Genomic DNA, 576,716 nt, shown 5'->3' on the forward strand with positions numbered 1-576,716 from the left:
TGTTTTTGAGTTTCCTGATGTAGCACAAAAATATATGAACATAACTGTATATAGGACAGATATTTTACGGTTCTTTTAGGCAGCACCAAAAAACAAAAAGACTGTTTTTAAGCTGTCTGAGGTAGTGAGTCAACATGTCACACTGGGTCAAAGGTCAGGGAGTAAAAGTGTGTTTTAAAGAGCAACATGTCAAAGGGTATTATTGAAAACTTTAACAAAAGACTGTTATGTGACAAAGAGTAAGTACATTATTTTTATGAGATTGTTCATCATGTCTTTAATTTAACATTTCCTTTTTTTCCTTCCTGTCTCATGAAGCTGTTACATTTATTGTGTGGAGATCAGGGAGATATGTTACTGTTACTGTCATAACCATTATCATTACCATTGCATTAATCATCATTTCATCAAAGCATTTATTGATGCTGTTGGTATTACGTTAAAACTTGTTTTACAGGTGTTATCATAATCCCATATTAACCTTTATTCCAGGTGCAGTTATAACTATTTTTATACACATCTTGCAGTTTGTGCTTTTAAAGAGTTTAAGCTCAGTCTGATAATTGATGGTCAGAAGCTTCGTCTGGCGCGATGTCGCGATGCCGATCTATTGTGCAAAGTGACTTAGAGGTATGGAAGGATTGCCTACACGCTTACAAAACACACATGATACAAGTATTCATTATTATCTTTTATTCGTTTATATCCTTTTTATTGAGCTTTGAGTAGTGGCATTTGATTAAAGCATTTATTCAATATATTACACATATAGTTTCAGTTAAATTGTTACACATATGAGAGTCTGGGTGTGAGCTTTAGTAGGCGAGAGGTGAGACAGAGTGCAACTGAGGTCGAGACATCCACACACACACACACACACACACACACACACACACACACACACACACACACACACACACACACACCGTAGGTAGACTTATATTCTAGGTTAGAGTTCAGACATATTTTGCTTGTAACTGCATTTTGTGCCTGCATAAGTGATAGTTTGTTGCAGGACGTGCGTCTGATGTTCCAGGGATAAGTGAAAGCAAGACGAGCTACAGGAAGCACCTGGCGTGGAGACGATGTTCTTTTCAAACTGTGTCAAAAGTTGTCAACAGAACATTTGTGTTTTTAACTCATGCAAGTATCTGTTCTGATGCAAGAGGGGGCGTAATAATACCCTGATGTTATAAAAGCAACTGCTTGTGTGCTTTTGGGCGGAGATCGACGCTGATTGTGTAACGGTGTTCATCTCCCTACGCATGTGTTCATTAAAATCATCGTTTGACCTAATTCTTCTGGACCTTCGTTGTTTTGTTCTCATCCTCAATAATACGCGACAATTGTTTTTCTTTTAGGATCAATAAGAGGCCAGAATCTCCTGGACCTGAACCCAGCTGTGTTTCCTTAAAGAGCAACGAGTCAAAGGATATCGGTATAAACTTTAAAGGCTGTTCTTCTGCTGCTGAGAGGTAATGTGTGTCTAGATGTTGTTCCTGACTCTGTATTTCTGAATAAATCCTCATGTTTAATATCAGCTCAGCTCTTTTTCACACATTTCTATGTTGGTATGTGAAGCGGTGTGTGTTGGAGTGTTTCCACAAACACAGCAGTCAGAGTGGAAAGAGTGGATGTTGTAGGAGGTGTTTGTGTAGTGAAGAGGCTGAGTGTCTGTAGGACTCCAGCTGCTCCAGCAGGTGTCTCCTTTGTGCTTTGCTTCAAACACAGTGTAGGGAGGAGCTTCCACTCAGGTGTTTCAGGTGTTGCTGGATGGAGGAGGACAAATAGTTTTTCCCTTCAGTGACACTTCAGCAGCTCAATGTTCTGGGAGATGTTTGTCTTTATGAAGGTTTATGGATTATTGTTCTTACTTTGGTTAAACTGAGCAACACATTTTCCATCTAACATTTAAAGTAAATTTCCAGGTGAATAAAAGATCTGCAGCTGCAGCCTCTGTGATGTTTCACAGTCTGAAAGTAACAAATTCAACCAGAGTTCAAACAAAGGCTTAATATACGTGTGTGTTTGATATAATGCCAACAAGTACAAATAGGTGTTCTTACAGGTCTTAATCACAGAGGTCTGATAAGTCTGGTGACTTTCACACTCAGCAATTTTGCTGCCTTTTATTTTATATTGGCCTTTTTAAAGCCCTTCAAAGTCTCCCACATTCATACAGAGCTTTTAACACCAAACTCCTTTACAGTCCTTCTCCTCTCACACACGATCACACGACTGATTTGTCTGCAGCAGCTGTGTTACTGCTAGTATTTTATTATGTGTGTAATCTCCTCATATTGTTCCTGTGGTTTAGTTTGACTTCCTTCTGCAAACTCAGCTGCTCTGTTGCTGATACACGTCTCCATGAATATGATTGATCAGATGCTGCCAACACCATGTGTTTCATGTGAGCGCTCAGCTGAAACCCTGGGTTGACTTATCGAGTTAATAACAAGCTTCACGTGACTGTGAATGCTAAAGTGAATCCAGATAAAGGAAAGAGACCCTGCTAATGTTGGACTCACTTCTTAGTGTAGATCCCAGGAGGAAGTTCAACATAGCCATTCTTTGTGCTAGCTCGACCAAACCTGAGACCACAGTGCAGGATAATGATCATCATCTGTCTCTGTCAAGGACATTTAAAATCCACAAATAACAAACATAATTATATTTGATCATTAAAAATATGTTTTCACTTAAAAAAGCATGAGCACACTGGTGGATTACAGAAACATGAAAACTCGTTAACAGTAAAGTTAATTTAGGCGTAAGATTTTATCATTGATTTTAAAGTCTCTGCTGCAGAGAGGTGAGCTGTTAGTAACAAGAACTCTCTGATTTAAATGATTTTGATGTTTCCTGGTTTCTAAAATGCATCTCTGTAGCAGAGCAGTGTCTCCAAGGACACACAGGCTCAGCTGTAACTGTCAGTTTATCTGGTTTAAGACACATTTGGACTCAATTGGCTGTTTTTAACTATGTATTTTAATCAGAGGTGTAAATTTAGACCTCACACATCTGGATCCTAAACTATGATAGAAACAGCTGCTAGCAGTGGGTAGTTTGACTTTGATACGCTGCTCTAGAAAGCAAACAAAGGTTTGTGCAGCTCCTCTTCAGAAAAGTGTTCAGAGAGCAGCTGCTGTATTAGACAAAGGCTCGTCGTGTGAGCCCAGATGTGTGTAACAGCTGGATGAAGGAGAACCATCACAGTCGCGTCTCCATCCCGCCTTTATTAATGAACTTCCTGTTGCTTGCAGATGACAGGAACACAAAGTGTTTGTGCCACGTGATGCTGCAGGATTTGTTAACGTGTCCATGATGGTAACATCTCCTCGTCTAACTGCAAACACATGAGCGCTCCTAACGGCAGCTATCACAGCCACACAGGCACACTGTGTCTCACTGTTGCATTCAGGGACATTTGTTTTCCTGTAAAAAGCTGAACTCTAATCTAAGAGGACTGTTACTGACAGGAAACAGCTGCATTATCTGCAGTCTGTGTGATCACAGCTGCTTCAATCACTTTATCAGAGAATTGATCATTGAATAAAACATGTTTGTGTCTGCAGAGGTCAGAGGTCACAGTCTGCAGGATCCAGCTGTCCGTCGGTGAGGAGTGACTGGTCCAAAGGTCACCCTCCACACTTCAGTGCTGAACCAACGAGGTCAGAGAACTGTGATGACTCCTTTACATGTTTGTGTTTTCCTGGATAAATATGACCAAAGATTCATTAAAAAGATAAAAATCTTAGACTTTGTCCTGTAGCGCTGTGTGGCAGGCAGGATTGGACCCAAACACAACAGGATGAAGTCAAAGAGGCAGCTTTATTTCAGCTGTGAACATGCAAACAGCAGAAATAAGGAAACATAACTGTAGGTTAGGTTAGGTAAGGAAAACACGTCTCTGCCTAGTCTTGAAAATCTAATCTTATCATCCATTGTTCTTCTAGGGCCTCTTCTTCTTGTGGCCTCAGCTAACTGCTAATATTTAAATGGCTAACATTAACATGTGTGCCAGCCAGGTTAACATTTATGATGACCTATGATTAATTAACTGATGTTGAAACTGGAGCTTTACTGACCTCTGAAATTCCTCCTAAAGTGTTATTCAGTGTTGTGACAGTCAGCTGCTTCAGCTGCTGCTGGGATGGGCTGTGGCAAAGAGAACAGAGAAAATCCAAATCAGAGTTTTTCTCTGAATTAAAAGCAAGGAAACAACAATATATTCTACATGGTGAAACTGATGGTTAATGGTGTTTGGGTCTGTTTTTCTGTATTTATGCAGATAAAGTGTAAACTCAGATGAATTATACCATCAAATGTTAAAGGAAAATATCAGGATGAGTGTCTGTGAGCTGAGAAGGACGTGAAGCGAGCAGTTTATCCCAGAGCTGAAGCTGCTCTGTGTGCAGAGATGAGCTCAGATTCCTGCTGTGATTGATCAACAGTCACAGAAATGTAGACTTGTAGTTATTACTGCAGTATGGTCACAGCAGATACTGATAAACATGTATTATGAGGATGATGATCAAGTTTCTCACTCTCTCCTTTAAATCTCAGTTTTTTCTTCTTCACAGTTTATCTGTTAATTTATTAATGAATAACACTGAAAGAGTTTCTGTTATATTTCCCCTTGAACATCAGCTTATTAGGGCGGCATTAGGAAATAGCCCCCCTCCAAAGAATGAATAAATGAATGATGATAATAATAAAATGATTCAAAAGCAGAGCTCAGAGTGGTAGAATGGTCAAACATGGATCCACGGGTGGTTCAACTGCATTTGGTGACGTGACTAAAGCAAATTTTTCAAATAATCCCACCATCAACGGGATGTTGTCTCCTTTACTACGGTTACTTTACTTGGTCACCGTGTGAATTTCTTTGAAATGAACCAAATTCTTTTATTTGTTGGTTGTTGCATATTTAACCTCTACAGTCAGGAAAGGAGGAGATGAGGCCTCAACAATGTTGGGTTGTAGCTGTGGTTCAGGTTAGAGTGAGTGTCCATGGAATAAATGTAAGTCAGTGAACTGGAAACATGACTGTGTTCAAACTTTGTTTTCCTTTTTATAATGAGTCTAATCAAAGGTGGACAGAAGTATCTCCACTGTGACTTTTCTGTGTCACCATCAGAGCTTCTGCACAGTGTGGAGAAAGATCCAGAAGCAGAGCTGGACTGCAGACAGCCAGTCAGAGCAGCTGTGTACAAAGTAAGACTGAACATCTGTCTGCTGATGGACTCATTTCTGAAAACTGGACTTCTTGTGTTGTTCAGACATTGAAGAGTTTTCTTTCTCTTTAGTCTCATTGTTTTTCTTTCTTTCAGCAGATGTTGGTCTGCAGGAGGTTTTAGATGAACATAAGATCAGTCTGAGGAGGAGATGTGAACGTGTGACTGAAGGAAGTGATGAAACAGGAAGTAGAACCCTCCTCAACACCATCTACACTGAGCTCTACATCACAGAGGGACAGAGTGAAGAGGTTCATACCCAACATGAGGTGAGCCAGCTGGAGACAGCTTCCAAGATGGACGCCCTCCATGACGCTCCAATCAGGTGCCAGGACATCTTTAAAGCCTTACCTGACCAACAGAGACCCATCAGAGTGGTTCTGACCAACGGCGTGGCTGGTGTTGGAAAAACCTTCTCAGTGCAGAAGTTTACTCTGGACTGGGCAGAGGGCTTGGAGAACCAACATGTCAGTGTGGTGGTTCTGCTTTCATTCAGGGAGCTGAACCTGATCAGAGATGAGCAGTACAGTCTTCTGGAGCTGCTCCATGTTTTCCATCCAACATTACAGAAGGTCACAGCAGAGAAGCTGGCTGTCTCTCAGCTTTTGTTCATCTTTGACGGCCTGGATGAAAGCAGACTTTCATTGGATTTCACCAACAGGAAGCTGCTGTCTGATGTCACACAGAAGTCATCAGTCAGCCAGCTGCTGACAAACCTCATCCAGGGGAATCTGCTTCCCTCGGCTCTCGTCTGGATAACTTCCCGACCCGCAGCAGCCAATCAGATCCCTCCTACATGTGTTGACAGGCTAACAGAAGTACGAGGCTTCACTGACGCCCAGAAGGAGGAGTACTTCAGGAGGAGATTCAGTGATGAAGAGCTGTCCAGCAGAATCATCTCCCACATGAAGACATCCAGGAGCCTCCACATCATGTGTAGTATCCCAGTCTTCTGCTGGATCACTGCTACAGTTCTGGAGCACATGTTGACTACAGAGCAGAGAGGAGAGCTGCCCAAGACCCTGACTGACATGTACTCACACTTCCTGCTGGTTCAGACAAAGAGGAAGAAGAACAAGTACCATGAGGGACATGAGACGAGTCCACAGGAGCTGACGGAGGCTGACAGGGAAGTTCTTCTGAAGCTGGGGAGGCTGGCGTTTGAACATCTGGAGAAAGGAAACATCATGTTCTACCAAGAAGACCTGGAGCAGTGTGGTCTGGATGTGACAGAGGCCTCGGTGTACTCAGGAGTTTGTACAGAGATCTTCAAAAGAGAGTGTGTGATCTTCCAGAAACCAGTCTACTGCTTTGTTCATCTGAGCATTCAGGAGTTTCTGGCTGCTGTCTACATGTTCCACTGTTTCACCAACAGGAAGACAGAGGTGCTGAAGAACTTCTTGGGACAAAAATACAACGAGTCCTCTCTGGATGATTTCCTGAACAGAGCCATGGAGAAATCCCTCCAGAGTAAAAATGGCCACCTGGACCTGTTTGTTCGCTTCCTTCATGGCCTCTGTCTGGAGTCCAACCAGAGACTCTTAGGAGGTCTGCTGGGTCAGACAGAGATCAGTCCAGGAACCATCCAGAGAGTCATCAACAACCTGAAGGAGATGAACAGTGATGAAATCTCTCCTGACAGAAGCATCAACATCTTCCACTGTCTGATGGAGATGAACGACCTCTCATTATTTCAGGAGATCCAAGAGTTCCTGAAGTCAAAGAACAGATCAAAGAAGGAACTCTCTGAGATCCAGTGCTCAGCTCTGGCCTTCATGCTGCAGATGTCAGAGGAGGTTCTGGATGAGTTGGACCTGCAGAAGTACAACACATCAGAGCGGGGACGACAGAGACTGATTCCAGCTGTGAGGACCTGCAGAAAGGCTAGGTGAGTCCAGATGTGATCATTAACATCATTGATCAGTGTAGGTTAGTAGTTTAATGTTGAAAATAAAATCAGATTGTAACCACAAAGTGTTTGTGTCCGTACGCTGCAACCTTCCACACCATTCCTTTATTGTACAGACTCAGCAGCAGCTCCATGGATCCCAAATCCAAGAGTGGAGAACAGATTTGAAGTGTGTCACATCCATGCAGTCACAGCTGTTTCCACCATGTTTCCACTGATATTAATCCTGTTCAATGACACGTTTCATATCAGTGAATATGTTCTTTAGGACGTCCACTGACATGTTTAAGTGTCCTGCTGGAAATCACTCAAATCATCCATGAAATCCATGAAAAATCCTTTTAGTGTTTCTAACTTCACCCTCTGTCCTCTCTCTCTCTCCATCCTCCTCACTGCTTCTTTCACTGATAATCACACAAACATCATATTCAGCTACAAAATAACACAATAATATCATCTGATGATCATTATTATAAGAGCAGGATCCATATTTGATATCAGAGTAACACACTGCTTGGTTATGTGCAGTCATCATCAGTGACTGTGGGTCAAACAGAAGCTCTCTGATTGGTTGCTGACCTTGGTCACCTGTCCAGTCTCACCTGTTTGTGTTTGCTCTCTCTTTGCTGTCTCCATCCTCTCTCTCCTTTCTCTCCCTCTCTGTCTTTGTACGTCACTCAGGTCCAATGGAAACAGTGACATTTACAAACCAATCAAAGACAAACTGATCCATGTCAGGTTATAACAATATTCAAAGTGAATACAGGCTGCTGCTGGACACAGACAGGTAACATCATTGTGACTTGCTGTCACCTGGATCTGGACTCATAAACACTGAAGCCCTGAACAGGAATACAAATCATTTTCTGCCAACTAGCGACACACCAGCAGATAATGGCTCAGAAAGCTCAAATGAGCCAATCATTTCTGTGTTTAGTTCCCCTGAAATCAGATCTGATATCAGCAGCTCTGAGTTCATTCATCATTATTGTCCAGTGATGAGATTTCTGCTCCGTTTGGTAACAGTCAGCAGGTTTTTCCTGCGTGTGGACGTGAACAGTCGTACCTGACAGCAGGTAGCAAACAGAGATCATCTTTCCAGCTGGAACTCTTCACTGAGCTGAACTCATTCAAAATGTTCTGGAGTCAAAACAGGAAACAGTCCAAATGTGTGTCTTCACTCTGACTCTGGATCAGATCTCAGTGACAGACTGTGGACATTATGGAAGCCTAAATGTGACACCATCTTCCTCCTTCATCTGCAGATTAAAGCCAAACAAAGATTCTCATTAAAAGTCTGCAGGTCTGAGAGAGACTCAATCGTTGTGTCATGTCAAACACAGTAAGAGGAGCTGAAGCACAGATGTGAAGAGCAGATTCATCAGATTATGACCTCACTCTGTTTTGTCTTCATATACATTCAGTCTGTGTTTATAATGCAGATTTTCTGCTTTTATAATAACACATTTTATATTTTCTATCATCACAGACTGACTCGGTGTGGACTCTCAGAGTCTCACTGTGAAGTTGTGGCCTCAGCTCTGAAGTCCAACCCCTCCCATCTGACACAGCTGGACATGAGTGGAAATGATGGCCTCCAGGATTCAGCAGTGAAGCTTCTGTGTGCTGGACTGGAGAGTCCAAACTGTCGACTGGAGACTCTGAGGTGAGTTCACTGACTGCAGCTGTTGTTGTTTTTCTATATTTCATGTCTTTGATTGATGTTTGAAACTTTCTTTAGTTCCTAAATGTTCAGGATGTGTCTGAAGACAAATGTGAAGAAGTTTGGGTGCTTTCAGAAATGTTGTCTGTGACTGTGAGCTGCTGCTACAGCCTCCAGATTAGCCAGCAGCTCATCCTGCTCAACATTTCCTCACCAACTTTAATGGAAGTGTGATGTTTTCAGCTGGAGTGATGGTCAGGGTGGCCTCCCTCTCCTCTTCTTCTCCTCTTCCTCTTTCATTTGTAAAGCCACTTCTGCTGCTTTCATTCATTTGGAAGTCCTGTAGCTGAGTTTGGGAGAGACTAACAGCCTCGGCAGCAGAGGGGAGAAAGGCTGTAACACCACCACTTTACTCTGTTCTACCTGTCACATCATTTTATCAGGAAACAAATATGCTCATGTTTTTACTATGTTTGTCTTGAAGATGTAAGAAGATCACTGTTAAGTCTAATTGTTGAATGTTGCCATTGTGTTTCTTAAATTTGTACAGTCTTAGTTCAAGCAGTAGGATCAAAGCCATTCCTTTGATCCTGGCCACCTCTCCAACCACTCTGTGCTGGGGGAGGTTTTATTGTAGATACATCCTATCTGAAAGATCTGTTTCTTTTGATGTAAACTTCCTGGGTTTATGACCCTTTGGTCAGCAGGAGGTCTGACACACACACACACACACACACACACACACACACACACACACACACACACACACACAGTGTATACATTTACATACAGTCCTTGTCTATGTAACCAAACGGGGTTGCAGGGGGAGGTGTTTTGTAAACTATTGTTTGAAGTTTGTCAATAAAAGGCAGCGAGAGGAGGCCACCATTGTGGTCATTTCGACGTGCTGGTCACAGATGGAAGGGCCTCCCTTGCGCAAGAAATCGATCGAACACTGTTGCCTTGTTTTTCTTTCATGGGAATAAGTCCTGGATACAGCGGGGTCTTGAGTTTAGACCCAACAATCACATGGTGCTTTTTATTATTGTGTTGGTTTGTTTGCTGTCTCTTGGATGGAGCCCAGCTGTGCGTGGCCCCTGGGCCTGTGGTCAGAGTGTGTGCTGGATAATCCGGCCCAGGATGAGGCCAAACTGACATGGGATGAAATGTCTGTCACATAATTGAGCTTAGTGTAGTTTCATTTCTGCACAATTTAAAAACAACCAAAACTTTGTTCTGTCTTTTCTATGTTATACTGTAGACTTTCTTTGATACTGTGTCCAAAAGGAGCAGCTTTTACTTTGAAGGGGAGCCGTCTCTGTTTCCTCTTCAGGTTGGATGATGGAAGCAAATTAGTAGCTGTGTCCCAAAACGTCGGCTGCATCCTCCAGAGGCTGCATTTGAAGGCCGATTACGTCACAGCCAGGCGATGAAGGCTGTCCGTATTTGTCGACTCCTTCAAATGTGCCCGACAAATGCGTCCTTCATTTCCCCGAATTTGAAGGATTCGTCGGGTGTGTCCTTCGTGGCCCACCATATCCCAGAATTCATAGCGCGGCCCAGCCAAATTTCAGCTGCCAACAATGGCGGCAGCTACTAAGTTTTCAAATTACTCTTATTAATCTTTCTGGGTCACAAAATAAACTTTTAACATATTTTCAGGCGAGAAAGTAGCTGTGTAAACTTCAAATATCTGCTTGGTTTATCAAGACATCGCATATTTGCAAAAGTGTGCCGACATTTTCGGAGACGTCTGTTACCCACCCGCTCGCTAGCAAGCCGGGGGGTTCAATGGTCACTCCAGCCGGCGAGAGCAGCGGACACCCGGCTTCATCGTTTTCAGACCCCTGCTCTTTCGCTACTCAGGTTAAACATGATATATAAGTCACTCGGATAACTTAAAAATGTAATTGTTTGCCTTTTTTCTGTGTTTTATTTGTTCCGGAGTAAATCGGTTTGGCTGAGATCAAAGTTCCTCCGGGATTTTCACACAGCTGAATAAACGTTAAACAGGAAACTGATTAAACAGAAGTGTGAGACGGTCGAGAATTTACGCCAGTGTCCTGTTATATTTTAGATAGCAAGGAGCAGACGGCCGAGTTTATTAAACTCCACAAAGACAGCGGTGACGCAAATCTGAAGGCTAGACCGTCCCATTTCACAGCCTCGCACTTCCAGCCTTTTCGGTCTTTGAAGGACCCGGCCCACGTAGACCGCGAATACCGGGTCCTCCGAAGGATGCAGCCGACGTTTTGGGACAAAGCTAGTGTGTGATGTTCTTTCAGTGTTGCACTTTGTAGACGCTCCCTGAGCACTGGTCTCACAGCCAGCTGCACATAGAGACCAGTGTTGTTAGTCCAGGTCAGAAGATGACTTGTTGGAATGAAAATGAGCTTGTAGTTTGTCTGCTTTAATAATGTGACTGGAAAAAGGTGTTGGACTTCAAATATGTCCATTTCTTTCACACTTCACCTTTAAAAGTGAAGCCTTGTGGTTCCTGGAAGGAAAAACACGACTTTTTCAAGTCTTTGTCCTGTTTTTATGAGAAATGTACGACTTTAATGTGAAACATTCAGAGTTTTTTCTCTTGTTGTGTTTGTTTGAAGCTGCTTCCTGTTGGCTTCAGCTGTTTGGAGTTTCCATTTTCTAAACTTCTACATTCTGAACCTTCTTCAGCTCTGAACAGATGATGAAACACTGAATGATTTCAAGCTCACACTTTGTCTAATAAACTTACATCTTTCATTCTTTATACAGATTGAGTCGCTGTGGTTTGTCAGAGATCAGCTGTGATTATCTGGCAGCAGCACTGAAGTCCAACCCCTCCCATCTGAGACAGCTGGAGCTGAGCCTGAACACCAAGCTGCAGGATTCAGGAGTGAAGCATCTGTGTGGTTTCCTGGAGAGTCCAGGATGTGGACTTGAAACTCTGAGGTCAGTCAGCATGTTTTAGTTGTGCTGAGATGAATATGATGTGAAAGTTGTGCTGACACTAAACTGCAGACATCAGGCTGATATTATACTGATCCACACTGAGGATCTTCATGGTAAAGTCTGTTTTCTTCTTCTCTGGTTTAGTCCATTGACTGCAGCAGAACAATGTTCACATTTCAAACAGTGAGACTCAACGTATGGCCCGCGGCCCACACGCGGCCTGCCCACCTTTCCTGATTCAGAGAGAGGGGACCCTGATTAACTGTGTAGTGTTCTTCCTCACAGTTCTAAGTATCAGACACAACAATGAATAATCCACAGCTGACTGTCTTTAGCAGGTCAAAGGTCACGGCACACAGCAGGCAGTGGGAAATATTATAACTCTGATCATTTATCAGCACATATCCATATGTATAAAAACAAAGCTGACACTGTGAGACTTGATCAGAGGTGTGATCATCACAGCAGAGGCCTTTGTGTCAAAGTCACTGAGGATCAAACAGAAACACATGAAGCAGATTTTCCTGTTCTGGCTTTTTATAGCAGATAACCTTCAAAATATTCTGCAGTCCATCAAAAACTGAAGCAAACCATGAATCAACATGTGAACATGAGCTGATGCTGCTGAAGGGAAGCAAAGTTACAGAGGTTTGATTACAGACACAGCTGAGAGTTTGTAATCTGTCATCATTTTAAAAGGTTTACATTTCTTCAGTATATCCACATTTGCAGCTGCTACCTCAACCTCCACTTGTCCAACACAACTGCTGTCCACTGCCTCCATGACATTGTGATTTTGCTGTTGGTCTTCTGTCAGATCTTCATCAATCACTTCTGCACGGGGCACACCTTCAGACTCTGCAGCTGCATAACGAAAGCCTGTAAGATAAAATTAGACATAAGGTAAATGTACACCAATATTCCAATGACAGGTGTGTGATTCATCTGGAAGTTATGTGCGGATTAGTGTACAGTGATAGCAATTTAGTATGTTTTTAGAGGGGGGGGGGGGTTGTTTACCTCCGATGGGTGCTCTTTTTCGCTTCCGTTGCGTACGCCTTGAGTGCCGGTCCGAGTCTGATACAGGTATGTCGTCATGCCCCATGTGCAGTGTTGGTGCCCAGTCTGGATTTGTTACATCCATTTCATATGCTGGTTTGCCTGCAATAATGCCAAATCATAAGCTACTCAGTCGACATGACGTGGTTCTGCAGCATCACACATTAGCATGTTTTATCTCATTATCTATGACCTCAGCACGTTGAAAATAACACTAAAAGCCTTTCAAGAGTGATATGAATTAATTTGGAACTCACCGGAAAGAAAATGCCGTGAGCAAACCAACAAAAAGCTGGGGATTGCAGAGAACTCGATATCCCCTCGTCTCACCGCTGCAATCCAAGCCTGACGTCTTTGTTTAGTAATATCGGATACATGGGATCCCTCACGTTGCCTCCAGGACGGAAAACGATGAAAAGAGAGCCCGTTATCCAGCTTCATGCCTTCACGATCGTGTGATCTAACGTTGCAACCGACAACACAACACGTACGATCCATAGCTGAAATGGTATCCTTTGGCTGGCCTACTGTCATGGCGGAAGGGGGCATGGCCCATCTCCCGTGACATCACGCTCCAAAGCCCTATAGGTGGGAAAATGTACCATGTCGACCAATCAAAAATGATATGGAAACATGACATTTGGTTGTTTAGCAAAAGGGGGAAGTTTTAGGAGTGACCGGCAAGAGAGAGCGAGTGAGCGAAAGAGAGAGAGAGTTTTGATACGTGAGAGATTTGTGACGTTTACCGTGTTTGGTCTCAAGTTAGTTTGTTGTCTTGTGTATTTAGTGTGTAGCTGTTGTTTTGTTTTGTGTGTCAGTTCTACTAGTGATCGTCACAGTTGCTGCCTTAAAGCCAACAAAGGCAGATTGCAGTGTAAACGCTGAGTGACACACCTGCTGTCAGACCTGCAGGTTTATCCCTGTGCTGTTCTCATATGTGTTAGAGTGACACAAACTATTGTTTGACACCTGATTGTTCTGTAAATAGTTTGAAATGATTATATGAAAAACGTCTGAGCCTTGGCTGCATTTTTTGGTAAATAGTACCATATAACTTTGTTGTTTGCAAAACGTGTGCGTATTTTTAAAAGTGTACAATCTCTATTTGCATTTCAAGTTATGAAGATGATTCGTTAAACATGTGTGTGGTTTTTACAGTCAAAATATCACTTTCTACGTGTATTTTAAATTTTGTCTGAATTTAGATAAATTGTGCTGATACAGTTGGTCAAAATGAGAAAATAACAGATTGGCAAGATAAACTGTTTTTAAAGGTAAAATATAGAGGCCACATCAAAAGTAGTCAAGAAGGGTTAAAGGCTAAAAGCAAAGTTGTCACCAAGTACTGTTTATATTTGTGTGTATTGCTGCAGCTTTTTTGAGTATTAATTTGGTGCCTTTGTGTGAAATAATGGTATTGTGAGTGATCCATATAGTCACAAAGAATAGCCACTTGTTTCTGTGCTACCAAAGTTCCCCGGCTTTCATTCAAAATGTGTTTATCGTCAGCACCTGCACATTAAACTACTTAAACATTATAAATGTCTTCAAGCTCACACTGAGGCCTGTGGGGTACTATCAGCCACTGAGACAGTACACACATTTATATGTGTTTGTATATGAATATTTCATACTTTAAGACTGCCTGTTTATTTAAGGGAGATGAACAAAATACATTGGAATTGTACAAAATAATATCATGGATGATAAATTAAATAGATTTTAAGTAGATGCTTGTGCATTCTTAAAGTCTTATATGTTGAACTGAACTATGTGATCTGTTCAAAGCCTTAATCTTAATTTGAAGTGAAATGTGCATTTTGAGTTTATACACTATGTATATAAGGCGACCGTTTCCTTTTGCAGTATTTTTGTGTGGTGTACTTTTCTATGTCTTAACAAAAGGGGAACAAAGGTGTTTAAGTTCACCTAGGATGATGTGTTTTAATTTTCACATGGTCTTGCTTGAATTTGACCCTGACAAAGGCGTATGAACTCTGTCAGCTGTTTGGAGTTTCCATTTTCTAAACTTCTACATTCTGAACCTTCTTCAGCTCTGAACAGATGATGAAACACTGAATGATTTCAAGCTCACACTTTGTCTAATAAACTTACATCTTTCATTCTTCATACAGATTGATCGACTGTGGTTTGTCAGAGATCAGCTGTGATTATCTGGCAGCAGCACTGAAGTCCAACCCCTCCCATCTGAGACAGCTGGACCTGAGCTACAACAACAAGCTGCAGGATTCAGGAGTGAAGCATCTGTGTGGTTTCCTGGAGAGTCCAGGATGTGGACTTGAAACTCTGAGGTCAGTCAGCATGTTTTAGTTGTGCTGAGATGAATATGATGTGAAAGTTGTGCTGACACTAAACTGCAGACATCAGGCTGATATTATACTGATCCACACTGAGGATCTTCATGGTAAAGTCTGTTTTCTTCTTCTCTGGTTTAGTCCATTGACTGCAGCAGAACAATGTTCACATTTCAAACCTTCAAAGAAGAAGAAAAATCCTCCACTGGATAATTCACTGTGAAACTCTCCAACTCTTCATTCCACCTTAAAGTCTGTCTGACACTGAAATCCAAAGCAAAATGTGCGTTTGCTTTACAGACAGCAGTCCAACACAAACATACACACATCATCCAAAACACAGTCCAACATCCAAATCTCCTCCACTGCCAGCATGAATGATGGGAAAGAGAAGGAGGAACACTCTGACATTCAGGGTTAGAATGAGTTTCATGAAGCAGACTGTGAAGATCAAAGCTGCATTAGAAAGCTTACATGAATGAATGAGTGGACAGAAGTGGACAGAGATCATCTGAAGCACTTCAAAGGCTTTAAATCAGCACATTTCTCTTTATTCTTTATCAACTCTGTTAGTTTCTCTCAGTTTTCTGTGGAATGAAGCTAACAGCAGGCTAATAAGATGCTGACCAATAGGTTTCTATTAAAGGTTGTAATTTGTATATGAAAAAGTGCTTTGGCTCAGCAGGGATCAGCTTACAGGTAGAATACAGCTGCTGGATGGGATTAGCATGTCATAGCTATCTACCAAACTGCTAACTGGGGGATTTCAGGCCATCTATGGATCATTTTTGCTAACTGTTTATTCAGCTTAGGCTCACAGGGCTGCAGCCTGTGCCCTAGCTGTCATAGGGCAAGAGGCGTGGTCCACCTGCACAGGTGAGCAGTCCATCACAGGGCCAACAGAGAGAGACAGAGAAGCACTCTCTCACATCCACACCTACAGCCAATTTAGAAGCACCAATGAACCTAAGCAGCATTTCATTGGACTGTGGGAGAACATCCAACCTCCACAGAAAGGCCAACAAGCTTCAACCTACAACCTTCTTGCTTTAAGGCACTAGTGCCAACCACTTTTCCCCATTTCAGTCCAAATCCTGCATCTTCCTGTTTCTGACTCCAGGCCAGCTCCACTAACACTTTCTCATCAGACACTGCCACCTAGTGGAGGAAGTCTTAGTTCCATTTGAAGCTTCAGATGACAGTTAGTTCCTTTACAAAGAGGTGGAGGTGGTGGGGCCACAGCACCATCATCACTGAGTGCCATAGGACACTTAACCTTTGTTTCCATATGCTGGGAACTTCCTGTTGTTCCAAGGAGGACTGGAAAATGTGTGAAAATCTCCCAGTCAGTTCCTCACAGCACACTTCAATCATTTCCCTCCCACAGCATCAGGACCAGGGCTTTTTCTCTCTTTGGTCCCACTAAGAGATTTCCACACAAACACCTCATCAGTGGGACTCTCAGAGCTACCAGCCCTTTGCTACAATCACAAAGCTCTTCATTGAAATCAATGATATCAAAGCTGGAATCAAATGAGTCCAAGTCTTCTGCTGATTCAGCATCACATTCATCTTTGCTCCTTGTTCTGCATCCCCACCATGGACTTCATTCCTTTCCAAGCCAGCCTTGAGTGTCCTTTATTCAGCTCATCCTCTGGTTTACTTTTACACCTGATTTTAGCTGCTTTATCTCTCTTTCAACAAGTTTCTGTGCCTCCATCTTTTTCTTCTCTCCCTCATAACAAGACAGCTTCTTCTGCCTGAGAACATGTTGGAGTGATTTACTAATCCAGGGCTGCTTATTGGGGAAAATGCTTCCTGTTTTCAAAGTAATCCCCATTTTTCCCAGAAAGAAATGTAAGTAGAAATCGATGATCTAAGTGAGAACATGAGCCTTTAACAATAGCAGCAAAATATCTCTCCAATCTCAATACTCCCTCTCTCGACCTCTGGAACACCAGAGGTCACAATACATTGTGTTGGGTCACTCCTCGGCCCACTCAGCTGCTTCCATGTCCATCCATGGCATCATGGACATCGGGGTCACCACTCCCGCTCTGACCCTCTCTAGCCGTCCTCTGGCTCAGCAAATCAGACAACCTCATGTCATCTAAGTGGTCCAGTAATAAACACCAGCTCCCCCTCGAGAACACTCCATGCGTAAGATTAGGTTTTTTCTGCGTCCCTCTCTTGTGGTCCATCATGCCTCGGGCCTCCAGGATCCTCACCCCCCTGTGGTCGCCGAGATCTTGTGTAAAGCAAACCAAACACCTTTTCCTGCACCTCCCTAACTTATCATCTTTGGGACTCTTTAATCAAAAGCCTGATCCTAATTATCTTCTTGACTTATTGACTTGTATTTATATATATTCTTCAACATTACTCATCATTTTAAAACTCTTAAAACGCTGCTTTCACGTCCCTGCATGCGTTTCCTGTCGCTTGCCTTATCTAATCATCAACATCCTGTACACAGAAGTCTCGCTGCTGCAAGGCCTCCACTCTGACCTAGAATCTCCTTTCACAAGAAAATCATTATAAGCGCCTATTCTACTAAAAGATCCAAAAAAACAACCACTTTAATCAATTAAGTTTAAACATATAAGCAATTACTCCTGCATACATTTTATCACAGCTAAACGCTGCCTTGAAACAACTCCTGTGTGTTAACACTAACTTCATTTTAAAACTCACATTTCCTATGTTATAACCTGTTTTTGGTACAGCCTTTTTATTTCATCTTGCTCCTTTGATGTAACAATACCTTCTCATTCTAGTTTATCAGACTTAACCAAAATATATGCTTTCCTTCCTTTGGTCCTTCTCTAAAGCAAGAAACTCCTATTCAGTTCCTCTTTTCTGTCACTTGTTACAGGGCCAGCTCAAGTTCAGTTAAACGCTAAATTAATTTGAGGCCTTTTGCCTGGAATCAATACTGTCATGTGTGTTTATGGACTCTGTGTCTGTAAGCGTGTGCAATCCTTCAATAACTCATATCATCCTCACAGTAGATTGGCTAATCATAGCGCTAGCCAAAGGCTCGTGACCCACAAGAGACGAATTGAGCCACAACTCCCTTAAAGGCAAAAAATGCAATATGTATAAAAAGTCATTTCTACGTATAAGCTCTCCCCTTTATCCTAAAAATAAATCTATGTAATATCTGTATGTGTGTCTTCTATTCATTAATGTAATTGTCAGTTATTTTCTCTCTTTATTTTACCTTCTTCTTGTTTACCTCTTTGTTTGTGACGTGGACATCCCTAAACCATCCTGAGTTCCGGCTTCAATTTCAACCCAATTGTACCCTCTATTCTCGCAGTCGAACTCGTCTGGGCTTCACCTTCCCACTGGCCCCTGTGCCCTTCTCTTAGTGTCCTTTGTTGTCTTGTGATCCCCAGCAAACACAGTCTGTTTCTTCTCTGTTTCTTCTCCGTTGCTCTTTTCAGTATTTTCCTTTTAGATTAAATCCCAGCCTGGCAAAATATCCCATTCAGTGTCTTTAAACAGTTATGTCAGATTGTTCTTACCAGCCTGCAGTTCACCGTGCATTTTCCATCACGTGCTTTTCTTCCATGCTGCTGCTGGTATCGTCAGTGTAGTTTCAGTTGCACTGTCTTTTGCCTGCTGTTAATTCTTGAAGTCCACGATGTTCTGTCGGTCTTCATCAGGAGATTAACTGTCCTATGAGCTTCTTCTCAGGATCGGGACAAGTGGGAGGTCAAGCTGTAAAATTTTAAGCCAAAATCTGGCCTGTTTTCCTCCCAATTCTGTTAATCAATGGTTTTGTACTCAAGATTCTAGGTTGAAAGAAGTCCACCTGTATTGACACACTAAAGCATACAATTAATATCCTTTTCATTTCTTTTCTTAAAACCTCCATTTGCTTCATCTGCCTGGAGTTTAACTCGTATGTTTCTCTCTCTGTGTGCTCACTTGTCACAGTCAGTTCCTTTTATGGGCATGCAAAGTTCCTGTCACACACACCATTTCCTGTCAACCTTGCAGCTGCTCAGAACCATATTTTCTGTTTCTATCTCTCCTGTTTTGTTTTTTTTACAGGCTAATAAAACTCTTGTTTTACTAAGTCTTGATCTAAAACAATTCACCCTTATTTCACGCACACACTTCTAAATATACTAAATTCTTTGCGTTTGTCAGATCGTCTCACACACACACCGCCTTTTCTCTCACACTTCCACTTCTGCACTCACTCTACTATCAACTTTCATAGTGTTATTATTATTTATTATTTTGTACAAATCACACCCAATCACTCAAAGCCTGCTACTCACAGCATTCACACACTTAAACTGTGACAAGAGTTGAGGAATATACTCACAACACGCTTTCCTAAGAGTATTCCAGACATGCCTTTCATAATCAGAACGAGCAAGTCAAAGAAAACAATTGAAACCTCTATTAATTCTCACAGCACACACATAGAATAGAAAAAATAAAACACACCAGCATTTATTGCTGATGAGAGGTTACTCCTAAAAGTAATATGTTAGTCTTAAATATATACAGTGCACTCACTATATTTATATATCAAAACTCAGTCAATTACTATACATCCACTACGGCAACTCAAAACTTTATTTATAGCCCTCTAATGAACATAAATGGCGTCTTAAACACACACTCAACAATGTTTGCAGCAGTATTTGTAAAACCAACTGTGGTTTAAACAGTTCACTGCTGACTAATTTGCATTTTCACACTCACACACACACAGTCTAAAAATAGCTCCAGCACTGCCTCAGACTCCTTTCACACAGAGATCTCTTATTTTATATTACAAAGACGTCTTATATTTACAACCACTGTCACATCTGTCAGCTTTAGCGCCTAAACAATTTCGACAAATTTAAGTTAACGGTCCAACCGATAAAGTCCAACTTTTTTGTGATCAATTAACCAGTATCTGTCCAACAGTTTCTGGCCTCATCTCTAAAATCCCTAACTCAATTTAAAAGCGTCAACCAACCCAAACTTTGCCTAAAGCTCTATTTTTGGCATTTCACAGCCAAGGCTTACCCCGAAGTTTTAAGTTAAAGTTACACGCCCGAAGTCCAACTTCTGCTGGCCAAAAAAGCGCAGACTACCGTTCCAAACGGTAAGGAGACTCTAACTCCTAGTTATTCTGGAGTGCCCCAAGCTCCACAGTGACCAACTGACTATCCCTCTTCGAGGACAATGCCTAAGCGTCCTTGGCATTGGCAAGCGTTACCTCTGAGCACTGCGCTTCCTATCAGTCCAACTGACGTTCTTGAATAATTTATAATACTTTGGAACAACAGTAACACAGCCAAAAAAGTGTAAGACTGAAGCAGGTCCAACCTTATAACCAATACGGGCTCCACCCCAAACAATAACCAAATTCCCTAATATACTAAAATCACTCAGCAGTCCAACTGCTTTCCACCGTCCAACCGTATTAAATCCTTTAGCGGTCCAACCGCATTCAATCATTTTTAGCAGTCCAACTGCATTAAATCCTCAGTACTGTCATGAGATTCTCATCAAAATCAAAGCAGACATTCCCCAGTAATTTCAGTGAGTAGACTTTAATTTGTAATGTCCAATTTGGCACACTTTGGAAATAATTCAACAGGTAGTGCCTTACCTTTGGATAAGCGGCTTAGAACAACAATGAGAAAAAGAGAGCTGATTATTAGCTCATCAAAACACAAAACAAAATCACAATGAATTATCGGTTAATTTCATTTAAAATAATTCATTAAGTATTTATGTACAATTCAAATTAGTTAATTACATATTTTGTTGGTTTGTTTTCTATTTTAATTATTTTACTGACACATTTAATGAATTATTTAATGATGTATTTATTTAATTCACGTTGCTACTCCTGGCCCTGCATCGCTGTTCATAAATACATTTTATTTGTCAGCTTCACCCATCAAAGTCAGGGGGCGGGGTTAATGCTGATCAAGTCAACACCATTGCTTTGGTCTGGTGGGCGTTCTTTTAGTGGGCTTTTCTCAATACTAAGTAGGCCTACACACCAGGGTTTGGACATGTGTGGACCCAAACTATACTTTTACCCTTTTTTGTGTGTCACCAAATACACTTTAATATTTTCTAGACAAGAATGTAGTGGCGTAATCTTTAACCTCTTTTGGCTCCAAACAGAAGTGACAGACTTGAGCAGGGTTCATTTAAAGGCTGACAGAAGTGGAGTGGTGACGGGGAGATGTTTGACAGGACAGTGTTTCAGCCTCCACAGGTTCATGTTGTGCTCCATCAGTCAGTGAAGATGAAGTCAGTGCTGATGAGGCTGTAGAGTGTGTGAGGGATGTGAATGAGGATGATGAAGATCTGATGATAGCAGATAAAAACAGGCTGCAGAGACTTTGAGCCATACAGGGCACACAGTGTGTGTACAGAACAGCTGAAATCATTATGGAGGCCTCACTGGGATATGGAAGCATCACAGTACAGCTTCAGTGAAGCTTTAAAGTCTCTGATATGAGATGAGAAATGAAGCAGCCAGAGCTTTTTCATGAGTGGAAACCCACTGTGACTGTGAGCTGCTGCTACAGCCTCCAGATTAGCCAGCAGCTCATCCTGCTCAACATGGACCTGTGGTCAGAGTGTGTGCTGGATAATCCGGCCCAGGATGAGGCCAAACTGACATGGGATGAAATGTCTGTCACATAATTGAGCTTAGTGTAGTTTCATTTCTGCACAATTTAAAAACAACCAAAACTTTGTTCTGTCTTTTCTATGTTATACTGTAGACTTTCTTTGATACTGTGTCCAAAAGGAGCAGCTTTTACTTTGAAGGGGAGCCGTCTCTGTTTCCTCTTCAGGTTGGATGATGGAAGCAAATTAGTAGCTGTGTCCCAAAACGTCGGCTGCATCCTCCAGAGGCTGCATTTGAAGGCCGATTACGTCACAGCCAGGCGATGAAGGCTGTCCGTATTTGTCGACTCCTTCAAATGTGCCCGACAAATGCATCCTTCATTTCCCCGAATTTGAAGGATTCGTCGGGTGTGTCCTTCGTGGCCCACCATATCCCAGAATTCATAGCGCGGCCCAGCCAAATTTCAGCTGCCAACAATGGCGGCTGCTACTAAGTTTTCAAATTACTCTTATTAATCTTTCTGGGTCACAAAATAAACTTTTAACATATTTTCAGGCGAGAAAGTAGCTGTGTAAACTTCAAATATCTGCTTGGTTTATCAAGACATCGCATATTTGCAAAAGTGTGCCGACGTTTTCGGAGACGTCTGTTACCCACCCGCTCGCTAGCAAGCCGGGGGGTTCAATGGTCACTCCAGCCGGCGAGAGCAGCGGACGCCCGGCTTCATCGTTTTCAGACCCCGCTCTTTCGCTACTGTCATGGTCCGGATTTTGAGGAAGAGACTACGACTGGGATATAGTTTGGGTCAGCACAGATCATTTATTAAAACACACATTACAGTGTGGGAAGAGCCGGACTTCTTCTTCGTTTGCACAAAGACAGAAAGCTTTATAGTCATTATGACGTCACACAGTTAGACCTTACTGGCAATGATAACAGTTCCTCGCACTCAAAAAGTTCTCCTTATATGGACATCATATGCTACTTTAGAGAAAAACAAGTGTGTAATACATTGTGCATTTTGTGATAGTGTAGCTTTCAGAGAGACTATCCTCAGACGACCCTCCTATTATTACTAAGTGTGAGTGTAAACGTGCATGTGTTATATAAGTGCGTGCATGTGGTTACAGGCCGGCGTACGTGCAGAACTGAACGCAGACGGGCCTGGGTCCAACAGGACTGGTGGGTCTGAGCGGTGTGACTGCACTAAAGTGCAACAACTTAAGCAGATAACAAGAATGATACAGAACCTCAATAGACAGTCAGTGTGCATTAATATTTGCTCAGAGTAACACAGATGTAATTAAAAGATTATTCTGTCCACTGATTCAACAATGGTAAATGATTAACCAATGATAACTGATTATAAGAATACAAAATAAAATATCTCCTGATCACACTACTCAGGTGAAACACGATATATAAGTCACTCGGATAACTTAAAAATGTAATTGTTTGCCTTTTTTCTGTGTTTTATTTGTTCCGGAGTAAATCGGTTTGGCTGAGATCAAAGTTCCTCCGGGATTTTCACACAGCTGAATAAACGTTAAACAGGAAACTGATAAAACAGAAGTGTGAGACGGTCGAGAGTTTACGCCAGTGTCCTGTTATATTTTAGATAGCAAGGAGCAGACGGCCGAGTTTATTAAACTCCACCGAGACAGCGGTGACGCAAATCTGAAGGCTAGACCGTCCCATTTCACAGCCTCGCACTTCCAGCCTTTTCGGTCTTTGAAGGACCCGGCCCACGTAGACCGCGAATACCGGGTCCTCCGAAGGATGCAGCCGACGTTTTGGGACACAGCTAGTGTGCGATGTTCTTTCAGTGTTGCACTTTGTAGACGCTCCCTGAGCACTGGTCTCACAGCCAGCTGCACATAGAGACCAGTGTTGTTAGTCCAGGTCAGAAGATGACTTGTTGGAATGAAAATGAGCTTGTAGTTTGTCTGCTTTAATAATGTGACTGGAAAAAGGTGTTGGACTTCAAATATGTCCATTTCTTTCACACTTCACCTTTAAAAGTGAAGCCTTGTGGTTCCTGGAAGGAAAAACACGACTTTTTCAAGTCTTTGTCCTGTTTTTATGATAAATGTACGACTTTAATGTGAAACATTCAGAGTTTTTTCTCTTGTTGTGTTTGTTTGAAGCTGCTTCCTGTTGGCTTCAGCTGTTTGGAGTTTCCATTTTCTAAACTTCTACATTCTGAACCTTCTTCAGCTCTGAACAGATGATGAAACACTGAATGATTTCAAGCTCACACTTTGTCTAATAAACTTACATCTTTCATTCTTTATACAGATCGTGGGGCTGTGGTTTGTCAGAGATCAGCTGTGATTATCTGGCAGCAGCACTGAAGTCCAACCCCTCCCATCTGAGAGAGCTGGACCTGAGTGACAACTACAAGCTGCAGGATCCAGGAGTGAAGCATCTGTGTGGTTTCCTGGAGAGTCCAGGATGTGGACTTGAAACTCTGAGGTCAGTCAGCATGTTTTAGTTGTGCTGAGATAAATATGATGTGAAAGTTGTGCTGACACTAAACTGCAGACATCAGGCTGATATTATACTGATCCACACTGAGGATCTTCATGGTAAAGTCTGGTTTCTTCTTCTCTGGTTTAGTCCATTGACTGCAGCAGAACAATGTTCACATTTCAAACAGTGAGACTCAACGTATGGCCCGCGGCCCACACGCGGCCTGCCCACCTTCCCTGATTCAGAGAGAGGGGACCCTGATTAACTGTGTAGTGTTCTTCCTCACAGTTCTAAGTATCAGACACAACAATGAATAATCCACAGCTGACTGTCTTTAGCAGGTCAAAGGTCACGGCACACAGCAGGCAGTGGGAAATATTATAACTCTGATCATTTATCAGCACATATCCATATGTATAAAAACAAAGCTGACACTGTGAGACTTGATCAGAGGTGTGATCATCACAGCAGAGGCCTTTGTGTCAAAGTCACTGAGGATCAAACAGAAACACATGAAGCAGATTTTCCTGTTCTGGCTTTTTATAGCAGATAACCTTCAAAATATTCTGCAGTCCATCAAAAACTGAAGCAAACCATGAATCAACATGTGAACATGAGCTGATGCTGCTGAAGTGAAGCAAAGTTACAGAGGTTTGATTACAGACACAGCTGAGAGTTTGTAATCTGTCATCATTTTAAAAGGTTTACATTTCTTCAGTATATCCACATTTGCAGCTGGTACCTCAACCTCCACTTGTCCAACACAACTGCTGTCCACTGCCTCCATGACATTGTGATTTTGCTGTTGGTCTTCTGTCAGATCTTCATCAATCACTTCTGCACGGGGCACACCTTCAGACTCTGCAGCTGCATAACGAAAGCCTGTAAGATAAAATTAGACATAAGGTAAATGTACACCAATATTCCAATGACAGGTGTGTGATTCATCTGGAAGTTATGTGCGGATTAGTGTACAGTGATAGCAATTTAGTATGTTTTTAGAGGGGGGGGGGTTGTTTACCTCCGATGGGTGCTCTTTTTCGCTTCCGTTGCGTACGCCTTGAGTGCCGGTCCGAGTCTGATACAGGTATGTCGTCATGCCCCATGTGCAGTGTTGGTGCCCAGTCTGGATTTGTTACATCCATTTCATATGCTGGTTTGCCTGCAATGATGCCAAATCATAAGCTACTCAGTCGACATGATGTGGTTCTGCAGCATCACACATTAGCATGTTTTATCTCATTATCTATGACCTCAGCACATTGAAAATAACACTAAAAGCCTTTCAAGAGTGATATGAATTAATTTAGAACTCACCGGAAAGAAAATGCCGTGAGCAAACCAACAAAAAGCTGGGGATTGCAGAGAACTCGATATCCCCTCGTCTCACCGCTGCAATCCAAGCCTGACGTCTTTGTTTAGTAATATCGGATACATGGGATCCCTCACGTTGCCTCCAGGATGGAAAACGATGAAAAGAGAGCCCGTTATCCAGCTTCTTGCCTTCACGATCGTGTGATCTAACGTTGCAACCGACAACACAACACGTACGATCCATAGCTGAAATGGTATCCTTTGGCTGGCCTACTGTCATGGCGGAAGGGGGCATGGCCCATCTCCCGTGACATCACGCTCCAAAGCCCTATAGGTGGGAAAATGTACCATGTCGACCAATCAAAAATGATATGGAAACATGACATTTGGTATTTAGCAAAAGGGGGAAGTTTTAGGAGTGACCGGCAAGAGAGAGCGAGTGAGCGAAAGAGAGAGAGAGTTTTGATACGTGAGAGATTTGTGACGTTTACCGTGTTTGGTCTCAAGTTAGTTTGTTGTCTTGTGTATTTAGTGTGTAGCTGTTGTTTTGTTTTGTGTGTCAGTTCTACTAGTGATCGTCACAGTTGCTGCCTTAAAGCCAACAAAGGCAGATTGCAGTGTAAACGCTGAGTGACACACCTGCTGTCAGACCTGCAGGTTTATCCCTGTGCTGTTCTCATATGTGTTAGAGTGACACAAACTATTGTTTGACACCTGATTGTTCTGTAAATAGTTTGAAATGATTATATGAAAAACGTCTGAGCCTTGGCTGCATTTTTTGGTAAATAGTACCATATAACTTTGTTGTTTGCAAAACGTGTGCGTATTTTTAAAAGTGTACAATCTCTATTTGCATTTCAAGTTATGAAGATGATTCGTTAAACATGTGTGTGGTTTTTACAGTCAAAATATCACTTTCTACGTGTATTTTAAATTTTGTCTGAATTTAGATAAATTGTGCTGATACAGTTGGTCAAAATGAGAAAATAACAGATTGGCAAGATAAACTGTTTTTAAAGGTAAAATATAGAGGCCACATCAAAAGTAGTCAAGAAGGGTTAAAGGCTAAAAGCAAAGTTGTCACCAAGTACTGTTTATATTTGTGTGTATTGCTGCAGCTTTTTTGAGTATTAATTTGGTGCCTTTGTGTGAAATAATGGTATTGTGAGTGATCCATATAGTCACAAAGAATAGCCACTTGTTTCTGTGCTACCAAAGTTCCCCGGCTTTCATTCAAAATGTGTTTATCGTCAGCACCTGCACATTAAACTACTTAAACATTATAAATGTCTTCAAGCTCACACTGAGGCCTGTGGGGTACTATCAGCCACTGAGACAGTACACACATTTATATGTGTTTGTATATGAATATTTCATACTTTAAGACTGCCTGTTTATTTAAGGGAGATGAACAAAATACATTGGAATTGTACAAAATAATATCATGGATGATAAATTAAATAGATTTTAAGTAGATGCTTGTGCATTCTTAAAGTCTTATATGTTGAACTGAACTATGTGATCTGTTCAAAGCCTTAATCTTAATTTGAAGTGAAATGTGCATTTTGAGTTTATACACTATGTATATAAGGCGACCGTTTCCTTTTGCAGTATTTTTGTGTGGTGTACTTTTCTATGTCTTAACAAAAGGGGAACAAAGGTGTTTAAGTTCACCTAGGATGATGTGTTTTAATTTTCACATGGTCTTGCTTGAATTTGACCCTGACAAAGGCGTATGAACTCTGTCAGCTGTTTGGAGTTTCCATTTTCTAAACTTCTACATTCTGAACCTTCTTCAGCTCTGAACAGATGATGAAACACTGAATGATTTCAAGCTCACACTTTGTCTAATAAACTTACATCTTTCATTCTTTAAACAGATTGTGGGGCTGTGGTTTGTCAGAGATCAGCTGTGATTATCTGTCAGCAGCACTGAAGTCCAACCCCTCCCATCTGAGACAGCTGGACCTGAGATACAACGACAAGCTGCAGGATTCAGGAGTGAAGCATCTGTGTGGTTTCCTGGAGAGTCCAGGATGTGGACTTGAAACTCTGAGGTCAGTCAGCATGTTTTAGTTGTGCTGAGATGAATATGATGTGAAAGTTGTGCTGACACTAAACTGCAGACATCAGGCTGATATTATACTGATCCACACTGAGGATCTTCATGGTAAAGTCTGTTTTCTTCTTCTCTGGTTTAGTCCATTGACTGCAGCAGAACAATGTTCACATTTCAAACCTTCAAAGAAGAAGAAAAATCCTCCACTGGATAATTCACTGTGAAACTCTCCAACTCTTCATTCCACCTTAAAGTCTGTCTGACACTGAAATCCAAAGCAAAATGTGCGTTTGCTTTACAGACAGCAGTCCAACACAAACATACACACATCATCCAAAACACAGTCCAACATCCAAATCTCCTCCACTGCCAGCATGAATGATGGGAAAGAGAAGGAGGAACACTCTGACATTCAGGGTTAGAATGAGTTTCATGAAGCAGACTGTGAAGATCAAAGCTGCATTAGAAAGCTTACATGAATGAATGAGTGGACAGAAGTGGACAGAGATCATCTGAAGCACTTCAAAGGCTTTAAATCAGCACATTTCTCTTTATTCTTTATCAACTCTGTTAGTTTCTCTCAGTTTTCTGTGGAATGAAGCTAACAGCAGGCTAATAAGATGCTGACCAATAGGTTTCTATTAAAGGTTGTAATTTGTATATGAAAAAGTGCTTTGGCTCAGCAGGGATCAGCTTACAGGTAGAATACAGCTGCTGGATGGGATTAGCATGTCATAGCTATCTACCAAACTGCTAACTGGGGGATTTCAGGCCATCTATGGATCATTTTTGCTAACTGTTTATTCAGCTTAGGCTCACAGGGCTGCAGCCTGTGCCCTAGCTGTCATAGGGCAAGAGGCGTGGTCCACCTGCACAGGTGAGCAGTCCATCACAGGGCCAACAGAGAGAGACAGAGAAGCACTCTCTCACATCCACACCTACAGCCAATTTAGAAGCACCAATGAACCTAAGCAGCATTTCATTGGACTGTGGGAGAACATCCAACCTCCACAGAAAGGCCAACAAGCTTCAACCTACAACCTTCTTGCTTTAAGGCACTAGTGCGAACCACTTTTCCCCATTTCAGCCCAAATCCTGCATCTTCCTGTTTCTGACTCCAGGCCAGCTCCACTAACACTTTCTCATCAGACACTGCCACCTAGTGGAGGAAGTCTTAGTTCCATTTGAAGCTTCAGATTACAGTTAGTTCCTTTACAAAGAGGTGGAGGTGGTGGGGCCACAGCACCATCATCACTGAGTGCCATAGGACACTTAACCTTTGTTTCCATATGCTGGGAACTTCCTGTTGTTCCAAGGAGGACTGGAAAATGTGTGAAAACCTCCCAGTCAGTTCCTCACAGCACACTTCAATCATTTCCCTCCCACAGCATCAGGACCAGGGCTTTTTCTCTCTTTGGTCCCACTAAGAGATTTCCACACAAACACCTCATCAGTGGGACTCTCAGAGCTACCAGCCCTTTGCTACAATCACAAAGCTCTTCATTGAAATCAATGATATCAAAGCTGGAATCAAATGAGTCCAAGTCTTCTGCTGATTCAGCATCACATTCATCTTTGCTCCTTGTTCTGCATCCCCACCATGGACTTCATTCCTTTCCAAGCCAGCCTTGAGTGTCCTTTATTCAGCTCATCCTCTGCTTTACTTTTACACCTGATTTTAGCTGCTTTATCTCTCTTTCAACAAGTTTCTGTGCCTCCATCTTTTTCTTCTCTCCCTCATAACAAGACAGCTTCTTCTGCCTGAGAACATGTTGGAGTGATTTACTAATCCAGGGCTGCTTATTGGGGAAAATACTTCCTGTTTCCAAAGTAATCCCCATTTTTCCCAGAAAGAAATGTAAGTAGAAATTGATGATCTAAGTGAGAACATGAGCCTTTAAAAAGTCCCAGTGGGTGCAGTCAAAGCAGTCCCTCAGTCCCAGTATAGAGTCTTTGGTCCAGACTGGAACAACTGTGTGCCCAATTTGAGCTCTCTTCAGTCCTGTGACCTGACAGACCCAGAGGGGCCATCACATCACATTTAGAAGCTCCCCTAATGGAGCCACAACACATGTCCAACACTTAGTCTGTCTTGTTGGACCAACTGGAAGAAATGATTCAAGGACTTAGTCACAGAACAGAGATTCAAATCTCCAAAATCCAACTGGCTGCATCAGGACATATAGTCTGAAACTCTGCACAGTTTCCTGTTTGAAGCTGCTTCCTGTTGGCTTCAGCTGTTTGGAGTTTCCATTTTCTAAACTTCTACATTCTGAACCTTCTTCAGCTCTGAACAGATGATGAAACACTGAATGATTTCAAGCACTTTGTCTAATAAACTTACATCTTTCATTCTTTATACAGATTGAGGGGCTGTGGTTTGTCAAAGATCAGCTGTGATTATCTGGCAGCAGCACTGAAGTCCAACCCCTCCCATCTGAGAGAGCTGGACCTGAGAGGAAACAACCTGAAGGATCCAGATGTGAAGCAGCTGTCTGATCTTCAGCAGAGTCCAGACTACAGACTGAAGACTCTGCTGTAAGTAGAGTGATGGAGTGAGTGGGTGGTGCTGTCAGCAGTATTGTACTAAACACAGTCAGTATGAAACAAAGATCCAGTGTTTCCTGTAAAGCTGCAGCTTCTCAGTGAAGCTGTGAGAGGAGAATGGTGACAGGCTTCAGGATTGGACACAAACACTTCCTGTTTCTGACCTTTATGGTCACCATAGTAACGGCTGACACGCTCTGATCAAACGCTGTCAACAGCCAATCAGCTCTCTGAACAAAGCAGCACGCAGACCAATGACTGCATTCGTTTCCAAGTTTAAAGCAGTGAAGAACACAGTCTGTAGGTGAGGAAGAATTTAGTGAGAGCAGATGTTTGGATGGAATTCCTCCAGTTAACAGCTGGAACCGTCCATCTGGATTGTTGGGCTTGTTGTTGGGGTTCCTACAGAGCTCAGAGTGGACACACCAAGGTTCTTCTAATGAATGAAAGTCCAAACTCAAACTAGGAGGGAAAAACATTTTCATCAACTTCAATAAAAATCCAAAGATTAGAAAAAGTGAAGCAACAATGAGTCCTAGTACAGTCCCAGCACTGAAGTCCCTGCTGCTCTTTATACTGGATGTGCTGCATCACTGACTGACAGCTGATGAAGAGTCTCTGGAAACACTCGTTTATCTCCTCTGCTCTTCCTTCTTCTCTCTGCAGGTGGAGCTGGTGATGGTAAACAGGACGGTGTGTGTGCTGAGAGAGGAGGAGCTGTGTCCTGATGATCCAGAGAGGTTGAAGCAGCAGCAGCTTGTGTGTAGAGACGCTCTGACTGGGCCATGTTACTGGGAGGTGGAGAGGAGAGCTTCATCCAGCAGTGACTGACAGAGGAATGAGAAGAAGTGCAGATGACTGTCAGTGCTGCAGAGTGAACTGCTCTGAGAACAGCTCCACTGTCAGACACAATGTAGAGTCCAGCATCATCCCTGTGTGTCCCTCTGGATCTGACAGAGGATCATCAGTGTATCTGGACTGCTCTGCTGCTGCTCTGTCCTTCTACAGTCTCTGCACAGTCTCTGTCTGACTCTGGCTACATTTTTGGCATTTATATTCTTGGTTGCTCTCTTTATATTTTTCACATGCAAAATGTGCCCATCTTTGGCAAGATTCACACTGCACCTGGAAAGGAAAAATAAATGGCTCATATTCTGTTTGGTGAATACTATTACTCAACATTTTAATTATGATTGGCAAGTAATGATACTAAGACTTATGTGTTTCTTTTGTTTTGTTTTACCATTTCAATCATGCTGCGGTCAGCGTTAGCATCTAACATGGAGCAAACAATGCAGTAGTCCTCAGCGTTCCCTGAAACACAATCATAGTTAGGTTTTAATCAAACATTATTTATTGAATAATTAAAAAATAATAGTACATTTTTTCCAAATATACTTCCTGGAAAATTAGTCTAAATTAGACTTTGAGAAGGGTCTTATCTGAAAGTGTTTGAAGAGCACTATTTGTACTGTGCTGTTTGAAAAGCACTATTTAAATTGGAAGTACGCACTAACGTGATAAGGACTTTACTGGACTTACCTCGATTTTCAAGTAGGGTGCAAGCTATCTGCATTCGCTCCAGCACAACTGGCTCTGTAGTGGTTGACACCTCACTGACCTCTCCAAAATCAAGGTAGTGTTCTGCAAACTGTGAGATTGATCATAATTAGAATGTAAAGTCTTAATTAGGTAAAGGATAGGATAATTATAAGCCACAAGGCTTCAGCCTATTCCTTTTTCAGTTACTGTATGATTAAGTACTTCTATGTAAAATGATCATCTTTGTTGTTGTTGACCGAAATAACTTTCACTTCACTTAAATTCACTTAAAGTCTTAATTCTAGCTAACAAGAAACTGAATCATTTGAATACGGGTTACCTTTAACAGTAAAACTCCACAACTGCTGGAATCCTGTCGCTTGTTGTGTTGCATAGTCTGTAACTGCCACTCCATGGTGTCTTCATGCCCTCTCATCCTCAGAAAATTCCTAGTTGAACAAAAGTGTTTGTAATGAAACAAGATTTTTTTTTTTTTAAATCTAAGAATAACACCTCAGTATCATACATACCTCCAGTTGCGCAGAATTTTCCTGTCATAAACACCTTCATTCCCATGGGGTCTATGAGCAGTATTTTCTGTGCAGAAATGTTGACAATCTAAAGAAAAAGTTAAATTAAAAATTACAATAGTTTGTGCCACTGAAAACTTATTTAAAAATAACACTTTGTGCAAGAAACTGCTTCACAACAAATTATGCAAATTAATAACAAAATGAACACATACCACAAGAATCCAGTGTGTACCAAAGTTCACAGGGCACAGCCACGTCTTCAACTGGGAACTTCATCTGTGGGATTGGAAGTGCAGAGTAATTTGGATTTACTTAGGTACCATGCGTCTCAGGGTGTTTTCAAATATAGTCTTCTTTAAAGGAACCGAACTCTTTCCTCAGCAACAGAAAGGAGTCAACTGTTTGGACCACTTCTGAGCTTTCAACATACCAGTTGAGGCATCTGAACTGCCCAGAAAACAACGAGCTTGCAACTACTGAACAGAGCAGGTGTGCAGCATTCTGCACAAGTATAGAAAAATGTTATAGAACAGTAAATAGGTTTTTTAAATTTTATTTCAAAATTAGTAGGTAAATGACATTTCTTACTTACCTTTCGTCTGTCAATAACACGGTGCAGATATGCATCAATGACCTGTTTTGAAAAATCTGAGTTTATACAACAACAGCAACAATTTTTGAAGTAACTGCTTGAGTGCTGTACACAAAAACATCTAAAGGAATAGAATTGCTGATAAAGGTTCTTTCTGCATATACTGAAACTGGGTATTATGATGTCACAGATGTCACAACATCTGTGTTGTGGTTGATAACATTTTTTCCTGTTGAAGTGAATGGGTGAAACCTTATCAGAGTTTTGCAATATAACCCCCCCACCTACCCGCACATTTTAAACTATTAATGGTCTCTGCACTGCAAATGCTTCAGAAGGAGCAGAACCTCGAAATCAGACTCAATAATGATAAGTTCTCTTACCTCATCAGAAACCACCGTGACCCCTGCAGTGTTCGAAAAGAGGAATCCAATAACTTGTATGGTCCAACAGCTGCCTCCAAGCGCCCAGTATCCTTTGCACGCCATAGCCTCTTTACTAAAAGAAAAATATGATAAGTTAGCTTAGGCATGCATGAGATTTGTAGTGGATAAGCTTGGTAAAGGCCGACGGGCCACAACAGGAAAAAAGTCAATACAATAGGCATGCATTTACACGCAGAGAAATAGGAAAGGTACAGCGGGTGGGCAAAATAGAAAATTACTGACAGGCAGATCCATTTCCAGACTTCCACAAGCTCAGTGCACGTTGCATGTTTCTTTATATCCAATATGAGTTGAAGACTTCAAAATGCAAACAAAGTCATGCAACAGTCAATTAAGTTGCAACGCCAAACTGGCAACAAATGACCAACTGGTCAAAAAGAGTTGTTCACTATGTCACCTTCATTTTCTAAGCTTTGTTTCCGGGAGGGAAGTTCTTGTTCACGCGTTTCTGGTCCTGGAACACAATTAAACTCCTTGTGTCAGCCGTTTTGGGTGCATAATGAATCCTCTGGACTTTGCTGGCACTGAGGGTTAGCAGTAGGATGGCAGGGAGGCATCTTCAGGTCTGTGCTGCTGTTCACCGTCTGACTGCGAGTTGGGTATTTTTACTTGTCACTGATATTTACATGGTGGCTTCTTCTGTACGGCTTGATATGGTCAATGCTGTAGTGATTTCTTAAAGTTGCTCCTTCTGTGTTTTTTTAATCTCACACATTTGCCAGCGATGTCTTGAATGGTGTAGGGTCCTGAAAAATCTGGATCAAGTCTTCCTCCCTTCCTTCCACGTTTCATGTTCAAGAGAAGAACTTCATCTCCAACGCTGTACACAAGGTTTCTGTATTTCTGGACTCGTCTAGCATAAGCTTATGCATAAGCATAAGATTGTACTTAAACTGAAATATGACACCTACTCAGTGATTTACAACATAGAGGTAGGTTGTTTCCTCTTAAACATTTTAACCGCTTTCCTTACAAAATGAACTGGAAACCTATAAGTTCAGTCTCTGAGGTGCTCTGCGATTTCTCTCAGGGTAATGTCTGCCTGTTTGGTCAGAGTCCATAGTGCTCTGTGTGGAAAGTTCAGGTGTTTGAACATTGGTGGTTTCACGTAAACCCTGAACCTCAGGTGGTGAAGCGAGGGCAAACTCTTCTGAATCTTGAGGTGTAGATGTGTCCTCTCAGGTTGCTCTGGAACCACGTGACATTCTGCATCTAGAATCTGATCAACATGTCTACGCCAGACTAAGTTGGCTCCAACATTTATGGTGTATATCAGCGGTCCGGTCCGTGAACGAATCGTGCCAGAATGCCTTTTCTTACTTGGGTCTCTGTAGTCTCTGGCGAGAACTCTTTGTCCAACATTGAAGAATCTGGTTTTGTTTCTTGTTGCTTCCACCATGGAAGACTGTTTATCTTGGACATCCTTGCGAATGTCTGGTTTCAGCAAATCTAGATGTGATCTCAGATCTCATCCCATGAAGAGCATTGCAGGTGTGTGTCCAGTTGTTGCATGAGTGGTAAGACAGTAAAAAAATTGTCAATTTTCTGTTGTAGCGGTTTCCCCTCTGTGCGACTGGCTGGTTCAGCTTTGTTGCAGGATGATGGTGAGCTGAAGTGATATGTCGTATGCCGTTACTCCCAAGGAAACACTGGAACTCCTCTCCAGTAAACTGATGACCATTGTCACTTACGAGCTGTTGTGGCGGACCTGTGCGTGCAAACGGTGACCAAAGACTATTGATCGTGCTGGCAGCTGTTGCTTGCTTTACGGGGAAGATTTCTGGCCACTTTGAGTGGGCATCAACCACAACCTGGAACATTTAGTCCATAAATGGGCCAGCATAGTCTATATGAATGCGTTGCCATGGAGCGGATGGCCACTCCCACGCGTGTACAGGTGCTGTTTGAGGCTGGCGCAGCGTCTGCTGGCAAACAATGCAGGATTTAGCCATATTCTCCATTTCACAATCAGTGCCTGGCCACCAAACATAGCTTCTAGCAAGACCTTTCATCTTAACACCCAAATGTCCATCGTGCAGTGAGTCCAGTACCTTTGTACGTAGTTTGGGTGGCAGGATGACACGAGTTCCCCACATGACACATCCTTGGCAAACGGATAGTTGGTCTTTGCGGGTGGAGTACGCAGAGAACTGAGTGTCACTACAGGACGGCCAACCATTCACAGTAAGATCGTTTGACAAGATTGTGTTTTGGCTCGTTTCTCTTTTCACCTGAGCACTTGTGACAGGTAGGGGTTCCATTTGTGTAACATGAAACACAGTAGCTGGATCAGTCATTTCTTCGGTGGGTTGCATGTGTGGAAGACGTGAAAGTCCATCTGCATTTCCATGTAGCTTTGTCCCTTTGAACTCAATGGTGTAGGTGTGTGCACCCAGGAACAAAGCCCAAGCAAGCGTACGCAAGCCATGGTTGGAATACCTTTCTGAGGGTTAAAGATGGACACCAGCGGTCGGTGGTCTGTGATCAGGGTGAAGTGTCGTCCATATAAATACTGATTAAACTTCTTCACTCCCCACACTAGACTGAGTGTTTCTCTGTCTATCTGCGTATAGTTGTGCTCGGCTGCATTTAGGGACCTTGAGGCAAAGGCAAGTAAGTCGTTCGGATCTATCAGGCATTTTGTGAGATAGCACGGCACCAATGCCATATGGTGAGGCATCACAGGCAAGGCGAAGTGGTAGATTGGGGTCAAAGTGTGTCAGAACCTCCTCTGATGTAATGAGCTGCTTAACTTAACTAAATTAAATGCCTCTTCATAGTTTTTTGTCCATTTCCATTTGACATTTTGTTGCAGCAGAGAGTTCAGCGGGTGCAGGACTGTTGAAAGGTTTGGTAGAAACTTGTGGTAATAATTAATTAAGCCCAAGAATGAACGTAGCTGACTCACATTTTTAGTGTCTGGTGCCTTCAGGACTGCTTCAACTTTGTCCTCGGTTTTGTGGAGCCCATGTCTGTCGATCTTGTGTCCACAATACTCAATGGCATCCTTGAAGAACTCACATTTGTTTTTGTTTGCTCTCAATCCATATTTTTCTAGCCTGGCCAGGACTGCTGTTAGGTTAGCCAGATGAGTCTCCTCATCAACACCAGTGACTATTATGTCATCCAGAAAACACTGTTCCTGGAATGCCTTGTAGGACCTGATCCATGGCACGTTGCCATACTGCTGGGACACTGGCGATACCAAATACCAGCCTGTTGTACTGATATAGGCCTTTGTGAGTGTTTATCACCACATATTTCCTGGATGTCTCTTCTGCTTCCAACTGGAGATAAGCCTGGGCAAGGTCAGTTTTTGAAAAGTGTTTGCCACCTGCGACTGCTGTGAATATGTCTTCTATCTGCGGAAGTGGGTACTGATCTATGCGGAGAACTGGGTTCACTGAAACCTTAAAATCACCACAGATCTGCACTCTGTCACTTGCTTTCTTGCTTACTGACACTATTGGTGTAGCCCAATCTGACCATTCCACCTTGGTGAGTATTCCTTGCTCTTCCAAGCGCTGGAGCTCTGCTTCGACTTTGGGGCATAAAGCATAAGGTACAGGACGTGCCTTGTGAAATCTTGGTTTTGCATTGTCCTCCAGTATGATCTGTGCTTTAATATTTTTCAGGGTGCTGATTCCATCTTTGATCACCTGGGCACGGTTATTAAGTTTCTGTTTCAGTCTTTCATCCACAGAATGTGCACTCAGGCCTCATTCCAGTCTCACTGACATAAAGTTCCAGGTTGCGTTTCTTTTTCTCATATTCCACTTTCACTTTTCCCAGAGGAGTTATTCTTTCACCTGTGTATGTTTTCAGTTTCACCGAGGTGTGTTTCAGTTTCAGATTGGGGAATTTGTCTCTGTAATCTTCATATAAGATCAGTGAGAGGGCAGACCCAGTGTCCAGTTCCATCTGTAACTCAACCTCTTGTATTTTTGGTGTGAGCCATATTGCATCATTGTCTTTCTCTTGCATTGTGTACAGCTCCAGGCATGCCAAATCCTCCTGAGAATCATTTGAGTCTTTCTCAGTTACTTCATGCAGCTTTCGGTCTCTTTTGCACATTTAGTTTTTGTTTGATGCTGCGCAACAAGTTGTATGTTTTTCCTCCCATGACACTCAGGAACACAGCAACTTTCCTCTCATCCTCTATTTTGTTAGCCAGACAATATTGTTCATCTCTCACCACATGTTGTTCAATCCTCTTTGCCATTATCAAAAATGTCCATTTGTCCAACGCCTCCTGACATTTTCTCAGTATTTTCAAAAACATCCTTCACTTAAAAGAACTGATGTTACTCACGTCCTCTCTGCAGCGCACTAGCCAGGCGAGTGAGTTAGTATCCACATGGATGATTAGTTGTTTTTGCCGTAACCTTTTTCGTGTCTTTTGGCCACTTTCACAAGGATTTCCCCCTCCTGTCGTCCAGTGCACATTGGAGATCCGTTTTAATGCCATTTTTCGGCTAAATTATCCACACCCACTGCCGCGCTATGCATTCTGGGATATGTTGGGCCACAAAGTCTACACTGCCACAGCCTTAAAATTCAGGGAAATGAAGGACGCATTTCACGGCCGCATTTGGAGCAGCCTTTGAATTGGGACAGCCTTCGGCGCGCCGCTGTGACGTAATCGGCCTTGAAATGCGTACTTTAAGGCTGCAGACCCTGAATTGGGATACAGCCACTGACATGAGACAACCCTTCACAATAAAACAGGAAACAAGAAACAGACGCAGACTTGACACTGAACCTATACTAAACACGAGACACAACCTAAGAACTAATCCCTCACTAAGAATAACAGAAACATGGAATACCAATAAACAAAAGCATCGGGATACAAACCATAATACAAAGTAATATAAGAACTGAAAATGCTGGGTCAAAATGACCCAGAACCGTGACAAAAGCCCAGAGTTCAGTTTGGTCTTGAATTCTTTTAGTTTCTTCTCCACGTTCAACGACCGATTTACTTTTTGGTCCTTTGTGAGATGAATTTCCAAATATCTTATTTCTGATTTAACAGGAATCTTACAGTTTATCATTTATGGCAAAGAGTTCACAGTTATTAGGATTTAACGTTAATCCAGATGTCTTGGAGAGTTTTTACATTTTTCACTAGTTATTGGAGCTTGATTTGTTTTATCTTGAAGATGGCTGTTAGAAAGAGTGTGTGTGTGTGTGTGTGTGTGTGTGTGTGTGTGTGTGTGTGTGTGTGTGTGTGTGTGTGCGTGTGTGTGCGTGTGTGTGTGTGTGTGTGTGTGTGAGTGAGTGAGTGAGTGAGAGAGAGAGAGAGAGCGCGAGAGGTTGCGTCTTGATTTAAATCGAGTAGTTAATAGTCAGTAAGTGTCCGGCTGCTCCTGTATGCGATTAGAATGATGCCACCTTATCCCATAGTCCAGCCAATGATGCGATTCACATTCGTGTATATACGCAGCTAATCAACATGGTTGACAGGCTATGACAGCGTCCTTATGTGTTTTAGCTAGCAAAGCGGCGTGGCTGATGCGGAGTGATACATCTGCTGTTGTCAGGCCTGCAGGTATCAGGCTGCTGTTCTCCTTTATCTCATAGTGGACAGAAATTATTTTTTGCAGTGGCACAAATAATTTGTGTGGCATCAGATTTGATGCCGAACAGCTGATTGTTCTGTAAATAGTTTGAAATGTTTATTTTAAAAACGTCTTGGCTGCATTTTTAGGTAAACAGCTGCAAAAAACTTTGTTGTTTGCATAACTCACATAACTCATAACTCAAACATTACAAAATCCAAACGCTGAACTGCACCTATGCCACAGAGCTTCATTCCAACACATCAAATTAATGACGTTCCTTTCAATAAACCTTGGACGCACACAATTAACAGGAGTAACATCCCCACTAATCTGCCTGTTAAACCTAGCTAACCCAGCCTAGTCTTCCGTACATACTGGCGATGGGTATTTATGTACCTCCATACCGTCAGCTGTGAGGAAGACAAACTGTCTTAAACACAAACTGCGGCGGTACTCCCAAGCCAATGGCTTCAGCCGCCTGATGCACAATAGAAAGCAAATCAGTACAACGCCTAATGCAGGTGAAACTGCTGAAACCTAACAGGGGAATAAGACTCCTGATTGAAACAGCTGTGTGAAGCCACAGGCTTACTCTAAAAGGCAACAGCGAACCATAAAACTCTCACCAATAAAACTATATATAAATAATCTAATAAAACCTACAAACTCTTCTGTTGACAAGTTGTTGTGGCTCCTCCAGCAAATGGCCGCAGCAGGCTAAACATGAGGACGCTGATGACGACAACAACAAACACATGAGATGCACTTCTGCACTATTTGCTCCTTTAATTCCACGTGTTACTGTCCACTATACAAATCAGCACATCGAACTATTAAACAAATGCACAGACTGCACAAACACAATGACTGCAACTCACAAAGAATTACACCAATTACTACACCAAACTACAACATCGGCCTATGGCATCAATTAGTGCATAAAACATACATCAAGTTACAGCCAAAAATGCATCACAATGACTCAAGCTGGGGTCAACAGGTTTCCCCTCATGCTCACCCGACCTTTCTGCTCATCAGGTGAGTGCAACCACATTTATCACCTAACACGCCCACGAGTCACGCCCCACACCCGTGCACCAATACAAGGTGTGCATTTAAACCAACCCTCTTAATCCAAAACAAAAAGGAACAACTCATATGGCTCCTACACTTGTGCTCAAGAACTCAGTCCTATATTTTAGGTTATTCTGAATAAATCGTTCATGCCCTCTCTTGGGAAAGAAGCTGTTGTGGTTCCTGGTCCTAAATCTAGTCGTCCAAAAGTTCTAAACGACTTCAGGCCTGCTGCCCTCACCTCAGTCTTTGAACAAATCATCAGAAATGTGATTATGGAAGACACTGAACTTCAGCTTGATTCAATGCAGATTGCACATAAGCCCAACAGAGGAGTGGAGGACGCGCTTTTGATTCTACTTCACCTGATTGTCAAACATGTAGAGAGTAAAGGACTTCAGTTCATCGATTTCTCTGCTGCTTTCAATAACACAGCCCCAGATTTCAATCAAAAGACTTTTAGAACAGTTTGAAATCCGGACAAACCTGAGCAAGTGCAGTCATATAAATATCTTGGGGCCATTGAGTCTGTTTTATCATGAGAATGATGCAGGACAAAGTCTTATAAAAGCAGCTTTGTCCCTGCTGCCGTCACTAAACTTAATAACTAATAACTGTTTTTCTGATTTGATTAATCGCGTCTAATTTCCAAATATGTGTCTGTCAGGTTTAAATCGATGTGTGTGTTTGTGAAGGGATGACAAACGCTATTATTTTTCTGTAAAGCAAATTTACGTAAAAGTAAAGTAACCTTGATATGTCAGGATGTAGATGTCCCTCCCAAAAACGTCATCAGCCCTGAAACATCGGTACTGTTCCAGGCAGCATTGCTGTCCACACGTCCATCAGAGTGTTAGAGGCGGCTGTCACAGATGTTGCAGTCTGCTCTCTGTTTCCATGAAACAACCACACTTGAAATGATCATTAAAGCTACCTGTACTAAAGGAAGCTGAGAACATGGCAGACGTGGGACTGACTGTGATCAGACTGTGACGATTGTTCTTGAGCAGATCTACAGGTCAGCTGTTCCACATCATGTTTCTAGGATGGAGCCGTTTGGAATAATGCCGCCCTCTGCTGGACAGATATCGTGTTGTCCCTGAGTCCTTCTGATCCTCAGCACTTTCTATCAGGAGACAACGCACTCAGGTCCCATCTGACGTTGTTCACTTGATGTTCTGAAGCCCAGTACGGACCTTAACACGGGCTCCATGTGGACATATTAGATTAAATGTTTTTTAAGACCAGTTTCTTGAATTACATGACGGTGTGGTTTTTATTTTGTGCTTTTAGTGCAGAGAGAGTCTCTGTGGAGGTTGGATGTTCTCCCCGTGTTTGTGTGGGTCCTCTCAGGGGACTCTGGCTTCCTCCCACAGTTCACACACATTCAGGTAGTGGGGTTAGGTTAACTGGTGAATAAGTGTGAGCGTGAACGGTCGTCTGTCTCCTCACCCTGTGTTAGCTGGGATCCACTCCAGCTCGTACATGCCCGTCAGGCACCGTCCTCATACCTGTTCTGGTAAATCCAGTCCTGGAGGACACAGCTCACCTGGAATCTGTGTTCATGTTATAAAATGTTACATTTCATTAGAAGTTGGTTGTATTCCAGTTTTATGTTGCAGTTTTCACTTTTGAAAGGGAAGGTTAGTCCAGCTCAGTCAGATGCTGAATGCTCTCTTTCAGTACGTTGTTGTATTAAACGATGACTCAGCAGACGACACATTGTAGCCATGTTAAAAATCATGCAACAGACCCTTGGTCACGATGTCATTGTGGGGATGTCTAAAGGCTGGCTTCCTTCTAATAACCGTAACAAGTGTTTATGGCGCTCCTTGTGATGCTGGGTCAAAGTTCAGCCTCTGAAGACCTCGACGTGTTTGAAGTTATCCACAGGCTGCGAGGTCCACTTCAAAGGTGTTCTATGTTAGATGTTGGTCAGGTTAATCAAAATGGAAACTGTTGAGTTTACACATTAACCAACATGGTCCAGCACTAAACATCGTAAAGCCTTTAGTTTTTGGAGAGAGGATGCTGCCATCAAATTCAAAATGGGCTAATATTTTTCTTTAAATGTTTCATTTTCTCACTTTGTTTAAAATACTGGTTTATAGGATTTGCAAATGATTGCATTCTGTTCTTAATCATATTTAACACAGCGGATCAAACGTGGGGAAGTGGGTGTTATATTCAGATTGTGGGATACATTTAGGAAATGTAAAACTTTTGATGTCAATGTTGTTTATTTGCAGGGTTTAAAAATAAATGTGTTTACTGTTTGAAACTCATACTTGGCCTTCTACTCTTCATGGCTGCTTAACGAAGCTAACAGGGTGGACAGTCTGAGGAGCTGGGAAAGAAAAGCGTCTGAACTGCTTTAAATTTCTTGAAGACATTTTTTCCAAGAAGTTTCTTCAGTTCTGAGAGAACGGCGCGGCGGTGGGTGTGGATAATGTTGCCGAAAGAAAACGGCGGAAGAGGGGCGGCTGAAGAGTAAACTTTCAGAAGTAAGTACTGAATATTATGTCACTTATTTATGTGCAGATGTTTAATAATGAAGAACATTAAAACATTCCTGTTGGCCACATGTCGGCAAAGTTATGTGACATTAGTGATGTTTGTACTTTCAGCGTTTACTTGGTTTTAAAGCCTTTACTTTAAAATATACGCTGTTCAATAGTCGACCTTAATCCTACAGAGAATGTGATGATTTTGTGGATAATTAAAGTCAGTCATATATCCACAAACACAACAAGCTGAAAGTCAGTGATGCTGCTCGGTTTGCAGTCCTGAATATCACGGCACAAGCAGGATTCACTGCACTGTTAATGTTAGCTATGTTATATTGCTGCCTCTGTTCGGTGGTGTCGAGCCAAACGCACTTTAACGTGTGTTTGAACGAGCTGACGGTTCACTCGTTAAGCTGAAAGAAAGATGCTTTAATCACAGCAGTCACACATGTGTCCACTGCACCATCTGGGAACTCTTCTTGTTTGCACTCGTAATAACACAAACACTAAATCCTCCTTCTCTGGTGCTGTTGTGTAGCAGTGTGTACACCTGAGACTGTCACCTGTCTGTCTGTCCTGCACAGGGCTGAACTGGGACAAAAAATCGGCCTGGGCATTTTGACTAGAGACCGGCCCACCAAAAATGTGACGTCATTCAGGGGTAAAAACCGCAAAGGATTCTGGGAACTTGTGGCAAGAGGTACTAGCGCATGCAGGCTTTCAATTGAACTCAGCTACAGAGCGATAAAAAGAAACACAAAAAATAGCCGGTGTTGTGCCAAAAAGTGATTGTCTGCCAAAAAGTGATTGCTCGTATTTAAATTGCTATAAGTAACTTGTTGGGCTATAATATGTGAAACATATGTCAAATGCATCCCTCATGGATGACATAAAGTCATCTCTCCATCTCCATCTCCTGCTCTTTTATTTCTCTCTCTTGCTCCATCTCTCTCTGCTGCTCTTCTGTCTCCTCTGTCACAGACTTCTCCACTTTTGATGATAAATCAGCCTGGTGCAACATGTAAGGATTGGCACAATTTGTTAAGATTTTGAGGAGTTTGAGAAACTAACCTTAAGCATAAAATAAAATTTACTATCAGTAACTTCATAGCACCCGCCCAGCAGTATATAAACTCCGTCATGCTAGCTAGTACCAGTTATTCTAAGCGACTGTAAAAAGTCAGCACAACGAAAACAAACTACAACTAAACTTGGTTTATATCTGACACAGATAGACAGCAGGTCATAACTTCTTACCTGAAGTTCAGTTCCTCTGCCACTATGACCGGCGGCCGCCTCGGGTCTCTCCTCCTCTTGCCTCCCCTTTCCCTTATCCACCTGCTGGCCTCCACCACTTGCTGATGTTGCTAAATCTGTGGAAGCTATGCCACAGCTACTGCCAAACAATTCAGTTATTTTTACACATTTGGCAGCGTCTGCCTGAAGGGCTTGTTTCTTTTTGGCCCTAATTTTTTCTGCACCTTCTTTCCTTTTTTTGTTCTCCATTTTCTTTAGTTCATTTATAAGATTGCTAAACAAGGGGGAGGGTGCATCCGACCTCCTCGGCTGTAATTGGTCCAGCCCAGAGTCGATCATGACCAATTGGCCAATCCAACACCTTTCATTATTTATACCCTTCCAAAAAAAAAAAATCGATCGGCCCATAAAAGCAAAAAATCGCCAGCGGCCCACCGGGCAAATGCCCGGTATGCCCGATGGCGAGTCCAGCTATGGTCCTGCACTCTCTCTCTGTTTCTTTCTCTCTGATTGTGGAATAAAAGTATGAACATGTGTTTATAAGTCACACTTGTGTTTGAATCCTGCACCTTATCACACATTTGATTTCCATGTGTGACGACTGCAAGTGTCCAGAGTGAGGACAGACTGAGGGACCCACTGCTGCACATCATCTGTGAGGCTTTGCAGCCCTGATGATCCACCAGGACAAACTCAGCAGTGTGTGAGGAAGAGGAGGAGGAAGAGCCAGCAGCAGCTGACAGATGGAGAGAATAGACAGACTGTTCCCTGTTTGTGAAGGACTGCTAGGAAAGTTTAACATAACTGTCTGTGCTGAATCAGTCTTATTAGGTAATGTTCAAATAATGTTGTCATTCCAGTGTTTTCAGTGTGGGAGAAAGTACTCAGGGCCTTCAAGTTACACACTATGAAAGGCAGCAACAAGTTTAATGTTCAGAAACCTAAAGTCTGTATCAGCAGCAGAATGGAGCTAAAAATAAATGTTTGTTTGAGTTCTATGAAGCTTTGAGTATTTTGGATCAGTAGCACTGCTGTGTTTGTTGCATCATATTGCTGTAATTGTTTATATGCTTTATATATTCTGAGCTAAGTTGATCTATAGTGTTACATCATATTCTATAAGGATGTTATGTGTTTGTAGACTTTCTGCCCAGTTTGACCCATTTAGCAGAAGTCAGCCTGTTTAAGGCTCTGATGTCTATTCTGTATGACTTAAAGCAGTTATGACATGGTCTGATTTTCTCACCCAATAAAGGAATATTTCATTTATCAGTCTACTCTTCATTCTATCAGACACAGTTATCACAGCTCGTACATTTGCTTTTTACACATATATGTAAGCACTGAGCCACATTTAGTAATGCCAACATATTAAAATAACAATATTTCTCTCTTATATATGATACATCTATATATACACTGTCACAGATACTTGAGTGTCTTTGAGTGAAGATTTAAGGTGATAGGAAATATAAATAACTGCAACTTGAATCTTTGACACAGAGTTCATGCTTCAGAGTTCAGATGTTCAGAGTTCATGGACCGTTGAGGCTGCGAACTTTAAGGCTGCAGACCCTGAATTGGGATACAGCCATCGACTGTGGAAACCTTGCAAGTGGATCGTAAAGGTTGTTACAGAGTCTTTCATGTCTAAATTTGCCGTTAATAATTATATAATTGTAGGAATCATCTAGTTTGCTTACACTGATTACGTTGGCACTTTGTTAGCGCTACAACAACGGTCAGACCCCCGAGGCATCTAAACTTTAGTAAGAATGTGCACTTTTGACACCTCTGGTTAGCATTTAGTGTTCAGTTTCAAACGTATTTGATTTTTGCTTGTTATGAACAAATTCACTTCACTACTTTTCACGATCTGTAACATCAATGCACATTGTTCCATTTACTGCATATTGCACTTTATTCATGTCTCTCATTCCACCTGCAAAAACATTGTAAAGGTCGTCACAGAGAGTTTTATATATGTATAAATACTAATATTCTCTATTTATTCTGTTTTATTGCCCAGATGTTAGTTAGCCTTTGTTCAATTGTCTTTTATATGTCAATAGATACGTATGTCACAAATAAAAGTTTCTTGTAAATTATGTTTTTGTAAAGAATTTTCTCCCAAATCTCTTACATGCTAACTGTAACGTGTTATTTCTGCTAAAACCTGAACTTAAATGTGTATATGGTGTTTATCTGTTTTTCTCTCTGTTTTAGATGCAAATATCAAATTGGAGTTCTGCCTCCAGGCCAGAATTGCAGGAATGCACCACGTGTTGGCTGTTTCACTGCCCTCTGTGCCCCACTTTCAGCCCTGCTGTCAGGGCAAAGATTGAGCAGCATATAAATGGACACATTCAAAGTGCTTTGCCTTTCAAAGGTATGTTGGTATTAAATATACCTCATAGTTAAAGTCATAAATATGCACTTCTTTTCAGCACCTCTGCAGGTCTTTGTTGACTTAAAAGTTATTTTTCACATTGTACAGTTCAGTTCATTCATCAGCGAGAGAAAAAAGTGTTTTCATTAAATATTTTTCCTGTTCACCACATTTCCTGACAGCTCTTGTGATCCACACCATTTTGCTTTCATTATTGAGGACGGCTTGGATATTTTTGTTAATATGTACAATCTGATTGTTAGATAAACTGACTGCATTCTATACAACTACATTTAAATTACATGTTTTTTCTTTTTTTCTCTCTTACAGACAAAATGATGTGCCGGTGCACTTTCACTGCCCTTCTGTAACATGACAGTCATACAGCGTGGGGATATGGCAAGGCAATTATTGTCATGTCAGCATTCAGGACTGCTCCCCACTGAACTCTCCGTGGAGCCTCGTCTCCCTCTCCATGTCTCGTCTTCAGCATCTAAACCATTTCCTGAATCTTGGGTAGAACATTCATGTGCTCCACCCTCTGTGCTAAATGAAACTGGGGCTTGTGGAAAGTCCATGAAAATGAAACGTCCTCACTGTGGTCTTAGTCTTCTTACAAAAAAACTTCAAGGCTCACATGATGAGGAGGCATTCAAACAGGTCAATAGATGTTTGCCTGGCCTGTCATCCACAGTGTTTTTGTGTAGAGGGACTTCTTCCTCTTTGTTTTTCAGTTTGCAGAGGACATGGAGCTCTTTTTAAAAGCATGTGCTGACGAGCAGAGACTACAGGTCAAAGCGATGTTTGACATTTAATGGACAGATGAAGGCACTGGCTGTTTGTTTGTGTTTTTTATCTGTTGTTTGTTTTTCAGTGTACAGAATTCCAGTTAAACTTATTATAAAATGCTGTTCACTTGTTTCCATACTTATAGTAAAAAATGTAAGTGTAAATGTAACAGCATTGTTTATACTTGTAACTTCAGAGTAAAAAGCTTATTGTTGATATTAACATTAATGTATTATCCTGTAATCAATAATATTTTTATGCATTTTACGCATTAACCCTCTGATCTCTATCCTGGCCATTTGGGGCCACTTCACTTCTCCTTGTTTGACTGCTACACTGCAGTGGACCAAAAGAATGACGCAGGTTTGATCTTAAGGCTCTAATAGTTGTGTGTGTTGTGCATGACATTGCAACGCAAACATGTATTTGCAAGATAGACTGGAATAAATTATGATGCATCAAATATTACACAGGCTGCAGTGAATTGTTGTTGATACAGGTTATTGAGCTTTGAGTTTCCCAGTCAAACGTAGCTTTGACACACATGCTAACACTCTTACTCTTGTACATTTCATAACAAGACACCAAAGCCAAAATATTAGCTCTCAAAAAAAATTCAAAGCTGCAGCTGCAGCACACACAGCAACAAACACTGTTAGTAAATGTGTCCTGGAGTTTCTGCAGGTGCAGAAAGTGCTGCTGCTGTAAGTCAGCCTAACAGCTTCCAGATCACTTATATTTCTGGAAAGATGGCAAGAAGGGCATCACTGCTCATTTCTACAATCTCCCAGATCTTGGAATACAAGCCCCTGTCCCATGAAAACCACTTCACAGTAGTAGGAGTCCACTAAAACCTACAAATGAAGAGTGATCCTGGAAGAAATAGGGCGCACACTAGTGACCTCAACAGTTGCAAGACAGCCTTGTCCCCGATGCTTATATGAAAAAAAATATGAAGATTTATGAAACCATTAGGACTTTATTACTGTTTTATCTGAAAAGCTACTGGTAATATTTAACCTAACTGGGATTTAAAGTGTAAAAAACAGAATGTAGATAAAATTTTGGTTTTGATGAAAAGGAGTGGAGCTTGTGAGCCACAATGTAAGCAGTGTTGCTTTGCTGACATGCACTCGATGCTGGCAGTACAAGCATTGTAGTGGTTCTTATATTTTTGTAAACTAACTGTATAATATATTGAGCTATTCAACAGTACACAAATGTTTGTAGGCTCCTTTTTGTATGCAACCTGCATGTCTTTCTGAATTAATTGTTTGTTTATATCATGTTTTTCAGGACAAAGAAGAAGTTAAAGTCAAGTGGAAGCCTTGCTCAACATGGTATGTAGTAACAACTTTGTTGGACGGGAACAGACATTCATACTGTTGATAAATAGTTATCACCTCAATTTGAATTCATGTATTTGGACTAAACTAAATTGGGAGCTGTTAGCTGTCAAGCTGCTCCTCTGTGAGGAGCTTGATAGCTGTCCACCTCCAAAGTCCATTATGAGTTTTGGAGGTGGACATGGTCAAGACTTTTAAGAGTTGGCATAAGACTTCACTTCTTTATAGAGCTTATAGTTGGGGCTGGTTCAGGTCAGCCCTTAGTTATGCTGTCATAGCACCAGACTGCTGGGGGTTAGTGTCTACTCGTGTCATTGTATATATCCAGGAATATGTGCCTGAGGATAGTTGTCATGAAATCAATATTAAATCAAAGTTTTCCTTAATGACCACAGCTGGCATGAGTTCTCCAAAGCTGCCTGCTGTCTCAGGATCTGTCTCCAAAAAGAACCAGGGAGCGCTAACATGTTATGTTCTAGACTGATGAAGAAAATGCACATTAAACATAGTATAAACTCACTATGTTAAGTAATGTGAAGAGGATGCCTTTAGCTCCTATTGGGTTGGTTCCTTGATCAGTGCAATACAGAATCATTCATCTGGTTTGATGTAATGTCCTTCAAACACGTCAAAATGAGGCTCTGTAGTCTGTGTGGCCTCCACATGCCTGTATGACCTCACTACAACACCTGGGCATGCTCCTGATGAAGTGGCAGATGGTCTCCTGATGGATCTCCTCCCAGACTCCAGGACTAGAGCATCTGCCAACTCCTGGACAGTCTGTGGTGCAGTTGGTGGATGGAGTGAGACATGATGTCCCAGATGTCCTCAAATGGATTCAGGTCTGGGGAATGGGCGGGCCAGTCCACAGCATCAATGCCTTCGTCTTGCAGGAACTGCTGACACACTCCAGCCACATGAGGTCTAGCGCTGTCTTGCATTAGGAGGAACCCGGGGCCACCCGCACCAGCATTTAGTCTCACAAGGGGTCTGAGGATCTAATTTCAGCACCTAATGGCAGTCAGGCTACCTCTGCCGAGCACATGGAGGGCTGTGCGGTCCCCCAAAGAAATGCCACCCACACCATTAGTCACCCACTGCCCAACCATCATGCTGGTGGATGTTTCAGGCAGCAGAAGGTTCTCCAATATGTCTCCAGACTCTGTCACAAGTACTTAGTGTGAACTTGCTTTCATCTGTGAAGAGCACAGGGCGCCAGTGGCAAAGTTGCCAAGCTTGGTGTTCTCTGGCAAATGCCAAACATCCTGCACGGTGTTGGGCTGTAAGCACAACCCCCACCTGTGGACGTCGAGCCCTCATACCACCCTCATGGAGTCAGTATCTGACCGTTTGAGCAGACGTGCATATTTGTGGCCTGCTGGAGGTCATTTTGCACAGCTCTGGCCTTTCTTTCCTACCCCACAGTACCTTTCCTTATCTTTTGTGTCCTACTCTTTTACTTAGTCTTTGATCACGGTTGTCTTTCTAGATAATTAATGTCATTTGTTCTGGGGCGAGTCACTGGCTCGGGTGCATTCTGGGACTGTCAGTTCACCAGTGTGCTGGCATGCTTCTTAACAAACACACCACTACAGCAAACATCTCAGTTGTACTTGTTGATTTCTTCAACAAAACACTGAACAAAACATGTCCTTGTGAGTGTGCTGCCTGGTGCTTTTACATTTTGTGGTAATTTGAGCAGCCCAGAAAGCATCCCATGAATTAAATGATGTTATTGTATCTGAACATGTACACGAGTCATTAAATTAGATGGGAAAGAATGATTCAGGGTAAACAACTGCACCAAGGGAATTACATTTTTCTTCTCAACATGTAAAATGTCTGTTGATAAGCAATTTCTGAAACAGACATTATAAAAATCCCATTAAACAGATGTGATTAACTTTTTATTCTAGCAAACATAACATCAATGATGACACAATCAGTCTTCATCAGAAGTGCTCAAATCACTCTCATCGTCTGAAACGTCCTCCTCCTCCTCCGAGTCCATTTCCAGGAGTGGTTGGTGGCTGAGGATTCTCTTGTACACGTCCTTTACTTTGAGCGTTTCAGCTTTCAGTTCACTTTGTTTTTAAACCAGGCTATGGAGTCCTTTCTGTGCATCCTCCGACATGCCAACAAGGGAGGCTGTAAAAACAACAAAACTATTAAATATAAGTAAAACAAACAAACAGACAAAAAAACTCACCTCATAAACACAAGGAATTAGGATCATGTAATTAAACTTTTTTTAAGGGAGAAGGCAGTGTTAGCTAGCAACCTAAATATAGGTAAAAGATCCAGTAAGACTTTAGCATCTGCTATTATTTTCAATCAATTCATCACCAAATGTATAAATAAATAAAAGATGTGCTTACAGTCTGAGGAGATTGTCCCCAACACCACAGATCGCATTTGCAACACTGTCCAGTGATGCTGCATCTCCCTGCAAAGGATCATCTCCTCCTCTCTCAGGCGCCTCACAGCCATCACCTTCTCAAAGACCTTTCTCTTTGTCCGGAGGTCAGCAGCAGCTGCAGTTTAACAACATCAGATGGGAAAACATAGCAGCATATTATGATTCAAGAACAAAACATTCAACTGCTGCTCAGATACTGGGAGTTTGTTTAAAAAGGATATTTAGAAATCAAGAGCTTACGTTCACTTGTGCTCTGCCAGGGCCAAACGTCGCTCTGCATGAGGGCATCACTGGATACGATTTGCTTTGTTGCTTGTTTCCTTGTTGTAGTCGTCAACAGCAGCCGCCAAGCGTTTCTTCTCATCTAAGATGACCTTGTGAATTCTGTGTCGCCTCTTGTTGCTATCTGTAAATAATCATAAAAAGGAACACCTTCACATAATGTATATATTTACATTTTAATCTACACTCATCAATTCGTTTGCTAGAACAAATCACATCCAGCTTAAACAAACCTGGATCTGATTTTATTCTGTTTACAAAGTAGCTGTACGAGCTGTACAAACTGAGCATCAAACGGTCCGTTTCAAAGAAACTGTGACACCATTTTGTCTGTAAAGACTTTGTGTTCGCACTCTGATGATGACGACAAGCTCCTCTACTCGTGCCTGCAACGCTCCAAGGCTGCCATCAGTTTGATCCGTTTCTAAGTGAGAGGAATATTAATCAGAACACAGGATGAGTAACAGTCACCAAACTACAGTGGACTCTGTAATCACTGACTTGATGATATTCATTATAAGACATCTGGAGCCTTCATGTGCTGCATTATCATGAGATAACAAGTATGTTGGTGTTCAGCTTTATAAAACCAACTAGTACGACATCACTTCAACCCAGGTCCAATCCAATTTGATCAAACGCAACAACTCTGCCATCAATTCTGCTTTTACAAGCTTATTTTTCATTGTTTGTTGACACTGTCAGAAAGATCTTAACTCTAAGTTCTTTAATGAGGCCATGGTGGGTCCTGTTGTTATACACGAGTGCATTATATTGAGACTCACCTTCAGCCCATTGCTGCAGTGTGTCGTCATCCACACCCAGCTCATTTCTGCTCGCATTCAGGCTCCACTTGTTCTCTAAGGATCCTTATGATCTAAGAATACATTAATAAATGTCATTCATATGGACATTTTTAGAGTACTGGTGTTTCCCCCCCATTACCACACACATTAAAATGGGTGTTGAAAAAATGACCTTTAGATATCTCTGGCTCAAAGTGCGGCCCAGTTGTTCCACTTTCCTTTTGTTCCAGCCCAAAGCCAGGAGGCTCAGCATGTCTGTTCGCCCTGCATTTCAGTTAGTATACAAATAAGAATGAATGAGCAGGAGACTGAGTGGAATCTCACACACAGACACACACCTGCTTTAGACATGTACTTCGTTGTGATGGCCGCCCTAGACAGGAAACTGTTTACTTGCTCCACCTCTTCTCCAACTGTAGAACCGGCCCCATCCTGAAACGCACCTCCCCATTTGATCTATAGAAAGGAGGTCACAATACATGACTGCTGAATTCATTCAACCTTATAACAAAATGTCTTAAACGTATCCAAGACTACAAGCTGCAGTATACCTCGCACATCCAAGTGTGAGCTACTCAAAATGAAGTACACATTAAGATAAAGTCAAGTAAATAGTATTACGACAACACCAAGAGAAAAACAAAATAAATATCCACCCATCCAAATATGTATCCACACACACACACGTATGAGTATATGGTTATGGCGTTAACGTCATTTTAACAAGATTAACGCTGACAGCACTGATATATATGTGTATCTTACATCATTTGTGTGTCTCTGGATGTATTTCACAAACTCAGCAACTTCCTCATCTTTCTCAATGAAGACACCTTCAAAGTTCGCCTGCTCTGAAGTGCTGAACGAACACGGTGACAGTTGTTTGAAAAGAAACATCAAAATACAATTTTTGTACAAATCCATATTTGATTTATGTCCACAATGCATAACGTACCTTGCATTTGATTGAAAGCGATAAAGCTTGCAGTTTCCATCAACTGAGACGGCGAGCATGTCTGGAGTGCAGGCAGGGCAGCTAAAGCATGGCTCCTTGCACATCCTGTCCACCTCACACTTTACAGCACTCCACTCCAAGAAACTTTTGCTGAAGGCATCAGCTGATATTCGGCCAGTCTTTTAAGTAGAGGACAAACAACAGAATATTCACGGACAGTCATCATAAACATTGATTTGCACAATTTCCTTAAACTTGACAAATTTAGAAACTCACCCTTCCAAAATGGGCTGTTCGTTCATCCAGCACTTTGACAAAGGCCTTAAGTGACATCCCTGCTGCAGCTTCTTAATGTCATAGAAAGACTGAAAGACATCCATTGAAAACAGGGTGCAGAAATTTAAGGTGCCAGGCCAATATCCACCACCCTGGAAGTCCTTAACTGAGGGGGACCACATTAGGCCACAGCTGGTGCAGCTCACCACTGGCAGTGCAAGGTTATAACGGCCTTTAGGAAGGATAAGGAGAAATCCAGTCATGGCTCAACAAAGACATTCATTTTTTCCCATGTTGTTTTCAAAGCGGTCTGGTAAATCCAAATGACCTTTGACAGGTGCCCACATATACTGCGGGCCGAGGGTAATTCAAAACAATGTAGCAATGTACAATTTGCAATAAAACCTGCAAACACATCTATTGTGTATGTACTGTGTGACAAAAGAGCAACTTACCATTTATGGTTACAAGAGCCACAATTGCACCGGGTGAAACCTCAACGTTACCTGCTGGGCAGTCACACACAGTCTGGTCTTTGCACAGGCAACAGCCGAACTAACATTAAAAACACACAATATATATAAAAAGAATTGGAAATTAAATGATACACAATAAATATACAATAACAGCACACACTCATAGTACATAGCAATAAATGCATAAGACTTAAAAACCGTACATATTGGATTGTGAAACTCTGATGAAGGCTGCAAAAACCCTCCTGTTACTGCCTCTCTGCTGTGCAGGACAAAGCGTGTGTGAACTGCAATATCACAGTCAGCACAAAGGAATGGAAGAGGCAGGCAGTCCAGACACCTCACAACTACTTGTTTGCCACACTGACACACACGGTGTGACTGTGGATCCAGAGTAGCTAACATATTGTCTATAAGACAAGGCCTGGCCTCTTTCCACTTTAGCAAGGACACCATGTTTCTGATCGCCCAGTGAGTAGCAGCTGACTCAGACAACGTCTCACAAGTCATGGCTGCGTCCTCTTCTCCATCCTCCAACAACTGAAGGAGCTCCTGACGAAGCACCTCAGTTCCACACACTAACAGAAAAAAAATAAAGAAACTCTTCCACAAAGTGAAAAACACTCTAGGCAGTATGTTTCTTAGGACTGCACAAAAGCCCTGCCTAACTCAACTATAACAACAAATATAAAAGTAAAGGAATCACAATATATACAAGAAGGTAAAGTACCTTTTGTTGGGTTGACACTGGCAACATAACTAGGTTCTTCACGTGGACACTGATGCAGATCTGCAGACACTGGGGGGAAAAAGAGATTGAAGAATATTTACTTACTGAAATTCTTTGGTGAAAACAAGTTGTGAGATAAAATCAATGGTTGTGAGAACACTGACCACGTGGCAACTAGTACTTCGACTGGATGATGGTCTTTGAGGAATAAAATCTCCCTGTCTGTCAAGGGCGGCATCACTTACATTTTGATTAGATACCTTGAGTTTGTAAATGATCAGATTACATAATTGGAATACAATGTATCCAATTCAGGGTTGCAGGAGGATGAAGCCTATCCCAGCTGATACAGGACAAAGACAGGCTGCCAGTTTATTGCAGGGCTAACACGATATGTGTAACAGAAAATCCACTTAAATGTTTGATATTTCTTATAATAATCATAATTATGACTATTATTTAAAGGTTTCTTTAAATAATACATTTTGATTTTTTATAACCTCTAAAATATAAACCTGAGCTGTTTCAGATTCTGACCTCTGACCTCACTGCAGCTCCCTCTTGGAAGTACGTCTGCTTCTTGTCTACCCCCAGTGATGACCGCCTGCCCTTGATATCACGTACTGTACCTGAGGAACAAAAAAGGACAAACACTTGCCTTCATTTAAGAAGTACATTCATACAGAGGTAATCTATGGAAACACACTAGTTCACCCTTTGGGAGAAATCAGTTCCTGTGAAACATTTCTGTAAATGAACATCATGTGGAGAATGAATGAAATGAGTTCTTCAGGTGACTCAGCAGTCCCACACTGACAAATGAAATCTAGTTAAACTATTAAGCATATTTGCTCTTCTGAAATCTGTGTTAAACAACAACAAACATAAATTAGTAACAAAAATACAGCTGAGTAGAGGCTTTACAAACCACCAGCAGCCATAATGCTAAATTTTAATCTTCAAATGTTTCTGAGCCGTCTTCAACCTGCTTTTAACACATTAAAGTCCCACAGTCAATGCAGCCTGACTCAATCCTAGATGTTCAGCACACAGAGACACAGAGGTGCCGTTTAAAGTTTAGTGATAACCTGAGTCACTGATCATTTGCAGTATTACAGAGTCTGGCAGTCTTTGCATGATGTCCACGTCACTGTGAGTTTCTAGCTGACTCTCAGGTGTGACAGGTGTGCCAGCAGGAAAGAGTAATAATAACCTGCATCCTGAGGTTTGTCATGCAGGATTAAAGCAGCCAGGCTTTGTTCACACAGCTAGGATTGTATTTTACACTGACCCTGGGTCAGTATAAGTATCATACAGTTTAAACGAAGCACTGAAACTTGCACATATTTATTACAGATGCACTGAAGCTAATCGAGATATTTGCTGTCAGTCTGTGGCTGCGATTAAACACTTTACTGGAAACTTTATTAACTAGTAACTTCATCAGTCATGACAGAAGCTAATATTTCTGTGCTAACATCGTTTAAACAGTAACAGCTTTCCTCCAATATAAGCTAACGTTTACACCGTAACTTTAAGCTAGCACCATAAAGACGGTAAAACACGTAATAACATCTACAAATGCATCTTAAAGCTGTTATATTAGCACTCGGTGTATTACTAACATAACCACATTAACATTACTGACACTCGCAGACTTTTAATAGTCATTCTATAAATGCTGTCCGTTTAAATGGTCTTACCTGGTGGTCCATATGGTCCATAAGTGAAGCAGAGGGAGCCTGACCATGCGTCACACGTTTGACGAGTTGGGAGTGAGAACGTGTTGGGCTATAAGGAACACACTCACTTCCTGAGCCCTGGGCAATAAGAGACGTTTTGTGTTTTATGATTTATTGATATGTTTGATCCTTTCTGACCTGCGTTAATGAAGCAGTCATTAGAGCACCATGTCCGCTAGAATAGTTCTGTAGTTTGATGCTTGAGTCGTTGCAGACTTGTTGAAACTCCCTCACCCGTCAAAGCAGCGTCTTTGTTATTCGCGTCCAGCAGATGGCAGTGTTTCACTGTCTGACGGCTGTCTGAAGCTTCAGCTGGATTATCCGTTTGCTATGTTTGCCATGTTACAGTGTGGAGGAAAAACTCCTTTTTAACAGGAATATCTAGACATGAGTGATTACTGCAGTGGGGCACTATCTGTGCTATCTATAAGAAATGTTAGCAACAATAAAACTCTGAGGATCAGGGCTCCATTTCACTCCAGTGTTCAGTGGCATTTTAAAAGAGTGAATACCGACGCTGAATGTCTTTGTAAAGCAAAAGCACTTTGTTAGCCTTTACAGAGCAAAGCTATGGATCAATGTGCAGTGAAGAAAAATCGAGGTGGCCAGTCTGTCCTTTCCTAACCAATCACAGAGCTCCTTACATTGTTGCGCTGGAGAATAACTAAATATAATATAAAGATGATATTGAAAATAATCTTTTGTAGAGTCACTACTTAGTGGGCAGAGGACAGTTATCACTTTGCTGGATGCTTTAAAGTCGCATGTTCTGTATTTGCTGTATGCAGATTAGCAGGATATTAACAGATTAACAGCTTTTATTAGACTTCATATGATAATCAACAGTGAAGTGTTTCTCTTTCAGTGTTTATTCTTGCTCATTGAATGATCTCTGTTCAGATAATATGCTGCACTCATCTCATGTTTCTTTAAATACGGCATCACTTGTCCAGCTGTCAAACTCTGAAAGAGTTACAGTTTCACCACTGAGCACTTTGAATGGTTATTCTTTTATTTAAAAGCACTTATTCTAGCTGCATCATCAATACGACAAAAACAGTGACTTCAACAAAAATTTATCTAAAAATATTTAGGGGGAAATGTTCCTACACCCCTCATGTAAATGTTACATCTCCAAAAGGGAGAAATAATCAGAATAAGGCGTAATCATTGTCATGATAATAATGACCATGAAAATGAAACTAGGCCTACCTTTAGTTCAGCACACTCAGTGTTGCATAAAGACATGCGAACATGCCATCATCCATTCTGGAGCCTACTTTTAAAAAGAGCGAGCTGTTTATTCTGGCTGAGTAGCAAACAGAACCAACCATGAAAACCTAAACTGGGAAAACACTCGGAAACCTTGAACACTGGGAATATGGAGACACAGGGGTAGGTGAACAGACACTGACAAAGGACAGAAGAAAACAGAGACAATATATATAAGACAAGAAGTAACACAGACACCCTTTTCGGTGACAAAAATGAGAAAATATCCAGTGAAAGGCAGTTCTCTTGGAAAAACTGCCTTATTGATGTCAACAGTCAGAGAAAAATGTCTGATAGGAAGGCAACCGTAGCTCATACAACCATTTGTTGCAACCAAAGAATGCAGAAGAGCGTTTTGGTCAGCTAAGAACAGGAAATTGAAGCTACAGTTCTCAAAATTTGACATGAGAAGATTGGATAAATGTTGCCTGGTCTGATGAGTCTTGATTTCTGCTCTGACATGCAGATGGTCGGGTCAGAATTTGGCATAAATAGCATGAAAGGATGGATCCATGCTGCCTCATGTCAGCTGTGCAGACTAGTGGTGGTGGTGTCACTGTGGGGGGAGGGGCGGTATTTTCTTGCTGAAACGTTACATAGTGTGTGTGTGTGTGTGTGTGTGTGTGTGTGTGTGTGTGTGTGTGTGTGAGAGAGAGAACAACTTGAAACAAACTGCAGCAATAAGGGCAAACTAGTGCACAGTTATGTTTACGTGAGCGTTATTTTGTATGCATTTGTACAGTTCCATAACTGTGAGAATACATTGATAGCATTTAACTCTAGTAACAGGCATTTGTACCAGTAAGCATGAAAAAGTAGGGAAAAGAACTAGTATGTAAGCACTGACTAGTACTGTAAAGTATATGTGTATATAGGGCAATCGTGGCTCAAGAGTTCGCAGTTCATCCTGTAATTGGAAGGTTGCCAGATTGAGCCCCGCCTCCGACAGTCTCGGTCGTTGTGTCCCGGGGCAAGACACTTCACCCGTTGCCTACTGGTGGTGGTCAGAGGGCCCGGTGGCGCCAGTGTCCGGCAGCCTCGCCTCTGTCAGTGCGCCCCAGGGCAGCTGTGGCTACAATGTAGCTGCCATCACCAGTGTGTGAATGTGTGAATGACTGAATGTAGTGTAAAGCTCTTTGGGGTCCTTGGGGACTAAGTAAAGCGCTGTACAAATACAGGCCATTTACTGTGCGTGTGTTTATGCTCAAGTGTATGAATAAATTAGTCAGTTTTAAACAGTTGCAATTTAAACAGTAGAAGAGTGGCACTATATTTATATATTTATAGAGAATTTCAAACAACAATTAATTGATGCTCAAAGCAGGTTTATTTAATTAATATCCAGATTTCCAATTAGTTCCCAATTCATTCAGCAGCAAATCACATCACCACTCACTTCAAGGCTGTATGTATTATTGTAAGGTAGACCCTACAATAGTACATACAGAGAACCCAACAATCATATGACCCCCTATGAGCAAGCACTTTGGCGACAGTGGGAAGGAAAAACTCCCTTTTTACAGGAAGAAACCTCCGGCAGAACCAGGCTCAGGTCGGGGCGGCCATCTGCTGCGACCGGTTGGGGTGAGAGAAGGAAGACGTTTGTTGTAGGTCTGATTGAAGGACTGATGTGATGGTAAGTTGTCTGCTGTTCCGCTTTGAATATTGAGAGATTAGTTGATGGATTTCAAGCCAAATTGTGCCCAAGTTTAAGACCATATTCATTGGTTGTTTTTGTTGATGTTATTGTTTTGGGCTTTTTTTCCACAAGAATTTTCTAGCTCCCCTAGAATTCTGGCCACCCAAACGATGATTGCTGCTGAGAGAGCACAAGGTTTTGTCCCCCTGTACTATTCATGTCAGTGCAGGGGGTTCTCCTTGAGAGGCCAGGGTCGAAAAAGGGATGCTTCAGAACCTCTGAGGGTGTTATGCGCTGATTTGCATCCAAGGCCAACATTTCTTTGATTAGCCTTACAAATAATGTTTGGCCATTTTCCGGTCCTCGCCTAACCTTCAGCAGTTGTTCGAGGTCATCGAGACGCTTAAGTTTTATATATCGAGTTTCCTTGGATCGATAATCTGTCTCGTATTGAAATTGTTCTTGGGTCTTAAATGTCCAGCGCTGTTCGTTGTGGTTATCCTCGATGAAATAGCTGTCAGTGTACAAGCCAGACTCTAGGAGATGATCTGGTAGCTGACCCTGGGTTTCAATTATGAATTTCAAAACGTCATAATCGTCTTCCCCAGGATAGAGAGGCACCCCTGTAGCAAGCTCCACAGCTACCAGCCCCAGAGACCACATTGCTTTGTCGTATGGAATGCCAAGCATAACCTCAGGTGCACAATAACCAATTGTCCCCACACGGTCACCAGGAATCACTGCAGAAGCAGGACATGCGAGGCCAAAGTCTATGAGTTTGACTTTGACGGGAGACTCACTGGGGTTCACAACCATGATGTTTCCAGGTTTGAGGTCAGCATGCACTATTCCCACAGAACCCAGGTGGAACAGAGCATTTGCGAGCTGATGCAAAATTGGCCCGAGTTCTCTCATTGGGAGACCTTGGTTATTCCGGTCCCCAATGTAGTCCCACAGGCTTTGGTCGAGGAGTTCGAAATTCAAGCAAATGCGCTCTCCATCGAGGAAATAGCCGTTCCATTCGACAATGTTGCACCTGTCTGGATCCAAGCGTCGTAGCTGCTCCAGGATGAAAATTTCCAGTTTTGCCTGGAGCAGAATTTCAGGGTCGCTCTTGTTGACTTTAATAGCAACCGTTTTGTTGTTTTTTGTATCGCGACATCTGGTTACCAAACCAAAGCCTCCTTCTCCAAGGAAGGCCTCTACCACGTGGTGATCTCCTAAAATGGTCCCTTCCGTTATTTGAAGATCATCTTCAGAGGCAGATGGGTTGGCTGAGGTGTTGATGTCTCTTTTTTGAGGAAATTCAACTGAGTTTTGGAAACTGCAGCTGAATTTTTGCGATCCATGACTTTTCCAGCTTGAAGGCTGCTGAGAGAGCACAAGGAGTTCTCCCCCTGTACTATTCATGTCCGTGCAGGGGGTTCTCCTTGAGAGGCCAGGGTCGAAAAAGGGATGCTTCAGAACCTCCGAGGGTGTTATGCGCTGATTTGCATCCAAGGCCAACATTTCTTTGATTAGCCTTACAAATAATGTTTGGCCATTTTCCGGTCCTCGCCTAACTTTCAGCAGTTGTTCGAGGTCATCGAGACACTTAAGTTTTATCGATCGAGTTTCCTTGGATCGATAATCTGTCTCGTATTGAAATTGTTCTTGGGTCTTAAATGTCCAGCGCTGTTCGTTGTGGTTATCCTCGATGAAATCAGAATCAGAATCAGAATCAGAATCAGAATACTTTATTGATCCCTGGGGGAAATTATTTTTTGTTACAGTGCTCCATTTTAAACCAACATTAAGACAAGACAGACAATACGCTAACTAAGAATAGTACAATATATACATATATATACATACATACATACATAAGTCACTTATAAATAAATATTTGGAAAAGAAACATGTGTAGTTGTAGCAGCAAACAGTGTGTTAAGTGGATGCGTTGTACAGGGAGATGGCCACAGGCAGGAATGATTTCCTGTGTCGTTCAGTGGTGCTTTTCGGTAATCTCAGTCTCTCACTGAACGAGCTCCTGTGACTGACCAACATGTCATGGAGTGGGTGGGAGGTGTTATCCAACATTGTCTTTATCTTGGACAGCATCCGCCTCTCCGACACCACCTTGAGGGAGTCCAGCTCCATCCCCACAACATTGCTGGCCTTACGGATCAGTTTATTAAGTCTGTTGGCATCTGCGACCCTCAGCCTGCTCCCCCAGCATGCAACAGCATAGAGGATCGCACTGGCCACCACAGACTCATAGAAAATCCTCAGCATTTTCTGGCAGATGTTGAAGGACCTCAGTTGCCTCAAAAAATAGAGACGACTCTGGCCCTTCCTGTAAAGTGCTGTGGTGTTTTTAGCCCAGTCCAGTTTATTGTCAATGTGTACTCCAAGGTATTTATAGTCCTCCACAATGTCAACACTGACCCCCTGGATTGAAACAGGGGTCAAGTGTTTCCTGGTCTTCCTGAAGTCCACGATCAGTTCCTTGGTCTTTGCCACGTTGAGCTGCAGATGATTCTGCTCACACCACGTGACAAAGGAGTCGACCACAGCCCGGTACTCTGTCTCATCATCCCTGCTGATGCATCCAACCACCGCAGAGTCATCAGAAAACTTCTGAAGATGGCAGGTCTCTGTGCAGTGGCTGAAGTCTGTGGTGTAGAGGGTGAAGAGGAAGGGGGAGAGGACAGTCCCCTGTGGTGCCCCTGTGTTGCTAATCACCTTGTCAGACACACACTGTGGGAGACGTACATATTGTGGTCTTCCTGTCAGGTAATCAACAATCCAGATCTCCCAAAATGGTCCCTTTAGATATTCCAAGCTCATCTGAGCCGAAGGATGGGTTGGCTGACATGGTGTAATGTGTCTGTTTGCGCTGTGGATTGGTGAGAAAACAACGGGAAAAAACAACGGAGAGCACGTCAGGGATGACGAGAAAGTGACAGGAGAAAATCCGTCCCGGTCAACCACCCAAACATCAATAACGGGAACCTTATACAGCGCTTCCCTATACCCGTCGAACTCCCGCAGGCACAAAGAAATTACGGAGGCTATCACTTATCACCTTATCAAAGATATGGCTCCCATCAACACTGTGCAAAACGAGCGATTTAGGAAAATGATCAACACCCTAGACAAACGTTACACAGTGCCGTCCCGCAACTATTTTTCTATTGTTGCACTACCTGCTCTATACACGCAGTGTCGAGCAACGGTGGAGACGGAATTTCAAGCAGTACAACATTTTGCGGCAACAACAAAACGTGAGACATTTGTTGTTTTTATGTTTATTTATTGTTTTTATGTTCAGTCTCAACTGTTATGAAGTTGATGTGCAGTTAATAAGCGCAATAAATATTTATACTGGAAAAGAAAATCGTTGCCCCTGGTGAGAGGCGGCGGGCTGGGGTGGGTATTCTAATATCCCCTCGGCTTGCTGCCGGTACGTTGGGGTTTTTCCCGGTGGACGAGAGGGTTTGTTCCCTGCGCCTTAGGGTCGGGGAACGGGTCCTGACTGTCATCTGCGCTTATGCGCCGAGTGGCAGTTCAGAGTACCCAGCCTTCTTAGAGTCCCTGGGGGGGGGGGGGGGGGGGGGCGGTGCTGGAAGGTGCTCCACCTGGAGACTCTGTTGTCCTGCTGGGAGACTTCAATGCTCACGTGGGTAACGACAGCGAGACCTGGAGGGGCGTGATTGGGAGGAACGGCCTCCCTGATCTGAACCCGAGCGGTGCTTTGTTATTGGACTTCTGTGCTAATCACAGGTTGGCCATAACGAACACCCTGTTCGAACATAAGAGTGTCCATAAGTGCACGTGGCACCAGGACGCTCTAGGCCGTGGGTCGATGATCGATTTTGTAATCGTATCACCAGACCTGCGACCACATGTTCTGGACACTCGGGTAAAGAGAGGGGCTGAGCTGTCAACTGATCACCGCCTGGTGGTGAGTTGGATCAGGTGGCGGGGGAGGACGCTGGACAGACCTGGTGCACCTAAACGCGTAGTGAGGGTGTGCTGGGAACGTCTAGCAGAGGCCCCAGTCCGCGAGATGTTCAACGCACACCTCCGGCAGGGCTTCAACAGCATTCCGAGGGAGACTGGGGACATTGAGTCCGAATGGACCATGTTCAGCGTCTCCATTGCCGAAGCTGCTGCATTGAGCTGCGGCCGCAAGGTGGTTGGTGCCTGCCGTGGTGGTAATCCCCGAACCAAATGGTGGACACCAGAGGTGAAGGGAGCCACCAGGCTGAAGAAGGAGTCCTATCGGGCTTGGTTAGCCTGTGGGACTCCGGAGGCAGCCGACAGGTATCGACAGGCCAAGCGGAATGCGGCTCGGGCAGTGGCTGAAGCAAAAACTCGGGTGTGGGAGGAGTTCGGAGAGGCCATGGAAAAAGACTTTTGGACTGCCTCGAAGAGATTCTGGCAAACCGTCAGGCCTCTCAGGAGGGGAAAGCGGTGCTCTACCTGCACTGTGTATAGTGCTGGCGGAGCGCTGCTGACGTCGACTGAGAAAATTGTCAGGCGGTGGAAGGAATACTTCGAGGACCTCCTTAATCCCACTGACACGTCTTCCGAGGAGGAAGCAGAGTCTGGGGATGAGGGGAATGACCTGCCAATTTCTGGGGGCGAGGTCACTGAGGCAGTTAAACAACTCCTTGGTGGCAGAGCCCCTGGTGTTGATGAGGTCCGCCCCGAGTTCCTGAAGGCTCTGGACGTTGTAGGGCTGTCCTGGTTGACACGCCTCTGCAATGTTGCGTGGAGATCAGGGGCAGTACCTGTGGACTGGCAGACCGGGGTGGTGGTCCCCATCTTTAAGAAGGGGGACCGGAGAGTGTGTTCCAACTACAGGGGGATCACACTCCTCAGCCTCCCTGGGAAAGTCTATGCCAGGGTGCTGGAAAGGAGAGTTCGTCCGCTAGTTGAACCTCGGATACAGGAGGAACAATGCGGTTTTCGTCCTGGTCGCGGAACACTGGACCAGCTCTTTATCCTCTCGAGGATACTTGAGGGTGCATGGGAGTTTGCCCAACCAGTCTACATGTGTTTTGTGGACTTGGAGAAGGCATTCGACCGTGTCCCTCGGGGTGTCCTGTGGGAGGTGTTGCGGGAGTATGGGGTGTCTGGCCCATTGCTACAACCGTTGCAAGAGCTTGGTTCGCATTGCCGGCAATAAGTCGGACTCGTTCCCGGTGGGTGATGGGCTCCGCCAGGGCTGCCCTTTGTCTCCGGTTCTGTTCATAATTTTTATGGACAGGATTTCTAGGCACAGCCAAGTGGCGGAGGGCTTTCGCTTTGGTGGCCTCAGAATCTCATCTCTGATTTTTGCGGATGATGTGGTTCTGTTGGCTTCATCGGGTGAGGGCCTCCAGCTCGCACTGGAACGGTTCGCAGCCGAGTGTGAAGCAGCAGGAATGAGGATCAGCACCTCCAAATCCGAGGCCATGGTTCTCAGCCGGAAAAGGGTGGAGTGCCCACTCCCGGTCGGGGATGAGTTCCTGCCCCAAGTGGAGGAGTTCAAGTATCTCGGGGTCTTGTTCGCGAGTGATGGGAGAAAGGAGCCGGAGATCGACAGACGGATTGGGGCTGCAGCTGCAGTAATGCGGACGCTGCACCGGTCCGTCGTGGTGAAGAGGGAGCTGAGTGTAAAAGCGAAGCTCTCAATTTACCGGTCGATCTACGTCCCTACCCTCACCTATGGCCACGAGCTGTGGGTAGTGACCGAAAGAACGAGATCGCGGATACAAGCGGCAGAAATGAGCTTCCTCCGAAGGGTGGCTGGCCTCTCCCTTAGAGATAGGGTGAGAAGTTCGGCCATCCGGGAGGGGCTCAGAGTAGAGCAGCTGCTGCTCCACATCGAAAGGAGCCAGCTGAGGTGGTTCGGGCATCTGACAAGGATGCCCCCTGGGCGCCTCCTGGGTGGGGTGTTCCAGGCATGTCCCACCAGGAGGAGGCCCCGGGGCAGACCCAGGACACGCTGGAGAGATTATATCTCTCGGCTGGCCTGGGAACGCCTTGGTATTCCCCCGGATAAGCTGGAGGAGGTGGCTGGGGAGAGGGAGGTCTGGGCCTCTTTGCTTAGGGTGCTGCCCCCGCGACCCGGCCTCGGATAAAGCGGATGAAGATGGATGGATGGATGGAAGAAAATCGTGAGAGAATCGTGATCTCAATTCTAAGCCAAAAAATCGTGATTCTCATTTTATGCAAAATCGTGCTGCCCTAAATCAGATCATCATCCATTGTACGTAAAACGTACAGCTTATTGCACCAGCAGCATCTGCTCTTATATAACTATCATTAGCTTACATTTTTAAGTGTTTCAGGTATGTGCTAACTAAAAATAAAGACAAGATGATAGTTTATTAAATTTTAATGAAATTTGCAGATTGTTTCGGTGAAGTTTAATAAACTCAGCCGTCTGCTCCTTGCTATCTAAAATATAACAGGACACCGGAGTATATTCTCCAGCATCTCACACTTCTGATAATCAGTTGTCTGCTTGACGTTTATTCAGCTGTGTAAAAACTATAACTTTAATCTTAGCCAAACCGATTTGCTCAGGAACAAATAAAATACTAAAAAAAGCCAAACAATAACATTTTTAAGTTATCTAAGTGACTTATATCATGTTTAACCTGAGTAGCGAAAGACGGCGGTGGGTTTGAAAACGATTTGCCGGGATTCCGGTGTTCTCACCGGCTCTAATGAGCCTTGCTCCCGGCTAGCTATCGAGCTAGTGACTAACAGACGTCTCTGAAAACGTCGGAGCGCTTTTGAAATATGTGGTGTCTTGATAAACTGAGCAGATATTTGAGGTTTACACAGCTACACTCTTGCCTGAAAACATGTTAAACGTTTATTTTGTGACCCAGAAAGAATAATAAGAGTAATATTAAAACTAACTAGCTGCCGCCATTGTTGGAAACTGAGCTGGGCTGCGCTATGAATTCTGGGACACAGCTTCTTCTTCTTCGGGGTGTAACGGCAGCTGGCATCCTTGTACATGCAGTGCTGCCATCTTCTGTTTCAGTCCGTTATTACACTCTTAAATCCTACTACTTATTCCTGCGTCTTTTGTGATCTTACAAAGCTTCAAACGACGATTTTGATAGTCGACGTAATCGTGACTAGTCGACTAATCGTGGCAGCCCTAGTGTGCATCAGACTTTTGACCCCCTCTTCTTTGTCACTCCAATGTTCTCAGCTCAGGCTGCATAGGAAGCTGGCATTTCTCTTGCCGGGCTTATTAAAGCCTGTGCTTTAGAGCTCTGGAGGGGGGCTAACACTCGAGGGGGACATGACAGTCATTGGCAGCGACAGCAGTTTAGTGACAGCTTCCTAATGTCAACAGTCACATGGACAGGTAAACATCTAAACGGATAGAAGAGAGGTGGATGGAGAGAGACAGGGAAGGTCAGAAGTTGTGGATGAACTCAGCGTGCGGTTCCTGCGTCTTCTTTCCCTGCGCCGTGCAGCTGCTTCAGTGGGAATAAATCCTCATTAGGATGGAAATGGGAAGGCAGACTAACAGAGACGGCTGCTGGAAATGAGTGGGAGTAAAAACGAGATAGAGATGAGGGAGTAGATGATCAAACCTTCAACGTTTTCAACTTTTTTTTTTCTTTTTTTTAACATCCGTTGGGCTCCCAGACAGCCAATCAGTCCTTCTGTCTGTAAAGACTGACAGTAGCTGCTTTTTACTTCTCATCCCTCCCTTCTTTGCACCTTTCAAAACCAACTCTCGTCTTTACTGCAGGGCTCTAGACTAACTTTTTGCCATGGGCGTACCGGTACGCCTAACTTTAAAAAGTTAGGCGCACACAAATTTTATAATAATTGATATAATATAATGTGTTTTTCTGGATACACTGTGCTTTTTCAGCATTCAAAGATTGATGACACCGTGTCAGAGCACTGGCTATGAATTTCAGAAGGATCAGGCCTTAACTTAACAGAAAAGTTAGCAATAGTTCTTTTCCTATTACAGCTACATCCACTTCTGTCGTGCCTAGGCTGCTCACTAGGGCTGAGTATCATCACTGATTTCTATAATCCATTCGATTCCGGTTTTCAAAAGTCCCGATTCGATTCAACTTAGCCTCAGACAGTCAGAAATATTATAACTCTGATCATTTATCAGTACTGACTTCATCAGAATTGTGAACATCACAGCAGATGCCTTTGTGTGAAAGTAACTGAGAATAAAACACAGAAAAACATGAAGGAGATTTTCCTGGTCTGGCTTTTTATAGCAGATAACCTTAAAAATATTCTACAATGTTCTGCATATGAAGTTTAAATTTCTTCAGTATTGAACAACAGAAAAAATAGGCTTTCTTGTCCGAGGTCATTTAAGTGAAAAAAAGAAAAAGACAGCAGCCACAGCGCTGTAAACAACGGTAGACTGGTAGGTAATAAGCGAATGAATAATACAGAAAACAGAGATTGGAGACGGGAAACTGTTCTTGAAGTACAGAGAGAGATAGAGAGAGAGCTAGCTGTGCATGAAGTGTGATTTTAATAGTCGTGGAAGCAAAACAGCAAAATTAATGACATTGATCAAATGTGAAGCGCAGTTTGCTGCTTCTTTTGCTGCTGGCTCTGAATTTTGGTTGGAGAGACAAAACCTGCAGCTCAGAATCAGCGCAAGAAGACGTAATCGCAGCGCGGACCGGACGCATCAGGATCGCTAAGCTCCGACAGCGTGTCCGTCTACGAGCCGTCGGGTGAGAAAGCCGAGAAAGACAAAGCTGATTCTGATGCGTCGGTCCGTTCTGTGTTTACGTCTTTGTGTGGAATCGGTGTACCTGCTCTCATTTACACGGATTCGCATTTGCGACCAAATTGGTTGCACTCTAGAGCCCTGTTACTTGATGAAAGTTGGTTTTGCAGAGTTAATCTTGCAGCTCAGCCACAGCATAGCCCTCAGCAACCAAGAGCATGCTAGCGGGCCGTTGTTATTATGTTATTACTGTGCTTTTCGGAAAATGAGGCACTCTAAAAATCAGTCCTTTGATTTTTCTGGAAATTGACAGTGCTCCTTATAATCCGGTTTGCCTTATGTCTCTACCAGCTTTGCACATCTACAGACTGAAATCTTTGCCCATTCTTCTTTGCAAAACAGCTCCAGCTCAGTCAGATTAGATGGGCAGCGTTTGTGAACAGCAGTTTTCAGATTTTGCCACAGATTCTTGATTGGATTTAGATCTGGACTTTGACTGGGCCACTCTAACACATGGACATGTTTTGTTTTAAACCGTTCCATTGTTGCCCTGGCTTTATGTTTAGGGTCGTTGTCCTGCTGGAAGGTGAACCTCCGCCCCAGTCTCAAGTCTTTTGCAGACTCCAAGAGGTTTTCTTCCAAGATCGCCCTGTATTTGGCTCCATCCATCTTCCCATCAACTCTGACCAGCTTCCCTGTCCCTGCTGAAGAGAAGCACCCCCAGAGCATGATGCTGCCACCACCATATTTGACAATGGGGCTGGTGTGTTCAGAGTCATGTGCAGTGTTAGTTTTCCACACAGAGCATTTTGCATTTTGGTCTCATCTGACCAGAGCAGCTTCTTCCACATGTTTGCTGTGTCCCCCACATGGCTTGTGGCAAACTGCAAACGGGACTTCTTATTAGGGCTGAACGATATATCGCATTTGCGATAATATCGCGACATGATCAAGTGCAATTTTCTAACCGCAAAGACTGCGATTATACTCTGGACATGTCCAAATTCATGGGCTGCATCCTCCTGAGGCCGCATTTGTAGACCGATTACGTCACAGCGACGCGCCGAAGGCTGTCCAAATTACTACCATATCCCAGAATTCATAGCGCGGCCCAGCCAAACTCCAGTTTCCAACAATGGCGGCCGCTACTAAGTTTTAAAATTACTCATACTAATCTTTCTGGGTCACAAAATAAACTTTTAACATATTTTCAGGCGAGAAAGTAGTTGTGTAAACATCAAATATCTGCTCGGTTTATCAAGATATCCCATATTTGCAAAAGTGCTTCGACGTTTTCAGAGGCGTCTGCTAGCCACCAGCTCGACAGCTAGCCGGGAGCTCGAGGATTACTGATGCGGCCGAGAACGGCACAACTCCCGGCACATCATTTTCAGATCACCGCGGAGTTTGGCTGCTCGGGTTAAACGTAATATATAAGTCACTTAGACAACCTAAAAATGTTATTGTTGGGCTTTTTTCAGTGTTTTGTTTGTTCGTGAGTAAATCGGTTTGGCTGGGATTAAAGTTATTAGATTAGATAAAATAAAACTTTATTAATCCCCTCCTTGGTTCCTCCTTGGTTTTCACACAGCTGACTAAACGTCAAACAGAAAACTTATTAAACAGAAGTATGAGACAGTCGAGAATTTACACCAGTGTCTGGTTATATTTTAGATAGCAAGAAGCAGACGGCCGAGTTTATTAAACTCCACCGAGACAGCGGTGACGCTAATCAGAACTAGACCGTCCAATTTCACGCCTTTAAACTTTAAAGGCGTGTTTGTGTGTGTGTTTATACAATTGCTATTATGTTTGCACTTTATGTGTAATGTTACTGACTGCAGAGATCAGTAAGATGTGTGTATTTTTTATTTATTAGTTTTATTTATTTAATATTATTTTTTAATTGAATGACTGTCTAGTAGTTCACAGATGTCGAAAAACTGAGTGTGGTAAAGCCACTGATTTTTTTTATGTATATTTCTGCAATCTGCACATTGTACTGACTTTCATTTTAATGTTTACACCAGGGTTCCTTGTCAGCACTTTATGCTCAGATGTTTGTAAGCTAAAAATAAACTATTGTGTATGTTCAAATATACTGTTGTGATTGAAGAAGTTAAATAAAAATGTCAGTCATCAATTCATGCATCACCTCATGTCATCATAACAGAGGTCTGTCTTCCAGGAAAGAACAGTTTAAAATTAATGTAATATAGTATTGGCCATACTATATGATGTATTGCTTGTCTTTGTTTAATAATACAGAAGACAAAGACCTTAAAAAATAATCGCATATCGCATCGCAATCGCAATATTGGGGCAAAAAATCGCAATTAGATTATTTTCCATAATCGTTCAGCCCTACTTCTTATGGTTTCTGTTAACAATGGCTTTCTTCTTGCCACTCTTCCATAAAGGCCAACTTTGTGCAGTGTACGACTAATAGTTGTCCTATGGACAGATTCCCCCACCTGAGCTGTGGATCTCTGCAGCTCGTCCAGAGTCACCATGGGCCTCTTGGCTGCATTTCTGATCAGCGCTCTCCTTGTTCGGCCTGTGAGTTTAGGTGGACGGCCTTGTCTTGGTAGGTTTACAGTTGTGCCATACTCCTTCCATTTCTGAATGATCGCTTGAACAGTGCTCCGTGGGACGTTGTTTCTTTTTGTAGCCTAAGCCTGCTTTAAATTTCTCAGTAACTTTATCCCTGACCTGTCTGCTGTGTTCTTTGGACTTCATGGTGTTGTTGCTCCCAATATTCTCTTAGACAACCTCTGAGGCCGTCACAGAGCAGCTGTATTTGTACTGACATTAGATTACACACAGGTGCACTCTGTTTAATCATTAGCACTCATCAGGCAACGTCTATGGGCAACTGACTGCACTCAGACCAAAGGGGGCTGAACACACACCCCACTTTGCAGTTATTTATTTGTAAAAAATGTTTGGAATCATGTCTGATTTTCGTTCCACTTCTCACGTGTGCACCACTTTGTGTTGGTCTTTCACGTGGAATTCCAATAAAATTGATTCATGTTTGTGGCTGTAATGTGACAAAATGGGGAAAAGTTCAAGGGGGCCGAATACTTTTGCAAGCCACTGTATGAATCCTGGTTGTGTTTACTGACCTGGAAACGATTTTATGTGCACGGCGCTCGAAAATCTGTCAAATGTTTTAGTACGACTTTGCTAAGCTACGAAGCCGCACCGCTTGATGGATTGTTGGAGCATTACGGCTATCGTAGGCAGGAGCCTCGCGGAGTGATACGTACTGTGCTTCAACATAATATTACTGTATTGTGTGTTTGTTTAACCTCTTTTTAAGTTTTGTGGATATTATACATGGTTGTGCTGAGGATATGTCGGCCAGTTTCCACTGGAAATGCCTTTTGGTTAAACTGTCAGGGAGGAATTTGCATTTGCACTGTTACATTTTTATATAAGTTTAATGCACATGAAAAGCAGCTGCTTATTTAAGTGAAAATACATTGATTGTTTTTTGTTTTTTGTTTTTTTTTGCACAAATGAAGTGGAGTTGTAAAGTATTTTGTCTCATGTCAGTTATATCGTTATCGCACATTTTCAAATTTATATCGTGATGAATATTTTTGGCCATATCGCCCTGCTCTACTTCTACAACACGCCTTGTGTAGATGAGTTAGTGAGGCAAACTGATCAGCAGGCAGTGAGAGAAGGAGGGAGGGAGAGAGCGGGGACAAAATCAAAACAAAAAAACACATGTAGCCACACTGAGGCGAGCGGGTAGACACAGGGACCCTGACACCCTCGCCTTTTTCACAAATGTCATGTATGAAAATCTATAATAACTCCAGTTATACGGATATCAATATCCTCATAAGTGAGGATATTGATAAACTGATTTTAACTTTTACTGATTTCTGTTTAGATATAAATTGATTCAAAGTGGTCAGATATGCAGATCCTGACCTTTCCTCTGGCAAATATATAAACTCACTGAAAACAGTTTGACTTTTCAGAGAGTTTCCTATCTATCTGTATTTTTACTTTAATAGTTAAGCACGATTAACATTTAGGAAAATGGAAAAATAAACAAGTTAATAAATGAAATGAAATAATACTGATTTATATATTCACTCTGTTTACTTTTTCCATATAGAAATACAAGGAAGACTTCCATGTTCCTGCTGGTGGCGCTCTCTGGCACTGTGCTCTGCATGACTAACGGACATGTTCAGAAAACCAGCATATCATCAACATGATCCCACAAGGGGGATGTGATGATCTGATAGCAAACAGAGATAATAATGGTAACTGTAAGCGCAAGAATACCTTTATCATTGGTGACTTTAATCAAGTTAGAACAATTTGTGATCCAAGGAATTGTATCAATGCAAATAGAAATCTTTATAAAAGCCCCACAGACGTGCACATTCTGTATTGTAAACTGCTGGGACAAACAACGATACCCATTGTACACACAGATACAGATGAAAAGGCGTATTGTAATTGCATGTGATAAAATCAATACTTTCCTTCAGCCTGTGCACTTTGAATGTTGCTCTTGAGTTGAGAGATGCTGTGAGCTTGCTGCCATCTTTAAACATCACTTCATGATGCTGGTTTAGATGCTTTATAAGACTTTGTTACGTTTCTTAAACAGTGATGAAAATAATAAAGAGGAAATATGAGAGAAGTGATTTTCAGTGAATGTTGAAAAAAATCCCACAACAACAAAAATGATGGCAACATTGCTACACTTTGCTTTCTTAGCTTGCATATTGTACATTTTCACAGTTGTTTCTGATTGGCTCCATCTTCTCTCGTTGTCACAGCTGTTGCTCAACTTTCAGCACTCATTCAATTAAAAAAACAACAAACAAAAAAACCAAGCTGCTGCTGGTAAGGTTGGCATTCTTGCAAGACTCAGTAACACAAAACAAATAAAAAAATGCACATCCCATGTTTATCCCATGTGATTCCAGGCTGAGTTTATGCATTTATGCTTATTTGTTTATAAAATATTATAAGCTGGTCTGAGGTCATTTGTTACTAAAGAAAAATAAACAAACACTGTGTCATTATTTAATCCACTAAAACTAAGACACAATGCAGAAGCAGTGTGTGAAAACTAAGTGCACCTTCACTGGTGTAGCATCTGCCTTAGAAACAATGAAGTCAAATGAAACTGTTGAATCATCTCTATGTGCTAAAGGCTCATTTTAATGCAGCATTAATCACGTTGCTTTAACAGTGCTGCATTTTAATAATGTTTATCACGTTCTTTGTAGATTTTAATTATCACCATCGTCGCTGTGAGAACATGTCTGGTTGGAGCAGGCAGCACTCAGGGATCATGTTGTGTGGAAGAAGAGTCATGTGATTGTTTTTTTAAAGATTTTTTTCTATGAGTGCACAGAGTGTGAAACAGAAAGATAGGATCGACAGAGAAAGCTGATCATGTCTGTTGTGACACCTGCAATCTCTGACTAGAGTTTTAGGTTTTGTCAGGCAGCTAACACAAAGAAAGCCTGGCTTCATTGTACAAATACAACTTACATATACAACACATGACATATTACACAGAGTCATTATTTATTCAACAAAAACTAAGCCAGATGCAGTTTTTGGATTTTATTTCAAAATGTTCTTATTCTGATTGTTTACTTAATATATTTAGACACATTTGGTTTATTTCTATAAAAATGATATTTTACACAAAACTTCAAACAGCTGCCTGCAAACATGGCTCTTTATTGTAAAGCCAGGTATGAACAACAACCTGCAGCTGCATGCTGTTGTGCTCATTGGTGTCACATTAGGTTCTGAACCACAAACAGAGAAGTTTCTTAGAACTGCTGGGCTAGTGATGTAGGTGTTGATGCAAATGATGGCTTAGGGTGGTGCTACGACAGTGTATAAAAACTGAAGCTCCCAGAGCCAAGTGTTATTTGTTCTTCCGTAACTGAGGTGAACTATAACCTGCTCAGGTAGAATTTAATAACAGCGTGTCTGAACTGCTCGTCTCCAGGCTTCACGTCTCATTCTGTAAGAACTTGTTGTTTGTTTATTAACTTTTTAGAAACAACAGACTTTTGTATACTTCCAAGAAAGAGGGAGAACTTACTCTTCTGCCACACTCACGTTCATCTTTATCTGTCATCAGTTCAGATAAAAGCATCACTGATTATTCTGAACACTGTTTTAAAGCGTCTGCGTCACTCTGATTTCTTCTTAAAGTTGGCAGACAGGATTGTGAAGAAGGACATAGTGGATCCCCCCTTTTAATGAGCATATTATCTGTGAACACTGAATACAAACAACCTAAATGCTCATTAAAGAAGCAGGTTGGCTCATAAAGTGCTCTGTACTTGTTTTATGCAAGTGCTGTTTCTGGAAACAACCACCATCTGTAATCAACACAGGACTTATTGAGCTGTCAGGTGTGCAGACAACATGGCACATTTTGGGAACACCTATAGTTGATGTCTTAATTATGAAAATAGCTACTCTGTAGTTGATGCTTCCTGTTCTGCCAGAGCAGGTGCAGCCTTTGTGGAAGTGGGTTCCACTGGACCAGCGTCTGTGAACGATCCACTGTGGGTGATTTTTTTTTTTGACCTTACATCTGTGTGTAAGGACCAACCACAACCATCTAAAATCTTTGCATGTTATTTTATCTTCTGTGTAAGAAGTACACAGCATACCCTGATGATCAGCTTCAAGGGTTCTCAGTGTAGGATGCATACAGTATGTCATGCTGAAATATAGAGCACTTACAATAGAACCCACTAGAAACCAACTATTTTAGCCTGGTTCCTTAAATCTATGGCATTTTTCCCATGCTGACTGATATGCTGCTCAGTGTCTTTTGCTGTCTGTCATGATCCTGGGCCATGTTGGCCCAGCATTCTTAGTTTTCATATGTTTTGTGTGTTGTTCTTTATTTATGCCATGGTTTCTGTTAAGATGTTCCTTATTTGATTACCTCCTGTGTGCCCCTCTGTTTATCTGTGAGCCCTCGTTTCCCCTCCTTGTGTTTTATTCCATGTTTTCCCAGCCCGTTATGTCCGTGCTCTCCCCGTGCTGTCTCTCCTCCTCTCTGAACCTCCGTGTACTTCCTGTTTTACTTTGACAGTCTCCCGTCAGTGTTGCGTTCACTCCTGCCGTGTCTTGTTATGATTATCAGTGTCACCTGTGTTCCCCGTGTGCTCCCACTTCCCTCGTTAACCCTCTGTGTATTTATGTCTGCGTCTCCCTCAGTTCTGTGTCGCGTTCTCCCTCATTCATGGCCGTGTGTTTCTCTGTGTATTACGTTATAGTTTCCTCGTTTAGGTTGTATGGTTTCTCTCTCCAGCAATAAAGCTGTGTTTTGAGTTCATTCCTGCCTCCGTGAGCTTGCGTTTGGGTCCTCATCCTGCCTGCACACAGCCGCAACCATGACAGTCTGCTTTTAAATCAGATGTCACTCTGAACATAAACACAAGCCACAGCAGCCCAGCTGTCTTAGCTGAGTACAAGGATACATTTACTCTCTTTGTGTAAAATATTGTGATGATTTTACATTGTATTAGGCAGGCAGCTGCCCAAATTAAACCGTGACTATTAGCAGTTTGGTTATTTTGAACGCCTCGGCTGGAAAAAATTCAAAATGGTTTGTAAGGTTGGCCACAGCTTTGTATGTAAAGGGGAGTTAGAAGATTGCTTCATATTTTAAGATTGATTAAGATTAATTAATATTTTTAATTGTTTTATTTTACATCTCACCTTTTACACTGCATTGAGTTGCTGCCATGTGATTGGCTGAGTGTACATCGTTCTTTGTTTCAAAATGGACTTAATGCTTGGTTGAACAGTTGTGATGTTTATCTCCTTTAGATTTATTTTTTATTTTCATGATGAAAAATGGTTTGTTGGTTCATACCTATGAAGTTACAGTGTTTCTGAAAAGCCTAAAAAGATGAATTGTTACCATAGTAAACTTCAAAACAGACTTTATTATATGATATAGTTATAAAATTGGATAAAAACTGACTTCAGCATAATATAAAATAATGTGTTGTCACTATGTATGCATTGGTCAACTTTCAGATCTATGAAGTTCAGCTCCCCCAGCTGTGTCTCCCTTCTGTGGCCCATTCCCTCATTACTACCCTGTGTATTTAAGCCCTGTGTTTTCCCACGCTTGGTGTCGCGTCGTACCCTCAGACCCTGCCTGTGTGTTCCTGCTTGGTTTCATGGTTTGGTTTCTGTTTTTGTTTCATGCCAGCAATAAAAGCTGTGGTTTTAGTTACATTTCGTCTCGGAGTCCTGCATTTGGATCCACATTTCCACCTGCCCGCACTCAGAGCCCTGACATCAGCATAATATAAAATAATGTGTTTTCCCGATACCTGATTTTTAGCACTTGTGTTTTCATTTATAATTTTTGTTATTCTTTTTTTTAATTTTGTCCTTTTGCCTTTTTTACTTGATGTGATTTGGATAAATATATATTTATATCTACAGATATATTGAGAGAGTTTTTCTCTGGGTTTCACAAGCCCATTTTATAGATAAAAGTCCAGGTCATAATAGATCCGGTTCATTAAGAACAAAGTTTAAATCCGATTTAATATAAATGCCTTTCTGCACTCAGTTATTCTTTCCTGTCACATGTTTCAGTGTGCTCTGTAGTAACAATGACACACGTTGTTTTGGGCTTCTAGAAGAGCCCGAGCATACGCCCGAGTAATCGGTCGTCTGGGTTCTTCAGCCACTCTTTTCTGTTTTTGCCCCTTTTTTTTCTTGCCTTTCACGACCACTTCTGTTTGAACTTGTGCCAGAGGACGTGTTTCAGGATTTGGTGTTTGGGCTTTTTTGAGGTCATTTTCCGATCTTTGCAAAACTGTTATATTTGGGCTCACGACCACTTCCATCTGTGCTTCTGCCATTTTATATGCGTCTGCTTCTGCGTCTGCTTCAGCGTCTGCTTCTGCGTCTCTGTGTCTTCCTTATCTTGGTTTTAACAAACAGGTTGTTTTGTAGTTCTGCCACCAAAGAGTTGCTACAGTTGACTGAATTTCTCCTTCCAATGACAGAATGTGATGACATCACAAGCTTTGTGCCTTTGATGACATCACAGGCTTTGTGCATTTGATTCTGTGATTGGATAGTTTGAAAATAAAATGTCCACAAATGTACTTTAAAAAAAGTCATTTTATTTTGTAGTATATGTTGAATTAACACTATAAAAGCTACTCGACCAGAATTGCAGTTAAAAATAAAACAAAAGCAAAACACAAGTTTTTATAAATGGTTGTTACAAACAAACCAAAGGAGAAGACGACTGTTTAGTGGAAAAATATTAGACATGCTCTCTCATAATAACTGTGTAATAATGTAAACTAAGACATGTCGAAAACATTGATATTTAGTTAAAGGTATTTATTCAAACGATCCAATGACCAGCATGTTTTAGTGAATGTCTGTAGGCACTGGGAGCTTGGTGGTTGCCTAGGCGACAATATGTCATCTATGTTTTGTTTTTAATTCAGTTTCACTGGTGAAACTAAGAAACAACAGGCTGTAGAGGGACACGTTAACAGAGCTTTACTAACTCTTACTGTCATATCCAGTGTGGACAAATCTGTATAGATTCATATTAATATATTAATCATTCATTTGAATAACCAAGGATGCAAAATAAAAATCACAGGAGAGTTTATGAGACGAGGTCAAGTTCAGAGACACACGTTTAGCAGAGGTGAAGCCTCGAGGACAGCTGGCAGCTACACCCATGTATGACAGCACCCACCTGTCACAAAGAGCAGCCTTTCCATGCCTGACTCTGCATAATTGTCAGCATCCAAGCATTTTAAATGAGTCATCATCCTCAGAAATCATCCTTTGCACAGTTGTTATGAAGAGAAAAATAAACTTTAGAGCTGAAAATCAGATATGAACCGTGATCTGGGAGGGGAAGGGCACCTGCTGCCAGACAATGTTCACCTTGGAAAAAGTCAAAAGTGGTTTATAAATTTTGCCACAGGTCTGTTTGTCAGAGGGAGTTAGGCCATTGCTTCATAATTAAAGACTGATTAAGATGATTCATATTTTCTTAAAGGTTCTTTTTAGACCTCACCTTTTACACCTGCATTGAGTTGCTGCCATGTGATTGGCTGATCAGATATTTGCATTAATGAGTATTTGAACAGATCTACCTAATGAAGTTTTATATTTATGATGAAAATGCTTTGATGGTTCATACCTATGAAGTTACAGTATATCTGAAGAGCCTTAAAATATTTTTTTTACCATAGTAAACTTCAAAACAGACTTTATTATATGATATAGTTTTAAAAAAGGATAACAATTGACTTCAGCATAATATAAAATAATGTGTTTTCCCGATACCTGATTTTTAGCACTATGTATGCATTGGTCAACTTTCAGATCTATGAAGTTCAGCTCAGTTATCTATGTTTTCATTTTTAGTTTCCATTTGCATTTAGATGCACGGCCGATTCTCTGATGTGTGATCTGTTTCTACCTGTGCTGATGCTAGCAGGACTAAAGCTGATCAAGCAGCAGTAAATATGTGAAGCAAGGCTGAAGGATACACTCATAAAATGAACAGAATCATAAGAATATAACAGCACGAGCACTGCAAATGCAACTAAACCATGTTGACATCAAATGGTATGTTATTTGAAATCTATATGAAATAATGACACATCTATGTTTTCCAATTTATTTTATTTATTAATTTAATTTTTTCCACAGTTGTGTAAATCAGTCTGTCTGTGGACTGCCAGCCAACACATCCACAACACCAACAACTCAGACAGCACAAAGCCTTTTAAGTTGGCGAGGCGTGATAGCAAATGCAGCGCAGGTACATCCATCTGACCTGCAGCAGCATCGCAGACCACGCCCCCCCTCCACACCACTCTTTCCTCATAGTTGCTCGCCATCGTTGCTCTCAGAGGGTAGAAGGTCCCGATTGAAGTGCACAGGTAACTTCCCTTCACATTTCACGACAATGATCCTGTTAGTGAGAAGCCTGCCTTCATACTGGCAGCTGGGTTTCCTGGCTCCCTGATGCTTTAGCTTACATTTAATTATGCGAAACGTTGCGGTACTATACGTCATGCCGCTATTTTCATCGTACCTCCCATCACCTCTACAAATGGATTTGACCTTTGCTGGAATGCTGAGGATGAATGTGTTGGTTTCCTTACAACTGTTGTCAAGTTTGTAGATATTCCTATTTGATCTTTCTGCGTTACACAGCTTTTCAGTCATCTTAGCATCTACATGCTGTCTTCTAAACTTTTCATAAGGTGTTTCTTCAGGTCGGTGCTCGCTTGGTTGAAAATTGTTCACTTTGGAAAATCCGGAAGCAAAGAGCAGCACGAGCATCATGCAGACAAACAGTGTCTTCATCGTCTCCTGGAGAAGAAAACACATGGACGTTTTTCCACATTAAGAATTTGGCAGATACATCCTTTTGGATCCTGAAGCTCAGTAAGTCGTCTTTGTGAGCTGCAAACACACACGACAAGAGGACTGATAGACCTTTTTTTTTAAATGAAAGAAGTCGTTTTATTTATAGTTTTCTTTTTTATTTATTTCTAATCATATATATTACTTTGTTCTCTGTTTATTTTTTATTTTTCAACTGTTAGGACGATTTCTAAATATCCTGAACAAGCCTGATCTGGACGGCTCCTGGAAGCAGATTCAGGCGTGATGATGTCATTTTCAACTGGAAAAAGAAGCTTTGAAAAGCTGAAGTAGTTTAAATGTTTAGATATTTAACCTTGTTGTATTACTTTATATTTTATATTCATCGTATTAAGACATCAAGATATTTGTTTTTGCCTTAAAATTTTGTGTTTTCATTTATACTTTTTGTTATTCTTTTTTTTTAATTTTGTCATTTTGCCTTTTTTACTTGATGTGATTTGGATAAATATATATTTATATCTACAGATATATTGAGAGAGTTTTTCTCTGGGTTTCACAAGCCCATTTTATAGATAAAAGTCCAGGTCATAATAGATCCGGTTCATTAAGAACAAAGTTTAAATCCGATTTAATATAAATGCCTTTCTGCACTCAGTTATTCTTTCCTGTCACATGTTTCAGTGTGCTCTGTAGTAACAATGACACACTGCAAAATAAAAATAATAAGACACTCACCTTTTTTTTCCTTTACTAATGATGATGATTAACCTGCAGTGGTTCAGGTATAAGTTGGTTGTCTGGAACAGCAGGTGATGAAGATGTGGTGAAGGGTCTGTGGTTAATGTATATAGTGGGTTCATTACATAACTGGATAGGCAACATCTGACAGTCAGTTTAAATAAGATCTTGTTGTATTTGAACACAAATCAGCAAAAACAGGTCTCTCACCGTGCAAATATACAGCTTACGTAAGTTTAGTGTGCTCACTGAATGCAGTGTTTAGTGTAGCAGCAGAATTATGACAGTTTATGGAGATGTTCAACGTGAGCCTGCTGCCCAGCTTTAAAAGGAAAATCATTTTAAATGATACATAATAAGTTCTTACCAAAAGAGGAATGCAGACGGAGATGAGCAGAGATCTCTTCTGCAGTTCAGATGCTGCTGTGAGTTCTAGTTCACTTCTGTCACAGAGGAACAAAGTGTGTTTGGATCTGGACACTTTGATTTTTATACTTCTGATCAGCACCACCTCAAATAATCCTTTGCATCCACACCTACATCACTGGCCCACCACTTCTAGGAAACTTTAACACTTCCCTGCTTGTGACTCAGAAAGATAATGCAAATATGATGACCACTGACCACAAGAACCTGCATGTAGATGCAGCCTGTTTTTCCACATCTGGCTTTAGAAAAAAAATGAATGCACAAACAAATAGATTTAAAATAAAAAGATGTGTTGGTATATTTTGACCTTTCAAATAAACTATTAACACTTCTTTTTCCCCTTTTTAAGTATAATTTTTGGCAAATAAAGTGAGTGTTTTGACCATTTGCAGTTAAAATGTTGAACAATCTTTTTATTTTTGTTTTACTACCAGTTGGTTGTAATAATTTCATATGAGGGTTTAAATGGATGTATAACAAAACAAAGGATAAAAGTATATATAAAAGTATATTTAATGAAGCTGATCGAACAACAGTGCAATATGGCATGATGACAGTGTTTACAATTTTGGCAGGAGAACAAAAGATAAATATTATAAAATACAAGACATGAAAATCTCAGAGGTCAGGGGTCGGGGGCCCAGGAAGTCTGACCCACAGATTCCAGGTCTGACTTCGAGTACATAAAATATCATCTTTCTTGTGGGGAAGGAGCCTGAGTTAGAGCAGGAAGTTACACCATATTGATATTGTTGGGGTAGCCTCAATGCCAGTGTTGGACTCTCCAGTTTCCTTGAAGGAGGTTTGACTTTGTGCCATCGTTGGCTGGACTCTGTGCTCATTGATATCCCCGTATCAGTGAGTTAAGACACCATGCATTTTTTTTCTGTGTGGCACACAACAAGAAAACAAGCCAAGAGAGAACACATCAGCCTCCAATGACAGTTTATTAAAAGGTTTATTGGAGGTTATTTGTTGTGTTATTGAACCTGTGTGCTAATGAAAGAGTGTCCTTAATAAACGTACTCCATAAGGAAGTGTGTTCACAAGTGCACAGAACACATTAGGGCACAGGTCAATGATCGGTGTAGAGTACACCCAGCACAGACACACGCACACACAGGCAGGTATAGCCAACTTCCTCGTTTATTGATATGTTTGTATTTTGACAGCTGACTCAGTCGCACCGTCTGTCAGCTCGAGCCCAGCTGATCTCTCTTGGCCGCTCCTCCTCGTCTCACTATAAACACAGCGGAGGAGACCATCATTAGTCCATAAACAATATCAGCTGTTCTTACCAGCCTCGCGGCGCCGCCCCGTTGAGCCTTCCGCTCCACTCCTCCCCTGCAGCTGCGCCCGAGGCCACGCCTCCGCCACAATCGGTTTTACAATTGTATTGTCAGATCGATGGACACTTTCGGATACTTGGATATTCAGGTGATTAGAGGAGCAGAGATGATCAGCTGATCAGGATTTGGTGGTGTGTTGGATCAGGTGGTGGAGAGATACAGGACAGGCCTGACATACACAAACATATAGTGAAGGTGCAGAGGCTCAGATCTGTGACATCGTCCCAGCTCAGTGTCCATATTTAGATGTAACAGTGCTATAGACTTTACCTGACAACTTGTATGAGTAATGTTTTCATCTCAGGCATGTCAATTTCATTTGTGAATATATTTTTAATACTTGTACAACAGATTTTTTTGAGTGTTAAATAGAAATTATATGCTGAAACTGAAGTGATGGGTCGCACTCTTTAGTTCTGCTCTCGAAACAATGTAGGTGGTCCAGTTAACATATTTACATTTTTTCATTTGCTGTTTCACTTGCAAAATATTTCCAGTGTGACATTTGATCAGGTCTTGTAAACCTTGTCGTTAACCAAGCAGTCACTCCCAGGCTGCTGTGCTGATCACCGGATCTTAACTTCATTGTCACAGTGCACTCAGAACAAAACAGCCATGCAGAGATATGAGTCACAGTGACATTAAAACTGATGAAGACCGTCGTCGTTAGAACCAGCAAACTGAACGAACTAAAAAAGATCATCTAAATTCAACTGGTCTAAAATATCAGGATCTCAGTGTTAAGTCCATATTTTTGAAGTAGAAGCTTTTACTGGTTTTACTTAAGAAAAAGAAATAATAAGGAATTGTTTTGGAATTTGTCCAGGTTAACAGATGAAATCATGTTCAGTGCTTTGTCCTGTCAGTAAACACAGATTCTTTATTTGCACTGAATGGGACAGCATATAATTTCACTGCTTTTGGCATAATGACAATAAAAGATAGTTTCAAAGTCTGACCTGCAAAGCCCGTCCACCCAGTGTCCTCCTCAGTCATGCTGGTTGCATGATTGCTGTAGAAGTGCTAAACTACTGTGACCTGATTAATTGAACTGAGCTCACACTGCAATAACTAATCAGTGAGGTGGTAGTTTAAGTACTTCATTACCAAAATGTATAAATGAAGTACATCAGAAGATGTTGGGGAAGAAGGACTTCACCGGGTGGGCCTGGACCCCCGAGGCCTGTCCCTGTGCCGACCTCGTCTGAGTCTAATAGATTTATAAGATAGAGCTCATCAAAAGACTAAGATATGAATATAAACATGATATTTGTCAGTTTAATTTAATGTTAAGTTGAACTGGAGTTAACCAGAATCCTTTACTCTTCCAACTCCTCTACTTTGTCTAACAGTTAGCTTAGCTTAGCCTAGCCAAGTTTTCTTTGCAAAATTGCTAATTGCATGGTTTCAAATTGCAGTTTTGATTTTAAGTGGACTAATTGTTCAGACCTGCTCTGGGGCCTGTCTGAAGTATTAAATTGACATATATTTGTCTCAACACCTACGCAGGAGAACTTTTTTGTAAGTGTGAAATGGAAAATAGAAGAAGAAGTAGAGATGTGGGTGTTCCTATTTACATGTTTTTATTTTCTGTTTCTTTAGCCAAACATGTTATTTGATCAGAGCACCTGCCTGTACACCTGCTGTTAACCAAGCAGTTATTTTCAAGCTGCTACACTGATCACAAAGTCAGGACATATGAATGACAGGAAGTGTCCAGTGTCACGTACCGATATTAATGACAACAATGATGGGTCAAAGCAACATATGATGAACATTTATTACGATATCCTGATAAATGTAATGCAGCGGGATAACTTCTACAGTTATTATGTTAGTGATGATGCCTCTTTGCTTTTCATTTATTCACAGCTTTGTGGCGTACGATGGAGTGTCAGGGCCACATTAAGATGATAACCTGCCACGGCTGCAGTACCCTCTACAACACGGCTTGTGTCGATGATTTAGTGAAGCAAACTGATCAGCTGTCTCATTGTGTCTTTTGTGTGTTTGGTTTTGTGTTTTCAATGAACTGAAAGCCCTCTTTAATGCACGAGGGTGTGACCATCCACATTCTCTCATCTGTCCAGTGTCAGCCATTCATTTTGTGCAAATGGTCAAGTCTTCCAAGTGTGCGTGCTTTTCCTTCTGAGTGCTTTTCCTTCAGCGTCTGTGTTACTCGCGTCCAGCAGATGGCAGTGTTTCACTGTCTGACAGCTGTCTGAAGCTTCAGCTGGATTATCCGTTTGCTATGTTTGCCATGTTACAGTCAGTGGGGAGGAAAAACTCCTTTTTAACAGGAATATCTAGACATGAGTGATTACTGCAGTGGGGCACTATCTGTGCTATCTATAAGAAATGTTAGCAACAATAAAACTCTGAGGATCAGGGCTCCATTTCACTCCAGTGTTCAGTGGCATTTTAAAAGAGTGAATACCGACGCTGAATGTCTTTGTAAAGCAAAAGCACTTTGTTAGCCTTTACAGAGCAAAGCTATGGATCAATGTGCAGTGAAGAAAAATCGAGGTGGCCAGTCTGTCCTTTCCTAACCAATCACAGAGCTCCTTACATTGCACCATGTGGCTAATTTGTGTTTTACTGATATTGCTGGGCTGCTGTCAATCATTTTGTCTTTATATTACAACAGAGCATTGACCTTTAACCTGTTTAATTCATACTGAGTATTTTTTTAAAAAAAATGTATTGTCATAATAAATTGTGCCTCACTGAAACACCATTTTGCATTAGCCTCTATCACCTGACTTGTCACTGATGATATCACTGCATGAGCAGGCGAGCGGTAGCGGCGGGGGGGTGTAGGTGAAGCTCGTGAAGAACAAAATTCTGTACGAGCGGACGCAGTGAGTCCAATAACCAGGGGTAACTGGAAATAAGGTGTTGTAGGTTGGCTTCCACAGTGTAAAGAGACACTTCTCCCTCATGCTCTAACAGCTGGTAAATCAATTTAGAAGCAGAGTCGATAACGGCCTCCTGAAGCTCCCTAGGTGGGGTGACTGCCGCTGGATCCATATCTGGCTGGTCCGTACTGTCACGGCGGGTGAGGAGAGCCGTGTGAAAATAATAAATGAGGATCCAATCGCAGGCAGTAGTGGAGAAGTGAAGGTGGTTTATTGAACACAAAAATAAATATGGACAAACAGCAAATGGAGCACGAACTAAACTAGACTGGAAACAACTAAACTACAGAGCACAAACCTGGACAAGAACGAGCAGCGGAGATGGACAGCAGGGAGACCACACGGGTGAGACATGGTGGACACACAGACGGACCAGCAACTACAATGACAGAGGACACGACTTAAATACACAGAGAAACACAGGGGAATTACACACAGGTGGTGGACACAGCTGGGAATAATCAACAAGACGAGACAGAGGTCAAACTGAACACACTCACATGAGACGCAGACCTTCACAATAAAACAGGAACAAGAAACCATCACACTAAGACGCAGACTCGACATAGAGAGAGAGACAGAAAATGACACATGGAACTAAACTAAACCTGCAAAAACATGACAACTCAAAATACTGGGTCAAACTGACCCAGAACCGTGACAGACTTTCTATAATGTTTTGCTTGAGCATGTCCTGCTTTTCTGTAATGTTATTTCTACAGCCTCTTATTTCTAACCTCTTGTGTACCTCTTTTCAACCACTGGGAGGCGCTACAGCTTCATTCCTTTCACACTAAGGCAGCGGTAGGGAACTCCAGGCCTCGAGGGCCGGTGTCCCTGCAGGTTTTAGACGTTCCCTACCCCTGCACTAAGGCCTTTGAAATCTTCATTAACACTGAGCTTGAAATTTCTATCAGTCGAATGCAAAGGAGTCCTGTGGTTGTAGGACAGAGGTAGGGAACGTTAATCTGCCATCATTTAGATTATATGACAACAACCTTCAAATCTGAAGTCTCAGAAATCTGCTTCATGTACAAGTTCCTCCAATAATCAGGGCTAATATCACCAAATTGTACATAAACAGACTTTTACATGTTAAATATTTCTCAAATATGGGGAAAAAAACAATTTAAAATACTATATTATTAACAAAATATCTTAAGATACAGCTACAAATTGCTTGAAACATTTGCAATGAAATATATAAAACAGCTTTATTGTCAGTGAGGACAAAGTTATAGTGATGCTGTGCTGGAGTGTTCAAAAGAAGACAGAGACATGAAGTATAAATATTGTATAATATTAAATATAAGAAAGAACAAAGTTATAAAAACATTAATAATTGAAATCTGCAACAATATTCACATAAAGTGTAAAATACAGAGTTAACTGTTTAATAGGTAAAGTTTAGGTCTTGCAGTCGAACAATGATCCCAAACACAGCAGCAAATCTACAGCAGAATAGCTGAAAAGCAAAGTGCAGACCTCAACCTGGGACATTCAGAGAGCTGTGCTTAAATAAATGCCCACAAAGCTCAAAGAACTGAAGCAACGTTGTAATGAAGAGTGGGCCAACATTCCTCCACAACAATATGAGAGACTGATAAAGTCAAGCAGAAAACAATTAGCTCACATTTGTGCTGCTAGAAGTGTTTCTAGTTATTCACAGGACTGTAGTTTGAATTTAAAGAAATGTGAAAGTGCACTGAAATTAACATAAAGTTATTGCAATTTTTAAAAAAAATCAAGAAATCTAAGAGGAAGAAACAATGTAAACCACACAATTGTTTTCCTTATATTCTCCACACGGCAATGCACATAACAGACATAAAATATTTGCATTTATCAATAGAAAATATACAATTTTTCCATAGTCATAGCCAGGCCCGATTACTGCCAAACCTGTGCTGAATCAATCACTTAAACAGGACCTGTCTGACAAAGTAGAGTAGACCAAAAGCTCCTCAAAAACTACACATCATGGCGCAATCCAAGGAAATTCAGAAGCAAATAAGAAACAAAGTAATTGAGATCTCTCAGTCTGGAGATGCAACGTCAAGATGAACAGAATCCAGTTTCTGGGATCCTGAAGGAGAATGTCTGGCCATCTGTTCACGACCACAAGCTGAAGTGCACTTGATCCAAAGCACACCAACAAGTCCACCTCTAAGCAGCTTAAGTAAAACAAAAGAAAGACTTTGGAATGGCTTAGCCAAAGTTCATACGTGAATCTGATTGAGGTGCTGTGACCTTGGAAAGGTGGTTCATACTCAAAACCCCTCCAGTGTGGCTGAATTACAACAATTTTGCAAAGATGAGTGGGCAGAAATTCTTCCACCACCTCGTAAAGGACTCATTGCCAGTTATCCCAAACGCTTTATTGCAGATGTTTCTACTCAGGGTGGCCCAACCAGTTATTAGGTTTAGGGGGCAATCACTTTTTCCACACAGGGCCATAATAATGGCCGCCTTAATAATAAATGCCTTGATTTAGGAACTACTTTTAATGTTTACTTGTGCTATTTTGCAAAAAAATAAAATCTCTGCAAAAACATCAAAACTGCTGACCATCTGACCTCAATATGAAATTATTAATCTTTTGACCAAAAACATTTAGATTTGTAAAAATAAAGAAACCATAGAGGAACAAACAATGTTGTTTGCTACGTTCTAACATGGCAATCTAAATAACAGTAATGCAAACATATATATTTATCAATAAAAACAGATCGCCTTTTCACTGTTACAAAAGTCAAGTATATCAATGTTTGTTCAGCTTTCATAAATGTAAGTTTATAAGTACATAGTACATTTTTTGGTCCAACTTCTTTTAATACATGCAACACATTTCAGAACATTTGGGACAGAGACAACAAAAGACTGGAAATACTTCGTAAAAATCTGGTGAAACACTTTAAAGCCAGTGGGATTAAATGGGAAACATAAAATTTAATACTAGACAAAGACCGATTGAATCATGAAGCAAAGAATTAATAACTAAATCACAAGTAGAAAATGTTATGCAGATATTATTGGATAGATTTTGGTGTAGAAAAAAATGACAAGAAATGAAAAATGAAAGTTATCTGGTCTTTTTCTTTAAAGAGTAGCTGCAGAGCAGCAACACTGACAAAGACCATCATCACCAATACTGCAGCTAATACAATGATCCAGGAGGAAACTTGAAAAAGCAGGAAAAATGTGACACTGATCAAAATGAATACATCAATTATTGATCAAAGAGAAAATGCATACTAGCACAATGCATTGTTATTGCATCTCAGTTTCTCACCATCACTGATAATCTGACGTCTGCTGGACCTCAGGAATCGTCTCCATCACCTCTCTGTGAGGAGCAGAGAGCACTCGTGCTGCACATCCCACCTGTGTGCTGTGTTTACGTGAACCTGAGAGCACAGCTGTAGTGGTGACAGTGAATGTAGCGTTGGTGTTGGACACACTGACAGTGTTGTACTGTGAGAAGCTGAGGTCTTGTTGTGAGAGTGTTACAGTGGGAGCAGGTTGACCAGTGGCTGAACAGGAAACAACCCACTCTTCAGCAGAGTTTGACTCTCTGACATCAACAACAGGTTCATGCAGCTCTGTGAAGGATCAGGAGATATAAAATAAGGAGTATATTGTTAAAGATACATTGACTTCTAACACATGTAACGCATTAAGGTAAAATTTCTTACCATAAGGATGTGTTACACGATTTATAAACCCCAGTTTGTTAATTATTTGTTCATTATTCATAACTATATACTTAATTTTTTTTAAATTAAGTGTTTTTGGTCAAATGGAATTTCTTTTTGGGTAACTTTAGCCCCTTTTAGCCCTCTGCCAAAATGTTTGAACCTTTCTGTCTCTAACAGTAAAACATCGTTCCTTTATCTTCTGTGTCTGGTGTGTTGGTCAGGATTAGCTAGCTTGGCAAAAAGTTCACATTAAACAAAGTGTGTTACTATGAGGTGTGTGTTCGTACTATGAGTCACAGCTCGAGTTTTCTTGCGGGTGAAGGTTTTTCACCTCGCTGTCATTCTTGCATAAAAGTGTTTGACCCCTTCAGGAAAAAAACGAAATTTGGGATTATTTTTTGTTTTGTTCATTGTGTGTATTTGTTTCTACTTTTTACTTTTTCTTTTACTGTGTACAGCACTTTGGTCAACCTGTGTTGTTTTTAGACATGGTTATTGATTGATTGATATGTCTTTGATTAAAATACAGCCTACTCCACATCCTCCAAGTTACAGAGAAGAGGAACCATCTGGGGTGAACTTGTGCACTTGGTATTGGCTGTCATGGTCCCTGTGCCTCTCCGGCTCGCTCATGTTGGCCACAGGTTTGTTTTGTTTTCTCTCCTGCTTCCCTGGGTGGAGCTCATTGTGGGCTCTCACCCTTGGCCCACGTATCTGCGGTGATTTCTACACCTGTTGCTGATCAGGCGGCGTCCCCCTTGCCTATTTAACGCTGCCGCACGGAGTATTCGGCACTGGAACGTTGAACCTCCCATGTTCGTGCTCTCAGCTCTCCTAAGACAAACTCTCTCAGTGTTGTGTGGCGTATTGATCTAATTGGACTCTTTGTGTTTAGATCTCCCCGGAACTGGTGGCGGACCCTGACCTGTGATCCCTGTGTGTGTCAACATAAGTGGAAATTGGAGCGAGAGTGGCTGTGGAGAAGCGAGTGTGCGTAAGAAGAGGAGTGGCGGAGTTTGGGCCGAGTGGAGAGCGAGTGTGGATTCCTTCCCCTGGAGCCCTGAAGCCCTGCCCCATTCACTGTATATACACATCACTGTGGTTTCCCTTCTGTGTTAATAAATTGTCAACCCTTTGCTTGCCAGAACGCTGCCTGCGTCTGAATCCATCTGTTAGCCCTGACATTGGATACCTGGAAATCAGTGAAGGGACCATTAATGCTTAAACTTGTACACAGGTTTGAGAGCAACCACCCAAAAGCTTCTGCTAATAAACACTAGTCTGTGTTTGTGATGCAAATGTTTCTGGCTGTGTTCACAAACATTTAGTAAGGTGAGTGAGGAATATTAATACTTATTATTAGATCATTAGCAGACTGTAGAACTTGACTGCACGCCAAGGTGGCAGTTCAGCCATTTGATTCATGTTGCAGCAGCTCATGAGTGAATGAACATCGTGCAATAAAAGTACTTCTAGAAGTACATTTTTGCAAAAACGGACATTGTGGAGGAATGTAGGGAAGACACGAGGGAGCCCAATATTTTACTCAAACGTTAATCGCTGCATCACACAACTGAACATTCAAAGCGCCAAAACCTAACCCTCTCACTTCCCGTTACACTGGGTACGAGTGGAGCTACCTGGTGGTATGTACTTACATTTATTTAAATTTACTTGAGTAGGGTAGAGTCATGCTAATGACCTAATAATTTTATTCAGGTGTGTTGCAGCAGAGATACATTTAAAAGCTTCAGGACGCTGGCTCTCAAGGCCTGGAGTTTGACACCCCTGCTTTACACAAAGATGGGTTAAATCACAGTGCAAAGAATGAATGAATAAATGAAATATAAAAAATAAATAATTATTAAATAGTCTTACACATCAATGTCATTGGTTGACTTTTGAAGTATTTGAATCCTTATTGGGTTCCCTGAGTGACAGAAGGATTAAAACACTTTAAAATCAGTACTGAAAATATGTGCAGACATTACTGGATAGATTTAGGGTTAGAATCAATAAATCACTATCATGTTAATAAGATAAGACACATTACAAAACGACATACTAGAAAGTGAAAAGGTAACTTTTCTTCAAGCAGCATAGTGGAGCAACAGAAAAAGACAAACCCAACACCAGCACTGCTGCAGCTATTACAGTGATTGAGGGAAAATCTGTGAAAAAAACAGAAAAACGTGACGCTGACCAACAATAATACATCACTCATGAAGTACTGAAGTCATTGTCATTAGATCCCAGTCAAATTTACCCAAGTATCATCCGTCTCTAGTCTAGTCTGTGATATACAGAAAGAGTTTCTCACCACCAACAGATGTTTTTTGGACCTCAGGAATCGTCTCCATCACCTCTCTGTGAGGAGCAGAGAGCACTTGTGCTGCACATCCCACCTGTGTGCTGTGTTTACGTGAACCTGAGAGCACAGCTGTAGTGGTGACAGTGAATGTAGCGTTGGTGTTGGACACACTGACAGTGTTGTACTGTGAGAAGCTGAGGTCTTGTTGTGAGAGTGTTACAGTGGGAGCAGGTCGACCAGTGGCTGAACAGGAAACAACCCACTCTTCAGCAGAGTTTGACTCTCTGACATCAACAGCAGGTTCATGCAGCTCTGTGAAGGATCAGGAGATATTGCAAGGAATATGTTGTTGAAAGGAAATCAGTTTCTAGCACATTTAAACACATTAATGCAAAAGTTCTTACCATAGACTTGGAAGCAGGTTCTACCAGTGAAGGAGCCTTCAGGATAAGTGTTAAACAGACAGTGATAGCATCCTTCATCCTGCTCCGTCACATTCCTGATGACTATGGAGCAGTTCTGTAGTCCAGTGTATTTAAACTTGACTTTATCGTTAAAGCCATCATTCACTCTCTGACCATAGTACTTGCTGTAGGTGGCAACATTTGTCTCCACATCACGTGAGATTTTCTGCCATGTGACCTGAAGGACGTCTTTAGTGTCCAAGAGCTGACAGCTGAATTCAGCATCTTCTCCCACTGCTGCCAGCACAGTCTGCTGTGTTTGGACCACTGCTGTTAGAGCTGCATGGAGAATAACATGAGTTAGAGATGTGGAACTGAGAGGTATTGATGGGAAGGATTAAACAATCATTCGGGTCATGGAGTAGTCTGTGTTTTAGGCTCAAACAAATTGACATATGGGTACCACTTAAATGTGATGTAGACTATAAATATAAACCTGACACTCATTGTTTCATACTGTATGTTTCAGGGACATTTTCTTTCATCTATAAAAAAAAAGTAAGACAATTCAGTTAGCTACCAACTAAACAAAGAAAGTCAGATAGATGTACAGATCGTGTCTATATTGGTTCTGTTGGTCCATGACCAATTCTGGAGGTCTGTACTGCATTTGAACTTTTCCAACAATTTGGAGGTCCAACCATGATTTAAGCTGGACATCAATATGGCGTTCAACATTAGAACCTTGGACTTGATGTATATTTGTTGGACATCATGTAGATATCTATGACAAGTGCAGGGAATTTAAAGGTTTAATTGAGGTCATATTTTTTATTTACAAAATATCAATATTGGGGTTACAAAACAATCCCTTCAGTGGACCAAAAATGAATTATAAAACCCATCACTTCAACATAACCAATACCAGGACTGGTATTGACTGGTAACTCGTGCTACTGTAGAAATTCCCATTGATTTTCTACATTTTCCCAGAGGCCTCCCCTTCTGTGGATTACTAGTATGTCATTTATTAATTTGTGCCTCATTTATTTCAGATCAGTTATTTCACTGGGGAAGCCCTATATTGCCCACTTCCTAATTTCAGCACAGTTTGATCTTTCTCTTTAGCATGTATGTAACTTTGGCTTGTTGAGATTTTGGCATTACTTCTGTCATAAACATTCTCTCTCAGACATAACTGACTAAGATTTCTGTGGTTACCCAGAACATTTTAATAGACTTTTTGTAATCAATCAGGTCTTCAACCCCTTCTTTTTAAAATAGTGTATAAACCGTATGTATGTGTGAAAGACTGTTAATGTTTTGATAAATTGTTTATTTTAGAACAATTGGTGAGTGTGTTTAGCCACTTCACACTACTACACTTTGCTCTAAACTACATTCCTTCTCTGAACAGTATATATGTGAATGGACTGACGGATCTTTTCATTTCAAATGTTAAATAATTGTCAGTAAACTACTTATGACCTTAATGTCATAGAAAGACTGAAAGACATCCATTGAAAACAGGGTGCAGAAATTTAAGGTGCCAGGCCAATATCCACCACCCTGGAAGTCCTTAACTGAGGGGGACCACATTAGGCCACAGCTGGTGCAGCTCACCACTGGCAGTGCAAGGTTATAACGGCCTTTAGGAAGGATAAGGATAAATCCAGTCATGGCTCAACAAAGACATTCATTTGTTTCATGTTGTTTTCAAAGCGGTCTGGTAAATCCAAATGACCTTTGACAGGTGCCCACATATACTGCGGGCCGAGGGTAATTCAAAACAATGTAGCAATGTACAATTTGCAATAAAACACATATATTGTGTATGTAGTGTGTGACAAAAGAGCAGCTTACCATTTATGGTTACTGAAAGAAATCTCCGTCTGTGGATCGGGTTTCCTTCGAGGCGTGAGCACCTATCAGCAGAGATTGTCCATAACCTATAGAACTCAAAGAAATATTCTCAAGTAACAGTCAAATATGCCATTCAGCGTGTTAGTTACGACGTCGGGAGCAGCTGGGAGAACAAAACGACACAGAGACTGTACGGGTTGCTTTCCCAAAATCAACTCAAAGGTTTATTCATCAGACAACAGTATATATAGAGGAAAAAGGTTCGTCTGTCAACAGATTCTCAGTTCAAACCGGTACAGACCAAATAAGGGAACGTCTTCCTGCCTTGTGAGCAAAGAAGTATCCTTTGTATAGTTTATCAGTTCAGCTACAATTTATGATCATCCCAGCAAAATACACTCCTAGACACAGAATACAGAGTTCTTTCATTAGTGAATTCTGAAACGAACCACCTGGCCTTTAACAAGCTCCTTTCTAAGAGATAAGGAAGGGAGGATGGGAGTAAGGAAGTGATCTCTGTGGTGTTTTCAACCTTGAGGTACCAGCCTGTGATTCTTACACATTAATTCTTAGGTTACAGAGAAAGAGAAAAACAACTAGTAAATGGGCCTTATTGAGTAACAGTTTTCCTGTATAATATCACTATAAAACAATATCCTGTAAATGCTACCATGGTATCAAAATATCACAACAGTTACAAGAGCCACAATTGCACCGGGTGAAACCTCAACGTTACAGAGGTTTCACTCTGGGGCCTTGAAAGCTGGAGGTTGCACCCATACCCCCTCACCCTTGAAGAACGTTTATCATGGTTTAAGGATTTGTTTTTTATTCAGTGGTCAGACTGGAGAGCACTGCAGCGGGTGTTTAATGAGGTCGATAAGACTATCAAGAGAGACAAGGTCAACTCTTCTTATGAGAATATTAGGAAGCGTCTTGTATATGATCAGCTCGCACATGGCCCGAAGATTGGTTTACCTTCTGCCATGTTCAGGCCAAAAATCATCAAAAACCTTGAGGACAGAAAAAAAAACAAAAAAACAAAACAAAAGGTAGGTTGTCTCTGTGTGAGAGACGTTGGCATTAAACCCGATATTTTAAAAAAAATGCAATGCGTGGATTTCTTTTACAGACAACATCTGCCATATTGTGGACCGCTCAGAGTCTCCCCCTCCAGCACTGCTAATCCAGACCCCACCGACTCCGCCCCCCTCTCCAGGATGCTCACAGGACTCTGCAGGATCACACCCGTCTGAGGAAACAGAACTCAACATTAAACTCGCAACCTTCCACCTGCTGTCGATGGCACTGAATGAGTACGTGCAGGAGATATGTTATGGATGCCAATCCGGTCACCCCAGCCAGTTACAACACAGTTGCCTGTTTGAGCTGCCTGTGTTTTTCTTCGAGACCTGCTATGATGAGGTGATGGAAAAGCTCCGGACGCCCCGATTCATCCCGGCCATCCGTCTGTTTGTTTGCTCATACAGTGTCAGTGAGGCTGAAGCACAAATCATCAGCACTGCAGAGCGTCTTCTGTGTGAACTGAGATCAGTGCCGCACATTGTTTGCACCACTGATGAGAATGTCGGATACCTGCTAAATACCAATCATCACACCCGCGGAGTTAAATCAGCGCTGCTCCACATGATTGGAAACTACTGGTCTGGGAGACACAAGATTTAATGCACATCTGTTATAAAAACCTTACTGTGCACTACACAGAAAATGAAATAAAAACGTATGCTAACACTTTTTTCTGGTCATTTGTGTTTGTGTTTGGTCAGAGTGATTATGGAAAACACGCTGAGAAAAATATATCACAACCCTGCACACCCAGGGGGTTTAGGAAGTGTAAAGAAGCTCCGTATCGCTGTCAGTGAGGCAACAGGCTTAAAGCCGTCATTACCTGACGTGGAGCGTTTTTAAAAGGAGATGACACATATACTCTTCATAAACCTGCAAGGATAGAGGACACAGAAATGCAAGGATACAGAAATGCAAGGATACAGAAATAGAGTTTTGGTTAACGGGATTGACAAACAGTTTCAAGCTGATTTGGTTGACATGCGTGAATATTCTGCGGATGATGTTAGGTACTTATTGACATGCATAGATGTGTTTTCTAAGTATGCATGGGTTAGGTGCCTTGAAACCAAGACAGGACAGGCTGTTGCTGAGGCTTTTGGTGATATTCTGAGAGAGGGCCGTGTGCCTGAAAAACTCCAAACAGATTTAGGGAAGGAATTTTATAATAAACATTTAAAAAACTAATGGAGCAGCATAACATCACACATTTTTCAACCTTTAGTGAAATGAAATCATGTGTGGTAGAGCGTTTTAACCGCACCTTAAAGGGGAAAATGTGGAAATACTTAACATCAGTTAACTCGCCAAGATATATTAATGTGATCCAAGATCTTGTACAGTCCTATAACCTGTCTTATCACAGCTCTATCAAAATGACCCCCACCGAGGTGTGCAAAGATAATGAGAAAGCAGTCTTTAACACCCTGTACAAAATGAAACCCCAAAAACCGGTGACTTTTAAATTTAATGTGGGCGATACAGAGAGAATATCTAAACTACGAGGCATATTCTGAAAGGGTTACCATCAGACCTACACAGACGAGTACTTTACCATAAAGGAGCGTTTAGGAAGAGACCCTCCCGTATACAAACTAGAGGATCTCACAGGAGCTGCAGTGAAAGGTGTATTTTATGAACCTGAGATACAGCAGGTGACTATTGACAAAAACAAAAGGTTTCAAATAGAGAAAATACTTGGCAGAAAAAAAGAGGCACTTGGCACTTGAGTTTCCGAGCATTTTTATCCTGAGGTTATAACACCTATTGTTTTAAATGAACTGTATGAGGTCGGTGTTATAGAATTTCAATACCCAAGACTATGGTTGTCTTTTCCACAATCAGATTCGCGAGTGGAAATTTATGATCCAGTCAAAGATGGAGCATTGTCCATAACCGTGATTGAGCTGTCTGTGGGGCATTATGCATCTGTGGCGCAGATAATAAAACATTAAAACATAACACCGACATTAAAACACAATACAGTGAAGTTAGTAACTATGTTAGTGTTATGGGCCCTAGGGGCACAGTTCTCACATTTAGAGGGAGACTGGCAGAAATCTTAGGATTCAAATCAGAAGACCCGTTTGTACTTCTTTATAAAAACACATACGCACCACATCCTGCAGACGTATACGGCGGAAAATAGAACATTTTTATTTATGCAGATATCGTTGATTACCAGCTTGTGGGTGACGCCCATGCGCGGCTATTAAGAGCAATAAATATAACAGACGATGACCGTCGGGGAGCCATTCTTCAGTTTGACAGCCCACACTACACACCGGTCTCGAAATCCTTAATCGATGACATAGAAATTGATTTGATAGACGATCAAAATCAACACATACCCTTTTTATACAGGAAGGTGTTTGTCAAGTTCAACTTCCGACCCATAAGACACCATTTTTAAAAAATAAGGATGTCTGTCTACAACACAGATGAAGCAAAATCTGTAAGATATTATTTAAATCAGGCTGGTGGCGAATTGAATGGTTATATTGGGACCAGCACGCAATGTGGCGCAGGTCTGGGAGGTTTGTTCAGCAGCCTGTTTAGAATTGCTGTACCGTTGTTTAAAAAAGGAGTCAGCATAGTCAAACCCCACCTAAAAACAGCAGCATCAGGCATAGTGTCTGATGTGATATCCAACATAACCAAGCCAACATCTACTAAGCAGGATGGCAACAGCTTGTATGTGTATACACCCAAACCTTCTAAGACCCCTCCCACTGCACGCATGCGTGATACGCCGCCGCCTAAAAAGCGTAAAACGACAAAACCTGCCAGGAAAGCCACCAAACGGAGACAACCACGCGGAGTGAAAAGACCCAGAACCAGTCGTTCAAAAACTACAGCATGTGACATCTTCTAAATGGCTCTGTTACACAACCAATCAGAGAATGTCTAAAAACAGAGCTCGATCTTTTTACTGTCCCATACACACAAACGTCCATAGAGAAAACGACCTTTATTGAAATTCCACCAGTTTCTGCAATCACAGACGGAGGTCCAATCGAGTTTAAATCTCATCGTCCGGAGAGGATTACCTGGATCTAAACGATTCCTATATCTACACACGAGTAAGAATCACAGATGCTGACGGCACAAACTTAGGCAGGGATGATTATGTAACGGAGCGGAAAGGCTGATTTTATTTCCACAGTGTTTTGTGTTTTTTTTTTTTTTAAAGGAAGGAAACCTTCCTCAAAACGGGCAGAGCAGTGGAGCCGCCAAGGGAAAGCACACAATTTAAACTGTAAGATTAAAAATAAAATTTATTATATTTAAATAGTTAAAAATGTAAAATGAATTAAAACAACCTTGGCCAAGGGGTAACACAGTAAAAATCAATAAAGCATAACATTAAAAGTCCTGTGGCCTGCACCACGACCTAAAAGTCCCAGGGAGCTAAGAAATCCAGCAGGTGGTATAACCAAAGGAACCAGCGGAGTCCTCGCCTCCCTCTCGCACTCACGCCCCGATATGCCCGGGTGGGCAGAGCTCTCAACTCCGCCCGCCGCTTCTTTAAAACTGGAAATCGGCACAGCCGTCTTGTGGCTTCCGCTGGTGCTCTCTGCGCGCTGGTGCCTCTGCGCGCTGGTGCCTGCATTAGCCAACTCTAGCCGCCTTAGAAGAAGGGAAAACCTGGCGGCGTCTCGCCGCCCTATCGATGTTTCTGTTCCGGTTGCCACCGCTTTCCTGTGGCACACCAACCGGCACCAGCCCGTCTGGGCTTGTGGCACCGCCACCGCCTGATACCGTTCACTCTCTCAGTCCTCACTCCACCATCAATCTCCTCTCTCTCGTCTCCCATCACTCTTATTGGCCCCCGGGACCTCACAGGTGTGTCGGGTTCATAATCAAGGAGGGGCGGAGACTTTCCAGGACAAGTCACCGATGAATACCATAAAACATGCAATAAAACCAAGAATAGAACACTATACAATATTAAAATATTAAAGAAAGTAAAAACAAAACCAAACATGCACAATAAAAATATCTTAGGTAACTTGTCCCTCTCCACCCCGTGACACAAACGTGGGACTTGTTAATTATCCAGGTTGCACCTTATTTAGTCAGGTAGATGTAAATTTGGGGGATCGCTTGATTAGCCAATCATCCAACACGTATCCATACAGAGGCATAATAGAATGTCTTATCAATTATAATAAGCAGACTTTAGACACACAGTTCAGCAGCGCTTTATTCTGTACAGACACAGCCTCGCACATGAATGATACATGTATAGAAGGGGAGAGCCAGGGTCTGGTGACCAGAGGTACTTATACAGCGAATAGCAGTATTGTTGAATTGATTGCTCCATGTGGCGGAGGCGTGGCCTCGGGCGCAGCTGCAGGGGAGGAGTGGAGCGGAAGGCTCATCAGGGCGGCGCTGCGAGGCCGGTAAGAACAGCTGATGTTGTTTATGGACTGATGATGGTCTCCCTCCGCTGTGTTTATAGTGAGACGAGGAGGAGCGGCCAGGAGAGAGATCAGCTGGGCTCGTGAGCTGTCAGACTGTGTGACTGAGTCAGCTGTCAAAACAACAAACACTTGAATAAATGTGGAAGTTGGCTGTACCTACCTGTGTGTGCGTGTGTCTGTGCCTGGTGTATTCCACAAGTGGTGCCGAAACCCAGGAAAGTGCCGGTGGGGAAATGTCCGACCCACAGGCCGCGCCACCCGCCCAGCCTCTGCAATTCTTGGCGCAGATGCTGGCGGAGATGGCGACGATGAGCCGGGATCAGGCGGCCGACCAGCGTGCCCACCTGGCCGCGCTGCGGGAGCAGACGGACCGGCAGACGCAAGTTCTGGAGCGGCTGGTCGGGGCCGCTGCCACGCCGAAGCCCTCGCCACTGTCGGTGGCGGTGCCCCGGATGGGGGACGGGGACGACCCACAGGTTTTTTTGGAGACCTTCCGTGCCACGGCGGAGGCTTGCCAATGGCCGCGGGAGGAGTGGGCTCCGCGGCTGCTCCCCCTGCTGTCCGGGGAGGCACAAACAGCGGCCCTGAGTCTGCCTCCGGCGTCGAGGAGCAGCTTCGCGGACGTGAGCCGGGCGGTGGTGGACAGGCTAGGGCTCACCGCCGAAGACCACCGCTGGCGGTTCCGGGCCTGTCGGCTGGCTACAACGGACCGACCATTCGCCTGGGCCCGGCAGCTGCGCGACGCGGCGGTACGCTGGCTGCAACCGGGAACATCGGAGGGGGAGACGAAGCTGGTGGACAAGGTGGTGCTGGAGCAGTTCACGGAGGGATTGCCAGCGGAGACGGCGAGATGGGTCCGGTGCCACCGGCCCGCAAGCTTGGAGGTAGCGGTGACGCTGGCGGAGGACCACCTTGCCGCTGGAGCAGGGGAACCCGGGGACGCCGGACGGAGGCCGAACAAACAGGCCCCGGTGCCGGCCCCGAGGCGCCGTGTGCCGGCACCAGGGCAGGCAGAGCGGCTGCCGGCGCTGAGCCCCACTAACCCTTTCGCGGCGTTGGTGCCGTCCAGGGCAGCCGAGCCAAGTGGAGCCGCCCCCGAGCCACGGAGAGCAGCACAGACGCCGGGGCCGGAGTGTTGGAAGTGCGGGCAGCCGGGGCACCTGAGGAGGGATTGTCCGCTTATGGAAGTGGGGCAGGTGTTTCGTGTTGCTGGCGCCCCAGCACCCTCCCCCGGTCCAGGAGGGACATACAGTATTCCGGTAAGGACTCGAGGGGGTATACGCCAGGCGTTGGTGGACACGAGCTGCACGCAGACCCTCGTACACCAAAGCTTGGTTCGCCCCGGGGCATTGCTGGAGACAGAATGGGTGGAGGTGAGGTGTGTGCATGGTGACGTTCACAGGTATCCCATAGTGTCGCTGTTATTAAAGTATAAGGGCAAAACGCATAGAGTAACGGCGGCGGGTAGCCCGCGCCTGTCGCACCCCCTGATTCTGGGTACCAATTGGCCGGGGTTTCATCAGCTACTGGGACAGTACGCGGGGGTGCGATCACGACCGGAAGCGGGGTGTAGCGTGTGCGCGGCGTTCAGCGGTGACGCGGGGTCGTCCGACACTGACTCCGGGGGGGAGGAGCCGGCGGGTCCCTCACGGGACGTCCCGCCGGCCCCGGAAGTGTCCCCCATGGGTGATTTCCCACTGGAGCAGTCTCGTGACGGCACCCTACGCTCAGCCTTTGACCAAGTGATGGCTATTGATGGTCACGTGGTGCGCCCTGAGGCCGCGCAGACCTACCCGCGTTTCGTCTTATTAAACGACCGATTATATCGAGTGAGTCGTGACACTCAGACAGAGGAAACACACACCCAGTTGTTGGTGCCGCAGGGCCGCCGGGAAACGCTTTTCCAGGCGGCCCACTATAACCCCATGGCAGGGCATATGGGCTATGAGAAAACTCTGGAGCGAATAACGGCCCGATTTTATTGGCCGGGCATCCGAGCGGATGTGCGCCGCTGGTGCGCGTCCTGCCTGGACTGCCAACTTGTTAACCAGCCGGCCATACCGAAGGCGCCGCTGCGCCCTCTCCCCCTCATTGAGGTCCCGTTTGAGCGCATCGGCATGGACCTCATCGGGCCGTTTCACCGGAGTGCACGCGGCTACCGCTTTGTGTTAGTCTTGGTGGATTACGCAACGCGGTACCCGGAAGCAGTTCCGCTGCGCACCATCTCTGCAAAGAGTGTGGCGCAGGCACTGTTTCAGGTCATCTCCCGAGTCGGAATCCCGAAAGAGATACTGACTGACCAGGGCACGTCGTTTATGTCTCGTACACTGCGGGAACTGTACGAATTACTGGGCATTAAATCTATTCGGACCAGCGTCTACCACCCTCAGACTGACGGGCTGGTGGAGCGGCTGAATAAGACTTTAAAGTCCATGATTCGGAAGTTCATTAACGAGGATGAACGCAATTGGGATCACTGGCTAGACCCTCTGTTATTCGCAGTGCGGGAGGTGCCCCAGGCCTCCACGGGATTTTCTCCCTTTGAACTGCTGTTCGGCAGGAGGCCACGTGGGGTGCTCGACCTGATTAAAGAAAGCTGGGAGGACGGTCCGAGCCCCGCCAAAAATGAGATTCAGTACGTGTTGGACCTGAGAGCAAAACTCCACACTTTGGGGAGGTTGTCACGGGAGAATTTGCTCCAGGCTCAGCAGCGTCAGCAACGCCTGTATGACAGAGGGGCTAGGCTCAGGCAATTTTCACCGGGAGATAAAGTGCTTGTGTTACTCCCTACTTCCAGCTCGAAGTTGCTCGCCAAGTGGCAAGGACCCTTTGTGGTCACACGGCGAGTCGGGGACGTGGACTATGAGGTCGCTCGGTCGGACAGGGGAGGAGCCACGCAGATTTATCACCTCAATCTCCTCAAACTGTGGCGAGAGGTTGAAACCGCTTCTCTGGTGAGCTTGGTGAAGGAGAGAGATGAGTTGGGGCCTGAGGTGCCAAATTCTATCATTCCCGCCTCCCTCCCTTGTGATGACCATCTCACACAGGCCCAGAGGGCGGATGTTGTCGCGTTGCAACAGCGTTTTGCGGACGTGTTCTCCCCCCTGCCCGGCCGGACGTCCCTCATCGAGCACCATTTCATGACGCAGCCTGGCGTGACGGTGCGTTCACGGCCCTACAGGCTCCCGGAGCACAAGCGAAAAATCGTGCAGAGGGAATTGGCGGAAATGCTGAGGATGGGAGTAATAGAAGAGTCGCACAGCGCCTGGTGTAGCCCCATCGTTCTGGTGGCGAAGAAGGATGGGTCTATACGGTTCTGTGTCGACTATCGCAGGGTGAACGAAGTGTCACGCTTTGATGCCTACCCCATGCCTCGGGTCGACGAGCTCCTGGACCGGTTAGGCACGGCCCGCTTTTTCACGACACTGGACTTAACCAAGGGCTATTGGCAGATTCCCTTGTCTGCCGAGGCCAGGGAGAAAACGGCCTTCTCCACTCCGTACGGTTTGTACCAGTTCGTGACACTTCCGTTTGGCCTGTTCGGGGCCCCGGCCACTTTCCAGCGTCTCATGGACCGGGTACTGCGTCCGCACGCAGCGTATGCTGCCGCCTACCTGGATGACGTGATCATCCACAGCGACACCTGGGCGGAGCATGTGCTGCGGGTGGCCGCGGTCCTGGAGTCCCTGAGGGGGGCGGGGCTCACGGCCAATCCGAAGAAGTGCGCGGTTGGACGGAGGGAGGTGCAGTATCTGGGGTACCACCTGGGGGGCGGGCAGGTGCGTCCACAGGTGGAGAAGACGGCGGCTATCGCATCCTGCCCGCGCCCCAGGACGAAAAAGGAGGTGAGACGGTTCTTGGGGTTGGCGGGTTACTATCGTCGCTTTGTGCCGGGGTTTGCGCAGCTAACCAGCCCCCTGACCGATCTCACTCGAAAGGGTGCCCCGGATCTGGTCCAGTGGACGGGGCCGTGCCAGGCGACGTTTGTGCAGGTGAAAAAGGCTCTCTGTGGGGAGCCGCTGCTTCACACTCCTAACTTTTCCCTCCCTTTTGTTCTGCAGACTGACGCCTCGGACAGAGGGCTGGGAGCCGTTTTGTCCCAGCAGGTAAGGGGGGCCGACCGCCCTGTCCTATACATCAGCCGGAAGCTAGCAGAGCGCGAGCGCCGGTACAGCACCGTAGAGAAGGAGTGCCTGGCCATCCGGTGGGCGGTCGGCTCCCTGCGCTATTACCTCCTGGGACGCTCATTCACCCTCTGTTCGGACCACGCCCCGCTGCAGTGGCTCCACCGCATGAAGGATGCCAACGCCCGGATCACCCGGTGGTATCTGGCGTTGCAGCCCTTTAAGTTCAAGGTGATCCATAGGCCGGGGGCGCAGATGGCAGTGGCCGATTTCCTCTCTCGCTCGCGGGGGGGGGAGTTGGCTCGGCCGGACGGCTCCCCGGCCTCGAACGGGCGGTGGGGGTGTGTGGCGGAGGCGTGGCCCCGGGCGCAGCTGCAGGGGAGGAGTGGAGCGGAAGGCTCATCAGGGCGGCGCTGCGAGGCCGGTAAGAACAGCTGATGTTGTTTATGGACTGATGATGGTCTCCCTCCGCTGTGTTTATAGTGAGACGAGGAGGAGCGGCCAGGAGAGAGATCAGCTGGGCTCGTGAGCTGTCAGACTGTGTGACTGAGTCAGCTGTCAAAACAACAAACACTTGAATAAATGTGGAAGTTGGCTGTACCTACCTGTGTGTGCGTGTGTCTGTGCCTGGTGTATTCCACACTCCAGTACACGCAGACCTGTTTTTTCAAGAAAAATTATTACTTAATGGAATCGATCTGTCGCTGAAATTTGTGCGCTCTAAAGACGAATTTGCTCTCATGACTGGAGCTAACACCGCGTATAAAGTTAAAATCGTCTCTGCCAGCTTATTTGTGAAAAGAATCAGTGTCTCACCAAGTGTCAGGCTGGCACACGGCAAGGCGCTGCATCATGCAAATGCAAAATGTGCTGTAGGCAGAGTTTCTTTAAAGACCTTCTCCACACCTGCTGGGGCAAGAATATCAACTAATTTATTTATGGGCAGGTTGCCTAAATTTGACATCATCGCCTTCGTGGATAACGAAGCTTATCCTGGTTCTTTTACACGTAATCCATTTAATTTTAAAACTGTGATATAGAACTCATGTGTTTATACGCTGATGGACAGTCGTATCTGGCCAAACAATTCCTGTTTCAATCTGGAAGCTGATGAAGGACATTCAGGGAACGTATCATTAGTTCAAACAGGGAGCGTGAGGCTGGAAACCCGTTTCAGAAATCCGCTACCCCGAACAATGAACCTGGTGTGTTACTCTGTATTTGATTCAGTCATCCAAATATCTAATATGAGACAAGTGCTGCTGGACGACTACTAAACATTCAAAATGAATACAATAGAACTAACCAGCATTGTTAAAAGGATTAGTAACAGGGCTCATCTTCTAGGCGTCTTAGCGTGTGACCAGCTGCCAACAAAGCCCATCAGATATCCATGCATGGGCATTGTGAATACAGATCCATCAGACTTACCTGGGAAGCACTGGTTGGCGTTCAATATCACAAAAGACAAGCAAGGGTACTTTTTTGACAGCTTCGGTAACTCACCTGATAAGTTTTCAACCGAGATAAAAGTTTTTCTTTTAAAAACACCGCTCGGATATTGTATTCTGGGAGACAGGTTCAGAAGGACTTTTCGGTAACCTGCGGACAACACTGTGTGCTTTTTCTATATCATGTCCAAAAAGGAGCGTCTTATTCAAGACTAATTAATATGTACAGTGATAACCTTGTTTGTAACGATGCAATGGTTTGTCATTTTGTTAACAAAATAAGACCTGTTTCTGCATGTTTTGAAAATAACTTTGATTGTGTGCAGCGCGGATACTGATTCAAGTAACAAATAATAAAAGATAACAGAAGAGAATATCGTTTCATCTGGTATTTATTTTCACCTAATTGCTAAAAACATTATTTAGTAATAATAAAATCTTTAAACATCAGCATAGAGTTCAAAAAGTAGTAAAAAGGGGAAAACTGTCATCTGTTTAACTAAACAATATAGACATAAATAAGAAAAAACACATAAGTAGTAGTGTATAAAAAGGGAAACAAATGCGAGGCTAAATGATCTTTTTTTCAAGAATAAGAAAAACAAACATAATTTTAAAATTCATTAAAAATCGATCCACCCGCTTCTACTCTGCCTTGATTTTTTATGTGTGGTAAATAAGCTTTGATCGCTCAGTGACCGCTTCTTGTGCAAACCATTTGTTTCCACACTCGGGTCGCCAGTGTCGCCTTTATATTGGCTAATAGTCCTCCTCACCTCAGCATTAGGAAAAGCAGACAGAGACTTTCTCCCTCACTATGTGTTAATAGACCTCTCTGCATTGAATCACACTTGTTATTAATCTCTGTCTCTCTTCCACAGCATGCCTCTTGTCCCATCTTCGTTCTCTCACCCCAACCACTCCTGGCAGATGGCCGCCCCTCACTGAGCCTGTTACTGCCGGCGCTTCCTCCCTGTTAAAAGGGAGTTTTTTCCACTGTCGCCAATGTGCTTGCTCATAGGGGGTCATATGATTGTTGGGTTTTTCTCCTTGTGTATATTATTTTAGAGTCTACCTTACAAAGTAAAGCACCTTGAGCCGACTGTTGTTGTGATTTGGTGCTGTATCAATAAAACTGAAGTGAATTGAAATAACATAAAAGGACATAATGCTGCAGGTTGGCTTTCTTTCTTTTCTGATTCACCAGTTTGTATGCATCTTTTCACAGGAGTGACCTAAGGACGGCTGTAGCCTACCCTTATTTACTTATATAATGAACAACATATAGTGTAATGTAGTGTAAAATAGAGTGTTTTCTTTTAATTTAATGACATAAAGCAGGGATCAAATGTTTCCATGGTGACTGTTTTAGAATTGTGTATTTTTAAATCTGCATCAGACTTGAAAAAGAGCTCATCTGTGCAAGAAAAACCATCAAGTCAGGAGTATTTTCATATCTACATTTGATCTTACACAAGTTTTGAAGAGTTTTGGAAAGTTTCTCTTCCCCAACTGTGATAGAACAGCAGCGTTTTAATGGAAGCCAGTAAAGGGATCTACAAACCCATCAGGGTATGTGACACTTTTTGTTTTTACTGCATTTTTGAAGAATTTGATGTAGTTTTAAAAAGCTGACAAACTGAGAATCAATTTAACCCTCCTCTCGTGTTAGGGTCGGCACCGACCCATTTTAAATTTCAAATGCATAAAAAAATCACATACATTTGTTTATTGTATCAAGGCTTTTTGACTTTGTCAGGAACCTCTATTTCTACAAAATAAAATAAAAAAAATTATTTTCACTAAATTATAAAATGCCCTAGTTGAAATTATGACCTTTGTGTTGTTAGGGTCGGCTTCGACCCAGGTATAATATTATGAGTATAAAGCAATAATTAAAGCCAAAACTGAAATCACAAGTGCACTGTCAGCTAAAACACTTACAGCAAGCGCCTCTCCTAATCATATGAGCTTTAGGGGATTCTTATTTTGCATGTTTTTTGCAGTATACCTGCACAAAAACAAAACAAAATAAACACGGGCATGTGAGGTGAATTCACTATTTGAGTGGCCATTTGACTTCCAGAGTGCACATTTACAATTTGCAGCATACAAAAAATGAGAAGAAGATTCACAGTGAGCTAAGTTCTGGATCATATTTTTGGTGAAAATGAAGGAGAGGACACAGAGCAGCATAGCGATTCAGATGGGCAGGTTTCTAAGGAGGAAGACAATGTGGACTATCATCCAGAAGACACAGACACATCTGATCAGAGGTGGAGGTCGCTGGTGCTGAAGCTACTCCTGCTGAAAGATTCAAGTCCAAAAATGGTAAGATCTTTTGGAGCTCAGTACCTCATGATGTACATGGCAGGGCAGCTGCTGCAAATGTCATCAAAATGACCCCTGGAATCACAAGGTTTGCTCTGACCAAAGTCAGTGACATCAAGAGATGTTTTGAGATATTTATGCCATTGTCACTAGAAAGAATCATCATTACTATGATGAACCTTGAAGGGAAAAAAGTCCATGGCGACATGATGAGGAATACCTGGATGCTTTCATTGTTCTTGCTGGAGTGTACAGATGCTGCAATGAGGCCACTGATCGTCTATGGGATGCATCGACAGGCAGAAACATTTTCTGGGCAACGATGTCACTTCACACATTTGATATCATTTTGATTCAAGAGTCCTCAGATTTGACAACAGAGAGACCAGACCGAGGTCTGACAAACTTGCTCCCATCAGGGATGTCTGGGAGAGATGGGTGCAGCTTCTTCCACTGATGTTCATCCCAGGGCCAGTGACAGTGGATGAATGTCTTGTCCACTTTTTGAGGAAAATGCCCCTTCCGGCAATATATACCCAGTAAGCAAGGGAAAAACGGCAGAAAAATCTGGGAAGCCTGTGATGCAAAAACCAACTATGCCTGGAATGTACAGATTTTCACAGTCAAAGCTGCGAGTGGCATCCCTGAGAAGAAACAATGAAAATGTGTGGTCCTCCATATGACCACTGGACTGCAGGATCACAATATCAGCTGTGATATTTTATTTTATTTTATTTTTTACCAGATATGACCTTGGACAAGAACTTCACAAAGGAAACTGAGGTGAAGCTGTATCATTGGGAAGTGATAAAAAGCCCACAATTACCCACGGCTATAACCAAAACAAAGGAGGAGTGGACTTTTTCTTTTTTTCAGTTTATATTAAAGGTCTACTGCTGAAAAAAACAAACTTTTTTTGTCTTTTCTTGATGTAAATGTCTATGGGTCGAAATTGACCCGTAACACCATCGATGTCATTTTAGTTATTAATCTTAAAATGAAAAAAATCAATAAAACAGATTTATTTAAGAGATGTGTCCTATACCCCTCAGTAATACTCAGGTAACACAGAAACCTTTTATTTATTAATATGATTCTCTTGAGGTTAATTTTACAATTTTTTTTTAATTGAAATCGAGGGGTATAGAGACAAAAAAAGACCCAGAGGCCCACACCAAAAGTATTAAAACCAACATTTTCATGGATAAGGAAGCCTAACAAGGTAACCAAGAGATGAGAAACAAATTGGATGATAACTTATTGTTTTTAGTATATTTTATAGCTGATTTAATTCACGGGTCAAAACCGACCCGCTAACATAAGAGATGATAACAGAAAGCTAACACGAGAGGAAGGTTAAGTTACAATGAGTAATTTCTTATTTCTTTGACAGGTGCTGTTCAACACACCCATATATAACACAGCTGTGGAGATCTGCTGGTATCTACCAGGTTACAGGGCTCAAGTAAGACCCAGATCCATCCAAACCAAAACTGAGATAAAATGTCAGGTGATTTCTGAAGACCTGGGACTGATGCTGATTAAATGTCTCCTTTTATTTTTAGATTGCAATGATGATGGAATTCCTCAGACTTCAGAAGGAAAACCAAATACCATCAAGCCTCACTGCAGAAGATATGGGAGATCTTTTGGTGGAGAGGAGCAAAGAGACAGTCAGAGAGCAGTGAGTTACTGTGACACCTACAGACCATCCACCTCACACCTGAAACTGTTTGTGCTGAAGTGTAAATGCTGAGAGAAAACCTCTCTTTTGTTTTCTTTTGAAGACTTTGGGAGTTTGAATTGGAGGGTTTGGAAGAAACAGAAGCCAAACCTCTTCTGAAACTGGTAAGACTAGAAAACTCACAAGAGTTTTAGTTATTTGGAGATCTTTTTTTTTTTTTTTTACTACAATCACATAACCTCTCAACAAAACTGCAATGTAAACATGCTTTCTGTTTCAGGTGTGGGCAGTGAACACAATAAATAAAATGAGGGACATCGAGTTTCAAGCCCGGATGCTGCTGGAATTTCCAGAGGCCATACCTCCTAAATTTCAGTGAGTCACCTCTGACATAAAATCATTAACAGTCCAGCTACAGTATTTCAAAATTTCTGTTATTTTTTTAAATAGGTGTAAAAGATCATTCTTATAACTTTATTCTGCAGAACACCTAAGCTCCTCAGCAATGTCAGGAAGTACATTGACCTCCTTAAAGAGAGGCAGCAGGACGCACAAACCTCCAAACTGTTCACTGCAACAGACGTGGTGATAGAGGTGGTTCCCCGTGTCCTGCATGGCTTCTGGAAGCTTCCTTCCTACCCCCTACTGAACATGTCCTCCCAAAAATTGAGCATCCTCTCCACCAGTGTGACAAAGGCCACTTTGGATCGAGTGTCCAAATCTCTCCTAACAACGGAAAACCAGGCCATCTTCTCAAGGTCCATCAGAGATGACATGGTGCAAAGTATCCTGTCTGAAGTCAGAGAGAAATATTCAGAAAAGATTCTGCTGAGCCACATTGCAAACTTTGCACCAGGACTACTCAGGGCAATTTCTGATGTAGCAAAGACGAGCATATGCCAGATCTTCCAGCCCCCTTGTGAAAGTCCAGTAGTGTCTGATGTTCTTCCAACTAAAGAACCTCATCCTGAAGGTCTGCTGAAGTCAGATGTTCTTCCCACTTCCCAACCTCCAGTTGAAAGTTCCACAAAGGCCAATGTTCTTCCAGCTAAAGAACCTGCTCATGAAAATCTGCTGAAGTCAGATGTTGTTCCTACTAAAGAACCAAAAGGATCTGATCGTGAACGTGTTCTGAAGTCAGATATTCTCCCTACTAAAGAACCACAAGAACCTGCTTGTGAAAGTGTTCTGAAGTCAGGTGTTCTTCCTACTAAAGAACCACACGAACCTGCTCCTGAACGTGTTCTGAAGTCAGATGTTCTTCTTACTTCCGAACCTCCTTTTGAAAGTTCAACAAAGGCTGATGTTCTTCCGACTAAAGAGCCTGCTTGTAAAAATCTGCTGAAGCCAGATGTTGTTCCTCCTAAAGAACCTCAAGAACCTGCTTGGGAAAGTGTTCTGAAGTCAGATGTTCTTCCTACTTCCGAACCTCTTTTTGAAAGTTCAACAATGGCTGATATTCTTCCCACTGGAGAACCCGCTCGTGGAAGTCTGCCAAAGTCAGATGTTCCAGATGTTCATCCTACTAAAGAACCTCTCATTGAAAGTTCATCAAAGGCTGATGTTCTTCCTACTAAAGAGCCTGCTTCTGAAAGTCTGGCAACGTCTGATGATCTTCCTAGTGAGGAACTCCCTTCTGTATGTCTATCCATGTCTGAGCCAGTTGTCTCTTTTACTAATAATTCAGAGAAGTCTGACAACATTAAAATCAAGGAGAAAAAGGAGAAAAAGAAGAAAAAAAAGGGCTTCTGCCAAAAATTCAGAGCCCTGTTCTGTTGTTGCTTCAGACCCCAAGAAACTGACTGATTTTGAGAATCCAATCTGTTTGTTCCAACTCTACAAAATCAAATAAAATGATTAATCAATATTTTTTCCATGAGTCTGCATCTATGATTAAAGAATATTTTTCCTTCAGATGTTTATAAGGGTTCTCAAAATACCTCCACAAGTCGAACAATTGTTAACATATTAGTGTTGTTATCTTTAAGAGAATCTGAACTTATTCTTACTTTTAACATATCAACAGCAGTAACTGAAACCTGGAAATGAAAAAAAAGTTACCAACAATTATTAACATTGCTTCACATCTTTGTTTAGTAATGGCCCAGATACACATTGGCACATAGCAGGACCTCAGTGTTTATGAGTATTCTTCCGGACTTAGGAATATTAATAAAAGGAGCATCTACATGCCACAAAGCTGATGAGAACCACACATGTCTTCCAACATCCTCAGATTTGTGTTTTACAATTAAGAGGAACTTTGCATAATGTTTGCCATATGCTCAAATCCTCAAAGGTCTATTATTTTTCATAGTTTGTCCTTTCAACCAAAGTTAAAAACTTCTGCGGACATCAGCAGTTTATTCTTTTGCAATGAAACTCTTAAAATTAGAACATTTCCACCAAACCTGGGTGGGTGCTGGAGCTCCAGGAAGGAAAACTCAGAAGAGGAGGAAAAACAGTCCAAAGAAACAGTTCAGGAGGCCAACCGCATGGCCATCAACTGAGACAATTCAGTTCAGGAGGCGTTTCTCCCGTTGAAAATGCTACGTCCAGGTGAACAGAATCACCCTTTTGGGATTTCTACCACGTATTTATCACTAGATTTACTAAACCTGCACAAATTTGCGTAACTTCCCTAAACCCAACACCCCCTAGAATTACTGGCTTTTTTATTTTCTGGTGCAAGTCCCGAGGTGTTAATCACCCCTGCTGAGATTTTCACAGGTCGTCAGCTCATTTCTCCTCCAGCTTTTGTTGTGCAAACCACCCATTATCCTTGAGGCCTGGCACATTTGCATTTGCTCACTCAGAGTTGCTCAGATCCAAGTCAGGCCAAACCTCTGTGTTACGACTTTCAGAAATGCCTGCCGTATCTATACAAAATATCCCACACATTGACTGACCTGCAAATATAAAAGACACACATTCACACCTTCCTTGAGTCTCAGCACAGATCTTCCATTGTTCCACTGTCACTGTGTATGTGAGGGAGTGGCATTGCTTGACTACAGCACAGTGCTGTGCATAAAAGCAGACCGACCCAGACGGGAGAATCATTTCTTGTTCGCATTTCTGAGAACGCACATCAGGATGGCCTCCGTATCACTGCCACGCAGGAAGAACCTCTCCGCGCAACAGGCTTTGGCTTTGCTTCAGAAAATGGACGAAGCAGATTCTGATGGAGGAGAGGTTTCATTTGTCCAGCAGGCCACTGATACCTCCTCAGAAGAATCTGAAAAGGAGACGGAACAAGAACCCAACATGCCTCCACAGAAGAGGCCCCATGGTACTGGGAAGCCCAGCCAGAGCCACACGGCAAAAGACGGCACTGTAGAGGAGGACATTGCAATGCCCAGTGCAGTAGCAAATCGTTCGTGCTTCACTGCGCAAGCTGGACCCACAGAGTCTGCTAAGGTTTGTCACTGCCATAGTAGATATGATATTTATATAAACCCATTTAGAGTGAGGTTCATGTAAATTTACCATTCTCTATTTGTTTATCTTCCGACAGCGTAAGATTACAAGTGTGCTCCAAAGCTTCCTTTGCCTGTTAGACGTGGGAATGCTGCAGACCATCAGGGAGTGTACGGTCCATCAAGCCCACAGAATAGAGCCGGACTGGAATTTGTCAGTTCATGAACTGATGGCATTCATTTCAATCCTGTTTGTAAGAGCAATCATGTGTCCTGTTGGTGCCATTGTGGATTGCTGGTCAGAAAGATTTCTGGTGCCAGTAATCAAAGAGACAATGCCCCGAGATAGATTCATTTCAATTATGCAACACCTTCGATTTGATGACAGGGACACGCGGGCAGAACGGGTGAAAACAGATAAATTTGCGGCGATCTCCGACATCAGGACACGCTTCAACAAGAACTGTGCTAAGAGTTTCACTCCAGGAGAACACATGACCATAGATGAACAGCTGTTCCCTACCAAGGTTCGTTGTCCATTCACACAGTGTATCGCAGCCAAGCCAGACAAATTTGGGATCAAGAACGTGGTCATGAAACTGATGGAGCCGTTTTTGGATGATGGGAGAAACGTCACAACAGACAATTTCTTTACTTCACTGTCACTGTCACACAGACTGCTGCAGCGCAAAACGCCGTTATGGGGCACGGTGAATAAAGTCTGGCGTGAACTTACTCAACTTGTGCGGATGTATTCCATAAGAGCAGCAACATGCAGGTGGTCAGTAGCGGTTTTCTACAATATGCTGGACCTGTTAGCGGTGAATGCCTACATTTTGTACAAGGCATGTACAGGGTGGACAGGCAAAAGAAGATTGTTTCTGAGTCTTCTAGCTCAGGAACTTCGTTGCCGATTCATGTAGCACAAGGAAATATTAGCACAGACGCAGGCTGCTGAAGCTGCTGCAGCTGCTGTGCCAGGGACTGTAAAGACAACGCAGTGCCAGTGGAATTTACGCAAATTTGCGCAGGGCTAGTAAATCTAGTAGTAGGGACTCGCACCAGGGAAAAAAAAGGCTCAGTAATTCTAGTGTTAAGGTGTGAAACAGCTGTGTACTGCCTTTTGTTCCTGGAGAAGGTATTTAACTGAGAGCCATGCTAGGCTCAGGGAGACTCTGCTGACCCTGCCCCGTGGTCATGTAGGCTCTCCATCAAGCTTGGTTGTCTGTTCTTTGTGTGTTTTGATTAAAGAATGTTAGCTACCGCTCACCGCTCGTCTGCAGGCTTTATTTAAATGGAAAACTTCCACAACAGGCGGGTCTAGCAAAGTGTTGCCAGGGGGCCAGGTAGGGCATTAACAGGGAAAGGGGGGCACAAAGAAATACTTTTCTAGTGTATGAATGTGTGTGTGAATGGGTGGATGATTGTGTATAGTGTAAAGCACTTTGGGGTCCTTAGGACCAAGTAAAGCGCTTTACAAATACAGACCATTTTACCATTTTTCTTTCTTATTCTCATTTAAAATGTCTCACTGTTATTAAATAATTATCTGAATCTTACAACCAAAGTTTTTATCTGATGTAAAATGTATAGAAATCATACATATACCAACAAGACTGTACATCACTGTCACAACAGTGTTTGTTTTCATTCAAAGGCTTTATGGCTTTAATACCTGGGGGGCCGGTCTCTAGTCAAAATGCCCGATTTTCTGTCCCAGGCCAGTCCTGGCCAACAGGGAAACAAACGCCGACACTGTGCTGCAAGTCTTGGACGACAGTACACCTAAAGCTGGGCAAACACTGCAATTTTCAAACTGCACGATTGGCTCGCAGTTGGTAGGTCACGATGCAGGTCTCACACTATACCGCCCGATGCTCTGATGCGACCTGAGTGCGCACACTGTGCCTCCATATAATGAAGGTTATAACAGAAAATCTGTCGCTCTCTCTCTCTCTGTCTTTCTCTCACACAGACACACCACCACCATCAACTTTGCTAAATTGCTAATGAAAAACATTGATCAGGCAGCTGTGATTGAGCAGCAGTGTAAATCCAACTATTTTCACGGTTGTTGTGGTCGTGATAATTTTGTGATGCCACATCGAAAAGGCTCGGATGAGCTTTCCAAAGTTCTACAAGTTGTGCCTCCATCGCTTGTGTCCAGATCACACGCTGCACAGCCGTGCTGCACCGTCTTTTTCACCGACGTTTACGTGTTTGCGTGTGAGCAGTGTGAGCGGCTGTGGCGACACGCTCACGAGCGAGCAATGTTTGTTCCCCTCAGAGAAAGAAAAAAAAGGCTGCAAAAGCACAGGGAGGAATGGGAAAAGGAAAACACCTGGCTGGAAAAGTGCACGATAACACATATAAAGCGCACTGCACTGTGTGCCGGTGCACTTTTTCCATAGGCAGCTTCTAGTGGTGGGCACATGAAGAACATGAGGGACGTGAAAGCTCGGGGAACCCTAAACCAATTTTTTGTCCACCAGGCCACGGCAGAAGCAGATATGGTATGTAAACACTGTCTCTTTTTTTAAACCCTCTGGTTAAGGTTAATATGGGCATGTGCAGTGAATATCAGCACTATGTGGCCAGAAGTGTGATAATATAAATTTATTTTGTGTAATAAACAACTGCAAGGATAGATGATTACAACAAATAGATGACTAATACATAAAAGTAATACATGAATAATGATGATGAGTTATGATGCGTACTCAAGCGGGTTTACAAACGGGAGCAAAAGCTGAAATAATGCCTCTACTGAAGCCAATTGTACTAAATGCACTAAATGTGCACTGTTACAAGAATATTTTTCTTTCTATTGTTTTCTATTAATTTATATAATTTTAAGTTAAGCAGGACAGAGTTCTTTTAAAGAAAGATTTACTTATATTCTCAAAAGTTAAGCATGACAGGCTTCTGCTTAAGAAAGAGACCTGTTTTACTGTGTTAATGTTGTCATTTTGAGCTAAAAATAAATGGCTAAATGATTTTCATGTGTTCATGCTTAAATCAAATTCAAGTCAAATGGTTAAAAAATAATTTCACACACAAAAAAAGAGCTAAAAAATTCACCACACTGGGAAGGGTGAAGACAACTGGGTCGCCCGGCCCTGGCCACGAGGTGTCCCTTATTTATTTCTCATGGAGTTGGCAACCCTATGTTCACATGATCGAAATATCTTGAACACAAACACAAACAAACAAAGAGGAAGACCGCACCGGAAGGAAACAACTACAAGTCCCAGCATCCTCTGTGTTTAGGGAGCAGCAGTGAAAGTGAAAGTATTGAGCCTCCGTTCAGAGCAGCAGGAGGAGGAAGGTGGAGCTGAGGCAGGTGAGTGTTAACATGAATATGTTTCTTCTTATGACATAAAATAATTCCACGCTGTTCGTGTCTGTGGGTGAAATGTGAGGCCGGTCGGCTCCTCTGAGCGCTGGTTTCCTGTAAGTAGAGAGGAAGTGAGTTTAGCTGAGCCTCCGTTTAGTGTGAGAGAGCAGGAGGAGAGTGAGAGCTGTGCTGAGGCAGGGTGAGTGTTAACACCGCTCTGACATTACTGTGTCTCTGTGGCGGGAACAACAGGCTCCGTCAGTGGAGGCAAAAATAATCAGACTTTGGTTTTTCAAAGGAAACAACTTTATGTCGGAAGTTCCCGCACGCTCATTGGATAACGATGTGTCAATCTCGAGCTATTAGCCAATGAACGTGCGGATTCACAGAAAGACCCGCCTTTATCACATCACGGGACTTTAAAAACTACAATGGCGAGTGGAGTTCAGGGTGACGTTATGAAACTGTGACGTTTGAGCCACTTCCTGTTCTCAGTCCCAGCGTCCTGATCACCGAGGTTTCTGTTGCTCTGATATCTGATATTGATTATATTGGTAAACAGGCTGTAGCATAAACATCAGGTCTGTTCTGAAAACTGGCTTTATTTTTTCAAAGTAAGGGAATATCTGTGGTCTGATACCGCGGGCTCATGGGCTAAGGACTTGGATTGACAAGTCAAGCGCAGATGATTGTGTTGATTCTTATAAAGGCTTGTGTGTGTGTGCCTTCCTGTGTGTGTCCTTGTGTCAGTGGAACTGAATCAGTGTGTTAGAGAAAGTGCTCCTCTGCTGTGCCGTCATCGTGTGGATGCTTCTTTTAAAGTTGGAACTCATGTTTTTATGATCTGCTTCATTTCATTGAACCTTTATTTCTAACCATGAAGTCCCTTTGAGGTTACAGCCTCCTGGTTAGGTTTAGGCTGTTATTGTGCTTCAGGCTGAAATATGAGGAGTAAGGAGTGGGGCTGGTTAGCCCTCATGACCCTCACCATAACACATACGTCACAGGACAGTGTTTACCACAGAAACTCCATGAAATGATCAATGAGAACTTTAGAAACCCGTCAGTGTGATGCTTCCAGTACAACAGCACCTCTGAGTGTGTGTGTTTGCCTCTCAGACTAACTCCACCCTGACATCAAGAAGATGGAGGAAGAGGATGGAGCAGGATCTGCAGCATCCAGCTGTGTGTCTGTGAGAAGTGACCGGTCCAAAGGAGAACCTCCAGTGTTCACTAATGAACCTGCAGCAACAATGTAAGAGAGCTGCTGACTCATTTATTCAGTGTAAATAATGATTTTGATGCAATGGGAGAAGAAAAATGACAAAAACAGTTTTAAAAATAAGGATTAAAATGTTACAAACTATGTTTTTGAGTTTCCTGATGTAGCACAAAAATATATGAACATAATATTTTACGGTTCTTTTAGGCAGCACCAAAAAACAAAAAGACTATTTTTAAGCTGTCTGAGGTAGTGAGTCAACATGTCACACTGGGTCAAAGGTCAGGGAGTAAAAGTGTGTTTTAAAGGAGGTTTAAAAGCAGCGAGTGAAGGAGCCTGTCGAGGTAAATCGTTCCATAACTGATCAAATTCAGTTGGTGGACCTCTGTGTGAAATCAAGCATCTGGTTCACAGAGAGGATAACCCTCACATGGGCTGTACAACATTATATAGGGAGACAAAAACAGAGATTATCGTAGCCATCGCTCTCTCGCATGGACGTGGCAGTCTTGCTGTCTGCTGCGAATCCTCCCCGTACCTCCGTGACCTCGTCTGGTATCTGCTCCCTCCTCTGTAAGAGACAGTAAAGGAAAACACGTCTCTGCCTAGTCTTGAAAATCTAATCTTATCATCCATTGTTCTTCTAGGGCCTCTTCTTCTTGTGGCCTCAGCTAACTGCTAATATTTAAATGGCTAACATTAACATGTGTGCCAGCCAGGTTCACATTCATGATGAACTATGATTAATTAACTGATGTTGAAACTGGAGCTTTACTGACCTCTGAAATTCCTCCTAAAGTGTTATTCAGTGTTGTGACAGTCAGCTGCTTCAGCTGCTGCTGGGATGGGCTGTGGCAAAGAGAACAGAGAAAATCCAAATCAGAGTTTTTCTCTGAATTAAAAGCAAGGAAACAACAATATATTCTACATGGTGAAACTGATGGTTTCTGGTGTTTGGGTCTGTTTTTCTGTATTTATGCAGATAAAGTGTAAACTCAGATGAATTATACCATCAAATGTTAAAGGAAAATATGAGGATGAGTGTCTGTGAGCTGAGAAGGACGTGAAGCGAGCAGTTTATCCCAGAGCTGAAGCTGCTCTGTGTGCAGAGATGAGCTCAGATTCCTGCTGTGATTGATCAACAGTCACAGAAATGTAGACTTGTAGTTATTACTGCAGTATGGTCACAGCAGATACTGATAAACATGTATTATGAGGATGGATGATCAAGTTTCTCACTCTCTCCTTTAAATCTCAGTTTTTTCTTCTTCACAGTTTATCTGTTAATTTATTAATGAATAACACTGAAAGAGTTTCTGTTATATTTCCCCTTGAACATCAGCTTATTAGGGCGGCATTAGGAAATAGCCCCCCTCCAAAGAATGAATAAATGAATGATGATAATAATAAAATGATTCAAAAGCAGAGCTCAGAGTGGTAGAATGGTCAAACATGGATCCACGGGTGGTTCAACTGCATTTGGTGACGTGACCAAAGCAAATCTTTCAAATAATCCCACCATCAACGGGATGTTGTCTCCTTTACTACGGTTACTTTACTTGGTCACCGTGTGAATTTCTTTGAAATGAACCAAATTCTTTTATTTGTTGGTTGTTGCATATTTAACCTCTACAGTCAGGAAAGGAGGAGATGAGGCCTCAACAATGTTGGGTTGTAGCTGTGGTTCAGGTTAGAGTGAGTGTCCATGGAATAAATGTAAGTCAGTGAACTGGAAACATGACTGTGTTCAAACTTTGTTTTCCTTTTTATAATGAGTCTAATCAAAGGTGGACAGAAGTATCTCCACTGTGACTTTTCTGTGTCACCATCAGAGCTTCTGCACAGTGTGGAGAAAGATCCAGAAGCAGAGCTGGACTGCAGACAGCCAGTCAGAGCAGCTGTGTACAAAGTAAGACTGAACATCTGTCTGCTGATGGACTCATTTCTGAAAACTGGACTTCTTGTGTTGTTCAGACATTGAAGAGTTTTCTTTCTCTTTAGTCTCATTGTTTTTCTTTCTTTCAGCAGATGTTGGTCTGCAGGAGGTTTTAGATGAACATAAGATCAGTCTGAGGAGGAGATGTGAACGTGTGACTGAAGGAAGTGATGAAACAGGAAGTAGAACCCTCCTCAACAGGATCTACACTGAGCTCTACATCACAGAGGGACAGAGTGAAGAGGTTCATACCCAACATGAGGTGAGGCAGCTGGAGACAGCTTCCAAGATGGACGCCCTCCATGACGCTCCAATCAGGTGCCAGGACATCTTTAAAGCCTTACCTGACCTACAGAGACCCATCAGAGTGGTTCTGACCAACGGCGTGGCTGGTGTTGGAAAAACCTTCTCAGTGCAGAAGTTCACTCTGGACTGGGCAGAGGGCTTGGAGAACCAACATGTCAGTGTGGTGGTTCTGCTTTCATTCAGGGAGCTGAACCTGATCAGAGATGAGCAGTACAGTCTTCTGGAGCTGCTCCATGTTTTCCATCCAACATTACAGAAGGTCACAGCAGAGAAGCTGGCTGTCTCTCAGCTTTTGTTCATCTTTGACGGCCTGGATGAAAGCAGACTTTCATTGGATTTCACCAACAGGAAGCTGCTGTCTGATGTCACACAGAAGTCATCAGTCAGCCAGCTGCTGACAAACCTCATCCAGGGGAATCTGCTTCCCTCGGCTCTCGTCTGGATAACTTCCCGACCCGCAGCAGCCAATCAGATCCCTCCTACATGTGTTGACAGGCTAACAGAAGTACGAGGCTTCACTGACGCCCAGAAGGAGGAGTACTTCAGGAGGAGATTCACTGATGAAGAGCTGTCCAGCAGAATCATCTCCCACATGAAGACATCCAGGAGCCTCCACATCATGTGTAGTATCCCAGTCTTCTGCTGGATCACTGCTACAGTTCTGGAGCACATGTTGACTACAGAGCAGAGAGGAGAGCTGCCCAAGACCCTGACTGACATGTACTCACACTTCCTGCTGGTTCAGACAAAGAGGAAGAAGAACAAGTACCACGAGGGACATGAGACGAGTCCACAGGAGCTGACGGAGGCTGACAGGGAAGTTCTTCTGAAGCTGGGGAGGCTGGCGTTTGAACATCTGGAGAAAGGAAACATCATGTTCTACCAAGAAGACCTGGAGCAGTGTGGTCTGGATGTGACAGAGGCCTCGGTGTACTCAGGAGTTTGTACAGAGATCTTCAAAAGAGAGTGTGTGATCTTCCAGAAACCAGTCTACTGCTTTGTTCATCTGAGCATTCAGGAGTTTCTGGCTGCAGTCTACATGTTCCACTGTCACACCAACAGGAAGACAAAGGTGCTGAAGAACTTCCTTAAACCAAAATCTTTAATCAAGATGATTTCCAGTCTTTTTGATGACGATGATCTCCAATCACTTGATGTATTTCTGAGGAGAGCCATGGAGAAATCCCTCCAGAGTAAAAATGGCCACCTGGACCTATTTGTTCGCTTCCTTCATGGCCTCTGTCTGGAGTCCAACCAGAGACTCTTAGTAGGTCTGCTGGGTCAGACAGAGATCAGTCCAGGAACCATCCAGAGAGTCATCAACAACCTGAAGAAGATGAACAGTGATGGAATCTCTCCTGACAGAAGCATCAACATCTTCCACTGTCTGATGGAGATGAACCACCTCTCAGTACATCAGGAGATCCAAGAGTTCCTGAAGTCAGAGAACAGATCAGAGAAGAAACTCTCTGAGATCCAGTGCTCAGCTCTGGCCTTCATGCTGCAGATGTCAGAGGAGGTTCTGGATGAGTTGGACCTGCAGAAGTACAACACATCAGAGCAGGGACGACAGAGACTGATTCCAGCTGTGAGGAACTGCAGAAAGGCTGGGTGAGTCCAGATGTGATCATTAACATCATTGATCAGTGTAGGTTAGTAGTTTAATTTTGAAAATAAAATCAGATTGTAACCACAAAGTGTTTGTGTCCGTACGCTGCAACCTTCCACACCATTCCTTTATTGTACAGACTCAGCAGCAGCTCCATGGATCCCAAATCCAAGAGTGGAGAACAGATTTGAAGTGTGTCACATCCATGCAGTCACAGCTGTTTCCACCATGTTTCCACTGATATTAATCCTGTTCAATGACACGTTTCATATCAGTGAATATGTTCTTTAGGACGTCCACTGACATGTTTAAGTGTCCTGCTGGAAATCACTCAAATCATCCATGAAATCCATGAAAAATCCTTTTAGTGTTTCTAACTTCACCCTCTGTCCTCTCTCTCTCTCCATCCTCCTCACTGCTTCTTTCACTGATAATCACACAAACATCGTATTCAGCTACAAAATAACACAATAATATCATCTGATGATCATTATTATAAGAGCAGGATCCATATTTGATATCAGAGTAACACACTGCTTGGTTATGTGCAGTCATCATCAGTGACTGTGGGTCAAACAGAAGCTCTCTGATTGGTTGTTGACCTTGGTCACCTGTCCACTCTCACCTGTTTGTGTTTGCTCTCTCTTTGCTGTCTCCATCCTCTCTCTCCTTTCTCTCCCTCTCTGTCTTTGTACGTCACTCAGGTCCAATGGAAACAGTGACATTTACAAACGTTCTTGAATAATTTATAATACTTTGGAACAACAGTAAAACAGCCAAAAAAGTGTAAGACTGAAGCAGGTCCAACCTTATAACCAATACGGGCTCCACCCCAAACAATAACCAAATTCCCTAATATACTAAAATCACTCAGCAGTCCAACTGCTTTCCACGGTCCAACCGTATTAAATCCTTTAGCGGTCCAACCGCATTCAATCATTTTTAGCAGTCCAACTGCATTAAATCCTCAGTACTGTCATGAGATTCTCAACAAAATCAAAGCAGACATTCCCCAGTAATTTCAGTGAGTAGACTTTAATTTGTAATGTCCAATTTGGCACACTTTGGAAATAATTCAACAGGTAGTGCCTTACCTTTGGATAAGCGGCTTAGAACAACAATGAGAAAAAGAGAGCTGATTATTAGCTCATCAAAACACAAAACAAAATCACAATGAATTATCGGTTAATTTCATTTAAAATAATTCATTAAGTATTTATGTACAATTCAAATTAGTTAATTACATATTTTGTTGGTTTGTTTTCTATTTTAATTATTTTACTGACACATTTAATGAATTATTTAATGATGTATTTATTTAATTCACGTTGCTACTCCTGGCCCTGCATCGCTGTTCATAAATACATTTTATTTGTCAGCTTCACCCATCAAAGTCAGGGGGCGGGGTTAATGCTGATCAAGTCAAAACCATTGCTTTGGTCTGGTGGGCGTTCTTTTAGTGGGCTTTTCTCAATACTAAGTAGGCCTACACACCATGGTTTGGACATGTGTGGACCCAAACTATACTTTTACCCTTTTTTGTGTGTCACCAAATACACTTTAATATTTTCTAGACAAGAATGTAGTGGCGTAATCTTTAACCTCTTTTGGCTCCAAACAGAAGTGACAGACTTGAGCAGGGTTCATTTAAAGGCTGACAGAAGTGGAGTGGTGACGGGGGGATGTTTGACAGGACAGTGTTTCAGCCTCCACAGGTTCATGTTGTGCTCCATCAGTCAGTGAAGATGAAGTCAGTGCTGATGAGGCTGTAGAGTGTGTGAGGGATGTGAATGAGGATGATGAAGATCTGATGATAGCAGATAAAAACAGGCTGCAGAGACTTTGAGCCATACAGGGCACACAGTGTGTGTACAGAACAGCTGAAATCATTATGGAGGCCTCACTGGGATATGGAAGCATCACAGTACAGCTTCAGTGAAGCATTAAAGTCTCTGATATGAGATGAGAAATGAAGCAGCCAGAGCTTTTTCATGAGTGGAAATCCACTGTGACTGTGAGCTGCTGCTACAGCCTCCAGATTAGCCAGCAGCTCATCCTGCTCAACATGGACCTGTGGTCAGAGTGTGTGCTGGATAATCCGGCCCAGGATGAGGCCAAACTGACATGGGATGAAATGTCTGTCACATAATTGAGCTTAGTGTAGTTTCATTTCTGCACAATTTAAAAACAACCAAAACTTTGTTCTGTCTTTTCTATGTTATACTGTAGACTTTCTTTGATACTGTGTCCAAAAGGAGCAGCTTTTACTTTGGAGGGGAGGCGTCTCTGTTTCCTCTTCAGGTTGGATGATGGAAGCAAATTAGTAGTTGTGTCCCAAAACGTCGGCTGCATCCTCCAGAGGCTGCATTTGAAGGCCGATTACGTCACAGCCAGGCGATGAAGGCTGTCCGTATTTGTCGACTCCTTCAAATGTGCCCGACAAATGCGTCCTTCATTTCCCCGAATTTGAAGGATTCGTCGGGTGTGTCCTTCGTGGCCCACCATATCCCAGAATTCATATCCCAGCCAAATTTCAGCTGCCAACAATGGCGGCAGCTACTAAGTTTTCAAATTACTCTTATTAATCTTTCTGGGTCACAAAATAAACTTTTAACATATTTTCAGGCGAGAAAGTAGCTGTGTAAACTTCAAATATCTGCTTGGTTTATCAAGACATCGCATATTTGCAAAAGTGTGCCGACGTTTTCGGAGACGTCTGTTACCCACCCGCTCGCTAGCAAGCCGGGGGGTTCAATGGTCACTCCAGCCAGCGAGAGCAGCGGACGCCCGGCTTCATCGTTTTCAGACCCCGCTCTTTCGCTACTCAGGTTAAACATGATATATAAGTCACTCGGATAACTTAAAAATGTAATTGTTTGCCTTTTTTCTGTGTTTTATTTGTTCCGGAGTAAATCGGTTTGGCTGAGATCAAAGTTCCTCCGGGATTTTCACACAGCTGAATAAACGTTAAACAGGAAACTGATTAAACAGAAGTGTGAGACGGTCGAGAATTTACGCCAGTGTCCTGTTATATTTTAGATAGCAAGGAGCAGACGGCCGAGTTTATTAAACTCCACCGACACAGCGGTGACGCAAATCTGAAGGCTAGACCGTCCCATTTCACAGCCTCGCACTTCCAGCCTTTTCGATCTTTGAAGGACCCGGCCCACGTAGACCACGAATACCGGGTCCTCCGAAGGATGCAGCCGACGTTTTGGGACAAAGCTAGTGTGTGATGTTCTTTCAGTGTTGCACTTTGTAGACGCTCCCTGAGCACTGGTCTCACAGCCAGCTGCACATAGAGACCAGTGTTGTTAGTCCAGGTCAGAAGATGACTTGTTGGAATGAAAATGAGCTTGTAGTTTGTCTGCTTTAATAATGTGACTGGAAAAAGGTGTTGGACTTCAAATATGTCCATTTCTTTCACACTTCACCTTTAAAAGTGAAGCCTTGTGGTTCCTGGAAGGAAAAACACGACTTTTTCAAGTCTTTGTCCTGTTTTTATGATAAATGTACGACTTTAATGTGAAATATTCAGAGTTTTTTCTCTTGTTGTGTTTGTTTGAAGCTGCTTCCTGTTGGCTTCAGCTGTTTGGAGTTTCCATTTTCTAAACTTCTACATTCTGAACCTTCTTCAGCTCTGAACAGATGATGAAACACTGAATGATTTCAAGCTCACACTTTGTCTAATAAACTTACATCTTTCATTCTTTATACAGATTGATCGACTGTGGTTTGTCAGAGATCAGCTGTGATTATCTGGCAGCAGCACTGAAGTCCAACCCCTCCCATCTGAGACAGCTGGACCTGAGCCTGAACAACAAGCTGCAGGATTCAGGAGTGAAGCATCTGTGTGGTTTCCTGGAGAGTCCAGGATGTGGACTTGAAACTCTGGGGTCAGTCAGCATGTTTTAGTTGTGCTGAGATGAATATGATGTGAAAGTTGTGCTGACACTAAACTGCAGACATCAGGCTGATATTATACTGATCCACACTGAGGATCTTCATGGTAAAGTCTGTTTTCTTCTTCTCTGGTTTAGTCCATTGACTGCAGCAGAACAATGTTCACATTTCAAACAGTGAGACTCAACGTATGGCCCGTGGCCCACACGCGGCCTGCCCACCTTTCCTGATTCAGAAAGAGGGGACCCTGATTAACTGTGTAGTGTTCTTCCTCACAGTTCTAAGTATCAGACACAACAATGAAAAATCCACAGCTGACTGTCTTTAGCAGGTCAAAGGTCACGGCACACAGCAGACAGTGGGAAATATTATAACTCTGATCATTTATCAGCACATATCCATATGTATAAAAACAAAGCTGACACTGTGAGACTTGATCAGAGGTGTGATCATCACAGCAGAGGCCTTTGTGTCAAAGTCACTGAGGATCAAACAGAAACACATGAAGCAGATTTTCCTGTTCTGGCTTTTTATAGCAGATAACCTTCAAAATATTCTGCAGTCCATCAAAAACTGAAGCAAACCATGAATCAACATGTGAACATGAGCTGATGCTGCTGAAGTGAAGCAAAGTTACAGAGGTTTGATTACAGACACAGCTGAGAGTTTGTAATCTGTCATCATTTTAAAAGGTTTACATTTCTTCAGTATATCCACATTTGCAGCTGCTACCTCAACCTCCACTTGTCCAACACAACTGCTGTCCACTGCCTCCATGACATTGTGATTTTGCTGTTGGTCTTCTGTCAGATCTTCATCAATCACTTCTGCATGGGGCACACCTTCAGACTCTGCAGCTGCATAACGAAAGCCTGTAAGATAAAATTAGACATAAGGTAAATGTACACCAATATTCCAATGACAGGTGTGTGATTCATCTGGAAGTTATGTGCGGATTAGTGTACAGTGATAGCAATTTAGTATGTTTTTAGAGGGGGGGGGGGGTTGTTTACCTCCGATGGGTGCTCTTTTTCGCTTCCGTTGCGTACGCCTTGAGTGCCGGTCCGAGTCTGATACAGGTATGTCGTCATGCCCCATGTGCAGTGTTGGTGCCCAGTCTGGATTTGTTACATCCATTTCATATGCTGGTTTGCCTGCAATAATGCCAAATCATAAGCTACTCAGTCGACATGATGTGGTTCTGCAGCATCACACATTAGCATGTTTTATCTCATTATCTATGACCTCAGCACGTTGAAAATAACACTAAAAGCCTTTCAAGAGTGATATGAATTAATTTAGAACTCACCGGAAAGAAAATGCCGTGAGCAAACCAACAAAAAGCTGGGGATTGCAGAGAACTCGATATCCGCTCGTCTCACCGCTGCAATCCAAGCCTGACGTCTTTGTTTAGTAATATCGGATACATGGGATCCCTCACGTTGCCTCCAGGATGGAAAACGATGAAAAGAGAGCCCGTTATCCAGCTTCTTGCCTTCACGATCGTGTGATCTAACGTTGCAACCGACAACACAACACGTACGATCCATAGCTGAAATGGTATCCTTTGGCTGGCCTACTGTCATGGCGGAAGGGGGCATGGCCCATCTCCCGTGACATCACGCTCCAAAGCCCTATAGGTGGGAAAATGTACCATGTCGACCAATCAAAAATGATATGGAAACATGACATTTGGTTGTTTAGCAAAAGGGGGAAGTTTTAGGAGTGACCGGCAAGAGAGAGCGAGTGAGCGAAAGAGAGAGAGAGTTTTGATACGTGAGAGATTTGTGACGTTTACCGTGTTTGGTCTCAAGTTAGTTTGTTGTCTTGTGTATTTAGTGTGTAGCTGTTGTTTTGTTTTGTGTGTCAGTTCTACTAGTGATCGTCACAGTTGCTGCCTTAAAGCCAACAAAGGCAGATTGCAGTGTAAACGCTGAGTGACACACCTGCTGTCAGACCTGCAGGTTTATCCCTGTGCTGTTCTCATATGTGTTAGAGTGACACAAACTATTGTTTGACACCTGATTGTTCTGTAAATAGTTTGAAATGATTATATGAAAAACGTCTGAGCCTTGGCTGCATTTTTTGGTAAATAGTACCATATAACTTTGTTGTTTGCAAAACGTGTGCGTATTTTTAAAAGTGTACAATCTCTATTTGCATTTCAAGTTATGAAGATGATTCGTTAAACATGTGTGTGGTTTTTACAGTCAAAATATCACTTTCTACGTGTATTTTAAATTTTGTCTGAATTTAGATAAATTGTGCTGATACAGTTGGTCAAAATGAGAAAATAACAGATTGGCAAGATGAACTGTTTTTAAAGGTAAAATATAGAGGCCACATCAAAAGTAGTCAAGAAGGGTTAAAGGCTAAAAGCAAAGTTGTCACCAAGTACTGTTTATATTTGTGTGTATTGCTGCAGTTTTTTTGAGTATTAATTTGGTGCCTTTGTGTGAAATAATGGTATTGTGAGTGATCCATATAGTCACAAAGAATAGCCACTTGTTTCTGTGCTACCAAAGTTCCCCGGCTTTCATTCAAAATGTGTTTATCGTCAGCACCTGCACATTAAACTACTTAAACATTATAAATGTCTTCAAGCTCACACTGAGGCCTGTGGGGTACTATCAGCCACTGAGACAGTACACACATTTATATGTGTTTGTATATGAATATTTCATACTTTAAGACTGCCTGTTTATTTAAGGGAGATGAACAAAATACATTGGAATTGTACAAAATAATATCATGGATGATAAATTAAATAGATTTTAAGTAGATGCTTGTGCATTCTTAAAGTCTTATATGTTGAACTGAACTATGTGATCTGTTCAAAGCCTTAATCTTAATTTGAAGTGAAATGTGCATTTTGAGTTTATACACTATGTATATAAGGCGACCGTTTCCTTTTGCAGTATTTTTGTGTGGTGTACTTTTCTATGTCTTAACAAAAGGGGAACAAAGGTGTTTAAGTTCACCTAGGATGATGTGTTTTAATTTTCACATGGTCTTGCTTGAATTTGACCCTGACAAAGGCGTATGAACTCTGTCAGCTGTTTGGAGTTTCCATTTTCTAAACTTCTACATTCTGAACCTTCTTCAGCTCTGAACAGATGATGAAACACTGAATGATTTCAAGCTCACACTTTGTCTAATAAACTTACATCTTTCATTCTTTATACAGATTGTGGGGCTGTGGTTTGTCAGAGATCAGCTGTGATTATCTGGCAGCAGCACTGAAGTCCAACCCCTCCCATCTGAGAGAGCTGGACCTGAGCTCCAACAACAAGCTGCAGGATTCAGGAGTGAAGCATCTGTGTGGTTTCCTGGAGAGTCCAGGATGTGGACTTGAAACTCTGGGGTCAGTCAGCATGTTTTAGTTGTGCTGAGATGAATATGATGTGAAAGTTGTGCTGACACTAAACTGCAGACATCAGGCTGATATTATACTGATCCACACTGAGGATCTTCATGGTAAAGTCTGTTTTCTTCTTCTCTGGTTTAGTCCATTGACTGCAGCAGAACAATGTTCACATTTCAAACCTTCAAAGAAGAAGAAAAATCCTCCACTGGATAATTCACTGTGAAACTCTCCAACTCTTCATTCCACCTTAAAGTCTGTCTGACACTGAAATCCAAAGCAAAATGTGCGTTTGCTTTACAGACAGCAGTCCAACACAAACATACACACGTCATCCAAAACACAGTCCAACATCCAAATCTCCTCCACTGCCAGCATGAATGATGGGAAAGAGAAGGAGGAACACTCTGACATTCAGGGTTAGAATGAGTTTCATGAAGCAGACTGTGAAGATCAAAGCTGCATTAGAAAGCTTACATGAATGAATGAGTGGACAGAAGTGGACAGAGATCATCTGAAGCACTTCAAAGGCTTTAAATCAGCACATTTCTCTTTATTCTTTATCAACTCTGTTAGTTTCTCTCAGTTTTCTGTGGAATGAAGCTAACAGCAGGCTAATAAGATGCTGACCAATAGGTTTCTATTAAAGGTTGTAATTTGTATATGAAAAAGTGCTTTGGCTCAGCAGGGATCAGCTTACAGGTAGAATACAGCTGCTGGATGGGATTAGCATGTCATAGCTATCTACCAAACTGCTAACTGGGGGATTTCAGGCCATCTATGGATCATTTTTGCTAACTGTTTATTCAGCTTAGGCTCACAGGGCTGCAGCCTGTGCCCTAGCTGTCATAGGGCAAGAGGCGTGGTCCACCTGCACAGGTGAGCAGTCCATCACAGGGCCAACAGAGAGAGACAGAGAAGCACTCTCTCACATCCACACCTACAGCCAATTTAGAAGCACCAATGAACCTAAGCAGCATTTCATTGGACTGTGGGAGAACATCCAACCTCCACAGAAAGGCCAACAAGCTTCAACCTACAACCTTCTTGCTTTAAGGCACTAGTGCGAACCACTTTTCCCCATTTCAGCCCAAATCCTGCATCTTCCTGTTTCTGACTCCAGGCCAGCTCCACTAACACTTTCTCATCAGACACTGCCACCTAGTGGAGGAAGTCTTAGTTCCATTTGAAGCTTCAGATTACAGTTAGTTCCTTTACAAAGAGGTGGAGGTGGTGGGGCCACAGCACCATCATCACTGAGTGCCATAGGACACTTAACCTTTGTTTCCATATGCTGGGAACTTCCTGTTGTTCCAAGGAGGACTGGAAAATGTGTGAAAACCTCCCAGTCAGTTCCTCACAGCACACTTCAATCATTTCCCTCCCACAGCATCAGGACCAGGGCTTTTTCTCTCTTTGGTCCCACTAAGAGATTTCCACACAAACACCTCATCAGTGGGACTCTCAGAGCTACCAGCCCTTTGCTACAATCACAAAGCTCTTCATTGAAATCAATGATATCAAAGCTGGAATCAAATGAGTCCAAGTCTTCTGCTGATTCAGCATCACATTCATCTTTGCTCCTTGTTCTGCATCCCCACCATGGACTTCATTCCTTTCCAAGCCAGCCTTGAGTGTCCTTTATTCAGCTCATCCTCTGCTTTACTTTTACACCTGATTTTAGCTGCTTTATCTCTCTTTCAACAAGTTTCTGTGCCTCAATCTTTTTCTTCTCTCCCTCATAACAAGACAGCTTCTTCTGCCTGAGAACATGTTGGAGTGATTTACTAATCCAGGGCTGCTTATTGGGGAAAATACTTCCTGTTTTCAAAGTAATCCCCATTTTTCCCAGAAAGAAATGTAAGTAGAAATCGATGATCTAAGTGAGAACATGAGCCTTTAAAAAGTCCCAGTGGGTGCAGTCAAAGCAGTCCCTCAGTCCCAGTATATAGTCTTTGGTCCAGACTGGAACAACTGTGTGCCCAGTTTGAGCTCTCTTCAGTCCTGTGACCTGACAGACCCAGAGGGGCCATCACATCACATTTAGAAGCTCCCCTAATGGAGCCACAACACATGTCCAACACTTAGTCTGTCTTGTTGGACCAACTGGAAGAAATGATTCAAGGACTTAGTCACAGAACAGAGATTCAAATCTCCAAAATCCAACTGGCTGCATCAGGACATATAGTCTGAAACTCTGCACAGTTTCCTGTTTGAAGCTGCTTCCTGTTGGCTTCAGCTGTTTGGAGTTTCCATTTTCTAAACTTCTACATTCTGAACCTTCTTCAGCTCTGAACAGATGATGAAACACTGAATGATTTCAAGCTCACACTTTGTCTAATAAACTTACATCTTTCATTCTTTATACAGATTGAGTCGCTGTGGTTTGTCAAAGATCAGCTGTGATTATCTGGCAGCAGCACTGAAGTCCAACCCCTCCCATCTGAGAGAGCTGGAGCTGCAAGGAAACAACCTGAAGCATCCAGATGTGAAGCAGCTGTCTGATCTTCAGCAGAGTCCAGACTACAGACTGGAGACTCTGGTGTAAGTAGAGTGATGGAGTGAGTGGGTGGTGCTGTCAGCAGTATTGTACTAAACACAGTCAGTATGAAACAAAGATCCAGTGTTTCCTGTAAAGCTGCAGCTTCTCAGTGAAGCTGTGAGAGGAGAATGGTGACAGGCTTCAGGATTGGACACAAACACTTCCTGTTTCTGACCTTTATGGTCACCATGGTAACGGCTGACACGCTCTGATCAAACACTGTCAACAGCCAATCAGCTCTCTGAACAAAGCAGCACGCAGACCAATGACTGCATTCGTTTCCAAGTTTAAAGCAGTGAAGAACACAGTCTGTAGGTGAGGAAGAATTTAGTGAGAGCAGATGTTTGGATGGAATTCCTCCAGTTAACAGCTGGAACCGTCCATCTGGATTGTTGGGCTTGTTGTTGGGGTTCCTACAGAGCTCAGAGTGGACACACCAAGGTTCTTCTAATGAATGAAAGTCCAAACTCAAACTAGGAGGGAAAAACATTTTCATCAACTTCAATAAAAATCCAAAGATTAGAAAAAGTGAAGCAACAATGAGTCCTAGTACAGTCCCAGCACTGAAGTCCCTGCTGCTCTTTATACTGGATGTGCTGCATCACTGACTGACAGCTGATGAAGAGTCTCTGGAAACACTCGTTTATCTCCTCTGCTCTTCCTTCTTCTCTCTGCAGGTGGAGCTGATGATGGTAAACAGGACGGTGTGTGTGCTGAGAGAGGAGGAGCTGTGTCCTGATGATCCAGAGAGGTTGAAGCAGCAGCAGCTTGTGTGTAGAGACGCTCTGACTGGGCCATGTTACTGGGAGGTGGAGAGGAGAGCTTCATCCAGCAGTGACTGACAGAGGAATGAGAAGAAGTGCAGATGACTGTCAGTGCTGCAGAGTGAACTGCTCTGAGAACAGCTCCACTGTCAGACACAATGTAGAGTCCAGCATCATCCCTGTGTGTCCCTCTGGATCTGACAGAGGATCATCAGTGTATCTGGACTGCTCTGCTGCTGCTCTGTCCTTCTACAGTCTCTGCACAGTCTCTGTCTGACTCTGGCTACATTTTTGGCATTTATATTCTTGGTTGCTCTCTTTATATTTTTCACATGCAAAATGTGCCCATCTTTGGCAAGATTCACACTGCACCTGGAAAGGAAAAATAAATGGCTCATATTCTGTTTGGTGAATACTATTACTCAACATTTTAATTATGATTGGCAAGTAATGATACTAAGACTTATGTGTTTCTTTTGTTTTGTTTTACCATTTCAATCATGCTGCGGTCAGCGTTAGCATCTAACATGGAGCAAACAATGCAGTAGTCCTCAGCGTTCCCTGAAACACAATCATAGTTAGGTTTTAATCAAACATTATTTATTGAATAATTAAAAAATAATAGTACATTTTTTCCAAATATACTTCCTGGAAAATTAGTCTAAATTAGACTTTGAGAAGGGTCTTATCTGAAAGTGTTTGAAGAGCACTATTTGTACTGTGCTGTTTGAAAAGCACTATTTAAATTGGAAGTACGCACTAACGTGATAAGGACTTTACTGGACTTACCTCGATTTTCAAGTAGGGTGCAAGCTATCTGCATTCGCTCCAGCACAACTGGCTCTGTAGTGGTTGACACCTCACTGACCGCTCCAAAATCAAGGTAGTGTTCTGCAAACTGTGAGATTGATCATAATTAGAATGTAAAGTCTTAATTAGGTAAAGGATAGGATAATTATAAGCCACAAGGCTTCAGCCTTTTCCTTTTTCAGTTACTGTATGATTAAGTACTTCTATGTAAAATGATCATCTTTGTTGTTGTTGACCGAAATAACTTTCACTTCACTTAAATTCACTTAAAGTCTTAATTCTAGCTAACAAGAAACTGAATCATTTGAATACGGGTTACCTTTAACAGTAAAACTCCACAACTGCTGGAATCCTGTCGCTTGTTGTGTTGCATAGTCTGTAACTGCCACTCCATGGTGTCTTCATGCCCTCTCATCCTCAGAAAATTCCTAGTTGAACAAAAATGTTTGTAATGAAACAAGATTTTATTTTTTTAAATCTAAGAATAACACCTCAGTATCATACATACCTCCAGTTGCGCAGAATTTTCCTGTCATAAACACCTTCATTCCCATGGGGTCTATGAGCAGTATTTTCTGTGCAGAAATGTTGACAATCTAAAGAAAAAGTTAAATTAAAAATTACAATTGTTTGTGCCACTGAAAACTTATTTAAAAATAACACTTTGTGCAAGAAACTGCTTCACAACAAATTATGCAAATTAATAACAAAATGAACACATACCACAAGAATCCAGTGTGTACCAAAGTTCACAGGGCACAGCCACGTCTTCAACTGGGAACTTCATCTGTGGGATTGGAAGTGCAGAGTAATTTGGATTTACTTAGGTACCATGCGTCTCAGGGTGTTTTCAAATATAGTCTTCTTTAAAGGAACCGAACTCTTTCCTCAGCAACAGAAAGGAGTCAACTGTTTGGACCACTTCTGAGCTTTCAACATACCAGTTGAGGCATCTGAACTGCCCAGAAAACAACGAGCTTGCAACTACTGAACAGAGCAGGTGTGCAGCATTCTGCACAAGTATAGAAAAATGTTATAGAACAGTAAATAGGGTTTTTTTTTTAATTTCAAAATTAGTAGGTAAATGACATTTCTTACTTACCTTTCGTCTGTCAATAACACGGTGCAGATATGCATCAATGACCTGTTTTGAAAAATCTGAGTTTATACAACAACAGCAACAATTTTTGAAGTAACTGCTTGAGTGCTGTACACAAAAACATCTAAAGGAATAGAATTGCTGATAAAGGTTCTTTCTGCATATACTGAAACTGGGTATTATGATGTCACAGATGTCACAACATCTGTGTTGTGGTTGATAACATTTTTTCCTATTGAAGTGAATGGGTGAAACCTTATCAGAGTTTTGCAATATAAACCCCCCACCTACTCGCACATTTTAAACTATTAATGGTCTCTGCACTGCAAATGCTTCAGAAGGAGCAGAACTTCGAAATCAGAATCAATAATGATAAGTTCTCTTACCTCATCAGAAAGCCACCGTGACCCCTGCAGTGTTCGAAAAGAGGAATCAAATAACTTTTATGTTCCAACAACTGACTCCAGGCGCCCAGTATCCTTTGCACGCCATAGCCTCTTTACTAAAAGAAAAATATGATAAGTTAGCTTAGGCATGCATGAGATTTGTAGTGGATAAGCTTGGTAAAGGCCAACGGGCCACAACAGGAAAAAAGTCAATACAATAGGCATGCATTTACACGCAGAGAAATAGGAAAGGTACAGCGGGTGGGCAAAAGAGAAAATTACTGACAGGCAGATCCATTTCCAGACTTCCACAAGCTCAGTGCACGTTGCATGTTTCTTTACATCTAATATGAGTTGAAGACTGCAAAATGCAAACAAAGTCATGCAACAGTCAATTAAGTTGCAACGCCAAACTGGCAACAAATGACCAACTGGTCAAAAAGAGTTGTTCACTATGTCACCTTCATTTTCTAAGCTTTGTTTCTGGGAGGGAAGTTCTTGTTCACGCGTTTCTGGTCCTGGAACACAATTAAACTCCTTGTGTCAGCCGTTTTGGGTGCATAATGAATCCTCTGGACTTTGCTGGCACTGAGGGTTAGCAGTAGGATGGCAGGGAGGCATCTTCAGGTCTGTGCTGCTGTTCACTGTCTGACTGCGAGTTGGGTATTTTTAATTGTCACTGATATTTACATGGTGGCTTCTTCTGTACGGCTTGATATGGTCAATGCTGTAGTGATTTCTTAAAGTTGCTCCTTCTGTGTTTTTTAATCTCACACATTTGCCAGCGATGTCTTGAATGGTGTAGGGTCCTGAAAAATCTGGATCAAGTCTTCCTCCCTTCCTTCCACGTTTCATGTTCAAGAGAAGAACTTCATCTCCAACGCTGTACACAAGGTTTCTGTACTTCTGGACTCGTCTAGCATAAGCTTCCTTTTGTAAGTCTTGGGACTTTGCCATATTTTCCTCTACAGTTTTTTTTTAAACTTGCTCTTGTGCGTCTCTTGTAGAAGATACAAAGTCACCGTAACTCGACTCCTCAGGGAGAATGATGGAGGACAGCTAAAATTTTCACATTTTAAATTACAATTAGTCCACCACCAGCACCTTTGTTTTGGCCACATTCAGTTTCAGGTGATTCTCCTCACGAACCGACCAATCAGTCCTCTGTACTCCTCTTCCCTTCCCATTCCCTCTTTAATCCAGGATCTCAACCAGTTTGTTATGTTCACTCTTATAACTTAACTGGTAAAGTAACAACACATTTTTGGTTGTTAGTAACTTACTTTATTAACCATGTTGTGGAACGGCACAGGCATATCAATGCGCACATGCACCACACTTGGTGTTCTCTACTTTACCACAAAATATAGACTGATTTTACTAAATACATCACAGTTCCTCCCATCCAGCTTTGATGAACACATTAAGTATCAAACAACCGAGATATTTTCAGGTAAATGCCGTAACCCAATAATTGTACTTAAACTGAAATATGACACCTACTCAGTGATTTACAACATAGAGGTAGGTTGTTTCCTCTTAAACATTTTAACCGCTTTCCTTACAAAATGAACTGGAAACCTATAAGTTCAGTCTCTGAGGTGCTCTGCGATTTCTCTCAGGGTAACGTCTGCCTGTTTGGTCAGAGTCCATAGTGCTCTGTGTGGAAAGTTCAGGTGTTTGAACATTGGTGGTTTCACGTAAACCCTGAACCTCAGGTGGTGAAGCGAGGGCAAACTCTTCTGAATCTTGAAGTGTAGATGTGTCCTCTCGGGTTGCTCTGGAACTACGTGACATTCTGCATCTAGAATCTGATCAACATGTCTACACCAGACTAAGTTGGCTCCAACATTTATGGTGTATATCAGCGGTCCGGTCCGTGAACGAATCGTGCCAGAATGCCATTTCTGACTTGGGTCTCTGTAGTCTCTGGCGAGAACTCTTTGTCCAACATTGAAGAACCTGGTTTTGTTTCTTGTTGCTTCCACCATGGAAGACTGTTTATCTTGGACATCCTTGCGAATGTCTGGTTTCAGCAAATCTAGATGTGATCTCAGATCTCATCCCATGAAGAGCATTGCAGGTGTGTGTCCAGTTGTTGCATGAGTGGTAAGACAGTAAAAAAATTGTCAATTTTCTGTTGTAGCGGTTTCCCCTCTGTGCGACTGGCTGGTTCAGCTTTGTTGCAGGATGATGGTGAGCTGAAGTGATATGTCGTATGCCGTTACTCCCAAGGAAACACTGGAACTCCTCTCCAGTAAACTGATGACCATTGTCACTTACGAGCTGTTGTGGCGGACCTGTGCGTGCAAACGGTGACCAAAGACTATTGATCGTGCTGGCAGCTGTTGCTTGCTTTACGGGGAAGATTTCTGGCCACTTTGAGTGGGCATCAACCACAACCAGGAACATTTGGTCCATAAATGGGCCAGCATAGTCTATATGAATGCGTTGCCATGGAGCAGATGGCCACTCCCACGCGTGTACAGGTGCTGTTTGAGGCTGGCGCAGCGTCTGCTGGCAAACAATGCAGGATTTAGCCATATTCTCCATTTCACAATCAGTGCCTGGCCACCAAACATAGCTTCTAGCAAGACCTTTCATCTTAACACCCAAATGTCCGTCGTGCAGTGAGTCCAGTACCTTTGTACGTAGTTTGGGTGGCAGGATGACACGAGTTCCCCACATGACACATCCTTGGCAAACGGATAGTTGGTCTTTGCGGGTGGAGTACGCAGAGAACTGAGTGTCACTACAGGACGGCCAACCATTCACAGTAAGATCGTTTGACAAGATTGTGTTTTGGCTCGTTTCTCTTTTCACCTGAGCACTTGTGACAGGTAGGGGTTCCATTTGTGTAACATGAAACACAGTAGCTGGAGCAGTCATTTCTTCGGTGGGTTGCATGTGTGGAAGACGTGAAAGTCCATCTGCATTTCCATGTAGCTTTGTCCCTTTGAACTCAATGGTGTAGGTGTGTGCACCCAGGAACAAAGCCCAAGCAAGCGTGCCGCAGCCATGGTTGGAATACCTTTCTGAGGGTTAAAGATGGACACCAGCGGTCGGTGGTCTGTGATCAGGGTGAAGTGTCGTCCATATAAATACTGATTAAACTTCTTCACTCCCCACACTAGACTGAGTGTTTCTCTGTCTATCTGCGTATAGTTGTGCTCGGCTGCATTTAGGGACCTTGAGGCAAAGGCAAGTAGTCGTTCGGATCGATCAGGCATTTTGTGAGATAGCACGGCACCAATGCCATATGGTGAGGCATCACAGGCGAGGCGAAGTGGTAGATTGGGGTCAAAGTGTGTCAGAACCTCCTCTGATGTAATGAGCTGCTTAACTTAACTAAATTAAATGCCTCTTCATAGTTTTTTGTCCATTTCCATTTGACATTTTGTTGCAGCAGAGAGTTCAGCGGGTGCAGGACTGTTGAAAGGTTTGGTAGAAACTTGTGGTAATAATTAATTAAGCCCAAGAATGAACGTAGCTGACTCACATTTTTAGTGTCTGGTGCCTTCAGGACTGCTTCAACTTTGTCCTCGGTTTTGTGGAGCCCATGTCTGTCGATCTTGTGTCCACAATACTCAATGGCATCCTTGAAGAACTCACATTTGTTTTTGTTTGCTCTCAATCCATATTTTTCTAGCCTGGCCAGGACTGCTGTTAGGTTAGCCAGATGAGTCTCCTCATCAACACCAGTGACTATTATGTCATCCAGAAAACACTGTTCCTGGAATGCCTTGTAGGACCTGATCCATGGCACGTTGCCATACTGCTGGGACACTGGCGATACCAAATACCAGCCTGTTGTACTGATATAGGCCTTTGTGAGTGTTTATCACCACATATTTCCTGGATGTCTCTTCTGCTTCCAACTGGAGATAAGCCTGGGCAAGGTCAGTTTTTGAAAAGTGTTTGCCACCTGCGACTGCTGTGAATATGTCTTCTATCCGCGGAAGTGGGTACTGATCTATGTGGAGAACTGGGTTCACTGAAACCTTAAAATCACCACAGATCTGCACTCTGTCACTTGCTTTCTTGCTTACTGACACTATTGGTGTAGCCCAATCTGACCATTCCACCTTGGTGAGTATTCCTTGCTCTTCCAAGCGCTGGAGCTCTGCTTCGACTTTGGGGCGTAAAGCATAAGGTACAGGACGTGCCTTGTGAAATCTTGGTTTTGCATTGTCCTCCAGTATGATCTGTGCTTTAATATTTTTCAGGGTGCTGATTCCATCTTTGATCACCTGGGCACGGTTATTAAGTTTCTGTTTCAGTCTTTCATCCACAGAATGTGCACTCAGGCCTCGTTCCAGTCTCATTGACATAAAGTTCCAGGTTGCGTTTCTTTTTCTCATATTCCACTTTCACTTTTCCCAGAGGAGTTATTCTTTCACCTGTGTATGTTTTCAGTTTCACCGAGGTGTGTTTCAGTTTCAGATTGGGGAATTTGTCTCTGTAATCTTCATATAAGATCAGTGAGAGGGCAGACCCAGTGTCCAGTTCCATCTGTAACTCAACCTCTTGTATTTTTGGTGTGAGCCATATTGCATCATTGTCTTTCTCTTGCATTGTGTACAGCTCCAGGCATGCCAAATCCTCCTGAGAATCATTTGAGTCTTTCTCAGTTACTTCATGCAGCTTTCGGTCTCTTTTGCACATTTAGTTTTTGTTTGATGCTGCGCAACAAGTTGTATGTTTTTCCTCCCATGACACTCAGGAACACAGCAACTTTCCTCTCATCCTCTATTTTGTTAGCCAGACAATATTGTTCATCTCTCACCACATATGTTGTTCAATCCTCTTTGCCATTATCAAAAATGTCCATTTGTCCAACGCCTCCTGACATTTTCTCAGTATTTTCAAAAACATCCTTCACTTAAAAGAACTGATGTTACTCACGTCCTCTCTGCAGCGCACTAGCCAGGCGAGTGAGTTAGTATCCACACGGATGATTAGTTGTTTTTGCCGTAACCTTTTTCGTGTCTTTTGGCCACTTTCACAAGGATTTCCCCCTCCTGTCGTCCAGTGCACATTGGAGATCCGTTTTAATGCCATTTTTCGGCTAAATTATCCACACCCACTGCCGCGCTATGCATTCTGGGATATGTTGGGCCACGAAGTCTACACTGCCACAGCCTTAAAATTCAGGGAAATGAAGGACGCATTTCACGGCCGCATTTGGAGCAGCCTTTGAATTGGGAGAGCCTTCGGCGCGCCGCTGTGACGTAATCGGCCTTGAAATGCGTACTTTAAGGCTGCAGACCCTGAATTGGGATACAGCCACTGACATGAGACAACCCTTCACAATAAAACAGGAAACAAGAAACAGACGCAGACTTGACACTGAACCTATACTAAACACGAGACACAACCTAAGAACTAATCCCTCACTAAGAATAACAGAAACATGGAATACCAATAAACAAAAGCATCGGGATACAAACCATAATACAAAGTAATATAAGAACTGAAAATGCTGGGTCAAAATGACCCAGAACCGTGACAAAAGCCCAGAGTTCAGTTTGGTCTTGAATTCTTTTAGTTTCTTCTCCACGTTCAACGACCGATTTACTTTTTGGTCCTTTGTGAGATGAATTTCCAAATATCTTATTTCTGATTTAACAGGAATCTTACAGTTTATCATTTATGGCAAAGAGTTCACAGTTATTAGGATTTAACGTTAATCCAGATGTCTTGGAGAGTTTTTACATTTTTCACTAGTTATTGGAGCTTGATTTGTTTTATCTTGAAGATGGCTGTTAGAAAGTGTGTGTGTGTGTGTGTGTGTGTGTGTGTGTGTGTGTGTGTGTGTGTGTGTGTGTGAGTGAGTGAGTGAGTGAGTGAGTGAGAGAGAGAGAGAGAGAGCGCGAGAGGTTGCGTCTTGATTTAAATCGAGTAGTTAATAGTCAGTAAGTGTCCGGCTGCTCCTGTATGCGATTAGAATGATGCCACCTTCTCCCATAGTCCAGCCAATGATGCGATTCACATTCATGTATATACGCAGCTAATCAACATGGTTGACAGGCTATAACAGCGTCCTTATGTGTTTTAGCTAGCAAAGCGGCGTGGCTGATGTGGAGTGATACATCTGCTGTTGTCAGGCCTGCAGGTATCAGGCTGTTGTTCTCCTTTATCTCATAGTGGACAGAAATTATTTTTTGCAGTGGCACAAATAATTTGTGTGGCATCAGATTTGATGCCGAACAGCTGATTGTTCTGTAAATAGTTTGAAATGTTTATTTTAAAAACGTCTTGGCTGCATTTTTAGGTAAACAGCTGCAAAAAACTTTGTTGTTTGCATAACTCACATAACTCATAACTCAAACATTACAAAATCCAAACGCTGAACTGCACCTATGCCACAGAGCTTCATTCCAACACATCAGATTAATGACGTTCCTTTCAATAAACCTTGGACACACACAATTAACAGGAGTAACATCCCCACTAATCTGCCTGTTAAACCTAGCTAACCCAGCCTAGTCTTCCGTACATACTGGCGATGGGTATTTATGTACCTCCATACCGTCAGCTGTGAGGAAGACAAACTGTCTTAAACACAAACTGCGGCGGTACTCCCAAGCCAATGGCTTCAGCCGCCTGATGCACAATAGAAAGCAAATCAGTACAACGCCTAATGCAGGTGAAACTGCTGAAACCTAACAGGGGAATAAGACTCCTGATTGAAACAGCTGTGTGAAGCCACAGGCTTACTCTAAAAGGCAACAGCGAACCATAAAACTCTCACCAATCAAACTATATATAAATAATCTAATAAAACCTACAAACTCTTCTGTTGACAAGTTGTTGTGGCTCCTCCAGCAAATGGCCGCAGCAGGCTAAACATGAGGACGCTGATGACGACAACAACAAACACATGAGATGCACTTCTGCACTATTTGCTCCTTTAATTCCACATGTTACTGTCCACTATACAAATCAGCACATCGAACTATTAAACAAATGCACAGACTGCACAAACACAATGACTGCAACTCACAAAGAATTACACCAATTACTACACCAAACTACAACATCGGCCTGTGGCATCAATTAGTGCATAAAACATACATCAAGTTACAGCCAAAAATGCATCAAAATGACTCAAGCTGGGGTCAACAGGTTTCCCCTCATGCTCACCCGACCTTTCTGCTCATCAGGTGCGGTGAACAGATGAGTGCAACCACATTTATCACCTAACACGCCCACGAGTCACGCCTCACACCCGTGCACCAATACAAGGTGTGCATTTAAACCAACCCTCTTAATCCAAAACAAAAAGGAACAACTCATATGGCTCCTACACTTGCGCTCAAGAACTCAGTCCTATATTTTAGGTTATTCTGAATAAATCGTTCATGCCCTCTCTTGGGAAAGAAGCTGTCGTGGTTCCTGGTTCTAAATCTAGTCGTCCAAAAGTTCTAAACGACTTCAGGCCTGCTGCCCTCACCTCAGTCTTTGAACAAATCATCAGAAATGTGATTATGGAAGACACTGAACTTCAGCTTGATTCAATGCAGATTGCACATAAGCCCAATAGAGGAGTGGAGGACGCGCTTTTGATTCTACTTCACCTGATTGTCAAACATGTAGAGAGTAAAGGACTTCAGTTCATCGATTTCTCTGCTGCTTTCAATAACACAGCCCCAGATTTCGATCAAAAGACTTTTAGAACAGTTTGAAATCCGGACAAACCTGAGCAAGTGCAGTCATATAAATATCTTGGGGCCATTGAGTCTGTTTTATCATGAGAATGATGCAGGACAAAGTCTTATAAAAGCAGCTTTGTCCCTGCTGCCGTCACTAAACTTAATAATAACTGTTTTTCTGATTTGATTAATCGCGTCTAATTTCCAAATATGTGTCTGTCAGGTTTAAATCGATGTGTGTGTTTGTGAAGGGATGACAAATGCTATTATTTTTCTGTAAAGCAAATTTACGTAAAAGTAAAGTAACCTTGATATGTCAGGATGTAGATGTCCCACCCAAAAACGTCATCAGCCCTGAAACATCGGTACTGTTCAAGGCAGCATTGCTGTCCACACGTCCATCAGAGTGTTAGAGGTGGCTGTCACAGATGTTGCAGTCTGCTCTCTGTTTCCATGAAACAACCACACTTGAAATGATCATTAAAGCTACCTGTACTAAAGGAAGCTGAGAACATGGCAGACGTGGGACTGACTGTGATCAGACTGTGACGATTGTTCTTGAGCAGATCTACAGGTCAGCTGTTCCACATCATGTTTCTAGGATGGAGCCGTTTGGAATAATGCCGCCCTCTGCTGGACAGATATCGTGTTGTCCCTGAGTCCTTCTGATCCTCAGCACTTTCTATCAGGAGACAACGCACTCAGGTCCCATCTGACGTTGTTCACTTGATGTTCTGAAGCCCAGTACGGACCTTAACACGGGCTCCATGTGGACATATTAGATTAAATGTTTTTTAAGACCAGTTTCTTGAATTACATGACGGTGTGATTTTTATTTTGTGCTTTTAGTGCAGAGAGAGTCTCTGTGGAGGTTGGATGTTCTCCCCGTGTTTGTGTGGGTCCTCTCAGGGGACTCTGGCTTCCTCCCACAGTTCACAGACATTCAGGTAGTGGGGTTAGGTTAACTGGTGAATAAGTGTGAGCGTGAACGGTCGTCTGTCTCCTCACCCTGTGTTAGCTGGGATCCACTCCAGCTCGTACATGCCCGTCAGGCACCGTCCTCATACCTGTTCTGGTAAATCCAGTCCTGGAGGACACAGCTCACCTGGAATCTGTGTTCATGTTATAAAATGTTACATTTCATTAGAAGTTGGTTGTATTCCAGTTTTATGTTGCAGTTTTCACTTTTGAAAGGGAAGGTTAGTCCAGCTCAGTCAGATGCTGAATGCTCTCTTTCAGTACGTTGTTGTATTAAACGATGACTCAGCAGACGACACATTGTAGCCATGTTAAAAATCATGCAACAGACCCTTGGTCACGATGTCGTTGTGGGGATGTCTAAAGGCTGGGTTCCTTCTAATAACCGTAACAAGTGTTTATGGCGCTCCTTGTGATGCTGGGTCAAAGTTCAGCCTCTGAAGACCTCGACGTGTTTGAAGTTATCCACAGGCTGCGAGGTCCACTTCAAAGGTGTTCTATGTTAGATGTTGGTCAGGTTAATCAAAATGGAAACTGTTGAGTTTACACATTAACCAACATGGTCCAGCACTAAACATCGTAACGCCTTTAGTTTTTGGAGAGAGGATGCTGCCATCAAATTCAAAATGGGCTAATATTTTTCTTTAAATGTTTCATTTTCTCACTTTGTTTAAAATACTGGTTTATAGGATTTGCAAATGATTGAATTCTGTTCTTAATCATATTTAACACAGCGGATCAAACGTGGGGAAGTGGGTGTTATATTCAGATTGTGGGATACATTTAGGAAATGTAAAACTTTTGATGTTAATGTTGTTTATTTGCAGGGTTTAAAAATAAATGTGTTTATTGTTTGAAACTCATACTTGGCCTTCTACTCTTCATGGCTGCTTAACGAAGCTAACAGGGTGGACAGTCTGAGGAGCTGGGAAAGAAAAGCGTCTGAACTGCTTTAAATTTCTTGAAGACATTTTATCCAAGAAGTTTCTTCAGTTCTGAGAGAACGGCGCGGCGGTGGGTGTGGATAATGTTGCCGAAAGAAAACGGCGGAAGAGGGGCGGCTGAAGAGTAAACTTTCAGAAGTAAGTACTGAATATTATGTCACTTATTTATGTGCAAATGTTTAATAATGAAGAACATTAAAACATTCCTGTTGGCCACATGTCGGCAAAGTTATGTGACATTAGTGATGTTTGTACTTTCAGCGTTTACTTGGTTTTAAAGCCTTTACTTTAAAATATACGCTGTTCAATAGTCGACCTTAATCCTACAGAGAATGTGATGATTTTGTGGATAATTAAAGTCAGTCATTTATCCACAAACACAACAAGCTGAAAGTCAGTGATGCTGCTCGGTTTGCAGTCCTGAACATCACGGCACAAGCAGGATTCACTGCACTGTTAATGTTAGCTATGTTATATTGCTGCCTCTGTTCGGTGGTGTCGAGCCAAACGGACTTTAACGTGTGTTTGAACGAGCTGACGGTTCACTCGTTAAGCTGAAAGAAAGATGCTTTAATCACAGTAGTCACACATGTGTCCACTGCACCATCTGGGAACTCTTCTTGTTTGCACTCGTAATAACACAAACACTAAATCCTCCTTCTCTGGTGCTGTTGTGTAGCAGTGTATAAACCTGAGACTGTCACCTGTCTGTCTGTCCTGCACAGGGCTGAACTGGGACAAAAAATCGGCCTGGGCATTTTGACTAGAGACCGGCCCACCAAAAATGTGACGTCATTCAGGGGTAAAACCGCAAAGGATTCTGGGAACTTGTGGCAAGAGGTACTAGCGCATGCAGGCTTTCAATTGAACTCAGCTACAGAGCGATAAAAAGAAACACAAAAAATAGCCGGTGTTGTGCCAAAAAGTGATTGTCTGCCAAAAAGTGATTGCTCGTATTTAAATTGCTATAAGTAACTTGTTGGGCTATAATATGTGAAACATATGTCAAATGCATCCCTCATGGATGACATAAAGTCATCTCTCCATCTCCATCTCCTGCTCTTTTATTTCTCTCTCTTGCTCCATCTCTCTCTGCTGCTCTTCTGTCTCCTCTGTCACAGACTTCTCCACTTTTGATGATAAATCAGCCTGGTGCAACATGTAAGGATTGGCACAATTTGTTAAGATTTTGAGGAGTTTGAGAAACTAACCTTAAGCATAAAATAAAATTTACTATCAGTAACTTCATAGCACCCGCCCAGCAGTATATAAACTCCGTCATGCTAGCTAGTACCAGTTATTCTAAGCGACTGTAAAAAGTCAGCACAACGAAAACAAACTACAACTAAACTTGGTTTATATCTGACACAGATAGACAGCAGGTCATAACTTCTTACCTGAAGTTCAGTTCCTCTGCCACTATGACCGGTGGCGACCTCGGGTCTCTCCTCCTCTTGCCTCCCCTTTCCCTTATCCACCTGCTGGCCTCCACCACTTGCTGATGTTGCTAAATCTGTGGAAGCTATGCCACAGCTACCGCCAAACAATTCACTTATTTTTACACATTTGGCAGCGTCTGCCTGAAGGGCTTGTTTCTTGGCCCTTGGCCCTAATTTTTTCTGCACCTTCTTTCCTTTTTTTGTTCTCCATTTTCTTTAGTTCATCTATAAGATTGCTAAACAAGGGGGAGGGTGCATCCGCCCTCCTCGGCTGTAATTGGTCCAGCCCAGAGTCGATCATGACCAATTGGCCAATCCAACACCTTTCATTATTTATACCCTTCCAAAAAAAAAAAAAAAAATCGATCGGCCCATAAAAGCAAAAAATCGCCAGCGGCCCACCGGGCAAATGCCCGGTATGCCCGATGGCGAGTCCAGCTATGGTCCTGCACTCTCTCTCTGTTTCTTTCTCTCTGATTGTGGAATAAAAGTATGAACATGTGTTTATAAGTCACACTTGTGTTTGAATCCTGCAGCTTATCACACATTTGATTTCCATGTGTGACGACTGCAAGTGTCCAGAGTGAGGACAGACTGAGGGAGCCACTGCTGCACATCATCTGTGAGGCTTTGCAGCCCTGATGATCCACCAGGACAAACTCAGCAGTGTGTGAGGAAGAGGAGGAGGAAGAGCCAGCAGCAGCTGACAGATGGAGAGAATAGACAGACTGTTCCCTGTTTGTGAAGGACTGCTAGGAAAGTTTAACATAACTGTCTGTCCTGAATCAGTCTTATTAGGTAATGTTCAAATAATGTTGTCATTCCAGTGTTTTCAGTGTGGGAGAAAGTACTCAGGGCCTTCAAGTTACACACTATGAAAGGCAGCAACAAGTTTAATGTTCAGAAACCTAAAGTCTGTATCAGCAGCAGAATGGAGCTAAAAATAAATGTTGGTTTCAGTTCTATGAAGCTTTGAGTATTTTGGATCAGTAGCACTGCTGTGTTTGTTGCATCATATTGCTGTAATTGTTTATTTGCTTTATATATTCTGAGCTAAGTTGATCTATAGTGTTACATCATATTCTATAAGGATGTTATGTGTTTGTAGACTTTCTGCCCAGTTTGACCCATTTAGCAGAAGTCAGCCTGTTTAAGGCTCTGATGTCTATTCTGTATGACTTAAAGCAGTTATGACATGGTCTGATTTTCTCACCCAATAAAGGAATATTTCATTTATCAGTCTACTCTTCATTCTATCAGACACAGTTATCACAGCTCGTACATTTGCTTTTTACACATATATGTAAGCACTGAGCCACATTTAGTAATGCCAACATATTAAAAGAACAATATTTCTCTCTTATATATGATACATCTATATACACACTGTCACAGATACTTGAGTGTCTTTGAGTGAAGATTTAAGGTGATAGGAAATATAAATAACTGCAGCTTGAATCTTTGACACAGAGTTCATGCTTCAGAGTTCAGATGTTCAGAGTTCATGGACCGTTGAGGCTGCGAACTTTAAGGCTGCAGACCCTGAATTGGGATACAGCCATCGACTGTGGAAACCTTGCAAGTGGATCGTAAAGGTTGTTACAGAGTCTTTCATGTCTAAATTTGCCGTTAATAATTATATAATTGTAGGAATCATCTAGTTTGCTTACACTGATTACGTTGGCACTTTGTTAGCGCTACAACAACGGTCAGACCCCCGAGGCATCTAAACTTTAGTAAGAATGTGCACTTTTGACACCTCTGGTTAGCATTTAGTGGTCAGTTTCAAACGTATTTGATTTTTGCTTGTTATGAACAAATTCACTTCACTACTTTTCACGATCTGTAACATCAATGCACATTGTTCCATTTACTGCATATTGCACTTTATTCATGTCTCTCATTCCACCTTCAAAAACATTGTAAAGGTCGTCACAGAGAGTTTTATATATGTATAAATACTAATATTCTCTATTTATTCTGTTTTATTGCCCAGATGTTAGTTAGCCTTTGTTCAATTGTCTTTTATATGTCAATAGATACGTATGTCACAAATAAAAGTTTCTTGTAAATTATGTTTTTGTAAAGAATTTTCTCCCAAATCTCTTACATGCTAACTGTAACGTGTTATTTTTGCTAAAACCTGAACTTAAATGTGTATATGGTGTTTATCTGTTTTTCTCTCTGTTTTAGATGCAAATATCAAATTGGAGTTCTGCCTCCAGGCCAGAATTGCAGGAATGCACCACGTGTTGGCTGTTTCACTGCCCTCTGTGCCCCACTTTCAGCCCTGCTGTCAGGGCAAAGATTGAGCAGCATATAAATGGACACATTCAAAGTGCTTTGCCTTTCAAAGGTATGTTGGTATTAAATATACCTCATAGTTAAAGTCATAAATATGCACTTCTTTTCAGCACCTCTGCAGGTCTTTGTTGACTTAAAAGTTATTTTTCACATTGTACAGTTCAGTTCATTCATCAGCGAGAGAAAAAAGTGTTTTCATTAAATATTTTTCCTGTTCACCACATTTCCTGACAGCTCTTGTGATCCACACCATTTTGCTTTCATTATTGAGGACGGCTTGGATATTTTTGTTAATATGTACAATCTGATTGTTAGATAAACTGACTGCATTCTATACAACTACATTTAAATTACATGTTTTTTCTTTTTTTCTCTCTTACAGACAAAATGATGTGCCGGTGCACTTTCACTGCCCTTCTGTAACATGACAGTCATACAGCGTGGGGATATGGCAAGGCAATTATTGTCATGTCAGCATTCAGGACTGCTCCCCACTGAACTCTCCGTGGAGCCTCGTCTCCCTCTCCATGTCTCGTCTCCAGCATCTAAACCATTTCCTGAATCTTGGGTAGAACATTCATGTGCTCCACCCTCTGTGCTAAATGAAACTGGGGCTTGTGGAAAGTCCATGAAAATGAAACGTCCTCACTGTGGTCTTAGTCTTCTTACAAAAAAACTTCAAGGCTCACATGATGAGGAGGCATTCAAACAGGTCAATAGATGTTTGCCTGGCCTGTCATCCACAGTGTTTTTGTGTAGAGGGACTTCTTCCTCTTTGTTTTTCAGTTTGCAGAGGACATGGAGCTCTTTTTAAAAGCATGTGCTGACGAGCAGAGACTACAGGTCAAAGCGATGTTTGACATTTAATGGACAGATGAAGGCACTGGCTGTTTGTTTGTGTTTTTTATCTGTTGTTTGTTTTTCAGTGTACAGAATTCCAGTTAAACTTATTATAAAATGCTGTTCACTTGTTTCCATACTTATAGTAAAAAATGTAAGTGTAAATGCAACAGCATTGTTTATACTTGTAACTTCAGAGTAAAAAGCTTATTGTTGATATTAACATTAATGTATTATCCTGTAATCAATAATATTTTTATGCATTTTACGCATTAACCCTCTGATCTCTATCCTGGCCATTTGGGGCCACTTCACTTCTCCTTGTTTGACTGCTACACTGCAGTGGACCAAAAGAATGACGCAGGTTTGATCTTAAGGCTCTAATAGTTGTGTGTGTTGTGCATGACATTGCAACGCAAACATGTATTTGCAAGATAGACTGGAATAAATTATGATGCATCAAATATTACACAGGCTGCAGTGAATTGTTGTTGATACAGGTTATTGAGCTTTGAGTTTCCCAGTCAAACGTAGCTTTGACACACATGCTAACACTCTTACTCTTGTACATTTCATAACAAGACACCAAAGCCAAAATATTAGCTCTCAAAAGAAATTCAAAGCTGCAGCTGCAGCACACACAGCAACAAACACTGTTAGTAAATGTGTCCTGGAGTTTCTGCAGGTGCAGAAAGTGCTGCTGCTGTAAGTCAGCCTAACAGCTTCCAGATCACTGATATTTCTGGAAAGATGGCAAGAAGGGCATCACAGCTCATTTCTACAATCTCCCAGATCTTGGAATACAAGCCCCTGTCCCATGAAAACCACTTCACAGTAGTAGGAGTCCACTAAAACCTACAAATGAAGAGTGATCCTGGAAGAAATAGGGCGCACACTAGTGACCTCAACAGTTGCAAGACAGCCTTGTCCCCGATGCTTATATGAAAAAAAATATGAAGATTTATGAAACCATTAGGACTTTATTACTGTTTTATCTGAAAAGCTACTGGTAATATTTAACCTAACTGGGATTTAAAGTGTAAAAAACAGAATGTAGATAAAATTTTGGTTTTGATGAAAAGGAGTGGAGCTTGTGAGCCACAATGTAAGCAGTGTTGCTTTGCTGACATGCACTCGATGCTGGCAATACAAGCATTGTAGTGGTTCTTATATTTTTGTAAACTAACTGTATAATATATTGAGCCATTCAACAGTACACAAATGTTTGTAGGCTCCTTTTTGTATGCAACCTGCATGTCTTTCTGAATTAATTGTTTGTTTATATCATGTTTTTCAGGAAAAAGAAGAAGTTAAAGTCAAGTGGAAGCCCTGCTCAACATGGTATGTAGTAACAACTTTGTTGGACGGGAACAGACATTCATACTGTTGATAAATAGTTATCACCTCAATTTGAATTCATGTATTTGGACTAAAGTAAATTGGGAGCTGTTAGCTGTCAAGCTGCTCCTCTGTGAGGAGCTTGATAGCTGTCCACCTCCAAAGTCCATTATGAGTTTTGGAGGTGGACATGGTCAAGACTTTTAAGAGTTGGCATAAGACTTTACTTCTTTATAGAGCTTATAGTTGGGGCTGGTTCAGGTCAGCCCTTAGTTATGCTGTCATAGCACCAGACTGCTGGGGGTTAGTGTCTACTCGTGTCATTGTATATATCCAGGAATATGTGCCTGAGGATAGTTGTCATGAAATCAATATTAAATCAAAGTTTTCCTTAATGACCACAGCTGGCATGAGTTCTCCAAAGCTGCCTGCTGTCTCAGGATCTGTCTCCAAAAAGAACCAGGGAGCGCTAACATGTTATGTTCTAGACCGATGAAGAAAATGCACATTAAACATAGTATAAACTCACTATGTTAAGTAATGTGAAGAGGATGCCTTTAGCTCCTATTGGGTTGGTTCCTTGATCAGTGCAATACAGAATCATTCATCTGGTTTGATGTAATGTCCTTCAAACACGTCAAAATGAGGCTCTGTAGTCTGTGTGGCCTCCACATGCTTGTATGACCTCACTACAACACCTGGGCATGCTCCTGATGAAGTGGCAGATGGTCTCCTGATGGATCTCCTCCCAGACTCCAGGACTAAAGCATCTGCCAACTCCTGGACAGTCTGTGGTGCAGTTGGTGGATGGAGTGAGACGTGATGTCCCAGATGTCCTCAAATGGATTCAGATCTGGGGAATGGGCGGGCCAGTCCACAGCATCAATGCCTTCGTCTTGCAGGAACTGCTGACACACTCCAGCCACATGAGGTCTAGCGCTGTCTTGCATTAGGAGGAACCCGGGGCCACCAGCACCAGCATTTAGTCTCACAAGGGGTCTGAGGATCTAATTTCAGCACCTAATGGCAGTCAGGCTACCTCTGCCGAGCACACGGGGGGCTGTGCGGTCCCCCAAAGAAATGCCACCCACACCATTAGTCACCCACTGCCCAACCATCATGCTGGTGGATGTTTCAGGCAGCAGAAGGTTCTCCAATATGTCTCCAGACTCTGTCACAAGTACTTAGTGTGAACTTGCTTTCATCTGTGAAGAGCACAGGGCGCCAGTGGCAAAGTTGCCAAGCTTGGTGTTCTCTGGCAAATGCCAAACATCCTGCACGGTGTTGGGCTGTAAGCACAACCCCCACCTGTGGACGTCGAGCCCTCATACCACCCTCATGGAGTCAGTATCTGACCGTTTGAGCAGACGTGCATATTTGTGGCCTGCTGGAGGTCATTTTGCACAGCTCTGGCCTTTCTTTCCTACCCCACAGTACCTTTCCTTATCTTTTGTTTCCTACTCTTTTACTTAGTCTTTGATCACGGTTGTCTTTCTAGATAATTAATGTCATTTGTTCTGGGGCGAGTCACTGGCTCGGGTGCATTCTGGGACTGTCAGTTCACCAGTGTGCTGGCATGCTTCTTAACAAACACACCACTACAGCAAACATCTCAGTTGTACTTGTTGATTTCTTCAACAAAACACTGAACAAAACATGTCCTTGTGAGTGTGCTGCCTGGTGCTTTTACATTTTGTGGTAATTTGAGCAGCCCAGAAAGCATCCCATGAATTCAATTATGTTATTGTATCTGAACATGTACACGAGTCATTAAATTAGATGGGAAAGAATGATTCAGGGTAAACAACTGCACCAAGGGAATTACATTTTTCTTCTCAACATGTAAAATGTCTGTTGATAAGCAATTTCTAAAACAGACATTATAAAAATCACATTAAACAGATGTGATTAACTTTTTATTCTAGCAAACATAACATCAATGATGACACAATCAGTCTTCATCAGAAGTGCTCAAATCACTCTCATCGTCTGAAACGTCCTCCTCCTCCTCCGAGTCCATTTCCAGGAGTGGTTGGTGGCTGAGGATTCTCTTGTACACGTCCTTTACTTTGAGCGTTTCAGCTTTCAGTTCACTTTGTTTTTAAACCAGGCTATGGAGTCCTTTCTGTGCATCCTCCGACATGCCAACAAGGGAGGCTGTAAAAACAACAAAACTATTAAATATAAGTAAAACAAACAAACAGACAAAAAAACTCACCTCATAAACACAAGGAGTTAGGATCATGTAATTAAACTTTTTTTAAGGGAGAAGGCAGTGTTAGCTAGCAACCCAAATATAGGTAAAAGATCCAGTAAGACTTTAGCATCTGCTATTATTTTCAATCAATTCATCACCAAATGTATAAATAAATAAAAGATGTGCTTACAGTCTGAGGAGATTGTCCCCAACACCACAGATCGCATTTGCAACACTGTCCAGTGATGCTGCATCTCCCTGCAAAGGATCATCTCCTCCTCTCTCAGGCGCCTCACAGCCATCACCTTCTCAAAGACCTTTCTCTTTGTCCGGAGGTCAGCAGCAGCTGCAGTTTAACAACATCAGATGGGAAAACATAGCAGCATATTATGATTCAAGAACAAAACATTCAACTGCTGCTCAGATACTGGGAGTTTGTTTAAAAAGGATATTTAGAAATCAAGAGCTTACGTTCACTTGTGCTCTGCCAGGGCCAAACGTCGCTCTGCATGAGGGCATCACTGGATACGATTTGCTTTGTTGCTTGTTTCCTTGTTGTAGTCGTCAACAGCAGCCGCCAAGCGTTTCTTCTCATCTAAGATGACCTTGCGAATTCTGTGTCGCCTCTTGTTGCTATCTGTAAATAATCATAAAAAGGAACACCTTCACATAATGCATATATTTACATTTTAATCTACACTCATCAATTCGTTTGCTAGAACAAATCACATCCAGCTTAAACAAACCTGGATCTGATTTTATTCTGTTTACAAAGTAGCTGTACGAGCTGTACAAACTGAGCATCAAACGGTCCGTTTCAAAGAAACTGTGACACCATTTTGTCTGTAAAGACTTTGTGTTCGCACTCTGATGATGACGACAAGCTCCTCTACTCGTGCCTGCAACGCTCCAAGGCTGCCATCAGTTTGATCCGTTTCTAAGTGAGAGGAATATTAATCAGAACACAGGATGAGTAACAGTCACCAAACTACAGTGGACTCTGTAATCACTGACTTGATGATATTCATTATAAGACATCTGGAGCCTTCATGTGCTGCATTATCATGAGATAACAAGTATGTTGGTGTTCAGCTTTATAAAACCAACTAGTACGACATCACTTCAACCCAGGTCCAATCCAATTTGATCAAACGCAACAACTCTGCCATCAATTCTGCTTTTACAAGCTTATTTTTCATTGTTTGTTGACACTGTCAGAAAGATCTTAACTCTAAGTTCTTTAATGAGGCCATGGTGGGTCCTGTTGTTATACACGAGTGCATTATATTGAGACTCACCTTCAGCCCATTGCTGCAGTGTGTCGTCATCCACACCCAGCTCATTTCTGCTCGCATTCAGGCTCTCCACTTGTTCTCTAAAGATCCTTATGATCTAAGAATACATTAATAAATGTCATTCATATGGACATTTTTAGAGTACTGGTGTTTCCCCCCCATTACCACACACATTAAAATGGGTGTTGAAAAAATGACCTTTAGATATCTCTGGCTCAAAGTGCGGCCCAGTTGTTCCACTTTCCTTTTGTTCCAGCCCAAAGCCAGGAGGCTCAGCATGTCTGTTCGCCCTGCATTTCAGTTAGTATACAAATAAGAATGAATGAGCAGGAGACTGAGTGGAATCTCACACACAGACACACACCTGCTTTAGACATGTACTTCGTTGTGATGGCCGCCCTAGACAGGAAACTGTTTACTTGCTCCACCTCTTCTCCAACTGTAGAACCGGCCCCATCCTGAAACGCACCTCCCCATTTGATCTATAGAAAGGAGGTCACAATACATGACTGCTGAATTCATTCAACCTTATAACAAAATGTCTTAAACGTATCCAAGACTACAAGCTGCAGTATACCTCGCACATCCAAGTGTGAGCTACTCAAAATGAAGTACACATTAAGATAAAGTCAAGTAAATAGTATTACGACAACACCAAGAGAAAAACAAAATAAATATCCACCCATCCAAATATGTATCCACACACACACACACACGTATGAGTATATGGTTATGGCGTTAACGTCATTTTAACAAGATTAACGCTGACAGCACTGATATATATGTGTATCTTACATCATTTGTGTGTCTCTGGATGTATTTCACAAACTCAGCAACTTCCTCATCTTTCTCAATGAAGACACCTTCAAAGTTCCCCTGCTCTGAAGTGCTGAACGAACACGGTGACAGTTGTTTGAAAAGAAACATCAAAATACAATTTTTGTACAAATCCATATTTGATTTATGTACACAATGCATAACGTACCTTGCATTTGATTGAAAGCGATAAAGCTTGCAGTTTCCATCAACTGAGACGGCGAGCATGTCTGGAGTGCAGGCAGGGCAGCTAAAGCATGGCTCCTTGCACATCCTGTCCACCTCACACTTTACAGCACTCCACTCCAAGAAACTTTTGCTGAAGGCATCAGCTGATATTCGGCCAGTCTTTTAAGTAGAGGACAAACAACAGAATATTCACGGACAGTCATCATAAACATTGATTTGCACAATTTCCTTAAACTTGACAAATTTAGAAACTCACCCTTCCAAAATGGGCTGTTCGTTCATCCAGCACTTTGACAAACGCCTTAAGTGACATCCCTGCTGCAGCTTCTTAATGTCATAGAAAGACTGAAAGACATCCATTGAAAACAGGGTGCAGAAATTTAAGGTGCCAGGCCAATATCCACCACCCTGGAAGTCCTTAACTGAGGGGGACCACATTAGGCCACAGCTGGTGCAGCTCACCACTGGCAGTGCAAGGTTATAACGGCCTTTAGGAAGGATAAGGAGAAATCCAGTCATGGCTCAACAAAGACATTCATTTTTTCCCATGTTGTTTTCAAAGCGGTCTGGTAAATCCAAATGACCTTTGACAGGTGCCCACATATACTGCGGGCCGAGGGTAATTCAAAACAATGTAGCAATGTACAATTTGCAATAAAACCTGCAAACACATCTATTGTGTATGTACTGTGTGACAAAAGAGCAACTTACCATTTATGGTTACAAGAGCCACAATTGCACCGGGTGAAACCTCAACGTTACCTGCTGGGCAGTCACACACAGTCTGGTCTTTGCACAGGCAACAGCCGAACTAACATTAAAAACACACAATATATATAAAAAGTATTGGAAATTAAATGATACACAATAAATATACAATAACAGCACACACTCATAGTACATAGCAATAAATGCATAAGACTTAAAAACCGTACATATTGGATTGTGAAACTCTGATGAAGGCTGCAAAAACCCTCCTGTTACTGCCTCTCTGCTGTGCAGGACAAAGCGTGTGTGAACTGCAATATCACAGTCAGCACAAAGGAATGGAAGAGGCAGGCAGTCCAGACACCTCACAACTACTTGTTTGCCACACTGACACACACGGTGTGACTGTGGATCCAGAGTAGCTAACATATTGTCTATAAGACAAGGCCTGGCCTCTTTCCACTTTAGCAAGGACACCATGTTTCTGATCGCCCAGTGAGTAGCAGCTGACTCAGACAACGTCTCACAAGTCATGGCTGCGTCCTCTTCTCCATCCTCCAACAACTGAAGGAGCTCCTGACGAAGCACCTCAGTTCCACACACTAACAGAAAAAAAATAAAGAAACTCTTCCACAAAGTGAAAAACACTCTAGGCAGTATGTTTCTTAGGACTGCACAAAAGCCCTGCCTAACTCAACTATAACAACAAATATAAAAGTAAAGGAATCACAATATATACAAGAAGGTAAAGTACCTTTTGTTGGGTTGACACTGGCAACATAACTAGGTTCTTCACGTGGACACTGATGCTGATCTGCAGACACTGGGGGGAAAAAGAGATTGAAGAATATTTACTTACTGAAATTCTTTGGTGAAAACAAGTTGTGAGATAAAATCAATGGTTGTGAGAACACTGACCACGTGGCAACTAGTACTTCGACTGGATGATGGTCTTTGAGGAATAAAATCTCCCTGTCTGTCAAGGGCGGCATCACTTACATTTTGATTAGATACCTTGAGTTTGTAAATGATCAGATTACATAATTGGAATACAATGTATCCAATTCAGGGTTGCAGGAGGATGAAGCCTATCCCAGCTGATACAGGACAAAGACAGGCTGCCAGTTTATTGCAGGGCTAACACGATATGTGTAACAGAAAATCCACTTAAATGTTTGATATTTCTTATAATAATCATAATTATGACTATTATTTAAAGGTTTCTTTAAATAATACATTTTGATTTTTTATAACCTCTAAAATATAAACCTGAGCTGTTTCAGATTCTGACCTCTGACCTCACTGCAGCTCCCTCTTGGAAGTACGTCTGCTTCTTGTCTACCCCCAGTGATGACCGCCTGCCCTTGATATCACGTACTGTACCTGAGGAACAAAAAAGGACAAACACTTGCCTTCATTTAAGAAGTACATTCATACAGAGGTAATCTATGGAAACACACTAGTTCACCCTTTGGGAGAAATCAGTTCCTGTGAAACATTTCTGTAAATGAACATCATGTGGAGAATGAATGAAATGAGTTCTTCAGGTGACTCAGCAGTCCCACACTGACAAATGAAATCTAGTTAAACTATTAAGCATATTTGCTCTTCTGAAATCTGTGTTAAACAACAACAAACATAAATTAGTAACAAAAATACAGCTGAGTAGAGGCTTTACAAACCACCAGCAGCCATAATGCTAAATTTTAATCTTCAAATGTTTCTGAGCCGTCTTCAACCTGCTTTTAACACATTAAAGTCCCACAGTCAATGCAGCCTGACTCAATCCTAGATGTTCAGCACACAGAGACACAGAGGTGCCGTTTAAAGTTTAGTGATAACCTGAGTCACTGATCATTTGCAGTATTACAGAGTCTGGCAGTCTTTGCATGATGTCCACGTCACTGTGAGTTTCTAGCTGACTCTCAGGTGTGACAGGTGTGCCAGCAGGAAAGAGTAATAATAACCTGCATCCTGAGGTTTGTCATGCAGGATTAAAGCAGCCAGGCTTTGTTCACACAGCTAGGATTGTATTTTACACTGACCCTGGGTCAGTATAAGTATCATACAGTTTAAACGAAGCACTGAAACTTGCACATATTTATTACAGATGCACTGAAGCTAATCGAGATATTTGCTGTCAGTCTGTGGCTGCGATTAAACACTTTACTGGAAACTTTATTAACTAGTAACTTCATCAGTCATGACAGAAGCTAATATTTCTGTGCTAACATCGTTTAAACAGTAACAGCTTTCCTCCAATATAAGCTAACGTTTACACCGTAACTTTAAGCTAGCACCATAAAGACGGTAAAACACGTAATAACATCTACAAATGCATCTTAAAGCTGTTATATTAGCACTCGGTGTATTACTAACATAACCACATTAACATTACTGACACTCGCTGACTTTTAATAGTCATTCTATAAATGCTGTCCGTTTAAATGGTCTTACCTGGTGGTCCATATGGTCCATAAGTGAAGCAGAGGGAGCCTGACCATGCGTCAAACGTTTGACGAGTTGGGAGTGAGAACGTGTTGGGCTATAAGGAACACACTCACTTCCTGAGCCCTGGGCAATAAGAGACGTTTTGTGTTTTATGATTTATTGATATGTTTGATCCTTTCTGACCTGCGTTAATGAAGCAGTCATTAGAGCACCATGTCCGCTAGAATAGTTCTGTAGTTTGATGCTTGAGTCGTTGCAGACTTGTTGAAACTCCCTCACCCGTCAAAGCAGCGTCTTTGTTATTCGCGTCCAGCAGATGGCAGTGTTTCACTGTCTGACGGCTGTCTGAAGCTTCAGCTGGATTATCCGTTTGCTATGTTTGCCATGTTACAGTGGGGAGGAAAAACTCCTTTTTAACAGGAATATCTAGACATGAGTGATTACTGCAGTGGGGCACTATCTGTGCTATCTATAAGAAATGTTAGCAACAATAAAACTCTGAGGATCAGGGCTCCATTTCACTCCAGTGTTCAGTGGCATTTTAAAAGAGTGAATACCGACGCTGAATGTCTTTGTAAAGCAAAAGCACTTTGTTAGCCTTTACAGAGCAAAGCTATGGATCAATGTGCAGTGAAGAAAAATCGAGGTGGCCAGTCTGTCCTTTCCTAACCAATCACAGAGCTCCTTACATTGTTGCGCTGGAGAATAACTAAATATAATATAAAGATGATATTGAAAATAATCTTTTGTAGAGTCACTACTTAGTGGGCAGAGGACAGTTATCACTTTGCTGGATGCTTTAAAGTCGCATGTTCTGTATTTGCTGTATGCAGATTAGCAGGATATTAACAGATTAACAGCTTTTATTAGACTTCATATGATAATCAACAGTGAAGTGTTTCTCTTTCAGTGTTTATTCTTGCTCATTGAATGATCTCTGTTCAGATAATATGCTGCACTCATCTCATGTTTCTTTAAATACGGCATCACTTGTCCAGCTGTCAAACTCTGAAAGAGTTACAGTTTCACCACTGAGCACTTTGAATGGTTATTCTTTTATTTAAAAGCACTTATTCTAGCTGCATCATCAATACGACAAAAACAGTGACTTCAACAAAAATGTATCTAAAAATATTTAGGGGGAAATGTTCCTACACCCCTCATGTAAATGTTACATCTCCAAAAGGGAGAAATAATCAGAATAAGGCGTAATCATTGTCATGATAATAATGACCATGAAAATGAAACTAGGCCTACCTTTAGTTCAGCACACTCAGTGTTGCATAAAGACATGCGAACATGCCATCATCCATTCTGGAGCCTACTTTTAAAAAGAGCGAGCTGTTTATTCTGGCTGAGTAGCAAACAGAACCAACCATGAAAACCTAAACTGGGAAAACACTCGGAAACCTTGAACACTGGGAATATGGAGACACAGGGGTAGGTGAACAGACACTGACAAAGGACAGAAGAAAACAGAGACAATATATATAAGACAAGAAGTAACACAGACACCCTTTTCGGTGACAAAAATGAGAAAATATCCAGTGAAAGGCAGTTCTCTTGGAAAAACTGCCTTATTGATGTCAACGGTCAGAGAAAAATGTCTGATAGGAAGGCAACCGTAGCTCATACAACCATTTGTTGCAACCAAAGAATGCAGAAGAGCGTTTTGGTCAGCTAAGAACAGGAAATTGAAGCTACAGTTCTCAAAATTTGACATGAGAAGATTGGATAAATGTTGCCTGGTCTGATGAGTCTTGATTTCTGCTCTGACATGCAGATGGTCGGGTCAGAATTTGGCATAAATAGCATGAAAGGATGGATCCATGCTGCCTCATGTCAGCTGTGCAGACTAGTGGTGGTGGTGTCACTGTGGGGGGGAGGGGCGGTATTTTCTTGCTGAAACGTTACATAGTGTGTGTGTGTGTGTGTGTGTGTGTGTGTGTGTGTGTGTGTGTGTGTGTGTGTGAGAGAACAACTTGAAACAAACTGCAGCAATAAGGGCAAACTAGTGCACAGTTATGTTTACGTGAGCGTTATTTTGTATGCATTTGTACAGTTCCATAACTGTGAGAATACATTGATAGCATTTAACTCTAGTAACAGGCATTTGTACCAGTAAGCATGAAAAAGTAGGGAAAAGAACTAGTATGTAAGCACTGACTAGTACTGTAAAGTATATGTGTATATAGGGCAATCGTGGCTCAAGAGTTCGCAGTTCATCCTGTAATTGGAAGGTTGCCAGATTGAGCCCCGCCTCCGACAGTCTCGGTCGTTGTGTCCCGGGGCAAGACACTTCACCCGTTGCCTACTGGTGGTGGTCAGAGGGCTCGGTGGCGCCAGTGTCCGGCAGCCTCGCCTCTGTCAGTGCGCCCCAGGGCAGCTGTGGCTACAATGTAGCTGCCATCACCAGTGTGTGAATGTGTGAATGACTGAATGTAGTGTAAAGCTCTTTGGGGTCCTTGGGGACTAAGTAAAGCGCTGTACAAATGCAGGCCATTTACTGTGCGTGTGTTTATGCTCAAGTGTATGAATAAATTAGTCAGTTTTAAACAGTTGCAATTTAAACAGTAGAAGAGTGGCACTATATTTATATATTTATAAAGAATTTCAAACAACAATTAATTGATGCTCAAAGCAGGTTTATTTAATTAATATCCAGATTTCCAATTAGTTCCCAATTCATTCAGCAGCAAATCACATCACCACTCACTTCAAGGCTGTATGTATTATTGTAAGGTAGACCCTACAATAGTACATACAGAGAACCCAACAATCATATGACCCCCTATGAGCAAGCACTTTGGCGACAGTGGGAAGGAAAAACTCCCTTTTTACAGGAAGAAACCTCCGGCAGAACCAGGCTCAGGTCGGGGCGGCCATCTGCTGCGACCGGTTGGGGTGAGAGAAGGAAGACGTTTGTTGTAGGTCTGATTGAAGGACTGATGTGATGGTAAGTTGTCTGCTGTTCCGCTTTGAATATTGAGAGATTAGTTGATGGATTTCAAGCCAAATTGTGCCCAAGTTTAAGACCATATTCATTGGTTGTTTTTGTTGATGTTATTGTTTTGGGCTTTTTTTCCACAAGAATTTCTAGCTCCCCTAGAATTCTGGCCACCCAAACGATGATTGCTGCTGAGAGAGCACAAGGTTTTGTCCCCCTGTACTATTCATGTCAGTGCAGGGGGTTCTCCTTGAGAGGCCAGGGTCGAAAAAGGGATGCTTCAGAACCTCCGAGGGTGTTATGCGCTGATTTGCATCCAAGGCCAACATTTCTTTGATTAGCCTTACAAATAATGTTTGGCCATTTTCCGGTCCTCGCCTAACCTTCAGCAGTTGTTCGAGGTCATCGAGACGCTTAAGTTTTATCGATCGAGTTTCCTTGGATCGATAATCTGTCTCGTATTGAAATTGTTCTTGGGTCTTAAATGTCCAGCGCTGTTCGTTGTGGTTATCCTCGATTAAATAGCTGTCAGTGTACAAGCCAGACTCTAGAAGATGATCTGGTAGCTGACCCTGGGTTTCAATTATGAATTTCAAAACGTCATAATCGTCTTCCCCAGGATAGAGAGGCACCCCTGTAGCAAGCTCCACAGCTACCAGCCCCAGAGACCACATGTCGATTGCTTTGTCGTATGGAATGCCAAGCATAACCTCAGGTGCACAATAACCAATTGTCCCCACACGGTCACCAGGAATCACTGCAGAAGCAGGACATGCGAGGCCAAAGTCTATGAGTTTGACTTTGACGGGAGACTCACTGCGGTTCACAACCATGATGTTTCCAGGTTTGAGGTCAGCATGCACTATTCCCACAGAACCCAGGTGGAACAGAGCATTTGCGAGCTGATGCAAAATTGGCCTGAGTTCTCTCATTGGGAGACCTTGGTTATTCCGGTCCCCAATGTAGTCCCACAGGCTTTGGTCGAGGAGTTCGAAATTCAAGCAAATGCGCTCTCCATCGAGGAAATAGCCGTTCCATTCGACAATGTTGCACCTGTCTGGATCCAAGCGTCGTAGCTGCTCCAGGATGAAAATTTCCAGTTTTGCCTGGAGCAGAATTCCAGGGTCGCTCTTGTTGACTTTAATAGCAACCGTTTTGTTGTTTTTTGTATCGCGACATCTGGTTACCAAACCAAAGCCTCCTTCTCCAAGGAAGGCCTCTACCACGTGGTGATCTCCTAAAATGGTCCCTTTCGTTATTTGAAGATCATCTTCAGAGGCAGATGGGTTGGCTGAGGTGTTGATGTCTCTTTTTTGAGGAAATTCAACTGAGTTTTGGAAACTGCAGCTGAATTTTTGCGATCCATGACTTTTCCAGCTTGAAGGCTGCTGAGAGAGCACAAGGAGTTCTCCCCCTGTACTATTCATGTCCGTGCAGGGGGTTCTCCTTGAGAGGCCAGGGTCGAAAAAGGGATGCTTCAGAACCTCCGAGGGTGTTATGCGCTGATTTGCATCCAAGGCCAACATTTCTTTGATTAGCCTTACAAATAATGTTTGGCCATTTTCCGGTCCTCGCCTAACCTTCAGCAGTTGTTCGAGGTCATCGAGACACTTAAGTTTTATCGATCGAGTTTCCTTGGATCGATAATCTGTCTCGTATTGAAATTGTTCTTGGGTCTTAAATGTCCAGCGCTGTTCGTTGTGGTTATCCTCGATGAAATAGCTGTCAGTGTACAAGCCAGACTCTAGAAGATGATCTGGTAGCTGACCCTGAGTTTCAATTATGAATTTCAAAACGTCATAATCGTCTTCCCCAGGATAGAGAGGCACCCCTGTAGCAAGCTCCACAGCTACCAGCCCCAGAGACCACATGTCAATTGCTTCATCATATGGAGTGCCAAGCATAATCTCAGGTGCACAATAACCAATTGTCCCCACACAGTCACCAGGAATCACTGCAGAGGTGTTACATGCGATGCCAAAGTCTATAAGTTTGACTCTGACTTGAGACTCACTGCGGTTCACAACCATGATGTTGACAGGTTTGAGGTCAGCATGCACTATTCCCACAGAACCCAGGTGGAACAGAGCATTTGCGAGCTGATTCAAAATTGGCCTGAGTTCTCTCATTGGGAGACCTTGGTTATTCCGGTCCCCAATGTAGTCCCACAGGCTTTGGTCGAGGAGTTCGAAATTCAAGCAAATGCGCTCTCCATCGAGGAAATAGCCGTTCCATTCGACAATGTTGCACCTGTCTGGATCCAAGCGTCGTAGCTGCTCCAGGATGAAAATTTCCAGTTTTGCCTGGAGCAGAATTTCAGGGTCGCTCTTGTTGACTTTAATAGCAACCGTTTTGTTGTTTTTTGTATCGCGACATTTCGTTACAACACCAAAGCTTCCTTCTCCAAGGAAAGCCTCCACCATGTGGTGATCTCCCAAAATGGTCCCTTTAGATATTCCAAGCTCATCTGAGCCGAAGGATGGGTTGGCTGACATGGTGTAATGTGTCTGTTTGCGCTGTGGATTGGTGAGAAACAAAACGGAACTTGTTTTGGTTTCTCTCGTAAATTGCTCTCAAAACTTCTCGAAAGGGTTTTAGTTGCTGCAGGTCAACGTCCGTTAAGCATAAAGTAACAGGTGAGCGCTCCTATTTATGGGTTTTGGGATCAAAGCAAAGTTATGACGTCAGAAAGGATCAAAGCAAAGTTACCGCGTCACAAGCGATCGAAGCGATTCTAATATGTGCGCATGCGCACATATGAGAAGGATCGAAGGATTCTAATATGTGCGCATGCGCACACGTGCTTGCTTGTGTAATATTGTTCACACTAAACTTGACCCTAATCAATTTAATATCAGTCAATCAAAGAAAATGTTAGTTTTGGAAAATTTTAAAATGACATAACTGACAGTTTAAACATTTTTTGTTCATGTATTTGTATTTGTATTGTCTTCGGGTTTTTTTTTTGCATACCATGTCAAGCTTTTCTGTATATAGTCATGTCGTAGATTTCGGAGCAAACAAGAAATTGAATTGGATTTTAATATTGCAGTGCTTGGATTTCGGATTTGGTGCTTAAAACTTCTTGAAACTGTAAACGTATTTCATTCACCACAAATAACTATCTGATTGAATAGTTTTCTTATCAGATAGAGAAATAAAACGAGTCGCAAAGTCTAAAAGCAACATTTCTCTGCCTGGGCTGTACCTCTGCACGTTAGTCTGTTTCAGTGTGACCCCTCACCCCCTCCCTGATCAGTCGGGGGTGAGTGCGCTAATGTGCCTGGAGGCCGTTTTAATGAGTGTTTGCTGGAAAACGAAAAATACAAGAAGGATTTGTACGTTTTCACAACGGGGGAGTTTGCGTAAGTACTAGTAAATAATTTTCTCGAGTGTGTACGTTACACATGTTATTTGTTTCAAATTGGTATTATTATTTTGCTAGCTAGCAAACTCGCGGGATAAAGGATTGAAGTGCACTCAGTGCGATACAATACGGTGGCGCTATTCTAACACTGCGGTAAAGTGAGCCGTCATTTGTGAGCCGCGGTCAAGCCAGCCGCCTCCTATCCGCCGCATAAATTTCCTTGCGCTTTTACACCAGTCTTTACGGTAGCGCCTTTTCGCTTTATATCCTGATTGAAAGCCTAGACTCGCGCACACATGCACGCGCGTGAACAGTCACACGCACGCGCGCACACAAATTACAATGGAACAGCCCAATACAGCCATCGTGACAGTCTGGTTGCATATTCAAAAATTCATTAAAAATCATTCTTAAAAGTTGATGCCAAGCTTTCAACACAATCCTCTTCTCGGACACCTACTTTACCTCTTGGCCAGTTTTTACCCAGATTTACTGTAATATTACTCAGAAATCACAGTAAACTCATATTCAGTGCAATACAGTCAATGCACTACAATTATGTTTATTTCAAAAATTCATTAAAAGTCATCCTGAATAGTTGAGGTCCAACTTTCAACACATCCCCCCTCTGGGACACCTACTGTACCTGTGTGCCAAGTTTCATCCAGATTTACTGTAGAATTCCTCAGAAATTAAAGGGTACTTGTATTCAATGCAATACAGTCAATACAATAGAATTATGTCAATTTTCAGAAATTCATTAAAAATCATCCTGAGTAGTTGATGTCCAACTTTCAACACATCCCCCCTCTGGGACACCTACTGTACCTGTGTGCCAAGTTTCATCCAGATTTACTGTAGAATTCCTCAGAAATTAAAGGGTACTTTATTCAATTCAATACAGTCAATACAATAGAATTATGTCAATTTTCAAAAATTCATTAAAAATCATCCTGAGTAGTTGATGTACAACTTTCAACACATCCCTCCTCTGGGACACCTACTGTACCTGTGTGCGAATTTTCATCCAGATTTACTGTAGAATTCCTCAGAAATTAAAGGAAACTTATATTCAATTCAATACAGTCAATACAATAGAATTATGTCAATTTTCAGAAATTCATTAAAAATCATCCTGAGTAGTTGATGTACAACTTTCAACACATCCCTCCTCTGGGACACCTACTATACCTGTGTGCCAGGTTTCAGCCAGATTTACTGTAGAATTCCTCAGAAATTAAAGGAAACTTATATTCAATTCAATACAGTCAATACAATAGAATTATGTCAATTTTCCAAAATTCATTAAAAATCATCCTGAGTAGTTGATGTACAACTTTCAACACATCCCCCCTCTGGGACACCTACTGTACCTGTGTGCCAGGTTTCAGCCAGATTTACTGTAGAATTCCTCAGAAATTAAAGGAAACTTATATTCAATTCAATACAGTCAATACAATAGAATTATGTCAATTTTCAAAAATTCATGAAAAATCATCCTGAGTAGTTGATGTACAACTTTCAACACATCCCCCCTCTGGGACACCTACTGTACCTGTGTGCCAGGTTTCAGCCAGATTTACTGTAGAATTCCTCAGAAATTAAAGGGTACTTGTATCCAATGCAGTCGGCCAATACAGTAGAATTATGTCAATTTTCAAAAATTCATTAAAAATCATCCTGAGTAGTTGATGTACAACTTTCAACACATCCCCCCTCTGGGACACCTACTGTACCTGTGTGCCAAGTTTCATCCAAATTTACTGTAGAATTCCTCAGAAATTAATGGAAACATTTATTCAATCTAATACAGCCAATACACTACAATTGTGTCAATTTTCAAAAATTCATTAAAGATCATCCTGAGTAGTTGATGTCCAACTTTCAACACATCCCCCCTCTGGGACACCTACTGTACCTGTGTGCCAAGTTTCATCCAGATTTACTGTAGAATTCCTCAGAAATTAAAGGGTACTTTATTCAATTCAATACAGTCAATACAATAGAATTATGTCAATTTTCAAAAATTCATGAAAAATCATCCTGAGTAGTTGATGTACAACTTTCAACACATCCCCCCTCTGGGACACCTACTGTACCTGTGTGCCAAGTTTCATCCAGATTTACTGTAGAATTCCTCAGAAATTAAAGGGTACTTGTATCCAATGCAGTCGGCCAATACAGTAGAATTATGTCAATTTTCAGAAATTCATTAAAAATCATCCTGAGTAGTTGATGTCCAACTTTCAACACATCCCCCCTCTGGGACACCTACTGTACCTGTGTGCCAAGTTTCATCCAGATTTACTGTATGTAGAACTCCTCAGAAATTAATGGAAACATTTATTCAATTCAATACAGTCAGTACACTACAATTATGGAAATTTCAAAAATTCATTAAAAATCACCCATAATAGTTGAGGTCCAACTTTCAACACTTTCTTACTCTGGGCGTCCTACCGTACCTCTGGGCCAAGTTACATCTCAATTCACTGTAATCTTTATCAAAAATTGAAAGAACAATTCTATGTAAATGTTGGCTGTGTGTCCTTTCAAAGTGACACTAAATAACAGAACTCAGGCACATCAGGGAATAATCCAAAAGGCGGATTTATTAAACAAAAACAACATACAAAATATCTCTAACCCATACTACATAACCTAAAAAGAAACAAAGGGACACTTAGAAGCACAAGGAAACAATACTGAAAGGGCAAGAGACACAGTCCAAACACAATCCACAACTAAAATGCCAAAAGAACAAGTCATCCCACATAGCAGACGGGTCTTGCCTGGATCTGGTGTCAAGCCGGCACTGCTGGCTGACTTCTGGCATGGTAAGATGGCACTGTTTATGTGATGGCATGCCACATTTGGCCTGATTGGGTGAATGTGACATGTTGTATAGAGCACTTTGAGTAATATGGGTGAGTAAAAAAGTGCTGTATAAGAATCAGTCCATTCACTGTCTGAACAGAGTTTCGTCATGTTACTTTTGCACTATTATGTTCCAGCACATGTTGTTATTACATGGCTTACATGGCTAAGGTACACATTAGGCTGACATCTGGGGCCAGAGCTGAAACTGTTCTGGGCCAGCACAGGGCCAGCAGTGTGTCTGCAACTGGCCTTGTGCTGGCTCATGTGTGGGCCACCTCTGGTAAACCAGATCTGGGCCACCATAGGGCCGTCATTCTTTGCGGTACGCAGGCCATGTGTAAGCACATTGTGTGGGACAGATCCAGGCCATACCAATTTTGCTATGTGGGAGGAATTATGTAAAAATAGAAACATCATAAAAATGAAAATGAACATAAAGTAAAATGTACTGAAAAGAACATCAGTATGGCCATCATTATTTGCTTGGAAAGTCTAAAGTTCCATGGCTTTGAACAGCCAGAGAACGCAATGCCCAGCTTAGAATGACTAAAAGTAACTTCTTTTAACATTCTGTCATTCTGCTTCTATATCAAAAATCCACTAAAAATAGTCATTTGAAAAAAAATATTCGCCACTTTTCATCAGTTTGGGTTCCTCTGTTTATAGCAATTTTTAGAAAAGAACCCAATACCTTTGTCACTATACAGTTGTACAGTGAGATACAGAGCATCTCCTACTCATTGCAAACATGCTGGGAGGGTGGCTCTATCCGCCTTAGTGCAGCTGCTGTACCATACTGTGATGCAGTAAGTTAGTAGGCTCTCAATGGGCGAGTGGTGGAAGGGTGAGCTGTAGTCCACAAAGAGCATTCTGGCGTAGCTCTGCCGCTGTTCTAGGTGACTCAGCACCGAGTGGAGGGTGATGGCATCTTCTGTGAATCTGTTTGCACGGTATGCAAACTGGTGGGGGTCGAATTCTGGGGGGAGGTAATCCTTGGTGTGCTGAAGGACTAGTTTCATGATTACCGGTGTGAGGGCCACAGGGCAATAATAGTTCAGGCTGGTGATGGGAGACTTCTTTGGTACTGGGATGATTGTGGCTGATTTTAGACAGGATGGGATGGCTGCTTCATCCAGTGAGAGGTTGAAGATTCTGGTGGAGATGAGGGTGAGCTGGTGGGCACATGGTCTTAGCACTTTACCACGTATTCCGTCTGGACGCCTTCCTGGGGTTCACTGCTAGGAACACTCATCTGACATCGTGCTCCGTTACAGTGAATGGAGCGGTGCAGGAACCAGGTGAGGATGAGGATGGGAGCAGGGCTGAGGCAGATGAATGCTGCTGTTGTGGTGTTTCAAAGCGGGCAAAGAAGCTGTTTATGTCCTCTGCTAGCTGCACACTCAGGTTTTCTGTTTTCATAGTTCTGCCTCTGTGGTTTATGATGTCTATTATTCCATGCCATGTGTTGTTGCTGGACAGGTGGGACCCCTTTTCAGGTCAGCTCGAGCAGACCTGTACAGAGCTCTGTCAACAGACCTACAGGGAGTGCAGAATTATTAGGCAAGTTGTATTTTTGAGGAATAATTTTATTATTGAACAACAACCATGTTCTCAATGAACCCAAAAGACTCATTAATATCAAAGCTGAATGTTTTTGGAAGTAGTTTTTTTTTTTGTTTTTTTTTTTGTTATTTTAGGGGGATATCTGTGTGTGCAGGTGACTATTACTGTGCATAATTATTAGGCAACTTCACAAAAAACAAATATATACCCATTTCAATTATTTATTTTTACCAGTGAAACCAATATAACATCTCCACATTCACAAATATACATCTCAGAATCAGAATCAGAATCAGAATCGTGTTTATTGGCCAAGTACAGTGGGGCAAAAAAGTATTTAGTCAGCCACCGATTGTGCAAGTTCCCCCACCTAAAATGATGACAGAGGTCAGTAATTTGCACCAGAGGTACACTTCAACTGTGAGAGACAGAATGTGAAAAAAAAATCCATGAATCCACATGGTAGGATTTGTAAAGAATTTATTCGTAAATCAGGGTGGAAAATAAGTATTTGGTCAATAACAAAAATACAACTCAATACTTTGTAACATAACCTTTGTTGGCAATAACAGAGGTCAAACGTTTACTATAGGTCTTTACCAGGTTTGCACACACAGTAGCTGGTATTTTGGCCCATTCCTCCATGCAGATCTTCTCGAGAGCAGTGATGTTTTGGGGCTGTCGCCGAGCAACACAGACTTTCAACTCCCGCCACAGATTTTCTATGGGGTTGAGGTCTGGAGACTGGCTAGGCCACTCCAGGACTTTCAAATGCTTCTTACGGAGCCACTCCTTTGTTGCCCGGGCGGTGTGTTTTGGATCATTGTCATGTTGGAAGACCCAGCCTCGTTTCATCTTCAAAGTTCTCACTGATGGAAGGAGGTTTTGGCTCAAAATCTCACGATACATGGCCCCATTCATTCTGTCCTTAACACGGATCAGTCGTCCTGTCCCCTTGGCAGAAAAACAGCCCCATAGCATGATGTTTCCACCCCCATGCTTCACAGTAGGTGTGGTGTTCTTGGGATGCAACTCAGTATTCTTCTTCCTCCAAACACAACGAGTTGAGTTTATACCAAAAAGTTCTACTTTGGTTTCATCTGACCACATGACATTCTCCCAATCCTCTGCTGTATCATCCATGTGCTCTCTGGCAAACTTCAGACGGGCCTGGACATGCACTGGCTTCAGCAGCGGAACACGTCTGGCACTGCGGGATTTGATTCCCTGCCGTTGTAGTGTGTTACTGATGGTGACCTTTGTTACTTTGGTCCCAGCTCTCTGCAGGTCATTCACCAGGTCCCCCCGTGTGGTTCTGGGATCTTTGCTCACCGTTCTCATGATCATTTTGACCCCACGGGATGAGATCTTGCGTGGAGCCCCAGATCGAGGGAGATTATCAGTGGTCTTGTATGTCTTCCATTTTCTGATGATTGCTCCCACAGTTGATTTTTTCACACCAAGTTGCTTGCCTATTGTAGATTCACTCTTCCCAGTCTGGTGCAGGTCTACAATACTTTTCCTGGTGTCCTTCGAAAGCTCTTTGGTCTTGGCCATGGCGGAGTTTGGAGTCTGACTGTTTGAGGCTGTGGACAGGTGTCTTTTATACAGATGATGAGTTCAAACAGGTGCCATTCATACAGGTAACGAGTGGGGGACAGAAAAGCTTCTTACAGAAGACGTTACAGGTCTGTGAGAGCCAGAGATTTTCCTTGTTTGAGGTGACCAAATACTTATTTTCCACCCTGATTTACAAATAAATTCTTTACAAATCCTACCATGTGAATTCATGGATTTTTTTTTCACATTCTGTCTCTCACAGTTGAAGTGTACCTCTGGTGCAAATTACTGACCTCTGTCATCATTTTAAGTGGGGGAACTTGCACAATCGGTGGCTGACTAAATACTTTTTTGCCCCACTGTATATGTGCAGACACATACAGGGAATTTGGTTCCGGTAGATGGTGGCTCTCAAGCACAGCAATGTAAATCTCTCTCACACACACACACACACACACACACACACACACACACACACACACACACACACACACACACACACCCAAGTGTCTATATATACACATTACACATACATACACAAAGCTATGTAAACCAACTATAAATAACGAATCTAACCTTATATACATAAAATACAGAAATGAATGAGGTGGAATGAATACTACAAAATGTACATAAGGTGCAGTTGCAGTCTGGCAGTGGGAGCAGTGTGACAGGTCAACTGTTAAGAAGGGAGATGGCGAGGGGAAAGAAACTGTTCCTGTGTCGGGTGGTCCTGGTCTGCAGGCTTCTGTACCGTCTGCCAGAGGGCAGCAGATCAAAAAGTCTGTGTGCAGGGTGTGAGGGGTCTGCGATGATTTTCCCTGCCCGTTTCCTGGTTCTTGAGAGGTACAGATCCTGGATGGAGGGCAGGGGGGGTGCTGATGATCCTTTCTGCTGCCCGTACAGTCCGCTGCAGTCTGCTCCTGTCCTGTTTAGTGGCTGCTCCATACCAGACTGTGATGGAGGAGCACAGGACAGACTCAATGACCGCAGTGTAGAACTGGATCAGCAGCTCCTGTGGAAGACTGTACTTCCCCAGTTGTCTCAGGAAGTACATCCTCTGCTGGGTCTTTTTGAGGATGGAGTTGATGTTGGTCTCCCACTTCAGGTCCTGGGAGATGGTTGTACCCAGGAACTTGAAGATCTTCACAGTCGACACAGGGCTGTCTGATATGGTGAGGGGGAGCAGAGTTGAGGGATGTCTCCTGAAGTCCACTGTCATCTCTACAGTCTTAAGAGTGTTCAGCTCCAGATTGTGCTGACTGCACCAGAGTACCAGCCGCTCAACTTCCTGCCGGTATGCAGACTCATCACCATCTTGAATGAGGCCAATGACAGTGGTGTCATCTGCAAACTTTAGGAGTTTGACAGCAGAGTTATTGGAGGTGCAGTCGTTAGTGTAGAGGGAGAACAGTAGTGGTGAGAGGACACATCCTTGAGGGCACCAATACTGAGGGACCGGGTTTCAGAGGTGATCTCCCCCAGCCTCACTTGTTGCTTTCTGTCTGTCAGGAAGCTGGTGATCCACTGACAGGTAGCTGGTGACACGCTGAGCTGGGAGAGTTTGGAGGAAAGAAGTTCAGGCACAATGGTGTTAAAAGCCGAACTAAAGTCCACAAACAGGACCCTGGCATAAGTTCCCGGGCAGTCAAGGTGTTGCAGGATGTAATGCAGCCCCGTGTTCACTGCATCATCCACTGACCTGTTTGCCCGGTAGGCAAACTGCAGAGGGTCCAGCTGGTGGCCTGTAATGTCTTTCAGATGGGCTAACACCAGTCGTTCGAAGGATTTCATGACCACAGACGTCAAGGCGACAGGTCTGTAGTCATCCAGTCCTGTGATGGTGGGTTTCTTGGGAACAGGGATGATGGTGGAGCGTTTGAAGCAGGAGGGAACTTCACACAGCTCCAGGGATCTGTTGAAGATGCGAGTAAAGATGGGAGCCAGCTGTTCAGCACAGGTTTTGAGGCAGGAGGGTGAGAAGCCATCTGGTCCGGGGGCTTTCCTGGGCTTCTGTTTCTGGAATAGTCGGCTCACATCCTGAGTGTGTATTCTTAGTTTCAGGGAGGAGGAAAGGGGGGTGAGAGGTGTGGTGGAGGTCGTTGAGTCTGGGTTGGAGAGGGTGGTGGTGGTCGTTGAGTCTGGATTGGGGAGGGTGGGGGTGGTCGTTGAGTCTTGATTGGGGAGGGGCAGGGTGAAGGGGGGAGAGGTGGAAGGTGTGTTGGGGGTCAATGTCTGAAGCAATGTCCCTGGGGAGGGGAGGGTGGGGCGTGGGAGTCTGTCCGTCTCAAACCTGCAATAGAAAGTGTTTAACTCGTTGGCCAGGTCTTTGTTTGCTTCAATAGTGGGTGGGGGGCGTCTGTAGCTGGTGATTTCCTGCAGGCCCCTCCACACTGACGCAGGGTCGTTGGCTGAGAGCCGTTCTTCCAGCTTCTGGGAGTAGATCCTTTTAGCTGCTTTGATCTCCTTGGTCAGTGTGTTCCTGGCTTGCTTGTACAGGACCCTGTCACCACTTCTGTAAGCGTCCTCCTTGGCCTTGCGAAGATGTTGGAGTTTAGGAGTGAACCATGGTTTATTGTTGTTGTATGTGCAAAAGGTCTTTGTTGGCACACACACGTCTTCACAGAAACTGATGTATGATGTCACAGTGTCCGTGAGCTCATCTAGGTTCTCAGATGCAGCTTCAAAAACAGTCCAATCAGTGGAGTCAAAACAGTCCTGCAGTTCCTGCTTTGCTGCGTTAGTCCACTTCTTCACAGTTTTGACTACAGGCTTGGCACGTTTGAGTTTTTGCCTATAAACTGGAATAAGATGGACCATGCAGTGATCAGAATGTCCCAAAGCTGCCCGGGGCACAGAGCGATAGGCATCTTTTAGAGTGGTGTAGCAGTGATCCAGTATGATGTTGTCCCTGGTGGGGCAGTCTATATGCTGTCTGTATTTAGGGAGTTCGTAGTTTAGGTTTGCTCTGTTAAAATCCCCAAGAATAATTGTAAAGGAATCCGGGAATTTCCTCTCCAGGGTAGTAATCTGGTCAGCCAGCTCGCACAGTGCGTTGTTCGCGTTGGCCTGTGGAGGGATGTAAACTCCGACCAGCATGAAGGAAGAAAACTCCCGCGGTGAATAAAAAGGTTTACAGTTGATGAGAAAACTTTCCAAGTGTGGGCTGCAGTGTTTCTGTAACACTGTGACATCAGTACACCAACCTTCATTAATGTAGAAGCAGACGCCACCACCCTTTGTTTTCCCTGAGAGCTCTGTTTCGCGGTCCGCCCGGTGAAGTTGGAAGCCCGGCAGATTTAAGACAGCGTCTGGGACTCGCTCACTGAGCCAGGTTTCAGTGAAGCAGAGGGCAGCAGAGCGTGCAAAGTCCTTGTTAGTCCGGTTTAAGAGCAGTAATTCGTCGACTTTGTTTGGAAGAGAGCGGAGATTCGCGAGGTGAATGGAGGGGAGTGCCGTGCGGAATCCTCGCCGACATTCAAAAACAAAACAACAACAAATCAGCGACCAATATAGCCACCTTTCTTTGCAAGGACACTCAAAAGCCTGCCATCCATGGATTCTGTCAGTGTTTTGATCTGTTCACCATCAACATTGCGTGCAGCAGCAACCACAGCCTCCCAGACACTGTTTAGAGAGGTGTACTGTTTTCCCTCCTTGTAAATCTCACATTTGATGATGGACCACAGGTTCTCAATGGGGTTCAGATCAGGTGAACAAGGAGGCCATGTCATTAGTTCTTCTTCTTTTATACCCTTTCTTGCCAGCCACGCTGTGGAGTACTTGGACGCGTGTGATGGAGCATTGTCCTGCATGAAAATCATGTTTTTCTTGAAGGATGCAGACTTCTTCCTGTACCACTGCTTGAAGAAGGTGTCTTCCAGAAACTGGCAGTAGGACTGGGAGTTGAGCTTGACTCCATCCTCAACCCGAAAAGGCCCCACAAGCTCATCTTTAATGATACCAGCCCAAACCAGTACTCCACCTCCACCTTGCTGGCGTCTGAGTCAGACTGGAGCTATCTGCCCTTTACCAATCCAGCCACGGGCCCATCCATCTGGCCCATCAAGACTCACTCTCATTTCATCAGTCCATAAAACCTTAGAAAAATCAGTCTTGAGATATTTCTTGGCCCAGTCTTGACGTTTCAGCTTGTGTGTCTTGTTCAGTGGTGGTCGTCTTTCAGCCTTTCTTGCACTGAACACAAGTTCCCTGCAATTTCTGAAGAATATTACAGTAAATCTGGCTGAAACTTGGCCCAGACGTACAGCAGGTTTCCCGGAGGAGGGATGTGTTGAAAGTTGGACCTCAACTACTCAGGATGATTTTTAATGAATTTCTGAAATTTCCATAATTGTAGTGTATTGGCCGACTGCATTGGATACAAGTACCCTTTAATTTCTGAGGAATTCTACAGTAAATCTGGCTGAAACCTGGCACACAGGTACAGTAGGTGTCCCAGAGGGGGGATGTGTTGAAAGTTGTACATCAACTACTCAGGATGATTTTTCATGAATTTTTGAAAATTGACATAATTGTAGTGTATTGGCCGACTGCATTGAATACAAGTACCCTTTAATTTCTGAGGAATTCTACAGTAAATCTGGATGAAACTTGGCACACAGGTACAGTAGGTGTCCCAGAGGGGGGATGTGTTGAAAGTTGGACATCAACTACTCAGGATGATTTTTCATGAATTTTTGAAAATTGACATAATTAAATTGTATTGGCTGACTGCATTGGATACAAGTACCCTTTAATTTCTGAGGAATTCTACAGTAAATCTGGCTGAAACCTGGCACACAGGTACAGTAGGTGTCCCAGAGGGGGGATGTGTTGAAAGTTGTACATCAACTACTCAGGATGATCTTTAATGAATTTTTGAAAATTGACATAATTGTAGTTTATTGGCCGACTGCATTGAATACAAGTACCCTTTAATTTCTGAGGAATTCTACAGTAAATCGGGCTGAAACCTGGCACACAGGTACAGTAGGTGTCCCAGAGGGGGGATGTGTTGAAAGTTGGACATCAACTACTCAGGATGATTTTTAATGAATTTTTGAAAATTGACACAATTGTAGTGTATTGGCTGTATTAGATTGAATAAATGTTTCCATTAATTTCTGAGGAATTCTACAGTAAATTTGGATGAAACTTGGCACACAGGTACAGTAGGTGTCCCAGAGGAGGGATGTGTTGAAAGTTGGACATCAACTACTCAGGATGATTTTTAATGAATTTTTGAAAATTGACACAATTGTAGTGTATTGGCTGTATTAGATTGAATAAATGTTTCCATTAATTTCTGAGGAATTCTACAGTAAATCTGGATGAAACTTGGCACACAGGTACAGTAGGTGTCCCAGAGGAGGGATGTGTTGAAAGTTGGACATCAACTACTCAGGATGATTTTTAATGAATTTTTGAAATTTCCATAATTGTAGTTTATTGGCCGACTGCATTGGATACAAGTACCCTTTAATTTCTGAGGAATTCTACAGTAAATCTGGCTGAAACTTGGCACACAGGTACAGTAGGTGTCCCAGAGGGGGGATGTGTTGAAAGTTGTACATCAACTACTCAGGATGATTTTTAATGAATTTTTGAAAATTGACATAATTCTATTGTATTGACTGTATTGAATTGAATAAAGTACCCTTTAATTTCTGAGGAATTCTACAGTAAATCTGGATGAAACTTGGCACACAGGTACAGTAGGTGTCCCAGAGGGGGGATGTGTTGAAAGTTGGACATCAACTACTCAGGATGATTTTTAATGAATTTTTGAAAATTGACATAATTCTATTGTATTGACTGTATTGAATTGAATAAAGTACCCTTTAATTTCTGAGGAATTCTACAGTAAATCTGGATGAAACTTGGCACACAGGTACAGTAGGTGTCCCAGAGGGGGGATGTGTTGAAAGTTGGACATCAACTACTCAGGATGATTTTTAATGAATTTTTGAAAATTGACACAATTGTAGTGTATTGGCTGTATTAGATTGAATAAATGTTTCCATTAATTTCTGAGGAATTCTACAGTAAATTTGGATGAAACTTGGCACACAGGTACAGTAGGTGTCCCAGAGGGGGGATGTGTTGAAAGTTGTACATCAACTACTCAGGATGATTTTTAATGAATTTCTGAAAATTGACATAATTCTATTGTATTGACTGTATTGAATTGAATATAAGTTTCCTTTAATTTCTGAGGAATTCTACAGTAAATTTGGATGAAACGTGGCACACAGGTACAGTAGGTGTCCCAGAGGGGAGATGTGTTGAAAGTTGGACATCAACTACCCAGGATGATTTTTAATGAATTTTTGAAAATTGACATAATTCTACTGTATTGGCCGACTGCATTGGATACAAGTACCCTTTAATTTCTGAGGAATTCTACAGTAAATCTGGCTGAAACCTGGCACACAGGTACAGTAGGTGTCCCAGAGGGGGGATGTGTTGAAAGTTGTACATCAACTACTCAGGATGATTTTTAATGAATTTCTGACATTTCCATAATTGTATTGACTGTATCGGGCCGTTACATTGTAATTTGTGCGCGCGCGTGCACGTGTGCGCGGGTATAGGCTTTCAATCGGCACATAAAGCGAAAAGGCGCTACCGTAAAGACTGGTGTAAAAGCGCAAGGAAATTTATGCGGCGGATAGGAGGCGGCTGGCTTGACCGCGGCTCACAAATGACGGCTCACTTTACCGCAGTATTCTAACAGTTAGTTATTGCAGGGTAACTTGTAGAATATGCTGTGAATTGAACCAAGATTACACAGCAGTAGCAGTAATACGAGTTACTTCCCTCAAGTGAAAGCGTTAAATGTTAGCCCGATGCTTAACTAGCCAGCGTCAGGCTTTCTGATTGAAGGCTAAAAGCGACGTTGTCACCAAGTAAACAGAATATTGATGATATTTTTGTGTATCGCTGCAGCGTTTTCAAGTATTAACCTGGTGTCTTTGGGAACAGCTTAGGGGGAAATGACGGTAATATGACTGAACCATATGGGAACAAAGAATAGGCACTTTTTTGTGCTACCGAAGTTTCCTCGCTTTCATTCAAAATCTGTTTCTCATTAAACAATTGAAACATGATGGCTTCAAGCTGACATTGAGGCCTGTGGGGCACTATCAGCCACTGAGACAGTAGACAAGTGACTATTTCACACTTTAAGGCTGCCTGTTTATTTAAGGGAGATGAACAGTACATTATAACTGTACATAATAATATCAATGATGATAGATTAAATAAATGGGTTTTTGAAAGACGCTTGTGCATTTTTAAAGTCTAAAGTGTTGAATTGATCTGAGTATGTCATCTGTTCAAAGCCTCTCCCAGTCAGTGCTGTTCTCTATGCCTGTCTTACTCTACATGATGTTATTAGCACAAACACTTTAAAGGTGATAATTAGGTCTACAACAATAACACAGACTGCAATGTAGTTAAGCGTCTTACAGTTAGTTTTGAATGAATGAACTTAAAAAACAACACAAGCAAAGATCTGTCTCCTCCTGTTTTTTGTGTCACATAAGAAAGAAGCATCAATATCTGATGAGAAGACTTATTAATTTGGCCTTTCACGTGGTCTTACTCAGGTGATGCGAAGTGAAATATGCATCCTTTTTATGGTAATGTGCTGGAAAATGTTGAAAATGGACATTAAACGTGCTCACAAAGTGCTTGAATTTGACCCTGAAAGGTGTATGAAGCCAGAAAAAGTCACACTTGGAGTAAAAACCTCTCATAGCAAGTTAATCATATTCAATTGATTTGATGCTTTCAGCACAAAATTTAGCCACACAGTCAGGACAGCGTCTGATTTACCTTCATCGGTAAACGTGTTTATGCAGTACATAGTAACAGTGTGGCTGAGTCCTCTGGTTCAAATCAGTTCCAGTACATTTGGAGATGTAAGTCTTAACCTTTCACATGCATCGGGAAGGAAAAAACATTTAATCTTCACAGTACTGCCGAAGTGCAGCGATACATTGTGAAGTGCACATTTCCATTTCTCATACAGTACCGAGCAAAAGTCTTGAACCACCCCCTTATTTTTTCGTGTTTTGCCAGGTCAGTCTGTGTTAACGGTGTTATTAACTGCATTCTTCAACTAAAGAAGTGAGAACAAATGATGTGGGCTTTTGTTTTTTTTGCAATAGGCTGCAAGTAAATGTGTACAGATACAATTTAAAATTGGTTCTTTGTTAAGTTTTCTGGTCCTTTCCATGACTTAGGTGTCTGTTTATGTTTGAATGTTTCAGAGATTAGTGTGAAGGGTCTTAACAGACAAAAAGTGGTCAAATACAAGCCCTGGATTAAAAATCAGAAACACTTTAAAAAGCCTGGAGAGCTATTCCTTAATACCACTTTAAAGATTACAGGGAAGTCCGGATCCCTGGAAGCAAATGAGGGATGGCTCAAGACGTTTGCACAGTGCTGTACATGTCATGTTCCCTGTTTTATAGCTCAGCTCAAACTGACACGTTCTCACTAACTGCTTCTCATTTTCTCCACAGTGAACTTTGACCACTTCCAGATACTGCGGGCCATCGGGAAAGGAAGCTTTGGAAAGGTAATGCAGCCTCCATTTTTCACGCCACTTGTATATTGTTTGCCCTTAATTACCCACCACGGTCGTCATCTCTAAAGAATCAGTGCAAGCGAAGCGAAATGTGCTGGGATTACACTTCAGTTCTCGTGTGCTGCTGTTATTTAATAACAGTTATAAATGCAGCTTATGCAATTATTTCTATAAAGTCAGTTAGAGGAGAGCCGATTTCTATTTCATCTCACTCAATCTAGGTGGGAATTTTGACCCCACGTCTCAATTTAATTACACAGCACATTGAATGTCTGGATGAGACTTCAGTAATGAATTCAGGACTGTGTGTGTGTGTGAGATACACAATTGGGGCTGCAGAGATTGGAATAGTTTACCTTCATTTTAAATATCACTGCCCTGTGCACATTGTCGGCTTTAAAATTCAAACTTAAAGAGTTTGTAAGTAAACTGGCTGAGATGAGACAGACGATGCACCGGGTCCTCGTCTGAGTGCTGGCTTTCAGTTGAGCTGTCTCTGTTGCCCAGCCATGCACACACAGACACTGTGCTACACTTACACAGTGAGACAGATGCTCACAGAGACGTCCAGATACATTTTGTCCTTGCTGGAGGTCATCTTGTGTTTTTTGGCCCACTGTAGCCTCACACCGAGCTCCTGCTGTTTTTTGAACACTTTAACAGCACCAGTCTTTAGCTTCCTGTTGAACACACAGTGGGGGGGTGCAGGAGGTAATAAATCAAGTTTGATTATCCTAATTTATAGCTGTCTTTATGTTAAGGATTAAAATAAAATTCACAAGAGGAAGGTGTTGGTGTGTGTGGTTGGGAAGAGAAGGGCGAAGCTAGAATGAAGCACAAACAGAGGGAGGTGTTTGCCTCTCGCTGTAGCGCTGTGAAACACGATCTGTAGATTGCAGCTTGTGTAGGTGCTCCAAGAAAATGGGTTCATTGGCATGCAGCACTGTAGATGTGCACGTATGCACTCGCGAAAGAGAGAGGATGCTTGTGTTGCTGAGCTCGTTCTTGCACAGCGGGGAGATGTGAGGTAGGTTGGGGCTACCTCATAACTCCCCGCTGTGAGGCTGCCAGATGGGAAGAAGAGGAAACCGCCTCGGTGTCCTGAAACGCTCGTTTTCCTCTGCTCACTTTTCATCTTTACAATCTCAGCACTTGGGTGTGTATCTTCTTGCAGTGGGCCTCTCAGTTTCATTCTTATTCATAAGCTCCTCTTTGTGTTATTTAGTTTGTACCTGAAAAGTCTAATTTATGCCTGAGTACACAAGTACAAATAAAAGGAGTACCACGTACTTTAATGGGTCAGCTTGGGTCCAGACCTGAATTAGAGATAATGTTGGGCTGTTTTAGGTCTGAGCCACTAACCTGACGAAAACGCAACACAACTGCTGGTAAGTGCGTGTTGTTTAAAACAGATAGTTGGAGAGGCAGGTCAGTGCTTTTAAAGGTTTATCAGGTGTCAAATCATTTTATAGATGGGAAATGTAGGACTGTGCAAAAGTTTGAGCCACACCTTAATTCTAAGATATAACTTGCTGGGTAATGGGAAACGGGTGCAACAGTTTAAATTTGAAAAGTTTACATGAAAATACAATATAAAAGGCAAAAACAGAGTTGATATAATGAGGTAATGAGCTTGAGCATCTTTATCTTCAGCACGCCCTGAACTCTCTTAGGCACATTTCTTTGGAATTCCTTTAAGTAGTCTTCAGGAATAGTTCTCCGAGCTTCTTTAAGGACATTCAGAGCTCTTCTTTCGATATCAGCTGCCGTTTTGTTCCATTCTCTGCCGAGATGATCCCACACGGCTCAGGTCAGTCCATGAATGATGGTGTTTCGATGTGTTTAGTAAGCTGCTGCCGATCAGACGCTTTCCAGATGGTATTGCATGGTGCATCAAAGTCTGGTGGTACTTTTCATAATTCCATCAATTTTGACGAAATCCCCAACACCCTGGCTGAAATGCAGACCCAAACTATGGCAGAGCTGTACAGTAGTTTACAGGTGGTTGTAGACATATTACCACAATTTGAACCAGAACTGTCAAATTTTGGTTCATCACTCCATCAGACCTGTTGCTACTGATTTTCAGTCCAGTTCTTGTGTAATTTGACATCCCTCAGCCTTTTCTCCCTGTTCCCTTCCTTAATAATGGCTTCTTGACAGCCACCCTTCACTGACACCATGAGATGAGGCTTTGGTGAACACTAGATGGATCAACTGAAGGACCAAGTGCATCTTTCAGGTCCTGTGTCAGGTGTTTGCTGAATATTTTTTTGACATGACTTTCAGGTACTGTTCCTCCACTGTAGATAGATTTTTCAGCTTGTCCCCTTTTTTTCTGTCTTCTACTTTCCCAATCCAAAGAAATTAAATAGTGTGTTTCTGTGACAGGTTGCTAGTAACAAAGTCCCTAAAGATAAAATTTAAAATTGGTTCTTTGCTAAGTTGTGTGTTTTGTATTGTATTTGACAACTCGGGTTTGTCCCCTTGAGTTAGGTTAAGTGGTTTAACCCCCCCAAAAAACAAAAATATCGCTCTGAAAGCGATCAGGTACAAGGACTGGACTGAAAATGGGTGAAAAAGCAGTTAATGTCCAAAGAAAAACTTTAAATGACCTTCAGAAAGTCTAAAGAAAGGAAGAAGAAGAACATCTGGCTCAGTACAGGCAAAATATAAAGAACTGAGGAGAGGCTCAAGACTTATTCACAGATAATCAATCAAATTAATCAAGCGTCATCTGGAAGCATCCTCCTGGCTGTAAGAGCGTCTCGTTTTTGTCTCATTAACTGTCTGGTGGCGCTCACAGTAGTCTGCTGTGACGGGGACCTCGAGGACTAATGTTACAGGGAAATCATTAGGAAAGTGCTTTGGACTGAGCTTTACTGAAATCTCAGTTTTCCCCCTGTCGGAGAGCTCCACCACCTCCACCCCTCCTCCTCCTATTCCTTCTTTTTAAACGTCAGTGCAGGTACCGTCTCCCTCCCTCCCATCCCTGTATTTTTGTTACATAGAACTTAGTGGCTGTGCTCACTGTTCAATTCAAGTTGGTTTAAGAGAGATGGTAGTTTAAAAAACACAAAAACAAGCTGTTTTGGTAAAGCAATATATATGATTATTAAAGATAAAATATAGTGTTAATTTGTTTGAGTTCCTTCCCTCTCTCTTTACTTCTCACTCTGTTTTGAAGCATCTGCCTTGCAGCAGATGGGGGAGACTGTATTGGCAGCTGCTTTCCAGGAGGATGTAGCTCATCTGTATCACGAGGCCTGTTGGGCCATATACGTCCTAAGAGTAAGAGTAATTTCCTGCTCTCTCTTTTCTTCTCTAACTTTTCCCTGTGTGCATTAGGGCTGCCACAAACGATTATTTTGATAGTCGACTAGTCACCGATTATTTTTGCGATTAGTCGACTAATAGGATTAGGGCTGCACGATTAATCGTTAGAAAATCGCGATCTCGATTCATACTTATGTGCGATCTCATTTCCAAATGACAATTTAAAAAAGAAAAAAAAAAGACGACGACGATTGTACCGCATTTTGATCCGGGACGTACTCTGCATGAAACCAAGCGCTCACTCTTCCTGCTCAACAAATGACAAGGGCGGAGCCTTATACCACGTGATACAGAAGCTGTGCCGTGTGATGCTAATATTAGCAGGGAAAAAACAACTGAGAGCACGTCAGGGATGACGAGAAAGTGACAGGAGAAAATCCATCCCGGTCAACCACCCAAACATCAATAACGGGAACCTTATACAGCGCTTCCCTATACCCGTCGAACTCCCGCAGGCACAAAGAAATTACGGAGGCTATCACTTATCACCTTATCAAAGATATGGCTCCCATCAACACTGTGCAAAACGAGCGATTTAGGAAAATGATCAACACCCTAGACAAACGCTACACAGTGCCGTCCCGCAACTATTTTTCTATTGTTGCACTACCTGCTCTATACACGCAGTGTCGAGCAAAGGTGGAGACGGAATTTCAAGCAGTACAACATTTTGCGGCAACAACAAAACGTGAGACATTTGTTGTTTTTATGTTTATTTATTGTTTTTATGTTCAGTCTCAACTGTTACGAAGTTGATGTGCAGTTAATAAGCGCAATAAATATTTATACTGGAAAAGAAAATCGTTGCCCCTGGTGAGAGGCGGCGGGCTGGGGTGGGTATTCTAATATCCCCTCGGCTTGCTGCCGGTACGTTGGGGTTTTTCCCGGTGGACGAGAGGGTTTGTTCCCTGCGCCTTAGGGTCGGGGAACGGGTCCTGACTGTCATCTGCGCTTATGCGCCGAGTGGCAGTTCAGAGTACCCAGCCTTCTTAGAGTCCCTGGGGGGGGGGGGGGGGGTGCTGGAAGGTGCTCCACCTGGAGACTCTGTTGTCCTGCTGGGAGACTTCAATGCTCACGTGGGTAACGACAGCAAGACCTGGAGGGGCGTGATTGGGAGGAACGGCCTCCCTGATCTGAACCCGAGCGGTGCTTTGTTATTGGACTTCTGTGCTAATCACAGGTTGGCCATAACGAACACCCTGTTCGAACATAAGAGTGTCCATAAGTGCACGTGGCACCAGGACGCTCTAGGCCGTGGGTCGATGATCGATTTTGTAATCGTATCACCAGACCTGCGACCACATGTTCTGGACACTCGGGTAAAGAGAGGGGCTGAGCTGTCAACTGATCACCACCTGGTGGTGAGTTGGATCAGGTGGCGGGGGAGGACGCTGGACAGACCTGGTGCACCTAAACGCGTAGTGAGGGTGTGCTGGGAACGTCTAGCAGAGGCCCCAGTCCGCGAGATCTTCAACGCACACCTCCGGCAGGGCTTCAACAGCATTCCGAGGGAGACTGGGGACATTGAGTCCGAATGGACCATGTTCAGCGTCTCCATTGCCGAAGCTGCTGCATTGAGCTGCGGCCGCAAGGTGGTTGGTGCCTGCCGTCGTGGTAATCCCCGAACCAAATGGTGGACACCAGAGGTGAAGGGAGCCACCAGGCTGAAGAAGGAGTCCTATCGGGCTTGGTTAGCCTGTGGGACTCCGGAGGCAGCCGACAGGTATCGACAGGCCAAGCGGAATGCGGCTCGGGCAGTGGCTGAAGCAAAAACTCGGGTGTGGGAGGAGTTCGGAGAGGCCATGGAAAAAGACTTTTGGACTGCCTCGAAGAGATTCTGGCAAACCGTCAGGCGTCTCAGGAGGGGAAAGCGGTGCTCTACCTGCACTGTGTATAGTGCTGGCGGAGCGCTGCTGACGTCGACTGAGAAAATTGTCAGGCGGTGGAAGGAATACTTCGAGGACCTCGTTAATCCCACTGACACGTCTTCCGAGGAGGAAGCAGAGTCTGGGGATGAGGGGAATGACCTGCCAATTTCTGGGGGCGAGGTCACTGAGGCAGTTAAACAACTCCTTGGTGGCAGAGCCCCTGGTGTTGATGAGGTCCGCCCCGAGTTCCTGAAGGCTCTGGACGTTGTAGGGCTGTCCTGGTTGACACGCCTCTGCAATGTTGCGTGGAGATCAGGGGCAGTACCTGTGGACTGGCAGACCGGGGTGGTGGTCCCCATCTTTAAGAAGGGGGACCGGAGAGTGTGTTCCAACTACAGGGGGATCACACTCCTCAGCCTCCCTGGGAAAGTCTATGCCAGGGTGCTGGAAAGGAGAGTTCGTCCGCTAGTTGAACCTCGGATACAGGAGGAACAATGCGGTTTTCGTCCTGGTCACGGAACACTGGACCAGCTCTTTATCCTCTCGAGGATACTTGAGGGTGCATGGGAGTTTGCCCAACCAGTCTACATGTGTTTTGTGGACTTGGAGAAGGCATTCGACCGTGTCCCTCGGGGTGTCCTGTGGGAGGTGTTGCGGGAGTATGGGGTGTCTGGCCCATTGCTACAACCGTTGCAAGAGCTTGGTTCGCATTGCCGGCAATAAGTCGGACTCGTTCCCGGTGGGTGATGGGCTCCGCCAGGGCTGCCCTTTGTCTCCGGTTCTGTTCATAATTTTTATGGACAGGATTTCTAGGCGCAGCCAAGTGGCGGAGGGCTTTCGCTTTGGTGGCCTCACAATCTCATCTCTGATTTTTGCGGATGATGTGGTTCTGTTGGCTTCATCGGGTGAGGGCCTCCAGCTCGCACTGGAACGGTTCGCAGCCGAGTGTGAAGCAGCAGGAATGAGGATCAGCACCTCCAAATCTGAGGCCATGGTTCTCAGCCGGAAAAGGGTGGAGTGCCCACTCCCGGTCGGGGATGAGTTCCTGCCCCAAGTGGAGGAGTTCAAGTATCTCGGGGTCTTGTTCGCGAGTGATGGGAGAAAGGAGCCGGAGATCGACAGACGGATTGGGGCTGCAGCTGCAGTAATGCGGACGCTGCACCGGTCCGTCGTGGTGAAGAGGGAGCTGAGTGTAAAAGCGAAGCTCTCAATTTACCGGTCGATCTACGTCCCTACCCTCACCTATGGCCACGAGCTGTGGGTAGTGACCGAAAGAACGAGATCGCGGATACAAGCGGCAGAAATGAGCTTCCTCCGAAGGGTGGCTGGCCTCTCCCTTGGAGATAGGGTGAGAAGTTCGGCCATCCGGGAGGGGCTCAGAGTAGAGCAGCTGCTGCTCCACATCGAAACGAGCCAGCTGAGGTGGTTCGGGCATCTGACAAGGATGCCCCCTGGGCGCCTCCTGGGTGGGGTGTTCCAGGCATGTCCCACCAGGAGGAGGCCCCGGGGCAGACCCAGGACACGCTGGAGAGATTATATCTCTCGGCTGGCCTGGGAACGCCTTGGTATTCCCTCGGATAAGCTGGAGGAGGTGGCTGGGGAGAGGGAGGTCTGGGCCTCTTTGCTTAGGCTGCTGCCCCCGCGACCCGGCCTCGGATAAAGCGGATGAAGATGGATGGATGGATGGAAGAAAATCGTGAGAGAATCGTGATCTCAATTCTAAGCCAAAAAATCGTGATTCTCATTTTATGCAAAATCGTGCTGCCCTAAATCAGATCATCATCCATTGTACGTAAAACGTACAGCTTATTGCACCAGCAGCATCTGCTCTTATATAACTATCATTAGCTTACATTTTTAAGTGTTTCAGGTATGTGCTAACTAAAAATAAAGACAAGATGATAGTTTATTAAATTTTAATGAAATTTGCAGATTGTTTCGGTGAAGTTTAATAAACTCAGCCGTCTGCTCCTTGCTATCTAAAATATAACAGGACACCGGAGTATATTCTCCAGCATCTCACACTTCTGATAATCAGTTGTCTGCTTGACGTTTACTCAGCTTCTTTGTCACTCCAATGTTCTCAGCTCAGGCTGCATAGGAAGCTGGCATTTCTCTTGCCGGGCTTATTAAAGCCTGTGCTTTAGAGCTCTGGAGGGGGGCTAACACTCGAGGGGGACATGACAGTCATTGGCAGCGACAGCAGTTTAGTGACAGCTTCCTAATGTCAACAGTCACATGGACAGGTAAACATCTAAACGGATAGAAGAGAGGTGGATGGAGAGAGACAGGGAAGGTCATAAGTTGTGGATGAACTCAGCGTGCGGTTCCTGCGTCTTCTTTCCCTGCGCCGTGCAGCTGCTTCAGTGGGAATAAATCCTCATTAGGATGGAAATGGGAAGGCAGACTAACAGAGACGGCTGCTGGAAATGAGTGGGAGTAAAAACGAGATGGAGATGAGGGAGTAGATGATCAAACCTTCAACGTTTTCAACTTTTTTTTTCTTTTTTTTAACATCCGTTGGGCTCCCAGACGGCCAATCAGTCCTTCTGTCTGTAAAGACTGACAGTAGCTGCTTTTTACTTCTCATCCCTCCCTTCTTTGCACCTTTCAAAACCAACTCTCGTCTTTACTGCAGGGCTCTAGACTAACTTTTTGCCATGGGCGTACCGGTACGCCTAACTTTAAAAAGTTAGGCGCACACAAATTTTATAATAATTGATATAATATAATGTGTTTTTCTGGATACACTGTGCTTTTTCAGCATTCAAAGATTGATGACACCGTGTCAGAGCACTGGCTATGAATTTCAGAAGGATCAGGCCTTAACTTAACAGAAAAGTTAGCAATAGTTGTTTTCCTATTACAGCTACATCCACTTCTGTCGTGCCTAGGCTGCTCACTAGGGCTGGGTATCATCACTGATTTCTATAATCCATTCGATTCCGGTTTTCAAAGTCCCGATTCGATTCAACTTAGCCTCAGACAGTCAGAAATATTATAACTCTGATCATTTATCAGTACTGACTTCATCAGAATTGTGAACATCACAGCAGATGCCTTTGTGTGAAAGTAACTGAGAATAAAACAGAAAAACATGAAGGAGATTTTCCTGGTCTGGCTTTTTATAGCAGATAACCTTAAAAATATTCTACAATGTTCTGCATATGAAGTTTAAATTTCTTCAGTATTGAACAACAGAAAAAATAGGCTTTCTTGTCCGAGGTCATTTAAGTGAAAAAAAGAAAAAGACAGCAGCCACAGCGCTGTAAACAACGCTAGACTGGTGGGTAATAAGCGAATGAATAATACAGAAAACAGAGATTGGAGACGGGAAACTGTTCTTGAAGTACAGAGAGAGATAGAGAGAGAGCTAGCTGTGCATGAAGTGTGATTTTAATAGTCGTGGAAGCAAAACAGCAAAATTAATGACGACATTGATCAAATGTGAAGCGCAGTTTGCTGCTTCTTTTGCTGCTGGCTCTGAATTTTGGTTGGAGAGACAAAACCTGCAGCTCAGAATCAGCGCAAGAAGACGTAATCGCAGCGCGGACCGGACGCATCAGGATCACTAAGCTCCGACAGCGTGTCCGTCTACGAGCCGTCGGGTGAGAAAGCCGAGAAAGACAAAGCTGATTCTTATGCGTCGGTCCGTTCTGTGTTTACCTCTTTGTGTGGAATCAGTGTACCTGCTCTCATTTACACGGATTCGCATTTGCGACCAAATTGGTTGCACTCTAGAGCCCTGTTACTTGATGAAAGTTGGTTTTGCAGAGTTAATCTTGCAGCTCAGCCACAGCATAGCCCTCAGCAACCAAGAGCATGCTAGCGGGCCGTTGTTATTATGTTATTACTGTGCTTTTCGGAAAATAAGGCACTCTAAAAATCAGTCCTTTGATTTTTCTGGAAATCGACAGTGCTCCTTATAATCCGGTTTGCCTTATGTCTCTACCAGCTTTGCACATCTACAGACTGAAATCTTTGCCCATTCTTCTTTGCAAAACAGCTCCAGCTCAGTCAGATTAGATGGGCAGCGTTTGTGAACAGCAGTTTTCAGATTTTGCCACAGATTCTTGATTGGATTTAGATCTGGACTTTGACTGGGCCATTCTAACACATGGATATGTTTGCTTTTAAACCACTCCATTGTTGCCCTGGCTTTATGTTCAGGGTCGTTGTCCTGCTGGAAGGTGAACCTCCGCCCCAGTCTCAAGTCTTTTGCAGACTCCAAGAGGTTTTCTTCCAAGATCGCCCTGTATTTGGCTCCATCCATCTTCCCATCAACTCTGACCAGCTTCCCTGTCCCTGCTGAAGAGAAGCACCCCCAGAGCATGATGCTGCCACCACCATATTTGACAGTGGGGCTGGTGTGTTCAGAGTCATGTGCAGTGTTAGTTTTCCACACAGAGCATTTTGCATTTTGGTCTCATCTGACCAGAGCACCTTCTTCCACATGTTTGCTGTGTCCTCCACATGGCTTGTGGCAAACTGCAAACGGGACTTCTTATGGTTTCTGTTAACAATGGCTTTCTTCTTGCCACTCTTCCATAAAGGCCAACTTTGTGCAGTGCACGACTAATAGTTGTCCTATGGACAGATTCCCCCACCTGAGCTGTGGATCTCTGCAGCTCGTCCAGAGTCACCATGGGCCTCTTGGCTGCATTTCTGATCAGCGCTCTCCTTGTTCGACCTGTGAGTTTAGGTGGACGGCCTTGTCTTGGTAGGTTTACAGTTGTGCCATACTCCTTCCATTTCTGAATGATTGCTTGAACAGTGCTCCGTGGGACGTTGTTTCTTTTTGTAGCCTAAGCCTGCTTTAAATTTCTCAGTAACTTTATCCCTGACCTGTCTGGTGTGTTCTTTGGACTTCATGGTGTTGTTGCTCCCAATATTCTCTTAGACAACCTCTGAGGCCGTCACAGAGCAGCTGTATTTGTACTGACATTAGATTACACACAGGTGCACTCTGTTTAATCATTAGCACTCATCAGGCAACGTCTATGGGCAACTGACTGCACTCAGACCAAAGGGGGCTGAACACACACCCCACTTTGCAGTTATTTATTTGTAAAAAATGTTTGGAATCATGTCTGATATTCGTTCCACTTCTCACATGTGCACCACTTTGTGTTGGTCTTTCACGTGGAATTCCAATAAAATTGATTCATGTTTGTGGCTGTAATGTGACAAAATGGGGAAAAGTTCAAGGGGGCCGAATACTTTTGCAAGCCACTGTATGAATCCTGGTTGTGTTTACTGACCTGGAAACGATTTTATGTGCACGGCGCTCGAAAATCTGTCAAATGTTTTAGTACGACTTTGCTAAGCTACGAAGCCGCACCGCTTGATGGATTGTTGGAGCATTACGGCTATCGTAGGCAGGAGCCTCGCGGAGTGATACGTCCTGTGCTTCAACATAATATTACTGTATTGTGTGTTTGTTTAACCTCTTTTTAAGTTTTGTGGATATTATACATGGTTGTGCTGAGGATATGTCAGCCAGTTTCCACTGGAAATGCCTTTTGGTTAAACTGTCAGGGAGGAATTTGCATTTGCACTGTTACATTTTTATATAAGTTTAATGCACATGAAAAGCAGCTGCTTATTTAAGTGAAAATACATTGATTGTTTGTTTTTTTTTGCACAAATGAAGTGGAGTTGTAAAGTATTTTGTCTCGTGTCAGTTATATCGTTATCGCACATTTTCAAATTTATATCGTGATGAATATTTTTGGCCATATCGCCCTGCTCTACTTCTACAACACGCCTTGTGTAGATGAGTTAGTGAGGCAAACTGATCAGCTGTCTTATTGTGTCTGTTGAGTGTTTGGTTTTGTGAACGGCCTCTTTAATGCACGAGGGTGTGACCATCCACATCCTTGTATCTGTCCACTGTCAGCCATTCATTTTGTGCAAATCTGGCCAAGTCTTCCAAGTGTGCGTGTTTTTTTTCCTTCTGACCAGATGCAGCTTTCTGCAACATCACTTTAATGTCCTTATACTGATCACCACACTGTGTATGTGCGCTAAAACAGCAATCATTTCACTGCTCCTTTGTAGTGACAGGTTACAAAACGTCATTAGATGCTGCATGGCTGTACAAGATAGACTTTGGTTAGCAACAACTCTCTGAGGCCTTTACTGTGAAACAGAACGCTGTCTTATCCGGCTAACTTCAAGGTTTAATGTGGGATTTTTTTGTAATCCAAGACATAATGCCAGGTCAACTCATGCTTTGAACCTAATCTGCTCCAGAGCAAATCATGTTCCAAATGAGAGATCAACAGGTAGAAAATCACCACCTACTAACCAGTAAGACCGAAAAAGAACAAAATAAATAAAATCCCCGATCCTGGAAGGTCCCTCAGACCGCTGTGTGCAGAGAGTAGGAGTGTAAAATCTTTCAGCAGAGTCTGATGTCTTTGTCTTTCCATGATGAGCAACAATAATGAACATAGATTCTCTACAACAACTTTATTGTTTTGGAAGTATTAATATATGATCCCAAAACTTCTACATTTAACCTTTTAATCAGACCAGCAAAAATCTAGTATTGAATCTTAGCACAGTCATAAAAAACTATTTGCTAAAAGCATTTTTGCAGCTGAATATTTTAAATTACAGTTAGGATCACTGGTTGGCTGTTTCACCTGTAAGACTTTAAAATAACATGCTAAGGTTTAATAGTCTATAAGGAATACACTCTGAGGCCTGGGCAGTGTTGTGCTAATGAGAGAAGGTTTGTGTGTGCAGTGAAACAGTAATTTTTTTATTTCATAATTTATTGATATGTTTGATCCTTTCTGAGCTGCGTTAATGAAGCAGTCATTAGAGCACCATGTCCGCTAGAATAGTTCTGTAGTTTGATGCTTGAGTCGTTGCAGACTTGTTGAAACTCCCTCACCCGTCAAAGCAGCGTCTTTGTTATTCGAGTCCAGCAGATGGCAGTGTTTCACTGTCTGACGGCTGTCTGAAGCTTCAGCTGGATTATCCGTTTAAATGAGATCGTTTTATAAAACTTACAACAACAGGCCTGAACCTGCTCAGCTCCAAAGAGCTGGCTAAACGATGGGGCATGTTCAGAATCTTCCTGAAGTTTAACAATTTCCCAAAAAGCTACACAAAGTGAATTTTCATATAAGACAAGAAGGAAAGAACAGGGTGTGACGTGGAAGGGGCCCTCTGGCAAACAAATTACTGCTTTTATTAAGTTACAAAACTCGCAGTCTTGTTCACGAGTGATCAGAGAAGGGAACAGGAGATGGACAGATGGATCGGTGCTGCGGCTGCAGACTCTTCACCAGTCCCTCTTTACCAGTCGATTTACGTCCTTACCCTCTGTCACAACGGGACTGAACGGACTCACGCGTAGGCTCTGAGTAGGGAACAATAAAGGTTTTTTATTTACAGAAGCACCAGGTGATCTATTTACACAGTGGGGAAAAGACGGGTTCCGGGAATCCACACACGAACAGGAGGGGGGAAAGACACTTGCAGTCCACACACGCTCCAAAGTCCTCACTCCATCCACGCTCCACGCTCCTCTTCACACTCCACAAGAAACACAAAAGCTTGCTCCAATCCTCACACACTTGATCGCTCAGGTAACACAGGGGCAGGTCCAGGGAAACCTATTCACAGAGATGCAAAAGGTTACTGTAAGAAGATCGCTAGGGAAACACGAGAACGAACTGAGCTGGGGTTAACACTGACGAGAGTCGGCAACGGTCCAGCGACGAGAAATACAGGGCTGCCATCTTATAAGGAGACTGGAACACTGTTGGGTGATGAGCCACAGGTGTCACCAGGTGCGTGGGCCAAGGGCAGGAGCCCACAGATGAGCTCCGCCCAGGCAGTGAGAGAAGGAGGGAGGGAGAGAGCGGGGACAAAATCAAAACAAAAAAACACATGTAGCCACACTGAGGCGACCGGGTAGACACAGGGACCCTGACACCCTCGCCTTTTTCACAAATGTCATGTATGAAAATCTATAATAACTCCAGTTATACGGATATCAATATCCTCATAAGTGAGGATATTGATAAAAGTGATTTGAACTTTTACTGATTTCTGTTTAGATATAAATTGATTCAAAGTGGTCAGATATGCAGATCCTGACCTTTCCTCTGGCAAATATATAAACTCACTGAAAACAGTTTGACTTTTCAGAGAGTTTCCTATCTATCTGTATTTTTACTTTAATAGTTAAGCACGATTAACATTTAGGAAAATGGAAAAATAAACAAGTTAATAAATGAAATGAAATAATACTGATTTATATATTCACTCTGTTTACTTTTTCGATATAGAAATACAATGAAGACTTCCATTTTCCTGCTGGTGGCGCTCTCTGGCACTGTGCTCTGCATGACTAACGGACATGTTCAGAAAACCAGCATATCATCAACATGATCCCACAAGGGGGATGTGATGATCTGATAGCAAACAGAGATAATAATGGTAACTGTAAGCGCAAGAATACCTTTATCATTGGTGACTTTAATCAAGTTAGAACAATTTGTGATCCAAGCAATCGTATCAATGCAAATAGAAATCTTTATAAAAGCCCCACAGACGTGCACATTCTGTATTGTAAACTGCTGGGACAAACAACGATACCCATTGTACATACAGATACAGATGAAAAGGCGTATTGTAATTGCATGTGATAAAATCAATACTTTCCTTCAGCCTGTGCACTTTGAATGTTGCTCTTGAGTTGAGAGATGCTGTGAGCTTGCTGCCATCTTTAAACATCACTTCATGATGCTGGTTTAGATGCTTTATAAGACTTTGTTACGTTTCTTAAACAGTGATGAAAATAATAAAGAGGAAATATGAGAGAAGTGATTTTCAGTGAATGTTGAAAAAAATCCCACAACAACAAAAACGATGGCAACATTGCTACACTTTGCTTTCTTAGCTTGCATATTGTACATTTTCACAGTTGTTTCTGATTGGCTCCATCTTCTCTCGTTGTCACAGCTGTTGCTCAACTTTCAGCACTCATTCAATTAAAAAAACAACAAACAAAAAAACCAAGCTGCTGCTGGTAAGGTTGGCATTCTTGCAAGACTCAGTAACACAAAACAAATAAAAAAATGCACATCCCATGTTTATCCCATGTGATTCCAGGCTGAGTTTATGCATTTATGCTTATTTGTTTATAAAATATTATAAGCTGGTCTGAGGTCATTTGTTACTAAAGAAAAACAAACAAACACTGTCATTATTTAATCCACTAAAACTAAGACACAATGCAGAAGCAGTGTGTGAAAACTAAGTGCACCTTCACTGGTGTAGCATCTGCCTTAGAAACAATGAAGTCAAATGAAACTGTTGAATCATCTCTATGTGCTAAAGGCTCATTTTAATGCAGCATTAATCACGTTGCTTTAACAGTGCTGCATTTTAATAATGTTTATCACGTTCTTTGTAGATTTTAATTATCACCATCGTCGCTGTGAGAACATGTCTGGTTGGAGCAGGCGGCACTCAGGGATCATGTTGTGTGGAAGAAGAGTCATGTGATTGTTTTTTTTAAAGATTTTTTCTATGAGTGCACAGAGTGTGAAACAGAAAGATAGGATCGACAGAGAAAGCTGATCATGTCTGTTGTGACACCTGCAATCTCTGACTAGAGTTTTAGGTTCTGTCAGGCAGCTAACACAAAGAAAGCCTGGCTTCATTGTACAAATACAACTTACATATACAACACATGACATATTACACAGAGTCATTATTTATTCAACAAAAACTAAGCCAGATGCAGTTTTTGGATTTTATTTCAAAATGTTCTTATTCTGATTGTTTACTTAATATATTTAGACACATTTGGTTTATTTCTATAAAAATGATCTTTTACACAAAACTTCAAACAGCTGCCTGCAAACATGGCTCTTTATTGTAAAGCCAGGTATGAACAACAACCTGCAGCTGCATGCTGTTGTGCTCATTGGTGTCACATTAGGTTCTGAACCACAAACAGAGAAGTTTCTTAGAACTGCTGGGCTAGTGATGTAGGTGTTGATGCAAATGATGGCTTAGGGTGGTGCTACGACAGTGTATAAAAACTGAAGCTCCCAGAGCCAAGTGTTATTTGTTCTTCCGTAACTGAGGTGAACTATAACCTGCTCAGGTAGAATTTAATAACAGCGTGTCTGAACTGCTCGTCTCCAGGCTTCACGTCTCATTCTGTAAGAACTTGTTGTTTGTTTATGAACTTTTTAGAAACAACAGACTTTTGTATACTTCCAAGAAAGAGGGAGAACTGACTCTTCTGCCACACTCACGTTCATCTTTATCTGTCATCAGTTCAGATAAAAGCATCACTGATTATTCTGAACACTGTTTTAAAGCTTCTGCGTCACTCTGATTTCTTCTTAAAGTTGGCAGACAGGATTGTGAAGAAGGACATAGTGGATCCCCCCTTTTAATGAGCATATTATCTGTGAACACTGAATACAAACAACCTAAATGCTCATTAAAGAAGCAGGTTGGCTCATAAAGTGCTCTGTACTTGTTTTATGCAAGTGCTGTTTCTGGAAACAACCACCATCTGTAATCAACACAGGACTTATTGAGCTGTCAGGTGTGCAGACAACATGGCACATTTTGGGAACACCTATAGTTGATGTCTTAATTATGAAAATAGCTACTATGTAGTTGATGCTTCCTGTTCTGCCAGAGCAGGTGCAGCCTTTGTGGAAGTGGGTTCCACTGGACCAGCGTCTGTGAACGATCCATTGTGGGTGATTTTTTTTTGACCTTACATCTGTGTGTAAGGACCAACCACAACCATCTAAAATCTTTGCATGTTATTTTATCTTCTGTGTAAGAAGTACACAGCATACCCTGATGATCAGCTTCAAGGGTTCTCAGTGTAGGATGCATACAGTATGTCATGCTGAAATATAGAGCACTTACAATAGAACCCACTAGAAACCAATTATTTTAGCCTGGCTCCTTAAATCTATGGCATTTTTCCCATGCTGACTGATATGCTGCTCAGTGTCTTTTGCTGTCTGTCATGATCCTGGGCCATGTTGGCCCAGCATTCTTAGTTTTCGTATGTTTTGTGTGTTGTTCTTTATTTATGCCATAGTTTCTGTTAAGATGTTCCTTATTTGATTACCTCCTGTGTGCCCCTCTGTTTATCTGTGAGCCCTCGTTTCCCCTCCTTGAGTTTTATTCCATGTTTTCCCAGCCCGTTATGTCCGTGCTCTCCCCGTGCTGTCTCTCCTCCTCTCTGAACCTCCGTGTACTTCCTGTTTTACTTTGACAGTCTCCCGTCAGTGTTGCGTTCACTCCTGCCGTGTCTTGTTATGATTATCAGTGTCACCTGTGTTCCCCGTGTGCTCCCACTTCCCTCGTTAACCCTCTGTGTATTTATGTCTGCGTCTCCCTCAGTTCTGTGTCGCGTTCTCCCTCATTCATGGCCGTGTGTTTCTCTGTGTATTACGTTAGAGTTTCCTCGTTTAGGTTGTATGGTTTCTCTCTCCAGCAATAAAGCTGTGTTTTGAGTTCATTCCTGCCTCCGTGAGCTTGCGTTTGGGTCCTCATCCTGCCTGCACACAGCCGCGACCATGACAGTCTGCTTTTAAATCAGATGTCACTCTGAACATAAACACAAGCCACAGCAGCCCAGCTGTCTTAGCTGAGTACAAGGATACATTTACTCTCTTTGTGTAAAATATTGTGATGATTTTACATTATATTAGGCAGGCAGCTGCCCAAATTAAACCGTGACTATTAGCAGTTTGGTTATTTTGAACGCCTCGGCTGGAAAAAATTCAAAATGGTTTGTAAGGTTGGCCACAGCTTTGTATGTAAAGGGGAGTTAGAAGATTGCTTCATATTTTAAGATTGATTAAGATTAATTAATATTTTTAATTGTTTTATTTTACATCTCACCTTTTACACTGCATTGAGTTGCTGCCATGTGATTGGCTGAGTGTACATCGTTCTTTGTTTCAAAATGGACTTAATGCTTGGTTGAACAGTTGTGATGTTTATCTCCTTTAGATTTATTTTTTATTTTCATGATGAAAAATGGTTTGTTGGTTCATACCTATGAAGTTACAGTGTTTCTGAAAAGCCTAAAAAGATGAATTGTTACCATAGTAAACTTCAAAACAGACTTTATTATATGATATAGTTATAAAATTGGATAAAAACTGACTTCAGCATAATATAAAATAATGTGTTGTCACTATGTATGCATTGGTCAACTTTCAGATCTATGAAGTTCAGCTCCCCCAGCTGTGTCTCCCTTCTGTGGCCCATTCCCTCATTACTACCCTGTGTATTTAAGCCCTGTGTTTTCCCACGCTTGGTGTCGCGTCGTACCCTCAGACCCTGCCTGTGTGTTCCTGCTTGGTTTCATGGTTTGGTTTCTGTTTTTGTTTCATGCCAGCAATAAAAGCTGTGGTTTTAGTTACATTTCGTCTCGGAGTCCTGCATTTGGATCCACATTTCCACCTGCCCGCACTCAGAGCCCTGACATCATTTTCCCGATACCTGATTTTTAGCACTATGTATGCATTGGTCAACTTTCAGATCTATGAAGTTCAGCTCAGTTATCTATGTTTTCATTTTTAGTTTCCATTTGCATTTAGATGCACGGCCGATTCTCTGATGTGTGATCTGTTTCTACCTGTGCTGATGCTAGCAGGACTAAAGCTGATCAAGCAGCAGTAAATATGTGAAGCAAGGCTGAAGGATACACTCATAAAATGAACAGAATCATAAGAATATAACAGCACGAGCACTGCAAATGCAACTAAAACATGTTGACATCAAATGGTATGTTATTTGAAATCTATATGAAATAATGACACATCTATATTTTCCAATTTATTTATTTTTTTTGTATTTATTTATTTTTTCCACAGTTGTGTAAATCAGTCTGTCTGTGGACTGGTACAGCTGAAAAGCCAACGCAGCCAGTTCCTCTTCTTCTTCTTGGGTTTTTTCTCTGGCACAGTCTTAGCTTCAGTTTCGAGTTCAGCTGGATTGGTAGTTATCGTTTTCTCTCTGTCTTCTGTTTGTTGTAGAGAGTCATGCAGAGACATCTCAGTTGATGTCAGGGAGTCTTCTTCTTCTTCCTTGTCCTGTTCTTTGGTGTCTTTTTCCACCAGAAGCTCAGATTTTCCATTTGCTGTGTTGGAATTTTGTTCATTTTGCTCCTGTGTGATTTTAATGTAGGACGCTTTGACTTCTTTCAACTCTTGATAAAGAGTCTCTACTTTCATGTCATGAAGCTCCTTGTTGGAGCAGAGCTGGGATTTAAGCTCACTGATTTCCATGTTCAGTGTCTCCTGGTCCTGCCTATGTTTGTCTTCCTGTTCCTTGAGTTGGTGTTGAGCTTCTAGGAGCTGTTGTTGGAGTGTTCCTATTTGCTCTTGTTGAGTCTTGTATTGGACTTCAAATTGAGCCTCCTTCAGACCTACACAGTCCGTGTGTGAAGCCTCTGTGGTTTGTGTAGAAGAATCCACACACTGCTCTGTGGTAGGGTCGCTGACGTCTTCGTGCAGGACACGGATCATGTCATCCAGCATGACAACTGCTTGGTTGTCCTTTGCTTGAACCTCTGTTTTGCTCTTATCAGGCTTATTATTATCATTAGCCTCCTCCAGTTGCTCTATGAGCTCTTTAATTGTTTCTTCATGCTGTTTTTTGTCGGCGATCATCTGTGCATGAAGTTTGGTCACCTTAGACTGGTAATAAGAAGCCCTCTTATTAGCAGCTACCAGTTTCCAGTAAAGCTCGTTCTGGTGGTTTTGGGAAGCTTGTAGTTGATCCCTGAGAGCAGCAATCTCACAACATGAATCATACTGGACTCTGCCATGATGGGGTATAAATCTGGGATTTGGCTGATGTTGCCACGTCCCTCCATTTGGCCCAGGGTTTTGTCCACTGGCGTTATTCATGTTTGCCTCTGTCTCCATATTCACGTCGTCCTTTGGTTCTGACATAGGGAGGGATTCAGGGTTTTCCCTTTCAGAGGTTCCTTCAGGGTTTCCTGACACTTCTTCATTTCTCAGGTTGCTTCCATCAGCCACGTTGTTTTGGGCTTCTAGAAGAGCCCGAGCATACGCCCGAGTAATCGGTCGTCTGGGTTCTTCAGCCACTCTTTTCTGTTTTTGCCCCCTTTTTTTCTTGCCTTTCACGACCACTTCTGTTTGAACTTGTGCCAGAGGACGTGTTTCAGGATTTGGTGTTTGGGCTTTTTTGAGGTCATTTTCCGATCTTTGCAAAACTGTTATATTTGGGCTCACGACCACTTCCATCTGTGCTTCTGCCATTTTATATGCGTCTGCTTCTGCGTCTGCTTCTGCGTCTCTGTGTCTTCCTTATCTTGGTTTTAACAAACAGGTTGTTTTGTAGTTCTGCCACCAAAGAGTTGCTACAGTTGACTGAATTTCTCCTTCCAATGACAGAATGTGATGACATCACAAGCTTTGTGCCTTTGATGACATCACAAGCTTTGTGCCTTTGATGACATCACAGGCTTTGTGCCTTTGATGACATCACAGGCTTTGTGCCTTTGATGACATCACAAGCTTTGTGCCTTTGATGACATCACAGGCTTTGTGCATTTGATTCTGTGATTGGATAATTTGAAAATAAAATGTCCACAAATGTACTTTAAAAAAAGTCATTTTATTTTGTAGTATATGTTGAATTAACACTATAAAAGCTACTCGACCAGAATTGCAGTTAAAAATAAAACAAAAGCAAAACACAAGTTTTTATAAATGGTTGTTACAAACAAACCAAAGGAGAAGACGACTGTTTAGTGGAAAAATATTAGACATGCTCTCTCATAATAACTGTGTAATAATGTAAACTAAGACATGTCGAAAACATTGATATTTAGTTAAAGGTATTTATTCAAACGATCCAATGACCAGCATGTTTTAGTGAATGTCTGTAGGCACTGGGAGCTTGGTGGTTGCCTAGGCGACAATATGTCATCTATGTTTTGTTTTTAATTCAGTTTCACTGGTGAAACTAAGAAACAACAGGCTGTAGAGGGACACGTTAACAGAGCTTTACTAACTCTTACTGTCATATCCAGTGTGGACAAATCTGTATAGATTCATATTAATATATTAATCATTCATTTGAATAACCAAGGATGCAAAATAAAAATCACAGGAGAGTTTATGAGACGAGGTCAAGTTCAGAGACACACGTTTAGCAGAGGTGAAGCCTCGAGGACAGCTGGCAGCTACACCCATGTATGACAGCACCCACCTGTCACAAAGAGCAGCCTTTCTATGCCTGACTCTGCATAATTGTCAGCATCCAAGCATTTTCAATGAGTCATCATCCTCAGAAATCATCCTTTGCACAGTTGTTATGAAGAGAAAAATAAACTTTAGAGCTGAAAATCAGATATGAGCCGTGATCTGGGAGGGGAAGGACACCTGCTGCCAGACAATGTTCACCTTGGAAAAAGTCAAAAGTGGTTTATAAATTTTGCCACAGGTCTGTTTGTCAGAGGGAGTTAGGCCATTGCTTCATAATTAAAGACTGATTAAGATGGATTCATATTTTCTTAAAGGTTCTTTTTAGACCTCACCTTTTACACCTGCATTGAGTTGCTGCCATGTGATTGGCTGATCAGATATTTGCATTAATGAGTATTTGAACAGATCTACCTAATGAAGTTTTATATTCATGATGAAAATGCTTTGATGGTTCATACCTATGAAGTTACAGTATATCTGAAGAGCCTTAAAATATTTTTTTTACCATAGTAAACTTCAAAACAGACTTTATTATATGATATAGTTTTAAAAAAGGATAACAATTGACTTCAGCATAATATAAAATAATGTGTTTTCCCGATACCTGATTTTTAGCACTATGTATGCATTGGTCAACTTTCAGATCTATGAAGTTCAGCTCAGTTATCTATGTTTTCATTTTTAGTTTCCATTTGCATTTAGATGCACGGCCGATTCTCTGATGTGTGATCTGTTTCTACCTGTGCTGATGCTAGCAGGACTAAAGCTGATCAAGCAGCAGTAAATATGTGAAGCAAGGCTGAAGGATACACTCATAAAATGAACAGAATCATAAGAATATAACAGCACGAGCACTGCAAATGCAACTAAAACATGTTGACATCAAATGGTATGTTATTTGAAATCTATATGAAATAATGACACATCTATGTTTTCCAATTTATTTTATTTATTAATTTAATTTTTTCCACAGTTGTGTAAATCAGTCTGTCTGTGGACTGCCAGCCAACACATCCACAACACCAACAACTCAGACAGCACAAAGCCTTTTAAGTTGGCGAGGCGTGATAGCAAATGCAGCGCAGGTACATCCATCTCACCTGCAGCAGCATCGCAGACCACGCCCCCCCTCCACACCACTCTTTCCTCACAGTTGCTCGCCATCGTTGCGCTCAGAGGGTAGAAGGTCCCGATTGAAGTGCACAGGTAACTTCCCTTCACATTTCACGACAATGATCCTGTTAGTGAGAAGCCTGCCTTCATACTGGCAGCTGGGTTTCCTGGCTCCCTGATGCTTTAGCTTACATTTAATTATGCGAAACGTTGCGGTACTATACGTCATGCCGCTATTTTCATCGTACCTCCCATCACCTCTACAAATGGATTTGACCTTTGCTGGAATGCTGAGGATGAATGTGTTGGTTTCCTTACAACTGTTGTCAAGTTTGTAGATATTCCTATTTGATATTTCTGTGTTACACAGCTTTTCAGTCATCTTAGCATCTACATGCTGTCTTCTAAACTTTTCATAAGGTGTTTCTTCAGGTCGGTGCTCGCTTAGTTGAAAATTGTTCACTTTGGAAAACCCGGAAGCAAAGAGCAGCACGAGCATCGTGCAGACAAACAGTGTCTTCATCGTCTCCTGGAGAAGAAAACACATGGACGTTTTTCCACATTAAGAATTTGGCAGATACATCCTAGAGCTAGAGCCAACCTGAAAAAAGGCATTAAGAAGGCCAAGGCGGACTATAGGAAGAAGATCGAGAACCACCTGGAGAGTAAGAACAGCCGGCTGGTGTGGCAGGGTGTCCAGCAGCTGACAAACTACAAGTCCAAATCAGGTATGGCTGAAGGTGACCCAGCATTGGCGGAGGAGCTGAACATCTTCTTCACACGCTTTGAGGTCACTGCACCCTATGCCTCAGAGGAACAGCTACACCATACAGCCCACAGCAGCAGTACCATCATCACTCTGGAGGAGCATGAAGTGAGGCGCACCCTGCGGGCTGTTAACCCGAGGAAGGCAGCCGGCCCAGATGGCGTACCAGGACGTGTGCTGAGAGACTGCGCAGACCAGCTTGCCTATATTTTCACCAGGATTTTTAACCAATCCCTTGAACAGTCAAACGTCCCACCCTGCCTCAAGACCTCCACCATAATACCCTTGCCCAAGAAATCTCATATCTCTAGCCTAAATGACTATAGACCAGTGGCACTAACCCCGGTGGTGATGAAGTGCTTTGAGAAACTTGTGCGTTACCACATTACAGCAGCCCTACCCAGCAGCCTTGACCCACACCAGTTTGCCTACAGAGCAAACCGATCGACAGAGGACGCCATAGCAACAGCACTCAATGTAGCATTAACACATCTGGAGAGGCAAGGAAGCTATGTGCGTATGCTCTTTGTGGATTATAGCTCGGCATTTAACACCATTCTTCCATACAAACTGGACGCCAAGCTAAAAGACCTAGGGCTTCCTCACAGCACCTGTAAGTGGATCAATAGCTTCCTCACCGACCGCAGACAGAGAGTGAGAGTGGGATGTTACACATCTCCAGCCCTAAATCTAAGCACTGGGTCGCCACAGGGCTGCGTGCTTAGTCCACTGCTCTACTCGCTTTACACACACGACTGCACCCCCGCCCACCAGAGCAACGCCATTGTAAAGTTCGCAGATGACACTACTGTGGTGGGGCTCATATCTGGGGGAGATGAGTCTGCCTACAGAGATGAGGTGGAGCGGCTGTCTTCATGGTGCAAGGATAACAACCTTCTCCTAAACACGAAAAAGACCAAAGAACTCATAATTGACTACAGAAGACACAAGACAGAAATCCAACCACTAATCATCAGCGACGACTGTGTGGAGAGGGTGGCAGACTTCCGCTTCTTGGGAGTCAGCATAGAGGGAAACCTATCCTGGAGTGTGAATACCTCTGAGCTACTGAAAAAGACACAACAGAGACTGTACTTTCTGAGAGTGCTTAGGAAGAACAACATCACACAGAGACTGCTGGTGTCTTTCTACAGAGCCTCCATCGAAAGCATACTAACGTACTGCATAGGCATATGGTACGCTAGCTGCACAGTGGCTCAGAGGAAAGCACTCCAGGGAGTAATCAACGCTGCCCAAAGGACAATCGGCTGCCCTCTCCTCAAACTGAAAGACCTACACAGTTCCCGCTGCCTCAAAAGAGCCCATAACATCATAAAGGACACCTCACACCCTGGACACTCCATGTTCGAACTGCTGCCTTCAGGTAAACGGTATAGAACAACATACACAAGGACTAACAGACTCAAACACAGTTTCTACCCAATTGCAATATCATGTCTCAATGCTACTAAAAGTAGATGACTTTCATTGCCCCTGTTGTCATTTGTGCCCTTGATGTTGGAATGCTTTCAGACATGTTTTGTTGGATGCGCTAACAAATTGATTGAGTGATTGATTGTTTGAGTGATATATCAACTAGGTCGTATGTTGAGTGTCTGTATGGGGCCTTAGGCCTGGATTGCTTGGGTGTATCTACGGTATGAGAATACTGTATTTTATATGTATTTCTATCTTTTATATCCTATCATTATAGTTTTTAAGTATTTAATTATAGTTTTTAAGTATTTATCTTTTGTGATGTTGCACTGACCAGAGACATCTTTCAATTTCATTGTACCTGTGACAATGACAATAAAGAATATTCATTCATTCATTCATTCATTGGATCCTGAAGCTCAGTAAGTCGTCTTTGTGAGCTGCAAACACACACGGCAAGAGGACTGATAGACCTTTTTCTTTAAATGAAAGAAGTCGTTTTATTTATAGTTTTCTTTTTTATTTATTTCTAATCATATATATTACTTTGTTCTCTGTTTATTTTTTATTTTTCAACTGTTAGGACGATTTCTAAATATCCTGAACAAGCCTGATCTGGACGGCTCCTGGAAGCAGATTCAGGCGTGATGATGTCATTTTCAACTGGAAAAAGAAGCTTTGAAAAGCTGAAGTAGTTTAAATGTTTAGATATTTAACCTTGTTGTATTACTTTATATTTTATATTCATCGTATTAAGACATCAAGATATTTGTTTTTGCCTTAAAATTTTGTGTTTTCATTTATACTTTGTTATTCTTTTTTTTTATTTTGTCATTTTGCCTTTTTTACTTGATGTGATTTGGATAAATATATATTTATATCTACAGATATATTGAGAGAGTTTTCCTCTGGGTTTCACAAGCCCATTTTATAGATAAAAGTCCAGGTCATAATAGATCCGGTTCATTAAGAACAAAGTTTAAATCCGATTTAATATAAAAGCCTTTCTGCACTCAGTTATTCTTTCCTGTCACATGTTTCAGTGTGCTCTGTAGTAACAGTGACACACTGCAAAATAAAAATAATAAGACACTCACCTTTTTTTCCTTTACTAATGATGATGATTAACCTGCAGTGGTTCAGGTATAAGTTGGTTGTCTGGAACAGCAGGTGATGAAGATGTGGTGAAGGGTCTGTGGTTCATGTATATAGTGGGTTCATTACATAACTGGATAGGCAACATCTGACAGTCAGTTTAAATAAGATCTTGTTGTATTTGAACACAAATCAGCAAAAACAGGTCTCTCACCGTGCAAATATACAGCTTACGTAAGTTTAGTGTGCTCACCGAATGCAGTGTTTAGTGTAGCAGCAGAATTATGACAGTTTATGGAGATGTTCAACGTGAGCCTGCTGCCCAGCTTTAAAAGGAAAATCATTTTAAATGATACATAATAAGTTCTTACCAAAAGAGGATGTCATGGTCGGTAGTGATGGGACGTTCTGTATCGAGGCTTCGGAGCGTGTGTCGAGTAATGGAGGGGGCGTTTCCGCGAAGCGCGTATCGAGGCTTGCTTCATTTATGGGAGGAGCTGAAAATGATGACGTCCGAAGCCTCGCTGCCCGGCTGTACCACGTGACTGGTTCATGAAGTGGTTCGAACTTTGCCGCGAGATATGACAGCGATATAAACCCCTCAGACTTCATTCAAAAATGTGGGTGTTTGATGGAGAGTTGCGGTTAGTGAGAGTTTGGAGACAGTTTGGAGGTTTATGAGAGTGAGGAGAGAAAGTCAGGAGAGAATGGAGCCAGCTAAGAAGAGGAGGATGTCCTCCCCTGTGTGGGAACATTTTGATCTTATTCCTCCCAACAAGGTATGTAAATTTCTACAGAAGATGTATTTTCATGATACTGATGGTGCAATACAATTTATGTTGAGCTGTCTTGACTTTTGTACAAGGTGAAGTGTTTGCTATGTGCCAGGGAGCTGGGATATAACAACAACACCTCATCCATGCTTAGGCACTACAGAGCTTTGCATGAGAATAAGGGGAACACCGATTGTGGAGCAAGACCAGGTGAGCCATCAAATGCAATGATAATATAGGATGCAGTAATGTTACTAAATGATATAACAATATTATACAACTGTTATAAGTTACGTATGTGATATTTATATTTGTGCTTTATCTTTATTGTCTTTCCTCAGGAGAACAATCTCAAATAGATGAAGACCTGGTTAGCATGGTGATTGAGGACTCCCAGCCATTTAGCATTGTGGAGGACAAAGGATTCAAAAGATTTGTTAAATCATTAAATCCTAGCTATGTTCTCCCCACTAAAAAGGTCATAAAAGCAGTGAAAATTTAGTTTTTACAGAATAAAATGTGAACAGGCAGGACTGAGGCTCAAAGCCTCAGTGTGTAGCTGTCCATACCTCAACGTTACAAAAGCACAACCACTGTCCACACCCCAACCACACCTCACCTCACAGTAAATGATCATTTCCATTTCAAGCATTTCCAAATAATCATTTCCCATACTGCCACTATAAATATACACAGTATACTGCCATCACTACAATATACATGTTTTACACACTCCTTTTGTTGTTGACATTTACAGGCTGTGTGCAAAATGCCACACTCTTCAAATTCATGCCAGCTATTATTTTTACGTCCAGTAGGTGTCCTGCTAGAGCAAATGAAGCTTCATGAAGCTTCGCGTTGGGGTGAACCAATTGGATGAAAAGCTTCAGTGCTTCATGGGGCTTCATCTGCCCATCACTAATGGTCGGCTGTGTGGCAGGCAGGATGAGGACCCAATCGCAAAACTCACGGACTCAAGGGATGAACTCAAAAGGCAGCTTTATTGCTGACAAGATGACAGGAAAATACAAAACTTAAACTGGGCACAATAAACTAATACTTGGAGAGAGACACAGGGAAATCCACGCAGCATGAGGGAGACTACAACACAGAACTGAGGGAGACGCAGACATAAATACACAGAGGGTTAACGAGGGAAGTGGGAGCACACGGGGAACACAGCTGACACAGATAATCATAACGAGACAGGGCAGGAGTGAACACAACATGACGCATACTGACGAGAGACTGTCAAAGTAAAACAGGAAGTACAGAGGTTCAGACAGGAGGAGAGAGCACGGGGAGAACACAGACATAACAGGCTGGGGAAAACATGGAATAAAACACGAAAGGGCTCATGAATACATAGAGGGGCACACAGGGGGTGAGAGTCACAAAGGGAAAGCACACAGGGAACCACATAACAGGGCAACTCAGGAAACAGAACCTAAACAGGGAACTGAATACAAAAATACAAGAGAACTAAGAATACTGGGCCAACACGGCCCAGGACCATGACAGAGGAATGCAGACGGAGATGAGCAGAGATCTCTTCTGCAGTTCAGATGCTGCTGTGAGTTCTAGTTCACTTCTGTCACAGAGGAACAAAGTGTGTTTGGATCTGGACACTTTGATTTTTATACTTCTGATCAGCACCACCTCAAATAATCCTTTGCATCCACACCTACATCACTGGCCCACCACTTCTAGGAAACTTTAACACTTCCCTGCTTGTGACTCAGAAAGATAATGCAAATATGATGACCACTGACCACAAGAACCTGCATGTAGATGCAGCCTGTTTTTCCACATCTGGCTTTAGAAAAAAAATTAATGCACAAACAAATAGATTTAAAATAAAAAGATGTGTTGGTATATTTTGACCTTTCAAATAAACTATTAACACTTCTTTTTTCCCCTTTTTAAGTATAATTTTTGGCAAATAAAGTGAGTGTTTTGACCATTTGCAGTTAAAATGTTGAACAATCTTTTTATTTTTGTTTTACTACCAGTTGGTTGTAATAATTTCATATGAGGATTTAAATGGATGTATAACAAAACAAAGGATAAAAGTATATATAAAAGTATATTTAATGAAGCTGATCGAACAACAGTGCAATATGGCATGATGACAGTGTTTACAATTTTGGATACTTGGATATTCAGGTGATTAGAGGAGCAGAGATGATCAGCTGATCAGGATTTGGTGGTGTGTTGGATCAGGTGGTGGAGAGATACAGGACAGGCCTGACATACACAAACGTATAGTGAAGGTGCAGAGGCTCAGATCTGTGACATCGTCCCAGCTCAGTGTCCATATTTAGATGTAACAGTGCTATAGACTTTACCTGACAACTTGTATGAGTAATGTTTTCATCTCAGGCATGTCAATTTCATTTGTGAATATATTTTTAATACTTGTACAACAGATTTTTTTGAGTGTTAAATAGAAATTATATGCTGAAACTGAAGTGATGGGTCGCACTCTTTAGTTCTGCTCTCGAAACAATGTAGGTGGTCCAGTTAACATATTTACATTTTTTCATTTGCTGTTTCACTTGCAAAATATTTCCAGTGTGACATTTGATCAGGTCTTGTAAACCTTGTCGTTAACCAAGCAGTCACTCCCAGGCTGCTGTGCTGATCACCGGATCTTAACTTCATTGTCACAGTGCACTCAGAACAAAACAGCCATGCAGAGATATGAGTCACAGTGACATTAAAACTGATGAAGACCGTCGTCGTTAGAACCAGCAAACTGAACGAACTAAAAAAGATCATCTAAATTCAACTGGTCTAAAATATCAGGATCTCAGTGTTAAGTCCATATTTTTGAAGTAGAAGCTTTTACTGGTTTTACTTAAGAAAAAGAAATAATAAGGAATTGTTTTGGAATTTGTCCAGGTTAACAGATGAAATCATGTTCAGTGCTTTGTCCTGTCAGTAAACACAGATTCTTTATTTGCACTGAATGGGACAGCATATAATTTCACTGCTTTTGGCGTAATGACAATAAAAGATAGTTTCAAAGTCTGACCTGCAAAGCCCGTCCACCCAGTGTCCTCCTCAGTCATGCTGGTTGCATGATTGCTGTAGAAGTGCTAAACTACTGTGACCTGATTAATTGAACTGAGCTCACACTGCAATAACTAATCAGTGAGGTGGTAGTTTAAGTACTTCATTACCAAAATGTATAAATGAAGTACCGTACATCAGAAGATGTTGGGGAAGAAGGACTTCACCAGGTGGGCCTGGACCCCCGAGGCCTGTCCCTGTGCCGACCTCGTCTGAGTCTAAAAGATTTATAAGATAGAGCTCATCAAAAGACTAAGATATGAATATAAACATGATATTTGTCAGTTTAATTTAATGTTAAGTTGAACTGGAGTTAACCAGAATCCTTTACTCTTCCAACTCCTCTACTTTGTCTAACAGTTAGCTTAGCTTAGCCTAGCCAAGTTTTCTTTGCAAAATTGCTAATTGCATGGTTTCAAATTGCAGTTTTGATTTTAAGTGGACTAATTGTTCAGACCTGCTCTGGGGCCTGTCTGAAGTATTAAATTGACATATATTTGTCTCAACACCTACGCAGGAGAACTTTTTTGTAAGTGTGAAATGGAAAATAGAAGAAGAAGTAGAGATGTGGGTGTTCCTATTTACATGTTTTTATTTTCTGTTTCTTTAGCCAAACATGTTATTTGATCAGAGCACCTGCCTGTACACCTGCTGTTAAACAAGCAGTTATTTTCAAGCTGCTACACTGATCACAAAGTCAGGACATATGAATGACAGGAAGTGTCCAGTGTCACGTACCGATATTAATGACAACAATGATGGGTCAAAGCAACATATGAACATTTATTACGATATCCTGATAAATGTAATGCAGCGGGATAACTTCTACAGTTATGTTAGTGATGATGCCTCTTTGCTTTTCATTTATTCACAGCTTTGTGGCGTACGATGGAGTGTCAGGGCCACATTAAGATGATAACCTGCCACGGCTGCAGTACCCTCTACAACACGGCTTGTGTCGATGATTTAGTGAAGCAAACTGATCAGCTGTCTCATTGTGTCTTTTGTGTGTTTGGTTTTGTGTTTTCAATGAACTGAAAGCCCTCTTTAATGCACGAGGGTGTGACCATCCACATTCTCTCATCTGTCCAGTGTCAGCCATTCATTTTGTGCAAATGGTCAAGTCTTCCAAGTGTGCGTGCTTTTCCTTCTGAGTGCTTTTCCTTCAGCGTCTGTGTTACTCGCGTCCAGCAGATGGCAGTGTTTCACTGTCTGACGGCTGTCTGAAGCTTCAGCTGGATTATCCGTTTGCTATGTTTGCCATGTTACAGTGGGGAGGAAAAACTCCTTTTTAACAGGAATATCTAGACATGAGTGATTACTGCAGTGGGGCACTATCTGTGCTATCTATAAGAAATGTTAGCAACAATAAAACTCTGAGGATCAGGGCTCCATTTCACTCCAGTGTTCAGTGGCATTTTAAAAGAGTGAATACCGACGCTGAATGTCTTTGTAAAGCAAAAGCACTTTGTTAGCCTTTACAGAGCAAAGCTATGGATCAATGTGCAGTGAAGAAAAATCGAGGTGGCCAGTCTGTCCTTTCCTAACCAATCACAGAGCTCCTTACATTGCACCATGTGGCTAATTTGCGTTTTACTGATATTGCTGGGCTGCTGTCAATCATTTTGTCTTTATATTACAACAGAGCATTGACCTTTAACCTGTTTAATTCATACTGAGTATTTAAAAAAATGTATTGTCATAATAAATTCTGCCTCACTGAAACACCATTTTGCATTAGCCTCTATCACCTGACTTGTCACTGATGATATCACTGCATGAGCAGGCGAGCGGTAGCGGCGGGGGGGTGTAGGTGAAGCTCGTGAAGAACAAAATTCTGTACGAGCGGACGCAGTGAGTCCAATAACCAGGGGTAACTGGAAATAAGGTGTTGTAGGTTGGCTTCCACAGTGTAAAGAGACACTTCTCCCTCATGCTCTAACAGCTGGTAAATCAATTTAGAAGCAGAGTCGATAACGGCCTCCTGAAGCTCCCTAGGTGGGGTGACTGCCGCTGGATCCATATCTGGCTGGTCCGTACTGTCACGGCGGGTGAGGAGAGCCGTGTGAAAATAATAAATGAGGATCCAATCGCAGGCAGTAGTGGAGAAGTGAAGGTGGTTTATTGAACAGAAAAATAAATATGGACAAACAGCAAATGGAGCACGAAGTAAACTAGACTGGAAACAACTAAACTACAGAGCACAAACACACGGGTGAGACATGGTGGACAGACGGACCAGCAACTACAATGACAGAGGACACGACTTAAATACACAGAGAAACACAGGGGAATTACACACAGGTGGTGGACACAGCTGGGAATAATCACCAAGACGAGACAGAGGTCAAACTGAACACACTCACATGAGACGCAGACCTTCACAATAAAACAGGAACAAGAAACCATCACACTAAGACGCAGACTCGACATAGAGAGAGAGACAGAAAATGACACATGGAACTAAACTAAACCTGCAAAAACATGACAACTCAAAATACTGGGTCAAACTGACCCAGAACCGTGACAGACTTTCTATAATGTTTTGCTTGAGCATGTCCTGCTTTTCTGTAATGTTATTTCTACAGCCTCTTATTTCTAACCTCTTGTGTACCTCTTTTCAACCACTGGGAGGCGCTACAGCTTCATTCCTTTCACACTAAGGCAGCGGTAGGGAACTCCAGGCCTCGAGGGCCGGTGTCCCTGCAGGTTTTAGACGTTCCCTACCCCTGCACTAAGGCCTTTGAAATCTTCATTAACACTGAGCTTGAAATTTCTATCAGTCGAATGCAAAGGAGTCCTGTGGTTGTAGGACAGAGGTAGGGAACGTTAATCTGCCATCATTTAGATTATATGACAACAACCTTCAAATCTGAAGTCTCAGAAATCTGCTTCATGTACAAGTTCCTCCAATAATCAGGGCTAATATCACCAAATTGTACATAAACAGACTTTTACATGTTAAATATTTCTCAAATATGGGGAAAAAAACAATATAAAATACTATATTATTAACAAAATATCTTAAGATACAGCTACAAATTGCTTGAAACATTTGCAATGAAATATATAAAACAGCTTTATTGTCAGTGAGGACAAAGTTATAGTGATGCTGTGCTGGAGTGTTCAAAAGAAGACAGAGACATGAAGTATAAATATTGTATAATATTAAATATAAGAAAGAACAAAGTTATAAAAACATTAATAATTGAAATCTGCAACAATATTCACATAAAGTGTAAAATACAGAGTTAACTGTTTAATAGGTAAAGTTTAGGTCTTGCAGTCGAACAATGATCCCAAACACAGCAGCAAATCTACAGCAGAATAGCTGAAAAGCAAAGTCCAGACCTCAACCTGGGACATTCAGAGAGCTGTGCTTAAATAAATGCCCACAAAGCTCAAAGAACTGAAGCAACGTTGTAATGAAGAGTGGGCCAACATTCCTCCACAACAATATGAGAGACTGATAAAGTCAAGCAGAAAACAATTACCTCACATTTGTGCTGCTAGAAGTGTTTCTAGTTATTCACAGGACTGTAGTTTGAATTTAAAGAAATGTGAAAGTGCACTGAAATTAACATAAAGTTATTGCAATTTTTAAAAAAAATCAAGAAATCTAAGAGGAAGAAACAAGGTAAACCACACAATTGTTTTCCTTATATTCTCCACACGGCAATGCACATAACAGACATAAAATATTTGCATTTATCAATAGAAAATATACAATTTTTCCATAGTCATAGCCAGGCCCGATTACTGCCAAACCTGTGCTGAATCAATCACTTAAACAGGACCTGTCTGACAAAGTAGAGTAGACCAAAAGATCCTCAAAAACTACACATCATGGCGCAATCCAAGGAAATTCAGAAGCAAATAAGAAACAAAGTAATTGAGATCTCTCAGTCTGGAGATGCAACGTCAAGATGAACAGAATCCAGTTTCTGGGATCCTGAAGGAGAATGTCTGGCCATCTGTTCACGACCACAAGCTGAAGTGCACTTGATCCAAAGCACACCAACAAGTCCACCTCTAAGCAGCTTAAGTAAAACAAAAGAAAGACTTTGGAATGGCTTAGCCAAAGTTCATACGTGAATCTGATTGAGGTGCTGTGACCTTGGAAAGGTGGTTCATACTCAAAACCCCTCCAGTGTGGCTGAATTACAACAATTTTGCAAAGATGAGTGGGCAGAAATTCTTCCACCACCTCGTAAAGGACTCATTGCCAGTTATCCCAAACGCTTTATTGCAGATGTTTCTACTCAGGGTGGCCCAACCAGTTATTAGGTTTAGGGGGCAATCACTTTTTCCACACAGGGCCATAATAATGGCCGCCTTAATAATAAATGCCTTGATTTAGGAACTACTTTTAATGTTTACTTGTGCTATTTTGCAAAAAATAAAATCTCTGCAAAAACATCAAAACTGCTGACCATCTGACCTCAATATGAAATTATTAATCTTTTGACCAAAAACATTTAGATTTGTAAAAATAAAGAAACCATAGAGGAACAAACAATGTTGTTTGCTACGTTCTAACATGGCAATCCAAATAACAGTAATGCAAACATATATATTTATCAATAAAAACAGATCGCCTTTTCACTGTTACAAAAGTCAAGTACATCAATGTTTGTTCAGCTTTCATAAATGTAAGTTTGTAAGTACATAGTACATTTTTTGGTCCAACTTCTTTTAATACATGCAACACATTTCAGAACATTTGGGACAGAGACAACAAAAGACTGGAAATACTTCGTAAAAATCTGGTGAAACACTTTAAAGCCAGTGGGATTAAATGGGAGACATAAAATTTAATACTAGACAAAGACCGATTGAATCATGAAGCAAAGAATTAATAACTAAATCACAAGTAGAAAATGTTATGCAGATATTATTGGATAGATTTTGGTGTAGAAAAAAATGACAAGAAATGAAAAATGAAAGTTATCTGGTCTTTTTCTTTAAAGAGTAGCCTACTGCAGAGCAGCAACACTGACAAAGACCATCATCACCAATACTGCAGCTAATACAATGATCCAGGAGGAAACTTGAAAAAGCAGGAAAAATGTGACACTGATCAAAATGAATACATCAATTATTGATCAAAGAGAAAATGCATACTAGCACAATGCATTGTTATTGCATCTCAGTTTCTCACCATCACTGATAATCTGACGTCTGCTGGACCTCAGGAATCGTCTCCATCACCTCTCTGTGAGGAGCAGAGAGCACTCGTGCTGCACATCCCACCTGTGTGCTGTGTTTACGTGAACCTGAGAGCACAGCTGTAGTGGTGACAGTGAATGTAGCGTTGGTGTTGGACACACTGACAGTGTTGTACTGTGAGAAGCTGAGGTGTTGTTGTGAGAGTGTTACAGTGGGAGCAGGTCGACCAGTGGCTGAACAGGAAACAACCCACTCTTCAGCAGAGTTTGACTCTCTGACATCAACAACAGGTTCATGCAGCTCTGTGAAGGATCAGGAGATATAAAATAAGGAGTATATTGTTAAAGATACATTGACTTCTAACACATGTAACGCATTAAGGTAAAATTTCTTACCATAAGGATGTGTTACACGATTTATAAACCCCAGTTTGTTAATTATTTGTTCATTGTTCATAACTATATACTTAATTTTTTAAAAATTAAGTGTTTTTGGTCAAATGGAATTTCTTTTTGGGTAATTTTAGCCCCTTTTAGCCCTCTGCCAAAATGTTTGAACCTTTCTGTCTCTAACAGTAAAACATCGTTCCTTTATCTTCTGTGTCTGGTGTGTTGGTCAGGATTAGCTAGCTTGGCAAAAAGTTCACATTAAACAAAGTGTGTTACTGTGAGGTGTGTGTTCGTACTATGAGTCACAGCTCGAGTTTTCTTGCGGGTGAAGGTTTTTCACCTCGCTGTCATTCTTGCATAAGTGTTTGACCCCTTCAGGAAAAAAAACGAAATTTGGGATTATTTTTTGTTTTGTTCATTGTGTGTATTTGTTTCTACTTTTTCTTTTACTGTGTACAGCACTTTGGTCAACCTGTGTTGTTTTTAGACATGGTTATTGATTGATTGATTGATATGTCTTTGATTAAAATACAGCCTACTCCACATCCTCCAAGTTACAGAGAAGAGGAACCATCTGGGGTGAACTTGTGCACTTGGTATTGGCTGTCATGGTCCCTGTGCCTCTCCGGCTCGCTCATGTTGGCCACAGGTTTGTTTTGTTTTCTCTCCTGCTTCCCTGGGTGGAGCTCATTGTGGGCTCTCACCCTTGGCCCACGTATCTGCGGTGATTTCTACACCTGTTGCTGATCAGGCGGCGTCCCCCTTGCCTATTTAACGCTGCGGCACGGAGTATTCGGCACTGGAGTGTTGAACCTCCCATGTTCGTGCTCTCAGCTCTCCTAAGACAAACTCTCCCAGTGTTGTGTGGCGTATTGATCTAATTGGACTCTTTGTGTTTAGATCTCCCCGGAACTGGTGGCGGACCCTGACCTGTGATCCCTGTGTGTGTCAACATAAGTGGAAATTGGAGCGAGAGTGGCTGTGGAGAAGCGAGTGTGCGTAAGAAGAGGAGTGGCGGAGTTTGGGCCGAGTGGAGAGCGAGTGTGGATTCCTTCCCCTGGAGCCCTGAAGCCCTGCCCCATTCACTGTATATACACATCACTGTGGTTTCCCTTCTGTGTTAATAAATTGTCAACCCTTTGGTTGCCAGAACGCTGCCTGCGTCTGAATCCATCTGTTAGCCCTGACATTGGATACCTGGAAATCAGTGAAGGGACCATTAATGCTTCAACTTGTACACAGGTTTGAGAGCAACCACCCAAAAGCTTCTGCTAATAAACACTAGTCTGTGTTTGTGATGCAAATGTTTCTGGCTGTGTTCACAAACATTTAGTAAGGTGAGTGAGGAATATTAATACTTATTATTAGATCATTAGCAGACTGTAGAACTTGACTGCACGCCAAGGTGGCAGTTCAGCCATTTGATTCATGTTGCAGCAGCTCATGAGTGAATGAACATCGTGCAATAAAAGTACTTCTAGAAGTACATTTTTGCAAAAACGGACATTGTGGAGGAATGTAGGGAAGACACGAGGGAGCCCAATATTTGACTCAAACGTTAATCGCTGCATCACACAACTGAACATTCAAAGCGCCAAAACGTAACCCTCTCACTTCCCGTTACACTGGGTACGAGTGGAGCTACCTGGTGGTATGTACTTACATTTATTTAAATTTACTTGAGTAGGGTAGAGTCATGCTAATGACCTAATAATTTTATTCAGGTGTGTTGCAGCAGAGATACATTTAAAAGCTTCAGGACGCTGGCTCTCAAGGCCTGGAGTTTGACACCCCTGCTTTACACAAAGATGGGTTAAATCACAGTGCAAAGAATGAATGAATAAATGAAATATAAACAATAAATAATTATTAAATAGTCTTACACATCAATGTCATTGGTTGACTTTTGAAGTATTTGAATCCTTATTGGGTTCCCTGAGTGACAGAAGGATTAAAACACTTTAAAATCAGTACTGAAAATATGTGCAGACATTACTGGATAGATTTAGGGTTAGAATCAATAAATCACTATCATGTTAAACACTCTTAGAGTTCAAACCTTCGTAGAAACATAAGTCCAGTATCATGGAATGAAACCTAAAGGTGCATTTGAGGGTGCAAAACGTTTCGTCGGCATTGTTGTGTTTGTTTGGGAGAAAACGTACAAACACACAGTGCAGCACTTCAGAGTTACACTGCTAGCGATCGAAGATTTATGTAAATTCAACAGCTAAACGCATTCTGTACTGTACAGCAGGAGTCCCCAACCTTTTTGCACCACAGACCACTTTAATGTCAGACAATATTTTCAGGGAACGACCTTTAAGGTGTCGCGGATAAATACAACAAAAGAATAAAAAAAAGAAACTGTGGTATTTTGTAAATATAATAATAAATGTGACTTGAGCTGTGCGCCAACAACAATGACAGTGACATCCTCCTCTCTGCTTTTTAATGCTCTCTGGTCACTATGGTAACGCGTAAGTAGTTCTTTCAAAATAAGACACAGAAACTACAACCATACATTTCACACCGGAGGATCAACTCTCGCGGAACGGTACCAAAAGACTCACGGACCGGTCCGTGGGCCTATTAGGGACCGCTCCTGTACAGGAGACACTGGACTAGATTGATTGACAATGGTCTACAGCAATCAGAACGCACAACACGATGTACTGTAAAAAAAATAAATGAATCAGCGAAACAGCAAGTGTCACTTTTGGCCACGAACAATTTAGGGGATTTTTCTGAACAAACCCAGAGCGTTAAAAAAAACTTAAAACCATTTTTATTTCTCAGCAGCATCAATAGTAACAAAAACGCAATTTAGTTTCGCTGTCAAAGTCGATTGAACTGAAGTTACGTGTTTCCGGTTACTGTGGAGCTCCACAGTGGCTGCAGCCAGAAGCTGTTTCTACAGGATCCTGATGGACACTCAAAGCTTTTAGAAAATGTCCTCATTAGTTGTTTGCAGCAGAATATCACCTGATGTGAACCAAAACAACAAAAGTGCTCTGCACATGTGTGTGAGACTACAGATTCTAGAATCAGAACTGCTGATTTCATTACTCTGAACTTTTAAAGGCAGGTTTTGTATCTGAGAGCAGGGACACTTGCTGTGTTCAGTGTGACTCGTCTCTGCAGAAGGTCAGGGCTCTGATAGTTGCAGTTAGCGGGTGACTTACTGGGCAGGTGGCTCCTGAGTGTCTGTGGGAGTCAGGGTTCATTATGGTCCTGGTTGCTACTGGAAATAAAGAAACAAAAGGAGGGTGTGTTGTTCAGGAAGTACAGACTGTAGCTCAGCAGGTAGAATTACTAACTGGAAGGTTGGAGGTTTGATCCCTGGCTGCTCCAGTCTGCACGCCACGGTATCCTTGGGCAAGATGTGGAACCCCGACTTGCTCTCCGATGCATCCATCATAGTGTCATTGTTAGAAAAAGAAGTGCTTGTGTGAATGAAGCACGCTGTATAAAATGCTGTGACTGCTCATACAGAAAAGCAGCTCATAAGAACTGGTTCATTTTCCAGATAATTCCACTATTAAGACAACAGACATTTGGGAGGCTTTCTCTGAGAGTAACACTGAAAGTCTTGCTGCTCCTCCACAAAATGAACTTCAGATTAAAGACACAGCTCAGCTAAACACAACTCAAACTAATCTACACTATTTTTCTTTATTACGCAGCGTTTTTATAACTATTTCCAGATGTTTCTAAAGATGAAAACAGAATTAAACTCCAGCCTGATGCGTTTCTGAGGTTCCTGACTCTGACCGTCCCTCAAACGCCTCTCTGGGCGTTTCCTTCCGTCGCTTTTACTTTCGCTTTCGTGAATGTTGTGGCGCAGTTGATCGTCTCCATGTTAAGGTAACGTTAGCAGTCTGTACTGTTTTCCTGGCTGACATCAGCTGTGTGCAGCTTAGTTTCAGCATAAATCTGCTTCGTTTTATGTGAGATCAGAGTCTGGGAACGAGACAGAAACAGTTGATGATCAGCAGCTGAACTCGATGTTACTGTGGATCCACTGACTGATGTCTGTAGGCAGCTTTTCCTGCCTCCGTCAGTCTGTGGCTGTATGGGCTCAAATTGTGGTCATAAATATTTTGTACTTGTAAACCAGGATTTGTAGGTGTAAAAATAATTTGTGTGTGGACTTAGCCAAGGAATACGTGTGAAACTCTGCACTCAAGTTTCAAGTTACAAGTACGTCCCTATTTTTCTGCCTTTCATCTGATTGGCCAGTGTCATGTCAATCACAAATTTAACAATCCAATCAGAGAACAGGTGGGTCTATAATTCATTTGAATAACATCCTCAGGCCTAATATTGCTCATGTGACACATCGCGGACATCCTCTCAGTTCTGTACATATTATTTGTATTGCACTTCGGTTTCTTGCAAACGGGAGCTTTCTGTATAATATTGGTGACGCTGAGCACGTTTCCAAGGCTACCGTCTGTCGGGCAGTCAGGAATGTTACAGTTGCACTGAAACGTCTCCTGTACTCGTTTGTGGTGTTCCCCGGTCATAGACCCACAAGATTTATCAAAGAAGGATGCCACAAAATTGCAGGTATCAGGATGAACAAAACTCAATTCATGATGTGGTGATACTTGAACTACTACTTAAATTTTACATTTATTCTCACGGTTCCCAGGCGTGATTGGCTGTATAGATGGCACTCACATTCCAATCATTGCTCCTTCAGTAAATGAAGGAGACTATGTGAACAGGAAGTCTTTCCACAGCATTAATGTGCAGGTACATAGTTCCCTGTAGCATTTCAAACTAACAAATTATTTCATTATAGTAATGGATGCTAATTTGTGTTACAGAGTAAGCAAATATGTACTTGTAATGTGCTCAGATAATTTCAATAAGTGCTTACAGAAAGAAAATTAATGTAGCCTCTAACTGTAATTGATTTACATGGGACAAACAGACCAAGCACTATGGCTCATAATACAATTACACCTTACCTGTTTGGACTATATTTTTATATTTCATTTTTACTTGCTGCCAGGAACGTTTGGGGCCTGTTGGGTTGCACCTGCGCTCACATCACGTCACAAAATAAAATGTATAAAATAACAAATAAAATATAATAAATAACGTGTTAAATGGGTGGAAATCCCTAGATCAATGTTTATATTAACACTCACGCATTGACTCTGTCGGCTATGTTTTGCCATGCATGCTCACTTTCTTTTGCAGCTGAGGCTGTGTTACTTTTTTTCTGCAAAATTTGCATGTTATCGGCATATGCTGCCATCAGAATTTCGGCCTCAAGCGCTGTAAGATACATTGACCGCGCCTTCTTTCCCTCCGTCTCCATGGTGACTCGCTTAATCTGTGCTCCACTAATCAGGGCTTTATGTATCCTCATGCGCGCGCTTAACTTGGGGTTAAAGCAACTCCGCGTTGACTGAACTACTTGTTATCAGCCTTTCTGAAACCGAATATTCCGAGTTGGACAGTTCGGGGTTACTCAACCCTGAGTATCGTTTTTCACTCTGAGTTTTCTAAACCGGCTTCCTGAAATAGGGCCCTGGTTAGGTTTAGGCTGTTATTGTGCTTCAGGCTGAAATATAAGGAGGAAGGAGTGGGGCTGGTTAGCCCTCATGACCCTCACCATAACACATACGTCACAGGACAGTGTTTACCACAGAAACTCCATGAAATGATCAATGAGAACTTTAGAAACCCGTCAGTGTGATGCTTCCAGTACAACAGCACCTCTGAGTGTGTGTGTTTGCCTCTCAGACTAACTCCACCCTGACATCAAGAAGATGGAGGAAGAGGATGGAGCAGGATCTGCAGCATCCAGCTGTGTGTCTGTGAGGAGTGACTGGTCCAAAGAAGAACCTCTAAGGTTCAGTAATGAACCTGCAGCAACAATGTAAGAGAGCTGCTGACTCATTTATTCAGTGTAAATAATGATTTTTGATGCAATGGGAGAAGAAAAATGACAAAAACAGTTTTAAAAATAAGGATTAAAATATTACAAACTATGTTTTTGAGTTTCCTGATGTAGCACAAAAATATATGAACATAACTGTATATAGGACAGATATTTTACGGTTCTTTTAGGCAGCACCAAAAAACAAAAAGACTATTTTAAGCTGTCTGAGGTAGTGAGTCAACATGTCACACTGGGTCAAAGGTCAGGGAGTAAAAGTGTGTTTTAAAGAGCAACATGTCAAAGGGTATTATTGTAAACTTTAACAAAAGACTGTTATGTGACAAAGAGTAAGTACATTATTTTTATGAGTTTCAGATTGTTCATCATGTCTTTAATTTAACATTTCCATTTTTTCCTTCCTGTCTCATGAAGCTGTTACATTTATTGTGTGGAGATCAGGGAAATATTTTACTGTTACTGTCATAACCATTATCATTACCATTGCATTAATCATCATTTCATCAAAGCATTTATTGATGCTGTTGGTATTACGTTAAAACTTGTTTTACAGGTGTTATCATAATCCCATATTAACCTTTATTCCAGGTGCAGTTATAACTATTTTTATACACATCTTGCAGTTTGTGCTTTTAAAGAGTTTAAGCTCAGTCTGATAATTGATGGTCAGAAGCTTCGTCTGGCGCGATGTCGCGATGCCGATCTATTGTGCAAAGTGACTTAGAGGTATGGAAGGATTGCCTACACGCTTACAAAACACACATGATACAAGTATTCATTATTATCTTTTATTCGTTTATATCCTTTTTATTGAGCTTTGAGTAGTGGCATTTGATTAAAGCATTTATTCAATATATTACACATATAGTTTCAGTTAAATTGTTACACATATGAGAGTGGCCTCTGTCTGGGTGTGAGCTTTAGTAGGCGAGAGGTGAGACAGAGTGCAATTGAGGTCGAGACATCCACACACACACACCGTAGGTAGACTTATATTCTAGGTAAGAGTTCAGACATATTTTGCTTGTAACTGCATTTTGTGCCTGCATAAGTGATAGTTTGCTGCAGGACGTGCGTCTGATGTTCCAGGGATAAGTGAAAGCAAGACGAGCTACAGGAAGCACCTGGCGTGGAGACGATGTTCTTTTCAAACTGTGTCAAAAGTTGTCAACAGAACATTTGTGTTTTTAACTTATGCAAGTATCTGCTCTGACGCAAGAGGGGGCGTAATAATATCCTGATGTTATAAAAGCAACTGCTTGTGTACTTTTGGGCGGAGATCGACGCTGATTGTGTAACGGTGTTCATCTCCCTACGCATGTGTTCATTAAAATCATCGTTTGACCTAATTCTTCTGGACCTTCGTTGTTTTGTTCTCATCCTCAATATTCTGAATACGCGACAATTGTTTTTCTTTTAGGATCAATAAGAGGCCAGAATCTCCTGGACCTGAACCCAGCTGTGTTTCCTTAAAGAGCAACAGGTCGAAGGATGCTGTTATAAACTTTAAAGGCTGTTCTTCTGCTGCTGAGAGGTAATGTGTGTCTAGATGTTGTTCCTGACTCTGTATTTTTGAATAAATCCTCATGTTTAATATCAGCTCAGCTCTTTTTCACACATTTCTATGTTGGTATGTGAAGCGGTGTGTGTTGGAGTGTTTCCACAAACACAGCAGTCAGAGTGGAAAGAGTGGATGTTGTAGGAGGTGTTTGTGTAGTGAAGAGGCTGAGTGTCTGTAGGACTCCAGCTGCTCCAGCAGGTGTCTCCTTTGTGCTTTGCTTCAAACACAGTGTAGGGAGGAGCTTCCACTCAGGTGTTTCAGGTGGTATAGCCTATGGTTTAGTTTGACTTCCTTCTGCAAACTCAGCTGCTCTGTTGCTGATACACGTCTCCATGAATATGATTGATCAGATGCTGCCAACACCATGTGTTTCATGTGAGCGCTCAGCTGAAAGCCTGGGTTGACTTATCGAGTTAATAACAAGCTTCACGTGACTGTGAATGGTAAAGTGAATCCAGATAAAGGAAAGAGACCCTGCTAATGTTGGACTCACTTCTTAGTGTAGATCCCAGGAGGAAGTTCAACATAGCCATTCTTTGTGCTAGCTCGACCAAACCTGAGAGCACAGTGCAGGATAATGATCATCATCTGTCTCTGTCAAGGACATTTAAAATCCACAAATAACAAACATAATTATATTTGATCATTAAAAATATGTTTTCAATTAAAAAAGCATGAGCACACTGGTGGATTACAGAAACATGAAAACTCGTTAACAGTAAAGTTAATTTAGGCGTAAGATTTTATCATTGATTTTAAAGTCTCTGCTGCAGAGAGGTGAGCTGTTAGTAACAAGAACTCTCTGATTTAAATGATTTTGATGTTTCCTGGTTTCTAAAATGCATCTCTGTAGCAGAGCAGTGTCTCCAAGGACACACAGGCTCAGCTGTAACTGTCAGTTTATCTGGTTTAAGACACATTTGGACTCAATTGGCTGTTTTTAACTATGTATTTTAATCAGAGGTGTAAATCTAGACCTCACACATCTGGATCCTAAACTATGATAGAAACAGCTGCTAGCAGTGGGTAGTTTGACTTTGATACGCTGCTCTAGAAAGCAAACAAAGGTTTGTGCAGCTCCTCTTCAGAAAAGTGTTCAGAGAGCAGCTGCTGTATTAGACAAAGGCTCGTCGTGTGAGCCCAGATGTGTGTAACAGCTGGATGAAGGAGAACCATCACAGTCGCGTCTCCATCCCGCCTTTATTAATGAACTTCCTGTTGCTTGCAGATGACAGGAACACAAAGTGTTTGTGCCACGTGATGCTGCAGGATTTGTTAACGTGTCCATGATGGTAACATCTCCTCGTCTAACTGCAAACACATGAGCGCTCCTAACGGCAGCTATCACAGCCACACAGGCAGACTGTGTCTCACTGTTGCATTCAGGGACATTTGTTTTCCTGTAAAAAGCTGAACTCTAATCTAAGAGGACTGTTACTGACAGCTGCATTATCTGCAGTCTGTGTGATCACAGCTGCTTCAATCACTTTATCAGAGAATTGATCATTGAATAAAACATGTTTGTGTCTGCAGAGGTCAGAGGTCACAGTCTGCAGGATCCAGCTGTCCGTCGGTGAGGAGTGACTGGTCCAAAGGTTACCCTCCAGACTTCAGTGCTGAACCAACGAGGTCAGAGAACTGTGATGACTCCTTTACATGTTTGTGTTTTCCTGGATAAATATGACCAAGGATTCATTAAAAAGATAAAAATCTTAGACTTTGTCCTGTAGCGCTGTGTGGCAGGCAGGATTGGCCCCAAACACAACAGGATGAAGTCAAAGAGGCAGCTTTATTTCAGCTGTGAACATGCAAACAGCAGAAATAAGGAAACATAACTGTAGGTTAGGTTAGGTAAGGAAAACACGTCTCTGCCTAGTCTTGAAAATCTAATCTTATCATCCATTGTTCTTCTAGGGCCTCTTCTTCTTGTGGCCTCAGCTAACTGCTAATATTTAAATGGCTAACATTAACATGTGTGCCAGCCAGGTTCACATTTATGATGAACTATGATTAATTAACTGATGTTGAAACTGGAGCTTTACTGACCTCTGAAATTCCTCCTAAAGTGTTATTCAGTGTTGTGACAGTCAGCTGCTTCAGCTGCTGCTGGGATGGGCTGTGGCAAAGAGAACAGAGAAAATCCAAATCAGAATTTTTCTCTGAATTAAAAGCAAGGAAACAACAATATATTCTACATGGTGAAACTGATGGTTTCTGGTGTTTGGGTATGTTTTTCTGTATTTATGCAGATAAAGTGTAAACTCAGATGAATTATACCATCAAATGTTAAAGGAAAATATCAGGATGAGTGTCTGTGAGCTGAGAAGGACGTGAAGCGAGCAGTTTATCCCAGAGCTGAAGCTGCTCTGTGTGCAGAGATGAGCTCAGATTCCTGCTGTGATTGATCAACAGTCACAGAAATGTAGACTTGTAGTTATTACTGCAGTATGGTCACAGCAGATACTGATAAACATGTATTATGAGGATGATGATCAAGTTTCTCACTCTCTCCTTTAAATCTCAGTTTTTTCTTCTTCACAGTTTATCTGTTAATTTATTAATGAATAACACTGAAAGAGTTTCTGTTATATTTCCCCTTGAACATCAGCTTATTAGGGCGGCATTAGGAAATAGCCCCCCTCCAAAGAATGAATAAATGAATGATGATAATAATAAAATGATTCAAAAGCAGAGCTCAGAGTGGTAGAATGGTCAAACATGGATCCACGGGTGGTTCAACTGCATTTGGTGACGTGACTAAAGCAAATCTTTCAAATAATCCCACCATCAACGGGATGTTGTCTCCTTTACTACGGTTACTTTACTTGGTCGCCGTGTGAATTTCTTTGAAATGAACCAAATTCTTTTATTTGTTGGTTGTTGCATATTTAAGCTCTACAGTCAGGAAAGGAGGAGATGAGGCCTCAACAATGTTGGGTTGTAGCTGTGGTTCAGGTTAGAGTGAGTGTCCATGGAATAAATGTAAGTCAGTGAACTGGAAACATGACTGTGTTCAAACTTTGTTTTCCTTTTTATAATGAGTCTAATCAAAGGTGGACAGAAGTATCTCCACTGTGACTTTTCTGTGTCACCATCAGAGCTTCTGCACAGTGTGGAGAAAGATCCAGGACCACAGCTGGACTGCAGCCAGCCAGTCACAGCAGCTGTGTACAAAGTAAGACTGAACATCTGTCTGCTGATGGACTCATTTCTGAAAACTGGACTTCTTGTGTTGTTCAGACATTGAAGAGTTTTCTTTCTCTTTAGTCTCATTGTTTTTCTTTCTTTCAGCAGATGTTGGTCTGCAGGAGGTTTTAGATGAACATAAGATCAGTCTGAGGAGGAGATGTGAACGTGTGACTGAAGGAAGTGATGAAACAGGAAGTAGAACCCTCCTCAACACCATCTACACTGAGCTCTACATCACAGAGGGACAGAGTGAAGAGGTTCATACCCAACATGAGGTGAGGCAGCTGGAGACAGCTTCCAAGATGAACGCCCTCCATGACGCTCCAATCAGGTGCCAGGACATCTTTAAAGCCTTACCTGACCAACAGAGACCCATCAGAGTGGTTCTGACCAACGGCGTGGCTGGTGTTGGAAAAACCTTCTCAGTGCAGAAGTTCACTCTGGACTGGGCAGAGGGCTTGGAGAACCAACATGTCAGTGTGGTGGTTCTGCTTTCATTCAGGGAGCTGAACCTGATCAGAGATGAGCAGTACAGTCTTCTGGAGCTGCTCCATGTTTTCCATCCAACATTACAGAAGGTCACAGCAGAGAAGCTGGCTGTCTCTCAGCTTTTGTTCATCTTTGACGGCCTGGATGAAAGCAGACTTTCATTGGATTTCACCAACAGGAAGCTGCTGTCTGATGTCACACAGAAGTCATCAGTCAGCCAGCTGCTGACAAACCTCATCCAGGGGAATCTGCTTCCCTCGGCTCTCGTCTGGATAACTTCCCGACCCGCAGCAGCCAATCAGATCCCTCCTACATGTGTTGACAGGCTAACAGAAGTACGAGGCTTCACTGATGCCCAGAAGGAGGAGTACTTCAGGAGGAGATTCAGTGATGAAGAGCTGTCCAGCAGAATCATCTCCCACATGAAGACATCCAGGAGCCTCCACATCATGTGTAGTATCCCAGTCTTCTGCTGGATCACTGCTACAGTTCTGGAGCACATGTTGACTACAGAGCAGAGAGGAGAGCTGCCCAAGACCCTGACTGACATGTACTCACACTTCCTGCTGGTTCAGACAAAGAGGAAGAAGAACAAGTACCATGAGGGACGTGAGACGAGTCCACAGGAGCTGATGGAGGCTGACAGGGAAGTTCTTCTGAAGCTGGGGAGGCTGGCGTTCGAACATCTGGAAAAAGGAAACATCATGTTCTACCAAGAAGACCTGGAGCAGTGTGGTCTGGAAGTGACAGAGGCCTCGGTGTACTCAGGAGTTTGTACAGAGATCTTCAAAAGAGAGTGTGTGATCTTCCAGAAACCAGTCTACTGCTTTGTTCATCTGAGCATTCAGGAGTTTCTGGCTGCTGTCTACATGTTCCACTGTCACACCAACAGGAAGACAGAGGTGGTAGAAGGTTTTCTAGGGAATTTCCGAGAAGAATACAAAAACAGATCTTTTTTTAAGAACATGTTCAAGTCTTATAGCTTCACATCACTGGATGTCTTTTTGACTAAAGTCATGGAGAAATCCCTCCAGAGTGAAAATGGCCACCTGGACCTGTTTGTTCGCTTCCTTCATGGCCTCTGTCTGGAGTCCAACCAGAGACTCTTAGTAGGTCTGCTGGGTCAGACAGAGATCAGTCCAGGAACCATCCAGAGAGTCATCAACAACCTGAAGGAGATGAACAGTGATGAAATCTCTCCTGACAGAAGCATCAACATCTTCCACTGTCTGATGGAGATGAACGACCTCTCATTATTTCAGGAGATCCAAGAGTTCCTGAAGTCAGAGAACAGATCAAAGAAGGAACTCTCTGAGATCCAGTGCTCAGCTCTGGCCTACATGCTGCAGATGTCAGAGGAGGTTCTGGATGAGTTGGACCTGCAGAAGTACAACACATCAGAGCGGGGACGACAGAGACTGATTCCAGCTGTGAGGAACTGCAGAAAGGCTGGGTGAGTCCAGATGTGATCATTAACATCATTGATCAGTGTAGGTTAGTAGTTTAATGTTGAAAATAAAATCAGATTGTAACCACAAAGTGTTTGTGTCCGTACGCTGCAACCTTCCACACCATTCCTTTATTGTACAGACTCAGCAGCAGCTCCATGGATCCCAAATCCAAGAGTGGAGAACAGATTTGAAGTGTGTCACATCCATGCAGTCACAGCTGTTTCCACCATGTTTCCACTGATATTAATCCTGTTCAATGACACGTTTCATATCAGTGAATATGTTCTTCAGGACGTCCACTGACATGTTTAAGTGTCCTGCTGGAAATCACTCAAATCATCCATGAAATCCATGAAAAATCCTTTTAGTGTTTCTAACTTCACCCTCTGTCCTCTCTCTCTCTCCATCCTCCTCACTGCTTCTTTCACTGATAATCACACAAACATCGTATTCAGCTACAAAATAACACAATAATATCATCTGATGATCATTATTATAAGAGCAGGATCCATATTTGATATCAGAGTAACACACTGCTTGGTTATGTGCAGTCATCATCAGTGACTGTGGGTCAAACAGAAGCTCTCTGATTGGTTGCTGACCTTGGTCACCTGTCCACTCTCACCTGTTTGTGTTTGCTCTCTCTTTGCTGTCTCCATCCTCTCTCTCCTTTCTCTCCCTCTCTGTCTTTGTACGTCACTCAGGTCCAATGGAAACAGTGACATTTACAAACCAATCAAAGACAAACTGATCCATGTCAGGTTATAACAATATTCAAAGTGAATACAGGCTGCTGCTGGACACAGACAGGTAACATCATTTTGACTTGCTGTCACCTGGATCTGGACTCATAAACACTGAAGCCCTGAACAGGAATACAAATCATTTTCTGCCAACTAGCGACACAGCAGCAGATAATGGCTCAGAAAGCTAAAATGAGCCAATCATTTCTGTGTTTAGTTCCCCTGAAATCAGATCTGATATCAGCAGCTCTGAGTTCATTCATCATTATTGTCCAGTGATGAGATTTCTGCTCCGTTTGGTAACAGTCAGCAGGTTTTTCCTGCGTGTGGACGTGAACAGTCGTACCTGACAGCAGGTAGCAAACAGAGATCATCTTTCCAGCTGGAACTCTTCACTGAGCTGAACTCATTCAAAATGTTCTGGAGTCAAAACAGGAAACAGTCCAAATGTGTGTCTTCACTCTGACTCTGGATCAGATCTCAGTGACAGACTGTGGACATTATGGAAGCCTAAATGTGACACCATCTTCCTCCTTCATCTGCAGATTAAAGCCAAACAAAGATTCTCATTAAAAGTCTGCAGGTCTGAGAGAGACTCAATCGTTGTGTCATGTCAAACACAGTAAGAGGAGCTGAAGCACAGATGTGAAGAGCAGATTCATCAGATTATGACCTCACTCTGTTTTGTCTTCATATACATTCAGTCTGTGTTTATAATGCAGATTTTCTGCTTTTATAATAACACATTTTATATTTTCTATCATCACAGACTGACTCAGTGTCGACTCTCAGAGTCTCACTGTGAAGTTGTGGCCTCAGCTCTGAAGTCCAACCCCTCCCATCTGACAGAGCTGGACATGAGTTGGAACAAGCTGCAGGATTCAGGTGTGAAGCTTCTGTGTGCTGGACTGGAGAGTCCAAACTGTGGACTGGAGACTCTGAGGTGAGTTCACTGACTGCGGCTGTTGTTGTTTTTCTATATTTCAGGTCTTTGATTGATGTTTGAAACTTTCTTTAGTTCCTAAATGTTCAGGATGTGTCTGAAGACAAATGTGAAGAAGTTTGAGTGCTTTCAGAAATGTTGTCTTTCCAAACGACTGAACAACAGTTTTTCCTTTTGGCTCCAAACAGAAGTGACAGACTTGAGCAGGGTTCATTTAAAGGCTGACAGAAGTGGAGTGGTGACGGGGAGATGTTTGACAGGACAGTGTTTCAGCCTCCACAGGTTCATGTTGTGCTCCATTAGTCAGTGAAGATGAAGTCAGTGCTGATGAGGCTGTAGAGTGTGTGAGGGATGTGAATGAGGATGATGAAGATCTGATGATAGCAGATAAAAACAGGCTGCAGAGACTTTGAGCCATACAGGGCACACAGTGTGTGTACAGAACAGCTGAAATCATTATGGAGGCCTCACTGGAATATGGAAGCATCACAGTACAGCTTCAGTGAAGCATTAAAGTCTTTGATATGAGATGAGAAATGAAGCAGCCAGAGCTTTTTCATGAGTGGAAACCCACTGTGACTGTGAGCTGCTGCTACAGCCTCCAGATTAGCCAGCAGCTCATCCTGCTCAACATGGACCTGTGGTCAGAGTGTGTGCTGGATAATCCGGCCCAGGATGAGGCCAAACTGACATGGGATGAAATGTCTGTCACATAATTGAGCTTAGTGTAGTTTCATTTCTGCACAATTTAAAAACAACCAAAACTTTGTTCTGTCTTTTCTATGTTATACTGTAGACTTTCTTTGATACTGTGTCCAAAAGGAGCAGCTTTTACTTTGAAGGGGAGCAGTCTCTGTTTCCTCTTCAGGTTGGATGATGGAAGCAAATGAGTGTGCGATGTTCTTTCAGTGTTGCACTTTGTAGACGCTCCCTGAGCACTGGTCTCACAGCCAGCTGCACATAGAGACCAGTGTTGTTAGTCCAGGTCAGAAGATGACTTGTTGGAATGAAAATGAGCTTGTAGTTTGTCTGCTTTAATAATGTGACTGGAAAAAGGTGTTGGACTTCAAATATGTCCATTTCTTTCACACTTCACCTTTAAAAGTGAAGCTTTGTGGTTCCTGGAAGGAAAAACACGACTTTTTCAAGTCTTTGTCCTGTTTTTATGATAAATGTACGACTTTAATGTGAAACATTCAGAGTTTTTTGTCTTGTTGTGTTTGTTTGAAGCTGCTTCCTGTTGGCTTCAGCTGTTTGGAGTTTCCATTTTCTAAACTTCTACATTCTGAACCTTCTTCAGCTCTGAACAGATGATGAAACACTGAATGATTTCAAGCTCACACTTTGTCTAATAAACTTACATCTTTCATTCTTTATACAGATTGAGGGGCTGTGGTTTGTCAAAGATCAGCTGTGATTATCTGGCAGCAGCACTGAAGTCCAACCCCTCCCATCTGAGAGAGCTGGACCTGAGCTCCAACAACAAGCTGCAGGTTTCAGGAGTGAAGCATCTGTGTGGTTTCCTGGAGAGTCCAGGATGTGGACTTGAAACTCTGAGGTCAGTCAGCATGTTTTAGTTGTGCTGAGATGAATATGATGTGAAAGTTGTGCTGACACTAAACTGCAGACATCAGGCTGATATTATACTGATCCACACTGAGGATCTTCATGGTAAAGTCTGTTTTCTTCTTCTCTGGTTTAGTCCATTGACTGCAGCAGAACAATGTTCACATTTCAAACCTTCAAAGAAGAAGAAAAATCCTCCACTGGATAATTCACTGTGAAACTCTCCAACTCTTCATTCCACCTTAAAGTCTGTCTGACACTGAAATCCAAAGCAAAATGTGCGTTTGCTTTACAGACAGCAGTCCAACACAAACATACACACATCATCCAAAACACAGTCCAACATCCAAATCTCCTCCACTGCCAGCATGAATGATGGGAAAGAGAAGGAGGAACACTCTGACATTCAGGGTTAGAATGAGTTTCATGAAGCAGACTGTGAAGATCAAAGCTGCATTAGAAAGCTTACATGAATGAATGAGTGGACAGAAGTGGACAGAGATCATCTGAAGCACTTCAAAGGCTGTAAATCAGCACATTTCTCTTTATTCTTTATCAACTCTGTTAGTTTCTCTCAGTTTTCTGTGGAATGAAGCTAACAGCAGGCTAATAAGATGCTGACCAATAGGTTTCTATTAAAGGTTGTAATTTGTATATGAAAAAGTGCTTTGGCTCAGCAGGGATCAGCTTACAGGTAGAATACAGCTGCTGGATGGGATTAGCATGTCATAGCTATCTACCAAACTGCTAACTGGGGGATTTCAGGCCATCTATGGATCATTTTTGCTAACTGTTTATTCAGCTTAGGCTCACAGGGCTGCAGCCTGTGCCCTAGCTGTCATAGGGCAAGAGGCGTGGTCCACCTGCACAGGTGAGCAGTCCATCACAGGGCCAACAGAGAGAGACAGAGAAGCACTCTCTCACATCCACACCTACAGCCAATTTAGAAGCACCAATGAACCTAAGCAGCATTTCATTGGACTGTGGGAGAACATCCAACCTCCACAGAAAGGCCAACAAGCTTCAACCTACAACCTTCTTGCTTTAAGGCACTAGTGCGAACCACTTTTCCCCATTTCAGCCCAAATCCTGCATCTTCCTGTTTCTGACTCCAGGCCAGCTCCACTAACACTTTCTCATCAGACACTGCCACCTAGTGGAGGAAGTCTTAGTTCCATTTGAAGCTTCAGATTACAGTTAGTTCCTTTACAAAGAGGTGGAGGTGGTGGGGCCACAGCAGCATCATCACTGAGTGCCATAGGACACTTAACCTTTGTTTCCATATGCTGGGAACTTCCTGTTGTTCCAAGGAGGACTGGAAAATGTGTGAAAATCTCCCAGTCAGTTCCTCACAGCACACTTCAATCATTTCCCTCCCACAGCATCAGGACCAGGGCTTTTTCTCTCTTTGGTCCCACTAAGAGATTTCCACACAAACACCTCATCAGTGGGACTCTCAGAGCTACCAGCCCTTTGCTACAATCACAAAGCTCTTCATTGAAATCAATGATATCAAAGCTGGAATCAAATGAGTCCAAGTCTTCTGCTGATTCAGCATCACATTCATCTTTGCTCCTTGTCCTGCATCCCCACCATGGACTTCATTCCTTTCCAAGCCAGCCTTGAGTGTCCTTTATTCAGCTCATCCTCTGCTTTACTTTTACACCTGATTTTAGCTGCTTTATCTCTCTTTCAACAAGTTTCTGTGCCTCAATCTTTTTCTTCTCTCCCTCATAACAAGACAGCTTCTTCTGCCTGAGAACATGTTGGAGTGATTTACTAATCCAGGGCTGCTTATTGGGAAAATACTTCCTGTTTTCAAAGTAATCCCCATTTTCCCCAGAAAGAAATGCAAGTAGAAATCGATGATCTAAGTGAGAACATGAGCTTTCAAAAAGTTCCAGTGGGTGTAGTCAAAGCAGTCCCTCAGTCCCAGTATATAGTCTTTGGTCCAGACTGGAACAACTGTGTGCCCAGTTTGAGCTCTCTTCAGTGCTGTGACCTGACAGACCCAGAGGGGCCATCACATCACATTTAGAAGCTCCCCTAATGGAGCCACAACACATGTCCAACACTTAGTCTGTCTTGTTGGACCAACTGGAAGAAATGATTCAAGGACTTAGTCACAGAACAGAGATTCAAATCTCCAAAATCCAACTGGCTGCATCAGGACATATAGTCTGAAACTCTGCACAGTTTCCTGTTTGAAGCTGCTTCCTGTTGGCTTCAGCTGTTTGGAGTTTCCATTTTCTAAACTTCTACATTCTGAACCTTCTTCAGCTCTGAACAGATGATGAAACACTGAATGATTTCAAGCTCACACTTTGTCTAATAAACTTACATCTTTCATTCTTTATACAGATTGATGGACTGTGGTTTGTCAGAGATCAGCTGTGATTATCTGGCAGCAGCACTGAAGTCCAACCCCTCCCATCTGAGAGAGCTGGACCTGAGCCTGAACAACAAGCTGCAGGATTCAGGAGTGAAGCATCTGTGTGGTTTCCTGGAGAGTCCAGGATGTGGACTTGAAACTCTGAGGTCAGTCAGCATGTTTTAGTTGTGCTGAGATGAATATGATGTGAAAGTTGTGCTGACACTAAACTGCAGACATCAGGCTGATATTATACTGATCCACACTGAGGATCTTCATGGTAAAGTCTGTTTTCTTCTTCTCTGGTTTAGTCCATTGACTGCAGCAGAACAATGTTCACATTTCAAACCTTCAAAGAAGAAGAAAAATCCTCCACTGGATAATTCACTGTGAAACTCTCCAACTCTTCATTCCACCTTAAAGTCTGTCTGACACTGAAATCCAAAGCAAAATGTGCGTTTGCTTTACAGACAGCAGTCCAACACAAACATACACACATCATCCAAAACACAGTCCAACATCCAAATCTCCTCCACTGCCAGCATGAATGATGGGAAAGAGAAGGAGGAACACTCTGACATTCAGGGTTAGAATGAGTTTCATGAAGCAGACTGTGAAGATCAAAGCTGCATTAGAAAGCTTACATGAATGAATGAGTGGACAGAAGTGGACAGAGATCATCTGAAGCACTTCAAAGGCTGTAAATCAGCACATTTCTCTTTATTCTTTATCAACTCTGTTAGTTTCTCTCAGTTTTCTGTGGAATGAAGCTAACAGCAGGCTAATAAGATGCTGACCAATAGGTTTCTATTAAAGGTTGTAATTTGTATATGAAAAAGTGCTTTGGCTCAGCAGGGATCAGCTTACAGGTAGAATACAGCTGCTGGATGGGATTAGCATGTCATAGCTATCTACCAAACTGCTAACTGGGGGATTTCAGGCCATCTATGGATCATTTTTGCTAACTGTTTATTCAGCTTAGGCTCACAGGGCTGCAGCCTGTGCCCTAGCTGTCATAGGGCAAGAGGCGTGGTCCACCTGCACAGGTGAGCAGTCCATCACAGGGCCAACAGAGAGAGACAGAGAAGCACTCTCTCACATCCACACCTACAGCCAATTTAGAAGCACCAATGAACCTAAGCAGCATTTCATTGGACTGTGGGAGAACATCCAACCTCCACAGAAAGGCCAACAAGCTTCAACCTACAACCTTCTTGCTTTAAGGCACTAGTGCGAACCACTTTTCCCCATTTCAGCCCAAATCCTGCATCTTCCTGTTTCTGACTCCAGGCCAGCTCCACTAACACTTTCTCATCAGACACTGCCACCTAGTGGAGGAAGTCTTAGTTCCACTTGAAGCTTCAGATTACAGTTAGTTCCTTTACAAAGAGGTGGAGGTGGTGGGGCCACAGCAGCATCATCACTGAGTGCCATAGGACACTTAACCTTTGTTTCCATATGCTGGGAACTTCCTGTTGTTCCAAGGAGGACTGGAAAATGTGTGAAAATCTCCCAGTCAGTTCCTCACAGCACACTTCAATCATTTCCCTCCCACAGCATCAGGACCAGGGCTTTTTCTCTCTTTGCTCCCACTAAGAGATTTCCACACAAACACCTCATCAGTGGGACTCTCAGAGCTACCAGCCCTTTGCTACAATCACAAAGCTCTTCATTGAAATCAATGATATCAAAGCTGGAATCAAATGAGTCCAAGTCTTCTGCTGATTCAGCATCACATTCATCTTTGCTCCTTGTTCTGCATCCCCACCATGGACTTCATTCCTTTCCAAGCCAGCCTTGAGTGTCCTTTATTCAGCTCATCCTCTGCTTTACTTTTACACCTGATTTTAGCTGCTTTATCTCTCTTTCAACAAGTTTCTGTGCCTCAATCTTTTTCTTCTCTCCCTCATAACAAGACAGCTTCTTCTGCCTGAGAACATGTTGGAGTGATTTACTAATCCAGGGCTGCTTATTGGGAAAATACTTCCTGTTTCCAAAGTAATCCCCATTTTCCCCAGAAAGAAATGTAAGTAGAAATCGATGATCTAAGTGAGAACATGAGCCTTTAAAAAGTCCCAGTGGGTGCAGTCAAAGCAGTCCCTCAGTCCCAGTATATAGTCTTTGGTCCAGACTGGAACAACTGTGTGCCCAGTTTGAGCTCTCTTCAGTCCTGTGACCTGACAGACCCAGAGGGGCCAACACATCACATTTAGAAGCTCCCCTAATGGAGCCACAACACATGTCCAATACTTAGTCTGTCTTGTTGGACCAACTGGAAGAAATGATTCAAGGACTTAGTCACAGAACAGAGATTCAAATCTCCAAAATCCAACTGGCTGCATCAGGACATATAGTCTGAAACTCTGCACAGTTTCCTGTTTGAAGCTGCTTCCTGTTGGCTTCAGCTGTTTGGAGTTTCCATTTTCTAAACTTCTACATTCTGAACCTTCTTCAGCTCTGAACAGATGATGAAACACTGAATGATTTCAAGCTCACACTTTGTCTAATAAACTTACATCTTTCATTCTTTATACAGATTGGAGAGCTGTGGTTTGTCAAAGATCAGCTGTGATTATCTGGCAGCAGCACTGAAGTCCAACCCCTCCCATCTGAGAGAGCTGGACCTGAGCTGCAACTACGAGCTGCAGGATTCAGGAGTGAAGCATCTGTGTGGTTTCCTGGAGAGTCCAGGATGTGGACTTGAAACTCTGAGGTCAGTCAGCATGTTTTAGTTGTGCTGAGATGAATATGATGTGAAAGTTGTGCTGACACTAAACTGCAGACATCAGGCTGATATTATACTGATCCACACTGAGGATCTTCATGGTAAAGTCTGTTTTCTTCTTCTCTGGTTTAGTCCATTGACTGCAGCAGAACAATGTTCACATTTCAAACAGTGAGACTCAACGTATGGCCCGCGGCCCACACGCGGCCTGCCCACCTTCCCTGATTCAGAGAGAGGGGACCCTGATTAACTGTGTAGTGTTCTTCCTCACAGTTCTAAGTATCAGACACAACAATGAATAATCCACAGCTGACTGTCTTTAGCAGGTCAAAGGTCACGGCACACAGCAGACAGTGGGAAATATTATAACTCTGATCATTTATCAGCACATATCCATATGTATAAAAACAAAGCTGACACTGTGAGACTTGATCAGAGGTGTGATCATCACAGCAGAGGCCTTTGTGTCAAAGTCACTGAGGATCAAACAGAAACACATGAAGCAGATTTTCCTGTTCTGGCTTTTTATAGCAGATAACCTTCAAAATATTCTGCAGTCCATCAAAAACTGAAGCAAACCATGAATCAACATGTGAACATGAGCTGATGCTGCTGAAGTGAAGCAAAGTTACAGAGGTTTGATTACAGACACAGCTGAGAGTTTGTAATCTGTCATCATTTTAAAAGGTTTACATTTCTTCAGTATATCCACATTTGCAGCTGGTACCTCAACCTCCACTTGTCCAACACAACTGCTGCCCACTGCCTCCATGACATTGTGATTTTGCTGTTGGTCTTCTGTCAGATCTTCATCAATCACTTCTGCACGGGGCACACCTTCAGACTCTGCAGCTGCATAACGAAAGCCTGTAAGATAAAATTAGACATAAGGTAAATGTACACCAATATTCCAATGACAGGTGTGTGATTCATCTGGAAGTTATGTGCGGATTAGTGTACAGTGATAGCAATTTAGTATGTTTTTAGAGGGGGGGGGTTGTTTACCTCCGATGGGTGCTCTTTTTCGCTTCCGTTGCGTACGCCTTGAGTGCCGGTCCGAGTCTGATACAGGTATGTCGTCATGCCCCATGTGCAGTGTTGGTGCCCAGTCTGGATTTGTTACATCCATTTCATATGCTGGTTAGCCTGCAATAATGCCAAATCATAAGCTACTCAGTCGACATGATGTGGTTCTGCAGCATCACACATTAGCATGTTTTATCTCATTATCTATGACCTCAGCACGTTGAAAATAACACTAAAAGCCTTTCAAGAGTGATATGAATTAATTTAGAACTCACCGGAAAGAAAATGCCGTGAGCAAACCAACAAAAAGCTGGGGATTGCAGAGAACTCGATATCCGCTCGTCTCACCGCTGCAATCCAAGCCTGACGTCTTTGTTTAGTAATATCGGATACATGGGATCCCTCACGTTGCCTCCAGGACGGAAAACGATGAAAAGAGAGCCCGTTATCCAGCTTCTTGCCTTCACGATCGTGTGATCTAACGTTGCAACCGACAACACAACACGTACGATCCATAGCTGAAATGGTATCCTTTGGCTGGCCTACTGTCATGGCGGAAGGGGGCATGACCCATCTCCCGTGACATCACGCTCCAAAGCCCTATAGGTGGGAAAATGTACCATGTCGACCAATCAAAAATGATATGGAAACATGACATTTGGTTGTTTAGCAAAAGGGGGAAGTTTTAGGAGTGACCGGCAAGAGAGAGCGAGTGAGCGAAAGAGAGAGAGAGTTTTGATACGTGAGAGATTTGTGACGTTTACCGTGTTTGGTCTCAAGTTAGTTTGTTGTCTTGTGTATTTAGTGTGTAGCTGTTGTTTTGTTTTGTGTGTCAGTTCTACTAGTGATCGTCACAGTTGCTGCCTTAAAGCCAACAAAGGCAGATTGCAGTGTAAACGCTGAGTGACACACCTGCTGTCAGACCTGCAGGTTTATCCCTGTGCTGTTCTCATATGTGTTAGAGTGACACAAACTATTGTTTGACACCTGATTGTTCTGTAAATAGTTTGAAATGATTATATGAAAAACGTCTGAGCCTTGGCTGCATTTTTTGGTAAATAGTACCATATAACTTTGTTGTTTGCAAAACGTGTGCGTATTTTTAAAAGTGTACAATCTCTATTTGCATTTCAAGTTATGAAGATGATTCGTTAAACATGTGTGTGGTTTTTACAGTCAAAATATCACTTTCTACTTGTATTTTAAATTTTGTCTGAATTTAGATAAATTGTGCTGATACAGTTGGTCAAAATGAGAAAATAACAGATTGGCAAGATAAACTGTTTTTAAAGGTAAAATATAGAGGCCACATCAAAAGTAGTCAAGAAGGGTTAAAGGCTAAAAGCAAAGTTGTCACCAAGTACTGTTTATATTTGTGTGTATTGCTGCAGCTTTTTTGAGTATTAATTTGGTGCCTTTGTGTGAAATAATGGTATTGTGAGTGATCCATATAGTCACAAAGAATAGCCACTTGTTTCTGTGCTACCAAAGTTCCCCGGCTTTCATTCAAAATGTGTTTATCGTCAGCACCTGCACATTAAACTACTTAAACATTATAAATGTCTTCAAGCTCACACTGAGGCCTGTGGGGTACTATCAGCCACTGAGACAGTACACACATTTATATGTGTTTGTATTAGAGATGGCACGATACCACTTTTTTATGTCCGATACCGATACCGATATCATAAATTTGGATATCTGCCGATACCGATATGAATCCGATATAGTGTTTTTTAATCAACAAAACTGTTTTTTAAAATATCTTGCTGCATTTTGCAAGTCTGCAAGTTCATACTCAAGTTTAAAACAACAACAACTACACTAAAGCTATTCTGTTATACCTGTATACAAAAAAAATATTTCATAGTTCAGCAATACTGATCAATCTAATAAACTTAGACCTACACCATCCTCCCTATTCTGGTATTTTAAAGAGTACTTAGCGTAAATATTAAGCAACCTAACTAATAGGGTTCCAACTCCCAGCAACAACAAACATAAATAAATAAAAAATAGGGAACCACCCCTCACGCGCCACCTCATGATGCTTAATCGACGTAATCAACCTTAATTTGATGCAGTGTGGAAAAAAATGCACAGAAATCAATTATTTTTCAAGAAATATTAAATAGATTCAACATCTTTCTTCAACAAAATTGCAGACTGCACAGATGGTACCTTCCCAAAGTAAAAAGTACTATAGCTTACTAGGGTATATATTAGACTTAATAGTCACTATATACAGTAATTGACTTCTATTCATTTTACATCAAATTAAAACTTTGTGTGTCAGATAATTATTTATTAAAAGCTCGACATTTTAAATGAGAATAAGAAAGAAAAGTATGTCTTTGTGCCCCCTTTTCCCTGTTCATGCCCTATCGGCCCCCCTGGCTAAACTTTGCTAGATCCGCCCCTGCACAGTTACCAGCGTCAGCTACGTAGAAAAAGATCCTGGAGTAGAAAGTAATATTAAATACATTCTAACAACAGCTTATCAAGCTTAAACGTTCTGCTGTTGTTCAGCCGCTGGTTTCCTCTTTCTGGTGCAAAGTGGGCCAAAAACAAACAAGAGAGACGGACTCGCGACAGAAAAGCCGATCAGCTGATCATTTAAGCAGTTTCACGATTGAAGTAGCAGCCGGAGAGCGAGAGGCAGTCGCTTGTTAAGCTTAACGTGGGAATGCTTTACAAACATTCAGAGATGGACTTACACACTTGCTTTACTTCTCTCGGGGATAACTTTGTCGGAGATGAAATGCCAGGTTGCTAGAAGCTCCACATGCTATCCAGACCACCGACAGGTCCGGCATGCCACAGCCGCTCTATCACGTGATGCATACTGCTCCGACTGCTAACGTTCTGAGGTGAGTTACGGCGTGTTGCAAGTTTTGCGAGGTGCTTTCGTGATATTTAATGGATCGGATTACATTTTTTATTTTTCTCCGATATCCGATCCAGTAATTTAGGTCAGTATCGGACCGATACCGATACGTAATATCGGATCGGTCCATCTCTAGTTTGTATATGAATATTTCATACTTTAAGACTGCCTGTTTATTTAAGGGAGATGAACAAAATACATTGGAATTGTACAAAATAATATCATGGATGATAAATTAAATAGATTTTAAGTAGATGCTTGTGCATTCTTAAAGTCTTATATGTTGAACTGAACTATGTGATCTGTTCAAAGCCTTAATCTTAATTTGAAGTGAAATGTGCATTTTGAGTTTATACACTATGTATATAAGGCGACCGTTTCCTTTTGCAGTATTTTTGTGTGGTGTACTTTTCTATGTCTTAACAAAAGGGGAACAAAGGTGTTTAAGTTCACCTAGGATGATGTGTTTTAATTTTCACATGGTCTTGCTTGAATTTGACCCTGACAAAGGCGTATGAACTCTGTCAGCTGTTTGGAGTTTCCATTTTCTAAACTTCTACATTCTGAACCTTCTTCAGCTCTGAACAGATGATGAAACACTGAATGATTTCAAGCTCACACTTTGTCTAATAAACTTACATCTTTCATTCTTTATACAGATTGTGGGACTGTGGTTTGTCAGAGATCAGCTGTGATTATCTGGCAGCAGCACTGAAGTCCAACCCCTCCCATCTGAGACAGCTGAACCTGAGCTGGAACAACAAGCTGCAGGATTCAGGAGTGAAGCATCTGTGTGGTTTCCTGGAGAGTCCAGGATGTGGACTTGAAACTCTGAGGTCAGTCAGCATGTTTTAGTTGTGCTGAGATGAATATGATGTGAAAGTTGTGCTGACACTAAACTGCAGACATCAGGCTGATATTATACTGATCCACACTGAGGATCTTCATGGTAAAGTCTGTTTTCTTCTTCTCTGGTTTAGTCCATTGACTGCAGCAGAACAATGTTCACATTTCAAACCTTCAAAGAAGAAAAATCCTCCACTGGATAATTCACTGTGAAACTCTCCAACTCTTCATTCCACCTTAAAGTCTGTCTGACACTGAAATCCAAAGCAAAATGTGCGTTTGCTTTACAGACAGCAGTCCAACACAAACATACACACATCATCCAAAACACAGTCCAACATCCAAATCTCCTCCACTGCCAGCATGAATGATGGGAAAGAGAAGGAGGAACACTCTGACATTCAGGGTTAGAATGAGTTTCATGAAGCAGACTGTGAAGATCAAAGCTGCATTAGAAAGCTTACATGAATGAATGAGTGGACAGAAGTGGACAGAGCTCATCTGAAGCACTTCAAAGGCTTTAAATCAGCACATTTCTCTTTATTCTTTATCAACTCTGTTAGTTTCTCTCAGTTTTCTGTGGAATGAAGCTAACAGCAGGCTAATAAGATGCTGACCAATAGGTTTCTATTAAAGGTTGTAATTTGTATATGAAAAAGTGCTTTGGCTCAGCAGGGATCAGCTTACAGGTAGAATACAGCTGCTGGATGGGATTAGCATGTCATAGCTATCTACCAAACTGCTAACTGGGGGATTTCAGGCCATCTATGGATCATTTTTGCTAACTGTTTATTCAGCTTAGGCTCACAGGGCTGCAGCCTGTGCCCTAGCTGTCATAGGGCAAGAGGCGTGGTCCACCTGCACAGGTGAGCAGTCCATCACAGGGCCAACAGAGAGAGACAGAGAAGCACTCTCTCACATCCACACCTACAGCCAATTTAGAAGCACCAATGAACCTAAGCAGCATTTCATTGGACTGTGGGAGAACATCCACCCTCCACAGAAAGGCCAACAAGCTTCAACCTACAACCTTCTTGCTTTAAGGCACTAGTGCGAACCACTTTTCCCCATTTCAGCCCAAATCCTGCATCTTCCTGTTTCTGACTCCAGGCCAGCTCCACTAACACTTTCTCATCAGACACTGCCACCTAGTGGAGGAAGTCTTAGTTCCATTTGAAGCTTCAGATTACAGTTAGTTCCTTTACAAAGAGGTGGAGGTGGTGGGGCCACAGCACCATCATCACTGAGTGCCATAGGACACTTAACCTTTGTTTCCATATGCTGGGAACTTCCTGTTGTTCCAAGGAGGACTGGAAAATGTGTGAAAATCTCCCAGTCAGTTCCTCACAGCACACTTCAATCATTTCCCTCCCACAGCATCAGGACCAGGGCTTTTTCTCTCTTTGCTCCCACTAAGAGATTTCCACACAAACACCTCATCAGTGGGACTCTCAGAGCTACCAGCCCTTTGCTACAATCACAAAGCTCTTCATTGAAATCAATGATATCAAAGCTGGAATCAAATGAGTCCAAGTCTTCTGCTGATTCAGCATCACATTCATCTTTGCTCCTTGTTCTGCATCCCCACCATGGACTTCATTCCTTTCCAAGCCAGCCTTGAGTGTCCTTTATTCAGCTCATCCTCTGCTTTACTTTTACACCTGATTTTAGCTGCTTTATCTCTCTTTCAACAAGTTTCTGTGCCTCAATCTTTTTCTTCTCTCCCTCATAACAAGACAGCTTCTTCTGCCTGAGAACATGTTGGAGTGATTTACTAATCCAGGGCTGCTTATTGGGGAAAATACTTCCTGTTTTCAAAGTACTCCCCATTTTTCCCAGAAAGAAATGTAAGTAGAAATCGATGATCTAAGTGAGAACATGAGCCTTTAAAAAGTCCCAGTGGGTGCAGTCAGAGCAGTCCCTCAGTCCCAGTATAGAGTCTTTGGTCCAGACTGGAACAAGTGTGTGCCCAGTTTGAGCTCTCTTCAGTGCTGTGACCTGACAGACCCAGAGGGGCCATCACATCACATTTAGAAGCTCCCCTAATGGAGCCACAACACATGTCCAACACTTAGTCTGTCTTGTTGGACCAACTGGAAGAAATGATTCAAGGACTTAGTCACAGAACAGAGATTCAAATCTCCAAAATCCAACTGGCTGCATCAGGACATATAGTCTGAAACTCTGCACAGTTTCCTGTTTGAAGCTGCTTCCTGTTGGCTTCAGCTGTTTGGAGTTTCCATTTTCTAAACTTCTACATTCTGAACCTTCTTCAGCTCTGAACAGATGATGAAACACTGAATGATTTCAAGCTCACACTTTGTCTAATAAACTTACATCGTTCATTCTTTATACAGATTGAGTTTCTGTGGTTTGTCAGAGATCAGCTGTGATTATCTGGCAGCAGCACTGAAGTCCAACCCCTCCCATCTGAGACAGCTGGACCTGAGCTGGAACAACCTGAAGGATCCAGATGTGAAGCAGCTGTCTGATCTTCAGCAGAGTCCAGACTACAGACTGGAGACTCTGGTGTAAGTAGAGTGATGGAGTGAGTGGGTGGTGCTGTCAGCAGTATTGTACTAAACACAGTCAGTATGAAGCAAAGATCCAGTGTTTCCTGTAAAGCTGCAGCTTCTCAGTGAAGCTGTGAGAGGAGAATGGTGATAGGCTTCAGGATTGGACACAAACACTTCCTGTTTCTGACCTTTATGGTCACCATGGTAACGGCTGACACGCTCTGATCAAACTCTGTCAACAGCCAATCAGCTCTCTGAACAAAGCAGCACGCAGACCAATGACTGCATTCATTTCCAAGTTTAAAGCAGTGAAGAACACAGTCTGTAGGTGAGGAAGAATTTAGTGAGAGCAGATGTTTGGATGGAATTCCTCCAGTTAACAGCTGGAACCGTCCATCTGGATTGTTGGGCTTGTTGTTGGGGTTCCTACAGAGCTCAGAGTGGACACACCAAGGTTCTTCTAATGAATGAAAGTCCAAACTCAAACTAGGAGGGAAAAACATTTTCATCAACTTCAATAAAAATCCAAAGATTAGAAAAAGTGAAGCAACAATGAGTCCTAGTACAGTCCCAGCACTGAAGTCCCTGCTGCTCTTTATACTGGATGTGCTGCATCACTGACTGACAGCTGATGAAGAGTCTCTGGAAACACTCGTTTATCTCCTCTGCTCTTCCTTCTTCTCTCTGCAGGTGGAGGCCATGATGGTAAACAGGACGGTGTGTGTGCTGAGAGAGGAGGAGCTGTGTCCTGATGATCCAGAGAGGTTGAAGCAGCAGCAGCTTGTGTGTAGAGACGCTCTGACTGGGCCATGTTACTGGGAGGTGGAGAGGAGAGCTTCATCCAGCAGTGACTGACAGAGGAATGAGAAGAAGTGCAGATGACTGTCAGTGCTGCAGAGTGAACTGCTCTGAGAACAGCTCCACTGTCAGACACAATGTAGAGTCCAGCATCATCCCTGTGTGTCCCTCTGGATCTGACAGAGGATCATCAGTGTATCTGGACTGCTCTGCTGCTGCTCTGTCCTTCTACAGTCTCTGCACAGTCTCTGTCTGACTCTGGCTTCAGACCCTCCTGGATCAAACTCACCTGAAAAGACTTTCAAACATCACTCAATAGATTTGAATACAGAATATATTTGATATATACTGTAGATGTACTGTAGAGTTGCAGTTTGTCACTTGTAAATACAGTCTGTGAGCAGCTGTGAGCTGAAAGATCTTTCTAGAAACAGGAAATGTTTTCTCTCTTCTGTTGCTTTTTCATATATTTCCACAACATTAATATTGATCCCACCTGTCTCACCTGTTTCATGCTTTTCAAAGTCAAAGTCAACTTTATTGTCAATTCTGCCACATGTACAGGACATACAGAGAATAGAAACTTCGTTACTCTCAATCCCTAGATAAAATAGAAAATGAACATTTAAATATAAGAGTGATTAAAAATGCAAGTAAAATATTTTAAAGTAAAAAAAATTAAATAATATAATACAATTTTACATATAACAAGAAAGCTATACAATATACAATATAAGGGTAAATGACATTGAGTGCAAACCAGGCAGAGTAGTGCAAATAGGCAAATAGTGCAAATGGAGATTTGGTAATGTACGGTATGAGATAGTGTAACAACAAAGTCTTATGAGGTAATGGCAGTCCAATGCTCCACAAAGTGACTGGTAACTGGTGCAGGCCAGTGAGTGAGTCAGAGTGTGTGTGTGTGTGTGTGTGTGACAGAGTTCAGTGAGACCGTGGAGGAGAGAGGGGAGAGGGGGCAGAATCGGGAGGGAGTTAAGCTTCCTGACAGCCTGATGGATGGAGCTGTCCTTCAGCCTGCTGGTCCTGGCCTGGAGACTCCGCAGTCTCCTCCCCGACGGCAGCAGCTTGAAGAAGCTTTGCATTGGGTGCGTGGGATCAGCCGCTATGCAAAGGGCTTTTTTAGTGAGACGGGTGCTGTAAATGTCCTGGATGGAGGGGAGAGAGACACCAATGATCCTCTCTGCAGCTCTCACTATGCGTTGGAGGGTTCTATGACAGGACGCATTGCAGGCTCCAAACCACACAGTGATGCAGCTCGACAGGATGCTCTCGATGGTGCCTCTGTAGAAAGTGTGCATGATGGGGGCTGGTGCTCCTGCTCTTCTTAGTTTGCGGAGAATGTCCTGTTATTATTTTATACATAATAACAGGACACGTGTGATCTGAGCGCTGCTGTGGTTGCTGTGCTGCACGTCTTCATTTAGATAACAGAGACATCTAGTGGTTCAGAGGGAGAACTGCAGGAGGTGGAGCTGTGTTTCAGCATGGAAAACTTTTTTATCTTTTAGGCGCAGATACAAATATGACAAGTATCAGTGTGAGATACAAAAGGTCACATCAGTCAGCAGAGGGAACAGTGATCACACAGCAATGTAAGAATAGAAACATAACAGTGAATCTGGACATGTATACAGATGGAAGCAAACAAACAGGATGTAACACTACATTGAAGCCACAAATGTGAAGAAAACAAACACAAAGGAAAATATATTTGATCTCAGGAATCCAAATCAGATGCTTTAGAGCAGGGGTCGGCAACCCTGGGCACGCGTGTCACAGCTGCCACGTGAAGGGTTAACTGATGGCACGACCATAGCTGGACTGGCCATCGGGCATACTGATGGTGATTTTTCGTTTTTAATGGGCCGATGATGTTTTTTTATTTTTTTGTAACGGTATAAACAATGAAAGATGGCGGATTGTCCGGATGCTGGTCGATGTGTAAAAATAAGTCAGTTGTTTGGTGGTGGCTATGGCGGAGCTTCCACAGAGGCAGCAGGTGGATGAGGGAAAGGGGAGGCAGGAGGAGCAGAGACCCGAGGCGGCTGCCGGTCCGAGTGTCAGGTGAACTGAACTTCAGGTAAGAAGTTATGACCTGCAGTCTGTCTGGGTCAGATATAAACCAAGTTTAGGTGGAGTTTATTTTCCTTGTGCTGACTTTTTACAGTCAGTTATAATAACTCCCACTCAGAGGAGACCAGAGATCACATTAACATGTGTGTCTCTGTAGTAACAAACATGACATATTGGCCCAGTTTATTTTTCTTATCATTGTTGTGAGGAGACCATAAATAGCATTTGTATTTTCTGTTGTACAGTTCATTTGCTGTTATGGATAAAAAGTCTTTCTTTGTTTCAAAGTAGCTGATAAATATTCGCTGATAGCTGCAAACATCTGCGCACAAATATAATCCTATGAAGTGGTTCTATATAGTGTGTAATTTATTGCTAATGCAATCATATGGCACATTGACTTCTGAGGAAATGTTAGATGCACTCATCATCAGAAAGGTGTCCGACCTAAACCAGGGGGTTTAGAGTATCATAGAGTTTTTGTGGTTTGTTTTCTTTAAGTCATTTCACAGATTTTCTCTATAATTTCAATTCCTTGAATAAAACAACAAATTTAGGGGATGATTTTGTAATCCGACTTTATGTATGAAAGATTTGACTAAACGTAAAACAATCTTCCAACTCAGTCGTCATTCTTATCTTGTGAAATCAAACCAAATGTTCTGTTGTCTCTAAATCAGGGATTGATGAAATCTTTGGTTGCATCCATTTATGAACATGTTCTCATTCATATTAAATCGTAGTCTAAGTCCTTCTTTAGAGGGATAAATGTCATTCATTGTCTTCAAATGTGTTTCTGTTGTTTTGGGGGGAAGTTTGAAGTCCATTGTTCAAAGTCTGTTAATGAAACTTTATGAAGTTTATGTAGGATGTTTCTCCTATTTTGTATTTGTTTGAATTATGATGTATTTCTGACTCTTTCTGCCATGATGCCAGGTCTCTCTTGAAAACAACATTTTTAATCTCAATTAAATTTTCACCTGGAGAAATAAAGATGATAATAATAATTTTGTCTTCAGGGAATCATTTCTCTGTAAAACAGCTTCTTCTGAAACTCTTGTTACATTTCTTGTTTATTGTTTGCTGGTTTTAGAAAAATGTCATCGTCTCTGTGTGAACTTAAACTCTACATGTGGTGTCAGCTATAAACGAGCTCTAGAGTCTAATAACGATGCTTTTATTATTGTCTGGTATCCAACCTAACCCTGGACCTCTGGCTGAATGTGAAACACCAGCAGATGTTAAAAACTGTCTGGGTTACACGTGCATCACGTCGTGTGCTTCCTAACATGGATATGATTGGAATCTGGGCCTGTTCAAGCGGTGCTGGTATCGTTGTTGTTTCTGAGACTTTCCAAATCTTTACTGGATAAAAACGTAGGAACTGATGGATTTAACATTTAGCTCTCAGACTGTCCCAGAAAAGGCGGAGGTCTGGAAGTTTATGTGAAGCTCTGTCTTGCTGCTCAAGTCTTGTTCTCTCCATCTGCACCTCAGCCATTTGAAATCTTGGCCTTAACTATTGATCTGTTTGGAAATCAGACTGTTGTTGGCTGCTATCAGCCTCCACCTGCTTCCCCCAGCACATCACCGTCTCTGGTTCAACTTTTATCTGAGCTGCATTTTAATGACGTCTTTCAGATGGATGATTTTCATTGGGACTGGCTTTCTTCTGTGTCTGATGATTTTAAGGCACGCTGCTTGTTTTTAAAACTGACTCAAATTATTTAAAGCCTCACACGCCTTGATCCTAAACACCCAGATAAATCTGCTCTTATTGACCTTTTTTAACTAATATGCTGCGTAAGTTTTCCACATCTGCAGTTTTTGCCAACGACCTGAGTGATCACTGCGTAGTTGGTGCTGTGAGAAACACTAAAATCTCACGCTCCGAGCCCGCATCAGTTTGAACTGGGGTCGTATTAAACAGGCTGACAATGTCAGTTTGGGAACATTTACAGGAGAGTTGTGTCTACTTTGTGGACAGACACGCCCCTTTTTGCCAGGTCAGGGTGAAAGGTCGGGACAGGCCTGGTTTGGTTCAGTACCGGCCGATCTCCTACATGAGAGAAACCAGGCCTGGGCAGGAAGTCTGGCTCTGATGCTGATTGGCTACGTTTTCATTAGCTGTGTAATCGGATTACTGCCTCCATCATCAAGATGTAACTATTTTTTACTTTAATGACTGACAGTCCAAACGACCGTAGGAGGTTTTGGCAAACTATAAAGTGTCTCTGCCAGCTGTGACTCCTCAGAGCTTCCTCCTCACTTAAATATCGACTCCACTCCTGTGTCAGACAAAACTGAAATGTTGCTTTAACAAACACTTTGTTGCTTCTTGCTCTTTGTTCAGCACAGTATCTGATGGTAAACCTCTTGCACACAACTCTGCTCGTAGTTCCTGCTTACTGATACCTTTTCCTTCACACCTGTCACAGTAGAAGAGGTTTGTAAGGCTTTGAATAGCCCCAACACCAGAAACTCGTCCTCACAATCGTTCTCCTTCCTTCTTGCACTTGGCTGCAAATATCATAGCTGAGCCAGTGTCTTATATTTTTAATCTTTCTCTACAACAGAAGAACACCACTATACTCTGTGTTCTCTGGTTAACTGGTCCTCATTGGTCTTACACAGGATGGTCCATTAGTATCATTTTATCTATCAATCTGTTTCTGGGTTACTGCCTCCTATTCATCAGAGTACATGTTAGGCAAACAGTTTAGTCACAGCCTGCAGTCTCAGGACATCATTACATCCACTGTTCCATCAGTTCATGCAGAGCTTGGGAAGAAGGCGTTCTCCTTTTCTGCTCCGTCTTCATGGAAAACATAACCGAAGGATTTAAGGCTCTCCGTTGATTTCACTTGCAGACTTCAAAAGACGTACACATGTTTTTGTGAAACCATCTCTGGGAACTTGTTCTCGTTTTTAATGTGACTGAGTACATTACACAAACTTTTCTCTTATTGTTGTAATTTTAATATGTGTGTCTGGAACAGGTCTCTCTTGTAAATGAGACATTGAGTCTCAATGAGCCGACCTGTATAAATAAAGCTTCAATTACAAAGTCCTTTGTATAAAAGCTCCTTCAGCTGCCAGTGGGACGTGCTGTGGCACTATCGGTTGCTGAGCCTTTATATTGTTAGTTAGAAACTACAAATATAATGGCTCACTGTATTTCAGAATCAGAGAAACTTTATTAATCCAGGAGGGAAACTGAGTTGTCATAGCAGCAAATATACAAGAAACAACAAGCACTCATATAAAGTGAGTGTAGAAACAGAGTTATGATAAATAAATATTCAGATAAATAATATCAATATATAATATAAATAATCTATAATCCAGTTTTGAGTTCCCTCCCCAGACACCTTAACGCCCACTCACATCCTGGGCCATCTGACCTCAGGAAATCACATGATAGGGTGGGGCCAGGTTTCACAATGAGCTCACCCGAAACCCTGGCTGATTAGGACCCCCACCCGCTTTCACACCTTGGCTCATGTGATTACGTAGAGGATCATCAGGGGGTCCTTTGTCCCTCTTTGGGGGGAAACTCCCACTGGGTTTAAATCTGGGACTCCCCACCAACTGACCCTTAGAACTGAAGAAGCTTCTCAGATGAGAGGTGAAACGTCTTCAAGCAACTCAAAGAAGTCCAGACGCTTTTCTTTGCAAGCTCCTTAGTCTACAATGACCTGGATGACTGAGAACCGTCACAGACAACTCAGTCCCATATTTTAGGTTATTCTGAATAAATCGTTCATGCCCTCTCTTTGGAAAGAAGCTGTTGTGGTTCCTGGTCCTAAATCTAGTCGTCCAAAAGTTCTAAACGACTTCAGGCCTGCTGCCCTCACTTCAGTCTTTGAAAAAATCATCAGAAATGTGATTATGGAAGACACTGAACTTCAGCTTGATTCAATGCAGATTGCACATAAGCCCAATAGAGGAGTGGAGGACGTGCTTTTGATTCTACTTCACCTGATTGTCAAACATGTAGAGAGTAAAGGACTTCAGTTCATCGATTTCTCTGCTTCTTTCAATAACACAGCCCCAGATTTGAATCAAAAGACTTTTAGAACAGTTTGAAATCCGGACAAACCTGATCAAGTGCAGTCATATAAATATCTTGATGACAAATGCTATTATTTTTCTGTAAAGCAAATTGACCTAAAAGTAAAGTAACCTTGATATGTCAGGATATAGATGTCCCACCCAACAACGTCACCCAGCCCTGAAACATCGGTACTGTTCAAGGCAGCATTGCTGTCCACACGTCCATCAGAGTGTTTCTTTGGACTTCATGGTGTTGCTGCTCCCAGTATTCTCTGAGACAACCTCTGAGGCCGTCACAGAGCAGCTGTATTTGTACTGACATTACATTACACACAGGTGCACTCTATTTAGTCATTAGCACTCATCAGGCAATGTCTATGGGCAACTGACTGCACTCAGACCAAAGGGGGCTGAATAATAATGCACATAACAATTCTCTTCACTCTGCTGACAAGAGATTCAACCCCCACTATGAGCACCTTCTAAAGAGCACCATTGAAAGTATCCTCACCAACTGCATCACTGTGTGGTATGACTCCTGCACTGGGTCCTGCAGGAAAAATATGACAACGGGTAGTGAGAGCAGTGGAGAGGATTGCAGGGTCCTCTCTTGCCTCCCTCCCCAGGAGATCTACTGTGCCTGCCTCATTCGAAAGGTCCTCTTCATTACAGGTGACTCCACTCATCTCTTCAACAGCGTCTTCAGTTTGCTGCCATCAGGAAGGATACTGAAGAGACCTTTTGACCTTTACATTTTCGTTAATATCTTTAAAACAGAAGCAGCAGAAACGAGAATTTTAGCAGCACAAACCAGCACAAGCGTAGCACAGTTGATTGACACCAGTTTTGTTTGATTTAATTAATGTGGGGGGGCTGGTTGACCTCTGGGGACCTCTAGAAATTTTCTTGAATATCTTTAAAATGATAGCAGCACAAACAAAAATTTTTACAGCATAAACGTAGCATAAACGTTTGATACCACTTTTGTTGGATTTGAAGAAGGTGGGGGGTCGCGGGAAAAACCAGCAAAAGAACTCGAGCAGCCGGGCTATGTAAAAGGTGTAGGGGGGCATGTTTGCGGTCACGTCCAGCGGGTGTGTGGGCTGTTTGAGTCATCTGTTACCAGGCAAACTCCAATGCAGCAGGCTGCTGAACACACACAGGCCTCCTGCATCCTCCTCTTCAGCTCTGCTTGCCCGATATCGTGACCTAAGCAGGGTCGGGCCTGGTCAGTACTTGGATGGGAGACCGCCTGGGAAAACCAGGTGCTGTAAGCTTTTGCACTTCCACACACAAACTGCAGAGGGCACTTCTGCTCCTGCTTGTGCTTAGAGGCATGAGAAGTTAACATTTATGGGTGATAAAATCCTTTTTCTATATTTTTAACATGAGAATATCAGTTTTCCATCTTGTGTTCCAGAGTAATCGGACAAAAGACAAACGTAGAACAAGGAAAAAAGAGGCCAAGTGTCTCACCTATAAAACAAAATGACTGTTTTCTGAATAGTCTCACACAGATAAACATTTGCAGGGAATACCTTTTCCTTCAAAACAAACGTCACAGACTGTGTTTTTCTTTACTGATTGTATTTGAGTAGAAACTCAGATTAAAATGGCATCAGTGCTCATAAAATGATTTAACTGTAAAAGTAGGTGTAGTGGATCACTTTGCATAGATCTAGATAAAAGTGCAGTAAGCAAAGACTACAGTGGTCATTGAGCAGCTGTTCCTATAATGTGAATCTGGGATAAAGGCACAGATTATTTGTTTGCCTTTGTTTCCTGGTTCTTTCTTTCTTATCCAAATGGAAAAAGAGAGCATAAAAGTACTGTTTACAAGCAGCTTATCTATCTCATTGTGCCCACTATCATAAAATCTTGGTTGACTGAGCACTGAGCCATCTACCACTCGAAATTGAACCTGTGTGGGACAACAACAAAGTCCAGTATACTAAGTTTCAGTAATGTGCAGTTTTTTCTGTGGAAGATGTAAATCTAAATAGATGTCCTATTGTATGCATAATATACCACTGAACTTTATAAAACAACTTCTAAAAGCAAATTTCGATTTATTTTAGATTTTCTCAAATCCAAACAGTGCTAAAAGCATGCACACAGTCAAATATTTTTCATACGAGGTGCTGAAGGTTCTGCAATGTTCTGTCAGTGCGCCCCAGGGCAGCTGTGGCTACAATGTAGCTGCCATCACCAGTGTGTGAATGTGTGAATGATGTATCTGTGGCTTTTTGTCACACTTGGAAACCACGGTGTTGTGCAGCTATTTGCCTTGTTGCAGGGTTTTTAAAAAACTGCAGTTTTGATTTTAGTGAAAGACACCGTCTCATGACTCATTGAGTGCCGCGACTGACGAGCCAATCCGTGGCCTGCAGTCTGACGATGTCACATTTCCTGACTGCTTGGAACCCCGACTAAGTCGTCCTGTAGCCCACATCATAATGTTTCCATCTCTCTGCTTGACTGCGGGGATGCTATTTTTTGCATCACACTCGTATTTCAAAAGGTCAGTTAAAGCCACATAATTGGAATTTCGTTTCATCTCCCCACAGCACTTTCTCCAAAGTCTTCCCTGAATCATTTAGATGTTCACTGGCACTTGAGATGGGCCTATACATGTTTCTCCTTGAACAGGTAGCTACCCTATGTTAGCCTAGCTTTCTATCACTGATGCTCTGTGTGTATTGTTATGGTTCAAAATATGGGGATGGAGACAAGAGACAAGAGAAAAAAACCACAATAACAACACTGGTCCGGCCGGGTTAAGTCAAACGATGATTTTAATGATCACACGCGTGGGAGATGGACAATTTTATCCCACAACTTAGACATTCACATTACTCACACCCTCATTGCACATACATATAGGATCTTGGGGGTGGGCACGATACACGGAGTCCAAGTTACCATCAGGGTGTACACCTCACCCCTGGCGTCGTTGCCCACCTCTCAATTTTAAATACACGTAGACATTGAGGGGTACCAGGAGGGGCTATGCGCTTACCTGCTGCTGAGTAAGTGCATATGAGAGCATGAGGGGGGGAATGGATGTTTGTATCTGTGTGTGCCTGTTTGTCTGTGTCCATATGTCAGGTCGGGTATCAGACGCCACCTCTCTGGGGACATCTCAGGCCCTCCAAGGTTTGGAGGCCTATCTCCCCCCACCACCACTTCCCCTGCTGGTGGCGGACTCCCTCAGGTGTCGGTGCGTTGGTGGTTCTTTGTGTCTGGGGGTGGGCGTCCGGGTACACACCGGCTCACTCCTTGGCGGCCGCTTGTCGGGGCCTGGAGCCTGGGGCACTTCGGAGGTGGGGTGCCCCCGGCCTCTCGGCCTGGGGCTCGGTCACTCAGGCACAGCTGGCTGCTGGCGGAGCTCACTGGCGCGTCACTGCAACTCCCCTTGGCTTCTGCTCCGCGGCTGCTGAATGAGCCCTCATCTGGGACTGTCCTCAGCTCTTACTGGGACAGTGGCGCGGCTGCCCCTCTGTGGGTCTTCCTTGGTGTCTTGTGTTCTGGGGGCCTCTGGATGTCTGGAGTTTTGATCTCCTTCATACCTGCTTCATGCCCTGGAGGACGGGGCTGTGCCCCCCCCACACACACACACACTCCCTAGCAGATCGTTACATGGAGAAACCTTTGGAATACAAGCATGCTGATCCACGCAGGTATGCACACAGGTGTACACACGGGTATTCACAGACGCGGACTACAGCTTTCTTGGCTGCTGCCTCAAAGCACATTGTGCGCTGTCTATCTTGCGTGCTGCACAATATCGTTTATTATTTAGTATCTACTGATATCTACTGCTAGCTAGTTTATTGTGATGGTGCTGGTTTTTTTTATTATGTTGCTCTTTGTTGTTTGCTTTCTCTTCTGTTTTTTTTTCTCCATACAGGTGACCCAGGAGTTTTGGTTTTTTTTTCTCTCTTCCCCCCCTTCTCACCGTCTCTTCTCCCCTTTGGTTTTCTTTCTCTCCCTCTCTTTCTTTCATTCTTTCTCCCTGTCCTATCCCACAGTCATGTCTGTCCCGTTTGTAGCAACTGAAAATAAAATAAATTCATAATTATAATAAAGGTCAATCAAATGGACCAATATGGCAAGGCCATGATGATCCACTTGGTAAAATAAATCCGCTTGGCATCTTTCTTGGCCTTAAGACAACAATTCTGATGGCTAAAGATCCAAACGGGACACAAAAGAAAAAAGAATCTTTTATTCTGGATAAAACAGGGAGCCAATAAATGTTCTGTTTCTAGTCCCTGTCAGGACTCTCGCTGCAGCATGTTGCTCAGAGCAGTCTGGAATTGATTTTTGACTAAATAATTAAAACTAATAATAATATATTACTATATTATATTACTAACAAATCCAGGACACCCCTGTTGATCCAGCAGCTCTTAATGAAGTTTGAAATAAGAATCGTGGTGAGTTCATTAGAAATATTTCACTTTTCTTTTTTAAATCAGTCATTACTGGAATCATCTGAAGTGCAAAAACAGTGGGATTATATATGAGAAGGACGGACTCAAAGACTGTCGTGTATCACATATGTATTACATCGATGTCCAAAATCAATGCATCATTAATGAAACTGAAACAAAAGTACTGAATTTCATGTGGAAGACCAAACCTCAGCATTCAGGAAAGTCTTATACAGGAGCAAAGATAATGGACGTTACCCGGAGTTTTCCACTGTGAAACCAGGAATAACAGCTTAAAAATGTTTCTGTGATCTAAATCATTGTCAGCCTGGCAGGCAAATAGCGTGGACACCAAAGTTTGTGAACGTGAAAACCTGAGAACAAAGACATGTAGGATTTTAAATCGGTACTGTTATGGTTCAAAATACTGGGGATGGAGACAAGAGAAAAATCACAATAACAACACTGGTCCGGTCGGGTTGAGTCAAACGATGATTTTAATGATCACACGCGTGGGAGATGGACACTGATGCAGACAGCCTCAGATCTCAAAATGGTGGAGCATTGCTCAAACTCTTATAGCCTCTGGTGCCTCCACCTTATCATAAAAGCCTAAACATTCACATGCTTTTCTCTCACACGGCGCCTAAGCTACGACCTTGGCTCCCCGTTTATCTGCTCCTGCTGAGTTGGGGCAGAAAACTCCAGCATGCTCTGTTCTCTTCTAATCAGACAAATAAGGCGATGACTTTCTGCAGCAGTATTATGCATCATAAAACAATATCATTCATCCACAATAAATCAGCAGTCTACTTTAATGCAAATCAGTTTAACTAATGCAATAGTTGTCAGCTTCTTCTAATTCAGGAGAATAATGCAAACTAAAACTACATAATAATTCACAATCTTTAGTTAGGGGTATAACATGGCATAAAATAATATTATAATCTAACAGTATGCTGCTGCCTCTCTCTCATGTTACTTAAAAAATTAACCCCACAGCTTCAATAACCGTATCTAAAAATCTCTCAGTGAAAGTTACGGTTGTAGGTTTGGAAACATTTTGGGGTAGCCAGTGTTAAATAGAGACAGGGCCACATTCTTTATCTAGTCATTGTAATGAAAGAAGCACATTAAAAACTATATGAGAGTTTGCTTTTAACAAGCATGTAATGACTCTACTTAGTTTAGGTAGTCTTAGGGAGTCAAACTGAAAGTAGCATTTTGTGGATGTTTTCCCTGCTGCCCGATCCCATCAGTCTCTTAAAGCATCATTTTTATGCGCCCTGGTGTGACAGTGGTTTCATGGCGCTACAGGTTACCTGAGCACATCAGGTATATTACGGTTGAAAACCAGTGCCCGGCCTTCCAGTGGGTGTTCGACCCCTCGTGCACAGCTCAGGAGTCTAAACGACCCAGCAGTTATGGACATGTGTGTTTTTGGTGTGCTGTCCCTCGTTCTCCCTGCTTGCAGGTATATCTGTGTGTGTGTGTGGATGCCGGAGTTTCTGAGAGCACCTGTTTACAGGCACCTTCAGGCCTGGTGGGTGTGGCCCTGCCAGGTGGTTGGCCACACTTGAAGACCATCACACAGCTGATCAAGTCTTGTCGGAGGAGCTACTTAAGAATGCGGTGGCGCTCTCTCTGACGCTGGATCATTGCGTGACTTCACGTTAGTCTCTCGGCCAGTCAGTACGGATAGTCTGCCGCATTGTATGTGTCTTACGGCTGCCTGTTTGTTATCTCCCCAGGAGAAGCGTGGAGACGAGAGGGCAGCGAGCACGGGGTGCTCAGACACTGAGGAGCGGAGACAAGGAACACTAGCACTGGGAAGAGGACATTTCACGGGAGTCGGGAACGCACTGCGGATTTATTGTTATTTTCCATTCACTGTAAATAAACGCACTGCTTGCATTCAGAGCTCCGTGCCTGGCTCCTCCTTCCTCACATCCCCACGGTTGACGCTGGCCAACCGTGACAAATAGCTTTTCTTAGATTCATTATTAGTTCAACATTGACAAATAGTAGTTGACTAATATCAGGAGCCAAAAAGAAAACAAAAAACAAACTAAATAAATATTTCACACGCTGAAAATAAATTATTACGGTTGTTTAAATTTGCTGTCAGCAAGTTAGGTCTAATACATGTAGTCAATCTAATGAATCAATATTACATGTAAAAAGTACAGAACTGAAAATGAAACTAAAATATAACGGTAAATGAACTGGTTCTTGTATAAAACCTTTCTACTCTCTACAACTTGCCTCATTCATGCACTCACTTTTTTCTATGCTTTTTCTCTGTAAGTGCTTTCTATCTAACATTAATACGCATTCATCCTCCCGATGGATGCATCGGAGAGCAACTTGGGGTTAGCGTCTTGCCCAAGGATATTTGGCATGCAGGCTGGAGCAGGCGGGGATTGAACCAGCAACTTTCTGATTAGTAGGTTTCCTGCTCTACCTGAGCTACAGACACCCCAATTTGTGGTGCTCTGGAAACAACACGTTCTCATCCCAACAGGTAACGATGCTATGTGACAAATCATCGGTATGTGTAAATGTGTTTTTTGTTCTAATCATGAATCGCTTTGTAAAACAAGACCTGATAGGGTTAAGGTTAAAGTTATGGTTAGAGTTAATGTTAGGGATAGGGCTGGAATGGACGGCTGGAGCCTCTCCTCCAAGTGTGTGTTACTGCCGCCATCAGCATTCTGTTGTATTCTGTTGTCTGCTTTTCTCTGTAAGCGCTTCGAGCCTGTACTTTTTTGCTTTAGCTGAGTAATGAAGTTGAATCAGTACTTTAACTTTCACTGGAACAATAGTATTTTTACTTCTACTTAAGTGGAGAATGTCTGATCTTTTGCCAACTCTGGCTGTCTCTCAGTCTTGGAATACCCACTTGTTGTCCAGCGGTGTCCTGGGAATATGGGAACTAGACAGACTGGGGAAACAATGGGAGGAGACACAAAGATGGAATCACTTTTACCATCTTTTATGTATTTGCTGGTCGTCTTATTTCTTCTATTTTGCAAGCACAGTGTTGCAATCATTGTCTTTGTGGTACAATGACACAGGTAGAATGCAGGTGTTTTCATGTAACACGATGCCAGAAAGATGAGTAATGTGTTTTGAAGAGAAGATAAAACATCATGTTTGAACAAAGATAAGCAGCAGACACGTCTGTGTGTGAGTTGTTCAGGTTCAGTAAGAAGGTAATATGTCTGCAGAATTTGTAATTCTTATGAAGATATTGCTTGTACAATAAATAAAATCCCTTTAACTTCTTCTGGAGAGTGTCTTTATATATTTAGTCATTTTGGGGCGATCCTTTATTTAGTAGTAACTCTAGTCGGGGATATATATCAGAGTTTACTTTCAGATATGAGCATTGTGTTTCCTGTGGATGAATGAATGAATTATTTATTTATGTAATTTTTGAAAGACTGGCTCATGTAAAATCTCTGAAAGTATGACAAAGCTCTCCTGTTACACTTTATGGACACCTGAGCGTCACCATGAGGGCCTGTCTTTATTCACTTTATTCACTGAAATCCACTTTTATAATGAATTCACAGTAATCACTGACACCTTCAGAGCATTACATTCATTAAAGACGTCTTCTACACCTACTCTTCCAGACGACCGACACATGCTTCAACCACTGCAGGTTAACCAGCCACTCATCAGTAAAGCAAAAACTAAATGTAAATGTCCTCATGTGGAAAAGACTGAAACACAACTCCCATATATCACTAATGTAACAGATCCATTTAGGGAGAGTGAGAACACTAGGCTGGATGTGGTTTAATGCAGGAACATTCATCATGTCTTCAGTTCAACAAATCATTTACATTGAATATGTGAGCTGGATGGTTACACGACACAATGTGATTGTCAACAATAACTGCAATGAACGCTGGTTTGAGGGCGGAGTCAAGGAGGCCATTTACGTGAAAAGGGAAAGACCCTCTCTGAATCAAGGAGGGGGCCTAAGGGTACATCTGTCACCATCTTACAATGCTGTGATTGCAGCCGTTCTCCAACTCTCTGTGAATGGTACTCAGGACCATTGATCAGTGGTTGTTGATCAATGGTCATGAGAATTTGCATAATCATGATTAAGGAACTGACCTCCCAGCCCATTGTTCCTTCAGTCGGCTGGTTTCTCTGACTGAAAACGCTACGTCCAGAAGAACAGAATCAACTTTTGGAGATTTACTTCCCTGATGATTGAGCACGCATCAAGACCTTTTAATCAGGCCAACAAATATCTTGTACTCAATTTTAGCAGCAGCCATTGTGACACTGATGATAAAACTTGTGTAAAAGTGCGAAGCTGTAAAAAAGTAATTATAAAAAAGCGTTTTTGTAGCTGAATGTTACTGGATAGCTGTTTCATCTGTAACACATCAAAATAACCTGCTAAGGTTTAATAGGCTATAAGGAACACACTCACTTCCTGAGCCCTGGGCAATAAGAGACGTTTTGTGTTTTATGATTTATTGATATGTTTGATCCTTTCTGACCTGCGTTAATGAAGCAGTCATTAGAGCACCATGTCAGCTAGAATAGTTCTGTAGTTTGATGCTTGAGTCGTTGCAGACTTGTTGAAACTCCCTCACCCGTCAAAGCAGCGTCTTTGTTATTCGCGTCCAGCAGATGGCAGTGTTTCACTGTCTGACGGCTGTCTGAAGCTTCAGCTGGATTATCCGTTTTCATGTTTGATTAGAGGTTTGTGTGTGTGTGTGTGTGTGTGGGGGGGGGGGGGGGGTTAGCCACGAGTTGTCCACGATAAAGCATATTGAATGGCCTGTCTAATATTGTTAGAATTCTCCTTTGGGTTAGTTTCATTACTCAATCGGGACATTTATTTGGAAAAAGAAAAAAAGAGGGGGAAAAAAGAAAAAAAAAGAAAAGAATTAAAAATAAATAAATCCTCATAGTTTACATTTACAAATATCAATACTGAATGTTACGTCCCTCTGCAGCTTCTAATCGTCTCAGTGTTTTCAGCTGGTGCTAATTGGCCACACCTAGTCAGGTGTGGATAAAAGCATACCTGAGGCAAGCTTCCCAGCAGTGCACTAGTCTTTGCCTTGGTGGCACCAGCCATTTTAGCCAACCTGGTTTTCCATTTTAGGATGAAACCTCTTCTCACCCACACTCTGCTATTCATCTGTTTTTATGTTGCGGCTTTTGAGCCGGGTCGTAACACTGAAGATTACAAAGATCAACATTAAGACCAGTCTGTGCATTCAAAGCAGTGACAGAAAAGAGTGTGGGGCATTAACCCCCACTCACTTCACAGTTCACGTTCACAGCGAGCTTCGTCGAAATTTACAATGAGACCCTGAGGGACCTTGTGTTCACCGGCAAGTCCAGCAAGAGACCTGAGCATGAGATCCGCAAGACAGCCAGCAACGAATTGACAATCACTAATCTCACCTATGAGCGGGTCTCCAATGAGGATCAGGTACAGCAGACAGACATCTGTAGCTCAGAACAAATTAATTTCAAATCTGCTGACAAATTGTTACCAAACTTTGAAAATACATCAAACTTTATCGATGCTCTATGTTTTAAAACGTTCCCTCGTCCTCTCAGGTTCTCCGTCTGATTGCTTTGGCCAATCAGAATCGCTCCACTGCCCAGACAGCCCAGAATGACCGCTCGTCTCGCTCCCACTCAGTCTTCCAGCTGGATATTGAGGGAGTTAATGCCGGCAGGGATGTCAAGTGCAAATGTATCACACTGGAAGTACCAGCATCAGGAATGTGGCTTCTTCTTTTTGGATCTATAATATTTAGTCTGGTTAGTTATTGTTACTGTAACCAGTGCAAAATCTGCTCTGATGACTCAACGTTAATGTTTGAGCCCCTGAGCGCTAAAAGAAGTGTTTTGTAAAGTATTAAAACTACCTTTAATGGAAGGAAAAACGGATCACTGCTTCCTATAAGAGTTGGTTTTCTCTGTGTGTGTAGCCACTCTGTGCCTGGTGGACTTGGCTGGCAGTGAGCGAATGGTGAAGAGCCAGTCTCAGGGTGACCGTTTCAAAGAGATGACCGCCATCAACAGCTCACTGTCCAACCTGGGCGTCGTTATCGCCGCTCTGGCCAAAAAGGTCTGCAGCTGCAGTTTCTGTAGTCTTAGATGTCACACCTGCTTTCTTTACATTTACAGTATTAATGATTTTTTTGGCCTTTGTGTTCCAGGAGACTTACGTAGCTTACAGGAACTCGAAGCTCACGTACCTCCTTCAGGGATGTTTGGGGGGGAAACGGCAAAACGTGAGTTTGTTGACATCACAAATCTTTATAATGACGACACATAAAACTGAAGGAATTTATCCCCAAAAAATATTTAACAGCGTTTGATCTCATCACTTCAGATTGTGACTGTTTATTCTTTGGCACTAATTTTGGATGTCTTTATTTGCAGCTTGATGTTTGTTAACATTGCTCCGGAGCCCGACAGCTTTGGGGAAACTCTGAACTCATTGAGGTTTGCCAGCAAGGTCAGTGCAGTCTTGTTTCCAGTGTTCATTGGACAGAGTACATTAATGATGTCCTTACATCAGCTGTTTATGGTAAACCAAAGCCATACTCCATATCCATTTTAATACCTTGGTGTGTAATTCATACTCACATTTTGTCTGAAGAGTAGGGATGTTCCTGGCGTCTTATTTACTAGTCGACTAATCGAGGGGGAAATAATTAGACTAACCAACTAATGTAAAACTAAGGAACATTCAGATATTGAGTTGATTTTCAGAACTGATTAATAGAAACTGTCAAACTAGACGCAGAGGTATCTTAAACCATTTATCACATTCTGTTAAATACAAATGAAAATGCATTACTACAAAAGATGTTCTATTAAAATATGACAATCATTTGAGAATCTAAAAGTACGTCTAAGTGTGGCGAGAATGATTCAGGTAATACATTATACAGCCGTTTTCTAGTCAGGTTGTGGGGGCAGCAGGAAGGACTACTCCTGACCACAGCTGATAGATGTAAACTGGCTAGCATGACCAAGGATGCTGGGGCCTCCTACTGGTAGGACGTGCCCAGCTGGAACAGCCTCCTGGCCAAGGTGGCTGTCACCTTTTGATGTGAAGGAGTAGTGACTCTACTCTGAGCCCCTCCCCCATTGACTTAACTGCTCTCCTAAAGGAGAGGTTTTCCACCTCTCAGGAAACTAATTTCCTCTGCGTGTATCTGCGATCTCAGTGTTAACAAGAAGATCAGGGTAGATTAATAGATTTATGGCGTTTCTCAACAACAGTGCACCATCTGGTGGTAGATCGCTGCCTAACATTTAGAACACAATGTACCAGCATTGGGCATCAATTAAAATGTTAACAATTAGATTGAACGACTGGTAAGTCTGATACAGACTAGTGACAATTAGTCGACTAGTCACATAAATCCCTGATAGAGCCCACAGAAGTGGCCTGCACCATGTGCGTGGCTTGCTTTGCAGTTTAACCACCAAAACACTCGTCTGCAGTGGAATTTCTTTGAGCTAATCGATTCATTTATTTCATTTCTTCTTCTAATTAATGTGGAAAATGGTGGCAAAGGTGGCTGAAATGAGTGATTCCTAGAGTTACATGTCAGTTTACAGCATAGGGATTAAGTTTACAGTATAAATACCACTGAATTGTACAAGGATTTGAAGTTTCACTGTAACTTTAACATTTTTGACAATTTTGTTTTGTTTTCTCCCCCACAGGTGAACGACTGCGTCATCAGGACAGCGACTGCCAACAAAAAGTAGAATTATTAAAAAAAACCCTGAGTTTTCTACTTTTTAGGTTCATCTCAGGTTTCCACGCTGAGTTGGTCATGACAGTTGCCATGTGTGATGGCATGCCACACATGGTAAGCTCCACACCTCACCACCCGTTGATTCACTTTAGTTTAATTTACAGTCACTACTTTAAAATATTCCATTTATTGTTCAATATCGTTTCTTTATTAAATGTATTCATTTTTCCATCACACCTTCCAATGTTTATATGGCGTGCACACATATTAACCTTGCAAGGTCAAAGCTCTGTTTTATGTTATATTAATACATCTTTGAGTTACCTGGGGGTTGGTGTCTCCTCCTGTCTGGCAAAGGGCTGGGAGACCTGAAGTACTACTGACAGCCTAATTGGATTGCACCACATGCAGGTGAACGACTGCGTCATCAGGACAACAAAGTAGAAATTATTAAAAGAGTAACTTTTATATATGTGCGTTTAAAGCAGGGTGTCAGTTTTTTTTTTTTTTTTTTTTTTCCACATATGTTGGATTATGTTTCTATATATATACTTTGTAAAGGGTATTTTAAATTAATGAAAATGAATAAATATGATTGTTTCTTTTACCTGTTTCGATGTCTGCCATATCATTAGTATGTTTCGTGGGAATTAAATGTTTATTTAACATGTACGCTATTACATTTACTCTACAAATAAAACCAAATTTAAAGGCTGTTGCATTTTATTGCCTTTTTTCTTTCCTTTTCTTAAAGTTATGAAGGCATCTTGGATGCCATTTCAGTGAGTGGGGGTTAATGCCCCACACTCTTTTCTGTCACTGCTTTGAATGCACAGACTGGTCTTAATGTTGATCTTTGTAATCTTCAGTGTTACGACCCGGCTCAAAAGCCGCAACATAAAAACAGAGATGAATAGCAGAGTGTGGGTGAGAAGAGGTTTCATCCTAAAATGGAAAACCAGGTTGGCTAAAATGGCTGGTGCCACCAAGGCAAAGACTAGTGCACTGCCAGGAAGCTTGCCTCAGGTATGCTTTTATCCACACCTGACTAGGTGTGGCCAATTAGCACCAGCTGAAAACACTGAGACGATTAGAAGCTGCAGAGGGACGTAACACCTCCTCCCTTAAAAGGGTTCCTCTAGGACCCCTAAACAAATTAAAAGTTCCTCTTGCAAGCAAGTTGGCATCTTTAAGCATGGATGCCCCTACATGAGGATCTGAAGTTGCCACACTGAACACACAAAAAGTAACATGTGACCAACACAAAAGAGCACAACAGTCAAACCCAAAATGATTACCTGACCTGCTACAACACAAAACCAAAAGTACACTAAAAACAACAAATCCCTTACTTTCCCTACCCTAGTCTTCAGTGGTGTACCAGGCTCGAGGCAACTTTAAACGCGAACTCGAGAGCAGGCAGCAGACCAGAGATATAGTCTCCTACCAAACTCTGAAGCGTACCCCCACCCAGGATAGCCACCAAACACAAACTAAAACAATAAAGCAAAACAACAAACAAGTGCTTCGATGGAAGGGCAGCACAGTCACCCAGCTGAAACACACTTAAGGGAGTTTGCTCAATTACACTGAACACCATCACTCACCCACTTAAAAGCAAAACAAACTGACATTCAGTCTCCACTAAAATGTCCAAAGATCCCGGACGAGCCACCACTTATGTTATGTATAGTGTGATTTGGCCATCTGAACATGCTACCTATATAAATCCCAGCAGGAAGCATGTTTTAATAGTGTGATTTGGCCATCTGAACATGCTACCTATATAAATCCCAGCAGGAAGCATGTTTTAATAGTGTGATTGGGTCATCTAAACACGCTACCTATATAAATCCAAGCAGGAAGCATGTTTTAATAGTGTGATTGGGTCATCTGAACACGCTACCTATATAAATCCCAGCAGGAAGCATGTTTTAATAGTGTGATTGGGTCATCTGAACATGCTACCTATATAAATCCCAGCAGGAAGCATGTTTTAATAGTGTGATTGGGTCATCTGAACACGCTACCTATATAAATCCCAGCAGGAAGCATGTTTTAATAGTGTGATTGGGCCATCTGAACATGCTACCTATATAAATCCCAGCAGGAAGCATGTTTTAATAGTGTGATTGGGTCATCTGAACACGCTACCTATATAAATCCCAGCAGGAAGCATGTTTTAATAGTGTGATTGGGCCATCTGAACATGCTACCTATATAAATCCCAGCAGGAAGCATGTTTTAATAGTGTGATTGGGTCATCTGAACACGCTACCTATATAAATCCCAGCAGGAAGCATGTTTTAATAGTGTGATTGGGCCATCTGAACATGCTACCTATATAAATCCCAGCAGGAAGCATGTTTTAATCGTGTGATTGGGTCATCTGAACACGCTACCTATATAAATCCCAGCAGGAAGCATGTTTTAATAGTGTGATTGGGTCATCTAAACACGCTACCTATATAAATCCAAGCAGGAAGCATGTTTTAATAGTGTGATTGGGTCATCTGAACACGCTACCTATATAAATCCCAGCAGGAAGCATGTTTTAATAGTGTGATTGGGTCATCTGAACACCCTACCTATATAAATCCAAGCAGGAAGCATGTTTTAATAGTGTGATTGGGTCATCTGAACACCCTACCTATATAAATCCCAGCAGGAAGCATGTTTTAATAGTGTGATTGGGTCATCTGAACACCCTACCTATATAAATCCCAGCAGGAAGCATGTTTTAATAGTGTGATTGGGTCATCTGAACACCCTACCTATATAAATCCCAGCAGGAAGCATGTTTTAATAGTGTGATTGGGTCATCTGAACACCCTACCTATATAAATCCCAGCAGGAAGCATGTTTTAATAGTGTGATTGGGTCATCTGAACACCCTACCTATATAAATCCCAGCAGGAAGCATGTTTTAATAGTGTGATTTGGCCATCTGAACATGCTACCTATATAAATCCAAGCAGGAAGCATGTTTTAATAGTGTGATTGGGTCATCTGAACACCCTACCTATATAAATCCCAGCAGGAAGCATGTTTTAATAGTGTGATTGGGTCATCTGAACACCCTACCTATATAAATCCCAGCAGGAAGCATGTTTTAATAGTGTGATTTGGCCATCTGAACATGCTACCTATATAAATCCCAGCAGGAAGCATGTTTTAATAGTGTGATTGGACCATCTGAACATGCTACCTATATAAATCCCAGCAGGAAGCATGTTTTAATAGTGTGATTTGGCCATCTGAACACGCTACCTATATAAATCCAAGCAGGAAGCATGTTTTAATAGTGTGATTTGGCCATCTGAACACGCTACCTATATAAATCCAAGCAGGAAGCATGTTTTAATAGTGTGATTTGGCCATCTGAACACGCTACCTATATAAATCCAAGCAGGAAGCATGTTTTAATAGTGTGATTTGGCCATCTGAACATGCTACCTATATAAATCCAAGCAGGAAGCATGTTTTAATAGTGTGATTGGACCATCTGAACATGCTACCTATATAAATCCCAGCAGGAAGCATGTTTTAATAGTGTGATTGGACCATCTGAACATGCTACCTATATAAATCCCAGCAGGAAGCATGTTTTAATAGTGTGATTTGGCCATCTGAACATGCTACCTATATAAATCCAAGCAGGAAGCATGTTTTAATAGTGTGATTTGGCCATCTGAACACGCTACCTATATAAATCCAAGCAGGAAGCATGTTTTAATAGTGTGATTTGGCCATCTGAACATGCTACCTATATAAATCCAAGCAGGAAGCATGTTTTAATAGTGTGATTTGGCCATCTGAACATGCTACCTATATAAATCCAAGCAGGAAGCATGTTTTAATAGTGTGATTGGGTCATCTGAACACCCTACCTATATAAATCCCAGCAGGAAGCATGTTTTAATAGTGTGATTGGACCATCTGAACATGCTACCTATATAAATCCCAGCAGGAAGCATGTTTTAATAGTGTGATTTGGCCATCTGAACACGCTACCTATATAAATCCCAGCAGGAAGCATGTTTTAATAGTGTGATTGGGTCATCTGAACACGCTACCTATATAAATCCAAGCAGGAAGCATGTTTTAATAGTGTGATTGGGTCATCTGAACATGCTACCTATATAAATCCAAGCAGGAAGCATGTTTTAATAGTGTGATTGGGTCATCTGAACACGCTACCTATACAACGGAGCCATTAACCACGTAAGGTAGCATATTCTGATAAGTTAGCACGGATTGATAGACAAGACTATAAATTTACGCTACGGTAGGATGTTTTGACAGAACACCTTTTCTCGTCGCCAACATTTTTCTTTTGTTAAGCTTACTGTTATCAAGGCATGGTAAATGAACAGTAAACCTTGCCTGATGACTAATCTTCCCGTTTCCCTCTCATTGATTTATTTGGGTTGTCATGGCAGAAGTATTAAACGATGCCTTTTATTAGAACATAAGCATTTAAATGCAGTAATTGTATTTGAATTAGTTAAATATGAGTGGGCAACTCTGACCATGACAAGACTGCATTTGCTCTAAAGAATTAATAAAAAATTTAGACATATTGTTGTCATTATTTTTACTCTTCAATTTTATGTGTTTTTTCTTTAAGATGGTATCAGAAGTTGCTCCTCCACCAGGAAAAAAACCATCTGCATATATTCTTTCACTACATCCACGATTCTCCTCTGTGGTCTTCCTCATTCATCCTGTTTGGAGCTTAATGTTCAACATCCTTTATCTGTTAAAATTACAGAAGGAGAAGAAAGTAATCATCAGAGCAGGAATCATGATAAATGATAAATAGATTACCAGTACATACAAACATAACACTTGCATAATTTCTCTGATAACGCTGCATTGGATGGGTTTATTAACTGTGGGATGAAATTGTACTACAGTCTGCTGGTGAGGAACTTTTTTGAGTGTTGAATAAAATGTCCTCCACAATCTGTATATGAATTGTCATTAAAACCACAGCGATTCTTACTTATAAAGGAAAGAAAAGTGGGACAAAGCCCATCAACATATAGTGTATATTTTCTGAAACATTACAAAGATGCAGGTAATTCTGGGTTCACCTGAATTACAGATTAGACTGGTGGACAAACAGAGATGTTGTGTACAACTGGTGACAGCATCAGTGACAACAAATTAATCAGCGAGGCTGGAAGCAGAATTAGGAGGCGTCAGAGTCAGCGAGGGTCAGAGATCGACGAACAAATTGCCCACCTTCATGGATAATGCATCCCCCTCAGAAGGATTCAAAATTAGGCCACGAAGAACAGTTCAGGAAACCTATTTTGTTTCGTCTGTGAAACTGTATAAATAAAATGTAAATTATGTTAAAGGCAAACACATTTGTAAGCCATAAGAAACAAACATGCTTTGCAATATACCTTCAAACATCTGTATAGATTTGATACATTATTTATTAACTGAATTTGCTAACATGTCTTACATAGTGAGTGTGTCACGGCTGCCGAGGCGAGCCGTGCGGAATAAATGAGGATCCAATCACAGGCAGTCGTGGAGAAGTGAAGGTGATTTATTGAACACAAAAAGAATGTGGACAAACAGCAAACGGGGCTCGAACTAAACTAAACTGGGAAACAACTAAACTACAGAGCACAATCCTGATTGAAAACGAGCAGAGGAGAATGACGATGAAAAGCAAGGAGAAGGCACGGTGGATACACTGAGTAATACAGACGAACCGGCAACATGCAGGAGAACACACAGGGCTTAAATACACACACACCAGTAATCAGGGGATGAGAGACAGGAGGGCAACACAGCTGGGAGAAATCAGAGCTGATGGGACAGGGGAAATGTAAACTGAACATACTCACATCAGACAGAGACCTTCACAATAAAACAGGAAACTCAGACACGGGGAACCAAACAAGACACAGATCTAAACAGACAGCTTCACAAACAGATGGGGTGACACCATAGACAGACAGAGACACAGACTCAAAGGCAGACCGAATATCACACATAGAACTCAAACAATAATAATAATCATCATCATCATAATAAACTAGAAAATGATAACTAAAAGCACTGGGTCACTGACCCAGGACCATGACAGAGTGTTTCTTTTACTGATGATATTTCAGTGATATGTATTTTTTATGACTAAATAATGCTCTATCGAACACCTGGCAATAACAGCAGGTGTGGCAATTTTGTAATTTGTTGTTTAAATTTGATATTATTGTAGGCAGTATATTTTCTTAGCCTTTGTCATACTCATGCTTAACCCTCTCAGGCTCAAATTAAGTTTTTGTTGCTAATGCACAAAAGAATACCTGCAGTGGTACTTCTGAGTAAAAAACTCATGAAATATGTATGTGGGGTGATCAGGTTGTTAGCTTTTAACTGTTGCATATCTGCAATGCCTGCCTTGAGAGGATTAACAAAGCAATCTCAGAAACCGTACAGTAATCTTGGGTGTGTGGGGGTCACCCAGAGTCAGAATCTAGTGAGATATCAGTGTCACCTCTTACAGTTTTCCTGTAATCTGAGCTCAAATATGAGAAAATATAGAGTACAGTACAGTAAATTGGGTAAATTTTACTGTTAATTTTCTCTGAATCGTACAGTAATTTGGGCTGTGGATCACAGGGTGGAGTGGAAAAAGTGGAAAAGTGGAGATGAACCAAAACTGGGAGTGGATTGTGAAGTACAATAGTGTCAGGACCAGAGTTGGTCAAGTTACTTGAAAAAAGTAATCAGTAACTAATTACTGATTACTTCCCCCAAAAAGTAATCCTGTTACTTTACTGATTACTTATTTTCAAAAGTAATTAATTACTTAGTTACTTTTTAAAAACACGATTTACAACCTGAATAGGTGATAAAGCGATAGATCTTTCAGCCCAATTCTACTTTTTCTGCATAATTCATCATATAAAATGTAATCAAATGGAAAAGTCTCTCTTTTTAAAACTTGTTTAATTAGTTTTAATCTTTTAACTTTATGCATCAAGCAAAAATTGAATTATATGTAACATTCTCTGACTGGAAGAAATTTGTTTAATATTTAAACTTATTTTCTGCCCATTCCAGCACATAAAATAAAATATTTTTTGTGTTTACACTCACTCTTTCAAATAGATGCAAGTAAAACACAGCAGAAAATAAATAAAATCAAAGACTAGCGGTCCTTTGGCTCTATTTTCACCTGTAAAGCAGGAGTAGGGTAGGCGGAGGTTTACCCTGGTGCAGGTGTGCCGCGGTCAGTTGAAGAATCCGCGAGTTTCTCTGTGACTTTCCCATTACGTCATAGCGCACTCGGTGCTTGCTTGGAAGTTTAGGGGTTTTTTTCGCCGTAAAAAGAAGTTTTCTTCCCACGCACAACGGACACTAATGTTTTTGTCACTTTTTATGGAATCAAACTCAAAGTAAGGTCAGTACTTCCACGCTTTAAATGCTGCACGCTCATACTCTCTCCCGCACTCGATATATTATCCATTGTTGATCTGCACACAGCTGTTGTCACGGACGTTGCACTTGCTTACGTCACTGTCATGAGACATTCTCGCAAAAAAATCACTGTTTTAGTAACGCAGCGTTCCTATGGGAAAGTAACGGTAATCTAATTATCGTTTTTGCAATAGTAATCCCTTACTTTACTTGTTACTTGAAAAAAGTAATCGGATTACAAGTAACGCGTTACTGCCCATCTCTGGTCAGGACACAAAAGACTGCATTTCTAAGCCAGTCGGCACCCGTACCGTAATATGCATAAGAATAGTGCAACAACATTTTAGGTGCGGCTGGCTTGACTGTGTGGTCGTAAGTGAGGGCTCACTTGACCGCGGTCAAATATGGTGCTGGAGAAACAAACTACAGAGAACTTCGTAAAGAGAGTATTGAGTGCTTTGGCGATGTAAATGGACTGGTTCTTATATAGTACTCAAAGCACTTTAAAGAACTTGCCTCATTCAGGTGTACGCAAGCACTTTTCTCTGTAAGCACTTTCTGTGTAATGTTCACACACATTCGGAGAGCAACTCTGGGTTGGTATCTTGCCCAGGGATATTTGGCATGCAGACGGGGATTGAAGCACCTTCCTCTACTACCTGAGCAAAGCCACCCCATGTTCGTCTGTGCACAGATTTCTTTCAATACAGTATTATCACAATTGTGCAAAAATACAGGCATGAAAGCTTAAAGTGCGCGATCACAATAAAGGTGACGCTCAGAGACTGACTGAGTGATCTGAGAACTCATCAGCCCTCATCACTGCCTTCACTTACTTGCTGCTATGGGTGCAGGAATAACATAGTTATGCAGTTATCTGGGACTCTCCACCATTTGACCTTAGAACTGAAGAAGCTTCTCGGATGAGAGGTGAAACGTCTTCAAGTAACTTAAAGAAGTCCAGACGCTTTTCTTTACAAGCTCCTTTGACCAGTTATGCAGTTACTTTCTCAGTCTGCTAGAGCCTCCACTTGAACGCAAGAACCTTCATTTATCTTCTCAAACGGAATTCAAAATGTTTTTTACAAATTGAAGGATTAAGATATAAATCGCAGAAGCATCGATCCACACATTCAAAGAAGAACAACCCAACAAACTCTTCATAAAACTCCAAGAGTATGAAAATCTTTATTTCTGTCTATTCTGTGTTGTTAATAACATCACATCTTCACATAGTAGCAAAAACATATTAAACAAACATTAATCTCAACATGCATACTGTACTTCAAGTTTCTCTCATGGAAAGGCCAGTGTTACTTTTATAGTATCCTTTCCATAAATATCATAAATATCTTTACCCATGTAGTGGAATTATTTTATTTTTTCATTTTAGTTAACAAGTATAATGTGACCACATTCACTTTTTATCAGGACAAGCTACACCACCACGGTGGTTAGCATACAATAACACTGCCTTGTTCTCAAAGCTTCTTGCTAACTGTACTTTTTTCTGAGATGTTCTCTTTAAGTAAGGATACTGAAAGTGTAAGCAGTGTATACGGTCACATCACGTGCTTAAGGTTGTGTTAGCACTGATAATTCCTTCACAGTTCTTTAAAGATGCTGAAGTCATCATATCAGCTGTAAATGCAGTGCTGCTGCTGTCCTTACGCTATACTTTCAAGCATCACACTTTCTTACTGACCAGTTTATTTCCACTTTTTATGCTCTAGTATGGTGTGACTGAATGAAGTCAGCAAACCAAATTCTGTCCATCTGAGGATGAGAAGAAACTTGCATGAAATGGGAAGAATGAGATGAAGATGGCTCCTATGCTTTAGACGTGGCACTGTTTCTGCCATTGTAAGTACGCTAATGCTTGAAAGATCCATTAAAAGTCTGACACTTCACTCTTCAGCTGGAGCGTCCATCAAGTTTTACATTCCAGGTTTCCTCGTTGGGATTACGACTCAGACGATGATGTGAAAAATTAGTTATTACATTAAACCCATAAAATCAACACTGGCAAAAAAGCCGTGCACTTCACAGAGCAGCTTTCTATGGCCGAGCAGCTCCTGCAGGTGTAAGGTGTAGGTGTCACAGCACTCTGGTCCAAAGAGGTTATGTGCAGCATGCAGACAGAAAATGGCTTTACAGAATATGACTGAATGTTGAGGCACCAAAACACACTCAGTCTGCCCCTCAGTCTGATCAAGAAGAAAACCTGACTGAGCGCTTCATAACATCAGTACGATGATGTCCCAGAGGCCATGTTCAGGTTATTCTCCCGTCCACACTGAGCGGGCGGATCAGTGGAGTCTGCATTAGCTTTAACAGAAAGGTCTGATTTAAGCAGGTAAGCTGAATAGACAAGAAAAGCTAGAAAGCTTTATCAACTATAACCCCAGCGAGGACCTTGACAGGTGTCTTGTGTACAGGTGAAGGCTGGACAGTCAGCAGGATACCTTCCTAACATTTGTCATTCCCAGCATTGAACCGTTTCCTGGCACAGCCTCAGTGAAACAGAGCATCGTTTCCACCCCACAGTTACAGACAGGCTGTGCTTTTCTTTGGTAACACCGTCGAATGAGCCCCGTGTCCTCTCTCAGTAGCTGCTTTCGTGTCCTGTCAGGATGTACAGGCTGCTCAGTGCTGACGGGTCATCAGTCGGTGTGCTCTGAAGGATGATGTCTCTGCACATTGTCAGCAAATGAGAAGGAGATGAGTTGTAAAGGAGAACCAGAGAAAGGCAGTACTAACCTAAAGCCAGTGCCTCCACCTGCTTCTACTCCTCCCACCTCTAGTACTAACACTACTCTACTGATACTACAACCACTGTAGTTTGACTTTAATGCTACACACTGGTACAGTACTGGTACACTTACTGGAGTTTTACTCCTGTTCCTGCTCATCACCACGCCTACTACTTTTTTAAACTTTATGATAAGTGTGAACATTTACACACCAGCATACAAACAAGTTTAAAGTAGAAAAAAGGAAGCAAAGAGCTGAGAAATACATAAAACATAACACAGAAGAAAAAGAAACCTTTGCAGGGATTCCTTCTACACCCAGTTTGAGTAAAAACTAACTGAAGCACAAGGAAAGAAGATAAGATCAACTAAATAAGGGTTGTATAATAATACTTAGTACTGGCAGCCACCAGCGCTAAGCCTCAGCCTCCCAGTAGACACACCTATGGTACCGATTTAAAATCCTACATGTCTTTGTTCTCAGGTTATCACGTTCACAAACTTTGGTGTCCACGCTATTTGCCTGCCAGGCTGACAATGATTTAGATCACAGAAACATTTTTAAGCTGTTATTCCTGGTTTCACAGTGGAAAACTCCGGGTAACGTCCATTATCTTTGCTCCTGTATAAGACTTTCCTGAATGCTGAGGTTTGGTCTTCCACATGAAATTCAGTACTTTTGTTTCAGTTTCATTAATGATGCATTGATTTTGGACATCGATGTAATACATATGTGATACACGACAGTCTTTGAGTCCGTCCTTCTCATATATAATCCCACTGTTTTTGCACTTCAGATGATTCCAGTAATGACTGATTTAAAAAAGAAAAGTGAAATATTTCTAATGAACTCACCACGATTCTTATTACAAACTTCATTAAGAGCTGCTGGATCAACAGGGGTGTCCTGGATTTGTTAGTAATATAATATAGTAATATATTATTATTAGTTTTAATTATTTAGTCAAAAATCAATTCCAGACTGCTCTGAGCAACATGCTGCAGCGAGAGTAGAAACAGAACTTTTTTTGGCTCCCTGTTTTATCCAGAATAAAAGATTCAAAATCCTCACATAAAAGGTTTTGAATAATCAGCCCCTGTCTTATCTTAATGACCTTATAGTACCATATCACCCCATTAGAGCACTTCGTTCCAAGTATTTAAAAGTAAAATGGGAGCCAGACCCTTCGGTTTCCAGGCCCCTCTTGGTAAATGGTAAATGGACCGGTTCTTATATAGTGGTTTTCTACTCTGAGCACTCAAAGCTTGCCTCATTCACCCGTTCACACCCATTCATACTCTGACGGATGCACCGAAGAGCAACTTTCATGCAGGATATCTGGCATGTAGACGGGGAGTAGGTGACCTGCTCCCCCACCTGAACTACAGCCACCACTTCTGTGGAACCAGCTTCCAGTTTGGGTTTGGGAGACAGACACCCTCTCTACTTTTAACATTAGGCTTCAAACTTTCCTTTCTTCCCTGAATCCTCCCTTAGTTAGCCTAAGTCTAGGCTGCTGGCGGGTTCCCGTGATGCACCAAGTGTTTCTTCTTCAGTCGCCCTTTTCACTCACTATCTGTTTAAACACCTCTCTGCATTCAATCATTAGTTGAGAATATTCTCTGGCTCTCTTCCCCAGATTGTCTTTGTCCCGTCTTCCTCCTCTCACCCCCCCAACCAATCGCAGCAGATGCCCGCCCCTCCCCCAGCCTGGTTCAGGTTTTCACCTGCTAAAAGGGAGTTTTTCACCTTTGTGCACCATAATTGCAGGGCCTTTACCTTACAATATACAGTGTCTTGAAGTGACTATTGTTGTGATTTGGCACTAGAATAAAGAAAATTAGCACTAAGGAAAGTAGTTTTCTGTACAAAGTGTCAGGTAGACGGTAGTTGGTAACTTTAATGGCTGTTTTTCTTTGGAGGGCTGCATGCAAACACATAGGCTGCATTTCCTAAATCCTTGGATCTGAGTAACCAACAGAACAAACACTCTAGTGTGACTCCTGCTTTAATGCTACCATTAATGCTAGCAGTATTCATGCTACTTCCACATGCTACTCTGAAAATCACTTCCAGGTCTATTAACAATAGTATCAAGAAAAATACTATCCTGATTACTTCTGATGTACTAGGATTACTAGTTTCTCACAGTGATTGATAGCTCTTGTCAGCATACAGTTAACATACCTGTTTGTTCCCAGAACTCTGAACACACGACTCTCATCTGTAATTTCTTGTGTTACCTGCACATAAAGTGAAAATTCACATGTGTAATGACTTAGAACTAATATGATAAGCACATGATACGAGCTCAGCCAACGTTGGATGAATTTACTAGTTCATCACCTCATCTGAAACTCCTCCCTTTGAGGCCATGCTTCCAGAACGCCAGCACACTATCCTGCAAGCAGACTGACAGAACAGGAGGTGTCACTCAGCTTTCAGGACACACATCAGCTCTCATTCACTTTGTTTGTCACATCATCATTTCTACCTAGTGTTTCAATGGGGAAGTCAAAGACTATTTCTGCAGCCAGCTGTCTGGATGGAAGTCCTTGCAGGTTCACGATCTTTACAGTTCCTGTCCAAACAGTACACAGATTGAGAATGAGCATGAAAGACATTTGAAGGATTCACAATATGCGAGGGGACTTACTTTCCAAGGTGATGAGAACAGTGTCTCGGTCCAGCTGGGTTACCTGCACGACTCTGAGTGCTCCACTATCTCCTGATGCACGGAAAGAAGGAAGCTTGTTGCAACAAGTTGAAGCTTGAAGCTTCAGGAAGTCAGCAGAGACACGCAGAAACGGTCCTACCTGGCACTGGAACAGGAGCGCCGTTCAGCTCTATAATATCAAACCTGAGCTGTTGGCCGGTTGGTGGTTTATCATTACTACAGTCTCTCACTCCAACACACAGCTGAGAAGAGAATCTGGGAGTCTGATGGCGAGTTGCTGTGAAACAGTCACCAAGGAAAACAAAAAAAACTAAATAAATTCTCATGGATGGTTAAGTGATGCTTGTTAAACCTGAGCTGAACCTGTTCATACAACCGTCAAAAACAGCACAACAGAATTCTTGTATGATTATTAAATCTTGAGATTAAAGATAAACCGATGCCATCCACCCATCCATCCATCCATCCATCCATCCATCCATCCATCCATCCATCCATCCATCCATCCATCCGTCCAGCCGTCCATCCATTCATCCATCCATCCATCCATCCATCCATCCATCCACCCGTCCATCTGTTCGTCCAAACATCCACCCACCCATCCATCCATCCATCCATCCGTCCATCCATCCATCCATCCACCCGTCCACCCATCCGTCCATCCATCCATCCACCCACCCACCCATCCCTCCATCCATCCATCCATCCATCCATCCATCCATCCAGCCGTCCATCCATCCATCCACCCGTCCATCCATCCATCCATCCACCCGTCGATCCATCCATCCATCCACCCGTCGATCCATCCTTCCATCCATCCATCCATCCATCCATCCATCCATCCATCCATCCATCCATCCCCTAACTGCACGTCTTTGGACTGATGCCACTTTTCCATAATGTTGTGGCACAGGCGTGTTTCTCCAAGCAGCACTGTGTTAGGACTGCAGACAGGCTTAACACAGAGCTCTGTTCTCACAGTACATACATTATCGTTATGAAATGTGCGAGACATTCACAAAAAAACTGTCAATTATCTGTGCTATGTGATCTAATGGTGCATGCTGGCGTTGAACTGTGTGCTGATAACACTGTTCCTGTAGCACAGAAAACACATGGTAACCATTCAGTTACACGAGCTTGGACCCAGAGAAGGTGCTGTTGGTGTTTTTGGACGGCGTTTATACAACGTTTCTTTTATTTAGTCTCTAAAATCTTGTTGGGCTTGAATAAAAAGTATGCATATGTTATTAAAAAAAATCAATTACATTCTTCAGCTTCAGATTTTGATATGCTGTCTGTCTACTTTTATGTAATCCAGGTCTAATGGCTGGTTTGCATTGTGGAAATCGGGGTAGAGTTAGAAAGGAAGACATTTATTCAGGTGGCAAGTTCGACATATCTGTACAAACCTTTAGATGCATGAACTTTTGAAGAGGCTCATACCACAAGAGTAAAACCAGGCCAGATGGGACAGCCCCGCACAGATATGTACTATCTGTGTATGGGTTTCTTGCTGAAACAGAGAGAGCAGGACTAAGTGTCTGCAGTTGTTCTCCGTGAACAAACAGACTGACCAGAGTAACTCGGCATTGCTTACCTACACTGCACCTCCTACAACCTTTAGTGTCAGGAATCTTTACAGATATGGTAAACTTTCTGTGGCCAACAGAGAATATCCAGGTCAGAACAAGCAGACAAAATTGGGTTTACAGTATCCTCCTTCCTCAAAATCAAGTGGTAGCATCATACATGACATTATTAACACTGCTGCACCTACAGCTCCTGTTTCCCTGCATCTGTGATGGCGTGTCGTACCTGAGACTGATCCGCTCAGTGAGGCGGTTGGTGCTGAGCGACAGGCTGCTGTGTTTCTTGTGCAGATGTCCTTTCTGTTCAAACAGAGCTGGCAGGCTGTGCGAGTAAAGCTGGGACGACTTCCCTGCAGGATGGAGCCTTTTTAGAGCAGCATATTATCGAGTGGACACAATGTTCTCCATTTGTGTCACGCTGTTTGTTACCTGATACGGACATCAGCACATTGTTCAGAACATATAGCCATATACATCGCTGAGGGAGGAGCTGTGGGGAAAAGACAAGCAGTTCACTGAGACTTCAAACATCCAGCTTCAGTCATCAGACTGTTCCAGAAACATCATTTCCTGGTTTTCAGTGCTCCTCCTTTCATCAGGAGCTGCACTCCTTACTCAGGTTTTTCAGGGTGATGCGATTAATGACTTGCACTTTTTTGTTATTACTTGCATTTTTACACAATACTCTTCTACTCTGACTGACACTTTCAACTACCAGCTTGACCGCGCATCACTCTTTTCTACCTCAAAACGACTAGTTACACATGTCTGCATGAATTCTGCACGCACGTTTGCACTACAAGCTGCACACAAACACGTGCGCACATCCATGATTTTCTCCAAACCTAACTTAACCTTCGGCGCTTTTTAACTTTCAACCCCTTCAGTGGAAACATTGGGAGAAGTTTGCCAATGTGGTATTATAATATTATTTTATGCCACGTTAGACCCCTAATTGAAGATTGTGAATTGTTATGTAGTTTTAGTTTGCATTATTCTCCTGAATTAGAAGAAGGTGATAACTATTGCATTTGTTAAACTGATTTGCATTACATTAGACTGCTGATTTATTGTGAATGAATGATATTGTTTCATGATGCATTATACTGCTGAGTTATAAGAAATACTGTTCGCAGAAAGTCATCGCCTTATTTGTCTGATTAGAAGAGAACAGAACATGCTGGAGTTTTCTGCCCCATCTCAGCAGGAGCAGATAAACAGGGAGCCAAGGTCGTAGCTTAGGCGCCGTGTGAGAGAAAGCATGTGAATGTTTAGGCTTTTATGATAAGGTGGGGGCCACTAGAGGCTATAAGAGTTTGATCAATGCTCCACCATTTTGAGATCTGATGCTGTCTGCGTACGGTGTCCATCTCCCACGCGTGTGATCATTAAAATCATCGTTTGACTCAACCCGGCCGGACCAGTGTTGTTATTGTGGTTTTTCCTCTTGTATCCATCCCCAATATTTGAATCCGTAACACCATCAAACTCGTCGTTGGAGGGGAGAGGGAGGGGAAACAGGAGGACAAAGGATGGCGGGAACAACTGAGCTGTAGTGCTTTTTTTTTTTCAACTGTGCAATATTTGCAATATTGTTTTATATTCGACCTTTTTTGTGGGGCAAATAATATTGACACCAGTCATTTTGTGTTTTTCTGAAATTATTCTGTTATTGTGTACAAAATATTAAAAAAATTCAGCTATATATGTTGATGCATGCTTTTATTACCAGTCGCATTGATTGCTGTAACGCCCTGCTCTCTGGTCTCCCCAAAAAGAATATATCACCCTTACAACTTTTACAAAACTGCAGCTCGTGTGCTGACGAAGACCAGAGGGTGGGCCCACAGTACACCGGTTTTAGAATCGCTGCATTGGCTCCCCGTGTATTTCAGGATCGATTTTAAAGTTCTTTTATTGGTTTTTAAATGTCTTAATGGTCTGCTTCTCTCAATGACTATCGCCCTGTAGCCCTCACCTCAGTAGTGATGAAGTGCTTTGAACGCCTGGTCAGAGACTTCATCATTTCTTCACTACCAGACACACTGGACCCACTACAGTTCGCTTACCGTCCAAATCGTTCCACAGACGATGCCATCTCTCATCTCCTCCACACATCACTCACTCACTTGGACACTAGAAGGGGGAATTATGTTAAAATGCTCTTCATAGACTACAGCTCTGCATTTAATACCATAATTCCCTCCACACTCACCACCAAGCTGGAGCATCTGGGACTCAGCTCATCTATGTGTCAGTGGATCTCCAACTTCCTAACTGGCAGACCACAGGCAGTAAGGATGGGCGGACATGTCTCAGCCTCCACCACTCTCAGCACTGGAGCCCCCCAGGGGTGTGTTCTGAGCCCCCTGCTGTACTCTCTGTACACATATGACTGTGTGGCCACTACCAGCTCCACCACCATCATCAAGTTTGCTGACGACACCGTCGTGGTGGGCCTGATCTCTGATAACAACGAGACAGCCTACCTGAAGGAGATTAGGAATCTGGAGAACTGGTGCCAGAGGAACAACCTCCTTCTAAACGTCAGTAAGACAAAGGAGCTGATAGTGGACTTCAGCACTAAGCAGGAGAGGAACTACCAGACCCCTGTCATCAACGAGTGCCCAGTGGAGAGAGTGGACAGCTTCAAATACCTCGGAGTTCACATCACGCTGGACCTGTCATGGTCCTGTCACATCAACACCGTGGTGAAAAAGGCCCGACAGCGTCTCTACCACCTCAGACGCTTGAGAGACTTCCAACTGCCCTCCAAGGTGCTCAGGAACTTTTACTCGTGCACCATAGAGAGCATCCTGACGGGAAACATCTTAACCTGGTTCGGGAACAGCACCATGCAGGACAGACGAGCTCTACAGAGGGTTGTGCGGTCAGCTGAGCGCACCATCCGCTCCGAGCTCCCTGACCTGCACTCAATCTACAGCAGGCGGTGCTGGACCAAGGCCAGGAAGATCGTGAAGGACCTCAGCCATCCCAACAACAGACTGTTCTCTCTGCTGAGGTCAGGAAAGCGATTCCGCTCCCTGAAGACCAACACAGAGAGACTGAGGAGGAGCTTCTTCCCGCAGGCGATACGGTCTCTCAATCACACCACCACACAGTACTGACCCACACATATGGTTCTTACACACACACTGGACTTTCTGGACATTGTTTTCACTTCATCACTTAAATCACTTTAAGCATATTTGCACTGCACAAGACATAATGTGGATTGCACAACACTGGTCACTATATTCTTCATTTCCAGTTAATACTTGTACAGCTGCTGTTATTGTGTATATATTTATTTATTTACATTTCTTCATACATTCTTATATAGTTCTATATTGTGTATTTTGTTGTACAGTTATTTTATTTTCAACTTTAATTTATATATTTTATGTTATTCTCCCAGTTAAATTTACCCTTCATTCTAATTTGTGTTGTACAGTTATTTCATTTTTAACCTTAATTTATATCTTATTCCCTCCTAGTTAAATTTACCCTTTTTAATTTTTCCTATTTATTTCCTATTTATTTCCTTTTTTTTTTTTCTTTAGGTCACGAGCAGTTGTCCAAGCATTTCACTGCATATCGTACTGTGTACGACTGTGTGCGTGAAAAATAAAATTTGAATTTGAATTTGATTTGGGCCGTCTTATCTCTCAGATCTGCTTTTACCATACGAACCCTCGCGGACCTTGAGGTCCTCTGGTACTGGCCTTTTGACTGTTCCCAAAGACAGCACACATACTCACGGAGAGGCAGCTTTTCAGGGGTATGGTCCTCGTCTGTGGAACAGCCTGCCGGAGGAGCTCAGGGCCGCAGAGAACGTACATGTTTTTAAGAACAGGCTCAAGACCACCTTTTTAATTTATCTTTCACCTAACGTTTATTTATTTTATGCTTATTTATTCTATCCTGTTATTCTATTTATTAATTTAGGTTTTACCTAATATTTATTGATTTTATTCTTACTCATTTTTTATCTTCTTACTATTTCTATTGTATCCCGTTCTTATTTACTTTATCTTTTTACCCTGTATATATCCTATTGTGACATATCTCCAGTGTTTCCTCGGAGGGGGCTCTCTGCACCGGGGCTGTGATCGACCGTGGCTGCTGGGGCTCTGGGGGTCCTCTCAGCCTGGCTGGGGGGGGGGGGGGGGGGGGGGATATGGGTGCATTCATGATTGTTTATGTTAATGAGAGTGTGGGGGGTTAGTTGGAGGGCGGGGTGGGGTGCTTTTAACCATGTAAAGCACTTTGTGCTACTTTTTTTGTATGAAAAGTGCTTTATAAATAAAGATTGATTGATTGATTAATTTCCCAGCTTTGGTCATTATATACAGTATTTTGGAGACAGAGAGTTACAGACTCTCTCCCAGACCACGGACTCATAATACAAGTCAGAGCTTTATAAAAAAAAAAAGTTGTGTTTTCTAAATTGGAGTTCAAGTTATTTGTACTTCCAATAGTGTTAACATACTACACAGGTCATGAACAAGATTTCTTTTACATTTTCATTGTAAATGGGCTGAAGCAGTTCATTAAAAGTAGTCTAACATAAATGTAAACGCTGTAATTTGATTATTTTAATAAACCATGAAACTTGGATGGATTCGATGCCGGTGTGACCACAGTGCACACGTCTGCTGTCGCTCACAGTGGTCCAAGGAACCGCTCAGGGAGTTTGTGTGTTCGCTCAGACACCTGAAAAATTAGAGGGAACATTGGGCCTATGACATTCAATACCCAGTTATTAAAATGTTAAGTGTAAATCATCCGCAGCCCACAATAGCAGCTGAATTTACTACGATTTCAGATCTTTTTACACGTCAATAAGAAACCACTGATGTGTAAAACAGGCTGACAACAGAATGACGTAAACCACACTGCTGCAACTGTGCAGCTCTCAGGTTTTATCTATTGTTTCTCTGTGTGGCCAGCAGGGGGAGGTGTTTTTTTTTTTTTTTAATATTAATGAAAACATTTTTCATGAAAGTTGCAAATTTGTTATCTGTTTTTATGACATTTTTCACTGTGGATTACAACAACATCAACATTAGAAAATGAAATACATTTATAGTAGGTGATCATTAATCACTATTATTGGCACTATTAAAGGGCCCCAAAAATCAAACTTTGCTTAGGGCACCACGGAGGGCCAACCCTTTTTACACTTCAACGATTGTACACAAAATACAATCATCCATCCTTCTATCTATTTATTTTTGTCCACTTATATAATTCAGCATCACAGGGAAGCTGGATCCCAGTTGTTTTTCACAGAGGGCCAAGCAGTGGAGGGAGCTGCCGACCTCCCAGCAATACATGTAAAAGCTTTATTTTATGCTGACTCTGGTCATCTTTATCTATCATAAAAATTTGAAACACGTAAGTGTGGCAAATATGCAAATAGCTAAGAAATCAGGATGGGGTAAATCGTTTCTCACTGCACTTCTGTTAGGCGACTGAATGAAAACACAAAGTCAGCAGTCTGGCTATGAATGTCTTTAATGTTTCCAAGATCAGAATCACATCAGGGTGTACAACCTCACCCCTGGCGCCGTTGCCCACCTCTCAATTTTAAATACACATAGACATTGAGGGGTACCAGGAGGGGCTATGCGCTTACCTGCTGCTGAGTAATTGCATATGAGAGCATGAGGGTGGGAATGGATGTTTGTATCTGTGTGTGCCTGTTTGTCTGTGTCCATATGTCAGGTCGGGTATCAGACGCCACCTCTCTGGGGACATCTCAGGCCCTCCAAGGTATGGAGGCCTATCTCCCCCCACCACTCCCCCTGCCAGTGGCAGACGCCTTCAGACATCGGTGCATTGGTGGTTCTTTGTGTCTGGGGATGGGCGTCCAGGTACTGCTTGTCGGGGCCTGGAGCCTGGGGCTCGCTCGGGCTCCTTCAGGGTGCGGTGCCTTTGGCCTCTCAGCCTGGGGCTCGGTCACTCTGGCACAGCTGGCTGCCGGCGGAGCTCACGGGCACGTCACGTTTAAATCATGCTTTTTATCCGTTTTTGTTTTTTAATGTTCTGTAAAGAACTTGGGATCACCTTGTTGTTGAATTGTGCGATATAAATAAACTTGCCTTGCATTTTGGCTGCTACCTCAAAGCACACTGTGCGCTGTCGATCTTACGTGCTGCACAATAATATTCAATATTTAGTATTTACAGTTATATTCACATAGATCATCGCGATGCTGTTGTTTATTATATTGCTCTCTTTTGTTTGCTTGTTTTCTCTTTTTTCTTTCTCAACAGGTGATCCAGGTGATTGATAGATGGATTTTTTGTCTGTTTGTTTTGTTGGCTTGGACAACTTCCTACCAGACCCGTGGAAGTGGAAGCTTCAGTGAAGAAAGATTCCTGCTCCCAGCCGTTCATTGGCTCGGCATTTTAAACCCCTAAAGGGTCACCTGGCCTGTAAATAAACAGGGCAAATAAAAAAAATCACAAGAATAATACAAAAACTTCAGCCAGTTTAACTTAATACATTAAGTTATTCTTGTGTACACAGTAATTCATAAATAAATAATGTATATTATCAATAAAGATTGATCTAAACAGTTTAACTGCTATGTGCAGATAAAGGTTGCATAGCTTTAAAACATTTGCTATCCAGCAAATATCAGTCAAACTCAACACAAAGGTAACACAACAATGGTTCAAATTGTTTGGACCGGTGATCCAAATCAACTGGCGTTGGTCAAACAGATGTGTGGTAGACTTACTTTGAAGGAGCTGCTACCGACAAACCAGCAAATAAACACCAAATATTTCATCTGTGACATTTGTGAGGTTTCCTCAAACACACTCCGTCAGTCTTGTTGCTGTTGAACGACAAACTATTTTAAAATGTCGCGGGTTTACCTGGTCATATTCTCATTCACGGGGCGCTCGCCAAAACAAAAGCAAACCATTAACACCACGCCGATGCTGTTCACAGGACAGCAAGAGTAACGATCAGGAGCATCTGGTCTTCGTTATCGTTCCCCTCGTGCGTGTTATTACTGCGATTTCAGCGTTTTCGCTTCACAACTAAAGTGTGCAGTTTACTTTGTGTGGACTCAGATGTGTCAGTTGGTTTGTCTTTGTTTTTGAGTGTGGAGGAGAGTTAGATTGGGTTGGTTTTAAAGCTAAGTTAAGAATATTCTGAATTTCAATTCAATTTTATTTATATAGCACCAAATCACAACAACAGTCGCCTCAAGGCGCTTTATATTGTACAGTTTAATTTCCAAAACTTACATATGATCTTCAGTTTGCAGCTGGACTATCACATAGCAGCTGGAGCAGTCTCACATGGAGGCCAGTCCACTGCTGCCACCTGTGGCCAAGTGCCATAGCCTACTACTAGATGAACTTTTTTTTTTTTTTTTTTTTTTAACTTTATTTACAAACAACAGTATAACATACACAGCACCGTCATTAAACCGATTATGTTACATCCTCGGTTGAGCATTATAGCAAGAAAAAAACAAACAAACAAACAAACAAACAAACAAACAAAAAAAACCAATAAGCACAAAGCTAAAAGAGTTAGCACAAAAAGAAAGAACAGTCATTGAAGGATTTGAACCAAAGGCAAAAAATAACATGAGCAAAAAAGGGCAGTCATGCTTATAAAATAGGGAGGTTTTTATTTTTTTATTTAACATAGATTAAACTCTTTAAATGGTAAATGGTAAATGGCCAGCTCCACATGTCAGTCCAGAAGGAGTGCACTGATTCACAGTAGAAAAACAAGTGATCCAGACTTTCAATATCATTTTCACAAAATGTGCAGGCGTTCACATCTAAGTTAAATTTCCGTCTTAAGAATTCATTGGTTGGATAAACCTCATTAATGATTTTAAAGTGAACCTCTTTTACTTTAGGGGAAAGAGGAAGTGAAATATACTTTTTTCTTATCGCCTTAACCTCTCAAATTCTTTCAGGATATAATTTCTTTTAACCGGATTTGGGCAAATTTCGTTTATCAAAATATTCCTGATCACTTTGTTTGTAAACCTGCTGTCACCAAATTCAACTCCAGCTATGCAGAGCTGCCTCAGTCCAGGAGAAATTTTAGAGTGCACAATATCTTCTTTTATCATTGATCTCAAAGGGACTGGGATGGCTTTCACTGGGGATTTATATCTCTTAGCAGTACATCTTACATCAAATTTCTCACAAAACGTCTCATGTTTTAGTAAGACCCCATTATCATCCATAAAATGAGCTACAGCCCAAATCCCTTTAGATCTCCATTCATCCACGTACACAGATTTCCTACACAAACGGATATACCTGTTGTTCCATATAGGGGTATTGTGAGGAGTAAAGTTATGTTTATAGATTAATTTCCAGTAGAGACGGACCTGCTGATGGAAAGCTGAGAGTTTAACAGGTAACGAACTGCAATCAAAGTCACAACGTAACAAAAAGTCTATTCCACCCATTTTGCCAAAAATCACATTGGGAATAATGTTCCAAAAGGAATTTTTGTTCCTAATGAAAGATCTTAACCATTTCAATTTTAGTACACCATTCATAACATCAAAGTCAGTGGCATTAGCCCCACCCTCTTCATAATTCTTAATCACATCATTTTTCTTTATATAATGACATTTGTTCCTCCATATGAACCTAAAATTAAGAGTATTTATAGATTTAATTAGTTTTGGAGGTATGGGCAGAGAAAAGGCTGGATAGATGAGTCTGGACAGACTGTCCATGTTGGTTAGCAAGATTCTCCCAAACAGAGTTATGTCCCTTTGCAGCCACCTGTTTAAAATTGACTTACACTTTTCTATATTGGTACAGATATTCTTATTTTCTGTTGATGTCTTATCCTTGCAAATTACAATGCCCAGATACTTCACCTCTTTTTTGATCTGCATATTATTTATTGCTTGCAGGGGACACTCATGCAGAGCTAGAATTTTGCATTTATTAATATTCAGCTGTAGGCCAGAAGCTTTGGAGAAATGGTTGATCACCTGCAAGGCTAAAGGAATCTGGTCCTCATTTTTTAGAAACAGGGTGGTATCATCTGCCAGCTGACTGATTATTATCTGTTCACCCATCACAGTTAACCCCTTAATGTGACTGTTTTTAATCAAAATAATTCCTCTGACACAGAAGACCTACATTCCTGGTTTAATTCTTGCTGTCAAAAAATCATGGACTCTGTGGCTCCTTTAAAAACCAGGCAGCTTAAGGCTAAACCTGAGCCTTGGTTTAATGAGAGCAGTCGTGCTGTTAAGAGGGAATGTCGTCGAGCAGAACGGAGGTGGAAAAAGGATAAACTGCATGTATCATTTCAAATTCTCAAAGACTGCTGGCATCGCTACCAGAACACTGTTAAAGAGGCAAAAAGGGAATATTTTGCAAATATTATTTCTTCCAACTGTCATAACCCACGTGTGTTATTTAGGACCATTGACACTGTTCTTAATACTCCTTTGAATGTCTGTTTGGAAGTTTCTCCTGAGATTTGCAATGATTTTCTGAACTTTTTTATTGAAAAGGTTGTCACCATCAGGGCTCTTATCACAGCTCCTGACTCTGACCCCTCTGTCTCTGTCCCTTGCGCTGCTGTTTTCACTCAGTTTGAGCTTGTGACGCTCTCCTCTTTAGAGGATGTGGTTCGCCATATTAAGCCCACAGGTTCCCCACGGGATCCTGTCCCTCCACAATTCTTTAAAGAAATTTTTCCTAGTATACAACAGTATGTCCTTGACATTATTAACAGCAGTCTGTCTTCTGGTGTGGTTCCTGCAAATTTCAAACATGCAGTAGTACAGCCACTGCTTAAGAAACCTGGCCTTGATCACACAGTTTTAGCGAACTATAGGCCTATTTCCAAGCTGCCTTTAGTCTCCAAGGTTTTAGAGAAAATTGTTTTTAGTCAACTGAAAGATTTTCTAGATGAAAATGGAATCTTTGAGGTTTTTCAGTCAGGTTTTAAAACCCTTCACAGCACAGAATCTGCATTACTAAGGGTTTTTAATGACATCCTTCTGGCATGTGATTCTGGTAACCATATTGTTCTTGTCTTGCTTGACCTAACTGCTGCCTTTGACACAGTAGACCACAATATTTTAATTTCTCGATTACATGATGTAGTGGGTATTGGTGGCACTGCACTCAATTGGTTTAGGTCTTATTTGTCAGATAGAACTTTCTCTGTCAGCCTTCTCGGTTACGAATCGTCTTCTGCTCCTCTGTCATGTGGTGTCCCACAGGGCTCAATTTTAGGGCCACTGCTCTTTTCTCTGTATCTACTGCCTCTGGGTTCTATCCTTAGAAGGCATGGGATCTCATTTCACTGTTATGCCGATGACTGCCAAATTTATTTGACACTAAAACGCAAGGATGCCATCTCCATAAAACCTCTCTTGACATGTCTAGATGACATTAAAGCTTGGTTGGCTCGAAACTTTTTAAATTTTAATAAAAAGAAAACAGAAGTGTTGGTGTTTGGACCCAGTGGTCCCTGTGAGTCCTCCTCTGTTGTTTTAGGATCCCTGGAAGTCTATTTTAAATCTGTTGTTACTGACCTTGGTTTTAAGTTGGACAGTGATTTTAAATTGGACAACCAAATCAGAGCAGTGGTGAAGTCCAGTTTTTATCATTTAAGGCGACTGGCAAGACTAAAATCTTTTCTTTCGAGGCAGCACCTTGAAACAGTGATCCATGCTTTTATTTCTTCCCGCCTGGACTACTGTAACTCACTTTATGTGGGGGTCAGTCAGTCATTGCTCTCACGTCTGCAGCTGGTTCAAAATGCGGCTGCACGACTCCTAACAGGAACTCGAAAAAGAGAGCATATAACCCCCGTGCTGGCCTCTCTGCACTGGCTGCCTGTGTCTTTTAGAGTTAATTTTAAAATTCTTATGTTTGTTTTTAAATGTCTACACAGTCTTGCCCCGCCTTACCTCTCTGAGCTTCTTCATCCCCACATACCCTGTCGGTCTCTCAGGTCAGCTGACCAGCTGCTCCTGGAGGTACCGAGATCCAGGAGGAAGCTCAGAGGGGACAGGGCCTTCTCTATTGTGGCTCCAAAATTATGGAATAATTTGCCCATGCATGTTAGAGAGGCCCCTTCACTGTCCACTTTTAAATCACGTCTTAAAACCCACTTTTATTCCTTGGCTTTTAACCTCAGTGAGACTTAGTTTCTTTTTTAATGCAGTAGTTATTTAATTAATGATTTCACTCTTCTTTTATTTGTTTTTTATTTATATCTCATGTAATTTTATTTTACAGTTCCAATGTACAGCACTTTGTGTCAGCTGTGGTTGTTTTAAAGTGCTTTATAAATAAAGTTGATGATGATGATGATGAAAATAGACAACAGCTCAGCAACCATGATGAACAGAAGTGGTGAGCTGCTACATCCCTGCCTTATCCCTCTATTAACCTCAAACCTTGAACATGTACCATGTTCTAGCAAAACAGAGCTGTTAATGTCATTATATAGCATCTCTATAACATTGATAAATTCCTCTCCAAAACCAAAAGACTGCAGAGTTTTTAATATGAACGTATGTTCAACTGAGTCAAATGCTTTGTAAAAATCCAAGAACAGGATGTACCCTCTCTCTTGGATTAATTCACTGTATTCAAGGAGATCCAAAACCAGCCTAATATTGTTATGAATTAGTCTTCCTTTCAAAAAACCTGATTGTGTTTCACTGATAATGTTTGAGATGCCTTTCTTTAGCCTCAGCTACAGCTCCAGACAGGATCTTATAGTCAGTGTTTAGTAAGGTGATGGGTCTTAAATTGTCTAAAATTCTTTTATCCTTACCCGATTTAGGGATCAGGGTTATCAGCCCTTGTTTCGTGCTCGGCATCACTTCTTTTTTCTCTATCGATTCCTTTAATGCATCAAACAATAAAGTTCTTAGGTCCTTCCAGAAGAATTGATAAAAATTAGTAGTGAGTCCATCTGTCCCTGGGGACTTGTTTAATGCCATTTTCATGACCACCAAATCCAGTTCCTCAATTTTAAGCTCTGAATCACACAGATCTTTGAACGGCTTGTCAATACATGGGATGAGATTATGAATCTTATCAAAGAAACTATCAGAATCAGCTGCTGAATATTCTGAGGAGTACAATTTGGAATAAAAAGTGAAGACTTCTTTTCCAATCTTTCTGAAATCTTTACATTCAGTCCCATTTATCAACAAGCTTGAGATTAGATTTCTCTGCTGTCTGCACTTTTCCAGCTTACTAAAATATGATGAGTTCTTTTCACCTGCCTCAATCCACTTGGCTCTCGATCTTATAAAGGCACCCTGGGCTTTCTCTAGGTAAAGGTCGTCTAATTTAGTTTGTAACTCCATCAATTTATTCTTTTCTTGCACGTTTAGTTTTTCTTTACTACAGCACTGAGTTATTTCACGAAGTAAATTACTTTCATATTCCCGTTTTTCCCTGTTCAGTTCTTTGCAGAATTTTATAGTGAATTCTCTGATTTTGAATTTAATAAGTTCCCATTTCTGTATATTACCCACTACTGAGTCATCATTTTTTATATCTGTAATTTTATGTCTAATTTTATCACAATACTTGTCCTTATTTAAAAGGCTGGCATTAAATTTCCAATATCCCCTGCTACTACGTTTCATCCTTGTTGGTTCTAAGACAAGATCAATGAAACAGTGATCAGATAGGGGTGCTTTGGAGATTTTAGATGGTGAAGTACACCTCAAAATGTCATCGCTCACTAACCAATAATCAATTCTTGACCTGCTTTCTCCATTAGGTTTAAACCATGAATAATTCTTAACTCCAGGATTCAAACTTCTCCAAATGTCTGTAAAATTATTATCACTAGAAAAGTTCTCAATAATGTTATTCTGTTGCCTCCTTCCTAAGCGAGGAGGCCATCTGTCCATCCATTCATCTGAGGTCATGTTCCAGTCTCCTCCTACTAGGATGTAATCTGTGGGGTACATAACTTTAAACTCTGAAATAACATTTGTTAGATTTTCCAATAGACGTTTATTTTGACCTTCGTTATTATGTCCATAAAGATTTGTAACAATTAGAAATATACCTTCGCTCTTCAAGCTGCAGTTGACCAATGACCCTCACTATCAGCTTTATATGTTATAATCTCCCCTGGGAACTTATTAAAACAAATCGCCACACCTCCAGATCTGTTAGATCCACGACTGAAAAGAATCTTGTCTCCCCACTGATTAGCCCAAAAGGTAACATCGGCATCCACAGAGTGAGTCTCTTGTAAAAACAGACAGTGACATTTTTGCCCCTTGCAAAATAAAAAAAGTGCCTTTCTCTTAACAATTTCCTTCAAACCCCGAACGTTTAATGAACCAAAAGAAATTTTTGAGTGAACCATAATAAGAGTATGCTAAGAAAATAACTTTTTTTTAAAAAAGAAAAGAAAAATATATAAACATGAGTTTAAATTGTAACACTTGTCACCAACTCAGTGACTAATAACCTTTAACTTTAAGTAGAACTCTTTTGTCCCATTAATAATATTCCACTGTATACAGTCTTACATCAAGTCTTTCATTCAACGTCGATGATCCTCCGTCCTTCGATGTATCCATGAGGACCCCGGAAAAAGGCCCGTTTCCCAGCCCGTCTGGCTTGTTCAATTTGCGGCCACAGCCGCCTCCTCTCTTCCCAGTCCTCCCGCGGCAGTACCTCAGCGAAGTGGAAACCGCCGTTCTTACAGACAGCCGAATCTTTGGTGCGACGCCAAATCTCCTCTTTCACGTGTCTCAGAGCAAACAGAATGATGATATGTCGGACCTTGTTCTCAATCTTCTTCCCAACTCTATGCACCACATCCACAGATTCTTCAAGCTTTGATATCATATCAGGTGCGATCTTGCCAAGAATTCCAATAACCAGCGATCTGACACCTTCATCTCTTTTCTCTTCTAATCCTTTAATCCGGAGGCACCACCTCATTTTGTACCTTTCTTGCTCTCACACTCTCTCCTTGAGATCGTAGTTATCTTTGGTCAACTGCTCGTTTCGTCTCTCCAACTCTTTAACCTTTTGTTTACATTCTTTCACCTCCTCCGAGTTGAGCTGAACCGCTTTGGCTAGGCTGGCTAGCATCGTACTAGCTTGCTTGCATTGCACACTCAGGTCAGCTAGCTGCTCGTCCACTCTTTTTTCAAGGTTTTTTCTACGTAGTCATGATCCGTTCCTTCTCTGCTGTCTTCCTTTCCATCACATGGCGATGTTGTTTCTTGTTTTTTGAGGTCGAGTTTGAATTTAGCAGGTTTAACTATACTTGGGGCAGTCATTTTACTACTTTCGAGTGGAAACAATAACGAACACAAAGTAAATTCTGGGACAAGTTCAACGAGCTCCTAATTCGTGCGACTGCTCAACTCGCCATCTTGCGCCACCGTCTCACTACTAGATGAACTTGTGACACACATCTGCAGCAGAGGCTGAGTGGCTGCTCTCACACCTGGAGCATCCAAATCGACCCACAAACACGCTGAAAGATGCAATGCCATCAATGTGGATTGTCAAGACTGAGAGACCTCTTCCCTCTGACCCCTCCCCAAACCCTCAAACCCTCCTACCCACCTCGACATACAAACTCTGTGTGGCTTCACGTGTTCTGTTGATGTTTACATGATCGAAATAACTTGAACACAAACACAAACAAACAAAGAGGAAGACCGCACCGGAAGGAAACAACTACAAGTCCCAGCATCCTCTGTGTTTAGGCAGCAGCAGTGAAAGTGAAAGCAGGAGGAGGAAGGTGGAGCTGAGGCAGGTGAGTGTTAACATGAATATGTTTCTTCTTATGACATAAAATAATTCCACGCTGTTCGTGTCTGTGGGTGAAATGTGAGGCCGGTCGGCTCCTCTGAGCGCTGGTTTCCTGTAAGTAGAGAGGAAGTGAGTTTAGCTGAGCCTCCGTTTAGTGTGAGAGAGCAGGAGGAGAGTGAGAGCTGTGCTGAGGCAGGGTGAGTGTTAACACCGCTCTGACATTACTGTGTCTCTGTGGCGGGAACAACAGGCTCCGTCAGTGGAGGCAAAAATAATCAGACTTTGGTTTTTCAAAGGAAACAACTTTATGTCGGAAGTTCCCGCACGCTCATTGGATAACGATGTGTCAATCTCGAGCTATTAGCCAATGAGCGTGCGGATTCACAGAAAGACCCGCCTTTATCACGGGACTTTAAAAACTACAATGGCGACAGAAACTCCGTGAGTGGAGTTCAGGGTGACGTTATGAAACTGTGACGTTTGAGCCACTTCCCGTTGAACGTGAAACTGATGGTTTCTGGTGTTTGGGTCTGTTTTTCTGTATTTATGCAGATAAAGTGTAAACTCAGATGAATTATACCATCAAATGTTAAAGGAAAATATCAGGATGAGTGTCTGTGAGCTGAGAAGGACGTGAAGCGAGCAGTTTATCCCAGAGCTGAAGCTGCTCTGTGTGCAGAGATGAGCTCAGATTCCTGCTGTGATTGATCAACAGTCACAGAAATGTAGACTTGTAGTTATTACTGCAGTATGGTCACAGCAGATACTGATGAACATGTATTATGAGGATGGATGATCAAGTTTCTCACTCTCTCCTTTAAATCTCAGTTTTTTCTTCTTCACAGTTTATCTGTTAATTTATTAATGAATAACACTGAAAGAGTTTCTGTTATATTTCCCCTTGAACATCAGCTTATTAGGGCGGCATTAGGAAATAGCCCCCCTCCAAAGAATGAATAAATGAATGATGATAATAATAAAATGATTCAAAAGCAGAGCTCAGAGTGGTAGAATGGTCAAACATGGATCCACGGGTGGTTCAACTGCATTTGGTGACGTGACTAAAGCAAATCTTTCAAATAATCCCACCATCAACGGGATGTTGTCTCCTTTACTACGGTTACTTTACTTGGTCACCGTGTGAATTTCTTTGAAATGAACCAAATTCTTTTATTTGTCGGTTGTTGCATATTTAACCTCTACAGTCAGGAAAGGAGGAGATGAGGCCTCAACAATGTTGGGTTGTAGCTGTGCTTCAGGTTAGAGTGAGTGTCCATGGAATAAATGTAAGTCAGTGAACTGGAAACATGACTGTGTTCAAACTTTGTTTTCCTTTGTATAATGAGTCTAATCAAAGGTGGACAGAAGTATCTCCACTGTGACTTTTCTGTGTCACCATCAGAGCTTCTGCACAGTGTTTCTGGGGCAGATAACATTGCAGCATTATGGAGACAAAAAGAAAAGCGTCTGGACTTCTTTAAGTTAAACTTAAAGAAGTCCAGACGCTTTTCTTGGACTGTTCAGTGTTGAGTCTCATTCACACACTCCCTCAGACGCTTCACACACACTGATTTGCTGACATAAACACACTCCTGTGTGCTTCACACACACACACTGAGGACCATCTACAGACTGTGAGCTCCGTCTTCTTTGTCTTTGGAGCCGAACTCTGACAAAGTTAGGAACAAAACTTTCTCCAGCGTGTGAACTTTCCTCCTAGACTCAGTCTGAGCAGTCAGACCACATATTTCTAAAGCAGCACATGAAGGTGTGGCTCACACACACACAGGTGAAGGAAACAGCTGCAGTATTAAAAACTGCTTCACTGTCTACAAATATATGAACTGAATGTTTCTTTCAGGCTGTAAAAACCTTATTTATCCTCCATTACAGTCCTGCATTCAGAGCATTACTTCTGTTATATTAGTACATGTATTTTATTCTGATGAACACATGAAACTCTGAGCTGGATTGAATCCATTGAATCAGAGTCCAGGACTCAGACTAAACACACTGAATGTGTCCTGAGCTCGGCCGCTGTTCCACAGTAACTGCTGTCAGAGTCACTGTTACTGAGTTAGCTTAGCTAGCAGAGCAGCTAGCAGTTAGAGTATGAACTCTGTAAGCAGTCAGCTCGGTCCTGGACATGGTTACTGACATAAAGCTGCTCTCTGCAGCCATGTTTGACCTGCTGCTTTGTAGGACTACAGTAATGGAGGATTTGGAGGCTGAACTGGGCTCTGTGACACTTTTTGTAGTGAACTGATGAAAGCTGCGTCTCAGATGGATGTTAGTCCAACACATCAGACACGACCTCTGCAGCTCTCAGTTGATGTGCACATGAATGATTTGTGTTTCCTCTGCAGGTGAAGGTAGAAAGTGTGTGTGAGCTGATGTGAACTGAGCAGCATGGATCAGTGTGAGGACAGAGAGGAGGGAGTCCCTCCCTCTAAAAGCACTCTGTGTGGGGAACATGAGAGCCAGACCAAAGCTCAGAGGTGAGATGACCATCTCTAACTGTCCATGACTCTTCTCCATGTCACAGCTCAGCACTCACATCACTGCTCCATCATTATTCACACTCATACATCTGTGTGTGTTGTTTTAAAGCCCAGAGCTGTGGGGCGTACCAGGCTCAGCTGGACATAACCCTGAAACTAATCCAGAGCCTGGACCTGAACCCAGCTGTGTTTCCTTAAAGAGCAACGTGTCGAAGGAAATTGGTGTAAACTTTAACAAAAGACTGTTATGTGACAAAGAGTAAGTACATTATTTTTATGAGATTGTTCATCATGTCTTTAATTTAATATTTCCAGTTTTTCCTTCCTGTCTCATGAAGCTGTGACATTTATTCTTTTTCTTTTAGGATCAATAAGAGGCCAGAATCTCCTGGACCTGAACCCAGCTGTGTTTCCTTAAAGAGCAACAGGTCGAAGGATGTTGTTATAGACTTTAAAGGATGTTCTTCTGCTGCTGAGAGGTAATGTGTGTCTAGATGTTGTTCCTGACTCTGTATTTCTGAATAAATCCTCATGTTTAATATCAGCTCAGCTCTTTTTCACACATTTCTATGTTGGTATGTGAAGCGGTGTGTGTTGGAGTGTTTCCACAAACACAGCAGTCAGAGTGGAAAGAGTGGATGTTGTAGGAGGTGTTTGTGTAGTGAAGAGGCTGAGTGTCTGTAGGACTCCAGCTGCTCCAGCAGGTGTCTCCTTTGTGCTTTGCTTCAAACACAGTGTAGGGAGGAGCTTCCACTCAGGTGTTTCAGGTGTTGCTGGATGGAGGAGGACAAATAGTTTTTCCCTTCAGTGACACTTCAGCAGCTCAATGTTCTGGGAGATGTTTGTCTTTATGAAGGTTTATGGATTCTTGTTCTTACTTTGGTTAAACTGAGCAATACATTTTCCATCTAACATTTAAAGTAAATTTCCAGGTGAATAAAAGATCTGCAGCTGCAGCCTCTGTGATGTTTCACAGTCTGAAAGTAACAAATTCAACCAGAGTTCAAACAAAGGCTTAATATACGTGTGTGTTTGATATAATGCCAACAAGTACAAACAGGTGTTCTTACAGGTCTTAATCACAGAGCTCTGATAAGTCTGGTGACTTTCACACTCAGCAATTTTGCTGCCTTTTATTTTATATTGGCCTTTTTAAAGCCCTTCAAAGTCTCCCACATTCATACAGAGCTTTTAACACCAAACTCCTTTACAGTCCTTCTCCTCTCACACACGATCACACGACTGATTTGTCTGCAGCAGCTGTGTTACTGCTAGTATTTTATTATGTGTGTAATCTCCTCATATTGTTCCTGTGGTTTAGTTTGACTTCCTTCTGCAAACTCAGCTGCTCTGTTGCTGATACACGTCTCCATGAATATGATTGATCAGATGCTGCCAACACCATGTGTTTCATGTGAACGCTCAGCTGAAACCCTGGGTTGACTTATCGAGTTAATAACAAGCTTCACGTGACTGTGAATGCTAAAGTGAATCCAGATAAAGGAAAGAGACCCTGCTAATGTTGGACTCACTTCTTAGTGTAGATCCCAGGAGGAAGTTCAACATAGCCATTCTTTGTGCTAGCTCGACCAAACCTGAGACCACAGTGCAGGATAATGATCATCATCTGTCTCTGTCAAGGACATTTAAAATCCACAAATAACAAACATAATTATATTTGATCATTAAAAATATGTTTTCACTTAAAAAAGCATGAGCACACTGGTGGATTACAGAAACATGAAAACTCGTTAACAGTAAAGTTAATTTAGGCGTAAACAAAGTGTCAAACATACTTAAGTAGAAGGACTGATGTTTGTGTTAAAATACCCTCTTAAAGCTGAAATACTGATTCAACTTCTTTACTCAAGTAAAGGTAAAAGAGTCCAGGCTCTGAAATGTACTCACAGTATTAAAGTAAAAACTCCATTTTTGAAGGAAATTTCTGCCAGTTTTTGTGCAAAGTTACCTGAATTTCTACCTCCAACATTAATAGGAGAAAATTATCTGAACTTTTATTCTAATGAATTTAATCAGCTTGAACATTTTGTAGCACAAAAGTAGAAAAAACTCAAAGGGAATCAAAAATAGCTCCGTTTGCTGTTGCCTGCATTGTAGATGGGCGGCTTTGCCTCAACACCTAAACAGGAAAATGAGTTTAGTCAAGTATTAAAGTGGGATTGAAGAGGTGAGGAAACCAGAGATCAGGTGTTGTGGTGCAGCATTAAGATAAGATGGGGCCTGATTATTTAAGACCTTGTATGTGAGGAGCAGCCAATGAAGGGAAGCCAAAACAGGAGAAATCTGCTCTCTTTCTAGTCCCTGTCAGGACTCTTGCTGCAGCATTTTGGATTAGCTGAAGGCTTTTCACTGAGTTTTTAGGACATCCTGATAATAATGAATTACAGTCGTCCAGCCTGGAAGTAATAAATGCATGAACTAGTTTTTCAGCGTCACTCTTTTTAGCATTTTTTAACAACAAGCTTCTATCTATTAGGGCTCTTGTCTCGCCGACTGCTGCCTCAGATCCGAGTCTTTCTCCTGTGTGCTCAGCTGTCTTAGAGCAGTTTGATCCCGTCTCCCTTAATGACTTGACTGCGGTAGTTCGTAACCTAAGATCATCACACTGCCCCTCTGATTGTCGCCCCCCAACTACTCTTTCAAGGATTGTCAGGTTGGAGATCGGCCTATAATTAGCTAAGACAGCTGGGTCTAGGGATGCTTTTTAAGTAAAGGTTTAACTACAGCCAGCTAGGGATGGGTACCGTTTAGATTTGAAAACCTGCTAAATCAGAATCAGTTGCTGATGACGGCTTTTTTCTTTTCCATCAATCACGTATAATCTTAACTCAAAGTGAACATAGACTTGATTGCTCAGATCAGCCAATTCAAAATGCTAATTCAATCAACTCTGAGTTCATGGCTAGACTCAGTTTGTTGGCCCTGCACCTTAAAACTATTTCCTGTTTGTCTCTCGTGTTTTTTGGATATTGTTTTCACATCTTATGTCACGGCTAGCGGGGCGAGCCATGTTGAATTTAATAAAGGACCCAAGATGCCGACACTGCTGTGAAGTGAGTGAGCTTTATTGAAACGGTGAAGTGCAGTGGAGATGGCCTGTGCAGAAGCTAAGATAACCTCTACTGAAAAAACTACAAAACTAACCTGAAACCTTAAACGGAGACACGGGGAGACAACACAGACGAACCAGCAACAAGCAGGAGAAAACAAAGGGCTCATATACACAAAAGAGCCATCAGGGAATGAGAAAAGGGAGACACAGCAGGATTCATTGGACATAACCAGACAAGGGGAAGCAAAAGTAGACACACTAACGTAGGACATGGCACTGTCAAAATAAAACAGGAAGTGAACACAGAGACACAATACTAACACAGTACAGAGGGAACACAGAAACCAAAACCTCAGAACTAGAAAATCTTAATCAGAATGAAATTGTAACAAAAGACAATAACAATCAAAACAAAACTACTGAGTCCACAGACTCGGGACATACATCGGCTCAAACTGTGGTCATAAATATTTTGTACTTGTAAATCAGACTGTGTAGTTGTGAACTGAGTTTTGTAACATTGTGAAACAAAATATCTGGAAAGTTCATGTTTTTGCGTTCATTGATTTGTGTGTGTAAAAATGTAAAAATGTAATAAATGTAAGAAATATTAGAACTACTTTTGCTGACACAAAGTTTGGCGAGCACTGCAAGTTGTCCCTTTAAACCAGTCACTGATATAAAGAGAGCACCTTGTTCCAGGGCATCTGAGCATGGAGGGAAAGCTTTATGCAGGAGATGGTAAGAGCTATTGGGACTAAAGAAACTGAGCAGAAAACTACAGACACCTGGAAACTGAGTTGTTAATTCTCAGTGGGATCAGCAGGACTAGCAAAGCTTCACCATGACAGTCATCTGATTGACTGAACCCATCCAAACATCACTTCATGGACCTTTAGCTTGTGTCTGTGTGTGGACAGACATAACATGAGCTAATTATACATTACTCCTCCACAGAGTGGACCAGCAGAGAGCAGAGGTTTCCACTGGTCAGTCTGCACAGCAACATCAAACACACCTGGACTCTGTGGTTATGGTTTGTAGTACTACGTTTACATTTGTTCTTTTCAGTCACCTCTATGCTGCACTTTGTGGACCAGAGGATTGTCAGTGTGTCCAACATAAGTCAGAGTTTGGGCTCCATGATTTCAGTCAGATTGGGGTGACTGTAGCTCAGGAGGGGAGCAGGTCAGCTACTAGTTAGGTTTGTGAATCAAACCCTGGCTGGCAAATGTACTGGGTAACGTACTAAACCCAAGCTGCCCTCTGATGCATCCATCAGAGTGTGAAAGAAAGTATTTAAGCATAGAACAATGTGCTTGGTTGAATGAGGCATGTTGTATAAAATGCTTTGTGTGCACAGAGTATCAAAGAGAGCTATATAAGAACCAGTCCATTTACCACTGGGTAATTCATATAGTCTTCTTTTCCAGCGGCTGGAGGACAACATCACCATGTTTGTGAAGAACGAGCTGAAGAAGATCCAGAAGCTTCTGAGTCCAGATCACCCAGAAACTTTAAAGAGCCAGATGGAGGATGAGGAGATGTTTGAAGGTGAGGATGAAGATGAAAGAAAGAGCTGCAGAGAAGCATTTCTGAAGATCACACTCCACTTCTTGAGGAGACTTAAGCAGCATGAGATGGCTGACCATCTGCAGAGCAGTAAGAGAATTTCTCTAAAGACTGAATATTGATCTTTCCTAATAGCTCAAGAAATGGACCAATAGACATTCATCCTTTCAGGGTACTGAAAGGCTATGATATTTATTATATAATATTTTTTTCTGAAATTCTTACCTTCAGAAATATTTGCTCCACTCTGTAAACGTGAACTTAAAGCCCAACTGAAGAAGAAGTTCCAGTGTGTGTTTGAGGGCATCGCTAAAGCAGGAAGCCCAACCCTCCTGAATCAGATCTACACAGAGCTCTACATCACAGAGGGAGGGACTGCAGAGGTCAATGAGGAACATGAGGTCAGACAGATTGAAACAGCATCCAGGAAACCAGACAGACCAGAAACAACAATCAGACAAGAAGACATCTTTAAAGCCTCACCAGGAAGAGTCGAACCAATCAGAACAGTGCTGACAAAGGGAGTGGCTGGCATTGGGAAAACAGTCTTAACACAGAAATACAGCCTGGACTGGGCTGAAGACAAAGCCAACCAGGACATCCAGTTCATATTTCCATTCACTTTCAGAGAGCTGAATGTGCTGAAAGAGGAAAAGTTCAGCTTGGTGGAGCTTGTTCATCACTTCTTTAATCAAACTAACGAATCAGGAATCTGCAGGCTTGAAGACTTCCAGGTTGTGTTCATACTTGATGGTCTGGATGAGTGTCGACTTAATTTGGACTTCAACAAAACTAAAATCCTGACAGAAACCAGAAAGTCCACCTCATTGGATGAGCTGCTGACAAACCTCATCAGAGGGAACCTGCTCCCTTCTGCTCGCCTTTGGATAACAACACGACCTGCAGCAGCCAATCAGATCCCTCCTTGGTGTGTCGACATGGTGACAGAGGTCAGAGGGTTCACTGACCCACAGAAGGAGGAGTACTTCAGGAAGAGATTCAGAGATGAGGAGCAGGCCAGCAGGATCATCTCCCACATCAAGAAAGCTCGAAGCCTCCACATCATGTGTCACATCCCAGTCTTCTGCTGGATCACTGCTACAGTTCTGGAGGATGTGCTGGAAACCAGAGAGGGAGGAGAGCTGCCCAACACCCTGACTGAGATGTACATCCACTTCCTGGTGGTTCAGGCCAAAGTCAAGAGGATCAAATATGATGGAGGAGCTGAGACAGATCCACACTGGAGTCCAGAGAGCAGGAAGATGATTGAGTCACTGGGAAAACTGGCTTTTGATCAGCTGCAGAAAGGAAACCTGATCTTCTATGAACCAGACCTGACAGAGTGTGGCATCGATATCAGAGCAGCCTCAGTGTACTCAGGAGTGTTCACACAGATCTTTAAAGAGGAGAAACAACTGTACCAGAACAAGGTGTTCTGCTTTGTTCATCTCAGTGTTCAGGAGTTTCTGGCTGCTCTTCATGTCCACCTGACCTTCATCAACTCTGGACTCAATCTGCTGGAAGAACAACAAACAAGCTCTCAGACAGAGAAATACTTCTACCAGTGTGCTGTGGACAAGGCCTTACAGAGCCCCAATGGACACCTGGACTTGTTCCTTCGTTTTCTCTTGGGTCTGAAGACTAATCAAACTCGTTTGCAAGGCCTCATGACACAGACAGGAAGTAGCTCACAGACCAATCAAGAAGCAGTTCAGTACATCAAGGAGAAGCTCAGTGAGAATCTGTCTGCAGAGAAAAGCATCAATCTGTTTCACTGTCTGAATGAACTGAATGATCGTTCTCTAGTGGAGGAGATCCAACAGTCCCTGAGATCAGGAAGTCTCTCCACAGATAAACTGTCTCCTGCTCAGTGGTCAGCTCTGGTCTTCATCTTACTGTCATCAGAAAAAGATCTGGATGTGTTTGACCTGAAGAAATACTTTGCTTCAGAGGAGGCTCTTCTGAGGCTGCTGCCAGTGGTCAAAGCCTCTAAAAAAGCTCTGTAAGTTATAAAGTTTTTATTATTTAATTTGGTTGGTATGTTATGAAAAACACACTGCCATGAACTTCTGTTTTGTTTTTGTCAAAATCACTGTAATATAATCACTGTACCTTTATATACACGTGACTTGTATTAATGCTGCTGCCCTCTTGTGGCTAAAGTGTAATTATGTTCTTGTTATTAGGGAGGATTTGAGAGTAACATGCCAAGTGAGTCAGCACCTTCGCTTTAGCTTAAAATATCCAAATTCTTATGTCATCAGTTATAGTTGCATGTATTCATTATCATAATTTAACCTTTAATATTAATGTCTTAAAATTATTTTGAGTAAACTAATGTTAAGGTTCAAATATTGGGGAAGGAGAGTACAAACAACCATGGTCCAGAACTTGGTCAAACAATTGATTTTAATGAAATACACGCGTGGGAAGACCAGCTCCGTTCGCAGACCGGGCTGATCTCCGACTTAATCAAAGCATAAACAGATATTTTATACCATCAGGGCTTGAATTTAATGACGCCCCCTCATACGTCACAAACAGAATATATGCATACGTCAAATCAAAACCACAATGACTTTTAACACAGTTTAAAAGAACATTATCTCCTATCTTCATGGCAGGTACTTCCTGTCACTGCCGGATGCTCGCTTATCATCTTGACACATCAGCAGCAGTTCTGCGACAAACTGCTCTTTTGCAACCCCGAGCAAAACATCATTAAACTTCCACCTATAAATGATTCTCTTTAACTAAGTGTGTGTCTCGTCCTTAAAGGCTCCTCAAAATAACCTGCACTTAGACTCTGCTTTCGGTTTCAGTTCTGCAAAAGACACACTCTTCAAACCTGCAACTTCCTGTCAGCCTGCAACTTAGTCTTTCTGAAAGACACACACTGTTTAAACATCTGAATGCAATATCAATTCTGTAGATTATATTATTAATGCAATGGTAATGATGATGATTATTAACAATAGCAGCAAAATATCTCTCCAATCTCAATACTCCCTCTCTCGACCTCTGGAACACCAGAGGTCGCAATACATTGTGTTGGGTCAATCCTCGGCCCACTCAGCTGCTTCCATGTCCATCCATGGCATCATGGACATCGGGGTCACCACTCCCGCTCTGACCCTCTCTAGCCGTCCTCTGGCTCAGCAAATCAGACAACCTCATGTCATCTAAGTGGTCCAGTAATAAACACCAGCTCCCCCTCGAGAACACTCCATGCGTAAGATTAGGTTTTTTCTGCGTCCCTCTCTTGTGGTCCATCATGCCTCGGGCCTCCAGGATCCTCACCCCCCTGTGGTCGCCGAGATCTTCTGTAAAGCAAACAAAACACCTTTTCCTGCACCTCCCTAACTTATAATCTTTGGGACTCTTTAATCAAAAGCCTGATCCTAATTATCTTCTTGACTTATTGACTTGTATTTATATATATTCTTCAACGTTACTCATCATTTTAAAACTCTTAAAACGCTGCTTTCACGTCCCTGCATGCGTTTCCTGTCGCTTGCCTTATCTAATCATCAACATCCTGTACACAGAAGTCTCGCTGCTGCAAGGCCTCCACTCTGACCTAGAATCTCCTTTCACAAGAAAATCATTATAAGCGCCTATTCTACTAAAAGATCCAAAAAAACCACATTTCAAACAGTGAGACTCAACGTATGGCCCGCGGCCCACACGCGGCCTGCCCACCTTCCCTGATTCAGAGAGAGGGGACCCTGATTAACTGTGTAGTGTTCTTCCTCACAGTTCTAAGTATCAGACACAACAATGAATAATCCACAGCTGACTGTCTTTAGCAGGTCAAAGGTCACGGCACACAGCAGACAGTGGGAAATATTATAATTCTGATCATTTATCAGCACATATCCATATGTATAAAAACAAAGCTGACACTGTGAGACTTGATCAGAGGTATGATCATCACAGCAGAGGCCTTTGTGTCAAAGTCACTGAGGATCAAACAGAAACACATGAAGCAGATTTTCCTGTTCTGGCTTTTTATAGCAGATAACCTTCAAAATATTCTGCAGTCCATCAAAAACTGAAGCAAACCATGAATCAACATGTGAACATGAGCTGATGCTGCTGAAGTGAAGCAAAGTTACAGAGGTTTGATTACAGACACAGCTGAGAGTTTGTAATCTGTCATCATTTTAAAAGGTTTACATTTCTTCAGTATATCCACATTTGCAGCTGCTACCTCAACCTCCACTTGTCCAACACAACTGCTGTCCACTGCCTCCATGACATTGTGATTTTGCTGTTGGTCTTCTGTCAGATCTTCATCAATCACTTCTGCACGGGGCACACCTTCAGACTCTGCAGCTGCATAACGAAAGCCTGTAAGATAAAATTAGACATAAGGTAAATGTACACCAATATTCCAATGACAGGTGTGTGATTCATCTGGAAGTTATGTGCGGATTAGTGTACAGTGATAGCAATTTAGTATGTTTTTAGAGGGGGGGGGGTTGTTTACCTCCGATGGGTGCTCTTTTTCGCTTCCGTTGCGTACGCCTTGAGTGCCGGTCCGAGTCTGATACAGGTATGTCGTCATGCCCCATGTGCAGTGTTGGTGCCCAGTCTGGATTTGTTACATCCATTTCATATGCTGGTTTGCCTGCAATAATGCCAAATCATAAGCTACTCAGTCGACATGATGTGGTTCTGCAGCATCACACATTAGCATGTTTTATCTCATTATCTATGACCGCAGCACGTTGAAAATAACACTAAAAGCCTTTCAAGAGTGATATGAATTAATTTAGAACTCACCGGAAAGAAAATGCCGTGAGCAAACCAACAAAAAGCTGGGGATTGCAGAGAACTCGATATCCGCTCGTCTCACCGTTGCAATCCAAGCCTGACGTCTTTGTTTAGTAATATCGGATACATGGGATCCCTCACGTTGCCTCCAGGACGGAAAACGATGAAAAGAGAGCCCGTTATCCAGCTTCTTGCCTTCACGATCGTGTGATCTAACGTTGCAACCGACAACACAACACGTACGATCCATAGCTGAAATGGTATCCTTTGGCTGGCCTACTGTCATGGCGGAAGGGGGCATGGCCCATCTCCCGTGACATCACGCTCCAAAGCCCTATAGGTGGGAAAATGTACCATGTCGACCAATCAAAAATGATATGGAAACATGACATTTGGTTGTTTAGCAAAAGGGGGAAGTTTTAGGAGTGACCGGCAAGAGAGAGCGAGTGAGCGAAAGAGAGAGAGAGTTTTGATACGTGAGAGATTTGTGACATTTACCGTGTTTGGTCTCAAGTTAGTTTGTTGTCTTGTGTATTTAGTGTGTAGCTGTTGTTTTGTTTTGTGTGTCAGTTCTACTAGTGATCGTCACAGTTGCTGCCTTAAAGCCAACAAAGGCAGATTGCAGTGTAAACGCTGAGTGACACACCTGCTGTCAGACCTGCAGGTTTATCCCTGTGCTGTTCTCATATGTGTTAGAGTGACACAAACTATTGTTTGACACCTGATTGTTCTGTAAATAGTTTGAAATGATTATATGAAAAACGTCTGAGCCTTGGCTGCATTTTTTGGTAAATAGTACCATATAACTTTGTTGTTTGCAAAACGTGTGCGTATTTTTAAAAATGTACAATCTCTATTTGCATTTCAAGTTATGAAGATGATTCGTTAAACATGTGTGTGGTTTTTACAGTCAAAATATCACTTTCTACGTGTATTTTAAATTTTGTCTGAATTTAGATAAATTGTGCTGATACAGTTGGTCAAAATGAGAAAATAACAGACTGGCAAGATAAACTGTTTTTAAAGGTAAAATATAGAGGCCACATCAAAAGTAGTCAAGAAGGGTTAAAGGCTAAAAGCAAAGTTGTCACCAAGTACTGTCTATATTTGTGTGTATTGCTGCAGCTTTTTTGAGTATTAATTTGGTGCCTTTGTGTGAAATAATGGTATTGTGAGTGATCCATATAGTCACAAAGAATAGCCACTTGTTTCTGTGCTACCAAAGTTCCCCGGCTTTCATTCAAAATGTGTTTATCGTCAGCACCTGCACATTAAACTACTTAAACATTATAAATGTCTTCAAGCTCACACTGAGGCCTGTGGGGTACTATCAGCCACTGAGACAGTACACACATTTATATGTGTTTGTATATGAATATTTCATACTTTAAGACTGCCTGTTTATTTAAGGGAGATGAACAAAATACATTGGAATTGTACAAAATAATATCATGGATGATAAATTAAATAGATTTTAAGTAGATGCTTGTGCATTCTTAAAGTCTTATATGTTGAACTGAACTATGTGATCTGTTCAAAGCCTTAATCTTAATTTGAAGTGAAATGTGCATTTTGAGTTTATACACTATGTATATAAGGCGACCGTTTCCTTTTGCAGTATTTTTGTGTGGTGTACTTTTCTATGTCTTAACAAAAGGGGAACAAAGGTGTTTAAGTTCACCTAGGATGATGTGTTTTAATTTTCACATGGTCTTGCTTGAATTTGACCCTGACAAAGGCGTATGAACTCTGTCAGCTGTTTGGAGTTTCCATTTTCTAAACTTCTACATTCTGAACCTTCTTCAGCTCTGAACAGATGATGAAACACTGAATGATTTCAAGCTCACACTTTGTCTAATAAACTTACATCTTTCATTCTTTATACAGATTGAGGGACTGTGGTTTGTCAGAGATCAGCTGTGATTATCTGGCAGCAGCACTGAAGTCCAACCCCTCCCATCTGAGACAGCTGAACCTGAGCTCCAACAACAAGCTGCAGGATTCAGGAGTGAAGCATCTGTGTGGTTTCCTGGAGAGTCCAGGATGTGGACTTGAAACTCTGAGGTCAGTCAGCATGTTTTAGTTGTGCTGAGATGAATATGATGTGAAAGTTGTGCTGACACTAAACTGCAGACATCAGGCTGATATTATACTGATCCACACTGAGGATCTTCATGGTAAAGTCTGTTTTCTTCTTCTCTGGTTTAGTCCATTGACTGCAGCAGAACAATGTTCACATTTCAAACCTTCAAAGAAGAAGAAAAATCCTCCACTGGATAATTCACTGTGAAACTCTCCAACTCTTCATTCCACCTTAAAGTCTGTCTGACACTGAAATCCAAAGCAAAATGTGCGTTTGCTTTACAGACAGCAGTCCAACACAAACATACACACATCATCCAAAACACAGTCCAACATCCAAATCTCCTCCACTGCCAGCATGAATGATGGGAAAGAGAAGGAGGAACACTCTGACATTCAGGGTTAGAATGAGTTTCATGAAGCAGACTGTGAAGATCAAAGCTGCATTAGAAAGCTTACATGAATGAATGAGTGGACAGAAGTGGACAGAGATCATCTGAAGCACTTCAAAGGCTTTAAATCAGCACATTTCTCTTTATTCTTTATCAACTCTGTTAGTTTCTCTCAGTTTTCTGTGGAATGAAGCTAACAGCAGGCTAATAAGATGCTGACCAATAGGTTTCTATTAAAGGTTGTAATTTGTATATGAAAAAGTGCTTTGGCTCAGCAGGGATCAGCTTACAGGTAGAATACAGCTGCTGGATGGGATTAGCATGTCATAGCTATCTACCAAACTGCTAACTGGGGGATTTCAGGCCATCTATGGATCATTTTTGCTAACTGTTTATTCAGCTTAGGCTCACAGGGCTGCAGCCTGTGCCCTAGCTGTCATAGGGCAAGAGGCGTGGTCCACCTGCACAGGTGAGCAGTCCATCACAGGGCCAACAGAGAGAGACAGAGAAGCACTCTCTCACATCCACACCTACAGCCAATTTAGAAGCACCAATGAACCTAAGCAGCATTTCATTGGACTGTGGGAGAACATCCAACCTCCACAGAAAGGCCAACAAGCTTCAACCTACAACCTTCTTGCTTTAAGGCACTAGTGCGAACCACTTTCCCCCATTTCAGCCCAAATCCTGCATCTTCCTGTTTCTGACTCCAGGCCAGCTCCACTAACACTTTCTCATCAGACACTGCCACCTAGTGGAGGAAGTCTTAGTTCCATTTGAAGCTTCAGATTACAGTTAGTTCCTTTACAAAGAGGTGGAGGTGGTGGGGCCACAGCACCATCATCACTGAGTGCCATAGGACACTTAACCTTTGTTTCCATATGCTGGGAACTTCCAGTTGTTCCAAGGAGGACTGGAAAATGTGTGAAAATCTCCCAGTCAGTTCCTCACAGCACACTTCAATCATTTCCCTCCCACAGCATCAGGACCAGGGCTTTTTCTCTCTTTGGTCCCACTAAGAGATTTCCACACAAACACCTCATCAGTGGGACTCTCAGAGCTACCAGCCCTTTGCTACAATCACAAAGCTCTTCATTGAAATCAATGATATCAAAGCTGGAATCAAATGAGTCCAAGTCTTCTGCTGATTCAGCATCACATTCATCTTTGCTCCTTGTTCTGCATCCCCACCATGGACTTCATTCCTTTCCAAGCCAGCCTTGAGTGTCCTTTATTCAGCTCATCCTCTGCTTTACTTTTACACCTGATTTTAGCTGCTTTATCTCTCTTTCAACAAGTTTCTGTGCCTCAATCTTTTTCTTCTCTCCCTCATAACAAGACAGCTTCTTCTGCCTGAGAACATGTTGGAGTGATTTACTAATCCAGGGCTGCTTATTGGGGAAAATACTTCCTGTTTCCAAAGTAATCCCCATTTTTCCCAGAAAGAAATGTAAGTAGAAATCGATGATCTCAGTGAGAACATGAGCCTTTAAAAAGTCCCAGTGGGTGCAGTCAAAGCAGTCCCTCAGTCCCAGTATAGAGTCTTTGGTCCAGACTGGAACAACTGTGTGCCCAGTTTGAGCTCTCTTCAGTCCTGTGACCTGACAGACCCAGAGGGGCCATCGCATCACATTTAGAAGCTCCCCTAATGGAGCCACAACACATGTCCAACACTTAGTCTGTCTTGTTGGACCAACTGGAAGAAATGATTCAAGGACTTAGTCACAGAACAGAGATTCAAATCTCCAAAATCCAACTGGCTGCATCAGGACATATAGTCTGAAACTCTGCACAGTTTCCTGTTTGAAGCTGCTTCCTGTTGGCTTCAGCTGTTTGGAGTTTCCATTTTCTAAACTTCTACATTCTGAACCTTCTTCAGCTCTGAACAGATGATGAAACACTGAATGATTTCAAGCTCACACTTTGTCTAATAAACTTACATCTTTCATTCTTTATACAGATTGAGTGTCTGTGGTTTGTCAAAGATCAGCTGTGATTATCTGACAGCAGCACTGAAGTCCAACCCCTCCCATCTGAGAGAGCTGAACCTGTGGAGAAACAAGCTGCAGGATCCAGATGTGAAGCAGCTGTCTGATCTTCAGCAGAGTCCAGACTACAGACTGGAGACTCTGAGGTCAGTAGAGTGATGGAGTGAGTGGGTGGTGCTGTCAGCAGTATTGTACTAAACACAGTCAGTATGAAACAAAGATCCAGTGTTTCCTGTAAAGCTGCAGCTTCTCAGTGAAGCTGTGAGAGGAGAATGGTGACAGGCTTCAGGATTGGACACAAACACTTCCTGTTTCTGACCTTTATGGTCACCATAGTAACGGCTGACACGCTCTGATCAAACACTGTCAACAGCCAATCAGCTCTCTGAACAAAGCAGCACGCAGACCAATGACTGCATTCGTTTCCAAGTTTAAAGCAGTGAAGAACACAGTCTGTAGGTGAGGAAGAATTTAGTGAGAGCAGATGTTTGGATGGAATTCCTCCAGTTAACAGCTGGAACCGTCCATCTGGATTGTTGGGCTTGTTGTTGGGGTTCCTACAGAGCTCAGAGTGGACACACCAAGGTTCTTCTAATGAATGAAAGTCCAAACTCAAACTAGGAGGGAAAAACATTTTCATCAACTTCAATAAAAATCCAAAGATTAGAAAAAGTGAAGCAACAATGAGTCCTAGTACAGTCCCAGCACTGAAGTCCCTGCTGCTCTTTATACTGGATGTGCTGCATCACTGACTGACAGCTGATGAAGAGTCTCTGGAAACACTCGTTTATCTCCTCTGCTCTTCCTTCTTCTCTCTGCAGGTGGTGGTGATGATGGTAAACAGGGCGGTGTGTGTGCTGAGAGAGGAGGAGCTGTGTCCTGATGATCCAGAGAGGTTGAAGCAGCAGCAGCTTGTGTGTAGAGACGCTCTGACTGGGCCATGTTACTGGGAGGTGGAGAGGAGAGCTTCATCCAGCAGTGACTGACAGAGGAATGAGAAGAAGTGCAGATGACTGTCAGTGCTGCAGAGTGAACTGCTCTGAGAACAGCTCCACTGTCAGACACAATGTAGAGTCCAGCATCATCCCTGTGTGTCCCTCTGGATCTGACAGAGGATCATCAGTGTATCTGGACTGCTCTGCTGCTGCTCTGTCCTTCTACAGTCTCTGCACAGTCTCTGTCTGACTCTGGCTACATTTTTGGCATTTATATTCTTGGTTGCTCTCTTTATATTTTTCACATGCAAAATGTGCCCATCTTTGGCAAGATTCACACTGCACCTGGAAAGGAAAAATAAATGGCTCATATTCTGTTTGGTGAATACTATTACTCAACATTTTAATTATGATTGGCAAGTAATGATACTAAGACTTATGTGTTTCTTTTGTTTTGTTTTACCATTTCAATCATGCTGCGGTCAGCGTTAGCATCTAACATGGAGCAAACAATGCAGTAGTCCTCAGCGTTCCCTGAAACACAATCATAGTTAGGTTTTAATCAAACATTATTTATTGAATAATTAAAAAATAATAGTACATTTTTTCCAAATATACTTCCTGGAAAATTAGTCTAAATCAGACTTTGAGAAGGGTCTTATCTGAAAGTGTTTGAAGAGCACTATTTGTACTGTGCTGTTTGAAAAGCACTATTTAAATTGGAAGTACGCACTAACGTGATAAGGACTTTACTGGACTTACCTCGATTTTCAAGTAGGGTGCAAGCTATCTGCATTCGCTCCAGCACAACTGGCTCTGTAGTGGTTGACACCTCACCGACCTCTCCAAAATCAAGGTAGTGTTCTGCAAACTGTGAGATTGATCATAATTAGAATGTAAAGTCTTAATTAGGTAAAGGATAGGATAATTATAAGCCACAAGGCTTCAGCCTATTCCTTTTTCAGTTACTGTATGATTAAGTACTTCTATGTAAAATGATCATCTTTGTTGTTGTTGACCGAAATAACTTTCACTTCACTTAAATTCACTTAAAGTCTTAATTCTAGCTAACAAGAAACTGAATCATTTGAATACGGGTTACCTTTAACAGTAAAACTCCACAACTGCTGGAATCCTGTCGCTTGTTGTGTTGCATAGTCTGTAACTGCCACTCCATGGTGTCTTCATGCCCTCTCATCCTCAGAAAATTCCTAGTTGAACAAAAGTGTTTGTAATGAAACAAGATTTTTTTTTTTAATCTAAGAATAACACCTCAGTATCATACATACCTCCAGTTGCGCAGAATTTTCCTGTCATAAACACCTTCATTCCCATGGGGTCTATGAGCAGTATTTTCTGTGCAGAAATGTTGACAATCTAAAGAAAAAGTTAAATTAAAAATTACAATTGTTTGTGCCACTGAAAACTTATTTAAAAATAACACTTTGTGCAAGAAACTGCTTCACAACAAATTATGCAAATTAATAACAAAATGAACACATACCACAAGAATCCAGTGTGTACCAAAGTTCACAGGGCACAGCCACGTCTTCAACTGGGAACTTCATCTGTGGGATTGGAAGTGCAGAGTAATTTGGATTTACTTAGGTACCATGCGTCTCAGGGTGTTTTCAAATATAGTCTTCTTTAAAGGAACCGAACTCTTTCCTCAGCAACAGAAAGGAGTCAACTGTTTGGACCACTTCTGAGCTTTCAACATACCAGTTGAGGCATCTGAACTGCCCAGAAAACAACGAGCTTGCAACTACTGAACAGAGCAGGTGTGCAGCATTCTGCACAAGTATACAAAAATGTTATAGAACAGTAAATAGGGTTTTTTTTTTATTTCAAAATTAGTAGGTAAATGACATTTCTTACTTACCTTTCGTCTGTCAATAACACGGTGCAGATATGCATCAATGACCTGTTTTGAAAAATCTGAGTTTATACAACAACAGCAACAATTTTTGAAGTAACTGCTTGAGTGCTGTACACAAAAACATCTAAAGGAATCGAATTGCTGATAAAGGTTCTTTCTGCATATACTGAAACTGGGTATTATGATGTCACAGATGTCACAACATCTGTGTTGTGGTTGATAACATTTTTTCCTATTGAAGTGAATGGGTGAAACCTTATCAGAGTTTTGCAATATAACCCCCCCCCCCCCCCCCCCCCCCCCCCCACCTACCCGCACATTTTAAACTATTAATGGTCTCTGCACTGCAAATGCTTCAGAAGGAGCAGAACCTCGAAATCAGAATCAATAATGATAAGTTCTCTTACCTCATCAGAAACCACCGTGACCCCTGCAGTGTTCGAAAAGAGGAATCCAATAACTTGTATGGTCCAACAGCTGCCTCCAAGCGCCCAGTATCCTTTGCACGCCATAGCCTCTTTACTAAAAGAAAAATATGATAAGTTAGCTTAGGCATGCATGAGATTTCTAGTGGATACGCTTGGTAAAGGCCGACGGGCCACAACAGGAAAAAGTCAATACAATAGGCATGCATTTACACGCAGAGAAATAGGAAAGGTACAGCGGGTGGGCAAAATAGAAAATTACTGACAGGCAGATCCATTTCCAGACTTCCACAAGCTCAGTGCATGTTTCTTTATATCCAATATGAGTTGAAGACTGCAAAATGCAAACAAAGTCATGCAACAGTCAATTAAGTTGCAACGCCAAACTGGCAACAAATGACCAACTGGTCAAAAAGAGTTGTTCACTATGTCACCTTCATTTTCTAAGCTTTGTTTCCGGGAGGGAAGTTCTTGTTCACGCGTTTCTGGTCCTGGAACACAATTAAACTCCTTGTGTCAGCCGTTTTGGGTGCATAATGAATCCTCTGGACTTTGCTGGCACTGAGGGTTAGCAGTAGGATGGCAGGGGGGCATCTTCAGGTCTGTGCTGCTGTTCACCGTCTGACTGCGAGTTGGGTATTTTTACTTGTCACTGATATTTACATGGTGGCTTCTTCTGTATGGCTTGATATGGTCAATGCTGTAGTGATTTCTTAAAGTTGCTCCTTCCGTGTTTTTTTTAATCTCACACATTTGCCAGCGATGTCTTGAATGGTGTAGGGTCCTGAAAAATCTGGATCAAGTCTTCCTCCCTTCCTTCCACGTTTCATGTTCAAGAGAAGAACTTCATCTCCAACGCTGTACACAAGGTTTCTGTACTTCTTCTGGACTCGTCTAGCATAAGCTTCCTTTTGTAAGTCTTGGGACTTTGCCATATTTTCCTCTACAGTTTTTTTTTTAACTTGCTCTTGTGCGTCTCTTGTAGAAGATACAAAGTCACCGTAACTCGACTCCTCAGGGAGAATGATGGAGGACAGCTAAAATTTTCACATTTTAAATTACAATTAGTCCACCACCAGCACCTTTGTTTTGGCCACATTCAGTTTCAGGTGATTCTCCTCACGAACCGACCAATCAGTCCTCTGTACTCCTCTTCCCTTCCCATTCCCTCTTTAATCCAGGATCTCAACCAGTTTGTTATGTTCTCTCTTATAACTTAACTGGTAAAGTAACAACACATTTTTGGTTGTTAGTAACTTACTTTATTAACCATGTTGTGGAAAGGCACAGGCATATCAATGCGCACATGCACCACGCTTGGTGTTCTCTACTTTACCACAAAATATAGACTGATTTTACTAAATACATCACAGTTCCTCCCATCCAGCTTTGATGAACACATTAAGTATCAAACAATCGAGATATTTTCAGGTAAATGCCGTAACCCAATAATTGTACTTAAACTGAAATATGACACCTACTCAGTGATTTACAACATAGAGGTAGGTTGTTTCCTCTTAAACATTTTAACCGCTTTCCTTACAAAATGAACTGGAAACCTATAAGTTCAGTCTCTGAGGTGCTCTGCGATTTCTCTCAGGGTAATGTCTGCCTGTTTGGTCAGAGTCCATAGTGCTCTGTGTGGAAAGTTCAGGTGTTTGAACATTGGTGGTTTCACGTAAACCCTGAACCTCAGGTGGTGAAGCGAGGGCAAACTCTTCTGAATCTTGAGGTGTAGATGTGTCCTCTCAGGTTGCTCTGGAACTACGTGACATTCTGCATCTAGAATCTGATCAACATGTCTACACCAGTCTAAGTTGGCTCCAACATTTATGGTGTATATCAGCGGTCCGGTCCGTGAACGAATCGTGCCAGAATGCCATTTCTGACTTGGGTCTCTGTAGTCTCTGGCGAGAACTTTTTGTCCAACATTGAAGAACCTGGTTTTGTTTCTTGTTGCTTCCACCATGGAAGACTGTTTATCTTGGACATCCTTGCGAATGTCTGGTTTCAGCAAATCTAGATGTGATCTCAGATCTCATCCCATGAAGAGCATTGCAGGTGTGTGTCCAGTTGTTGCATGAGTGGTAAGACAGTAAAAAAATTGTCAATTTTCTGTTGTAGCGGTTTCCCCTCTGTGCGACTGGCTGGTTCAGCTTTGTTGCAGGATGATGGGGAGCTGAAGTGATATGTCGTATGCCGTTACTCCCAAGGAAACACTGGAACTCCTCTCCAGTAAACTGATGACCATTGTCACTTACGAGCTGTTGTGGCGGACCTGTGCGTGCAAACGGTGACCAAAGACTATTGATCGTGCTGGCAGCTGTTGCTTGCTTTTCGGGGAAGATTTCTGGCCACTTTGAGTGGGCATCAACCACAACCAGGAACATTTGGTCCATAAATGGGCCAGCATAGTCTATATGAATGCGTTGCCATGGAGCAGATGGCCACTCCCACGCGTGTACAGGTGCTGTTTGAGGCTGGCGCAGCGTCTGCTGGCAAACAATGCAGGATTTAGCCATATTCTCCATTTCACAATCAGTGCCTGGCCACCAAACATAGCTTCTAGCAAGACCTTTCATCTTAACACCCAAATGTCCATCGTGCAGTGAGTCCAGTACCTTTGTACGTAGTTCGGGTGGCAGGATGACACGAGTTCCCCACATGACACATCCTTGGCAAACGGATAGTTGGTCTTTGCGGGTGGAGTACGCAGAGAACTGAGTGTCACTACAGGACGGCCAACCATTCACAGTAAGATCGTTTGACAAGATTGTGTTTTGGCTCGTTTCTCTTTTCACCTGAGCACTTGTGACAGGTAGGGGTTCCATTTGTGTAACATGAAACACAGTAGCTGGATCAGTCATTTCTTCGGTGGGTTGCATGTGTGGAAGACGTGAAAGTCCATCTGCATTTCCATGTAGCTTTGTCCCTTTGAACTCAATGGTGTAGGTGTGTGCACCCAGGAACAAAGCCCAAGCAAGCGTACGCAAGCCATGGTTGGAATACCTTTCTGAGGGTTAAAGATGGACACCAGCGGTCGGTGGTCTGTGATCAGGGTGAAGTGTCGTCCATATAAATACTGATTAAACTTCTTCACTCCCCACACTAGACTGAGTGTTTCTCTGTCTATCTGCGTATAGTTGTGCTCGGCTGCATTTAGGGACCTTGAGGCAAAGGCAAGTAGTCGTTCGGATCTATCAGGCATTTTGTGAGATAGCACGGCACCAATGCCATATGGTGAGGCATCACAGGCGAGGCGAAGTGGTAGCTTGGGGTCAAAGTGTGTCAGAACCTCCTCTGATGTAATGAGCTGCTTAACTTAACTAAATTAAATGCCTCTTCATAGTTTTTTGTCCATTTCCATTTGACATTTTGTTGCAGCAGAGAGTTCAGCGGGTGCAGGACTGTTGAAAGGTTTGGTAGAAACTTGTGGTAATAATTAATTAAGCCCAAGAATGAACGTAGCTGACTCACATTTTTAGTGTCTGGTGCCTTCAGGACTGCTTCAACTTTGTCCTCGGTTTTGTGGAGCCCATGTCTGTCGATCTTGTGTCCACAATACTCAATGGCATCCTTGAAGAACTCACATTTGTTTTTGTTTGCTCTCAATCCATATTTTTCTAGCCTGGCCAGGACTGCTGTTAGGTTAGCCAGATGAGTCTCCTCATCAACACCAGTGACTATTATGTCATCCAGAAAACACTGTTCCTGGAATGCCTTGTAGGACCTGATCCATGGCACGTTGCCATACTGCTGGGACACTGGCGATACCAAATACCAGCCTGTTGTACTGATATAGGCCTTTGTGAGTGTTTATCACCACATATTTCCTGGATGTCTCTTCTACTTCCAACTGGAGATAAGCCTGGGCAAGGTCAGTTTTTGAAAAGTGTTTGCCACCTGCGACTGCTGTGAATATGTCTTCTATCCGCGGAAGTGGGTACTGATCTATGTGGAGAACTGGGTTCACTGAAACCTTAAAATCACCACAGATCTGCACTCTGTCACTTGCTTTCTTGCTTACTGACACTATTGGTGTAGCCCAATCTGACCATTCCACCTTGGTGAGTATTCCTTGCTCTTCCAAGCGCTGGAGCTCTGCTTCGACTTTGGGGCATAAAGCATAAGGTACAGGACGTGCCTTGTGAAATCTTGGTTTTGCATTGTCCTCCAGTATGATCTGTGCTTTAATATTTTTCAGGGTGCTGATTCCATCTTTGATCACCTGGGCACGGTTATTAAGTTTCTGTTTCAGTCTTTCATCCACAGAATGTGCACTCGGGCCTCGTTCCAGTCTCATTGACATAAAGTTCCAGGTTGCGTTTCTTTTTCTCATATTCCACTTTCACTTTTCCCAGAGGAGTTATTCTTTCACCTGTGTATGTTTTCAGTTTCACCGAGGTGTGTTTCAGTTTCAGATTGGGGAATTTGTCTCTGTAATCTTCATATAAGATCAGTGAGAGGGCAGACCCAGTGTCCAGTTCCATCTGTAACTCAACCTCTTGTATTTTTGGTGTGAGCCATATTGCATCATTGTCTTTCTCTTGCATTGTGTACAGCTCCAGGCATGCCAAATCCTCCTGAGAATCATTTGAGTCTTTCTCAGTTACTTCATGCAGCTTTCGGTCTCTTTTGCACATTTAGTTTTTGTTTGATGCTGCGCAACAAGTTGTATGTTTTTCCTCTCATCCTCTATTTTGTTAGCCAGACAATATTGTTCATCTCTCACCACATATGTTGTTCAATCCTCTTTGCCATTATCAAAAATGTCCATTTGTCCAACGCCTCCTGACATTTTCTCAGTATTTTCAAAAACATCCTTTACTTAAAAGAACTGATGTTACTCACGTCCTCTCTGCAGCGCACTAGCCAGGCGAGTGAGTTAGTATCCACACGGATGATTAGTTGTTTTTGCCGTAACCTTTTTCGTGTCTTTTGGCCACTTTCACAAGGATTTCCCCCTCCTGTCGTCCAGTGCACATTGGAGATCCGTTTTAATGCCATTTTTCGGCTAAATTATCCACACCCACTGCCGCGCTATGCATTCTGGGATATGTTGGGCCACGAAGTCTACACTGCCACAGCCTTAAAATTCAGGGAAATGAAGGACGCATTTCACGGCCGCATTTGGAGCAGCCTTTGAATTGGGACAGCCTTCGGCGCGCCGCTGTGACGTAATCGGCCTTGAAATGCGTACTTTAAGGCTGCAGACCCTGAATTGGGATACAGCCACTGACATGAGACAACCCTTCACAATAAAACAGGAAACAAGAAACAGACGCAGACTTGACACTGAACCTATACTAAACACGAGACACAACCTAAGAACTAATCCCTCACTAAGAATAACAGAAACATGGAATACCAATAAACAAAAGCATCGGGATACAAACCATAATACAAAGTAATATAAGAACTGAAAATGCTGGGTCAAAATGACCCAGAACCGTGACAAAAGCCCAGAGTTCAGTTTGGTCTTGAATTCTTTTAGTTTCTTCTCCACGTTCAACGACCGATTTACTTTTTGGTCCTTTGTGAGATGAATTTCCAAATATCTTATTTCTGATTTAACAGGAATCTTACAGTTTATCATTTATGGCAAAGAGTTCACAGTTATTAGGATTTAACGTTAATCCAGATGTCTTGGAGAGTTTTTACATTTTTCACTAGTTATTGGAGCTTGATTTGTTTTATCTTGAAGATGGCTGTTAGAAAGAGTGTGTGTGTGTGTGTGTGTGTGTGTGTGTGTGTGTGTGTGTGTGTGTGTGTGTGTGTGTGTGTGTGAGAGAGAGAGAGAAAGCGCGAGAGGTTGCGTCTTGATTTAAATCGAGTAGTTAATAGTCAGTAAGTGTCCGGCTGCTCCTGTATGCGATTAGAATGATGCCACCTTATCCCATAGTCCAGCCAATGATGCGATTCACATTCGTGTATATACGCAGCTAATCAACATGGTTGACAGGCTATGACAGCGTCCTTATGTGTTTTAGCTAGCAAAGCGGCGTGGCTGATGTGGAGTGATACATCTGCTGTTGTCAGGCCTGCAGGTATCAGGCTGTTGTTATCCTTTATCTCATAGTGGACAGAAATTATTTTTTGGAGTGGCACAAATAATTTGTGTGGCATCAGATTTGATGCCGAACAGCTGATTGTTCTGTAAATAGTTTGAAATGTTTATTTTAAAAACGCCTTGGCTGCATTTTTAGGTGAACATCTGCAAAAAACTTTGTTGTTTGCATAACTCACATAACTCATAACTCAAACATTACAAAATCCAAACGCTGAACTGCACCTATGCCACAGAGCTTCATTCCAACACATCAATTTAATGACGTTCCTTTCAATAAACCTTGGACGCACACAATTAACAGGAGTAACATCCCCACTAATCTGCCTGTTAAACCTAGCTAACCCAGCCTAGTCTTCCGTACATACTGGCGATGGGTATTTATGCACCTCCATACCGTCAGTTGTGAGGAAGACAAACTGTCTTAAACACAAACTGCGGCGGTACTCCCAAGCCAATGGCTTCAGCCGCCTGATGCACAATAGAAAGCAAATCAGTACAACGCCTAATGCAGGTGAAACTGCTGAAACCTAACAGGGGAATAAGACTCCTGATTGAAACCAGCTGTGTGAAGCCACAGGCTTACTCTAAAAGGCAACAGCAAACCTTAAACTCTCACCAATAAAACTATATATAAATAATCCAATAAAACCTACAAACTCTTCTGTTGACAAGTTGTTGTGGCTCCTCCAGCAAATGGCCGCAGCAGGCTAAACATGAGGACGCTGATGACGACAACAACAAACACATGAGATGCACTTCTGCACTATTTGCTCCTTTAATTCCACGTGTTACTGTCCACTATACAAATCAGCACATCGAACTATTAAACAAATGCACAGACTGCACAAACACAATGACTGCAACTCACAAAGAATTACACCAATTACTACACCAAACTACAACATCGGCCTGTGGCATCAATTAGTGCATAAAACATACATCAAGTTACAGCCAAAAATGCATCACAATGACTCAAGCTGGGGTCAACAGGTTTCCCCTCATGCTCACCCGACCTTTCTGCTCATCAGGTGAGTGCAACCACATTTATCACCTAACACGCCCACGCCCCACACCCGTGCACCAATACAAGGTGTGCATTTAAACCAACCCTCTTAATCCAAAACAAAAAGGAACAACTCATATGGCTCCTACACTTGTGCTCAAGAACTCAGTCCTATATTTTAGGTTATTCTGAATAAATCGTTCATGCCCTCTCTTGGGAAAGAAGCTGTTGTGGTTCCTGGTCCTAAATCTAGTCGTCCAAAAGTTCTAAACGACTTCAGGCCTGCTGCCCTCACCTCAGTCTTTGAACAAATCATCAGAAATGTGATTATGGAAGACACTGAACTTCAGCTTGATTCAATGCAGATTGCACATGAGCCCAACAGAGGAGTGGAGGACGTGCTTTTGATTCTACTTCACCTGATTGTCAAACATGTAGAGAGTAAAGGACTTCAGTTCATCGATTTCTCTGCTGCTTTCAATAACACAGCCCCAGATTTGAATCAAAAGACTTTTAGAACAGTTTGAAATCCGGACAAACCTGAGCAAGTGCAGTCATATAAATATCTTGGGGCCATTGAGTCTGTTTTATCATGAGAATGATGCAGGACAAAGTCTTATAAAAGCAGCTTTGTCCCTGCTGCCGTCACTAAACTTAATAACTAATAACTGTTTTTCTGATTTGATTCATCGCGTCTAATTTCCAAATATGTGTCTGTCAGGTTTAAATCGATGTGTGTGTTTGTGAAGGGATGACAAATGCTATTATTTTTCTGTAAAGCAAATTTACGTAAAAGTAAACTAACCTTGATATGTCAGGATGTAGATGTCCCACCCAAAAACGTCATCAGCCCTGAAACATCGGTACTGTTCCAGGCAGCATTGCTGTCCACACGTCCATCAGAGTGTTAGAGGTGGCTGTCACAGATGTTGCAGTCTGCTCTCTGTTTCCATGAAACAACCACACTTGAAATGATCATTAAAGCTACCTGTACTAAAGGAAGCTGAGAACATGGCAGACGTGGGACTGACTGTGATCAGACTGTGACGATTGTTCTTGAGCAGATCTACAGGTCAGCTGTTCCACATCATGTTTCTAGGATGGAGCCGTTTGGAATAATGCCGCCCTCTGCTGGACAGATATCGTGTTGTCCCTGAGTCCTTCTGATCCTCAGCACTTTCTATCAGGAGACAACGCACCCAGGTCCCATCTGACGTTGTTCACTTGATGTTCTGAAGCCCAGTACGGACCTTAACACGGGCTCCATGTGGACATATTAGATTAACTGTTTTTTAAGACCAGTTTCTTGAATTACATGACGGTGTGATTTTTATTTTGTGCTTTTAGTGCAGAGAGAGTCTCTGTGGAGGTTGGATGTTCTCCCCGTGTTTGTGTGGGTCCTCTCAGGGGACTCTGGCTTCCTCCCACAGTTCACAGACATTCAGGTAGTGGGGTTAGGTTAACTGGTGAATAAGTGTGAGCGTGAACGGTCGTCTGTCTCCTCACCCTGTGTCTGCTGGGATCCACTCCAGCTCGTACATGCCCGTCAGGCACCGTCCTCATACCTGTTCTGGTAAATCCAGTCCTGGAAGACACAGCTCACCTGGAATCTGTGTTCATGTTATAAAATGTTACATTTCATTAGAAGTTGGTTGTATTCCAGTTTTATGTTGCAGTTTTCACTTTTGAAAGGGAAGGTTAGTCCAGCTCAGTCAGATGCTGAATGCTCTCTTTCAGTACGTTGTTGTATTAAACGATGACTCAGCAGACGACACATTGTAGCCATGTTAAAAATCATGCAACAGACCCTTGGTCACGATGTCATTGTGGGGATGTCTAAAGGCTGGGTTCCTTCTAATAACTGTAACAAGTGTTTATGGCGCTCGTTGTGATGCTGGGTCAAAGTTCAGCCTCTGAAGACCTCGACGTGTTTGAAGTTATCCACAGGCTGCGAGGTCCACTTCAAAGGTGTTCTATGTTAGATGTTGGTCAGGTTAATCAAAATGGAAACTGTTGAGTTTACACATTAACCAACATGGTCCAGCACTAAACATCGTAAAGCCTTTAGTTTTTGGAGAGAGGATGCTGCCATCAAATTCAAAATGGGCTAATATTTTTCTTTAAATGTTTCATTTTCTCACTTTGTTTAAAATACTGGTTTATAGGATTTGCAAATGATTGCATTCTGTTCTTAATCATATTTAACACAGCGGATCAAACGTGGGGAAGTGGGTGTTATATTCAGATTGTGGGATACATTTAGGAAATGTAAAACTTTTGATGTTAATGTTGTTTATTTGCAGGGTTTAAAAATAAATGTGTTTACTGTTTGAAACTCATACTTGGCCTTCTACTCTTCATGGCTGCTTAACGAAGCTAACAGGGTGGACAGTCTGAGGAGCTGGGAAAGAAAAGCGTCTGAACTGCTTTAAATTTCTTGAAGACGTTTTATCCAAGAAGTTTCTTCAGTTCTGAGAGAACGGCGCGGCGGTGGGTGTGGATAATGTTGCCGAAAGAAAACGGCGGAAGAGGGGCGGCTGAAGAGTAAACTTTCAGAAGTAAGTACTGAATATTATGTCACTTATTTATGTGCAAATGTTTAATAATGAAGAACATTAAAACATTACTGTTGGCCACATGTTGGCAAAGTTATGTGACATTAGTGATGTTTGTACTTTCAGCGTTTACTTGGTTTTAAAGCCTTTACTTTAAAATATACGCTGTTCAATAGTCGACCTTAATCCTACAGAGAATGTGATGATTTTGTGGATAATTAAAGTCAGTCATATATCCACAAACACAACAAGCTGAAAGTCAGTGATGCTGCTCGGTTTGCAGTCCTGAATATCACGGCACAAGCAGGATTCACTGCACTGTTAATGTTAGCTATGTTATATTGCTGCCTCTGTTCGGTGGTGTCGAGCCAAACGGACTTTAACGTGTGTTTGAACGAGCTGACGGTTCACTCGTTAAGCTGAAAGAAAGATGCTTTAATCACAGCAGTCACACATGTGTCCACTGCACCATCTGGGAACTCTTCTTGTTTGCACTCGTAATAACACAAACACTAAATCCTCCTTCTCTGGTGCTGTTGTGTAGCAGTGTATACACCTGAGACTGTCACCTGTCTGTCTGTCCTGCACAGGGCTGAACTGGGACAAAAAATCGGCCTGGGCATTTTGACTAGAGACCGGCCCACCAAAAATGTGACGTCATTCAGGGGTAAAACCACAAAGGATTCTGGGAACTTGTGGCAAGAGGTACTAGCGCATGCAGGCTTTCAATTGAACTCAGCTACAGAGCGATAAAAAGAAACACAAAAAATAGCCGGTGTTGTGCCAAAAAGTGATTGTCTGCCAAAAAGTGATTGCTCGTATTTAAATTGCTATAAGTAACTTGTTGGGCTATAATATGTGAAACATATGTCAAATGCATCCCTCATGGATGACATAAAGTCATCTCTCCATCTCCATCTCCTGCTCTTTTATTTCTCTCTCTTGCTCCATCTCTCTCTGCTGCTCTTCTGTCTCCTCTGTCACAGACTTCTCCACTTTTGATGATAAATCAGCCTGCTGCAACATGTAAGGATTGGCACAATTTGTTAAGATTTTGAGGAGTTTGAGAAACTAACCTTAAGCATAAAATAAAATTTACTATCAGTAACTTCATAGCACCCGCCCAGCAGTATATAAACTCCGTCATGCTAGCTAGTACCAGTTATTCTAAGCGACTGTAAAAAGTCAGCACAACGAAAACAAACTACCACTAAACTTGGTTTATATCTGACACAGATAGACAGCAGGTCATAACTTCTTACCTGAAGTTCAGTTCCTCTGCCACTATGACCGGTGGCGGCCTCGGGTCTCTCCTCCTCTTGCCTCCCCTTTCCCTTATCCACCTGCTGGCCTCCACCACTTGCTGATGTTGCTAAATCTGTGGAAGCTATGCCACAGCTACCGCCAAACAATTCAGTTATTTTTACACATTTGGCAGCGTCTGCCTGAAGGGCTTGTTTCTTTTTGGCCCTAATTTTTTCTGCACCTTCTTTCCTTTTTTTGTTCTCCATTTTCCTTAGTTCATTTATAAGATTGCTAAACAAGGGGGAGGGTGCATCCGACCTCCTCGGCTGTAATTGGTCCAGCCCAGAGTCGATCATGACCAATTGGCCAATCCAACACCTTTCATTATTTATACCCTTCCAAAAAAAATAAAATCGATCGGCCCATAAAAGCAAAAAATCGCCAGCGGCCCACCGGGCAAATGCCCGGTATGCCCGATGGCGAGTCCAGCTATGGTCCTGCACTCTCTCTCTGTTTCTTTCTCTCTGATTGTGGAATAAAAGTATGAACATGTGTTTATAAGTCACACTTGTGTTTGAATCCTGCACCTTATCACACATTTGATTTCCATGTGTGACGACTGCAAGTGTCCAGAGTGAGGACAGACTGAGGGACCCACTGCTGCACATCATCTGTGAGGCTTTGCAGCCCTGATGATCCACCAGGACAAACTCAGCAGTGTGTGAGGAAGAGGAGGAGGAAGAGCCAGCAGCAGCTGACAGATGGAGAGAATAGACAGACTGTTCCCTGTTTGTGAAGGACTGCTAGGAAAGTTTAACATAACTGTCTGTGCTGAATCAGTCTTATTAGGTAATGTTCAAATAATGTTGTCATTCCAGTGTTTTCAGTGTGGGAGAAAGTACTCAGGGCCTTCAAGTTACACACTATGAAAGGCAGCAACAAGTTTAATGTTCAGAAACCTAAAGTCTGTATCAGCAGCAGAATGGAGCTAAAAAAAAATGTTTGTTTCAGTTCTATGAAGCTTTGAGTATTTTGGATCAGTAGCACTGCTGTGTTTGTTGCATCATATTGCTGTAATTGTTTATTTGCTTTATATATTCTGAGCTAAGTTGATCTATAGTGTTACATCATTTTCTATAAGGATGTTATGTGTTTGTAGACTTTCTGCCCAGTTTGACCCATTTAGCAGAAGTCAGCCTGTTTAAGGCTCTGATGTCTATTCTGTATGACTTAAAGCAGTTATGACATGGTCTGATTTTCTCACCCAATAAAGGAATATTTCATTTATCAATCTACTCTTCATTCTATCAGACACAGTTATCACAGCTCGTACATTTGCTTTTTACACATATATGTAAGCACTGAGCCACATTTAGTAATGCCAACATATTAAAATAACAATATTTCTCTCTTATATATGATACATCTATATACACACTGTCACAGATACTTGAGTGTCTTTGAGTGAAGATTTAAGGTGATAGGAAATATAAATAACTGCAGCTTGAATCTTTGACACAGAGTTCATGCTTCAGAGTTCAGATGTTCAGAGTTCATGGACCGTTGAGGCTGCGAACTTTAAGGCTGCAGACCCTGAATTGGGATACAGCCATCGACTGTGGAAACCTTGCAAGTGGATCGTAAAGGTTGTTACAGAGTCTTTCATGTCTAAATTTGCCGTTAATAATTATATAATTGTAGGAATCATCTAGTTTGCTTACACTGATTACGTTGGCACTTTGTTAGCGCTACAACAACGGTCAGACCCCCGAGGCATCTAAACTTTAGTAAGAATGTGCACTTTTGACACCTCTGGTTAGCATTTAGTGGTCAGTTTCAAACGTATTTGATTTTTGCTTGTTATGAACAAATTCACTTCACTACTTTTCACGATCTGTAACATCAATGCACATTGTTCCATTTACTGCATATTGCACTTTATTCATATCTCTCATTCCACCTGCAAAAACATTGTAAAGGTCGTCACAGAGAGTTTTATATATGTATAAATACTAATATTCTCTATTTATTCTGTTTTATTGCCCAGATGTTAGTTAGCCTTTGTTCAATTGTCTTTTATATGTCAATAGATACGTATGTCACAAATAAAAGTTTCTTGTAAATTATGTTTTTGTAAAGAATTTTCTCCCAAATCTCTTACATGCTAACTGTAACGTGTTATTTCTGCTAAAACCTGAACTTAAATGTGTATATGGTGTTTATCTGTTTTTCTCTCTGTTTTAGATGCAAATATCAAATTGGAGTTCTGCCTCCAGGCCAGAATTGCAGGAATGCACCACGTGTTGGCTGTTTCACTGCCCTCTGTGCCCCACTCTCAGCCCTGCTGTCAGGGCAAAGATTGAGCAGCATATAAATGGACACATTCAAAGTGCTTTGCCTTTCAAAGGTATGTTGGTATTAAATATACCTCATAGTTAAAGTCATAAATATGCACTTCTTTTCAGCACCTCTGCAGGTCTTTGTTGACTTAAAAGTTATTTTCACATTGTACAGTTCAGTTCATTCATCAGCGAGAGAAAAAAGTGTTTTCATTAAATATTTTTCCTGTTCACCACATTTCCTGACAGCTCTTGTGATCCACACCATTTTGCTTTCATTATTGAGGACGGCTTGGATATTTTTGTTAATATGTACAATCTGATTGTTAGATAAACTGACTGCATTCTATACAACTACATTTAAATTACATGTTTTTTCTTTTTTTCTCTCTTACAGACAAAATGATGTGCCGGTGCACTTTCACTGCCCTTCTGTAACATGACAGTCATACAGCGTGGGGATATGGCAAGGCAATTATTGTCATGTCAGCATTCAGGACTGCTCCCCACTGAACTCTCCGTGGAGCCTCGTCTCCCTCTCCATGTCTCGTCTCCAGCATCTAAACCATTTCCTGAATCTTGGGTAGAACATTCATGTGCTCCACCCTCTGTGCTAAATGAAACTGGGGCTTGTGGAAAGTCCATGAAAATGAAATGTCCTCACTGTGGTCTTAGTCTTCTTACAAAAAAACTTCAAGGCTCACATGATGAGGAGGCATTCAAACAGGTCAATAGATGTTTGCCTGGCCTGTCATCCACAGTGTTTTTGTGTAGAGGGACTTCTTCCTCTTTGTTTTTCAGTTTGCAGAGGACATGGAGCTCTTTTTAAAAGCATGTGCTGACGAGCAGAGACTACAGGTCAAAGCGATGTTTGACATTTAATGGACAGATGAAGGCACTGGCTGTTTGTTTGTGTTTTTTATCTGTTGTTTGTTTTTCAGTGTACAGAATTCCAGTTAAACTTATTATAAAATGCTGTTCACTTGTTTCCATACTTATAGTAAAAAATTTAAGTGTAAATGCAACAGCATTGTTTATACTTGTAACTTCAGAGTAAAAAGCTTATTGTTGATATTAACATTAATGTATTATCCTGTAATCAATAATATTTTTATGCATTTTACGCATTAACCCTCTGATCTCTATCCTGGCCATCTGGGGCCACTTCACTTCTCCTTGTTTGACTGCTACACTGCAGTGGACCAAAAGAATGACGCAGGTTTGATCTTAAGGCTCTAATAGTTGTGTGTGTTGTGCATGACATTGCAACGCAAACATGTATTTGCAAGATAGACTGGAATAAATTATGATGCATCAAATATTACACAGGCTGCAGTAAATTGTTGTTGATACAGGTTATTGAGCTTTGAGTTTCCCAGTCAAACGTAGCTTTGACACACATGCTAACACTCTTACTCTTGTACATTTCATAACAAGACACCATAGCCAAAATATTAGCTCTCAAAAAAAATTCAAAGCTGCAGCTGCAGCACACACAGCAACAAACACTGTTAGTGTCCTGGAGTTTCTGCAGGTGCAGAAAGTGCTGCTGCTGTAAGTCAGCCTAACAGCTTCCAGATCACTGATATTTCTGGAAAGATGGCAAGAAGGGCATCACAGCTCATTTCTACAATCTCCCAGATCTTGGAATACAAGCCCCTGTCCCATGAAAACCACTTCACAGTAGTAGGAGTCCACTAAAACCTACAAATGAAGAGTGATCCTGGAAGAAATAGGGCGCACACTAGTGACCTCAACAGTTGCAAGACAGCCTTGTCCCCGATGCTTATATGAAAAAAAATATAAAGATTTATGAAACCATTAGGACTTTATTACTGTTTTATCTGAAAAGCTACTGGTAATATTTAACCTAACTGGGATTTAAAGTGTAAAAAACAGAATGTAGATAAAATTTTGGTTTTGATGAAAAGGAGTGGAGCTTGTGAGCCACAATGTAAGCAGTGTTGCTTTGCTGACATGCACTCGATGCTGGCAGTACAAGCATTGTAGTGGTTCTTATGTTTTTGTAAACTAACTGTATAATATATTGAGCCATTCAACAGTACACAAATGTTTGTAGGCTCCTTTTTGTATGCAACCTGCATGTCTTTCTGAATTAATTGTTTGTTTATATCATGTTTTTCAGGAAAAAGAAGAAGTTAAAGTCAAGTGGAAGCCCTGCTCAACATGGTATGTAGTAACAACTTTGTTGGACGGGAACAGACATTCATACTGTTGATAAATAGTTATCACCTCAATTTGAATTCATGTATTTGGACTAAAGTAAATTGGGAGCTGTTAGCTGTCAAGCTGCTCCTCTGTGAGGAGCTTGATAGCTGTCCACCTCCAAAGTCCATTATGAGTTTTGGAGGTGGACATGGTCAAGACTTTTAAGAGTTGGCATAAGACTTTACTTCTTTATAGAGCTTATAGTTGGGGCTGGTTCAGGTCAGCCCTTAGTTATGCTGTCATAGCACCAGACTGCTGGGGGTTAGTGTCTACTCGTGTCATTGTATATATCCAGGAATATGTGCCTGAGGATAGTTGTCATGAAATCAATATTAAATCAAAGTTTTCCTTAATGACCACAGCTGGCATGAGTTCTCCAAAGCTGCCTGCTGTCTCAGGATCTGTCTCCAAAAAGAACCAGGGAGCGCTAACATGTTATGTTCTAGACCGATGAAGAAAATGCACATTAAACATAGTATAAACTCACTATGTTAAGTAATGTGAAGAGGATGCCTTTAGCTCCTATTGGGTTGGTTCCTTGATCAGTGCAATACAGAATCATTCATCTGGTTTGATGTAATGTCCTTCAAACACGTCAAAATGAGGCTCTGTAGTCTGTGTGGCCTCCACATGCCTGTATGACCTCACTACAACACCTGGGCATGCTCCTGATGAAGTGGCAGATGGTCTCCTGATGGATCTCCTCCCAGACTCCAGGACTAGAGCATCTGCCAACTCCTGGACAGTCTGTGGTGCAGTTGGTGGATGGAGTGAGACGTGATGTCCCAGATGTCCTCAAATGGATTCAGATCTGGGGAATGGGCGGGCCAGTCCACAGCATCAATGCCTTCGTCTTGCAGGAACTGCTGACACGCTCCAGCCACATGAGGTCTAGCGCTGTCTTGCATTAGGAGGAACCCGGGGCCACCCGCACCAGCATTTAGTCTCACAAGGGGTCTGAGGATCTAATTTCAGCACCTAATGGCAGTCAGGCTACCTCTGCCGAGCACATGGAGGGCTGTGCGGTCCCCCAAAGAAATGCCACCCACACCATTAGTCACCCACTGCCCAACCATCATGCTGGTGGATGTTTCAGGCAGCAGAAGGTTCTCCAATATGTCTCCAGACTCTGTCACACGTGCTCAGTGTGAACCTGCTTTCATCTCTGAAGAGCACAGGGCGCCAGTGGCAAAGTTGCCAAGCTTGGTGTTCTCTGGCAAATGCCAAACATCCTGCACGGTGTTGGGCTGTAAGCACAACCCCCACCTGTGGACGTCGAGCCCTCATACCACCCTCATGGAGTCAGTATCTGACCGTTTGAGCAGACGTGCATATTTGTGGCCTGCTGGAGGTCATTTTGCACAGCTCTGGCCTTTCTTTCCTACCCCACAGTACCTTTCCTTATCTTTTGTTTCCTACTCTTTTACTTAGTCTTTGATCACGGTTGTCTTTCTAGATAATTAATGTCATTTGTTCTGGGGCGAGTCACTGGCTCGGGTGCATTCTGGGACTGTCAGTTCACCAGTGTGCTGGCATGCTTCTTAACAAACACACCACTACAGCAAACATCTCAGTTGTACTTGTTGATTTCTTCAACAAAACACTGAACAAAACATGTCCTTGTGAGTGTGCTGCCTGGTGCTTTTACATTTTGTGGTAATTTGAGCAGCCCAGAAAGCATCCCATGAATTAAATGATGTTATTGTATCTGAACATGTACACGAGTCATTAAATTAGATGGGAAAGAATGATTCAGGGTAAACAACTGCACCAAGGGAATTACATTTTTCTTCTCAACATGTAAAATGTCTGTTGATAAGCAATTTCTGAAACAGACATTATAAAAATCACATTAAACAGATGTGATTAACTTTTTATTCTAGCAAACATAACATCAATGATGACACAATCAGTCTTCATCAGAAGTGCTCAAATCACTCTCAGCAGCATCGTCTGAAACGTCCTCCTCCGAGTCCATTTCCAGGAGTGGTTGGTGGCTGAGGATTCTCTTGTACACGTCCTTTACTTTGAGCGTTTCAGCTTTCAGTTCACTTTGTTTTTAAACCAGGCTATGGAGTCCTTTCTGTGCATCCTCCGACATGCCAACAAGGGAGGCTGTAAAAACAACAAAACTATTAAATATAAGTAAAACAAACAAACAGACAAAAAAACTCACCTCATTAAAACAAGGAGTTAGGATCATGTAATTAAACTTTTTTTAAGGGAGAAGGCAGTGTTAGCTAGCAACCCAAATATAGGTAAAAGATCCAGTAAGACTTTAGCATCTGCTATTATTTTCAATCAATTCATCACCAAATGTATAAATAAATAAAAGATGTGCTTACAGTCTGAGGAGATTGTCCCCAACACCACAGATCGCATTTGCAACACTGTCCAGTGATGCTGCATCTCCCTGCAAAGGATCATCTCCTCCTCTCTCAGGCGCCTCACAGCCATCACCTTCTCAAAGACCTTTCTCTTTGTCCGGAGGTCAGCAGCAGCTGCAGTTTAACAACATCAGATGGGAAAACATAGCAGCATATTATGATTCAAGAACAAAACATTCAACTGCTGCTCAGATACTGGGAGTTTGTTTAAAAAGGATATTTAGAAATCAAGAGCTTACGTTCACTTGTGCTCTGCCAGGGCCAAACGTCGCTCTGCATGAGGGCATCACTGGATACGATTTGCTTTGTTGCTTGTTTCCTTGTTGTAGTCGTCAACAGCAGCCGCCAAGCGTTTCTTCTCATCTAAGATGACCTTGCGAATTCTGTGTCGCCTCTTGTTGCTATCTGTAAATAATCATAAAAAGGAACACCTTCACATAATGCATATATTTACATTTTAATCTACACTCATCAATTCGTTTGCTAGAACAAATCACATCCAGCTTAAACAAACCTGGATCTGATTTTATTCTGTTTACAAAGTAGCTGTACGAGCTGTACAAACTGAGCATCAAACGGTCCGTTTCAAAGAAACTGTGACACTTAAGTCCGGATCCCTGGAAGCAAATGAGGGATGGCTCAAGACTTTTTCACAGTGCTGTACATGTCATGTTCCCTGTTTTATAGCTCAGCTCAAACTGACACGTTCTCACTAACTGCTTCTCATTTTCTCCACAGTGAACTTTGACCACTTCCAGATACTGCGGGCCATCGGGAAAGGAAGCTTTGGAAAGGTAATGCAGCCTCCATTTTTCACGCCACTTGTATATTGTTTGCCCTTAATTACCCACCACGGTCGTCATCTCTAAAGAATCAGTGCAAGCGAAGCGAAATGTGCTGGGATTACACTTCAGTTCTCGTGTGCTGCTGTTATTTAATAACAGTTATAAATGCAGCTTATGTAATTATTTCTATAAAGTCAGTTAGAGGAGAGCCGATTTCTATTTCATCTCACTCAGTCTAGGTGGGAATTTTGACCCCACGTCTCAATTTAATTACAGAGCACATTGAATGTCTGGATGAGACTTCAGTAATGAATTCAGGACTGTGTGTGTGTGTGAGATACACAATTGGGGCTGCAGAGATTGGAATAGTTTACCTTCATTTTAAATATCACTGCCCTGTGCACATTGTCGGCTTTAAAATTCAAACTTAAAGAGTTTGTAAGTAAACTGGCTGAGATGAGACAGACGATGCACCGGGTCCTCGTCTGAGTGCTGGCTTTCAGTTGTGCTGTCTCTCTTGCCCAGCCATGCACACACAGACACTGTGCTACACTTACACAGTGAGACAGATGCTCACAGAGACGTCCAGATACATTTTGTCCTTGCTGGAGGTCATCTTGTGTTTTTTGGCCCACTGTAGCCTCACACCGAGCTCCTGCTGTTTTTTGAACACTTTAACAGCACCAGTCTTTAGCTTCCTGTTGAACACACAGTGGGGGGGTGCAGGAGGTAATAAATCAAGTTTGATTATCCTAATTTATAGCTGTCTTTATGTTAAGGATTAAAATAAAATTCACAAGAGGAAGGTGTTGGTGTGTGTGGTTGGGAAGAGAAGGGCGAAGCTAGAATGAAGCACAAACAGAGGGAGGTGTTTGCCTCTCGCTGTAGCGCTGTGAAACACGATCTGTAGATTGCAGCTTGTGTAGGTGCTCCAAGAAAATGGGTTCATTGGCATGCAGCACTGTAGATGTGCACGTATGCACTCGCGAAAGAGAAAGGATGCTTGTGTTGCTGAGCTCGTTCTTGCACAGCGGGGAGATGTGAGGTAGGTTGGGGCTACCTCATAACTCCCCGCTGTGAGGCTGCCAGATGGGAAGAAGAGGAAACCGCCTCGTTGTCCTGAAACGCTCGTTTTCCTCTGCTCACTTTTCATCTTTACAATCTCAGCACTTGGGTGTGTATCTTCTTGCAGTGGGCCTCTCAGTTTCATTCTTATTCATAAGCTCCTCTTTGTGTTATTTAGTTTGTACCTGAAAAGTCTAATTTATGCCTGAGTACACAAGTACAAATAAAAGGAGTACCACGTACTTTAATGGGTCAGCTTGGGTCCAGACCTGAATTAGAGATAATGTTGGGCTGTTTTAGGTCTGAGCCACTAACCTGACGAAAACGCAACACAACTGCTGGTAAGTGCGTGTTGTTTAAAACAGATAGTTGGAGAGGCAGGTCAGTGCTTTTAAAGGTTTATCAGGTGTCAAATCATTTTATAGATGGGAAATGTAGGACTGTGCAAAAGTTTGAGCCACACCTTAATTCTAACATATAACTTGCTGGGTAATGGGAAACGGGTGCAACAGTTTAAATTTGAAAAGTTTACATGAAAATACAATATAAAAGGCAAAAACAGAGTTGATATAATGAGGTAATGAGCTTGAGCATCTTTATCTTCAGCACGCCCTGAACTCTCTTAGGCACATTTCTTTGGAATTCCTTTAAGTAGTCTTCAGGAATAGTTCTCCGAGCTTCTTTAAGGACATTCAGAGCTCTTCTTTCGATATCAGCTGCCGTTTTGTTCCATTCTCTGCCGAGATGATCCCACACGGCTCAGGTCAGTCCATGAATGATGGTGTTTCGATGTGTTTAGTGAGCTGCTGCCGATCAGACGCTTTCCAGATGGTATTGCATGGTGCATCAAAGTCTGGTGGTACTTTTCATAATTCCATCAATTTTGACGAAATCCAACACCCTGGCTGAAATGCAGACCCAAACTATGGCAGAGCTGTACAGTAGTTTACAGGTGGTTGTAGACATATTACCACAATTTGAACCAGAACTGTCAAATTTTGGTTCATCACTCCATCAGACCTGCTGCTACTGATTTTCAGTCCAGTTCTTGTGTAATTTGTTATCCCTCAGCCTTTTCTCCCTGTTCCCTTCCTTAATAATGGCTTCTTGACAGCCACCCTTCACTGACACCATGAGATGAGGCTTTGGTGAACACTAGATGGATCAACTGAAGGACCAAGTACATCTTTCAGGTCCTGTGTCAGGTGTTTGCTGAATTTTTTTTGACATGACTTTCAGGTACTGTTCCTCCACTGTAGATAGAGTGTAGACAGTTCCGACAACAAAAAGGAAGGTGAGAGGTTTTCTGGGTCTAGTAGGCTGGTACCGGAAATTCATACCTTCTTTTGCAGAGCGATCCACTGTACTGAATGACCTCACAAAAGGCTCAGCCCCCAACAAAGTGCGTTGGACAGAAGACTGTGAGCAAGCATTCAGAGACCTCAAGGAAGCAGTTTGCACACATCCAGTTCTACACAGTCCAGACTTCAACAAGCCATTCATCTTGCAAACTGATGCTTCAGGAGTTGGCCTTGGTGCTGTCCTTCAGCAAGAGGTGGATGGTGAAAGAAGGCCTGTGGTGTTTCTGAGTCGGAAACTACTCGACAGGAAGACGAGGTATTCGACGGTGGAGAAAGAGTGCTTGGCCATGAAATGGGCTATTGAGGCCTTGAGGTATTATCTTCTGGGACGTCACTTCACTCTGGAGACTGATCATCGTCCCCTCCAGTGGTTGAACCGCATGAGGGATGCAAATGCCCGCATTGCAGGATGGTACTTGTCTTTGCAGCTTTATGACTTTACGGTCCAGTATAGGCCAGGGAAGTCAAATGTGGTTGCTGATTGTTTATCTAGGATGACAGAGGACTGAAGCACTTCGCGCTCAAGAGAGGGAGGAGGAAATGTAAGGAAGAGGACTCCCTTACTGTATTTATTTTTTTTTTTGTGCCTGTCCCGTTTGGCTCTTTTGCCATCAGAACTATTGTCTAAAGGCAAAGAAAGATGCCCAACGGATTTACTTTACCAAATTGACCATCCCAGCCTTGCCGTAATGGTCCATTTGATTCACCTTTTATTGTTCATTTCATTTTCACTTACTGAATACGGGACAGACTTGACTGTATTTATTTATATTATATGTATAGCACTTTAGAGCACACCTTTCACTTTATTAAAAGCACCTTATCAAGCAATTTATGAGCATTGCACTTTAAGCATGGATTTGCACACAAGAAGTTTAAATATTTATTGACTATTTATTGGGAATTTTAAAATCAGTTGGTAGCCTTATTTCAGATCCTGCACAGCTGCTCCTCATCAAGGAATGTGGTGGTTGTCTGTCAGGAGAGAAGAATGGTGATTGAGATTGTGATTAAGGTTTACCAGTAAGGAAAACTAATGCAAACGTGTGTGTGAAATCTAGGGATAAAAGTGGTGCAAATAAGTGTTTGTAAGTTAATGATTACTCACCTTTCTTGCCTGTGTCCTCTTCAAGGTGTTTGGGCAAATGTTTCCCCTGGGGTCCAGACACCATTTAAAGGTTCCGGGAGAGACCATTGGTAAAGAGAGTGTGGTGAATCTTTTTGTGCTTGGGTTTCTGGGTTTTTATAATATTGGGTTTGGTGTAACATTAAGTGTGAAATATTTATTAATATGTAAATGTGGAAATGTATTTATGTATTTATTTATTCTAATTAATATATTGTATACTGTGGTGGAAGGTTGGGATTTAAGAATTTACCTGAGAGTGGAATAATGGTTAAGTCTGTGACAGCTGAACATATTTAAGGCTGCCAGTTGTCATTAGAGGAGGGATTTTTGTGCTGTGAAGAAGCTCGACAAGTTAATTGTTGTAAGGAGAGCCATATAGCAAATAAATACTTTGTTCCACTACACTTGTCTTGGTCTGTCTCACTGTGTTTCCAGCCGCTAGTGATGGCCAAATGAAGCTTTCCGAAGCACTGAAGCTTGTATTGAAAAACGGTTCATTACTCGAAGCTTTTCAACACAGTCCTCTCCGGTGACATCTGGTGGTGAAAATTTTAAAGAGCAGCTTGAATCTGCAAAATAAAACGGACTGCTCAATTATCACTGCTCACTCAAGAGTGGAGTTCTCTCTGATATTGGGCCACCGTTCCGTTGCTTTGAACATGTAATTGGTTTTGTTTTCTCGATTGGGGGGCTGAAAAAAATGTAATGCGTATTTGCGTAATACATTTTGATCAATAAACTTTCCCTATTTAAACATGCACTATGGTGGCCTTTCTTTGCTCATAACTCCTTGATGTTGGTAAATACAATAAGTGAGCAATATATATAATATACATATGAGAATGCACAGCACATTATGGAGTATGCCCCTGCTGTGAAGTCCTGCCTCCATCTACTTGTCGTTTAATCACTGGACAGCTGGACAGGTTCATACAAAATATTAGATTAGGCCAATTGTCCTATACATATTTTTGACCTAGGGGTGGGATTGATTGTGAACTGGAAAGGGAAAATGCTTAGGAAGCTGAGTACGGCTGCATCGTCACTGATTTGTAGAATCATTTTGATTCGATACAGGATCCGATTCAATATGATTGGAATCTGGAAAGTTTTGCCTCAGTCAGAAATATTACAAGTCTGATCATTTAACAGTATATATCCATAATTTCGTATCTATTAAAAGAAAGCTGACACATGTGAGACTTAATTAGAGATGTAAACAGAGAGTTATGAAACCTGCAGCTGCAGAAGCCAGCGAAAAAAAAAAGAGGCAAACACAGCGCGGACCCGCCGACACATCAAAATCTGACTCTGACGCATCGGGTCCGCGCTCTGTGTTCACGTTTGTATGCAGAATCCGTAAACCTGCTCCCAGTTACTGTTTTAGCTGCATGGTGTTTGACGACATGTTGTGAGGTTTAACCTGAGATGCTGGCGTTTCAGGCATAATAACGTTAATTTACAAATCGACACGGGATTTTAATGAATCAATATCACTTTATTCAATTTAGCATGGATTGTAATCAGAAAAGCGATAATCAAAACCCACCCCTAATCAAGAACTTGCAAAGTAAAAACATGATCTATGTAAGGTAGCCCTTTTGTTATTTACATTTAAAAAGAGGATTAGTGTTACTGTGCGCTGGCTGAGTCTGTTTCTTTTCTTAGAAATAGTTTCTCCTGCCCTGGAGAAAATCCACTTGCATGGAACAGAAGAGGCTGTGGAGTGCAGGAACCACACTGCAAGCTGGTAGATATGCAGGTATTCCTGGGTCCTGCAGACTATCACCTAAAAACAATAAACAAAATGATTTTCTAAACTGTGTAGCAATGTCATGTACGTATAGTGTCAAATACATTGTTGTAGTCTTCATCAGCTTTAATTCACATGGAAGTGTTCCTAAAGTCATATGCTGTAATGATATTTACATTATGAAAACATGATTTTGGACATTTCAAGTTTTTCACTTCGGCAGATAAAATGAATTGAGCAAAATCAACTCAAAATATTCCCACACGCCAGAACGTCCTCTCTTCCTCGCTGGCTCCATATCTGTCAGTGGAATGATCACCTCGTCGCTATCTGTCACCATCAACACACTCCACGAATCCCGTGGATGATTCACTTCCTTATATCCGTTTGAATCAGGTACCGAAGCAGTTACGTGCGTAATGAAGCTTCGGACGTCACTGGTCACGTGACTTTTGCCAAACGAAGCAAGCCTCGACACAGTGCTTCTGAACCAGTGTGTTGTTTTTTTCGACACACGCTCCGGAGCGTCAGCTTCAAGCGGGCCATCACTACCAGCCGCTAAGGGCCGCCCTGTTACAAGGACAAACAGCAGCACATGTTCTCTAAATGTTTGCAGTCATTTTTAAATGACGCTGATACTACATGAGACATTTTCCACATTTATTGTCTTTGAACAGAGAATAATAAAGCCATCAAACATACACAGGCTTCTGCAAATACAAACTTCTGTGGTGCATTTGATGACCTGCAGAGGAGAACAAGTCGGGCTTTTCAGCCCTAACACAACAAGAACAGCTGTGGAACCATTGGCCATTTGCCATAGTGTAGCTGAGTCAAAACAGCCCAAGTGCTGAGAGGGAAAACATGATGATTTATGTAAAGTCATAACTGGCTGCAGCAGCTGAGCTTTGACCTGTGAGCTGCAGCTTAAGCTTCTTTTATGGTTCAGTGTTTAATGTTTAAACTGTTTATGGCTGCACACACACCCACAGTCAGGTTGTATACATATTGAAATATTATATACAGTGTGGCAGCTGACCTTTGACCTGCGAGCTTCAGACTCATTGCTGGTGTGAGGTGTTTACTATTGAAGCTTGCAGACACACCCACATCCTCTGATTTGTTCTCAGGGTTGTTCAGTGTGTTGGAGTTGGAGCAGAAACCTGCTGCAGGTTAATTATTGATCAAACAATATCACACAAGGTGCAGCAGCTGACCTTTGACCTTTGAGCTTCAGACTCTTTGCTGGTGTGAAGTGTTTAATGTGACTTCAGCCTGCAGACACAGAGGACTGATGAAGCAGAAGATTGTCTCTGTTTCTACACAGACCTGGTCCAGACAGCAGAGCTGCAGAGGGAAGACGTTCATGGGAAGAAGCTGAGTAAGTGCAACGTCCTCTTTGAATCCTGGATCAGGAAGTGAAGCCGGGGAATATTTGGTGTTTCAATAAGGTTTCTGTCTTTGACTCAGTCTGCTGTCACTTTGTTTCAGAGAGAAAAAGAGATTTCAGATTAACTGCATTATATGCTGAGTAACTAAATGCTGCTAGTCTGTGGTGTCACTCCCAGCAGCATCACATCATTTCTTTACTCTGACCTTTAACATCAGTTAACTTAGCTAGCAGAGCAGCTAGCAGTTAGAGTATGAACTCTGTGTCAGCAGTCAGCTTGGTCCTGGTGGTCACCTGGTTTCATGTTTGCTGATGATCCAGATGTGTCCACATAATTATTTATTTCTGTAAATGTAAAGACTTTACAGATAAACAACAGCAGCCCTCTGGCTGGACTCTAACCTGTGAGTTTCCTGTGACTGAAACCACAAGCTGACATTTTCCTTCTGAAGCAGCTGAATGGATGTTTAAGTTTACCTGCATACATGGTGCAAATAAACCCGCTTTGGATGGTTTGGAGGCGGAGCCCAAAGCAGGACAGGATTCTAATGTGATTGGTCACTTTGATGAGGTGGCTGGAACTCAGGTGGTCGAGCAGGTCACCTGCTAACCAGAAGGTTGGTGGTTTAATGCCAGTCTGCATGGTGTCCTGGTGAATGTTCGACAGGAAACACTTAGACACATGGAAAAAGTGCTTGTGTGAACGTACAAGTTGTGTAAAGCTTGTGTTTGAAAAATAAAGTTTATTTCTTATTATTTATTTTATAATAAAGTTTTTTCCTGTGCAGCAGTGGAAATACTGACAACTATAGCTGGATTATTTATTTGAACTCTTTTAAACCAGAGGCTTCAGACGCAGGTTCTGCAGCCTTTAATGGTAATAGTCAAAGTGTGATCGGTGAATTGTGAGCAGCAGAAAGGAGGAAAGCACTAATGCTGGCACAAGGGGCCACAAGCCAGTGTACTCCAAGTGCCAGCCTGGGTAAATGGGGAGTGTTGCATTAGTAAGGGCCTTCTGAACTAAAGCTTTACCAAATAAAATGCATGGATCATAATGAATAAGACTGTCATGCTACTGATGGCTGAAAGAAAAGGAAGAGGAGGAAGGAGGCATGTTAGGAGTAGGGATGGGTATCGTTTAGGTTTTATCCGATACCGGTGCCAAACCGGTACTTTTGAAACAGTGCCTGTGCTTAATCGGTGCTCGAATCAGTGATTAAAGAATGGAGAACACAAACTTTGTCCAAAAACCTCTCATGTTTTTATTTTTAGCAGTCTCTTTTTTTCTGCAAAATGATAACCAAGTTAGCCTTTTCTGTTGATACAAGATACCTCCTTTGGTTGGAACCGGTGCTTAAAGAATGGAGAACACAAACTTTGTCCTGAAACCGCTCATGTTTTGTTGTTTTTTTTGTAAAAAGATAACAATGTTAGCCTTTTGTGCAGCTATAGGGCATATATGGTATCACTCTATCAAACAAGAAGACAGCAGCATGTAACTACAACGGTGTTTGCTTGTTCACCTTACATTAATGTAATAACGTGGTTAGCCTACTCAACGTAAATTACACACAAACAACATTAAGCTACACACGCAGAGAAGAACGGCTGCTGCTGCCGTCATCATCCTCATCATTTCTGCTCCTCTGGCAGGGCTAGGGGCCAGGACTCTCCTCTTCAGGTTCTTGGGGGATGTTGCTAACTCCGTGTCCGATAACAGGCACCACACCCGCAGTAGTTGTGCTCGGTGTGAGGTCTTTCAGGAAGCTATCAAATACGGTGCATTTCTCGGCTTTAAAAAAAAAACACTATGCGTCGCCGGGTGTTTCATGGTAAACAGACTGATTCTTATATAGCGCTTTTCTACTCTCCCAGAGTACTCAACATGCCACATTCACCCAATCACACCAGCACTTTATCTGTACTCAGTGCTTTCTAAGTACATTCACACTCCGAATGTGGAGAGCAAGTTGGGGTTAGTATCTTGCCCAAGGATACTTGGCACGAGGAGCCTGGGATCGAACCATCAGCCTTCCGACCAGTAGGTGACCAGCTCTACCTCCTGAGCTACAGCCTCCCTGTTTCACCAGATTCGAGGTGTTACCTCCTTTGCACAGTATCAGCTTAAAGCACTTGTTGCAGGCTGCTGAGTTTGCATCTTTTGCTGTGAAGTACAGCCAGACTTTGACCGCTTAGCCTTGGGCATTTTTAATCTGTCGCTCTGCTCTAAAAGAACATACGTACCGGGGCCCGCCTACTATCCTTGGAAAGGTAAAATGATTGGCTAGAATCCAAAGTGTATGACATCTCAGGAAAAAAAGCACCAAAATGTGCACTGCTTTTCAGTCTGGTTACTACCGTTTATGTCAGACCCGGTGCCATAATGACATCAGATACCAGTGCCCATCCGCAGTTAGGAGGCAATGGTAGAGAAGGAAAGACAGGAGATGGTAAATGGCCTGCATTTGTATAGCGCTTTTCTAGTCCATAGGACCCCAAAGCGCTTTACACACATTACACATTCAGTCATCCACCCATTCACACACACATTCACACACTGGCGATAGCAAGCTACATTGTAGCCACAGCTGCCCTGGGGCGCACTGACAGAGGCGAGGCTGCCGGACACAGGCGCCACCGGGCCCTCTGACCACCACCAGTAGGCAAACACGGGGTTAGTATCTTGCCCAAGGATATTTGGCATGCAGCCAGGGTGCAGCCTGGGATCGAACCACCGACCTTCTGATTAGTGGCTGACCTGCTCTGCCACCTGAGCTACAGCCACCCAGAGTGGAGGTGATGTATCTAAATGCATCTGAACAAAGCAGAAGTGCACACCAAACTCAACGGATAGTCAAATGTAGAATCACAGAACAGAACTGCAGGCTGAGTTTGGATGTTTGTCTTTCACACCTCTCTGTGTCTCACACACACAGTGACGTCAGACACAGTCACACTCACTGTTCCATCTGCTTTGTGCACAAATTCATTACTTTCTTCCTTCAATGATCTACATACTACGTGCTGCCCAGTGAATACTTTGCAATGTATTCCATCCCCTTTCAAGGCAGAATTACCCAGTTTATTCCCCATTACAAGACAACAATCAGTCACACTCACACAGACCACGTCTGGCCCGCACTCGCTCACACGTGCGTTTACCCACCAATGAGAGCTCTATCCTCCTTACATATTGGTGGATAAACCAAACACTCAACGCCCTCAGCGGCAGAGGAAAAACCTCCTTTCGGTGGAGCAACCATCCTTAACCCTCCTTAAAAACTGGCGAAGAAACCAGACCTCCTTAGAATAATTAAAAAACTGGTGGGGAAACCAGACCTCCTTAAAAAAAATAAAGAAAAACCGGTGGAGAAACCAGGTAGCTTCTAAAACACCATCTGTTTTAGAAAACAAAACAGATGGTGAATTCTTTAGAGAATTTTCTAGAAATCTTTTTCTTTCAAAACAGAATTCAGAATATTGATCTTTGACATGGAAGCTGTTTCTACAGGATCCTGATGGACACTCAAAGCTTTCATAAAATGTTCTCATTAGTTGTTTGCAGCAGAATATCACCTGATGTGAATCAAAACAACAAAAGTGCTCTGCACATGTGTGTGAGACTACAGATTCTAGAATCAGAACTGCTGATTTCATTACTCTGAACTTTTAAAGGCAGGTTTTGTATCTGAGAGCAGGGACACTTGCTGTGTTCAGTGTGACTCGTCTCTGCAGAAGGTCAGGGCTCTGATAGTTGCAGTTAGCGGGTGACTTACTGGGCAGGTGGATCCTGAGTGTCTGTTGGAGTCAGGGTTCATTATGGTCCTGGTTGCTACTGGAAATAAAGAAACAAAAGGAGGGTGTGATGTTCAGGAAGTACAGACTGTAGCTCAGCAGGTAGAATTACTAACTGGAAGGTTGGAGGTTTGATCCCTGGCTGCTCCAGTCTGCACGCCACGGTATCCTTGGGCAAGATGTGGAACCCCGACTTGCTCTCCGATGCATCCATCATAGTGTCATTGTTAGAAAAAGAAGTGCTTGTGTGAATGAAGCACGCTGTATAAAATGCTTTGACTGCTCATACAGAAAAGCAGCTCATAAGAACTGGTTCATTTTCCAGATAATTCCACTATTAAGACAACAGACATTTGGGAGGCTTTCTCTGAGAGTAACACTGAAAGTCTTGCTGCTCCTCCACAAAATGAACTTCAGATTAAAGACACAGCTCAGCTAAACACAACTCAAACTAATCTACACTATTTTTCTTTATTACGCAGCGTTTTTATAACTATTTCCAGATGTTTCTAAAGATGAAAACAGAATTAAACTCCAGCCTGATGCGTTTCTGAGGTTCCTGACTCTGACCGTCCCTCAAACGCCTCTCTGGGCGTTTCCTTCCGTCGCTTTTACTTTCGCTTTCGTGAATGTTGTGGCGCAGTTGATCGTCTTATTAAATTCAGTTCTTTGCATTCTTTTGGCGGCGAAGAAAAACTGGGCTCAAAGTGGTCAAACTCAAAAAATGATCTTTATTTTACATTCCCGGGAACGGAGAACTGTTAGGCGCTATCATGCACCCACAGCTCTGAAAAAAAAATCACAAGCTGCATGTGTATATATATTTCTGCTACGTCACATGTAGTTTCGATCAAAACAACTCCTTACATAGTAGCAGTTGATGACAATGACAGCTGCAGAGTTTGTGTCTGATGTATTAAGTATGAAACACTGTTGGGCTAAAATCTGGTCAGAATGAATCCAGGTGCAGGTGTGTCAGTTTAGGACCACTGGACTAACATCCAAGTGCTCACAATATAAAGTGTATTCTGTAGTAACATCCTGGTGTTGCAGCAACAGTCCCACATGGAAACGTCAACACTCAAAATCTCTTTTTGTCAACAATAAAATGACAGCAGACCAATTTGAACAAAGTTGGTAAAAAGCTTCAGAAATTAGTAAAATATTAAAAAGTGTCTGGATGCTCAATCATCCAGGTAAGGGTTAGGTTAGTAATGCTGTGATTGCAGACATTCCCCAACTCTCTGTGAATGGGACTCATGGCCATTGATCAGTGGTTGTTGATCAATGGTCATGACCTCCCAGCCATTGTGCAAATGTCCTGTTTATAAGGTTGGAAACCTGCAGTCAGCTGAGACTGAAGGAGTCACCTGGATGAGTCATGAAACGTTTCTCCCACTGAAAACATCCAGATGAACAGAATCAACTTTTGGGGATTAAAACGTGTCTGAATTAATCAGTGGGTGCTGAGTGGGTCAGTCAGTGTGTCGCTGGGCTGATTTGTGTTTCCTCTGCAGGTGAAGGTAGAAAGTGTGTGTGAGCTGATGTGAATTGAGCAGCATGGATCAGTGTGAGGACAGAGAGGAGGGAGTCCCTCCCTCTAAAAGCACTCTGTGTGGGGAACATGAGAGCCAGACCAAAGCTCAGAGGTGAGATGACCATCTCTAACTGTCCATGACTCTTCTCCATGTCACAGCTCAGCACTCACATCACTGCTCCATCATTATTCACAGGAACCAGCCTGGACCTCCACCCAGCTCTGTGTCCTGTAAGAGTGACTGGTCTAATGGTCACATCGTTAATTTTAAAGTCCAGCCTGTGTCCGCTGCAGCGAGGTGAGCTGTTAGTAACAAGAACTCTCTGATTTAAATGATTTTGATGTTTCCTGGTTTCTAAAATGCATCTCTGTAGCAGAGCAGTGTCTCCAAGGACACACAGGCTCAGCTGTAACTGTCAGTTTATCTGGTTTAAGACACATTTGGACTCAATTGGCTGTTTTTAACTATGTATTTTAATCAGAGGTGTAAATCTAGACCTCACACATCTGGATCCTAAACTATGATAGAAACAGCTGCTAGCAGTGGGTAGTTTGACTTTGATACGCTGCTCTAGAAAGCAAACAAAGGTTTGTGCAGCTCCTCTTCAGAAAAGTGTTCAGAGAGCAGCTGCTGTATTAGACAAAGGCTTGTCCTGTGAGCCCAGATGTGTGTAACAGCTGGATGAAGGAGAACCATCACAGTCGCGTCTCCATCCCGCCTTTATTAATGAACTTCCTGTTGCTTGCAGATGACAGGAACACAAAGTGTTTGTGCCACGTGATGCTGCAGGATTTGTTAACGTGTCCATGATGGTAACATCTCCTCGTCTAACTGCAAACACATGAGCGCTCCTAACGGCAGCTATCACAGCCACACAGGCAGACTGTGTCTCACTGTTGCATTCAGGGACATTTGTTTTCCTGTAAAAAGCTGAACTCTAATCTAAGAGGACTGTTACTGACAGGAAACAGCTGCATTATCTGCAGTCTGTGTGATCACAGCTGCTTCAATCACTTTATCAGAGAATTGATCATTGAATAAAACATGTTTGTGTCTGCAGAGGTCAGAGGTCACAGTCTGCAGGATCCAGCTGTCCGTCTGTGAGGAGTGACCGGTCCAAAGGTCACCCTCCAGAGTTTAGTGCTGAACCTGGACCAACGAGGTCAGAGAACTGTGATGACTCCTTTACATGTTTGTGTTTTCCTGGATAAATATGACCAAAGATTCATTAAAAAGATAAAAATATTAGACTTTGTCCTGTAGCGCTGTGTGGCAGGCAGGATTGGACCCAAACACAACAGGATGAAGTCAAAGAGGCAGCTTTATTTCAGCTGTGAACATGCAAACAGCAGAAATAAGAAAACATAACTGTAGGTTTGCAGTGAATGAAGCCTCAGCTCGACGCTCCACTTTGTCCCTCTTTTCCTTCTCCAAACAGCCACATCAGGAGTCTCTGATGGAGTTTTAAAATATTTAATTACAAATGTCCAAAGATGGGTTCAGGATACCTGAATCCACAGTTATTAAAGCTAAAATAGTTCACAGGGTTTGGACTTTGTTAGGTGACGAGAGAACATCAAAGTGTTTTTATCTTCAAACAGTATTTTTATCACTTCAGTTGCTCTCACAGCCCTGTTTGTTATTTTACCAGAGCTCTTATGTTTCACTCAGTGCTCCCACCAAACACCTTGGAGGACACATTACAGGGAGTGCAGAATTATTAGGCAAGTTGTATTTTTGAGGAATAATGTTATTATTGAACAACAACCATGTTCTCAATGAACCCAAAAAACTCATTAATGTCAAAGCTGAATGTTTTTGGAAGTAGTTTTTAGTTTGTTTTTAGTTTTAGCTATTTTAGGGGGATATCTGTGTGTGCAGGTGACTATTACTGTGCATAATTATTAGGCAACTTAACAAAAAACAAATATATACCCATTTCAATTATTTATTTTTACCAGTGAAACCAATATAACATCTCCACATTCACAAATATACATTTCTGACATTCAAAAACAAAACAAAAACAAATCAGCGACCAATATAGCCACCTTTCTTTGCAAGGACACTCAAAAGCCTGCCATCCATGGATCCTGTCAGTGTTTTGATCTGTTCACCATCAACATTGCGTGCAGCAACAACCACAGCCTCCCAGACACTGTTCAGAGAGGTGTACTGTTTTCCCTCCTTGTAAATCTCACATTTGATGATGGACCACAGGTTCTCAATGGGGTTCAGATCAGGTGAACAAGGAGGCCATGTCATTAGTTTTTCTTCTTTTATACCCTTTCTTGCCAGCCACGCTGTGGAGTACTTGGACGCGTGTGATGGAGCATTGTCCTGCATGAAAATCATGTTTTTCTTGAAGGATGCAGACTTCTTCCTGTACCACTGCTTGAAGAAGGTGTCTTCCAGAAACTGGCAGTAGGACTGGGAGTTGAGCTTGACTCCATCCTCAACCCGAAAAGGCCCCACAAGCTCATCTTTGATGATACCAGCCCAAACCAGTACTCCACCTCCACCTTGCTGGCGTCTGAGTCGGACTGGAGCTCTCTGCCCTTTACCAATCCAGCCACGGGCCCATCCATCTGGCCCATCAAGACTCACTCTCATTTCATCAGTCCATAAAACCTTAGAAAAATCAGTCTTGAGATATTTCTTGGCCCAGTCTTGACGTTTCAGCTTGTGTGTCTTGTTCAGTGGTGGTCGTCTTTCAGCCTTTCTTACCTTGGCCATGTCTCTGAGTATTGCACACCTTGTGCTTTTGGGCACTCCAGTGATGTTGCAGCTCTGAAATATGGCCAAACTGGTGGCAAGTGGCATCTTGGCAGCTGCACGCTTGACTTTTCTCAGTTCATGGGCAGTTATTTTGCGCCTTGGTTTTTCCACACGCTTCTTGCGACCCTGTTGACTCTTTTGAATGAAACGCTTGATTGTTCGATGATCACGCTTCAGAAGCTTTGCAATTTTGAGACTGCTGCATCCCTCTGCAAGATATCTCACTATTTTTGACTTTTCTGAGCCTGTCAAGTCCTTCTTTTGACCCATTTTGCCAAAGGAAAGGACGTTGCCTAATAATTATGCACACCTGATATAGGGTGTTGATGTCATTAGACCACACCCCTTCTCATTACAGAGATGCACATCGCCTAATATGCTTAATTGGTAGTAGGCTTTCGAGCCTATACAGCTTGGAGTAAGACAACATGCATGAAGAGGATGATGTGGACAAAATACTCATTTGCCTAATAATTCTGCACTCCCTGTAGTGTGATTTAGATTTCATTGGTGTAAACACCAGTCACACAAGCTAACCCATGGAGGCAGCAGCAGGCTTTGTGTTTGGTCTGTTGGCTTAAACTAAGAGAGTTTAGTTTGTTAGCACAAAGAGCTGTCAGCTAAAGCCCCGAATGCACTTTGAATACAGACGAACTGAGAAAAAGACTTTAAATACAGCAAACAGTCAAACTGACCACATGTTTTTCTGCTGATCATCCACAGCAGTACGTTTAGCATTCATGCTAGCAGCAGGCTATGACTGTCCACTCAGCACCAACACAGGTAGGAGTGAGCAGTGATGAAGCAGGACTGTGGGCAAGTTTGAGCTACAATCCTATTGGCTTCTCAGTTTCTCCAAAGAAAAGGGGAAAAATTCTTGGTGTTGTGAAGATGTGAGTTGGTCTTGTTGTCGTGGGGCTGGAAGGATGCTGGCAGTGAGAGGCTTTTCATACAGTGTTCAGTAACAGAATGAGAAGAAAGCCACTGCACATGAAACAAGGTGCTCGTAGTGTTTGTTTACGGTGTTTGTGCCACAATGTCAGATCAGTTGTAGATTCACATGCAGACTTGTCCAGTGAAACCAGTGCAAGTACTGCAGTACAGAGCAAAGACTAAGCAAGGGTGTTATTGTAAACTTTAACAAAAGACTGTTATGTGACAAAGAGTAAGCACATTATTTTTATGAGATTGTTCATCATGTCTTTAATTTAATATTTCCAGTTTTTCCTTCCTGTCTCATGAAGCTGTGACATTTATTGTTTTTCTCTTAGGATCAATAAGAGGCCAGAATCTCCTGGACCTGAACCCAGCTGTGTTTCCTTAAAGAGCAATGAGTCGAAGGGTGTTGGTGTTTACTTTAAAGGCTGTTCTTCTGCTGCTGAGAGGTAATGTGTGTCTAGATGTTGTTCCTGACTCTGTATTTCTGAATAAATCCTCATGTTTAATATCAGCTCAGCTCTTTTTCACACATTTCTATGTTGGTATGTGAAGCGGTGTGTGTTGGAGTGTTTCCACAAACACAGCAGTCAGAGTGGAAAGAGTGGATGTTGTAGGAGGTGTTTGTGTAGTGAAGAGGCTGAGTGTCTGTAGGACTCCAGCTGCTCCAGCACGTGTCTCCTTTGTGCTTTGCTTCAAACACAGTGTAGGGAGGAGCTTCCACTCAGGTGTTTCAGGTGTTGCTGGATGGAGGAGGACAAATAGTTTTTCCCTTCAGTGACACTTCAGCAGCTCAATGTTCTGGGAGATGTTTGTCTTTATGAAGGTTTATGGATTCTTGTTCTTACTTTGGTGAAACTGAGCAATACATTTTCCATCTAACATTTAAAGTAAATTTCCAGGTGAATAAAAGATCTGCAGCTGCAGCCTCTGTGATGTTTCACAGTCTGAAAGTAACAAATTCAACCAGAGTTCAAACAAAGGCTTAATATACGTGTGTGTTTGATATAATGCCAACAAGTACAAACAGGTGTTCTTACAGGTCTTAATCACAGAGGTCTGATAAGTCTGGTGACTTTCACACTCAGCAATTTTGCTGCCTTTTATTTTATATTGGCCTTTTTAAAGCCCTTCAAAGTCTCCCACATTCATACAGAGCTTTTAACACCAAACTCCTTTACAGTCCTTCTCCTCTCACACACGATCACACGACTGATTTGTCTGCAGCAGCTGTGTTACTGCTAGTATTTTATTATGTGTGTAATCTCCTCATATTGTTCCTGTGGTTTAGTTTGACTTCCTTCTGCAAACTCAGCTGCTCTGTTGCTGATACACGTCTCCATGAATATGATTGATCAGATGCTGCCAACACCATGTGTTTCATGTGAGCGCTCAGCTGAAACCCTGGGTTGACTTATCGAGTTAATAACAAGCTTCACGTGACTGTGAATGCTAAAGTGAATCCAGATAAAGGAAAGAGACCCTGCTAATGTTGGACTCACTTCTTAGTGTAGATCCCAGGAGGAAGTTCAACATAGCCATTCTTTGTGCTAGCTCGACCAAACCTGAGAGCACAGTGCAGGATAATGATCATCATCTGTCTCTGTCAAGGACATTTAAAATCCACAAATGACAAACATAATTATATTTGATCATTAAAAATGATGATTAAACAAAGTGTCAAACATACTTAAGTAGAAGGACTGATGTTTGTGTTAAAATACCCTCTTAAAGCTGAAATACTGATTCAACTTTCTCCAAAAGTTGTTTCTGTTCATAGCGTTTAAATGGTAAATGGCCTGTATTTATATAGCGCTTTTACTAGTCCCTAAGGACCCCAAAGTGCTTTACATATCCAGTCATCCACCCATTCACACACTGGTGATGGCAAGCTACATTGTAGCCACAGCCACCCTGGGGCGCACTGACAGAGGCGAGGCTGCCGGACACTGGCGCCACCGGGCCCTCTGACCACCACCAGTAGGCAACAGGTGAAGTGTCTTGCCCAAGGACACAACGACCGAGACTGTCCAAGCCGAGGCTCGAACCGGCAACCTTCCGATTACAAGACGAACGCCCAACTCTTGAGCCACGATCGCCCCCCTGTTTAGTGGGAGAAACGTTTTGTCTCTCATCCAGGTGACTCCTTCAGTCTCAGCTGACTGCAGGTTTCAATCTTATAAACAGGACATTTGCATAATGACTGAAACCAGCCCACTGAAGGAACAATGGGCTGTGAGGTCAGTTCCTTAATCTTAATTATGAAAATTCTCATGACCACTGATCAACAACCACTGATCAATGTCCATGAGCATCATTCAGAGAGTTGGGGAATGGCTGCAATCACAGCATTGTAAGATGGTGACAGATGTACCCTTAGGCCCCTCCTCGATTCAGAGATGGTCTTTCTCTTTTCACATAAATGGCCTCCTTGACTCCGCCCTCAAACCAGCGTTCCTCCCTGTCCAGGATGTTACATCCTCATCATTGAAAGAGTGTCCACTGGCCTGTAGGTGTAAATAGACTGCAGAGTCCTGGCCTGACGAGGTAGCTCTGCTGTGTTGTAGCCAGAGGTTGTTTGGTTTCCTCGATGTATAAATCCTGCCAATCCTCCTGCACTTAACAGCGTACACTATGTTACTCTATTTGTGTCGGGGGACCCGATCCTTGGGGTGGACCAGTTTTTGGCGCAGCGTGTTTTGGGGTTTAAAAGCCACAGAGACCCGGTGTTTAGAAAAAATGCGTCTCAACTGCTCCGATACTCCAGACACATACGGGATCACTACAGGTTTTGTCTTAGTCAGCGGTTGTCCTTCTCTCCTGGATCGGCTGGAGCTTTCTTTAGGTGCCTTTGCAGCTTTGACAAAAGTCCAGCTGGGACGCTACATCCAGATGAACAGAATCAACTTTTGGAGATTTACTTTCCTGGATGATTGAGAATGGATCAAGACGTTCCTCCTAAAGTGTTATTCATGCTGCTAGGATGGGCTGTGGCAAAGAGAACAGAGAAAATCCAAATCAGAGTTTTTCTCTGAATTAAAAGCAAGGAAACAACAATATATTCTACATGGTGAAACTGATGGTTTCTGGTGTTTGGGTCTGTTTTTCTGTATTTATGCAGATAAAGTGTAAACTCAGATGAATTATACCATCAAATGTTAAAGGAAAATATCAGGATGAGTGTCTGTGAGCTGAGAAGGACGTGAAGCGAGCAGTTTATCCCAGAGCTGAAGCTGCTCTGTGTGCAGAGATGAGCTCAGATTCCTGCTGTGATTGATCAACAGTCACAGAAATGTAGACTTGTAGTTATTACTGCAGTATGGTCACAGCAGATACTGATAAACATGTATTATGAGGATGGATGATCAAGTTTCTCACTCTCTCCTTTAAATCTCAGTTTTTTTCTTCTTCACAGTTTATCTGTTAATTTATTAATGAATAACACTGAAAGAGTTTCTGTTATATTTCCCCTTGAACATCAGCTTATTAGGGCGGCATTAGGAAATAGCCCCCCTCCAAAGAATGAATAAATGAATGATGATAATAATAAAATGATTAAAAAGCAGAGCTCAGAGTGGTAGAATGGTCAAACATGGATCCACGGGTGGTTCAACTGCATTTGGTGACGTGACCAAAGCAAATCTTTCAAATAATCCCACCATCAACGGGATGTTGTCTCCTTTACTACGGTTACTTTACTTGGTCACCGTGTGAATTTCTTTGAAATGAACCAAATTCTTTTATTTGTTGGTTGTTGCATATTTAACCTCTACAGTCAGGAAAGGAGGAGATGAGGCCTCAACAATGTTGGGTTGTAGCTGTGCTTCAGGTTAGAGTGAGTGTCCATGGAATAAATGTAAGTCAGTGAACTGGAAACATGACTGTGTTCAAACTTTGTTTTCCTTTTTATAATGAGTCTAATCAAAGGTGGACAGAAGTATCTCCACTGTGACTTTTCTGTGTCACCATCAGAGCTTCTGCACAGTGTGGAGAAAGATCCAGGACCACAGCTGGACTGCAGACAGCCAGTCAGAGCAGCTGTGTACAAAGTAAGACTGAACATCTGTCTGCTGATGGACTCATTTCTGAAAACTGGACTTCTTGTGTTGTTCAGACATTGAAGAGTTTTCTTTCTCTTTAGTCTCGTTGTTTTTCTTTCTTTCAGCAGATGTTGGTCTGCAGGAGGTTTTAGATGAACATAAGATCAGTCTGAGGAGGAGATGTGAACGTGTGACTGAAGGAAGTGATGAAACAGGAAGTAGAACCCTCCTCAACAGGATCTACACTGAGCTCTACATCACAGAGGGACAGAGTGAAGAGGTTCATACCCAACATGAGGTGAGGCAGCTGGAGACAGCTTCCAAGATGGACGCCCTCCATGACGCTCCAATCAGGTGCCAGGACATCTTTAAAGCCTTACCTGACCAACAGAGACCCGTCAGAGTGGTTCTGACCAACGGCGTGGCTGGTGTTGGAAAAACCTTCTCAGTGCAGAAGTTCACTCTGGACTGGGCAGAGGGCTTGGAGAACCAACATGTCAGTGTGGTGGTTCTGCTTTCATTCAGGGAGCTGAACCTGATCAGAGATGAGCAGTACAGTCTTCTGGAGCTGCTCCATGTTTTCCATCCAACATTACAGAAGGTCACAGCAGAGAAGCTGGCTGTCTCTCAGTTTTTGTTCATCTTTGACGGCCTGGATGAAAGCAGACTTTCATTGGATTTCACCAACAGGAAGCTGCTGTCTGATGTCACACAGAAGTCATCAGTCAGCCAGCTGCTGACAAACCTCATCCAGGGGAATCTGCTTCCCTCGGCTCTCGTCTGGATAACTTCCCGACCCGCAGCAGCCAATCAGATCCCTCCTACATGTGTTGACAGGCTAACAGAAGTACGAGGCTTCACTGACGCCCAGAAGGAGGAGTACTTCAGGAGGAGATTCAGTGATGAAGAGCTGTCCAGCAGAATCATCTCCCACATGAAGACATCCAGGAGCCTCCACATCATGTGTAGTATCCCAGTCTTCTGCTGGATCACTGCTACAGTTCTGGAGCACATGTTGACTACAGAGCAGAGAGGAGAGCTGCCCAAGACCCTGACTGACATGTACTCACACTTCCTGCTGGTTCAGACAAAGAGGAAGAAGAACAAGTACCATGAGGGACATGAGACGAGTCCACAGGAGCTGACGGAGGCTGACAGGGAAGTTCTTCTGAAGCTGGGGAGGCTGGCGTTTGAACATCTGGAGAAAGGAAACATCATGTTCTACCAAGAAGACCTGGAGCAGTGTGGTCTGGATGTGACAGAGGCCTCGGTGTACTCAGGAGTTTGTACAGAGATCTTCAAAAGAGAGTGTGTGATCTTCCAGAAACCAGTCTACTGCTTTGTTCATCTGAGCATTCAGGAGTTTCTGGCTGCTGTCTACATGTTCCACTGTCACACCAACAGGAAGACAGAGGTGATAGAAGGTTTTCTAGGGAATTTCCGAGAAGAATACAAAAACAGATCTTTTTTTAAGAACAAGTTCAAGTCTTATAGCTTCACATCACTGGGTGTCTTTTTGACTAAAGTCATGGAGAAATCCCTCCAGAGTAAAAATGGCCACCTGGACCTGTTTGTTCGCTTCCTTCATGGCCTCTGTCTGGAGTCCAACCAGAGACTCTTAGTAGGTCTGCTGGGTCAGACAGAGATCAGTCCAGGAACCATCCAGAGAGTCATCAACAACCTGAAGGAGATGAACAGTGATGAAATCTCTCCTGACAGAAGCATCAACATCTTCCACTGTCTGATGGAGATGAACCACCTCTCATTATTTCAGGAGATCCAAGAGTTCCTGAAGTCAGAGAACAGATCAGAGAAGTTACTCTCTGAGATCCAGTGCTCAGCTCTGGCCTTCATGCTGCAGATGTCAGAGGAGGTTCTGGATGAGTTGGACCTGCAGAAGTACAACACATATGAGCGGGGACGACAGAGACTGATTCCAGCTGTGAGGAACTGCAGAAAGGCTGGGTGAGTCCAGATGTGATCATTAACATCATTGATCAGTGTAGGTTAGTAGTTTAATGTTGAAAATAAAATCAGATTGTAAGCAGAAAGTGTTTGTGTCCGTACGCTGCAACCTTCCACACCATTCCTTTATTGTACAGACTCAGCAGCAGCTCCATGGATCCCAAATCCAAGAGTGGAGAACAGATTTGAAGTGTGTCACATCCATGCAGTCACAGCTGTTTCCACCATGTTTCCACTGATATTAATCCTGTTCAATGACACGTTTCATGTCAGTGAATATGTTCTTTAGGACGTCCACTGACATGTTTAAGTGTCCTGCTGGAAATCACTCAAATCATCCATGAAATCCATGAAAAATCCTTTTAGTGTTTCTAACTTCACCCTGTGTCCTCTCTCTCTCTCCATCCTCCTCACTGCTTCTTTCACTGATAATCACACAAACATCGTATTCAGCTACAAAATAACACAATAATATCATCTGATGATCATTATTATAAGAGCAGGATCCATATTTGATATCAGAGTAACACACTGCTTGGTTATGTGCAGTCATCATCAGTGACTGTGGGTCAAACAGAAGCTCTCTGATTGGTTGCTGACCTTGGTCACCTGTCCACTCTCACCTGTTTGTGTTTGCTCTCTCTTTGCTGTCTCCATCCTCTCTCTCCTTTCTCTCCCTCTCTGTCTTTGTACGTCACTCAGGTCCAATGGAAACAGTGACATTTACAAACCAATCAAAGACAAACTGATCCATGTCAGGTTATAACAATATTCAAAGTGAATACAGGCTGCTGCTGGACACAGACAGGTAACATCATTTTGACTTGCTGTCACCTGGATCTGGACTCATAAACACTGAAGCCCTGAACAGGAATACAAATCATTTTCTGCCAACTAGCGACACAGCAGCAGATAATGGCTCAGAAAGCTAAAATGAGCCAATCATTTCTGTGTTTAGTTCCCCTGAAATCAGATCTGATATCAGCAGCTCTGAGTTCATTCATCATTATTGTCCAGTGATGAGATTTCTGCTCCGTTTGGTAACAGTCAGCAGGTTTTTCCTGCGTGTGGACGTGAACAGTCGTACCTGACAGCAGGTAGCAAACAGAGATCATCTTTCCAGCTGGAACTCTTCACTGAGCTGAACTCATTCAAAATGTTCTGGAGTCAAAACAGGAAACAGTCCAAATGTGTGTCTTCACTCTGACTCTGGATCAGATCTCAGTGACAGACTGTGGACATTATGGAAGCCTAAATGTGACACCATCTTCCTCCTTCATCTGCAGATTAAAGCCAAACAAAGATTCTCATTAAAAGTCTGCAGGTCTGAGAGAGACTCAATCGTTGTGTCATGTCAAACACAGTAAGAGGAGCTGAAGCACAGATGTGAAGAGCAGATTCATCAGATTATGACCTCACTCTGTTTTGTCTTCATATACATTCAGTCTGTGTTTATAATGCAGATTTTCTGCTTTTATAATAACACATTTTATATTTTCTATCATCACAGACTGACTTGGTGTCGACTCTCAGAGTCTCACTGTGAAGTTGTGGCCTCAGCTCTGAAGTCCAACCCCTCCCATCTGACACAGCTGGACATGAGTGGAAATAAAGACCTCCAGGATTCAGGTGTGAAGCTTCTGTGTGCTGGACTGGAGAGTCCAAACTGTCGACTGGAGACTCTGAGGTGAGTTCACTGACTGCGGCTGTTGTTGTTTTTCTATATTTCAGGTCTTTGGTGTTTGAAACGTTCTTTAGTTCCTAAATGTTCAGGATGTGTCTGAAGACAAATGTGAAGAAGTTTGAGTGCTTTCAGAAATGTTGTCTTTCCAAACGACTGAACAACAGTTTTTCCTTTTGGCTCCAAACAGAAGTGACAGACTTGAGCAGGGTTCATTTAAAGGCTGACAGAAGTGGAGTGGTGACGGGGAGATGTTTGACAGGACAGTGTTTCAGCCTCCACAGGTTCATGTTGTGCTCCATCAGTCAGTGAAGATGAAGTCAGTGCTGATGAGGCTGTAGAGTGTGTGAGGGATGTGAATGAGGATGATGAAGATCTGATGATAGCAGATAAAAACAGGCTGCAGAGACTTTGAGCCATACAGGGCACACAGTGTGTGTACAGAACAGCTGAAATCATTATGGAGGCCTCACTGGAATATGGAAGCATCACAGTACAGCTTCAGTGAAGCATTAAAGTCTCTGATATGAGATGAGAAATGAAGCAGCCAGAGCTTTTTCATGAGTGGAAACCCACTGTGACTGTGAGCTGCTGCTACAGCCTCCAGATTAGCCAGCAGCTCATCCTGCTCAACATTTTCTCACCAACTTTAATGGAAGTGTGATGTTTTCAGCTGGAGTGATGGTCAGGGTGGCCTCCCTCTCCTCTTCTTCTCCTCTTCCTCTTTCATTTGTAAAGCCACTTCTGCTGCTTTCATTCATTTGGAAGTCCTGTAGCTGAGTTTGGGAGAGACTAACAGCCTCGGCAGCAGAGGGGAGAAAGGCTGTAACACCACCACTTTACTCTGTTCTACCTGTCACATCATTTTATCAGGAAACAAATATGCTCATGTTTTTACTATGTTTGTCTTGAAGATGTAAGAAGATCACATGGTGCTTTTTTATTATTGTGTTGGTTTGTTTGCTGTCTCTTGGATGGAGCCCAGCTGTGCGTGGCCCCTGGACCTGTGGTCAGAGTGTGTGCTGGATAATCCGGCCCAGGATGAGGCCAAACTGACATGGGATGAAATGTCAGTCACATAATTGAGCTTAGTGTAGTTTCATTTCTGCACAATTTAAAAACAACCAAAACTTTGTTCTGTCTTTTCTATGTTATACTGTAGACTTTGATACTGTGTCCAAAAGGAGCAGCTTTTACTTTGAAGGGGAGGCGTCTCTGTTTCCTCTTCAGGTTGGATGATGGAAGCAAATTAGTAGCTGTGTCCCAAAACGTCGGCTGCATCCTCCAGAGGCTGCATTTGAAGGCCGATTACGTCACAGCCAGGCGATGAAGGCTGTCCGTATTTGTCGACTCCTTCAAATGTGCCCGACAAATGCATCCTTCATTTCCCCGAATTTGAAGGATTCGTCGGGTGTGTCCTTCGTGGCCCACCATATCCCAGAATTCATAGCGCGGCCCAGCCAAATTTTAGCTGCCAACAATGGCGGCAGCTACTAAGTTTTCAAATTACTCTTATTAATCTTTCTGGGTCACAAAATAAACTTTTAACATATTTTCAGGCGAGAAAGTAGCTGTGTAAACTTCAAATATCTGCTTGGTTTATCAAGACATCGCATATTTGCAAAAGTGTGCCGACGTTTTCGGAGACGTCTGTTACCCACCCGCTCGCTAGCAAGCCGGGGGGTTCAATGGTCACTCCAGCCGGCGAGAGCAGCGGACGCCCGGCTTCATCGTTTTCAGACCCCGCTCTTTCGCTACTCAGGTGAAACACGATATATAAGTCACTCGGAGAACTTAAAAATGTAATTGTTTGCCTTTTTTCTGTGTTTTATTTGTTCCGGAGTAAATCGGTGTGGCTGAGATCAAAGTTCCTCCGGGATTTTCACACAGCTGAATAAACGTCAAACAGGAAACTGATTAAACAGAAGTGTGAGACGGTCGAGAGTTTACGCCAGTGTCCTGTTATATTTTAGATAGCAAGGAGCAGACGGCCGAGTTTATTAAACTCCACAAAGACAGCGGTGACGCAAATCTGAAGGCTAGACCGTCCCATTTCACAGCCTCGCACTTCCAGCCTTTTCGGTCTTTGAAGGACCCGGCCCACGTAGACCGCGAATACCGGGTCCTCCGAAGGATGCAGCCGACGTTTTGGGACACAGCTAGTGTGTGATGTTCTTTCAGTGTTGCACTTTGTAGACGCTCCCTGAGCACTGGTCTCACAGCCAGCTGCACATAGAGACCAGTGTTGTTAGTCCAGGTCAGAAGATGACTTGTTGGAATGAAAATGAGCTTGTAGTTTGTCTGCTTTAATAATGTGACTGGAAAAAGGTGTTGGACTTCAAATATGTCCATTTCTGTCACACTTCACCTTTAAAAGTGAAGCCTTGTGGTTCCTGGAAGGAAAAACACGACTTTTTCAAGTCTTTGTCCTGTTTTTATGATAAATGTACGACTTTAATGTGAAATATTCAGAGTTTTTTCTCTTGTTGTGTTTGTTTGAAGCTGCTTCCTGTTGGCTTCAGCTGTTTGGAGTTTCCATTTTCTAAACTTCTACATTCTGAACCTTCTTCAGCTCTGAACAGATGATGAAACACTGAATGATTTCAAGCTCACACTTTGTCTAATAAACTTACATCTTTCATTCTTTATACAGATTGAGGGGCTGTGGTTTGTCAGAGATCAGCTGTGATTATCTGGCACCAGCACTGAAGTCCAACCCCTCCCATCTGAGACAGCTGGACCTGAGCTTCAACAACAAGCTACAGGATTCAGGAGTGAAGCATCTGTGTGGTTTCCTGGAGAGTCCAGGATGTGGACTTGAAACTCTGAGGTCAGTCAGCATGTTTTAGTTGTGCTGAGATGAATATGATGTGAAAGTTGTGCTGACACTAAACTGCAGACATCAGGCTGATATTATACTGATCCACACTGAGGATCTTCATGGTAAAGTCTGTTTTCTTCTTCTCTGGTTTAGTCCATTGACTGCAGCAGAACAATGTTCACATTTCAAACAGTGAGACTCAACGTATGGCCCGCGGCCCACACGCGGCCTGCCCACCTTTCCTGATTCAGAGAGAGGGGACCCTGATTAACTGTGTAGTGTTCTTCCTCACAGTTCTAAGTATCAGACACAACAATGAATAATCCACAGCTGACTGTCTTTAGCAGGTCAAAGGTCACGGCACACAGCAGACAGTGGGAAATATTATAACTCTGATCATTTATCAGCACATATCCATATGTATAAAAACAAAGCTGACACTGTGAGACTTGATCAGAGGTGTGATCATCACAGCAGAGGCCTTTGTGTCAAAGTCACTGAGGATCAAACAGAAACACATGAAGCAGATTTTCCTGTTCTGGCTTTTTATAGCAGATAACCTTCAAAATATTCTGCAGTCCATCAAAAACTGAAGCAAACCATGAATCAACATGTGAACATGAGCTGATGCTGCTGAAGTGAAGCAAAGTTACAGAGGTTTGATTACAGACACAGCTGAGAGTTTGTAATCTGTCATCATTTTAAAAGGTTTACATTTCTTCAGTATATCCACATTTGCAGCTGGTACCTCAACCTCCACTTGTCCAACACAACTGCTGTCCACTGCCTCCATGACATTGTGATTTTGCTGTTGGTCTTCTGTCAGATCTTCATCAATCACTTCTGCACGGGGCACACCTTCAGACTCTGCAGCTGCATAACGAAAGCCTGTAAGATAAAATTAGACATAAGGTAAATGTACACCAATATTCCAATGACAGGTGTGTGATTCATCTGGAAGTTATGTGCCGATTAGTGTACAGTGATAGCAATTTAGTATGTTTTTAGAGGGGGGGGGGGGGGTGTTTACCTCCGATGGGTGCTCTTTTTCGCTTCCGTTGCGTACGCCTTGAGTGCCGGTCCGAGTCTGATACAGGTATGTCGTCATGCCCCATGTGCAGTGTTGGTGCCCAGTCTGGATTTGTTACATCCATTTCATATGCTGGTTTGCCTGCAATAATGCCAAATCATAAGCTACTCAGTCGACATGATGTGGTTCTGCAGCATCACACATTAGCATGTTTTATCTCATTATCTATGACCTCAGCACATTGAAAATCACACTAAAAGCCTTTCAAGAGTGATATGAATTAATTTAGAACTCACCGGAAAGAAAATGCCGTGAGCAAACCAACAAAAAGCTGGGGATTGCAGAGAACTCGATATCCGCTCGTCTCACCGCTGCAATCCAAGCCTGACGTCTTTGTTTAGTAATATCGGATACATGGGATCCCTCACGTTGCCTCCAGGATGGAAAACGATGAAAAGAGAGCCCGTTATCCAGCTTCTTGCCTTCACGATCGTGTGATCTAACGTTGCAACCGACAACACAACACGTACGATCCATAGCTGAAATGGTATCCTTTGGCTGGCCTACTGTCATGGCGGAAGGGGGCATGGCCCATCTCCCGTGACATCACGCTCCAAAGCCCTATAGGTGGGAAAATGTACCATGTCGACCAATCAAAAATGATATGGAAACATGACATTTGGTTGTTTAGCAAAAGGGGGAAGTTTTAGGAGTGACCGGCAAGAGAGAGCGAGTGAGCGAAAGAGAGAGAGAGTTTTGATACGTGAGAGATTTGTGACGTTTACCGTGTTTGGTCTCAAGTTAGTTTGTTGTCTTGTGTATTTAGTGTGTAGCTGTTGTTTTGTTTTGTGTGTCAGTTCTACTAGTGATCGTCACAGTTGCTGCCTTAAAGCCAACAAAGGCAGATTGCAGTGTAAACGCTGAGTGACACACCTGCTGTCAGACCTGCAGGTTTATCCCTGTGCTGTTCTCATATGTGTTAGAGTGACACAAACTATTGTTTGACACCTGATTGTTCTGTAAATAGTTTGAAATGATTATATGAAAAACGTCTGAGCCTTGGCTGCATTTTTTGGTAAATAGTACCATATAACTTTGTTGTTTGCAAAACGTGTGCGTATTTTTAAAAATGTACAATCTCTATTTGCATTTCAAGTTATGAAGATGATTCGTTAAACATGTGTGTGGTTTTTACAGTCAAAATATCACTTTCTACGTGTATTTTAAATTTTGTCTGAATTTAGATAAATTGTGCTGATACAGTTGGTCAAAATGAGAAAATAACAGATAAACTGTTTTTAAAGGTAAAATATAGAGGCCACATCAAAAGTAGTCAAGAAGGGTTAAAGGCTAAAAGCAAAGTTGTCACTGTTGGGTCTGTGTTTCCACAAGCCCCACTAATTCTAGAGACTTATTCATCATGAAGAAAACAAGACAGTCGATCGATCGATTATTTGTGCAAGGGAGGCCTCGTCTGTGTCCACCACGAAAATGACCACAGATCTGACCTCCTGCTACCTTTTATTGGGAGACAGTTCACACAAAACACGTCAGAACAAAGCCACGCCCCCTTTGTTCTAAGACAAAGCATTTTATGTATATGTGTGAACTTCTGTAAGAGTGTGTGTGTGTGTGTGTGTGTGTGTGTGTGTGTGTGTGTCAGACCTCCTGCTGACCAAAGGGTCGTAAACCCAGGAAGTTTACATCAAAAGAAACAGATCTTCCAGATAGGATGTATCTACAATAAAACCTCCCCCAGCACAGAGAGGTTGGAGAGGTGGCCAGGATCAAAGGAATGGCTTTGATCCTACTGCTTGAACTAAGACTGTACAAATTTAAGAAACACAATGGCAACATTCAACAATTAGACTTAACAGTCACCAAGTACTGTTTATATTTGTGTGTATTGCTGCAGCTTTTTTGAGTATTAATTTGGTGCCTTTGTGTGAAATAATGGTATTGTGAGTGATCCATATAGTCACAAAGAATAGCCACTTGTTTCTGTGCTACCAAAGTTCCCCGGCTTTCATTCAAAATGTGTTTATCGTCAGCACCTGCACATTAAACTACTTAAACATTATAAATGTCTTCAAGCTCACACTGAGGCCTGTGGGGTACTATCAGCCACTGAGACAGTACACACATTTATATGTGTTTGTATATGAATATTTCATACTTTAAGACTGCCTGTTTATTTAAGGGAGATGAACAAAATACATTGGAATTGTACAAAATAATATCATGGATGATAAATTAAATAGATTTTAAGTAGATGCTTGTGCATTCTTAAAGTCTTATATGTTGAACTGAACTATGTGATCTGTTCAAAGCCTTAATCTTAATTTGAAGTGAAATGTGCATTTTGAGTTTATACACTATGTATATAAGGCGACCGTTTCCTTTTGCAGTATTTTTGTGTGGTGTACTTTTCTATGTCTTAACAAAAGGGGAACAAAGGTGTTTAAGTTCACCTAGGATGATGTGTTTTAATTTTCACATGGTCTTGCTTGAATTTGACCCTGACAAAGGCGTATGAACTCTGTCAGCTGTTTGGAGTTTCCATTTTCTAAACTTCTACATTCTGAACCTTCTTCAGCTCTGAACAGATGATGAAACACTGAATGATTTCAAGCTCACACTTTGTCTAATAAACTTACATCTTTCATTCTTTATACAGATTGTGGGGCTGTGGTTTGTCAGAGATCAGCTGTGATTATCTGGCAGCAGCACTGAAGTCCAACCCCTCCCATCTGAGAGAGCTGGACCTGAGTAATGACTACTGGTCTTCAACTAAAGAAAACAAGCTGCAGGATTCAGGAGTGAAGCATCTGTGTGGTTTCCTGGAGAGTCCAGGATGTGGACTTGAAACTCTGAGGTCAGTCAGCATGTTTTAGTTGTGCTGAGATGAATATGATGTGAAAGTTGTGCTGACACTAAACTGCAGACATCAGGCTGATATTATACTGATCCACACTGAGGATCTTCATGGTAAAGTCTGTTTTCTTCTTCTCTGGTTTAGTCCATTGACTGCAGCAGAACAATGTTCACATTTCAAACCTTCAAAGAAGAAGAAAAATCCTCCACTGGATAATTCACTGTGAAACTCTCCAACTCTTCATTCCACCTTAAAGTCTGTCTGACACTGAAATCCAAAGCAAAATGTGCGTTTGCTTTACAGACAGCAGTCCAACACAAACATACACACATCATCCAAAACACAGTCCAACATCCAAATCTCCTCCACTGCCAGCATGAATGATGGGAAAGAGAAGGAGGAACACTCTGACATTCAGGGTTAGAATGAGTTTCATGAAGCAGACTGTGAAGATCAAAGCTGCATTAGAAAGCTTACATGAATGAATGAGTGGACAGAAGTGGACAGAGATCATCTGAAGCACTTCAAAGGCTGTAAATCAGCACATTTCTCTTTATTCTTTATCAACTCTGTTAGTTTCTCTCAGTTTTCTGTGGAATGAAGCTAACAGCAGGCTAATAAGATGCTGACCAATAGGTTTCTATTAAAGGTTGTAATTTGTATATGAAAAAGTGCTTTGGCTCAGCAGGGATCAGCTTACAGGTAGAATACAGCTGCTGGATGGGATTAGCATGTCATAGCTATCTACCAAACTGCTAACTGGGGGATTTCAGGCCATCTATGGATCATTTTTGCTAACTGTTTATTCAGCTTAGGCTCACAGGGCTGCAGCCTGTGCCCTAGCTGTCATAGGGCAAGAGGCGTGGTCCACCTGCACAGGTGAGCAGTCCATCACAGGGCCAACAGAGAGAGACAGAGAAGCACTCTCTCACATCCACACCTACAGCCAATTTAGAAGCACCAATGAACCTAAGCAGCATTTCATTGGACTGTGGGAGAACATCCAACCTCCACAGAAAGGCCAACAAGCTTCAACCTACAACCTTCTTGCTTTAAGGCACTAGTGCGAACCACTTTTCCCCATTTCAGCCCAAATCCTGCATCTTCCTGTTTCTGACTCCAGGCCAGCTCCACTAACACTTTCTCATCAGACACTGCCACCTAGTGGAGGAAGTCTTAGTTCCATTTGAAGCTTTACAGTTAGTTCCTTTACAAAGAGGTGGAGGTGGTGGGGCCACAGCACCATCATCACTGAGTGCCATAGGACACTTAACCTTTGTTTCCATATGCTGGGAACTTCCTGTTGTTCCAAGGAGGACTGGAAAATGTGTGAAAATCTCCCAGTCAGTTCCTCACAGCACACTTCAATCATTTCCCTCCCACAGCATCAGGACCAGGGCTTTTCTCTCTTTGGTCCCACTAAGAGATTTCCACACAAACACCTCATCAGTGGGACTCTCAGAGCTACCAGCCCTTTGCTACAATCACAAAGCTCTTCATTGAAATCAATGATATCAAAGCTGGAATCAAATGAGTCCAAGTCTTCTGCTGATTCAGCATCACATTCATCTTTGCTCCTTGTCCTGCATCCCCACCATGGACTTCATTCCTTTCCAAGCCAGCCTTGAGTGTCCTTTATTCAGCTCATCCTCTGCTTTACTTTTACACCTGATTTTAGCTGCTTTATCTCTCTTTCAACAAGTTTCTGTGCCTCAATCTTTTTCTTCTCTTCCTCATAACAAGACAGCTTCTTCTGCCTGAGAACATGTTGGAGTGATTTACTAATCCAGGGCTGCTTATTGGGGAAAATACTTCCTGTTTCCAAAGTAATCCCCATTTTTCCCAGAAAGAAATGTAAGTAGAAATCGATGATCTACGTGAGAACATGAGCCTTTAAAAAGTCCCAGTGGGTGCAGTCAAAGCAGTCCCTCAGTCCCAGTATAGAGTCTTTGGTCCAGACTGGAACAACTGTGTGCCCAGTTTGAGCTCTCTTCAGTGCTGTGACCTGACAGACCCAGAGGGGCCATCACATCACATTTAGAAGCTCCCCTAATGGAGCCACAACACATGTCCAACACTTAGTCTGTCTTGTTGGACCAACTGGAAGAAATGATTCAAGGACTTAGTCACAGAACAGAGATTCAAATCTCCAAAATCCAACTGGCTGCATCAGGACATATAGTCTGAAACTCTGCACAGTTTCCTGTTTGAAGCTGCTTCCTGTTGGCTTCAGCTGTTTGGAGTTTCCATTTTCTAAACTTCTACATTCTGAACCTTCTTCAGCTCTGAACAGATGATGAAACACTGAATGATTTCAAGCTCACACTTTGTCTAATAAACTTACATCTTTCATTCTTTATACAGATTGAGGTGGTGTGGTTTGTCAAAGATCAGCTGTGATTATCTGGCAGCAGCACTGAAGTCCAACCCCTCCCATCTGAGAGAGCTGGACCTGTGGGGAAACAACCTGAAGGATCCAGATGTGAAGCAGCTGTCTGATCTTCAGCAGAGTCCAGACTACAGACTGGAGACTCTGAGGTCAGTAGAGTGATGGAGTGATTGGGTGGTGCTGTCAGCAGTATTGTACTAAACACAGTCAGTATGAAACAAAGATCCAGTGTTTCCTGTAAAGCTGCCGCTTCTCAGTGAAGCTGTGAGAGGAGAATGGTGACAGGCTTCAGGATTGGACACAAACACTTCCTGTTTCTGACCTTTATGGTCACCATGGTAACGGCTGACACGCTCTGATCAAACGCTGTCAACAGCCAATCAGCTCTCTGAACAAAGCAGCACGCAGACCAATGACTGCATTCATTTCCAAGTTTAAAGCAGTGAAGAACACAGTCTGTAGGTGAGGAAGAATTTAGTGAGAGCAGATGTTTGGATGGAATTCCTCCAGTTAACAGCTGGAACCGGCCATCTGGATTGTTGGGCTTGTTGTTGGGGTTCCTACAGAGCTCAGAGTGGACACACCAAGGTTCTTCTAATGAATGAAAGTCCAAACTCAAACTAGGAGGGAAAAACATTTTCATCAACTTCAATAAAAATCCAAAGATTAGAAAAAGTGAAGCAACAATGAGTCCTAGTACAGTCCCAGCACTGAAGTCCCTGCTGCTCTTTATACTGGATGTGCTGCATCACTGACTGACAGCTGATGAAGAGTCTCTGGAAACACTCGTTTATCTCCTCTGCTCTTCCTTCTTCTCTCTGCAGGTGGAGCTGATGATGGTAAACAGGACGGTGTGTGTGCTGAGAGAGGAGGAGCTGTGTCCTGATGATCCAGAGAGGTTGAAGCAGCAGCAGCTTGTGTGTAGAGACGCTCTGACTGGGCCATGTTACTGGGAGGTGGAGAGGAGAGCTTCATCCAGCAGTGACTGACAGAGGAATGAGAAGAAGTGCAGATGACTGTCAGTGCTGCAGAGTGAACTGCTCTGAGAACAGCTCCACTGTCAGACACAATGTAGAGTCCAGCATCATCCCTGTGTGTCCCTCTGGATCTGACAGAGGATCATCAGTGTATCTGGACTGCTCTGCTGCTGCTCTGTCCTTCTACAGTCTCTGCACAGTCTCTGTCTGACTCTGGCTTCAGACCCTCCTGGATCAAACTCACCTGGAAAGACTTTCAAACATCACTCAATAGATTTGAATACAGAATATATTTGATATATACTGTAGATGTACTGTAGAGTTGCAGTTTGTCACTTGTAAATACAGTCTGTGAGCAGCTGTGAGCTGAAAGATCTTTCTAGAAACACGAAATGTTTTCACTCTTCTGTTGCTTTTTCATATATTTCCACAACATTAATATTGATCCCACCTGTCTCACCTGTTTCATGCTTTTATACATAATAACAGGACACGTGTGATCTGAGCGCTGCTGTGGTTGCTGTGCTGCACGTCTTCATTTAGATAACAGAGACATCTAGTGGTTCAGAGGGAGAACTGCAGGAGGTGGAGCTGTGTTTTAGCATGGAAAACTTTTTATCTTTTAGGCGCAGATACAAATATGACAAGTATCAGTGTGAGATACAAAAGGTCACATCAGTCAGCAGAGGGAACAGTGATCACACAGCAATGTAAGAATAGAAACATAACAGTGAATCTGGACATGTATACAGATGGAAGCAAACAAACAGGATGTAACACTACATTAAAGCCACAAATGGGAAGAAAACAAACACAAAGGAAAATATATTTGATCTCAGGAATCCAAATCAGATGCTTTAGAGCAGGGGTCGGCAACCCTGGGCATGCGTGTCACAGCTGGCAAGCGAAGGGTTAACTGATGGCACGACCATAGCTGGACTGGCCATCGGGCATACTGATGGTGATTTTTCGTTTCTCTGGGCCAATGATGTTTTTTTATGATTTTTTTTTTTTTGTAACGGTATAAACAATGAAAGATGGCAGATTGGCCGGATGCTGGTCGATGTGTAGAAATAAGTCAGTTGTTTGGTGGTGGCTATGGCGGAGCTTCCACAGAGGCAGCAGGTGGATGAGGGAAAGGGGAGGCGGGAGGAGCAGAGACCCGAGGTGGCCGCCGGTCCGAGTGTTGGCCCCCTTGAACTTTCCCACATTTTGTCACATTACAGCACAAACATGAATCAGTTTTATTGGAATTCCACGTGAAAGACCAACACAAAGTGGAACGGAAATCATACATGATTCCAAACATTTTTTACAATAAATAACTGCAAAGTGGGGTGTGCGTAATTATTCTGTCATGGAAAAACACACTGCCATCAACTGTTTTGTTTTTGTCAAAATCACTGTAATATAATCACTGTACCTTTATATACACGTGACTTATATTAATGCTGCTGCCCTCTTGTGGCTAAAGTGTAATTATGTTCTTGTTATTAGGGAAAACATTTGAGAGTAACATGACAAATGAGTCAGCACTTTGGCTTCAGCTTAAGAAATCCTCATTTTTATGTCATCAGTTATAGTTGCATGTATTCATTATCATAAGTTAACCTTTAATATTGATGTCTTAAATTGATTTTACTTAAACTAGCAATAATTTTATGGTTGCATTAAATAAATGCATCACTAATGAATGAACTATTTCAGTAATTAATTTAAAAAATCGACATAATCAATTAAAGATATATATTAATAATGAATTATCCATTAATTTCATTTAAAATTTTTCAATATTTGTTTATATACAATTCAAATTAGTTAATTACATATTTAATCAATTATTGGTTTGTTTTCTATTTTGATTATTTTACTGACACATTTAATGAATTATTTAATGATGTATTTATTTAATTCACGTTGCTACTCCTGGCCCTGCATCGCTGTTCATAAATACATTTTATTTGTCAGCTTCACCCATCAAAGTCAGGGGGCGGGGTTAATGCTGATCAAGTCAAAACCATTGCTTTGGTCTGGTGGGCGTTCTTTTAGTGGGCTTTTCTGTCACGGCCTGCGTGGCAGACTATGATGAGGGGAAGGAGGACCCAAATGCCAACACGTTCTCACTCCTGTATGGAGGACCACAAGAGCCACGCGCATCGAAATAAAGAATTCTGTGCTTAAGTAATGAATTATAGAATAAATTCTGCATTTGTAAATTCATTTTTGAATTCCCATTTAATAAACTGATTTTTGAAATGCTTTTAAAAACTGCATTTCAAAATCCTTTTTCCAATTGCACTTTAATAAACTGCATAAATTGCATGAATGAAGGGATCCTGCAGCGAAACGGAGAGCCCAACCTCTGACTTAGTGCCTGTTTACTCAGTCTGACCACCTGTGAAGTTAACGCGCTAACGTGGCTAATGCTAGCATCACCACACGTAGCCCCGTTATTTTAAGGTCATCTTAGCTCATGAAAGTTTAACGTCGCAGCTGTACGAGCTAGCTACGTGTTTTGTAAGCTGCTGTGCTCTTCACAAATAAAGCTGGAAGCAGCTCAGACTATTAGAACCAGCACTGAGGCCTGTTACATTTATGTTAGAGCAACAGCTGCAGCCTTTAAACTAGCGATTAAAATGCTGACAGTAATCAGAATCAAAAACGGTTTTATTGCCAAATGTTGAGCAGGTTTACAACATTAGGAAATTGCTGCGGTGCTTCAGTGCAAACATACTGTCATATAACACTTAAATAAAAATAAAAATAAGGATTAAAAGTGCTAAGTAGATAGATATATACATGAGTGCAGGTGGTGATCAGGGCCAAACATGGAATGATGCAGTGAACACAGCGTAGGGTCACGTGGTAGTGGTGGGAACAGTCATACGGTTATTGTTCATGTGTCCAACAGCAGAGGGGAAGAAACTGTTCTTATGGCGAGAGGTTCTGGTGCGAATGGACCGGAGCCTCCTGCCTGAGGGGAGCAGGTCAAACAGACTGTGTCCAGGGTGAGAAGGGTCAGCTGTGACTGAGCTGCACGCCCCAGTGTCCTGGAGGCGTACAGGTCCTGCAGAGATGGGAGTCTGCAGCCAATCACCTTCTCAGCAGAGCGCACAACATGCTGCAGTCTCTGTTTGTCCCTGATAGTGGCTCCAGCGTACCACACAGTGATGGAGGAGGTGAGGATGGACTCGATGATTGCAGTGTAGAATTGCATCATCGATCATATAATCCATTGTTTCAAATTAGACCTAAAACTCCCCCTTTTGACACATCTTCATGTGTCAAACAAAACCACAACTAGAAAATTAAAAGAAAAAGGTTCATCAGATCATTTCTCAGGAAACCTCAGCGATTCTCCTCTCGAGTATATTTGCTCCGGGCCTGCAAACCTGTGTTTAAATAATAAAATCAGTTTAATTATCATGTTCGATCTTTTCAGCTCCTGGCTCCACCCAGAGCCTGCATCCCCAGAACGACCTAGAAACAAAACCTGTATATTAGCATCAACTTCACATTTAAACTCAGTTCCCCCCCTGTCCTTCCCTCACTGTGATCCACTCTGTGCTATAAGAAACTAAACTTAAAACACAACAGTTATCAGTCATGTGCTTCATACAAAATGTGCGTATGTTTTAGTTTCACGTTGATCCTCTGAGTGTCATGGTACTTCTTTTAATCTGACTTTATCAAATCGAACCAAAATAGGTTTGCTGTCTTTACTTTGCTCGTTTCCCTCCAGCACCACCTCGTATCACCTGCCCTTTCCCTTGGACCAGTGTTTGTTGTTCCATAACTGGATTTGGAATGTGACAAGTCCACCAATCCCCTATATAACTCCTACATTTGGCTTTGGTTCTGTTTTCCTTCTATAAAATGTCGTTGACTTCTACAGTGGCCTGCTTTGGTTAATGGTAACATCAGTAATATCAAACATTTTCTCCCCTTCAGCATTTGGCATTTTCCCAACTATATAATGTGACACCATCATCTAAACCCAGTCAATAAAACAACATTTTCTTAAAGCAAACATCAGCAACCCAAAATTAGCCGCCCAAGGGTGGAGTCTGCAGCTCCACTCTCATGTGAACCTTTCGGTCTCCCTCTCTCTCTCTTGTGCTCCTGCCAAAAGCAAAGCAAAGCATCCACCCTTTTCTTACCGGCGTCGTGAATTGTTTGTCAACATCTACTCATCCTAACGCTGGTCCAGTCTTTGTCACGGCTGCACAGCAGACAAGTGGAGCCTCACGCGCAAAGCATCAGAGTCTCCACCCTCATCAATATGAGCTCATTTATTTGTTCTTTCTTTTGTTTTTAGAAAAAGAGTTCTTTATGATCTTGGACTGGATTGACTCGCTGCAATCCTTTAGACAGGAACTCGCAGGTTCCCACAGGTGACCTTTTCCTCAGCCCATTGTAATCTGGAAAAGCTCACCTTATATTTGCTCTCACAACAATGTTTTACAGCGCTGTTAATTCAATCTTGCAGGCCTGCTTAGAACAAAGAAGGAGGAAAAGAGAGCTGATTATTAGCTCATCAGAGCACAAAACATCATCACCAAAGGGGGCGACACCTGACAGTTTTCTCTAAGTGCACTGTTACAGAAATAATGAGCCGCTCCTCGACATGTTCATGTTTAGTAAAACTCCCTCTATTGAAATAAGAAAACAAGCCAAAGCTAACTGACAGAATGAACCCATCACTAAAACAACGACCCCAAAAATCTTCATCACAGAAAAGTTTTGCTTACTAATCCAACAATATGTTGTGGGAATTAGAACTTTCCGGGTCATAAAGCTTTTGCCCGACTCTTGGCTTAACTAATACTGACATAGTCTGAAATCAGACTTAAAGTCACTCCCTCTGTTCATTTAGGATAAATGTATCTATATCTGATTTAGGCTAAGTGCCTTTTGTTTAGATGAACTGCTGGACTTCCAGACCAGCAGGTTTAGGGAAGTCTTTATGGGGTCACACTCTGACCCCCCCCACCACACACACACACACACACACACACACACACACACACACACACACACACACACACACAGGCAAGGTACTCTTTGTTTGTATGTAGACGTCATATGTTAATGAACGTCATATGTATATTCATGTAACCTCAATAAAAGAGCAGTGTTACGGGGGAGCGGACGAGAGCAACTGGGGTGAAGCGAAGGAACGGCGTTTGTCCGGTTCTCTCCCGTGCACGGGAAACATGAAGAACTTTGCCTACTTATGTCTTGCTTTGCTATGTAATTAAATTGTCCTTAACTTTCCAACGAATAGGTTTATGCTACAAACCTATCACTGAGGTTAACTACACAACCCCTCGCCACCTCCTTATACACAGGAGTGAGTACAAAAGGGTTCGTACGGACGCATCAGCCGGCCGTCCTTCTGCTCGACACTGTTAGCTGAAAGATGATTGGATCATCCTCTGTCCTGTATTTAAGGCTGAGAGTCTTTGTCCAGTCTCTTTTCCACAGCTACTGTCCACAGCACTGATCCACCTGCAGCACAGCCCCACTCAGTTGTTTTATGATTTACATTGTGCACGTTTCCCTTCCACTGAGCTTACAAAACCTCTGACAGGAGAAGTCAGGCATGTGTTTCCCCCACCTCCCCTTTTAGGCAGTAATAAAATAGAAAACAAACAATCAAACAGGCTAAAGCTAGAGCACAAGCAAAGACAGCACCGGTGACTAAGTTCTCCCATACTGGACGTACGCTACCACGTGGGCTCAAACAGCAGCACATCAGCTCAGTTTACATACTGTTGACATCTTCATCAGAGGATCAGCAGGGAGCGCTGCTGAGCTGCAGTGGTCTCCACCAGAGTGACGGAGCAGGAATCACAAACAGCACAAACCCACCGTGTTGTTTCCACCCTGTTCAGGAGATCTGAGCCCCCATCCCTTTTTTTCATGTTGCAGCTCTGCACTGCAGGCCCTGAACGCCTCCCGGTTACCCTCAGTGTGCTTAGAGTTTAATTTACAACCGACGAGCTCACAGATCATCTGCAGGCAGGTGAACGAACCCTTAATGTGAGGATAATAGCAGAGCTGAGCTGAGGTCAGAAATAGTCAGGAACGGTGTCGACACAGTGAAGTCAGCTGTTTGGGAATTTGTCTGATTATCAGTTTGGGGGGGGTCGGTGTTAAATAACAAAGGCGGTGTAGGATGGAGAGAGGAGGAGGGAGGGAGCAGTGATGATATGAAGTCAGAATACACATGTGGCAGACATAAGGGGGTCAGACAGGAGCAGCATCAGTCTCTGCTCTGTTTTGTTAATAACGTAGAAAAATAATTTTGTACAATCAAGCTACATCGACGGACGCTTTACCTGACGTACCCTAAAATGAAAAAGTAGTGACAGTAAGATGGAGGCTGCACATGACACCATGACTGAGTTCACAGCTGTTGCTTTGATTCTAACGTTTAAGACTTTTGGCATCGACTCCGTTTTAATAAATGAGTGCTGGGAGGCGTCGTTTGACTTAGGAGCTCCTGCGATGCTCCTGCGATGCTCCTGCGATGCTCCTGCGATGCTCCTGCGATGCTCCTGCGATGCTCTTACTCTGCGGGAGAAAACCAAAAACCAAAAGTAGCAAACATGGAGCGATATGACTCGTTTAGATTTTGGGAAACGTGCATCGACAGGTACAGTGTCCTTTTCCCCGCGTCTTTAAAAATAATTCATGCATAGATCCCCCACTGAGAAAACCCTTTTATATACTTTCTCCTTTGTACACATTTTATATAGAACTATATATAATATCATTTCTCTATATCTATATTTTCAGAAAAATTCTTTCCACACAATAAAAAACAACAATTTAACAAATGCTTCAAACAAAACAACAAAAAGAGAAGATGGAAGAAAGAAAATCACGACTGAGGCCAGTTTGGCACTTTGTCATGAGAACATGACAGAACTCTGTTAGTTGACGGTAAATAGCGAAACTCTATTTTTCTTTCGTTTTTCTTCTCCCTCGATGAGAAATGAAACACAGCAGTACTTACTTGGCACCTAAAAATGCTGGTCGAATGAAAGATATCAGTGTTTTCATGGTTATATGTTTAGTGTACGCCTCCCCCTCCAGACTGCTCAGCAGATCGGGAATTTTTAGAGAAGAGCAGGAGGGAGGCGTGTCAAATGAGAGGAAGAGAGCAGTAATAAAACACGGATGTAGAAAAGAGAAGCATAATGTGCACATAACACACAGGAGATGGAAAAAGAGATGACGCCAACGTAAAAAAGAGAAAACAGCGAGGAGCGAGAGAGCATTCGTCCCTTTGACAAATGTTGGAGGTCTTGAGCCTGGAAACAGCAGACCGTCTTTGAAAACAGTATCTTTGAAAGATCTGAGTCACCCACCCCAAACTGCTCATCTGCTGCTGGACACTTCAGTTGCACCTCCACATGCCACCAGTGGAGGGAGCTGCCAAGTTTCACAGCACATGACGCAGCAGGTGTAGTTGCTTTTGGAGAAAGAAGAGAATAAGAGGACAGAACGAAGGCCCACGTCTAGAGGCCTCCCTTCCAGAGCGGTAGCAGAGCCAGTGTTCCTGGTCCCTAGGTGGCGCTGTGTCGGGCCTGTCCCTACTATACCCTGGTGGTGGAGTGGGGGTGGGGCAGGGTGTTGTTGTGGCCGGTGGAGGGGAATGTGTTGAAGGCATGAAGAGGCTGCATGCTGGTGATGGTGCTGGGGATCACGGTGATGGTGTATGGCGTCATCAGCGGCACGTTGTCGGGGGCGCGGCGCAGCGCCAGGGTGTAGTCGGGAGGGCAGGCGGGCCGCAGGATGTCGTGGGGTCGCAGGGGCTCCATGTCGTGGTGAGCGTCGTGCTCCCAGTCCTTCATCTGCAGGGACATAATCTCCTCCTCCTGGCTGTGAGCCAGGTCGTTGGCGGGGCCGCCCCGCTGAGGGGACAGCCGGTGCCGGCGCATCTCGTGCCGCTTGTCACGCTTGTAGTAAAGGGCGGCGAAGGCCAGGATGTTGAGGAAGAAGAGCGACGCTCCAACTGCAACTGTCACGCTCAGTTCGGTGGAGTAGTCGCGGGTGTGTCTGGGAAAGAGGTCCTGGGGCGGGCGCTCTGAGCCCTCGGGCTCAGGATCTGATGGGAAGGTAGGGTAAGGATGACGAGTGGTTCGAGGAACGTTGTTTCTGGGCCTCATGGTGCCGGGGTCACGGCCTGCGGGGGAGCGCGTAGTGGTGGGAAAGAGCACGTCGTGCAGGCTGTGAAGATGAGGGACTAATTCCAGCCAAAAGGCCACTTTGTTAGCTCTGTAGTTGTCTCTGACACGAGGTTTCAAACCGATGTGAAGGTACTGCTTGTCCTTCCAGTTGAACTTGGTCCAGATGACCTCCTCGAAGCGGTTGGGCTTGGTATGAATGAACTCGGTGTCCTGAGGGACGGGCAGGTTGGGGTCCCTGGTGGAGCATAAAGGTTAAACGTTTCAGTTCAAAGTTATATTCAGTCTCCATTATAAGTAACATGTGGAATCAATACACTGAATACAGACAGGAGGCCCATTCTCTGTGCAACCTTTAAACTATCTAAGACCAACCGGCTGCTCTGGGATCTGGATGCTTTTGGTGAACCAGTATGTTCAATTCTTCAAAGCCACACGGGAATTAAACTAGCAACCTAGATTCAAGTATTCAACATGACTAGAAGGCTGTCAGAGAACATACAGTAACGTGTACAGTTTACACTACTGTGACATGAGGCCTACCCAGTCTTTGCGAAGTTAGTCCAGTAAGTCATGACCACAGCGCTCAGCATCACATCGTTCTTGGAGAAGTTGCACGGGAGCAGGTCCGTGGCACCGATCATCGGTACGCCGAACACGTAAGGTATCTCGTCTCCGTGCGCGGCGTCGGCCCACTCGGGCCGCGTCTCGGTTTGGCAGTGGTGGTAGAACGTGTAAAAGTAAACTGGGGACTGAAACTCAGCATGGAGTTTGGCAGTGGCCACAGCTGGTGCCACCCACTGGTGGTCCGTAAACAGGAAGCGAGTGAGAAATCTAGAGAGGAAAAAAAAGTCTTTCTGATAACAGAAGGAGTGACAGGCAGCAGAGAGGAAGCATGACTGCATTATCCAAACATGTCTGTACTGTGACTGTGGTCCGGCTGTGAGGGGTTCGCAGGCCGATCTGTCAGAAACACCGACACTGAGATTGGGAGCCCACTACCTGGGGGATGATAGCATTACTGCCCACAGAGCCTCAAAGGTTAAGGCGCAGACACGCCGTGATGTGGATGAGTGGCTCTCTTTAGCACGCTTGTCTTGTTTGATGCACTTCACTGGGCTCACATGTTACTGATTCCATTCTTTACTCGCATGTTTTAAACGCTTAAAGCACTTTCACAGCTTTTTATATTCTTTTGAAAATTCATGTGAACTCAAGCTGTCAGAATTGTAATGTAAGCTTTGATAATTGTCCACATTTGTCATTTTGACGATTATCCGTTTATTTTAATGAATACAGCAAACAGAAAAAAACGAACAAATCAACAAACGCGGCTCCTAATGAGACAAAACCTGATGATGCTGCAAAATGCAGTTAAGTGAGAGGAGGCTGTAAAATGGAATAACTGAAAAAGTGGCAGTGTACAGAGGTGGCGTCCTCACCCTCTGGGTAGCCGTAGAGGTTGTCAACAAAGCTGGAGATGGTGTAGTCGAACGCCGCAGCTGAGATGCCGTCGTTGTCCTCACTGTCGTCCACAAACTTCAGCCCCTCTCCCTGGTTCACTCCTATCAAGATGTCATAGTTTAGGAGCTCCCCCTGGTGGAGCAAATAAGGAAGAACATGCTGAGTGCTGGAACAGAGCCTGTGTGCATCACAAGTCTACAACAGGAAGTGCAGCTGAAGCACAGCTTTGTGAATTGGCAGCATTTCATTTCCCAGTAAACAAAATAAAGATTAGCTGTTGCCATGAAATTCCTACTATAAACTGTAAATACTGCAATATATGCAGGGTTCATACACATTTTTAGGGTCAAATTCAAGCACTTTTTAAGCACATTCAAGGTCAATTTTCAAGCTTTTCCAGCACATTACCAAAAAAGAAGCATGTTTCACTGTGCATCACCTCAGTAAGACCTTGTAAAAATTTAAACAAATCATCTGAGGTCGATTTAAATGTCTTTTGTTCCCCTTTTGTTAAAAGAGCAGCACACAAAAATACAGAAAAAGGAAACGGTTGCCTTACATGCATATAGTGTACAAACTCAAAAAACACATTCCTCTTAAAAATGCGCAAATGTGAACAAATCAACTTGTTAGAGATCTTCATCTCCACTGTAAATAAACAACAAGCCAGAGAACAAGAAAACTGCCCCAAACACCACAAACACCAACAAATTAATGTCTTCTCATCAGACATTGAAGCTTCTTTCCTGTGTGACATAAAAAATAAGAGACAGATGTTTGTTTGTTTTTTTAACTAGTTAAGCACCCACGTTCAGTCATCCACCCATTCACGCACACATTCACACACTGGTGATGTAGCTACAGCCACCCTGGGGCGCCACCAGGCCCTCTGACCACCACCAGCAGGCAACGGGTGAAGTGTCTTGCCGGGTGAAGTGTCTTGCCGGGTGAAGTGTCTTGCCCGAGACTGTCCAAGCCGGGGCTCGATTACAAGGCGAACTCCTAACTCTTGAGCCACGATCGCCCAGTGGGGACATGGGGACATTTCAATTTCCAGCAGGAAGCTCCCCCTTTTTGTTAAACCCTTTAGATCAGGGGTCGGCAACCTGCGGCTCTTTAGTCCTTATAGTGCGGCTCCGCGTGGTTTGTGAAAATAAATTAGCTGAAGTGTATTTTATTTATGTTAGTTCTTTTTTTAACTTGTAGTTCTAAATTGGAAGATTATTGTGATTTTGCAATATGCAAATAAAATTATATTTTGTTATTTTTTCATCGCTCAAAATAAGCGTCACACTCGCGGAAGCCGGTGTACCCGGCGAAACGCCGTGCATTTATCGAGCCTTTCAACCCCAGATAGGCCAATTATGGCTCTTTGGCTCTTTGGGTCTTAAAGGTTGCTGACCCCTGCTTTAGATGAACAGAGTTTTTTAATTAAATACATAATCTTTAATAAATGTTCTCTTTTCTAAAAAGTAGGATAATTAAAAAAACTTTTATTATACCTCTATTGAGTAGAAAAAAAACTCGTGTTTTCTGTCGTCTGTTATATAATATTAGGGATGTTTGTGACAATTAATTTCTTAATCGGCTGGACTAACCAATAGTCCACAACCAGGAAACACTGAAATTTTAAGTTAAGTTTGAAAACAGTTTAAAAAAAAATACCCCATTCCAAAATGTCTTGTGACAATCTCATTGGCTTAGGGAGTGATGATGTCATAGATCTTAAGAATCTTAAGTCCTTTGATGTTTTTCCTTAAGTAGGGGTGAGAAACAGCAAGTTTTAGTTCGTTTCAGCAGCATCTGTGTTTGCAGCCTACAAAACATTCACCACAAGCTCTTCAAAGTCATCGTATAGAAACTCCAACATGTTTCCAAGAAAAAAACAACCAATTCAAAAAGATTACGCCGCCTCTCCTTCCTGGCGTGGCCGGCCAATTTCCCCAAATGGCTCCTCATCCTTCCAAAGGGCGTTAGAGGAGAGTAGGAAGGAAAACTACCTTCTCCAGAAAAAAATGCAACAAATTGAAGAAGAGAAACTTCAACTGGAGGACAAATGTAGACGAATGGAAGCCCAAAATAAAGAGCTGGAAGAAAGACAACAGCGCCAGCCGGACATAAAAATTATTAATGAGGGCTGGGGAATCAAGTTTGCTCAGAGCCGAGAGCAGATTGTGCACCTCATTAAAGAAAACAGGCAAAAGAGTGCAGAACTAAAAGAAATGACCAACCAGCTCCAAGACAAGAAAACGATGACTGATAAGATACAACGGGATCTCCAATACATGGACCGAAAAAATCGGCTCCTCCAAAGACAGCTCCATGAAGCTGTGGAAGAAAAGAAAGAATTCCTCCAACAGAAGGAAGAGCAGGACAAAAAGCAACGAGACATGCAGCACGAACTGAAGAGCATGCAGGAAAAATACCGCATGCTGAGAGAAAGCCTGGATGAAACACTGCGCCAAAATAAAGACCTTCTTCAACAGAAAGAGCAACAGCAGGAAAGACTGAAAGAAGGAAAACGTATCGTCCAGGACTTTGAGTCTAAAAGTCTAAAACTGCAAGAGTTTTGTAATCAGCTGGAGGACAAAGCAACTAAAGTGGAAGAAGAAAAGGACAAACTGGAGAAACGCTGCTCACAGATGCAGAGAAGGATCGATCAGATAGCGAGAAACAACTCCGAGCTCGTTAAGGGGATTTTGGTGGAATTCAATAACTTGAAGCGTGAAAACACTCAAATGCAGGCGCAAAAACAACAAGAAGACAAAATACATGAAGACCTCCAGCTCACGCTCCAAGAAATCCAGAAAAGAAACGAGCAGTTAGAAGACAAGCACAAAGAGGTCCAACAGAGAAATGCAGACATGCACAAGGACAAGCTGATACAGGAGGCAACATCCAAACAACTCAAAGACAAGCTTGAAGAACAACAAGCAACATTGGAAGAGGTGGAACAAAGATGTGAGAAACTTGAAGAACAAAACGCAGAAACCATCGATGAGCTGAGAAATCTCATCCTGGAGAAAAAAGCGCTCGTGGAAAAGTGCATGAAAAAAAAGAAAAAATGGTTCCACTTGTTCCGGAGGAGAGACGCTACTGCTTCCTCACCTGATGTAGCCTCGTCTTGCTCCACCTCTGTTAACCCCCCCAACCAGTCCCGGCCGTTGACTGTCCCCTCCTGAGCCTGGTTCTGCCGGAGGTTTCTGCCCGTTTAAAGGCAGTTTTTCCTCCCCACTGTCGCCTAGTGCTTGCTCAGAGGGGATTGTTGGGCTTTTCTCTCCTCTACCTTGTTTCTTCATTTACTTGTTTAACTTTTTTCAACTTATCTAAATAATAAACCAATTAAATTTATCCTTTGAGTATTTTTCATCTCATCTTTACAGAATCTTTCCAAAACATTTTCAAACATTCAGATCTGTCTTTTATTTTCTTCTTGAAGCCTCATAAATGGTGAACTAAAAACCCGGAACATGGTTTGAAACATAGTTTCAGCTGAAACTGGCATAACATGCTGTGTGTGTGTGTGTGTGTGTGTGTGTGTGTGTGTGTGTGTGACAGGGTATCACTAGTTAGGTCATCATGTTTAGACTCATTCACTCCAAAATTATTTAGGCCAAATCTTTAAAACAGTGTCATTTCATACACATTTTCAATTCACTTCAATCGCACAAATGCAGAAATAATTATTTGCAGTATCGTATTTATTATGAGAATGTCATGCCTGATCATTTGTACCTACACCACCAAAAATGGGGGCAAAAGGGAGGAGATCATGTTTAATCGGTTATAAGAAAAGGTCAGAAATATAAGTGCCGACATGAGCAGTGTCCACAGAAACCTCTGACTCTCAGCTCAAAGCTCATATAAACCATTTCTACAACCAGCAAACAAACAAAGACACCGAACAGTTAAAAGAGCAGTGACGTCACCACGAATCTGTGGTCAGGTAATATCCATGTTTTGATTGATGATTTTCTGGAGTTAAATGTGAACCGAAGCATATTTTGGGTGTTATATGCTATTAAATACTTTTTAATTTATTTAAAAGTATTCAATATTGAGGAAGGGTACAAGAGGTGATCGAAGAATAACCACACCAATCCGGCCGGGTGAAGTCAAACGATGATTTTAATGAACACACGTGTGGGAAGACACTCTGTACGCAGACAGCCAGTAGTCCTCGACTTAATCAAAGCATGAACAGATATTTTATAGCATCAGGGTTTGTTTACTGACGCCCCTTCATACGTCACAGACAGGATATATACATACGTCAAATCAAAACCACAATGACCTTTTAACACAGTTTAAAAGAACATCGTCTTCCATCTTCATAACAGGTGCATCCTGTCACTGCCGGATGCTCGCTTGTCGTCTTGACACCTCAGCAGCAGTTCTGCGACAAACTGCTCTTTTTGCCACCCCAAGCAAAACATGATTAAACTTTCACCTATAAATGATTCTCTAACTGAGTGTGTGTGTGTGTGCGTCTGTGTGCTAACCACAATTGCACCCTGTTTCACCTCGCGACTAGCTCCTGACCCCTCACCAGACAGAGAGACAGAAACCACTCTCGTATATGTAATAATCGAACTGAAACTATGGATATGACTTTTACTAAATAAATGTTTTAATCAAGAACCTCTACTAAACATAATAACTGTGTGCATAAGCAGAGAGTTCTGCAAACTCTCTGCAAGCCTGTTTCCTGTCAGCCTGTGACTTTTAGCCTTTCTGAAAGACACACACTGTTCTACCCCTGAATGCAATATAAACTCCAGATTATATTATTAATGCAATGGTAATAATGACAATTATTTAACAATAGCAGTAAAATAATTTCCCTTCTCGACACATATAACACCCAAAACATGCTGGGTGTGGAAAGAAAAAAATCAGAATTTCCTCTGTTTGAGTCACAGTAACTTTGACATAGTAACATTTGCAGTAAGTCCTAAATGTTCACCTTTAAAATCCCTCCCTCTGTTCATTTTGCCCACATCATGTTTCAGTGGTTGGCCTCAGGTTCTTCAGCTTCCTGACAGTCTGAAGTCAGCTGACAGAGTTTCACCTGCTAAATACACAGAAAATCTTGTTAAAGCCGCACAGTTTGCCCAACAGTAATATTCCCATTAAGCCCTTTCTAAACACTTTATAACAATGTGTCATCACTAAATTATAAACTTCTTCTCCAAATCTGCACGACTGCACTTAGTCACAGACTTTATTTAATTGTCCTGCGGCTGCTATCATATATTTTACCAAACAGTTCTTCTCACACAGTCACAGATATATTTCTCTCAATGCAAACTTCACTCATGTCTCAGACAGGAAACTTGAGTTTTTCTTTTTTTCTGTCCCCACTCATTCAACTAATTTGCATATTGAGTCACATCTCGAGAAGTTGCCCTGACAACAGAAATGCATATTCAAAACATTGCTGCATAATTCAATTATTATTCTTTTATTTTTATTTCTACAGTCGTCACTTCTTTTGCTCAATCAGCTGGAAACCACTTCTAATTCACTATTTTAAACCTGCTTTAAGCTTCTAATCCCTGGTTGGTCCTCCCAGTCTCTTTTTCCTTGTCACAACAGTCGCTCTATTGTCCTGCAACTTCCTGAGTTATTCCTCAGCTTCAGCCTTTAAGTGTGTTAAATCTACACCATTCAGCATTTATGTCATGTATTCACATTCATGAGTGTAAGCATGTCTTCATTGCGTGTATGTTGTGTGTTCATATTAATATTGAGTGTAAGCTGGTCTTCGTTACCTCGATGTGTTTTTATAATCAGATTTAATTCCTGCATCTTTGCGCTGAACTGTGGATTCAAACTGTCTCACTTCTGATTCTCTCCAAAAACAATTTCACATGTGACAATTTCTACATGTGTGTTTTCTATTTTTCTATTCATTTATGTATTATTAGTTCATTTATTTCTTTATCTCTCTCTCTCTCTTACTTTTTTTATTTACCTTTCTGTTGCGATGCTCTGGATGTTTCTAAACCCCACAAATGCAGTCTCACTGTTCAACCCAATTTTCCTATGCTGGCATCCTGGCAGCTGCACGCTTGACTTTTCTCAGTTCATGGGCAGTTATTTTGCGCCTTGGTTTTTCCACACGCTTCTTGCGACCCTGTTGACTATTTTGAATGAAACGCTTGATTGTTCGATGATCACGCTTCAGAAGCTTTGCAATTTTGAGACTGCTGCATCCCTCTGCAAGATATCTCACTATTTTTGACTTTTCTGAGCCTGTCAAGTCCTTCTTTTGACCCATTTTGCCAAAGGAAAGGACGTTGCCTAATAATTATGCACACCTGATATAGGGTGTTGATGTCATTAGACCACACCCCTTCTCATTACAGAGATGCACATCACCTAATATGCTTAATTGGTAGTAGGCTTTCGAGCCTATACAGCTTGGAGTAAGACAACATGCATGAAGAGGATGATGTGGACAAAATACTCATTTGCCTAATAATTCTGCTCTCCCTGTAGACTTTTGTCTTATCGCCTTAACCTCCATGGTCTCAAATTCTTTAAGGATATAATTTCTTTTAACCGGATTAGGGCAAATTTCATTTATCAAAATATTCCTGATCACTTTGTTTGTAAACCTGCTGTCACCAAATTCAACTCCAGCTATGCAGAGCTGCCTCAGTCCAGGAGAAATTTTAGAGTGCACAATATCTTCTTTTATCATTGATCTCAAAGGGACTGGGATGGCTTTCACTGGGGATTTATATCTCTTAGCAGTACATCTTACATCAAATTTCTCACAAAACGTCTCATGTTTTAGTAAGACCCCATTATCATCCATAAAACGAGCTACAGCCCAAATCCCTTTAGATCTCCATTCATCCACGTACACAGATTTCCTACACAAACGGATATACCTGTTGTTCCATATAGGGGTGTTGTGAGGAGTAAAGCTATGTTTATAGATTAATTTCCAGTAGAGACGGACCTGCTGATGGAAAGCTGAGAGTTTAACAGGTAACGAACTGCAATCAAAGTCACAACGTAACAAAAAGTCTATTCCACCCATTTTGCCAAAAATCACATTGGGAATAATGTTCCAAAAGGAATTTTTGTTCCTAATGAAAGATCTTAACCATTTCAATTTTAGTACACCATTCATAACATCAAAGTCAGTGGCATTAGCCCCACCCTCTTCATAATTCTTAATCACATCATTTTTCTTTATATAATGACATTTGTTCCTCCATATGAACCTAAAATTAAGAGTATTTATAGATTTAATTAGTTTTGGAGGTATGGGCAGAGAAAAGGCTGGATAGATGAGTCTGGACAGACTGTCCATGTTGGTTAGCAAGATTCTCCCAAACAGAGTTATGTCCCTTTGCAGCCACATGTTTAAAATTGACTTACACTTTTCTATATTGGTACAGATATTCTTATTTTCTGTTGATGTCTTATCCTTGCAAATTACAATGCCCAGATACTTCACCTCTTTTTTGATCTGCATATTATTTATTGCTTGCAGGGGACACTCATGCAGAGCTAGAATTTTGCATTTATTAATATTCAGCTGTAGGCCAGAAGCTTTGGAGAAATGGTTGATCGCCTGCAAGGCTAAAGGAATCTGGTCCTCATTTTTTAGAAACAGGGTGGTATCATCTGCCAGCTGACTGATTATTATCTGTTCACCCATCACAGTTAACCCCTTAATGTGACTGTTTTTAATCAAAATAATTCCTCTGACACAGAAGACCTACATTCCTGGTTTAATTCTTGCTGTCAAAAAATCATGGACTCTGTGGCTCCTTTAAAAACCAGGCAGCTTAAGGCTAAACCTGAGCCTTGGTTTAATGAGAGCAGTCGTGCTGTTAAGAGGGAATGTCGTCGAGCAGAACGGAGGTGGAAAAAGGATAAACTGCATGTATCATTTCAAATTCTCAAAGACTGCTGGCATCGCTACCAGAACACTGTTAAAGAGGCAAAAAGGGAATATTTTGCAAATATTATTTCTTCCAACTGTCATAACCCACGTGTGTTATTTAGGACCATTGACACTGTTCTTAATACTCCTTTGAATGTCTGTTTGGAAGTTTCTCCTGAGATTTGCAATGATTTTCTGAACTTTTTTATTGAAAAGGTTGTCACCATCAGGGCTCTTATCACAGCTCCTGACTCTGACCCCTCTGTCTCTGTCCCTTGCGCTGCTGTTTTCACTCAGTTTGAGCTTGTGACGCTCTCCTCTTTAGAGGATGTGGTTCGCCATATTAAGCCCACAGGTTCCCCACGGGATCCTGTCCCTCCACAATTCTTTAAAGAAATTTTTCCTAGTATACAACAGTATGTCCTTGACATTATTAACAGCAGTCTGTCTTCTGGTGTGGTTCCTGCAAATTTCAAACATGCAGTAGTACAGCCACTGCTTAAGAAACCTGGCCTTGATCACACAGTTTTAGCGAACTATAGGCCTATTTCCAAGCTGCCTTTAGTCTCCAAGGTTTTAGAGAAAATTGTTTTTAGTCAACTGAAAGATTTTCTAGATGAAAATGGAATCTTTGAGGTTTTTCAGTCAGGTTTTAAAACCCTTCACAGCACAGAATCTGCATTACTAAGGGTTTTTAATGACATCCTTCTGGCATGTGATTCTGGTAACCATGTTGTTCTTGTCTTGCTTGACCTAACTGCTGCCTTTGACACAGTAGACCACAGTATTTTAATTTCTCGATTACATGATGTAGTGGGTATTGGTGGCACTGCACTCAATTGGTTTAGGTCTTATTTGTCAGATAGAACTTTCTCTGTCAGCCTTCTCGGTTACGAATCGTCTTCTGCTCCTCTGTCATGTGGTGTCCCACAGGGCTCAATTTTAGGGCCACTGCTCTTTTCTCTGTATCTACTGCCTCTGGGTTCTATCCTTAGAAGGCATGGGATCTCATTTCACTGTTATGCCGATGACTGCCAAATTTATTTGACACTAAAACGCAAGGATGCCATCTCCATAAAACCTCTCTTGACATGTCTAGATGACATTAAAGCTTGGTTGGCTCGAAACTTTTTAAATTTTAATAAAAAGAAAACAGAAGTGTTGGTGTTTGGACCCAGTGGTCCCTGTGAGTCCTCCTCTGTTGTTTTAGGATCCCTGGAAGTCTATTTTAAATCTGTTGTTACTGACCTTGGTTTTAAGTTGGACAGTGATTTTAAATTGGACAACCAAATCAGAGCAGTGGTGAAGTCCAGTTTTTATCATTTAAGGCGACTGGCAAGACTAAAATCTTTTCTTTCGAGGCAGCACCTTGAAACAGTGATCCATGCTTTTATTTCTTCCCGCCTGGACTACTGTAACTCACTTTATGTGGGGGTCAGTCAGTCATTGCTCTCACGTCTGCAGCTGGTTCAAAATGCGGCTGCACGACTCCTAACAGGAACTCGAAAAAGAGAGCATATAACCCCCGTGCTGGCCTCTCTGCACTGGCTGCCTGTGTCTTTTAGAGTTAATTTTAAAATTCTTATGTTTGTTTTTAAATGTCTACACAGTCTTGCCCCGCCTTACCTCTCTGAGCTTCTTCATCCCCACATACCCTGTCGGTCTCTCAGGTCAGCTGACCAGCTGCTCCTGGAGGTACCGAGATCCAGGAGGAAGCTCAGAGGGGACAGGGCCTTCTCTATTGTGGCTCCAAAATTATGGAATAATTTGCCCATGCATGTTAGAGAGGCCCCTTCACTGTCCACTTTTAAATCACGTCTTAAAACCCACTTTTATTCCTTGGCTTTTAACCTCAGTGAGACTTAGTTTCTTTTTTAATGCAGTAGTTATTTAATTAATGATTTCACTCTTCTTTTATTTGTTTTTTATTTATATCTCATGTAATTTTATTTTACAGTTCCAATGTACAGCACTTTGTGTCAGCTGTGGTTGTTTTAAAGTGCTTTATAAATAAAGTTGATGATGATGATGATGAAAATAGACAACAGCTCAGCAACCATGATGAACAGAAGTGGTGAGCTGCTACATCCCTGCCTTATCCCTCTATTAACCTCAAACCTTGAACATGTACCATGTTCTAGCAAAACAGAGCTGTTAATGTCATTATATAGCATCTCTATAACATTGATAAATTCCTCTCCAAAACCAAAAGACTGCAGAGTTTTTAATATGAACGTATGTTCAACTGAGTCAAATGCTTTGTAAAAATCCAAGAACAGGATGTACCCTCTCTCTTGGATTAATTCACTGTATTCAAGGAGATCCAAAACCAGCCTAATATTGTTATGAATTAGTCTTCCTTTCAAAAAACCTGATTGTGTTTCACTGATAATGTTTGAGATGCCTTTCTTTAGCCTCTCAGCTACAGCTCCAGACAGGATCTTATAGTCAGTGTTTAGTAAGGTGATGGGTCTTAAATTGTCTAAAATTCTTTTATCCTTACCCGATTTAGGGATCAGGGTTATCAGCCCTTGTTTCGTGCTCGGCATCACTTCTTTTTTCTCTATCGATTCCTTTAATGCATCAAACAATAAAGTTCTTAGGTCCTTCCAGAAGAATTGATAAAAATTAGTAGTGAGTCCATCTGTCCCTGGGGACTTGTTTAATGCCATTTTCATGACCACCAAATCCAGTTCCTCAATTTTAAGCTCTGAATCACACAGATCTTTGAACGGCTTGTCAATACATGGGATGAGATTATGAATCTTATCAAAGAAACTATCAGAATCAGCTGCTGAATATTCTGAGGAGTACAATTTGGAATAAAAAGTGAAGACTTCCTTTCCAATCTTTCTGAAATCTTTACATTCAGTCCCATTTATCAACAAGCTTGAGATTAGATTTCTCTGCTGTCTGCACTTTTCCAGCTTACTAAAATATGATGAGTTCTTTTCACCTGCCTCAATCCACTTGGCTCTCGATCTTATAAAGGCACCCTGGGCTTTCTCTAGGTAAAGATCGTCTAATTTAGTTTGTAACTCCATCAATTTATTCTTTTCTTGCACGTTTAGTTTTTCTTTACTACAGCACTGAGTTATTTCACGAAGTAAATTACTTTCATATTCCCGTTTTTCCCTGTTCAGTTCTTTGCAGAATTTTATAGTGAATTCTCTGATTTTGAATTTAATAAGTTCCCATTTCTGTATATTACCCACTACTGAGTCATCATTTTTTATATCTGTAATTTTATGTCTAATTTTATCACAATACTTGTCCTTATTTAAAAGGCTGGCATTAAATTTCCAATATCCCCTGCTACTACGTTTCATCCTTGTTGGTTCTAAGACAAGATCAATGAAACAGTGATCAGATAGGGGTGCTTTGGAGATTTTAGATGGTGAAGTACACCTCAAAATGTCATCGCTCACTAACCAATAATCAATTCTTGACCTGCTTTCTCCATTAGGTTTAAACCATGAATAATTCTTAACTCCAGGATTCAAACTTCTCCAAATGTCTGTAAAATTATTATCACTAGAAAAGTTCTCAATAATGTTATTCTGTTGCCTCCTTCCTAAGCGAGGAGGCCATCTGTCCATCCATTCATCTGAGGTCATGTTCCAGTCTCCTCCTATTAGGATGTAATCTGTGGGGTACATAACTTTAAACTCTGAAATAACATTTGTTAGATTTTCCAATAGACGTTTATTTTGACCTTCGTTATTATGTCCATAAAGATTTGTAACAATTAGAAATATACCTTCGCTCTTCAAGCTGCAGTTGACCAATGACCCTCACTATCAGCTTTATATGTTATAATCTCCCCAGGGAACTTATTAAAACAAATCGCCACACCTCCAGATCTGTTAGATCCACGACTGAAAAGAATCTTGTCTCCCCACTGATTAGCCCAAAAGGTAACATCGGCATCCACAGAGTGAGTCTCTTGTAAAAACAGACAGTGACATTTTTGCCCCTTGCAAAATAAAAAAAGTGCTTTTCTCTTAACAATTTCCTTCAAACCCCGAACGTTTAATGAACCAAAAGAAATTTTTGAGTGAACCATAATAAGAGTATGCTAAGAAAATAACTTTTTTTTAAAAAAAGAAAAGAAAAATATATAAACATGAGTTTAAATTGTAACACTTGTCACCAACTCAGTGACTAATAACCTTTAACTTTAAGTAGAACTCTTTTGTCCCATTAATAATATTCCACTGTATACAGTCTTACATCAAGTCTTTCATTCAACGTCGATGATCCTCCGTCCTTCGATGTATCCATGAGGACCCCGGAAAAAGGCCCGTTTCCCAGCCCGTCTGGCTTGTTCAATTTGCGGCCACAGCCGCCTCCTCTCTTCCCAGTCCTCCCGCGGCAGTACCTCAGCGAAGTGGAAACCGCCGTTCTTACAGACAGCCGAATCTTTGGTGCGACGCCAAATCTCCTCTTTCACGTGTCTCAGAGCAAACAGAATGATGATATGTCGGACCTTGTTCTCAATCTTCTTCCCAACTCTATGCACCACATCCACAGATTCTTCAAGCTTTGATATCATATCAGGTGCGATCTTGCCAAGAATTCCAATAACCAGCGATCTGACACCTTCATCTCTTTTCTCTTCTAATCCTTTAATCCGGAGGCACCACCTCATTTTGTACCTTTCTTGCTCTCACACTCTCTCCTTGAGATCGTAGTTATCTTTGGTCAACTGCTCGTTTCGTCTCTCCAACTCTTTAACCTTTTGTTTACATTCTTTCACCTCCTCCGAGTTGAACTGAACCGCTTTGGCTAGGCTGGCTAGCATCGTACTAGCTTGCTTGCATTGCACACTCAGGTCAGCTAGCTGCTCGTCCACTCTTTTTTCAAGGTTTTTTCTACGTAGTCATGATCCGTTCCTTCTCTGCTGTCTTCCTTTCCATCACATGGCGATGTTGTTTCTTGTTTTTTGAGGTCGAGTTTGAATTTAGCAGGTTTAACTATACTTGGGGCAGTCATTTTACTACTTTCGAGTGGAAACAATAACGAACACAAAGTAAATTCTGGGACAAGTTCAACGAGCTCCTAATTCGTGCGACTGCTCAACTCGCCATCTTGCGCCACCGTCTCACTACTAGATGAACTTGTGACACACATCTGCAGCAGAGGCTGAGTGGCTGCTCTCACACCTGGAGCATCCAAATCGACCCACAAACACGCTGAAAGATGCAATGCCATCAATGTGGATTGTCAAGACTGAGAGACCTCTTCCCTCTGACCCCTCCCCAAACCCTCAAACCCTCCTACCCACCTCGACATACAAACTCTGTGTGGCTTCACGTGTTCTGTTGATGTTTACATGATCGAAATAACTTGAACACAAACACAAACAAACAAAGAGGAAGACCGCACCGGAAGGAAACAACTACAAGTCCCAGCATCCTCTGTGTTTAGGGAGCAGCAGTGAAAGTGAAAGCAGGAGGAGGAAGGTGGAGCTGAGGCAGGTGAGTGTTAACATGAATATGTTTCTTCTTATGACATAAAATAATTCCACGCTGTTCGTGTCTGTGGGTGAAATGTGAGGCCGGTCGGCTCCTCTGAGCGCTGGTTTCCTGTAAGTAGAGAGGAAGTGAGTTTAGCTGAGCCTCCGTTTAGTGTGAGAGAGCAGGAGGAGAGTGAGAGCTGTGCTGAGGCAGGGTGAGTGTTAACACCGCTCTGACATTACTGTGTCTCTGTGGCGGGAACAACAGGCTCCGTCAGTGGAGGCAAAAATAATCAGACTTTGGTTTTTCAAAGGAAACAACTTTATGTCGGAAGTTCCCGCACGCTCATTGGATAACGATGTGTCAATCTCGAGCTATTAGCCAATGAGCGTGCGGATTCACAGAAAGACCCGCCTTTATCACGGGACTTTAAAAACTACAATGGCGACAGAAACTCCGTGAGTGGAGTTCAGGGTGACGTTATGAAACTGTGACGTTTGAGCCACTTCCCGTTGAACGTGAAACTGATGGTTTCTGGTGTTTGGGTCTGTTTTTCTGTATTTATGCAGATAAAGTGTAAACTCAGATGAATTATACCGTCAAATGTTAAAGGAAAATATCAGGATGAGTGTCTGTGAGCTGAGAAGGACGTGAAGCGAGCAGTTTATCCCAGAGCTGAAGCTGCTCTGTGTGCAGAGATGAGCTCAGATTCCTGCTGTGATTGATCAACAGTCACAGAAATGTAGACTTGTAGTTATTACTGCAGTATGGTCACAGCAGATACTGATAAACATGTATTATGAGGATGGATGATCAAGTTTCTCACTCTCTCCTTTAAATCTCAGTTTTTTCTTCTTCACAGTTTATCTGTTAATTTATTAATGAATAACACTGAAAGAGTTTCTGTTATATTTCCCCTTGAACATCAGCTTATTAGGGCGGCATTAGGAAATAGCCCCCCTCCAAAGAATGAATAAATGAATGATGATAATAATAAAATGATTCAAAAGCAGAGCTCAGAGTGGTAGAATGGTCAAACATGGATCCACGGGTGGTTCAACTGCATTTGGTGACGTGACCAAAGCAAATCTTTCAAATAATCCCACCATCAACGGGATGTTGTCTCCTTTACTACGGTTACTTTACTTGGTCACCGTGTGAATTTCTTTGAAATGAACCAAATTCTTTTATTTGTTGGTTGTTGCATATTTAACCTCTACAGTCAGGAAAGGAGGAGATGAGGCCTCAACAATGTTGGGTTGTAGCTGTGCTTCAGGTTAGAGTGAGTGTCCATGGAATAAATGTAAGTCAGTGAACTGGAAACATGACTGTGTTCAAACTTTGTTTCCTTTTTATAATGAGTCTAATCAAAGGTGGACAGAAGTATCTCCACTGTGACTTTTCTGTGTCACCATCAGAGCTTCTGCACAGTGTTTCTGGGGCAGATAACATTGCAGCATTATGGAGACAAAAAGAAAAGCGTCTGGACTTCTTTAAGTTAAACTTAAAGAAGTCCAGACGCTTTTCTTGGACTGTTGAGTGTTGAGTCTCATTCACACACTCCCTCAGACTCTTCACACACACTGATTTGCTGACATAAACACACTCCTGTGTGCTCTCTTGGCTTCACACACACACTGAGGACCATCTACAGACTGTGAGCTCCGTCTTCTTTGTCTTTGGAGCCGAACTCTGACAAAGTTAGGAACAAAACTTTCTCCAGCGTGTGAACTTTCCTCCTAGACTCAGTCTGAGCAGTCAGACCACATATTTCTAAAGCAGCACATGAAGGTGTGGCTCACACACACACAGGTGAAGGAAACAGCTGCAGTATTAAAAACTGCTTCACTGTCTACAAATATATGAACTGAATGTTTCTTTCAGGCTGTAAAAACCTTATTTATCCTCCATTACAGTCCTGCATTCAGAGCATTACTTCTGTTATATTAGTACATGTATTTTATTCTGATGAAGACATGAAACTCTGAGCTGGATTGAATCCATTGAATCAGAGTCCAGGACTCAGACTAAACACACTGAATGTGTCCTGAGCTCGGCCGCTGTTCCACAGTAACTGCTGTCAGAGTCACTGTTACTGAGTTAGCTTAGCTAGCAGAGCAGCTAGCAGTTAGAGTAGGAACTCTGTAAGCAGTCAGCTCGGTCCTGGACATGGTTACTGACATAAAGCTGCTCTCTGCAGCCATGTTTGACCTGCTGCTTTGTAGGACTACAGTAATGGAGGATTTGGAGGCTGAACTGGGCTCTGTGACACTTTTTGTAGTGAACTGATGAAAGCTGCGTCTCAGATGGATGTTAGTCCAACACATCAGACACGACCTCTGCAGCTCTCAGTTGATGTGCACATGAATGATTTGTGTTTCCTCTGCAGGTGAAGGTAGAAAGTGTGTGTGAGCTGATGTGAACTGAGCAGCATGGATCAGTGTGAGGACAGAGAGGAGGGAGTCCCTCCCTCTAAAAGCACTCTGTGTGGGGAACATGAGAGCCAGACCAAAGCTCAGAGGTGAGATGACCATCTCTAACTGTCCATGACTCTTCTCCATGTCACAGCTCAGCACTCACATCACTGCTCCATCATTATTCACACTCATACCTCTGTGTGTGTTGTTTTAAAGCCCAGAGCTGTGGGGCGTACCAGGCTCAGCTGGACATAACCCTGAAACTAATCCAGAACCTGGACCTGAACCCAGCTGTGTTTCCTTAAAGAGCAACATGTCGAAGGGTGTTGGTGTAAAATTTAACAAAACTCTGTTATGTGACAAAGAGTAAGTACATTATTTTTATGAGATTGTTCATCATGTCTTTAATTTAATATTTCCAGTTTTTCCTTCCTGTCTCATGAAGCTGTGACATTTATTGTTTTTCTTTTAGGATCAATAAGAGGCCAGAATCTCCTGGACCTGAACCCAGCTGTGTTTCCTTAAAGAGCAACAGGTCGAAGGGTGTTGGTGTTCACTTTAAAGGCTGTTCTTCTGCTGCTGAGAGGTAATGTGTGTCTAGATGTTGTTCCTGACTCTGTATTTCTGAATAAATCCTCATGTTTGATATCAGCTCAGCTCTTTTTCACACATTTCTATGTTGGTATGTGAAGCGGTGTGTGTTGGAGTGTTTCCACAAACACAGCAGTCAGAGTGGAAAGAGTGGATGTTGTAGGAGGTGTTTGTGTAGTGAAGAGGCTGAGTGTCTGTAGGACTCCAGCTGCTCCAGCAGGTGTCTCCTTTGTGCTTTGCATCAAACACAGTGTAGGGAGGAGCTTCCACTCAGGTGTTTCAGGTGTTGCTGGATGGAGGAGGACAAATAGTTTTTCCCTTCAGTGACACTTCAGCAGCTCAATGTTCTGGGAGATGTTTGTCTTTATGAAGGTTTATGGATTCTTGTTCTTACTTTGGTTAAACTGAGCAATACATTTTCCATCTAACATTTAAAGTAAATTTCCAGGTGAATAAAAGATCTGCAGCTGCAGCCTCTGTGATGTTTCACAGTCTGAAAGTAACAAATTCAACCAGAGTTCAAACAAAGGCTTAATATACGTGTGTGTTTGATATAATGCCAACAAGTACAAACAGGTGTTCTTACAGGTCTTAATCACAGAGGTCTGATAAGTCTGGTGACTTTCACACTCAGCAATTTTGCTGCCTTTTATTTTATATTGGCCTTTTTAAAGCCCTTCAAAGTCTCCCACATTCATACAGAGCTTTTAACACCAAACTCCTTTACAGTCCTTCTCCTCTCACACACGATCACACGACTGATTTGTCTGCAGCAGCTGTGTTACTGCTAGTATTTTATTATGTGTGTAATCTCCTCATATTGTTCCTGTGGTTTAGTTTGACGTCCTTCTGCAAACTCAGCTGCTCTGTTGCTGATACACGTCTCCATGAATATGATTGATCAGATGCTGCCAACACCATGTGTTTCATGTGAGCGCTCAGCTGAAACCCTGGGTTGACTTATCGAGTTAATAACAAGCTTCACGTGACTGTGAATGCTAAAGTGAATCAGATAAAGGAAAGAGACCCTGCTAATGTTGGACTCACTTCTTAGTGTAGATCCCAGGAGGAAGTTCAACATAGCCATTCTTTGTGCTAGCTCGACCAAACCTGAGAGCACAGTGCAGGATAATGATCATCATCTGTCTCTGTCAAGGACATTTAAAATCCACAAATAACAAACATAATTATATTTGATCATTAAAAATATGTTTTCAATTAAAAAAGCATGAGCACACTGGTGGATTACAGAAACATGAAAACTCGTTAACAGTAAAGTTAATTTAGACGTAAACAAAGTGTCAAACATACTGAAGTAGAAGGACTGATGTTTGTGTTAAAATACCCTCTTAAAGCTGAAATAATGATTCAACTTCTTTACTCAAGTAAAGGTAAAAGAGTCCAGGCTCTGAAATGTACTCACAGTATTAAAGTAAAAACTGCATCTTTGAAGGAAATTTCTGCCAGTTTTTGTGCAAAGTTACCTGAATTTCTACCTCCAACATTAATATGAGAAAATTATCTGAACTTTTATTCTAATGAATTTAATCAGCTTGAACATTTTGTAGCACAAAAGTAGAAAAAACCCAAAGGGAATCAAAAATAGCTCCGTTTGCTGTTGCCTGCATTGTAGATGGGCGGCTTTGCCTCAACACCTAAACAGGAAAATGAGTTTAGTCAAGTATTAAAGTGGGATTGAAGAGGTCAGGAAACCAGAGATCAGGTGTTGTGGTGCAGCATTAAGATAAGATGGGGCCTGATTATTTAAGACCTTGTATGTGAGGAGCAGCCAATGAAGGGAAGCCAAAACAGGAGAAATCTGCTCTCTTTCTAGTCCCTGTCAGGACTCTTGCTGCAGCATTTTGGATTAGCTGAAGGCTTTTCACTGAGTTTTTAGGACATCCTGATAATAATGAATTACAGTCGTCCAGTCTGGAAGTAATAAATGCATGAACTAGTTTTTCAGCGTCACTCTTTTTAGCATTTTTTAACAACAAGGTTCTGTCTATTAGGGCTCTTGTCTCGCCAACTGCTGCCTCAGATCCGAGTCTTTCTCCTGTGTGCTCAGCTGTCTTAGAGCAGTTTGATCCCGTCTCCCTTAATGACTTGACTGCGGTAGTTCGTAACCTAAGATCATCACACTGCCCCTCTGATTGTCGCCCCCCAACTACTCTTTCAAGGATTGTCAGGTTGGAGATCGGCCTATAATTAGCTAAGACAGCTGGGTCTAGGGATGCTTTTTAAGTAAAGGTTTAACTACAGCCAGCTAGGGATGGGTACCGTTTAGATTTGAAAACCTGCTAAATCAGAATCAGTTGCTGATGACGGCTTTTTTCTTTTACATTAATCACGTATAATCTTAACTCAAAGTGAACATAGACTTGATTGCTCAGATCAGCCAATTCAAAATGCTAATTCAATCAACTCTGAGTTCATGGCTAGACTCAGTTTGTTGGCCCTGCACCTTAAAACTATTTCCTGTTTGTCTCTCGTGTTTTTTGGATATTGTTTTCACATCTTATGTCACGGCTAGCGGGGCGAGCCATGTTGAATTTAATAAAGGACCCAAGATGCAGACACTGCTGTGAAGTGAGTGAGCTTTATTGAAACGGTGAAGTGCAGTGGAGATGGCCTGTGCAGAAGCTAAGATAACCTCTACTGAAAAAACTACAAAACTAACCTGAAACCTTAAACGGAGACACGGGGAGACAACACAGACGAACCAGCAACAAGCAGGAGAAAACAAAGGGCTCATATACACAAAAGAGCCATCAGGGAATGAGAAAAGGGAGACACAGCAGGATTCATTGGACATAACCAGACAAGGGGAAGCAAAAGTAGACACACTAACGTAGGACATGGCACTGTCAAAATAAAACAGGAAGTGAACACAGAGACACAATACTAACACAGTACAGAGGGAACACAGAAACCAAAACCTCAGAACTAGAAAATCTTAATCAGAATGAAATTGTAACAAAAGACAATAACAATCAAAACAAAACTACTGAGTCCACAGACTCGGGACATACATCGGCTCAAACTGTGGTCATAAATATTTTGTACTTGTAAATCAGACTGTGTAGTTGTGAACTGAGTTTTGTAACATTGTGAAACAAAATATCTGGAAAGTTTATGTTTTTGTGTTCATTGATTTGTGTGTGTAAAAATGTAAAAATGTAATAAATGTAAGAAACATTAGAACTACTTTTGCTGACACAAAGTTTGGCGAGCACTGCAAGTTGTCCCTTTAAACCAGTCACTGATATAAAGAGAGCACCTTGTTCCAGGGCATCTGAGCATGGAGGGAAAGCTTTATGCAGGAGATGGTAAGAGCTGTTGGGACTAAAGAAACTGAGCAGAAAACTACAGACATCTGGAAACTGAGTTGTTAATTCTCAGTGGGATCAGCAGGACTAGCAAAGCTCCACCATGACAGTCATCTGATTGACTGAACCCATCCAAACATCACTTCATGGACCTTTAGCTTGTGTCTGTGTGTGGACAGACATAACATGAGCTAATTATACATTACTCCTCCACAGAGTGGACCAGCAGAGAGCAGAGGTTTCCACTGGTCAGTCTGCACAGCAACATCAAACACACCTGGACTCTGTGGTTATGGTTTGTAGTACTACGTTTACATTTGTTCTTTTCAGTCACCTCTATGCTGCACTTTGTGGACCAGAGGATTGTCAGTGTGTCCAACATAAGTCAGAGTTTGGGCTCCATGATTTCAGTCAGATTGGGGTGACTGTAGCTCAGGAGGGGAGCAGGTCAGCTACTAGTTAGGTTTGTGAATCAAACCCTGGCTGGCAAATGTACTGGGTAACGTACTAAACCCAAGCTGCCCTCTGATGCATCCATCAGAGTGTGAAAGAAAGTATTTAAGCATAGAACAATGTGCTTGGTTGAATGAGGCATGTTGTATAAATGCTTTGTGTGCACAGAGTATCAAAGAGAGCTATATAAGAACCAGTCCATTTACCACTGGGTAATTCATATAGTTTTCTTTTCCAGCGGCTGGAGGACAACATCACCATGTTTGTGAAGAACGAGCTGAAGAAGATCCAGAAGCTTCTGAGTCCAGATCACCCAGAAACTTTAAAGAGCCAGATGGAGGATGAGGAGATGTTTGAAGGTGAGGATGAAGATGAAAGAAAGAGCTGCAGAGAAGCATTTCTGAAGATCACACTCCACTTCTTGAGGAGACTTAAGCAGCATGAGATGGCTGACCATCTGCAGAGCAGTAAGAGAATTTCTCTAAAGACTGAATATTGATCTTTCCTAATAGCTCAAGAAATGGACCAATAGACATTCATCCTTTCAGGGTACTGAAAGGCTATGATATTTATTATATAATATTTTTTTCTGAATTTCTTACCTTCAGAAATATTTGCTCCACTCTGTAAACGAGAACTTAAAGCCCAACTGAAGAAGAAGTTCCAGTGTGTGTTTGAGGGCATCGCTAAAGCAGGAAGCCCAACCCTCCTGAACCAGATCTACACAGAGCTCTACATCACAGAGGGAGGGACTGCAGAGGTCAATGAGGAACATGAGATCAGACAGATTGAAACAGCATCCAGGAAACCAGACAGACCAGAAACAACAATCAGACAAGAAGACATCTTTAAAGCCTCACCAGGAAGAGACGAACCAATCAGAACAGTGCTGACAAAGGGAGTGGCTGGCATTGGGAAAACAGTCTTAACACAGAAATACAGCCTGGACTGGGCTGAAGACAAAGCCAACCAGGACATCCAGTTCATATTTCCATTCACTTTCAGAGAGCTGAATGTGCTGAAAGATGAAAAGTTCAGCTTGGTGGAGCTTGTTCATCACTTCTTTAATCAAACTAACGAATCAGGAATCTGCAGGCTTGAAGACTTCCAGGTTGTGTTCATACTTGATGGTCTGGATGAGTGTCGACTTAATTTGGACTTCAACAAAACTAAAATCCTGACTGAAACAAGAAAGTCCACCTCATTGGATGAGCTGCTGACAAACCTCATCAGAGGGAACCTGCTCCCTTCTGCTCGCCTTTGGATAACAACACGACCTGCAGCAGCCAATCAGATCCCTCCTCAGTGTGTCGACATGGTGACAGAGGTCAGAGGGTTCACTGACCCACAGAAGGAGGAGTACTTCAGGAAGAGATTCAGAGATGAGGAGCAGGCCAGCAGGATCATCTCCCACATCAAGAAAGCTCGAAGCCTCCACATCATGTGTCACATCCCAGTCTTCTGCTGGATCACTGCTACAGTTCTGGAGGATGTGCTGGAAACCAGAGAGGGAGGACAGCTGCCCAACACCCTGACTGAGATGTACATCCACTTCCTGGTGGTTCAGGCCAAAGTCAAGAAGGTCAAATATGATGGAGGAGCTGAGACAGATCCACACTGGAGTCCAGAGAGCAGGAAGATGATTGAGTCACTGGGAAAACTGGCTTTTGATCAGCTGCAGAAAGGAAACCTGATCTTCTATGAACCAGACCTGACAGAGTGTGGCATCGATATCAGAGCAGCCTCAGTGTACTCAGGAGTGTTCACACAGATCTTTAAAGAGGAGAAACAACTGTACCAGAACAAGGTGTTCTGCTTTGTTCATCTCAGTGTTCAGGAGTTTCTGGCTGCTCTTCATGTCCACCTGACCTTCATCAACTCTGGACTCAATCTGCTGGAAGAGCAAGAAACAACTTGGAAGGTGTTTCAAACAAGAAAATCTTCAAAGAAATACTTCTACCAGTGTGCTGTGGACAAGGCCTTACAGAGCCCCAATGGACACCTGGACTTGTTCCTTCGTTTTCTCTTGGGTCTGAAGACTAATCAAACTCGTTTGCAAGGCCTGATGACACAAACAGGAAGTAGCTCAAAGACCAATCAAGAAGCAGTTCAGTACATCAAGGAGAAGCTCAGTGAGAATCTGTCTGCAGAGAAAAGCATCAATCTGTTTCACTGTCTGAATGAACTGAATGATCGTTCTCTAGTGGAGGAGATCCAACAGTCCCTGAGATCAGGAAGTCTCTCCACAGATAAACTGTCTCCTGCTCAGTGGTCAGCTCTGGTCTTCATCTTACTGTCATCAGAAAAAGATCTGGATGTGTTTGACCTGAATAAATACTTTGCTTCAGAGGAGGCTCTTCTGAGGCTGCTGCCAGTGGTCAAAGCCTCTAAAAAAGCTCTGTAAGTTATAAAGTTTTTATTATTTAATTTGGTTGGTATGTTATGGAAAACACACTGCCATGAACCTCTGTTTTGTTTTTGTCAAAATCACTGTAATATAATCACTGTACCTTTATATACATGTGACTTGTATTAATGCTGCTGCCCTCTTGTGGCTAAAGTGTAATTATGTTCTTGTTATTAGGGAGGATTTGAGAGTAAGGCTACGTTCACACTGCATATCCGATGTTTTAGAAAGCGACTGCTGTTTGAACGGTCATGTCGCATTAAATCCGTCTTTTACGTCACCAACACAAGACAGACGCCAATTATCAGCGCCCGATAAGACATCGCGAACGCTTCCTGGCCATCCCGTGTAGATGTCAGTGAAACTGTTGGGAAGACAACGTTGGAGAAACGTGAACATTTTATTTGTACTGTATAATCTACAGATTCTGAGAGAAATCTGCAGCTATCCTTTGAAGCACCGCTCCTCTAAAACAGCAATAAGGATCATTATTAGGTTATCTACATTATTATGTAAATAACAAAATAACTTAAAGCAAAAATTGGGAAACGTAAAGTCCGAAGTCTTCATATTAAGGGTCATCTGTCAAACAATATTCTTTGCTCTGGGTCTAAACAGAGCGCGTTGTGTGTGAAGTCTTCTTTTGCGCATGCAAATGCACAAATGCGTCCTTCATTTCCCCGAATTTGAAGGATTCGTCGGGTGTGTCCTTCGTGGCCCACCATATCCCAGAATTCATAGCGCGGCCCAGCCAAATTTCAGCTGCCAACAATGGCGGCAGCTACTAAGTTTTCAAATTACTCTTATTAATCTTTCTGGGTCACAAAATAAACTTTTAACATATTTTCAGGCGAGAAAGTAGCTGTGTAAACTTCAAATATCTGCTTGGTTTATCAAGACATCGCATATTTGCAAAAGTGTGCCGACGTTTTCGGAGACGTCTGTTCCCCACCCGCTCGCTAGCAAGCCGGGGGGTTCAATGGTCACTCCAGCCGGCGAGAGCAGCGGACGCCCGGCTTCATCGTTTTCAGACCCCTGCTCTTTCGCTACTCAGGTTAAACATGATATATAAGTCACCCGGATAACTTAAAAATGTAATTGTTTGCCTTTTTTCTGTGTTTTATTTGTTCCGGAGTAAATCGGTTTGGCTGAGATCAAAGTTCCTCCGGGATTTTCACACAGCTGAATAAACGTTAAACAGGAAACTGATTAAACAGAAGTGTGAGACGGTCGAGAGTTTACGCCAGTGTCCTGTTATATTTTAGATAGCAAGGAGCAGACGGCCGAGTTTATTAAACTCCACCAACAACAGCGGTGACGCAAATCTGAAGGCTAGACCGTCCCATTTCACAGCCTCGCACTTCCAGCCTTTTCGGTCTTTGAAGGACCCGGCCCACGTAGACCGCAAATACCGGGTCCTCCGAAGGATGCAGCCGACGTTTTGGGACACAGCTAGTGTGCGATGTTCTTTCAGTGTTGCACTTTGTAGACGGTCCCTGAGCACTGGTCTCACAGCCAGCTGCACATAGAGACCAGTGTTGTTAGTCCAGGTCAGAAGATGACTTGTTGGAATGAAAATGAGCTTGTAGTTTGTCTGCTTTAATAATGTGACTGGAAAAAGGTGTTGGACTTCAAATATGTCCATTTCTTTCACACTTCACCTTTAAAAGTGAAGCCTTGTGGTTCCTGGAAGGAAAAACACGACTTTTTCAAGTCTTTGTCCTGTTTTTATGATAAATGTACGACTTTAATGTGAAACATTCAGAGTTTTTTCTCTTGTTGTGTTTATTTGAAGCTGCTTCCTGTTGGCTTCAGCTGTTTGGAGTTTCCATTTTCTAAACTTCTACATTCTGAACCTTCTTCAGCTCTGAACAGATGATGAAACACTGAATGATTTCAAGCTCACACTTTGTCTAATAAACTTACATCTTTCATTCTTTATACAGATTGAGGGACTGTGGTTTGTCAGAGATCAGCTGTGATTATCTGGCAGCAGCACTGAAGTCCAACCCCTCCCATCTGAGAGAGCTGGACCTGAGCTGGAACAACAAGCTGCAGGATTCAGGAGTGAAGCATCTGTGTGGTTTCCTGGAGAGTCCAGGATGTGGACTTGAAACTCTGAGGTCAGTCAGCATGTTTTAGTTGTGCTGAGATGAATATGATGTGAAAGTTGTGCTGACACTAAACTGCAGACATCAGGCTGATATTATACTGATCCACACTGAGGATCTTCATGGTAAAGTCTGTTTTCTTCTTCTCTGGTTTAGTCCATTGACTGCAGCAGAACAATGTTCACATTTCAAACAGTGAGACTCAACGTATGGCCCGCGGCCCACACGCGGCCTGCCCACCTTTCCTGATTCAGAGAGAGGGGACCCTGATGAACTGTGTAGTGTTCTTCCTCACAGTTCTAAGTATCAGACACAACAATGAATAATCCACAGCTGACTGTCTTTAGCAGGTCAAAGGTCACGGCACACAGCAGACAGTGGGAAATATTATAATTCTGATCATTTATCAGCACATATCCATATGTATAAAAACAAAGCTGACACTGTGAGACTTGATCAGAGGTGTGATCATCACAGCAGAGGCCTTTGTGTCAAAGTCACTGAGGATCAAACAGAAACACATGAAGCAGATTTTCCTGTTCTGGCTTTTTATAGCAGATAACCTTCAAAATATTCTGCAGTCCATCAAAAACTGAAGCAAACCATGAATCAACATGTGAACATGAGCTGATGCTGCTGAAGTGAAGCAAAGTTACAGAGGTTTGATTACAGACACAGCTGAGAGTTTGTAATCTGTCATCATTTTAAAAGGTTTACATTTCTTCAGTATATCCACATTTGCAGCTGCTACCTCAACCTCCACTTGTCCAACACAACTGCTGTCCACTGCCTCCATGACATTGTGATTTTGCTGTTGGTCTTCTGTCAGATCTTCATCAATCACTTCTGCACGGGGCACACCTTCAGACTCTGCAGCTGCATAACGAAAGCCTGTAAGATAAAATTAGACATAAGGTAAATGTACACCAATATTCCAATGACAGGTGTGTGATTCATCTGGAAGTGATGTGCGGATTAGTGTACAGTGATAGCAATTTAGTATGTTTTTAGAGGGGGGGGGGTTGTTTACCTCCGATGGGTGCTCTTTTTCGCTTCCGTTGCGTACGCCTTGAGTGCCGGTCCGAGTCTGATACAGGTATGTCGTCATGCCCCATGTGCAGTGTTGGTGCCCAGTCTGGATTTGTTACATCCATTTCATATGCTGGTTTGCCTGCAATAATGCCAAATCATAAGCTACTCAGTCGACATGATGTGGTTCTGCAGCATCACACATTAGCATGTTTTATCTCATTATCTATGACCGCAGCACGTTGAAAATAACACTAAAAGCCTTTCAAGAGTGATATGAATTAATTTAGAACTCACCGGAAAGAAAATGCCGTGAGCAAACCAACAAAAAGCTGGGGATTGCAGAGAACTCGATATCCGCTCGTCTCACCGCTGCAATCCAAGCCTGACGTCTTTGTTTAGTAATATCGGATACATGGGATCCCTCACGTTGCCTCCAGGATGGAAAACGATGAAAAGAGAGCCCGTTATCCAGCTTCTTGCCTTCACGATCGTGTGATCTAACGTTGCAACCGACAACACAACACGTACGATCCATAGCTGAAATGGTATCCTTTGGCTGGCCTACTGTCATGGCGGAAGGGGGCATGGCCCATCTCCCGTGACATCACGCTCCAAAGCCCTATAGGTGGGAAAATGTACCATGTCGACCAATCAAAAATGATATGGAAACATGACATTTGGTTGTTTAGCAAAAGGGGGAAGTTTTAGGAGTGACCGGCAAGAGAGAGCGAGTGAGCGAAAGAGAGAGAGAGTTTTGATACGTGAGAGATTTGTGACGTTTACCGTGTTTGGTCTCAAGTTAGTTTGTTGTCTTGTGTATTTAGTGTGTAGCTGTTGTTTTGTTTTGTGTGTCAGTTCTACTAGTGATCGTCACAGTTGCTGCCTTAAAGCCAACAAAGGCAGATTGCAGTGTAAACGCTGAGTGACACACCTGCTGTCAGACCTGCAGGTTTATCCCTGTGCTGTTCTCATATGTGTTAGAGTGACACAAACTATTGTTTGACACCTGATTGTTCTGTAAATAGTTTGAAATGATTATATGAAAAACGTCTGAGCCTTGGCTGCATTTTTTGGTAAATAGTACCATATAACTTTGTTGTTTGCAAAACGTGTGCGTATTTTTAAAAATGTACAATCTCTATTTGCATTTCAAGTTATGAAGATCACTTTCTACGTGTATTTTAAATTTTGTCTGAATTTAGATAAATTGTGCTGATACAGTTGGTCAAAATGAGAAAATAACAGATTGGCAAGATAAACTGTTTTTAAAGGTAAAATATAGAGGCCACATCAAAAGTAGTCAAGAAAGGTTAAAGGCTAAAAGCAAAGTTGTCACCAAGTACTGTTTATATTTGTGTGTATTGCTGCAGCTTTTTTGAGTATTAATTTGGTGCCTTTGTGTGAAATAATGGTATTGTGAGTGATCCATATAGTCACAAAGAATAGCCACTTGTTTCTGTGCTACCAAAGTTCCCCGGCTTTCATTCAAAATGTGTTTATCGTCAGCACCTGCACATTAAACTACTTAAACATTATAAATGTCTTCAAGCTCACACTGAGGCCTGTGGGGTACTATCAGCCACTGAGACAGTACACACATTTATATGTGTTTGTATATGAATATTTCATACTTTAAGACTGCCTGTTTATTTAAGGGAGATGAACAAAATACATTGGAATTGTACAAAATAATATCATGGATGATAAATTAAATAGATTTTAAGTAGATGCTTGTGCATTCTTAAAGTCTTATATGTTGAACTGAACTATGTGATCTGTTCAAAGCCTTAATCTTAATTTGAAGTGAAATGTGCATTTTGAGTTTATACACTATGTATATAAGGCGACCGTTTCCTTTTGCAGTATTTTTGTGTGGTGTACTTTTCTATGTCTTAACAAAAGGGGAACAAAGGTGTTTAAGTTCACCTAGGATGATGTGTTTTAATTTTCACATGGTCTTGCTTGAATTTGACCCTGACAAAGGCGTATGAACTCTGTCAGCTGTTTGGAGTTTCCATTTTCTAAACTTCTACATTCTGAACCTTCTTCAGCTCTGAACAGATGATGAAACACTGAATGATTTCAAGCTCACACTTTGTCTAATAAACTTACATCTTTCATTCTTTATACAGATTGGGGGGCTGTGATTTGTCAGAGATCAGCTGTGATTATCTGGCAGCAGCACTGAAGTCCAACCCCTCCCATCTGAGACAGCTGGACCTGAGCTGGAACTACAACCTGCAGGATTCAGGAGTGAAGCATCTGTGTGGTTTCCTGGAGAGTCCAGGATGTGGACTTGAAACTCTGAGGTCAGTCAGCATGTTTTAGTTGTGCTGAGATGAATATGATGTGAAAGTTGTGCTGACACTAAACTGCAGACATCAGGCTGATATTATACTGATCCACACTGAGGATCTTCATGGTAAAGTCTGTTTTCTTCTTCTCTGGTTTAGTCCATTGACTGCAGCAGAACAATGTTCACATTTCAAACCTTCAAAGAAGAAGAAAAATCCTCCACTGGATAATTCACTGTGAAACTCTCCAACTCTTCATTCCACCTTAAAGTCTGTCTGACACTGAAATCCAAAGCAAAATGTGCGTTTGCTTTACAGACAGCAGTCCAACACAAACATACACACATCATCCAAAACACAGTCCAACATCCAAATCTCCTCCACTGCCAGCATGAATGATGGGAAAGAGAAGGAGGAACACTCTGACATTCAGGGTTAGAATGAGTTTCATGAAGCAGACTGTGAAGATCAAAGCTGCATTAGAAAGCTTACATGAATGAATGAGTGGACAGAAGTGGACAGAGATCATCTGAAGCACTTCAAAGGCTTTAAATCAGCACATTTCTCTTTATTCTTTATCAACTCTGTTAGTTTCTCTCAGTTTTCTGTGGAATGAAGCTAACAGCAGGCTAATAAGATGCTGACCAATAGGTTTCTATTAAAGGTTGTAATTTGTATATGAAAAAGTGCTTTGGCTCAGCAGGGATCAGCTTACAGGTAGAATACAGCTGCTGGATGGGATTAGCATGTCATAGCTATCTACCAAACTGCTAACTGGGGGATTTCAGGCCATCTATGGATCATTTTTGCTAACTGTTTATTCAGCTTAGGCTCACAGGGCTGCAGCCTGTGCCCTAGCTGTCATAGGGCAAGAGGCGTGGTCCACCTGCACAGGTGAGCAGTCCATCACAGGGCCAACAGAGAGAGACAGAGAAGCACTCTCTCACATCCACACCTACAGCCAATTTAGAAGCACCAATGAACCTAAGCAGCATTTCATTGGACTGTGGGAGAACATCCAACCTCCACAGAAAGGCCAACAAGCTTCAACCTACAACCTTCTTGCTTTAAGGCACTAGTGCGAACCACTTTTCCCCATTTCAGCCCAAATCCTGCATCTTCCTGTTTCTGACTCCAGGCCAGCTCCACTAACACTTTCTCATCAGACACTGCCACCTAGTGGAGGAAGTCTTAGTTCCATTTGAAGCTTCAGATTACAGTTAGTTCCTTTACAAAGAGGTGGAGGTGGTGGGGCCACAGCACCATCATCACTGAGTGCCATAGGACACTTAACCTTTGTTTCCATATGCTGGGAACTTCCTGTTGTTCCAAGGAGGACTGGAAAATGTGTGAAAATCTCCCAGTCAGTTCCTCACAGCACACTTCAATCATTTCCCTCCCACAGCATCAGGACCAGGGCTTTTTCTCTCTTTGGTCCCACTAAGAGATTTCCACACAAACACCTCATCAGTGGGACTCTCAGAGCTACCAGCCCTTTGCTACAATCACAAAGCTCTTCATTGAAATCAATGATATCAAAGCTGGAATCAAATGAGTCCAAGTCTTCTGCTGATTCAGCATCACATTCATCTTTGCTCCTTGTTCTGCATCCCCACCATGGACTTCATTCCTTTCCAAGCCAGCCTTGAGTGTCCTTTATTCAGCTCATCCTCTGCTTTACTTTTACACCTGATTTTAGCTGCTTTATCTCTCTTTCAACAAGTTTCTGTGCCTCAATCTTTTTCTTCTCTCCCTCATAACAAGACAGCTTCTTCTGCCTGAGAACATGTTGGAGTGATTTACTAATCCAGGGCTGCTTATTGGGAAAATACTTCCTGTTTCCAAAGTAATCCCCATTTTTCCCAGAAAGAAATGTAAGTAGAAATCGATGATCTCAGTGAGAACATGAGCCTTTAAAAAGTCCCAGTGGGTGCAGTCAAAGCAGTCCCTCAGTCCCAGTATAGAGTCTTTGGTCCAGACTGGAACAACTGTGTGCCCAGTTTGAGCTCTCTTCAGTGCTGTGACCTGACAGACCCAGAGGGGCCATCACATCACATTTAGAAGCTCCCCTAATGGAGCCACAACACGTGTCCAACACTTAGTCTGTCTTGTTGGACCAACTGGAAGAAATGATTCAAGGACTTAGTCACAGAACAGAGATTCAAATCTCCAAAATCCAACTGGCTGCATCAGGACATATAGTCTGAAACTCTGCACAGTTTCCTGTTTGAAGCTGCTTCCTGTTGGCTTCAGCTGTTTGGAGTTTCCATTTTCTAAACTTCTACATTCTGAACCTTCTTCAGCTCTGAACAGATGATGAAACACTGAATGATTTCAAGCTCACACTTTGTCTAATAAACTTACATCTTTCATTCTTTATACAGATTGTGGAGCTGTGGTTTGTCAAAGATCAGCTGTGATTATCTGGCAGCAGCACTGAAGTCCAACCCCTCCCATCTGAGAGAGCTGGACCTGAGCTGGAACAACCTGAAGGATCCAGATGTGAAGCAGCTGTCTGATCTTCAGCAGAGTCCAGACTACAGACTGGAGACTCTGGTGTAAGTAGAGTGATGGAGTGAGTGGGTGGTGCTGTCAGCAGTATTGTACTAAACACAGTCAGTATGAAACAAAGATCCAGTTTTTCCTGTAAAGCTGCAGCTTCTCAGTGAAGCTGTGAGAGGAGAATGGTGACAGGCTTCAGGATTGGACACAAACACTTCCTGTTTCTGACCTTTATGGTCACCATGGTAACGGCTGACACGCTCTGATCAAACACTGTCAACAGCCAATCAGCTCTCTGAACAAAGCAGCACGCAGACCAATGACTGCATTCATTTCCAAGTTTAAAGCAGTGAAGAACACAGTCTGTAGGTGAGGAAGAATTTAGTGAGAGCAGATGTTTGGATGGAATTCCTCCAGTTAACAGCTGGAACCGTCCATCTGGATTGTTGGGCTTGTTGTTGGGGTTCCTACAGAGCTCAGAGTGGACACACCAAGGTTCTTCTAATGAATGAAAGTCCAAACTCAAACTAGGAGGGAAAAACATTTTCATCAACTTCAATAAAAATCCAAAGATTAGAAAAAGTGAAGCAACAATGAGTCCTAGTACAGTCCCAGCACTGAAGTCCCTGCTGCTCTTTATACTGGATGTGCTGCATCACTGACTGACAGCTGATGAAGAGTCTCTGGAAACACTCGTTTATCTCCTCTGCTCTTCCTTCTTCTCTCTGCAGGTGGAGGATATGATGGTAAACAGGACGGTGTGTGTGCTGAGAGAGGAGGAGCTGTGTCCTGATGATCCAGAGAGGTTGAAGCAGCAGCAGCTTGTGTGTAGAGACGCTCTGACTGGGCCATGTTACTGGGAGGTGGAGAGGAGAGCTTCATCCAGCAGTGACTGACAGAGGAATGAGAAGAAGTGCAGATGACTGTCAGTGCTGCAGAGTGAACTGCTCTGAGAACAGCTCCACTGTCAGACACAATGTAGAGTCCAGCATCATCCCTGTGTGTCCCTCTGGATCTGACAGAGGATCATCAGTGTATCTGGACTGCTCTGCTGCTGCTCTGTCCTTCTACAGTCTCTGCACAGTCTCTGTCTGACTCTGGCTTCAGACCCTCCTGGATCAAACTCACCTGGAAAGACTTTCAAACATCACTCAATAGATTTGAATACAGAATATATTTGATATATACTGTAGATGTACTGTAGAGTTGCAGTTTGTCACTTGTAAATACAGTCTGTGAGCAGCTGTGAGCTGAAAGATCTTTCTAGAAACAGGAAATGTTTTCACTCTTCTGTTGCTTTTTCATATATTTCCACAACATTAATATTGATCCCACCTGTCTCACCTGTTTCATGCTTTTATACATAATAACAGGACACGTGTGATCTGAGCGCTGCTGTGGTTGCTGTGCTGCACGTCTTCATTTAGATAACAGAGACATCTAGTGGTTCAGAGGGAGAACTGCAGGAGGCGGAGCTGTGTTTTAGCATGGAAAACTTTTTATCTTTTAGGCGCAGATACAAATATGACAAGTATCAGTGTGAGATACAAAAGGTCACATCAGTCAGCAGAGGGAACAGTGATCACACAGCAATGTAAGAATAGAAACATAACAGTGAATCTGGACATGTATACAGAGGGAAGCAAACAAACAGGATGTAACACTACATTAAAGCCACAAATGTGAAGAAAACAAACACAAAGGAAAATATATTTGATCTCAGGAATCCAAATCAGATGCTTTAGAGCAGGGGTCGGCAACCCTGGGCACGCGTGTCACAGCTGCCACGTGAAGGGTTAACTGATGGCACGACCATAGCTGGACTGGCCATCGGGCATACTGATGGTGATTTTTCGTTTTTATGGGCCGATGATGTTTTTTTTATTTTTTTGTAACGGTATAAACAATGAAAGATGGCGGATTGGCCGGATGCTGGTCGATGTGTAAAAATAAGTCAGTTGTTTGGTGGTGGCTATGGCGGAGCTTCCACAGAGGCAGCAGGTGGATGAGGGAAAGGGGAGGCAGGAGGAGCAGAGACCCGAGGCGGCTGCCGGTCCGAGTGTCAGGTGAACTGAACTTCAGGTAAGAAGTTATGACCTGCAGTCTGTCTGGGTCAGATATAAACCAAGTTTAGGTGGAGTTTATTTTCCTTGTGCTGACTTTTTACAGTCAGTTATAATAACTCCCACTCAGAGGAGACCAGAGATCACATTAACATGTGTGTCTCTGTATTAAGAAACATGACATATTGGCCCAGTTTATTTTTCTTATCATTGTTGTGAGGAGACCATAAATAGCATTTGTATTTTCTGTTGTACAGTTCATTTGCTGTTATGGATAAAAAGTCTTTCTTTGTTTCAAAATAGCTGATAAATATTCGCTGATAGCTGCAAACATCTGCGCACAAATATAATCCTATGAAGTGGTTCTATATAGTGTGTAATTTATTGCTAATGCAATCATATGGCACATTGACTTCTGAGGAAATTTTAGATGCACTCATCATCAGAAAGGTTGCCGACCTAAACCAGGAGGTTTAGAGCATCATAGAGTTTTTGTGGTTTGTTTTCTTTAAGTCATTTCACAGATTTTCTCTATAATTTCAATTCCTTGAATAAAACAACAAATTTAGGGGATGATTTTGTAATCCGACTTTATGTATGAAAGATTTGACTAAACATAAAACAATCTTCCAACTCAGTCGTCATTCTTATCTTGTGAAATCAAACCAAATGTTCTGTTGTCTCTAAATCAGGGATTGATGAAATCTTTGGTTGCATCCATTTATGAACATGTTCTCATTCATATTAAATCGTAGTCTAAGTCCTTCTTTAGAGGGATAAATGTCATTCATTGTCTTCAAATGTGTTTCTGTTGTTTTGGGGGGAAGTTTGAAGTCCATTGTTCAAAGTCTGTTAATGAAACTTTATGAAGTTTATGTAGGATGTTTTTCCTATTTTGTATTTGTTTGAATTATGATGTATTTCTGACTCTTGCTGCCATGATGCCAGGTCTCTCTTGAAAACAACATTTTTAATCTCAATTAAATTTTCACCTGGAGAAATAAAGATGATAATAATTTTGTCTTCGGGGAATCATTTCTCTGTAAAACAGCTTCTTCTGAAACTCTTGTTACATTTCTTGTTTATTGTTTGCTGGTTGTAGAAAAATGTCATCGTCTCTGTGTGAACTTAAACTCTACATGTGGTGTCAGCTATAAACCAGCTCTAGAGTCTAATAACGATGCTTTTATTATTGTCTGGTATCCAACCTAACCCTGGGCCTCTGGCTGAATGTGAAACACCAGCAGATGTTAAAAACTGTCTGGGTTACACGTGCATCACGTCGTGTGCTTCCTAACATGGATATGATTGGAATCTGGGCTGTTCAAGCGGTGCTGGTATCGTTGTTGTTTCTGAGACTTTCCAAATCTTTACTGGATAAAAACGTAGCAACTGATGGATTTAACATTTAGCACTCAGACTGTCCCAGAAAAGGCGGAGGTCTGGAAGTTTATGTGAAGCTCTGTCTTGCTGCTCAAGTCTTGTTCTCTCCATCTGCACCTCAGCCATTTGAAATCTTGGCCTTAACTATTGATCTGTTTGGAAATCAGACTGTTGTTGGCTGCTATCAGCCTCCACCTGCTTCCCCCAGCACATCACCGTCTCTGGTTCAACTTTTATCTGAGCTGCATTTTAATGACGTCTTTCAGATGGATGATTTTCATTGGGACTGGCTTTCTTCTGTGTCTGATGATTTTAAGGCACGCTGCTTGTTTTTAAAACTGACTCAAATTATTTAAAGCCTCACACGCCTTGATCCTAAACACCCAGATAAATCTGCTCTCATTGACCTTTTTTAACTAATATGCTGCGTAAGTTTTCCACATCTGCAGTTTTTGCCAACGACCTGAGTGATCACTGCGTAGTTGGTGCTGTGAGAAACACTCTCACGCTCCGAGCCCGCATCAGTTTGAACTGGGGTCGTATTAAACAGGCTGACAATGTCAGTTTGGGAACATTTACAGGAGAGTTGTGTCTACTTTGTGGACAGACACGCCCCTTTTTGCCAGGTCAGGGTGAAAGGTCGGGACAGGCCTGGTTTGGTTCAGTACCGGCCGATCTCCTACATGAGAGAAACCAGGCCTGGGCAGGAAGTCTGGCTCTGATGCTGATTGGCTACGTTTTCATTAGCTGTGTAATCGGATTACTGCCTCCATCATCAAGATGTAACTATTTTTTACTTTAACGACTGACAGTCCAAACGACCGTAGGAGGTTTTGGCAAACTATAAAGTGTCTCTGCCAGCTGTGACTCCTCAGAGCTTCCTCCTCACTTAAATATCGACTCCACTCCTGTGTCACACAAAACTGAAATGTTGCTTTAACAAACACTTTGTTGCTTCTTGCTCTTTGTTCAGCACAGTATCTGATGGTAAACCTCTTGCACACAACTCTGCTCGTAGTTCCTGCTTACTGATACCTTTTCCTTCACACCTGTCACAGTAGAAGAGGCTTGTAAGGCTTTGAACAGCCCCAACACCAGAAACTCGTCCTCACAATCGTTCTCCTTCCTTCTTGCACTTGGCTGCAAATATCATAGCTGAGCCAGTGTCTTATATTTTTAATCTTTCTCTACAACAGAAGAACACCACTATACTCTGTGTTCTCTGGTTAACTGGTCCTCATTGGTCTTACACAGGATGGTCCATTAGTATCATTTTATCTATCAATCTGTTTCTGGGTTACTGCCTCCTATTCATCAGAGTACATGTTAGGCAAACAGTTTAGTCACAGCCTGCAGTCTCAGGACATCATTACATCCACTGTTCCATCAGTTCATGCAGAGCTTGGGAAGAAGGCGTTCTCCTTTTCTGCTCCGTCTTCATGGAAAACATAAGCGAAGGATTTAAGGCTCTCCGTTGATTTCACTTGCAGACTTCAAAAGACGTACACATGTTTTTGTGAAACCATCTCTGGGAACTTGTTCTCGTTTTTAATGTGACTGAGCACATTACACAAACTTTTCTCTTATTGTTGTAATTTTAATATGTGTGTCTGGAACAGGTCTCTCTTGTAAATGAGACATTGAGTCTCAATGAGCCGACCTGTATAAATAAAGCTTCAATTACAAAGTCCTTTGTATAAAAGCTCCTTCAGCTGCCAGTGGGACGTGCTGTGGCTCTATCGGTTGCAGAGCCTTTATATTGTTAGTTAGAAACTACAAATATAATGGCTCACTGTATTTCAGAATCAGAGAAACTTTATTAATCCAGGAGGGAAACTGAGTTGTCATAGCAGCAAATATACAAGAAACAACAAGCACTCATATAAAGTGAGTGTAGAAACAGAGTTATGATAAATAAATATTCAGATAAATAATATCAATATATAATATAAATAATCTATAATCCAGTTTTGAGTTCCCTCCCCAGACACCTTAACGCCCACTCACATCCTGGGCCATCTGACCTCAGGAAATCACATGATAGGGTGGGGCCAGGTTTCACAATGAGCTCACCCGAAACCCTGGCTGATTAGGACCCCCACCCGCTTTCACACCTTGGCTCATGTGATTACGTAGAGGATCATCAGGGGGTCCTTTGTCCCTCTTTGGGGGGAAACTCCCACTGGGTTTAAATCTGGGACTCCCCACCAACTGACCCTTAGAACTGAAGAAGCTTCTCAGATGAGAGGTGAAACGTCTTCAAGCAACTCAAAGAAGTCCAGACGCTTTTCTTTGCAAGCTCCTTAGTCTACAATGACCTGGATGACTGAGAACCGTCACAGACAACTCAGTCCCATATTTTAGGTTATTCTGAATAAATCGTTCATGCCCTCTCTTTGGAAAGAAGCTGTTGTGGTTCCTGGTCCTAAATCTAGTCGTCCAAAAGTTCTAAACGACTTCAGGCCTGCTGTCCTCACCTCAGTCTTTGAAAAAATCATCAGAAATGTGATTATGGAAGACACTGAACTTCAGCTTGATTCAATGCAGATTGCACATAAGCCCAATAGAGGAGTGGAGGACGTGCTTTTGATTCTACTTCACCTGATTGTCAAACATGTAGAGAGTAAAGGACTTCAGTTCATCGATTTCTCTGCTTCTTTCAATAACACAGCCCCAGATTTGAATCAAAAGACTTTTAGAACAGTTTGAAATCCGGACAAACCTGATCAAGTGCAGTCATATAAATATCTTGATGACAAATGCTATTATTTTTCTGTAAAGCAAATTGACCTAAAAGTAAAGTAACCTTGATATGTCAGGATGTAGATGTCCCACCCAACAACGTCACCCAGCCCTGAAACATCGGTACTGTTCAAGGCAGCATTGCTGTCCACACGTCCATCAGAGTGTTTCTTTGGACTTCATGGTGTTGCTGCTCCCAGTATTCTCTGAGACAACCTCTGAGGCCGTCACAGAGCAGCTGTATTTGTACTGACATTACATTACACACAGGTGCACTCTATTTAGTCATTAGCACTCATCAGGCAATGTCTATGGGCAACTGACTGCACTCAGACCAAAGGGGGCTGAATAATAATGCACATAACAATTCTCTTCACTCTGCTGACAAGAGATTCAACCCCCACTATGAGCACCTTCTAAAGAGCACCATTGAAAGTATCCTCACCAACTGCATCACTGTGTGGTATGACTCCTGCACTGGGTCCTGCAGGAAAAATATGACAACGGGTAGTGAGAGCAGTGGAGAGGATTGCAGGGTCCTCTCTTGCCTCCCTCCCCAGGAGATCTACTGTGCCTGCCTCATTCGAAAGGTCCTCTTCATTACAGGTGACTCCACTCATCTCTTCAACAGCGTCTTCAGTTTGCTGCCATCAGGAAGGATACTGAAGAGACCTTTTGACCTTTACATTTTCGTTAATATCTTTAAAACAGAAGCAGCAGAAACGAGAATTTTAGCAGCACAAACCAGCACAAGCGTAGCACAGTTGATTGACACCAGTTTTGTTTGATTTAATTAATGTGGGGGGGCTGGTTGACCTCTGGGGACCTCTAGAAATTTTCTTGAATATCTTTAAAATGATAGCAGCACAAACAAAAATTTTTACAGCACAAACGTAGCATAAACGTTTGATACCACTTTTGTTGGATTTGAAGAAGGTGGGGGGTCGCGGGAAAAACCAGCAAAAGAACTCGAGCAGCCGGGCTATGTAAAAGGTGTAGGGGGGCATGTTTGCAGTCACATCCAGCGGGTGTGTGGGCTGTTTGAGTCATCTGTTACCAGGTAAACTCCAATGCAGCAGGCTGCTGAACACACACAGGCCTCCTGCATCCTCCTCTTCAGCTCTGCTTGCCCGATATCGTGACCTAAGCAGGGTCGGGCCTGGTCAGTACTTGGATGGGAGACCGCCTGGGAAAACCAGGTGCTGTTAGCTTTTGCACTTCCACACACAAACTGCAGAGGGCACTTCTGCTCCTGCTTGTGCTTAGAGGCATGAGAAGTTAACATTTATGGGTGATAAAATCCTTTTTCTATATTTTTAACATGAGAATATCAGTTTTCCATCTTGTGTTCCAGAGTAATCGGACAAAAGACAAACGTAGAACAAGGAAAAAAGAGGCCAAGTGTCTCACCTATAAAACAAAATGACTGTTTTCTGAATAGTCTCACACAGATAAACATTTGCAGGGAATACCTTTTCCTTCAAAACAAACGTCACAGACTGTGTTTTTCTTTACTGATTGTATTTGAGTAGAAACTCAGATTAAAATGGCATCAGTGCTCATAAAATGATTTAACTGTAAAAGTAGGTGTAGTGGATCACTTTGCATAGATCTAGATAAAAGTGCTGTAAGCAAAGACTACAGTGGTCATTGAGCAGCTGTTCCTATAATGTGAATCTGGGATAAAGGCACAGATTATTTGTTTGCCTTTGTTTCCTGGTTCTTTCTTTCTTATCCAAATGGAAAAAGAGAGCATAAAAGTACTGTTTACAAGCAGCTTATCTATCTCATTGTGCCCACTATCATAAAATCTTGGTTGACTGAGCACTGAGCCATCTACCACTCGAAATTGAACCTGTGTGGGACAACAACAAAGTCCAGTATACTAAGTTTCAGTAATGTGCAGTTTTTTCTGTGGAAGATGTAAATCTAAATAGATGTCCTATTGTATGCATAATATACCACTGAACTTTATAAAACAACTTCTAAAAGCAAATTTCGATTTATTTTAGATTTTCTCAAATCCAAACAGTGCTAAAAGCATGCACACAGTCAAATATTTTTCATACGAGGTGCTGAAGGTTCTGCAATGTTCTGTCAGTGCGCCCCAGGGCAGCTGTGGCTACAATGTAGCTGCCATCACCAGTGTGTGAATGTGTGAATGATGTATCTGTGGCTTTTTGTCACACTTGGAAACCACGGTGTTGTGCAGCTATTTGCCTTGTTGCAGGGTTTTTAAAAAACTGCAGTTTTGATTTTAGTGAAAGACACCGTCTCATGACTCATTGAGTGCCGCGACTGACGAGCCAATCCGTGGCCTGCAGTCTGACGATGTCACATTTCCTGACTGCTTGGAACCCCGACTAAGTCGTCCTGTAGCCCACATCATAATGTTTCCATCTCTCTGCTTGACTGCGGGGATGCTATTTTTTGCATCACACTCCTATTTCAAAAGGTCAGTTAAAGCCACATAATTGGAATTTCGTTTCATCGACCCACAGCACTTTCTCCAAAGTCTTCCCTGAATCATTTAGATGTTCACTGGCACTTGAGATGGGCCTATACATGTTTCTCCTTGAACAGGTAGCTACCCTATGTTAGCCTAGCTTTCTATCACTGATGCTCTGTGTGTATTGTTATGGTTCAAAATATGGGGATGGAGACAAGAGACAAGAGAAAAAAACCACAATAACAACACTGGTCCGGCCGGGTTAAGTCAAACGATGATTTTAATGATCACACGCGTGGGAGATGGACACCGTATGCAGACAGCCTCAGATCTCAAAATGGTGGAGCATTGATCAAACTCTTATAGCCTCTGGTTCTCCCACCTTATCATAAAAGCCTAAACATTCACATGCTTTTCTCTCACACGGCGCCTAAGCTACGACCTTGGCTCCCCGTTTATCTGCTCCTGCTGAGTTGGGGCAGAAAACTCCAGCATGCTCTGTTCTCTTCTAATCAGACAAATAAGGCGATGGCTTTCTGCAGCAGTATTATGCATCATAAAACAATATCATTCATCCACAATAAATCAGCAGTCTAATGTAATGCAAATCAGTTTAACTAATGCAATAGTTACCAGCTTCTTCTAATTCAGGAGAATAATGCAAACTAAAACTACATAATAATTCACAATCTTTAGTTAGGGGTATAACATGGCATAAAATAATATTATAATCTAACAGTATGCTGCTGCCTCTCTCTCATGTTACTTAAAAAATTAACCCCACAGCTTCAATAACCGTATCTAAAAATCTCTCAGTGAAAGTTACGGTTGTAGGTTTGGAAACATTTTGGGGTAGCCAGTATTAAATAGAGACAGGGCCACATTCTTTATCTAGTCATTGTAATGAAAGAAGCACATTAAAAACTATATGAGAGTTTGCTTTTAACAAGCATGTAATGACTCTACTTAGTTTAGGTAGTCTTAGGGAGTCAAACTGAAAGTAGCATTTTGTGGATGTTTTCCCTGCTGCCCGATCCCATCAGTCTCTTAAAGCATCATTTCTTATGCGCCCTGGTGTGACAGTGGTTTCATGGCGCTACAGGTTACCTGAGCACATCAGGTATATTACGGTTGAAAACCAGTGCCCGGCCTTCCAGTGGGTGTTCGACCCCTCGTGCACAGCTCAGGAGTCTAAACGACCCAGCAGTTATGGACATGTGTGTTTTTGGTGTGCTGTCCCTCGTTCTCCCTGCTTGCAGGTATATCTGTGTGTGTGTGTGTGGATGCCGGAGTTTCTGAGAGCACCTGTTTACAGGCACCTTCAGGCCTGGTGGGTGTGGCCCTGCCAGGTGGTTGGCCACACTTGAAGACCATCACACAGCTGATCAAGCCTTGTCAGAGGAGCTACTTAAGAATGCGGTGGCGCTCTCTCTGACGCTGGATCATTGCGTGACTTCACGTTAGTCTCTCGGCCAGTCAGTACGGATAGTCTGCCGCATTGTATGTGTCTTACGGCTGCCTGTTTGTTATCTCCCCAGGAGAAGCGTGGAGATGAGAGGGCAGCGAGCACGGGGTGCTCAGACACTGAGGAGCGGAGACAAGGAACACTAGCACTGGGAAGAGGACATTTCACGGGAGTCGGGAACGCACTGCGGATTTATTGTTATTTTCCATTCACTGTAAATAAACGCACTGCTTGCATTCAGAGCTCCGTGCCTGGCTCCTCCTTCCTCACATCCCCACGGTTGATGCTGGCCAACCGTGACAAATAGCTTTTCTTAGATTCATTATTAGTTCAACATTGACAAATAGTAGTTGACTAATATCAGGAGCCAAAAAGAAAACAAAAAACAAACTAAATAAATATTTCAGACGCTGAAAATAAATTATTACGGTTGTTTAAATTTGCTGTCAGCAAGTTAGGTCTAATGCATGTAGTCAATCTAATGAATCAATATTACATGTAAAAAGTACAGAACTGAAAATGAAACTAAAATATAACGGTAAATGAACTGGTTCTTGTATAAAACCTTTCTACTCTCTACAACTTGCCTCATTCATGCACTCACTTTTTTCTATGCTTTTTCTCTGTAAGTGCTTTCTATCTAACATTAATACGCATTCATCCTCCCGATGGATGCATCGGAGAGCAACTTGGGGTTAGCGTCTTGCCCAAGGATATTTGGCATGCAGGCTGGAGCAGGCGGGGATTGAACCAGCAACTTTCTGATTAGTAGGTTTCCTGCTCTACCTGAGCTACAGACACCCCAATTTGTGGTGCTCTGGAAACAACACGTTCTCATCCCAACAGGTAACGATGCTATGTGACAAATCATCGGTATGTGTAAATGTGTTTTTTGTTCTAATCATGAATCGCTTTGTAAAACAAGACCTGATAGGGTTAAGGTTAAAGTTATGGTTAGAGTTAATGTTAGGGATAGGGCTGGAATGGACGGCTGGAGCCTCTCCTCCAAGTGTGTGTTACTGCCGCCATCAGCATTCTGTTGTATTCTGTTGTCTGCTTTTCTCTGTAAGCGCTTCGAGCCTGTACTTTTTTGCTTTAGCTGAGTAATGAAGTTGAATCAGTACTTTAACTTTCACTGGAACAATAGTATTTTTACTTCTACTTAAGTGGAGAATGTCTGATCTTTTGCCAACTCTGGCTGTCTCTCAGTCTTGGAATACCCACTTGTTGTCCAGCGGTGTCCTGGGAATATGGGAACTAGACAGACTGGGGAAACAATGGGAGGAGACACAAAGATGGAATCACTTTTACCATCTTTTATGTATTTGCTGGTCGTCTTATTTCTTCTATTTTGCAAGCACAGTGTTGCAATCATTGTCTTTGTGGTACAATGACACAGGTAGAATGCAGGTGTTTTCATGTAACACGATGCCAGAAAGATGAGTAATGTGTTTTGAAGAGAAGATAAAACATCATGTTTGAACAAAGATAAGCAGCAGACACGTCTGTGTGTGAGTTGTTCAGGTTCAGTAAGAAGGTAATATGTCTGCAGAATTTGTAATTCTTATGAAGATATTGCTTGTACAATAAATAAAATCCCTTTAACTTCTTCTGGAGAGTGTCTTTATATATTTAGTCGTTTTGGGGCGATCCTTTATTTAGTAGTAACTCTAGTCGGGGATATATATCAGAGTTTACTTTCAGATATGAGCATTGTTTCCTGTGGATGAATGAATGAATTATTTATTTATGTAATTTTTGAAAGACTGGCTCATGTAAAATCTCTGAAAGTATGACAAAGCTCTCCTGTTACACTTTATGGACACCTGAGCGTCACCATGAGGGCCTGTCTTTATTCACTTTATTCACTGAAATCCACTTTTATAATGAATTCACAGTAATCACTGACACCTTCAGAGCATTACATTCATTAAAGACGTCTTCTACACCTACTCTTCCAGACGACCGACACATACTTCAACCACTGCAGGTTAACCAGCCACTCATCAGTAAAGCAAAAACTAAATGTAAATGTCCTCATGTGGAAAAGACTGAAACACAACTCCCATATATCACTAATGTAACAGATCCATTTAGGGAGAGTGAGAACACTAGGCTGGATGTGTTTTAATGCAGGAACATTCATCATGTCTTCAGTTCAACAAATCATTTACATTGAATATGTGAGCTGGATGGTTACACGACACAATGTGATTGTCAACAATAACTGCAATGAACGCTGGTTTGAGGGCGGAGTCAAGGAGGCCATTTACGTGAAAAGGGAAAGACCCTCTCTGAATCAAGGAGGGGGCCTAAGGGTACATCTGTCACCATCTTACAATGCTGTGATTGCAGCCGTTCTCCAACTCTCTGTGAATGGTACTCAGGACCATTGATCAGTGGTTGTTGATCAATGGTCATGAGAATTTGCATAATCATGATTAAGGAACTGACCTCCCAGCCCATTGTTCCTTCAGTCGGCTGGTTTCTCTGACTGAAAACGCTACGTCCAGAAGAACAGAATCAACTTTTGGAGATTTACTTCCCTGATGATTGAGCACGCATCAAGACCTTTTAATCAGGCCAACAAATATCTTGTACTCAATTTTAGCAGCAGCCATTGTGACACTGATGATAAAACTTGTGTAAAAGTGCGAAGCTGTAAAAAAGTAATTATAAAAAAGCGTTTTTGTAGCTGAATGTTACTGGATAGCTGTTTCATCTGTAACACATCAAAATAACCTGCTAAGGTTTAATAGGCTATAAGGAACACACTCACTTCCTGAGCCCTGGGCAATAAGAGACGTTTTGTGTTTTATGATTTATTGATATGTTTGATCCTTTCTGACCTGCGTTAATGAAGCAGTCATTAGAGCACCATGTCCGCTAGAATAGTTCTGTAGTTTGATGCTTGAGTCGTTGCAGACTTGTTGAAACTCCCTCACCCGTCAAAGCAGCGTCTTTGTTATTCGCGTCCAGCAGATGGCAGTGTTTCACTGTCTGACGGCTGTCTGAAGCTTCAGCTGGATTATCCGTTTTCATGTTTGATTAGAGGTTTGTGTGTGTGTGTGTGTGTGTGTGTGTGTGGGTTTTTAGCCACGAGTTGTCCACGATAAAGCATATTGAATGGCCTGTCTAATATTGTTAGAATTCTCCTTTGGGTTAGTTTCATTACTCAATCGGGACATTTATTTGGAAAAAGAAAAAAGAGGGAAAAAAAAGAAAAAAAAAGAAAAGAATTAAAAATAAATAAATCCTCATAGTTTACATTTACAAATATCAATACTGAATGTTACGTCCCTCTGCAGCTTCTAATCGTCTCAGTGTTTTCAGCTGGTGCTAATTGGCCACACCTAGTCAGGTGTGGATAAAAGCATACCTGAGGCAAGCTTCCCGGCAGTGCACTAGTCTTTGCCTTGGTGGCACCAGCCATTTTAGCCAACCTGGTTTTCCATTTTAGGATGAAACCTCTTCTCACCCACACTCTGCTATTCATCTGTTTTTATGTTGCGGCTTTTGAGCCGGGTCGTAACATGAGTATAATCACACTGGAAGTACCAGCATCAGGAATGTGGCTTCTTCTTTTTGGATCTATAATATTTAGTCTGGTTAGTTATTGTTACTGTAACCAGTGCAAAATCTGCTCTGATGACTCAACGTTAATGTTTGAGCCCCTGAGCGCTAAAAGAAGTGTTTTGTAAAGTATTAAAACTACCTTTAATGGAAGGAAAAACGGATCACTGCTTCCTATAAGAGTTGGTTTTCTCTGTGTGTGTAGCCACTCTGTGCCTGGTGGACTTGGCTGGCAGTGAGCGAATGGTGAAGAGCCAGTCTCAGGGTGACCGTTTCAAAGAGATGACCGCCATCAACAGCTCACTGTCCAACCGTTATCGCCGCTCTGGCCAAAAAGGTCTGCAGCTGCAGTTTCTGTAGTCTTAGATGTCACACCTGCTTTCTTTACATTTACAGTATTAATGATTTTTTTGGCCTTTGTGTTCCAGGAGACTTACGTAGCTTACAGGAACTCGAAGCTCACGTACCTCCTTCAGGGATGTTTGGGGGGGAAACGGCAAAACGTGAGTTTGTTGACATCACAAATCTTTATAATGACGACACATAAAACTGAAGGAATTTATCCCCCAAAAATATTTAACAGCGTTTGATCTCATCACTTCAGATTGTGACTGTTTATTCTTTGGCACTAATTTTGGATGTCTTTATTTGCAGCTTGATGTTTGTTAACATTGCTCCGGAGCCCGACAGCTTTGGGGAAACTCTGAACTCATTGAGGTTTGCCAGCAAGGTCAGTGCAGTCTTGTTTCCAGTGTTCATTGGACAGAGTACATTAATGATGTCCTTACATCAGCTGTTTATGGTAAACCAAAGCCATACTCCATATCCATTTTAATACCTTGGTGTGTAATTCATACTCACATTTTGTCTGAAGAGTAGGGATGTTCCTGGCGTCTTATTTACTAGTCGACTAATCGAGGGGGAAATAATTAGACTAACCAACTAATGTAAAACTAAGGAACATTCAGATATTGAGTTGATTTTCAGAACTGATTAATAGAAACTGTCAAACTAGACGCAGAGGTATCTTAAACCATTTATCACATTCTGTTAAATACAAATGAAAATGCATTACTACAAAAGATGTTCTATTAAAATATGACAATCATTTGAGAATCTAAAAGTACGTCTAAGTGTGGCGAGAATGATTCAGGTAATACATTATACAGCCGTTTTCTAGTCAGGTTGTGGGAGCAGCAGGAAGGACTACTCCTGACCACAGCTGATAGATGTAAACTGGCTAGCATGACCAAGGATGCTGGGGCCTCCTACTGGTAGGACGTGCCCAGCTGTAACAGCCTCCTGGCCAAGGTGGCTGTCACCTTTTGATGTGAAGGAGTAGTGACTCTACTCTGAGCCCCTCCCCCATTGACTTAACTGCTCTCCTAAAGGAGAGGTTTTCCACCTCTCAGGAAACTAATTTCCTCTGCGTGTATCTGCGATCTCAGTGTTAACAAGAAGATCAGGGTAGATTAATAGATTTATGGCGTTTCTCAACAACAGTGCACCATCTGGTGGTAGATCGCTGCCTAACATTTAGAACACAATGTACCAGCATTGGGCATCAATTAAAATGTTAACAATTAGATTGAACGACTGGTAAGTCTGATACAGACTAGTGACAATTAGTCGACTAGTCACATAAATCCCTGATAGAGCCCACAGAAGTGGCCTGCACCATGTGCGTGGCTTGCTTTGCAGTTTAACCACCAAAACACTCGTCTGCAGTGGAATTTCTTTGAGCTAATCGATTCATTTATTTCATTTCTTCTTCTAATTAATGTGGAAAATGGTGGCAAAGGTGGCTGAAATGAGTGATTCCTAGAGTTACATGTCAGTTTACAGCATAGGGATTAAGTTTACAGTATAAATACCACTGAATTGTACAAGGATTTGAAGTTTCACTGTAACTTTAACATTTTTGACAATTTTGTTTTGTTTTCTCCCCCACAGGTGAACGACTGCGTCATCAGGACAGCGACTGCCAACAAAAAGTAGAAATTATTAAAAAAAAAAAACCCTGAGTTTTCTACTTTTTAGGTTCATCTCAGGTTTCCACGCTGAGTTGGTCATGACAGTTGCCATGTGTGATGGCATGCCACACATGGTAAGCTCCACACCTCACCACCCGTTGATTCACTTTAGTTTAATTTACAGTCACTACTTTAAAATATTCCATTTATTGTTCAATATCGTTTCTTTATTAAATGTATTCATTTTTCCATCACACCTTCCAATGTTTATATGGCATGCACACATATTAACCTTGCAAGGTCAAAGCTCTGTTTTATGTTATATTAATACATCTTTGTTTGAGTTACCTGGGGGTTGGTGTCTCCTCCTGTCTGGCAAAGGGCTGGGAGACCTGAAGTACTACTGACAGCCTAATTGGATTGCACCACATGCAGGTGAACGACTGCGTCATCAGGACAACAAAGTAGAAATTATTAAAAGAGTAACTTTTATATATGTGCGTTTAAAGCAGGGTGTCAGTTTTTTTTGTTTTTTTTCCCACATATGTTGGATTATGTTTCTATATATATACTTTGTAAAGGGTATTTTAAATTAATGAAAATGAATAAATATGATTGTTTCTTTTACCTGTTTCGATGTCTGCCATATCATTAGTATGTTTCGTGGGAATTAAATGTTTATTTAACATGTACGCTATTACATTTACTCTACAAATAAAACCAAATTTAAAGGCTGTTGCATTTTATTGCCTTTTTTCTTTCCTTTTCTTAAAGTTATGAAGGCATCTTGGATGCCATTTCAGTGAGTGGGGGTTAATGCCCCACACTCTTTTCTGTCACTGCTTTGAATGCACAGACTGGTCTTAATGTTGATCTTTGTAATCTTCAGTGTTACGACCCGGCTCAAAAGCCGCAACATAAAAACAGAGATGAATAGCAGAGTGTGGGTGAGAAGAGGTTTCATCCTAAAATGGAAAACCAGGTTGGCTAAAATGGCTGGTGCCACCAAGGCAAAGACTAGTGCACTGCCGGGAAGCTTGCCTCAGGTATGCTTTTATCCACACCTGACTAGGTGTGGCCAATTAGCACCAGCTGAAAACACTGAGACGATTAGAAGCTGCAGAGGGACGTAACACCTCCTCCCTTAAAAGGGTTCCTCTAGGACCCCTAAACAAATTAAAAGTTCCTCTGAAGCAAGTTGGCATCTTTAAGCATGGATGCCCCTACATGAGGATCTGAAGTTGCCACACTGAGCACACAAAAAGTAACATGTGACCAACACAAAAGAGCACAACAGTCAAACCCAAAATGATTACCTGACCTGCTACAACACAAAACCAAAAGTACACTAAAAACAACAAATCCCTTACTTTCCCTACCCTAGTCTTCAGTGGTGTACCAGGCTCGAGGCAACTTTAAACGCGAACTCGAGAGCAGGCAGCAGACCAGAGATATAGTCTCCTACCAAACTCTGAAGCGTACCCCCACCCAGGATAGCCACCAAACACAAACTAAAACAATAAAGCAAAACAACAAACAAGTGCTTCGATGGAAGGGCAGCACAGTCACCCAGCTGAAACACACTAAAGGGAGTTTGCTCAATTACACTGAACACCATCACTCACCCACTTAAAAGCAAAACAAACTGACATTCAGTCTCCACTAAAATGTCCAAAGATCCCGGACGAGCCACCACTTATGTTATGTATAGTGTGATTTGGCCATCTGAACATGCTACCTATATAAATCCCAGCAGGAAGCATGTTTTAATAGTGTGATTGGGCCATCTGAACACGCTACCTATATAAATCCCAGCAGGAAGCATGTTTTAATAGTGTGATTGGGTCATCTGAACACGCTACCTATATAAATCCCAGCAGGAAGCATGTTTTAATAGTGTGATTGGGTCATCTGAACACACTACCTATATAAATCCCAGCAGGAAGCATGTTTTAATAGTGTGATTGGGTCATCTGAACACACTACCTATATAAATCCCAGCAGGAAGCATGTTTTAATAGTGTGATTGGGTCATCTGAACACACTACCTATATAAATCCCAGCAGGAAGCATGTTTTAATAGTGTGATTGGGTCATCTGAACATGCTACCTATATAAATCCCAGCAGGAAGCATGTTTTAATAGTGTGATTGGGTCATCTGAACACGCTACCTATACGACAGAGCCATTTACCATGTAAGGTAGCATATTCTGATAAGTTAGCACGGATTGATAGACAAGACTATAAATTTACGCTACGGTAGGATGTTTTGACAGAACACCGGTTCTCGTCGCCAACATTTTTCTTTTGTTAAGCTTACTGTTATCAAGGCATGGTAAATGAACAGTAAACCTTGCCTGACGACTAATCTTCCCGTTTCCCTCTCATTGATTTATTTGGGTTGTCATGGCAGAAGTATTAAACAATGCCTTTTATTAGAACATAAGCATTTAAATGCAGTAATTGTATTTGAATTAGTTAAATATGAGTGGGCAACTCTGACCATGACAAGACTGCATTTGCTCTAAAAACTTAATAAAAAATTTAGACATATTGTTGTCATTATTTTTACTCTTCAATTTTATGTGTTTTTTTCTTTAAGATGGTATCAGAAGTTGCTCCTCCACCAGGAAAAAAACCATCTGCATATATTCTTTCACTACATCCACGATTCTCCTCTGTGGTCTTCCTCATTCATCCTGTTTGGAGCTTAATGTTCAACATCCTTTATCTGTTAAAATTACAGAAGGAGAAGAAAGTAATCATCAGAGCAGGAATCATGATAAATGATAAATAGATTACCAGTACATACAAACATAACACTTGCATAATTTCTCTGATAACGCTGCATTGGATGGGTTTATTAACTGTGGGCTGAAATTGTACTACAGTCTGCTGGTGAGGAACTTTTTTGAGTGTTGAATAAAATGTCCTCCACAATCTGTATATGAATTGTCATTAAAACCACAGAGATTCTTACTTATAAAGGAAAGAAAAGTGGGACAAAGCCCATCAACATATAGTGTATATTTTCTGAAACATTACAAAGATGCAGGTAATTCTGGGTTCACCTGAATTACAGATTAGACTGGTGGACAAACAGAGATGTTGTGTACAACTGGTGACAGCATCAGTGACAACAAATTAATCAGCGAGGCTGGAAGCAGAATTAGGAGGCGTCAGAGTCAGCGAGGGTCAGAGATCGACGAACAAATTGCCCACCTTCATGGATAATGCATCCCCCTCAGAAGGATTCAAAATTAGGCCACGAAGAACAGTTCAGGAAACCTATTTTGTTTCGTCTGTGAAACTGTATAAATAAAATGTAAATTATGTTAAAGGCAAACACATTTGTAAGCCATAAGAAACAAACATGCTTTGCAATATACCTTCAAACATCTGTATAGATTTGATACATTATTTATTAACTGAATTTGCTAACATGTCTTACATAGTGAGTGTGTCACGGCTGCCGAGGCGAGCCGTGCGGAATAAATGAGGATCCAATCACAGGCAGTCGTGGAGAAGTGAAGGTGATTTATTGAACACAAAAAGAATGTGGACAAACAGCAAACGGGGCTCGAACTAAACTAAACTGGGAAACAACTAAACTACAGAGCACAATCCTGATTGAAAACGAGCAGAGGAGAATGACGATGAAAAGCAAGGAGAAGGCACGGTGGATACACTGAGTAATACAGACGAACCGGCAACATGCAGGAGAACACACAGGGCTTAAATACACACACACCAGTAATCAGGGGATGAGAGACAGGAGGACAACACAGCTGGGAGAAATCAGAGCTGATGGGACAGGGGAAATGTAAACTGAACATACTCACATCAGACAGAGACCTTCACAATAAAACCAAACAAGACACAGATCTAAACAGACAGCTTCACAAACAGATGGGGTGACACCATAGACAGACAGAGACACAGACTCAAAGGCAGACCGAATATCACACATAGAACTCAAACAATAATAATAATCATCATCATCATAATAAACTAGAAAATGATAACTAAAAGCACTGGGTCACTGACCCAGGACCATGACAGAGTGCTTCTTTTACTGATGATATTTCAGTGATATGTATTTTTTATGACTAAATAATGCTCTATCGAACACCTGGCAATAACAGCAGGTGTGGCAATTTTGTAATTTGTTGTTTAAATTTGATATTATTGTAGGCAGTATATTTTCTTAGCCTTTGTCATACTCATGCTTAACCCTCTCAGGCTCAAATTAAGTTTTTGTTGCTAATGCACAAAAGAATACCTGCAGTGGTACTTCTGAGTAAAAAACTCATGAAATATGTATGTGGGGTGATCAGGTTGTTAGCTTTTAACTGTTGCATATCTGCAATGCCTGCCTTGAGAGGGTTAACAAAGCAATCTCAGAAACCGTACAGTAATCTTGGGTGTGTGGGGGTCACCCAGAGTCAGAATCTAGTGAGATATCAGTGTCACCTCTTACAGTTTTCCTGTAATCTGAGCTCAAATATGAGAAAATATAGAGTACAGTACAGTAAATTGGGTAAATTTTACTGTTAATTTTCTCTGAATCGTACAGTAATTTGGGCTGTGGATCACAGGGTGGAGTGGAAAAAGTGGAAAAGTGGAGATGAACCAAAACTGGGAGTGGATTGTGAAGTACAATAGTGTCAGAACCAGTGTTGGTCAAGTTACTTGAAAAAAGTAATCAGTAACTAATTACTGATTACTTCCCCCAAAAAGTAATCCTGTTACTTTACTGATTACTTATTTTCAAAAGTAATTAATTACTTAGTTACATTTTAAAAACACGATTTACAACCTGAATAGGTGATAAAGCGATAGATCTTTCAGCCCAATTCTACTTTTTCTGCATAATTCATCATATAAAATGTAATCAAATGGAAAAGTCTCTCTTTTTAAAACTTGTTTAATTAGTTTTAATCTTTTAACTTTATGCATCAAGCAAAAATTGAATTATATGTAACATTCTCTGACTGGAAGAAATTTGTTTAATATTTAAACTTATTTTCTGCCCATTCCAGCACATAAAATAAAATATTTTTTGTGTTTACACTCACTCTTTCAAATAGATGCAAGTAAAACACAGCAGAAAATAAATAAAATCAAAGACTAGCGGTCCTTTGGCTCTATTTTCACCTGTAAAGCAGGAGTAGGGTAGGCGGAGGTTTACCCTGGTGCAGGTGTGCCGCGGTCAGTTGAAGAATCCGCGAGTTTCTCTGTGACTTTCCCATTACGTCGTAGCGCACTCGGTGCTTGCTTGGACGTTTAGGGGGTTTTTTCGCCGTAAAAAGAAGTTTTCTTCCCACGCACAACGGACACTAATGTTTTTGTCACTTTTTATGGAATCAAACTCAAAGTAAGGTCAGTACTTCCACGCTTTAAACGCTGCACGCTCATACTCTCTCCCGCACTCGATATATTATCCATTGTTGATCTGCACACAGCTGTTGTCACGGACGTTGCACTTGCTTACGTCACTGTCATGAGACATTCTCGCAAAAAAATCACTGTTTTAGTAACGCAGCGTTCCTACGGGAAAGTAACGGTAATCTAATTATCGTTTTTGCAATAGTAATCCCTTACTTTACTTGTTACTTGAAAAAAGTAATCGGATTACAAGTAACGCGTTACTGCCCATCTCTGGTCAGGACACAAAAGACTGCATTTCTAAGCCAGTCGGCACCCGTACCGTAATATGCATAAGAATAGTGCAACAACATTTTAGGTGCGGCTGGCTTGACTGTGTGGTCGTAAGTGAGGGCTCACTTGACCGCGGTCAAATATGGTGCTGGAGAAACAAACTACAGAGAACTTCGTAAAGAGAGTATTGAGTGCTTTGGCGATGTAAATGGACTGGTTCTTATATAGTACTCAAAGCACTTTAAAGAACTTGCCTCATTCAGGTGTACGCAAGCACTTTTCTCTGTAAGCACTTTCTGTGTAATGTTCACACACATTCGGAGAGCAACTCTGGGTTGGTATCTTGCCCAGGGATATTTGGCATGCAGACGGGGATTGAAGCACCTTCCTCTACTACCTGAGCAAAGCCACCCCATGTTCGTCTGTGCACAGATTTCTTTCAATACAGTATTATCACAATTGTGCAAAAATACAGGCATGAAAGCTTAAAGTGCGCGATCACAATAAAGGTGACGTTCAGAGACTGACTGAGTGATCTGAGAACTCATCAGCCCTCATCACTGCCTTCACTTACTTGCTGCTATGGGTGCAGGAATAACATAGTTATGCAGTTATCTGGGACTCTCCACCATTTGACCTTAGAACTGAAGAAGCTTCTCGGATGAGAGGTGAAACGTCTTCAAGTAACTTAAAGAAGTCCAGACGCTTTTCTTTACAAGCTCCTTTGACCAGTTATGCAGTTACTTTCTCAGTCTGCTAGAGCCTCCACTTGAACGCAAGAACCTTCATTTATCTTCTCAAACGGAATTCAAAATGTTTTTTACAAATTGAAGGATTAAGATATAAATCGCAGAAGCATCGATCCACACATTCAAAGAAGAACAACCCAACAAACTCTTCATAAAACTCCAAGAGATATGAAAATCTTTATTTCTGTCTATTCTGTGTTGTTAATAACATCACATCTTCACATAGTAGCAAAAACATATTAAACAAACATTAATCTCAACATGCATACTGTACTTCAAGTTTCTCTCATGGAAAGGCCAGTGTTACTTTTATAGTATCCTTTCCATAAATATCATAAATATCTTTACCCATGTAGTGGAATTATTTTATTTTTTCATTTTAGTTAACAAGTATAATGTGACCACATTCACTTTTTATCAGGACAAGCTACACCACCACGGTGGTTAGCATACAATAACACTGCCTTGTTCTCAAAGCTTCTTGCTAACTGTACTTTTTTCTGAGATGTTCTCTTTAAGTAAGGATACTGAAAGTGTAAGCAGTGTATACGGTCACATCACGTGCTTAAGGTTGTGTTAGCACTGATAATTCCTTCACAGTTCTTTAAAGATGCTGAAGTCATCATATCAGCTGTAAATGCAGTGCTGCTGCTGTCCTTACGCTATACTTTCAAGCATCACACTTTCTTACTGACCAGTTTATTTCCACTTTTTATGCTCTAGTATGGTGTGACTGAATGAAGTCAGCAAACCAAATTCTGTCCATCTGAGGATGAGAAGAAACTTGCATGAAATGGGAAGCATGAGATGAAGATGGCTCCTATGCTTTAGACGTGGCACTGTTTCTGCCATTGTAAGTACGCTAATGCTTGAAAGATCCATTAAAAGTCTGACACTTCACTCTTCAGCTGGAGCGTCCATCAAGTTTTACATTCCAGGTTTCCTCGTTGGGATTACGACTCAGACGATGATGTGAAAAATTAGTTATTACATTAAACCCATAAAATCAACACTGGCAAAAAAGCCGTGCACTTCACAGAGCAGCTTTCTATGGCCGAGCAGCTCCTGCAGGTGTAAGGTGTAGGTGTCACAGCACTCTGGTCCAAAGAGGTTATGTGCAGCATGCAGACAGAAAATGGCTTTACAGAATATGACTGAATGTTGAGGCACCAAAACACACTCAGTCTGCCCCTCAGTCTGATCAAGAAGAAAACCTGACTGAGCGCTTCATAACATCAGTACGATGATGTCCCAGAGGCCATGTTCAGGTTATTCTCCCGTCCACACTGAGCGGGCGGATCAGTGGAGTCTGCATTAGCTTTAACAGAAAGGTCTGATTTAAGCAGGTAAGCTGAATAGACAAGAAAAGCTAGAAAGCTTTATCAACTATAACCCCAGCGAGGACCTTGACAGGTGTCTTGTGTACAGGTGAAGGCTGGACAGTCAGCAGGATACCTTCCTAACATTTGTCATTCCCAGCATTGAACCGTTTCCTGGCACAGCCTCAGTGAAACAGAGCATCGTTTCCACCCCACAGTTACAGACAGGCTGTGCTTTTCTTTGGTAACACCGTCGAATGAGCCCCGTGTCCTCTCTCAGTAGCTGCTTTCGTGTCCTGTCAGGATGTACAGGCTGCTCAGTGCTGACGGGTCATCAGTCGGTGTGCTCTGAAGGATGATGTCTCTGCACATTGTCAGCAAATGAGAAGGAGATGAGTTGTAAAGGAGAGCCAGAGAAAGGCAGTACTAACCTAAAGCCAGTGCCTCCACCTGCTTCTACTCCTCCCACCTCTAGTACTAACACTACTCTACTGATACTACAACCACTGTAGTTTGACTTTAATGCTACACACTGGTACAGTACTGGTACACTTACTGGAGTTTTACTCCTGTTCCTGCTCATCACCACGCCTACTACTTTTTTAAACTTTATGATAAGTGTGAACATTTACACACCAGCATACAAACAAGTTTAAAGTAGAAAAAAGGAAGCAAAGAGCTGAGAAATACATAAAACATAACACAGAAGAAAAAGAAACCTTTGCAGGGATTCCTTCTACACCCAGTTTGAGTAAAAACTAACTGAAACACAAGGAAAGAAGATAAGATCAACTAAAATAAGGGTTGTATAATAATACTTAGTACTGGCAGCCAGCAGCGCTAAGCCTCAGCCTCCCAGTAGACACACCTATGGTACCGATTTAAAATCCTACATGTCTTTGTTCTCAGGTTATCACGTTCACAAACTTTGGTGTCCACGCTATTTGCCTGCCAGGCTGACAATGATTTAGATCACAGAAACATTTTTAAGCTGTTATTCCTGGTTTCACAGTGGAAAACTCCGGGTAACGTCCATTATCTTTGCTCCTGTATAAGACTTTCCTGAATGCTGAGGTTTGGTCTTCCACATGAAATTCAGTACTTTTGTTTCAGTTTCATTAATGATGCATTGATTTTGGACATCGATGTAATACATATGTGATAGACGACAGTCTTTGAGTCCGTCCTTCTCATATATAATCCCACTGTTTTTGCACTTCAGATGATTCCAGTAATGACTGATTTAAAAAAGAAAAGTGAAATATTTCTAATGAACTCACCACGATTCTTATTACAAACTTCATTAAGAGCTGCTGGATCAACAGGGGTGTCCTGGATTTGTTAGTAATATAATATAGTAATATATTATTATTAGTTTTAATTATTTAGTCAAAAATCAATTCCAGACTGCTCTGAGCAACATGCTGCAGCGAGAGTCCTGACAGGGACTAGAAACAGAACATTTATTGGCTCCCTGTTTTATCCAGAATAAAAGATTCAAAATCCTCACATAAAAGGTTTTGAATAATCAGCCCCTGTCTTATCTTAATGACCTTATAGTACCATATCACCCCATTAGAGCACTTCGTTCCAAGTATTTAAAAGTAAAATGGGAGCCAGACCCTTCGGTTTCCAGGCCCCTCTTGGTAAATGGTAAATGGACCGGTTCTTATATAGTGGTTTTCTACTCTGAGCACTCAAAGCTTGCCTCATTCACCCGTTCACACCCATTCATACTCTGACGGATGCACCGAAGAGCAACTTTCATGCAGGATATCTGGCATGTAGACGGGGAGTAGGTGACCTGCTCCCCCACCTGAACTACAGCCACCACTTCTGTGGAACCAGCTTCCAGTTTGGGTTTGGGAGACAGACACCCTCTCTACTTTTAACATTAGGCTTCAAACTTTCCTTTCTTCCCTGAATCCTCCCTTAGTTAGCCTAAGTCTAGGCTGCTGGTGGGTTCCCGTGATGCACCAAGTGTTTCTTCTTCAGTCGCCCTTTTCACTCACTATCTATTTAAACACCTCTCTGCATTCAATCATTAGTTGAGAATATTCTCTGGCTCTCTTCCCCAGATTGTCTTTGTCCCGTCTTCCTCCTCTCACCCCCCCAACCAATCGCAGCAGATGCCCGCCCCTCCCCCAGCCTGGTTCAGGTTTTCACCTGCTAAAAGGGAGTTTTTCACCTTTGTGCACCATAATTGCAGGGCCTTTACCTTACAATATACAGTGTCTTGAAGTGACTATTGTTGTGATTTGGTACTAGCATAAAGAAAATTAGCACTAAGGAAAGTAGTTTTCTGTACAAAGTGTCAGGTAGACGGTAGTTGGTAACTTTAATGGCTGTTTTTCTTTGGAGGGCTGCATGCAAACACATAGGCTGCATTTCCTAAATCCTTGGATCTGAGTAACCAACAGAACAAACACTCTAGTGTGACTCCTGCTTTAATGCTACCATTAATGCTAGCAGTATTCATGCTACTTCCACATGCTACTCTGAAAATCACTTCCAGGTCTATTAACAATAGTATCAAGAAAAATACTATCCTGATTACTTCTGATGTACTAGGATTACTAGTTTCTCACAGTGATTGATAGCTCTTGTCAGCATACAGTTAACATACCTGTTTGTTCCCAGAACTCTGAACACACGACTCTCATCTGTAATTTCTTGTGTTACCTGCACATAAAGTGAAAATTCACATGTGTAATGACTTAGAACTAATATGATAAGCACATGATACGAGCTCAGCCAACGTTGGATGAATTTACTAGTTCATCACCTCATCTGAAACTCCTCCCTTTGAGGCCATGCTTCCAGAATGCCAGCACACTATCCTGCAAGCAGACTGACAGAACAGGAGGTGTCACTCAGCTTTCAGGACACACATCAGCTCTCATTCACTTTGTTTGTCACATCATCATTTCTACCTAGTGTTTCAATGGGGAAGTCAAAGACTATTTCTGCAGCCAGCTGTCTGGATGGAAGTCCTTGCAGGTTCACGATCTTTACAGTTCCTGTCCAAACAGTACACAGATTGAGAATGAGCATGAAAGACATTTGAAGGATTCACAATATGCGAGGGGACTTACTTTCCAAGGTGATGAGAACAGTGTCTCGGTCCAGCTGGGTTACCTGCACGACTCTGAGTGCTCCACTATCTCCTGATGCACGGAAAGAAGGAAGCTTGTTGCAACAAGTTGAAGCTTGAAGCTTCAGGAAGTCAGCAGAGACACGCAGAAACGGTCCTACCTGGCACTGGAACAGGAGCGCCGTTCAGCTCTATAATATCAAACCTGAGCTGTTGGCCGGTTGGTGGTTTATCATTACTACAGTCTCTCACTCCAACACACAGCTGAGAAGAGAATCTGGGAGTCTGATGGCGAGTTGCTGTGAAACAGTCACCAAGGAAAACAAAAAAAACTAAATAAATTCTCATGGATGGTTAAGTGATGCTTGTTAAACCTGAGCTGAACCTGTTCATACAACCGTCAAAAACAGCACAACAGAATTCTTGTATGATTATTAAATCTTGAGATTAAAGATAAACCGATGCCATCCACCCATCCATCCATCCACCCATCCACCCACCCATCCATCCATCCATCCATCCATCCATCCATCCATCCATCCACCCGTCCATCCGTCCAGCCGTCCATCCATTCATCCATCCATCCATCCATCCATCCATCCATCCATCCATCCATCCATCCATCCATCTGTTCGTCCAAACATCCACCCACCCATCCATCCATCCATCCATCCATCCGTCCATCCATCCATCCATCCATCCATCCACCCGTCCATCCATCCATCCACCCGTCCACCCATCATCCACCCACCCATCCATCCATCCATCCATCCATCCATCCATCCGTCCATCCATCCAGCCGTCCATCCATCCATCCATCCATCCGTCCATCCATCCATCCATCCACCCGTCCATCCATCCATCCACCCGTCCATCCATCATCCACCCACCCATCCCTCCATCCATCCATCCATCCATCCATCCATCCATCCAGCCGTCCATCCATCCATCCATCCATCCATCCATCCATCCATCCACCCGTCCATCCATCCATCCACCCGTCCACCCATCCGTCCATCCATCCATCCACCCACCCATCCCTCCATCCATCCATCCATCCATCCATCCATCCATCCATCCATCCATCCAGCCGTCCATCCATCCATCCACCCATCCATCCATCCACCCGTCGATCCATCCATCCATCCATCCATCCATCCATCCATCCATCCATCCAGCCGTCCATCCATCCATCCACCCGTCCATCCATCCATCCATCCACCCGTCGATCCATCCATCCATCCATCCATCCATCCATCCATCCACCCACCCATCCCTCCATCCATCCATCCATCCATCCACCCATCCATCCATCCAGCCGTCCATCCATCCATCCACCCGTCCATCCATCCATCCATCCATCCATCCATCCATCCATCCATCCATCCATCCATCCCCTAACTGCACGTCTTTGGACTGATGCCACTTTTCCATAATGTTGTGGCACAGGCGTGTTTCTCCAAGCAGCACTGTGTTAGGACTGCAGACAGGCTTAACACAGAGCTCTGTTCTCACAGTACATACATTATCGTTATGAAATGTGCGAGACATTCACAAAAAAACTGTCAATTATCTGTGCTATGTGATCTAATGGTGCATGCTGGCGTTGAACTGTGTGCTGATAACACTGTTCCTGTAGCACAGAAAATACATGGTAACCATTCAGTTACACGAGCTTGGACCCAGAGAAGGTGCTGTTGGTGTTTTTGGACGGCGTTTATACAACGTTTCTTTTATTTAGTCTCTAAAATCTTGTTGGGCTTGAATAAAAAGTATGCATATGTTATTAAAAAAAATCAATTACATTCTTCAGCTTCAGATTTTGATATGCTGTCTGTCTACTTTTATGTAATCCAGGTCTAATGGCTGGTTTGCATTGTGGAAATAGGGTTAGAGTTAGAAAGGAAGACATTTATTCAGGTGGCAAGTTCGACATATCTGTACAAACCTTTAGATGCATGAACTTTTGAAGAGGCTCATACCACAAGAGTAAAACCAGGCCAGATGGGACAGCCCCGCACAGATATGTACTATCTGTGTATGGGTTTCTTGCTGAAACAGAGAGAGCAGGACTAAGTGTCTGCAGTTGTTCTACGTGAACAAACAGACTGACCAGAGTAACTCGGCATTGCTTACCTACACTGCACCTCCTACAACCTTTAGTGTCAGGAATCTTTACAGATATGGTAAACTTTCTGTGGCCAACAGAGAATATCCAGGTCAGAACAAGCAGACAAAATTGGGTTTACAGTATCCTCCTTCCTCAAAATCAAGTGGTAGCATCATACATGACATTATTAACACTGCTGCACCTACAGCTCCTGTTTCCCTGCATCTGTGATGGCGTGTCGTACCTGAGACTGATCCGCTCAGTGAGGCGGTTGGTGCTGAGCGACAGGCTGCTGTGTTTCTTGTGCAGATGTCCTTTCTGTTCAAACAGAGCTGGCAGGCTGTGCGAGTAAAGCTGGGACGACTTCCCTGCAGGATGGAGCCTTTTTAGAGCAGCATATTATCGAGTGGACACAATGTTCTCCGTTTGTGTCACGCTGTTTGTTACCTGATACGGACATCAGCACATTGTTCATAACATATAGCCATATACATCGCTGAGGGAGGAGCTGTGGGGAAAAGACAAGCAGTTCACTGAGACTTCAAACATCCAGCTTCAGTCATCAGACTGTTCCAGAAACATCATTTCCTGGTTTTCAGTGCTCCTCCTTTCATCAGGAGCTGCACTCCTTACTCAGGTTTTTCAGGGTGATGCGATTAATGACTTGCACTTTTTTGTTATTACTTGCATTTTTACACAATGCTCTTCTACTCTGACTGACACTTTCAACTACCAGCTTGACCGCGCATCACTCTTTTCTACCTCAAAACGACCAGTTACACATGTCTGCATGAATTCTGCACGCACGTTTGCACTACAAGCTGCACACAAACACGTGTGCACATCCATGATTTACTCCAAACCTAACTTAACCTTCGGCGCTTTTTAACTTTCAACCCCTTCAGTGGAAACATTGGGAGAAGTTTGCCAATGTGGTATTATAATATTATTTTATGCCACGTTAGACCCCTAATTGAAGATTGTGAATTATTATGTAGTTTTAGTTTGCATTATTCTCCTGAATTAGAAGAAGGTGATAACTATTGCATTTGTTAAACTGATTTGCATTACATTAGACTGCTGATTTATTGTGAATGAATGATATTGTTTCATGATGCATTATACTGCTGAGTTATAAGAAATACTGTTCGCAGAAAGTCATCGCCTTATTTGTCTGATTAGAAGAGAACAGAACATGCTGGAGTTTTCTGCCCCATCTCAGCAGGAGCAGATAAACAGGGAGCCAAGGTCGTAGCTTAGGCGCTGTGTGAGAGAAAGCATGTGAATGTTTAGGCTTTTATGATAAGGTGGGGGCCACTAGAGGCTATAAGAGTTTGATCAATGCTCCACCATTTTGAGATCTGATGCTGTCTGCGTACGGTGTCCATCTCCCACGCGTGTGATCATTAAAATCATCGTTTGACTTAACCCGGTCAGACCAGTGTTGTTATTGTGGTTTTTCCTCTTGTATCCATCCCCAATATTTGAATCCGTAACACCATCAAACTCGTCGTTGGAGGGGAGAGAGACTGTGTATGACTGTATACGTGACAAATAAAATTTGAATTTGAATTTGATTTGGGCCGTCTTATCTCTCAGATCTGCTTTTACCATACGAACCCTCGCGGACCTTGAGGTCCTCTGGTACTGGCCTTTTGACTGTTCCCAAAGACAGCACACATACTCACGGAGAGGCAGCTTTTCAGTGGTATGGTCCTCGTCTGTGGAACAGCCTGCCGGAGGAGCTCAGGGCCGCAGAGAACGTACATGTTTTTAAGAACAGGCTCAAGACCACCTTTTTAATTTATCTTTCACCTAACGTTTATTTATTTTATGCTTATTTATTCTATCCTGTTATTCTATTTATTAATTTAGGTTTTACCTAATATTTATTGATTTTATTCTTACTCATTTTTTATCTTCTTACTATTTCTATTGTATCCCGTTCTTATTTACTTTATCTTTTTACCCTGTATATATCCTATTGTGTCATATCTCCAGTGTTTCCTCGGAGGGGGCTCTCTGCACCGGGGCTGTGATCGACCGTGGCTGCTGGGGCTCTGGGGGTCCTCTCAGCCTGGCTGGGGGGGGGGATATGGGTGCATTCATGATTGTTTATGTTAATGAGAGTGTGGGGGGTTAGTTGGAGGGCGGGGTGGGGTGCTTTTAACCATGTAAAGCACTTTGTGCTACTTTTTTTGTATGAAAAGTGCTTTATAAATAAAGATTGATTGATTGATTAATTTCCCAGCTTTGGTCATTATATACAGTATTTTGGAGACAGAGAGTTACAGACTCTCTCCCAGACCACGGACTCATAATACAAGTCAGAGCTTTATAAAAAAAAAAAGTTGTGTTTTCTAAATTGGAGTTCAAGTTATTTGTACTTCCAATAGTGTTAATATACTACACAGGTCATGAACAAGATTTCTTTTACATTTTCATTGTAAATGGGCTGAAGCAGTTCATTAAAAGTAGTCTAACATAAATGTAAACGCTGTAATTTGATTATTTTAATAAACCATGAAACTTGGATGGATTCGATGCCGGTGTGACCACAGTGCACACGTCTGCTGTCGCTCACAGTGGTCCAAGGAACCGCTCAGGGAGTTTGTGTGTTCGCTCAGACACGTGAAAAATTAGAGGGAACATTGGGCCTATGACATTCAATACCCAGTTATTAAAATGTTAAGTGTAAATCATCCGCAGCCCACAATAGCAGCTGAATTTACTACGATTTCAGATCTTTTTACACGTCAATAAGAAACCACCGATGTGTAAAACAGGCTGACAACAGAATGACGTAAACCACACTGCTGCAACTGTGCAGCTCTCAGGTTTTATCTATTGTTTCTCTGTGTGGCCAGCAGGGGGAGGTGTTTTTTGTTTTTTTTTTAAATATTAATGAAAACATTTTTCATGAAAGTTGCAAATTTGTTATCTGTTTTTATGACATTTTTCACTGTGGATTACAACAACATCAACATTAGAAAATGAAATACATTTATAGTAGGTGATCATTAATCACTATTATTGGCACTATTAAAGGGCCCCAAAAATCAAACTTTGCTTAGGGCACCACGGAGGGCCAACCCTTTTTACACTTCAACGATTGTACACAAAATACAATCATCCATCCTTCTATCTATTTATTTTTGTCCACTTATATAATTCAGCATCACAGGGAAGCTGGATCCCAGTTGTTTTTCACAGAGGGCCAAGCAGTGGAGGGAGCTGCCGACCTCCCAGCAATACATGTAAAAGCTTTATTTTATGCTGACTCTGGTCATCTTTATCTATCATAAAAATTTGCTTCACGATCTGAAACACGTAAGTGTGGCAAATATGCAAATAGCTAAGAAATCAGGATGGGGTAAATCGTTTCTCACTGCACTTCTGTTAGGCGACTGAATAAAAACACAAAGTCAGCAGTCTGGCTATGAATGTCTTTAATGTTTCCAAGATCAGAATCACATCAGGGTGTACGACCTCACCCCTGGCGCCGTTGCCCACCTCTCAATTTTAAATACACGTAGACATTGAGGGGTACCAGGAGGGGCTATGCGCTTACCTGCTGCTGAGTAATTGCATATGAGAGCATGAGGGTGGGAATGGATGTTTGTATCTGTGTGTGCCTGTTTGTCTGTGTCCATATGTCAGGTCGGGTATCAGACGCCACCTCTCTGGGGACATCTCAGGCCCTCCAAGGTATGGAGGCCTATCTCCCCCCACCACTCCCCCTGCCAGTGGCAGACGCCTTCAGACATCGGTGCATTGGTGGTTCTTTGTGTCTGGGGATGGGCGTCCAGGTACTGCTTGTCGGGGCCTGGGGCCTGGAGCCTGGGGCTCGCTCGGGCTCCTTCAGGGTGCGGTGCCTTTGGCCTCTCAGCCTGGGGCTCGGTCACTCTGGCACAGCTGGCTGCCGGCGGAGCTCACGGGCACGTCACGTTTAAATCATGCTTTTTATCTGTTTTTGTTTTTTAATGTTCTGTAAAGAACTTGGGATCACCTTGTTGTTGAATTGTGCGATATAAATAAACTTGCCTTGCATTTTGGCTGCTACCTCAAAGCACACTGTGCGCTGTCGATCTTACGTGCTGCACAATAATATTCAATATTTAGTATTTACATTTATATTCACATAGATCATCGCGGTGATGTTGTTTATTATATTGCTCTCTTTTGTTTGCTTGTTTTCTCTTTTTTCTTTCTCAACAGGTGATCCAGGTGATTGATAGATGGATTTTTTGTCTGTTTGTTTTGTTGGCTTGGACAACTTCCTACCAGACCCGTGGAAGTGGAAGCTTCAGTGAAGAAAGATTCCTGCTCCCAGCCGTTCATTGGCTCGGCATTTTAAACCCCTAAAGGGTCACCTGGCCTGTAACTAAACAGGGCCAATAAAAGAAATCACAAGAAGAATACAAAAATTTCAGCCAGTTTATCTTAATACATTAACTTATTCTTGTGTACACAGTAATTCATAAATAAATAATGTATATTATCAATAAAGATTGATCTAAACAGTTTAACTGCTATGTGCAGATAAAGGTTGCATAGCTTTAAAACATTTGCTATCCAGCAAATATCAGTCAAACTCAACACAAAAGGAAACACAACAATGGTTCAAATTGTTTGGACCGGTGATCCAAATCAACTGGCGTTGGTCAAACAGATGTGTGGTAGACTTACTTTGAAGGAGCTGCTACCGACAAACCAGCAAATAAACACCAAATATTTCATCTGTGACATTTGTGAGGTTTCCTCAAACACACTCCGTCAGTCTTGTTGCTGTTGAACGACAAACTATTTAAAAATGTCGCGGGTTTACCTGGTCATATTCTCATTCACGGGGCGCTCGCCAAAACAAAAGCAAACCATTAACACCACGCCGATGCTGTTCACAGGACAGCAAGAGTAACGATCAGGAGCATCTGGTCTTCGTTATCGTTCCCCTCGTGCGTGTTATTACTGCGATTTCAGCGTTTTTGCTTCACAACTAAAGTGTGCAGTTTACTTTGTGTGCACTCAAATGGAGTCAAGTCAATTAGCGCCACCTGTGGTCAAGTGCCATAGCCTACAGCCAGATGAACTTGTGACACACATCTGAGCCACGTTTGAATTCCTGTTTCATGCACAATACATTTGTAACTTTTAATTTTTTCTGTTTTTGTGTCTTGCAAATAAACCTTTAAACTGATTTGAAATGATGTTATGTATTTATTTTTGGCCCTTATCTACGGTGGCCCTGAGAGGCCAAACGGACTGCAACTTAAGAAAACACCAGCAATAAAAAAAAAACCGCTGCAAAAGCACAAAAAACACAACTGAAATAGGAAAAAAGAAAACACAAATACAAAAAACGAAAACACAAATAGGAAAAAAGAAAACAGAACTGTTTCTGGGGAGACAATAGTAATCAGTAATAAACAGAGCCAGTGTGACTAAGTGGAGCTTGTGAGAGTGAGTGGATTGAAGAAAGTGAGGGACTCAGATGTGTCAGTTGGTTTGTCTTTGTTTGTGAGTGTGGAGGAGAGATTGGGTTGGTTTTAAAGCTAAGTTAAGAATATTCTGAATTTCAATTCAATTTTATTTATATAGCACCAAATCACAACAACAGTCGCCTCAAGGCGCTTTATATTGTACAGTTTAATTTCCAAAACTTGCATATGATCTTCAGTTTGCAGCTGGACTATCACATAGCAGCTGGAGCAGTCTCACATGGAGGCCAGTCCACTGCTGCCACCTGTGGCCAAGTGCCATAGCCTACTACTAGATGAACTTGTGACACACATCTGCAGCAGAGGCTGAGTGGCTGCTCTCACACCTGGAGCATCCAAATCGACCCACAAACACGTTGAAAGATGCAATGCCATCAATGTGGATTGTCCAGACTGAGAGACCTCTTCCCTCTGACCCCTCCCCAAACCCTCAAACCCTCCTACCCACCTCGACATACAAACTCTGTGTGGCTTCACGTGTTCTGTTGATGTTTACATGATCGAAATAACTTGAACACAAACACAAACAAACAAAGAGGAAGACCGCACCGGAAGGAAACAACTACAAGTCCCAGCATCCTCTGTGTTTAGGGAGCAGCAGTGAAAGTGAAAGCAGGAGGAGGAAGGTGGAGCTGAGGCAGGTGAGTGTTAACATGAATATGTTTCTTCTTATGACATAAAATAATTCCACGCTGTTCGTGTCTGTGGGTGAAATGTGAGGCCGGTCGGCTCCTCTGAGCGCTGGTTTCCTGTAAGTAGAGAGGAAGTGAGTTTAGCTGAGCCTCCGTTTAGTGTGAGAGAGCAGGAGGAGAGTGAGAGCTGTGCTGAGGCAGGGTGAGTGTTAACACCGCTCTGACATTACTGTGTCTCTGTGGCGGGAACAACAGGCTCCGTCAGTGGAGGCAAAAATAATCAGACTTTGGTTTTTCAAAGGAAACAACTTTATGTCGGAAGTTCCCGCACGCTCATTGGATAACGATGTGTCAATCTCGAGCTATTAGCCAATGAGCGTGCGGATTCACAGAAAGACCCGCCTTTATCACGGGACTTTAAAAACTACAATGGCGACAGAAACTCCGTGAGTGGAGTTCAGGGTGACGTTATGAAACTGTGACGTTTGAGCCACTTCCCGTTGAACGTGAAACTGATGGTTTCTGGTGTTTGGGTCTGTTTTTCTGTATTTATGCAGATAAAGTGTAAACTCAGATGAATTATACCATCAAATGTTAAAGGAAAATATCAGGATGAGTGTCTGTGAGCTGAGAAGGACGTGAAGCTAGCAGTTTATCCCAGAGCTGAAGCTGCTCTGTGTGCAGAGATGAGCTCAGATTCCTGCTGTGATTGATCAACAGTCACAGAAATGTAGACTTGTAGTTATTACTGCAGTATGGTCACAGCAGATACTGATAAACATGTATTATGAGGATGGATGATCAAGTTTCTCACTCTCTCCTTTAAATCTCAGTTTTTTCTTCTTCACAGTTTATCTGTTAATTTATTAATGAATAACACTGAAAGAGTTTCTGTTATATTTCCCCTTGAACATCAGCTTATTAGGGCGGCATTAGGAAATAGCCCCCCTCCAAAGAATGAATAAATGAATGATGATAATAATAAAATGATTCAAAAGCAGAGCTCAGAGTGGTAGAATGGTCAAACATGGATCCACGGGTAGTTCAACTGCATTTGGTGACGTGACCAAAGCAAATCTTTCAAATAATCCCACCATCAACGGGATGTTGTCTCCTTTACTACGGTTACTTTACTTGATCACCGTGTGAATTTCTTTGAAATGAACCAAATTCTTTTATTTGTCGGTTGTTGCATATTTAACCTCTACAGTCAGGAAAGGAGGAGATGAGGCCTCAACAATGTTGGGTTGTAGCTGTGCTTCAGGTTAGAGTGAGTGTCCATGGAATAAATGTAAGTCAGTGAACTGGAAACATGACTGTGTTCAAACTTTGTTTTCCTTTTTATAATGAGTCTAATCAAAGGTGGACAGAAGTATCTCCACTGTGACTTTTCTGTGTCACCATCAGAGCTTCTGCACAGTGTTTCTGGGGCAGATAACATTGCAGCATTATGGAGACATTATGGAGACAAAAAGAAAAGCGTCTGGACTTCTTTAAGTTAAACTTAAAGAAGTCCAGACGCTTTTCTTGGACTGTTGGTTTCAGTGTTGAGTCTCATTCACACACTCCCTCAGACTCTTCACACACACTGATTTGCTGACATAAACACACTCCTGTGTGCTCTCTTGGCTTCACACACACACTGAGGACCATCTACAGACTGTGAGCTCCGTCTTCTTTGTCTTTGGAGCCGAACTCTGACAAAGTTAGGAACAAAACTTTCTCCAGCGTGTGAACTTTCCTCCTAGACTCAGTCTGAGCAGTCAGACCACATATTTCTAAAGCAGCACATGAAGGTGTGGCTCACACACACACAGGTGAAGGAAACAGCTGCAGTATTAAAAACTGCTTCACTGTCTACAAATATATGAACTGAATGTTTCTTTCAGGCTGTAAAAACCTTATTTATCCTCCATTACAGTCCTGCATTCAGAGCATTACTTCTGTTATATTAGTACATGTATTTTATTCTGATGAACACATGAAACTCTGAGCTGGATTGAATCCATTGAATCAGAGTCCAGGACTCAGACTAAACACACTGAATGTGTCCTGAGCTCGGCCGCTGTTCCACAGTAACTGCTGTCAGAGTCACTGTTACTGAGTTAGCTTAGCTAGCAGAGCAGCTAGCAGTTAGAGTATGAACTCTGTAAGCAGTCAGCTCGGTCCTGGACATGGTTACTGACATAAAGCTGCTCTCTGCAGCCATGTTTGACCTGCTGCTTTGTAGGACTACAGTAATGGAGGATTTGGAGGCTGAACTGGGCTCTGTGACACTTTTTGTAGTGAACTGATGAAAGCTGCGTCTCAGATGGATGTTAGTCCAACACATCAGACACGACCTCTGCAGCTCTCAGTTGATGTGCACATGAATGATTTGTGTTTCCTCTGCAGGTGAAGGTAGAAAGTGTGTGTGAGCTGATGTGAACTGAGCAGCATGGATCAGTGTGAGGACAGAGAGGAGGGAGTCCCTCCCTCTAAAAGCACTCTGTGTGGGGAACATGAGAGCCAGACCAAAGCTCAGAGGTGAGATGACCATCTCTAACTGTCCATGACTCTTCTCCATGTCACAGCTCAGCACTCACATCACTGCTCCATCATTATTCACACTCATACCTCTGTGTGTGTTGTTTTAAAGCCCAGAGCTGTGGGGCGTACCAGGCTCAGCTGGACATAACCCTGAAACTAATCCAGAGCCTGGACCTGAACCCAGCTGTGTTTCCTTAAAGAGCAACATGTCGAAGGATGTTGGTGTAAACTTTAACAAAAGACTGTTATGTGACAAAGAGTAAGTACATTATTTTTATGAGATTGTTCATCATGTCTTTAATTTAATGTTTCCAGTTTTTCCTTCCTGTCTCATGAAGCTGTGACATTTATTGTTTTTCTTTTAGGATCAATAAGAGGCCAGAATCTCCTGGACCTGAACCCAGCTGTGTTTCCTTAAAGAGCAACGAGTCGAAGGATTTTGGTGTTTACTTTAAAGGCTGTTCTTCTGCTGCTGAGAGGTAATGTGTGTCTAGATGTTGTTCCTGACTCTGTATTTTTGAATAAATCCTCATGTTTAATATCAGCTCAGCTCTTTTTCACACATTTCTATGTTGGTATGTGAAGCGGTGTGTGTTGGAGTGTTTCCACAAACACAGCAGTCAGAGTGGAAAGAGTGGATGTTGTAGGAGGTGTTTGTGTAGTGAAGAGGCTGAGTGTCTGTAGGACTCCAGCTGCTCCAGCAGGTGTCTCCTTTGTGCTTTGCTTCAAACACAGTGTAGGGAGGAGCTTCCACTCAGGTGTTTCAGGTGTTGCTGGATGGAGGAGGACAAATAGTTTTTCCCTTCAGTGACACTTCAGCAGCTCAATGTTCTGGGAGATGTTTGTCTTTATGAAGGTTTATGGATTCTTGTTCTTACTTTGGTTAAACTGAGCAATACATTTTCCATCTAACATTTAAAGTAAATTTCCAGGTGAATAAAAGATGTGCAGCTGCAGCCTCTGTGATGTTTCACAGTCTGAAAGTAACAAATTCAACCAGAGTTCAAACAAAGGCTTAATATACGTGTGTGTTTGATATAATGCCAACAAGTACAAACAGGTGTTCTTACAGGTCTTAATCACAGAGGTCTGATAAGTCTGGTGACTTTCACACTCAGCAATTTTGCTGCCTTTTATTTTATATTGGCCTTTTTAAAGCCCTTCAAAGTCTCCCACATTCATACAGAGCTTTTAACACCAAACTCCTTTACAGTCCTTCTCCTCTCACACACGATCACATGACTGATTTGTCTGCAGCAGCTGTGTTACTGCTAGTATTTTATTATGTGTGTAATCTCCTCATATTGTTCCTGTGGTTTAGTTTGACTTCCTTCTGCAAACTCAGCTGCTCTGTTGCTGATACACGTCTCCATGAATATGATTGATCAGATGCTGCCAACACCATGTGTTTCATGTGAGCGCTCAGCTGAAACCCTGGGTTGACTTATTGAGTTAATAACAAGCTTCACGTGACTGTGAATGCTAAAGTGAATCAGATAAAGGAAAGAGACCCTGCTAATGTTGGACTCACTTCTTAGTGTAGATCCCAGGAGGAAGTTCAACATAGCCATTCTTTGTGCTAGCTCGACCAAACCTGAGACCACAGTGCAGGATAATGATCATCATCTGTCTCTGTCAAGGACATTTAAAATCCACAAATAACAAACATAATTATATTTGATCATTAAAAATGATGATTAAACAAAGTGTCAAACATACTTAAGTAGAAGGACTGATGTTTGTGTTAAAATACCCTCTTAAAGCTGAAATACTGATTCAACTTTCTCCAAAAGTTGTTTCTGTTCATAGCGTTTAAATGGTAAATGGCCTGTATTTATATAGCGCTTTTACTAGTCCCTAAGGACCCCAAAGCGCTTTACATATCCAGTCATCCACCCATTCACACACACATTCACACACTGGTGATGGCAAGCTACATTGTAGCCACAGCCACCCTGGGGCGCACTGACAGAGGCGAGGCTGCCGGACACTGGCGCCACCGGGCCCTCTGACCACCACCAGTAGGCAACAGGTGAAGTGTCTTGCCCAAGGACACAACGACCGAGACTGTCCAAGCCGAGGCTCGAACCGGCAACCTTCCGATTACAAGACGAACGCCCAACTCTTGAGCCACGATCGCCCCCCCGTTTAGTGGGAGAAACGTTTTGTCTCTCATCCAGGTGACTCCTTCAGTCTCAGCTGACTGCAGGTTTCAATCTTATAAACAGGACATTTGCATAATGACTGAAACCTGCCCACTGAAGGAACAATGGGCTGTGAGGTCAGTTCCTTAATCTTAATTATGAAAATTCTCATGACGACTGATCAACAACCACTGATCAATGTCCATGAGCACCATTCAGAGAGTTGGGGAATGGCTGCAATCACAGCATGTAAGATGGTGACAGATGTACCCTTAGGCCCCTCCTCGATTCAGAGATGGTCTTTCTCTTTTCACATAAATGGCCTCCTTGACTCCGCCCTCAAACCAGCGTTCCTCCCTGTCCAGGATGTGTACATCCTCATCATTGAAAGAGTGTCCACTGGCCTGTAGGTGTAAATAGACTGCAGAGTCCTGGCCTGACGAGGAAGCTCTTCTGTGTTGTAGCCAGAGGTTGTTTGGTTTCCTCGATGTATAAATCCTGCCAATCCTCCTGCACTTAACAGCGTACACTATGTTACTCTATTTGTGTCGGGGGACCCGATCCTTGGGGTGGACCAGTTTTTGGCGCAGCGTGTTTTGGGGTTTAAAAGCCACAGAGACCCAGTGTTTAGAAAAAATCTGTCTCAACTGCTCCGATACTCCAGACACATACGGGATCACTACAGGTTTTGTCTTAGTCAGCGGTTGTCCTTCTCTCCTGGATCGGCTGGAGCTTTCTTTAGGTGCCTTTGCAGCTTTGACAAAAGTCCAGCTGGGACGCTACATCCAGATGAACAGAATCAACTTTTGGAGATTTACTTTCCTGGATGATTGAGAATGGATCAAGACGTTCCTCCTAAAGTGTTATTCATGCTGCTAGGATGGGCTGTGGCAAAGAGAACAGAGAAAATCCAAATCAGAGTTTTTCTCTGAATTAAAAGGAAACAGCAATATATTCTACATGGTGAAACTGATGGTTTATGGTGTTTGGGTCTGTTTTTCTGTATTTATGCAGATAAAGTGTAAACTCAGATGAATTATACCATCAAATGTTAAAGGAAAATATCAGGATGAGTGTCTGTGAGCTGAGAAGGACGTGAAGCGAGCAGTTTATCCCAGAGCTGAAGCTGCTCTGTGTGCAGAGATGAGCTCAGATTCCTGCTGTGATTGATCAACAGTCACAGAAATGTAGACTTGTAGTTATTACTGCAGTATGGTCACAGCAGATACTGATAAACATGTATTATGAGGATGGATGATCAAGTTTCTCACTCTCTCCTTTAAATCTCAGTTTTTTCTTCTTCACAGTTTATCTGTTAATTTATTAATGAATAACACTGAAAGAGTTTCTGTTATATTTCCCCTTGAACATCAGCTTATTAGGGCGGCATTAGGAAATAGCCCCCCTCCAAAGAATGAATAAATGAATGATGATAATAATAAAATGATTCAAAAACAGAGCTCAGAGTGGTAGAATGGTCAAACATGGATCCACGGGTGGTTCAACTGCATTTGGTGACGTGACCAAAGCAAATCTTTCAAATAATCCCACCATCAACGGGATGTTGTCTCCTTTACTACGGTTACTTTACTTGGTCACCGTGTGAATTTCTTTGAAATGAACCAAATTCTTTTATTTGTTGGTTGTTGCATATTTAACCTCTACAGTCAGGAAAGGAGGAGATGAGGCCTCAACAATGTTGGGTTGTAGCTGTGGTTCAGGTTAGAGTGAGTGTCCATGGAATAAATGTAAGTCAGTGAACTGGAAACATGACTGTGTTCAAACTTTGTTTTCCTTTTTATAATGAGTCTAATCAAAGGTGGACAGAAGTATCTCCACTGTGACTTTTCTGTGTCACCATCAGAGCTTCTGCACAGTGTGGAGAAAGATCCAGAAGCAGAGCTGGACTGCAGACAGCCAGTCAGAGCAGCTGTGTACAAAGTAAGACTGAACATCTGTCTGCTGATGGACTCATTTCTGAAAACTGGACTTCTTGTGTTGTTCAGACATTGAAGAGTTTTCTTTCTCTTTAGTCTCATTGTTTTTCTTTCTTTCAGCAGATGTTGGTCTGCAGGAGGTTTTAGATGAACATAAGATCAGTCTGAGGAGGAGATGTGAACGTGTGACTGAAGGAAGTGATGAAACAGGAAGTAGAACCCTCCTCAACACCATCTACACTGAGCTCTACATCACAGAGGGACAGAGTGAAGAGGTTCATACCCAACATGAGGTGAGGCAGCTGGAGACAGCTTCCAAGATGGACGCCCTCCATGACGCTCCAATCAGGTGCCAGGACATCTTTAAAGCCTTACCTGACCAACAGAGACCCATCAGAGTGGTTCTGACCAACGGCGTGGCTGGTGTTGGAAAAACCTTCTCAGTGCAGAAGTTCACTCTGGACTGGGCAGAGGGCTTGGAGAACCAACATGTCAGTGTGGTGGTTCTGCTTTCATTCAGGGAGCTGAACCTGATCAGAGATGAGCAGTACAGTCTTCTGGAGCTGCTCCATGTTTTCCATCCAACATTACAGAAGGTCACAGCAGAGAAGCTGGCTGTCTCTCAGCTTTTGTTCATCTTTGACGGCCTGGATGAAAGCAGACTTTCATTGGATTTCACCAACAGGAAGCTGCTGTCTGATGTCACACAGAAGTCATCAGTCAGCCAGCTGCTGACAAACCTCATCCAGGGGAATCTGCTTCCCTCGGCTCTCGTCTGGATAACTTCCCGACCCGCAGCAGCCAATCAGATCCCTCCTACATGTGTTGACAGGCTAACAGAAGTACGAGGCTTCACTGACGCCCAGAAGGAGGAGTACTTCAGGAGGAGATTCAGTGATGAAGAGCTGTCCAGCAGAATCATCTCCCACATGAAGACATCCAGGAGCCTCCACATCATGTGTAGTATCCCAGTCTTCTGCTGGATCACTGCTACAGTTCTGGAGCACATGTTGACTACAGAGCAGAGAGGAGAGCTGCCCAAGACCCTGACTGACATGTACTCACACTTCCTGCTGGTTCAGACAAAGAGGAAGAAGAACAAGTACCATGAGGGACGTGAGACGAGTCCACAGGAGCTGACGGAGGCTGACAGGGAAGTTCTTCTGAAGCTGGGGAGGCTGGCGTTTGAACATCTGGAGAAAGGAAACATCATGTTCTACCAAGAAGACCTGGAGCAGTGTGGTCTGGATGTGACAGAGGCCTCGGTGTACTCAGGAGTTTGTACAGAGATCTTCAAAAGAGAGTGTGTGATCTTCCAGAAACCAGTCTACTGCTTTGTTCATCTGAGCATTCAGGAGTTTCTGGCTGCTGTCTACATGTTCCACTGTCTCACCAACAGGAAGACAGAGGTGCTGAAGAACTTCCTTAAACCAAAATCTTTAATCAAGATGATTTCCAGTCTTTTTGATGACAAAGATCTCCAATCACTTGATGTATTTCTGAGGAGAGCCATGGAGAAATCCCTCCAGAGTAAAAATGGCCACCTGGACCTATTTGTTCGCTTCCTTCATGGCCTCTGTCTGGAGTCCAACCAGAGACTCTTAGTAGGTCTGCTGGGTCAGACAGAGATCAGTCCAGGAACCATCCAGAGAGTCATCAACAACCTGAAGAAGATGAACAGTGATAAAATCTCTCCTGACAGAAGCATCAACATCTTCCACTGTCTGATGGAGATGAACGACCTCTCAGTACATCAGGAGATCCAAGAGTTCCTGAAGTCAGAGAACAGATCAGAGAAGAAACTCTCTGAGATCCAGTGCTCAGCTCTGGCCTTCATGCTGCAGATGTCAGAGGAGGTTCTGGATGAGTTGGACCTGCAGAAGTACAACACATCAGAGCAGGGACGACAGAGACTGATTCCAGCTGTGAGGACCTGCAGAAAGGCTGGGTGAGTCCAGATGTGATCATTAACATCATTGATCAGTGTAGGTTAGTAGTTTAATGTTGAAAATAAAATCAGATTGTAAGCAGAAAGTGTTTGTGTCCGTACGCTGCAACCTTCCACACCATTCCTTTATTGTACAGACTCAGCAGCAGCTCCATGGATCCCAAATCCAAGAGTGGAGAACAGATTTGAAGTGTGTCACATCCATGCAGTCACAGCTGTTTCCACCATGTTTCCACTGATATTGATCCTGTTCAATGACACGTTTCATATCAGTGAATATGTTCTTTAGGACGTCCACTGACATGTTTAAGTGTCCTGCTGGAAATCACTCAAATCATCCATGAAATCCATGAAAAATCCTTTTAGTGTTTCTAACTTCACCCTCTGTCCTCTCTCTCTCTCCATCCTCCTCACTGCTTCTTTCACTGATAATCACACAAACATCGTATTCAGCTACAAAATAACACAATAATATCATCTGATGATCATTATTATAAGAGCAGGATCCATATTTGATATCAGAGTAACACACTGCTTGGTTATGTGCAGTCATCATCAGTGACTGTGGGTCAAACAGAAGCTCTCTGATTGGTTGCTGACCTTGGTCACCTGTCCACTCTCACCTGTTTGTGTTTGCTCTCTCTTTGCTGTCTCCATCCTCTCTCTCCTTTCTCTCCCTCTCTGTCTTTGTACGTCACTCAGGTCCAATGGAAACAGTGACCTTTACAAACCAATCAAAGACAAACTGATCCATGTCAGGTTATAACAATATTCAAAGTGAATACAGGCTGCTGCTGGACACAGACAGGTAACATCATTTTGACTTGCTGTCACCTGGATCTGGACTCATAAACACTGAAGCCCTGAACAGGAATACAAATCATTTTCTGCCAACTAGCGACACAGCAGCAGATAATGGCTCAGAAAGCTCAAATGAGCCAATCATTTCTGTGTTTAGTTCCCCTGAAATCAGATCTGATATCAGCAGCTCTGAGTTCATTCATCATTATTGTCCAGTGATGAGATTTCTGCTCCGTTTGGTAACAGTCAGCAGGTTTTTCCTGCGTGTGGACGTGAACAGTCGTACCTGACAGCAGGTAGCAAACAGAGATCATCTTTCCAGCTGGAACTCTTCACTGAGCTGAACTCATTCAAAATGTTCTGGAGTCAAAACAGGAAACAGTCCAAATGTGTGTCTTCACTCTGACTCTGGATCAGATCTCAGTGACAGACTGTGGACATTATGGAAGCCTAAATGTGACACCATCTTCCTCCTTCATCTGCAGATTAAAGCCAAACAAAGATTCTCATTAAAAGTCTGCAGGTCTGAGAGAGACTCAATCGTTGTGTCATGTCAAACACAGTAAGAGGAGCTGAAGCACAGATGTGAAGAGCAGATTCATCAGATTATGACCTCACTCTGTTTTGTCTTCATATACATTCAGTCTGTGTTTATAATGCAGATTTTCTGCTTTTATAATAACACATTTTATATTTTCTATCATCACAGACTGACTCACTGTCTACTCTCAGAGTCTCACTGTGAAGTTGTGGCCTCAGCTCTGAAGTCCAACCCCTCCCATCTGACAGAGCTGGACATGAGTGGAAATAAAGACCTCCAGGATTCAGGTGTGAAGCTTCTGTGTGCTGGACTGGAGAGTCCAAACTGTCGACTGCAGACTCTGAGGTGAGTTCACTGACTGCGGCTGTTGTTGTTTTTCTATATTTCAGGTCTTTGATTGATGTTTGAAACTTTCTTCAGTTCCTAAATGTTCAGGATGTGTCTGAAGACAAATGTGACGAAGTTTGAGTGCTTTCACAAATGTTGTCTTTCCAAACGACTGAACAAGAGTTTTTCCTTTTGGCTCCAAACAGAAGTGACAGACTTGAGCAGGGTTCATTTAAAGGCTGACAGAAGTGGAGTGGTGACGGGGAGATGTTTGACAGGACAGTGTTTCAGCCTCCACAGGTTCATGTTGTGCTCCATCAGTCAGTGAAGATGAAGTCGGTGCTGATGAGGCTGTAGAGTGTGTGAGGGATGTGAATGAGGATGATGAAGATCTGATGATAGCAGATAAAAACAGGCTGCAGAGACTTTGAGCCATACAGGGCACACAGTGTGTGTACAGAACAGCTGAAATCATTATGGAGGCCTCACTGGAATATGGAAGCATCACAGTACAGCTTCAGTGAAGCATTAAAGTCTCTGATATGAGATGAGAAATGAAGCAGCCAGAGCTTTTTCATGAGTGGAAATCCACTGTGACTGTGAGCTGCTGCTACAGCCTCCAGATTAGCCAGCAGCTCATCCTGCTCAACATTTCCTCACCAACTTTAATGGAAGTGTGATGTTTTCAGCTGGAGTGATGGTCAGGGTGGCCTCCCTCTCCTTTTCTTCTCCTCTTCCTCTTTCATTTGTAAAGCCACTTCTGCTGCTTTCATTCATTTGGAAGTCCTGTAGCTGAGTTTGGGAGAGACTAACAGCCTCGGCAGCAGAGGGGAGAAAGGCTGTAACACCACCACTTTACTCTGTTCTACCTGTCACATCATTTTATCAGGAAACAAATATGCTCATGTTTTTACTATGTTTGTCTTGAAGATGTAAGAAGATCACATGGTGCTTTTTATTATTGTGTTGGTTTGTTTGCTGTCTCTTGGATGGAGCCCAGCTGTGCGTGGCCCCTGGGCCTGTGGTCAGAGTGTGTGCTGGATAATCCGGCCCAGGATGAGGCCAAACTGACATGGGATGAAATGTCTGTCACATAATTGAGCTTAGTGTAGTTTCATTTCTGCACAATTTAAAAACAACCAAAACTTTGTTCTGTCTTTTCTATGTTATACTGTAGACTTTCTTTGATACTGTGTCCAAAAGGAGCAGCTTTTACTTTGAAAGGGAGGCGTCTCTGTTTCCTCTTCAGGTTGGATGATGGAAGCAAATGAGTGTGTGATGTTCTTTCAGTGTTGCACTTTGTAGACGCTCCCTGAGCACTGGTCTCACAGCCAGCTGCACATAGAGACCAGTGTTGTTAGTCCAGGTCAGAAGATGACTTGTTGGAATGAAAATGAGCTTGTAGTTTGTCTGCTTTAATAATGTGACTGGAAAAAGGTGTTGGACTTCAAATATGTCCATTTCTTTCACACTTCACCTTTAAAAGTGAAGCCTTGTGGTTCCTGGAAGGAAAAACACGACTTTTTCAAGTCTTTGTCCTGTTTTTATGATAAATGTACGACTTTAATGTGAAACATTCAGAGTTTTTTCTCTTGTTGTGTTTGTTTGAAGCTGCTTCCTGTTGGCTTCAGCTGTTTGGAGTTTCCATTTTCTAAACTTCTACATTCTGAACCTTCTTCAGCTCTGAACAGATGATGAAACACTGAATGATTTCAAGCTCACACTTTGTCTAATAAACTTACATCTTTCATTCTTTATACAGATTGAGCGTCTGTGGTTTGTCAGAGATCAGCTGTGATTATCTGGCAGCAGCACTGAAGTCCAACCCCTCCCATCTGAGACAGCTGGAGCTGAGCTCCAACTACAAGCTGCAGGATTCAGGAGTGAAGCATCTGTGTGGTTTCCTGGAGAGTCCAGGATGTGGACTTGAAACTCTGGGGTCAGTCAGCATGTTTTAGTTGTGCTGAGATGAATATGATGTGAAAGTTGTGCTGACACTAAACTGCAGACATCAGGCTGATATTATACTGATCCACACTGAGGATCTTCATGGTAAAGTCTGTTTTCTTCTTCTCTGGTTTAGTCCATTGACTGCAGCAGAACAATGTTCACATTTCAAACAGTGAGACTCAACGTATGGCCCGCGGCCCACACGCGGCCTGCCCACCTTTCCTGATTCAGAGAGAGGGGACCCTGATGAACTGTGTAGTGTTCTTCCTCACAGTTCTAAGTATCAGACACAACAATGAATAATCCACAGCTGACTGTCTTTAGCAGGTCAAAGGTCACGGCACACAGCAGGCAGTGGGAAATATTATAACTCTGATCATTTATCAGCACATATCCATATGTATAAAAACAAAGCTGACACTGTGAGACTTGATCAGAGGTGTGATCATCACAGCAGAGGCCTTTGTGTCAAAGTCACTGAGGATCAAACAGAAACACATGAAGCAGATTTTCCTGTTCTGGCTTTTTATAGCAGATAACCTTCAAAATATTCTGCAGTCCATCAAAAACTGAAGCAAACCATGAATCAACATGTGAACATGAGCTGATGCTGCTGAAGTGAAGCAAAGTTACAGAGGTTTGATTACAGACACAGCTGAGAGTTTGTAATCTGTCATCATTTTAAAAGGTTTACATTTCTTCAGTATATCCACATTTGCAGCTGGTACCTCAACCTCCACTTGTCCAACACAACTGCTGTCCACTGCCTCCATGACATTGTGATTTTGCTGTTGGTCTTCTGTCAGATCTTCATCAATCACTTCTGCACGGGGCACACCTTCAGACTCTGCAGCTGCATAACAAAAGCCTGTAAGATAAAATTAGACATAAGGTAAATGTACACCAATATTCCAATGACAGGTGTGTGATTCATCTGGAAGTTATGTGCGGATTAGTGTACAGTGATAGCAATTTAGTATGTTTTTAGAGGGGGGGGGGGTTGTTTACCTCCGATGGGTGCTCTTTTTCGCTTCCGTTGCGTACGCCTTGAGTGCCGGTCCGAGTCTGATACAGGTATGTCGTCATGCCCCATGTGCAGTGTTGGTGCCCAGTCTGGATTTGTTACATCCATTTCATATGCTGGTTTGCCTGCAATAATGCCAAATCATAAGCTACTCAGTCGACATGATGTGGTTCTGCAGCATCACACATTAGCATGTTTTATCTCATTATCTATGACCTCAGCACGTTGAAAATAACACTAAAAGCCTTTCAAGAGTGATATGAATTAATTTAGAACTCACCGGAAAGAAAATGCCGTGAGCAAACCAACAAAAAGCTGGGGATTGCAGAGAACTCGATATCCGCTCGTCTCACCGCTGCAATCCAAGCCTGACGTCTTTGTTTAGTAATATCGGATACATGGGATCCCTCACGTTGCCTCCAGGATGGAAAACGATGAAAAGAGAGCCCGTTATCCAGCTTCTTGCCTTCACGATCGTGTGATCTAACGTTGCAACCGACAACACAACACGTACGATCCATAGCTGAAATGGTATCCTTTGGCTGGCCTACTGTCATGGCGGAAGGGGGCGTGGCCCATCTCCCGTGACATCACGCTCCAAAGCCCTATAGGTGGGAAAATGTACCATGTCGACCAATCAAAAATGATATGGAAACATGACATTTGGTTGTTTAGCAAAAGGGGGAAGTTTTAGGAGTGACCGGCAAGAGAGAGCGAGTGAGCGAAAGAGAGAGAGAGTTTTGATACGTGAGAGATTTGTGACGTTTACCGTGTTTGGTCTCAAGTTAGTTTGTTGTCTTGTGTATTTAGTGTGTAGCTGTTGTTTTGTTTTGTGTGTCAGTTCTACTAGTGATCGTCACAGTTGCTGCCTTAAAGCCAACAAAGGCAGATTGCAGTGTAAACGCTGAGTGACACACCTGCTGTCAGACCTGCAGGTTTATCCCTGTGCTGTTCTCATATGTGTTAGAGTGACACAAACTATTGTTTGACACCTGATTGTTCTGTAAATAGTTTGAAATGATTATATGAAAAACGTCTGAGCCTTGGCTGCATTTTTTGGTAAATAGTACCATATAACTTTGTTGTTTGCAAAACGTGTGCATATTTTTAAAAGTGTACAATCTCTATTTGCATTTCAAGTTATGAAGATGATTCGTTAAACATGTGTGTGGTTTTTACAGTCAAAATATCACTTTCTACGTGTATTTTAAATTTTGTCTGAATTTAGATAAATTGTGCTGATACAGTTGGTCAAAATGAGAAAATAACAGATTGGCAAGATAAACTGTTTTTAAAGGTAAAATATAGAGGCCACATCAAAAGTAGTCAAGAAGGGTTAAAGGCTAAAAGCAAAGTTGTCACTGTTGGGTCTGTGTTTCCACAAGCCCCGCTAATTCTAGAGACTTATTCATCATGAAGAAAACAAGACAGTCGATCGATCAATTATTTGCGAAAGGGAGGCCTCGTCTGTGTCCACCACGAAAATGACCACAGATCTGACCTCCTGCTGCTACCTTTTATTGGGAGACAGTTCACACAAAACACGTCAGAACAAAGCCACGCCCCCTTTGTTCTAAGACAAAGCATTTTATGTATATGTGTGAACTTCTGTAAGAGTGTGTGTGTGTGTGTGTGTGTGTGTGTGTGTGTGTGTGTGTGTGTGTGTGTGTGTGTGTGTGTGTGTGTGTGTGTGTGTGTGTGTCAGACCTCCTGCTGACCAAAGGGTCGTAAACCCAGGAAGTTTACATCAAAAGAAACAGATCTTCCAGATAGGATGTATCTACAATAAAACCTCCCCCAGCACAGAGTGGTTGGAGAGGTGGCCAGGATCAAAGGAATGGCTTTGATCCTACTGCTTGAACTAAGACTGTACAAATTTAAGAAACACAATGGCAACATTCAACAATTAGACTTAACAGTCACCAAGTACTGTTTATATTTGTGTGTATTGCTGCAGCTTTTTTGAGTATTAATTTGGTGCCTTTGTGTGAAATAATGGTATTGTGAGTGATCCATATAGTCACAAAGAATAGCCACTTGTTTCTGTGCTACCAAAGTTCCCCGGCTTTCATTCAAAATGTGTTTATCGTCAGCACCTGCACATTAAACTACTTAAACATTATAAATGTCTTCAAGCTCACACTGAGGCCTGTGGGGTACTATCAGCCGCTGAGACAGTACACACATTTATATGTGTTTGTATATGAATATTTCATACTTTAAGACTGCCTGTTTATTTAAGGGAGATGAACAAAATACATTGGAATTGTACAAAATAATATCATGGATGATAAATTAAATAGATTTTAAGTAGATGCTTGTGCATTCTTAAAGTCTTATATGTTGAACTGAACTATGTGATCTGTTCAAAGCCTTAATCTTAATTTGAAGTGAAATGTGCATTTTGAGTTTATACACTATGTATATAAGGCGACCGTTTCCTTTTGCAGTATTTTTGTGTGGTGTACTTTTCTATGTCTTAACAAAAGGGGAACAAAGGTGTTTAAGTTCACCTAGGATGATGTGTTTTAATTTTCACATGGTCTTGCTTGAATTTGACCCTGACAAAGGCGTATGAACTCTGTCAGCTGTTTGGAGTTTCCATTTTCTAAACTTCTACATTCTGAACCTTCTTCAGCTCTGAACAGATGATGAAACACTGAATGATTTCAAGCTCACACTTTGTCTAATAAACTTACATCTTTCATTCTTTATACAGATTGTGGGACTGTGGTTTGTCAGAGATCAGCTGTGATTATCTGGCAGCAGCACTGAAGTCCAACCCCTCCCATCTGAGACAGCTGGACCTGAGATACAACGACAACCTGCAGGATTCAGGAGTGAAGCATCTGTGTGGTTTCCTGGAGAGTCCAGGATGTGGACTTGAAACTCTGGGGTCAGTCAGCATGTTTTAGTTGTGCTGAGATGAATATGATGTGAAAGTTGTGCTGACACTAAACTGCAGACATCAGGCTGATATTATACTGATCCACACTGAGGATCTTCATGGTAAAGTCTGTTTTCTTCTTCTCTGGTTTAGTCCATTGACTGCAGCAGAACAATGTTCACATTTCAAACCTTCAAAGAAGAAGAAAAATCCTCCACTGGATAATTCACTGTGAAACTCTCCAAGTCTTCATTCCACCTTAAAGTCTGTCTGACACTGAAATCCAAAGCAAAATGTGCGTTTGCTTTACAGACAGCAGTCCAACACAAACATACACACATCATCCAAAACACAGTCCAACATCCAAATCTCCTCCACTGCCAGCATGAATGATGGGAAAGAGAAGGAGGAACACTCTGACATTCAGGGTTAGAATGAGTTTCATGAAGCAGACTGTGAAGATCAAAGCTGCATTAGAAAGCTTACATGAATGAATGAGTGGACAGAAGTGGACAGAGATCATCTGAAGCACTTCAAAGGCTTTAAATCAGCACATTTCTCTTTATTCTTTATCAACTCTGTTAGTTTCTCTCAGTTTTCTGTGGAATGAAGCTAACAGCAGGCTAATAAGATGCTGACCAATAGGTTTCTATTAAAGGTTGTAATTTGTATATGAAAAAGTGCTTTGGCTCAGCAGGGATCAGCTTACAGGTAGAATACAGCTGCTGGATGGGATTAGCATGTCATAGCTATCTACCAAACTGCTAACTGGGGGATTTCAGGCCATCTATGGATCATTTTTGCTAACTGTTTATTCAGCTTAGGCTCACAGGGCTGCAGCCTGTGCCCTAGCTGTCATAGGGCAAGAGGCGTGGTCCACCTGCACAGGTGAGCAGTCCATCACAGGGCCAACAGAGAGAGACAGAGAAGCACTCTCTCACATCCACACCTACAGCCAATTTAGAAGCACCAATGAACCTAAGCAGCATTTCATTGGACTGTGGGAGAACATCCAACCTCCACAGAAAGGCCAACAAGCTTCAACCTACAACCTTCTTGCTTTAAGGCACTAGTGCGAACCACTTTTCCCCATTTCAGCCCAAATCCTGCATCTTCCTGTTTCTGACTCCAGGCCAGCTCCACTAACACTTTCTCATCAGACACTGCCACCTAGTGGAGGAAGTCTTAGTTCCATTACAAGCTTCAGATTACAGTTAGTTCCTTTACAAAGAGGTGGAGGTGGTGGGGCCACAGCACCATCATCACTGAGTGCCATAGGACACTTAACCTTTGTTTCCATATGCTGGGAACTTCCTGTTGTTCCAAGGAGGACTGGAAAATGTGTGAAAATCTCCCAGTCAGTTCCTCACAGCACACTTCAATCATTTCCCTCCCACAGCATCAGGACCAGGGCTTTTTCTCTCTTTGGTCCCACTAAGAGATTTCCACACAAACACCTCATCAGTGGGACTCTCAGAGCTACCAGCCCTTTGCTACAATCACAAAGCTCTTCATTGAAATCAATGATATCAAAGCTGGAATCCAATGAGTCCAAGTCTTCTGCTGATTCAGCATCACATTCATCTTTGCTCCTTGTTCTGCATCCCCACCATGGACTTCATTCCTTTCCAAGCCAGCCTTGAGTGTCCTTTATTCAGCTCATCCTCTGCTTTACTTTTACACCTGATTTTAGCTGCTTTATCTCTCTTTCAACAAGTTTCTGTGCCTCAATCTTTTTCTTCTCTCCCTCATAACAAGACAGCTTCTTCTGCCTGAGAACATGTTGGAGTGATTTACTAATCCAGGGCTGCTTATTGGGGAAAATACTTCCTGTTTCCAAAGTAATCCCCATTTTTCCCAGAAAGAAATGTAAGTAGAAATCGATGATCTACGTGAGAACATGAGCCTTTAAAAAGTCCCAGTGGGTGCAGTCAAAGCAGTCCCTCAGTCCCAGTATAGAGTCTTTGGTCCAGACTGGAACAACTGTGTGCCCAGTTTGAGCTCTCTTCAGTGCTGTGACCTGACAGACCCAGAGGGGCCATCACATCACATTTAGAAGCTCCCCTAATGGAGCCACAACACATGTCCAACACTTAGTCTGTCTTGTTGGACCAACTGGAAGAAATGATTCAAGGACTTAGTCACAGAACAGAGATTCAAATCTCCAAAATCCAACTGGCTGCATCAGGACATATAGTCTGAAACTCTGCACAGTTTCCTGTTTGAAGCTGCTTCCTGTTGGCTTCAGCTGTTTGGAGTTTCCATTTTCTAAACTTCTACATTCTGAACCTTCTTCAGCTCTGAACAGATGATGAAACACTGAATGATTTCAAGCACTTTGTCTAATAAACTTACATCTTTCATTCTTTATACAGATTGTGGAGCTGTGGTTTGTCAAAGATCAGCTGTGATTATCTGGCAGCAGCACTGAAGTCCAACCCCTCCCATCTGAGAGAGCTGGACCTGAGCTGGAACAACCTGAAGGATCCAGATGTGAAGCAGCTGTCTGATCTTCAGCAGAGTCCAGACTACAGACTGGAGACTCTGGGGTCAGTAGAGTGATGGAGTGAGTGGGTGGTGCTGTCAGCAGTATTGTACTAAACACAGTCAGTATGAAACAAAGATCCAGTGTTTCCTGTAAAGCTGCAGCTTCTCAGTGAAGCTGTGAGAGGAGAATGGTGACAGGCTTCAGGATTGGACACAAACACTTCCTGTTTCTGACCTTTATGGTCACCATGGTAACGGCTGACACGCTCTGATCAAACACTGTCAACAGCCAATCAGCTCTCTGAACAAAGCAGCACGCAGACCAATGACTGCATTCGTTTCCAAGTTTAAAGCAGTGAAGAACACAGTCTGTAGGTGAGGAAGAATTTAGTGAGAGCAGATGTTTGGATGGAATTCCTCCAGTTAACAGCTGGAACCGTCCATCTGGATTGTTGGGCTTGTTGTTGGGGTTCCTACAGAGCTCAGAGTGGACACACCAAGGTTCTTCTAATGAATGAAAGTCCAAACTCAAACTAGGAGGGAAAAACATTTTCATCAACTTCAATAAAAATCCAAAGATTAGAAAAAGTGAAGCAACAATGAGTCCTAGTACAGTCCCAGCACTGAAATCCCTGCTGCTCTTTATACTGGATGTGCTGCATCACTGACTGACAGCTGATGAAGAGTCTCTGGAAACACTCGTTTATCTCCTCTGCTCTTCCTTCTTCTCTCTGCAGGTGGAGCTGATGATGGTAAACAGGACGGTGTGTGTGCTGAGAGAGGAGGAGCTGTGTCCTGATGATCCAGAGAGGTTGAAGCAGCAGCAGCTTGTGTGTAGAGACGCTCTGACTGGGCCATGTTACTGGGAGGTGGAGAGGAGAGCTTCATCCAGCAGTGACTGACAGAGGAATGAGAAGAAGTGCAGATGACTGTCAGTGCTGCAGAGTGAACTGCTCTGAGAACAGCTCCACTGTCAGACACAATGTAGAGTCCAGCATCATCCCTGTGTGTCCCTCTGGATCTGACAGAGGATCATCAGTGTATCTGGACTGCTCTGCTGCTGCTCTGTCCTTCTACAGTCTCTGCACAGTCTCTGTCTGACTCTGGCTTCAGACCCTCCTGGATCAAACTCACCTGGAAAGACTTTCAAACATCACTCAATAGATTTGAATACAGAATATATTTGATATATACTGTAGATGTACTGTAGAGTTGCAGTTTGTCACTTGTAAATACAGTCTGTGAGCAGCTGTGAGCTGAAAGATCTTTCTAGAAACACGAAATGTTTTCACTCTTCTGTTGCTTTTTCATATATTTCCACAACATTAATATTGATCCCACCTGCCTCACCTGTTTCATGCTTTTATACATAATAACAGGACACGTGTGATCTGAGCGCTGCTGTGGTTGCTGTGCTGCACGTCTTCATTTAGATAACAGAGACATCTAGTGGTTCAGAGGGAGAACTGCAGGAGGTGGAGCTGTGTTTTAGCATGGAAAACTTTTTATCTTTTAGGCGCAGATACAAATATGACAAGTATCAGTGTGAGATACAAAAGGTCACATCAGTCAGCAGAGGGAACAGTGATCACACAGCAATGTAAGAATAGAAACATAACAGTGAATCTGGACATGTATACAGAGGGAAGCAAACAAACAGGATGTAACACTACATTAAAGCCACAAATGGGAAGAAAACAAACACAAAGGAAAATATATTTGATCTCAGGAATCCAAATCAGATGCTTTAGAGCAGGGGTCGGCAACCCTGGGCACGCGTGTCACAGCTGGCAAGCGAAGGGTTAACTGATGGCACGACCATAGCTGGACTGGCCATCGGGCATACTGATGGTGATTTTTCGTTTTTCTGGGCCAATGATGTTTTTTTATGATTTTTTTTTTTTGTAACGGTATAAACGATGGAAGGTGGTGGATTGGCCGGATGCTGGTCGATGTGTAGAAATAACTCAGTTGTTTGGTGGTGGCTATGGCGGAGCTTCCACAGAGGCAGCAGGTGGATGAGGGAAAGGGGAGGCAGGAGGAGCAGAGACCCGAGGCGGCCGCCGGTCCGAGTGTTGGCCCCCTTGAACTTTCCCACATTTTGTCACATTACAGCACAAACATGAATCAGTTTTATTGGAATTCCACGTGAAAGACCAACACAAAGTGGAACGGAAATCATACATGATTCCAAACATTTTTTACAAATAAATAACTGCAAAGTGGGGTGTGCGTAATTATTCTGTCATGGAAAAACACACTGCCATCAACTGTTTTGTTTTTGTCAAAATCACTGTAATATAATCACTGTACCTTTATATACATGTGACTTATATTAATGCTGCTGCCCTCTTGTGGCTAAAGTGTAATTATGTTCTTGTTATTAGGGAAAACATTTGACAGTAACATGCAAAATGAGTCAGCACTTTGGCTTCAGCTTAAGAAATCCTCATTTTTATGTCATCAGTTATAGTTGCATGTATTCATTATTATAAGTTAACCTTTAATATTGATGTCTTAAATAGATTTTACTTAAACTAGCAATAATTTTATGGTTGCATTAAATAAATGCATCACTAATGAATGAACTATTTCAGTAATTAATTTAAAAAATCTACATAATCAATTAAAGATATATATTAATAATGAATTATCCATTAATTTCATTTAAAATTTTTCAATATTTGTTTATATACAATTCAAATTAGTTAATTACATATTTAATCAATTATTGGTTTGTTTTCTATTTTGATTATTTTACTGACACATTTAATGAATTATTTAATGATGTATTTATTTAATTCACGTTGCTACTCCTGGCCCTGCATCGCTGTTCATAAATACATTTTATTTGTCAGCTTCACCCATCAAAGTCAGGGGGCGGGGTTAATGCTGATCAAGTCAAAACCATTGCTTTGGTCTGGTGGGCGTTCTTTTAGTGGGCTTTTCTGTCACGGCCTGCGTGGCAGACTATGATGAGGGGAAGGAGGACCCAAATGCCAACACGTTCTCACTCCTGTATGGAGGACCACAAGAGCCACGCGCATCGAAATAAAGAATTCTGTGCTTAAGTAATGAATTATAGAATAAATTCTGCATTTGTAAATTCATTTTTGAATTCCCATTTAATAAACTGATTTTTGAAATGCTTTTAAAAACTGCATTTCAAAATCCTTTTTCCAATTGCACTTTAATAAACTGCATAAATTGCATGAATGAAGGGATCCTGCAGCGAAACGGAGAGCCCAACCTCTGACTTAGTGCCTGTTTACTCAGTCTGACCACCTGTGAAGTTAACGCGCTAACGTGGCTAACGCTAGCATCACCACACGTAGCCCCGTTATTTTAAGGTCATCTTAGCTCATGAAAGTTTAACGTCGCAGCTGTACGAGCTAGCTACGTGTTTTGTAAGCTGCTGTGCTCTTCACAAATAAAGCTGGAAGCAGCTCAGACTATTAGAACCAGCACTGAGGCCTGTTACATTTATGTTAGAGCAACAGCTGCAGCCTTTAAACTAGCGATTAAAATGCTGACAGTAATCAGAATCAAAAACGGTTTTATTGCCAAATGTTGAGCAGGTTTACAACATTAGGAAATTGCTGCGGTGCTTCAGTGCAAACATACTGTCATATAACACTTAAATAAAAATAAGGATTAAAAGTGCTAAGTAGATAGATATATACATGAGTGCAGGTGGTGATCAGGGCCAAACATGGAATGATGCAGTGAACACAGCGTAGGGTCACGTGGTAGTGGTGGGAACAGTCATATGGTTATTGTTCATGTGTCCAACAGCAGAGGGGAAGAAACTGTTCTTATGGCGAGAGGTTCTGGTGCGAATGGACCGGAGCCTCCTGCCTGAGGGGAGCAGGTCAAACAGACTGTGTCCAGGGTGAGAAGGGTCAGCTGTGACTGAGCTGCACGCCCCAGTGTCCTGGAGGCGTACAGGTCCTGCAGAGATGGGAGTCTGCAGCCAATCACCTTCTCAGCAGAGCGCACAACATGCTGCAGTCTCTGTTTGTCCCTGATAGTGGCTCCAGCGTACCACACGGTGATGGAGGAGGTGAGGATGGACTCGATGATTGCAGTGTAGAATTGCATCATCGATCATATAATCCATTGTTTCAAATTAGACCTAAAACTCCCCCTTTTGACACATCTTCATGTGTCAAACAAAACCACAACTAGAAAATTAAAAGAAAAAGGTTCATCAGATCATTTCTCAGAAAACCTCAGCGATTCTCCTCTCGAGTATATTTGCTCCGGGCCTGCAAACCTGTGTTTAAATAATAAAATCAGTTTAATTATCATGTTCGATCTTTTCAGCTCCTGGCTCCACCCAGAGCCTGCATCCCCAGAACGACCTAGAAACAAAACCTGTATATTAGCATCAACTTCACATTTAAACTCAGTTCCCCCCCTGTCCTTCCCTCACTGTGATCCACTCTGTGCTATAAGAAACTAAACTTAAAACACAACAGTTATCAGTCATGTGCTTCATACAAAATCTGCGTATGTTTTAGTTTCACGTTGATCCTCTGAGTGTCATGGTACTTCTTTTAATTTGACTTTATCAAATCGAACCAAAATAGGTTTGCTGTCTTTACTTTGCTCGTTTCCCTCCAGCACCACCTCGTATCACCTGCCCTTTCCCTTGGACCAGTGTTTGTTGTTCCATAACTGGATTTGGAATGTGACAAGTCCACCAATCCCCTATATAACTCCTACATTTGGCTTTGGTTCTGTTTTCCTTCTATAAAATGTCATTGACTTCTACAGTGGCCTGCTTTGGTTAATGGTAACATCAGTAATATCAAACATTTTCTCCCCTTCAGCATTTGGCATTTTCCCAACAATATAATGTGACACCATCATCTAAACCCAGTCAATAAAACAACATTTTCTTAAAGCAAACATCAGCAACCCAAAATTAGCCGCCCAAGGGTGGAGTCTGCAGCTCCACTCTCATGTGAACCTTTCGGTCTCCCTCTCTCTCTCTTGTGCTCCTGCCAAAAGCAAAGCAAAGCATCCACCCTTTTCTTACCGGCGTCGTGAATTGTTTGTCAACATCTACTCATCCTAACGCTGGTCCAGTCTTTGTCACGGCTGCACAGCAGACAAGTGGAGCCTCACGCGCAAAGCATCAGAGTCTCCACCCTCATCAATATGAGCTCATTTATTTGTTCTTTCTTTTGTTTTTAGAAAAAGAGTTCTTTATGATCTTGGACTGGATTGACTCGCTGCAATCCTTTAGACAGGAACTGGCAGGTTCCCACAGGTGACCTTTTCCTCAGCCCATTGTAATCTGGAAAAGCTCACCTTATATTTGCTCTCACAACAATGTTTTACAGCGCTGTTAATTCAATCTTGCAGGCCTGCTTAGAACAAAGAAGGAGGAAAAGAGAGCTGATTATTAGCTCATCAGAGCACAAAACATCATCACCAAAGGGGGCGACACCTGACAGTTTTCTCTAAGTGCACTGTTACAGAAATAATGAGCCGCTCCTCGACATGTCCATGTTTAGTAAAACTCCCTCTATTGAAATAAGAAAACAAGCCAAAGCTAACTGACAGAATGAACCCATCACTAAAACAACAACCCCAAAAATCTTCATCACAGAAAAGTTTTGCTTACTAATCCAACAATATGTTGTGGGAATTAGAACTTTCCGGGTCATAAAGCTTTTGCCCGACTCTTGGCTTAACTAATACTGACATAGTCTGAAATCAGACTTAAAGTCACTCCCTCTGTTCATTTAGGATAAATGTATCTATATCTGATTTAGGCTAAGTGCCTTTTGTTTAGATGAACTGCTGGACTTCCAGACCAGCAGGTTTAGGGAAGTCTTTATGGGGTCACACTCTGACCCCCCCCCCCCCCCCCCCCCCCACACACACACACACACACACACGCACGCACGCACAGGCAAGGTACTCTTTGTTTGTATGTAGACGTCATATGTTAATGAACGTCATATGTATATTCATGTAACCTCAATAAAAGAGCAGTGTTACGGGGGAGCGGACGAGAGCAACTGGGGTGAAGCGAAGGAACGGCGTTTGTCCGGTTCTCTCCCGTGCACGGGAAACATAAAGAACTTTGCCTACTCGTGTCTTGCTTTGCTATGTAATTAAATTGTCCTTAACGTTCCAACAAATAGGTTTATGCTACAAACCTATCACTGAGGTTAACTACACAACCCCTCGCCACCTCCTTATACACAGGAGTGAGTACAAAAGGGTTCGTACGGACGCATCAGCCGGCCGTCCTTCTGCTCGACACTGTTAGCTGAAAGATGATCGGATCATCCTCTGTCCTGTATTTAAGGCTGAGAGTCTTTGTCCAGTCTCTTTTCCACAGCTACCGTCCACAGCACTGATCCACCTGCAGCACAGCCCCACTCAGTTGTTTTATGATTTACATTGTGCACGTTTCCCTTCCACTGAGCTTACAAAACCTCTGACAGGAGAAGTCAGGCATGTGTTTCCCCCACCTCCCCTTTTAGGCAGTAATAAAATAGAAAACAAACAATCAAACAGGCTAAAGCTAGAGCACAAGCAAAGACAGCACCGGTGACTAAGTTCTCCCATACTGGACGTACGCTACCACGTGGGCTCAAACAGCAGCACATCAGCTCAGTTTACATACTGTTGACATCTTCATCAGAGGGTCAGCAGGGAGCGCTGCTGAGCTGCAGTGGTCTCCACCAGAGTGACGGAGCAGGAATCACAAACAGCACAAACCCACCGTGTTGTTTCCACCCTGTTCAGGAGATCTGAGCCCCCATCCCTTTTTTTCATGTTGCAGCTCTGCACTGCAGGCCCTGAACGCCTCCCGGTTACCCTCAGTGTGCTTAGAGTTTAATTTACAACCGACGAGCTCACAGATCATCTGCAGGCAGGTGAACGAACCCTTAATGTGAGGATAATAGCAGAGCTGAGCTGAGGTCAGAAATAGTCAGGAACGGTGTCGACACAGTGAAGTCAGCTGTTTGGGAATTTGTCTGATTATCAGTTTGGGGGGGGTCGGTGTTAAATAACAAAGGCGGTGTAGGATGGAGAGAGGAGGAGGGAGGGAGCAGTGATGATATGAAGTCAGAATACACATGTGGCAGACATAAGGGGGTCAGACAGGAGCAGCATCAGTCTCTGCTCTGTTTTGTTAATAACGTAGAAAAATAATTTTGTACAATCAAGCTACATCGACGGACGCTTTACCTCACGTACCCTAAAATGAAAAAGTAGTGACAGTAAGACGGAGGCTGCACATGACACCATGACTGAGTTCACAGCTGTTGCTTTGATTCTAACGTTTAAGACTTTTGGCATCGACTCCGTTTTAATAAATGAGTGCTGGGAGGCGTCGTTTGACTTCAGGAGCTCCTGCAATGCTCCTGCGATGCTCCTGCGATGCTCCTGCGATGCTCCTGCGATGCTCCTGCGATGCTCCTGCGATGCTCTTACTCTGCGGGAGAAAACCAAAAACCAAAAGTAGCAAACATGGAGCGATATGACTCGTTTAGATTTTGGGAAACGTGCATCGACAGGTACAGTGTCCTTTTCCCCGCGTCTTTAAAAATAATTCATGCATAGATCCCCCACTGAGAAAACCCTTTTATATACTTTCTCCTTTGTACACATTTTATATAGAACTATATATAATATCATTTCTCTATATCTATATTTTCAGAAAAATTCTTTCCACACAATAAAAAACAACAATTTAACAAATGCTTCAAACAAAACAACAAAAAGAGAGAAGATGGAAGAAAGAAAATCACGACTGAGGCCAGTTTGGCACTTTGTCATGAGAACATGACAGAACTCTGTTAGTTGACGGTAAATAGCGATACTCTATTTTTCTTTGGTTTTTCTTCTCCCTCGATGAGAAATGAAACACAGCAGTACTTACTTGGCACCTAAAAATGCTGGTAGAATGAAAGATATCAGTGTTTTCATAGTTATATGTTTAGTGTACGCCTCCCGCCTCCAGACTGCTCAGCAGATCGGGAATTTTTAGAGAAGAGCAGGAGGGAGGCGTGTCAAATGAGAGGAAGAGAGCAGTAATAAAACACGGATGTAGAAAAGAGAAGCATAATGTGCACATAACACACAGGAGATGGAAAAAGAGATGACGCCAGCGTAAAAAAGAGAAAACAGCGAGGAGCGAGAGAGCATTCGTCCCTTTGACAAATGTTGGAGGTCTTGAGCCTGGAAACAGCAGACCGTCTTTGAAAACAGTATCTTTGAAAGATCTGAGTCACCCACCCCAAACTGCTCATCTGCTGCTGGACACTTCAGTTGCACCTCCACATGCCACCAGTGGAGGGAGCTGCCAAGTTTCACAGCACATGACGCAGCAGGTGTAGTTGCTTTTGGAGAAAGAAGAGAATAAGAGGACAGAACGAAGGCCCACGTCTAGAGGCCTCCCTTCCAGAGCGGAAGCAGAGCCAGTGTTCCTGGTCCCTAGGTGGCACTGTGTCGGGCCTGTCCCTACTATACCCTGGTGGTGGAGTGGGGGTGGGGCAGGGTGTTGTTGTGGCCGGTGGAGGGGAATGTGTTGAAGGCGTGAAGAGGCTGCATGCTGGTGATGGTGCTGGGGATCACGGTGATGGTGTATGGCGTCATCAGCGGCACGTTGTCGGGGGCGCGGCGCAGCGCCAGGGTGTAGTCGGGAGGGCAGGCGGGCCGCAGGATGTCGTGGGGTCGCAGGGGCTCCATGTCGTGGTGAGCGTCGTGCTCCCAGTCCTTCATCTGCAGGGACATGATCTCCTCCTCCTGGCTGTGAGCCAGGTCGTTGGCGGGGCCGCCCCGCTGAGGGGACAGCCGGTGCCGGCGCATCTCGTGCTGCTTGTCACGCTTGTAGTAAAGGGCGGCGAAGGCCAGGATGTTGAGGAAGAAGAGCGACGCTCCAACTGCAACTGTCACGCTCAGTTCGGTGGAGTAGTCGCGGGTGTCTCCGGGAAAGAGGTCCTGGGGCGGGCGCTCTGAGCCCTCGGGCTCAGGATCTGATGGGAAGGTAGGGTAAGGATGACGAGTGGTTCGAGGAACGTTGTTTCTGGGCCTCATGGTGCCGGGGTCACGGCCTGCGGGGGAGCGCGTAGTGGTGGGAAAGAGCACGTCGTGCAGGCTGTGAAGATGAGGGACTAATTCCAGCCAAAAGGCCACTTTGTTAGCTCTGTAGTTGTCTCTGACACGAGGTTTCAAACCGATGTGAAGGTACTGCTTGTCCTTCCAGTTGAACTTGGTCCAGATGACCTCCTCGAAGCGGTTGGGCTTGGTATGAATGAACTTGGTGTCCTGAGGGACGGGCAGGTTGGGGTCCCTGGTGGAGCATAAAGGTTAAACGTTTCAGTTCAAAGTTATATTCAGTCTCCATTATAAGTAACATGTGGCATCAATACACTGAATACAGACAGGAGGCCCATTCTCTGTGCAACCTTTAAACTATCTAAGACCAACCGGCTGCTCTGGGATCTGGATGCTTTTGGTGAACCAGTATGTTCAATTCTTCAAAGCCACACGGGAATTAAACTAGCAACCTAGATTCAAGTATTCAAGATGACTAGAAGGCTATCAGAGAACATACAGTAACGTGTACAGTTTACACTACTGTGACATGAGGCCTACCCAGTCTTTGCGAAGTTAGTCCAGTAAGTCATGACCACAGCGCTCAGCATCACATCGTTCTTGGAGAAGTTGCACGGGAGCAGGTCCGTGGCACCGATCATCGGTACGCCGAACACGTAAGGTATCTCGTCTCCGTGCGCGGCGTCGGCCCACTCGGGCCGCGTCTCGGTGTGGCAGTGGTGGTAGAACGTGTAAAAGTAAACTGGGGACTGAAACTCAGCATGGAGTTTGGCAGTGGCCACAGCTGGTGCCACCCACTGGTGGTCCGTAAACAGGGCCAACAGAGTCTTCCGCCGCATGTCGCCGTTGTCCCTGTCCGCCCAGTCTGTGTACATGAACTTAATGGTCTCCCTCAGGATGTCTTTGCCTGGTGAAGAAGCACAGGAGGGGACAAAAGGAGGGGGAAGAAAGATAAAAGTGAAAACTGCTAAGAGTAAAGTAACAGCAGTGCAAGACATTTTTTAAGAGATCGGTCTGATCAACAGATATGAAACCAAAGCAAATGTTGGTGAGATGAACCAAGAGCCAGGAAGCGAGTGAGAAATCTAGAGAGGAAAAAAAACTCTTTCTGATAACAGAAGGAGTGACAGGCAGCAGAGAGGAAGCATGACTGCATTATCCAAACATGTCTGTACTGTGACTGTGGTCCGGCTGTGAGGGGTTCGCAGGCCGATCTGTCAGAAACACCGACACTGAGATTGGGAGCCCACTACCTGGGGGATGATAGCATTACTGCCCACAGAGCCTCAAAGGTTAAGGCGCAGACACGCCGTGATGTGGATGAGTGGCTCTCTTTAGCACGCTTGTCTTGTTTGATGCACTTCACTGGGCTCACATGTTACTGATTCCATTCGTTACTCGCATGTTTTAAACGCTTAAAGCACTTTCACAGCTTTTGATATTCTTTTGAAAATTCATGTGAACTCAAGCTGTCAGAATTGTAATGTAAGCTTTGATAATTGTCCACATTTGTCATTTTGACGATTATCCGTTTATTTTAAAGAATACAGCAAACAGAAAAAAACTAACAAATCAACAAACGCGGCTCCTAATGAGACAAAACCTGATGCTGCTGCAAAATGCAGTTAAGTGAGAGGAGGCTGTAAAATGGAATAACTGAAAAAGTGGCAGTGTACAGAGGTGGCGTCCTCACCCTCTGGGTAGCCGTAGAGGTTGTCAACAAAGCTGGAGATGGTGTAGTCGAACGCCGCAGCTGAGATGCCGTCGTTGTCCTCACTGTCGTCCACAAACTTCAGCCCCTCTCCCTGGTTCACTCCTATCAGGATGTCATAGTTTAGGAGCTCCCCCTGGTGGAGCAAATAAGGAAGAACATGCTGAGTGCTGGAACAGAGCCTGTGTGCATCACAAGTCTACAACAGGAAGTGCAGCTGAAGCACAGCTTTGTGAATTGGCAGCATTTCATTTCCCAATAAACAAAATAAAGATTAGCTGTTGCCATGAAATTCCTACTATAAAATGTAAATACTGCAATATATGCAGGGTTCATACACATTTTTAGGGTCAAATTCAAGCACTTTTTAAGCACATTCAAGGTCAATTTTCAAGCTTTTCCAGCACATTACCAAAAAAGAAGCATGTTTCACTTTGCATCACCTCAGTAAGACCTTGTAAAAATTTAAACAAATCATCTGAGGTCGATTTAAATGTCTTTTGTTCCCCTTTTGTTAAAAGAGCAGCACACAAAAATACAGAAAAAGGAAACGGTTGCCTTACATGCATATAGTGTACAAACTCAAAAAACACATTCCTCTTAAAAATGTGCAAATGTGAACAAATCAACTTGTTAGAGATCTTCATCTCCACTGTAAATAAACAACAAGCCAGAGAACAAGAAAACTGCACCAAACACCACAAACACCAACAAATTAATGTCTTCTCATCAGACATTGAAGCTTCTTTCCTGTGTGACATAAAAAATAAGAGACAGATGTTTGTTTGTTTTTTTAACTAGTTAAGCACCCACGTTCAGTCATCCACCCATTCACGCACACATTCACACACTGGTGATGTAGCTACAGCCACCCTGGGGCGCCACCAGGCCCTCTGACCACCACCAGTAGGCAACGGGTGAAGTGTCTTGCCGGGTGAAGTGTCTTGCCCGAGACTGTCCAAGCCGGGGCTCGATTACAAGGCGAACTCCTAACTCTTGAGCCACGATCGCCCAGTGGGGACATGGGGACATTTCAATTTCCAGCAGGAAGCTCCCCCTTTTTGTTAAACCCTTTAGATCAGGGGTCGGCAACCTGCGGCTCTTTAGTCCTTATAGTGCGGCTCCGCGTGGTTTGTGAAAATAAATTAGCTGAAGTGTATTTTATTTATGTTAGTTCTTTTTTTAACTTGTAGTTCTAAATTGGAAGATTATTGTGATTTTGCAATATACAAATAAAATTATATTTTCTTATTTTTTCATCGCTCAAAATAAGCGTCACACTCGCGGAAGCCGGTGTACCCGGCGAAACGCCGTGCATTTATCGAGCCTTTCAACCCCAGATAGGCCAATTATGGCTCTTTGGCTCTTTGGGTCTTAAAGGTTGCTGACCCCTGCTTTAGATGAACAGAGTTTTTTAATTAAATACATAATCTTTAATAAATGTTCTCTTTTATAAAAAGTAGGATAATTAAAAAAACTTTTATTATACCTCTATTGAGTAGAAAAAAAAACTCGTGTTTTCTGTTGTCTGTTATATAATATTAGGGATGTTTGTGACAATTAATTTCTTAATCGGCTGGACTAACCAATAGTCCACAACCAGGAAACACTGAAATTTTAAGTTAAGTTTGAAAACAGTTAAAAAAAAAAATACCCCATTCCAAAATGTCTTGTGACAATCTCATTGGCTTAGGGAGTGATGATGTCATAGATCTTAAGAATCTTAAGTCCTTTGATGTTTTTCCTTAAGTAGGGGTGAGAAACAGCAAGTTTTAGTTCGTTTCAGCAGCATCTGTGTTTGCAGCCTACAAAACGTTCACCACAAGCTCTTCAAAGTCATCGTATAGAAACCCCAACATGTTTCCAAGAAAAAAACAACCAATTCAAAAAGATTACGCCGCCTCTCCTTCCTGGCGTGGCCGGCCAATTTCCCCAAATGGCTCCTCATCCTTCCAAAGGGCGTTAGAGGAGAGTAGGAAGGAAAACTACCTTCTCCAGAAAAAAATGCAACAAATTGAAGAAGAGAAACTTCAACTGGAGGACAAATGTAGACGAATGGAAGCCCAAAATAAAGAGCTGGAAGAAAGACAACAGCGCCAGCTGGACATAAAAATTATTAATGAGGGCTGGGGAATCAAGTTTGCTCAGAGCCGAGAGCAGATTGTGCACCTCATTAAAGAAAACAGGCAAAAGAGTGCAGAACTAAAAGAAATGACCAACCAGCTCCAAGACAAGAAAACGATGACTGATAAGATACAACGGGATCTCCAATACATGGACCGAAAAAATCGGCTCCTCCAAAGACAGCTCCATGAAGCTGTGGAAGAAAAGAAAGAATTCCTCCAACAGAAGGAAGAGCAGGACAAAAAGCAACGAGACATGCAGCACGAACTGAAGAGCATGCAGGAAAAATACCGCATGCTGAAAGAAAGCCTGGATGAAACACTGCGCCAAAATAAAGACCTTCTTCAACAGAAAGAGCAACAGCAGGAAAGACTGAAAGAAGGAAAACGTATCGTCCAGGACTTTGAGTCTAAAAATCTAAAACTGCAAGAGTTTTGTAATCAGCTGGAGGACAAAGCAACTAAAGTGGAAGAAGAAAAGGACAAACTGGAGAAACGCTGCTCACAGATGCAGAGAAGGATCGATCAGATAGCGAGAAACAACTCCGAGCTCGTTAAGGGGATTTTGGTGGAATTCAATAACTTGAAGCGTGAACACACTCAAATGCAGGCGCAAAAACAACAAGAAGACAAAATACATGAAGACCTGCAGCTCACGCTCCAAGAAATCCAGAAAAGAAACGAGCAGTTAGAAGACAAGCACAAAGAGGTCCAACAGAGAAATGCAGACATGCACAAGGTCAAGCTGATACAGGAGGCAACATCCAAACAACTCAAAGACAAGCTTGAAGAACAACAAGCAACATTGGAAGAGGTGGAACAAAGATGTGAGAAACTTGAAGAACAAAACGCAGAAACCATCGATGAGCTGAGAAATCTCATCCTGGAGAAAAAAAGCGCTCGTGGAAAAGTCCATGAAAAAAAAGAAAAAATGGTTCCACTTGTTCCGGAGGAGAGACGCTACTGCTTCCTCACCTGATGTAGCCTCGTCTTGCTCCACCTCTGTTAACCCCCCCCCAACCAGTCCCGGCCGTTGACTGTCCCCTCCTGAGCCTGGTTCTGCCGGAGGTTCCTGCCCGTTTAAAGGCAGTTTTTCCTCCCCACTGTCGCCAACTGCTTGCTCAGAGGGGATTGTTGGGCTTTTCTCTCCTCTGCCTTGTTTCTTCATTTACTTGTTTAACTTTTTTCATTATTACTTCATTTTACCTTGTTTCTTCATTTACTTGCTTGTTTAACTTTTTTCAACTTATCTAAATAATAAACCAATTAAATTTATCCTTTGAGTATTTTTCATCTCATCTTTACAGAATCTTTCCAAAACATTTTCAAACATTCAGATCTGTCTTTTATTTTCTTCTTGAAGCCTCATAAATGGTGAACTAAAAACCCGGAATATGGTTTGAAACATAGTTTCAGCTGAAACTGGCATAACATGCTGTGTGTGTGTGTGTGTGTGTGTGTGTGTGTGTGTGTGTGTGTGTGTGTGTGTGTGTGTGTGTGTGTGTGTCAGGATATCACTAGTTAGGTCATCATGTTTAGACTCATTCACTCCAAAATTATTTAGGCCAAATCTTTAAAACAGTGTCATTTCATACACATTTTCAATTCACTTCAATCGCACAAATGCAGAAATAATTATTTGCAGTATCTTATTTATTATGAGAATGTCATGCCTGATCATTTGTACCTACACCACCAAAAATGGGGGCAAAAGGGAGGAGATCATGTTTAATCGGTTATAAGAAAAGGTCAGAAATATAAGTGCCGACATGAGCAGCGTCCACAGAAACCTCTGACTCTCAGCTCAAAGCTCATATAAACCATTTCTACAACCAGCAAACAAACAAAGACACCGAACAGTTAAAAGAGCAGTGACGTCACCACGAATCTGTGGTCAGGTAATATCCATGTTTTGATTGATGATTTTCTGGAGTTAAATGTGAACCGAAGCATATTTTGGGTGTTATATGCTATTAAATACTTTTTAATTTATTTAAAAGTATTTAATAGCATATAACACCCAAAACATGCTGGGTGTGGAAATAAAAAAATCAGAATTTCCTCTGTTTGAGTCACAGTAACTTTGACATAGTAACATTTGCAGTAAGTCCTAAATGTTCACCTTTAAAATCCCTCCCTCTGTTCATTTTGCCCACATCATGTTTCAGTGGTTGGCCTCAGGTTCTTCAGCTTCCTGACAGTCTGAAGTCAGCTGACAGAGTTTCACCTGCTAAATACACAGAAAATCTTGTTAAAGCCGCACAGTTTGCCCAACAGTAATATTCCCATTAAGCCCTTTCTAAACACTTTATAACAATGTGTCATCACTAAATTATAAACTTCTTCTCCAGATCTGCACGACTGCACTTAGTCACAGACTTTATTTAATTGTCCTGCGGCTGCTATCATATATTTTACCAAACAGTTCTTCTCACACAGTCACAGATATATTTCTCTCAATGCAAACTTCACTCATGTCTCAGACAGGAAACTTGAGTTTTTCTTTTTTTTCTGTCCCCACTCATTCAACTAATTTGCATATTGAGTCACATCTCGAGAAGTTGCCCTGACAACAGAAATGCATATTCAAAACATTGCTGCATAATTCAATTATTATTCTTTTATTTTTATTTCTACAGTCGTCACTTCTTTTGCTCAATCAGCTGGAAACCACTTCTAATTCACTATTTTAAACCTGCTTTAAGCTTCTAATCCCTGGTTGGTCCTCCCAGTCTCTTTTTCCTTGTCACAAAAGTCGCTCTATTGTCCTGCAACTTCCTGAGTTATTCCTCAGCTTCAGCCTTTAAGTGTGTTAAATCTACACCATTCAGCATTTATGTCATGTATTCACATTCATGAGTGTAAGCATGTCTTCATTGCGTGTATGTTGTGTGTTCATATTAATATTGAGTGTAAGCTGGTCTTCGTTACCTCGATGTGTTTTTATAATCAGATTTAATTCCTGCATCTTTGCGCTGAACTGTGGATTCAAACTGTCTCACTTCTGATTCTCTCCAAAAACAATTTCACATGTGACAATTTCTACATGTGTGTTTTCTATTTTTCTATTCATTTATGTATTATTAGTTCATTTATTTCTTTATCTCTCTCTCTCTCTTACTTTTTTTATTTACCTTTCTGTTGCGATGCTCTGGATGTTTCTAAACCCCACAAATGCAGTCTCACTGTTCAACCCAATTTTCCTATGCTGGCATCCTGGCAGCTGCACGCTTGACTTTTCTCAGTTCATGGGCAGTTATTTTGCGCCTTGGTTTTTCCACACGCTTCTTGCGACCCTGTTGACTATTTTGAATGAAACGCTTGATTGTTCGATGATCACGCTTCAGAAGCTTTGCAATTTTGAGACTGCTGCGTCCCTCTGCAAGATATCTCACTATTTTTGACTTTTCTGAGCCTGTCAAGTCCTTCTTTTGACCCATTTTGCCAAAGGAAAGGACGTTGCCTAATAATTATGCACACCTGATATAGGGTGTTGATGTCATTAGACCACACCCCTTCTCATTACAGAGATGCACATCACCTAATATGCTTAATTGGTAGTAGGCTTTCGAGCCTATACAGCTTGGAGTAAGACAACATGCATGAAGAGGATGATGTGGACAAAATACTCATTTGCCTAATAATTCTGCTCTCCCTGTAGACTTTTGTCTTATCGCCTTAACCTCCATGGTCTCAAATTCTTTAAGGATATAATTTCTTTTAACCGGATTAGGGCAAATTTCATTTATCAAAATATTCCTGATCACTTTGTTTGTAAACCTGCTGTCACCAAATTCAACTCCAGCTATGCAGAGCTGCCTCAGTCCAGGAGAAATTTTAGAGTGCACAATATCTTCTTTTATCATTGATCTCAAAGGGACTGGGATGGCTTTCACTGGGGATTTATATCTCTTAGCAGTACATCTTACATCAAATTTCTCACAAAACGTCTCATGTTTTAGTAAGACCCCATTATCATCCATAAAATGAGCTATAGCCCAAATCCCTTTAGATCTCCATTCATCCACGTACACAGATTTCCTACACAAACGGATATACCTGTTGTTCCATATAGGGGTGTTGTGAGGAGTAAAGCTATGTTTATAGATTAATTTCCAGTAGAGACGGACCTGCTGATGGAAAGCTGAGAGTTTAACAGGTAACGAACTGCAATCAAAGTCACAACGTAACAAAAAGTCTATTCCACCCATTTTGCCAAAAATCACATTGGGAATAATGTTCCAAAAGGAATTTTTGTTCCTAATGAAAGATCTTAACCATTTCAATTTTAGTACACCATTCATAACATCAAAGTCAGTGGCATTAGCCCCACCCTCTTCATAATTCTTAATCACATCATTTTTCTTTATATAATGACATTTGTTCCTCCATATGAACCTAAAATTAAGAGTATTTATAGATTTAATTAGTTTTGGAGGTATGGGCAGAGAAAAGGCTGGATAGATGAGTCTGGACAGACTGTCCATGTTGGTTAGCAAGATTCTCCCAAACAGAGTTATGTCCCTTTGCAGCCACATGTTTAAAATTGACTTACACTTTTCTATATTGGTACAGATATTCTTATTTTCTGTTGATGTCTTATCCTTGCAAATTACAATGCCCAGATACTTCACCTCTTTTTTGATCTGCATATTATTTATTGCTTGCAGGGGACACTCATGCAGAGCTAGAATTTTGCATTTATTAATATTCAGCTGTAGGCCAGAAGCTTTGGAGAACTGGTTGATCGCCTGCAAGGCTAAAGGAATCTGGTCCTCATTTTTTAGAAACAGGGTGGTATCATCTGCTAGCTGACTGATTATTATCTGTTCACCCATCACAGTTAACCCCTTAATGTGACTGTTTTTAATCAAAATAATTCCTCTGACACAGAAGACCTACATTCCTGGTTTAATTCTTGCTGTCAAAAAATCATGGACTCTGTGGCTCCTTTAAAAACCAGGCAGCTTAAGGCTAAACCTGAGCCTTGGTTTAATGAGAGCAGTCGTGCTGTTAAGAGGGAATGTCGTCGAGCAGAACGGAGGTGGAAAAAGGATAAACTGCATGTATCATTTCAAATTCTCAAAGACTGCTGGCATCGCTACCAGAACACTGTTAAAGAGGCAAAAAGGGAATATTTTGCAAATATTATTTCTTCCAACTGTCATAACCCACGTGTGTTATTTAGGACCATTGACACTGTTCTTAATACTCCTTTGAATGTCTGTTTGGAAGTTTCTCCTGAGATTTGCAATGATTTTCTGAACTTTTTTATTGAAAAGGTTGTCACCATCAGGGCTCTTATCACAGCTCCTGACTCTGACCCCTCTGTCTCTGTCCCTTGCGCTGCTGTTTTCACTCAGTTTGAGCTTGTGACGCTCTCCTCTTTAGAGGATGTGGTTCGCCATATTAAGCCCACAGGTTCCCCACGGGATCCTGTCCCTCCACAATTCTTTAAAGAAATTTTTCCTAGTATACAACAGTATGTCCTTGACATTATTAACAGCAGTCTGTCTTCTGGTGTGGTTCCTGCAAATTTCAAACATGCAGTAGTACAGCCACTGCTTAAGAAACCTGGCCTTAATCACACAGTTTTAGCGAACTATAGGCCTATTTCCAAGCTGCCTTTAGTCTCCAAGGTTTTAGAGAAAATTGTTTTTAGTCAACTGAAAGATTTTCTAGATGAAAATGGAATCTTTGAGGTTTTTCAGTCAGGTTTTAAAACCCTTCACAGCACAGAATCTGCATTACTAAGGGTTTTTAATGACATCCTTCTGGCATGTGATTCTGGTAACCATGTTGTTCTTGTCTTGCTTGACCTAACTGCTGCCTTTGACACAGTAGACCACAATATTTTAATTTCTCGATTACATGATGTAGTGGGTATTGGTGGCACTGCACTCAATTGGTTTAGGTCTTATTTGTCAGATAGAACTTTCTCTGTCAGCCTTCTCGGTTACGAATCGTCTTCTGCTCCTCTGTCATGTGGTGTCCCACAGGGCTCAATTTTAGGGCCACTGCTCTTTTCTCTGTATCTACTGCCTCTGGGTTCTATCCTTAGAAGGCATGGGATCTCATTTCACTGTTATGCCGATGACTGCCAAATTTATTTGACACTAAAACGCAAGGATGCCATCTCCATAAAACCTCTCTTGACATGTCTAGATGACATTAAAGCTTGGTTGGCTCGAAACTTTTTAAATTTTAATAAAAAGAAAACAGAAGTGTTGGTGTTTGGACCCAGTGGTCCCTGTGAGTCCTCCTCTGTTGTTTTAGAATCCCTGGAAGTCTATTTTAAATCTGTTGTTACTGACCTTGGTTTTAAGTTGGACAGTGATTTTAAATTGGACAACCAAATCAGAGCAGTGGTGAAGTCCAGTTTTTATCATTTAAGGCGACTGGCAAGACTAAAATCTTTTCTTTCGAGGCAGCACCTTGAAACAGTGATCCATGCTTTTATTTCTTCCCGCCTGGACTACTGTAACTCACTTTATGTGGGGGTCAGTCAGTCATTGCTCTCACGTCTGCAGCTGGTTCAAAATGCGGCTGCACGACTCCTAACAGGAACTCGAAAAAGAGAGCATATAACCCCCGTGCTGGCCTCTCTGCACTGGCTGCCTGTGTCTTTTAGAGTTAATTTTAAAATTCTTATGTTTGTTTTTAAATGTCTACACAGTCTTGCCCCGCCTTACCTCTCTGAGCTTCTTCATCCCCACATACCCTGTCGGTCTCTCAGGTCAGCTGACCAGCTGCTCCTGGAGGTACCGAGATCCAGGAGGAAGCTCAGAGGGGACAGGGCCTTCTCTATTGTGGCTCCAAAATTATGGAATAATTTGCCCATGCATGTTAGAGAGGCCCCTTCACTGTCCACTTTTAAATCACGTCTTAAAACCCACTTTTATTCCTTGGCTTTTAACCTCAGTGAGACTTAGTTTCTTTTTTAATGCAGTAGTTATTTAATTAATGATTTCACTCTTCTTTTATTTGTTTTTTATTTATATCTCATGTAATTTTATTTTACAGTTCCAATGTACAGCACTTTGTGTCAGCTGTGGTTGTTTTAAAGTGCTTTATAAATAAAGTTGATGATGATGATGATGATGAAAATAGACAATAGCTCAGCAACCATGATGAACAGAAGTGGTGAGCTGCTACATCCCTGCCTTATCCCTCTATTAACCTCAAACCTTGAACATGTACCATGTTCTAGCAAAACAGAGCTGTTAATGTCATTATATAGCATCTCTATAACATTGATAAATTCCTTTCCAAAACCAAAAGACTGCAGAGTTTTTAATATGAACGTATGTTCAACTGAGTCAAATGCTTTGTAAAAATCCAAGAACAGGATGTACCCTCTCTCTTGGATTAATTCACTGTATTCAAGGAGATCCAAAACCAGCCTAATATTGTTATGAATTAGTCTTCCTTTCAAAAAACCTGATTGTGTTTCACTGATAATGTTTGAGATGCCTTTCTTTAGCCTCTCAGCTACAGCTCCAGACAGGATCTTATAGTCAGTGTTTAGTAAGGTGATGGGTCTTAAATTGTCTAAAATTCTTTTATCCTTACCCGATTTAGGGATCAGGGTTATCAGCCCTTGTTTCATGCTCGGCATCACTTCTTTTTTCTCTATCGATTCCTTTAATGCATCAAACAATAAAGTTCTTAGGTCCTTCCAGAAGAATTGATAAAAATTAGTAGTGAGTCCATCTGTCCCTGGGGACTTGTTTAATGCCATTTTCATGACCACCAAATCCAGTTCCTCAATTTTAAGCTCTGAATCACACAGATCTTTGAACGGCTTGTCAATACATGGGATGAGATTATGAATCTTATCAAAGAAACTATCAGAATCAGCTGCTGAATATTCTGAGGAGTACAATTTGGAATAAAAAGTGAAGACTTCTTTTCCAATCTTTCTGAAATCTTTACATTCAGTCCCATTTATCAACAAGCTTGAGATTAGATTTCTCTGCTGTCTGCACTTTTCCAGCTTACTAAAATATGATGAGTTCTTTTCACCTGCCTCAATCCACTTGGCTCTCGATCTTATAAAGGCACCCTGGGCTTTCTCTAGGTAAAGATCGTCTAATTTAGTTTGTAACTCCATCAATTTATTCTTCTCTTGCACGTTTAGTTTTTCTTTACTACAGCACTGAGTTATTTCACGAAGTAAATTACTTTCATATTCCCGTTTTTCCCTGTTCAGTTCTTTGCAGAATTTTATAGTGAATTCTCTGATTTTGAATTTAATAAGTTCCCATTTCTGTATATTACCCACTACTGAGTCATCATTTTTTATATCTGTAATTTTATGTCTAATTTTATCACAATACTTGTCCTTATTTAAAAGGCTGGCATTAAATTTCCAATATCCCCTGCTACTACGTTTCATCCTTGTTGGTTCTAAGACAAGATCAATGAAACAGTGATCAGATAGGGGTGCTTTGGAGATTTTAGATGGTGAAGTACACCTCAAAATGTCATCGCTCACTAACCAATAATCAATTCTTGACCTGCTTTCTCCATTAGGTTTAAACCATGAATAATTCTTAACTCCAGGATTCAAACTTCTCCAAATGTCTGTAAAATTATTATCACTAGAAAAGTTCTCAATAATGTTATTCTGTTGCCTCCTTCCTAAGCGAGGAGGCCATCTGTCCATCCATTCATCTGAGGTCATGTTCCAGTCTCCTCCTATTAGGATGTAATCTGTGGGGTACATAACTTTAAACTCTGAAATAACATTTGTTAGATTTTCCAATAGACGTTTATTTTGACCTTCGTTATTATGTCCATAAAGATTTGTAACAATTAGAAATATACCTTCGCTCTTCAAGCTGCAGTTGACCAATGACCCTCACTATCAGCTTTGCACTTTGTGGACCAGAGGATTGTCAGTGTGTCCAACATACATCAGAGTTTGGGCTCCATGATTTCAGTCAGATTGGGGTGACTGTAGCTCAGGAGGGGAGCAGGTCAGCTACTAGTTAGGTTTGTGAATCAAACCCTGGCTGGCAAATGTACTGGGTAACGTACTAAACCCAAGCTGCCCTCTGATGCATCCATCAGAGTGTGAAAGAAAGTATTTAAGCATAGAACAATGTGCTTGGTTGAATGAGGCATGTTGTATAAATGCTTTGTGTGCACAGAGTATCAAAGAGAGCTATATAAGAACCAGTCCATTTACCACTGGGTAATTCATATAGTTTTCTTTTCCAGCGGCTGGAGGACAACATCACCATGTTTGTGAAGAACGAGCTGAAGAAGATCCAGAAGCTTCTGAGTCCAGATCACCCAGAAACTTTAAAGAGCCAGATGGAGGATGAGGAGATGTTTGAAGGTGAGGATGAAGATGAAAGAAAGAGCTGCAGAGAAGCATTTCTGAAGATCACACTCCACTTCTTGAGGAGACTTAAGCAGCATGAGATGGCTGACCATCTGCAGAGCAGTAAGAGAATTTCTCTAAAGACTGAATATTGATCTTTCCTAATAGCTCAAGAAATGGACCAATAGACATTCATCCTTTCAGGGTACTGAAAGGCTATGATATTTATTATATAATATTTGTTTCTGAATTTCTTACCTTCAGAAATATTTGCTCCACTCTGTAAACGTGAACTTAAAGCCCAACTGAAGAAGAAGTTCCAGTGTGTGTTTGAGGGCATCGCTAAAGCAGGAAGCCCAACCCTCCTGAATCAGATCTACACAGAGCTCTACATCACAGAGGGAGGGACTGCAGAGGTCAATGATGAACATGAGGTCAGACAGATTGAAACAGCATCCAGGAAACCAGACAGACCAGAAACAACAATCAGACAAGAAGACATCTTTAAAGCCTCACCAGGAAGAGACGAACCAATCAGAACAGTGCTGACAAAGGGAGTGGCTGGCATTGGGAAAACAGTCTTAACACAGAAATACAGCCTGGACTGGGCTGAAGACAAAGCCAACCAGGACATCCAGTTCATATTTCCATTCACTTTCAGAGAGCTGAATGTGCTGAAAGAGGAAAAGTTCAGCTTGGTGGAACTTGTTCATCACTTCTTTAATCAAACTAACGAATCAGGAATCTGCAGGCTTGAAGACTTCCAGGTTGTGTTCATACTTGATGGTCTGGATGAGTGTCGACTTAATTTGGACTTCAACAAAGCTAAAATCCTGACTGAAACAAGAAAGTCCACCTCATTGGATGAGCTGCTGACAAACCTCATCAGAGGGAACCTGCTCCCTTCTGCTCGCCTTTGGATAACAACACGACCTGCAGCAGCCAATCAGATCCCTCCTCAGTGTGTCGACATGGTGACAGAGGTCAGAGGGTTCACTGACCCACAGAAGGAGGAGTACTTCAGGAAGAGATTCAGAGATGAGGAGCAGGCCAGCAGGATCATCTCCCACATCAAGAAAGCTCGAAGCCTCCACATCATGTGTCACATCCCAGTCTTCTGCTGGATCACTGCTACAGTTCTGGAGGATGTGCTGGAAACCAGAGAGGGAGCAGAGCTGCCCAACACCCTGACTGAGATGTACATCCACTTCCTGGTGGTTCAGGCCAAAGTCAAGAGGATCAAATATGATGGAGGAGCTGAGACAGATCCACACTGGAGTCCAGAGAGCAGGAAGATGATTGAGTCACTGGGAAAACTGGCTTTTGATCAGCTGCAGAAAGGAAACCTGATCTTCTATGAACCAGACCTGACAGAGTGTGGCATCGATATCAGAGCAGCCTCAGTGTACTCAGGAGTGTTCACACAGATCTTTAAAGAGGAGAACCAACTGTACCAGAACAAGGTGTTCTGCTTTGTTCATCTCAGTGTTCAGGAGTTTCTGGCTGCTCTTCATGTCCACCTGACCTTCATCAACTCTGGACTCAATCTGCTGGAAGAGCAAGAAACAACTTGGAAGGTGTTTCAAACAAGAAAATCTTCAAAGAAATACTTCTACCAGTGTGCTGTGGACAAGGCCTTACAGAGCCCCAATGGACACCTGGACTTGTTCCTTCGTTTTCTCTTGGGTCTGAAGACTAATCAAATTCGTTTGCAAGGCCTCATGACACAAACAGGAAGTAGCTCAAAGAGCAATCAAGAAGCAGTTCAGTACATCAAGGAGAAGCTCAGTGAGAATCTGTCTGCAGAGAAAAGCATCAATCTGTTTCACTGTCTGAATGAACTGAATGATCGTTCTCTAGTGGAGGAGATCCAACAGTCCCTGAGATCAGGACGTCTCTCCACAGATAAACTGTCTCCTGCTCAGTGGTCAGCTCTGGTCTTCATCTTACTGTCATCAGAAAAAGATCTGGATGTGTTTGACCTGAAGAAATACTTTGCTTCAGAGGAGGCTCTTCTGAGGCTGCTGCCAGTGGTCAAAGTCTCTAAAAAAGCTCTGTAAGTTATAAAGTTTTTATTATTTAATTTGGTTGGTATGTTATGGAAAACACACTGCCATGAACCTCTGTTTTGTTTTTGTCAAAATCACTGTAATATAATCACTGTACCTTTATATACACGTGACTTGTATTAATGCTGCTGCCCTCTTGTGGCTAAAGTGTAATTATGTTATTGTTATTAGGGAGGATTTGAGAGTAACATGCCAAGTGAGTCAGCACCTTCGCTTTAGCTTAAAAATCCAAATTCTTATGTCATCAGTTATAGTTGCATGTATTCATTATCATAACTTAACCTTTAATATTGATGTCTTAAAATTATTTTGAGTAAACTAATGTTAAGGTTCAAATATTGGGGAAGGAGAGTACAAACAACCATGGTCCAGAACTTGGTCAAACAATTGATTTTAATGAAATACACGCGTGGGAAGACCAGCTCCGTTCGCAGACCGGGCTGATCTCCGACTTAATCAAAGCATAAACAGATATTTTATACCATCAGGGCTTGAATTTAATGACGCCCCCTCATACGTCACAAACAGAATATATGCATACGTCAAATCAAAACCACAATGACTTTTAACACAGTTTAAAAGAACATTATCTCCTATCTTCATGGCAGGTACTTCCTGTCACTGCCGGATGCTCGCTTATCATCTTGACACATCAGCAGCAGTTCTGCGACAAACTGCTCTTTTGCAACCCCGAGCAAAACATGATTAAACTTCCACCTATAAATGATTCTCTTTAACTAAGTGTGTGTCTCGTCCTTAAAGGCTCCTCAAAATAACCTGCACTTAGACTCTGCTTTCGGTTTCAGTTCTGCAAAAGACACACTCTTCAAACCTGCAACTTCCTGTCAGCCTGCAACTTAGTCTTTCTGAAAGACACACACTGTTTAAACATCTGAATGCAATATCAATTCTGTAGATTATATTATTAATGCAATGGTAATGATGATGATTATTAACAATAGCAGCAAAATATCTCTCCAATCTCAATACTCCCTCTCTCGACCTCTGGAACACCAGAGGTCACAATACATTGTGTTGGGTCACTCCTCGGCCCACTCAGCTGCTTCCATGTCCATCCATGGCATCATGGACATCGGGGTCACCACTCCCGCTCTGACCCTCTCTAGCCGTCCTCTGGCTCAGCAAATCAGACAACCTCATGTCATCTAAGTGGTCCAGTAATAAACACCAGCTCCCCCTCGAGAACACTCCATGCGTAAGATTAGGTTTTTTCTGCGTCCCTCTCTTGTGGTCCATCATGCCTCGGGCCTCCAGGATCCTCACCCCCCTGTGGTCGCCGAGATCTTCTGTAAAGCAAACCAAACACCTTTTCCTGCACCTCCCTAACTTATCATCTTTGGGACTCTTTAATCAAAAGCCTGATCCTAATTATCTTCTTGACTTATTGACTTGTATTTATATATATTCTTCAACATTACTCATCATTTTAAAACTCTTAAAACGCTGCTTTCACGTCCCTGCATGCGTTTCCTGTCGCTTGCCTTATCTAATCATCAACATCCTGTACACAGAACTCTCGCTGCTGCAAGGCCTCCACTCTGACCTAGAATCTCCTTTCACAAGAAAATCATTATAAGCGCCTATTCTACTAAAAGATCCAAAAAAACAACCACTTTAATCAATTAAGTTTAAACATATAAGCAATTACTCCTGCATACATTTTATCACAGCTAAACGCTGCCTTGAAACAACTCCTGTGTGTTAACACTAACTTCATTTTAAAACTCACATTTCCTATGTTATAGCCTGTTTTTGGTACAGCCTTTTTATTTCATCTTGTTCCTTTGATGTAACAATACCTTCTCATTCTAGTTTATCAGACTTAACCAAAATATATGCTTTCCTTCCTTTGGTTCTTCTCTAAAGCAAGAAACTCCTATTCAGTTCCTCATTTCTGTCACTTGTTACAGGGCCAGCTCAAGTTCAGTTAAATGCTAAATTAATTTGAGGCCTTTTGCCTGGAATCAATACTGTCATGTGTGTTTATGGACTCTGTGTCTGTAAGCGTGTGCAATCCTTCAATAACTCATATCATCCTCACAGTAGATTGGCTAATCATAGCGCTAGCCAAAGGCTCGTGACCCACAAGAGACGAATTGAGCCACAACTCCCTTAAAGGCACAAAATGCAATATGTATAAAAAGTCATTTCTACGTATAAGCTCTCCCCTTTATCCTAAAAATAAATCTATGTAATATCTGTATGTGTGTCTTCTATTCATTAATGTAATTGTCAGTTATTTTCTCTCTTTATTTTACCTTCTTTTTGTTTACCTCTTTGTTTGTGACGTGGACATCCCTAAACCATCCTGAGTTCCGGCTTCAATTTCAACCCAATTGTACCCTCTATTCTCGCAGTCGAACTCGTCTGGGCTTCACCTTCCCACTGGCCCCTGTGCCCTTCTCTTAGTGTCCTTTGTTGTCTTGTGATCCCCAGCAAACACAGTCTGTTTCTTCTCTGTTTCTTCTCCGTTGCTCTTTTCAGTATTTTCCTTTTAGATTAAATCCCAGCCTGGCAAAATATCCCATTCAGTGTCTTTAAACAGTTATGTCACACTGTTCTTACCAGCCTGCAGTTCACCGTGCATTTTCCATCACGTGCTTTTCTTCCATGCTGCTGCTGGTATCGTCAGTGTAGTTTCAGTTGCACTGTCTTTTGCCTGCTGTTAATTCTTGAAGTCCACGATGTTCTGTCGGTCTTCATCAGGAGATTAACTGTCCTATGAGCTTCTTCTCAGGATCGGGACAAGTGGGAGGTCAAGCTGTAAAATTTTAAGCCAAAATCTGGCCTGTTTTCCTCCCAATTCTGTTAATCAATGGTTTTGTACTCAAGATTCTAGGTTGAAAGAAGTCCACCTGTATTGACACACTAAAGCATACAATTAATATCCTTTTCATTTCTTTTCTTAAAACCTCCATTTGCTTCATCTGCCTGGAGTTTAACTCGTATGTTTCTCTCTCTGTGTGCTCACTTGTCACAGTCAGTTCCTTTTATGGGCATGCAAAGTTCCTGTCACACACACCATTTCCTGTCAACCTTGCAGCTGCTCAGAACCATATTTTCTGTTTCTATCTCTCCTGTTTTGTTTTTTTTACAGGCTAATAAAACTCTTGTTTTACTAAGTCTTGATCTAAAACAATTCACCCTTATTTCACGCACACACTTCTAAATATACTAAATTCTTTGCGTTTGTCAGATCGTCTCACACACACACCGCCTTTTCTCTCACACTTCCACTTCTGCACTCACTCTACTATCAACTTTCATAGTGTTATTATTATTTATTATTTTGTACAAATCACACCCAATCACTCAAAGCCTGCTACTCACAGCATTCACACACTTAAACTGTGACAAGAGTTGAGGAATATACTCACAACACGCTTTCCTAAGAGTATTTCAGACATGCCTTTCATAATCAGAAAGAGCAAGTCAAAGAAAACAATTGAAACCTCTATTAATTCTCACAGCACACACATAGAATAGAAAAAAATAAAACACACCAGCATTTATTGCTGATGAGAGGTTACTCCTAAAAGTAATATGTTAGTCTTAAATATATACAGTGCACTCACTATATTTATATATCAAAACTCAGTCAATTACTATACATTCACTACGGCAACTCAAAACTTTATTTATAGCCCTCTAATGAACATAAATGGCGTCTTAAACACACACTCAACAATGTTTGCAGCAGTATTTGTAAAACCAACTGTGGTTTAAACAGTTCACTGCTGACTAATTTGCATTTTCACACTCACACACACACAGTCTAAAAATAGCTCCAGCACTGCCTCAGACTCCTTTCACACAGAGATCTCTTATTTTATATTACAAAGACGTCTTATATTTACATCCACTGTCACATCTGGCAGCTTTAGCACCTAAACAATTTCGACAAATTTAAGTTAACGGTCCAACCGATAAAGTCCAACTTTTTTGTGATCAATTAACCAGTATCTGTCCAACAGTTTCTGGCCTCATCTCTAAAATCCCTAACTCAATTTAAAAGCGTCAACCAACCCAAACTTTGCCTGAAGCTCTATTTTTGGCATTTCACAGCCAAGGCTTACCCCGAAGTTTTAAGTTAAAGTTACACGCCCGAAGTCCAACTTCTGCTGGCCAAAAAAGCGCAGACTACCGTTCCAAACGGTAAGGAGACTCTAACTCCTAGTTATTCTGGAGTGCCCCAAGCTCCACAGTGACCAACTGACTATCCCTCTTCGAGGACAATGCCTAAGCGTCCTTGGCATTGGCAAGCGTTACCTCTGAGCACTGCGCTTCCTATCAGTCCAACTGACGTTCTTGAATAATTTATAATACTTTGGAACAACAGTAAAACAGCCAAAAAAGTGTAAGACTGAAGCAGGTCCAACCTTATAACCAATACGGGCTCCACCCCAAACAATAACCAAATTCCCTAATATACTAAAATCACTCAGCAGTCCAACTGCTTTCCACGGTCCAACCGTATTAAATCCTTTAGCGGTCCAACCGCATTCAATCATTTTTAGCGGTCCAACTGCATTAAATCCTCAGTACTGTCATGAGATTCTCATCAAAATCAAAGCAGACATTCCCCAGTAATTTCAGTGAGTAGACTTTAATTTGTAATGTCCAATTTGGCACACTTTGGAAATAATTCAACAGGTAGTGCCTTACCTTTGGATAAGCGGCTTAGAACAACAATGAGAAAAAGAGAGCTGATTATTAGCTCATCAAAACACAAAACAAAATCACAATGAATTATCGGTTAATTTCATTTAAAATAATTCATTAAGTATTTATGTACAATTCAAATTAGTTAATTACATATTTTGTTGGTTTGTTTTCTATTTTAATTATTTTACTGACACATTTAATGAATTATTTAATGATGTATTTATTTAATTCACGTTGCTACTCCTGGCCCTGCATCGCTGTTCATAAATACATTTTATTTGTCAGCTTCACCCATCAAAGTCAGGGGGCGGGGTTAATGCTGATCAAGTCAACACCATTGCTTTGGTCTGGTGGGCGTTCTTTTAGTGGGCTTTTCTCAATACTAAGTAGGCCTACACACCAGGGTTTGGACATGTGTGGACCCAAACTATACTTTTACCCTTTTTTGTGTGTCACCAAATACACTTTAATATTTTCTAGACAAGAATGTAGTGGCGTAATCTTTAACCTCGTTTGGCTCCAAACAGAAGTGACAGACTTGAGCAGGGTTCATTTAAAGGCTGACAGAAGTGGAGTGGTGACGGGGAGATGTTTGACAGGACAGTGTTTCAGCCTCCACAGGTTCATGTTGTGCTCCATCAGTCAGTGAAGATGAAGTCAGTGCTGATGAGGCTGTAGAGTGTGTGAGGGATGTGAATGAGGATGATGAAGATCTGATGATAGCAGATAAAAACAGGCTGCAGAGACTTTGAGCCATACAGGGCACACAGTGTGTGTACAGAACAGCTGAAATCATTATGGAGGCCTCACTGGGATATGGAAGCATCACAGTACAGCTTCAGTGAAGCTTTAAAGTCTCTGATATGAGATGAGAAATGAAGCAGCCAGAGCTTTTTCATGAGTGGAAATCCACTGTGACTGTGAGCTGCTGCTACAGCCTCCAGATTAGCCAGCAGCTCATCCTGCTCAACATGGACCTGTGGTCAGAGTGTGTGCTGGATAATCCGGCCCAGGATGAGGCCAAACTGACATGGGATGAAATGTCTGTCACATAATTGAGCTTAGTGTAGTTTCATTTCTGCACAATTTAAAAACAACCAAAACTTTGTTCTGTCTTTTCTATGTTATACTGTAGACTTTCTTTGATACTGTGTCCAAAAGGAGCAGCTTTTACTTTGAAGGGGAGGCGTCTCTGTTTCCTCTTCAGGTTGGATGATGGAAGCAAATTAGTAGCTGTGTCCCAAAACGTCGGCTGCATCCTCCAGAGGCTGCATTTGAAGGCCGATTACGTCACAGCCAGGCGATGAAGGCTGTCCGTATTTGTCGACTCCTTCAAATGTGGCCGACAAATGCATCCTTCATTTCCCCGAATTTGAAGGATTCGTCGGGTGTGTCCTTCGTGGCCCACCATATCCCAGAATTCATAGCGCGGCCCAGCCAAATTTCAGCTGCCAACAATGGCGGCAGCTACTAAGTTTTCAAATTACTCTTATTAATCTTTCTGGGTCACAAAATAAACTTTTAACATATTTTCAGGCGAGAAAGTAGCTGTGTAAACTTCAAATATCTGCTTGGTTTATCAAGACATCACATATTTGCAAAAGTGTGCCGACGTTTTCGGAGACGTCTGTTACCCACCCGCTCGCTAGCAAGCCGGGGGGTTCAATGGTCACTCCAGCCGGCGAGAGCAGCGGACGCCCGGCTTCATCGTTTTCAGACTCCGCTCTTTCGCTACTCAGGTGAAACACGATATATAAGTCACTCGGATAACTTAAAAATGTAATTGTTTGCCTTTTTTCTGTGTTTTATTTGTTCCGGAGTAAATCGGTTTGGCTGAGGTCAAAGTTCCTCCGGGATTTTCACACAGCTGAATAAACGTTAAACAGGAAACTGATTAAACAGAAGTGTGAGACGGTCGAGAATTTACGCCAGTGTCCTGTTATATTTTAGATAGCAAGGAGCAGACGGCCGAGTTTATTAAACTCCACAAAGACAGCGGTGACACAAATCTGAAGGCTCGACCGTCCCATTTCACAGCCTCGCACTTCCAGCCTTTTCGGTCTTTGAAGGACCCGGCCCACGTAGACCGCGAATACCGGGTCCTCCGAAGGATGCAGCCGACGTTTTGGGACAAAGCTAGTGTGTGATGTTCTTTCAGTGTTGCACTTTGTAGACGCTCCCTGAGCACTGGTCTCACAGCCAGCTGCACATAGAGACCAGTGTTGTTAGTCCAGGTCAGAAGATGACTTGTTGGAGTGAAAATGAGCTTGTAGTTTGTCTGCTTTAATAATGTGACTGGAAAAAGGTGTTGGACTTCAAATATGTCCATTTCTTTCACACTTCACCTTTAAAAGTGAAGCCTTGTGGTTCCTGGAAGGAAAAACACGACTTTTTCAAGTCTTTGTCCTGTTTTTATGATAAATGTACGACTTTAATGTGAAACATTCAGAGTTTTTTCTCTTGTTGTGTTTGTTTGAAGCTGCTTCCTGTTGGCTTCAGCTGTTTGGAGTTTCCATTTTCTTCTACATTCTGAACCTTCTTCAGCTCTGAACAGATGATGAAACACTGAATGATTTCAAGCTCACACTTTGTCTAATAAACTTACATCTTTCATTCTTTATACAGATTGTGGAGCTGTGGTTTGTCAGAGATCAGCTGTGATTATCTGGCAGCAGCACTGAAGTCCAACCCCTCCCATCTGAGAGAGCTGGAGCTGAGCTGGAACGAGCTGCAGGATTCAGGAGTGAAGCATCTGTGTGGTTTCCTGGAGAGTCCAGGATGTGGACTTGAAACTCTGAGGTCAGTCAGCATGTTTTAGTTGTGCTGAGATGAATATGATGTGAAAGTTGTGCTGACACTAAACTGCAGACATCAGGCTGATATTATACTGATCCACACTGAGGATCTTCATGGTAAAGTCTGTTTTCTTCTTCTCTGGTTTAGTCCATTGACTGCAGCAGAACAATGTTCACATTTCAAACAGTGAGACTCAACGTATGGCCCGCGGCCCACACGCGGCCTGCCCACCTTTCCTGATTCAGAGAGAGGGGACCCTGATTAACTGTGTAGTGTTCTTCCTCACAGTATCAGACACAACAATGAATAATCCACAGCTGACTGTCTTTAGCAGGTCAAAGGTCACGGCACACAGCAGACAGTGGGAAATATTATAACTCTGATCATTTATCAGCACATATCCATATGTATAAAAACAAAGCTGACACTGTGAGACTTGATCAGAGGTGTGATCATCACAGCAGAGGCCTTTGTGTCAAAGTCACTGAGGATCAAACAGAAACACATGAAGCAGATTTTCCTGTTCTGGCTTTTTATAGCAGATAACCTTCAAAATATTCTGCAGTCCATCAAAAACTGAAGCAAACCATGAATCAACATGTGAACATGAGCTGATGCTGCTGAAGTGAAGCAAAGTTACAGAGGTTTGATTACAGACACAGCTGAGAGTTTGTAATCTGTCATCATTTTAAAAGGTTTACATTTCTTCAGTATATCCACATTTGCAGCTGGTACCTCAACCTCCACTTGTCCAACACAACTGCTGTCCACTGCCTCCATGACATTGTGATTTTGCTGTTGGTCTTCTGTCAGATCTTCATCAATCACTTCTGCACGGGGCACACCTTCAGACTCTGCAGCTGCATAACGAAAGCCTGTAAGATAAAATTAGACATAAGGTAAATGTACACCAATATTCCAATGACAGGTGTGTGATTCATCTGGAAGTTATGTGCGGATTAGTGTACAGTGATAGCAATTTAGTATGTTTTTAGAGGGGGGGGGGGGTTGTTTACCTCCGATGGGTGCTCTTTTTCGCTTCCGTTGCGTACGCCTTGAGTGCCGGTCCGAGTCTGATACAGGTATGTCGTCATGCCCCATGTGCAGTGTTGGTGCCCAGTCTGGATTTGTTACATCCATTTCATATGCTGGTTTGCCTGCAATAATGCCAAATCATAAGCTACTCAGTCGACATGATGTGGTTCTGCAGCATCACACATTAGCATGTTTTATCTCATTATCTATGACCTCAGCACGTTGAAAATAACACTAAAAGCCTTTCAAGAGTGATATGAATTAATTTAGAACTCACCGGAAAGAAAATGCCGTGAGCAAACCAACAAAAAGCTGGGGATTGCAGAGAACTCGATATCCGCTCGTCTCACCGCTGCAATCCAAGCCTGACGTCTTTGTTTAGTAATATCGGATACATGGGATCCCTCACGTTGCCTCCAGGACGGAAAACGATGAAAAGAGAGCCCGTTATCCAGCTTCTTGCCTTCACGATCGTGTGATCTAACGTTGCAACCGACAACACAACACGTACGATCCATAGCTGAAATGGTATCCTTTGGCTGGCCTACTGTCATGGCGGAAGGGGGCGTGGCCCATCTCCCGTGACATCACGCTCCAAAGCCCTATAGGTGGGAAAATGTACCATGTCGACCAATCAAAAATGATATGGAAACATGACATTTGGTTGTTTAGCAAAAGGGGGAAGTTTTAGGAGTGACCGGCAAGAGAGAGCGAGTGAGCGAAAGAGAGAGAGAGTTTTGATACGTGAGAGATTTGTGACGTTTACCGTGTTTGGTCTCAAGTTAGTTTGTTGTCTTGTGTATTTAGTGTGTAGCTGTTGTTTTGTTTTGTGTGTCAGTTCTACTAGTGATCGTCACAGTTGCTGCCTTAAAGCCAACAAAGGCAGATTGCAGTGTAAACGCTGAGTGACACACCTGCTGTCAGACCTGCAGGTTTATCCCTGTGCTGTTCTCATATGTGTTAGAGTGACACAAACTATTGTTTGACACCTGATTGTTCTGTAAATAGTTTGAAATGATTATATGAAAAACGTCTGAGCCTTGGCTGCATTTTTTGGTAAATAGTACCATATAACTTTGTTGTTTGCAAAACGTGTGCGTATTTTTAAAAGTGTACAATCTCTATTTGCATTTCAAGTTATGAAGATGATTCGTTAAACATGTGTGTGGTTTTTACAGTCAAAATATCACTTTCTACTTGTATTTTAAATTTTGTCTGAATTTAGATAAATTGTGCTGATACAGTTGGTCAAAATGAGAAAATAACAGATTGGCAAGATAAACTGTTTTTAAAGGTAAAATATAGAGGCCACATCAAAAGTAGTCAAGAAGGGTTAAAGGCTAAAAGCAAAGTTGTCACCAAGTACTGTTTATATTTGTGTGTATTGCTGCAGCTTTTTTGAGTATTAATTTGGTGCCTTTGTGTGAAATAATGGTATTGTGAGTGATCCATATAGTCACAAAGAATAGCCACTTGTTTCTGTGCTACCAAAGTTCCCCGGCTTTCATTCAAAATGTGTTTATCGTCAGCACCTGCACATTAAACTACTTAAACATTATAAATGTCTTCAAGCTCACACTGAGGCCTGTGGGGTACTATCAGCCACTGAGACAGTACACACATTTATATGTGTTTGTATATGAATATTTCATACTTTAAGACTGCCTGTTTATTTAAGGGAGATGAACAAAATACATTGGAATTGTACAAAATAATATCATGGATGATAAATTAAATAGATTTTAAGTAGATGCTTGTGCATTCTTAAAGTCTTATATGTTGAACTGAACTATGTGATCTGTTCAAAGCCTTAATCTTAATTTGAAGTGAAATGTGCATTTTGAGTTTATACACTATGTATATAAGGCGACCGTTTCCTTTTGCAGTATTTTTGTGTGGTGTACTTTTCTATGTCTTAACAAAAGGGGAACAAAGGTGTTTAAGTTCACCTAGGATGATGTGTTTTAATTTTCACATGGTCTTGCTTGAATTTGACCCTGACAAAGGCGTATGAACTCTGTCAGCTGTTTGGAGTTTCCATTTTCTAAACTTCTACATTCTGAACCTTCTTCAGCTCTGAACAGATGATGAAACACTGAATGATTTCAAGCTCACACTTTGTCTAATAAACTTACATCTTTCATTCTTTATACAGATTGAGGGACTGTGGTTTGTCAGAGATCAGCTGTGATTATCTGGCAGCAGCACTGAAGTCCAACCCCTCCCATCTGAGAGAGCTGGAGCTGAGCTGGAACGAGCTGCAGGATTCAGGAGTGAAGCATCTGTGTGGTTTCCTGGAGAGTCCAGGATGTGGACTTGAAACTCTGGGGTCAGTCAGCATGTTTTAGTTGTGCTGAGATGAATATGATGTGAAAGTTGTGCTGACACTAAACTGCAGACATCAGGCTGATATTATACTGATCCACACTGAGGATCTTCATGGTAAAGTCTGTTTTCTTCTTCTCTGGTTTAGTCCATTGACTGCAGCAGAACAATGTTCACATTTCAAACCTTCAAAGAAGAAGAAAAATCCTCCACTGGATAATTCACTGTGAAACTCTCCAACTCTACATTCCACCTTAAAGTCTGTCTGACACTGAAATCCAAAGCAAAATGTGCGTTTGCTTTACAGACAGCAGTCCAACACAAACATACACACATCATCCAAAACACAGTCCAACATCCAAATCTCCTCCACTGCCAGCATGAATGATGGGAAAGAGAAGGAGGAACACTCTGACATTCAGGGTTAGAATGAGTTTCATGAAGCAGACTGTGAAGATCAAAGCTGCATTAGAAAGCTTACATGAATGAATGAGTGGACAGAAGTGGACAGAGATCATCTGAAGCACTTCAAAGGCTTTAAATCAGCACATTTCTCTTTATTCTTTATCAACTTTGTTAGTTTCTCTCAGTTTTCTGTGGAATGAAGCTAACAGCAGGCTAATAAGATGCTGACCAATAGGTTTCTATTAAAGGTTGTAATTTGTATATGAAAAAGTGCTTTGGCTCAGCAGGGATCAGCTTACAGGTAGAATACAGCTGCTGGATGGGATTAGCATGTCATAGCTATCTACCAAACTGCTAACTGGGGGATTTCAGGCCATCTATGGATCATTTTTGCTAACTGTTTATTCAGCTTAGGCTCACAGGGCTGCAGCCTGTGCCCTAGCTGTCATAGGGCAAGAGGCGTGGTCCACCTGCACAGGTGAGCAGTCCATCACAGGGCCAACAGAGAGAGACAGAGAAGCACTCTCTCACATCCACACCTACAGCCAATTTAGAAGCACCAATGAACCTAAGCAGCATTTCATTGGACTGTGGGAGAACATCCAACCTCCACAGAAAGGCCAACAAGCTTCAACCTACAACCTTCTTGCTTTAAGGCACTAGTGCGAACCACTTTTCCCCATTTCAGCCCAAATCCTGCATCTTCCTGTTTCTGACTCCAGGCCAGCTCCACTAACACTTTCTCATCAGACACTGCCACCTAGTGGAGGAAGTCTTAGTTCCATTTGAAGCTTCAGATTACAGTTAGTTCCTTTACAAAGAGGTGGAGGTGGTGGGGCCACAGCACCATCATCACTGAGTGCCATAGGACACTTAACCTTTGTTTCCATGTGCTGGGAACTTCCGGTTGTTCCAAGGAGGACTGGAAAATGTGTGAAGATCTCCCAGTCAGTTCCTCACAGCACACTTCAATCATTTCCCTCCCACAGCATCAGGACCAGGGCTTTTTCTCTCTTTGGTCCCACTAAGAGATTTCCACACAAACACCTCATCAGTGGGACTCTCAGAGCTACCAGCCCTTTGCTACAATCACAAAGCTCTTCATTGAAATCAATGATATCAAAGCTGGAATCAAATGAGTCCAAGTCTTCTGCTGATTCAGCATCACATTCATCTTTGCTCCTTGTTCTGCATCCCCACCATGGACTTCATTCCTTTCCAAGCCAGCCTTGAGTGTCCTTTATTCAGCTCATCCTATGCTTTACTTTTACACCTGATTTTAGCTGCTTTATCTCTCTTTCAACAAGTTTCTGTGCCTCAATCTTTTTCTTCTCTCCCTCATAACAAGACAGCTTCTTCTGCCTGAGAACATGTTGGAGTGATTTACTAATCCAGGGCTGCTTATTGGGGAAAATACTTCCTGTTTCCAAAGTAATCCCCATTTTTCCCAGAAAGAAATGTAAGTAGAAATCGATGATCTACGTGAGAACATGAGCCTTTAAAAAGTCCCAGTGGGTGCAGTCAAAGCAGTCCCTCAGTCCCAGTATAGAGTCTTTGGTCCAGACTGGAACAACTGTGTGCCCAGTTTGAGCTCTCTTCAGTGCTGTGACCTGACAGACCCAGAGGGGCCATCACATCACATTTAGAAGCTCCCCTAATGGAGCCACAACACATGTCCAACACTTAGTCTGTCTTGTTGGACCAACTGGAAGAAATGATTCAAGGACTTAGTCACAGAACAGAGATTCAAATCTCCAAAATCCAACTGGCTGCATCAGGACATATAGTCTGAAACTCTGCACAGTTTCCTGTTTGAAGCTGCTTCCTGTTGGCTTCAGCTGTTTGGAGTTTCCATTTTCTAAACTTCTACATTCTGAACCTTCTTCAGCTCTGAACAGATGATGAAACACTGAATGATTTCAAGCACTTTGTCTAATAAACTTACATCTTTCATTCTTTATACAGATTGAGGAGCTGTGGTTTGTCAAAGATCAGCTGTGATTATCTGGCAGCAGCACTGAAGTCCAACCCCTCCCATCTGAGAGAGCTGGACCTGAGCTGGAACAACCTGAAGGATCCAGATGTGAAGCAGCTGTCTGATCTTCAGCAGAGTCCAGACTACAGACTGAAGACTCTGCTGTAAGTAGAGTGATGGAGTGAGTGGGTGGTGCTGTCAGCAGTATTGTACTAAACACAGTCAGTATGAAACAAAGATCCAGTGTTTCCTGTAAAGCTGCAGCTTCTCAGTGAAGCTGTGAGAGGAGAATGGTGACAGGCTTCAGGATTGGACACAAACACTTCCTGTTTCTGACCTTTATGGTCACCATGGTAACGGCTGACACGCTCTGATCAAACACTGTCAACAGCCAATCAGCTCTCTGAACAAAGCAGCACGCAGACCAATGACTGCATTCATTTCCAAGTTTAAAGCAGTGAAGAACACAGTCTGTAGGTGAGGAAGAATTTAGTGAGAGCAGATGTTTGGATGGAATTCCTCCAGTTAACAGCTGGAACCGTCCATCTGGATTGTTGGGCTTGTTGTTGGGGTTCCTACAGAGCTCAGAGTGGACACACCAAGGTTCTTCTAATGAATGAAAGTCCAAACTCAAACTAGGAGGGAAAAACATTTTCATCAACTTCAATAAAAATCCAAAGATTAGAAAAAGTGAAGCAACAATGAGTCCTAGTACAGTCCCAGCACTGAAGTCCCTGCTGCTCTTTATACTGGATGTGCTGCATCACTGACTGACAGCTGATGAAGAGTCTCTGGAAACACGCGTTTATCTCCTCTGCTCTTCCTTCTTCTCTCTGCAGGTGGAGCTGATGATGGTAAACAGGACGGTGTGTGTGCTGAGAGAGGAGGAGCTGTGTCCTGATGATCCAGAGAGGTTGAAGCAGCAGCAGCTTGTGTGTAGAGACGCTCTGACTGGGCCATGTTACTGGGAGGTGGAGAGGAGAGCTTCATCCAGCAGTGACTGACAGAGGAATGAGAAGAAGTGCAGATGACTGTCAGTGCTGCAGAGTGAACTGCTCTGAGAACAGCTCCACTGTCAGACACAATGTAGAGTCCAGCATCATCCCTGTGTGTCCCTCTGGATCTGACAGAGGATCATCAGTGTATCTGGACTGCTCTGCTGCTGCTCTGTCCTTCTACAGTCTCTGCACAGTCTCTGTCTGACTCTGGCTTCAGACCCTCCTGGATCAAACTCACCTGGAAAGACTTTCAAACATCACTCAATAGATTTGAATACAGAATATATTTGATATATACTGTAGATGTACTGTAGAGTTGCAGTTTGTCACTTGTAAATACAGTCTGTGAGCAGCTGTGAGCTGAAAGATCTTTCTAGAAACACGAAATGTTTTCACTCTTCTGTTGCTTTTTCATATATTTCCACAACATTAATATTGATCCCACCTGTCTCACCTGTTTCATGCTTTTATACATAATAACAGGACACGTGTGATCTGAGCGCTGCTCTGGTTGCTGTGCTGCACGTCTTCATTTAGATAACAGAGACATCTAGTGGTTCAGAGGGAGAACTGCAGGAGGTGGAGCTGTGTTTTAGCATGGAAAACTTTTTATCTTTTAGGCGCAGATACAAATATGACAAGTATCAGTGTGAGATACAAAAGGTCACATCAGTCAGCAGAGGGAACAGTGATCACACAGCAATGTAAGAATAGAAACATAACAGTGAATCTGGACATGTATACAGATGGAAGCAAACAAACAGGATGTAACACTACATTAAAGCCACAAATGGGAAGAAAACAAACACAAAGGAAAATATATTTGATCTCAGGAATCCAAATCAGATGCTTTAGAGCAGGGGTCGGCAACCCTGGGCACGCGTGTCACAGCTGCCACGTGAAGGGTTAACTGATGGCACGACCATAGCTGGACTGGCCATCGGGCATACTGATGGTGATTTTTTTATGATTTTTTTTTTTTTTTGTAACGGTATAAACGATGGAAGGTGGTGGATTGGCCGGATGCTGGTCGATGTGTAGAAATAAGTCAGTTGTTTGGTGGTGGCTATGGCGGAGCTTCCACAGAGGCAGCAGGTGGATGAGGGAAAGGGGAGGCAGGAGGAGCAGAGACCCGAGGCGGCCGCCGGTCCGAGTGTTGGCCCCCTTGAACTTTCCCACATTTTGTCACATTACAGCACAAACATGAATCAGTTTTATTGGAATTCCACGTGAAAGACCAACACAAAGTGGAACGGAAATCATGCATGATTCCAAACATTTTTTACAAATAAATAACTGCAAAGTGGGGTGTGCGTAATTATTCTGTCATGGAAAAACACACTGCCATCAACTGTTTTGTTTTTGTCAAAATCACTGTAATATAATCACTGTACCTTTATATACATGTGACTTATATTAATGCTGCTGCCCTCTTGTGGCTAAAGTGTAATTATGTTCTTGTTATTAGGGAAAACATTTGAGAGTAACATGACAAATGAGTCAGCACTTTGGCTTCAGCTTAAGAAATCCTCATTTTTATGTCATCAGTTATAGTTGCATGTATTCATTATCATAAGTTAACCTTTAATATTGATGTCTTAAATTGATTTTACTTAAACTAGCAATAATTTTATGGTTGCATTAAATAAATGCATCACTAATGAATGAACTATTTCAGTAATTAATTTAAAAAATCTACATAATCAATTAAAGATATATATTAATAATGAATTATCCATTAATTTCATTTAAAATTTTTCAATATTTGTTTATATACAATTCAAATTAGTTAATTACATATTTAATCAATTATTGGTTTGTTTTCTATTTTGATTATTTTACTGACACATTTAATGAATTATTTAATGATGTATTTATTTAATTCACGTTGCTACTCCTGGCCCTGCATCGCTGTTCATAAATACATTTTATTTGTCAGCTTCACCCATCAAAGTCAGGGGGCGGGGTTAATGCTGATCAAGTCAAAACCATTGCTTTGGTCTGGTGGGCGTTCTTTTAGTGGGCTTTTCTGTCACGGCCTGCGTGGCAGACTATGATGAGGGGAAGGACGACCCAAATGCCAACACGTTCTCACTCCTGTATGGAGGACCACAAGAGCCACGCGCATCGAAATAAAGAATTCTGTGCTTAAGTAATGAATTATAGAATAAATTCTGCATTTGTAAATTCATTTTTGAATTCCCATTTAATAAACTGATTTTTGAAATGCTTTTAAAAACTGCATTTCAAAATCCTTTTTCCAATTGCACTTTAATAAACTGCATAAATTGCATGAATGAAGGGATCCTGCAGCGAAACGGAGAGCCCAACCTCTGACTTAGTGCCTGTTTACTCAGTCTGACCACCTGTGAAGTTAACGCGCTAACGTGGCTAACGCTAGCATCACCACACGTAGCCCCGTTATTTTAAGGTCATCTTAGCTCATGAAAGTTTAACGTCGCAGCTGTACGAGCTAGCTACGTGTTTTGTAAGCTGCTGTGCTCTTCACAAATAAAGCTGGAAGCAGCTCAGACTATTAGAACCAGCACTGAGGCCTGTTACATTTATGTTAGAGCAACAGCTGCAGCCTTTAAACTAGCGATTAAAATGCTGACAGTAATCAGAATCAAAAACGGTTTTATTGCCAAATGTTGAGCAGGTTTACAACATTAGGAAATTGCTGCGGTGCTTCAGTGCAAACATACTGTCATATAACACTTAAATAAAAATAAAAATAAGGATTAAAAGTGCTAAGTAGATAGATATATACATGAGTGCAGGTGGTGATCAGGGCCAAACATGGAATGATGCAGTGAACACAGCGTAGGGTCACGTGGTAGTGGTGGGAACAGTCATACGGTTATTGTTCATGTGTCCAACAGCAGAGGGGAAGAAACTGTTCTTATGGCGAGAGGTTCTGGTGCGAATGGACCGGAGCCTCCTGCCTGAGGGGAGCAGGTCAAACAGACTGTGTCCAGGGTGAGAAGGGTCAGCTGTGACTGAGCTGCACGCCCCAGTGTCCTGGAGGCGTACAGGTCCTGCAGAGATGGGAGTCTGCAGCCAATCACCTTCTCAGCAGAGCGCACAACATGCTGCAGTCTCTGTTTGTCCCTGATAGTGGCTCCAGCGTACCACACGGTGATGGAGGAGGTGAGGATGGACTCGATGATTGCAGTGTAGAATTGCATCATCGATCATATAATCCATTGTTTCAAATTAGACCTAAAACTCCCCCTTTTGACACATCTTCATGTGTCAAACAAAACCACAACTAGAAAATTAAAAGAAAAAGGTTCATCAGATCATTTCTCAGGAAACCTCAGCGATTCTCCTCTCGAGTATATTTGCTCCGGGCCTGCAAACCTGTGTTTAAATAATAAAATCAGTTTAATTATCATGTTCGATCTTTTCAGCTCCTGGCTCCACCCAGAGCCTGCATCCCCAGAACGACCTAGAAACAAAACCTGTATATTAGCATCAACTTCACATTTAAACTCAGTTCCCCCCCTGTCCTTCCCTCACTGTGATCCACTCTGTGCTATAAGAAACTAAACTTAAAACACAACAGTTATCAGTCATGTGCTTCATACAAAATGTGCGTATGTTTTAGTTTCACGTTGATCCTCTGAGTGTCATGGTACTTCTTTTAATTTGACTTTATCAAATCGAACCAAAATAGGTTTGCTGTCTTTACTTTGCTCGTTTTCCTCCAGCACCACCTCGTATCACCTGCCCTTTCCCTTGGACCAGTGTTTGTTGTTCCATAACTGGATTTGGAATGTGACAAGTCCACCAATCCCCTATATAACTCCTACATTTGGCTTTGGTTCTGTTTTCCTTCTATAAAATGTCATTGACTTCTACAGTGGCCTGCTTTGGTTAATGGTAACATCAGTAATATCAAACATTTTCTCCCCTTCAGCATTTGGCATTTTCCCAACAATATAATGTGACACCATCATCTAAACCCAGTCAATAAAACAACATTTTCTTAAAGCAAACATCAGCAACCCAAAATTAGCCGCCCAAGGGTGGAGTCTGCAGCTCCACTCTCATGTGAACCTTTTGGTCTCCCTCTCTCTCTCTTGTGCTCCTGCCAAAAGCAAAGCAAAGCATCCACCCTTTTCTTACCGGCGTCGTGAATTGTTTGTCAACATCTACTCATCCTAACGCTGGTCCAGTCTTTGTCACGGCTGCACAGCAGACAAGTGGAGCCTCACGCGCAAAGCATCAGAGTCTCCACCCTCATCAATATGAGCTCATTTATTTGTTCTTTCTTTTGTTTTTAGAAAAAGAGTTCTTTATGATCTTGGACTGGATTGACTCGCTGCAATCCTTTAGACAGGAACTCGCAGGTTCCCACAGGTGACCTTTTCCTCAGCCCATTGTAATCTGGAAAAGCTCACCTTATATTTGCTCTCACAACAATGTTTTACAGCGCTGTTAATTCAATCTTGCAGGCCTGCTTAGAACAAAGAAGGAGGAAAAGAGAGCTGATTATTAGCTCATCAGAGCACAAAACATCATCACCAAAGGGGGCGACACCTGACAGTTTTCTCTAAGTGCACTGTTACAGAAATAATGAGCCGCTCCTCGACATGTCCATGTTTAGTAAAACTCCCTCTATTGAAATAAGAAAACAAGCCAAACCTAACTGACAGAATGAACCCATCACTAAAACAACGACCCCAAAAATCTTCATCACAGAAAAGTTTTGCTTACTAATCCAACAATATGTTGTGGGAACTAGAACTTTCCGGGCCATAAAGCTTTTGCCGACTCTTGGCTTAACTAATACTGACATAGTCTGAAATCAGACTTAAAGTCACTCCCTCTGTTCATTTAGGATAAATGTATCTATATCTGATTTAGGCTAAGTGCCTTTTGTTTAGATGAACTGCTGGACTTCCAGACCAGCAGGTTTAGGGAAGTCTTTATGGGGTCACACTCTGACCCCCCCCACCACACACACACACACACACACACACACGCACGCACGCACGCACGCACGCACGCACGCACGCACAGGCAAGGTACTCTTTGTTTGTATGTAGACGTCATATGTTAATGAACGTCATATGTATATTCATGTAACCTCAATAAAAGAGCAGTGTTACGGGGGAGCGGACGAGAGCAACTGGGGTGAAGCGAAGGAACGGCGTTTGTCCGGTTCTCTCCCGTGCACGGGAAACATGAAGAACTTTGCCTACTCGTGTCTTGCTTTGCTATGTAATTAAATTGTCCTTAACGTTCCAACGAATAGGTTTATGCTACAAACCTATCACTGAGGTTAACTACACAACCCCTCGCCACCTCCTTATACACAGGAGTGAGTACAAAAGGGTTCGTACGGACGCATCAGCCGGCCGTCCTTCTGCTCGACACTGTTAGCTGAAAGATGATCGGATCATCCTCTGTCCTGTATTTAAGGCTGAGAGTCTTTGTCCAGTCTCTTTTCCACAGCTACTGTCCACAGCACTGATCCACCTGCAGCACAGCCCCACTCAGTTGTTTTATGATTTACATTGTGCACGTTTCCCTTCCACTGAGCTTACAAAACCTCTGACAGGAGAAGTCAGGCATGTGTTTCCCCCACCTCCCCTTTTAGGCAGTAATAAAATAGAAAACAAACAATCAAACAGGCTAAAGCTAGAGCACAAGCAAAGACAGCACCGGTGACTAAGTTCTCCCATACTGGACGTACGCTACCACGTGGGCTCAAACAGCAGCACATCAGCTCAGTTTACATACTGTTGACATCTTCATCAGAGGGTCAGCAGGGAGCGCTGCTGAGCTGCAGTGGTCTCCACCAGAGTGACGGAGCAGGAATCACAAACAGCACAAACCCACCGTGTTGTTTCCACCCTGTTCAGGAGATCTGAGCCCCCATCCCTTTTTTTCATGTTGCAGCTCTGCACTGCAGGCCCTGAACGCCTCCCGGTTACCCTCAGTGTGCTTAGAGTTTAATTTACAACCGACGAGCTCACAGATCATCTGCAGGCAGGTGAACGAACCCTTAATGTGAGGATAATAGCAGAGCTGAGCTGAGGTCAGAAATAGTCAGGAACGGTGTCGACACAGTGAAGTCAGCTGTTTGGGAATTTGTCTGATTATCAGTTTGGGGGGGTCGGTGTTAAATAACAAAGGCGGTGTAGGATGGAGAGAGGAGGAGGGAGGGAGCAGTGATGATATGAAGTCAGAATACACATGTGGCAGACATAAGGGGGTCAGACAGGAGCAGCATCAGTCTCTGCTCTGTTTTGTTAATAACGTAGAAAAATAGTTTTGTACAATCAAGCTACATCGACGGACGCTTTACCTCACGTACCCTAAAATTAAAAATCAGTGACAGTAAGATGGAGGCTGCACATGACACCATGACTGAGTTCACAGCTGTTGCTTTGATTCTAACGTTTAAGACTTTTGGCATCGACTCCGTTTTAATAAATGAGTGCTGGGAGGCGTCGTTTGACTTCAGGAGCTCCTGCAATGCTCCTGCGATGCTCCTGCGATGCTCCTGCGATGCTCCTGCGATGCTCCTGCGATGCTCTTACTCTGCGGGAGAAAACCAAAAACCAAAAGTAGCAAACATGGAGCGATATGACTCGTTTAGATTTTGGGAAACGTGCATCGACAGGTACAGTGTCCTTTTCCCCGTGTCTTTAAAAATAATTCATGCATAGATCCCCCACTGAGAAAACCCTTTTATATACTTTCTCCTTTGTACACATTTTATATAGAACTATATATAATATCATTTCTCTATATCTATATTTTCAGAAAAATTCTTTCCACACAATAAAAAACAACAATTTAACAAATGCTTCAAACAAAACAACAAAAAGAGAGAAGATGGAAGAAAGAAAATCACGACTGAGGCCAGTTTGGCACTTTGTCATGAGAACATGACAGAACTCTGTTAGTTGAAGGTAAATTCAAATTCAAATTTAAATTCAAATTCAAATTCAAATTTTATTTGTCACGTACACAGTACGATATGTAGTGAAATGCTTGGGCAACTGCTCGTGACCTAAAGAGAACAAAAAAGGAAAAGGCTATGAATAAGATAGGAAATAAATATGAAAAATTAAAAAGGGTAAATTTAACTAGGAAGGAATAAAATATAAATTAAGGTTAAAAATGAAATAACTGTACAACACAAATTAGAATGAAGGGTAAATTTAACTGGGAAGAATAAGATAAAGATAAATATATAAATTAAAGTTGAAAATAAAATAACTGTACAACAAAATACACAATATAGAACTATATAAATAGCGATACTCTATTTTTCTTTGGTTTTTCTTCTCCCTCGATGAGAAATGAAACACAGCAGTACTTACTTGGCACCTAAAAATGCTGGTCGAATGAAAGATATCAGTGTTTTCATGGTTATATGTTTAGTGTACGCCTCCCCCTCCAGACTGCTCAGCAGATCGGGAATTTTTAGAGAAGAGCAGGAGGGAGGCGTGTCAAATGAGAGGAAGAGAGCAGTAATAAAACACGGATGTAGAAAAGAGAAGCATAATGTGCACATAACACACAGGAGATGGAAAAAGAGATGACGCCAACGTAAAAAAGAGAAAACAGCGAGGAGCGAGAGAGCATTCGTCCCTTTGACAAATGTTGGAGGTCTTGAGCCTGGAAACAGCAGACCGTCTTTGAAAACAGTATCTTTGAAAGATCTGAGTCACCCACCCCAAACTGCTCATCTGCTGCTGGACACTTCAGTTGCACCTCCACATGCCACCAGTGGAGGGAGCTGCCAAGTTTCACAGCACATGACGCAGCAGGTGTAGTTGCTTTTGGAGAAAGAAGAGAATAAGAGGACAGAACGAAGGCCCACGTCTAGAGGCCTCCCTTCCAGAGCGGAAGCAGAGCCAGTGTTCCTGGTCCCTAGGTGGCGCTGTGTCGGGCCTGTCCCTACTATACCCTGGTGGTGGAGTGGGGGTGGGGCAGGGTGTTGTTGTGGCCGGTGGAGGGGAATGTGTTGAAGGCGTGAAGAGGCTGCATGCTGGTGATGGTGCTGGGGATCACGGTGATGGTGTATGGCGTCATCAGCGGCACGTTGTCGGGGGCGCGGCGCAGCACCAGGGTGTAGTCGGGAGGGCAGGCGGGCCGCAGGATGTCGTGGGGTCGCAGGGGCTCCATGTCGTGGTGAGCGTCGTGCTCCCAGTCCTTCATCTGCAGGGACATGATCTCCTCCTCCTGGCTGTGAGCCAGGTCGTTGGCGGGGCCGCCCCGCTGAGGGGACAGCCGGTGCCGGCGCATCTCATGCCGCTTGTCACGCTTGTAGTAAAGGGCGGCGAAGGCCAGGATGTTGAGGAAGAAGAGCGACGCTCCAACTGCAACTGTCACGCTCAGTTCGGTGGAGTAGTCGCGGGTGTCTCCGGGAAAGAGGTCCTGGGGCGGGCGCTCTGAGCCCTCGGGCTCAGGATCTGATGGGAAGGTAGGGTAAGGATGACGAGTGGTTCGAGGAACGTTGTTTCTGGGCCTCATGGTGCCGGGGTCACGGCCTGCGGGGGAGCGCGTAGTGGTGGGAAAGAGCACGTCGTGCAGGCTGTGAAGATGAGGGACTAATTCCAGCCAAAAGGCCACTTTGTTAGCTCTGTAGTTGTCTCTGACACGAGGTTTCAAACCGATGTGAAGGTACTGCTTGTCCTTCCAGTTGAACTTGGTCCAGATGACCTCCTCGAAGCGGTTGGGCTTGGTATGAATGAACTCGGTGTCCTGAGGGACGGGCAGGTTGGGGTCCCTGGTGGAGCATAAAGGTTAAACGTTTCAGTTCAAAGTTATATTCAGTCTCCATTATAAGTAACATGTGGCATCAATACACTGAATACAGACAGAAGGCCCATTCTCTGTGCAACCTTTAAACTATCTAAGACCAACCGGCTGCTCTGGGATCTGGATGCTTTTGGTGAACCAGTATGTTCAATTCTTCAAAGCCACACGGGAATTAAACTAGCAACCTAGATTCAAGTATTCAACATGACTAGAAGGCTGTCAGAGAACATACAGTAACGTGTACAGTTTACACTACTGTGACATGAGGCCTACCCAGTCTTTGCGAAGTTAGTCCAGTAAGTCATGACCACAGCGCTCAGCATCACATCGTTCTTGGAGAAGTTGCACGGGAGCAGGTCCGTGGCACCGATCATCGGTACGCCGAACACGTAAGGTATCTCGTCTCCGTGCGCGGCGTCGGCACTCGGGCCGCGTCTCGGTGTGGCAGTGGTGGATGAACGTGTAAAAGTAAACTGGGGACTGAAACTCAGCATGGAGTTTGGCAGTGGCCACAGCTGGTGCCACCCACTGGTGGTCCGTAAACAGGGCCAACAGAGTCTTCCGCCGCATGTCGCCGTTGTCCCTGTCCGCCCAGTCTGTGTACATGAACTTAATGGTCTCCCTCAGGATGTCTTTGCCTGGTGAAGAAGCACAGGAGGGGACAAAAGGAGGGGGAAGAAAGATAAAAGTGAAAACTGCTAAGAGTAAAGTAACAGCAGTGTGAGACATTTTTTAAGAGATCGGTCTGATCAACAGATATGAAACCAAAGCAAATGTTGGTGAGATGAACCAAGAGCCAGGAAGCGAGTGAGAAATCTAGAGAGGAAAAAAAGTCTTTCAGATAACAGAAGGAGTGACAGGCAGCAGAGAGGAAGCATGACTGCATTATCCAAACATGTCTGTACTGTGACTGTGGTCCGGCTGTGAGGGGTTCGCAGGCCGATCTGTCAGAAACACCGACACTGAGATTGGGAGCCCACTACCTGGGGGATGATAGCATTACTGCCCACAGAGCCTCAAAGGTTAAGGCGCAGACACGCCGTGATGTGGATGAGTGGCTCTCTTTAGCACGCTTGTCTTGTTTGATGCACTTCACTGGGCTCACATGTTACTGATTCCATTCTTTACTCGCATGTTTTAAACGCTTAAAGCACTTTCACAGGTTTTGATATTCTTTTGAAAATTCATGTGAACTCAAGCTGTCAGAATTGTAATGTAAGCTTTGATAATTGTCCACATTTGTCATTTTGACGATTATCCGTTTATTTTAATGAATACAGCAAACAGAAAAAAACGAACAAATCAACAAACGCGGCTCCTAATAAGACAAAACCTGATGATGCTGCAAAATGCAGTTAAGTGAGAGGAGGCTGTAAAATGGAATAACTGAAAAAGTGGCAGTGTACAGAGGTGGCGTCCTCACCCTCTGGGTAGCCGTAGAGGTTGTCAACAAAGCTGGAGATGGTGTAGTCGAACGCCGCAGCTGAGATGCCGTCGTTGTCCTCACTGTCGTCCACAAACTTCAGCCCCTCTCCCTGGTTCACTCCTATCAAGATGTCATAGTTTAGGAGCTCCCCCTGGTGGAGCAAATAAGGAAGAACATGCTGAGTGCTGGAACAGAGCCTGTGTGCATCACAAGTCTACAACAGGAAGTGCAGCTGAAGCACAGCTTTGTGAATTGGCAGCATTTCATTTCCCAGTAAACAAAATAAAGATTAGCTGTTGCCATGAAATTCCTACTATAAAATGTAAATACTGCAATATATGCAGGGTTCATACACATTTTTAGGGTCAAATTCAAGCACTTTTTAAGCACATTCAAGGTCAATTTTCAAGCTTTTCCAGCACATTACCAAAAAAGAAGCATGTTTCACTTTGCATCACCTCAGTAAGACCTTGTAAAAATTTAAACAAATCATCTGAGGTCGATTTAAATGTCTTTTGTTCCCCTTTTGTTAAAAGAGCAGCACACAAAAATACAGAAAAAGGAAACGGTTGCCTTACATGCATATAGTGTACAAACTCAAAAAAACACATTCCTCTTAAAAATTAAGATGTGCAAATGTGAACAAATCAACTTGTTAGAGATCTTCATCTCCACTGTAAATAAACAACAAGCCAGAAAACAAGAAAACTGCACCAAACACCACAAACACCAACAAATTAATGTCTTCTCATCAGACATTGAAGCTTCTTTCCTGTGTGACATAAAAAATAAGAGACAGATGTTTGTTTGTTTTTTTAACTAGTTAAGCACCCACGTTCAGTCATCCACCCATTCACGCACACATTCACACACTGGTGATGTAGCTACAGCCACCCTGGGGCGCCACCAGGCCCTCTGACCACCACCAGTAGGCAACGGGTGAAGTGTCTTGCCGGGTGAAGTGTCTTGCCCAAGGACACAACGACCGAGACTGTCCAAGCCGGGGCTCGATTACAAGGCGAACTCCTAACTCTTGAGCCACGATCGCCCAGTGGGGACATGGGGACATTTCAATTTCCAGCAGGAAGCTCCCCCTTTTTGTTAAACCCTTTAGATCAGGGGTCGGCAACCTGCGGCTCTTTAGTCCTTATAGTGCGGCTCCGCGTGGTTTGGGGAAATAAATTAGCTGAAGTGTATTTTATTTATGTTAGTTCTTTTTTTAAACTTGTAGTTCTAAATTGGAAGATTATTGTGATTTTGCAATATACAAATAAAATTATATTTTCTTATTTTTTCATCGCTCAAAATAAGCGTCACACTCGCGGAAGCCGGTGTACCCGGCGAAACGCCGTGCATTTATCGAGCCTTTCAACCCCAGATAGGCCAATTATGGCTCTTTGGGTCTTAAAGGTTGCTGACCCCTGCTTTAGATGAACAGAGTTTTTTAATTAAATACATAATCTTTAATAAATGTTCTCTTTTATAAAAAGTAGGATAATTAAAAAAACTTTTATTATACCTCTATTGAGTAGAAAAAAAACTCGTGTTTTCTGTCGTCTGTTATATAATATTAGGGATGTTTGTGACAATTAATTTCTTAATCGGCTGGACTAACCAATAGTACACAACCAGGAAACACTGAAATTTTACGTTAAGTTTGAAAACAGTTTAAAAAAAAATACCCCATTCCAAAATGTCTTGTGACAATCTCATTGGCTTAGGGAGTGATGATGTCATAGATCTTAAGAATCTTAAGTCCTTTGATGTTTTTCCTTAAGTAGGGGTGAGAAACAGCAAGTTTTAGTTCGTTTCAGCAGCATCTGTGTTTGCAGCCTACAAAACGTTCACCACAAGCTCTTCAAAGTCATCGTATAGAAACTCCAACATGTTTCCAAGAAAAAAACAACCAATTCAAAAAGATTACGCCGCCTCTCCTTCCTGGCGTGGCCGGCCAATTTCCCCAAATGGCTCCTCATCCTTCCAAAGGGCGTTAGAGGAGAGTAGGAAGGAAAACTACGTTCTCCAGAAAAAAATGCAACAAATTGAAGAAGAGAAACTTCAACTGGAGGACAAATGTAGACGAATGGAAGCCCAAAATAAAGAGCTGGAAGACAGACAACAGCGCCAGCCGGACATAAAAATTATTAATGAGGGCTGGGGAATCAAGTTTGCTCAGAGCCGAGAGCAGATTGTGCACCTCATTAAAGAAAACAGGCAAAAGAGTGCAGAACTAAAAGAAATGACCAACCAGCTCCAAGACAAGAAAACGATGACTGATAAGATACAACGGGATCTCCAATACATGGACCGAAAAAATCGGCTCCTCCAAAGACAGCTCCATGAAGCTGTGGAAGAAAAGAAAGAATTCCTCCAACAGAAGGAAGAGCAGGACAAAAAGCAACGAGACATGCAGCACGAACTGAAGAGCATGCAGGAAAAATACCGCATGCTGAAAGAAAGCCTGGATGAAACACTGCGCCAAAATAAAGACCTTCTTCAACAGAAAGAGCAACAGCAGGAAAGACTGAAAGAAGGAAAACGTGTCATCCAGGACTTTGAGTCTAAAAATCTAAAACTGCAAGAGTTTTGTAATCAGCTGGAGGACAAAGCAACTAAAGTGGAAGAAGAAAAGGACAAACTGGAGAAACGCTGCTCACAGATGCAGAGAAGGATCGATCAGATAGCGAGAAACAACTCCGAGCTCGTTAAGGGGATTTTGGTGGAATTCAATAACTTGAAGCGTGAAAACACTCAAATGCAGGCGCAAAAACAACAAGAAGACAAAATACATGAAGACCTGCAGCTCACGCTCCAAGAAATCCAGAAAAGAAACGAGCAGTTAGAAGACAAGCACAAAGAGGTCCAACAGAGAAATGCAGACATGCACAAGGACAAGCTGATACAGGAGGCAACATCCAAACAACTCAAAGACAAGCTTGAAGAACAACAAGCAACATTGGAAGAGGTGGAACAAAGATGTGAGAAACTTGAAGAACAAAACGCAGAAACCATCGATGAGCTGAGAAATCTCATCCTGGAGAAAAAAGCGCTCGTGGAAAAGTGCATGAAAAAAAAGAAAAAATGGTTCCACTTGTTCCGGAGGAGAGACGCTACTGCTTCCTCACCTGATGTAGCCTCGTCTTGCTCCACCTCTGTTAACCCCCCCCAACCAGTCCCGGCCGTTGACTGTCCCCTCCTGAGCCTGGTTCTGCCGGAGGTTCCTGCCCGCTTAAAGGCAGTTTTTCCTCCCCACTGTCGCCAACTGCTTGCTCAGAGGGGATTGTTGGGCTTTTCTCTCCTCTGCCTTGTTTCTTCATTTACTTGTTTAACTTTTTTCATTATTACTTCATTTTACCTTGTTTCTTCATTGACTTGCTTGTTTAACTTTTTTCAACTTATCTAAATAATAAGCCAATTAAATTTATCCTTTGAGTATTTTTCATCTCATCTTTACAGAATCTTTCCAAAACATTTTCAAACATTCAGATCTGTCTTTTATTTTCTTCTTGAAGCCTCATAAATGGTGAACTAAAAACCCGGAACATGGTTTGAAACATAGTTTCAGCTGAAACTGGCATAACATGCTGTGTGTGTGTGTGTGTGTGTGTGTGTGTGTGTGTGTGTGTGTGTGTGTCAGGGTATCACTAGTTAGGTCATCATGTTTAGACTCATTCACTCCAAAATTATTTAGGCCAAATCTTTAAAACAGTGTCATTTCATACACATTTTCAATTCACTTCAATCGCATAAATGCAGAAATAATTATTTGCAGTATCTTATTTATTATGAGAATGTCATGCCTGATCATTTGTACCTACACCACCAAAAATGGGGGCAAAAGGGAGGAGATCATGTTTAATCGGTTATAAGAAAAGGTCAGAAATATAAGTGCCGACATGAGCAGCGTCCACAGAAACCTCTGACTCTCAGCTCAAAGCTCATATAAACCATTTCTACAACCAGCAAACAAACAAAGACACCGAACAGTTAAAAGAGCAGTGACGTCACCACGAATCTGTGGTCAGGTAATATCCATGTTTTGATTGATGATTTTCTGGAGTTAAATGTGAACCGAAGCATATTTTGGGTGTTATATGCTATTAAATACTTTTTAATTTATTTAAAAGTATTTAATAGCATATAACACCCAAAACATGCTGGGTGTGGAAATAAAAAAAAAATCAGAATTTCCTCTGTTTGAGTCACAGTAACTTTGACATAGTAACATTTGCAGTAAGTCCTAAATGTTCACCTTTAAAATCCCTCCCTCTGTTCATTTTGCCCACATCATGTTTCAGTGGTTGGCCTCAGGTTCTTCAGCTTCCTGACAGTCTGAAGTCAGCTGACAGAGTTTCACCTGCTAAATACACAGAAAATCTTGTTAAAGCCGCACAGTTTGCCCAACAGTAATATTCCCATTAAGCCCTTTCTAAACACTTTATAACAATGTGTCATCACTAAATTATAAACTTCTTCTCCAGATCTGCACGACTGCACTTAGTCACAGACTTTATTTAATTGTCCTGCGGCTGCTATCATATATTTTACCAAACAGTTCTTCTCACACAGTCACAGATATATTTCTCTCAATGCAAACTTCACTCATGTCTCAGACAGGAAACTTGAGTTTTTCTTTTTTTTCTGTCCCCACTCATTCAACTAATTTGCGTATTGAGTCACATCTCGAGAAGTTGCCCTGACAACAGAAATGCATATTCAAAACATTGCTGCATAATTCAATTATTATTATTTTATTTTTATTTCTACAGTCGTCACTTCTTTTGCTCAATCAGCTGGAAACCACTTCTAATTCACTATTTTAAACCTGCTTTAAGCTTCTAATCACTGGTTGGTCCTCCCAGTCTCTTTTTCCTTGTCACAAAAGTCGCTCTATTGTCCTGCAACTTCCTGAGTTATTCCTCAGCTTCAGCCTTTAAGTGTGTTAAATCTACACCATTCAGCATTTATGTCATGTATTCACATTCATGAGTGTAAGCATGTCTTCATTGCGTGTATGTTGTGTGTTCATATTAATATTGAGTGTAAGCTGGTCTTCGTTGCCTCGATGTGTTTTTATAATCAGATTTAATTCCTGCATCTTTGCGCTGAACTGTGGATTCAAACTGTCTCACTTCTGATTCTCTCCAAAAACAATTTCACATGTGACAATTTCTACATGTGTGTTTTCTATTTTTCTATTCATTTATGTATTATTAGTTCATTTATTTCTTTATCTCTCTCTCTCTCTTACTTTTTTTATTTACCTTTCTGTTGCGATGCTCTGGATGTTTCTAAACCCCACAAATGCAGTCTCACTGTTCAACCCAATTTTCCTATGCTGGCATCCTGGCAGCTGCACGCTTGACTTTTCTCAGTTCATGGGCAGTTATTTTGCGCCTTGGTTTTTCCACACGCTTCTTGCGACCCTGTTGACTATTTTGAATGAAACGCTTGATTGTTCGATGATCACGCTTCAGAAGCTTTGCAATTTTGAGACTGCTGCATCCCTCTGCAAGATATCTCACTATTTTTGACTTTTCTGAGCCTGTCAAGTCCTTCTTTTGACCCATTTTGCCAAAGGAAAGGACGTTGCCTAATAATTATGCACACCTGATATAGGGTGTTGATGTCATTAGACCACACCCCTTCTCATTACAGAGATGCACATCACCTAATATGCTTAATTGGTAGTAGGCTTTCGAGCCTATACAGCTTGGAGTAAGACAACATGCATGAAGAGGATGATGTGGACAAAATACTCATTTGCCTAATAATTCTGCTCTCCCTGTAGACTTTTGTCTTATCGCCTTAACCTCCATGGTCTCAAATTCTTTAAGGATATAATTTCTTTTAACCGGATTAGGGCAAATTTCATTTATCAAAATATTCCTGATCACTTTGTTTGTAAACCTGCTGTCACCAAATTCAACTCCAGCTATGCAGAGCTGCCTCAGTCCAGGAGAAATTTTAGAGTGCACAATATCTTCTTTTATCATTGATCTCAAAGGGACTGGGATGGCTTTCACTGGGGATTTATATCTCTTAGCAGTACATCTTACATCAAATTTCGCACAGAACGTCTCATGTTTTAATAAGACCCCATTATCATCCATAAAATGAGCTACAGCCCAAATCCCTTTAGATCTCCATTCATCCACGTACACAGATTTCCTACACAAACGGATATACCTGTTGTTCCATATAGGGGTGTTGTGAGGAGTAAAGCTATGTTTATAGATTAATTTCCAGTAGAGACGGACCTGCTGATGGAAAGCTGAGAGTTTAACAGGTAACGAACTGCAATCAAAGTCACAACGTAACAAAAAGTCTATTCCACCCATTTTGCCAAAAATCACATTGGGAATAATGTTCCAAAAGGAATTTTTGTTCCTAATGAAAGATCTTAACCATTTCAATTTTAGTACACCATTCATAACATCAAAGTCAGTGGCATTAGCCCCACCCTCTTCATAATTCTTAATCACATCATTTTTCTTTATATAATGACATTTGTTCCTCCATATGAACCTAAAATTAAGAGTATTTATAGATTTAATTAGTTTTGGAGGTATGGGCAGAGAAAAGGCTGGATAGATGAGTCTGGACAGACTGTCCATGTTGGTTAGCAAGCTTCTCCCAAACAGAGTTATGTCCCTTTGCAGCCACATGTTTAAAATTGACTTACACTTTTCTATATTGGTACAGATATTCTTATTTTCTGTTGATGTCTTATCCTTGCAAATTACAATGCCCAGATACTTCACCTCTTTTTTGATCTGCATATTATTTATTGCTTGCAGGGGACACTCATGCAGAGCTAGAATTTTGCATTTATTAATATTCAGCTGTAGGCCAGAAGCTTTGGAGAAGTGGTTGATCACCTGCAAGGCTAAAGGAATCTGGTCCTCATTTTTTAGAAACAGGGTGGTATCATCTGCTAGCTGACTGATTATTATCTGTTCACCCATCACAGTTAACCCCTTAATGTGACTGTTTTTAATCAAAATAATTCCTCTGACACAGAAGACCTACATTCCTGGTTTAATTCTTGCTGTGAAAAAATCATGGACTCTGTGGCTCCTTTAAAAACCAGGCAGCTTAAGGCTAAACCTGAGCCTTGGTTTAATGAGAGCAGTCGTGCTGTTAAGAGGGAATGTCGTCGAGCAGAACGGAGGTGGAAAAAGGATAAACTGCATGTATCATTTCAAATTCTCAAAGACTGCTGGCATCGCTACCAGAACACTGTTAAAGAGGCAAAAAGGGAATATTTTGCAAATATTATTTCTTCCAACTGTCATAACCCACGTGTGTTATTTAGGACCATTGACACTGTTCTTAATACTCCTTTGAATGTCTGTTTGGAAGTTTCTCCTGAGATTTGCAATGATTTTCTGAACTTTTTTATTGAAAAGGTTGTCACCATCAGGGCTCTTATCACAGCTCCTGACTCTGACCCCTCTGTCTCTGTCCCTTGCGCTGCTGTTTTCACTCAGTTTGAGCTTGTGACGCTCTCCTCTTTAGAGGATGTGGTTCGCCATATTAAGCCCACAGGTTCCCCACGGGATCCTGTCCCTCCACAATTCTTTAAAGAAATTTTTCCTAGTATACAACAGTATGTCCTTGACATTATTAACAGCAGTCTGTCTTCTGGTGTGGTTCCTGCAAATTTCAAACATGCAGTAGTACAGCCACTGCTTAAGAAACCTGGCCTTAATCACACAGTTTTAGCGAACTATAGGCCTATTTCCAAGCTGCCTTTAGTCTCCAAGGTTTTAGAGAAAATTGTTTTTAGTCAACTGAAAGATTTTCTAGATGAAAATGGAATCTTTGAGGTTTTTCAGTCAGGTTTTAAAACCCTTCACAGCACAGAATCTGCATTACTAAGGGTTTTTAATGACATCCTTCTGGCATGTGATTCTGGTAACCATGTTGTTCTTGTCTTGCTTGACCTAACTGCTGCCTTTGACACAGTAGACCACAATATTTTAATTTCTCGATTACATGATGTAGTGGGTATTGGTGGCACTGCACTCAATTGGTTTAGGTCTTATTTGTCAGATAGAACTTTCTCTGTCAGCCTTCTCGGTTACGAATCGTCTTCTGCTCCTCTGTCATGTGGTGTCCCACAGGGCTCAATTTTAGGGCCACTGCTCTTTTCTCTGTATCTACTGCCTCTGGGTTCTATCCTTAGAAGGCATGGGATCTCATTTCACTGTTATGCCGATGACTGCCAAATTTATTTGACACTAAAACGCAAGGATGCCATCTCCATAAAACCTCTCTTGACATGTCTAGATGACATTAAAGCTTGGTTGGCTCGAAACTTTTTAAATTTTAATAAAAAGAAAACAGAAGTGTTGGTGTTTGGACCCAGTGGTCCCTGTGAGTCCTCCTCTGTTGTTTTAGGATCCCTGGAAGTCTATTTTAAATCTGTTGTTACTGACCTTGGTTTTAAGTTGGACAGTGATTTTAAATTGGACAACCAAATCAGAGCAGTGGTGAAGTCCAGTTTTTATCATTTAAGGCGACTGGCAAGACTAAAATCTTTTCTTTCGAGGCAGCACCTTGAAACAGTGATCCATGCTTTTATTTCTTCCCGCCTGGACTACTGTAACTCACTTTATGTGGGGGTCAGTCAGTCATTGCTCTCACGTCTGCAGCTGGTTCAAAATGCGGCTGCACGACTCCTAACAGGAACTCGAAAAAGAGAGCATATAACCCCCGTGCTGGCCTCTCTGCACTGGCTGCCTGTGTCTTTTAGAGTTAATTTTAAAATTCTTATGTTTGTTTTTAAATGCCTACACAGTCTTGCCCCGCCTTACCTCTCTGAGCTTCTTCATCCCCACATACCCTGTCGGTCTCTCAGGTCAGCTGACCAGCTGCTCCTGGAGGTACCGAGATCCAGGAGGAAGCTCAGAGGGGACAGGGCCTTCTCTATTGTGGCTCCAAAATTATGGAATAATTTGCCCATGCATGTTAGAGAGGACCCTTCACTGTCCACTTTTAAATCACGTCTTAAAACCCACTTTTATTCCTTGGCTTTTAACCTCAGTGAGACTTAGTTTCTTTTTTAATGCAGTAGTTATTTAATTAATGATTTCACTCTTCTTTTATTTGTTTTTTATTTATATCTCATGTAATTTTATTTTACAGTTCCAATGTACAGCACTTTGTGTCAGCTGTGGTTGTTTTAAAGTGCTTTATAAATAAAGTTGATGATGATGATGATGAAAATAGACAACAGCTCAGCAACCATGATGAACAGAAGTGGTGAGCTGCTACATCCCTGCCTTATCCCTCTATTAACCTCAAACCTTGAACATGTACCATGTTCTAGCAAAACAGAGCTGTTAATGTCATTATATAGCATCTCTATAACATTGATAAATTCCTCTCCAAAACCAAAAGACTGCAGAGTTTTTAATATGAACGTATGTTCAACTGAGTCAAATGCTTTGTAAAAATCCAAGAACAGGATGTACCCTCTCTCTTGGATTAATTCACTGTATTCAAGGAGATCCAAGACCAGCCTAATATTGTTATGAATTAGTCTTCCTTTCAAAAAACCTGATTGTGTTTCACTGATAATGTTTGAGATGCCTTTCTTTAGCCTCTCAGCTACAGCTCCAGACAGGATCTTATAGTCAGTGTTTAGTAAGGTGATGGGTCTTAAATTGTCTAAAATTCTTTTATCCTTACCCGATTTAGGGATCAGGGTTATCAGCCCTTGTTTCATGCTCGGCATCACTTCTTTTTTCTCTATCGATTCCTTTAATGCATCAAACAATAAAGTTCTTAGGTCCTTCCAGAAGAATTGATAAAAATTAGTAGTGAGTCCATCTGTCCCTGGGGACTTGTTTAATGCCATTTTCATGACCACCAAATCCAGTTCCTCAATTTTAAGCTCTGAATCACACAGATCTTTGAACGGCTTGTCAATACATGGGATGAGATTATGAATCTTATCAAAGAAACTATCAGAATCAGCTGCTGAATATTCTGAGGAGTACAATTTGGAATAAAAAGTGAAGACTTCTTTTCCAATCTTTCTGAAATCTTTACATTCAGTCCCATTTATCAACAAGCTTGAGATTAGATTTCTCTGCTGTCTGCACTTTTCCAGCTTACTAAAATATGATGAGTTCTTTTCACCTGCCTCAATCCACTTGGCTCTCGATCTTATAAAGGCACCGTGGGCTTTCTCTAGGTAAAGATCGTCTAATTTAGTTTGTAACTCCATCAATTTATTCTTCTCTTGCACGTTTAGTTTTTCTTTACTACAGCACTGAGTTATTTCACGAAGTAAATTACTTTCATATTCCCGTTTTTCCCTGTTCAGTTCTTTGCAGAATTTTATAGTGAATTCTCTGATTTTGAATTTAATAAGTTCCCATTTCTGTATATTACCCACTACTGAGTCATCATTTTTTATATCTGTAATTTTATGTCTAATTTTATCACAATACTTGTCCTTATTTAAAAGGCTGGCATTAAATTTCCAATATCCCCTGCTACTACGTTTCATCCTTGTTGGTTCTAAGACAAGATCAATGAAACAGTGATCAGATAGGGGTGCTTTGGAGATTTTAGATGGTGAAGTACACCTCAAAATGTCATCGCTCACTAACCAATAATCAATTCTTGACCTGCTTTCTCCATTAGGTTTAAACCATGAATAATTCTTAACTCCAGGATTCAAACTTCTCCAAATGTCTGTAAAATTATTATCACTAGAAAAGTTCTCAATAATGTTATTCTGTTGCCTCCTTCCTAAGCGAGGAGGCCATCTGTCCATCCATTCATCTGAGGTCATGTTCCAGTCTCCTCCTACTAGGATGTAATCTGTGGGGTACATAACTTTAAACTCTGAAATAACATTTGTTAGATTTTCCAATAGACGTTTATTTTGACCTTCGTTATTATGTCCATAAAGATTTGTAACAATTAGAAATATACCTTCGCTCTTCAAGCTGCAGTTGACCAATGACCCTCACTATCAGCTTTATATGTTATAATCTCCCCTGGGAACTTATTAAAACAAATCGCCACACCTCCAGATCTGTTAGATCCACGACTGAAAAGAATCTTGTCTCCCCACTGATTAGCCCAAAAGGTAACATCGGCATCCACAGAGTGAGTCTCTTGTAAAAACAGACAGTGACATTTTTGCCCCTTGCAAAATAAAAAAAGTGCCTTTCTCTTAACAATTTCCTTCAAACCCCGAACGTTTAATGAACCAAAAGAAATTTTTGAGTGAACCATAATAAGAGTATGCTAAGAAAATAACTTTTTTTTAAAAAAAGAAAAGAAAAATATATAAACATGAGTTTAAATTGTAACACTTGTCACCAACTCAGTGACTAATAACCTTTAACTTTAAGTAGAACTCTTTTGTCCCATTAATAATATTCCACTGTATACAGTCTTACATCAAGTCTTTCATTCAACGTCGACGATCCTCCGTCCTTCGATGTATCCATGAGGACCCCGGAAAAAGGCCCGTTTCCCAGCCCGTCTGGCTTGTTCAATTTGCGGCCACAGCCGCCTCCTCTCTTCCCAGTCCTCCCGCGGCAGTACCTCAGCGAAGTGGAAACCGCCGTTCTTACAGACAGCCGAATCTTTGGTGCGACGCCAAATCTCCTCTTTCACGTGTCTCAGAGCAAACAGAATGATGATATGTCGGACCTTGTTCTCAATCTTCTTCCCAACTCTATGCACCACATCCACAGATTCTTCAAGCTTTGATATCATATCAGGTGCGATCTTGCCAAGAATTCCAATAACCAGCGATCTGACACCTTCATCTCTTTTCTCTTCTAATCCTTTAATCCGGAGGCACCACCTCATTTTGTACCTTTCTTGCTCTCACACTCTCTCCTTGAGATCGTAGTTATCTTTGGTCAACTGCTCGTTTCGTCTCTCCAACTCTTTAACCTTTTGTTTACATTCTTTCACCTCCTCCGAGTTGAACTGAACCGCTTTGGCTAGGCTGGCTAGCATCGTACTAGCTTGCTTGCATTGCACACTCAGGTCAGCTAGCTGCTCGTCCACTCTTTTTTCAAGGTTTTTTCTACGTAGTCATGATCCGTTCCTTCTCTGCTGTCTTCCTTTCCATCACATGGCGATGTTGTTTCTTGTTTTTTGAGGTCGAGTTTGAATTTAGCAGGTTTAACTATACTTGGGGCAGTCATTTTACTACTTTCGAGTGGAAACAATAACGAACACAAAGTAAATTCTGGGACAAGTTCAACGAGCTCCTAATTCGTGCGACTGCTCAACTCGCCATCTTGCGCCACCGTCTCACTACTAGATGAACTTGTGACACACATCTGCAGCAGAGGCTGAGTGGCTGCTCTCACACCTGGAGCATCCAAATCGACCCACAAACACGTTGAAAGATGCAATGCCATCAATGTGGATTGTCAAGACTGAGAGACCTCTTCCCTCTGACCCCTCCCCAAACCCTCAAACCCTCCTACCCACCTCGACATACAAACTCTGTGTGGCTTCACGTGTTCTGTTGATGTTTACATGATCGAAATAACTTGAACACAAACACAAACAAAGAGGAAGACCGCACCGGAAGGAAACAACTACAAGTCCCAGCATCCTCTGTGTTTAGGGAGCAGCAGTGAAAGTGAAAGCAGGAGGAGGAAGGTGGAGCTGAGGCAGGTGAGTGTTAACATGAATATGTTTCTTCTTATGACATAAAATAATTCCACGCTGTTCGTGTCTGTGGGTGAAATGTGAGGCCGGTCGGCTCCTCTGAGCGCTGGTTTCCTGTAAGTAGAGAGGAAGTGAGTTTAGCTGAGCCTCCGTTTAGTGTGAGAGAGCAGGAGGAGAGTGAGAGCTGTGCTGAGGCAGGGTGAGTGTTAACACCGCTCTGACATTACTGTGTCTCTGTGGCGGGAACAACAGGCTCCGTCAGTGGAGGCAAAAATAATCAGACTTTGGTTTTTCAAAGGAAACAACTTTATGTCGGAAGTTCCCGCACGCTCATTGGATAACGATGTGTCAATCTCGAGCTATTAGCCAATGAGCGTGCGGATTCACAGAAAGACCCGCCTTTATCACGGGACTTTAAAAACTACAATGGCGACAGAAACTCCGTGAGTGGAGTTCAGGGTGACGTTATGAAACTGTGACGTTTGAGCCACTTCCCGTTGATCGTGAAACTGATGGTTTCTGGTGTTTGGGTCTGTTTTTCTGTATTTATGCAGATAAAGTGTAAACTCAGATGAATTATACCATCAAATGTTAAAGGAAAATATCAGGATGAGTGTCTGTGAGCTGAGAAGGACGTGAAGCGAGCAGTTTATCCCAGAGCTGAAGCTGCTCTGTGTGCAGAGATGAGCTCAGATTCCTGCTGTGATTGATCAACAGTCACAGAAATGTAGACTTGTAGTTATTACTGCAGTATGGTCACAGCAGATACTGATAAACATGTATTATGAGGATGGATGATCAAGTTTCTCACTCTCTCCTTTAAATCTCAGTTTTTTCTTCTTCACAGTTTATCTGTTAATTTATTAATGAATAACACTGAAAGAGTTTCTGTTATATTTCCCCTTGAACATCAGCTTATTAGGGCGGCATTAGGAAATAGCCCCCCTCCAAAGAATGAATAAATGAATGATGATAATAATAAAATGATTCAAAAGCAGAGCTCAGAGTGGTAGAATGGTCAAACATGGATCCACGGGTGGTTCAACTGCATTTGGTGACGTGACTAAAGCAAATCTTTCAAATAATCCCACCATCAACGGGATGTTGTCTCCTTTACTACGGTTACTTTACTTGGTCACCGTGTGAATTTCTTTGAAATGAACCAAATTCTTTTATTTGTTGGTTGTTGCATATTTAACCTCTACAGTCAGGAAAGGAGGAGATGAGGCCTCAACAATGTTGGGTTGTAGCTGTGCTTCAGGTTAGAGTGAGTGTCCATGGAATAAATGTAAGTCAGTGAACTGGAAACATGACTGTGTTCAAACTTTGTTTCCTTTTTATAATGAGTCTAATCAAAGGTGGACAGAAGTATCTCCACTGTGACTTTTCTGTGTCACCATCAGAGCTTCTGCACAGTGTTTCTGGGGCAGATAACATTGCAGCATTATGGAGACATTATGGAGACAAAAAGAAAAGCGTCTGGACTTCTTTAAGTTAAACTTAAAGAAGTCCAGACGCTTTTCTTGGACTGTTCAGTGTTGAGTCTCATTCACACACTCCCTCAGACTCTTCACACACTGATTTGCTGACATAAACACACTCCTGTGTGCTTCACACACACACTGAGGACCATCTACAGACTGTGAGCTCCGTCTTCTTTGTCTTTGGAGCCGAACTCTGACAAAGTTAGGAACAAAACTTTCTCCAGCGTGTGAACTTTCCTCCTAGACTCAGTCTGAGCAGTCAGACCACATATTTCTAAAGCAGCACATGAAGGTGTGGCTCACACACACACAGGTGAAGGAAACAGCTGCAGTATTAAAAACTGCTTCACTGTCTACAAATACATGAACTGAATGTTTCTTTCAGGCTGTAAAAACCTTATTTATCCTCCATTACAGTCCTGCATTCAGAGCATTACTTCTGTTATATTAGTACATGTATTTTATTCTGATGAACACATGAAACTCTGAGCTGGATTGAATCCATTGAATCAGAGTCCAGGACTCAGACTAAACACACTGAATGTGTCCTGAGCTCGGCCGCTGTTCCACAGTAACTGCTGTCAGAGTCACTGTTACTGAGTTAGCTTAGCTAGCAGAGCAGCTAGCAGTTAGAGTATGAACTCTGTAAGCAGTCAGCTCGGTCCTGGACATGGTTACTGACATAAAGCTGCTCTCTGCAGCCATGTTTGACCTGCTGCTTTGTAGGACTACAGTAATGGAGGATTTGGAGGCTGAACTGGGCTCTGTGACACTTTTTGTAGTGAACTGATGAAAGCTGCGTCTCAGATGGATGTTAGTCCAACACATCAGACACGACCTCTGCAGCTCTCAGTTGATGTGCACATGAATGATTTGTGTTTCCTCTGCAGGTGAAGGTAGAAAGTGTGTGTGAGCTGATGTGAATTGAGCAGCATGGATCAGTGTGAGGACAGAGAGGAGGGAGTCCCTCCCTCTAAAAGCACTCTGTGTGGGGAACATGAGAGCCAGACCAAAGCTCAGAGGTGAGATGACCATCTCTAACTGTCCATGACTCTTCTCCATGTCACAGCTCAGCACTCACATCACTGCTCCATCATTATTCACACTCATACCTCTGTGTGTGTTGTTTTAAAGCCCAGAGCTGTGGGGCGTACCAGGCTCAGCTGGACATAACCCTGAAACTAATCCAGAGCCTGGACCTGAACCCAGCTGTGTTTCCTTAAAGAGCAACAGGTCGAAGGATGCTGCTGTAAACTTTAACAAAAGACTGTTATGTGACAAAGAGTAAGTACATTATTTTTATGAGATTGTTCATCATGTCTTTAATTTAATATTTCCAGTTTTTCCTTCCTGTCTCATGAAGCTGTGACATTTATTGTTTTTCTTTTAGGATCAATAAGAGGCCAGAATCTCCTGGACCTGAACCCAGCTGTGTTTCCTTAAAGAGCAACATCTCGAAGGATGTTGGTGTTTACTTTAAAGGCTGTTCTTCTGCTGCTGAGAGGTAATGTGTGTCTAGATGTTGTTCCTGACTCTGTATTTCTGAATAAATCCTCATGTTTAATATCAGCTCAGCTCTTTTTCACACATTTCTATGTTGGTATGTGAAGCGGTGTGTGTTGGAGTGTTTCCACAAACACAGCAGTCAGAGTGGAAAGAGTGGATGTTGTAGGAGGTGTTTGTGTAGTGAAGAGGCTGAGTGTCTGTAGGACTCCAGCTGCTCCAGCAGGTGTCTCCTTTGTGCTTTGCTTCAAACACAGTGTAGGGAGGAGCTTCCACTCAGGTGTTTCAGGTGTTGCTGGATGGAGGAGGACAAATAGTTTTTCCCTTCAGTGACACTTCAGCAGCTCAATGTTCTGGGAGATGTTTGTCTTTATGAAGGTTTATGGATTATTGTTCTTACTTTGGTTAAACTGAGCAATACATTTTCCATCTAACATTTAAAGTAAATTTCCAGGTGAATAAAAGATCTGCAGCTGCAGCCTCTGTGATGTTTCACAGTCTGAAAGTAACAAATTCAACCAGAGTTCAAACAAAGGCTTAATATACGTGTGTGTTTGATATAATGCCAACAAGTACAAACAGGTGTTCTTACAGGTCTTAATCACAGAGGTCTGATAAGTCTGGTGACTTTCACACTCAGCACTTTTGCTGCCTTTTATTTTATATTGGCCTTTTTAAAGCCCTTCAAAGTCTCCCACATTCATACAGAGCTTTTAACACCAAACTCCTTTACAGTCCTTCTCCTCTCACACACGATCACACGACTGATTTGTCTGCAGCAGCTGTGTTACTGCTAGTATTTTATTATGTGTGTAATCTCCTCATATTGTTCCTGTGGTTTAGTTTGACTTCCTTCTGCAAACTCAGCTGCTCTGTTGCTGATACACGTCTCCATGAATATGATTGATCAGATGCTGCCAACACCATGTGTTTCATGTGAGCGCTCAGCTGAAACCCTGGGTTGACTTATCGAGTTAATAACAAGCTTCACGTGACTGTGAATGCTAAAGTGAATCCAGATAAAGGAAAGAGACCCTGCTAATGTTGGACTCACTTCTTAGTGTAGATCCCAGGAGGAAGTTCAACATAGCCATTCTTTGTGCTAGCTCGACCAAACCTGAGACCACAGTGCAGGATAATGATCATCATCTGTCTCTGTCAAGGACATTTAAAATCCACAAATAACAAACATAATTATATTTGATCATTAAAAATGATGATTAAACAAAGTGTCAAACATACTTAAGTAGAAGGACTGATGTTTGTGTTAAAATACCCTCTTAAAGCTGAAATACTGATTCAACTTCTTTACTCAAGTAAAGGTAAAAGAGTCCAGGCTCTGAAATGTACTCACAGTATTAAAGTAAAAACTCCATCTTTGAAGGAAATTTCTGCCAGTTTTTGTGCAAAGTTCCCTGAATTTCTACCTCCAACATTAATAGGAGAAAATTATCTGAACTTTTATTCTAATGGATTTAATCAGCTTGAACATTGTGTAGCACAAAAGTAGAAAAAACTCAAAGGGAATCAAAAATAGCTCCGTTTGCTGTTGCCTGCATTGTAGATGGGCGGCTTTGCCTCAACACCTAAACAGGAAAATGAGTTTAGTCAAGTATTAAAGTGGGATTGAAGAGGTGAGGAAACCAGAGATCAGGTGTTGTGGTGCAGCATTAAGATAAGATGGGGCCTGATTATTTAAGACCTTGTATGTGAGGAGCAGCCAATGAAGGGAAGCCAAAACAGGAGAAATCTGCTCTCTCTTTCTAGTCCCTGTCAGGACTCTTGCTGCAGCATTTTGGACTAACTGAAGGCTTTTCAGGGAGTTTTTAGGACTTCCTGATAATAATGAATTACAGTCGTCCAGCCTGGAAGTAATAAATGCATGAACTAGTTTTTCAGTGTCACTCTTTTTAGCATTTTTTAACAACAAGGTTCTGTCTATTAGGGCTCTTGTCTCGCCGACTGCTGCCTCAGATCCGAGTCTTTCTCCTGTGTGCTCAGCTGTCTTAGAGCAGTTTGATCCTGTCTCCCTTAATGACTTGACTGCAGTAGTTCGTAACCTAAGATCATCACACTGCCCCTCTGATTGTCTCCCCCCAACTACTCTTTCAAGGATTGTCAGGTTGGAGATTGGCCTATAATTAGCTAAGACAGCTGGGTCTAGGGATGCTTTTTAAGTAAAGGTTTAACTACAGCCAGCTAGGGATGGGTACCGTTTAGATTTGAAAACCTGCTAAATCAGAATCAGTTGCTGATGATGGCTTTTTTCTTTTACATCAATCACGTATAATCTTAACTCAAAGTGAACATAGACTTGATTGCTCAGATCAGCCAATTCAAAATGCTAATTCAATCAACTCTGAGTTTATTTCTAGACTCAGTTTGTTGGCCCTGCACCTTAAAACTATTCCCTGTTTGTCTCTCGTGTTTTTTGGATATTGTTTTCACATCTTATGTCACGGCTAGCGGGGCGAGCCATGTTGAATTTAATAAAGGACCCAAGATGCAGACACTGCTGTGAAGTGAGTGAGCTTTATTGAAATGGTGAAGTGCAGTGGAGATGGCCTGTGCAGAAGCTAAGATAACCTCTACTGAAAAAACCAAAAAACTAACCTGAAACCTTAAACGGAGACACGGGGAGACAACACAGACGAACCAGCAACAAGCAGGAGAAAACAAAGGGCTCATATACACAAAAGAGCCATCAGGGAATGAGAAAAGGGAGACACAGCAGGATTCATTGGACATAACCAGACAAGGGGAAGCAAAAGTAGACACACTAACATAGGACATGGCACTGTCAAAATAAAACAGGAAGTGAACACAGAGACACAATACTAACACAGTACAGAGGGAACACAGAAACCAAAACCTCAGAACTAGAAAATCTTAATCAGAATGAAATTGTAACAAAAGACAAGAACAATCAAAACAAAACCACTGAGTCCACAGACTCGGGACATACATCGGCTCAAACTGTGGTCATAAATATTTTGTACTTGTAAATCAGACTGTGTAGTTGTGAACTGAGTTTTGTAACATTGTGAAACAAAATATCTGGAAAGTTCATGTTTTTGCGTTCATTGATTTGTGTGTGTAAAAATGTAAAAATGTAATAAATGTAAGAAACATTAGAACTACTTTTGCTGACACAAAGTTTGGCGAGCACTGCAAGTTGTCCCTTTAAACCAGTCACTGATATAAAGAGAGCACCTTGTTCCAGGGCATCTGAGCATGGAGGGAAAGCTTTATGCAGGAGATGGTAAGAGCTGTTGGGACTAAAGAAACTGAGCAGAAAACTACAGACATCTGGAAACTGTCTTGTTAATTCTCAGTGGGATCACCAGGACTAGCAAAGCTCCACCATGACAGTCATCTGATTGACTGAACCCATCCAAACATCACTTCATGGACCTTTAGCTTGTGTCTGTGTGTGGACAGACATAACATGAGCTAATTATACATTACTCCTCCACAGAGTGGACCAGCAGAGAGCAGAGGTTTCCACTGGTCAGTCTGCACAGCAACATCAAACACACCTGGACTCTGTGGTTATGGTTTGTAGTACTACGTTTACATTTGTTCTTTTCAGTCACCTCTATGCTGCACTTTGTGGACCAGAGGATTGTCAGTGTGTCCAACATAAGTCAGAGTTTGGGCTCCATGATTTCAGTCAGATTGGGGTGACTGTAGCTCAGGAGGGGAGCAGGTCAGCTACTAGTCAGAAGGTTTGTGAATCAAACCCTGGCTGGCAAATGTACTGGGTAACGTACTAAACCCAAGCTGCCCTCTGATGCATCCATCAGAGTGTGAAAGAAAGTATTTAAGCATAGAACAATGTGCTTGGTTGAATGAGGCATGTTGTATAAAATGCTTTGTGTGCACAGAGTATCAAAGAGAGCTATATAAGAACCAGTCCATTTACCACTGGGTAATTCATATAGTCTTCTTTTCCAGCGGCTGGAGGACAACATCACCATGTTTGTGAAGAACGAGCTGAAGAAGATCCAGAAGCTTCTGAGTCCAGATCACCCAGAAACTTTAAAGAGCCAGATGGAGGATGAGGAGATGTTTGAAGGTGAGGATGAAGATGAAAGAAAGAGCTGCAGAGAAGCATTTCTGAAGATCACACTCCACTTCTTGAGGAGACTTAAGCAGCATGAGATGGCTGACCATCTGCAGAGCAGTAAGAGAATTTCTCTAAAGACTGAATATTGATCTTTCCTAATAGCTCAAGAAATGGACCAATAGACATTCATCCTTTCAGGGTACTGAAAGGCTATGATATTTATTATATAATATTTTTTTCTGAATTTCTTACCTTCAGAAATATTTGCTCCACTCTGTAAACGTGAACTTAAAGCCCAACTGAAGAAGAAGTTCCAGTGTGTGTTTGAGGGCATCGCTAAAGCAGGAAGCCCAACCCTCCTGAATCAGATCTACACAGAGCTCTACATCACAGAGGGAGGGACTGCAGAGGTCAATGAGGAACATGAGGTCAGACAGATTGAAACAGCATCCAGGAAACCAGACAGACCAGAAACAACAATCAGACAAGAAGACCTCTTTAAAGCCTCACCTGGAAGAGACGAACCAATCAGAACAGTGCTGACAAAGGGAGTGGCTGGCATTGGGAAAACAGTCTTAACACAGAAATACAGCCTGGACTGGGCTGAAGACAAAGCCAACCAGGACATCCAGTTCATATTTCCATTCACTTTCAGAGAGCTGAATGTGCTGAAAGAGGAAAAGTTCAGCTTGGTGGAACTTGTTCATCACTTCTTTAATCAAACTAACGAATCAGGAATCTGCAGGCTTGAAGACTTCCAGGTTGTGTTCATACTTGATGGTCTGGATGAGTGTCGACTTCATTTGGACTTCAACAAAACTAAAATCCTGACTGAAACAAGAAAGTCCACCTCATTGGATGAGCTGCTGACAAACCTCATCAGAGGGAACCTGCTCCCTTCTGCTCGCCTTTGGATAACAACACGACCTGCAGCAGCCAATCAGATCCCTCCTCAGTGTGTCGACATGGTGACAGAGGTCAGAGGGTTCACTGACCCACAGAAGGAGGAGTACTTCAGGAAGAGATTCAGAGATGAGGAGCAGGCCAGCAGGATCATCTCCCACATCAAGAAAGCTCGAAGCCTCCACATCATGTGTCACATCCCAGTCTTCTGCTGGATCACTGCTACAGTTCTGGAGGATGTGCTGGAAACCAGAGAGGGAGCAGAGCTGCCCAACACCCTGACTGAGATGTACATCCACTTCCTGGTGGTTCAGGCCAAAGTCAAGAGGATCAAATATGATGGAGGAGCTGAGACAGATCCACACTGGAGTCCAGAGAGCAGGAAGATGATTGAGTCACTGGGAAAACTGGCTTTTGATCAGCTGCAGAAAGGAAACCTGATCTTCTATGAACCAGACCTGACAGAGTGTGGCATCGATATCAGAGCAGCCTCAGTGTACTCAGGAGTGTTCACACAGATCTTTAAAGAGGAGAAACAACTGTACCAGAACAAGGTGTTCTGCTTTGTTCATCTCAGTGTTCAGGAGTTTCTGGCTGCTCTTCATGTCCACCTGACCTTCATCAACTCTGGACTCAATCTGCTGGAAGAGCAACAAACAACTTGGAAGGTGTTTCAAACAAGAAAATCTTCAAAGAAATACTTCTACCAGTGTGCTGTGGACAAGGCCTTACAGAGCCCCAATGGACACCTGGACTTGTTCCTTCGTTTTCTCTTGGGTCTGAAGACTAATCAAATTCGTTTGCAAGGCCTCATGACACAAACAGGAAGTAGCTCACAGACCAATCAAGAAGCAGTTCAGTACATCAAGAAGAAGCTCAGTGAGAATCTGTCTGCAGAGAAAAGCATCAATCTGTTTCACTGTCTGAATGAACTGAATGATCGTTCTCTAGTGGAGGAGATCCAACAGTCCCTGAGATCAGGACGTCTCTCCACAGATAAACTGTCTCCTGCTCAGTGGTCAGCTCTGGTCTTCATCTTACTGTCATCAGAAAAAGATCTGGATGTGTTTGACCTGAAGAAATACTTTGCTTCAGAGGAGGCTCTTCTGAGGCTGCTGCCAGTGGTCAAAGTCTCTAAAAAAGCTCTGTAAGTTATAAAGTTTTTATTATTTAATTTGGTTGGTATGTTATGGAAAACACACTGCCATGAACTTCTGTTTTGTTTTTGTCAAAATCACTGTAATATAATCACTGTACCTTTATATACATGTGACTTGTATTAATGCTGCTGCCCTCTTGTGGCTAAAGTGTAATTATGTTATTGTTATTAGGGAGGATTTGAGAGTAAGGCTACGTTCACACTGCAGGCGAAAGCGCATCAAATCCGATTTTTCTGACCTTTATAAATCTGACTTTTTTGACCCTATGCGACCCATATCCGATCATGCTATGACAGTGTGAACGTCGCGAATCCGATATTTTCAAATCCGACCTGGGTCACTTTCGTATGTGGTACTGAATCCGATACATATCCGATGTTTTAGAAAGCGACTGCTGTTTGAATGGTCATGTCGCATTAAATCCGTCTTTTACGTCACCAACACAAGACAGACGCCAATTATCAGCGCCCGATAAGACATCGCGAACGCTTCCTGGCCATCCCGTGTAGATGTCAGTGAAACTGTTGGGAAGACAACGTTGGAGAAACGTGAACATTTTATTTGTACTGTATAATCTGCAGATTCTGACAGAAATCTGCAGCTATCCTTTGAAGCACCGCTCCTCTAAAACAGCAATAAGGATCATTATTAGGTTATCTACATTATTATGTAAATAACAAAATAACTTAAAGCAAAAATTGGGAGACGTAAAGTCCGAAGTCTTCATATTAAGGGTCATCTGTCAAACAATATTCTTTGCTCTGGGTCTAAACAGAGCGCGTTGTGTGTCAAGTCTTCTTTTGCGCATGCAAATGCACAAATGCGTCCTTCATTTCCCCGAATTTGAAGGATTCGTCGGGTGTGTCCTTCGTGGCCCACCATATCCCAGAATTCATAGCGCGGCCCAGCCAAATTTCAGCTGCCAACAATGGCGGCAGCTACTAAGTTTTCAAATTACTCTTATTAATCTTTCTGGGTCACAAAATAAACTTTTAACATATTTTCAGGCGAGAAAGTAGCTGTGTAAACTTCAAATATCTGCTCGGTTTATCAAGACATCGCATATTTGCAAAAGTGTGCAGACGTTTTCGGAGACGTCTGTTACCCACCCGCTCGCTAGCAAGCCGGGGGGTTCAATGGTCACTCCAGCCGGCGAGAGCAGCGGACGCCCGGCTTCATCGTTTTCAGACCCCGCTCTTTCGCTACTCAGGTTAAACATGATATATAAGTCACTCGGATAACTTAAAAATGTAATTGTTTGCCTTTTTTCTGTGTTTTATTTGTTCCGGAGTAAATCGGTTTGGCTGAGATCAAAGTTCCTCCGGGATTTTCACACAGCTGAATAAACGTTAAACAGGAAACTGATTAAACAGAAGTGTGAGACGGTCGAGAATTTACGCCAGTGTCCTGTTATATTTTAGATAGCAAGGAGCAGACGGCCGAGTTTATTAAACTCCACCGACACAGCGGTGACGCAAATCTGAAGGCTAGACCGTCCCATTTCACAGCCTCGCACTTCCAGCCTTTTCGGTCTTTGAAGGACCCGGCCCACGTAGACCGCGAATACCGGGTCCTCCGAAGGATGCAGCCGACGTTTTGGGACACAGCTAGTGTGCGATGTTCTTTCAGTGTTGCACTTTGTAGACGCTCCCTGAGCACTGGTCTCACAGCCAGCTGCACATAGAGACCAGTGTTGTTAGTCCAGGTCAGAAGATGACTTGTTGGAATGAAAATGAGCTTGTAGTTTGTCTGCTTTAATAATGTGACTGGAAAAAGGTGTTGGACTTCAAATATGTCCATTTCTTTCACACTTCACCTTTAAAAGTGAAGCCTTGTGGTTCCTGGAAGGAAAAACACGACTTTTTCAAGTCTTTGTCCTGTTTTTATGAGAAATGTACGACTTTAATGTGAAACATTCAGAGTTTTTTCTCTTGTTGTGTTTGTTTGAAGCTGCTTCCTGTTGGCTTCAGCTGTTTGGAGTTTCCATTTTCTAAACTTCTACATTCTGAACCTTCTTCAGCTCTGAACAGATGATGAAACACTGAATGATTTCAAGCTCACACTTTGTCTAATAAACTTACATCTTTCATTCTTTATACAGATTGATGGACTGTGGTTTGTCAGAGATCAGCTGTGATTATCTGGCAGCAGCACTGAAGTCCAACCCCTCCCATCTGAGACAGCTGGACCTGAGCTCCAACAACAAGCTGCAGGATTCAGGAGTGAAGCATCTGTGTGGTTTCCTGGAGAGTCCAGGATGTGGACTTGAAACTCTGAGGTCAGTCAGCATGTTTTAGTTGTGCTGAGATGAATATGATGTGAAAGTTGTGCTGACACTAAACTGCAGACATCAGGCTGATATTATACTGATCCACACTGAGGATCTTCATGGTAAAGTCTGTTTTCTTCTTCTCTGGTTTAGTCCATTGACTGCAGCAGAACAATGTTCACATTTCAAACCTTCAAAGAAGAAGAAAAATCCTCCACTGGATAATTCACTGTGAAACTCTCCAACTCTTCATTCCACCTTAAAGTCTGTCTGACACTGAAATCCAAAGCAAAATGTGCGTTTGCTTTACAGACAGCAGTCCAACACAAACATACACACATCATCCAAAACACAGTCCAACATCCAAATCTCCTCCACTGCCAGCATGAATGATGGGAAAGAGAAGGAGGAACACTCTGACATTCAGGGTTAGAATGAGTTTCATGAAGCAGACTGTGAAGATCAAAGCTGCATTAGAAAGCTTACATGAATGAATGAGTGGACAGAAGTGGACAGAGATCATCTGAAGCACTTCAAAGGCTTTAAATCAGCACATTTCTCTTTATTCTTTATCAACTCTGTTAGTTTCTCTCAGTTTTCTGTGGAATGAAGCTAACAGCAGGCTAATAAGATGCTGACCAATAGGTTTCTATTAAAGGTTGTAATTTGTATATGAAAAAGTGCTTTGGCTCAGCAGGGATCAGCTTACAGGTAGAATACAGCTGCTGGATGGGATTAGCATGTCATAGCTATCTACCAAACTGCTAACTGGGGGATTTCAGGCCATCTATGGATCATTTTTGCTAACTGTTTATTCAGCTTAGGCTCACAGGGCTGCAGCCTGTGCCCTAGCTGTCATAGGGCAAGAGGCGTGGTCCACCTGCACAGGTGAGCAGTCCATCACAGGGCCAACAGAGAGAGACAGAGAAGCACTCTCTCACATCCACACCTACAGCCAATTTAGAAGCACCAATGAACCTAAGCAGCATTTCATTGGACTGTGGGAGAACATCCAACCTCCACAGAAAGGCCAACAAGCTTCAACCTACAACCTTCTTGCTTTAAGGCACTAGTGCGAACCACTTTCCCCCATTTCAGCCCAAATCCTGCATCTTCCTGTTTCTGACTCCAGGCCAGCTCCACTAACACTTTCTCATCAGACACTGCCACCTAGTGGAGGAAGTCTTAGTTCCATTTGAAGCTCCAGATGACAGTTAGTTCCTTTACAAAGAGGTGGAGGTGGTGGGGCCACAGCACCATCATCACTGAGTGCCATAGGACACTTAACCTTTGTTTCCATATGCTGGGAACTTCCTGTTGTTCCAAGGAGGACTGGAAAATGTGTGAAAATCTCCCAGTCAGTTCCTCACAGCACACTTCAATCATTTCCCTCCCACAGCATCAGGACCAGGGCTTTTTCTCTCTTTGGTCCCACTAAGAAATTTCCACACAAACACCTCATCAGTGGGACTCTCAGAGCTACCAGCCCTTTGCTACAATCACAAAGCTCTTCATTGAAATCAATGATATCAAAGCTGGAATCCAATGAGTCCAAGTCTTCTGCTGATTCAGCATCACATTCATCTTTGCTCCTTGTCCTGCATCCCCACCATGGACTTCATTCCTTTCCAAGCCAGCCTTGAGTGTCCTTTATTCAGCTCATCCTCTGCTTTACTTTTACACCTGATTTTAGCTGCTTTATCTCTCTTTCAACAAGTTTCTGTGCCTCAATCTTTTTCTTCTCTCCCTCATAACAAGACAGCTTCTTCTGCCTGAGAACATGTTGAAGTGATTTACAAATCCAGGGCTGCTTATTGGGGAAAATGCTTCCTGTTTTAAAAGTAATCCCCATTTTTCCCAGAAAGAAATGTAAGTAGAAATCGATGATCTAAGTGAGAACATGAGCCTTTAACAATAGCAGCAAAATATCTCTCCAATCTCAATACTCCCTCTCTCGACCTCTGGAACACCAGAGGTCACAATACATTGTGTTGGGTCACTCCTCGGCCCACTCAGCTGCTTCCATGTCCATCCATGGCATCATGGACATCGGGGTCACCACTCCCGCTCCGACCCTCTCTAGCCGTCCTCTGGCTCAGCAAATCAGACAACCTCATGTCATCTAAGTGGTCCAGTAATAAACACCAGCTCCCCCTCGAGAACACTCCATGCGTAAGATTAGGTTTTTCTGCGTCCCTCTCTTGTGGTCCATCATGCCTCGGGCCTCCAGGATCCTCACCCCCCTGTGGTCGCCGAGATCTTGTGTAAAGCAAACAAAACACCTTTTCCTGCACCTCCCTAACTTATCATCTTTGGGACTCTTTAATCAAAAGCCTGATCCTAATTATCTTCTTGACTTATTGACTTGTATTTATATATATTCTTCAACGTTACTCATCATTTTAAAACTCTTAAAACGCTGCTTTCACGTCCCTGCATGCGTTTCCTGTCGCTTGCCTTATCTAATCATCAACATCCTGTACACAGAACTCTCGCTGCTGCAAGGCCTCCACTCTGACCTAGAATCTCCTTTCACAAGAAAATCATTATAAGCGCCTATTCTACTAAAAGATCCAAAAAAAAACAACCACTTTAATCAATTAAGTTTAAACATATAAGCAATTACTCCTGCATACATTTTATCACAGCTAAACGCTGCCTTGAAACAACTCCTGTGTGTTAACACTAACTTCATTTTAAAACTCACATTTCCTATGTTATAGCCTGTTTTTGGTACAGCCTTTTTATTTCATCTTGCTCCTTTGATGTAACAATACCTTCTCATTCTAGTTTATCAGACTTAACCAAAATATATGCTTTCCTTCCTTTGGTCCTTCTCTAAAGCAAGAAACTCCTATTCAGTTCCTCTTTTCTGTCACTTGTTACAGGGCCAGCTCAAGTTCAGTTAAACGCTAAATTAATTTGAGGCCTTTTGCCTGGAATCAATACTGTCATGTGTGTTTATGGACTCTATATGTCTGTAAGCGTGTGCAATCCTTCAATAACTCATATCATCCTCACAGTAGATTGGCTAATCATAGCGCTAGCCAAAGGCTCGTGACCCACAAGAGACGAATTGAGCCACAACTCCCTTAAAGGCACAAAATGCAATATGTATAAAAAGTCATTTCTACGTATAAGCTCTCCCCTTTATCCTAAAAATAAATCTATGTAATATCTGTATGTGTGTCTTCTATTCATTAATGTAATTGTCAGTTATTTTCTCTCTTTATTTTACCTTCTTTTTGTTTACCTCTTTGTTTGTGACGTGGACATCCCTAAACCATCCTGAGTTCCGGCTTCAATTTCAACCCAATTGTACCCTCTATTCTCGCAGTCGAACTCGTCTGGGCTTCACCTTCCCACTGGCCCCTGTGCCCTTCTCTTAGTGTCCTTTGTTGTCTTGTGATCCCCAGCAAACACAGTCTGTTTCTTCTCTGTTTCTTCTCCGTTGCTCTTTTCAGTATTTTCCTTTTAGATTAAATCCCAGCCTGGCAAAATATCCCATTCAGTGTCTTTAAACAGTTATGTCACACTGTTCTTACCAGCCTGCAGTTCACCGTGCATTTTCCATCACGTGCTTTTCTTCCATGCTGCTGCTGGTATCGTCAGTGTAGTTTCAGTTGCACTGTCTTTTGCCTGCTGTTAATTCTTGAAGTCCACGATGTTCTGTCGGTCTTCATCAGGAGATTAACTGTCCTATGAGCTTCTTCTCAGGATCGGGACAAGTGGGAGGTCAAGCTGTAAAATTTTAAGCCAAAATCTGGCCTGTTTTCCTCCCAATTCTGTTAATCAATGGTTTTGTACTCAAGATTCTAGGTTGAAAGAAGTCCACCTGTATTGACACACTAAAGCATACAATTAATATCCTTTTCATTTCTTTTCTTAAAACCTCCATTTGCTTCATCTGCCTGGAGTTTAACTCGTATGTTTCTCTCTCTGTGTGCTCACTTGTCACAGTCAGTTCCTTTTATGGGCATGCAAAGTTCCTGTCACACACACCATTTCCTGTCAACCTTGCAGCTGCTCAGAACCATATTTTCTGTTTCTATCTCTCCTGTTTTGTTTTTTTTACAGGCTAATAAAACTCTTGTTTTACTAAGTCTTGATCTAAAACAATTCACCCTTATTTCACGCACACACTTCTAAATATACTAAATTCTTTGCGTTTGTCAGATCGTCTCACACACACACCGCCTTTTCTCTCACACTTCCACTTCTGCACTCACTCTACTATCAACTTTCATAGTGTTATTATTATTTATTATTTTGTACAAATCACACCCAATCACTCAAAACCTGCTACTCACAGCATTCACACACTTAAACTGTGACAAGAGTTGAGGAATATACTCACAACACGCTTTCCTAAGAGTATTTCAGACATGCCTTTCATAATCAGAAAGAGCAAGTCAAAGAAAACAATTGAAACCTCTATTAATTCTCACAGCACACACATAGAATAGAAAAAATAAAACACACCAGCATTTATTGCTGATGAGAGGTTACTCCTAAAAGTAATATGTTAGTCTTAAATATATACAGTGCACTCACTATATTTATATATCAAAACTCAGTCAATTACTATACATCCACTACGGCAACTCAAAACTTTATTTATAGCCCTCTAATGAACATAAATGGCGTCTTAAACACACATTCAACAATGTTTGCAGCAGTATTTGTAAAACCAACTGTGGTTTAAACAGTTCACTGCTGACTAATTTGCATTTTCACACTCACACACACACAGTCTAAAAATAGCTCCAGCACTGCCTCAGACTCCTTTCACACAGAGATCTCTTATTTTATATTACAAAGACGTCTTATATTTACAACCACTGTCACATCTGTCAGCTTTAGCGCCTAAACAGTTTCGACAAATTTAAGTTAACGGTCCAACCGATAAAGTCCAACTTTTTTGTGATCAATTAACCAGTATCTGTCCAACTGGCCTCATCTCTAAAATCCCTAACTCAATTTAAAAGCGTCAACCAACCCAAACTTTGCCTGAAGCTCTATTTTTGGCATTTCACAGCCAAGGCTTACCCCGAAGTTTTAAGTTAAAGTTACACGCCCGAAGTCCAACTTCTGCTGGCCAAAAAAGCGCAGACTACCGTTCCAAACGGTAAGGAGACTCTAACTCCTAGTTATTCTGGAGTGCCCCAAGCTCCACAGTGACCAACTGACTATCCCTCTTCGAGGACAATGCCTAAGCGTCCTTGGCATTGGCAAGCGTTACCTCTGAGCACTGCGCTTCCTATCAGTCCAACTGACGTTCTTGAATAATTTATAATACTTTGGAACAACAGTAAAACAGCCAAAAAAGTGTAAGACTGAAGCAGGTCCAACCTTATAACCAATACGGGCTCCACCCCAAACAATAACCAAATTCCCTAATATACTAAAATCACTCAGCAGTCCAACTGCTTTCCACGGTCCAACCGTATTAAATCCTTTAGCGGTCCAACCGCATTCAATCATTTTTAGCAGTCCAACTGCATTAAATCCTCAGTACTGTCATGAGATTCTCATCAAAATCAAAGCAGACATTCCCCAGTAATTTCAGTGAGTAGACTTTAATTTGTAATGTCCAATTTGGCACACTTTGGAAATAATTCAACAGGTAGTGCCTTACCTTTGGATAAGCGGCTTAGAACAACAATGAGAAAAAGAGAGCTGATTATTAGCTCATCAAAACACAAAACAAAATCACAATGAATTATCGGTTAATTTCATTTAAAATAATTCATTAAGTATTTATGTACAATTCAAATTAGTTAATTACATATTTTGTTGGTTTGTTTTCTATTTTAATTATTTTACTGACACATTTAATGAATTATTTAATGATGTATTTATTTAATTCACGTTGCTACTCCTGGCCCTGCATCGCTGTTCATAAATACATTTTATTTGTCAGCTTCACCCATCAAAGTCAGGGGGCGGGGTTAATGCTGATCAAGTCAACACCATTGCTTTGGTCTGGTGGGCGTTCTTTTAGTGGGCTTTTCTCAATACTAAGTAGGCCTACACACCAGGGTTTGGACATGTGTGGACCCAAACTATACTTTTACCCTTTTTTGTGTGTCACCAAATACACTTTAATATTTTCTAGACAAGAATGTAGTGGCATAATCTTTAACCTCTTTTGGCTCCAAACAGAAGTGACAGACTTGAGCAGGGTTCATTTAAAGGCTGACAGAAGTGGAGTGGTGACGGGGAGATGTTTGACAGGACAGTGTTTCAGCCTCCACAGGTTCATGTTGTGCTCCATCAGTCAGTGAAGATGAAGTCAGTGCTGATGAGGCTGTAGAGTGTGTGAGGGATGTGAATGAGGATGATGAAGATCTGATGATAGCAGATAAAAACAGGCTGCAGAGACTTTGAGCCATACAGGGCACACAGTGTGTGTACAGAACAGCTGAAATCATTATGGAGGCCTCACTGGGATATGGAAGCATCACAGTACAGCTTCAGTGAAGCATTAAAGTCTCTGATATGAGATGAGAAATGAAGCAGCCAGAGCTTTTTCATGAGTGGAAACCCACTGTGACTGTGAGCTGCTGCTACAGCCTCCAGATTAGCCAGAAGCTCATCCTGCTCAACATGGACCTGTGGTCAGAGTGTGTGCTGGATAATCCGGCCCAGGATGAGGCCAAACTGACATGGGATGAAATGTCTGTCACATAATTGAGCTTAGTGTAGTTTCATTTCTGCACAATTTAAAAACAACCAAAACTTTGTTCTGTCTTTTCTATGTTATACTGTAGACTTTCTTTGATACTGTGTCCAAAAGGAGCAGCTTTTACTTTGAAGGGGAGGCGTCTCTGTTTCCTCTTCAGGTTGGATGATGGAAGCAAATTAGTAGCTGTGTCCCAAAACGTCGGCTGCATCCTCCAGAGGCTGCATTTGAAGGCCGATTACATCACAGCCAGGCGATGAAGGCTGTCCGTATTTGTCGACTCCTTCAAATGTGCCCGACAAATGCGTCCTTCATTTCCCCGAATTTGAAGGATTCGTCGGGTGTGTCCTTCGTGGCCCACCATATCCCAGAATTCATATCCCAGCCAAATTTCAGCTGCCAACAATGGCGGCAGCTACTAAGTTTTCAAATTACTCTTATTAATCTTTCTGGGTCACAAAATAAACTTTTAACATATTTTCAGGCGAGAAAGTAGCTGTGTAAACTTCAAATATCTGCTTGGTTTATCAAGACATCACATATTTGCAAAAGTGTGCCGACGTTTTCGGAGACGTCTGTTCCCCACCCGCTCGCTAGCAAGCCGGGGGGTTCAATGGTCACTCCAGCCGGCGAGAGCAGCGGACGCCCGGCTTCATCGTTTTCAGACCCCGCTCTTTCGCTACTCAGGTGAAACACGATATATAAGTCACTCGGAGAACTTAAAAATGTAATTGTTTGCCTTTTTTCTGTGTTTTATTTGTTCCGGAGTAAATCGGTTTGGCTGAGATCAAAGTTCCTCCGGGATTTTCACACAGCTGAATAAACGTTAAACAGGAAACTGATTAAACAGAAGTGTGAGACGGTCGAGAGTTTACGCCAGTGTCCTGTTATATTTTAGATAGCAAGGAGCAGACGGCTGAGTTTATTAAACTCCACCGACACAGCGGTGACGCAAATCTGAAGGCTCGACCGTCCCATTTCACAGCCTCGCACTTCCAGCCTTTTCGGTCTTTGAAGGACCCGGCCCACGTAGACCGTGAATACCGGGTCCTCCGAAGGATGCAGCCGACGTTTTGGGACACAGCTAGTGTGTGATGTTCTTTCAGTGTTGCACTTTGTAGACGCTCCCTGAGCACTGGTCTCACAGCCAGCTGCACATAGAGACCAGTGTTGTTAGTCCAGGTCAGAAGATGACTTGTTGGAATGAAAATGAGCTTGTAGTTTGTCTGCTTTAATAATGTGACTGGAAAAAGGTGTTGGACTTCAAATATGTCCATTTCTTTCACACTTCACCTTTAAAAGTGAAGCCTTGTGGTTCCTGGAAGGAAAAACACGACTTTTTCAAGTCTTTGTCCTGTTTTTATGATAAATGTACGACTTTAATGTGAAACATTCAGAGTTTTTTCTCTTGTTGTGTTTGTTTGAAGCTGCTTCCTGTTGGCTTCAGCTGTTTGGAGTTTCCATTTTCTAAACTTCTACATTCTGAACCTTCTTCAGCTCTGAACAGATGATGAAACACTGAATGATTTCAAGCTCACACTTTGTCTAATAAACTTACATCTTTCATTCTTTATACAGATTGAGGGACTGTGGTTTGTCAGAGATCAGCTGTGATTATCTGGCAGCAGCACTGAAGTCCAACCCCTCCCATCTGAGAGAGCTGGACCTTAGCTGGAACAACAAGCTGCAGGATTCAGGAGTGAAGCATCTGTGTGGTTTCCTGGAGAGTCCAGGATGTGGACTTGAAACTCTGAGGTCAGTCAGCATGTTTTAGTTGTGCTGAGATGAATATGATGTGAAAGTTGTGCTGACACTAAACTGCAGACATCAGGCTGATATTATACTGATCCACACTGAGGATCTTCATGGTAAAGTCTGTTTTCTTCTTCTCTGGTTTAGTCCATTGACTGCAGCAGAACAATGTTCACATTTCAAACCTTCAAAGAAGAAGAAAAATCCTCCACTGGATAATTCACTGTGAAACTCTCCAACTCTTCATTCCACCTTAAAGTCTGTCTGACACTGAAATCCAAAGCAAAATGTGCGTTTGCTTTACAGACAGCAGTCCAACACAAACATACACACATCATCCAAAACACAGTCCAACATCCAAATCTCCTCCACTGCCAGCATGAATGATGGGAAAGAGAAGGAGGAACACTCTGACATTCAGGGTTAGAATGAGTTTCATGAAGCAGACTGTGAAGATCAAAGCTGCATTAGAAAGCTTACATGAATGAATGAGTGGACAGAAGTGGACAGAGATCATCTGAAGCACTTCAAAGGCTTTAAATCAGCACATTTCTCTTTATTCTTTATCAACTCTGTTAGTTTCTCTCAGTTTTCTGTGGAATGAAGCTAACAGCAGGCTAATAAGATGCTGACCAATAGGTTTCTATTAAAGGTTGTAATTTGTATATGAAAAAGTGCTTTGGCTCAGCAGGGATCAGCTTACAGGTAGAATACAGCTGCTGGATGGGATTAGCATGTCATAGCTATCTACCAAACTGCTAACTGGGGGATTTCAGGCCATCTATGGATCATTTTTGCTAACTGTTTATTCAGCTTAGGCTCACAGGGCTGCAGCCTGTGCCCTAGCTGTCATAGGGCAAGAGGCGTGGTCCACCTGCACAGGTGAGCAGTCCATCACAGGGCCAACAGAGAGAGACAGAGAAGCACTCTCTCACATCCACACCTACAGCCAATTTAGAAGCACCAATGAACCTAAGCAGCATTTCATTGGACTGTGGGAGAACATCCAACCTCCACAGAAAGGCCAACAAGCTTCAACCTACAACCTTCTTGCTTTAAGGCACTAGTGCGAACCACTTTTCCCCATTTCAGCCCAAATCCTGCATCTTCCTGTTCCTGACTCCAGGCCAGCTCCACTAACACTTTCTCATCAGACACTGCCACCTAGTGGAGGAAGTCTTAGTTCCATTTGAAGCTTCAGATGACAGTTAGTTCCTTTACAAAGAGGTGGAGGTGGTGGGGCCACAGCACCATCATCACTGAGTGCCATAGGACACTTAACCTTTGTTTCCATATGCTGGGAACTTCCTGTTGTTCCAAGGAGGACTGGAAAATGTGTGAAAATCTCCCAGTCAGTTCCTCACAGCACACTTCAATCATTTCCCTCCCACAGCATCAGGACCAGGGCTTTTTCTCTCTTTGGTCCCACTAAGAGATTTCCACACAAACACCTCATCAGTGGGACTCTCAGAGCTACCAGCCCTTTGCTACAATCACAAAGCTCTTCATTGAAATCAATGATATCAAAGCTGGAATCAAATGAGTCCAAGTCTTCTGCTGATTCAGCATCACATTCATCTTTGCTCCTTGTTCTGCATCCCCACCATGGACTTCATTCCTTTCCAAGCCAGCCTTGAGTGTCCTTTATTCAGCTCATCCTCTGCTTTACTTTTACACCTGATTTTAGCTGCTTTATCTCTCTTTCAACAAGTTTCTGTGCCTCAATCTTTTTCTTCTCTCCCTCATAACAAGACAGCTTCTTCTGCCTGAGAACATGTTGGAGTGATTTACTAATCCAGGGCTGCTTATTGGGGAAAATACTTCCTGTTTCCAAAGTAATCCCCATTTTTCCCAGAAAGAAATGTAAGTAGAAATCGATGATCTAAGTGAGAACATGAGCCTTTAACAATAGCAGCAAAATATCTCTCCAATCTCAATACTCCCTCTCTCGACCTCTGGAACACCAGAGGTCACAATACATTGTGTTGGGTCACTCCTCGGCCCACTCAGCTGCTTCCATGTCCATCCATGGCATCATGGACATCGGGGTCACCACTCCCGCTCTGACCCTCTCTAGCCGTCCTCTGGCTCAGCAAATCAGACAACCTCATGTCATCTAAGTGGCCCAGTAATAAACACCAGCTCCCCCTCGAGAACACTCCATGCGTAAGATTAGGTTTTTTCTGCGTCCCTCTCTTGTGGTCCATCATGCCTCGGGCCTCCAGGATCCTCACCCCCCTGTGGTCGCCGAGATCTTGTGTAAAGCAAACCAAACACCTTTTCCTGCACCTCCCTAACTTATCATCTTTGGGACTCTTTAATCAAAAGCCTGATCCTAATTATCTTCTTGACTTATTGACTTGTATTTATATATATTCTTCAACGTTACTCATCATTTTAAAACTCTTAAAACGCTGGTTCACGTCCCTGCATGCGTTTCCTGTCGCTTGCCTTATCTAATCATCAACATCCTGTACACAGAAGTCTCGCTGCTGCAAGGCCTCCACTCTGACCTAGAATCTCCTTTCACAAGAAAATCATTATAAGCGCCTATTCTACTAAAAGATCCAAAAAAAAAACAACCACTTTAATCAATTAAGTTTAAACATATAAGCAATTACTCCTGCATACATTTTATCATAGCTAAACGCTGCCTTGAAACAACTCCTGTGTGTTAACACTAACTTCATTTTAAAACTCACATTTCCTATGTTATAGCCTGTTTTTGGTACAGCCTTTTTATTTCATCTTGCTCCTTTGATGTAACAATACCTTCTCATTCTAGTTTATCAGACTTAACCAAAATATATGCTTTCCTTCCTTTGGTCCTTCTCTAAAGCAAGAAACTCCTATTCAGTTCCTCTTTTCTGTCACTTGTTACAGGGCCAGCTCAAGTTCAGTTAAACGCTAAATTAATTTGAGGCCTTTTGCCTGGAATCAATACTGTCATGTGTGTTTATGGACTCTGTGTCTGTAAGCGTGTGCAATCCTTCAATAACTCATATCATCCTCACAGTAGATTGGCTAATCATAGCGCTAGCCAAAGGCTCGTGACCCACAAGAGACGAATTGAGCCACAACTCCCTTAAAGGCACAAAATGCAATATGTGTATAAAAAATCATTTCTACGTATAAGCTCTCCCCTTTATCCTAAAAATAAATCTATGTAATATCTGTATGTGTGTCTTCTATTCATTAATGTAATTGTCAGTTATTTTCTCTCTTTATTTTACCTTCTTTTTGTTTACCTCTTTGTTTGTGACGTGGACATCCCTAAACCATCCTGAGTTCCGGCTTCAGTTTCAACCCAATTGTACCCTCTATTCTCGCAGTCGAACTCGTCTGGGCTTCACCTTCCCACTGGCCCCTGTGCCCTTCTCTTAGTGTCCTTTGTTGTCTTGTGATCCCCAGCAAACACAGTCTGTTTCTTCTCTGTTTCTTCTCCGTTGCTCTTTTCAGTATTTTCCTTTTAGATTAAATCCCAGCCTGGCAAAATATCCCATTCAGTGTCTTTAAACAGTTATGTCACACTGTTCTTACCAGCCTGCAGTTCACCGTGCATTTTCCATCACGTGCTTTTCTTCCATGCTGCTGCTGGTATCGTCAGTGTAGTTTCAGTTGCACTGTCTTTTGCCTGCTGTTAATTCTTGAAGTCCACGATGTTCTGTCGGTCTTCATCAGGAGATTAACTGTCCTATGAGCTTCTTCTCAGGATCGGGACAAGTGGGAGGTCAAGCTGTAAAATTTTAAGCCAAAATCTGGCCTGTTTTCCTCCCAATTCTGTTAATCAATGGTTTTGTACTCAAGATTCTAGGTTGAAAGAAGTCCACCTGTATTGACACACTAAAGCATACAATTAATATCCTTTTCATTTCTTTTCTTAAAACCTCCATTTGCTTCATCTGCCTGGAGTTTAACTCGTATGTTTCTCTCTCTGTGTGCTCACTTGTCACAGTCAGTTCCTTTTATGGGCATGCAAAGTTCCTGTCACACACACCATTTCCTGTCAACCTTGCAGCTGCTCAGAACCATATTTTCTGTTTCTATCTCTCCTGTTTTGTTTTTTTTACAGGCTAATAAAACTCTTGTTTTACTAAGTCTTGATCTAAAACAATTCACCCTTATTTCACGCACACACTTCTAAATATACTAAATTCTTTGCGTTTGTCAGATCGTCTCACACACACACCGCCTTTTCTCTCACACTTCCACTTCTGCACTCACTCTACTATCAACTTTCATAGTGTTATTATTATTTATTTATTTGTACAAATCACACCCAATCACTCAAAGCCTGCTACTCACAGCATTCACACACTTAAACTGTGACAAGAGTTGAGGAATATACTCACAACACGCTTTCCTAAGAGTATTTCAGACATGCCTTTCATAATCAGAAAGAGCAAGTCAAAGAAAACAATTGAAACCTCTATTAATTCTCACAGCACACACATAGAATAGAAAAAATAAAACACACCAGCATTTATTGCTGATGAGAGGTTACTCCTAAAAGTAATATGTTAGTCTTAAATATATACAGTGCACTCACTATATTTATATATCAAAACTCAGTCAATTACTATACATCCACTACGACAACTCAAAACTTTATTTATAGCCCTCTAATGAACATAAATGGCGTCTTAAACACACACTCAACAATGTTTGCAGCAGTATTTGTAAAACCAACTGTGGTTTAAACAGTTCACTGCTGACTAATTTGCATTTTCACACTCACACACACACAGTCTAAAAATAGCTCCAGCACTGCCTCAGACTCCTTTCACACAGAGATCTCTTATTTTATATTACAAAGACGTCTTATATTTACAACCACTGTCACATCTGTCAGCTTTAGCGCCTAAACAATTTCGACAAATTTAAGTTAACGGTCCAACCGATAAAGTCCAACTTTTTTGTGATCAATTAACCAGTATCTGTCCAACAGTTTCTGGCCTCATCTCTAAAATCCCTAACTCAATTTAAAAGCGTCAACCAACCCAAACTTTGCCTGAAGCTCTATTTTTGGCATTTCACAGCCAAGGCTTACCCCGAAGTTTTAAGTTAAAGTTACACGCCCGAAGTCCAACTTCTGCTGGCCAAAAAAGCGCAGACTACCGTTCCAAACGGTAAGGAGACTCTAACTCCTAGTTATTCTGGAGTGCCCCAAGCTCCACAGTGACCAACTGACTATCCCTCTTCGAGGACAATGCCTAAGCGTCCTTGGCATTGGCAAGCGTTACCTCTGAGCACTGCGCTTCCTATCAGTCCAACTGACGTTCTTGAATAATTTATAATACTTTGGAACAACAGTAAAACAGCCAAAAAAGTGTAAGACTGAAGCAGGTCCAACCTTATAACCAATACGGGCTCCACCCCAAACAATAACCAAATTCCCTAATATACTAAAATCACTCAGCAGTCCAACTGCTTTCCACGGTCCAACCGTATTAAATCCTTTAGCGGTCCAACCGCATTCAATCATTTTTAGCAGTCCAACCGCATTAAATCCTCAGTACTGTCATGAGATTCTCATCAAAATCAAAGCAGACATTCCCCAGTAATTTCAGTGAGTAGACTTTAATTTGTAATGTCCAATTTGGCACACTTTGGAAATAATTCAACAGGTAGTGCCTTACCTTTGGATAAGCGGCTTAGAACAACAATGAGAAAAAGAGAGCTGATTATTAGCTCATCAAAACACAAAACAAAATCACAACGAATTATTGGTTAATTTCATTTAAAATAATTCATTAAGTATTTATGTACAATTCAAATTAGTTAATTACATATTTTGTTGGTTTGTTTTCTATTTTAATTATTTTACTGACACATTTAATGAATTATTTAATGATGTATTTATTTAATTCACGTTGCTACTCCTGGCCCTGCATCGCTGTTCATAAATACATTTTATTTGTCAGCTTCACCCATCAAAGTCAGGGGGCGGGGTTAATGCTGATCAAGTCAACACCATTGCTTTGGTCTGGTGGGCGTTCTTTTAGTGGGCTTTTCTCAATACTAAGTAGGCCTACACACCAGGGTTTGGACATGTGTGGACCCAAACTATACTTTTACCCTTTTTTGTGTGTCACCAAATACACTTTAATATTTTCTAGACAAGAATGTAGTGGCATAATCTTTAACCTCTTTTGGCTCCAAACAGAAGTGACAGACTTGAGCAGGGTTCATTTAAAGGCTGACAGAAGTGGAGTGGTGACGGGGAGATGTTTGACAGGACAGTGTTTCAGCCTCCACAGGTTCATGTTGTGCTCCATCAGTCAGTGAAGATGAAGTCAGTGCTGATGAGGCTGTAGAGTGTGTGAGGGATGTGAATGAGGATGATGAAGATCTGATGATAGCAGATAAAAACAGGCTGCAGAGACTTTGAGCCATACAGGGCACACAGTGTGTGTACAGAACAGCTGAAATCATTATGGAGGCCTCACTGGGATATGGAAGCATCACAGTACAGCTTCAGTGAAGCATTAAAGTCTCTGATATGAGATGAGAAATGAAGCAGCCAGAGCTTTTTCATGAGTGGAAACCCACTGTGACTGTGAGCTGCTGCTACAGCCTCCAGATTAGCCAGCAGCTCATCCTGCTCAACATGGACCTGTGGTCAGAGTGTGTGCTGGATAATCCGGCCCAGGATGAGGCCAAACTGACATGGGATGAAATGTCTGTCACATAATTGAGCTTAGTGTAGTTTCATTTCTGCACAATTTAAAAACAACCAAAACTTTGTTCTGTCTTTTCTATGTTATACTGTAGACTTTCTTTGATACTGTGTCCAAAAGGAGCAGCTTTTACTTTGAAGGGGAGGCGTCTCTGTTTCCTCTTCAGGTTGGATGATGGAAGCAAATTAGTAGCTGTGTCCCAAAACGTCGGCTGCATCCTCCAGAGGCTGCATTTGAAGGCCGATTACATCACAGCCAGGCGATGAAGGCTGTCCGTATTTGTCGACTCCTTCAAATGTGGCCGACAAATGCGTCCTTCATTTCCCCGAATTTGAAGGATTCGTCGGGTGTGTCCTTCGTGGCCCACCATATCCCAGAATTCATAGCGCGGCCCAGCCAAATTTCAGCTGCCAACAATGGCGGCTGCTTCTAAGTTTTCAAATTACTCTTATTAATCTTTCTGGGTCACAAAATAAACTTTTAACATATTTTCAGGCGAGAAAGTAGCTGTGTAAACTTCAAATATCTGCTTGGTTTATCAAGACATCGCATATTTGCAAAAGTGTGCCGACGTTTTCGGAGACGTCTGTTCCCCACCCGCTCGCTAGCAAGCCGGGGGGTTCAATGGTCACTCCAGCCGGCGAGAGCAGCGGACGCCCGGCTTCATCGTTTTCAGACCCCTGCTCTTTCGCTACTCAAGTTAAACATGATATATAAGTCACTCGGATAACTTAAAAATGTAATTGTTTGCCTTTTTTCTGTGTTTTATTTGTTCCGGAGTAAATCGGTTTGGCTGAGATCAAAGTTCCTCCGGGATTTTCACACAGCTGAATAAACGTTAAACAGGAAACTGATTAAACAGAAGTGTGAGACGGTCGAGAATTTACGCCAGTGTCCTGTTATATTTTAGATAGCAAGGAGCAGACGGCCGAGTTTATTAAACTCCACCGACACAGCGGTGACGCAAATCTGAAGGCTCGACCGTCCCATTTCACAGCCTCGCACTTCCAGCCTTTTCTGTCTTTGAAGGACCCGGCCCACGTAGACTGCGAATACCGGGTCCTCCGAAGGATGCAGCCGACGTTTTGGGACACAGCTAGTGTGTGATGTTCTTTCAGTGTTGCACTTTGTAGACGCTCCCTGAGCACTGGTCTCACAGCCAGCTGCACATAGAGACCAGTGTTGTTAGTCCAGGTCAGAAGATGACTTGTTGGAATGAAAATGAGCTTGTAGTTTGTCTGCTTTAATAATGTGACTGGAAAAAGGTGTTGGACTTCAAATATGTCCATTTCTTTCACACTTCACCTTTAAAAGTGAAGCCTTGTGGTTCCTGGAAGGAAAAACACGACTTTTTCAAGTCTTTGTCCTGTTTTTATGAGAAATGTACGACTTTAATGTGAAACATTCAGAGTTTTTTCTCTTATTGTGTTTGTTTGAAGCTGCTTCCTGTTGGCTTCAGCTGTTTGGAGTTTCCATTTTCTAAACTTCTACATTCTGAACCTTCTTCAGCTCTGAACAGATGATGAAACACTGAATGATTTCAAGCTCACACTTTGTCTAATAAACTTACATCTTTCATTCTTTATACAGATTGTGGGGCTGTGGTTTGTCAGAGATCAGCTGTGATTATCTGGCAGCAGCACTGAAGTCCAACCCCTCCCATCTGAGACAGCTGGACCTGAGCGACAACTACAAGCTGCAGGATTCAGGAGTGAAGCATCTGTGTGGTTTCCTGGAGAGTCCAGGATGTGGACTTGAAACTCTGGGGTCAGTCAGCATGTTTTAGTTGTGCTGAGATGAATATGATGTGAAAGTTGTGCTGACACTAAACTGCAGACATCAGGCTGATATTATACTGATCCACACTGAGGATCTTCATGGTAAAGTCTGTTTTCTTCTTCTCTGGTTTAGTCCATTGACTGCAGCAGAACAATGTTCACATTTCAAACAGTGAGACTCAACGTATGGCCCGCGGCCCACACGCGGCCTGCCCACCTTCCCTGATTCAGAGAGAGGGGACCCTGATTAACTTTGTAGTGTTCTTCCTCACAGTTCTAAGTATCAGACACAACAATGAATAATCCACAGCTGACTGTCTTTAGCAGGTCAAAGGTCACGGCACACAGCAGACAGTGGGAAATATTATAACTCTGATCATTTATCAGCACATATCCATATGTATAAAAACAAAGCTGACACTGTGAGACTTGATCAGAGGTGTGATCATCACAGCAGAGGCCTTTGTGTCAAAGTCACTGAGGATCAAACAGAAACACATGAAGCAGATTTTCCTGTTCTGGCTTTTTATAGCAGATAACCTTCAAAATATTCTGCAGTCCATCAAAAACTGAAGCAAACCATGAATCAACATGTGAACATGAGCTGATGCTGCTGAAGTGAAGCAAAGTTACAGAGGTTTGATTACAGACACAGCTGAGAGTTTGTAATCTGTCATCATTTTAAAAGGTTTACATTTCTTCAGTATATCCACATTTGCAGCTGGTACCTCAACCTCCACTTGTCCAACACAACTGCTGTCCACTGCCTCCATGACATTGTGATTTTGCTGTTGGTCTTCTGTCAGATCTTCATCAATCACTTCTGCACGGGGCACACCTTCAGACTCTGCAGCTGCATAACGAAAGCCTGTAAGATAAAATTAGACATAAGGTAAATGTACACCAATATTCCAATGACAGGTGTGTGATTCATCTGGAAGTTATGTGCGGATTAGTGTACAGTGATAGCAATTTAGTATGTTTTTAGAGGGGGGGGGGGTGTTTACCTCGATGGGTGCTCTTTTTCGCTTCCGTTGCGTACGCCTTGAGTGCCGGTCCGAGTCTGATACAAGTATGTCGTCATGCCCCATGTGCAGTGTTGGTGCCCAGTCTGGATTTGTTACATCCATTTCATATGCTGGTTTGCCTGCAATAATGCCAAATCATAAGCTACTCAGTCGACATGATGTGGTTCTGCAGCATCACACATTAGCATGTTTTATCTCATTATCTATGACCTCAGCACGTTGAAAATAACACTAAAAGCCTTTCAAGAGTGATATGAATTAATTTAGAACTCACCGGAAAGAAAATGCCGTGAGCAAACCAACAAAAAGCTGGGGATTGCAGAGAACTCGATATCCGCTCGTCTCACCGCTGCAATCCAAGCCTGACGTCTTTGTTTAGTAATATCGGATACATGGGATCCCTCACGTTGCCTCCAGGATGGAAAACGATGAAAAGAGAGCCCGTTATCCAGCTTCTTGCCTTCACGATCGTGTGATCTAACGTTGCAACCGACAACACAACACGTACGATCCATAGCTGAAATGGTATCCTTTGGCTGGCCTACTGTCATGGCGGAAGGGGGCGTGGCCCATCTCCCGTGACATTACGCTCCAAAGCCCTATAGGTGGGAAAATGTACCATGTCGACCAATCAAAAATGATATGGAAACATGACATTTGGTTGTTTAGCAAAAGGGGGAAGTTTTAGGAGTGACCGGCAAGAGAGAGCGAGTGAGCGAAAGAGAGAGAGAGTTTTGATACGTGAGAGATTTGTGACGTTTACCGTGTTTGGTGTCAAGTTAGTTTGTTGTCTTGTGTATTTAGTGTGTAGCTGTTGTTTTGTGTGTCAGTTCTACTAGTGATCGTCACAGTTGCTGCCTTAAAGCCAACAAAGGCAGATTGCAGTGTAAACGCTGAGTGACACACCTGCTGTCAGACCTGCAGGTTTATCCCTGTGCTGTTCTCATATGTGTTAGAGTGACACAAACTATTGTTTGACACCTGATTGTTCTGTAAATAGTTTGAAATGATTATATGAAAAACGTCTGAGCCTTGGCTGCATTTTTTGGTAAATAGTACCATATAACTTTGTTGTTTGCAAAACGTGTGCGTATTTTTAAAAATGTACAATCTCTATTTGCATTTCAAGTTATGAAGATGATTCGTTAAACATGTGTGTGGTTTTTACAGTCAAAATATCACTTTCTACTTGTATTTTAAATTTTGTCTGAATTTAGATAAATTGTGCTGATACAGTTGGTCAAAGTGAGAAAATAACAGATTGGCAAGATAAACTGTTTTTAAAGGTAAAATATAGAGGCCACATCAAAAGTAGTCAAGAAGGGTTAAAGGCTAAAAGCAAAGTTGTCACCAAGTACTGTTTATATTTGTGTGTATTGCTGCAGCTTTTTTGAGTATTAATTTGGTGCCTTTGTGTGAAATAATGGTATTGTGAGTGATCCATATAGTCACAAAGAATAGCCACTTGTTTCTGTGCTACCAAAGTTCCCCGGCTTTCATTCAAAATGTGTTTATCGTCAGCACCTGCACATTAAACTACTTAAACATTATAAATGTCTTCAAGCTCACACTGAGGCCTGTGGGGTACTATCAGCCACTGAGACAGTACACACATTTATATGTGTTTGTATATGAATATTTCATACTTTAAGACTGCCTGTTTATTTAAGGGAGATGAACAAAATACATTGGAATTGTACAAAATAATATCATGGATGATAAATTAAATAGATTTTAAGTAGATGCTTGTGCATTCTTAAAGTCTTATATGTTGAACTGAACTATGTGATCTGTTCAAAGCCTTAATCTTAATTTGAAGTGAAATGTGCATTTTGAGTTTATACACTATGTATATAAGGCGACCGTTTCCTTTTGCAGTATTTTTGTGTGGTGTACTTTTCTATGTCTTAACAAAAGGGGAACAAAGGTGTTTAAGTTCACCTAGGATGATGTGTTTTAATTTTCACATGGTCTTGCTTGAATTTGACCCTGACAAAGGCGTATGAACTCTGTCAGCTGTTTGGAGTTTCCATTTTCTAAACTTCTACATTCTGAACCTTCTTCAGCTCTGAACAGATGATGAAACACTGAATGATTTCAAGCTCACACTTTGTCTAATAAACTTACATCTTTCATTCTTTATACAGATTGTGGGGCTGTGGTTTGTCAGAGATCAGCTGTGATTATCTGGCAGCAGCACTGAAGTCCAACCCCTCCCATCTGAGACAGCTGGACCTGACCAGGAACTACAAGCTGCAGGATTCAGGAGTGAAGCATCTGTGTGGTTTCCTGGAGAGTCCAGGATGTGGACTTGAAACTCTGGGGTCAGTCAGCATGTTTTAGTTGTGCTGAGATGAATATGATGTGAAAGTTGTGCTGACACTAAACTGCAGACATCAGGCTGATATTATACTGATCCACACTGAGGATCTTCATGGTAAAGTCTGTTTTCTTCTTCTCTGGTTTAGTCCATTGACTGCAGCAGAACAATGTTCACATTTCAAACCTTCAAAGAAGAAGAAAAATCCTCCACTGGATAATTCACTGTGAAACTCTCCAACTCTTCATTCCACCTTAAAGTCTGTCTGACACTGAAATCCAAAGCAAAATGTGCGTTTGCTTTACAGACAGCAGTCCAACACAAACATACACACATCATCCAAAACACAGTCCAACATCCAAATCTCCTCCACTGCCAGCATGAATGATGGGAAAGAGAAGGAGGAACACTCTGACATTCAGGGTTAGAATGAGTTTCATGAAGCAGACTGTGAAGATCAAAGCTGCATTAGAAAGCTTACATGAATGAATGAGTGGACAGAAGTGGACAGAGATCATCTGAAGCACTTCAAAGGCTTTAAATCAGCACATTTCTCTTTATTCTTTATCAACTCTGTTAGTTTCTCTCAGTTTTCTGTGGAATGAAGCTAACAGCAGGCTAATAAGATGCTGACCAATAGGTTTCTATTAAAGGTTGTAATTTGTATATGAAAAAGTGCTTTGGCTCAGCAGGGATCAGCTTACAGGTAGAATACAGCTGCTGGATGGGATTAGCATGTCATAGCTATCTACCAAACTGCTAACTGGGGGATTTCAGGCCATCTATGGATCATTTTTGCTAACTGTTTATTCAGCTTAGGCTCACAGGGCTGCAGCCTGTGCCCTAGCTGTCATAGGGCAAGAGGCGTGGTCCACCTGCACAGGTGAGCAGTCCATCACAGGGCCAACAGAGAGAGACAGAGAAGCACTCTCTCACATCCACACCTACAGCCAATTTAGAAGCACCAATGAACCTAAGCAGCATTTCATTAGACTGTGGGAGAACATCCAACCTCCACAGAAAGGCCAACAAGCTTCAACCTACAACCTTCTTGCTTTAAGGCACTAGTGCTAACCACTTTTCCCCATTTCAGCCCAAATCCTGCATCTTCCTGTTTCTGACTCCAGGCCAGCTCCACTAACACTTTCTCATCAGACACTGCCACCTAGTGGAGGAAGTCTTAGTTCCATTTGAAGCTTCAGATTACAGTTAGTTCCTTTACAAAGAGGTGGAGGTGGTGGGGCCACAGCACCATCATCACTGAGTGCCATAGGACACTTAACCTTTGTTTCCATATGCTGGGAACTTCCTGTTGTTCCAAGGAGGACTGGAAAATGTGTGAAGATCTCCCAGTCAGTTCCTCACAGCACACTTCAATCATTTCCCTCCCACAGCATCAGGACCAGGGCTTTTTCTCTCTTTGGTCCCACTAAGAGATTTCCACACAAACACCTCATCAGTGGGACTCTCAGAGCTACCAGCCCTTTGCTACAATCACAAAGCTCTTCATTGAAATCAATGATATCAAAGCTGGAATCCAATGAGTCCAAGTCTTCTGCTGATTCAGCATCACATTCATCTTTGCTCCTTGTCCTGCATCCCCACCATGGACTTCATTCCTTTCCAAGCCAGCCTTGAGTGTCCTTTATTCAGCTCATCCTCTGCTTTACTTTTACACCTGATTTTAGCTGCTTTATCTCTCTTTCAACAAGTTTCTGTGCCTCAATCTTTTTCTTCTCTCCCTCATAACAAGACAGCTTCTTCTGCCTGAGAACATGTTGGAGTGATTTACTAATCCAGGGCTGCTTATTGGGGAAAATACTTCCTGTTTCCAAAGTAATCCCCATTTTTCCCAGAAAGAAATGTAAGTAGAAATCGATGATCTAAGTGAGAACATGAGCCTTTAAAAAGTCCCAGTGGGTGCAGTCAAAGCAGTCCCTCAGTCCCAGTATAGAGTCTTTGGTCCAGACTGGAACAACTGTGTGCCCAGTTTGAGCTCTCTTCAGTGCTGTGATCTGACAGACCCAGAGGGGCCATCACATCACATTTAGAAGCTCCCCTAATGGAGCCACAACACATGTCCAACACTTAGTCTGTCTTGTTGGACCAACTGGAAGAAATGATTCAAGGACTTAGTCACAGAACAGAGATTCAAATCTCCAAAATCCAACTGGCTGCATCAGGACATATAGTCTGAAACTCTGCACAGTTTCCTGTTTGAAGCTGCTTCCTGTTGGCTTCAGCTGTTTGGAGTTTCCATTTTCTAAACTTCTACATTCTGAACCTTCTTCAGCTCTGAACAGATGATGAAACACTGAATGATTTCAAGCTCACACTTTGTCTAATAAACTTACATCTTTCATTCTTTATACAGATTGAGTTTCTGTGGTTTGTCAGAGATCAGCTGTGATTATCTGGCAGCAGCACTGAAGTCCAACCCCTCCCATCTGAGAGAGCTGGACCTGTGGGGAAACAACCTGAAGGATCCAGATGTGAAGCAGCTGTCTGATCTTCAGCAGAGTCCAGACTACAGACTGGAGACTCTGAGGTCAGTAGAGTGATGGAGTGATTGGGTGGTGCTGTCAGCAGTATTGTACTAAACACAGTCAGTATGAAACAAAGATCCAGTGTTTCCTGTAAAGCTGCCGCTTCTCAGTGAAGCTGTGAGAGGAGAATGGTGACAGGCTTCAGGATTGGACACAAACACTTCCTGTTTCTGACCTTTATGGTCACCATGGTAACGGCTGACACGCTCTGATCAAACGCTGTCAACAGCCAATCAGCTCTCTGAACAAAGCAGCACGCAGACCAATGACTGCATTCATTTCCAAGTTTAAAGCAGTGAAGAACACAGTCTGTAGGTGAGGAAGAATTTAGTGAGAGCAGATGTTTGGATGGAATTCCTCCAGTTAACAGCTGGAACCGGCCATCTGGATTGTTGGGCTTGTTGTTGGGGTTCCTACAGAGCTCAGAGTGGACACACCAAGGTTCTTCTAATGAATGAAAGTCCAAACTCAAACTAGGAGGGAAAAACATTTTCATCAACTTCAATAAAAATCCAAAGATTAGAAAAAGTGAAGCAACAATGAGTCCTAGTACAGTCCCAGCACTGAAGTCCCTGCTGCTCTTTATACTGGATGTGCTGCATCACTGACTGACAGCTGATGAAGAGTCTCTGGAAACACTCGTTTATCTCCTCTGCTCTTCCTTCTTCTCTCTGCAGGTGGAGCTGATGATGGTAAACAGGACGGTGTGTGTGCTGAGAGAGGAGGAGCTGTGTCCTGATGATCCAGAGAGGTTGAAGCAGCAGCAGCTTGTGTGTAGAGACGCTCTGACTGGGCCATGTTACTGGGAGGTGGAGAGGAGAGCTTCATCCAGCAGTGACTGACAGAGGAATGAGAAGAAGTGCAGATGACTGTCAGTGCTGCAGAGTGAACTGCTCTGAGAACAGCTCCACTGTCAGACACAATGTAGAGTCCAGCATCATCCCTGTGTGTCCCTCTGGATCTGACAGAGGATCATCAGTGTATCTGGACTGCTCTGCTGCTGCTCTGTCCTTCTACAGTCTCTGCACAGTCTCTGTCTGACTCTGGCTTCAGACCCTCCTGGATCAAACTCACCTGGAAAGACTTTCAAACATCACTCAATAGATTTGAATACAGAATATATTTGATATATACTGTAGATGTACTGTAGAGTTGCAGTTTGTCACTTGTAAATACAGTCTGTGAGCAGCTGTGAGCTGAAAGATCTTTCTAGAAACACGAAATGTTTTCACTCTTCTGTTGCTTTTTCATATATTTCCACAACATTAATATTGATCCCACCTGTCTCACCTGTTTCATGCTTTTATACATAATAACAGGACACGTGTGATCTGAGCGCTGCTGTGGTTGCTGTGCTGCACGTCTTCATTTAGATAACAGAGACATCTAGTGGTTCAGAGGGAGAACTGCAGGAGGTGGAGCTGTGTTTTAGCATGGAAAACTTTTTATCTTTTAGGCGCAGATACAAATATGACAAGTATCAGTGTGAGATACAAAAGGTCACATCAGTCAGCAGAGGGAACAGTGATCACACAGCAATGTAAGAATAGAAACATAACAGTGAATCTGGACATGTATACAGATGGAAGCAAACAAACAGGATGTAACACTACATTAAAGCCACAAATGGGAAGAAAACAAACACAAAGGAAAATATATTTGATCTCAGGAATCCAAATCAGATGCTTTAGAGCAGGGGTCGGCAACCCTGGGCATGCGTGTCACAGCTGGCAAGCGAAGGGTTAACTGATGGCACGACCATAGCTGGACTGGCCATCGGGCATACTGATGGTGATTTTTCGTTTCTCTGGGCCAATGATGTTTTTTTATGATTTTTTTTTTTTTGTAACGGTATAAACAATGAAAGATGGCAGATTGGCCGGATGCTGGTCGATGTGTAGAAATAAGTCAGTTGTTTGGTGGTGGCTATGGCGGAGCTTCCACAGAGGCAGCAGGTGGATGAGGGAAAGGGGAGGCGGGAGGAGCAGAGACCCGAGGTGGCCGCCGGTCCGAGTGTTGGCCCCCTTGAACTTTCCCACATTTTGTCACATTACAGCACAAACATGAATCAGTTTTATTGGAATTCCACGTGAAAGACCAACACAAAGTGGAACGGAAATCATACATGATTCCAAACATTTTTTACAATAAATAACTGCAAAGTGGGGTGTGCGTAATTATTCTGTCATGGAAAAACACACTGCCATCAACTGTTTTGTTTTTGTCAAAATCACTGTAATATAATCACTGTACCTTTATATACACGTGACTTATATTAATGCTGCTGCCCTCTTGTGGCTAAAGTGTAATTATGTTCTTGTTATTAGGGAAAACATTTGAGAGTAACATGACAAATGAGTCAGCACTTTGGCTTCAGCTTAAGAAATCCTCATTTTTATGTCATCAGTTATAGTTGCATGTATTCATTATCATAAGTTAACCTTTAATATTGATGTCTTAAATTGATTTTACTTAAACTAGCAATAATTTTATGGTTGCATTAAATAAATGCATCACTAATGAATGAACTATTTCAGTAATTAATTTAAAAAATCTACATAATCAATTAAAGATATATATTAATAATGAATTATCCATTAATTTCATTTAAAATTTTTCAATATTTGTTTATATACAATTCAAATTAGTTAATTACATATTTAATCAATTATTGGTTTGTTTTCTATTTTGATTATTTTACTGACACATTTAATGAATTATTTAATGATGTATTTATTTAATTCACGTTGCTACTCCTGGCCCTGCATCGCTGTTCATAAATACATTTTATTTGTCAGCTTCACCCATCAAAGTCAGGGGGCGGGGTTAATGCTGATCAAGTCAAAACCATTGCTTTGGTCTGGTGGGCGTTCTTTTAGTGGGCTTTTCTGTCACGGCCTGCGTGGCAGACTATGATGAGGGGAAGGAGGACCCAAATGCCAACACGTTCTCACTCCTGTATGGAGGACCACAAGAGCCACGCGCATCGAAATAAAGAATTCTGTGCTTAAGTAATGAATTATAGAATAAATTCTGCATTTGTAAATTCATTTTTGAATTCCCATTTAATAAACTGATTTTTGAAATGCTTTTAAAAACTGCATTTCAAAATCCTTTTTCCAATTGCACTTTAATAAACTGCATAAATTGCATGAATGAAGGGATCCTGCAGCGAAACGGAGAGCCCAACCTCTGACTTAGTGCCTGTTTACTCAGTCTGACCACCTGTGAAGTTAACGCGCTAACGTGGCTAACGCTAGCATCACCACACGTAGCCCCGTTATTTTAAGGTCATCTTAGCTCATGAAAGTTTAACGTCGCAGCTGTACGAGCTAGCTACGTGTTTTGTAAGCTGCTGTGCTCTTCACAAATAAAGCTGGAAGCAGCTCAGACTATTAGAACCAGCACTGAGGCCTGTTACATTTATCTTAGAGCAACAGCTGCAGCCTTTAAACTAGCGATTAAAATGCTGACAGTAATCAGAATCAAAAACGGTTTTATTGCCAAATGTTGAGCAGGTTTACAACATTAGGAAATTGCTGCGGTGCTTCAGTGCAAACATACTGTCATATAACACTTAAATAAAAATAAAAATAAGGATTAAAAGTGCTAAGTAGATAGATATATACATGAGTGCAGGTGGTGATCACGGCCAAACATGGAATGATGCAGTGAACACAGCGTAGGGTCACGTGGTAGTGGTGGGAACAGTCATACGGTTATTGTTCATGTGTCCAACAGCAGAGGGGAAGAAACTGTTCTTATGGCGAGAGGTTCTGGTGCGAATGGACCGGAGCCTCCTGCCTGAGGGGAGCAGGTCAAACAGACTGTGTCCAGGGTGAGAAGGGTCAGCTGTGACTGAGCTGCACGCCCCAGTGTCCTGGAGGCGTACAGGTCCTGCAGAGATGGGAGTCTGCAGCCAATCACCTTCTCAGCAGAGCGCACAACACGCTGCAGTCTCTGTTTGTCCCTGATAGTGGCTCCAGCGTACCACACGGTGATGGAGGAGGTGAGGATGGACTCGATGATTGCAGTGTAGAATTGCATCATCGATCATATAATCCATTGTTTCAAATTAGACCTAAAACTCCCCCTTTTGACACATCTTCATGTGTCAAACAAAACCACAACTAGAAAATTAAAAGAAAAAGGTTCATCAGATCATTTCTCAGAAAACCTCAGCGATTCTCCTCTCGAGTATATTTGCTCTGGGCCTGCAAACCTGTGTTTAAATAATAAAATCAGTTTAATTATCATGTTCGATCTTTTCAGCTCCTGGCTCCACCCAGAGCCTGCATCCCCAGAACGACCTAGAAACAAAACCTGTATATTAGCATCAACTTCACATTTAAACTCAGTTCCCCCCCTGTCCTTCCCTCACTGTGATCCACTCTGTGCTATAAGAAACTAAACTTAAAACACAACAGTTATCAGTCATGTGCTTCATACAAAATGTGCGTATGTTTTAGTTTCACGTTGATCCTCTGAGTGTCATGGTACTTCTTTTAATCTGACTTTATCAAATCGAACCAAAATAGGTTTGCTGTCTTTACTTTGCTCGTTTCCCTCCAGCACCACCTCGTATCACCTGCCCTTTCCCTTGGACCAGTGTTTGTTGTTCCATAACTGGATTTGGAATGTGACAAGTCCACCAATCCCCTATATAACTCCTACATTTGGCTTTGGTTCTATTTTCCTTCTATAAAATGTCGTTGACTTCTACAGTGGCCTGCTTTGGTTAATGGTAACATCAGTAATATCAAACATTTTCTCCCCTTCAGCATTTGGCATTTTCCCAACAATATAATGTGACACCATCATCTAAACCCAGTCAATAAAACAACATTTTCTTAAAGCAAACATCAGCAACCCAAAATTAGCCGCCCAAGGGTGGAGTCTGCAGCTCCACTCTCATGTGAACCTTTCGGTCTCCCTCTCTCTCTCTTGTGCTCCTGCCAAAAGCAAAGCAAAGCATCCACCTTTTTCTTACCGGCGTCGTGAATTGTTTGTCAACATCTACTCATCCTAACGCTGGTCCAGTCTTTGTCACGGCTGCACAGCAGACAAGTGGAGCCTCACGCACAAAGCATCAGAGTCTCCACCCTCATCAATATGAGCTCATTTATTTGTTGTTTCTTTTGTTTTTAGAAAAAGAGTTCTTTATGATCTTGGACTGGATTGACTCGCTGCAATCCTTTAGACAGGAACTCGCAGGTTCCCACAGGTGACCTTTTCCTCAGCCCATTGTAATCTGGAAAAGCTCACCTTATATTTGCTCTCACAACAATGTTTTACAGCGCTGTTAATTCAATCTTGCAGGCCTGCTTAGAACAAAGAAGGAGGAAAAGAGAGCTGATTATTAGCTCATCAGAGCACAAAACGTCATCACCAAAGGGGGCGACACCTGACAGTTTTCTCTAAGTGCACTGTTACAGAAATAATGAGCCGCTCCTCGACATGTCCATGTTTAGTAAAACTCCCTCTATTGAAATAAGAAAACAAGCCAAAGCTAACTGACAGAATGAACCCATCACTAAAACAACAACCCCAAAAATCTTCATCACAGAAAAGTTTTGCTTACTAATCCAACAATATGTTGTGGGAATTAGAACTTTCCGGGCCATAAAGCTTTTGCCCGACTCTTGGCTTAACTAATACTGACATAGTCTGAAATCAGACTTAAAGTCACTCCCTCTGTTCATTTAGGATAAATGTATCTATATCTGATTTAGGCTAAGTGCCTTTTGTTTAGATGAACTGCTGGACTTCCAGACCAGCAGGTTTAGGGAAGTCTTTATGGGGTCACACTCTGACCCCCCCCCCCCCCCACACACACACACACACACGCACGCACGCACAGGCAAGGTACTCTTTGTTTGTATGTAGACGTCATATGTTAATGAACGTCATATGTATATTCATGTAACCTCAATAAAAGAGCAGTGTTACGGGGGAGCGGACGAGAGCAACTGGGGTGAAGCGAAGGAACGGCGTTTGTCCGGTTCTCTCCCGTGCACGGGAAACATGAAGAACTTTGCCTACTCGTGTCTTGCTTTGCTATGTAATTAAATTGTCCTTAACGTTCCAACGAATAGGTTTATGCTACAAACCTATCACTGAGGTTAACTACACAACCCCTCGCCACCTCCTTATACACAGGAGTGAGTACAAAAGGGTTCGTACGGACGCATCAGCCGGCCGTCCTTCTGCTCGACACTGTTAGCTGAAAGATGATCGGATCATCCTCTGTCCTGTATTTAAGGCTGAGAGTCTTTGTCCAGTCTCTTTTCCACAGCTACTGTCCACAGCACTGATCCACCTGCAGCACAGCCCCACTCAGTTGTTTTATGATTTACATTGTGCACGTTTCCCTTCCACTGAGCTTACAAAACCTCTGACAGGAGAAGTCAGGCATGTGTTTCCCCCACCTCCCCTTTTAGGCAGTAATAAAATAGAAAACAAACAATCAAACAGGCTAAAGCTAGAGCACAAGCAAAGACAGCACCGGTGACTAAGTTCTCCCATACTGGACGTACGCTACCACGTGGGCTCAAACAGCAGCACATCAGCTCAGTTTACATACTGTTGACATCTTCATCAGAGGATCAGCAGGGAGCGCTGCTGAGCTGCAGTCGTCTCCACCAGAGTGACGGAGCAGGAATCACAAACAGCACAAACCCACCGTGTTGTTTCCACCCTGTTCAGGAGATCTGAGCCCCCATCCCTTTTTTTCATGTTGCAGCTCTGCACTGCAGGCCCTGAACGCCTCCCGGTTACCCTCAGTGTGCTTAGAGTTTAATTTACAACCGACGAGCTCACAGATCATCTGCAGGCAGGTGAACGAACCCTTAATGTGAGGATAATAGCAGAGCTGAGCTGAGGTCAGAAATAGTCAGGAACGGTGTCGACACAGTGAAGTCAGCTGTTTGGGAATTTGTCTGATTATCAGTTTGGGGGGGTCGGTGTTAAATAACAAAGGCGGTGTAGGATGGAGAGAGGAGGAGGGAGGGAGCAGTGATGATATGAAGTCAGAATACACATGTGGCAGACATAAGGGGGTCAGACAGGAGCAGCATCAGTCTCTGCTCTGTTTTGTTAATAACGTAGAAAAATAGTTTTGTACAATCAAGCTACATCGACGGACGCTTTACCTCACGTACCCTAAAATGAAAAAGTAGTGACAGTAAGACGGAGGCTGCACATGACACCATGACTGAGTTCACAGCTGTTGCTTTGATTCTAACGTTTAAGACTTTTGGCATCGACTCCGTTTTAATAAATGAGTGCTGGGAGGCGTCGTTTGACTTCAGGAGCTCCTGCAATGCTCCTGCAATGCTCCTGCGATGCTCCTGCGATGCTCCTGCGATGCTCCTGCGATGCTCTTACTCTGCGGGAGAAAACCAAAAACCAAAAGTAGCAAACATGGAGCGATATGACTCGTTTAGATTTTGGGAAACGTGCATCGACAGGTACAGTGTCCTTTTCCCCGTGTCTTTAAAAATAATTCATGCATAGATCCCCCACTGAGAAAACCCTTTTATATACTTTCTCCTTTGTACACATTTTATATAGAACTATATATAATATCATTTCTCTATATCTATATTTTCAGAAAAATTCTTTCCACACAATAAAAAACAACAATTAAACAAATGCTTCAAACAAAACAACAAAAAGAGAGAAGATGGAAGAAAGAAAATCACGACTGAGGCCAGTTTGGCACTTTGTCATGAGAACATGACAGAACTCTGTTAGTTGACGGTAAATAGCGATACTCTATTTTTCTTTGGTTTTTCTTCTCCCTCGATGAGAAATGAAACACAGCAGTACTTACTTGGCACCTAAAAATGCTGGTCGAATGAAAGATATCAGTGTTTTCATAGTTATATGTTTAGTGTACGCCTCCCGCCTCCAAACTGCTCAGCAGATCGGGAATTTTTAGAGAAGAGCAGGAGGGAGGCGTGTCAAATGAGAGGAAGAGAGCAGTAATAAAACACGGATGTAGAAAAGAGAAGCATAATGTGCACATAACACACAGGAGATGGAAAAAGAGATGACGCCAACGTAAAAAAGAGAAAACAGCGAGGAGCGAGAGAGCATTCGTCCCTTTGACAAATGTTGGAGGTCTTGAGCCTGGAAACAGCAGACCGTCTTTGAAAACAGTATCTTTGAAAGATCTGAGTCACCCACCCCAAACTGCTCATCTGCTGCTGGACACTTCAGTTGCACCTCCACATGCCACCAGTGGAGGGAGCTGCCAAGTTTCACAGCACATGACGCAGCAGGTGTAGTTGCTTTTGGAGAAAGAAGAGAATAAGAGGACAGAACGAAGGCCCACGTCTAGAGGCCTCCCTTCCAGAGCGGTAGCAGAGCCAGTGTTCCTGGTCCCTAGGTGGCGCTGTGTCGGGCCTGTCCCTACTATACCCTGGTGGTGGAGTGGGGGTGGGGCAGGGTGTTGTTGTGGCCGGTGGAGGGGAATGTGTTGAAGGCGTGAAGAGGCTGCATGCTGGTGATGGTGCTGGGGATCACGGTGATGGTGTATGGCGTCATCAGCGGCACGTTGTCGGGGGCGCGGCGCAGCGCCAGGGTGTAGTCGGGAGGGCAGGCGGGCCGCAGGATGTCGTGGGGTCGCAGGGGCTCCATGTCGTGGTGAGCGTCGTGCTCCCAGTCCTTCATCTGCAGGGACATGATCTCCTCCTCCTGCCTGTGAGCCAGGTCGTTGGCGGGGCCGCCCCGCTGAGGGGACAGCCGGTGCCGGCGTATCTCGTGCCGCTTGTCACGCTTGTAGTAAAGGGCGGCGAAGGCCAGGATGTTGAGGAAGAAGAGCGACGCTCCAACTGCAACTGTCACGCTCAGTTCGGTGGAGTAGTCGCGGGTGTGTCTGGGAAAGAGGTCCTGGGGCGGGCGCTCTGAGCCCTCGGGCTCAGGATCTGATGGGAAGGTAGGGTAAGGATGACGAGTGGTTCGAGGAACGTTGTTTCTGGGCCTCATGGTGCCGGGGTCACGGCCTGCGGGGGAGCGCGTAGTGGTGGGAAAGAGCACGTCGTGCAGGCTGTGAAGATGAGGGACTAATTCCAGCCAAAAGGCCACTTTGTTAGCTCTGTAGTTGTCTCTGACACGAGGTTTCAAACCGATGTGAAGGTACTGCTTGTCCTTCCAGTTGAACTTGGTCCAGATGACCTCCTCGAAGCGGTTGGGCTTGGTATGAATGAACTCGGTGTCCTGAGGGACGGGCAGGTTGGGGTCCCTGGTGGAGCATAAAGGTTAAACGTTTCAGTTCAAAGTTATATTCAGTCTCCATTATAAGTAACATGTGGCATCAATACACTGAATACAGACAGGAGGCCCATTCTCTGTGCAACCTTTAAACTATCTAAGACCAACCGGCTGCTCTGGGATCTGGATGCTTTTGGTGAACCAGTATGTTCAATTCTTCAAAGCCACACGGGAATTAAACTAGCAACCTAGATTCAAGTATTCAAGATGACTAGAAGGCTATCAGTGAACATACAGTAACGTGTACAGTTTACACTACTGTGACATGAGGCCTACCCAGTCTTTGCGAAGTTAGTCCAGTAAGTCATGACCACAGCGCTCAGCATCACATCGTTCTTGGAGAAGTTGCACGGGAGCAGGTCCGTGGCACCGATCATCGGTACGCCGAACACGTAAGGTATCTCGTCTCCGTGCGCGGCGTCGGCCCACTCGGGCCGCGTCTCGGTTTGGCAGTGGTGGTAGAACGTGTAAAAGTAAACTGGGGACTGAAACTCAGCATGGAGTTTGGCAGTGGCCACAGCTGGTGCCACCCACTGGTGGTCCGTAAACATGAAGTGAGTGAGAAATCTAGAGAGGAAAAAAAAGTCTTTCAGATAACAGAAGGAGTGACAGGCAGCAGAGAGGAAGCATGACTGCATTATCCAAACATGTCTGTACTGTGACTGTGGTCCGGCTGTGAGGGGTTCGCAGGCCGATCTGTCAGAAACACCGACACTGAGATTGGGAGCCCACTACCTGGGGGATGATAGCATTACTGCCCACAGAGCCTCAAAGGTTAAGGCGCAGACACGCCGTGATGTGGATGAGTGGCTCTCTTTAGCACGCTTGTCTTGTTTGATGCACTTCACTGGGCTCACATGTTACTGATTCCATTCTTTACTCGCATGTTTTAAACGCTTAAAGCACTTTCACAGGTTTTTATATTCTTTTGAAAATTCATGTGAACTCAAGCTGTCAGAATTGTAATGTAAGCTTTGATAATTGTCCACATTTGTCATTTTGACGATTATCCGTTTATTTTAATGAATACAGCAAACAGAAAAAAACGAACAAATCAACAAACGCGGCTCCTAATGAGACAAAACCTGATGATGCTGCAAAATGCAGTTAAGTGAGAGGAGGCTGTAAAATGGAATAACTGAAAAAGTGGCAGTGTACAGAGGTGGCGTCCTCACCCTCTGGGTAGCCGTAGAGGTTGTCAACAAAGCTGGAGATGGTGTAGTCGAACGCCGCAGCTGAGATGCCGTCGTTGTCCTCACTGTCGTCCACAAACTTCAGCCCCTCTCCCTGGTTCACTCCTATCAGGATGTCATAGTTTAGGAGCTCCCCCTGGTGGAGCAAATAAGGAAGAACATGCTGAGTGCTGGGACAGAGCCTGTGTGCATCACAAGTCTACAACAGGAAGTGCAGCTGAAGCACAGCTTTGTGAATTGGCAGCATTTCATTTCCCAGTAAACAAAATAAAGATTAGCTGTTGCCATGAAATTCCTACTATAAACTGTAAATACTGCAATATATGCAGGGTTCATACACATTTTTAGGGTCAAATTCAAGCACTTTTTAAGCACATTCAAGGTCAATTTTCAAGCTTTTCCAGCACATTACCAAAAAAGAAGCATGTTTCACTTTGCATCACCTCAGTAAGACCTTGTAAAAATTTAAACAAATCATCTGAGGTCGATTTAAATGTCTTTTGTTCCCCTTTTGTTAAAAGAGCAGCACACAAAAATACAGAAAAAGGAAACGGTTGCCTTACATGCATATAGTGTACAAACTCAAAAAACACATTCCTCTTAAAAATTAAGATGTGTAAATGTGAACAAATCAACTTGTTAGAGATCTTCATCTCCACTGTAAATAAACAACAAGCCAGAGAACAAGAAAACTGCACCAAACACCACAAACACCAACAAATTAATGTCTTCTCATCAGACATTGAAGCTTCTTTCCTGTGTGACATAAAAAATAAGAGACAGATGTTTGTTTGTTTTTTTAACTAGTTAAGCACCCACGTTCAGTCATCCACCCATTCACGCACACATTCACACACTGGTGATGTAGCTACAGCCACCCTGGGGCGCCACCAGGCCCTCTGACCACCACCAGTAGGCAACGGGTGAAGTGTCTTGCCCAAGGACACAACGACCGAGACTGTCCAAGCCGGGGCTTGATTACAAGGCGAACTCCTAACTCTTGAGCCATGATCGCCCAGTGGGGACATGGGGACATTTCAATTTCCAGCAGGAAGCTCCCCCTTTTTGTTAAACCCTTTAGATCAGGGGTCGGCAACCTGCGGCTCTTTAGTTCTTATAGTGCGGCTCCGCGTGGTTTGTGAAAATAAATTAGCTGAAGTGTATTTTATTTATGTTAGTTCTTTTTTAACTTGTAGTTCTAAATTGGAAGATTATTGTGATTTTGCAATATACAAATAAAATTATATTTTGTTATTTTTTCATCGCTCAAAATAAGCATCACACTCGCGGAAGCCGGTGTACCCGGCGAAACGCCGTGCATTTATCGAGCCTTTCAACCCCAGATAGGCCAATTATGGCTCTTTGGCTCTTAAAGGTTGCTGACCCCTGCTTTAGATGAACAGAGTTTTTTAATTAAATACATAATCTTTAATAAATGTTCTCTTTTATAAAAAGTAGGATAATTAAAAAAACTTTTATTATACCTCTATTGAGTAGAAAAAAAACTCGTGTTTTCTGTCGTCTGTTATATAATATTAGGGATGTTTGTGACAATTAATTTCTTAATCGGCTGGACTAACCAATAGTCCACAACCAGGAAACACTGAAATTTTAAGTTAAGTTTGAAAACAGTTTAAAAAAAATACCCCATTCCAAAATGTCTTGTGACAATCTCATTGGCTTAGGGAGTGATGATGTCATAGATCTTAAGAATCTTAAGTCCTTTGATGTTTTTCCTTAAGTAGGGGTGAGAAACAGCAAGTTTTAGTTCGTTTCAGCAGCATCTGTGTTTGCAGCCTACAAAACGTTCACCACAAGCTCTTCAAAGTCATCGTATAGAAACTCCAACATGTTTCCAAGAAAAAAACAACCAATTCAAAAAGATTACGCCGCCTCTCCTTCCTGGCGTGGCCGGCCAATTTCCCCAAATGGCTCCTCATCCTTCCAAAGGGTGTTAGAGGAGAGTAGGAAGGAAAACTACCTTCTCCAGAAAAAAATGCAACAAATTGAAGAAGAGAAACTTCAACTGGAGGACAAATGTAGACGGATGGAAGCCCAAAATAAAGAGCTGGAAGAAAGACAACAGCGCCAGCCAGACATAAAAATTATTAATGAGGGCTGGGGAATCAAGTTTGCTCAGAGCCGAGAGCAGATTGTGCACCTCATTAAAGAAAACAGGCAAAAGAGTGCAGAACTAAAAGAAATGACCAACCAGCTCCAAGACAAGAAAACGATGACTGATAAGATACAACGGGATCTCCAATACATGGACTGAAAAAATCGGCTCCTCCAAAGACAGCTCCATGAAGCTGTGGAAGAAAAGAAAGAATTCCTCCAACAGAAGGAAGAGCAGGACAAAAAGCAACGAGACATGCAGCACGAACTGAAGAGCATGCAGGAAAAATACCGCATGCTGAAAGAAAGCCTGGATGAAACACTGCGCCAAAATAAAGACCTTCTTCAACAGAAAGAGCAACAGCAAGAAAGACTGAAAGAAGGAAAACGTATCGTCCAGGACTTTGAGTCTAAAAATCTAAAACTGCAAGAGTTTTGTAATCAGCTGGAGGACAAAGCAACTAAAGTGGAAGAAGAAAAGGACAAACTGGAGAAACGCTGCTCACAGATGCAGAGAAGGATCGATCAGATAGCGAGAAACAACTCCGAGCTCGTTAAGGGGATTTTGGTGGAATTCAATAACTTGAAGCGTGAAAACACTCAAATGCAGGCGCAAAAACAACAAGAAGACAAAATACATGAAGACCTGCAGCTCACGCTCCAAGAAATCCAGAAAAGAAACGAGCAGTTAGAAGACAAGCACAAAGAGGTCCAACAGAGAAATGCAGACATGCACAAGGACAAGCTGATACAGGAGGCAACATCCAAACAACTCAAAGACAAGCTTGAAGAACAACAAGCAACATTGGAAGAGGTGGAACAAAGATGTGAGAAACTTGAAGAACAAAACGCAGAAACCATCGATGAGCTGAGAAATCTCATCCTGGAGAAAAAAGCGCTCGTGGAAAAGTGCATGAAAAAAAAGAGAAAATGGTTCCACTTGTTCCGGAGGAGAGACGCTACTGCTTCCTCACCTGATGTAGCCTCGTCTTGCTCCACCTCTGTTAACCCCCCCAACCAGTCCCGGCCGTTGACTGTCCCCTCCTGAGCCTGGTTCTGCCGGAGGTTCCTGCCCGTTTAAAGGCAGTTTTTCCTCCCCACTGTCGCCAACTGCTTGCTCAGAGGGGATTGTTGGGCTTTTCTCTCCTCTGCCTTGTTTCTTCATTTACTTGTTTAACTTTTTTCAACTTATCTAAATAATAAACCAATTAAATTTATCCTTTGAGTATCTTTCATCTCATCTTTACAGAATCTTTCCAAAACATTTTCAAACATTCAGATCTGTCTTTTATTTTCTAACTAAAAACCCGGAATATGGTTTGAAACATAGTTTCAGCTGAAACTGGCATAACATGCTGTGTGTGTGTGTGTGTGTGTGTGTGTGTGTGTGTGTGTGTGTGTGTGTGTGTGTGTGTGTGTGTGTGTGTGTGTGTGTGTGTGTGTCAGGATATCACTAGTTAGGTCATCATGTTTAGACTCATTCACTCCAAAATTATTTAGGCCAAATCTTTAAAACAGTGTCATTTCATACACATTTTCAATTCACTTCAATCGCACAAATGCAGAAATAATTATTTGCAGTATCTTATTTATTATGAGAATGTCATGCCTGATCATTTGTACCTACACCACCAAAAATGGGGGCAAAAGGGAGGAGATCATGTTTAATTGGTTATAAGAAAAGGTCAGAAATATAAGTGCCGACATGAGCAGTGTCCACAGAAACCTCTGACTCTCAGCTCAAAGCTCATATAAACCATTTCTACAACCAGCAAACAAACAAAGACACCGAACAGTTAAAAGAGCAGTGACGTCACCACGAATCTGTGGTCAGGTAATATCCATGTTTTGATTGATGATTTTCTGGAGTTAAATGTGAACCGAAGCATATTTTGGGTGTTATATGCTATTAAATACTTTTTAATTTATTTAAAAGTATTTAATAGCATATAACACCCAAAACATGCTGGGTGTGGAAATAAAAAAATCAGAATTTCCTCTGTTTGAGTCACAGTAACTTTGACATAGTAACATTTGCAGTAAGTCCTAAATGTTCACCTTTAAAATCCCTCCCTCTGTTCATTTTGCCCACATCATGTTTCAGTGGTTGGCCTCAGGTTCTTCAGCTTCCTGACAGTCTGAAGTCAGCTGACAGAGTTTCACCTGCTAAATACACAGAAAATCTTGTTAAAGCCGCACAGTTTGCCCAACAGTAATATTCCCATTAAGCCCTTTCTAAACACTTTATAACAATGTGTCATCACTAAATTATAAACTTCTTCTCCAAATCTGCACGACTGCACTTAGTCACAGACTTTATTTAATTGTCCTGCGGCTGCTATCATATATTTTACCAAACAGTTCTTCTCACACAGTCACAGATATATTTCTCTCAATGCAAACTTCACTCATGTCTCAGACAGGAAACTTGAGTTTTTCTTTTTTTTCTGTCCCCACTCATTCAACTAATTTGCATATTGAGTCACATCTCGAGAAGTTGCCCTGACAACAGAAATGCATATTCAAAACATTGCTGCATAATTCAATTATTATTCTTTTATTTTTATTTCTACAGTCGTCACTTCTTTTGCTCAATCAGCTGGAAACCACTTCTAATTCACTATTTTAAACCTGCTTTAAGCTTCTAATCACTGGTTGGTCCTCCCAGTCTCTTTTTCCTTGTCACAAAAGTCGCTCTATTGTCCTGCAACTTCCTGAGTTATTCCTCAGCTTCAGCCTTTAAGTGTGTTAAATCTACACCATTCAGCATTTATGTCATGTATTCACATTCATGAGTGTAAGCATGTCTTCATTGCGTGTATGTTGTGTGTTCATATTAATATTGAGTGTAAGCTGGTCTTCGTTGCCTCGATGTGTTTTTATAATCAGATTTAATTCCTGCATCTTTGCGCTGAACTGTGGATTCAAACTGTCTCACTTCTGATTCTCTCCAAAAACAATTTCACATGTGACAATTTCTACATGTGTGTTTTATATTTTTCTATTCATTTATGTATTATTAGTTCATTTATTTCTTTATCTCTCTTACTTTTTTTATTTACCTTTCTGTTGTGATGCTCTGGATGTTTCTAAACCCACAAATTCAGCCTCAATGTTCAACCCAACTTTCCTATGCTGTCACTTTAACACGTCCAACCTTCACCTCTCACCGGTCCTCGTCCCCTCTTCTCTCAACTTCCTGTGTGGCCTCCCAAATCAAACACAGGCCCAAATCAGCTGTTTCTTCTTCTCTCTTCCTCTTTTCAGTCTTTTCTTGGCGCTTAACTCCCAGCATGGCAAATATGAACTCAGACAGTCCCATCCAGTGGTTTCACACAGTCATGTCACTGGTACACTTTCCAGCTTGTAATTCAGAGCGCATGTTTCCATCAACATACATGCTGCTGGACCCTTCAGTGTTTTAGGTCAGGTGCACTGTCTTTTTGCCTGCTGTTAATTCTTCAAGTCCACGGTGTTGTTCTGTCTGTCTTCTGTCTTCATCAGGAGATTAACTGTCCTTTAAGCTTCTTCTCAGGATAAGGACAGGATGAGAGGTGAAGCTGTGACATTTTAAACCAAAGCCTGTTTTCCTCCCAATTCTGTTAATCTATCATTTTTCTGCTGTATTCTTCCAGGAGGTTGAGCAAGTCCATGGGCACCTGTATTAACACACTAAGACATTTATTTAATATCATTTTCATTACTATTACTTTGCACTTTCATTCTCTAATTCCTCTGTTTTCATTTTGAAACGTCTCTCACAAGCTCACAAGCTATATTCAGACTTCCTGCTTCACTTCCTGCCAGACACACACTGCGATTGGTTTATAAAGGCCTCTCTTATTAAAATACATAAAACAATCTAATCAGAAAATAAGCACTAAGAATATATATTTATCTTGTAACATTGTTTAAGTTAATGAACAATAGAATAGAATAGAATAGAATAGAATCCAACTTTATTGTCTTTGCACATGCACAGGTACAGGGCAACGAAATGCAGTTTGCATCCATCCAGAAGTGCTTTAGTGATATAGATATATTACAATATATATTAGCAATAATATAGATATGTGAGTATATTACAGAAATGGGTCTATTATGTTATAATGTACACGGTATGAAGTATGTTGTGAATATTGTATAACTATAAGTATGTACAGGCTGTAGTGAGCACAAGCTATGTACAGGATATGAACAGGATATAAATATGAAAAACTATACAGAATATGAAATAAATAACTTTACAGGAATCTGAGATATACAGCTATACAGAAATGGGAACTATGCAAGTTGTAAACAGTTGTAGGGTTAAAAATTATCGAATGTACAGAATGATTATTTACACAGAGCTATACAGTATTGCAGTTAAGATAAGTGAGATATGTGGATAATTCTACAGAGGCTATATAAAGTGCTGGTGGTTGTGAGTGGTGGTTCAGTCCATGTTATTATTGTGTTTGAGGGTACAGTTGTCCGTTGTGGGTGTGTGTATGTGGTTGTGGGTGTGTGTATGTTCAGTCCATGTGTTAACGTGGGTCAGATGTCAGGAGGCAGAGTTCAGGAGTCTGACAGCTGTGGGGAAGAAGCTGTTCCGTTACCTGGTGGTCTTAGTCCGGAGGCTCCTGTGGCGCCTCCCAGAGGGCAGGAGGGTGAAGAGTCCATGTGATGGGTGACTGGGGTCTTTGATGATTTTCCCAGCCCTTTTCAGACACCGCTTCCTGTAGATGTCTTTTATGGCAGGAAGTGGTGATCCGGCGATGCGCTGGGCAGTTTTCACGACCCTCTGCAACGCCTTCCGGTCCGAGGCAGAGCAGTTCCCGTACCAGACTGTTATACAGTTGGTCAGGATGCTCTCGATGGTGCAGCGATAGAAGTTCACCAGGATGTCTGAGGACAGGTGGTTCTTCCTCAGAGTCCTCAAGAAGAAGAGGCACTGGTGAGCCTTCTTGACCAGCTTGGAGCAGTTGGTCGTCCAGGTGAGATCCTCGGAGTGTTGAATTGTGTTGAAAACTGAGATTACAATATCAATCAAGATAATTATAATGATGGTTTTTGCTGTAATTAAACAGTCATGTGGAAATGTGGCAACCACAGAACTTTAGAGGCCTTTTGTTCAATTATGTGTGGACTGTTTCTTTAGTCTCATACACAAATTGTTCTCAGTGTCTATGAGACTGATGAAATATCCATGTGTGCTGAAAGAGACTGTGCTGGTCTGACGCCCTCAACCGAGGTATTGTGGGTAATGAAAGAGCAGATAGGTTGGCTAAAGCAGCTGTTAAAAAAGTAGACATAGATGTGCAGATACCATTGTTGAAATCTGAGGGAAAAGAATAGTTTGGACACAAAGTAAGAACTTCTGGAGAATGGCATGGGATAATGGAACAAAAGGGAGACATGGGGTACAAAACACAATAGAAGTTAAGAGGAGTAGTGGGTTAAATAGGCAGGAGGAGAATACAAACAGGTCACTGCTTTCTGAATGGTTCTCTTTTTATGATGGGGAAACATCCGACTGGGTTATGTGATGGTGTAATGCTGTGGAGACGGTTGAACGTGTGGTTATTAGTTGCAGGAAGTATAGAAGTCAAAGGAGAGTGTTGAGGGTGGGAACTGGTGGTGAAATGAAACTTACGTTTGAAAAAGTGGTTAATCAGTTAAGTCCTGATGAGGTGAAAGGAGTGGTTTTTCATTTTTGAGAAATACTGATGTCATCAAGAGGATCTGAGGATCTGGAGGAGAAGTAAGAGTAAAAGCCAGGAGATGGCAGTAGTGCAACATCTTTGGATGCAAGCTGCTGTTAAAAATGACAGAAGAAGAAGTTTGCTTGATCGTTCCTCAGCTCGTCTGTGTGAAGCTGAGTGTAAAGAGGCTCCTGCTGTCAGAGAAACACTCTGACTGTTTCACAGAGTCAGACATGTTCAGACTCAATCTCAGTCAGAAACTCAGCATCACATTGATGAAGCTGCAGATTAATTGTGGTTAATTTCTGATTAATTTCTTTGCTGCCAGCTGAAATTTAAATGTAATTTAAAAGAAGGATTCAAGGTTATTGGGTTTTTGAACCCAAAGATATCACATGAACGTGTATGAATTGTATGATATGTCTCTTCTATTTTTCCATCCATCCGTTCGCTTCCACATCTCCTTTTCAGGGTCGTGGGCGGTGCTGGAGCTGTCATCTTCTTCTTCTTCTATTTTTCTATGATCATATTTTGATGTTGATTGTGATTGGTTTTATTTGTTTCTTCGGAGGTTGTAGTGTTTTAATATTTAGTCTTTTTTCCATTATTGTAATTGTGTATAAAGTTTGATTTGAATGAAATTTACACTCAAATGCTTTCAGTGTTGCTGTGTTAAGTGTTTGCATGTCTAACGTTTGTATGGAAGACTGGTGGGGGAGGCTGTTACATCTTGCAGGAGGTCTCCTCTCTCCAGGAACTCACTCTGCAGGTGGGGGAGATACAGGAGAGGTGGAGGAAGAACTCAGCCTGGGTGTCTATGTCTTGTGTAGTCTGGAGGATGAGTGGATGACAGGGTGCGTGAAGTTTTCTCTGTGGTGGGATCGGGTGGGCCGTCCTGGGCTCTGTGGGGCCGGGCGATGCTGCTTGCCCCTCCTTTCCTTCCCTCCCCATCTCCAGCTGCCTCCCTCTTCCCGCTCCACCACAATCACCCACACATGCAGGGCCTTGGGGTAAAGGTGTGTCACCAGGGTGCAGGGGAGGCATCCCCCCTCTGTCCCCTTTTGGCTGCCTGTGCCTCAATTTTATCCCACAACTTAGACATTCACATTACTCACACTCTCATAACACATACATATAGGACCTTGGGGGTGGGCACGCTACACGGCATCCAGAAGACCATCAGGGTGTACGACCTCACCCCTGGCGCCGTTGCCCACCTCTCAATTTTAAATCCACGTAGACATTGAGGGCTATCAGGAGGGGCTATGCGCTTACCTGCTGCTGAGTAAGTGCATATGAGAGCATGAGGGTGGGAATGGATGTTTGTATCTGTGTGTGCCTGTTTGTCTGTGTCCATATGTCAGGTCGGGTATCAGACGCCACCTCTCTGGGGACATCTCAGGCCCTCCAAGGTATGGAGGCCTATCTCCCCCCACCACTCCCCCTGCCAGTGGCAGACGCCCTCAGACATTGGTGCATTGGTGGTTCTTTGTGTCCGGGGATGGGCGTCCAGGTACTGCTTGTCGGGGCCTGGAGCCTGGGGCTCGCTCGGGCTCCTTCGGGGGTGGGGTGCCTTTGGCCTCTCAGCCTGGGGCTCGGTCACTCTGTCGATCTTACGTGCTGCACAATAATATTCAATATTTACAGTTATATTCACATAGATCATCGCGATGCTGTTGTTTATTATATTGCTCTCTTTTGTTTGCTTGTTTTCTCTTTTTTCTTTCTCAACAGGTGATCCAGGTGATTGATAGATGGATTTTTTGTCTGTTTGTTTTGTTGGCTTGGACAACTTCCTACCAGACCCGTGGAAGTGGAAGCTTCAGTGAAGAAAGATTCCTGCTCCCAGCCGTTCATTGGCTCGGCATTTTAAACCCCTAAAGGGTCACCTGGCCTGTAAATAAACAGGGCCAATAAAAAAAATCACAAGAATAATACAAAACTTTCAGCCAGTTTATCTTAATACATTAACTTATTCTTGTGTACACAGTAATTCATAAATAAATAATGTATATTATCAATAAAGATTGATCTAAACAGTTTAACTGCTATGTGCAGATAAAGGTTGCATAGCTTTAAAACATTTGCTATCCAGCAAATATCAGTCAAACTCAACACAAAAGGAAACACAACAATGGTTCAAATTGTTTGGACCGGTGATCCAAATCAACTGGCGTTGGTCAAACAGATGTGTGGTAGACTTACTTTGAAGGAGCTGCTACCGACAAACCAGCAAATAAACACCAAATATTTCATCTGTGACATTTGTGAGGTTTCCTCAAACACACAATACATTTGTAACTTTTAATTTTTTCTGTTTTTGTGTCTTGCAAATAAACCTTTAAACTGATTTGAAATGATGTTATGCATTTATTTTTGGCCCTTATCTACGGTGGCCCTGAGAGGCCAAATGGACTGCAACTTAAGAAAACACCAGCAATAAAAAAAAACGCTGCAAAAGCACAAAAAACACAACTGAAATAGGAAAAAAGAAAACACAAATACAAAAAACGAAAACACAAATAGGAAAAAACGAAAACACAAATAGGAAAAAAGAAAACTGAAGTGTTTCTGGGGAGACAATAGTAATTAGTAATAAACAGAGCCAGTGTGACTAAGTGGAGCTTGTGAGAGTGAGTGGATTGAAGAAAGTGAGGGACTCAGATGTGTCAGTTGGTTTGTCTTTGTTTGTGAGTGTGGAGGAGAGATTGGGTTGGTTTTAAAGCTAAGTTAAGAATATTCTGAATTTCAATTCATTTTTATTTACATAGCACCAAATCACAACAACAGTCGCCTCAAGGCGCTTTATATTGTACAGTTTAATTTCCAAAACTTGCATATGATCTTCAGTTTGCAGCTGGACTATCACATAGCAGCTGGAGCAGTCTCACATGGAGGCCAGTCCACTGCTGCCACCTGTGGCCAAGTGCCATAGCCTACTACTAGATGAACTTTTTTTTTTTTTTTTAATTTTAACTTTATTTACAAACAACAGTATAACATACACAGCACCGTCATTAAACCGATTATGTTACATCCTCGGTTGAGCATTATAGCAAGAAAAAAACAAACAAACAAACAAACAAAAAAAAAGAACCAATAAGCACAAAGCTAAAAGAGTTAGCACAAAAAGAAAGAACAGTCATTGAAGGATTTGAACCAAAGGCAAAAAATAACATGAGCAAAAAAGGGCAGTCATGCTTATAAAATAGGGAGGTTTTTATTTTTTTATTTAACATAGATTAAACTCTTTAAATGGTAAATGGTAAATGGCCAGCTCCACATGTCAGTCCAGAAGGAGTGCACTGATTCACAGTAGAAAAACAAGTGATCCAGACTTTCAATATCATTTTCACAAAATGTGCAGGCGTTCACATCTAAGTTAAATTTCCGTCTTAAGAATTCATTGGTTGGATAAACCTCATTAATGATTTTAAAGTGAACCTCTTTTACTTTAGGGGAAAGAGGAAGTGAAATATACTTTTGTCTTATCGCCTTAACCTCTCAAATTCTTTCAGGATATAATTTCTTTTAACCGGATTAGGGCAAATTTCATTTATCAAAATATTCCTGATCACTTTGTTTGTAAACCTGCTGTCACCAAATTCAACTCCAGCTATGCAGAGCTGCCTCAGTCCAGGAGAAATTTTAGAGTGCACAATATCTTCTTTTATCATTGATCTCAAAGGGACTGGGATGGCTTTCACTGGGGATTTATATCTCTTAGCAGTACATCTTACATCAAATTTCTCACAAAACGTCTCATGTTTTAGTAAGACCCCATTATCATCCATAAAATGAGCTACAGCCCAAATCCCTTTAGATCTCCATTCATCCACGTACACAGATTTCCTACACAAACGGATATACCTGTTGTTCCATATAGGGGTGTTGTGAGGAGTAAAGCTATGTTTATAGATTAATTTCCAGTAGAGACGGACCTGCTGATGGAAAGCTGAGAGTTTAACAGGTAACGAACTGCAATCAAAGTCACAACGTAACAAAAAGTCTATTCCACCCATTTTGCCAAAAATCACATTGGGAATAATGTTCCAAAAGGAATTTTTGTTCCTAATGAAAGATCTTAACCATTTCAATTTTAGTACACCATTCATAACATCAAAGTCAGTGGCATTAGCCCCACCCTCTTCATAATTCTTAATCACATCATTTTTCTTTATATAATGACATTTGTTCCTCCATATGAACCTAAAATTAAGAGTATTTATAGATTTAATTAGTTTTGGAGGTATGGGCAGAGAAAAGGCTGGATAGATGAGTCTGGACAGACTGTCCATGTTGGTTAGCAAGATTCTCCCAAACAGAGTTATGTCCCTTTGCAGCCACATGTTTAAAATTGACTTACACTTTTCTATATTGGTACAGATATTCTTATTTTCTGTTGATGTCTTATCCTTGCAAATTACAATGCCCAGATACTTCACCTCTTTTTTGATCTGCATATTATTTATTGCTTGCAGGGGACACTCATGCAGAGCTAGAATTTTGCATTTATTAATATTCAGCTGTAGGCCAGAAGCTTTGGAGAAATGGTTGATCGCCTGCAAGGCTAAAGGAATCTGGTCCTCATTTTTTAGAAACAGGGTGGTATCATCTGCCAGCTGACTGATTATTATCTGTTCACCCATCACAGTTAACCCCTTAATGTGACTGTTTTTAATCAAAATAATTCCTCTGACACAGAAGACCTACATTCCTGGTTTAATTCTTGCTGTCAAAAAATCATGGACTCTGTGGCTCCTTTAAAAACCAGGCAGCTTAAGGCTAAACCTGAGCCTTGGTTTAATGAGAGCAGTCGTGCTGTTAAGAGGGAATGTCGTCGAGCAGAACGGAGGTGGAAAAAGGATAAACTGCATGTATCATTTCAAATTCTCAAAGACTGCTGGCATCGCTACCAGAACACTGTTAAAGAGGCAAAAAGGGAATATTTTGCAAATATTATTTCTTCCAACTGTCATAACCCACGTGTGTTATTTAGGACCATTGACACTGTTCTTAATACTCCTTTGAATGTCTGTTTGGAAGTTTCTCCTGAGATTTGCAATGATTTTCTGAACTTTTTTATTGAAAAGGTTGTCACCATCAGGGCTCTTATCACAGCTCCTGACTCTGACCCCTCTGTCTCTGTCCCTTGCGCTGCTGTTTTCACTCAGTTTGAGCTTGTGACGCTCTCCTCTTTAGAGGATGTGGTTCGCCATATTAAGCCCACAGGTTCCCCACGGGATCCTGTCCCTCCACAATTCTTTAAAGAAATTTTTCCTAGTATACAACAGTATGTCCTTGACATTATTAACAGCAGTCTGTCTTCTGGTGTGGTTCCTGCAAATTTCAAACATGCAGTAGTACAGCCACTGCTTAAGAAACCTGGCCTTGATCACACAGTTTTAGCGAACTATAGGCCTATTTCCAAGCTGCCTTTAGTCTCCAAGGTTTTAGAGAAAATTGTTTTTAGTCAACTGAAAGATTTTCTAGATGAAAATGGAATCTTTGAGGTTTTTCAGTCAGGTTTTAAAACCCTTCACAGCACAGAATCTGCATTACTAAGGGTTTTTAATGACATCCTTCTGGCATGTGATTCTGGTAACCATGTTGTTCTTGTCTTGCTTGACCTAACTGCTGCCTTTGACACAGTAGACCACAATATTTTAATTTCTCGATTACATGATGTAGTGGGTATTGGTGGCACTGCACTCAATTGGTTTAGGTCTTATTTGTCAGATAGAACTTTCTCTGTCAGCCTTCTCGGTTACGAATCGTCTTCTGCTCCTCTGTCATGTGGTGTCCCACAGGGCTCAATTTTAGGGCCACTGCTCTTTTCTCTGTATCTACTGCCTCTGGGTTCTATCCTTAGAAGGCATGGGATCTCATTTCACTGTTATGCCGATGACTGCCAAATTTATTTGACACTAAAACGCAAGGATTCCATCTCCATAAAACCTCTCTTGACATGTCTAGATGACATTAAAACTTGGTTGGCTCGAAACTTTTTAAATTTTAATAAAAAGAAAACAGAAGTGTTGGTGTTTGGACCCAGTGGTCCCTGTGAGTCCTCCTCTGTTGTTTTAGGATCCCTGGAAGTCTATTTTAAATCTGTTGTTACTGACCTTGGTTTTAAGTTGGACAGTGATTTTAAATTGGACAACCAAATCAGAGCAGTGGTGAAGTCCAGTTTTTATCATTTAAGGCGACTGGCAAGACTAAAATCTTTTCTTTCGAGGCAGCACCTTGAAACAGTGATCCATGCTTTTATTTCTTCCCGCCTGGACTACTGTAACTCACTTTATGTGGGGGTCAGTCAGTCATTGCTCTCACGTCTGCAGCTGGTTCAAAATGCGGCTGCACGACTCCTAACAGGAACTCGAAAAAGAGAGCATATAACCCCCGTGCTGGCCTCTCTGCACTGGCTGCCTGTGTCTTTTAGAGTTAATTTTAAAATTCTTATGTTTGTTTTTAAATGTCTACACAGTCTTGCCCCGCCTTACCTCTCTGAGCTTCTTCATCCCCACATACCCTGTCGGTCTCTCAGGTCAGCTGACCAGCTGCTCCTGGAGGTACCGAGATCCAGGAGGAAGCTCAGAGGGGACAGGGCCTTCTCTATTGTGGCTCCAAAATTATGGAATAATTTGCCCATGCATGTTAGAGAGGCCCCTTCACTGTCCACTTTTAAATCACGTCTTAAAACCCACTTTTATTCCTTGGCTTTTAACCTCAGTGAGACTTAGTTTCTTTTTTAATGCAGTAGTTATTTAATTAATGATTTCACTCTTCTTTTATTTGTTTTTTATTTATATCTCATGTAATTTTATTTTACAGTTCCAATGTACAGCACTTTGTGTCAGCTGTGGTTGTTTTAAAGTGCTTTATAAATAAAGTTGATGATGATGATGATGAAAATAGACAACAGCTCAGCAACCATGATGAACAGAAGTGGTGAGCTGCTACATCCCTGCCTTATCCCTCTATTAACCTCAAACCTTGAACATGTACCATGTTCTAGCAAAACAGAGCTGTTAATGTCATTATATAGCATCTCTATAACATTGATAAATTCCTCTCCAAAACCAAAAGACTGCAGAGTTTTTAATATGAATGTATGTTCAACTGAGTCAAATGCTTTGTAAAAATCCAAGAACAGGATGTACCCTCTCTCTTGGATTAATTCACTGTATTCAAGGAGATCCAAAACCAGCCTAATATTGTTATGAATTAGTCTTCCTTTCAAAAAACCTGATTGTGTTTCACTGATAATGTTTGAGATGCCTTTCTTTAGCCTCTCAGCTACAGCTCCAGACAGGATCTTATAGTCAGTGTTTAGTAAGGTGATGGGTCTTAAATTGTCTAAAATTCTTTTATCCTTACCCGATTTAGGGATCAGGGTTATCAGCCCTTGTTTCATGCTCGGCATCACTTCTTTTTTCTCTATCGATTCCTTTAATGCATCAAACAATAAAGTTCTTAGGTCCTTCCAGAAGAATTGATAAAAATTAGTAGTGAGTCCATCTGTCCCTGGGGACTTGTTTAATGCCATTTTCATGACCACCAAATCCAGTTCCTCAATTTTAAGCTCTGAATCACACAGATCTTTGAACGGCTTGTCAATACATGGGATGAGATTATGAATCTTATCAAAGAAACTATCAGAATCAGCTGCTGAATATTCTGAGGAGTACAATTTGGAATAAAAAGTGAAGACTTCTTTTCCAATCTTTCTGAAATCTTTACATTCAGTCCCATTTATCAACAAGCTTGAGATTAGATTTCTCTGCTGTCTGCACTTTTCCAGCTTACTAAAATATGATGAGTTCTTTTCACCTGCCTCAATCCACTTGGCTCTCGATCTTATAAAGGCACCCTGGGCTTTCTCTAGGTAAAGATCGTCTAATTTAGTTTGTAACTCCATCAATTTATTCTTTTCTTGCACGTTTAGTTTTTCTTTACTACAGCACTGAGTTATTTCACGAAGTAAATTACTTTCATATTCCCGTTTTTCCCTGTTCAGTTCTTTGCAGAATTTTATAGTGAATTCTCTGATTTTGAATTTAATAAGTTCCCATTTCTGTATATTACCCACTACTGAGTCATCATTTTTTATATCTGTAATTTTATGTCTAATTTTATCACAATACTTGTCCTTATTTAAAAGGCTGGCATTAAATTTCCAATATCCCCTGCTACTACGTTTCATCCTTGTTGGTTCTAAGACAAGATCAATGAAACAGTGATCAGATAGGGGTGCTTTGGAGATTTTAGATGGTGAAGTACACCTCAAAATGTCATCGCTCACTAACCAATAATCAATTCTTGACCTGCTTTCTCCATTAGGTTTAAACCATGAATAATTCTTAACTCCAGGATTCAAACTTCTCCAAATGTCTGTAAAATTATTATCACTAGAAAAGTTCTCAATAATGTTATTCTGTTGCCTCCTTCCTAAGCGAGGAGGCCATCTGTCCATCCATTCATCTGAGGTCATGTTCCAGTCTCCTCCTACTAGGATGTAATCTGTGGGGTACATAACTTTAAACTCTGAAATAACATTTGTTAGATTTTCCAATAGACGTTTATTTTGACCTTCGTTATTATGTCCATAAAGATTTGTAACAATTAGAAATATACCTTCGCTCTTCAAGCTGCAGTTGACCAATGACCCTCACTATCAGCTTTATATGTTATATCTCCCCTGGGAACTTATTAAAACAAATCGCCACACCTCCAGATCTGTTAGATCCACGACTGAAAAGAATCTTGTCTCCCCACTGATTAGCCCAAAAGGTAACATCGGCATCCACAGAGTGAGTCTCTTGTAAAAACAGACAGTGACATTTTTGCCCCTTGCAAAATAAAAAAAGTGCCTTTCTCTTAACAATTTCCTTCAAACCCCGAACGTTTAATGAACCAAAAGAAATTTTTGAGTGAACCATAATAAGAGTATGCTAAGAAAATAACTTTTTTTTAAAAAAATAAAAGAAAAATATATAAACATGAGTTTAAATTGTAACACTTGTCACCAACTCAGTGACTAATAACCTTTAACTTTAAGTAGAACTCTTTTGTCCCATTAATAATATTCCACTGTATACAGTCTTACATCAAGTCTTTCATTCAACGTCGACGATCCTCTGTCCTTCGATGTATCCATGAGGACCCCGGAAAAAGGCCCGTTTCCCAGCCCGTCTGGCTTGTTCAATTTGCGGCCACAGCCGCCTCCTCTCTTCCCAGTCCTCCTGCGGCAGTACCTCAGCGAAGTGGAAACCGCCGTTCTTACAGACAGCCGAATCTTTGGTGCGACGCCAAATCTCCTCTTTCACGTGTCTCAGAGCAAACAGAATGATGATATGTCGGACCTTGTTCTCAATCTTCTTCCCAACTCTATGCACCACATCCACAGATTCTTCAAGCTTTGATATCATATCAGGTGCGATCTTGCCAAGAATTCCAATAACCAGCGATCTGACACCTTCATCTCTTTTCTCTTCTAATCCTTTAATCCGGAGGCACCACCTCATTTTGTACCTTTCTTGCTCTCACACTCTCTCCTTGAGATCGTAGTTATCTTTGGTCAACTGCTCGTTTCGTCTCTCCAACTCTTTAACCTTTTGTTTACATTCTTTCACCTCCTCCGAGTTGAACTGAACCGCTTTGGCTAGGCTGGCTAGCATCGTACTAGCTTGCTTGCATTGCACACTCAGGTCAGCTAGCTGCTCGTCCACTCTTTTTTCAAGGTTTTTTCTACGTAGTCATGATCCGTTCCTTCTCTGCTGTCTTCCTTTCCATCACATGGCGATGTTGTTTCTTGTTTTTTGAGGTCGAGTTTGAATTTAGCAGGTTTAACTATACTTGGGGCAGTCATTTTACTACTTTCGAGTGGAAACAATAACGAACACAAAGTAAATTCTGGGACAAGTTCAACGAGCTCCTAATTCGTGCGACTGCTCAACTCGCCATCTTGCGCCACCGTCTCACTACTAGATGAACTTGTGACACACATCTGCAGCAGAGGCTGAGTGGCTGCTCTCACACCTGGAGCATCCAAATCGACCCACAAACACGTTGAAAGATGCAATGCCATCAATGTGGATTGTCAAGACTGAGAGACCTCTTCCCTCTGACCCCTCCCCAAACCCTCCTACCCACCTCGACATACAAACTCTGTGTGGCTTCACGTGTTCTGTTGATGTTTACATGATC

At 42.3% G+C, this 576,716-nt stretch overlaps 20 protein-coding genes, 6 long non-coding RNA genes and 4 pseudogenes across 30 annotated transcripts in view; 18 read left to right on the forward strand and 12 right to left on the reverse strand.

Annotated features, from left to right (window-relative positions):
• The window catches only part of LOC146716545 (protein NLRC3-like), an 18,173-nt gene extending 3,040 nt beyond the window's left edge, over positions 1-15,133 (forward strand). Inside the window, exons 3-7 of the mRNA XM_085452528.1 lie at positions 5,141-5,217; positions 5,334-7,125; positions 8,636-8,812; positions 11,567-11,743; positions 14,938-15,133. Coding sequence (XP_085308654.1) covers positions 5,141-5,217; positions 5,334-7,125; positions 8,636-8,812; positions 11,567-11,743; positions 14,938-15,133 — 2,419 coding nt within the window. The remainder of the gene's footprint in view (positions 1-5,140; positions 5,218-5,333; positions 7,126-8,635; positions 8,813-11,566; positions 11,744-14,937) is intronic.
• A 14,478-nt stretch (positions 15,134-29,611) lies between these two features.
• LOC146716546 (uncharacterized) lies at positions 29,612-31,276 on the forward strand. Its single transcript, XR_014919203.1, has 2 exons — positions 29,612-30,110; positions 30,786-31,276. It is a non-coding gene; the product is annotated as an uncharacterized LOC146716546 (long non-coding RNA).
• A 19,194-nt stretch (positions 31,277-50,470) lies between these two features.
• Positions 50,471-55,997, reverse strand: LOC146716547 (uncharacterized). Of its 3 annotated transcripts, none has more exons than XR_014919164.1 (4): positions 55,809-55,997; positions 54,270-54,734; positions 52,624-54,174; positions 50,471-52,527 (listed from the first exon to the last, which is right to left on the reverse strand). It is a non-coding gene; the product is annotated as an uncharacterized LOC146716547 (long non-coding RNA). The 3 variants fall into 3 exon arrangements; XR_014919165.1 differs by having other exon boundaries at positions 50,472-52,527; positions 52,624-53,953; positions 54,106-54,734; XR_014919163.1 differs by having other exon boundaries at positions 50,472-52,527; positions 52,624-54,734.
• A 2,908-nt stretch (positions 55,998-58,905) lies between these two features.
• LOC146716548 (homeodomain-interacting protein kinase 2-like) lies at positions 58,906-60,267 on the reverse strand. Its single transcript, XM_085441587.1, has one exon. It carries the CDS (start codon positions 60,265-60,267, stop codon positions 58,906-58,908), a length of 1,362 nt encoding a protein of 453 aa, XP_085297713.1.
• A 15,996-nt stretch (positions 60,268-76,263) lies between these two features.
• Positions 76,264-79,436, forward strand: LOC146716549 (uncharacterized). Its single transcript, XR_014919195.1, has 2 exons — positions 76,264-78,967; positions 79,129-79,436. It is a non-coding gene; the product is annotated as an uncharacterized LOC146716549 (long non-coding RNA).
• Positions 79,437-88,325: 8,889 nt separating this feature from the next.
• On the reverse strand, positions 88,326-91,145 carry LOC146716550 (OX-2 membrane glycoprotein-like; the record flags this gene model as incomplete). The annotated part of the gene is made up of 4 exons (XM_085441604.1): positions 88,326-89,972; positions 90,108-90,213; positions 90,363-90,665; positions 90,758-91,145. Coding segments are annotated over 4 exons (798 nt in total), but the record flags the coding sequence as incomplete, so codon positions are not given.
• A 16,463-nt stretch (positions 91,146-107,608) lies between these two features.
• Positions 107,609-109,588, forward strand: LOC146716551 (uncharacterized). The gene is made up of 4 exons (XM_085452480.1): positions 107,609-107,723; positions 107,827-107,887; positions 108,004-108,098; positions 108,209-109,588. Exons 1-4 carry the CDS (start codon positions 107,611-107,613, stop codon positions 109,527-109,529), a joined length of 1,590 nt encoding a protein of 529 aa, XP_085308606.1. The 5' UTR covers positions 107,609-107,610; the 3' UTR covers positions 109,530-109,588.
• Positions 109,589-114,427: 4,839 nt separating this feature from the next.
• On the forward strand, positions 114,428-361,440 carry LOC146716552 (protein NLRC3-like). The gene is made up of 8 exons (XM_085441616.1): positions 114,428-114,485; positions 115,599-115,734; positions 117,534-117,610; positions 117,727-119,554; positions 123,272-123,448; positions 126,643-126,819; positions 358,182-358,355; positions 359,031-361,440. Exons 2-8 carry the CDS (start codon positions 115,625-115,627, stop codon positions 359,038-359,040), a joined length of 2,553 nt encoding a protein of 850 aa, XP_085297742.1. The 5' UTR covers positions 114,428-114,485; positions 115,599-115,624; the 3' UTR covers positions 359,041-361,440.
• LOC146716553 (uncharacterized) lies at positions 149,822-155,630 on the reverse strand. 2 transcript variants are annotated; one of them, XR_014919172.1, is made up of 4 exons: positions 155,581-155,630; positions 153,351-154,506; positions 151,609-153,226; positions 149,822-151,507 (listed from the first exon to the last, which is right to left on the reverse strand). It is a non-coding gene; the product is annotated as an uncharacterized LOC146716553 (long non-coding RNA). The 2 variants fall into 2 exon arrangements; XR_014919174.1 differs by lacking the exons at positions 149,822-151,507; positions 151,609-153,226 and having other exon boundaries at positions 153,267-153,725; positions 153,878-154,506.
• On the reverse strand, positions 158,203-161,151 carry LOC146716554 (uncharacterized). The gene has a single exon (XM_085452469.1). The coding sequence runs from the start codon at positions 161,014-161,016 to the stop codon at positions 158,680-158,682; it is 2,337 nt and encodes a 778-aa protein (XP_085308595.1). The 5' UTR covers positions 161,017-161,151; the 3' UTR covers positions 158,203-158,679.
• LOC146716555 (uncharacterized) lies at positions 169,239-171,112 on the reverse strand. Its single transcript, XM_085452478.1, has one exon. It carries the CDS (start codon positions 170,988-170,990, stop codon positions 169,248-169,250), a length of 1,743 nt encoding a protein of 580 aa, XP_085308604.1. The 5' UTR covers positions 170,991-171,112; the 3' UTR covers positions 169,239-169,247.
• LOC146716556 (NACHT, LRR and PYD domains-containing protein 12-like) lies at positions 214,274-240,739 on the forward strand. The gene is made up of 10 exons (XM_085452737.1): positions 214,274-214,635; positions 216,532-216,667; positions 221,348-221,417; positions 221,549-223,380; positions 224,891-225,064; positions 226,446-226,622; positions 228,992-229,168; positions 236,299-236,475; positions 238,843-239,016; positions 239,692-240,739. Exons 2-10 carry the CDS (start codon positions 216,558-216,560, stop codon positions 239,702-239,704), a joined length of 2,904 nt encoding a protein of 967 aa, XP_085308863.1. The 5' UTR covers positions 214,274-214,635; positions 216,532-216,557; the 3' UTR covers positions 239,705-240,739.
• LOC146716557 (protein NLRC3-like) lies at positions 219,787-444,310 on the forward strand. 2 transcript variants are annotated; one of them, XM_085452482.1, is made up of 4 exons: positions 219,787-219,878; positions 440,599-440,675; positions 440,792-442,619; positions 444,130-444,310. In XM_085452482.1, exons 3-4 carry the CDS (start codon positions 440,992-440,994, stop codon positions 444,308-444,310), a joined length of 1,809 nt encoding a protein of 602 aa, XP_085308608.1. In that variant the 5' UTR covers positions 219,787-219,878; positions 440,599-440,675; positions 440,792-440,991. The 2 variants fall into 2 exon arrangements, with proteins under 2 accessions (XP_085308608.1, XP_085308609.1); XM_085452483.1 differs by lacking the exons at positions 219,787-219,878; positions 440,599-440,675; positions 444,130-444,310 and adding an exon at positions 443,322-443,411 and having other exon boundaries at positions 440,930-442,619.
• On the reverse strand, positions 266,787-273,301 carry LOC146716558 (mitogen-activated protein kinase kinase kinase kinase 2-like). Its single transcript, XM_085452514.1, has 9 exons — positions 273,062-273,301; positions 272,859-272,982; positions 272,641-272,699; positions 272,453-272,556; positions 271,180-271,317; positions 271,020-271,091; positions 270,858-270,944; positions 270,551-270,775; positions 266,787-268,302 (listed from the first exon to the last, which is right to left on the reverse strand). The coding sequence occupies exons 1-5, from the start codon at positions 273,072-273,074 to the stop codon at positions 271,267-271,269; spliced, it is 351 nt and encodes a 116-aa protein (XP_085308640.1). The 5' UTR covers positions 273,075-273,301; the 3' UTR covers positions 266,787-268,302; positions 270,551-270,775; positions 270,858-270,944; positions 271,020-271,091; positions 271,180-271,266.
• On the forward strand, positions 294,434-301,429 carry LOC146716559 (protein NLRC3-like). The gene is made up of 3 exons (XM_085452569.1): positions 294,434-294,657; positions 294,799-296,569; positions 301,234-301,429. Exons 1-3 carry the CDS (start codon positions 294,450-294,452, stop codon positions 301,427-301,429), a joined length of 2,175 nt encoding a protein of 724 aa, XP_085308695.1. The 5' UTR covers positions 294,434-294,449.
• On the forward strand, positions 345,378-351,940 carry LOC146716560 (protein NLRC3-like). The gene is made up of 4 exons (XM_085452538.1): positions 345,378-345,454; positions 345,571-347,410; positions 348,921-349,097; positions 351,745-351,940. The coding sequence occupies exons 2-4, from the start codon at positions 345,771-345,773 to the stop codon at positions 351,938-351,940; spliced, it is 2,013 nt and encodes a 670-aa protein (XP_085308664.1). The 5' UTR covers positions 345,378-345,454; positions 345,571-345,770.
• Positions 366,278-368,389, reverse strand: LOC146716561 (neuroligin-2-like). Its single transcript, XM_085452485.1, has 2 exons — positions 367,925-368,389; positions 366,278-367,619 (listed from the first exon to the last, which is right to left on the reverse strand). The coding sequence occupies exons 1-2, from the start codon at positions 368,284-368,286 to the stop codon at positions 366,791-366,793; spliced, it is 1,191 nt and encodes a 396-aa protein (XP_085308611.1). The 5' UTR covers positions 368,287-368,389; the 3' UTR covers positions 366,278-366,790.
• Positions 370,692-371,858, forward strand: LOC146716562 (uncharacterized; annotated as a pseudogene).
• LOC146716563 (protein NLRC3-like) lies at positions 389,247-393,552 on the forward strand. The gene is made up of 3 exons (XM_085452548.1): positions 389,247-389,470; positions 389,612-391,403; positions 393,357-393,552. Exons 1-3 carry the CDS (start codon positions 389,263-389,265, stop codon positions 393,550-393,552), a joined length of 2,196 nt encoding a protein of 731 aa, XP_085308674.1. The 5' UTR covers positions 389,247-389,262.
• On the reverse strand, positions 421,567-428,748 carry LOC146716564 (mitogen-activated protein kinase kinase kinase kinase 2-like). Its single transcript, XM_085452511.1, has 9 exons — positions 428,379-428,748; positions 428,176-428,299; positions 427,958-428,016; positions 427,770-427,873; positions 425,983-426,120; positions 425,823-425,894; positions 425,661-425,747; positions 425,354-425,578; positions 421,567-423,091 (listed from the first exon to the last, which is right to left on the reverse strand). Exons 1-5 carry the CDS (start codon positions 428,404-428,406, stop codon positions 426,070-426,072), a joined length of 366 nt encoding a protein of 121 aa, XP_085308637.1. The 5' UTR covers positions 428,407-428,748; the 3' UTR covers positions 421,567-423,091; positions 425,354-425,578; positions 425,661-425,747; positions 425,823-425,894; positions 425,983-426,069.
• An 8,111-nt stretch (positions 444,311-452,421) lies between the features above and the next one.
• Positions 452,422-454,862, forward strand: LOC146716565 (uncharacterized). Its single transcript, XR_014919226.1, has 2 exons — positions 452,422-452,698; positions 453,374-454,862. It is a non-coding gene; the product is annotated as an uncharacterized LOC146716565 (long non-coding RNA).
• A 6,256-nt stretch (positions 454,863-461,118) lies between these two features.
• On the reverse strand, positions 461,119-465,296 carry LOC146716566 (neuroligin-2-like). The gene is made up of 4 exons (XM_085441629.1): positions 465,258-465,296; positions 463,420-463,636; positions 462,267-462,633; positions 461,119-461,961 (listed from the first exon to the last, which is right to left on the reverse strand). The coding sequence occupies exons 1-4, from the start codon at positions 465,294-465,296 to the stop codon at positions 461,133-461,135; spliced, it is 1,452 nt and encodes a 483-aa protein (XP_085297755.1). The 3' UTR covers positions 461,119-461,132.
• On the forward strand, positions 465,295-466,490 carry LOC146716567 (uncharacterized; annotated as a pseudogene).
• An 8,300-nt stretch (positions 466,491-474,790) lies between these two features.
• Positions 474,791-484,464, forward strand: LOC146716568 (protein NLRC3-like). The gene is made up of 3 exons (XM_085452551.1): positions 474,791-475,014; positions 475,156-476,947; positions 484,272-484,464. Exons 1-3 carry the CDS (start codon positions 474,807-474,809, stop codon positions 484,462-484,464), a joined length of 2,193 nt encoding a protein of 730 aa, XP_085308677.1. The 5' UTR covers positions 474,791-474,806.
• Positions 484,465-498,595: 14,131 nt separating this feature from the next.
• Positions 498,596-500,403, reverse strand: LOC146716569 (neuroligin-4, X-linked-like). Its single transcript, XM_085452498.1, has 2 exons — positions 500,241-500,403; positions 498,596-499,935 (listed from the first exon to the last, which is right to left on the reverse strand). Exons 1-2 carry the CDS (start codon positions 500,339-500,341, stop codon positions 499,107-499,109), a joined length of 930 nt encoding a protein of 309 aa, XP_085308624.1. The 5' UTR covers positions 500,342-500,403; the 3' UTR covers positions 498,596-499,106.
• A 2,783-nt stretch (positions 500,404-503,186) lies between these two features.
• Positions 503,187-504,423, forward strand: LOC146716570 (uncharacterized; annotated as a pseudogene).
• Positions 504,424-520,955: 16,532 nt separating this feature from the next.
• Positions 520,956-525,475, forward strand: LOC146716571 (protein NLRC3-like). The gene is made up of 3 exons (XM_085452558.1): positions 520,956-521,232; positions 521,374-523,165; positions 525,280-525,475. Exons 1-3 carry the CDS (start codon positions 521,025-521,027, stop codon positions 525,473-525,475), a joined length of 2,196 nt encoding a protein of 731 aa, XP_085308684.1. The 5' UTR covers positions 520,956-521,024.
• A 22,536-nt stretch (positions 525,476-548,011) lies between these two features.
• LOC146716572 (uncharacterized) lies at positions 548,012-551,323 on the forward strand. Its single transcript, XR_014919222.1, has 2 exons — positions 548,012-548,238; positions 548,914-551,323. It is a non-coding gene; the product is annotated as an uncharacterized LOC146716572 (long non-coding RNA).
• A 4,404-nt stretch (positions 551,324-555,727) lies between these two features.
• LOC146716573 (neuroligin-4, X-linked-like) lies at positions 555,728-558,050 on the reverse strand. The gene is made up of 2 exons (XM_085452507.1): positions 557,789-558,050; positions 555,728-557,483 (listed from the first exon to the last, which is right to left on the reverse strand). Exons 1-2 carry the CDS (start codon positions 557,887-557,889, stop codon positions 556,655-556,657), a joined length of 930 nt encoding a protein of 309 aa, XP_085308633.1. The 5' UTR covers positions 557,890-558,050; the 3' UTR covers positions 555,728-556,654.
• Positions 558,051-560,462: 2,412 nt separating this feature from the next.
• On the forward strand, positions 560,463-561,692 carry LOC146716574 (uncharacterized; annotated as a pseudogene).
• The last annotated feature ends 15,024 nt before the right edge of the window (positions 561,693-576,716 follow it).

Source organism: Copadichromis virginalis, linkage group LG3 (genome assembly GCF_057382275.1).
Source record: "Copadichromis virginalis isolate Kocher_CV1m ecotype Utaka linkage group LG3, C_Virginalis_male_GT1.1, whole genome shotgun sequence".
Lineage (NCBI taxonomy): Eukaryota > Metazoa > Chordata > Actinopteri > Cichliformes > Cichlidae > Copadichromis > Copadichromis virginalis.

Bases quoted from the DNA above. Each gene is read 5' to 3' on its own strand.
- LOC146716571 (XM_085452558.1), top strand. From the start codon at position 521,025: ATGTTTGTGAAGAACGAGCTGAAGAAGATCCAGAAGCTTCTGAGTCCA. The intron at 521,233-521,373 runs GTAAGAGAATTT...TCTTACCTTCAG, and splicing joins GGCTGACCATCTGCAGAGCA to AAATATTTGCTCCACTCTGT. The intron at 523,166-525,279 runs GTAAGTTATAAA...TTCTTTATACAG, and splicing joins AAAGTCTCTAAAAAAGCTCT to ATTGATGGACTGTGGTTTGT.
- LOC146716568 (XM_085452551.1), top strand. From the start codon at position 474,807: ATGTTTGTGAAGAACGAGCTGAAGAAGATCCAGAAGCTTCTGAGTCCA. The intron at 475,015-475,155 runs GTAAGAGAATTT...TCTTACCTTCAG, and splicing joins GGCTGACCATCTGCAGAGCA to AAATATTTGCTCCACTCTGT. The intron at 476,948-484,271 runs GTAAGTTATAAA...TTCTTTATACAG, and splicing joins AAAGTCTCTAAAAAAGCTCT to ATTGTGGAGCTGTGGTTTGT.
- LOC146716563 (XM_085452548.1), top strand. From the start codon at position 389,263: ATGTTTGTGAAGAACGAGCTGAAGAAGATCCAGAAGCTTCTGAGTCCA. The intron at 389,471-389,611 runs GTAAGAGAATTT...TCTTACCTTCAG, and splicing joins GGCTGACCATCTGCAGAGCA to AAATATTTGCTCCACTCTGT. The intron at 391,404-393,356 runs GTAAGTTATAAA...TTCTTTATACAG, and splicing joins AAAGCCTCTAAAAAAGCTCT to ATTGAGGGACTGTGGTTTGT.
- LOC146716552 (XM_085441616.1), top strand. From the start codon at position 115,625: ATGGAGGAAGAGGATGGAGCAGGATCTGCAGCATCCAGCTGTGTGTCT. The intron at 123,449-126,642 runs GTCAGTCAGCAT...TTCTTTATACAG, and splicing joins TGTGGACTTGAAACTCTGGG to ATTGTGGGGCTGTGGTTTGT. The intron at 126,820-358,181 runs GTCAGTCAGCAT...TTCTTTATACAG, and splicing joins TGTGGACTTGAAACTCTGGG to ATTGAGGTGGTGTGGTTTGT.
- LOC146716556 (XM_085452737.1), top strand. From the start codon at position 216,558: ATGGAGGAAGAGGATGGAGCAGGATCTGCAGCATCCAGCTGTGTGTCT. The intron at 226,623-228,991 runs GTCAGTCAGCAT...TTCTTTATACAG, and splicing joins TGTGGACTTGAAACTCTGAG to ATTGATGGACTGTGGTTTGT. The intron at 236,476-238,842 runs GTCAGTCAGCAT...TTCTTTATACAG, and splicing joins TGTGGACTTGAAACTCTGAG to ATTGAGTTTCTGTGGTTTGT.
- LOC146716548 (XM_085441587.1), bottom strand. From the start codon at position 60,267: ATGTTGGCCTTGGATGCAAATCAGCGCATAACACCCTCGGAGGTTCTG.
- LOC146716551 (XM_085452480.1), top strand. From the start codon at position 107,611: ATGATGATGGAATTCCTCAGACTTCAGAAGGAAAACCAAATACCATCA. The intron at 107,724-107,826 runs GTGAGTTACTGT...TTTCTTTTGAAG, and splicing joins AAAGAGACAGTCAGAGAGCA to ACTTTGGGAGTTTGAATTGG. The intron at 107,888-108,003 runs GTAAGACTAGAA...TTTCTGTTTCAG, and splicing joins CCAAACCTCTTCTGAAACTG to GTGTGGGCAGTGAACACAAT.
- LOC146716564 (XM_085452511.1), bottom strand. From the start codon at position 428,406: ATGAACAATGTGCTGATGTCCGTATCAG. The intron at 428,300-428,378 runs GTAACAAACAGC...TCCATCCTGCAG, and splicing joins TGTGCTGATGTCCGTATCAG to GGAAGTCGTCCCAGCTTTAC. The intron at 427,874-427,957 runs GTAAGCAATGCC...TCTCTGTTTCAG, and splicing joins TTGTAGGAGGTGCAGTGTAG to CAAGAAACCCATACACAGAT.
- LOC146716558 (XM_085452514.1), bottom strand. The intron at 272,700-272,858 runs GTACGACACGCC...TGTTGGCCACAG, and splicing joins ACTGAGCGGATCAGTCTCAG to AAAGTTTACCATATCTGTAA. The intron at 271,318-272,452 runs GTTTGTACAGAT...ACTGTTTCACAG, and splicing joins AAAAGTTCATGCATCTAAAG to CAACTCGCCATCAGACTCCC.
- LOC146716573 (XM_085452507.1), bottom strand. From the start codon at position 557,889: ATGATCGGTGCCACGGACCTGCTCCCGTGCAACTTCTCCAAGAACGAT. The intron at 557,484-557,788 runs GTAGGCCTCATG...ATGCTCCACCAG, and splicing joins ACTAACTTCGCAAAGACTGG to GGACCCCAACCTGCCCGTCC.
- LOC146716554 (XM_085452469.1), bottom strand. From the start codon at position 161,016: ATGTCAGCCAACCCATCCTTCGGCTCAGATGAGCTTGGAATATCTAAA.
- LOC146716561 (XM_085452485.1), bottom strand. From the start codon at position 368,286: ATGCAGTCATGCTTCCTCTCTGCTGCCTGTCACTCCTTCTGTTATCAG. The intron at 367,620-367,924 runs GTAGGCCTCATG...ATGCTCCACCAG, and splicing joins ACTAACTTCGCAAAGACTGG to GGACCCCAACCTGCCCGTCC.
- LOC146716566 (XM_085441629.1), bottom strand. From the start codon at position 465,296: ATGTTGGGGTTTCTATACGATGACTTTGAAGAGCTTGTG. The intron at 462,634-463,419 runs GTGAGGACGCCA...CTTCTTCACCAG, and splicing joins CCTCTACGGCTACCCAGAGG to GCAAAGACATCCTGAGGGAG. The intron at 461,962-462,266 runs GTAGGCCTCATG...ATGCTCCACCAG, and splicing joins ACTAACTTCGCAAAGACTGG to GGACCCCAACCTGCCCGTCC.
- LOC146716555 (XM_085452478.1), bottom strand. From the start codon at position 170,990: ATGCTGGTCGGAGTTTACATCCCTCCACAGGCCAACGCGAACAACGCA.
- LOC146716559 (XM_085452569.1), top strand. From the start codon at position 294,450: ATGTTTGTGAAGAACGAGCTGAAGAAGATCCAGAAGCTTCTGAGTCCA. The intron at 294,658-294,798 runs GTAAGAGAATTT...TCTTACCTTCAG, and splicing joins GGCTGACCATCTGCAGAGCA to AAATATTTGCTCCACTCTGT. The intron at 296,570-301,233 runs GTAAGTTATAAA...TTCTTTATACAG, and splicing joins AAAGCCTCTAAAAAAGCTCT to ATTGAGGGACTGTGGTTTGT.
- LOC146716569 (XM_085452498.1), bottom strand. From the start codon at position 500,341: ATGATCGGTGCCACGGACCTGCTCCCGTGCAACTTCTCCAAGAACGAT. The intron at 499,936-500,240 runs GTAGGCCTCATG...ATGCTCCACCAG, and splicing joins ACTAACTTCGCAAAGACTGG to GGACCCCAACCTGCCCGTCC.
- LOC146716560 (XM_085452538.1), top strand. From the start codon at position 345,771: ATGGACGCCCTCCATGACGCTCCAATCAGGTGCCAGGACATCTTTAAA. The intron at 347,411-348,920 runs GTGAGTCCAGAT...CTATCATCACAG, and splicing joins AGGAACTGCAGAAAGGCTGG to ACTGACTTGGTGTCGACTCT. The intron at 349,098-351,744 runs GTGAGTTCACTG...TTCTTTATACAG, and splicing joins TGTCGACTGGAGACTCTGAG to ATTGAGGGGCTGTGGTTTGT.
- LOC146716557 (XM_085452482.1), top strand. From the start codon at position 440,992: ATGGACGCCCTCCATGACGCTCCAATCAGGTGCCAGGACATCTTTAAA. The intron at 442,620-444,129 runs GTGAGTCCAGAT...CTATCATCACAG, and splicing joins AGGACCTGCAGAAAGGCTGG to ACTGACTCACTGTCTACTCT.